The 461,412-nt window shown below is 43.2% G+C and overlaps 2 protein-coding genes and 1 long non-coding RNA gene across 12 annotated transcripts; 1 reads left to right on the top strand and 2 right to left on the bottom strand.

The window, feature by feature from the left end:
• Window positions 1-21,094: 21,094 nt before the first annotated feature.
• On the bottom strand, window positions 21,095-78,362 carry NSMCE4A (NSE4 homolog A, SMC5-SMC6 complex component). 2 transcript variants are annotated; one of them, XR_012235674.1, is made up of 12 exons: window positions 78,120-78,362; window positions 70,417-70,497; window positions 69,598-69,728; window positions 67,869-68,020; window positions 67,673-67,772; window positions 62,687-62,777; window positions 60,849-60,943; window positions 59,450-59,498; window positions 49,142-49,233; window positions 25,070-25,164; window positions 21,509-21,874; window positions 21,095-21,370 (listed from the first exon to the last, which is right to left on the bottom strand). XR_012235674.1 is itself a non-coding variant. In XM_073596222.1 (11 exons), exons 1-10 carry the CDS (start codon window positions 78,253-78,255, stop codon window positions 25,114-25,116), a joined length of 978 nt encoding a protein of 325 aa, XP_073452323.1. In that variant the 5' UTR covers window positions 78,256-78,362; the 3' UTR covers window positions 21,095-21,874; window positions 25,070-25,113. The 2 variants fall into 2 exon arrangements, 1 of the variants encoding a protein (XP_073452323.1); XM_073596222.1 differs by having other exon boundaries at window positions 21,095-21,874.
• Window positions 78,363-113,298: 34,936 nt separating this feature from the next.
• TACC2 (transforming acidic coiled-coil containing protein 2) lies at window positions 113,299-338,426 on the top strand. 9 transcript variants are annotated; one of them, XM_073596214.1, is made up of 25 exons: window positions 113,299-113,388; window positions 115,007-115,077; window positions 121,390-121,452; window positions 166,786-166,928; window positions 173,110-173,244; window positions 181,337-186,982; window positions 187,070-187,108; window positions 268,970-269,136; window positions 280,746-281,925; window positions 290,061-290,096; window positions 295,179-295,239; window positions 297,117-297,324; window positions 298,335-298,396; window positions 300,842-300,951; window positions 301,111-301,261; window positions 305,090-305,230; window positions 307,451-307,531; window positions 318,203-318,232; window positions 318,826-318,972; window positions 322,134-322,210; window positions 325,861-325,904; window positions 335,268-335,428; window positions 336,123-336,229; window positions 336,412-336,532; window positions 337,721-338,426. In XM_073596214.1, exons 2-25 carry the CDS (start codon window positions 115,039-115,041, stop codon window positions 337,784-337,786), a joined length of 9,015 nt encoding a protein of 3,004 aa, XP_073452315.1. In that variant the 5' UTR covers window positions 113,299-113,388; window positions 115,007-115,038; the 3' UTR covers window positions 337,787-338,426. The 9 variants fall into 9 exon arrangements, with proteins under 9 accessions (XP_073452315.1, XP_073452313.1, XP_073452318.1 ...); XM_073596212.1 differs by having other exon boundaries at window positions 181,325-186,982; XM_073596217.1 differs by lacking the exon at window positions 290,061-290,096 and having other exon boundaries at window positions 181,325-186,982; window positions 295,191-295,239.
• On the bottom strand, window positions 173,991-186,498 carry LOC141105958 (uncharacterized). Its single transcript, XR_012235673.1, has 2 exons — window positions 186,112-186,498; window positions 173,991-175,810 (listed from the first exon to the last, which is right to left on the bottom strand). It is a non-coding gene; the product is annotated as an uncharacterized lncRNA (long non-coding RNA).
• Window positions 338,427-461,412: the final 122,986 nt, after the last annotated feature.

Here is a 461,412-nt window from a genome sequence, read left to right as displayed (position 1 = left end):
CGCTGAAAGGACGGTAAAAAAAGTCCTGCTAGCAGCTTCTTTGGAGTGGTGAAGAAGCGGTGTGTATACCGCTCCTTCACCGCTCCTGCCCGTTGAAATGAATGGGGCAGCGCGGCTATACTGCCAGCAAAGAGCTGCTGCAGCAGCGCTTTGCGGTGGTTTTAACCCTTTCTCAGCCACTAGCAGGGGGGGTAAAACCGCCTAGCTAGCTGGCGAATACTGCCGCTAAAGGGGCACTAAAAATAGCGCAGTTTTACAGCTGGCGCCCGCACCGCCCCTGTGTGAAAGGACTCTAACCAATGTCTAAAGCTCCGATGTACATAAACCCGGGTGGCAACGTGGTCCTGTTGGAGATTAACCAGACTTCTGTACAAGCGCTCGATCAGTGCAGCCGGCTATAACCAGCAGTGCTGATGAATGGATTGTGAAAGCGGGGAGATCTCCCTGCTGTCAGAATACAATAGCCCTGCGAGAGGGATTCCCCATCCACCTTGAATGTGCGAGTGGGGCAATTGCTTCATTTTAATTCATTCATCATGCTGGTTCAAAAAAAGAAAATGAATCATGTATGGCCTGCTAAACTGCCTAAACAGATAGCTCATCAACCATACACAGAATTAATTGTTCTCAATGAGTCTGCTAATTCAGACTTGCATACATATAACTAAAAAAGACATTGAATACAGTCCTTTTAAGCAAGGTGGACATAAACCTGCAGATCTCTCATAGCAATAAGGAGTGGAAACTTTTGTGATCATCTGTCAATCTCAGCTAATGAACAGATGCAGTATAAGGCTAGGTTCACACTAGGCCGCATTGTGCGTTCCGATAGCAGGAATCACATCAATTCCCGCATTCTCCCACATCCGAATCGCACTGCTCTTACGAGACACGAAAGGCTGCCATTCATTCTAAATGGCACCCCCACGCATCTCAGCCTGCAGTGTGATTGCGGGTGCAGGAACCACAGGAAACCGCATGGTCAAAAAGACCATGCAGTTTCCCTGCGGCTGCATTTTTAAGAAGGAGCATGCACCTTTTTGCGTGGTTTACGTTGGCACAGCAGCCGTGCCTGAGCAAACGTGGGTCATACGGCCCACACTAGTGTGAACCTAGCATAAAGGTTTGTTCATTTTTTTGTGAAGTGGCTCTAAAACCAAAACCTTTATTTACCATAACTACTTAAAGACCGAACCTCTTTTTCAGACTCGGTGTTTACAAGTTAAAAACAAGTTTTTTTGCTAGATTAAATTACTTAGAACCCCCAAACATTATACTTTTTTTATACTTTTTTTTTTCTAACACCCTAGAGAATAAAATGGCGGTCATTCTAATACTTTTTGTCACACCGTATTTGCGCATCGGTCTTACAAGCGCACTTTTTTTGGAAAAAAAATCACTTTTTTGAATAAAAACAATAAGACAACAGTAAAGTTAACCCAATTTTTTTTTTTATATTGTGAAAGATAATGTTACGCCGAGTAAATTGATACCCATCATGTCACACTTCAAAATTGCGCCTGCTCATGGAATGGCGTCAAACTTTTACCCTTAAAAATCTCCATAGGCGACGTTTAAAAAATTCTACAGGTTGCATGTTTTGAGTTGCAGAGGAGGTCTAGGGCTAGAATTATTGCTCTCTAACAATCGCAGCGATACCTCACGTGTGGTTTGACCACCGTTTTCATATGCGGGCGCTACTCATGTATGCGTTCGCTTCTGTGTGTGAGCTTGTCAGGACGGGGCGTTTTAAGAAAAAACTTTTTTTTTCTTATTTATTTTACTTGATTTTATTTATTTTTTCACTGTTTTTTTTTTTTTTTTTTTTTAAATGGGTCACTTTTATTCCTATTACAAGGAATGTAAACATCCCTTGTAATAGAAAAAAAGCATGACAGGTCCTCTAAAATATGAAATCTGGGGTCAAAAAGACCTCAGATCTCATATTTGGACTTAAATGCAAAAAGAAAAAAAAATGTAATTTGAAAAAATAACGACAGAAAAAATAACGACAGAAAAAATATGCCTTTAAGACATATGGGCAGAAGTGACGTTTTGACGTTGCTTCCGCCCTGCTATAGTATGGAGGTGGGTGGGGGCCCATCTTCCCCTCACTCGTCTCCATACACAGCCACGGACAGGTCCCGATCACCTCCACCGCTGCCGACGGCTCCGGTAAGCGGCGGAGGGCGCGGGAGAGCTGCGGGAGGAGGGGTGGCACCTCTCCCGCCGCCGATAAGGGTAATCTTGTGGCGAATCCGCCGCAGAGACCACCATTATTGTGAACAGAACCACCGGCTCTAAAGAAGGATACCTCGGTTGTGGCAGCAGCTGCTGCCGTTACCGAGATATCCCTCTTCAAACTGCCGACGTATATGTACATGAGCCGGTCGGCAAGTGGTTTGCATTCCCTGCATTAAGGTTAAAAACATTTTATAAGTTTCAGTCCTTCCCCCCTTCCCTGTGTGAAAGGGAAGAGATGGGAAAAGAGATCCAGCGCTGTGCATGGCTGCATCTCTTCTCCCCTCTCTTTTGTCTACATACATGGACTCGGGCAGCAGCAGGAGCAATTGTCTCCTCAATTATGCATGAAAATGTAGGAACTGGAGTGCAGAAAAATGGTGCATTGGATTGTTGAGTCAAAATTTGAAATATTTGGCTGTAGCAGGAGGCAGATTGCTCACAAAGGGTTGTAGAACAGTACAATAATGATTGGCAACAGTGAAGCATGGTGGAGGTTCCGTGCAAGTTTGGACTGCATATCTGCAAATGGAGTTGAAGATTTGGTCAGGATCAAAGTCCTCAACGCTGAGAGATACAGGCAGATACATCTATTATACCATACCATCAGGGAGGCGTGTGATTGGCCCCAACTTTATTCTGCAGCAGGCTCCTTCTACTGACCAGTAGAAGGAACTGAATGCTCCGAGCGCGCAGCCTAGCCTTTCCTCCACTTGTCAGCAATGTCCTATCTCTGCCAGTGATGTCACAACTACAGGACGATCCTCGCATCCAGAGTGCGACTTCCAAACCCCTGGAGGCTCCAGACATCGCCTCCTTGTCTCCCACACCAGTGGTTGGAAAACACACCGATGATATACATCACGGCGGCTGCCTGGATGACAGCCAGAGGATCCATTCACAGATGAGCCCATATTTATCTTTTGTAAGTGTTTTATATCCTGCCTATGCATTAAATCTTTGGGATACTGCACTTAGTTTGGCGCGTCCTTCTCTCTCTCTCTTGCTTTTAGTTATGTAGAATGAGGCTGTATATTCTGCAATATTTATATTGTTGGTAAACTCATTCAATGAATCCAGATAACATGCACTGCATTAATGCATTCACACAATTTCACAGTAACCATGAGATAAAACAAAGTTCGGGAATATTCCTTTATCCCATTGTTTTGCAAATCTTTGTACACTACAAACTGTATGATTGTATCGGTTCTGATATCGCTGTTTTACTAACCTGACAGCTTATTATTCTAAATAGGAAACTTTCATTTTGTTTGTAAATATTAAAGATTCTAACTACCAGCAAGAATGAGTCCTTACATTTAACGAGCACCTGTCATTTCAGATGCATCATGGCAGCGCCTGTTAGCGGGCATCCACTCATCTGCAGCCGCTACACCCCTCACCTTGTTGTGTTACTGCCACATCACCAGCCGTCTCATTAAAGTGAATGGGACTATTGGTGAGTCAACAGAGGGTCAGAAGCAGAGCCGCTGCAGGACAGAGATGGCAGTTGCTCTTTAAAAATTATGATTTTCCCCCGATAGAGGAAATTAGTAAGAGAGGATTCGAGGAAAGGAGTGATGGAAGAGAGCAAAGATCTGGAAAAGATGTATTGGGAAAGACATCTTTGAGCCGAAGGTGAGTACTACAGTAAAAGCAGTTTTCAAAATTTTGTCTTTTACTTGATATAGGGACCCAGTGCAACCTATCACATCAACAAAGGCCTACATGAAGTATTCATTACACAATGCTTCAGAAAAATGTAGAGACTTCTGACATGGTACAAGAAATGGATAGAGACATCGGGCAAGCTACAAGTGATAGGCACAGGGTGCAAGCATGCTACAGGAGAGAGGAAGAGAGCATGGGTACGCTACAAGAGATACAAAGGGCATGCGACAGATGACAGGAAGAGACTGTGGCCATGCTACAGGATAAGGGCAGAAATAGTGGGCACACTACAAAAGGGCAGAGATTGTGTGCACATTACAAGACAGGACATGCCTATGGGCATACTACAGGATATGGGCAAATATTGTTTTGATACTAGAGGAAATGGGAAGAGAGTGTTGGCATACTACAGGAGATTGGCAGAGACTGCTGGAATACTAAAAGAACTGCACAGACACTGCTGGCATATTACAGGAGAAAGGCAGACACAGATGGCATACTACAGGATATGGGGCAGAGACTGTTGGTATACTGCAAGAGCTGGGCACACACTGCTGGCATACCAATAGAGATGGAATGTCCAACAAGCCTAAATAGGTGTGATGGTCCTCAAATTTTTGGCTGTAAAGAGATTGAAAAGGGAGGTGACCATGTCAACCGTGTCACATGATAAAATGACTTTCTACCAGTTTTATTTATTACAGGTACTTATATAGCGCCATTAATTTACACAGCACTTTGCATATCCTATACATTCACATCCACCCCTGCCCTCAAGGAGCTTACAATCTAAGGTCCTTAACTCACATTCATACATATTAGAGCCAATTAACCTACTAGCATGTCTTTGGAGTGTGGGAGGAAACCGGAGTACCCGGAGGAAACACACTGCAGGCACAGGGAGAACATGCGAACTCCAAGCAGGTAGTGCCTTGGTTGGGATTTAAACTGGCAACCCTAGTACTGCTAGGTGGAAGCGCTAACCACTTAGCCACTGTATATAAAAAATGAAAAGGCAGGGACATGGCCACGACTATCTGAAAATGACTAACATAAGAGAGCATACACTGGATAAAGTAGTGTCAATTTATATGCACGTTAGGAGAGAGACAGTATAGGAGAGCAATTACATAGTAACCAATTCGAGAAAACTAACTGCATGTGGGGAGATTCTTTAAAGTGGATCTGAACTCAAAAAGTGAAATACTGCTGTGTTATAGGGAATATCTAGAAATGTTAATTGTGCCTAAGCAGTGCCTTGAAAAATATACCTTTTTTAAAAGTTCCTGCTAAGAAATAGCAGTGTACTTCCAGGTATGCGAGTGTGCCTAGAGTCATAGTTTTATATCTGCAGTGTGAGATCTAAGGCTGCTGCTGCTGCTGCTCTCAAAATATTTTAAGTGATGCCACTAATGTGCTGTTTATTATTTCCCTTGCTTGTTGCTCCAATATAAGGAACCACAACCTTGTCTCTACAAGGATGGCTGCCTTCACACAGATTTTTGGCTGCAGTTCATCCATGAAGATCACTTCGGGACAGTAGATGGGTGTACCTGGGTTCCACTGGTTTCCGACAGTTGTGCTGATTGCACTGCTGGACATCTCCTGATGACGAAGGGTAGTAAGCATGATGTGTCTTTCGCACACTGCATCTACAGTCCTCAATGTTGCCCATTTATTTGGGCTTCTTCAAAAGAGATTGAACAGCACACCCAGTCTGCTTTGAAATCTTGGCCTGGGAGAGACCTTGCTGATGCAGTATCAACTACCTTTTAAAACCTTCAATATACTCTGCACCACAGAAACAAAACTTCCCACTGTGTATATAAACCAGGTTAGCTACTGCCACCCTAATCTGAATATTAGACAATTTGAGGAGGCCCTGTGACCAAACACCCTGAAACAGAGATATAGATAAATATGCATACAATAAAAACAACCCGTGTCAGCACACATGAAATTGTGAAAAAATGTCCAAAAAAAATAAAGTCTTCAATATTCACTTTTGTCCTAATGTATCCACCTAGTGAATCTTAAAAAAAAAAAAACACACACACATACACTCACCAGTGTATATCCTATCAAGCCCAGGGCCTGCCCTCATGATGATCCCCAATACCAAATGAAAAATAAAACTTCCCTCAACTAAACAAGCAGTTAACACTTTCAGTGCAGAGAGAATTTTTAAATTGCCCAGAGTTGGGCTTTCAGTTTTGTGGAAAAGCAGTAGCAAGGACCAGAGCAAGATAGGTGGTATCTGGGTCCCTCAATGGACTCTAAGAAAAAAGGTTTTACAGCAACTACAAAAACCTATTCTTTTCTCATCCATTGAAGGATACAGGAAATCAGATACAGTGATGGGTGGGAAAAAGCCAATGATAGGTCTACAACAAAGGACTGAAACTGTATGGAATTCAGGAATACCTAAAAAAACAAGTCCCAAGCTGAACCAGAGGAGGGAAACCCCCCTGCAATACAGGGGAGCAGCCAATAGGAGGCCACAGGAGGGTCAACCTGATGCTCAAGATGTGGACAGAGCAGATCACAGCCACAGAGGTAGGTTTGGTGTCTGCACTTGAAAGGTTTTTTTTTTTTTTTTACCTTAAGAGCCCTTGCACACTGTGGCGGTTTGCAGGCGCTATTGCGCTAATAATAGCGCCTGCAAACCGCCCCAAAAGTGCCGCTGCTTTCATTCCAGTGTGCAAGCCCCGAGGGCTTGCATACTGGAGCGATGCGCTGACAGGACGGTAAAAAAAAGTCCTGCTAGCAGCATCTTCGGAGCGGTGTGTATACCGCTCCCTTACCGCTCCTGCCCATTGAAATCAATGGGACGGCGCGGCTATACTGCCGGCAAAGCGCCTCTGCAGAGGCGCTTTGCGGTGGTATTTAACCCTTTCTCAGCCGCTAGCGGGGGGTAAAACCGCCCCGCTAGCGGCCGCATACCGACGGTAAAATGCCGCTAATAATAGCGGCGTTTTACCGCCGACGCCGCCCCAGTGTGCAAGGGCTCTAAAGTATAGAATGTACCACTTTAAAGCGGAGTTCCAGCTCCGGGTGCAGGCACTTGATTCTTCACTAAGGGAAACAGGAAGTGAAGCCTTGCGGCTTCACAGCCTGTTTCCTACTGCGCATGCTGAACTTTCTGAATTGTCCTGCTGTCTTCTGTGACCTAGGTGTTTCCCAGAAGGCAGCAGGGGGGAAGAAGGAGGGGCCAGAACTTTTGTAAATCGGCGCAAAGCGACAACGATTTTTACATCTGGTTTTGACAGATATCCGCTCCCCCCGAAAGGTGTCAAATGTGGCAGCGGACCCCTGTTGGGTGGAGTTCTGCTTTAAGTTCAACCTTAGACTTATGTAAGGAATCTATGAGGATAACAAAAAACAAACCTCTAACACCCCAGGGTGTCTCTGGGGCCTGATAGAATGGGGATTCCAGGTAAAACCCCCAGAACCACTAGCAAAATATGGACTGAGGTCACCTGTGGCAGAGGGACTGCCTCTCTGTGTCCTAATGAAGACATGTTTTCGCAGCAGTAATGCAACTAGGCTCAATGTAAGGCAAGGCCTCAGGTACTCACAGACATAAGCAGCTGATGCTGATGAGGGTTAGAGGTGGCCGGAAGTGACCAGGTCACTGTAGGTGGGAAGTGGAAACAGGCCAGAGACCAGAAATCTTTTGATCCAGGATGGTTCTTCTCTAGTCAAAACAATGTCGAAGAGCAAAAAGCAGCAGTGGTGGGAATTTTAAAAGGTGCTCAACAGTGTGAATAAAGATGTAGCATATCAAAAGGACTTATTGATAAAAGAGGGACTATGGCATGGCTCTGGACCTGGAAAGAGTTCCACAGCTAACAGAGAACAATCAGGTCTAGAAAGCATCACAATTCAGAGCCCAGTGCCAAAAATGTCACATTTCATTCTGGACTCCAACATTCGGTCCAGAGGAGCCTGGGTTCGGCCTCTAAAGCTAACGTTGAGGAACGATCTGGATAGCTGCTATATAGATACTGTACCAGCTTGGCACCACATTGCATCCTTATATAGATGTAACATAATCTATAAAAGTGGGGTTAGCCTTTAATAACCTATAACCTCATCATTGGTCTTTTTACATTCCCCTGTGTGCCATCAGTTATACAACCAAAAATCATGTAAAATTAGGATCAACAAGGCAACACATACAAGGTATTTTTTTTGCAGTCACAAACCTTAAAATTGTATTACCAACTTGTCCTTGGGCTGTATGGACCAAAATATAAATAAATGTGCAAATAACCAAAATGGAAACAAATTTCTACCCAGTAATTTTTGCTAGCTGCCCCCTCAATGTGTACCCCAATAGCACTTTATACAAAAATAAGTAAATTAAAATCAAAAGATGGCTCTATGTTAGCATCAAATCCTATACTAAAAAGCACACAATATTAAATCATATAGTTACACTTGATGTATACATGCTGTGCCAAGATCAAGAGTCCAATGGTTTTCTTAAATAATTTTATTATTCAATTCTCCTTCATATCATTCCATCAATGTACCACGTCCAAAAACCAGTCCGTGACACCTCAGGCGACTCAAGTAAAAAGTGCTCACTCATAAGCAGCACATGGAAGGGCGACACAAGTTAAACAAAACCAAAGAAAATTCCCAGCTTAACTCACCAACCAGCCTGCTACCGACTGAATTATCCTAACAGTTTTCGTTAAAAACAGGGATTTAGTTTGTGCTTTCACTGTGGAGGCTCTCAAAAATGTATAGAGTTAAGACTGCAGATAATACTGGGGTGCTGTGTTGTTTGCAGGCTGGTGAGATGAGCTGGAATTTCTTTGGTTTTGTCTGACATACGTCACCCTTCCATGTGCTCCTTGCTGCAAAGGCCGGTTATAGGTGGGGGCAGTTGCCATTTGTTTGTACTGTTGGAATACTGGTGAGGGGATGCACTGTGGACACCTTTGCTGCCATTGTGCTTAATGGTAGGTGTTCAGTGTACCACTGTGTCTTTAAGTAGAGGTGGGCTCCCTCCAGGCTTACGTGCTCTCTATCTTTCCATTATTATGCATGTGCTTCCAATGTGGAGGCTTTAAAAAATATAGAGAGCCAGGACTGCAAATAATACTGGGGTGCCGTGAAGTGGCTCTGCAGCTTATGCATGTATTTGCAAATATGTGCAAACTAAACCTCTTGTTTTAAACGCAAACTGTTGGACAGGATAATTCAGTTGTTTGCAGGCTGGTTTGTGAGTTGATTTATGTTCTTTGGTTTTGTTTGATTTATAGGCATATAACCTCTAAAAATAAGTAACCGATTTAAAGATCATTCCAGACTTCAAAAAATGTGTGCCAAGAACTATTAAAAGTGATGCCAATCCATGATTACAATATCACACATACATCCCCATTGCCCCATTGAGGACGTCTATTACAACAAAACACACTTTAGGCGAGTGTTTTACCAAACTGCCTGTTTTCTCGTGAATCTTGCAAGTAGCGTTTTAAATATTAACTGATTTTACAAAACACTGCGCAATGAAAGCTCCCCTCTTGTCATCTTATTCCATATTATCCGGTCCGAGCATCCAGCTAACACTATAGGAGCCATTACCAGAGGATACTGCCAAACACATCTAGAGTAAGGAGTGAAGCTCACTAAGGCATGGATAGACCCAAATAAGACCTAACGTTCTGGTAAGGAGGCCAATTATACCTATAAGGAAGGGGCGCACTCGAGGGTGAACCCTTTGGAATAAGGAAGTATACAGTTAGGCCCATATATATATATATATATATATATATATATATACACACACACATATATATATATATATATATATATATTTGGACACAGGCACAATTGTCATACTTTTGGCTCTGTATGCCACCAGAATAAAATTAAAACAAAACAGTCCAAATTAATTAATTGCAGACTTTCAGCTTTAATTCAAGTGGTTGAACATAACAATAAAGTACAAATTTTAGGAACTGCAAACATTTTTATACACAAATGAATATAATCATAAATAAAATGTTCATTTTTAATATTTTGTTGAGAATCCTTTAGAGCCCTTGCACACTGGGGCGGGGGGCGGCGTCGGCGGTAAAACGCCGCTATTGTTAGCGGCGTTTTACCGTCGGTATGCGGCCGATAGCGGGGCGGTTTTACCCCCCGCTAGCGGCCGAGAAAGGGTTAAATACCACCGCAAAGCGCCTCTGCAGAGGCGCTTTGCCGGCGGTATAGCCGCGCCGTCCCATTGATTTCAATGGGCAGGAGCGGTAAGGGAGCGGTATACACACCGCTCCTTCACCGCTCTTAGGATGCTGCTGGCAGGACTTTTTTTACCGTCCTGCCAGCGCATCGCTCCAGTGTGCAAGCCCTCGGGGCTTGCACACTGGATACACAGCAGCGGCACTTTCGGGGCGGTTTGCAGGCGCTATTATTAGCGCAATAGCGCCTGCAAACCGCCCCAGTGTGCAAGGGCTCTTACTGGCAATGACTGCCTGAAGTCTAGAACCCATGGACATTACCAAAGACTGGGTTTTCTCCTTGCTGATGCTTTGCCAGGCTCTAACTGCAGGTGTCTTCGGTTGTCTTTGTTTGTGGGTCTTTCTGCCTTTAGTTTTGCCTTCAGCAAGTGAAATGCATGCTCAATTGGGTTGAGATCTAGTAATTTTGGACTCGGCCATTGCAGATTTTCCACTTCTTTTCCTTCAAAAGCTCCTGGGTTGCTTTTGCAGTGTGTTTTGGATCATTGTCCATCTGTATTGTGAAGTGTCGTCCAATCAACTTTGCTGCATTTGGCTGAATCTGGGCTGACAGTATATCTCTAAACACTGCAGAAGTCATCCAGTTGCTTCTGTCTTCGGTCAAATCATCAATAAACACCAATGATCCAGTGTCACTGGAAGTCATGCATGCCCATGTTATCACACCGCTTCCACAATGTTTTACAGATGATGTTGTGTGCTTTAGATCATGAGCTGTTCCAAGCCTTCTCCACACTTTTTTCTTCCTGTCATTCTGGTACAAATGAATCTTAGTTTCATCCGTCCAAAGAATGCTTTTCCAGAACTGGCTTTATTTTAGAGATTTTTTTTGGCAAATTCTAATCTGGCTTTTCTATTCTTCACGCTTATGAATGGTTTGCACCTTGTGGTGAACCCTGTAGTTGCACTTGTGAAGTCTTCTCTTAACCACTTGCCGACCGCCTAACGCACATATACGGCGGCAGAATGGCACGGGCAGGCAGAATCATGTACCCATACGTGATCTGCCTCCCGCGGGCGGGGGGTCCCCCCCCCCCGGTGCCAGCGGCGGTCGGCATTTGACTGGGAGCGTCGGGAGGCGAGGGGGAGACCATCCGATCGTGGCCCCCCCCTCGCGATCGCTCCCAGCCAATCGGAATCCTCCCCTGCCTGTGTGTAGTTTCACACAGGCAGAGGATGTGATGTCATCTCTCCTCGGCTTGGCAGTTTCCGTCCCAGCGCCGAGGAGAGAAGACATGTGAGTGCACAACACACACACACACACACACACACACAGTAGAACATGCCAGGCATACTTTACACCCCCGATCCCCCCCCAATCACCCCCCCCCCCCCCCGTCACAAACTGACAGCAAGCAGTATTTATTTATTTATTTTCTGATTACTGCATGGTGTCAGTTTGTGACAGTTACAGTGTTAGGGCAGTGAGTATTACCCCCCTTTAGGTCTAGGATACCCCCCTAATAAAGTTTTAACCCCTTGATCACCCCCTGTCACCAGTGTCACTAAGCGATCATTTTTCTGATCGCTGTATTAGTGTCGCTGGTGACGCTAGTTAGGGAGGTAAATATTTAGGTTCGCCGTCAGCGTTTTATAGCGACTGGGACCCCCATATACTATCTAATAAATGTTTTAATCCCTTGATTGCCCCCTAGTTAACCCTTTCACCACTGATCACCGTATAACCGTTACGGGTGACGCTGGTTAGTTTGTTTATTTTTTATAGTGTCAGGGCACCCGCCGTTTATTACCGAATAAAGGTTTAGCCCCCTGATCGCCCGGCGGTGATATGCGTCGCCCCAGACAGCGTCAGATTAGCGCCAGTACCGCTAACACCCACGCACGCAGCATACGCCTCCCTTAGTGGTATAGTATCTGTACGGATCAATATCTGATCCGATCAGATCTATACTAGTGTCCCCAGCAGTTTAGGGTTCCCAAAAACGCAGTGTTAGCGGGATCAGCCCAGATACCCGCTAGCACCTGCGTTTTTCCCCTCTGCCCGGCCCAGCCCACCCAAGTGCAGTATCGATCGATCACTGTCACTTACAAAACACTAAACGCATAACTGCAGCGTTCACAGAGTCAGGCCTGATCCCTGCGATCGCTAACAGTTTTCTTGGTAGCGTTTTGGTGAACTGGCAAGCACCAGCCCCAGGCAGCGTCAGGTTAGCGCCAGTACCGCTAACACCCACGCACGCAGCGTACACCTCCCTTAGTGGTATAGTATCTGAACGGATCAATATCTGATCCGATCAGATCTATACTAGCGTCCCCAGCAGTTTAGGGTTCCCACAAACGCAGTGTTAGCGGGATCAGCCCAGATACCTGCTAGCACCTGCGTTTTGCCCCTCCGCCCGGCCCAGCCCACCCAAGTGCAGTATCGATCGATCACTGACACTTACAAAACACCAAACGCATAACTGCAGCGTTCGCAGAGTCAGGCCTGATCCCTGCGATCGCCAACAGTTTTTTTTGTAGCGTTTTGGTGAACTGGCAAGCACCAGCAGCCTAGTACACCCCGGTCGTAGTCAAACCAGCACTGCAGTAACACTTGGTGACGTGGCGAGTCCCATAAATGCAGTTCAAGCTGGTGAGGTGGCAAGCACAAGTAGTGTCCCGCTGCCACCAAAAAGACAAACACAGGCCCGTCGTTCCCATAGTGCCCTTCCTGCTGCATTCGCCAATCCTAATTGGGAACCCACCGCTTCTGCAGCGCCCGTACTTCCCCCATTCACATCCCCAACCAAATGCAGTCGGCTGCATGAGAGGCATTTTCTTTATGTCCTCCCGAGTACCCCTACCCAACGAACCCCCCCAAAAAAGATGTCGTGTCTGCAGCAAGCGCGAATATAGGCGTGACACCCGCTATTATTGTCTCTCCTGTCCTGACAATCCTGGTCTTTGCATTGGTGAATGTTTTGAACGCTACCATTCACTAGTTGAGTATTAGCGTAGGGTACAGCATTGCACAGACTAGGCACACTTTCACAGGGTCTCCCAAGATGCCATCGCATTTTGAGAGACCCGAACCTGGAACCGGTTACAGTTATAAAAGTTAGTTACAAAAAAAAGTGTAAAAAAAAAACACATACAAAAATATAAAATAAAAAAAAATAGTTGTCGTTTTATTGTTCTCTCTCTCTCTATTCTCTCGCTCTATTGTTCTGCTCTTTTTTACTGTATTCTATTCTGCAATGTTTTATTGTTATTATGTTTTATCATGTTTGCTTTTCAGATATGCAATTTTTTATACCTTACCGTTTACTGTGCTTTATTGTTAACCATTTTTTTGTCTTCAGGTACGCCATTCACGACTTTGAGTGGTTATACCAGAATGATGCCTGCAGGTTTAGGTATCATCTTGGTATCATTCTTTTCAGCCAGCGATCGGCTTTCATGTAAAAGCAATCCTAGCAGCTAATTAGCCTCTAGACTGCTTTTACAAGCAGTGGGAGGGAGTGCCCCCCCCCAACGTCTTCCGTGTTTTTCTCTGGCTCTCCTGTCTCAACAGGGAACCTGAGAATGCAGCCGGTGATTCAGCCAGCTGACCATAGACCAGAGTGGCTCCAAACATCTCTATGGCCTAAGAAACCGGAAGCTACGAGCATTTTATGACTTAGATTTCGCCGGATGTAAACAGCGCCATTGGGAAATTGGGAAAGCATTTTATCACACCGATCTTGGTGTGGTCAGATGCTTTGAGGGCAGAGGAGAAATCTTTGCAAAAAAGAGTACCTGTCACTACCTATTGCTATGATAGGGGATATTTACATTCCCTGAGATAACAATAAAAATGATTTAAAAAAAAAAAAAAAATGAAAGGAACAGTTTAAAAATAAGATAAAAAAATAATAATAATAAAGAAAAAAAAAAAAAAAACACCCCTGTCCCCCCTGCTCTCGCGCTAAGGCGAACACAAGCGTCGGTCTGGCGTCAAATGTAAACAGCAATTGCACCATGCATGTGAGGTATCACCGCGAACGTCAGATCGAGGGCAGTAATTTTAGCAGTAGACCTCCTCTGTAAATCTAAAGTGGTAACCTGTAAAGGCTTTTAAAGGCTTTTAAAAATGTATTTAGTTTGTCGCCACTGCACGTTTGTGCGCAATTTTAAAGCATGTCATGTTTGGTATCCATGTACTCGGCCTAAGATCATCTTTTTTATTTCATCAAACATTTGGGCAATATAGTGTGTTTTAGTGCATTAAAATTTAAAAAAGTGTGTTTTTTCCCCAAAAAATGCGTTTGAAAAATCGCTGCGCAAATACTGTGTGAAAAAAAAAATGAAACATCCACCATTTTAATCTGTAGGGCATTTGCTTTAAAAAAATATATAATGTTTGGGGGTTCAAAGTAATTTTCTTGCAAAAAAAAAATATTTTTTTATGTAATCAAAAAGTGTCAGAAAGGGCTTTGTCTTCAAGTGGTTAGAAGAGTGGGTGATGTGTGACATAAGCTTCTAGATGTTGTGCATAAAATGCCAGGACAGTTCAAAACCCCCCCAAATGACCCCATTTTGGAAAGTAGACACCCCAAGCTATTTGCTGAGAGGCATGTCGAGTCCATGGAATATTTTATATTGTGACACAAGTTGCGGGAAAGAGACAATTTTTTATTTTTTTTATTTTTTTTTGCGCAAAGTTGTCACTAAATGATATATTGCTCAAACATGCCATGGGAATATGTGAAATTACACCCCAAAATACATTCTGTTGCTTCTCCTGAGTACGGGGATACCACATGTGTGAGACTTTTTGGGAGCCTAGCCGCGTACGGGACCCCGAAAACCAAGCACCGCCTTCAGGCTTTCTAAGGCCGTAAAAATTTTTGATTTCACTCTTCACTGCCTATCACAGTTTCGGAGGCCATGGAAAACCCAGGTGGCAAAAAACCCCCCCAAATGACCCCATTTTGGAAAATAGACACCCCAAGCTATTTGCTGAGAGGTATAGTGAGTATTTTGCAGACCTCACTTTTTGTCACAAAGTTTTGAAAATTGAAAAAAGAAAAAAAAAATGTTTTTTTCTCGTCTTTCTTTATTTTCAAAAACAAATGAGAGCTGCAAAATACTCACCATGCCTCTCAGCAAATAGCTTGGGGTGTCTACTTTCCAAAATGGGGTCATTTGGGGGGGGGTTTGTGCCACCTGGGCATTCCATGGCCTCCGAAACTGTGATAGGTAGTGAGGAGTAAAATCAAAAATGTACGCCCTTAGAAATCCTGAAGGCAGTGATTGGTTTTCGGGGCCCCGTACGCGGCTAGGCTCCCAAAAAGTCCCACACATGTGGTATCCCCGTACTCAGGAGAAGCAGCTATTTTGGGGTGCAATTCCACATATGCCCATGGCCTGTGTGAGCAATATATCATTTAGTGACAACTTTTTGTAATTTTTTTTTTTTTTTGTCATTATTCAATCACTTGGGACAAAAAAAATGAATATTCAATGGGCTCAACATGCCTCTCAGCAAATTCCTTGGGGTGTCTACTTTCCAAAATGGGGTCATTTGTGGGGGTTTTGTACTGCCCTGCCATTTTAGCACCTCAAGAAACGACATAGGCAGTCATAAATTAAAGGCTGTGTAAATTCCAGAAAATGTACCCTAGTTTGTAGGCGCTATAACTTTTGCGCAAACCAATAAATATACACTTATTGAAATTTTTTCTACCAAAGACATGTGGCCGAATACATTTTGGCCTAAATGTATGACTAAAATTGAGTTTATTGGATTTTTTTTAGAACAAAAAGTAGAAAATATCATTTTTTTTCAAAATTTTCGGTCTTTTTCCGTGTATAGCGCAAAAAATAAAAACGGCAGAGGTGATCAAATACCATCAAAAGAAAGCTCTATTTGTGGGAAGAAAAGGACGCAAATTTCGTTTGGGTACAGCATTGCATGACCGCGCAATTAGCAGTTAAAGCGACGCAGTGCCGAATTGTAAAAAGTGCTCTGGTCAGGAAGGGGGTAAAACCTTCCGGGGCTGAAGTGGTTAATTGTAGACTGACAATGATATGCCCACCTCCTGGAGAGTGTACTTCACTTGTCTGGATGTTGTCCACTGTTGTCTTCCATGGACGTCCAGGCCTTTTTATGTAGCAGAGCTCACCAGTGCGTACTTCTTTCCTCAAAATGTACCAAACTGTTGATTTGGCCACTCCTAATGTTGCTGCTATCTCTCTGATGGATTTGTTTTGTTTGTAAAAACTTACAATAGCCCGTTTCAATTGCATGGACAGCTCCTTTGAACGCATGATGTAGGTTCACAGCAATAGATTCCAAATGCAAATACCACACTTATGCTGGCTATACAAAAAATCGTTTAAACCCATTTTCGAAAAAACGAAAATTCAGCCGTGAGAGCAAACGATAGTGCCATCATGTAATGACCGATAAATTGTTCAATGGACATAAATGAGTCAGTTTTTTGTTTGGACGGGAAACACATAAACCTTTCAATTTATTGTTCGGCAGAAAATTTCCAAACTTGTGCTTCGTTTTTTCAGCTCAAAAACGTCCCAACCGATTACCGATTTGTGCCCATTAACTGGCCGAAAAACGAACTGTCTAAATGACCGAATTTCAAATAGTGTATGGCCAGCATTAGAATCAACGCAAGACCTTTTTCCTGCTTAATTGATGAAGAAATAACAAAAAGGAGTAGCCCACACATGGCCATGAAACGGCTTTGGATTCATTTATCCAATTACTTTTGGTCCCTTGAACAAGGGGGAATGGCTATTCTTAAGAGCTGTAATTCCTAAACCCTTTCTCCAATTTGGCTACATATACCCTCAAATTAAAGCTGAGAGTGTGCACTTTCAGCTTATATCCATTATATAACTATAGCTTAAATATGTTTTGTTAAATACCTGAAAAAATCTAAAATTGTGCCCGTGTCCAAATATATATGGACCTAACTGTATATGCACCTGTGGATAATCACCTTTGGACTTTACTGAATTTTTTTTTTTCTTCATATTATTATGCATGTGTGATATTATTATCATGAATTGGCATCACATTCAATAGTTTTTGGCATGCATTTTTTGAAGTCTGGAATGAGCTTTAAACCGTTTAATCACCTATTTTTATAATTTTGTCATTTTTACACTTGTAGGGATTGAAGACAGCGCAACAATTTTTTCTTTATATTTTCTATGTTGGTGTACAATATTTATGAGTGCAGCTGTCTAACACTTGTGGTGACACTATTGATTATATTTGATTTTTATATGTTAAGAGCACACTAAGCGCAGATCCATCAATTTTTCACATACCCTCTAAAAACCCAATTAGCATGTTTGCACGAACATCTTTCGGTTTCATTCAGTGATTTTTAGCTTCAATACTTTGAGTCGCTAAGACAAATATACTGAATCAAAAAATGTAGAGAAAGCCTTATCTTCCATCCTTGATCTGGGGAGCTGAAGGTATGGAAGCAAAAAGACTAGCATGATAGCATGTTGCCTAGTATTTGTTTATAAAAGAACACATATCATAACTTTTACATTTTTCTTATGAAAGATCTCCATTAACCTCTTGGCATCCGCGCTATGGCCGAATGACGGCCACAGCGCGGACCTGAATTCCCGGGAGGCCGTCATATGACGGCCTCCCCTGTGCATGCGCTCGGCGCACTGTGATCACTGAGTCACTGAGACTCGGGTGATCACCGATCTAAGGAAGGGCAGTCCCGGCCCCTTACCATGTGATCAGCTGTCAGCCAATGACAGCTGATCACATGATGTAAACAAAAGATCGGTAATCGTTTTTTTTTTCTACTCACGCTGACAGCGTGAGTAGAAAAAAAAAAAGCCGATCACCGGCTCAGATGTGAGGGACATTGGTCCCGAAGTGGAAGAGGCACATCTGCCTCATCAGTGCCACCTAATGCCACCTAACAGTGCCCACAAGTGCCAGCTATCAATGCCCACCAGTAGTGCCAATCAGTGCCACCTAGCAGTGCTGCCTACCAGTGTAACTGATCAGTGCCCATCACTGCCGCCTATCAGTGCCCATCACTGCCGCCCCATCAGTGTACATCAATGAAGGAGAAAAATTACCTGTTCTAAATTTTTTATAACAAAATATAAAAAAATAAAAAAAAATAGTTTTTTTAATTCACTTTTTTACATTTTTTTAACAAAAAGTAAAAACTGCAGAGGTGATCAAATACCACCAAAAGAAAGCTCTATTTGTGGTGAAAAAATGATAAAAATTTCATATGGGTACAGTGTTGTATGACCGTGCAATTGTCATTCAAAGTGCGTCAGCGTTGAAAGCTGAAAATTGGTCTGGATAGGAGGGGGGTTTAAGTGCCCAGTAAGCAAGTGGTTAAAGTGGTTGTAAACCCTCACATATACTCAGTGAAGTGACTGACCTCAGATGATACACAGAAATGAAACAAATCCTCCTACATCAATTGTGTCTGTTTATCTGTAGTCCTCTCTACTCTACATCTGTTCAAAATGCTGAATGTATAAGCTTGTCTGAGGGTTCAGAAAAAAAGGTGGTGGAGAGCTAAAGTTACACTTTGCAGAACTCAGGGAGGGGAAGTCTGAGAGTTGATTGGAGGAAAGAGTCACACCCCCCCCCCCCCCCTTCACACAGCACACAGAAACAGCTGGAGCTCTCTCCCGTCACCATTTTTCTCTTGGTGTCAGGAAAACTTGTCAAAAATGACTTATGCTGATAGCAGAGGAACAAAGCAGCAGACAGAAATGACACTTAGTGCTTTTACTTGAGACAAGTACACACTATAGAGGGGTACACCTTGTTCATATTTCATGTCTGAGGTTTACAACCACTTTAAGAACAGAGTAACATGAGAAACCTCATACCCCCAGTTATGTATTGAGTTTCTTGCCTGCAGTGCATCCAGAAAGTATTCACATCGCTTCACTTTTTCCACATTTTGTTATGTTACAGCCTTATTCCAAAATGGAATAAATTCATTATTTTCCTACAAACATTCTACAAACAATACCCCATAATTACAACGTGAACATTTTTTTTTGAGATTTCACATAAGTATTCATCCTGTTTCCACTAATCATCCTTTTTCTACAACGTGGAGTCCATCTGTGGTTCAGTTGATTGGACATGATTTGGAAAGGCACACACCTGTCTATATATAAGGTCCCACAGTTAATAGTGCATGTCAGAGCACAACCCAAGCCATGAAGTCCAAGGAATTGTCTGTAGATCTCTGAGACAGGATTGTATCGAGTCACAGATCTGGGGAAGGGTACCGAAAAAATTCTGCAGCATCGAAGGTCCCAATGAGCACAGTGGCCTCCATCATCTGTAAATGGAAGAAGTTTGGAACCTCCAGGACTCTTCCTAGAGTGGGTCGCCCGGCCAAACTGAGTGATCGGGGGAGAAGGGCCTTAGTCAGGGAGGTGATCAAGAACCCAATGGTCACTCTGACAGAGCCCCAGCGTTTCTTTATGGAGAGAGGAGAACCTTCCAGAAGAACAACCATCTCTGCAGCACTCCACCAATCAGGCCTGTAGGGTAGAGTGGCCAGACGGAAGCCACTCCTCAGTAAAAGGCACATGACAGCCTGCCTGGTGTTTGCCAAAAGGCACCTGAAGGACTCTCAGACCATGAGAAACAAAACTCTCTGGTCTGATTAAACAAAGATTGAACTCTTTGGCCTGAATGGCAAGCCTCATGTCTGGAGGAAACCAGGCACTGCTCTAATCAACTGGTCAATACCATCCCTACAGTGAAGCATGTTGGTGACAGCATCATGCTGTGGGGATGTTTTTCAGTGGCAGTAATTGGGAGGCTAGTCAGGATCGAGGGAAAGATGAATGCAGCAATGTATAGAGAAATCCTTGATAAAAACCTGCTCTAGAGCGCTCTGGACCTCAGACTGGGGTGAAGGTTTATCTTCACACACAGCCAAGATAACAAAGGAGTGGCTATGGGACAACTCTGTGAATGTCCTTGAGTAGCCCAGCCAGAGTCCAGACTTGAACCCAATTGAACATCTCTGGAGAGATCTGAAAATGGCTGTGAACTGACGCTCCTCATCCAACCTGGGGGAGCTTGAGAGGTCCTGCAAAGAAGAAATGGGAGAAACTGCCCAAAAATAGGCGTGTCAAGCTTGTAGCATCATACTCAAAAAGATTTGAGGCTGTAATTGGTGCCAAAGGTGCTTCAACAAAGTATTGAGCAAAGGCTGTGAATACTTATGTACATGTGATTTTTTTGAATGTTTTTTTATTAAATTTACAAAGATTTCAAACAAACTTCTTTTAAGTTGTCATTAACCACTTGCCGACCACCGCATGTACATATATGTCGGCAGAATGGCACGGACAGGCAAATGGGCGTACAGGTACGTCCCTTTAAATTTGCAGCGGTGTGGCCCCTGCCGCGAGCTCCGTGAGTGTGATCGCGGGTCCTGCGGACTCGATGCCCGCAGGGATACCCGCGATCGTCTCACAGAGAGGAAGAATGGGGAAATTCTGATGTAAACAATCATTTCCCCATTCTGCCTAGTGACACTGACACTAATCACAGCTCTCTGTAATCGGGAGCGGTGATCAGTGTTGTGTCACACATAGCCCACCCCCCCCACAGTTAGAATCACTCCCTAGGACACACTTAACCCCTGCAGCGCCCCCTCCTGGTTAACCCCTTCACTGCCAGTCACATTTACACAGTAATCAATGCATTTTTAATCACACTGATCGCTGTATAAATGTGAATGGTCCCAAAATAGCACCAAAAGTGTCCGATCTGTCTGCCATAAAAATCGCTGATCGCCGCCATTACTAGTAAAAAAATATTATTAATAAAAATGAAAAAGGCTGTAACATAACAAAATGTGGAAAAAGTGAAGCGCTGTGAATACTTTCCAGATGCACAGTAGATGCAAGATGAATATGGTCACCCAACAACTCAGTCCTGGAAAAAAGTTGTTTATTTAGACATTAAACAAACTTTAAAACATATTTACAAAAGAAGCACAGAATATACTTGTTAATTTACAGATATAAATCTGGTCGTGGCCGACAATACAATCTTTTTTTTTTTTGTTTTTTTTGTTTTTTTAAATCAGTAACAAAACATTCTTCAATTTTCACTTTTCTATAGTTTTAGAAACATTTAAAAAAATAGCTAAGTTAAATTAAAAATATACAAGTAAAATGAAACATGGCTTACAACATGGGTGCTCAACCTGTGGCCCTCCAGATGTTGCAGAACTACAAGTCCCATCATGCATCTACCTTTGGGAGTCATTCTTGTAACTGTCAGCCTTGCAATGCGTCATGGGACTTGTAGTTCTGCAACAGCTGGAAGGCCACAGGTTGAGAACCCATGGCTTATAATATCAGGAGAGACTGGACTGTGGTCTTTAATCTACTGATCACAGAACAGTTACCGAAAAACATCAAACGCAAGCAGCAAGTACAGCATGCCAGCATAACATATACTTACATGGGAAGAGCAACTTTCATGAATAAAAGTGTAAAGTGCAAACAATAAAAGATTGTAATCTTTATAAAAAAAAAAATCTGTGGTCAGAGTTCTCATTTTTTTTACCAATCATGTTTAGTAACAAAGTGTTAAGGGCTGCAGATCATCGACAATATAATCTTTGAAAAAATTGCATTAAGTCCTTCCATGGTCCAGCTGCATTGGTGTCGCTGACATACATAAGACTCTTCTGACAGCAGCTTTCCTAGCAGAGAACCCAAAACACACACAAATTAATGTTATATACTCTAAAGCCTCGTACACACAATCAGACTTCAAACAAACTTTTCCGTGGTTTTCTGTCCAAAGGGCGTTGGCCGTGAACTTGGTATGCATACACACGGCAGGACTTTTTCAGTCAACTTTCACCAAATCACGTGGTTTTTCAGCTCTTTACCGCCACCCTTTGGTCAACTTCTGTATTGTTGTCTGATCTTTTGCATTGGTTCTGGGTAGGGATGAGCTCCGGCGTGTTCGCATGGCGCACGTGCCGAGCCCGCCAGGAAGTCGGCACGGGGCAGCGCTAATCACAAGCAGTGAGACATTTCCCGATGTGCGGCTGCAGAGATCGGGAAATGTCTCCCTGCCTGTGATTAGCGCTGCGCCGTGCCGACTTCCTGGCGGGCTCGGCACGTGCGCCATGCGAACACGCCGGAGCTCATCCTTAGTTCTGGGCATGCGTGTTTGTACTTTGGACTAAAGTCCGATAGATTTGTGTACACACGATCAGACTAGCCGATGTAGGACTTTTGTTGCAGGAAAGTTTGTCTGTTCGCACAGCCAACATTTGTCTGATGAAAACCGAAAAAGTTTGTCCGATGGCGTGTACACACGGTCGGATGTTGCCTTAAAACAGGTAATTTGCATGTTTGTTGTCAAAAAGTCCGATCGTGTGTATGGGTCTCAACACAGTGGCTGGAGCGACTCGTGCACATCGCTGGATTGGATCTGGCTCAGGTAAGAAAAAAAAGGGGGGAGCTGCAGCACTGTAATATAATACATCTTACCTATGCAGTCACCACATCTAATATATTCTAATATATATATATTTTTTCTTAGATTTAGCTATACTTTAAAGGGGTTCTAAAGGCAGAAGGTTTTTTATCTTAATGCATTAAGATATAAAACCTTCTGTGTGCAGCAGCTCCCCTAACACTTACCTGAGGTCCCTCTCTGTCCAGCGATGTCCACGAGTGTCTCAGCCGTCAGATTCTCCTTCCTGTCAGCTAGCCAATCAGGGAGGAGAGGGGGCAGGGCAGGGTCGGGGCTTTGTGTCTGAATGGAGAAAATCGAGTACTATCTGTGATACTTTTTTTATTTGCACTAATATACAATTTTCCAGGACAAGATTTTGGGGTATGCCCCCTTCTTCAAGGTCCAAGCAGTCTGCTTAGACCTTGAAGAAAGGGACATACCCCAAAAGCTTGTCCTGAAAAATTGTATGTTAGTGCAAATAAAAAAAAAAGTATCATGGACAGTACTCAATTTTCTCTGTCACAATTGCACTAATACGGCTACAATCACATCATGTCTGAATGGACACAGAGAGCTGCAGCTCGGCTCGGGTGCCCCCATAGCAAGCTGGTTGTTGTGGGGGCACTTGACAGGAGGGAGGGGCCAGGATCACAGAAGAAGGACCCGAGAAGAGGATGATCTGGGCTGCTCTGTGCAAATCCACTGCAAAAGAGCAGGTAAGTATAACATGTTTGTTATTTTTATAGGGAAAAAAAACGAGACTTTACAATCACTTTAAACTTGCTATTATCTTTTTGTTCTGTTGTGCTACCTTTGGACGAGCTGGGGTATTTCTTGCAGCAAAAGTGAAGACAGGGGAGGGGAGGAATTAGAGCCCAATTACCATGCAGACATCATTCTACATAATGAGCTAAAATCTCACCAATGGGGACACAGGAAGCAATAAAAACAGGTTCAAAACTGGAACTGTATTCAAAACTGGGAAAAAGTGTTTTCGCTGGAGTCAACTGGTGGATTATAGAGGCCAAAACTAGCAATGCATACAAGCAGACAAATGACAGCCTCCAATAGCATGTCCTGATCAGGGCCACCATCAGGGGGTACAGCCCATACAAGTGTAAGGGGCCCGAGCGTCCTGAGGGGCCCGGTCCTTCAGGATGCCGGGCTCCAAGTTGGCATCTCCCCTTTGCTCTTTTCCTCCCCCTACACTAGTCCCGACTCCTGTTGGTGCCACCCACTGCACTGGCTCCTAACTCCCAGCCAGTAACACTGGGTGGGGGGGTGTCAGCTGGTGCGCTCGAGGGGTGCAGAAATTAGTAATCCCCCCCGGAAAACCTGTGGTTCAATCCACCTGCTCCTCTCCTCCCCCTTCTTTGATGGCTGCTGAGCTGCTCTGTCCTCCTGACGATCCCTGGGCTCAGTGTGCAGTGACAAGCGGCTCAGGAGGTGTGGTTGTCCTGGAAGGAGAGGATCCCCACGCTGCTCTGTCCCCTCCAGCATGCCTGAGCTTCACACACATCCTGTCTCCCCCACCCCTCTCTCCCTGCCTGTGTGCTGCTGCGTCTGTGAAGGGGATGTGGGGGACGGGAAGATTAAGGAGCCGACAGCCACATTGAGAGAAGTCACTAGACTAGGGCCCCCAGGGACCATTCAAGTAAGTGAGCACTGTGATCAGACCCTCCTTCTCTCCCCCCTCCCCCCTGCTCTCTCCCCCCTCGCTCTCTCCATGCCCCTTCTCTCTCCCTGCCCCCTCCATCTCCCCCCTCCTCTCCCCCTCACTCTCCCTGCCCCCTCCCCCTCCTTCACTCTCCCTCGCTCTCCCTGCCCCCTTTATCTCCCTCCTCCTCCCCCCTCCCTCTCTCCCTGCCAGCACTGGAAATAGCTTTACCCCAGTCTATTAAACTCCCATCATCTACCCATAAATGTGATGTATAATAGTATAACAGAATTACTTTATTAACTTAATCCACTTAAAGTGGTATTGAATGCGGTGGCTGCATTCGTTTTCTTTTTTAGGGTTTCTGGTAGGTACCTGGTTTCGACAGGTATCCACTCCCAAGCGGACAAACTAGGTACCCGCTCCCCCCCCCCCCCAGCCTTTTGGGACACATCACAGGTCCCAGAAGACTGTGGGACCATTTACAAAGCGCAGCGGGAAGCCGGCTCTGAAGCCACAAGGCTTCACTGGCGCTTTCCTTTAGTTAAGATGCTGGCGCCTGGACCTGAAGAACATTTTAGGCATTGGATTGGGACAGCACAATGCTGGAACCCTGGACAGGTAAGTGTCCTTTTATTAAATGTCAGCAGCTACAATATTAAAGGCTCTGCACTAAAAATGGAGGACCAAAAAGGCCAAAGTGACAGGTCAGAAAAAACATAACATCTGAAAATAATTCATGATCTCAATACAAAAATTAATACTTACAGAAAGCAGTCTTAGAACACTTATGGTCATTTTATGAGAGGGGATCAGGTATCAGGGATCATAGGTTCTGTAATTTCAAAAGTTTCTATTATTTCCTAAAAAAATAAATAAATAAAAAAATCACGTATTTACTTCGGATTTTTAAAAAGCTAAACTTTATTTAAAACAAAAGCAGCATTACTGACTTAGCTGTAACACAAAACTGCAAGCCATTTTCAATATTAACTAAAAATGAAGTGTAGGTCATTGAAATGGAACCAACACAGCATTGGGAACCGGAGGTTTAAACCCCTTTCCACTCTTCCAAAAACTGGAAAAAGCTTTTAGCTGGAGTTAAAGCTGAAGTTTAATTTTGCCTTCCAGTGCCAGCTGTCAGAATACAATAGGTGCAGCAGGAGTTCGTCCATCTGTATTGAACAGCACCAATGGAGGAAGCTTTTAGATTTATTTCATTCAGTGAAATAAATCTATGGGTGCATGGCCAGCTATAGATGCAATCACAGGCAAGGAGTTAAGAACTCAAACCAATTGAAGATACTGCACACGGTGTCCAAACATCTGATTATTAATTAAGCATGCATTGATTCTAGAAGTTTTTACTTTTTCTCCAAAGTATGTTGGCTTCAGTTTTTAAACTGTACATCAACCCCTGTGGTGTGGGAAGCACAAGCTAACTGTATTCTCTATACAACATGTATATGTACATTGAAATGTCACCTTGGTTCATCCCACCCTTAAACATTGAATGGACTGAAATGAAACTATCAATCTGTGCACAGTACTGAGCATGGCAACAGAAGTCACTGAACGCTTTAGCAAAGGTAATTTCAATATCAAAATAATCAAAGTGTTTTGTATAAAAAAAAAATATAGAATATATATATATATATATATATATATATATATATATATATATATATATATATATATATATATATATATATATATATATATATTTATATTTATATTTATAACAAGTGCTTTTAGAAGTAAATGAGTAAATGTGTAATTATAGATAGATAGGATGGCTGCACACCAAAGGAAAAAGATCCAATGTATTTTATTCCAAAAATGACAGATAACAGCCAACAAGAGTGTCACAGGACCCAGCAGTGACGCCTTTCACACTGACCACAGTGCTCCTTTAAACGTGAGGTTTGAAGAACTACTGTGGTCAGTGTGAAACGTGTCACCTCCTGGGTCCTGTGACACTCTTGTTGGCTGTTATCTGTCATTTTTTGGAATAAAATACCTTAGAACTTTTTTCTTTGGTGTGCAGCCGTCCTTTCTTCTCATTTGATCATCTGTGGGGAGCCGTTGCTTGCACCCAGCATTTCTGGACTGTATTGATTGCTCAACTGGAGCGGCATCCCCTTTTCTTTGAACTGTATGTATGTATCTATAGAATATATATATATATATATATATATATATATATATATATATATATATATATATCAATCACACACACATACATACATATACACACATACATACACACACACATATATATATATCTCTATACACACACACACACACAGTATACACTGGAGATAAAAATTAGAGAACAATTTAAGAACACTTGATTTTTTTTCAGAAATAATGTCATCTGCATTGCAGAACATTTGATGGAATTTTTGTTGAGGCTATACCATGCTAATAGAACAGGGTTTTTCAAAATATCCAAGGCATTTCAGCAGAAAAACCTTTATTTTGTAGAAAACACAATGATCAAAATTAGAGAATAGCAATGACTGTAGCACGGAGAAAGATTACAACTAAAATTTCTGAAGGGTACAACAATGAACAATTAGTAGGAAGTGTACAGGCTCTTGCTTTGAATGACTTCAGCACATCTGCGGCCCCAGGACATCACTCGTCTCTCACACTGCTCTGGTGTGATTTTGTTCCACTCTTCTTCCAGTCTCTTCCACAGTTCAGTGACTGTAGTGGGTTTCTTGGCCATAACTTTGTCGCCAAGGATTTTCCAGAGGTTTTCTATTGGGTTTAGATCAGGACTCTGGGCTGGCTATTTCATTATTTCAATGTTTTCAGCTTCAAGGAACTGCTTTACCCGTTTTGCTGTGCAACAGGGGACATTGTCGTGCATTAAAATTGCTGGCTGATCGGGTGATGAACACAGGGAAGGAACCACATGTTGTCAAAGAAGGTTCTGATAAACATTTGCATTCACCCTGCCATGTTGCCGTATCCGAGGCCCATCTCCTGCTGCAGAAAACATCCTCCAAACCACGACGCTTCCCCCTCCACCTTTCACTCACTTCTTTACACACTTTGGGTTCAGTCTATCCCCAGTTTGAACATAATGTTTCCCATCGGACCCGAATAAATTAAACTTGCTTTCATCACTAAAGTGAACTTTGGTGCAGTTCTCCTCTGTCCACACAACATGCTCCTCAGCAAAGGTTAGTCTAGACTTTTGATTCTTTCTGCTAATGAGAGGTTTGGTCACTACAGAAAGGGCTTTCAGTCCAAATTCTCCTAAATAGCAAGACACTGTATGATGGGACAGATCCTTACTCTGTTCAGCACTGAACTGGTGAGCAATCGCAGCTGCAGTGTTGAACCGATTTCCCATTGAGATTCTCTGCATTATCCTGTCCTCTCTTGCATTTTGCGGACGACCAGCCTTCTTGGGGGACTTGAATGAGTTTGTGACGTTGTAAAGATACAATATTCTAGAAATCACAGATTTGGAACGACAAACTTCACTTGCTATGGCTGAAAGGGTCATCCCTTTGGCCTTCATCTGGACAACCTGCTGCCGGAGGGTTTCAGTCACTTTAGAACGACTCATCTTGCAGAGTCAGTGAAAACTGGAAAGTTAGGCTGTCAGTTAAATAGGGTTTGTCAGACGATTTAAGAAATTAGCACAAAGGTGCCAGATAAACACCAATAACTGGGAGGTATCTGAAAGTGTTCCCTAATTTTGATCAATGTTCTTTTTCAAATCTCATTGAAATTTTTAATTATGTGCTTCAAACTATATGTAACTCATGAAATGTGCTTCACATAACTGCTTTTTTACTCCTGTTTAGATCATTTCAAAGAGGACTATGTAGTGACCTTTAAATTTAGGAATTGTAGATTGTTCTCTAATTTTGATCTCCAGTGCATATATGTGTATATATATACAGTTGTGCTAATAAGTTTACATACCCTGGCAGAATTTATGATTTCTTGGCCATTTTTCAGAGAATATGAATAACAACACAAAAACATTTCTTTCGCTCATGGTTAGTGTTTGGCTGAAGCCATTTATTATCAATCAACTGTGTTTACTCTTTTTAAATCATAATGACAACAGAAACTACCCAAATGACCCTGATCAAAAGTTTACATACCCTGGAATGTTTGGCCTTGGTACAGAGACAGAAGGGGGCACACAGGTTAAAATGTCAATTAAAGGTTACCGTATATACTCGAGTATAAGTCGAATTTTTCAGCACATTTTTTTGTGCTGAAAGTGCCCCCCTCGACTTATACTCGAGTCAAGCACTTTTCTGCAGCAAAAAATTTCATTTTCCGAACCGATTTTGGGGCCCCGTATCTCAGGGCCACTTGGTGCTAGGAACCCCAAATTTGGTATGCCAACCCAGTGGAACTGGTACCACAACATATCCAAAGATGAAGTTCCTAGCACTAAGTGGCCCTGATATACAGGGCCCCAAATTCGGTTCGGAAAATGTCATTCTCTGCTGCAGAAAAGTGCTTGACATTTTCTGAACCGACTTTGGGGCCCCATATCTCAGGGCCACTTGGTGCTAGGAACCCCAAATTTGGTGTACAAACCCAGTGGAGCTGGTACCATAACATATCCAAAGCTGGGGTTCCTAGCACCAGGTGGCCCTGAGATACGGGGCCCCAAATCCGGTTTGGAAAATGTCATTCTCTGCTGCAGAAAAGTGTTTGACATTTTCTGAACTGATTTTTGGGGCCCTGTATCTCGGGGCCACTTGGTGCTAGAAACGCCAGCTTTGTAAATTTTATGGTGCTAGTTCCACTGGGTTTGCACACCAAATTTGGGGTTCTTAGCACTAAGTAGCCCCGAGATATGGGGCCCCAAATTCGGTCAACTGTGTCCATCTGCAGCAATGTCATTTCAGGACCCTTTGGGTTCAGAGACCCCAAATTTTGGCTGCAGCTAGGGGGCATCTAGGAACCCTTAACTACCAAGTTTGAAGTTCAGGGGACCTATGGCTGCAAATGGGCACAGTGAGGCATGCAAATGGGCACAGTGATGCTTCAAATGGGCATTGATGACCCTCTTTTCCACTTACAGTAACTGTGCATTTCTCACCCTCGTCTTATACTCGGGTCAATAGGTTTTTCCCATTTTTTTTGTGGTAAATTAGGGCCTCGACTTATACTCGGAACGACTTATACTCGAGTATATACGGTAATTAACCACATGTGTGACTTTTTAAATCACAATTAGTGTCTGTGTATAAATAGTCAATGAGCTTGTTAGCTCTCACATGGATACACTAAGCAGGCTAGACACTGAGCCATGAGGAGGTAGAAAAGAACAGTCAAAAGACCTAGGTAACAAGGTAATGAAACTTTACAAAGATGGAAAAAGATATAAGAAGATATCCAAAGCCTTAAATATGCCAGTCAGTACTGTTCAATCACTTAAGAAGTGGAAAATTTGGGAATCTCTTGACACCAAGCCAAGTTCAGGTAGATCAAGAAAGATTTCAGCTACAACTGCCACAGGAACTGTTCGAGATACAAGGAAAAACCCACAGGTAACCTCAGGAGAAATACAGGCTGCTCTGGAAAAATATGGTGTGGTTGTTTTTAAGGAGCACAATATGATGATACTTTAACAAAAAAGAGCTGCATGGTCAAGCTGCCAGAAAGAAGCATTTACTGTACAAGTTCCACAAAAAGCCTGGTTACAATATGCTCAACACTAGGGATGAGCTTCGAGTTCGAGTCGAACTCATGTTCGACTCGAACATTGGCTGTTCGCAAGTTCACCGAACAGCGAACAATTTGGGGTGTTCGCGGCAAATTCGAATGCCGCGGAACACCCTTTAAAAGTCTATGGGAGAAATCAAAAGTGCTCATTTTAAAGGCTAATATGCAAGTTATTGTCATAAAAAGTGTTTGGGGACCTGGGTCCTGCCCCAGGGGACATGGATCAATGCAAAAAAAAGTTTTAAAAACGGCCGTTTTTTCAGGAGCAGTGATTTTAATAATGCTTAAAGTCAATCAATAAAAGTGTAATATCCCTTTAAATTTCGTACCTGGGGGGTGTCTATAGTGTGCCTGTAAAGGGGCGCATGTTTCTTGTGTTTAGAACAGTCTGACAGCAAAATGACATTTTGAAGGAAAAAACTCATTTAAAACTACCCGCGGCTATTGCATTGCCGACAATACACATAGAAGTTCATTGATAAAAACGGCATGGGAATTCCCCAAAGGGGAACCCCGAACCAAAATTAAAAAAAAAAAAAAAATGACGTGGGAGTCCCCCTAAATTCCATACCAGGCCCTTCAGGTCTGGTATGGATATTAAGGGGAACCCCGGCCAAAATTAAAAAAAAAAAATGACGTGGGGTTCCCCCTAAATTCCATACCAGACCCTTCAGGTCTGGTATGGATTTTAAGGGGAACCCCGCGCCAAAAAAAAAAAAAAAAAAACGGCGTGGGGTCCCCCCAAAAATCCATACCAGACCCTTATCCGAGCACGCAACCTGGCAGGCCGCAGGAAAAGAGGGGGGGACGAGAGTGCGGCCCCCCCTCCCTCCTGAACCGTACCAGGCCACATGCCCTCAACATTGGGAGGGTGCTTTGGGGTAGCCCCCCAAAACACCTTGTCCCCATGTTGATGAGGACAAGGGCCTCATCCCCACAACCCTGGCCGGTGGTTGTGGGGGTCTGCGGGCGGGGGGCTTATCGGAATCTGGAAGCCCCCTTTAACAAGGTGACCCCCAGATCCCGGCCCCCCCCCTGTGTGAAATGGTAAGGGGGTACATAAGTACCCCTACCATTTCACGAAAAAAGTGTCAAAAATGTTAAAAATGACAAGAGACAGTTTTTGACAATTCCTTTATTTAAATGCTTCTTATTTCTTCTATCTTCCTTCATCTTCTGGTTCTTCTGGTTCTTCTGGCTCTTCTGGTTCTTCCTCCGGCGTTCTCGTCCAGCATCTCCTCCGCGGCGTCTTCTATCTTCTTCTCCTCGGGCCGCTCCGCACCCATGGCATGGGGGGGAGGCTCCCGCTCTTCTCTTCTTCTTTTCTTCTCTTCTTCCCTTCTTCATTTTCTTCTCCGGGCCGCTCCGCAATCCATGCTGGCATGGAGGGAGGCTCCCGCTGTGTGACGGCGCTCCTCGTCTGACAGTTCTTAAATAACGGGGGGGGGCGGGGCCACCCGGTGACCCCGCCCCCCTCTGACGCACGGTGACTTGACGGGACTTCCCTGTGACGTCACGGGGAATGCCACAGGGAAGTCCCGTCAAGTCACCGTGCGTCAGAGGGGGGCGGGGTCACCGGGTGGCCCCGCCCCCCCGTTATTTAAGAACTGTCAGACGAGGAGCGCCGTCACACAGCGGGAGCCTCCCTCCATGCCAGCATGGATTGCGGAGCGGCCCGGAGAAGAAAATGAAGAAGAGAAGAAAATGAAGAAGAGAAGAAAAGAAGAAGAGAAGAAAAGAAGAAGAGAAGAAAAGAAGAAGAGAAGAGCGGGAGCCTCCCCCCCATGCCATGGGTGCGGAGCGGCCCGAGGAGAAGAAGACAGAAGACGCCGCGGAGGAGATGCTGGACGAGAATGCCGGAGGAAGAACCAGAAGAGCCAGAAGAACCAGAAGATGAAGGAAGATAGAAGAAAGAAGAAGCATTTAAATAAAGGAATTGTCAAAAACTGTCTCTTGTCATTTTTAACATTTTTGACACTTTTTTCGTGAAATGGTAGGGGTACTTATGTACCCCCTTACCATTTCACACAGGGGGGGGCCGGGATCTGGGGGTCGCCTTGTTAAAGGGGGCTTCCAGATTCCGATAAGCCCCCCGCCCGCAGACCCCCACAACCACCGGCCAGGGTTGTGGGGATGAGGCCCTTGTCCTCATCAACATGGGGACAAGGTGTTTTGGGGGGCTACCCCAAAGCACCCTCCCAATGTTGAGGGCATGTGGCCTGGTACGGTTCAGGAGGGAGGGGGGGCCGCACTCTCGTCCCCCCCTCTTTTCCTGCGGCCTCCCAGGTTGCGTGCTCGGATAAGGGTCTGGTATGGATTTTTGGGGGGACCCCACGCCGTTTTTTTTTTTTTTTTTTGGTGCGGGGTTCCCCTTAAAATCCATACCAGACCTGAAGGGTCTGGTATGGAATTTAGGGGGAACCCCACGTCATTTTTTTTTTTTAATTTTGGCCGGGGTTCCCCTTAATATCCATACCAGACCTGAAGGGCCTGGTATGGAATTTAGGAGGACTCCCACGTCATTTTTTTTTTTTTAATTTTGGTTCGGGGTTCCCCTTTGGGGAATTCCCATGCCGTTTTTATCAATGAACTTCTATGTGTATTGTCGGCAATGCAATAGCCGCGGGTAGTTTTAAATGAGTTTTTTCCTTCAAAATGTCATTTTGCTGTCAGACTGTTCTAAACACAGGAAACATGCGCCCCTTTACAGGCATACTATAGACACCCCCCAGGTACGAAATTTAAAGGGATATTACACTTTTATTGTTTGACTTTAAGCATTATTAAAATCACTGCTCCTGAAAAAACGGCCGTTTTTAAAACTTTTTTTTGCATTGATCCATGTCCCTGGGGCAGGACCCAGGTCCCCAAACACTTTTTATGACAATAACTTGCATATAAGCCTTTAAAATTAGCACTTTTGATTATTCATGTTCGTGTCCCATAGACTTTAACGGTGTTCGCATGTTCGAACGAACTTTTTTCCTGTTCGCATGTTCTGGTGCGAACCGAACAGGGGGGTGTTCGGCTCATCCCTACTCAACACCACCTTGACATGCCTCATTGGCTTTTTTGTGGCATTGGCGCAGTAAAGGCTTCCTTCTAGCAGCTCAACCATGCAGCTCTTTTTTGTTCAAGTATTGTTGAATTGTGCTCCTTAAAAACAACCACACTGTCTTTTTGGAGAGCAGTCTGTATTTCTCCTGCGGTTACCTGTGAGTTTTTCTTTGTATCCTGAGCAATTCTCCCGCCAGTTGTGGCTGCAATCTTTCATGGTCTACCTGACCTTGGCTTGATATCAAAAGAGCCCCTAATTTTCAACTTCTTAATAAGTGATTAAACAGTACTGACTAGCATATTCAAGGCTTTGGATATCTTTTTATATCCTTTTCCATCTCTGCAAAGTTTCATTACCTTGTTACGCAGGTCTTTTGACTGTTCTTTTCAACCTCCTCATGGCTTAGTGTCTAGCCTGCTTAGTGCATCCATGTGAGAGCTAACAAACTCATTGACTATTTATACACCAACACTAATTGTGATTTAAAAAGCCACAAATGTGGCAAAATAACCTTTAATTGCCATTTTTTTTTCTCGTTAAAGATTTTATTGACGTTTCATGAATATGACAATAAGCTTACAAACTTTCAATGAGATAAGTACAACGTGAGCAGTAATGCTATGAGGATCATGTACAATCGGTTGGATTTGAGTGAAGTAAAACAACATGGTATGACTATATGTGGATTTTAAAAGGGGATATAGGAGAGAAAGGGACTCGAGAAGCTCTGATATGTTGGTCCCTAAGGAATGCCGAATGTACCTTCATTCCACCCGTCCAACCCTAATGGGAACAAACTGTGGACAGATGGGGACAACCGACAAGTCACAGTATAGGACAAGTCCTAGGGTGGAAGTGTGGCACCTGGGGTAGGGATATAATGGGTAAGAAGGAAACCATACTACAGTCTATCGTTACATATCAGTTACGGACTTAAATGTAATGATCAACCATGTAGGGCTAATTGCTATATTTCCAACCTCATCGTGGGTAATAGCTTTGCAATAAAGGGGATATGCCATTGAATTAAACATCAGGTTTGGGAAAGGGGGGTGGAGAGGGTGGGAAGTTCCCCAACACGGTGGTTCAGCCCCTCATCAGGAAGCCCTCGAAGTAGGTAAAGAATAGAAAGAATATAATGGATTGAATTACCAAGGCATTAGTAATGACTCATCAAAGTCTGGGGGAAGGCAATGCTTAACCCAGGGTTGCCATATTTTTTTGAATTTCTTCACTTTATCAGTACCTATGGCAGTCATTTTAGAAAAGATAAGGGCCCTATTCATCCTGTGTTTTGCTTCAGCCACAACCAAGATCTGCGATTTCCATGCTTTGGCTATTGTTTGTTTAGCCACGGTGGTAAGTTGGATTAGTAATCGGAATTGATCATGAGTAAGCTCTGGTGGTTTCAGGTTTAAAAGGGAAGTAGCCGGGTCAGGAGGGATATTAGTCTCTAAGGCTTTGGATGCCATAGGAAGATTATTTTCCAGAAGTCTTGGGCCACCGGACATTGCCACCATATGTGTATGTGGGTGCCTGGGGCCGAGCAGCCTCGGAAACAGTTTCCTGGATATGATGGGACATATTTTGCAATTCTCGCAGGAATGAGGTACCACCGGGCTAGGACTTTAAAGTTCGTTTCAATTGCCGAGCAGGGGGAGCAGGATTTGGTAGCAAGCCATATAGCAGACCAGTCTGCAATCTCGAACGTGCGCTCCATGTCTTGTGCCCATTTAATGGTGTAGAAAGGTGGTGCGTTATCAGGGATATTAGTCAAGTGTTGATATAGGGTCGATATTAGTCCTCTGGTGTGTGGGTCACTTTTGCAGATGCGTTGGAATTGGGTCAGCAGATTCGGTGGAGATCCAGAAATTTTTAATTTGCAGATAACAGAAGAGTTCCGATCTAGGTAGTCCAAAAGTCTCGCATAGGGTAGGAAAAGTCAGAATTGTGTTATGAGAGGTTAGTTGGTGGAGTCTAAATAGATTCGCCGTAGACCATGCCACGAATGCAGTCGGAGACGCACAAGCTGGGTAGAAAGCTGGGTTTCTGAGAAAGGATAGGAGAGGATTATGAGGAGATTGGAGATTTCGAGCATCCCTGAATTTGTCCCAGATGGTCAGGGAATGCTTAGTAACAGGACTGGAGGATGCAAGCTCTATCTTTAGGTTGTAACCAAAGCATGTTCGCTACCGAAATTGGGTCACAGTCAACTGATTCGATAGCAACCCATAGTGGCGTTTCATCTGCTGTGTGATACTTGGGAAGTTGGGCAAGTTGTGCAGCATAGTAGTAAGATGAGAAATTGGGAATGCCTAAGCCCCCACTTAGTTTGTGGAGAAATAGGGTAGATTTCGGGATACGAGGCTTGGTGGCCCCCCCATATGTAGGACATCACTCTTCGTTGCATTAGGCATAAAAAGTAGGAAGGTAATGGGATGGGGAGAACTCTGAACAGATAGAGAAAGTTAGGCAGAATTGTTATTTTCATGGCATTGACCCTACCTAGCCAGGATAATGGAAGGGAGGACCAGGACCATTGTGTCATGAGATTAGTCATCTGTTTCAAAGGCAAGTTGTTCACTGTAAAGATTTCGGATAGTTGTATCCCGAAGTAAGGGAGTTGATGAGTCACCCAATTGAACAGCAGTGTGGACCTGGCCTCTTGGAGCTGATTGTGATAGGAAAATGTTGAGTGCGTTAGATTTCTTGGGGTTGACATGTAGTCCAGAGATCTGGGCAAAGTTATCCAATATAGCTAACAAATATGGGGTGGAGGTGTGGGGATGTGCCATGAAAATAAGAATGTCATCCGCAAAAAGACATTGCTTATTATGATGACCACCCAGTTCTATCCCCTTGACATCAGGGTCTGATCTGATCAGTTGTGCCAAAGGCTCTATAAGCAAATAACAGCGGGGAGAGGGAGCATCCCTGCCTAGTGCGTCTTCTAATATCAATAATCGCTGATTTATAGCCTACATATTTGATGTAGGCCCGTGGGTCGTTATATAGAGAGAAGACCCAGGTTAGGAAGTGGTCCCCAAAACCCCAACGCTGGAGAGTGTATTGTAGATATGGCCAGGTTAATGTATCAAAAGCTTTCCTGATGTCAAGGAATAGAAGGCATGTTGGAATATGTCTAGTTTTAGCTGCATGGGAGAGCAGGATGGCTCGTCTGATATTGTCACCAGCTTGGCGTGTTGGTGTAAAGCCAGTTTGGTCTCAATGTATCAAACGGCCTATAACAGGGTTTAGTCGGGTCACAATAATTTTGGCTAACAACTTAATGTCCAAATTGAGGAGAGAGATGGGCCGGTGGTTGGTCCATGAGGAGAAATCTGATGTAGGTTTGGGTAACATAGAAATTATAGAGGTCGGAGTTTCAGTTCTAAATGAGTGCCCAGCCAACAGAGTTGAAGGCTTTAGTCAGTAAGGGGGTCAAAATGGGTGAAAAATTTCTATAGTAGGCTGTTGTGAACCCATCAGGTACCGGGCCTTTGTTAGGTTTCAACGCTTTAATGGCAGCTATGACCTCAAGGTACTTGATCGGGCTCTCAAGTAGATCTAGTTGTTCCTGTGTGAGGGTTGGAAGGGGGATACGGGATAAGAGAGCTTCGGCTTTAGTAAAGTCGAAGTTTTGCGTAGGGGAGTAAAGTTTCGCAAGGTTGGACCGAAATACATCGAGTATCTTGACAGGGTTGCTAGTGAAAGCATTATTGGTTGTTTTTAACCGTATGGATGACTTGGGGTGGTGGATCGCCCATAACGTGCGAGCCACGGGTGTGTCGGGTTTGTGGCCCCTAAGGTAGGTATTGTGCTGACGTCTGCATATGAGTTTCTCGGCACAGTCAGTGAGAAATAAGTCAAAGTCAAGTCTGGCCCTTTCCAGACGTGCATTGGTGTTAGTGTTGGGGGAGGACTGAAATGCTGCATGGCATGCGTTAAAGTTGGCTTCTAGTGTTGCTGGAATAAGATTTTGCGGTCATGTTTAAGGGCTGCTGCCTGTTGGACTAACCTGCCATGGATGACAGCTTTGTGAGCTTCCCAAAGTGTCAGAGCAGAAAAGCTGAGTTAGACTTACCGGTAACTCCTTTTCTGAGAGTCTTCCAGGACAGCCCATGAGACCTTGGGCTCCTCCTACCAGGACAGGAAACACGTCACCCCCACCAGATAAAAGGGCGGTCCTCCAGGCCCATGTCAGTATTCTCAAGAACCGTAGGACCCTGCAAAACATATGCATAATACACATAACTTCAGACAATACCGGGTGGGAATCCGGCTGTCCTGGAAGACTCTCAGAAAAGGAGTTACCGGTAAGTCTAACTCAGCTTCTCTCCAAGCGTCTTCCAGGACAGCCCATGAGACGATGAGCCAGAACTTACCAGTCTAGGGAGGGACAACTGCCTGAAGGACCTTACAACCAAACGCCTGCTCCTGAGCTGATAGGAGATCCAGGCGATAATGTTTAATGAAGGTCGAGTAACTGGACCAAGTGGCAGCCCTGCAAATTTGTTCCGGTGAGGCACCAGCCCTCTCAGCCCAAGACGTAGACAAGGCTCTAGTTGAGTGCGCAGTAACAAAAGGTGTAGGGACCTCCCTAATTTTGTAAGCTTCCAAGATGGCTTGCTTTATCCATCTAGCCAATGTGGCTTTAGATGCACTATTCCCCTTGTGAACTCCAGAAAAGAGGACAAACAAGGCATCAGTTTTCCTAAAGGTCTTCGTGACCTCAAGATAGACCAAGAGAATCCTTCTTACATCTAGGAAACTACATTTTCTTTCTAAGTCGCCCTGTGGCGAACTACAAAAGGTTGGCAATACAATGTTCTGAGATCGGTGGAATGTACTTGCCACCTTGGGCAAAAAACCTGGATCGGTTCGTAACACAACTCGATCCTCAAAAATCGTGAGGAAGGGCTCCCTAACTGATAGGGCCTGCAACTCACTTACACTACGAGCTGAGGTAACAGCTATAAGGAACACAGTTTTTAATGTAAGTAACTTAACTGACATACTTTCCAGAGGTTCAAACGGAAATTCTACCAGAGTTTGAAGTACTAGGGACAGATCCCACGTTGGACAACTTCTCACCACTACTGGTCTGGCCCTAGAGATAGATTTGAAAAATCTGGCTATAGTGGGATTTTCCAGGAGAGAAAACTGGAGGAACACACTAATAGCTGCCGCCTGTACCTTTAAGGTACTAACAGAAAGACCTTTGTCGACACCCTCTTGGAAAAATTCTAAAATAGACGGAATATCATGAGCTAATCTATCATTTTCAGATAACCATGAGTTAAACCTTTTCCAAACTTTGGAATATATGGCTCTAGTAACTGGCTTCCTGCAATTCACGAGAGTCCTGACTACTTTGTCAGAGAACCCTTGGGCGCTCAGTATCTTTTCTTCAGATACCAGGCCGTTAAGTTTAAGGAAACCACCTGAGGGTGTGATACTGGACCCTGCAATAATAGGTCTTCCCTTTTCGGAAGGCTCCACGGAGGCTCTGAAACCAGAGACTGTAGCAGGGAAAACCATGGCCTCTTGGGCCAAAACGGGGCAATTAGAATCAGATCTGTCTCTTCCAGCCGAAACTTCCGGAGGACTACTGGAATCAGCCTGATTGGCGGAAAGGCATAACATAGGCCTGGAGGCCACGGGTTTGCCAGAGCATCGATCCCCAAGGCTTGGTCTGCCGGGTTCATGGAAAAGAATATCTCCGTCTTGCGGTTGTTTCGGTTTGCGAACAAATCCGCTACCGGATAACCCCATCTCTTGGTGAGGTCTGCAAAGACTTCGGGATGAAGGGACCAGTTGTCTCGGTCTATCCTGTGACGGCTGAGATAATCTGCCAGGCAATTGTTTTTCCCCTTCAGGTGTACAGCAGAAATGGAGGCTAGATTCCCCTCTGCCCATGAAAGGATCTCCTGGGCAATGGACTGAAGCCTCCGGCTTCTCGTGCCTCCCTGCTTGTTGATATACGCGACTGTCGCTATATTGTCTGACAGGATTTGGAGGTTGTGACCCCTGACCTCCATCTGAAAAGACTGGAGGGCTCTCTGGACTGCAAGCAGCTCTCTTTGATTGGATGAGGCCCTTGCCTCCTCTGGGGACCACTCTCCTTGTGCTACTGCATTGCTGAGGTGGGCCCCCCATCCCCAGGAACTCGCATCCGTGGTAATCCTTCGGGATATGGGAAAGGACCATGGGAGACCTCCTGCTAGGTGCTGACCAGCTCTCCACCACCACAGGCTTCTTTTTATCCTGTTGGGAAGCCAGATCCTTGACTCCAGGGACCTTACGTCCCCGTCCCAGTTTCTTAAAAGAAACCTTTGTAACGGACGCTGACGGAGTCTCGCCCATGGTACTGCGGGAAAACATGAGGTCATAAGACCCACTGCCCTCGACACCTGTCTCAGAGAGACCGACTGGTTGGTCTGCAATGTTGACATAGTCTGGAACACTTTGGTAATCTTCTCCTGAGGAAGAAAAACTCTTTGGTTCACGGAGCAAAAATCGTAACCCAGATAAGTTACTTTCTGGACCGGAATCAAGGACGATTTTTCTTTGTTTATTAGCCAGCCTAGGGACTGTAAGAAGTCCTGTACAGCCTGGAGATCTTCCAACAGCCTTTGGTATGATTTTGCCACTATCAGGAGGTCGTCTAAGTAAGGGATAACCGTTATTGCCTTTAATCTTAGAGGAGCCAGCGCTTCCCCCAACACCTTCGTAAAGATGCGTGGGGCTGAGGAAAGACCGAAGAAGAGGGCCTGAAATTGAAAATGTCGGGTCCCCATACCCGTCTTCACTGCCAATCTCAAAAACTTTTGGAAGGCTGGATGGATAGGGATGTGAAGATAAGCATCCCTTAAGTCCAACGTGGCCATAAAGCAGTTTGGGTATAGTAGGTTTTTGATTGTAAAAACCGTCTCCATACGGAAATGCTTGTATCTGATGGACTTGTTTAAGGTCCGGAGATTCAGGATAAGTCGAAACTTTCCTGCCGGCTTTCTGACCACAAATACATGGGAATAGAATCCCTTGCCCCGCTCTGATCGAGGAACAGGAATCAGGACTTTTTGATCTAATAAGTCTCCGATCTGGAGACCCAGAGCCCTCGCTTTCTCCCGATCTTGTGGAGGAAATGTGACCAACAAACGTTCTGGTGGTTGGTGAACAAACTCCAGCCTGTACCCGTTGGTCACTAGGTCCAGGACGAAGGGGCTCAGAGTGACTGCTGCCCACTGTGGGATGAAGGCCCTCAATCTCCCTCCCACCGGGGAACACAAGTCACTGCGGCTTGGCGGGCTGTTGAGGAGGGTTAAATAGCACTCCCCCTTTGCCTCTGCCTTTGTGCCCAGTCCAATGCTTTTTCGGCCTGCTGTCCTTTTCTCTAGGACTCTGTTGCCTGTTTTGGCCACGAAAAAATTTTCTGGCTGTCTGAACTCTCTTTCTCTCTGGAAACGCCTTTTTCTTATCAGCCGTGCGTTCCAGTGCCTCCTGTAGACCTGGGCCAAATAAATGATCGCCAGTTAAAGGAAGGCCACAAAGGCGCAACTTGGAGGCCGAGTCCCCTGACCAGGTCTTAAGCCAAAGGCTTCTCCTGGCCGAGTTCACTAGAGCCGAAGTCCTGGCTGACATTCTTACCGACTCAGCGGAAGAATCTGCCAAAAAACCCACTGCCTGAAATAAGAGAGGAAAAGACTTTAAAATTTGCTCTCTGGAGGTACCTGCTGACAGATGTGACTGAATCTGAGTCAACCAAACCTCCAGATTTCTGGCCACACAAGTGGAAGCCAAAGCTGGTTTCAGGTTTCCAACTGCTGAGTCCCAGGCTCTGTGGAGAAGGATATCCCCCCTCTTGTCCATCGGATCCTTAAGCGTACCCATATCACCAAACGCCAGGTCCGAGTTTTTTGAAACTTTTGAAAGAGGTGCGTCTAGCTTGGGATTCTTATTCCATGGCTGCGCAGTGTCCTCATCAAAAGGAAACCTCCTTTTTAGGTTACTAGAGAAGAATGGTTTTCTCTCAGGATTATCCCATTCCAGTTTAATAGTATCAACCAAAGAACTATGAACTGGAAACACTCTTGATTTTCTCTTATGTAATCCCTTATACATAAGATCATGTTTGGATAACTGAACCTCTTCCTCTTTTAATTCAAGGGTAGTATAGATAGCCTTTAATAAGTCATCTACATCCTCAACAGATAACTTAAATCTTGAGCCTCGAGTGGATTCTCTATCTCTGGGCTCTGTATCTGACCCTGATTCTTCCAGAGAAGAACGGGTAGATCTGACCTCAGCCTCAGAGTCTTCACTCTCTGCCTGCTGCGGAGTGCTTACTGACGCCTTCAGTGAAGACGGACTCTCTGCTGGAGTCTGGAGCTTATCAATAAGCGTTCTAAAGGAACTGAAGGTGGACGCAAGCTCATCCCTAACAGAAGTAAGCATCTTCTGGCACGAGGCAACCGGGTCATCCTTTACTAGGCCTTCTATACAGGTGCGACAAACTGCTTTGCTCCATGAGGAGCTCAATTTGTTTGCGCAAACCGCACATTTCCTTTTAAGTGGCTGCGCTTGGGCCTTGTCCTGAGTCTTGGTCTGCAAGACAAAATAAATGACCCACAATGTAATTAAAGCCACACAATCACTCCGTAACACCACGTGCAGGAGGGAGGAAATGTGTCCCCTTACACCCACTACCACAGAGGGGGGAGGGGAAGGGAACACTCACAGGGATAGTAAGGTGGTGACAGAACACCCCAGGCTTACCTGTGAGGTGCTGGTGTTGGGAACTGCATCCGCTGCCTGTGCAGGTACTGCAGGAGGATCCATTCTGCCCCTCTTGGTCATCCACAGCCTGGCTGCTTAACACCAAGAAACACCAGCAGCCAGCGTTCTCTGTTCGCGCCGTTTATGAAGACTGGAACCTCGTCTCCAGCGCCCGATGATGATGTCATATGCCCCGGAAGTAACCCTCTCCAGGCACTTCCTGTGGGCCAGCTTGGAGCGCAATAGCTCCGCCCCCTCGAACGCTGCGGCTTCCTCCATTCCTTGCTCAGATCAGCCAGGCTGTCGGCAGGGAAGGACAACCGAAGCTCAGCTGAGCTAGAGTTCAATGCACTGCGCTAGGGGCATGACCTCACACCGGTCCTGGCCCTCTCCAGGCACTGAGGACAGAGAACAGCAACACAGCCAACCTCCCCAGCGGTGTGCTGCTTCTGGCAGAGGAAGAGGTAAGTGATATGCCCCAGAAAAAAGCCATACAAAGCCCCTGCTTATAAGGCCTATGGGAGCAGGTTCCATGAACATGTTACCCCCCCGTCCGGAGGAAACACAAATAACTGACATGGGCCTGGAGGACCGCCCTTTTATCTGGTGGGGGTGACGTGTTTCCTGTCCTGGTAGGAGGAGCCCAAGGTCTCATGGGCTGTCCTGGAAGACGCTTGGAGAAATATCGTTCGTCGCGTTAGTAGCAATATAGTCTTTAAGGACTACTTCCATATCTAGACAGTGAGAGAGGTGGGAGAGAATATTATTGTTAATACTCCAGGATGTGTCTTGCATTCTAGGGATTGGGGAGGCTATGGTGGTGCATACTGCACAGTGGTAAGTCCACGAGAAAAATGTGATGACAAAAGAGATGATTTCTGGGATCATGCTATTGGACATGAAGATGTGATCTAGGCACGAGAAAGATTTGTGTGGAGTAGTGCGTATAGCGCTTACTAACTGGGTTAAGTTCGCTCCAGGTGTCGACTAGGTCAGGGTTTAAAATTTCAAGTCCTGAGCTACTAGCCAGGCCTCAAGGGTACTCGCCATCAGTTGCCCCACCCAGCCCGCCCCGCCCCTAATTCCGCCCTCATAAATTATCTCATGAAATGACACTTACCTGTATATGTATTATGCAGAATTAAGTTAAAAAAAGAAATATTAACAACAACGGTATCCGTGCCCACCAATGCAGGCTACATGTGTCCCCTATTCAGCCTTGTGCCCACCAATGCAGCCTTGTGTCCACCATGCAGCCTTGTGCCCCGTGCCCACCAATGCAGCCTTGTGCCTAGTGCCCACCAATGCAGCCTTGTTTCCACCATGCAGCCTTGTGCCCACCAATGCAGCCTTGTGCCTAGTGCCCACCAATACAGCCGTGTGCCCACCAATACAGCCGTGTGCCCACCAATACAGCATGTGTTCACCATGCAGCCTTGTGCCCACCAATGCAGCCGTGTCCACCATTCAGCCTGTATCCACTATGCAGCCTTGTGCCTACCAATACATCCTTTTGCCCACCAATGCAGCCTTGTGCCCACCAACCACCAATGCAGCTCTGTGTCCACCATGCAGCCTACCTGTGCAGGGGAGGAGAGGAACAGGAGAGCCACCCAGGTGATCAGAGCGCAGCGCAGGGAACACAGCGATAACAGCTTTCATTTCAATTGCCGTGTTCCCGCCACGCAACATCATATACAGCCCTGCCCCCTGGCGGGGGGACTTTGACTGACAGATCACCCGCCACTGGGATTGGATGGGTGATCTGTCTATGAAAGTCCCGGGACCAGGAGAAGGGGCTGTATCTGACAGCGAGCAGCGGGGAACACGGCTATTGAAATGAAAGCTGTTATCGCTGTGTTCCCTGCGCTCTGATCACCTGGGCGGCTCGCTCTCTCTTCCCCTCCGTGATCGCTGGGAGAAGGACTCCCATTCCACACAGGCTGCCGGCGGTGCTCGCTCCCAGGCAGCCCTTCCTCACCAGCCCTCAAAATCCACTTGCAAAATGCGAGCAGGCGAGTGGATTTTTTGAGGCTGGGCTAGGTTATGTGTGGATATCAGGTGTTGTAAGGTTGGTTTATTTGGAGTATATGGTAAAGTTGGAGGTGATTTGTCAAGGAACGGGAAAATCGTCAGATTGGAGTCTTCACATAGAACTACTGTACCAAATTTGTGTTTGTCAACCACCTGAAAGAGATGTGAAAGAAAAGCTATCGGCGTTTATTGGAAGCATAGTATGGACACTAACGTGACTGCAGTGTCTGAAATATGGCCAGAAAGAATGCGGTATCTGCCCTCTGGATCTTTGACTTGTGAAGAGAGGGTGAATGGCACAGAACGATGAAAAACAATAAGAGTCCCTCTCTGCTTGGTTGTGGCTGAAGTAGAATAGAATTGGGGGTAAGAGCTACTGAGGAATTTAGAGGAGGATAGGTCATTAAAGTGGGTCTCCTGAAGGCAGATAACATGAGCCTTAGTGGCTGCAAAGGAACGCAGGGCCTTGGTGCACTTATGAGGGACATTGAAGCCTTGAACTTTCAAGGAGAGAATGTTTATGGGGGGCCACAATAACTCCAGGGCTAATCTTAACGTGTAGAGGACATTTCCCAAGGAGAGAGCAGCAACCACCAAGGGGGGGAGGGAGAAGAGGGGAGAAAAGGTTAGAAAGAGAAAGAACAAAACAAAATAGGCACAACACTATTAGGTGCAATGTACATTAGTGTATAACTTGTTAATAACAGTGTATGGGAGCGTCGAGCGGTTCTGTGGAGGCTCTGAGGCTGCCGTTAGATACATACATAATAAGGGCAGGGGTCCAAGGGCAGTTAACGGAGGAGCAAGAAGCTCCGGATGGGGAACAACACTGGAGAGAGCAACTAAAAAAATAATCTTAAGATAACAGCATGGCTAAACAGTAATCTATCATGCATAAGTGAGCAGTAAGGCTGCAATGAAAAGGAAAGATGGCCAGTTCTGATCCTTGGTCGGCATACCTGTAGAAAGAAACCTGGCTATTGGGTTAAACCAATGCTAATACCACCCTATTTCCAAGTTACTAAAGGGGAGAGGGATGTTTGAGGTAGAGTAGGGTGGAGAGCATAGGTGCAGGGCAGATAGGAGCAAAATCTACAAGCTAGGCATAACCTGGGGCCTATGAAGCCGCTGTGATGAGGCTCAAGGGCCTATGAAAATATGGTCTGGGCCTTCAGGTCGAGTAGGGGTGACCCAGCTGTGGAAGTTCAAGTTGGCAGGTGGGTCCTGCCCAGTGGAACTTAAGCTGTGCAGATTCCAGGGGATGTCTCAGGAGTGAAGACATAGTTCACAGGAATGGTTCCGTTGGGCTGTCGCCTGAGAGAGTTCCATCAGTTCACGCGGGTCTCAAAAGGAAATGGTTGACACAAAGCAAATCCACAAAATTAGGTCAGTCCATCGGGTCCTCGTTGGAGGGTCCACGGTTATCGAATCGTCCTAGTTTATAGAGACTCTGGCGTGCGGGATCCAGATGCCCTGAGCCGCCCGCTGTTTGCTTGTAGGGTGAGCGAGTGGCTGATCGCCTGTGAGAGGAATCTCTGTGCAGGGTGTCTTCCAATAGGCCCAGGTCTGTCAGGGTGGACTGCAACTCTTCAGCCGTGCGGCAAACATATTTGGTTTACAGATGTGTGAACCGAACAGAGAATGGAAATCCCCAGTGTTATGCGATTTGGTTGCGTTGAAGCACCTGCAGGTGGGGTTTGAGAGCTCGTTGTTTAGCCACTATGAGCGGGGATATATCTGCAAATAGGCGATAGGTGTGGCCCTGGAATGACAGGGAGTCTTTGACTCTTGCTGCGGGCCAATAGCTGTTCCTTAGTGCGGTAGTAGTGGAACTTAGCTATAAAGGCCCTTGGTGGGCCATTGGTTTTGCGTGAGGACAGGGCCCTGTGCACCATATCCATCTCCAGTCTGTCCACTGGAATGCCAGGTTGCAGCTCCTGGAATAAGGCAAGCATGGTGGCTGGTCTCTGGAATTTCTCTGATCCTTAAATTAGACCTATGGTTCCTGTTCTCCTGGTCCTCAAGCCAAGGCTGCAGAATCATGTTTTCATCCTTGAGGTTTTCGAATTCTGCCGTGTAAATCTGTGTGTGGTTCTCTAATTCATCCACTCTGACCTCTAGCTCTGCTGTTTGCCCCAGTTCCCTGATCTCATGTGTCAGCTTGTCTGTAATGTGTTCTGATGTCAGTTTAAGGGCCTGTGTAGCATCCATTCAAACTGTTTGAACATGCTGGATTGGATGACAGACTGGAACTGTCTGTATCAGAGTCAGACTCACCGGCATTGTCCTGTGGTTTCAGGTTGTGGAGCTGCAGCTGTGCCTTGCGGTGTGCTGAGCTGTGAGGAGGCAGCCGGCGCCATCTTGGCAGAGGGCCGGGACAGAGCGTCCTTGATGTTGCCTGTCTTATATTTGGTTTTGGGGCCCCCCAGGACCATGATTGTGAGAGCAGTGGTCTCTGTGGAGCTAGAGGAGTCCGCGGGAGTCGTTCGAGAAGCCGCTGCTGCGGGTATGGCTCTGGTGTGGTTCTCCATGGAGCAGAGCATGACCGCACGGTCAGGCTCTGTGCATGTGCCTCCCTTTAATTGCCATTTTAACCTGTGTGCCACCTTCTGTGTCTGTATCGAGGCCAAACATTCCAGGGTATGTAAACTTTTTATCAGGGTCATTTGGGTAGTTTCTGTTGTCATTATGATTTGAAGAGAGTAAAACACAGTTGATTGATAATACATGGCTTCAGCCAAACACTAACCATGAGTGAAAAAAATGTTTTTGTGTTATCATTCATATTCTCACCTTTTGATTTAATTACAGCACTCTGCCTTTTTGGGTATGAGTCTATCAGCATGGCACATCTTAACTTGGCACTATTTGCCCACTCTTCTTTGAAAAAACGCTCCAAATCTGTCAGATTGAGAGGGCATCTCCTGTGCACAGCCCTCTTCAGATCACCCCACAGATTTTCAATCGGATATAGGTCTGGGCTCTGGCTGAGCCATTCCAAAACTTCAATCTTCTTCTGGTGAAGTCATTCCTTTGTTGATTTGGATGTATGCTTTGGGTCGTTGTCATGCTGAAAGATGAAATTCCTCTTCATATTCAGCATTCTAGCAGAAGCCTGAAGGTTTTGTGCCAATATTGACTGGTATTTGGAACTGTTGATAATTCCCTCTACCTTGACTAAGGCCCCTGTTCGAGCTATAAAAAAAAAAAAAAAAAAAAAAAAAACAGCCCCAAAGCATGATGCTGCCACCACCATGGTTCACGGTGGGTATGGTTTTCTTTTGGTGATGTGTAGTGTTGTTTTTGCGTCAAACATATCCTTTGGAATTATGGCCAAAAAGTTCAACCTTGGTTTCATCAGACCATAGTACATTTTCCCACATGCTTTTGGAAGACTTTAGATGTGTTTTTGCAAAATTTAGCCAGGCTTGGATATTTTTCTGCATAAGAAAAGGCTTCCGTTTTGCCACTCTACCCCATAGCCCAGACATATGAAGAATACGGGAGATTGTTGTCACATGTACTACATAGCCAGTACTTGCCAGATATTCCTGCAGCTCCTTTCATGTTGCTGTAGGCCTCTTGGCAGCCTCCCTGACCAGTTTTCATCTCGTCTTTTCATCAATTTTAGAGGGACATCCAGTTCTTGATAATGTCACTGTTGTGCCATATTTTCTCCACTTGATGACGACTGTCTTTACTGCGTTACATGGTATATCTGTCCACACGCTATGCAGAGGCGTCACCACTGCAGTTTAGGATGACCCAACGAAGGTCAGCTCCCTCCGCTCATATGCACCCCAACTGACACAGTAGTTATTGCTGCCCCCCCAGCGAACTTCACCGTCAACCCAGGTTATGGTTCAGGATTCAAGTCCACACTGTATAGCATACTATTATCAAGGCGCCATTGACTGAGGTACCCTCCAACTTACAAGAAGCGATTAAGACCACCAAGATAATCACCGGTTGTATGTGGGGTGTGGTATATACACAAAGTATCCCGACACTCACCTAAACCTGCAGTCCTTACGGCCACAGAGAGTGACCGGGACTTTGGCAAGTCTATGATCAGTGATTTGGGGGTTACACCACCTAAGGATAGGGGGATTTAAAAAAAGTACTTGGGGCACCCAAGGATTCTCCCCACGGCCCCTGGTCCCAAAGCCAGTCACTGCGCAGGGGGAGAAATATTTACTTTCTATATTGGTTCTTTCTGTTCCCAGATTTATAGAACAATCAGAGCTAATAAAGCAAACAAAGCAGGACACTGTTATAGATAGTAAACTTATGCACTTTTTCCCCCTTTTTTTTTTCTTTCTCCTCCCCTCCCTTTTAAAAGTGACACATTACCAGGAGTTGTTTCTAGTCCATCGGGCATCTGTGTTTCCTAAGCAGCATTTGGTTTAGCATACCAATGTCCACTTACTGTACCCGCTTATGAAGCTTTCGATTCTCTGGCTGTGTGCATGTAGATGAGAGCCGCTTGCCGAGTACCTCTCAATGGCGTGCAGGGAGTGACGTCACTCCCAGGAGTTTCTTCGGCATTCTCAGCCCAGATAGACTGAAGGAGGTTAGCGGAGGAAGCAGTGAGAGACCAGGTTCCCGGGCCCCCCTCCACGCTCTTCCACCGCGTCCATCCACCACGCGGGTACCGCAACAGAGATCCCACACAGCCGGGTATGTTACCCGTGCATCCAAGGGGGAGAAGGGAGCGGAGGTGGGAAGGAGCACACAGCGTCCTCACTCACACCATGCCGCAGCTCAGCACGCACCCGCCCATCTGGTTATGCCCCGACATTATTCTTTCTAATGGGCTTACATGGTATATCTATTGCCTTGGAAATTCTTTTGTACCCTTCTCCTGAGTGATACCTTTTAAAAATGAGATCCATCCGATGCTTTGGAAGCTCTCTGCGTATCATGGCTTTGCTGTAGGATGCGACTAAGAAAATGTCAGGAAAGACCTACTAGAACAGCTGAACTTTATTTAGGGTTAATCAGAGGCACTTTAAATGATGGCAAGTGTGTGCCGACTCCTATGCCTACTTATGCAACTACATTATTTTCATTTTTTATTTTTATATGAGTGTTTTTTTTTTTTTTTTTGCCAAAAGAACTGGTATCTTTTTTAAGCCCAGTGCACATGGACCCCACATCTTTTTTTTTTTTTTTTTTTTTTTTTTTTTTTTTTTGAGACTGGCGTTCGTCACAACATAATGAAACTGCAAGACAATGAAAAATAAAAAAGTCACCTTCCAATCTTGGTGGCTAAGGGAGATGACTCCTTGGTACCGGCGCAGATTATCTTTGTCTACTTCTGACTCGTCTTCTTGGTCTACAGGTTCTATTAAAGAGAAAAAAAAAAAACATAGGATTAAATGAGTTCACGTCAATAAAGCATCTGAAGTTAAGAAGTGGCTTCAAGTTTGTGCTCTCTTTGCTGGGTTTGTAAGTGATTGTAAATGATCACCTTGTAAAACAACCCATTCAGTTTAAAATAGAAATAAAAAGGCAAAACATTTTTGTATTGACATGGACATTCACTGTATTGTTCATTTAAGCACAAGAGATTCCATTTTGTTCACGCTGTAGAAATGTGTTCTGTAACCTTCACCTAACACAGCCACATCTTCTGCTAAAAGCTCTCTACTCCCCCCTCCCCTCTCAAGGTTTTACTTTTGCAATTGTTCTATTCACTAGCTTTTAATAACATATTTCTATTTGTTAGTTTTTAATAACTCACACCACCCCTTTCTTATCTATGTATAAAATAACAACATGTAATAATACATTCTGACACTGAACGGACATTTTAAACACAGTGATTGTGATTGAGTCCTGTGAATCTGTTCCTGCAGCTGCAGTATTAAGCCCTTATGCACACAGGCTGTTAAAAAAACGTTATGAAAACGCCAGTATCTTTGCAGTGATTTTTTAAACTTTTTTCAGCTTTTTTCAGCGTTTTTGCAATAGCGGTTTTTAGCGTTTTTGAGCGTTTTTCCGCGTTAGCGTTTTTGAGCGTTTTTTTTTTTTTCAAATTTTTTTTTTTTTTTTTCAATGGATCAAAAATGCTAAAAAACGTTGGTGAATGACGTTTTTGAGCGTTAGAGCGTTTTTACAGCTGAAAAACGTCTTTCAGAACCCACTGGTCCTGGATTTTTTTTACAGCTTAAAAACGCCTATGCCACTTGCAGCTCAAAAACGCCTAGGTGGGCATGAAGCCATAGACTAACATAGACAGGCCTTTTTAACCACTTCAGCCCCGGAAGGATTTACCCCCTTCCTGACCAGAGCACTTTTTACAATTTGGCACTGCGTCGCTTTAACTGCTAATTGCGCGGTCATGCAATGCTGTAACCAAACGAAATTTGCGTCCTTTTCTTCCCACAAATAGAGCTTTCTTTTGATGGTATTTGATCACCTCTGCCGTTTTTATTTTTTGCGCTATACACGGAAAAAGACCGAAAATTTTGAAAAAAAATGATATTTTCTACTTTTTGTTCTAAAAAAAATCCAATAAACTCAATTTTAGTCATACATTTAGGCCAAAATGTATTTGGCCACATGTCTTTGGTAAAAAAAATGTCAATAAGTGTATATTTATTGGTTTGCGCAAAAGTTATAGCGCCTACAAACTAGGGTACATTTTCTGGAATTTACACAGTCTTTAATTTATGACTGCCTATGTCATTTCTTGAGGTGCTAAAATGACAGGGCAGTACAAAACCCCCACAAATGACCCCATTTTGGAAAGTAGACACCCCAAGGAAATTGCTGAGAGGCATGTTGAGCCCATTGAATATTCATTTTTTTTGTCCCAAGTGATTGAATAATGAAAAAAAAAAAAAAAAAAAAAACAAAATTACAAAAAGTTGTCACTAAATGATATATTGCTCACACAGGCCATGGGCATATGTGGAATTGCACCCCAAAATACATTTAGCTGCTTCTCCTGAGTATGGGGATACCACATGTGTGGGACTTTTTGGGAGCCTAGCCGCATACGGGGCCCCGAAAACCAATCACTGCCTTCAGGATTTCTAAGGGCGTACATTTTTGATTTTACTCCTCACTACCTATCACAGTTTTGAAGGCCATAAAATGCCCAGATGGCACAAACCCCCCCCAAATGACCCCATTTTGGAAAGTAGACACCCCAAGCTATTTGCTGAGAGGCATGTTGAGTCCATGGAATATTTTATATTTTGACACAAGTTGCGGGAAAGTGACAATTTATTTTTTTTTTTTTTTTTTTTTTGCACAAAGTTGTCACTAAATGATATATTGCTCACACAGGTCATGGGCATATGTGGAATTGCACCCCAAAATACATTTAGCTGCTTCTCCTGAGTATGGGGATACCACATGTGTGGGACTTTTTGGGAGCCTAGCCGCGTACGGGACCCCGAAAACCAATCACCGCCTTCAGGATTTCTAAGGGTGTACATTTTTGATTTCACTCTTCACTGCCTATCACAGTTTCGGAGGCCATGGAATGCCCAGGTGGCACAAAACCCCCCCAAATGACCCCATTTTGGAAAGTAGACACCCCAAGCTATTTGCTGAGAGGCATGGTGAGTATTTTGCAGCTCTCATTTGTTTTTGAAAATGAAGAAAGACAAAAAAAAAAATTTTTTTTTTCTTTTTTTAATTTTCAAAACTTTGTGACAAAAAGTGAGGTCTGCAAAATACTCACTATACCTCTCAGCAAATAGCTTGGGGTGTCTACTTTCCAAAATGGGGTCATTTGGGGGGGGGTTTGTGCCACCTGGGCATTCCATGGCCTCCGAGACTGTGATAGGCAGTGAAGAGTGAAATCAAAAATTTACGCCCTTAGAAAGCCTGAAGGCGGTGCTTGGTTTTCGGGGTCCCATACGTGGCTAGGCTCCCAAAAAGTCTCACACATGTGGTATCCCCGTACTCAGGAGAAGCAACAGAATGTATTTTGGGGTGTAATTTCACATATTCCCATGGCATGTTTGAGCAATATATCATTTAGTGACAACTTTGTGCAAAAAAAAAAAAAAATAATAATAATTTGTCTCTTTCCCGCAACTTGTGTCACAATATAAAATATTCCATGGACTCGACATGCCTCTCAGCAAATAGCTTGGGGTGTCTACTTTCCAAAATGGGGTCATTTGGGGGGGTTTGAACTGTCCTGGCATTTTATGCACAACATTTAGAAGCTTATGTCACACATCACCCACTCTTCTAACCACTTGAAGACAAAGCCCTTTCTGACACTTTTTGATTACATGAAAAAATTATTTTTTTTTGCAAGAAAATTACTTTGAACCCCCACACATTATATATTTTTTTAAAGCAAATGCCCTACAGATTAAAATGGTGGGTGTTTAATTTTTTTTTTTCACACAGTATTTGCGCAGCGATTTTTCAAACGCATTTTTTGGGGAAAAAACACACTTTTTTACATTTTAATGCACTAAAACACACTATATTGCCCAAATGTTTGATGAAATAAAAAAGATGATCTTAGGCCGAGTACATGGATACCAAACATGACATGCTTTACAACTGTGCACAAACGTGCAGTGACAACAAAATAAATACATTTTTAAAAGCCTTTAAAAGCCTTTACAGGTTACCACTTTAGATTTACAGAGGAGGTCTACTGCTAAAATTACTGCCCTCGATCTGACCGTCGCGGTGATACCTCACATGCATGGTGCAATTGCTGTTTACATTTGACGCCAGACCGACGCTTGCGTTCGCCTTAGCGCAAGAGCAGGGGGGACAGGGGTGCTTTTTTTTTTTTTTTTTTTTTTTTCTTTATTATTTTTTTGCTTTTTTATCTTATTTTAAAACTGTTCCTTTCATTTTTTTTTTTTTTTAATCATTTTTATTGTTATCTCAGGGAATGTAAATATCCCCTATGATAGCAATAGGTAGTGACAGGTACTCTTTTTTGAAAAAATTGGGGTCTATTAGACCCTAGATTTCTCCTCTGCCCTCAAAGCATCTGACCACACCAAGATCGGTGTGATAAAATGCTTCCCCAATTTCCCAATGGCGCTATTTACATCCGGCGAAATCTAAGTCATAAAATGCTCGTAGCTTCCGGTTTCTTAGGCCATAGAGATGTTTGGAGCCACTCTGGTCTCTGATCAGGTCTATGGTCAGCTGGCTGAATCACCGGCTGCATTCTCAGGTTCCCTGTTGAGACAGGAGAGCCAGAGAAAAACACGGAAGACGGTGGGGGGGGGGGGGCATTCTCTCCCACTGCTTGTAAAAGCAGTCTAGAGGCTAATTAGCCGCTAGGATTGCTTCTACATGAAAGCCGACCGCTGGCTGAAAAGAATGATACCAAGATGATACCTAAACCTGCAAGCATCATTCTGGTATAACCACTCAAAGTCGTGAATGCTGTACTCAGACAAAAATATGGTTAACAATAAAGCACAGTAAACGGTAAAGTATAAAAAATTGCAGACCTGAAAAGCAAACATGATAAAACATAATAACAATAAAACATTGCAGAATAGAATACAGTAAAAAAGAGCAGAACAATAGAGAGAATAGAGAGAGAGAGAATAGAGAGAGAACAATAAAACGACAACTATTATTTTTTATTTTATATTTTTGTTTGTGTGTTTTTTTTTTTTTTTTTTCACTTTTTTTGTAACTGTAACTTTTATAACTGTAACCGGTTCCAGGTTCGGGTCTCTCAAAATGCGATGGCATCTTGGGAGACCCTGTGAAAGTGTGTCCTAGTCTGTGCAATGCTGTACCCTACGCTAATACTCAGCTAGTGAATGGTAGCGTTCAAAACATTCACCAATGCAAAGACCAGGATTGTCAGGACAGGAGGGACAATAATAGCGGGTGTCACGCCTATATCCGCGCTTGCTGCAGACACAACATCTTTTTTGGGGGGGTTCGCTGGGTAGGGGTACTCGGGAGGACATAAAAATGCCTCTCATGCAGCCGACTGCATTTGGTTGGGGATGTGAATGGGGGAAGTACGGGCGCTGCAGAAGCGGTAGGTTCCCAATTAGGATTGGCGAATGCAGCAGGAAGGGCACTATGGGCACGACGGGCCTGTGTTTGTCTTTTTGGTGGCAGCGGGACACTACTTGTGCTTGCCACCTCACCAGCTTGAACTGCACTTATGGGACTCGCCACGTCACCAAGTGTTACTGCAGTGCTGGTTTGACTACGACCGGGGTGTACTAGGCCGCTGGCGCTTGCCAGTTCACCAAAACGCTACCAAAAAAACTGTTAACGATCGCAGGGATCAGGCCTGACTCTGCGAACGCTGCAGTTATGCATTTAGTGTTTTGTAAGTGACAGTGATCGATCGATACTGCACTTGGGTGGGCTGGGCTGGGCCGGGCGGAGGGGCAAAACGCAGGTGCTAGCAGGTATCTGGGCTGATCCCGCTAACACTGCGTTTTTGGGAACCCTAAACTGCTGGGGACGCCAGTATAGATCTGATCGGATCAGATATTGATCAGTTCAGATACTATACCACTAAGGGAGGTGTACAGTGCGTGCGTGGGTGTTAGCGCTACTGGCACTAACCTGACGCTGCCTGGGGCTGGTGCTTGCCAGTTCACCAAAACGCTACAAAAAAAACTGTTAGCGATCGCAGGGATCAGGCCTGACTCTGCGAACGCTGCAGTTATGCGTTTAGTGTTTTGTAAGTGACAGTGATCGATCGATACTGCACTTGGGTGGGCTGGGCTGGGCCGGGCGGAGGGGTAAAACGCAGTTGCTAGCAGGTATCTGGGCTGATCCCGCTAACACTGCGTTTGTGGGAACCCTAAACTGCTGGGGACGCTAGTATAGATCTGATCGGATCAGATATTGATGCGTTCAGATACTATACCACTAAGGGAGGTGTACGGTGCGTGGGTGTTAGCGGTACTGGCACTAACCTGACGCTGCCTGGGGCTGGTGCTTGCCATTTCACCAAAATGCTACCAAAAAAACTGTTAGCGATCGCAGGGATCAGGCCTGACTCAGCGAACGCTGCAGTTATGCGTTTAGTGTTTTGTAAGCGACAGTGATCGATCGATACTGCACTTGGGTGGGCTGGGCCGAGCTGGGCGGAGGGGCAAAACGCAGGTGCTAGCAGGTATCTGGGCTGATCCCGCTAACACTGTGTTTTTGGGAACCCTAAACTGCTGGGGACGCCAGTATAGATCTGATCGGATCAGATATTGATGCGATCAGATACTATACCACTAAGGGAGGCGTATGCTGCGTGCGTGGGTGTTAGCGGTACTGGCGCTAATCTGACCCTGCCTGGGGCGACGCATATCACCGCCGGGCGATCAGGGGGCTAAATCTTTATTCGGTAATAAACGGCGGGTTCCCTGACACTATAAAAAATAAACAAACTAACCAGCGTCACCCGTAACGGTTATACAGTGATCAGTGGTGAAAGGGTTAACTAGGGGGCAATCAAGGGGTTAAAACATTTATTAGATAGTATATGGGGGTCCCTGTCGCTATAAAACTCTGACGGCGAACCTAAATATTTACGTCCCTAACTAGCATCACCAGCGACACTAATACAGCGATCAGAAAAATGATCGCTTAGCGACACTGGTGACAGGGGGTGATCAAGGGATTAAAACTTTATTAGGGGGGGTTAGGGGGGTACCCTAGACCTACAGGGGGCCTAACACTCACTGCCCTGACACTGTAACTGTCACAAACTGACACCAATACAGTAATCAGAAAAAAAAAAAAAAAAAAAAAAAAACTGCTGGTGTCAGTTTGTGACAGGGGGGGGGGGTGATTGGGGGGGGATCGGGGGGCGATCGGGGGGGGGATCGGGGTGTTTAGTGTGCCTGGCATGTTCTACTGTGTGTGTAGTGTTGGTGCACTTACATTGCAGTCTTCTCTCCTCGGCCCGGAACGGAAAATACCGAGCCGAGGAGAGATGACATCATTTCCTCTGCCTCTGTGTACAATACAGAGGCAGGGAAATGATCCCATTGGCTGAGAGCGATCGCGAGGGGGGGGCCACGAATGGATGGCCTCCCCCTCACCTCCGATCGCCGGGGGAGATTTGCCGACCGCCGCAGGCACCGGGGGGGGGTCCGATCGGACCCCCCACCCGCGGGCAGGCAAGGACGTACATATACGTCCTTTTGCCTGCCCGTGCCGCTCTGTCGACGTATATAGTCGTGCGGCGGTCGGCAAGTGGTTAAGCTGCAAAAAAAGCTCAAAAAAGCAGCTGTAAAAACGTCCGTGTGCATGAGGACTAACTCTGTTTTAGAGTCCCAATCAGAAATTAGTCATAACAGTTTAGATAAAAAATACATTATAAAATACATTTTTTCCCTTTTATATAAATAATCACATTCCCTCTCTTCTCAGCTGCATACAAGTTGGAGGGAGGAGATGCAGAAGCACACTTAGCTTCCCAGTGAATGGCTGTGCAGCAGGAGCCTGTCAGGACAAGTCTGATCATTGGAGGAGAGCATACTGAGTTCCCAGAATAGCGAGAGAACTGACCACAGTGTGGTCAGTTTTTAACCACTTAAGGACCAGCCTCGTTTTGGAATTTAGGTGTTTACATGTTTAAAACAGTTTTTTTTGCTAGAAAATGACTTAGAACCCCTAAACATTATATATTTTTTTTATAACACCCTAGAGAATAAAATGGTGGTCATTGCAATACTTTTTTTCACACCGTATTTGCGTAGCGGTCTTACAAGTGCGCTTTTTTGGAAAAAATTCACTTTTTTGTATAAAAAAATAAGACAACAGTAAAGTTAAAAGTCGCGTCAAACTTTTACCCTCAAAAATCTCCATAGGCGACATTTAAAAAATTCAACAGGTTGCATGTTTTACGTTACAGAGGAGGTCTAGGGCTAGAATGATTGCTCTCGCTCTACCGATCGCAGCGATACTTCACATGTGTGATTTGACCACCGTTTTCATATGCGGGCGCTACTCAGGTATGCGTTCGCTTCTACGCACGAGCTCGTCGGGACAGGGCGTTTAAAATTTTTTTTTTTTTTTTTTTTTTTTATTTTATATGATTTTATTTATTTTATATTATTTTATTTATTTTTACACTGTTTAGAAGAAAAAAAAAATTGTGTCACTTTTATTCCTATTACAAGGAATGTAAACATCCCTTGTAATAGAAAAAAGCATGACAGGTCCTCTTAAATATGAGATCTGGGGACAAAAAGACCTCGGTTCTCATACTTACACTAAAATGCAATAAAAAAAAAAGTTGTTTAAAAAAATGGCATTGAAAAAAATATGCCTTTAAGACGTATGGGCGGAAGTGACGTTTTGACATCTCTTCCGCCCTGCAGTGTCATGGAGACGAGTGGGCGCCATCTTTCCCTCACTCCTCTCTAGGCACAGCTAGAGGACAGACGCGATCGCCTCCGCCACTACCGACGGCTCCGGTAAGCGGCGGAGGGCACCGGATCACAACGGAGGGGCCCTCTCCCGCCACCGATAAAAGTTATCTCGCAGCGAATCCGCCGCAGAGACCACTTTTATCTTGTAGCCGACCACCGCAGGAAAACGGAGATACCGGGGTTATGGCACCTAGCTGCTGCCATAACAACGATAACCGCCGGCAAGGTTAGGACATCGTACATCGCCATGCGGCAGTCGGCAAGTGGTTAAGGAAAGCAGAGAGACTGGCAGGAACACCAGGGATTTCACATAAAGGAAGCAATACAAAGAGAATACTTTCTCATACACGTACATGCAGGCACATGTCAGGAATATGAAGTGTTGGTGTAACAAACTTTAAATTTATATGTCTAAGAATAAATCAATTATATTTAGATTAACAGTACATTTCTCAATGTAGACTGTAATATAAATTCCCAGTATTCTGTTCCCCTTCCACTCCAAACTTTTTACCTGGTAATCTTGTTGGTAAGCTCCGTTCTGCATCACTGCCTTTGCAGGGCTAAAGTGACACTAAACAAGATCCTCTAAACATTCACACACATCCGCTGCTACTAAATGGCCCTGTAATCAATTTTTCATGAAAGTTTCTCACTGTTATTTTCATCCCCCTTGTACATCCTCTGTGAGCGCCCAAACCTCTCCTCTTCCTCACTACCATTTGTGAGATACAGTATATACTTGAATAGAATTTTTTTTTCTTAGTGTCACTTTAAAAACACTGGTGAAGTGCTTCTCAGTTTGCAGCAGCTTTGTCACCCTATCCCCACAGCGCTTCCCCATAGGACAGCAGGATGATGTAGTCATGCATGCATTTCACTGCCGACAATATCTACAATAGTCCTGCAATGCTGGCAGCTATTGATCAAAAAAATAAAAATAAATTCTAGTGTGCGGAGCTCTCAATGCACTTCACTTACATGTGTATTACAGTTATTCCTTGCAGTTTATTATTTTCTTGCAACAATTCAAACCTTTTTGGATCCCAAGTGGATGAGTAGCTGGGTATTAAAAACGTAAGAGTCGTAAATGTAAAGGTCCATAAACTTATATCTAAGGACTGTACTAGAATGCACTTTTTTTTTAGAATCCTGAAATACTGGCAAACGGATACACAGGCTCCAGAATCAAAGTATCTGGCATGCTAACTTTAACATGGTGCCATGGGAAGCTCATCAATGAGCTCACAGGATGAACAAGAGAAATCACTCAATTCCCCAATCTACACTAAAGAGTATGAATGGAGGGATCTATACTGCCAGCTGTTGTATTAAAGAAACCAAAGCACCAGCAGCTGTCTGAATACCTGAAATGTAACCTCTAATAATTAGATGCAGACGTTGTTGGGCTGACAATATTCCACCTGGCTTCTTCGCATTTTTAAAATCAAAGTTTGTTGAGTTGGGTGTTGCTGAAAGGGCCATCCACGACTTGGTTTTCAGCCAATTCAGCAGGAATCAGCCAACATTCAGGTCGTGGATGGCTAGACTAAGTAAGCACTGTGAACAGACACAGGTCCACTAAACAGTGAGAAGACCGCCTTAGAATCTTCAACCAAGGAGAAAGTAAAATGCTGACCTTTTTATTTTTAAAGCAGAGTTTTACTCTTTCAATGAACATTGACTACATTTTAAATCCTTTTGCTGCTAGCATCAATAAAATTGATAGGAAAGTATATCATATTTACATTTCTTTCAGTTTCCAGTCCTAGGCAAATGATATCATACATCCCAGGAGTGTTAAAGAGAAGAGGAGGGGTTTTCTCAGCTAAGCACACCCTCCAGCCTGAGCTAAGGGCAGATGGAGTTCAGGAAGTAAATACTACATGAATCATCTGCCCTAAAACAAAATGGCCACGGTCAGAAATGCTAGAGGGGTGTTTTCCAAAGCGATTCCTCAACAAAATAAAGCATGGAGACATGGATGGATGGGGGAATTTGTTCTTGAATATTAAAAATTTATCAAAATAGTGTTTTTGGTTTGTGGTGCTCATCCCATTCTTTATTTCACTGTTACTACAAACTCCCTCATAGGAGAGGTATTATTCATCAGATACAAACACAACACATGCAATAACTGTATTGTTCTTAAGGGTAAAAAACAAGGCACAATCATTTTAATTCTTTAGGTTTGAAGCTTACCTATCACTGGCAGCTTGTCATTATCAAGTTTTATTCTTGCAAAACCATCCTAAAAAGGAGTTGAAGAAATGACATGAGCAGAGAAGAAAGTCATGCATCAGAATGTGAAAATATGAAGTACACCATGAAAAGAAAAAATAAATAAATAAATATATATGGTATGTTGTATGTATGTATGTTTGTTGTAAACGTCGGATGCTGTAGAAAAAAAAAAAAAACACACCTTCAAGGCAATGGCATAATGTGCTAGTATGCATTGCATACTAGCACATTATGAAATACTCACTTTGGAATGAAGCCCTCCAACGCTGTACTGTCACCGCTGACATGTTCCTGCATTTAGAAGCAGTAAACGCTCTTCTCCTGAACGCAGACGAATCGAATTCAGGAGAGGAGCGTTTTAGCAGAAAATGGAAGTAGCAAAAACACGTGTAAACACGTTTAAATGTGAATTAATGATAGGCATGTTTAGTGTCTTAATTTTAATGGCCAGAATAAATTATCCTAGCTAATGAAAATTAACGGCCAAGCGCTGGATGCTGTTAAATGCGAGTAAAATGTGGCTAAACATGGTACACACGTTTATCCGAGTTTTTCTGCTGCCAGGAGGAAGGCATCTAGGTCCAGTCCAGTGTGCATGAACCCTTAGTACAGGGGTCTTCAAACTGTGGCCCTCCAGTTGTTCAGGAACTTCAATTCCCATCATGCCTAGTCATGTCTGTTAATGTCAGTTTTACAATGCCTCATGGGAAGTGTAGTTCTGCAACCGTAGGAGGACCGTAGTTTGAGGATCCCTGCCTTAGTAGAACTGAGCGATTCTGGATAAAATGAGAATCAAAATTTTTTTGCTGTGAATAAAGATCACGATTCTCGTGGCGTAACATCATCTTTCACATTATGTTTTTTTTTGTTTTGTTTTTTAATTAATTAAAGTGTATTTAAAAAAAAATAAAAATTGCGTTTGAAAAACCATTGCGCAAATACAGTGTGACATAAAATATTGTAACAAACACCATTTTATTCTCTAGGGTCTCTGCTAAACAATGACAGTGGCTGATTCCTGCCGCTGTTTCAGTCACCTGCGAACGGCTAGCTGCAGCCGCTGAGCCTTGTACACTTCCATGATAGGTTTGTGTGCTTCCAGCAGCAATCACCGCAGGTAATCACTGGCTGGGCAGACAGCTACAGATAGCTGCGGTCCCCGCCGACCTCTCATTGAAGTGTAGAGGGCTCAGCAGCCCCAGCCAGCCGCTCACAGGTGACGGAAACAGCTGCAGAAATCAGCAGATTCCCGCTGCTATCACTTGCACCAGTGCTAGTGGCCTGTGCAAATATAGTCTAATACATCAACAGAAAAAAGAACCAACAATTATTATGTACAGCTGTATGGAAGACTTACCCTAATGATAAAAGAAACATGGAAGATGTTCTCAACTGTACGAGCAAAAGAACGTGGATCGATAACAAAATCAAAGAAAGATATGGGAGTATCAGCTATCAAAAGAAAAAGAAAATTGAAATTAAATAAGCGTAATTAGAGAGCATATTTGAATGTTTTTATGCACAGATTAACTTTATAAAGCTACACATCTATTTAATAAATCTCCAACCTCTAATGCATCACTTATAATCAAATGCTAATCTACTGACGAAAAAGTAACATGAAAAAAAAAATTAAATTAAAAAAAAAAAAAAAAAAAGCAGAGAATAATTGCTTTACTATAATTCCATGGCCAACAACGCAGAACATTCATAAAGCATAGTAACAAAAGAAGTCACAGAAATTTTGGAATTCTTGCACAAACTGTATATGTGAACAACACAGGCTTGGTAACACCACTCATATTTGAGAGCTTTGGCTTTTTAGATGGTATGGACTCTGCTTTGTTACTTGGCAATGTTCATATGTGCTTTTTTGTGCCATGGGGGAATGTTAAAAGTGCCACTGGGCAGGGTTTGTGATTGGGCAACGTTCACGTGTGCTTCGTTATATGTTCTGCTACCCAATGTTCTTTGTTATACAGTGGATATAAAAAGTCTACACACCCCTGTTAAAATGTCAGGTTTCTGTGATGTAAAAAAAATAAGTCAAAACTTTGATCCAAATCAACAAAGGAATGGAAGAGGATTAAAGTTTTGGAATGGCCCAGCCAGAGACCAGACCTGAATCCAATTGAAAATCTGTGGGGTGATCTGAAGAGGGCTGTGCACAGGAGGTGCCCTCACAATCTGACAGATTTGGAGTGTTTTTGCAAGGAAGAGTAAAGTCAAGATGTGCCATGCTGACAAACTCATACTCAAAAAGACTGAGTGTTGTAGTAAAATCAAAAGGTGCTTCAACAAAGTATTAATTAAAGGTTGTGCACACTTTTACAACTAATACGGTTTTTGTTTTCTTTACTTCTCTCCACCTCACAGAAACCTGACATTTTAACAGGGATGTTAAATAACCACTATACTTGTACCCAAGAAATGAATCACATCATCCTAAATTAATGGTGACATAATAAATAACAGGATGCCCTGAACTAGGATAACAGCTAGGTAAGCTTTTGACATGCAAAATGTTATAAGATAAATATTTGCTCTGTCATTGCTTCCTTTAGAAGTGGCTACAAGGAATCATGCAAATTTTCTAGCTGCACCTACAGCAAGAATGCCAGTCAGCATATTTCTTGTGGCTGAGTAGTGCATCTGCTATTGCCGACCTCTGCTTCTGAATACGATTGTTACTTGACAGTAAATTGCCCCCTGTAGTCTGAAAACTTACATAGAAAAATTGGAAAACACCATCGAAAAGAGGAGGTCAACAATAGCAGCCTACATATTTCAGGCGCCACAGTTTTGTTTTAGGGCTGGTTCACACCACAAAACGCACCCCAGATCCGTTCCAGATGCGTTTTTGCATGAATGTTTTTAGTAACACGTTTTTGGCGCGTTCCCAGATGCATTCCAGAGGCTTTTTTTTCTCTACTGTAAAGGGGTCCAGTGCGTTTTTCAACGTTCCAGTACAGTCCAATGCAGTAAAAAAATCCAGCACATTCTACTTTTTTTTTCTGGAACTGGAAAGCCCTGGAACTGACTGCACTGGTGTGAACTACGCCATTGAAAACCATATAACCTACTTTCCATGCTTTTTGATGCAGAAAAAAAAATACACTGGACTGCATGTGGTGTGAACGGGCCCTTAATAGAAAAAAGGTAAGCATCAAATTAAAACAAATAGTTGAGACTCACGGTCGTCTCTAAAATAGGTCTGTAGATAGCCTAGAATACGCTCTACTTCTTTTTCGGTTGCTTCCTGGTGAGACTCTTCCATTTTTTTCAGCTAAAAAAAAAAAAGAAGAAGTACAAAATATGCAAATTATATATGCAGCACCTTGTTCTAGTAGAACAAAAAAAAAACCCTGCTTAAACAATTTGTGTAATGCACGCAAATTGCACACAGCATCTTACACAAACCAGGATTTGACCAGGGTCAAGTGTATAGCCAGAGATGCTCAGATAATTGAAGCGCGGGTATATTGTGCAGTGGGCACAAGCACTACCAAGTGTGCCTTCTGAAGGGGGAGTTCTGGTGAGTTCTGGACTGCATTGCATTACTGACAACACCACAAGTACATGTATGTGCATAGGCACACTTAAAAATTGTGTACACCCTGAATGCTTTAGGACCTATGCATGGGTAAAACACGGTTTATAAATTAATACCCCAATACACTCTTCATTAAAGGTCAACTGAATGCAAACTATAAAAGCAGAGCACTCAGTCACAAAGTGAAACCACTGTATGAGAACACACAGCGTACAGCAGGGGTGTCCAACCTCGTGACCTTCCCGGGCCACATTGGAGGAAGATCACAAGTTAGCAATCACTAATATAGATAATGTACCTGCATATTAAAACTTCATTTTACTTTCTAATATTTTTTCTTATACAAGTAAAAGAAAGCAACATAAAACGAGTGTGATATTTGACAATGTTTTTGATAAACCAACGCATCTATATCTGGTGTGAAGGATGTAGTAGCAATTCTCAATAAATCTCAAGGTGCGCATCAGATATTTTGGTTCTAAATTTGCCTTTCGTGTGCTTCATCCTTGAAAATTGTTGCTCACAAATGTAGGTGCTGCTGAAAACTGATGACATGAATAGGGTGTGATTGTGAAGAGTGGGAGATTTTTCTTTGAGAAGATACAAACTTATATATAAAGTCCAGTAAAAAGGACACTGTCAAATGTTTCTTCGACCACGTGTTTGCTAAGTGTAAACACATTTTTACAAAAAATTCCCCAAAAAATAATGAACATTTTTAAGTAAGTTTAGGAATTTATGTTGGGCCGCATTCATAGCTGTCTTGGGCCGCAGGTTAGATACCCCTCTGGTGTACAGTGTTCTGTACCTGAATGTTCAAAGCATTAGTGTACATGGCCAGGAGGAAGGTGGAAATAAGGGAAAAAATAAGAGTGGCACATGTATTTCATATGCTAACATCCATGGTTTATTTTTCGCTTAAAGTGGAGTTCCACCCACTTTTACAACTCTTCAGCATCCCTCACTAAACTGTGCACTGTAAACGAATTGGATATTTAAAAAAAAAAAAATTCTCAGCACCTACTGTATATCTGCTGTATTCATTTTTCACTTCCTCCTCCCTGGCCATGGCCCATCGCATCATTTCCTGTTTGCAATGCCTTCTGGGAAGGGGTGGCAACTTCCTCTGACACTGCGGTTGCTATGGAAACCTGACCTGAAACCTATTACACTGCTTGTGCTGCACTGAGCATGTGCGAGATCTGCAAGGATGAGATCCAGGAAGAAATACAGTCTGGCTTCAGATGCCCACACTTAAGATGGCCACGGCATGCTGTAAGTTTATAAAATAACAAACTACTGCTATAAACTAACAAAACAGACCTTAGTTTACAGACTAACTTTACTAGAATACATTAAGCTTGTGTATTATAGGGGTATTTTTATTTAAAAAAGTATAATTTCGCCCGGAACACCACTTTAATAAAATATGCTTTTATCAAAACTTCCATTTTCCTGGGATAGGTGTTTGGTAATAGCAAGGAAAAAAGCTGGTGGGCAGATGACTGTTTCATACATAGAAGAGTATTTCTATAACCTGTGAGAAATCCTGGGAGTCTATTAAAGCACTATAAGCATTTGAAAACATTCAGCCACTTATTCTTTACAGCAGACAAAGTAACTAAATTACAGTAAAACCTTGATTTCAGAGCGTTTTGCAAGACAAGTTTAAAATTTAAAATAAATTTTGACTTGACATACAAGCGATGTCTTGATATACAAGTAACGTCATTTCACAACTGAGTATAAAACAGAAGAGAGGTGCCTCAAGTGTAGCAATATGGTTACATTTAATGAAGGTACAACATTTAGCAAGTCACATGGTTGATGATTAAAACCGGCACAGGAATCCGGGGTAAAGCTGTCCACATAGACCATCATCTGCACCACCATCTACGTCATCCCTTCCACAAGCGCTTCAAGGCTCGCTTTCAAATCACACTATCGCAGGGTAGTCTTCCTGGTCACGATTATAGACTGACAGCTCTGAGAGCCAGCGGTGCGAAGGATGGTCTATGTGGACAGCTTTACCCCAGATGCCTGCATACTTAGATGTGCCTCTTAATCATCAACCATGTAACTTGCTAAATGTTGTACCTTCATTAAATGTAACCATGTTGCTACACTTAGAGGGACCTCTCTTCTCTTTTATACACTGCACGTAGCTCCTGCTGGATTTTGCTTCTAATCCCCTAGTGGAAGCTGCCATTTGTGGATGGACATTTTATGGTTACACAACCTATCACATAGCTTTAATATTTTTATATGGACTATAAACTGAAGGACATATAAATAAATGGTTGTGGAACAAATCATCTGAGTTTCTATTATTTCTTATGGGGAAATTCCTGTTTGATAAACAAATGGATTACTACAACACTCAGTCTTTGGATTACAAGCATCTTTCCGGAATGAAATTACACTCGCAATACAAGGTTTTTCTGTACACCAGTGAAGCAAAAGCATCCAAGAGGCACTGAGATTTTGATGCAAGTTCATACAAAGAAGTGAGAGGGCCATGTTCATATTTGAACTTGCAAATATTAAAAAGGCAACTAACTCCCAAAAAGAACAGGCTGCACAGCTGGTGAGTCGATTGGAGGCGGAATTTGTTGCCAACCTATCTGACTCCACTAGAGAGGCATGGATTTCCACCCAGGAAGCTATGGTCCGTATTTGCACTTCAGCTGCGGATAGAAAATGGTTCTTTAGTAAACTGGCATTTTATGAGGTGGCAGAGCAGACTGGTCGCCTATTAGTCAAGATTGTTCAATCTCACCAGGCCTCCCTGTCTATAGGTGCCCTACGCACAAGGAATGGGACCGTGGTCAATTCTCCAGATCAAATTATGAATGAACTAGTAGAGTTCTATTCTAATTTATACCACTCTAAACAACAGTACTCTGTAGATCCTTTACACAATTTTTTGCAAAGGGTGGATCTGCCTTGCTTGTCAGACACTCAGACGCTTTTAGGACTCCCCATTGCCATTGAAAGAATTACAGCTGAAGACTGGTTTGTTCCCAAACTCCATGGCACCGGGGGATGACGGCCCTCCCATGGGAGGTATATAAGCGTTATGGGGAAGTTGTCTCCCCTTATTTACTTAAAGTGTTTAATGCTGCTAGACGACAACATTGCCTACCCATGTCCATGACTAAAGCAAATACCATATTATTATTGAAACCCGGTAAAGACCCACTGGACCTAGGTTCCTATAGGCCTATATCCCTGTTGCAAGCAGATACAAAAACATTTGGCAAGGGTATTATCCCTGAGGTTGAATACTGTTATTAGAACTATTATTCACTCGGACTAGTCAGGATTTATACCTCAAAAAACCATGGCAATCAATTAACGCAAAAAAAAAAAAAAAAGGAAGCGAGAAGGCAAAAATATTTGAAGAGCTCACTGGCTCAGGTTAGACTGCCTACAACAGACACGCTATCCTTCAGTGAGTACCCCAAAATGTTACCAGAAAAGAAAGGAACAAATGGAAGGAGGGCCAGACTAAAAGATACTAAAAAATAAACAAAACAAAAAAATACAAACAACCAACGCATTTAGGGGATCAGAAAAAAACTCCCCCTTCATCAGGACCCAAAACACATTGGTTATTTTAGTACAAAGTGGCTATATTAAGCCAAACTACACTCAATGACTCGAATCGAGTTCAGTGGCTTCCAGACCTCACTGCAGTTCTTCACTGGGCAAGTTGATGGACAGCAGAGTATTGCAACTTTCAAGGCAGGTGTAAATGTGATTGGTTACTGTGAGAGAAATTTTTTTTACATCAGGTTTTCTGGCTTAGGCCGGCCATACATGGTTCCTGCTGAGCCGGCCGATATTCAAACCAATAATGGGTAGGTTTCAATGTACCAAGTTGATCAATCGATCAACTTGGGTACAGCCAGCCTGCCGGATTCGCTTGCGATTATCGCAAGCAGCTGCTATAGCCATTAGCAATAATCACTGTCTTCTACCAGCGAGGACAGCTTCCCCCACCCACCCCCCACAGAGAGAAGACAATTGCTCGGCAGGAGGGGTGTGTTGATGGGGGACTCGTGCAAATTTGCATCGTCTATGGCCTGCCTGGACTATTAAAATGTTAATTAAAAGAAAAACACACAATGGATGTACTGAGAATACTATACTCCTCCAAGGTTTAATTTTCAACTCCGACTGTAAGCAGCTATGCATGGCTTCATAGCAGTGCAATCACAAGAACTGCATGTAAGGCCTCTTGTACACTGCAGCTTGAAAAAGCTCAGTACAGCTTTATTTTTTTTTACTGAGCTAAAATAAAGCCTATTAATTGTAATGTGACTATGCACACAGGTGCGTAAACAAGAGCTGTGCTTTCTTCAGTAAAAAAAAAAAAAAAAAAAGCAAAAATAAGCATTTTTGGTCAGTAATTTACACCTCATGCGTGCAAATGTGCGTAACTGTGCACAAATGTGGGCAAATGTCCATTCACATATTGTGCAGAACAAAAACACGAGAACACGTTTTCACGCGCGTGCATAAATACATTTTAAAAAACGGTTTTAAAAACGACTGAAAAAGTAGATGCTTAAAAAAGGAGTATCGTGTGCAAGAGATTTTTTTTTTTGTAAAATGCCTCATACCTGTGCTGGCATCGCTCTCTTCTCTTCAACTCTTTCAGCCCTCCGTTGGCGTTCGATTCTTTGCCGAACTACAGCAGGTTCCGTCTTAAAGGATCCCAGCCTAGAGAAGTAAAAAAGTAGAAATGAGATTTAAGACTGACCAAATTAAGTTTACTCCGCTCTGTTCTGAACTGGAATGGCTCAGTCTGTCACTCACATGAAATGAAAGGTGGGAGTTCTTTTGAAATATTTAGCAGCTCCAGTTCCAAGTTTATACCAAGCATCTGGGGGAAGATATCCTTTGGCAAATGATTCATCTTCACTGTCACTGTCCGGGTTTTCCAACCGATTAATGCCCATGAAGGTAAGCTGCAATAAGGAATAAAAGGATTTTTGTACTAACAGCAAAAGTTCATTGAGAAACACAGCTTGATGATAACTAAAGGAGTTGTAAAGACAGAAGGTTTTTATCTTAATGCATTCTATGCATTAAGATAAAAAGCCTTCTGTGTGTAGCAGCCTCCCCAGCACCCCCTAATTACTTACCTGAACACCATCTCTCTCCAGCGATGTCCATGAGTGTCTAAGCTGTCCGGGACTCTCCTCCTGAGCAGTGCCATTGGCTCCCATGGCTGTCAAAGTCAGTTAGCCAATCAGGGAAGAGAGGGGTTCCCCGAGACGACGTCAGATTGTGACAAAACACGCATAGGGAGGTTTGACGTGCTGACGCCATCGCGCTGTACTCAGTGGACGGGTGTTTGCAAGCCAGCAGGCTGTTTTCTCTTGACCGTTTTAAACATCACTTCTGAAGGTGCAATTTTAAAAAGCTTTAATAAACCTTTTGGTACATTTTACACTATGGAGAGTCATTTAAATTTCTGGGTAACGCCTGATCTATCCCCCTGGTGGTGTGATGTTCGAGTTTCCCTTGTCGTTTGGTGCTTAGCTCAAGTTTCTTCCCAAGCAATACCTGTGGACATTCAACACCCCTCCGGACAGAGGCCCTGGTTTCTTAGCCGCAGGCTCATAAGAGCATGCCCTTTGGTAAGCGCGGCGCGCATTTTATGTGGTGGAGATGCACTGTCTTTGAGACGTGTATATCACAAGAATCTACACTGATGTGCTTTTTATGGACTGTTTACTAATTTTCATTTTTACCACACATGTTGCTGTGTGTTGTAGTTCACACACATTCACTGTTTTGGATCATTCACTATTTTTCCTTGTTTTATTTTATTTTTTATAGCGCTGCTACTTTGAATTCTATAATTGTACATGTATGTATCTCACGGTTTTAGCAGCTGCTTTATTTTATTTATATTCTGTTGTTTTTTCTATTTTTTCCTTTCTTTTCTTTTTAATGCTATCTATAGTGCGTTATTTTCCATTTTTCCAATTCAGGCACTTATGTGTCTAGATATAAAAAATAAATTTATTAAAGCCCAACTCCAAACAGCTAAAAAAAAAATATTTAATAAATCATCCTTTGCAGTGGTGTTGTGCCTGCAAGGGTTAAATTGCTCATTTTAGTCTACTGTAGGGTAACAAAACAAAAAAAAGAAGGATCTACCTCCCTAAATTCACCTCAGCTCCTTCTCCCCCACGCTCCAGAGGTCTAGGATCTTGACATCAAGGCCAAAGCAGGGTCCGTAGCTGTGCACTGGATGTGATGACACCAAGGACAATCCACAGCTGGAGCATTAAGGGGGCAACATCTGCTAGAGGAGTGGAGGATCAGGTAATTAAAACTATTTCTCCTCCCCCCTAGAAAAAATTAACTATTAACCCTTGCAGGGCGAGCACAGCCACACCGCAAGGGATCGTTTTACATTTTCCCAGAGTTGGGCTTTAACCAAAATAATCAGTTGCATTAATTGGTGTTTTATATCTGCCTGGATTTCAGTTTAATACCTGTTCTTGCACACCTTAACCCGAGTACGACTTACCAAATCCTCTGCAAACGAACTTGGGTCAAACACTGTCAGGTCTGTGCGGAGTTGACTGGCTTTCTCTTTCCCCAGGTTTGATGCCAAAACTAATAACTGAGCGTCAAGTGCAGCTTCTCTGGCTTTGGACACTGAAATTGCAAATACAGGAATTGTACAGATGGAACATGTTCATTAAAGCATTAGTAAAGCGTTAGTAAACTCTGCCTACAGTTACAAGGCTTACCTGTAAGTACAGTAAGGATCTCTTAAACATGTACCGTTTAGAAGATATTCACATTTGTAGTGGCCGGAGATGTCACAGATGCGTGCGCACTGCACTCTGAATAGACAGCCCACTGGAGTATGTTGTCCATTGAGAGCACTGTGCCACACCATGGAAGCGTCCAGGTCCTGTGCCAGGTGGCTGCCCTGCTGCTTAGAAAACAGAGCGGGTTGCAGAGAATACTTTGCATTTTCTCTGCAATTTGGCAGGATGAGGTGGAGCTCATGATGTCAACAGCCCGCCTCTCCCCCTCATCAAATCAAAGAATACTTTGCATTCAGTGTTCTCTGAATGGTGCCTGTGCTAAGCGACTTACCTCCTGTGTTCACAATGCAGCAGGACAGCCGCTTGGCACAGGAGAGGAAATTAGTGGAGATCACTGTAACAGCACTGCCTATTACAATGGTTTCCAGCTTCCATAGGGATCCCTCAGGTATTGTACATACAAAATTGTACATTGGTCCACACTGGTTCAATCTAACTAATGTAAAATATGCCATAACTAAGCATCAGCTTTAATATATTAAATAAAAAGTGAAGAACTGGACACTTGCCTCCTTCAAAGAGTTTATTGGCTTGTTCCAGGGTCTCGGTCAGCCTGTTACTACGGGAGCTGAGCATGTCATCCCTGTTCTCTGAAAAAAAAAAAAAAACATTATTATTATTATACAGGATTTATATGGTGCCAACAGTTTACACAGCACTTTACAATATAAAAGGGAGATAATACAGTTACAATACAATAAAATACAAGAGGGCCCTGCTCAGAAGAGCTTACAATCAAAAAGGGTGGGGCAAGTGGTACAAAAGGTTGTAACTGTGGAAAATGAGCTGATGGAAGTGATGGGAGATTACTTGGAGACGTGATAGGCTTCCCTGAAGAGATGAGTTTTCAGGAATCGCCTGAAGGTAGCAAGAGTAGGGGATAGCCGGACAGATTTAGGTAGAGAGTTCCAGAGGATTGAAGAGGCTATGGAGAAATCCTGGAGACGAGCATGGGAGGAGGAGACAAGGGAGCTTGAGAATAGGAGGTCTTGAGTGGACGGGTAGGGTTGGGGCAGAGTTGTGAATGGCTTTGTATGTTGTAATTAGTATTTTGAATTTAATTTGCTGGGTAATCGGATGCCAGTTTAGGGATTGGCGGAGAGGGGTGGCGAACACTGTGCGGTTGGTAACGTGCAGCAGCAGTCATGATAGACTGAAGGGGGGATAGCCTTTGGAGGGGTAGGCCTATGAGGTCCTACCCGTACCGTAGCCTCGCCAAATAGTTGCATGTTTGTCTTCTCCCTGCTGCCGGCTCGCCTGCCTGCCGCTGCTATGTTCACAGCCTGGCAGGCGGGCACGGGTCTGTCCCTTCGATAAGATCTCTGCACTGTCCCCCTCCCCCATACTGCTTGTCTTATTGATACAAGATGTGAAGCTCAGCCCTGGGACTTTTTAAGTTAGGAAGTCTGTGATTGGGGGGGGGGGTCAGTCTGCGACGGGAGGGCTGTGACGGGTCGGTCTGCGACGGGGGGGGGGCTGTGGCGGGTCGGTCTGCGACGGGGGGGCTGTGGCGGGTCGCTCTGCGACGGGAGGGGGCTGTGGCGGGTCGGTCTGCGACGGGAGGGGGCTGTGGCGGGTCGGTCTGCGACGGGAGGGGGCTGTGGCGGGTCGGTCTGCGACGGGAGGGGGCTGTGGCGGGTCGGTCTGCGACGGGAGGGGGCTGTGGCGGGTCGGTCTGCGACGGGAGGGGGCTGTGGCGGGTCGGTCCGCGACGGGGGGGGGGGCTGTGGCGGGTCGGTCCGCGACGGGGGGGGCTGTGACGGGTCGGTCTGCGACTGGGGGGGGGGGGGGGCTGTGACGGGTCGACCGGGGGGCTGTGACGGGTCGACCGGGGGGGGGGTGGGTTGGACTGTGACGGTCGACCGGGGACGGGGGGGGGGGGGGCTGTGACGGGTCGACGGGGGGGGGGCTGGGGGGGGTTTGGGTGTGCTATGACGGGTCGACCGGGAGGGGGCTGTGACCAGTTGACCGGGGGGGGGGGGGGGAGTTGGGGGGGATCGGGGCTGTGACGGGTCGACCGGGGAGGGGGGGGCTGTGACGGGTCGACCGGGGGGGGGGGGCTGTGACGTGTCGACCGGGGGGGGGAGGGGGGGGGTCGGCTGTGACGGGTCGACCGGGGGGGGGGGGGGCTGTGACGGGTCGACCGGGGGGGGGGGGCTGTGACGGGTCGACCGGGGGGGGGGGGCTGTGACGGGTCGACCGGGGTGGGGGGGGGGGCTGTGACGGGTCGACGGGGGGGGGGGGGGCTGTGACGGGTCGACCGGGGGGGGGGCTGTGACGGGTCGACCGGGGGGGGGGGGGGGGCTGTGACGGGTCGACCGGGGGGGGGGCTGTGATGGGTCGACCGGGGGGGGGGGCTGTGACGGGTCGACCGGGGGGGGGGCGCGCTGTGACGGGTCGACCGGGGGGGGGGCGCGCTGTGACAGGTCGACCGGGGGGGGGGGGGCTGTGACGGGTCGACCGGGGGGGGGGGGGGGGGGGCTGTGACGGGTCGACCGGGGGGGGGGGGGTGGTCTGTGACGGGTCGACCGGGGGGGGGGGGGGCTTGGACGGGTCGACGGGGGGGGGGGGGGGGGGTGCTGTGACGGGTCGACCGGGGGGGGGGGCGGCTGTGACGGGTTGGGCTGTGACCGGGAGGAGGCTGTGACGCGGGATGGTCTGCGACCGGGGGGGGTGGGTGGGGTCGGGGCCTGTGAGGGGTCGGTCTGCGACCGGGGGGGGAGGGCGGATTCATTTGGCCTCTCCTATGGATCACAGAAGTGCAATCCGTTTTGCACTCCTGTGACCCGTTTTCAGCAAAGAGCAGACTGAAGTCCGTTCTCTGCTGATGTCACAGGAATCAGTCCAGGCACCGCATCATCACGACAATAAAGTCTGGACCTGCCAGGTGCCTGGACTGATACCTGTCTCAGCCTCTCATTAAGCGAAAGTCTGAGATGGCCGCTCCTCGCCCCTCCACAGCTCAGCGTTCCAGTGAGTGAGGAGGGAGCAGAGCTGCTGACTGACAGTCTGCAGCTCTCTGCTCGGGGACCTGTGAGAACCGAGTCATCGGCGATATTCGACCGCTCGGTTCTCAGTGTAGAGGCGCCAGGGGACCGATAAACACACTTCTCTTTTAAGGAAGGTACATAGTTGGTGAGGTTGAAAAAGACACCAGTCCATCCAGTTCAGCCCGTGGTGTGTGTGGGTTTATGGCTTGTTCCATCAGCTCCATACTGATATGTCAGTTAGTAATGCGAGAGGAGACTGAAGGAGTGAGGGGAGGAGTAGAGAGACAGATTTGGGTGTCATCGGCTTAGAGATGGTATTAGAAGCCGTGGGCAGTTATCAAGTGACCAAGGGAGGAGGTGTAGATAGAGAAGAGAAGGGGTCCAAGAACAGAGCCTTGGGGGACCCCCACAGAAAGAGGAAATGGAGCGGAGGAGACAGAGTTGTAGGTGACACTGAAGGAGCGCTGCAATAGGTAGGAGGAGAACCAGAAAAGAGCAGAATCTTGGAGGCCAAGGGAACGGAGATTTTTTGAGGAGGAGCGGATGGTAAACAGTATCAAAGGCTGCAGAGAAGTCAAGTACTGTAGTAGGGGTATGGAGTAGAGGCCATTGGTTTTAGCAGTTAGTAAATCATTGGTGAGTTTTTGTAAGGCAGTTTCCGTGGAGTGCTGCGAGCAAGAGCCAGATTGTAAGGGGTCAAGTAGGTTATTTTCACGAGATTAGAGATTTCTCTAACCATATATTTGGTTATTTATATTTACCCCTGCATAGAGATATTTAAGAATAAATTGCCTTTTTTTAAAAAACTTTACATATTAACTAAATTATACACCACACTTTTAAGGTTATTAACCGATTAATCTAAACAATAATCTGCCAATGACTCGATTATGAAAATACTCGTTAGTTGCAGCCCTACTCCTATCCTATGCAAGCACATATACAGCCACCCATACGTGTGCGCTCCGGCCTGGGACCACACATACGCTGCGCATGCGCACACAAGGGCAGCCCTGAAGCTAAATGAGTGCCGCCGCCTGCAATGTAGGGCTGCAGCTGGGTCTAGCAGGACGGGCCATACTGATAGGGTTGCTGGGACATGTAGTGCCAGACAAAATTATCATGTGACCTGTTTGGTATGCACTTACCGACAAAAAGTTTGGGGAAGGAATGCTGAGGGGTCTGGAGTTAGCAGTGGGGGAAACATCAGTTTGTAAATACTTTCATCTATGATAAAGGAAAACGCTTTCTGGGAGATATTGATTAGTAATTATTAAAAAAGATTTTGTGTTTAGAATGTAAAATAGTAAATGGGCCCTTAAAATAGTATATTTGTTAAAGCCAAATTGAACTGTCAGTTTAAGCCTAGGATCACACAGTCACATCACGTGATTCGCACGGCAATCGCACCACGTTCCTGTGCAAATCACTTGCAATTCTGTGCAGTGCCATTTTTGCCCGTTTATTCTGAATGGCTCAAATCGCACCGTATCCACATGAAAACGGTGCTGCAGCTTTTTTCCTTCTTTTGTTCGCACTGGAACCGACTCACTTGGGTGTTCATACCCATGCAATTCGGTTCAGGCAAATTAACTGCGTTTTGCTAGCTGATTTTGGGGTGTTGTTAACTTTTAATTGACACCCACAGCAGATCGCATGAACACAGTGCTATTGCTATGTGGGAAACACACAGGAATCGCTGCCTTTACCGCAATCGCATCAGTGTGAACCTGGCCAGATATTTAATGGCTTACAGGTGGTTTTCTTTTAAAAACAGACACAACATAAATTAGAAAAGCCTGTCCACTGCCAGCAGCAACATAGGTGCTCTCTGTGTGGAAACAGTGGTCACAAGGCAGAGGTCTGAAAGGTTTACACACCTTCACGACCAGGCCATTTTTTGCGATACAGCACTGCCTTATTTAACTGACGATTGCGCGGCCGTGTGACGCTGTACCCAAATAAAACGTATGTCATTTTTCCCCACAAATAGAGCTTTCTTTTGGTGGTATTTGATCACCTCTGCGGTTTTTATTTGCTGCGCTATAAACAAACAAAAAGGCCGACAATTTAAAAAAAAAAAAAAACAACAATTTTTTTTACTTTCTGCTATAAAACATCCAATAAAAAATCAATAAAACATCAATTTAGGCCAATACGTATTCTGCTACATATTTTTGGTTAAAAAAATCCCAATAAGTGTATATTGATTGGTTTGCGCAAACTAGAGGTCGACCGATATGGGTTTTTCTCTGGCCGATGCCAATATTTAGAAATCACGGCGGCCGATATATGATGCAGATTTTTTGGGGCTGATATGTTAGGTAGATTTTTTTTTTCCCTTCATTTCATAAAATCTAACAGTTAGATCCTTTTTAACACTGGAGCATTTTTTAGGCGCTTTTGGGCTAAAAATAGCGCCTGTAAAGTGCCTGCAAAACGGCTCCCCTGCAGTCTCAGTGTGATATCCCGAGTGCTTTCACACTTAGCCTCAGTTCACACCAGAGGCGGCACGACTTGCAGGTCGCCTCACCGAGGCGACCTGCACACGACTGCCGGGGCGACTTGCAAGACGACTTCTGTATAGAAGTCTATGCAAGTCGCCCCCAAAGTAGTACAGGAACCTTTCTTCTAAGTCGGAGCGACTTGCGTCGCTCCGATTAGAACGGTTCCATTGTACAGAACGGGAGGCGACTTGTCAGGCGGCTAGGTCGCCTGACAAGTCGCCCCCGTGTGAACCGAGCCTGAGGCGATGCGCTGGCAGGATGTTAAAAAAAAAAAAAAAAAAAAAAAAAGTCCTGCAAGCAGCATCTTTGGAGTGGTGTATACCGCTCCTCCGCCACTCCTGCCCATTGAAATGAATGCGCACCGCTGCCGAAAGTGTATTTCGGCAGCGGCGCTTCACATCGGCAGCTAGCTGGGTTATAAGCGCCGCTAAAACTAGCAGCATTTTACCGTCAACGCCTGCCCGCTACAGTGTGGACGCAGCCTTAATTAATAAGTGATACAGAAAATTTCTTACATTTAAACATTTATTAAACAAAACAAACCTCCAATCAGTTCACTTGTATGTAGAATTTAGATTAAAAAAAAAAATATATATCTTAAATATTAAATACACAAAAACAGGTAATCAAAATTTTTGGCCAAAAAAAAAATGGGCTAACTTTACTGTTTTAGTTTTTTTTTTTAATTCATTAGTGTATTTTTTCCAAAAAAATAGCATTTGACAGACCGCTGCGCAAATACCGTGTGACATAAAATATTGCAACAACCGCTATTTTATTCCCTAGGGTCTCTGCTAAAAAAAAAAATATATGTAATTTTTGGGGGTTCTAAGTGATTTTCTAGTAGAAAAAACAGGATTTTTACTTGTAAGCAACAAGTGTCAGAAAAGATTTAGTCTTTAAATGGTTAAACTGAGAACTTCTCCACACAGTTCAGTCCATTGATAAGTAGAAACATTGTATATCTCTTCTTGGTTCTTTTATCAGATTTGGCAGAATGCTCAGAGAGGACAAACAAGTCACTCCATTGAAGACTTCAGGCAACTTGCATTGACTTCTATTACAGAAGTAATTTGCAAGTCACGCTGAAGTTATAATCGGCCTTATTTATCAGCACAATCGCCGATTAATTAAAAAATTACAAATATTGGCTGATACATCGGTCGACCTCTACTACAAACTATGGGATGTTTTTCTTTATTTTAAATTTTTTTTACTAGTAATAACGGCGATCAGTGACTTATAGCAGGATTGCGATATTGCGGTGGATTAATCAGACACCTGACACTTTTTGGGGGCTAGTAACACTAATACAGTGATCAGTGCTAAAAATATGCACTGTCACTGTACTAATGACACTGGTTGGGAAGGGGTTACAATCAAGGACGATCGAAGGGTTAAACGTGTTCCCTGGGAGTGCTTTCTAACTGTGGGGGAGGCGCTTTGACCAGAGGAAGGTAAAGATCTGTGTTTCTGCTTAGCAGATACACAAGATCTCCATCTTCCCCTCTCACAGAATGGCGATCTGCCGTGTTTACATAGGCAGACCACGGCTCTGCCCGTCTCCCAAACAATCGGCAGGTCCCGGCGCACATCGCATCAGCAGGACCCACCGATTGGCTCCTGCTGTGTCCAATCACAGCAGGAGCGGGTCGCCGGTAGCAAGCGCCCCAGACACGGATGTGTCCACCCTGCCGCAGAAGATGTACAGCAGGCGCTCCACAAGCAGTTAATACAAAAAAAAAAAATATGAGCTGTAAAACTTTGCACATCTTTTGTTTTGCAATGCAACTTTGCAATGCAGCCTGGAGCCATGTTGCAGCACGCTACGATAAAATGCAGCGCAGATCTTTACTTTTTTTTTTTTTATTGCAAAAAGTAAAAAAAAATTTTTTTTTTTTTTCAAAATTGTCAGTCTATTTTTAGCTTATAGGGCAAAAAAATAAAAACCGCAGAGGTGATCAAATATCATCAAAAGAAAGCTCTATTTGTGGGGGAAAAAAGACAAATTTCATTTATGTTCAGCGTTGCATGACCGCGCAATCGTCAGTTAGGGCCCTTTCACACTGGGGCGGGGGTGGCGTCGGCAGTAAAGCGCCGCTATTGTTAGCGGCACTTTACCGTCGGTATGCGGCCTCTAGCGGAGCGGTTTTACCTCCCTGCTAGCGGCCGAGAAAGGGTTAAAACCACCGCAAAGCGCCTCTGCAGAGGCGCTTTGCCGGCGGTATAGCCGCGCCGTCCCATTGATTTCAATGGGCAGGAGCGGTGAAGGAGCGGTATACACTCCACTCCTTCAGCGCTCCGAAGATGCAGCTAGCAGGACTTTTTTCCCCGTCCTGCCAGCACACCGCTCCAGTGTGAAAACCCTCTGGGCTTTCACACTGGAATGAAAGCAGCGGCACTTTCGGGTCGGTTTGCAGGCGCTATTAATATCGCCTGCACACCGCCCCAGTGTGAAAGGACAATTAAAGTAAAATAAAGTAGTGCCATATCACAAAAATGGCCTGGTCATGAAGGAGGGTAAATCTTCCAGCGGTCAAGTGGTTAATGGCACCTGAAAGGTTTGTGGCCCTTTTCCAGGCATTTTCTAAGTCTAGTGTAACTTCCTGGCCCTGGTGGGCACCAACTCCTCCATGCATTGCACTGAGATGGCGATCAGCCCTATACTGGTGTCCGGTCCTCCGATCACACACGGCTCGCCCCCGGGACACTTACGGTGCATGTTCTGCATGAGCTCCCGGTACTTGTGTCGGATCTCCCGTCGGTTCCCATTGTCCCGATCTCCAGCTCCGTCTCCGTCCATGAACGTGTCCCCATGGTCCTCCCCACTGGTGGATCTCCGGCTGGACATAATTGAAGAGCCCGATGACAAGCCGTCCCAACTCCGATCACTCGGCTTTGGCGCCGCTGAACTACGTAAGACACAACACAGACCCTACGGAGGCCGACAGGGACCAGGACATGTGACACCGCGGAGCTCTGCGTACCAAGCCTCGTTCTGATTCCACCACACTCAACTCTATGAAAGTGTTAGTATAAGTTTTTGTGAAATTTATGTTTCACCTACAGGTAAAACTATAATAAGGCTTACCTGTATAGCTCCCAACTGTCCCTGATTTCAAGCAATGTTCCTCATTCCTCCTCATTTGTCCCTCATTTTGGTCTGATCTATACAGTTGTATTTTCATCCAAATTCTAAATGGCTGCATTTGTAAATTTTAAAAGCCAGTATAAAGGAATAGTAGTGGTAAAAAAAGTTCCTTATGGATTTAATTAACCTTTTTTTTTTTTGGTTAATTCTCCTTTAAGGGGGCGTGGCAGGGGGCGTGTCCTATGCCTACATACAATTGTGGGTAGGTGTCCCTCATTCCCATCTCAAAATGTTGGGAGGTATGTACCGTAAATATCTCCTAAATGTGCACGTTAGGAGATATTTCGTTGTGAAGGTGCCAGTGACGTCACCAGCGAATGCCCTCTGAAGGAACACCATACCCATGCCCTTCCTTCAGAACCATGTGCCGTGAACAGTGACTCCCGTGTGCATGCGCGGGAGTGGCATCATCGCAACCCAGACATTTAAAGGACCAGGGACCATGAACCCGGAAGAAAGACCAGGTGAAGATGGAAGCCCTGTCAGCGGTGAAAGCGCACCACTGGAGAGCTCCGTTTTAGCCACTTGACCTCCGGAAGATTTACCCCCTTAATGACCAGGCCTTTTTTTTTTTTGCGATACGGCACTGCGTCGCTTTAACTCACAATAGCACGGTCGTGCGACGTTGTACCCAAACAAAATTAATGTCCTTTTTTCCCACAAATAGAGCTTTCTTTTGGTGGTATTTGATCACCTCTGCGGTTTTTATTTTTTGCGCTATAAACAAAAAAAAGCGACAATTTTGAAAGAAAACCTCAAATTTTTACTTTCTGCTATTATACATACCCCCCAAAAAAATGTAAAAAAACACATTTATTCATCAGTTTAGGCCAATTTGTATTCTGCTACATATTTTTGGTAAAAAAAAATCCCAATAAGTGTATATTGATTGGTCTGTGCAAAAGTTATAGCGTCTACAAAATAGGGGATATATTTAGGGACTTTTAATTTTTTTTAGCAGGACATAGCGGTGGACAAATCTGACCCTAAGTGACATTTTTTGGGGACCAGTGACACAAGTACACTGATCAGTGCTAAAAAAATGAACTGATCAATTTATAAATGACACTGGCGATCAAAGGGTTAACTGTATTCCCTGGGTGTGTTCTAACTGTGTGGGGGATGGGCTCACTATGACAACACAGAGATCACTGTTCCTGATTATTGGAACAGCCGATCTCAGTGTTGCCCCCTGTCAGAACGGGGATCCGCCTTGTTTATTTAGGCAGATCTCCATTCTGCCTCTCTGTGGAGCGATCGCAGGTTGCCGGCGGACATCGAGTCTGTGGGACCCGCACCTGCCCACAGTATCTCATGCATGATGTACATTGTTTCGCCCTGCCGCAGTCTATGTGCTGTGGGCAGTCCGGAAGTGGTTAACTGACAATTGGGCGGCGCTGTACCAAAATAAACTTTATGTCCTTTTTTCTCACAAATAGAGCTGTCTTTTGGTGGTATTTGATCACCACTGTGTTTTTTATTTTTTGCGTTATAAACAAAAAAGACTGACAATTTTGCAAACAAAACATTTTTTACTTTCTGCTATAAAACATATTCAATAAAAAAAATCTAATTTCTTCATAAATTTAGGCCAATAGGGTAGGAACTGATGTGAATGTACAATGTATATGTAAAAGTGCTGCGTAAATTGACAGCGCTATATAAGTAGCTGAAATAAATAAAAAAAATGGATTTTGTTACATATTTTTGGTAAAAAATCCCAATAAGCGTATATATATATATATATATATATATATATATATATATATATATATATATATATATATATATATATATATATGCACTGTCACTGTACTATGACACTGGTTGGTAAGGGGTTAACATTAGGGGGCGATGAAATGGGTTAACTGTGTGCCTAATAATTGTTTTACTATACACTGTGTGAGGTGCTCTTACTAGGGGAAGAGATAGAATTTATTTCCTGCTTTGCAGGAACACAAACTCCATTCCTTTCCCCCCTGTCAGAACAGCGACCTGCCTTGTTTACATAGGCACATCTTAGTTCTGTCTCTCTGCCAGAAGATCGACGGTTGGCGGCGGACATCGTATACTCGGCACCCACTGATCGGCTTCTGCTGTGTGTAATGACAGAAGCGAGCTGCCGGCAGCGCACATGCGCGCCCCCTACCTGGAAGTGTCGGATCACAACCAATTTAAAGAGGATCTTCAGTCTCTAGAAAAAAAAATAAAACTCACCTGTTACAAATACTGTAGTTGTTGACTTTTATTATAAGAACATTTACATAGTTGCCAACATTGTAAAAAAAAATGTAGGGACGCTTTTTTGCATGTAGGCGGAGCCTTGTTATAATTAGGGGGTGGGGCATTTGTTTGTCGGCTTGACATAGCAAAATAGTAAAATGTGGCGCGCTTTGCGAATAATGGGTGTGGTTTACGCAAAATAGTGGGCGTGAGGGATGGAGAAAGAAAGAAAGAAAGGACAGCAGGCCAAGATCCTAGCCCAAATATATAATAATAAAAATAATAAAATAAAAATAATATAAATAATATAATATAAAATCATTCAACTCACCATAATGCAGAATCAGTGGAAGCCCCGAACGTGTCACCTGCCACGTCGCCTGCCATCAGGTAGCCCCAGCAGAGTCTCTCCTTGCATCAGGTGCCTCCCCAGCAGAGTCTGTCCTTGTATCAAGTGCCTCCCCAGCAGAGTCCATCCTTGCATCAAGTGCCTCCCCAGCAGAGTCCATCCCTGCATCAGGTGCCCCCAGCAGAGTCCGTCCTTGCATCAGGGGCCCCCAGCAGAGTCCGTCATTGCATCAGGGGCCCCCAGCAGAGTCCGTCCTTGCATCAGGTGCCCCCAGCAGAGTCAATCCTTGCATCAGGGGCCCCCAGCAGAGTCCATCCTTGCATCAGGTGCCCCCAGCAGAGTCCGTCCTTGCATCAGGTGCCTCCCCAGCAGAGTCTGTCCTTGCATCAGGTGCCCCCCCCAGCAGAGTCCGCCCTTGCATCAAGTGCCCCCCCAGCAGAGTCCGTGCTTGCATCAAGTGCCTCTCCAGCAGAGTCTATCCTTGCATCAGGTGCCCCCAGCAGAGTCCGTCCTTGCATCAGGTGCCCCCAGCAGAGTCCGTCCTTGCATCAGGGGCCCCCAGCAGAGTCCGTCCTTGCATCAGGTGCCCCCAGCAGAGTCCTACCTTGCTTCAGGTGCCCCCAGCAGAGTCCTACCTTGCTTCAGGTGCCCCCAGCAGAGTCCGTCCTTGCATCAGGTGCCCCCAGCAGAGTCTGTCCTTGCTTCAGGTGCCCCCAGCAGAGTCCGTCCTTACATCAGGTGCCCCCAGCAGAGTCCGTACTTGCATCAGGTGCCCCCAGCAGAGTCTGTCCTTGCATCAGGTGCCCCCAACAGAGTCCGTCCTTGCATCAGGTGCCCCCAGCAGCAGTGGCGTAGGTGCAAGGCAAGAAATTTGCGCCCCCTAACCTGTGGACTTTTAGCACTCCCTGAGCCCCTTCCCTTCCTACAATAGTACTTACCAGCCTGATTCCTACAATGACCACTACACTGACCTACCTATCCACTACACTGACCTACATGATTTCTAGACTGACCATTACACTTACCTACCTGTCCACTGCACTGACCTACCTGATTCCTATACTGACCAGTACATTGACCTACCTGTCCACTACACACTGTCCACTACATTGACCACTGCACTACACTGATTACCACTACACTACACTGATTACCACTACACTACACTGATTACTACACTACACTATTCACTACACAGCCCACTACACTACACTACAATACACAGCAGAGCCGTGTCCAGAAGATGGTACCTGCGGTGTGTGAGGATTTGGGGCCGACCTAGGCCAAGCTGGGGGTCCGAGGAGTCTTCCAAACGGAGCCTTGTGAAGGGGGGAGCCAGGACATCAGTGTCCCCAGCCAGCAGAGCCCCGATCCTTCCATCAATGTGGAGGCTGATCACTTCCTTGTGTTCAGTGGAGAGCGGAGAGGGGTCGCCAATCCCTACAGCCAATAGGCTTCAGTGTACAATAGGATTTCCTATTTGTACACTGAAAAGAGAAGCCGTCCCTCTGCACTGAACACAAGGGGAAACAACACTCGTGGCGGTGGCCATTTTTGTGTAGCCGCTGCCGTTTTTAGCCAAAAACATTCCCCATTTTCCTGGGACAAAAGCAAAATCCCGGGAAAATAATCAGGACAAGCTTAAATCGGGACGAGGGTCCCAAAATCGGAATTGTCCCGGGAAAATCGCACTTACCTCTCAAGGAATCCAGCACTGTTTTCACCTCGGCCGGTTCTTCACTGGTCTCCGGGGCCCGGCACCACCATGTTGACTGTGGAAAGTTGGCTGTGACTCCCTGTGGCTTCACAGCCGGCTCCCCACTTCACATGCACAAGTCGCACTGCATTTTGAGGATGGTCCAGCACCCTCTGAGGACTTGTTCCAAGAGGTTGCAGGCAGGGAGGGGAGACAACTTCCAGTGGAAGTGGGAGCAGCACACTAGGTGTCTGCTCCCCCCCCCCCCTAAAAAAAAAAAAAAATTAACCTCCAATATTGTTAGAGGAGGAGGGGATTCTTAAAAGTGGGACTTCCTATTTAGGGTGAAGTTCCACTCTGACAACAGCAGGTTAGAGCTTATGTAGATGGCAGATTTTAAAGGACCCACCCTGGAAACGTAGGTTGTTATGAAGACTGACACATCAGGGTGATGCTCACCATACACGCAGGCTTTATAATTACACCCGATCATAAAACACCTCCCTCTCATCCTTTTTTGGACATGACCTTCTTGATGTGATGCCAGTTCCAACATTAAAGTGTTACTAAACCCAGGACCCTTCATTCACTATATCTGGTCTCCAATAGTACAAAGAACATGGAAATGCAATAGTTTTAGTAAATATGAACTCCTAAATACCTTTTCTCGTCAGCAGTAAAGCAGTCTTGTGACTTCTATCAGTGTCTGGTTAAAGCTAGGAGTTTTCATTCTCCCCTGACTGTCCTGTGAGGCTACAACACCCCTGACCCTCTGTCTGGATAGTGCTGATTGGCCATATGCTGATCACATGCACTATCCCAAGAAAAAAAAAACTCTCTAGCAATACACACCAAACTGAGCTTGTGCAGTTTGCCCCCAAGGCTCTGTTCTACCAGCAGATAGATTGAGGACAGTGGAAGAAGGGGAGGATCAGAGAAGACAGGAAGACAGGATTAAACAGCCTTTTTACACAATGTGCAGGATTAACCCCTTAGGTTCCACAGAGAGTATAACCAGCCTGCTATACTGCATATACAGACTGATTTTACTGTTGTGGGTTTAGTAACCACCATTTAATTTCATCTTCATGAACATACATGCTCTTAATAATAATACCTGATCGCCCCCTTTCTTCTCTGCCCTCTTTTCTGGATGACCCCAGTGCCAGAGGTGCCATGGTCTCTAGAGGTATCTCCTTCCTGGCATCATCCTGTGGCAGCAGCACTAATGACTTTTTATGCTTTTAATCTCTGGCGACCTTATATATGTTTTAGATATATACAGTAAAAAGAGACCTAGAACCTGAAAGTTTACACCCCTGAGAGATATTTGATCTCAAAACGCGTTGGGTACTGCTTAACACTGCTATATTTTGCTATAGGTTCCATTATTCTGTATAGTATTTCCATTTGTCATTCAATATTTGGTTGCTTTTTCACTTATGTACTTCTTCTTCTGTTAATTTTGGATTATTATAAATAAAAATATTTTTTTACTATGTCTTATAAGGTATTTCTGGGACAGATTACTGTAAAAAAAAGTCCCTATACATAGAGGGTTTGTGTTTTTTGTATATGACATATTGGGGCTAAAGCAGTTTTTCAGTCATCTATTGAAAAATCAAAAGTCAGCAGCTACAAAAACTGTAACTGCTACTTTTAATAAACAGAAACTCACCTGTTCCAAGGTCCAGCACTGTCCTCACCCAGCTGGTTTCTTCACCAGGCTTTGGTCTCCTGTGCTGGCATACTAACTGTGGGCAGCTGGCTGTGACTACTTGTGGCTTCACAGTCACATATTCACTTGGCATGCGCTGCGTTATCTGATTGGTCCTGCAGTTTTTGGGACCTGTGACATGTCCCAGAATGCAGCGGGGGAAGGGGGAGGGGCTGAACTTCCGCTCAAAAGCAGGAGCTAGCTTCAAAAGCAGGCGGCTCATGAGTGTTTTTAAAGCTCTAGAGACACCTGTCAAAATTCAATGTGCATTGCAGTGCCCAGTGTTGTTCATATGGTCGCGCTGCGTCGCATCAGAATTTACCTGTCACTGGGCTTTACCACTCCCCAAACACTTCCATTGATATTGATGTAAATCAGGGCTATGCAATTAGCGGACCTCCAGCTGTTGCAAAACTACAAGTCCCATGAGGCATAGCAAGACTCTGACAGCCACAAGTATGGCACCCAGAGGCAGAGGCATGATGGGACTTGTAGTTTTGCAACAGCTGGAGGTCCGCTAACTGCATATCCCTGATGTAAATGTAAAAATAACTTTTTTCTTCCTGGCTCCCCCTCCCTCTGCTACATTTGGAAAATATTTCATTACTTTTTTTTTAAAGGTTTTCAGCCACTTGCGTCCCATGGTAGCCAATCAGCTTCTAACTTCAGCTTGTTCAATTAAGCTTCGACAAAAAAAAACCTAGAAGCCGATTGGTTTCTATGCAGAGCTGATCCAGTTTTAGTAAATCGACCTGCGGCGGCCCCCTAGTCGCTATGCGCCCAGCCTCTAGACTCCATGCAGGGCGGCGGACGCATAGAGTTCTACAGGTTTTTTATTTTTTGTGAAGCACGTGATCAGAGCCGGAAGCTCTAATTGGCTTCAAAAAGGGTGGGCTCGGGGCGCAGAGCTCTGAGCCCACCCACTTGTGACAATAGCGAATCAACATTCCCTATTGTCTTTCTGCTTCTCCTCCCGGCCAATCAGGACGAGAAGTGGTCCTGAGAACATACTGGCCGGGAGGAGGACCGTCCGGAGGAGAAGCGACCGGAGAAGCTGGGGAAGCCGCCAAAGCCACCCTGCACCTAGATGGGGTAAGTTGTGAGGCCGGTGGGCTTGCGGGCAAGTGGGGCTGGGGGGGTGATTGGTGTTTTTTTTTTTTGCCTGCCCCCTCCCTCAAAAAATGGAGCACCAACCGCCACTGAAATCAGCCCTAGTATGTTTCTCCATTATATTTGTTTAGCCTCCACGTTCATGTGTCTTACTTTCCTTGACCTGTCTTTGTCTTTCCTCTGTGGCTGGTTCTGTTCCTGTCTCTATTTTCTCCTCTCAGTTGCACTATGTGAACATTTCCAGGGCTGTTATATAGCTCTGGGATCAGATTCCTCACACTTCACCAGAGTTTCAAATCCCATTTATAGAAGCTGGCTACATGTGACCTGCTCAGGAGAGGGGATCAACATCCTGAGCCAGCAGGCACAGGAGAGTGCTGCCAGCAGGGCTGGACTGACTAGGTAAGAGAGGAACGGAAGCAGAGGGATCAGGAACACTCAGGAACAACTCTGACATTCTGGAGGCACTCTGAGACAAGGACAGGGATTAGTAGGTGACGTTAACTACAGTGGAGGCAAGAAGAAGAGGATTTAACTGTGAACGGAACATCAAAGCTCTGCTCATCTTCCTTATATGTGTTTGAAGGGTAAGAAATCATTTGTGTGTTTTTCTTTTATCATGGAGCTCCTTTGCATCATCATATTATCCTACAATACAGTAAAGTGGAGAAACTGCTGCACAGGGGGTGCTACCAATTGTCAAACTTGGTCACATAAGCCTATTAATAAATCAAAAATGAGGACCTAACAAATTACTAACATATACCAGTTGCATAGCTCCCAACTGTCCCTGATTTTGAGGGACTGTCCCTGATTTGGAGCAATGTCCCTCTGTCCCTCATTCCTCCTCATTTGTCCCTCATTTTGGTCTGATCTATATAGATGTATAAAAAATGTATTTTTTATCTATGAAAAAGTGTTTTACAGTGCTAAACCTTTCATCTGATTTCTAAATGGCTGCATTTGTAAATTCCAAACACCAGTATAAAGGAAGAGTAGTGGTAAAAAGAGCACTTTTGGGTTGAACCAATCTTTTATTTTTTGTACAATTCTCCTTTAAGGGGGTGTGGCAAGGGGTGTGTCCTATGCCTGCATACTTTTGCTGATAGGTGTCCCTCATTCCCATCTCTAAAAGTTGGGAGGTATGCAGTTGTTTTGCAATACAAAAAAAAAAGTCTAAAGATCCCATGTGTTTTTTGGGTCCCCCTCTGTGGTAACATAGATCATGCCATCTTACAGCTCAGTGGTCTTTTTGCTACAGGGATTGGTGGTTACAGATTGTACTTACTGGTGCTAAGGTAGCTTAAAGTGAAACACCAGACACAGTATTGGGGGAGATTTACTAAAGCTAGTGCACACGGAATCTGGTGCAGCTGTGCATGGTAGCCAATCGGCTTCTAACTTCAGCTTGTTTAGTAAAGCTTTGGTGATAAAACCTGGAAGCTGATTGGTTACTGCTGCAGATTTTGCACTCCCCAATTTCAGAAAATCTCCCAAATGTTTCTTTTACGTTTTGGGTGGAATGGAGTAGAGTAAGACCCCTTCAAGAGTTTTTATTGCTGTCTGTGTCCCCATTAGGAAATTCTTACTTCATTTCTTTTTCGGTCATATTGAGTAGAATCTCTCCAACAAGGACCCAAACAGAAATAAAACCCTTTTATTAGAGGGTTACAGCCACTGTTGGATCCTTAGTGTGGTGCCCTGGCTGGGTTGATCCTTCCTTCATGTTGGTGACTGTGCAGAAAGTGAAGGGAAAGTTATTCAACAGGACCATAGACAGTAAAAAGCCTGGTAAGGTTAGGTTTTTAACACTGACCAAATTACCTAAAAAAACAAATTTAACTTTCAGCTTAAATACAATAGTTGATAAGAGAAATTGTGATGTATTGTTGCTCATTTAAAATGGAACGTTACCCATAACAATTGGATAAAATGTAATGTTCTTCAGCAAGGAACATACATTCCACATTAATAATTATGCTTCCAAAATTAGTGCGTGCTGTCAATATTGTTCCTGTTTCTGGAGGATGCCATTTTACTGAAGCCTTGAGCCCCTGAGCAGCAGTAAATATTAAGGCCATCAGCAGATCGGCCTCTAGTGGCTCTGAATGCACAATGGCAAAAAATAGAGCGCAACTGAGCATGTGCAGAGCAGGGTGAAACAGCGTATTACTGGATTTTAAACAGTATAGGCCAGTGATGGAGAACCTTGGCACGCCAGGTGTTTTGGAACTATATTGCCCATGATGCTCATACACTCTGCAGTGTAATTGAGCATCATGGGAAATGTAGTTACAAAACATATGGAGTGCCAAGGTTCGCCATCACTGGTATGGGCACTTATTTTTAAGGTTTTACATAGTTATACCTGCAAAAGGGGTCAGCCTGAAGTGATCTAGCAGGACTTATTTTTCTAAAGTTCCACTCTCAATTAACTCTGCTACACACTCTGAACAACCGCAGGATGAGATTGTTAATTATTGGTGCCAAAGGCCAGGAACTATAGAGGATAGGAGTGGGGAAGTGGACATACAGTGTATAAATATATGTACAGTATTACCAGTTTGAGATTTGCATGATAATCCAAAGATTGTAATTTATTATGTTAAGCCACTGCATTCAATATATTTCAAACATGCTTTAAAAACAGATGTCTAAAAGTGGATTAAGGAAAAATGGGGCCTCAGTTAAGGTTCCTCAGCTAAGCTCAGCTGCTCTTCCAACCCCCAACTCTTCGGTCTACATTAATACATATTGCAAAAGGCATAGAGAAGCCACCTACTTGCATTGTCTGGACCAGTATGACCTACTCCATCAGACACTAACTGCCTGCAAGTGCATTATATCTTGCAAAGTGGCAGACTTGTTTGCAGCTTTGATAAATGTTGCTATCCCCCTGATTATTGCAAGTGTATGAAGGTTGTAGCTGGACCCTCTGGATGTCCCCCAGGCCCTAGGATCCTGCCTAGGTTGCCCTGTGGATGATCCAGCTCTGCCTATGTCAGAGGAAAACCATAAAGGGCTACACCAATGTTCACATATGTGCAGCTGCGGTGTCCAGCCTGGAGTCCGGTGCGTTCCTGTTCACCGGTTCAGGTGCGATTCAGGTCCGAATTTTTTGCCTGAATTCGCACCGGACCCAAAAAGGCACAGGACCCTTTTGGAATTTGCACCGCGGCTGCCCCTCACATGTGTGAACTGGCTCCATTGGATACGGTAAAAACCTGCATCCAATTGGCACCTATGTGAACCCAGCCTAAGACCTAGTTAAAAATGTAGGTCAGTAATAGTCAGCCAATCTGGTACCTAATCAAAACTATAAAGGCATATCTTTTCGAAGCAGAAAGCTTCCCGCCAATTTGCTACTCTGTTCAGCGCCAGCATAGTGTGTGTATATATATATATATATATATATATATATATATATATATATATATATATATATATAGTATATTCTGTAGATCTTTAGGTACTGACATATGTGTGTGATGTGTACTTCAGAGGACGTCAGTTACACATGCTATGCAAGAGGGTACCCTTTAAAGTTGTATTGTCCACGTGGTCATTTTTACCTGCAGGTAAGCCTATAATAAGGCTTACCTATAGGTAAAATTAGATATTCACCTTTCATGCAGCCGCTGACAGTCCGGTGGCTCGTGCTGGACCTTGCCAGAATGAAGTGACGTCATCGCGGCTCCTGCCAGTCACAGCGCCGGAGCCTGCAAACCCAGAAGAAACGCAGAGGGAACATGGCTGACATGTTGACCGGTTGAGCTGCAGGAGCCTTGTTCAAAAGGAAATTACTTCATAATGTGCTAGTATGTGATGCATACTAGCACATTATGCTATTGCCTTGCAGGTTTTTTTTTTCTGGCTGTTTACTACCGCTTTAATGAATTCAAGCTAGAACAATGGTCCTCAAACTACTGACCACTGACACTGGGCATTTTTTACTTTCACCGACCACTGGCCATAGTCTGGCCCACTACAAACTGAAGGATACTGAACTGTCCCTCAATTTAAAAAGGTTTGAGGACCCCAGAGATAGAATGATGCAGAACTTGCTTCTGAAATACACCAACAGCCTTGGCCTGGGCTGTGTATTTTCTTTGTAAGGCCTGTGTAACCAGATATTAAAACGTGATTATTTTTACACATACCTGTCCAGTCAATGAAAAAGCCAATTTTCCTTTTAGTACAGCCATCCATATTGTCTGAGCTCCTCTGTCTTTCTCTTTCTCCCTGCCCCAGGGGCAGAGCCCCCAGCATAGGGGTCACCTCCTGATGGCTGGACCCTGGACTCTGCTCCCAGACTGCCAGGCTTCAGAATATTTATGGGTTGCTTCCCCACTTTCTGGGCTCACCTCCCCATGGTTTGATGGAAGTCCTGTGAATATTCAGGCTGCAGCCTCTTTTCCCCCACCCACTATGTTCTGGAAACCTCCATTGAGTTCCAGAATACAGGGGGAGGTAGCAAAGCCACAACCTGTGATGCACTGCACAGCCTCTAAATACAATTAACTTGATGCCCCTCTGCCTACAGGGGAGCAGACTAAATGTACCTAACAACTAGCAAACTAGGAGGGTGCTACATTATAATAACAGTAAGTTACCTTTTTTCTATTGCCTCTAAAAGAAAAAATGCAAAAAACTTCATGCATGCTATTTAATGTCAACAGGTGATACACCGAAGGGATCTGTCATAAAAGTCAAAAACAAAAGGTTCAATCGATTAGAGAGTACAACAAGGTGCAAGCAAAGGCAAGCTGAATGAAATGAACAACAGCTGCAGCACAGGCCCTTAGGGCAGGGTGCTCCCAGTATGTACACCACACATGCAGAACAAGAAGACTTCTTCATAGAACCATGCCAATATAATTGGTTATTATTGTTCTGCAAACAGTGCACAAGAAAATATCAAATAAAAACTATATATAGATCGCAAAATAGTTAAAGTCAGAAATGGCTATAAACAGAATAAAATAACAGTAAAACTACTGCACAAACATACACTTACATTGAAAAGTAAACCCCAGCTTTAAAAACACTAAACTCTAGTTTAAAAAAGTTGTATTGAATTATTACCTTCTATTTCCTTCAGCCCCCTCCAAAGTTCTTTTTTTGCTGCTGTGATCTGACTTCCTCTGTTAGAGGGTGGCTACATTTGTTCTCCATGTTCCCACTGTATGTAAGAATGTAGCCACCCTCTCTCGCTCGTTGTTAAGATAGACTATTAGATTTGTGGTGTGCAAAAATCAGTGTACATGACCACAACTAACGTGCACTGCTCGTCCCAAACAAAGGAAGTGAGCCGGAAAACGTGAGGTCCAGGAGTTCATGGAGGCTGTTGCAGGGAGGCAAAAAAACAGTAAGAAATGATTTCGGAGCTCTACCCAAAAGGGGAAGTTACGCTTTAAGGACTTGTCCCTCGCTCCTCTTGAAGAATTGTCACTTTTGAGGAGCGGAAGGGCAAGCAGGTACACGATTTTGATTTCCGCCCCCCTCTGCAGTCTTCTTGGACATGTGATAGGTTCCAGAAGACTGCATCCACCATTCACACTGTGCAGCGTGGCTCGCACATGCGCAGTGGGCACCCGGCTGTGAAGCTGCAAGCTGTCACAGATAGGTGCCCATAGTGAAGATGCCGGTGTCGAGGATAGAAGAAAGCTGGTGAAACCAACTGGGGTGAGCACACCGCTGGATCATGGGACAGATGATTGGCTGTTTTTTAGAGTCAGCAGCTACAGTTTTTATAGCTGCTGACTTATATTTTTATCACAGGAGACTGGAACTTCTCGTTAGCGGCGCTTTACCACTAACGTCCCCCACGCCTAACAAAAGATCTTTTTGTATCTAAAATGTAACCTATTAGCAGTTTTATTTCAAATAAATGAATGTCTCTAAGGACCCTTTCACACAGAGCGTGTGTTTTGATCAGCGGGGGATTTCTGAACAGATCCCCTGCTGAATTGGAGCCGAAAAGTATGGATGTCACTTTTGCCCTCCCGCAACTTGATGGACGTAAATAAGACCTGTGCAGGCGGATGTAACCAAATCTGCGTCCTTTTACATCATTTTACCTCTGATCTGTCATGTTTATTTCTGAAAAAACAGAAAAAGTTGCAAACCTTTTTCCTTTACCTTTTCTGACATAGAAGGACTCAGAGGTAACATCAACAGAGGTTATATCTTCCTGCCTATAGACTAACATAAAGCTTTCGTCCAGATCCACCTGAAAACCTGACAGGCAGATCTGATCAAAACGCAATGTGAAAGGGACCTATCGCGATGAACTGACAGTATTTAAACTAGTTATGGCTCTGTATAATTTGTCACATCACGTGCCCTTTGTGCATTAGACCCCTTTCACACTGATATGCCTTTCAGGCGTTTTATCACTAAAAATAGCGCCTTTAAAGCGCCTCTCAAGCCACCCCAGTTTAAAAGCCTGAGTGCTTTCACACTGGGGGCGGTGCGCTTGCGGGACGGGAAAAAAAATCATGCAAACAGCATCTTTGGGGCGGTGTGGAAGCGCTGTATACACCGCTCCCAAACCGCCTCTGCCCATTGAAATGAATGGGCAGCGCTGCCGAAGCACCTGCAAAGCGCTTTCGCAGAGCCGCAACACAGGCACTATTAACCCTTTCTTCGGCCGCTAGCCGGGGTTAAAAGCGCCCCACTAGCGGCCGAAAAGCGCTACTATAACAGCGGTAAAGGCTTACCGCTAACACCGGCACTGCCCCAGTGTGAAAGGGGTCTTAGTTATGTGTTTCAGACTACAGTATATTAGCTATATCAACATATACAAATGTCCTTGTTTAAATCAATTATAATGAATATTTTGTGGGTTGCGATAGACATACATATTAGGCGTGAAAGTGACATTTACATTTATTGCTTAGTATTTATACCAAATCACACAAGCAAAAAAAAAGGAACATATGGGATCAAATCAATTTAATGTCTGTCATAGAAATCCTTGTTTTGTTAAACAATTTTCTTGTTGTCCGCTTGATTGATCACCCTTTTATACACCCACATTAATGGTTTCATGCTCAGTTAAGCAGCAGATTCATTTTTGGCTTTGCTCGCCACAAAAAAAGATTATTTATCTTAGATATAAACACTCATTGATAATATAGAAGAGATGTCCAGCAGACGGACATGGAGAAGTGGGGAGATTGTGCTGCGATAGAGAAAAGCATGACATCACAACTCTGCTAAGGACTCTGTCTGGGCTCTTTTGTACTTTGTTTTTTTGGCTGTTTGCATTTGGCTCAGTATTATTGCAGAGGGGTTAGGATTAGCTGCTGTGATCATGTTTCTGCTCTGCTGTCTGACAGGGCAATGATATATTTAGTTTAGAAGTACTCATATACTTTGAATAACACAGACCAAAGAAAAAAAAAACAATATAAAATACCTCTCTATTAAATGTTAATATGAATATATATGAATTAGGGCTGGGAAAAAAATCGATTTAAATCTTGAATCGAGTTGAGACGTCAAATCGATTCAAAATTTAAGCAAATCGATTTTTTTTTATTTTTTTTTTTTCACCGCGCCGGTCCCGAGGCGCTGTGGGCATGAGTTTTCAGGCGAGGCCGCGGCTTCAGCCTAGTCCGCGGCTACGGCCGGATGCCGCGGACTCGCCTAAAAACTCATGCCCGCAGCGCCTCCGGACCGGCGCGGACACCGCGCCGGGCCTGAAGAGCTGCGGGCAAGGAGTTTTTAGGTGAGGCCGCGGCTTCGGCCTAGTCCGCTAGGCCGGACGCCGCGGACTAGGCCGAAGCCGCGGCCTCGCCTAAAAGCTCATGCCCGCAGCGCCTCGGGACCGGCGCGGTTTCCAAAAAAAAAACTCGATTCGAATCATGAATCGAGTTTTTTTTAAGAGAATCGAAGATTTTTTTTTTTAAGAAAATCTCCCAGCCCTAATATGAATAAGCAACAGGTTCACATTAATGCCCCCTGACCCAGGAGCACAAACTTATCTTCTTTAAAGAGGAACTGCAGTCTGCTTATATAATTTGAAGTAAAACATCTTTGCCATTCTGAAGCTTCCCTCCAACCACTTTGCATATTATTTTTTATATACTATGATTCTGTACTTGCCAAATATGCTGCAGAAGTCTCCCTCCACTAAGCCTGGCTGCATCCATATTAACTGTTGGCAGCTGGAGCTGCTGCCTGTTTACTTCCTGGATTTACACAGAGGCACACCTCCAGCTCTTCAGCTCTGATTGGCCCTCCTATGACTCATCACCCCTCCTTTCCTAGCAAACTCTCATGAGAGTGAGAGAGAGAGAGCTGTGCATGATGTTATTAGCCTAGGCTAGAGGTAGGCAACCTCAGCCTTCCAGCTGGGGTGAAACTACAAATCCCATCATGCCTCTGCCTCTAGGAGTCATGCCTGTGATTGTCAGGGTCTTGCAATGTCTCATGGGACTTGTAGTTTCCAAACAGCTGGAGGGCCGAGGTTGCCTACCCCTGACCTAGGCTAATGACCAGTCAAGAAACAGGAAGTGGGCTGTATAAGGTATTTACTGGCATAAAAAAATGTTTTAGTAGCCAAAGTTAAAATAACAAGGGCAGAAGATTTAATAGATGGAAAGTTGCCCCCCCCCCCCACCAATCTTTATGATTGCCAGAAGCAGGAGAAGCTGCTTAGTGTATCAAATACAGGGCCATTGACTCTGCCCATCTGACAGCTCTGGTGATCAGTGATTGGCCCAGTGCTAATAAAAGGAGTGATTAAATCTAGAATTAAAGTGGTTGGAAACCTCAGACATGAAATATGAACAAAGCATATCCTTCTATAGTGTGTACTTGTCTCAGTTAAGAGCACTACGTGTCATTTCTGTCTGCTGCTTCATTCTTCTGCTATCAGCATGAATCAATTCTGACAAGTTTTCCTGACTTCCTGACACCAAAAGGAAAATGGTGCCAGGGGAGGAACCTCCAGCAGATTGACAGCCTCAGCTCTGTTCCTGTGAGCTGTGTGAAGGGGGGTGTGTCCCTCCCCTCCAATCAGCTCTCAGAACGCTTTTCACTGAGCTCTGCATAGTGTAACTTCAGCTCTTTGCCCCCTTTTTTCTGAACTCTCAGACAAGTTTATAAATTGTGCACTTTGAATGGATGTAGAAAAGGGAAGAGTGCAGATAAACAGGTACAACTTGTGCCGGAGGTTTTTTTTTTCATCTCTGTGTATCACCTGAGGCCACTTCACTAGGTACAGTATATGTAAGGGTTTACAGATATACATTTGTTCCAAAGTGAAATCGGATATAAGATGGTACGCAACTCCAACAAGTTTAAGGACTAGGTCTTGCCCCGTTCATTAGAGCTTGATAGATAGGGAACAGTGTTTACGGACTTTTGTAGCAGGTATTTTTTTTTTGTATAGTCGCTGTTACGTAGATTGGTACAAATTTTGTCAGCAGCTTGTAAGAGGGGCTTTGTGATTGGCTAGAAGTTGGCGCTAAGAGTACAAGTCCCTGCCCTGCTCTTTGTCTTTGCTATAACACTGTCTCTCCTGCTGAGGCCGAACCCTCCAACATATTGTGCCCACTCCATGCTAATGCTTCCACATGTATTTCCAGCCATTGACCTTTGTATTCCCAAGCAAGGGGTATCCACTTAATAATTGGGTTGCTGCACTTTACTGGTGGTGTTCAGGAAATGACATAAACAGTCACATCACATTGACATACATTCTGGATTCATTTGAGAGTACATAGTCAATTACATTCAGTGGATGGCCCACAGCAGTCACATGTGAAGGCATTCTGCAGCACTTTTAAGCAGCCAGCTCCCTCCAACAGTCTCTCCTTCCACCTGGAGTTATTAGTACTCACTGGAATTAGATCTCTGTAGTCTCCTCCTCCACAGGTACACCTCTTACGGGACCCTCCTTGAGAATGACCTCACTTCAAGGAACTCTTGGCCTGGCCTAAAAAGCCTCTTGCAACCTGTCCTAACCTCCATCTCTAAAAGGGTTAGGAAGTCTACAGCCAGCTCTCCTGGGTGCAGGTCTTCTACTCCCCAGCCTCCAGTCCTCTCCAGGGCCTCTATGTGCTGGTTACATTTGTGCCGATGTGAAGTGTTTAGCTCCCATACCCCAACTGCCACTAGGAGTTTTCCCAACCTCCCTTATACCTGGGCATTGATTTACCCATGACCCATTACATCACTACAGGAGGGTTCTAACTAAAAGGGGCCTAGCACCTGATGACACTGCTTTCTGTAACCATACACTATTCTGGAACAGAGCCACCTAGTGGTAGACTAGCTATCTGCACCTGCCCACAAGCTTGTTGTAGCAGCATGGAGCGGGTCACATTCTCTTCTATATCCAGAAGTACTGGGTTTTTAGCTTTACCGTCCACCAGCTTCGGTAATTAGCAGGGGAGCAAAGGAAACATATGTGACTGTGCCAAAAGCACATGCACAGCCTACCATTGTCACTATCAGAAGTGTGACAATACATTCTCTGTTAGAGTGTTCAGTATTTCTTACGTTAAATTGCACCTTGCAGTAAAATGTCATGTCTACTTACATTAGGGTGACCAGACATCCCCGGTTTCCAGGGACAGTCCCCGGATTGAGGACACTGTCCCCGGACCAAGTCTGTCCCCGGTTTTGTCCCCGGATTGGATTTGAACAGAGGCTGGGGCAATTTCAAAGACAGCCCATGCAGAATAAAAAAAAAATCTGAATTGCACCCCCCACCTCTGCCGCTCTTACTAGCTTGTGGTGGTTTATTTTTTTCCATTATCTGTGCCCCTTTCTGATGATCATGTGCTGGTCGGAGCGGAGGGACTATTTCTTCCGTTTTCAGCACATGCCCATTCAGCTCAGCTCGCATGTTCTTCTGCCTTGGCTCAAGTCCCGGCCAGCCACCTGCCTGTTTATCTCCTTGCCTTCCCTGGTGGAGTGATCTTCCTCTGCTCCCCACCCAGTAGAAGCCGGGGCCCGGAGAGTAAGACATGACAGGCTGTGAGGCGGGAGGCGGCAGCCAAGATGGGCAAAGAGTCGCCAATTGCTGCCATTACTAGTAAAAAAAAAATATGTCCCTGGATTTCATTTTAAAAATCTGGTCACCTTAACTTACATTGTCTGGACACCTTGCCCCTGTAAAAATCACCTGCTATTAGTAGGTGCAAAATTCACCTGTAAAGAAAAATATTAGATTTATACTTACCTTACCTACATCTTCTTTATGCAATGCCCAGGCCAGGGTGATGTCACTGTACTTCTACCTGGGAAATATAGAGCATCCCAAATCTCCTGAACTCTCTTGCAATAGATTGTGGTGCCTTCTCATGAGATCTGGCCTGCTCTGCATTCCCTAGGAATCTTTCCAGAAGGATGGTGATGTCATGCCCAGCAAGGCAGACCTTTAGCACCTACTAACAGAAAGTGATTCTTTTTCTTTTACAGGGAGAAAGGTCCCCTTTATACTGGGAACAGTTGAAATTGTCACATTTGCATATGACTTATCCCAGTTTATGCAAAGTGTAGTTCAGGAAGTGTATTGCCTGGCTGGAGAATAAAGCAAGAGACCTGACGTCTATGTTTTGTTACCTGTGGTACGCTAAATAATAATCTGCCTGCAACTGGACCATGGATCAAGGCTCCCTTACCACCCTAGGTTTACAGGAGAATGCTGCAGAAAGGAGTGCCATGTCATAACATGATGCTGTCTGCAGAATTTAGGATCCAGTCACCCCAGGAGAGAAAAGAGGAACTGTGACGTCATCAGACCAGAGACACCCGGACAGAGGTTAAGTATAGAGTTATTGTTTCATCGCTGACAGGGTGCTTCAATGGTAAAAGGCGGCAAATTGTGTCGGGGGAGAATAGCAAAGTCTAGATATTAATTGTAGGTGAAGGAACCACCAGGCCACCCATATCCCTCTCTATCATTGAGTCACCCAGTTTTCATCATATTAGCATACAGTAAATACACACACTGACCCAATACGGTTAGGACCAGTAAAACAAGCATATCTTATTTGTAAAGCACTTATACTGCTGCCAAAGGTTTTGTGCCTATGGGCAGAAAGGTTGGAAATCGAGCCCAGATTGGGACTATATTGAGATTATTGAGATGATTCAGTAAGTTTTTTTTTTTTACTTTTTAATTTATACTTTCAGCATTATCCGCTTGCTTACCAGCCGCCGTCATTATCCCTTTCATGACTAATGCCGCGTACACACGGGCGGACTTTTCGACCGGACTGGTCCGATAGACTTTCCAACGGACTTTTGGCGGACTTCCGTCGGACTTTTGAAGGAACGGACTTGCCTACACACGATCACGCCAAAGTCCGACGGATTCATACGTGATGACGTACACCGGACTAAAATAAGGAAGTTGATAGCCAGTAGCCAATAGCTGCCCTAGCGTGGGTTTTCGTCCGACGGACTAGCATACAGAGGAGTGGATTTTTCGACCGGACTCGAGTCCGTCAGATAGATTTGAAGCATGTTTCAAATCTAAAGTTCGTCAGATTTTCGACTGGAAAAGTCCGCTGAAGGTCCGATGAAGCCCACACATAATCGCATTGTCCGTCGGACCAGTCCGGTCGAAATGTCCGCTCATGTGTACGCCGGCATAAGCCTATTTTTGACATTTGGTGTTTACAAGTTAAAATCCGTATTTTTTGCTAGAAAATTACTTAGAACCCCCAAACATTATATATATATTTTTAGCAGAGAATCTAGAGAATAAATTGGCGATTGTTGCAATATTTTATGCCACACGGTATTTGTGCAGCAGTGTTTTAAACGCAAATTTTTGGGAAAACGGACACTTTCATGAATTTAAAGAAAAACAAACAGTATAGTTAGCCCAATTTTTTTGTATAATGTGAAAGATGAGGTTACACCGAGTAAATAGATACCAAACATGTCACATTTTATAATTGCACGCACTCGTGGAATGGCGACAAACTACGGTACCTAAAAATCTCCATAGGCGGCGCTTTAAATTTTTTTTACGGTTACCAGGTTAGAGTTACAGAGGAGGTCTAGTGCTAGAATTATTGCTCTCGCTCTGGCGATCGCGGGTATACCTCACATGTGTGATTTGAACACCGTTTATATATGCGGGCGCGACTTCCGTATGCGTTTTCTTTGCTGCGCGAGCTCGCGGGGACGGGGGCACTTTAAAAAAAAAATTTCTTATTTATTTTATTTATTTTTATATTAATAAATTGTGTTTAAAAAAAAAAAAGTTTTGATCACTTTTATTGCTGTCACATGGAATGTAAACATCCCTTGTGACAGTAATAGGTGGTGACAGGTACTCTTTATGGTAGCCGAGTAAACAGGAAGTGATGTCATGACGTCACTTCCGTGTTTACAATTAAGCCTGTCACTAGCCGCCGGAGGTGGCGGATTGTTGATCGGAAGAGCGGCGGGAGGCTCCTCCGGTATAACAGCCAAGCGGCTTTTAGCCGCATCAGTTGTTATCGCTGGAAAGCCGATCGCCGGCTCTAAAAAACAGTACCGGGATGATGCCTGCAGCTGCGGGCATCATCCCGGTATAACCCCCGAAAGCCGAGTACGCACATCTGCATACGCTCGGCAGGAAGGGGTTATACTGCGGTAGGTCGGCTCGTTCCCGCAAATCGCCGTAGCTGTTCATCGGCCCCTTTAACAGCTATAGCAGGCGCACACACGCGCCCGCTTCACGGCGGGGAAGCTGATGCACGTGGCCGGCGGCCGTGCTGTCTATCGGCCACCCGCGATAGCTCCACAGTTCTGCCAGGGAAGTACAGAGTGATCCTCTGTTCCTAGTGATTAGGAACAGCGATCTCTCTGTACTGCCAGTCAGTCCATTCCCCCCACAGTTATGCCCCGTACACACGATCGGACTTTCCGACGTAAAATGTGTGATCGGAGCTTGTTGTCGGAAATTCCGACCGTGTGTAGGCTCCATCGGACAGTTTCCATCGGAATTTCCGTCACACAAAATTTGAGATCTGGTTCTTGACAACGGATTTTGTTGTCGGAAATTCCGATCATGTGTACACAATTCCGACACACAAAGTTCCACGCATGCTCGGAATCAAGCAGAAGAGCCGCACTGGCTATTAAACTTCATTTTTCTCGGCTCGTCGTACGTGTTGTACGTCACTACGTTCCTGACGTTCGGAATTTCCGACTACTTTGTGTGACCGTGTGTATGCAAGACAAGTTTGAGCCAACATCCGTCGGAAAAAATCCATAGATTTTGTTGTCGGAATGTCCGATCAATGTCAGATCGTGTGTACGGGGCATAAGAAACACCTCCCAGGGAACACATTTAACCCCTTAAATACCCCCTAGTGTTAACCCCTTCCCTGCCAGTGTAAAAAGTGTCTGCCACAATGTCGCAGTCCCACTAAAAATCGCTGATCACCACCATTACTAGTAAAAAAAAAAAAGAATAATAAAAATGCCATAAATCTATCCCCTATTTTGTAGATGCTATAACTTTTGCGCAAACCAATCAATATACGCCTATTGCGTTTTTTTACCAAAAATATGTAGAAGAATACATATCAGTCTAAACTAAGGACATTTTTTTTTTTTTTTAATGGGGTATTTATTAAAGCAAAAAGTAAAAAATATTGGGGGTTATTTACTAAAAGAAAATCCACTTTGCACTGAAAGTGCACTTGGAAGTGCAGTTGCTGTAGATCCGAGGGGGCATGCAAGGAAAATAAAAAACAGCATTTTAGCTTGCACATGATTGGATGATAAAATCAGCAGAGCTTCCCCTCATTTCAGATCTACCCCTTAGATTTAGAGCGACTGCACTTGCAAGTGCACTTGCAGTGCAAAGTGGATTTGCACTTTTTTTGTTTATAGCGCAAAAAATAAAAAGAGGTGATCAAATACCACCAAAAGAAAGCTCTATTTGTGGGGGGAAAAAATTATCAAAATTTCATATGGGTACAGTGTTGCATGACCGCGCAATTGTCATTCAAAGTGTAACAGCGCTGAAAGCTGAAAATTGGTCTGGGCAGGAAGGGGGTGAAAATGCCCTGTATTGAAGTGGTTAAGGGGGAAAATCTTCCGGGGCTGAAGTGGTTAAACATCCTTTCATGCAGCAGGCATATGTCCATCAACCAGCAGTGTTCATTTTGACGTCAAATTTCGATTTAGTTTTAGTCATAGTCTTTTGACTAAGTTACCATTTTAGTTTTAGTTTAGTCATCCGAATTGTTTTAGTTTTAGTCGTATTTTAGTAGACTAAAATCTCCTACATTTTAGTCAACTAAATATACAAAATATGGACCCTAACAAGGTCGACATGATGGGAACCTCTTTATCTACCTAATATAATACCTTATATATCACTAGGTGTACACTATACAATTTGACTATGGATACCTAGTTCCAATTACACAGGAACTAACGACTATCTTGGAATACGAGGAGGACCGTTCAGTGGCATTATAAAGGGTGACAATGACCATGTGTAGGAGGACCATTCAATGTGTTTCTATTTTGATGTTTTTGACTATTAACCGTGAGTGTTCTTGCTGAAACTTTTCTTCCTGAAGAAGCGGGTTATCTCCTGCGAAACACAAAATGCGTCCAAACTACAGCAACTCACTGTGCTCCACCATAGGGGAGCCACCAAGAACCTGTATTCAAGGAGTACTAGATGGTTTTGGTTATGTTTTATGTGCAGCTTTTGTGTGCTTTGTATGTTTTTTGATATGTATACATGTGCAATTTTTATTATACAATAAATATTTTTTGATACTTTTTACAAGAATTGGGTACCGTTATAGTCCTTATATTTAGTTTGTTAGGGTCCATATTTTGTATATCATTGATTAGGATGAGGTACCAGACCTTTATGGTCTACCAAATGAGGGTCTCTCATTGAGGCCTTCCACCCAATTTCCTATTTTCATATTTAGTCAACTAAAATCTAATGGGTTTAATTTAAATTGTAATGCATAATATAAACATTTCTCTAGAATTTCCAAACTCATATACTTCTGAAGTAAAAATCTAATAACATGTTATTATTTATGGTATTAAGGTTTGAACATGCACTACAGACACAGATTTAGCCATTGTGATATATAAAGTCTTTATAAATAAAACCAAGTTTCATAAACAAACAAAAATATAGCTTTTTGACAAACAAAAATGCAACATTAAAATATGAAAAAGCACAAAATACTGTCAACTCTATTGGCTGTAATGCCATTGCACATATTACCTGAATATATTATCAACATTAAATATTAAGAAAAAAATAAATGCCTTTTTATTATTATTTTTTTTTCAGCAGTTTAGTAGATGCCCCCTACTTATTCTTATGTGGTAGTGCAGTGTTAATTTTGACGTCAAATTTAAATTTGGTTTTAGTCATAGTCTTCTGACTAAAATGTAATTTTAGTTTTATTCATATTTTAGTCTTTTTGACTAAAATGCCACATTTTAGTTGTATTTTAGTCATCTGAGTTGTTTTAGCTTTAGCTGTATTTTAGTAGATTCAAATAGTGTTAATTGAGTCGACAAAAATATTGGCTAGTACGTCAGGTCTGTGGTACCATATCCGCTCTTTGGGATGCCAAGCACCAGTCAGCATCTCTAGTTTGTCTTATTCTTGAACAGGGGTAGTGTGGATAGGCAGCTTCAGATTTTATCAATATTTTTAGTTGAAAGTAGAAGAAAGGAGAAAAAGGGGTCACTGGAGGTGGAAGGAAAGGGCAGGAGAAAAAAATCTCTAGGTGATGAAAGGAGAGTTAAGGGAATCCAAAAAAGTGAATGCTGTGTGTCCATCCCCACTGCCACATTTTATTTTCCTTCTTAGGTGACTTTTAGATAACCTTGTGTGTGTTTAAAATCATTCCAATGGAAGGATGTTTTACAGAATTCATTTTCCATACGTTTTGGGGAGGTAGTCAACTCTTCCATGTGTTAAATTTTATTGACCACCAAAATCCCATGACCAATGGTGGGTGGATCTGTGGTTTTCCATTTCAGTGGTATAAATGTTCTAGCTACATTCAAAGATGAATTCAAGATGAATAAGTAATACGTTTTTGATACATTTTCTTGTAAATGGGCTACAAAAGGAGAAGAAGCGCCACCTGATCATCATCAAGGGTGACACCAGTGAGGTTTGAGGATATCCCTTTTAATTTCTGTCTAGAAGAGCAACGTCATATGGAATAGACAGGGTACTTCTCGCTTGCCACGTCTGCCACCTAGTCATAAGTTTATATCTAGACTTCTGGAACCTGCTAGATATTGATGATTTGTGAGCAAAGAAAAGAATATAGTTATATAATGTTCTTATGTGAACATCTGGCCAAGTTCTTGTTCCCATTTCTGTATAGATGAAGAAACAAAATCATAAGGCGGGAAAGAATCCTATACAGTACATAATTTACACGCATGTTGTAACGGTTCAAGGTCTTTGCAGTGATTTTCAAAGGGCAACCTGGGTTTATTCCCCTGAGGAGAATAGTTGGAGAGTGGAGATAAAGTGTCTAAGTTGCATCGCCTACCACAGCGGCGGGTCAACCATTGTTCTAATATTGGAAATAGATTTCCAACCATTTGATAAGTCAAAGTTTCAAAGTCTAAACTTAATAGATGATAGGAAAAGTCCAATATACCAGGTTGAAAGGCCAGGTTCCCGATGACTGGCTTCATTTTGACTGTCCCTGTTTCAGATACAGTTATACATTGTGTTTTAGGACTAATTTTATTGTTGTACCTATGAGAGAATGGTTCCTGATTGATGTGGAGATGTCCATGGTGAACCAAGGGAAAAGCTGCAGAGGTAAATCAGTCGTATCCTTATCTAGCTCCACTCAACTCTAAAGTGTGGGATGTTTGCACCAATCCACTATTCTTGCAATGTGTACTGCTTGATAATACTTGATATGGTCCGGTGGACCTGTTCCACCCCTAGTTTGAGTCAAAATATTTTTGATGCCTTAAAATATATACTGTATGTAATGTATGATCACTATTCCAGCATATCCTTTGTAAGAGCACAGGGTTAAATATATGCAGGATGTCCTCACTCTTCACATCTTATTACAGTTTGATGTTTGAAGGCCAGGAGACACAGCTTCATGTGACACTTTTCATGTAGAGTCTGACGTATGTATCGCGGCAGCTGGAAAATTACTTAGGGGACTTGGCAGAGTTAGCACATAGATACAGTCTTACTCAAAGACACACGCAATAGTTAACGTCAGTAAGACAAGAAGCACTCATGGTACAGTCAATCACACAAGGCCAAATGGCTAGATTTGTTTTCAGACATGTCTCTAATACAGCTGGTAATGCTTGTCACTGTTCACATTAAAATGTATGTTCTGCTCTGCTTACAATAAACATATGACAATGCTTTAATGTAGGCTGCAGCTTTTTTATGGCCCCTCTGGTTCTAGAGCAGTGACTGCAAGATAGAAATAAACTGTATTGCCCCGTACACACGGTCGGATTCTCCGACGGAAAATGTGTGATAGGACCTTGTTGTCGGAAATTCCAACCGTGTGTAGGCTCCATTACACATTTTCCATCGGATTTTCCGACCCACAAAGTTTGAGAGCAGGATATAAAATTTTTTGACAACAAAATCCGTTGTCGGAAATTCCGATCGCGTGTACACAAATCCGACGGACAAAGTGCCACGCATGCTCAGAATAAATAAAGGGATGAAAGCTATTGGCCACTGCCCCGTTTATAGTCCCGACGTACGTGTTTTACGTCACCGCGTTTAGAATGATCGGATTTTCCGACAACTTTGTGTGACCGTGTGTATGCAAGACAAGTTTGAGCCAACATCCGTCGGAAAAAATCCTAGGATTTTGTTGTCCGAATGTCCGAACAAAGTCCGACCGTGTGTACGGGGCATATGACTTTACTAAATGTGTTTTATCTCAAACTTTCTGAATGCTGCATTTGCTTTAAATTCCTTTTTTTTAGGTGCATTTTTATGTGTGTATGACTATTACATGGGGCATATTGTCTAGACATGCTGTTACATAGGTATTTTGTACTTTCTAAATTAGTGAGCATGTGGCCAGTGAGAAATGCCTCTGAGAAAAGCAGCCAGACCTCCTGTGTTCGTTTGCAACTTTTCTAGTGTTTTTATATGCCTTCAGTTGTCCCCAGCATTTCCCAGTGTCTTCAGTGCTTCCAGTCTCGTGTTCCCAGTGCGTCCCACACTCGTGTTCCCAGTGTGTCTCAGCCTGCTTCCCAGGGGCCCCGCGTGGCTCCGAAACGTTGCACTACTATGTGATGTAATCATGCAAAAAAAATCAGTTTGGACGCTATCTTGTCAATCCATGGTGTGCTGGCAAATATCTGTTTTCAGCTTGCTTCCAGTCTTGTGTTCCCGGTGTTTCCCAACCTGCTTTCAGCCTTGTGTTCCCAGAAAGTCCCAGCCTGCTTCCAGTCTTGTGTTCCTGGTATTTCCCAACTTGCTTTCAGCCTTGTGTTCCCGGCGTGTCCCAGCCTGCTTCCAGCCTTGTGTTCCCAGTGTGTCCCACCATTCTTCCAGTCTTGTATTCCCAGTGTGTCCAAGCCTGCTTTCAGCCTTGTGTTCCTGGTGTGTCCCAACCTGCTTCCAGCTTTGTGTTGCTGGTGTGTCCAAGCCTGCTTTCAGCCTCGTGTTCCCATGTGTCCCAAACTGCTTCCAGCCTCGTGTTCCTGGTGTATCCAAGCCTGCTTTAAGCCTTGTGTTCCCGGTGTGTCCCGGACTACTTCTAGCCTTGTGTTCCTGGTGTGTCCCAACCTGCTTCCAGCCTTGTGTTGCTGGGGTGTCCCAACCTGCTTCCAGCCTTGTGTTCCTAGTGTGTCTCAGTCTACTTCCAGTCTTGTGTCCCCAGTGTTTCCCAGCCTACTTCCAGTCTTATGTTCCCAATGTGTCTCAGCCTGCTTCCAATCTTGTGCTCCCAATGTGTCTCAGCCTGCTTCCAGCCCTCCATCAGCTGATGAAGGAGGTGTGGCCGTGCTTCCAAACATGTTCTGATTGGCCAAACACAGTGGTAGGTGGCTCCCAAGTTCACAGCTTCAGATCACCTTCAAGCTGAGTTACCCAGCCAGTATCTACCCAAGGTCCCTTGAGGCTTTAGCTCCCCGCTAATAAACGGCGCTCCTGGCTTACCATCAAAAGGACATACCGACGGTTTCTGTTTCCATGTTGGACGTTTCCCAACCTGCTTTCAGCCTTGTTTTCCCAGCGTGTCCCAGCCTGCTTCCAGCCTTGTGTTCCCAGTGTGTCCCACCCTGCTTCCAGTCTTGTATTCCCAGTGTGTCCAAGCCTGCTTCCAGCCTTGTGTTCCCAGTGTGTCCCACCCTGCTTCCAGTCTTGTATTCCCAGTGTGTCCAAGCCTGCTTCCAGCCTTGTGTTCCCAGTGTGTCCCACCCTGCTTCCAGTCTTGTATTCCCAGTGTGTCCAAGCCTGCTTTCAGCCTTGTGTTCCTAGTGTGTTACCCACTGAGCACTATGTGAGTGCAATCCATATTGTTAGTAACTGTTTCTTTTAATAAAATAATGCTGCACTAGGAATTGCCTGGTGCTTCTCTTCCCTTTCTTGCCTTTTTCTCACAGTTTCTGGGTCCCCAGCCCGTGCCTGAAGCAGCCTCGCTACCCACTGCAGCATTCACACCAGAGACTAACCCAAGGGAGTTTTACCCCCCAAAACATTATTTTGAGATACTTTCTCTATTTTTTACAACATTTATCTGCATCACTCATTCTTTTGATGTCTCTATTTTACATTGACAATAAGATATATGAGTGCATGTACACCACTGTTGCAACTACCAGGTTTTTTTAGCACTGAATTCCACACAAGTCTTGTGTGTTTTTTATCTTTAAAGTTATTGCATTATTTATTAAAAAGCTGCAAATTTTAAACTATTGAAAATGAATTGTGATGTGACATTTATTACTGTAATGGCTGGGTAGGGGGTACGTTAAGTGTCTTAGAGTTTGCATAACTGTTTCCCCTTGTTCACATTGCATTTTAGCAGTATGTAAGTCAAAGGTTGGGGGCTCTTATATGAGCCGTCATATTTTTACTGTTTTTTTTTAAATTGTGACAAAAATGTAGTAAAAATCAAATGAGAAATTAATGTAGAAATCTTAAGTGAATCTAAGATTTGACTCTTTACATATAGAAGGCTTAGAGATACAAATTATTTACCATAAATCAACATTTTGTTGAAAAAGCAAATTCTGTTTATAGCTGTAAAAAAATGATTTACACACCACACCTTGAAGGATAGTTCCTGTGTTCAGTTTACCAGAAGACAGAACAATCCCCTTTTGTTAGCATTTCTCAGTTGTATGGGTGGGTTCACATTTATTCCTTTCCTGTGGGTTTCTATACATGGGAATATGAAATAAAATGAAAACACCTGACAAGCATGCACACATTGGGACTCTAAGTATACAACAGTGTACGAAAGACTGTTTTTGTGCTGCATGAACATTTAATTAAGAGCATCATAAGAGGACGCTTATCACTGCACCACCCTGACTATGGAACACGACTGGTTGTATTTAACCATTTCCACTGCATAAATGTAAGTCTGAATCTTCTAATCTTATCAGGGATTTTAGAAATAAGGATTTTATTGCTATACGGATATAGGTCTTTTGTTTTATAAAGTTTCAGTGACGCAACATAGGTTGACACCTAATGGCCATGATGGCATTTATCGGCCAGTTGAGCAGCAGAATAACCCATTCCCATATGGTAGAAACAGATACATTTTCTTATTTTCTTGCTCTCTACATTTGGAATATTTGTGGCATATTTAAACAACAGAACAAATAGATGTGGATGCGCCTTTCAGGTAAATGGCACCAACATACTATCATTCATGGTATGGACAGAACATGCCATATACACTATAATTGCATAGTTATATATGCTAAATAGAAGGATTTTAGGTGATGGATTGTAAATGAAGAAATACTTTTTAGGTTGAACAAGATGGCCTGTAAAAATAGCATTAACTGCATTAAATAAAATAATGAATAAAATAACACGCCATCATCATGAATGATGCTTATCATATGCTTCCTTTACTAATCAAGCACAAGGCATTTCCCAGATTTGCGTTCTTCCAGCACTGACATCTATTGCATTCTGAATTCCGTCCCGTAGCATCTCAGAAATGAAAAGTTGATGCTGAAACACTTTCCTCTGCTCGGTGGTGTGATCAAAGGCCTAGAAAAGGGAGCAGGTAGCTATATACCTCACAGCACCTGTCATTGTCTCCTGTTAGGGTCACCAACCCAACATATATTATATGTACTGACCTACAGCCCAGTACTTCCCTGCAACAGGGTGTCATCATTCAGATGTGTATAAGGTGGTATCATATCTTAATACAACTCTGGTTATAAGGTCTTGTGCTATTGAAAAAGGGGACTGAAGGTGCAAATATTGCCATGACCTTGTGGGCTTGCCTTGCATCACCACCCTTCCATAACCCACCACATATTTTATCTCAGATTCAGCTGTGGGAACCCAGTGTATTCCTGTTTCGGCACCAGCCATATGCATGATGTAAAATAATCATGAGCAGTGGTTGCCAGCCTTTCAGATGTGACAGACCAATAAACACAATTGTGAATTACTAACAACCATTTTGACCACTAACATGAGTTTTACATGCCTTATACATACAATCAGGGTGGATAAAAATCGATGATTTAAAAAAAAAAAAAAAAAAATCAGATTTTTTAAATTTAAATCAGATTTTCTTGATTTTTATAATAAAATGCTTTTGGAGTAAAAATCTATCCAAAGTTAGTTTTCTATTTAGGATACATTAAACATTTAGTTTATTCAGCATGAAATGGAGCTTAGTTATGTAGCGTGAGGCTGTATATTCTGCAATATTTACATTTTTTGGTAAACTTATTCAATGAATCCAAGCTCTGTGAGCTGAGATAACATGCACTGCATTGATGCATTCACACAATTTCACAGTTACCATGAGATAAGTTCAGGAATATTTCTTTATCCCATTGTTTTGCAAATCTAAGTACACTATAAACTGTGTTATTGCTTGGAGAGAAATGCATCTGTACCAGGTTGTGATGAGGAAGGGCAAGCTGTAAAAATTAAAGTGAAACTTTCTAAGCAGCTTATAAACCTTGTGATCTTTCTGCACATAGCTTAAAGTGCTTTATTCCTCCCTTGAGGTGCAAAATGGCAGCAGGCCGTAAAAGAGACCCAGTTTGGGAATATTTACTAACCTGACAGCTTATTATTCTAAATAGGAAACCTTCATTTTGTTTGCAAATATTAAAGTTTCTAACTACCAGCAAGAATAAGTCCTTACATTTAAAGAGCACCTGTCATTTCAGATCCATCATGGCAGCGCCAGTTAGTGGGCATCCACTCACCTGCTGCCGCCATGTCCCTCACCTTGTTGTGTGACTGCCGCATCACCAGCTGTCCCATCAAGGTGAATGAGACTGTCGGTGAATCAACAGCGGGTCAGAAGAGGAGCCACTGCCAGACAGAGATGACAGTTGCTCTTTAAAAATTATGATTTCAATCAACTTGATTTAAATCAAATCTACCTTGCATACAATGCTCCTGCTTTCTGCCCCTCACCCCCGCACCCTGTATCACACTGCTGCCTTACACAGACTTATCATTAGATCTAACCTCCTGATTCATCCATGTGCTCGAGCTGCATGCACCCTCCCACAGTCTATGATCAGTGCTGCCATTGGAAGTCCCCTCCTTCTTCACCTTCCACTTTCTGCACTACTCCTGGCACCTCCCTCTGAGTTCACAGGAGCCAGGACTACAGAGGAGGCATCGGGGACAGTATTGACTGTCGGCGCGCATTGGAAACAACACTGGAAACAACATTGAGCGGTATACATCCATCCACCACAATGTTGATTTGCGGCAGAACTCCTGGGGACCAGCCATGGATCCAGCATTTTTAAAGCAGGGGAAGGCTCCATGTTCCTCTTGTGACACTTTTATTTTAAAATATATATAATTCCAAAACAAATTGGACAATGTAATGGTTGAAACTTCAGTCAGTTTTTTTTTTTTTTATTTGCTAATTGACACATTGGCCATTTTCCCTTCACTTCCAGTCTCAGAAACACAACAGTAAATCCGAGGAAATCCCTCCAAAGTGTGGGGAAATCCTTGGAATAGGTGTCCCCTTTGGGAGATAAATACGAAAACATTCAGCACACTCAATACAGCAATAGGACTCAATCATAAAAGGGTGCAGTGGTGAAATGATGGATAGTGCCAACTGGGCTGTAATTCACTTTCTGTCCCACCTCCATATTGTTATTAAGCTGGATTGAGAGGAAGTGGGTTACCATTGTGGCAGCATTCTATTATAAGCCGAATACAGTGCTCTGTGGAGGTCTGGGATGGTAGTTACAGTATGTTCCAGGTACCTTTTGTTTTTGGGTCCTCATTTCAGTTATGTATTAAGTACCGATTGATTGCATTTCATGTACATTAATTGTGATTGTGGATTGTCTGTGGGCCTTTCTATGGGTGGGGATTGTGATTGGGTAATGTTGCTTATTTACATTCTGCGTTTACTATTTTACTCTGTGTTACTGTCACTGCTGTCTGACGAAGAGGTCTGTAGAGACCTTGAAATGTCACTTTTGGTTGACAATAAAAGTGTCCAGTTCTTTGCCTGAACATGACATGCTAGGGGTATCTTGGATAAGGACTAGGGATGAGCTTGGGTTTGCCCGCAGCTCATTAACCCAGCAATGACAACTAACTTCTGGGTTTGAGTGAACTTGGGCCAAACTCAAACCTGAGCCCAAGCTTATTACAAATTGAGACCCATTGGAAGATTTCCCCTTATTCCTTAACCACTTGACATCTGCGCTTTAGCCGAATGATGGCTACAGCGCAGGCCTGAATTCCCGGGAGGCTATCATATGACGGCCTCCCCTGTGCACGCGCCCTGCGCACAGGGCATGCACAGGGCACGCGTGGAGCGCGCTGTGATCACCGAGTCACTGAGACTCGGGTGATCACTGTTTCGAGTAAGGGGCCGGTCCCGGCCCCTTACCATGTGATCAGCTGTCAGCCAATGACAGCTGATCACATGATCAAAACCAAAGCTCTGTGATAGTTTTTTTTTTCTCCTCACGCTGACAGCGCAATGAGAAAAAAAAGCCGATCACTGGCTTATCAGCAAGGGACATTGGTCCCAAAGAGAAAGAGGCAATTCTGCCTCAAATTGTGCCACCAGTACCCCCTACCAGTGCCACCTGCCATTGCCACCTCACAGTGCCCACCAGTGCCACCTATCAATGCCCATGAGTGCCACCTATCAATGCCTACAAGTGCCACCTATCAATGCCCACAGGTGCCACCTATCAATGCCCACCAGTGGTGCCAATCAGTGCCACCTAGCAGTGCTGCCTATCAGTGTAACCGATCAGTGCCCATTATTGCCACCCATCAGTGCCCATCACTGCCACCTAACGGTGCCCATCAGTGCTGCCTCATCAGCGTACATCAATGAAGGAGAAAAAATACCTTTTTTAAAATTCTATAACAAAATATAAAAAGAAATGTAGATTTTTTTTTAAATTCGGTCTTTTACATTTTTTTTAACAAAAAATAAAAACCGCAAAGGTGATCAAATACCACCAAAAGAACGCTCTATTTGTGGGAAAAAAATGATAAAAATTTCATTTGGGTACAGTGTTGTATGACCGCGCAATTGTCATTCAAAGTGCGTCAGCGCTGAAAGCTGAAAATTGGTCTGGATAGGAGGGGGTTTAAGTGCCCAGTAAGCAAGTGGTTAATTCAGGTTAAAATTTTGGACTTCTCATAACTATCTATCCTAGTGATAATAGTTATCAGGAGAACAGAAAGAGTGAATTTGTCCACTTGGAACACAGACGGCAATAAAAAACTGAGAGTTTTTAACCCTTCCCTATTCTTTCCAAAACAAAATGTTTTGGCTTTAGATATACCATACTTTGCCAGCTTCCGTCCACCCATAGTACATTTACATTGCCACCTCACAGGGGCAGGCAGCATGGTCAGGCTGGATGAGATACATGTACGTCTTCCAGTCTATTCCAGGTTAGGGGTGCGAATGCACTGTTACTTGCTACTGCTGGATTTTGTCAACAGATCCCAGCTAATGATTTATGGCTGAGACCTGCTAATTGGCTGTAGCCAATCACAGCAGAGAGTCTAGTGTTTACACACACTTATCTGTACACAGATCAGTGATCTGGCTGTTTCTTCTCCCTGCAAAGCAGGAAGAAAAAACAGCCAGATCTGTTAGTAAAAGCAGCACACATGACACTTGTTAGGCACACAGTTAACGCCTTGGTTGCCCCTTGGTGTTAAGCCTTTCCCTGCCAGTGTCATTAATACAGTGTACAATGTACAGTATTATATCTGATCACTGTATTAGTTTAACTATTGAAGTCAGTGTCAGTTAGTTAGTTAGTGTACCTCCCAGCTAGGGTCTGTTAGTACTAGATTGTCCCGCACACTATCACAGTCCCACTATAAGTCGCTGATCACCGCCATTACCAGTATAGTGTCATAGCTACGTAAATTCCAGTATATATTCTCATCATTTATAGAAGCTTTCACACAAAACAATACATATACACTTCTTGGGATTTTTTTTTTACCAAAATCACGTAGCAGAATAAATTTTGCTCTAGATTTATGTAAACGTTTCTTTTCTTTTTTTTTTTTTTTTTTTTTTTTTTTATTGGATATGTCAGAAAGTAGAAAATAATGGGTGTTTTTTTAAAAATGTTTTGTCGTTTTTTCGTTTATATAATAAAACATTTTTTTTAAAAACGTGGTGATCAAATACCACAAAAAGAAAGCTCTATTTGTGTGCCAAAAATGATATACGTGTTGCATGACCGCTCAATTGCTAGTTGAAGTAGCACAGTGCCGAATAGCAAAAAATGCTCAGGTCATGAAGGGGTGTAAAAACTTCTGGAAATTAAGCAGTTAAAGGATTCGTTCACCTTTAACAACAAACTACCTATTCAGGTAAGGAGCACCTGTAGATGTCAGAGATGGCATCATCCCACCCTGCCTTGTAGCTAGGATGTTGCTAAAATACTGCCAGCCATCACAAGAATGCGCTCCCAAATCGCCACATTTGTGTGATCCACTATCTCCTCCATCGCAGCTTCGCAGAGCTACTGCAACAGGGGAGAGAAAACAATTGCAAGGGGGCTTGAATTAGCTGGGAATCTCTTAGCAATGTTCTAGCAACAAGACAGGACAGGATGATGCCATCTCTGGGAGTTTTTCGGTACATAAATGGCCTACACCTACAGCAAGGGTATTACAGTAATTAACTTTGGTCAACCCTGCACAGTTTGTTCTTCTTTACATGTGCCCCTTACCTACATAGGCGTTTTTTTTTTTTTTGGGTAAAAGTGAACTAACTCTTGCATATTAAAGCCTAAATTAAATTTAAGAGCAAGATTCCCAGGCATTTAAGTGTTTATTAAGTGACTGCATTTAAGCATTTATTAAGTGACAAATTATCCAGAGTCATTTAGGAGTCTGGACTCTTTAGGGCGGGTGCCGGCAATGTGTGTTTAGCAGGTTTGGTGTTATGATGGGCGGGTCTCAGATAATAGATATGTTTTACCTGTCTGTGTGGGAGGAAGAGAAAGCATTACATTTCTACAAGTACAGTCTGGAATCGTATGCAACATATCACTGCTGTAAGTATATGACAGCTACAGGGGCTTCACATAGAATACACGGCAATCCTACATTTCCTGACAGTGAGAAGGGTCTATGCAACAACTTTGGATTACATTTTACTACTAGAGGAGACACACTGGATATTTTGAAGAGATATAAGGAGTTCTTTTATGTACTGTACATAATAAGCCTTCTTGGAATTGTATGGTAGCCTATCAAGAAACATACTTTTTTCCAAGAGCTGTAAGTATGGAATATAATATGGTAAAAGGGAATATTATGCACGGGTCTGTATTTACTTCCATATTACAAAGACTGATCTGGTGGCATTGCCAGCTAAACTTTCACTAACGTAACTGCTTATTGTATGCTGAGCTTCATTTTTTTTTTTTTTTTTATAATTCAATTTTATTAAATGTTTTCATTTACAACAGACCACTATTCTATACAAAAAAATAAAAAAAAAAATAGATAGATGAGAAAGTGAGCCATTATCTATACACTTCCATCCTTACTCCTCTATCTTAGATCACTTTTCCCATTTATATAGGTTATATTCTATACAATATATAAAACCAGCCGCACCCACCTAATCAAAACTGAACCAAAAACAACAGCAAACACCCCCCCCCCCCAAAAAAAAAAGGTGGGGGTAGGGAGAGGACAGGGCAAGAGCAGACAACAATGCAGAAGGTATGTACGGGACCCCAATCAACGAGGCACAGAAATTGGGGGGGGGGGGGGCAAAGGGGAAGTGGGGGAGAAAAAAGGGAAAGAAGAAAAAAAAACAAAGTGAATGTGAACATACGGGAAGGATCCTCTTTTCCCAATACAAGGTCTACATTCCCTTCCTAGCTTACATGCTATCATGTATTTATTATAAGTGCATTTTTTTATGTGTGTTTATCCATGTGTACTTCATATAGGGGATAGTGGGGAAAAAAAAAAAAGGGGGGGGGTGTTCCTCTGCTCAACGCGGGGAACCTGCTGAGCTTTATTTAGATAAGGATCTGTGGCCTATTTAAGCAAATTATATTCTCCCATTGACAGCTGTGATCTGATTGGTTGCAGTGGGCACTGCAGACATGTTTTGTTTTTTCCGAAACTTTGAAATATTACACACATTAAGACCCCTTTCACACTGGGGCGTTTTTCAGGCGCTTTAGCGTTTAAAAAAGCGCCTGTAAAGCACCTGAAAGAAGCCTCATCTGCAATCCCATTGTGAAAGCCCGAGCCCTTTCACACTGCCAGCGCCCAAAAAAAAACGCTGGTAAAGCGCTGCTTAAGATCCCTTTCACGCTGGGGCATTTTTCAGGCGCTGGCCTTGTGAAAGGGCTCAGTCCATCGGCGCCCAGCCCGGTGACAAAAACACGAAAGTGCTGCAAAGAAGCTGCTTGCACGACTTTTTTTGACGCCCTGCCAGTGCAGCGCCCCAGTGTGAAAGCACTCGGGCATTCACATTGGGATTGCAGATGAGGCTTCTTTCAGGCGCTTTACAGGCAATTTTTTTAATGCTAAAGCGCCTGAAAAATGCCTGAAAGTGTTTATGTACTTAGAAGTCTGACTTATAGCTTTGATTGCACATTACATTTGGAATAACCTGTTATTTTACCTAATGTATTTCATTTTTTGCAGGTTTTTGTTACATAATGCCATAGAAGCACAAGATGGGTAATGACAACAGCCATAATAAAGCTCAACCTCAGGTGAGATATTATTTTAGTTTCTTAGCTTAACACATTGAGCACAATAAAATAAACATTTCATATTAAACTACTTGTTGGAATTATTACCCATGCAGTTTACAACTTTTAATGCTGTAGGTTCCTGCACTCTCAGTGCTACTTCCCTGCTCACATAATCTGTAAAAAAAAAAAATCTTTGCAATTCTGAAGCTTCCCTCCAACCATCCTGCATATTATTTTATATATACCGTGATTCTGTACTTGCCCAATTATGCTTCAGAAATCTCCCACCACTAAGTCTGGCTGCAACCATTTTAACTGTGGGCAGCTGAAGCTGCTGCCTGTTGACTTCATGAATTTACACAGAGGCATGCCTCCAGCACTGCAGCTCTTATTGGGCCTCTTATGACTCACCCCCCCCCCTCCCCTCCCTTCCTGGCAAACTCTCATGAGAGTGAGAGAGAGCTGTGTATGATGTCATTAGCCTAGGCTTTTTACGAGACAAGAAACAGGAAGTGGGCTGTATAAGATATGTACTGGCAGAAAAAAATGTTTTACTGGCCAAAGTTAAAACAACAATAGCAGAAGATTTAATAGATGGAAAGTTGAAAAAAATGACTGAAGGTCCGCATTAAAGTTTTCACAGGAATGAGTTAACGGTCTGTTAGCTTAGAGAGGGGGCTGGGAGGGGAGGGCCTTGCCATCCTGGACTATGTGGCTGTGTATTTCTATTGATGTACACAGTGTAGGGAGACGCAACACTAGTCCCTGCATGCAATGGTGGCTCCAAAAAGAGAAAGAAGCCACCTTAAAACAGGAGACTTGTGGCAGTGGTCATGGCACCAGCTTAAAAAGAACATAAGTAAGGATTAAACTATAAAGAAGCTGCATACTCATTAAGTAATTGAATCACTGCTGAAAGTGACTAGGAACTGAACTGCAGGAATTCGGCCACTTTGTATAATGTGCTGACATTAGGGTTGCCACCTCATCCCTTTAAACCCGAACACATATGAATTACACAAGTTCTGAGGCTAATTTAATGCAGATAAGGCACCAAGTGAGTTTAATTACCATCCTAATCAGCCCCAGAACCTGTGTGTTCGGTATGTGTTCGTTTTAAAGGGATGAGGTGGCAACCCTAGCTGGCATGCTATGAGTTAAAGTAGGACTATAGGCAATTTTTTTGTTCATTTTGGATAGAGTAAGGAAGGGTTAAAAACCCTGTTGCTTTATTTTTTGCCATCTGTACCCCATTGGGGAGATTTACCTTCACTTCCCGTCTCAGAGCCAAAACAGTTAGTGAGGAGAAATCCCTGCAAAATAAGGGAACTTATTACTGACATATAATCACACACATAGGTTGGACTTGATGGACTTGTGTCTTTTTTCAACCTCACCTACTATGAAACTATGTAACTATGGAATTCCTTGGGGACCTCCAGGTCACCAGAACTAGTGTCCCCCTTTATAAGATTTCCCCTCCATTACTTTTCTAGGGACAACCCAAAATCTGGGCTTTTCTTTTACTCTCACTTTCAATGATAAATAGGACAAATTGAAAGTATGAATTTCCCTGATGGGGGCACAGACATCAATAAAGTCTTACAAGTGTTCTAATCCCTCTCCACTCTATCCAAAACTAAACAAAAGGTTTTGCCTTTTGTTATACTTTAAGTCTAACGAGGTGCATGCCATCTCATAGACTTATCTCTCTTTTTATCTCTTAAATTTACATCTGACAGTTTTATGGAGCACAGGGAGTACAGCTATCAGCTACAGCTATCATTACACCCCAAGAGCTCTGAGCGGAGAGATACTGCTTCCTTTTTCAGCAGGTGCTGTGCTGTGCCTGACCCTCCCCTTGTTCATTCACAGAAGCCTTTGTATTTTGTAAAATAATTAACATAATTCAAATTGCAAGTGGGCAGGAGGAGGGGAGGGATGGGCACAGGGACTGCAAATGACCCTGCAGCAGCAGTAGCTAAGACCAGAAGGTCCAGCGTAGGAGCACTGTAAGAATAGCGATAGCTATGCTGTTGGAAATCAGTAAAAATAAAGACTGTAAATTAAAGTGATAAGTCTACAAGATGGCATGCAACTCAGCAAACGTAACTTCTAATAATCTCGTACACTGTACAAAGTGGCTGAATTCCTGGTGTTCAGCTTTAATATCACTTTAATTTGCTGATTAAACCAGATGTTTGTGTGCCCCTTGTCCTTTTTATATTATTTGTATGTACATACAGTGGGGACGGAAAGTATTCAGACCCCCTTACATTTTTCACTCTTTGTTATATTGCAGCCATTTGCTAAAATCATTTCAGTTCATTTTTTTCCTCATTAATGTACACACAGCACCCCATATTGACAGAAAAACACAGAATTTTTAGCATTTTTGCAGATTTATTAAAAAAGAAAGACTGAAATATCACATGGTCCTAAGTATTCAGTCCCTTTGCTGTGACACTGATATATTTAACTCAGGTGCTGTCCATTTCTTCTGATCATCCTTGAGATGGTTCTACACCTTCATTTGAGTCCAGCTGTGTTTGATTATACTGATTGGACTTGATTAGGAAAGCCACACACCTGTCTATATAAGACCTTACAGCTCACAGTGCATGTCAGAGCAAATGAGAATCATGAGGTCAAAGGAACTGCCTGAAGAGTTCAGAGACAGAATTGTAGCAAGGCACAGATCTGGCCAAGGTTACAAAAACATTTCTGCTGCACTTAAGGTTCCTAAGAGCACAGTGGCCTCCATAATCCTTAAATGGAAGACGTTTGGGATGACCAGAACCCTTCCTAGAGCTGGCCGTCTGGCCAAACTGAGCTATCGGGGGAGAAGAGCCTTGGTGAGAGAGGTAAAGAAGAACCCAAAGATCACTGTGGCTGAGCTCCAGAGATGCAGTCGGGAGATGGGAGAAAGTTGTAGAAAGTCAACCATCACTGCAGCCCTCCACCAGTGGGGCTTTATGGCAGAGTGGCCCGACGGAAACCTCTTCTCGGTGCAAGACACATGAAAGCCCGCATGGAGTTTGCTAAAAAAACACCTGAAGGACTCCAAGATGGTGAGAAATAAGATTCTCTGGTCTGATTAGAGCATCATGCTGTGATGTGATATTTCAGTTTTTCTTTTTTAATAAATCTGCGAAAATGTCAACAATTCTGTGTTTTTCTGTCAATATGGGGTGCTGTGTGTACATTAATGAGGAAAAAAATGAACTTAAATGATTTTAGCAAATGGCTGCAATATAACAAAGAGTGAAACATTTAAGGAGGTCTGAATACTTTCCGTCCCCACTGTACATTGATATCTATAAGGCCTCATGCACACAGGACATCTGTTTAGCCCCTCTGAATGTCTCTTCCCCTGGCAGAAGAATATTTCCTTAAAGAATGCAGTATAAGTCACATATTGCACATGCATTTAGGCGCGTCAAGTGTTTGAGCATTAATGGATTTCGTTGGCTGAAATATTAATGCCCATACAATAGATGTGCCTAGCGTTTATGTGCATTTAGACGCAACTAGCGGTTTTCTGCTCTTTAGCTCCTCTTCTGAACGTGTCTTTGGTGGGTTTTTTCAGCCTGTAAACACTGTTCTTCTAATATGCCTGTAAACACCTATGTGTGCATGGATGTATAGAGTAATATAGATGTGCTTTTACAGGCTGAAAAAACAAACGCTCAACGCTGTTTAAAGCGCCATTTTTTTTTAAGCCCTGTGTGCATGCGGCTTAAAGGACACCAATCAGTAAACATACTTTAAAACATCAGTTCACCTAGAAGTGATCCTTTAGTTATAGACAGTCTCTAGTGGACTGGTGTCTGGCTTCTTATATATCCTAGATACTCAAGATCTATCTGGTATAATTCCAGTCCACATAAGAGCTTTGGGAGTTCCTTCCCACCTTTGTATAATCCTGTTCTTCCTGTTGCGTTTTTCTTAATATAAAGTGAATGAAGAATCAAACAGGGAGAGTGGAAGGGACTCATAACAGGCACAGCAGGTGTGTAGACCAAGGAATCTACCAACGGAAATTGTCAGGTGGTCTAAGGCCCCATGCACAAAGGGGCCATGTAGAAGCAGTGTGCAGCTCCCCCTTGGCATTTTAGTGTAGGTGTAACATCCACCCTGGCACCAGGCAGCCTGTCAAAGTCTTTGTTAGGCTGCGGCTGGACAGGGCTGGATGCTGTACTGAGTGGTACCCATATTTAGGGCCTTTTGTGTTCAGGGATGAATGCCTGGGATGCAGAAGACTTGTGTTCTGTTCCTTCATTCCTGAAACATGTGGCCCAAACATAAATACCACCCAGTACAACGTTCAGCCCTATCCAGCCGAAGCCTGCCATAGACTTTGACAAGTTGCCTGGAGCAGAACTGTATACTGCACCCACACCAAAACACCAGGAGGGACACTATGCTCCTAGATAGCACCATGTGCCAGGGACCGAGCTCTCCGAGTCTCCTCCATAAACTGAAATTTGGGAGGAAGAATTCTCTAATGCTTCAAAAAATTTTGGAATGCTCCATACTGAGCTGTAATCATCTATTTTTCTATCAAATACAATTTAAGAAGATTACAATACAACTGCAGCCCCATAAACATGGTGGGCAAATGTGTGCAAAGGTCTAAAACATTGTTGATTCAATAGTTTAGCCTAATTCCCCCATCAAGACTTCGTAACATGACTTAGTGAGGTGGCCTTTCTCAAGCGGAGTTCCTCAAGAGTTTCTAGGGGTTCCTTGAGCAATTTTCCTTGTTTTAATTGCTGTATGCGCCGCCATTAGAGAAATTACCCCTTGCTACACCCCAAAAGACAAAGTAAGGGAAAGTAATAGGGAACCTAAGGGCCCTTTCACTCTGATACGGTTTTTCTGCATTTTTACCTTGCAACCAAAATACAAGAAAGATGTTTCCCCTTTAAATCCTATGGGACTCTTCACACCTCTGTGCTATGAATGCTGTGAGTTTTGAAAGGTCCTGCATGCTGCATCTTTGGTGCGTTTTAAAAACTGCACCAAACATGCAGCTCTCCATTGAATTGAATGGAAAACACAGCAAAGACACAACAAAAACACCTCAGAAATGCACCAATAATTTACAGCGTGTTGCGTTTTTGGTGTTTTTTTCACAGGTGCAGCCAACCAAAAAACACACCAGAAAAGCACTGGAAATGCATCTGAAATAAAGCAAAATCATGGCAAAAACACATATGCAATTTTACTACGGATCAGTGTGAAAAGACAATATATACTTGTCCAAAAAAATGTAGCGGACTATAAATACCCAAGAATCACACAACATTTACACATATTTTTTTTCTAATCCATCACTAAGTGAGGTTTAAAGTGTTACTAAACCCAGGACTCTGCATTCACTATATCTGGTCTCCCACAGTACACAGAACATGGAAACGCAATTATTTTAGTACATATAAACTGCTAAATACCTTTTCTCATCAGCAGTTAGAGCAGTCTTGTGACTTCTATCAGTGCCTGACCAAGCACTGCTTAAAGCTTGTAGGAGGAGTTTTCATTCTCCCCTGACTGTCTTATGAGATTGCATGAACCCTGATCCTCAGTCTGGACAGTGCTGATTGGCCCTGTACTGATCACATGTACCCTCCCAAAAAAAACAAGAAACTCTCTAGCAATTGAGCATGTGCAGAGTGTGTACCTGTACTATCAGCAGATGGACTGGGGACACAAAAAAAAGGGGAGGATCAGAGAAGACAGGATAAAACAGCCTTTTTACACAGTGGGGAGGGGGGATTAACCCCTTAGGTTCCACAGTGAGTATAACAAGCATGCTTTACTGCATATACAGACTGATTTTACTGTTGTGGCTTAAACTTGTCCAAAAATAGTTTAAAAATATATAGGAGCCTATATTTTTCACACAAGAGTCACACAACATTTACACATTTTTTCAAAACAATCTATTAACTTGGAAAAATGTGTGAATCATTGGTGAAAGTTGTGTGAATCCCGTTAAAAAAAACAAAAATTAAACCTGTATATATATATATATATATATATATATATATATATATATATACACACACACACATATACGTATATAATATATGTCGTTATTCTATTTGCAGGCTGTTGGTGGCGCTGTATGGTAACAAATCAGCTTTAGTTATAGCGCCACCTAGCGTGAGACAGATGAAATACAGCTGTGTTAAATAAAGGGGAGTAGTAGTAGAATAGAGTGTGGGGGTGGGGTGTGTGTTGTAGAGGACAGAAGCACATGGTGGTGACAGAAGGGGGTTGTCAATACATGGACATACACATAACGTTTACTATATCTACTTCCAGCCTGAACCCCCAACCAGAGACATCCCCAGTGCATCCCAACAGCCTGATGAGGAGGTGCAGGAGGTGAGTAGTTTGTGCTTTCTGTGACATCACAGATTTATTACATCATATACACTTGGAGATGGAGATTTCTGTCCCAAATCAGCAATCCTGACTTCTGTTACCAGCAGATCTGCTGCCAAATAAAACTGATGAGAAAGAATTCTTTGGAACATTTGAGTTTTGTTACTCCAGAAGGATTCATTTTGGTGATCTGGAGTTTTAGATTTCAGTGTCAGTGTTTCCAATCAATGCATCATATTTATGTGTATATATGGACTTATTGTGTAATCGATTGTTTTATTTCAGTCATATTAACCTATTAGATATTGGAAATGATTGTTCAGTACAACACAGTAAATTCACCTGTATCAATGAATAACTGTCAGTGTCAAGCTGGCCATACACTATACAATCTGATCTCCTTTAGATCTTCCATCAACTATGTAGAGAAATGTCCTGCCTGATTTCATACACATTAAGAATGGTTCACCGTAGACCGCGGTCTAACATCTAGCAAACGCAGTACATTTACGGCCACCAAAGCACATGGGACGGCAGGAGCGTGCAGTTTGGTACGGCAGGATTTGCCTACTTTTTGCTTGTTCCTGTGCATTTGGCAGCCAATTGAAATGAATGGGCTGTCAAAACCTGAACATGTGGGAACGTGAATGTTTTATGCCCCGTACACACGATCGGACATTCCGACAACAAAATCCATGGATTTTTTTCCGAAGGATGTTGGCTCAAACTTGTCTTGCATACACACGGTCACACAAATGTTGTCGGAAATTCCAAACGTCAAGAACGCGGTGACATACAACACGTACGACGAGCCGAGAAAAATGAAGTTCAATAGCCAGTGCGGCTCTTCTGCTTGATTCCGAGCATGCGTGGAGCTTTGTGTGTCGGAATTGTGTACACATGATTGGAAATTACGACAACAGATTTTGTTGTTGGAAAATTTGAGATCCGGATCTCAAATTTTGTGTGACGGAAATTCCGATGGAAAATGTCCGATGGAGCCTACACACGGTCGGAATTTCCGACAACAAGCTCCCATCGAACATTTTCAGTCGGAAAATCTGACTGTATGTACGGGGCATTAGTGTAAACTGGTCCTGAATGGATTGTTTAGGTGTCCTCATATTACATAGTTCTGGAGGAGATTGTATGGAGATTGTACGATCACATTGTGTATGGGCAGCTTTATGGTGGTCACACACGCTTTGATTTTTGTATATATTTTTTTTATTGTATCTGCAAGCTGTCAAATAGCCTTGGATTTAGAATCCATTTATATTGGATTCGATCACACTGAGTTAATTGGCCACTTTGTTTATACGATTGTATTTCGATCTTAGATGAGATCAGAATGTACAATTGTAGGTTATGATCAGCTCCTAACTATCAACTGAAATCCACTTCCCCATGTATGGAATAGCAATTGAATTAGTTGGTGACTATATGTGTATATATATATATTATTCCTATCGGAAGAGATCAAATGAAAAAGAGATCGATCATTTATCAAAGCATGTATGGCCACCATTAGTTCTGCCATTATATATGCAGTGGAAAATCCTGCCTGATTTGATACACATTGAATGGATTATTTCGGTGTGTCCTCATATTATATAACTTTGGAGGATATTGTACAATCAGATTGTATAGTGTAGTGTCAGGACAACCCATTCAATTTGTAAAAAATCTGTCAGGCCCATATACTATTTAGCCAACGGCAGACCTAATAGTGGCCATAGACACTTCCTGAGTGGAATAATCGATCTATAGTCATTTGATTGATATCACATACACAGAAAGGTACAGTTTGATTGATAGTTGGAAGATACAATCATATGTTTTCACTCCCATTTCCGTTTTCCCCATGCAGTCTCATAAACTTCTTTTTATTGAATCTGATCTAAATAGAGTCTATCAATTATTTTGTATTGATCAGCAGCACCGAGAAACTTTGTTCATGATCACAATTGTATTTCGATCAATCAGAGAGATTGAGATTGTATGGTGGAAACAGAGATTTCATCAATAAATTACGATTGTAAGGTACAATCATATTTTATTGCTTGAAATTGACTTCCTTGTGTGGCATATTGATATATAATGGATTGAATGGGTTATCGGTTATAGATTGAATATTCCTACCGCAAGAGATTGATCAGAAAAGAAATTGATAATTGATGGAAGCAAGTATGGTCACCGTTAGGCTGGTTTCACACGGAGTGGATCCGTTGGACAGACTCCGATAGCTCAGTGGGAAATCGATCCGTTGATCCCCGCTGAGCCGGCGGATGACAGGTCCTTCTCCGCTCACTGTGCAGAGAGCCCCGTTATCCTCTATGGGGAGATCACCTGGCCGTTTTCACCCGATCCCATCCGATCTGATCCGCTGGACCGATGGCGAATGTATCGCCATCCGTCTGTTTTGAGCGGATCTTGTCGGACCGGATGGTAGGCGGATGTCAGCGGACACATATCCACTAACATCCGCCTGCCCATAATAGGCAATGGGTGAACCCCTCGGATCCGCCTGAAAAACGGACGGGCGGATCTGAGCGGGCCGATTGTGTGAAATGTGCCTTAACCATACCTCATCTGGATGGACAGTCCCTATGTTTGCTGTCCCTCTTTCCTCCTCAGGCCTCATGCACATTGAACATTTGCTCAGCTCCTCTAAACACCTTTTTTTCCTGGCAGAAGAAAAGCTGCATTTTGCGAATGTGTTTATGAAGGTTTGCCATTAATGTATTCTGCCCCTCAGAATATTCATTTATTCTGGCCATTAGAATTCATTAACACGCAAATGTACCTACTCTAACATGAACGCACTCCTGGGGCCTGGCTGCTAGGGTCTGGCTGCTGGAGCTGGGCTGCTGGTCCTGGGGTCTGGCTGCTGGAGCCTGGGGTCTGGCTGCAGGAGCCTGCGGTCTGGCTGCTGGGGCCAAGGGTCTGGCTGCTAGAGCTGGGCTGCTGGTCCTGGGGTCTGGCTGCTGGGGTCTGGCTGCTGGGGTCTGGCTGCTGGAGCCTGGGGTCTGGCTGATGGGGCCAAGGGTCTGGCTGCTAGAGCTGGGCTGCTGGTCCTGGGGTCTGGCTGCTGGGGCCTGGGGTCTGGCTGCTGGGGTCTGGCTGCTGAAGCCTGGGGTCTGGCTGCTGGGGCCAAGGGTCTGGCTGCTAGAGCTGGGCTGCTGGTCCTGGGGTCTGGCTGCTGGGGCCTGGGGTCTGGCTGCTGGGGCCAAGGGTCTGGCTGCTGGTCCTGGAGCCTGGGGTCTGGCTGCAACGGGGCTGGTGAGGCATCCCAGGCAGCGAATTCAGTACAGACCCCTCTCCCACAGTACAGACTCCTCTCCCGCAGTGCAGAACCCCTCTCCCGCAGTGCAGATCCCTCTCCCGCAGTGCAGATCCCTCTCCCGCAGTGCAGACCCCCCTCCCGCAGTGCAGACCCCCCTCCTGCAGTACAGACCCCCTCCCGCAGTTCAGACCCCTCTCCCTCAGTACAGACCCCTCTGCCACAGTACAGGCCCCTCTCCCTCAATACAGACCCCTCTCCCTCAGTACAGACCCCTCTCCCACGGTACAGACCCTTCTCCCACGGTACAGACCCTTCTCCCACAGTACAGACCCCTCTCCCACAGTACAGACCCCTCTTCCTCAATGCAGACCCCTCTCCCACAGTACAGACCCCCTTCCCACAGTACAGACCCCTCTCCCACAGTACAGACCCCTCTTCCTCAATGCAGACCCCTCTCCCACAGTACAAACCCCCTTCCCACAGTACAGACCCCCCTCCTGCAGTACAGACCCCTCTCCCTCAATACAGACCCCTCTCCCTCAGTACAGACCCCTCTCCCTCAGTACAGACCCCTCTCCCTCAGTACAGACCCCTCTCTCACAGTACAGACCCCTCTTCCTCTATGTAGACCCCTCTCCCTCAGTGCAGACCCCTCTCCCTCAGTGCAGACCCCCCTGCCACAGTGTAGACACCTCCCCCTCAGTATAGACACCCCCCTCCATCAGTATAGACCCCCCAGTGCAGACCCCCCTCCATCAGCATAGACCCCCTCAGCATATACACCCTCCTCCATCAGTATAGACCCCCCAGTGCAGATTACCCTCCCTCAGCAGAGACACTGCTGCCTGGGGTCTGGCTGCTGGGGCCAAGGGTCTGGCTGCTAGAGCTGGGCTGCTGGGGCCTGGGGTCTGGCTGCTGGAGCCTGTGGTCCGGCTGCTGGGGCCAAGGGTCTGGCTGCTGAGGCCAAGGGTCTGGCTGCTGGGGCCAAGGGTCTGGCTGCTGGTCTTGGAGCCTGGGGTCTGGCTGCAACGGGGCTGGTGATGCATCCCAGTCAGCAAATTCAGTACAGACCCCTCTCCCACAGTACAGACCCCTCTCCCACAGTACAGACCCCTCTCCCTCAGTACAGACCCCTCTCCCTCAGTACAGACCCTTCTCCCACAGTACAGACCCCTCTCCCACAGTACAGACCCCCCTCCCACAGTACAGACCCCCCTCCCACAGTACAGACCCCCCTCCCACAGTACAGACCCCTCTCCCACAGTACAGACCCCTCTCCCTCAGTACAGACCCCTCTCCCTCAGTACAGACCCCTCTCCCTCAGTACAGACCCTTCTCCCTCAGTACAGACCCTTCTCCCTCAGTACAGACCCCTCTCCCACAGTACAGACCCCTCTCCCACAGTACAGACCCCTCTTCCTCAATGCAGACCCCCCTCCCACAGTTTAGATACCTCCCCCTCAGTATAGACCTCCCCTTCAGCATAGACACCCCCCTCCATCAGTATAGACCCCCCAGTGCAGACCCCCCCTTCCATCAGCATAGACCCCCCTCAGCATATACATCCTCCTCCATCAGTATAGACCCCTCAGAGCAGATCCCCCTCCCTCAGCAGAGACCCCCCTAAGTGCAGACTGTCACGGAACATCCCACACTCCGCTTGAGTGCTTCCGTCAGTATACCACTTCCTTGTAGTCTGGATACAGATATCAGATATTCCAACCGCTCTGAGCACAAAACAAGGCGACACTTGCTTAGATGCTAACATGGACTATTCTTTATTTAGAATCAAAATTACAAGACTTTATATGCCGTTGGAACCTCCTCTAACAGTACAACTGTAACATAATTAACATGAGCTAGTTTACTAAATCATTTACCCAGACTAAGTGACTACGTCTCCTAGCTCATTGACTATTCAACCCACATTACCATAAACATCAACACAGGGTTAATTAGAACAAACAACAATGAGTTGAATACCCTTAGAACCTGTGGTAAGCCAGACTAAACTCATTTACATTAAACACATTATAGCTGACATCAGACAGGTGAGTGGAGTTGATGACATTAGCATCTTCTCACAGTATGAGTCCCAACAGTATGACTCAGTCACTGTTGCTACTATGGCAAATACAGGGTCCCCAGAGTCTGTGTGTCCTGGGGGACAAGGACCCGAAGCCAAAGTAACAACACCTCAAGGGTACCCCAAATGCCAGGGCCCATAATCTGTAGGCAAGAGGCTCACATTCAGTCCCCTCCAAAAGCCTCTATCCCGGGTGAGTCTGTCATATTTCTCCCCCATCAAGTTGACTAACAAGGTCCCAGACCTCCACCTAAGGAATAGTTGACCTCAGTAGGTGTGAGGCAGAGGTCATTGACTCTCTGTCCGTCTGTCAGCGCTTCACCTGGGTGGTGTTTACCATTCCATGGCTTGGCCTGTTGCTGGGCAGAGGGGCCCACTGTCCCAGTTCCCTGAAGCTGAGAAGAAAATGTAGGTGCTAGGCAGAGGCCAGCAGTGCTCTGCCCTGTTGCCAGCGATTCAGCTGGGAGTAGCATCTCCACTACATCAGCTTGTCGCTGGAGAGAGGGGCCGACTGCCCCGGCTCCCTGGGACTCCACAGTTGTTGCCGGTGCTGGGCAGAGGTTGGTAGCACTCTGCCCTGTTGCCAGCACTTCTGCTGGGGACTCCGCATCCTCCGCTCCGGCTAACCGTTGGGGCAGGAGGCTGGCTTCCTCCACTCCCAAACTGTGTAGCTGCCATTGGGGAGGTGAGCCGGTTGCTTCCTTTTCCATTCCTTCATCTGGCTGCTGGGACGACATGTCTATGGTACTGTCTCCCAGGTGCACAGATCTTTGCTGGGGAGAAAAGTCCGCTTCCTCCACCCTGGCCAACTGTTGGGGAGGGACAACACACACCTCCTCTCCCTTCTCTCCCTGTATCTGCTGCTGGGAAGTGATTGCCACCTTCTCACCCTGAGCCTCCGAAACTGCCACAGGTGTGGGGCAGAGGTCTTGGACCCTCTGTCCGGTTGCCAGCACTTCTGCTGGGGAAGTTTGTTGTAACTCCATAGATGCTGCTGGCAGAAAATCACATGTCCCTGTCAGTGTTGTGGGAGAAAGGCCGACTACCTCTTCTCTCAAGAAGGCCGAAGCCACTGTTGGTGCTGAGCAGAGCACAGTGAACTTTGGCCCAGATAGCAGCTCTTCTGCTGGAGGCTCATCAGGTTGTTCTTCCTCAGCAGAAAAGTCTATCAAATCCCATGTGTCTGCAACTGATGTCTGGAGATATAGGTTCACCATCTCCTGGCCATGAAACCCAGAAGATGCTATCATTGCTGGGGAGAAGTTAGCAGAGCTCTGCCCTGTTGTCAGCACTTCAGGTTTGGGGATGGCAATCTCCGGATTTTCCACTGCCAATTCTCTGGCATGCTGCTGAACGTGTTCTAGCAGTTTCCTGTATGCCCTTTCCAGATGCTGTTCCTTCCTTAGCAAATGGTCCAGATCAGGTTTGAGCTCTGAGACCCCTGCAAGACCGAGCATAGCCTCTCTATATTCTCGCAGGTCCTCAAGGTCAGGTTCCCCTTCATCGCCAAACACAAAATGATCTGTAAGGCTCTCCCACAGCAATCCAGGGCCTCCAAAGTCATATCCCTCCAGAGAGCATTCTGTTGTCTCCCCTAAATATCCCTGCTCTACGTGCCATTGCAGAGCCCGATAATGATTGTCCAGCTCTATCTCCTGCTGGACCAGCCTATCCAACTCAGTCACCCATTGCTCCTGGGGCCGCTCTCCCAGGAATGCCATCCGCAATGCCCGTTGGAGGAATACGAATGGGAGGGGCACAGCAGAGAGGCTATACACAGAGTTCTATTTCAGGCTAGAAAATTAATTATGATACACTGGAAGTCTGAGATGCCCCCAACCATAAAGGAATGGATTGATAACATTAGCACAACACTGAGAATGGAAAAGCTGATATACCAGCACAGAGGAAGTGCACAAAAATTTGAGAGACTGTGGGCACCATGGCTGGATGTGCCGGGACTAGCCCCGGTGGAACTGGGGGCTGACAGACTATTAGGAATAAACATAGGGTGAATAACGGGCTGAGGAAAGATATAACTGGGATAAATTGATAATAAAATTACACTCTTGTTGTTGGTTAACAGTTGGATTGTGATGTATGAAGTTGAATTATATTGCAATGAAGATAATGTTTGTAATACACTTCTGCAAGTTTAATAAAATTTTGTTGGATAAAAAAAAAAAAAGAAGTTGTGCGGTAAACAGTGACTCCTGATTTACTACCGCTTTAAAATACCTCACCCACGAGCCCAGCGTTTGGCTTGCGGTTGTGGCACATTGCTATTTACCTCAGTGAGCTTATTTGATAAACCGCCTGTCAAACTCTGCAGGCCAAATTAAAATTTCCATAACCATGATGCAAACCAATGCACCCGTGGCACGTGTACATCCCCGCCTGGCTTCACTAGTAAAATTTAGCTGGGTGGGGTGCTAAAACCATGATTTAATCATCCTTTGTTTACTGCCCTCTGGCTGCCCATGAAGGAGCCCTTAGAAGTTTCAGCTACTATTTCCACACAATAGCGTATGATAAAATTTTTTCCTTAAAGCATCATTCCATTCAATATGATCTAGCATTAATTTTATAAATCTGAGTTCTCTGGTGGAAAGGTACCCACATCTATTTACTAGCTCCACCTGATAGATGTAAAATGTGGTCTCTTTGGGGGTTATTTATGAAAGGCAAATCCACTTTGCACTGCAAGTGCACTTGAAAGTGCAGTCGCTCTAAATCTAAAGGGTGAATCTGAAATGAGTGGAAGCTCTGCTGATTTTATCATCCAATCATGTGCAAGCTAAAATGCTGTTTTTTATTTTCCTTGCATGTCCCCCTCGGATCTACAGCGACTGCACTTCCAAGTGCACTTTTAGTGCACTTTCAAGTGCACTTGCAGTGCAAAGCGGATTTTCCTTTAGTAAATAACCCCCATTGTGTCGTTTGGATCTTTTGTTAGGCTGGGTTCACATATATGCAAATTGGGTGCGTTTTTAACCGCATCTAATTTGCATAACATATGGATGTGACCGGCTCTCAATGGAGGCGGTTCACACATGTCAGGGGCGGTCGCGGTGCAGTTTTCATAAGGGTCCTGTGTGTTTTTGGGTCCTGTTCAGGTGGGAATTCAGGCAAAAATGTGCACCTGAATCGCACCTAAACGGTAAACAGAAACGTACCGGACTCCAGACTGCAAACCACAGCCGGACATGTGTGAACCCAGCCTCAGGCTTATGTGGCAGAGATTGTGGTAGGAGTATTTGAGACTGCTTGCTGCTGCAACAGAAGTGGGATTCCTTGGCTGGGGAGTAAAAGATATTCTGTTGCAGAGAGTTTTTCCCGTTAAAGATTTAGGTATGAGAAACAAGTGGCCTATTCACCCCGCCAAAACCTATCCATGATCAAAATATCACTATTGAGTCATGCAGCCCTTCAATACAAATATTAAGAGTTATGCCCTGTACACAAATGTGTGATAGGACTTTGTTGTCGGAAATTCCGACTGTGTGTAGGCTCCATCACACATTTTCCATCGGAATTTCCGACACACAAAGTTTGAGAGCTTCCTATAAAATTTTCCGACAACAAAATCCTTTGTCGGAAATTCCGATCGTGTGTACACAAATCCAACGCACAAAGTGCCACGCATGCTCAGAATAAATTAGGAGATGAAAGCTATTGGCTACTGCCCCGTTTATAGTCCCGACGTACGTGCTTTACGTCACCGCGTTTAGAACGATCGGATTTTCCGATAACTTTGTGTGACCGTGTGTATGCAAGACAAGTTTGAGCCAACATCCGTCAGAAAAAATCCATGGATTTTGTTGTCGGAATGTCCGATCAATGTCCGACCGTGTGTACAGGGCATTAGAGTTTGGGGAGCAATTGGTAGGAGTTGCAAATTTGCACATCTGCAATTCAAATGACCGATTTTGACAACTGTGTTGGCTATGTCTAAGGTCCCTGAGAGCTACCATATCCCAGGCATGAATGGATTTATTATTTCACAGGTTTACTCTCTAGCTTGATATTCTTGCTTCTAAAGATTTTTTGAGGTTTTTCTCTTGTACTCCCACACTGCTGTAGCTTTATGATGTATGTGAGCTATGTACCATTTGCTGTCTACAGCAGTTGCTACATTCGTGTGACATATGGCCTTGGACAAAGGGGTTGTGGAATTTTTACATCTTAGTAAACCTGTGCACTAGTGTGGCCAACACAAAAGAAAGCCTGCTTAGGTTGTATTTTCTGGAGTAAAAGCTAAATAAAATGTTCAGTTTTTTTATAACAACCCTTGTAACTACATCTGCCATTGTTCTAATTCAAGTAAATTCTTGTAAACACAATCAGATTTTTGGATGACCTTTTGTCTGTTTTTTGTTGCATGCTAGTCTCATGTCAAAAAGTGAAGAGGTTACTCACCATACAAAAATTCCCGTTTGACAGAACACAAATTCAGAAGTGACGTAATGTGTTGAATAGTTTTGTTTGTATTCTTTAGCTTCTGAGCATGCGTAGTCTTGCTCTTACAATTTTTTTCAGACGAAAACCATACTAATTAAGCAAAAGTCGGACGATGCCTTCGCGTACGACAAAAATGTTGTAGTCTGCACATCCAGCTTTTGTCGGACGAAAAATCGGAATCGGCTGTCGAATGCACCTTACTAACTATCCGAAAATCGGCAGATCGTTCGTCAGACGAAATTTTACATCTGATTTTCATATCATGTATATGGGTCTTAAGAGTATAAACTTAAAGCGGAAGTAAACCCATCCATAAAACAGTTTCATTTCCGGCAGGTGCCAGAAATGTAACACTCCCATTGGTTGTGCTCTCAACCAAACTGTCAAACCATCCAATGGCTGGTATCATAAATGATCACATGTGCAGCATCATGGCAGTTGTAGATTAAACAGAGGCAAAGATGGCAGCTTCCTTGGCTGAAAACAATAGGGGGTTTACTTACACTTTAAGTTATTAGTTTACACCCACTTAAAAAAATGTGACTGAAAGGTATAGATGCGTGCTTATCATGTAATCAATTAGATAAAATAAAATTAGTCAAATATAAATATAAGAGCTGTACTTCTTCCAGCTTAATTAAGCCAAAGATATGAAGAAATAGAAAATATAAACCGCGCTCTAAAGCCTGTTCACACTTGACTGAATTTCTAATTCTTAAAAAATGCTCCTATAGCGTTAGTATGGGCGTTAGACACACGTTAATGAGCTTTAGTATGGGCGTTCGACTGGTGTCAGTGAGCTCTAGTATGGGCATTAGACTGGCGTTTTACAAGCGTTAATGACTGATTAAAAATGCTCCCCAAACGCCCTATGCGCAGTTTTGAAGCGTTTGATGAGTGTTACAGCACATTCAGGCTGCCAGAGCTTTTGCAAAGCATTACCATAAACTTGAATGGGGGCGTTAAAAGGCTTCAAACTCCTCCTGACTTGACATGAGGCTTAAATTTTGAAGCAAAGCGACACCACACTCATGCTTCATGCTTTCATAATGTGAACGGCACTATGTGCTGTCCATTGTGTCATTTGCATAGGCATTTGAGGGCTGTTTTTAGTGCACCTCAAAATCCTACTTTTAATGCCAGTGTGAACTTATAAGCAACATACAATTGTGTACAAAATCTCTAATATGCAATCCTAGTTTAAAGTGCTCAGTACAAACATAAATATATATAAATATAATCAAATCAACAATATACAATTGTGCAAAAAGTTCATAGTATACAGTTCCAGTTTGAAGTGCTCAGTGCCAATAAATGCATCCAAATCTGAAGGAAAGTGACACCCAGGAGAATAGTGCTCTTCCTTCTGTTCCCAGTAGAAGCACATTGCACTCACCAGAAATATATGACCTCTTTTCTCAAAGAAGGTCAAAATTTGCTTAGAGTATCCCAAATGGGTGTTCTCATGTACATCTGTGGGGTTCTGGTCATCCGATGGTATCCAGCTATAAGACCAGGAGCTGCGGGCGCAGCTTAAGTGGAAGGCCTTCATGACTGGGTTTGACAGTCTAGGCTCTAGTAACAGAGAGGTTAATTTAAGATTTTTTTTCTTTAAGCGTAAAGCCGCGTACACACGAGCGGAATGTCGGACAGAAAAAGTCAGACGGAAGCTTTTCATCGTCTATTCCGATCGTGTGTAGGCCTCATCGGACTTTTTTTTTTTTGAAAATTCTGACGGACCTAGAAATGGAACATGTTCTAAATATTTCTGACGGAACCAATTCCTATCAGGAAAACCGATTGTCTGTATGCTGTTCCGACAGACCAAAAACGACGCATGCTCTGAAGCAAGTGCGAGACGGAAGCTATTGGCTACTGGCTATTGAACTTCCTTTTTCTAGTCCCATCGTACGTGTTGCACGTCACCGCGTTCTGGATGGTCGGACTTTGGTTTGACCGTGTGTAGGCAAGACCACTTGAATGTCGGAGAAACCTTCGGCGTTTATTCTGACGGCAATACCGGTCGTGTGTACTCGGCATAAGAGGCCTTAAAGTGTTTGTAAACCCCTCTGTGCAACTTATGCACCATTTAGGAGATACTTACCTTGTAGTGCGCCAATGACATCATCAGCGCATTCGCTGTGAAGAAACGTCCCTCCGTTTCTTCACTAGCAAGTGCCGTGACTGCTGGCTCCTGCGCACATGCATGGGAGTGACGTCACGCAACTCCGGACAGTCGCAGAGCCGGAGTCTGCAGCCCTGGAAGGAAGAGGGGTGAATATGGATGTGGCCACAAGCAGGGACGGCGCAGGCTTCATTTGCAAGTAAGTGCCACATAATGGGCTAGTATGCAATGCTTTACTTTGCAGGGGAAAAAAGAGGAAGTAAAACCCATCAGGGTTTACTTCCTCTGTACCTCATTGGTGGAGGGCAGGGTGTGGTCCTAGGGGTCTTGTGGTGGGAAGTGTTGACTCTGGCATCAGTTGGTCAGGGGACAGCATCGGACAAGCTTCTCCCGCCCTCCTGCCCCTTTATTGTTTTATACGGTGGCTCCTTTATTGACAAGTATTTTTGGGTGGGATTGGTGAAGTCGTAGCAGCAGGCAGAGGCCGCAGTGTATTTGAAAGTGGGAATGGTAACGTTCTTTGGAGAACGATGGATTGGGCCCCTCTCCGGTATGGGTGTACCTGTGCGAATAAGTGTCGGAAGTATATGGGATTGGTTAGCTGGCTTTATCGGCTGGAGAATTGATAAACCATTGTCCCCAAGTCGGTTTAGTTGCGGCTGGGGGCTGTGGAGATGCAATTTGGTGCCAGATACAGCTGATTGGTCATTCAAGTGTGCCTTCAGATTTCCTAAGACCTATTAGAAGAACTGGTAATTACATCAGGATGTTATGTTTCTGTTTAATAGAGAATGTAATGTTAAATAATAAAGAGATTCTATTGTTATTTATGGTTGTTTAATAAAAGGGCTGCTATGGCCATTTAAACCCAAAATAAAGATGTTTGGTCTGTGTTATTATAGTTGAGTAAGGTTGATGGAAGTAAAATGAAGGAGAATTGGGGAAGTGGCAAAGCTATACACAGTTTGAATGTTGCAGATTTGAACCATGTATGGGCACGCTGAATGTACCAAGTTGATCGATCGATCAACTTGGGTACAACCAGCATGCTGGGTTTTACCTGTGTTTATCGCTAGCGGCTGCTATAGCAATAATAATATAGCAATAATCACTGTCTTCTCAGGTGCAGACAATGGCTCGGTAGGAGGGATTCCCACATCAGCACTGCCTGTGTTGATAGGGGAATCAAGCTAATTTCTTTCCTACAGCCACAGGATAAAGAATTTCGCTCAGTGTATGGTCGGCCTTACTGTCTGTATCACCAGATGACCATGAGGTGATAATGGAAGGAAGAAAAAAGCATAGGAAAGAAAACAAATGCAACCATCACATCCAAGAATTTGTAAGGTGCAATGTAATAAATCTTTGCTTTTGGTTTTAATACAACTTTAATGCCTTGCAAACATCTGAGGATGAAATAAAGTTAAAGCAGTCAGCTTTCAAGGACAGAGAAGTAAACACAACTTCATGATGATATAAATAAAAATTTGGATAAAATCTTAGGAACAAAGAACACAGAGGAGTCTATTCCTGACACCGGTGGCGATGGACTCCAGATAATTTCACTGAACTCGAAAGGTCTAAATATACCCGAAAAACGGCGTATGCTCCTTAATGACTTACGAAGAGCTAGAGCTGACGTAGCATTCATTCAAGAGACCCACTTTAGAGCAGATAGAATGCCTTGCCTTAAAAATAGATTCTATCCTCTTTCTTATAATGCAACTAATGCTGCGGCTAAATCAAAAGGAGTTTCTATACTCCTTTCTAGTAGATTACCCTGGACTTGTCATGCTACATTGATAGATAGCAATGGCCGGTACGTGTTTCTGAAGGGATCTATCGGTAACTCACGGGTGACGTTGGCCAACGTTTATGCCCCTAATGATCACCAGGATGTTTTTATACATCGGGTACTGGAGTTGCTACTAGAATTCTCTGAAGGCCAGTTGATCTTGAGAGGCGATTTCAACACCCCTCTGCTCCCTCTAACAGATACGTTGTTGGGCCTGTCCTCTGTCTGCACTGGCATTCACAGGCGATTAACAGAATAGTTGCATAGAGCCCAACTAGTGGACGTTTGGAGGCTACAGCACTCCGGGGAAAGAGATTACACCTTCTACTCCTCCCCACACAAGGTGTACTCAAGAATAGATTATTCATTTTAATCATTTTTACATTGGCTTAACTCCAATGTAGAAATGCATATAAAAGCAAAGGAGAAGGCCTTCAAAAAATACAAGGCTGAGGGATCATCATCAGCATTCAGACTTTACAAAGAATGCAACAAGAAATGTAAGGGTGCAGTTAGGGTGGCTGAGATAGAACACATAAGACACATAGCGAACAGCAAAAAAAATCCCAGGAAATTCTTTAAGTATATAAACATTAAAAGAGGGAAGACAGACCATATTGGCCCCATAAAGAATGAGGAAGGAAATCTGGTTACAAAGGATGGGGAGATGGCGAAGGTATTGAATGTATTCTTCTCCTCAGTCTTCACAAGGGAATCAGGGGGCTTTAGTAACCAAAACTGCAGTGTTTATCCTCATGACACGTCACAGGAAGTACCCTCATGGCCAACAGAGGACAGAATGAATTAGAAATAGATAATTAATAATTGAAAGCAGTAATAAATCCAGTAACAAAAATGTAACCGATGACAGTTTAACATTCCTTAAAGTGGTTTTAAAGACTCAAGGTTTTTTTGATCTTCATGGAAGGTAAAAAATCTTCTATGTGCAGCCCCCCCCCAGCTCGCCCTATTTTGAAATCAATGGTGGCATCATTGGATCACAAAATGCACAAAATTTCTGATTTGTTTGACATTCGACCCATGTTTGGCCGGCTTAAGCTTCAAGCACAAGCCTACATTAGCTCTGGCAAATTGTTAGGTGGCTCGGAGCTCATTGGCTTCTTGCAAGGACAAGTAGATATCCACCCCCTCATAATTTTTAAGAAAATGTCAGGTTGTCAATGACATTCCTAAGACTCTCAGGCAAGAAGCTTTGTACATAGCTTCAGCATCAATATACCCCAGGGAACTATTTTAGAATGTTTTGTTTATTTTTTAACGTTCACATCAGTTCTGTCCATTGCTGTTTGTCATCAGTTCAGTCAGACTATTCTGGAACATCCCTGACCATCCTGTATAGCAGACATGCACCCACTGTGGCTGCCCCTGCATGACCTGTAGTGTTTGGACAGGCTAACAGTTGTCATCTCTATTTAATTCCTTGTTCCATGGCGGTGACCTTTCTTACCCAGAATTCACCTTCTCCGTGGGACTGGTCACTTCTTGCCTGAGAGTCTGCTTGGATGGAGGTCATTTGGTGTAAAGTCTGAATTTATCAGTGTATTTTTTCAGGTATGTGTTTTTCTCCATATAGCTCTATAATTCTTGTTACTTTTTATTGTGTAATAGTAATAAAATATTATTTTAGATCCATCATATACTTTGTAATGGTAGGTGTTCACAAGTAATTTGAGACTGGCCAAGTTTTGGCAGTATTTGATCTGAACAGAGCCCAGAATGGATCCATTGGATTCATTAAGTAATCTGTATTCAATAATCATAGGATCTACCTTGACTTTTTCAATGCAAACCATCTGAATAGGACATGTTCATACTGAGATGCTTGAAACTGAACTTGGTGAAACTGTTGAAGGCAAGAGTAAACTATGGGTTCCCTGCTCAGAAGGTTCAGTAAATCATAAAACCATTGATATCTCCTAATTGATAGCACAATGTACATCCAGGTGTATACAGTGTGTAGAGTCCACATGACACAGCATTATATTGGAATATAGAACAGTGATTATGTTTTGACAGGTCTGTTGTTCCCTAAAACCTCACCTTAAGAGCAGGTTCATACTGACAGCGGGAATGAAATTGTGCGAGTTCAGCTGAACTCGTACAAAGATTTCATTTCCGCATGTCAGTCCCGACTTCAGGGGCGATTTCAGAGACATCTGTGCGGTTTTCTGCACAGATGTCTATTGAAATTGCACCTGAAATCACCAAAAGTAGTACAGGAACTACTTTTGGGAATCGGCGCGGCGCCGCAAAGTTGACGTCGCACCGATTTGGACGGTTCCATTGCGGGCAATAGCAACTGATTTGGCATGCAATTTGACAGGTCAAATCGCATCAACGTGAACCAGAGCTAAGTGTATGTGACGCAAAATCTACATTTCAGTATAGTCTGCATCATGCTTCACTGTACACAGTTTTCTTAAGCCCTCTCCAGGGTAATGTTAACCCCCGCTGGCTGAAAAAAAAAAAAAAAAACACCCTTTTTACTTACCAAAAAGCTACAATCACATGACCCCCAGGTCCCAAGTCTTCTCTCTTCCTTTCTGTATTTCTTACTGCCTGCGTGACGTGGACACTTCCTATTGAGTGGCCAGCAGCGGGTTCCTCTCAGGATTCAGAAGGGTGACATAAACAGAGGGGATTGTAGGAGGGCAGTAATCTCAGGAGCATTTGCAGAGTTATATTAGTGGTTCCTGGAAACGAGGGACTCAAGTAAGTATATTTTGCTTCACCAGGAATAAAAAGCAAAACGTCTTTCAGGGTGTGTTACTGGGGTAGGTGGGAGAGAGGGGTGTGAGTTTATTAAAATTTTGCCCAAAGGGAGGCTTTAAGCAAATTATTTAGTGAATCTTTCTTACATGGAGATCCTGCCAGCAACACCACTTCCTGTTGCAGGTTAATAATATTAAGCTATTGCCTCGTAATTAGTAGTAGTGTTGCCAGCCTGCCATGTGTGCTCCTCAGCTGGCTGTGGCATTGTCAGGCTAGTTTATCAGATAGGTAGGCAAATGTCAAACTAAGGGCTCATTCAAACTTGAGGAAGCCTTTTCCACCCCTCTGAAAATATCTGTGGTGAATCGCTTTTCAGAAGACAGTTGAAAAGCACCTGGGAAATGGTCGTTTTAACCCTGAAAAGCATGCACCAGCAAGCCACAATCATGAGCCTGCCAAAACTGACATGGGGTGTCATTTTTGAAGCATTGTGTGTACAACCCTGTCCATCTGTCTTTGCAGCTAAAGAGGGGTGGTTGGGGGGCAGTAAAACAACTGCTCAACCACCTACCATTACTACCCCCTGGCGACCTGTGTGGATGAGCCCTAAAGGAGCGCACACAGCAGGCTAACAATGTTGCTGCTAATTGCAAGGCAATGGCCTAAAGTGGTTGCAAAGGCACAAGGTTTTTTACCTTCATGCATTCTATATATGAAGGTAAAAAAAACCTGTGTGCAGCAGTCCCCCCAGCCCCCGTCATACTTATCTGAGCTCCCTCTCGATCCAGTGATGTCCATAAGAGCCTTGGCTCTCCAGGGACTTACTATCCTGATTGACTTTGGCTCCCGCTGCTGTCAATCACAGCCAGTGAGCCAATCATGAGATGGAGGGGGCGGGGCCGAACTGCAGCTTTGCGTGTGAATGGACACAAAAGCGGCAGTTTGAGAGTGCACCTGCTTAGGTGTCCCCACAGAAAGCTGCTTGCTGTGGGGGCACCCAACAGAAGGGCAGGACCAGGAGCGCTGGCATGGGACCCAAGAAGAGGAGGATCCGGGCTGCTCTGTGCAAAACCACTGCACAGAGCAGGTAAGTATAACATGTTTTAGAAAAAAAAAAAAGCTTTAGTTTTTTTAACTGTCAGCCTGCAACTGGAAAAAGCAGTAAAAGCAAGCAGTTGAGCTAAGTTTTTACCTACCTGGTACGGTGCCAAACGCAACCCTTTTAAGTGAAAAGGGCCATGGCACTATTATATTGAATGCGGTTGCATCATGATGGTTCAGCCTTTTGAGGGTTTAACCACTTGCTTACTGGGCAGTTAAACCCTCCTCCTGTCCAGACCAATTTTCAGCTTTTAGCGCTGTCGCATTTTGAATGACAATTGCGCGGTCATACAACACTGTACACAAATGAAAATTTTATCATTTTTTTCCCACAAATAGAGCTTTCTTTTGGTGGTATTTGATCACCTCTGCGGTTTTTATTTTTTGTTTAAAAAAAATTGAAAAAGACCGAATTAAAAAAAAAAAATTATTTTTTTTTATATTTTGTTATAAAATTTTGCAAACAGATAATTTTTCTTCTTTACTGATGTACGCTGATGAGGCGGCACTGATGGGCACCGATAGGTGGCAGTGATGGGCGCTGATGGGTGGCAGTGATGGGCACTGATGGGTGGCAATAATGGGCACTGATTGCTTACACTGATGGCAGCACTGCTAGGTGGCACTGATTGGCACCACTGGTGGGCATTGATAGTTGGCACTGCTGGGCACTGATAGGTGGCACTTGTGGGCATTGATAGGTGGCACTGCTGGGCACTGATAGGTGGCACTTGTGGGCATTGATAGGTGGCACTGCTGGGCACTGTGGGCACTGGCAGGTGGCAATGGCAGGCACAGATGAGGCAGATGTTCCTCCTTCCTCTTCAGGACCGATGTCCCTTTAACATAATGCCGGTGATCGGCTTTTTTTTTCTCCTCACGCTGTCAGAAAAAAAAAGGATTGCCAAGCTTTTGTTTACATCATGTGATCAGCTGTCATTGGGTGACAGCTGATCACATGGTAAGGGGCCGGGATCGGCCCCTTACTCGGATCTGTGATCACCCGAGTCTCCGTGACTCGATGATCACAGCGCGCGCACCGCGGGGCGCGTGCACAGGGGAGGACGGCCTCCCGGAAATTGAGGTCCGCGCTGTGGCCGTCATTCGGCTATGGCCCGGACCTCAAGTGGTTAAACAAGTGGAGAGGAGCTGACATATTGCCTCCCAGGCAATATGGCAGCACATCTGAAGGAGGCCCTAGAGTTTAAGTACACAATAATGCTGGCCATACACTATACGAAAAATCCATTTTCGAAAAAATGAACATTCGGCCATGAGCGCAAAAAGGTTGAGCCATCATGTGATAACCGATAAATTGTTCAGTGGACATAAATGAATGCATTTTCTGTTTGTTTTTTTACATATACCTAGTGCAGACAGTTTGGACGGGAAACACATTAACACATTCAATTTATCGTTCGTTCGGCAGAAGATTTCCAAACTTGTTCTTCGTTTTTTCGGCTCAAAAACGTCCCAACGATTCTCGGTTTTTAACTGGCTGAAAAACGAACAAACTGTCTAAATGACCGAATTTCGGCTGATTTTTCGTATAGTGTATGGCCAGCATTATAATGCAAGTGACGTTCAACTCGACTGCCTGCAAATATCAGTCCAAGTATGGCCGCACACTCTGGGCATCTCTGGCAACGTTTGCATACCATGGAGATATAGAAACAAGTGATAACAAGCATTCATATGCCACAAAAAAATGCAGTGCTAAATAGGGAACGGTTATACTGTTAGGCCTCCTGTTATCACAGTCTTTCCTCACTCGTTATAATACATCTACAAGTGTTTTGTTAGCATGTGGACTGCTTTGTAAGCTGTGGAAAAAGGGAGCAGTCATTGGGTAGAAGGTGTGCGGTGATGGTGATGCCAGGGTGGAGAGGAGATGTCGCCGTGTACAGGCACAGAGTTGTCTGCAATGGATTATCTTTGGCACATCTACTGGAAAATATTACTGCACAGCAGAAGTTAGACGAATCCTCACAATGACGTTTTCCTCTTGCAGTTAGAGTTACTTGACCAGCTGTGTGATTCCTGGATGTCGGAGTGGATCGGTCTTGAATACCCCGTGTTTACTATAATCTGTCTAGCATTCCCCCTTCATCCTCAGCAGCCAGGAAATGTGAAGCTCAGGATAAATTGGTTTTACACAATGATGATTTTCCCTGGTGGCATTTTTGTGTCCTTTCCATTTATAGGGATGAGCCCTCTCTGTACAGTAAAATCTATTTCTAGATGAAAAATCCAGACGGCGCACAAATATGAACTGTGTAGCTGGGAGCAGATGGGGGAAGGAGGGATTCTTAAATTCCCAATACATATACACTATATTACCAAAAGTAGTGGGACCCCTGCCATGGCAAGGTCCATGAAGACAAGGATGAGCGAGTTTGGGGTGGAGGAACTTTGATTGGCCTGCACAGAGTCCTGACCTCAACCCGATAGAACACCTTTGGAATGAATTAGAGTGGAGATTGTGAGCTTCCTGACCTCACAAATGCTCTTCTGGAAGAATGGTCAAACATTCCCATAGACACACTCCTAAACCTTGTGGACAGCCTTCCCAGAAGAGTTGAAGCTGTTATAGCTGCAAAGGGTGGGCCAACTCAATATTGAACCCTACGGACGGAGACTGGGATGCCATTAAAGAGCATGTGCGTGTAAAGGCAGGAATCCCAATACTTTTGGTAATATAGTGTATATTGTTAATGTCAACCGTTCTGTAGTGGTTACGTTGTAGTCCTCTGATGTCTGTAGTCTGGCTACCTACCCCAGATGAAGTTTGAAATGATTTAGAGAACATGATGGATCATGTGTTAATCTGTCATTTGGAAGTTGCCATTGTGACCCTCAAGTATTTTCAAGTCTATTACTAACCGTGGGGATAGACAACCAACGCGTGTACAACGTAACTTTGAATTAACCTTCAACATATTACAGCAGCTCATAACTGCCTGCTGGTTAAACTGCTGTGGCTTGTTCACACCTCATGCATTAGGTTGGCATTGGGCAGCTTTTCCCAGCACAGCCCAGAACATAGACAATGTAGTCGGGTGCACTGGAAAAAAGACGCAATGCATTGCAATACAGGGAATAGCAATGAATGAAATATCATTTGACATTTCAATAAAATTAAAGAATATGTCAACCCAAAATGTCATATTCCTGATATGTGCTTGCTGTAACATGTACTTGTATGAAAAAAGTATCCCGCTCTCTTTGTATTGCTTCCTTTGTGTGAAATACCTGGTGTTCCGCCAGTCCCCCTGTTTTTCTATTAAAAACTGTCCACACCAGGCATGAGAGCACAGTGTGGTCAGTTTTCTGGCTGTTTGGGAATGCAACCTGTTCTACTCCAATGATCAGACCCCCCTGCACAGCCTTCCACGGGGAAGATCAGTGTGCTGCCGCTTCTCCTCCTCCAGCTCTCTATGATCCTTATACAGCTGAGAATTGATCACTTATAAAAAAGGGGATAAAAAGTATTTATAATTTTTCAAATGTATGTACACAAATGTTTTGCCTTTTAGTTATATTTTAAACTAAAGGAGTTGTTTTACAAGGTGAAGGTTCACATATACTGTACTTTAAGGCAAAAAAAAAAGATGAGCAGTGTGACATGCTGATCATAGCAGATAACACTGTCCTGCACACAGCACACAGTGGCTGGGCAGTGCAATTGTGGTGTGAGCAAGCCCTCAATGGCACGTTGTACATCTGGTGTAAGAAGGTATGAGAAAGAAATGTCTTTGTTGTGTGTATCAACCAATCAGGTTTTTTTTTTTTGCTCCTGATTCCTAATACTGAAAGAGAACAAATAGGGTACAGGTCCTATCATTATTATTTATTACCGCTACTTATATAGCACTATCAATTTACGCATAAATTGTACATTCACATAAGTCCCTACCCTCAAGGAGCTTACAATCTAAGGTTCCTGACTCACATTCATACATACTAGGGCCAATTTAGACAGGAGCCAATTAACTTACCAGCATGTCTTTGGAGTGTGGGAGGAAACCGGAGTACCCGGAGGAAACCCACTGCAGGGACAGGGAGAACATGCAGGTAGTGCCATGGTTGGGATTCGAACCAATGACCCTAGTTCTACTGGATGGTGCTAACCACTTTGCTGCAATTCAGTTTAGGATGAATAATACAACCATGGTGTACTCAGAGGTTGAATGAGGTGGAAACAAGACATGGAGAAGATGTTGGCTAGGATCTTTTCCCTTGTACATTTACATCAGCGGATCTGGGAATATTTAGTAGTAGTTAGAGAAACTTCAGTCTCCTGTGTAAAAATTAAAAGTCAGCAGCTACACAAACTGTAGCTGCTATCTTTTAATAAACAGCCACTCACCTGTCCCACGACCTTGAGGTTTCCGGCGCTGGCATTTTAACTGTGGGCACTCGGCTGTGACAGCTTGCAGCTTCACAGCCAGGTGCCCACTGTGCATGTGTGAGCTACTCTGTGCATTGTGAATGGTGTTGCAGTCTTCTGAGACCTGTGACGTGTCCCAGAAGACTGTGAGAAGGGGGTGGAGAACTTTGGCTCCAATCACTTAGGCGGTTGGAGCGGAAGTGGTAGCAGGTACCTTGTCAAAATCAGGTACCCGCTCCCCCCACCCCCAAAAGTGCCATTCTTGAAAGAGGTGGGGGAGAGGAGGCCTTAAAGCGGAACTTCCCCTTTTGGGTGGAGTTCCACTTTACGTCACATTTAACAGGACTTGTTCTGTAATGTTGAAGATCTTTCCTAGCTTGTGAAAGCCATTTCTAATGAATGTTAGAAAGATAGCCCATCATTTATATCCAAACAAGAACACAGTGGAAGGGCTGCAAATTGCAGAATCACCCTGTTCTCAATACACAATGCAATCCTTGGTGTCAGGAAGATGCTCATAAATATTAATCCTATATACATGACTGAAGATGTGAGTTGTTGTCAAAACACATGGGTAGAGATGTTAAAAGAGTCTGGGACTATGCCTTGTGGACTTGAAAGAGGCGCATGACATATTATTGGTACTGCTGAGGATTGGAATGACAGAGACACTTTAGTGCTCTGTGGTCTCTTTGTAGAGATGTCACCTCCAGTGATCTCTAGCTTGTCTTGATTGGCTTGCCTTGAAGAGCAGAGCACTGGAAATCAAGATCAACACCCATAAATCCAAAGGTCATGTTACTGCTTCAAAAAAGAAGGACTTTATCAAGGAGCACCCTGGATTTTTTGAGTGATGAAAAAGGGTAGCACAAAATTGATAAATAAATTGAGTATGCTGCTGAAGTTTTATAAACACTGATTCAGTTGGTGATGGGAAGCGTGAACTGACTCCTCAGACAAGGCTTGTATTTTTATAATAATCATCTGCGTTTTTACCTATTCTTTAGGTTATTGGTAATAAGTGTAATGCTGCGTACACACGAGCGGAATTTCTGTCGGAATATTCTTGGATGGTTTTTCCGACGGAATTCCATTCAAGCTTGGCTTGCATACACACGGTCACACAAAAGTTCGCTGAACTTTCGACCGTCAAGAAAACTATGACGAGCCGAGAAAATTAAGTTCAGTGCTTCCGAGCATGCGTAGGAATTTTGCTCGTCGGAATTGCTACAGACAATGGGAATTTCAGATCGGAACTTTTTACGACCGAAAAATTGAGAACATGCTCTCAATCTTTTGCTGGCTGAAATTCCGCCAGCAAAAGTCCGATGGAGCATACACACGGATGCATTTTCGGACCAAAAGCTCTCATCGGACTTTTGCTGGCAGAATTTCCGCTCCTGTGTACGGGGCTTAAGAATTCTGTTAAAGTGGAACTTTAGCCAGGAAATTAAAGGAGTTGTAAAGGCAGAAGGCTTTTTTTATCTTAATGCATTCTATGCCCCCCTAATACTTACCTGAGCCCCATCTCTGTCTCGGCCATTCGGGACTCTCCCTCCTGATTGGCTGAGACGCAGCAGTGGCGCCATTGGCTACTGTTGCGGTCAATCAAAGTCAGTTAGCCAATCAGGAGAGGGGGCGGGGCCAAACAGCAGCTCCGTTGTCAGAGAACAGCCCGCAGATTAACTGGCACATCTGCTAATGCCCAGCAGAAGCATAGATTAGCACATAAAAATTCGCCGTTGGCACATAGATATTCGCCAATGCTAATACGCATGTGCACACGGGCGCGAACGGTCACGAAGATTTATGTGCATGTGCGCCAAGGCGCTCGCAATGCGTGACAGATTCTGGCGCCCAGTGGCCTTCTTAAAGCCAGCAGCATCAGCCACTAGTTGCTGGATGATCTTGTGCTCCCCCGTGTGTTCCTGTGTTCCTGTTCTTGAAACTATTGGATTTCCTGTTACCGACCCGGCTTGCCTTTGACCTGTCTTGTCTCCATTCCTGGCTTTTGACCCTCGGCTTGTTCCATTGACTCCGCTCCTGTCTGCTGTACCCATGTATGACCTCTGGCTTGCCCTTCTGGACTCCTCTGCTGCCTGATTACTAGTTTATTACCCTGGCTTACTCCTGACCTTGCTTGTTGCCTTACCCCTGGCTGATGCTCTGTGTATGACTACTGGCTTGGCTCCTGACCCTGCTCTTGGCTCTCCCTTCAGCCAAGTCTCATTTGGTACATCTGATGGACTCCTGCCTAGCAGTGCATCCTGCTCATCTAGCAGACATCTCATCACTCAACCTAATGCAGCTGACAACCCCTGCTTCTTTGGGCATAGCACGCCCTGTCACCACCTTCAGGGGTGCCCTGCACTCAGCCACAAAGGAAGCCCTCTCAGCACCTCAGCCTTCAACCAAGTACATGATATCCGTGTCTGAATGGACACAGGAAGCTGCAGCTCAGCTTGGGTGCCCTCATAGCAAGCTGTTTGCTGTGGTGGCACTCATCAGGAGGGAGGGGCCAGGAGCACAGAAGAGGGACCCAAGAAGAGGAGGATCCAGGCTGCACTGTGCTAATCCACTGCAACAGAGCGGGTAAGTATAACATGTTTGTTATTTTAATGGGAAAAAAATTAGACTTTACAATCACTTTAAGTCGTGCTAGATCACTTCAGGCTGGCCCCTTTTACAGATATAGCTATGTATAACATTAAAAATAAGTGTCTATACTGTTTTGAATCCAGTAATGCACTCTCATCCTGCTCTGCACATGCTCAGTTGCTCTCCATTTTTTAGGCACTGTGCTGAATTTGTAGAGGCCGATCTGCTGACAGCCTTAAAGCGGAATTAAACCCTCCTATTCTTTACAGCCATGGAAGCTGCTTCTGTTTGATCTGCAACTGCCATGGTGCTGCACATGTGATCAGTTATGACACCAGCCATTTGATGGTTTGACAACTTGGTTGAGGACACAAGCAAATGTGACAGTTAGCAATCCCGGCATTCCAGAAATGTAACTTTTTTTTTAAACTGATAAATCGATGGGTTTACTTCCGCTTTATGATTTACTTTTGCTCAGGGCTTTAGCAAGGTGGCAGCCCCGAGCAATGCATTATTTTTTATTAAGTTGTTATGGGTAAAGTTCCGCTTTAGGGATACAAATAATGATTATTTAAAGGATTGCTAGGCTTACTCTACAGGCGAGGACTGAGTCAGTCCCACAACTGATACTTTCTGATAACGTGTTAACAGTTGAAGAGTTTGATCCTGAAGCCCCTTTTGAGAGCTTCTGACTTATGTCTAGCTGACCCCAGGAGACCTAGAACATATTGTCAAGATGATGATCAGAGCAGGTTAGCCGAGAATTACTTTTGTCTGACCAGCTGGGTCAGACAAAAGTAATTCTCGGCTAACCTGCTCTGACCGTTTCATCCATGGCTCCTTCGGAATTAAAGTAAACCTTTTGTTTGCTGTGAGTGTATATACAGCTCACAGGTTCATAGTGAACAAAAATGTTGCTCCTGCCTGTCTTTCTGTCTTCAATTACTCCCTACTGGGTTCAGCCATTTGCCTCTTGCATAGCATAGAAAAGGTGAAGCCAGTTCTTTCCTAAAGGTTATACTTCTGTTTGTATGTATTCAAGTACGCCATTGCCCCCAACATGTGGCTTCTGGTTTAAGTGACATTAAACTGTGGTTTAAAAAAAACTCTTAACTCAGAAAAGTATCTTCTGTTGTTCTCGGCCTCCTCCAAATCTCCAAATTCCTTTTTTATTGCTGTTGGGATCAGACTTCCTTTTAGAGGGTGACTAAAGTTGCTTTCCATGGTCTCACTGCATGTAAGAATGTAGCCATCCTCTTTGGCTTGCTCCCAAGATGCACTAAGGACTGTGGCATTTGTAGTGTGCATAGGGTATGACCACAACCAACAAGCACCGCTTCTCCAAACAAATGGAAGTGAATGGGTACAGAGAGGTTCAGGAACCCATGGAGGACATTACAAGAAGGCTGAAAAACACAGTAAGAAACAATTTAATAAAAACTAGATAACAAAACCATTAAGTAGTGGATGTGTATGGATTATTTTTTAGAATAAGGATATAATTTAATGTCATCGGAGGTGCCATGTAATATGGATTAGCTATGTCTTGTGCATCACACCGGGAAGTGGAGGCTAGCCGTTCCTTTAGTTTACTAAGCTTGTACGATTCCTTGGATTTATTGGTCATCATACCTAGTGGGATCGTTATACCTAGGGGGACTACCTCTACCTGGCCGACTTTCAGCCCATGTGTACAGCTGTCTGTTCTCCAGAAGCAGGTCTTACGACTGGCTTCTGTTGAACAGGAATGCTGGAAGACCAGCATCCAACCCGCATCCAGTCAGTGCTGGCAGCCATTGTTCTGTCGTCAGAACACAAAGGCACAGCGGGGGAGATTGCCACACTAATATTGCTTGGGTGAGTACGCGATCTCTTGCTTTTTGGGGTTTTTTTGGCCCGCTGGGCCAAAAAAGAAAGAAAAAAGGTGAAGCCAGGCTATCAGTCACAGCTTGCATGTAAAAAGTTGGCCGTGCACTGTTCAAATTTTGGCCAGTTCCTGATGAAAATTTTTCCAATTGTTGGTCGAACAGCTGTTGTATTCTGTCAGATGCAACCAGTATTCGGTATTCTGACAGCCGCCACCACGGTACTTTTTTTTTCAGGGCATACTGCCTGCGCACCACCGCAACACAGTGTTGTGAACCAGCCACGCCAGAGACAAGGCATTTTGCCATTGACTTGGGGTGGAGGTATGGTGGGCTGCATTAGAATATCTGCCCAACGCACTCTCACCGCACCTTGTGTAAATGAACCTGAAGAAATCGGATCGATAAAAATGTTTTATAATAATACGTACTGGTCAAATGTCGCATAGCCAGTGGTGAGCAGTAAGAGATATAGATGAGCCCCCGAGAAGGAATTTAAAAGTTTGGGCTATACTTCATATTTTTGAGTCACTGACCTGGAACAAGTATGTAGAGCAGGAGGTCTGGGTTTAATTGCTGAATACATGCTCCTGGTCAGTGACGTGAAAACATTTGATGCAGAGTGTCTACGTAACTACCAGGCAAGTAACTTTTTTAAACAATTTTACCATCAGCAATCTCTTTATTTATTTTAGCACAAAACAGTTGTAAATCCTTTATGAACGACACTGTTCCGTACATGCAGCTACAGCAGGAAACAGTCCAGACACGCAGACACTTGTGTATTTTTGATTAATGTGTCTAATGCTTTATTTTCCATGCCACAAATAGTGCAGTGAGGAGGGGTGAATTGCACAACTGCAATTAGCCTTTTATTAGTTTAGAACTGTCAGAATAATTATAGATAATTGCTTTAGTTTACTGTACTTGGAGAAAACTGAATTTTCAGTGTTGAATGAGTCAGCCACTCTCCCTGTGCTCTATGGGTGCAGGTGGCTAATTTCCCCCTTGATACCTGTAAATGGACCCTCACAATAAGGGTTCTTTGCAGAAATGTGGCATTAATTGACAAGGACGAAGGGCATGCCTTGGCTGTAATAGTCCCAGTGGATATTTAATTGGCATTTAGTGATTCCATCATCATTGGGTAAGTATTGTATTCACCAAATTCAACTAGGAAATATTTGACATTTAGACATCAGGTTCTCAAAGGGAATCTTAACATCAATTTCTAATATTGGATTTCAGATGTCGACATCAAGGAGCAAAATATAAAACTTTTAAGGATCTTTATGCCAAGCTAAAATGGCTGATTAAATTATATCTAAAGCCAAAACAGTTTTTGTTTGTTTTTTTTATATACCGTAAGCAGGGGCGTTGCTAGGGGGTGGCTTTTGGGGCTAAAGCCCCAAATCTGGGGCCCATAGCCCCGTGTCTCTCAGAGACGGCCGTGGTCGTGGCCTCTCTGCAGCCGGGCCGTGAGTGCGGCGGGCAGCACCAGAGAGCGGGCAGGCAGTATGGGAGAGCCGGGAGAGCGAGAGAACAGAGAGAGGTAAGGAAGGGGCTCTCTAGGGACCCTGATGTAAGGGGGAGGCTGTCTGGGGACCCTGATGTAAGGGGGGCTCTCTGGAGTTCCTGATGTAAAGGGGAGGCTCTCTGGGGACCCTGATGTAAGAGGGAGGCTCTCTGGGGACCCTGATGTAAGGGGGAGGCTCTCTGGGGACCCTGATGTAAGGGGAGGCTCTCTGGGGACCCTGATGTAAGAGGGAGGCTCTCTGGGGACCCTGATGTAAGGGGGAGGCTCTCTGGGGACCCTGATGTAAGGGGGAGGCTCTCTGGGGACCCTGATGTAAGGGGGAGGCTCTCTGGGGACCCTGATGTAAGGGGGAGGCTCTCTGGGGACCCTGATGTAAGTGGGGGCTCTCTGGGGACTCTGATGTAAGGAGGGGCTCTCTGGGAACGCTGATGTAAGGAAGGGGCTCTATAGGGACCCTGATGTAAGGGGGAGGCTCTCTGGTGACCCTGATGTAAGGGGGGCTCTCTGGGGACCGTGATGTAAGGGGGGCTCTCTGAGGACACTGATGAAAGGGGGGCTCTCTGGGGTCTCTGAGGTAAGGAGGGGCTCTCTGGGGATCCTGATGTAATGATGATATATGTAATATACAGTATATATTTATATATATATATATATATATATATATATATATATATATATATATATATATATATATATGTATATATACACACACACATATACACACACGTATATTATATACATGTGTATGCCCGCCCAAGCGTATGACTTTCTTCGCTTCACTGTTGTGGGCTCTAGCCCCAGATCTTTTGTAGACCTAGCAACGCCCCTGACCGTAAGTAACAATTTTAACTGCAATTTCAATGCAGCCTAGCTGGACACCTGGGGGTTATTCTTAAGCTGGCCAAACACTAGTAGAATTTTTGTTTGAAATTTTTGTTTTAAGAATGTTCTTTCAATCATTAATGATGTCAAATTGATGTTTGTTTTCCACCACCGTGCAAGAAAATTCAAAGGAACAGGATGGGAAATTTATTTTTGAACAAACAAATTTCTAACAGTGTATTTGATTTTCATTCTAGAAAGTCCATTTATTTCAAAAAGGAATGTTAAAAACAAATGAAATTTCAAGTACTTTTCAAACAGCATTCTTCAAGTCATTGAATGTGCTGAGAATATTCGTGTGAATATTCATATAAACTTTTGTTCAAAACCTACCAGCATATGGGCAGCTTAAAGCTTGCCATACACCTTAGGATTTCTCTTGTCCAGCCCAGGAAAGGAAATCTTTAGATTTCCTATCTACGCTAAATAACATGGATAGAAGAGTCTTCCCTGCCAGCTATTGTATTCTGGTAAGAAAATCCAAACTAATTGGATATAGTCACTGTTCAATAAAAAAAAAATAAAATGGTAGCACACCACAGCAAAGTCAAAATCTTGAAGGTTCTTAATGGTTGCCAAGCCAAGCAGATACACAGGGACGTGGTTGACGCGTTTCACACGAATCACTCGAGCTTATTCATAACAAAGACATATCCCAGACCGGCCCACTGCTTTCAGAAAATGCCCCTGACCTGAGCTCATCATTACGCATCCATTCCAGATGCTTGTATGTGACATCACATACATCACATACATCACATACATCCCAGACATCATATACATCACATATATCACATACAAGCATGTGGGCTGGATGCGAGAGGTGGATCAGCAGGATGAGTGTGCCAGGACAGGTAGATGCGTCTCATCTCTGATTCCTTTCACCACTCTGCATATCATAGATGAGAAGAGGGTACAGCGGTGGGGAAAATGAGCAGGAGGGGTTCAGGGGTGGGACAGATGAGCAGGAGGGTACAGTGTTGGGGCAGATGAGCAGGGGGGGGTTCAGTGTTGGGCCAGATGAGAAGGGGTTCAGTGGTGGGACATAAAAGCATTGGGGCAGATGTGAAAGGACGTGTATTGGGGGAACAGAGGAGCAGGGGGCTACAGTGGAGGGGTAGGAGAGCGGAGAGCAGGGGGGATACAGAGGTGAGACAGATGTGCAGGAGGTACAGTGGTGGGGCAGATGAGAAAGCAGGTTACAGTGGTGGGGCAGATGAGAAAGCGAGTTACAGTGGTGGGGCAGATGAGAATGCGGGTTACAGTGGTGGGGCAGATGAGAATGCGGGTTACAGTGGTGGGGCAGATGAGAATGCGTGTTACAGTGGTGGGGCAGATGAGAATGCGGGTTACAGTGGCGGGCAGATGAGAATGCGGGTTACAGTGGCGGGGCAGATGAAAATGCGGGTTACAGTGGTGGGGCAGATGAGAATGCGGGTTACAGTGGTGGGGCAGATGAGAATGCGGGTTACAGTGGTGGGGCAGATGAGAATGCGTGTTACAGTGGTGGGGCAGATGAGAATGCGGGTTACAGTGGCGGGGCAGATGAGAATGCGGGTTACAGTGGTGGGGCAGATGAAAATGCGGGTTACAGTGGTGGGGCAGATGAGAATGCAGGTTACAGTGGTGGGGCAGATGGGTTCAGTATTAGGACAGATGAGAAGGTGATTCAGTAGTGGGACAGATGAGCAGGGTGGTACAGTGGTGGGGCAAATGTGCAGGGGGTTACAGTGGTGGAGGATGTTAATTTCTCACTACTAAAGTTGTTTACAGCATTTCATTTATAAAAAATCTCTTTTGTGATTGAGAGTGTTAAGTTGAATTTTTTTTGTTATAAAATCGGCACGCTCAATTTCTTTAAAAAACAACTACAGGTAAGCCTTATTATAAGGGGGGGGGTATACAACTGCTTTAATGATTTGAATCACCTGTGTACATTTGTCATGCACTGGCCAGGTAATTGTCCCGGCAGTTGGGTGTGCACTTCCTGTGGGTTGCACACATAAATAGCTGAGGTCTGGGATATATCTTTGTTATGAGTAAGCACGAGTGATTCTTGTGAAACGCGTCAATCATATCCCTGTGTATCTGTTTGGCTTGGCAACAATAAAGAACCTTCAAAATTTTGACTTTACTGCGGTGTGCTACCATTTTTTCTTTTTTTATTGCTTTCGTTTGGTGGCGAGCCAGGGTGAGCACCTGCAGTAGTCAATTACTCACCAAGTCAGCAGAAATCCAGTGAATTTCGAGCAGTGTACCAGACTGATAGGATGAAAAGACATAAGTGTGCAGGCCTTTTTGTTTTAGAAACAATGGTCCTTTACCAAGGCTGACTACTTGTCAGTGCACTCATCCTATATCCTTTATTATGGTAACATTATAATGAAAATAAACATTTAAAGCGAGTGTACATGAATATTTCTTTCTTTAAATCCCTATACTTACCTGCTCTGCGCAATGAAATATGCACAGAGCGGCACGAACCTCCTCTTCTCGGGTCCCCCGCCAGCGCTCCTGGTTCTTCCTTTCTGTTCAGTGCTCGCTCCTGAGCCTTGCTGCTGCATCCATTGACACAAACAGCGGCACAATAAACAAAGAACGACTGACAATTTTGAAAAAAACTAAACAATATTTTTTACATTCTGCTCTAAAACATATCCAATAAAAAATGTAAAAAATCAAATTTCTTCATCAATTTAGGCCAATATTATTATTATTATTATTATTATTATTATACACGATTTATATAGTGCCTAACAGTTTACGCAGTGCTTTACAAAGTATAGGGGGGACAACACAATTACAGTACAGTTCAGTACAAAAGGTACAGGAGGACCCTGCTCGTAGAGCTTACATTCTAAAGGAAGGGGGTGGTGGTACAAAAGGTAATGGCTGCAGAGAATGATTTGATATGGGTGGCTCAGGGACAGTTATGTGGGTGTGGGATAGGCTTCCCTGAATAAGTGAGTTTTCAGGGATCTCCTAAAGGTGGACAGGGTAGGGGCTGATTGGACATACTGGGGCAGGGAGTTCCAGAGGATGGGAGAGGCTCTGGAGAAGTCCTGAAGGCGAGCATGGGAGGAGGTAACAAAGGAGCTAGAGAGCAGGAGGTCCTGGGAGGAGCGGAGAGGACGATTTGGGCGATATCTGCAGATGAGATTGGTGATGTAGATGGGGGCGATGTTGTGAATGGCCTTGTATGTTATGGTTAGCATTTTGAATTTTACACGGTGGGGTAGGGGAAGCCAGTGAAGAGATTGGCAGAGAGGGGTGGATTTTTGGTAAAAATAAAAAAAAAAACCCAATAAGTGAATATTAATTGGTTTGCTCAAAAGTTTTAGCGTCTACAAACCGTGGGATAATTTTTATTCTAATTTAAAAAAATTTTTTTTTACTAGTAATGGCGGCGATCAGAGACTTATAATGGGACTGCAATATTACGGCGGAAAAATCGGACACCTAACTGACACTTTTTTGGACCAGTGACACTAATACAGTGATCAGTACTAAAAACATGCACTGTCACTGTACTAGTGGCACTGGCAGAGAAGGGGTTAACATCAGCGGTGATCAAAGGATTAAATGTGTGCCTAGCTAATGTTTCAGTGGGGAAGTTAGTGGAAGACTGCATTACAGAAACACAGGATCCATGCCCTCTGTACTGACAGAATGGCAGTCTGCCTTGTTTACATAGGCAGATTGCCGTTCTGTCAGTGTACGGAATGATTAGCGTATGCCGGCAGATATTGGGTCCGCTGGACCTGCTGATCAGCTTCCACTGTGTAAGATCACAGCGGGAGCGAGCCGCTGAAGGCGCATACTCACGCCTTATACCCGGAAGTTCAGAATCACTTAAATATACGTAATTCTGCGCAGTGTGGCCACCCTGTAGCAGTAAATCTGCTATGGGGCAGTCAGCAAGTGGTTAAAGTATAACTAAAGGAAAAACTTTTTGTAGTTTTGGATAGAGGGGAGAGGGATTAGACCAGCTGTCAGTTTTTATTGCTGTCTGTGCCCCCGTTAAGGTGATTCACCCTCTCTATTTGTCCTCTTTACTATTATCATTGAAAGTAAAAGAAACCCCACATTTTGGGTTGTTCCCAGAAAAGTAATAGAGGGGAAATCCCCAAGGAATTCCCATAATTTGCAGGGATTTCCTCTCGCTTCCTGTTTGGCTATGGGACAGGAAGTGAAGAAAAATCTCAGCACAGATGACGAAAAAAAATTGACCGGGGTTATAACCCTCCCTTGCTCTATCCAAAATGAAAAAAAAAAGTTTTGCCTATTTTTCCACTTTAAGTTTACCATCAATTGATCTCCAATGGAACCTGTTACCATAAAGCTACAAGAACGATCCTATGTTGTCTCAGATAGGAATGATTTTCATGCATCTCGTGAAACAAATGAATTGAGATGTAAAGATGAACCATGAGCTGAGTACATACTGTAAGTATGGTAAATGATAATCTGGATTAGTGCATAGCAACGTATGGCGCGTAACAAATCCTGGAATAAACATTTTTCTTTTGTGCACAGTTATCATAGGGATCTCTGTCTGTGGGGTTTGCTCATGCAGTTTCTAAAAAATAATCATAATATAACTACAGCCCCAATTCCAAAAATGTTGGAACGCTGTATAAAATCTACTGTACATAAAAATAAAATTCCGTGATTTGCAAATCTCATAAACCCATTATTTCCCTTAAATAGAAAATAGAAAACATAACAAGTGATTAAACTTAGAAATTGAACCATTTTAAGAAAAAAAAGGTCATTTTGAAAATGATGGCAGCAACACATCTTAAAAATGTTGGGACAGGGCAACAAAAAGCTGACAAAGTACAATCCCAACTCCAAAAAAGTTGGGACAGGGCCATGTTTACTACAGTGTAGTATCACCTTTTCTTTTCACAACTCTCTGTAAACATCTGGGAACTCAGGAGACCAGTTGATGGAGGTTTGGGAGAGGAATGTTTTTCCATTTCTGCCTGAGCATATGCTGCTCCTAGATCCTCTTTGCCGTATATTTTTAATTTCAAGAAGTGCCAAATATTTTCAATTTGGTGAAAGGTCTGGACTGCAGGCAGGCTAGTTAAGCACCTCTACTATGAAGCTATGCTGTTGTCATAGTATGTGGTTTAGCATTGTCTTGCTGAAATATCCAAGGGCTTCCCTGAAAAAGATGTCATCTAGATGGAAGCATATGCTGCTCTAAAACCTGGGAATATCCCTCAGCATTGATGGTGCCTTCCCAGATGTGCAAGCTACCCATTCCATTCGCACTAATGCATCCCAATACCATCAGAAATGCTGGCTTTTGAATTGAGCGCAGATAACAAGCTGGAAGGTCCTTCTCTTCAGTACAGAGGATGCAGCGCCCATGGTTGCCAAAAAGAATGTCAACTTTGTTTTGCTTTGGACCCTTAAAGTTCCAGCTGAATTTTTTCTTTTGTAAAAGTTAGCAGCTGCAACCACGTAGCTGCTGACTTTTAATGAGGACACTTACCTGTCCAGGGAGCCCGCGATGTCGGCCCCCCCCAGGCCAATCCGTCCATCAGATCAGGTGCAGGCGCTGCCATTCCAACTAAGGAAAACCTTGCCTTGCGGCTTCACTGCCGGTTTCCGACTGTGCATGTGCGAGTCCCGTGGCGCTTTGTGAATGTCCAGCTTGTCTTCTGGGACACAAGCATGTCCTAGAAGACCACGGGGGGCTCGCTGCAGAAGAGGATGTGACTTCCGCGGCCCGGCTGGATCAGAAGTACTCTTTTATGCCGCATATACACAATCGGAATTTCCGACGGGAAATGTTCGATGTGAGCTTGTTGTCGGAAAGTCCAACCATGTATATGCTCCATCGAACATTTGCTGTCGGAATTTCCGCACACAAATGTTTGAGAGCAGGTTCTCAAATTTTCCGACAACAAAGGAAAGTTCGATCGTGTGTACACAAGTCTGACGCACAAAAGTCCACACATGCTCTGAATCATGCAGATGGCTATTGAACTGGCTATTGAACTTCCTTTTTCTCGGCTCGTCGTACGGGTTGTACGTCACCGTGTTCTTGATGTTTGGAATTTCCAACAACATTTGCGTGACTGTGTGAATGCAAGACAAGTTTGAGCCAACATCCTTAGAAAAAAAATCCACGGTTTCGTTGCCGAAAAATCGTGTGTACAGGGCATTAGTACTTCCAAAAAGGGTAAGTTAGAAAGTAAAAAAAAAATGTAAATATCCAAAAACGAGGGGTGGAGAGGTGGTCTTTCATTTGAGACCACCTCTCAAAATTGGGTGGAACTCCGCTTTAAATTACTGCCACCTAGTCATTCCCACCCTCATACAGCACTTCCTGCGGATGGTAAATAATTACAATGTTTTCCTTGCTCATTCTTGAACAAAGGCAACTCTTCCATACTTAATACATAGGAAATTAAAAACAAGGATGTCTAGAACCCCGGTATCCAGGGACAGCCTGAGGGTCAAATGCAGCCCTTTGGCCTCAGCATCCCATTGTGGTTTCTCTGACTGTCTCCTTGTTGGTTAAGGATCTTGGTATTTAGTGACACAAGGATGGGGTTGTTTTACAGCTTTGAAGTGCATTAACTTCAGCGTGTTCATAATGCACAGAACATGAAAGTGTGTTTCAGTGCTGAAGAAGAGCAATTAAGCAGACAATGTAATAGGCTTTAGTACTGTAGAAAGGAGGATTAGCTCAGTGTGATACATGTTAGGATTGCTGAGCTGAGCCTCACAGCTGCTCCTCTTCTCCGGAGGTGCTAGCACCAGACAGTCAACGGCTTTATTGATGTGGGTCTATGCACATGGCGAACGTTCTCATAGATGTTTAATTATGGCACGCCGTATAATTGTGGCATAGTTATCAAAGGTCCCCACTCACTGAAAGTTTTACGTTTTGGAGATTTGTCACAGAAAATGTCCTGGATGCTGACTAATGATCATCTTCACAATAAAAAATTTGGGGATGTTTTCTTCTACTGTGCATTTTATATTGTTTTTCTGTCTATTTAAACCTGAAATGTAGGCAAAAATATTATTGGAGCATTAGATTGGTACCCATAAAGTACCTCCAATGATGTGTGCCCCACTGCTGTCTGCTGCTTCTTTCTTGTTACTAAAGCTGGCTATACGCTATTGGGTGTTTTTCTTTCAGCTTGCGGGCTGAACAAATTCCTTCATCCAATCCAACAATTTTCCTCTTGTCTCTTTCGATTTTTCCTCAGAAACTGGCTAGGGATGCACCGATACCATTTTTTTACAATGAGAGCCCTTGCACACTGGGGCGGGGGGCGGCGTCGGCGGTAAAACGCCGCTATTATTAGCGGCGTTTTACCGTCGGTATGCGGCCGCTAGCGGGGGGGCGGTTTTACCCCCCGCTAGCGGCCGAGAAAGGGTTAAATACCACCGCAAAGCGCCTCTGCAGAGGCGCATTGCCGGCGGTATAGCCGCACCGTCCCATTGATTTCAATGGGCAGGAGCGGTAAAGGAGCGGTATACACACCGCTCCTTCACCGCTCCGAAGATGCTGCTGGCAGGACTTTTTTTACCGTCCTGCCAGCGCATCGCTCCAGTGTGCAAGCCCTCGGGGCTTTCACACTGGGATGACAGCAGCGGCACTTTCGGGGCGGTTTGCAGGCGCTATTATTAGCGCAATAGCGCCTGCAAACCGCCCCAGTGTGCAAGGGCTCTGAGTACAAGTACCGATACTTTTTTTTTTTTTTTTTTTAGTACGCGCCGATACCAGTTACAGATACCTACTACTACTGTTTTTTTTTAACTTCAGCTGTCAACAATGGTACAAAGCACTGAAACGTTATTTACAAATGAAATAATTAGATTTTTTAAATTTAGCACTTTTTCAATGTGAAATGTGTAAATATATGTTAATATACGTGTAAAAATATTCACAAAAAAAAAGTTTTAATTGTTTATCGTTTATAAAATAGACGAAAAGAAAAAAAGCAGGAAAATAATAATTAAATGGAGGAGAATAGGGATTTAATTAAGGCTGGTTAGAGTAAATTAGGGGTTTTTAAGGGGTTAAACAGAGGAACATTTGTTCATCCCTTTGATCTGCAGATGAAGAAACAGAAATATACAAAAAGAAACAATGTTTCTTTTTATTTTAGTGTTTCAGGGCTGAGCAATGTTGTTAATAAACATTGCCAGGTGCTTTTTTTTTTGACAGCTCCAATTACCGGACTTCTTTAACACTGGGGAGACCCACTGACAGCTCAAAGAACCGAACCTGAAAGTATCAGTTTCAGGTATCGGTGCATTTGCTCGAGTACCGATACTTGTGCAAATACTCGGTATCAGCACCAATACCGATACCAATACTAGTATCGGGGCAACCCTAGAACTGGCCAAGCAGAGTATGACCAGCTTTTTACATGTAAACTGGGGCTGACAGCTCGGCTTCACCTTCTTTTTTTTAAATTCTTTATTCATATCCCAATGCATATACATTTTCAAGTAATAAAGGAGGCAAAATGCCCGAACAGCAGCTGCATCTAAATAGATGCAGTTGCTGTTTAGCAGACAATTTTCCACCCGGTTCCCATAGTTTTTTCAGTAAAAGGATGTTGTGCGGGGGGGGGGGCAATGGGGTCACCCACTAAGGGAATTTTGGACGATTCATCTGGAACCATCCAAAATGTTATTAGTGTATAGCAAGCTTTACATGCAGGCCTCCTTCATAGCAGGTTGATGTTAAAAAGGAGTGCTAACACAAGTAAAAGGATTTTATTATTTGATATAATAGCTATACCATAGGGATGCACCGATACCAGTTTTATTAAGTACGAGTAAGTGCGCATACACACGAGCGTATTTCTGACGGGATTCTGCTCAAGTTTGCCTCGCATACACACGGTCACGCAAAAGTTCTCTGAAATTACGACCATCAAGAACGCGGTGACGTACAACACTACGACGAGCCGAGAAAATGAAGTTCAATGCTTCCGAGCATGCGTCGAATTGTTTCCAAGCATGCCTAGGGATTTTGCGCGTCGGAATTGCCAGAGACGATCGCATTTTCGGATAGGAACTTTTCCCGAACTAAGAATTGAGAGCATGCTCTCAGTCTTTTGCTGGCTGGAATTCCGCCAGCAAAAGACCGATGGAGCATACACACGGTCGCATTTTCCGACGAAAAACTCTCATCGGTCTTTTGCGGGCCGAAATTCCAATCGTGTGTATGCGGCATAACAATACTTTTTATCAAGTACTCTACCAATTACTGATACTTATTTTTTTTTTGTGCGGTGGGGAGCAGAACATACAAAATGATGGGCTCAAATCACATCACAAAGAATTGCATGTAATTTGTACAGGAAGGAGAGATATTAGAGACCAGTGGAGAATTAAATGCATTTAGAAATCCATACCTGAAATACGTGTTATGTATATTCTCTAACGTTACAATATTCATGTTCCCAGCCACAATGAGAGGGTTAACTGAACTGTAAATACAGGCCAACATAGTGTTAAGAACCCCCAGTGTAAAATCTGAAATGGATCCAAGTAAAGGGCAGGATTTCATATTTAGACAAGGGCAGAAGTTAGTGAAGTGTCAGCATCTGGTTACATAGAGTGTTATGTTGAATCATCTTCTAGGATACAAGAGCGTGGGAAGGACAAACAATCCCACAATACGGCCTTTATTACTGGGACTTACTCCACTCATGAAGAGCTGGGACTTGTGGCTGCGTCCAGCACTGCCTTGGAATTCTCAATCTCTTCAGCAGAGTCTGTTCTATCACAATAGCCTGTTATTCATTTAGACAAATCCCTTAAACAGATCCCCATATCACCTACAGTGCATAAGGTATACTCAGTTTCTAAGCCAAATGGCTGCTATATATAACACCACGAAAGCTCTGAATAGGGACGAAATGTAGCTTAATGCCTAGTTACACTTGAATAATTTCCTGTACTCATATGTCATTTGGAGTTGTGGTATTAACCACTTCAGCCCCGGAAGAATTTACCCCCTTCCTGACCAGAGCACTTTTTGCGATTCGGCACTGCGTGGCTTTAACTGACAATTGCGCGGTCGTGCGACGTTGTACCCAAACAAAATTGACAGACTTTTTTTCCCACAAATAGAGCTTTCTTTTGTTGGTAGTTGATCGCCTCTGCGGTTTTTATTTTTTGCGCTATAAACAAAAAAAGAGAAACAATTTTGAAAAAAACAAATTTTTTTGTTCTTTTCGCTATAATAAATATCCCCCAAAAATATATAAAAAAACAAATTTTTTCCTCAGCTTAGGCGTATATTGATTGGTTTGCGCAAAAGTTATAGCGTCTACAAAATAGGGGATAGATTTATAGCATTTTTATTATTATTTTTTTTTTACTAGTAATAGCAATCTGCGATTTTTTTTTATTGTGACTGCAACATTATGGCGGACACATCGGACAATTTTGACACATTTTTGGAACCATTGATATTAATACTGCAATCAGTGAGGTTAAAAATGCATTGATTACTGTAAAAATGTCACTGGCAGTGAAGAGGTTAACACTAGGGGGCGGTGAAGGGGTTAACTGTGTTCCCTGGGAGGTGATTCTAACTGAAGGGGGAGGGGACTAACTACAGGAAGTGACGGATCATGGTTCCTAGCTAATAGGAACACACGATCTGTCACACCTGTCAGAACAGAACATGGATTTGTGTGTTTACACACACTCGTCCCTGTGCTGTGTCTCCAGCTCACGAATGCTCGTGGCCGGCGGTCATCGCGACCGTCGGCCACGAGCATCGGCACCCTTGCGCGCGCGCTCCTGCTATCTGGACCCCGCGAGCCCACGTACAGTTACGTGGTTTCGCGCAAGGGAGCCAACCTGCCGCAGTAAAACTGCGGCGGCTGGTCCGGAAGTGGTTAAACAAAAATGTATTACATTGCAGCTTACTAGAATCTTAGATGTGGTGGCTACACAATTTTCTTTATTAGCATTGTGTTCCTTCATTGTCATCTTGTGCTCCTGCCAGTAAGTCAGTTATTTTTCATCTTCCTTTAACAGACCAAGCTTTCCAACAAAAGTGTCAGTTAGAGTGTTGAGAACTGTTGTTAGATCTGGAGTTCAGTTTTATTTTCTTTGTCAAGTGCATCCAAATCTACTAGTGCTGCTAGCACTATTCTTTCCACAGATATACAGTGCTGCTGTCTAAAGGTGTCTCCATTTCTCCTCCATCCAGAATGGAGACACCCTCAGACTGGAAGTGTATTACTGGCCAGGTCTTCAGGTGAAAATAAAGGAAAAAAGCCTACAAAAACGAATGCGGCCACTATATTTAAAGTGGAATTCTAGCCTAATGTTCCCTTCCCCCTTCTGCTACCTATCATACCTAAACTGTGTAAAAAAGATCTGTATACTTAGCCTTTTTTTTAGTCAGCTCCAGTCCGGTCACAAGATCTCCTCTGTGTCAGTGAGCGATGGCTGCAGGGAAGAGGAGGGTGCGCGCCACAACAACTGGGAACGCGGGGAGCCATGACATCACCCATAGGTTCCCATGTCCCAGCCATTGTTTGTTGGTGCTCCCTCCTCTCCCCTGCAGCAGCCACTGCTCCACGGCACAGGGGAGCCAGAGCTGGGGGATCACGTGACCAGACCTGAGTGACCTTAAAAAAAAAATTGTGCAGATCTTTTTTACACAGGTTAAGCAGGATAGGCAGCAAGAGTGGGGAGGGAAAATGTTTAGGATTAGTTAGTGATAGACTGGAATTGTACTTTAAAGTGACATTAAAGGCTTTTTTTTTTTTTTTTAATAAAATGTCAGCCTCTTTTCGGGTCCCTCACCAGTGCTCCTGGCCCCTCCTCTTCAGCCAGTGCCCCCAATAGCAAGCTGCTTGCTCTGGGGGAACTGGTGTTTTCCTTGCTCCCGAGCCCCACTCTATGCATCCATAAGACACAGAGGGCTCCACCCCTGCTCTCTCCTCATTGGCTCACTGGCTGTGATTGTCAGTAGCTAGAGCCAATGGAATGACAGGCCTGGGAGAAGCTCAGCTCTCATGCACATCGCTGGATCGAGAGGGAGCTCAGGTGAGGTCTAGGCAGAGCTGGAGGGGGGGGGGGGGGGGGCACTGCACAGAGAAGGTTTTTTACCTTCATGGATAGCATGCATGAAGGTAAATAAAAACCTTGAGTCTTTAAAACCACTTTAAGGAATGTTAAACTGTCATCGACTACTTTTTTGTTTCAGGATTTATTACCGCTTTAAATTATTAATACGGGATGTTTAATTGAGACTTCAACGCACTTTAGAGTTTAGTTTGTGCCCAGCATCATGGGCTATATTGCTATGCTAAGAAACTCATTCTTTTTGCCTGAAAGAAGTCAACCCCCTGTTCCCTAGTAAAATGGGCATAAATAACAATTTACCTCTTTACGAGCCAACATATGATCCAAGTGGATGTCCACAACACTTCAATAAGACATGAGGACCTTGGACATCCTACATACTTACCTTCTCTCTCTTGGAACTTGGTGAAGCCTAGCCACTTAAGCCCCAGACCATTTTGATGGCCAAAGACCAGAGCACTTTTTGCGATTCGGCACTGCATCGCTTTAACTGACAATTGCGCGGTCGTGCGACATGGCTCCCAAACAAAATTGACATCCTTTTTTCCCACAAATAGAGCTTTCTTTTGGTGGTATTTGATCACCTCTGCGGTTTTTATTTTTTGCGCTATAAACGAAAAAGTAGCGACAATTTTGAAAAAAACGCATTATTTTTTTACTTTTTGCTATAATAAATATCCCCAAAAAATATATAAAAAAACATTTTTTTTCCTCAGTTTAGGCCGATATGTATTCTACATATTTTTGGTAAAAAAAATCGCAACAAGCGTTTATTGATTGGTTACCCTTCTCTTCCTGTCCATAGCCTTATTAGGAAGTGAGAGGAAGTCCCTCCAAAGTCAGCGAATTCCTAGAGAGAGTGTTTCCATTGGAGGGTTTCCCCTCTATTCCTATTCTGAAGACAACCCAAGGATTTTTCTTTCACTTCCATTCATGGTGATGACAATAAACAGGAAAATAGACCGGGTGAATCTACCCTACAGGTGTTTAAAACCCTCCCCACTTTATCCAAATCTAAAAATAAGTTTTGCCTTTAGTTATACTTTAAACAATCTTATTGGTTGGACTGTGTTATATTTTCTTTCTCTGCAAAATGTAAAAAAACATACCTTTAAGAAACAGTTTAATAAAACTTAGATATGCTCTATTGATGTTACTTCACGCGTATTATATTGAAGTTATCTTTGTCAAAAACAATTGTCATGTCCAGGAAATTCCTTTACAGCAATACTCCCCCTTTAACTCCATATTCCAAATATATATTATTTCCTAGATTACTTTACAGCGTGGGAAGTGAGTGAATGGGGCCACATACAACAAAAACCCTGATGGGGTTCTAACCTTTCCTTCTATTATTAGCATCACTCCGTCCCCTATATTCCACCCATAGTGTCAGGAGTATACAGCTCAGCATTACAGGACAGAGTATACAGCCAAGGAAAGATTACTCCTGCGCTTGTGAGGGTCTGTTTGGGTTTGAGAAGAGTAGTATTGTGAACTGTAGCAAAGCTAAAAGAGATGGTGTTGCATGTCCCGCTGCCCAGAAATTGACCCCGGGGTGGTCAGGTAAGGCTATATGGAGAGTGATGGATGAAGGGCGCGTGATCAATAGCTCACATCAAAACATATAAAATGTATTCAAAGGAAATTAGAAGCAAATATAAGCAATTGAATATACCAATACTACGTATCATGCAAACAGGTAACAAAATATAAAAGGCATGGAAAATTAAAAATTATCATGAGCCCATGTTGAGGCGGATGTTTAGAGTTGGCTGTTGAGCCAACTCTAAACATCCGCCTCAACATGGGCTCATGATATTTTTAACCCATTTTTAATTTTCCATGCCTTTTATATTTTGTTACCTGTTTGCATGATACGTAGTATTGGTATATTCAATTGCTTTTATTTGCTTCTAATTTCCTTTGAATAAATTTTATATGTTTTGATGTGAGCTATTGATCACGCGCCCTTCATCCATCACTCTCCAGAGTATACAGCCCCAGAATCACAGAACAGGGTATACAGCTCAGCATCACAGGACAAAGTGTATAGCTCAACCTCACAGATCAGGGTACATAGCTGACCAGAGTATATAGGGTAGCATTACAGACCAGGGTATATAGGGCAGCATTACAGACCAGGGTATATAGGGCAGCATTACAGACCAGGGTATATAGGGCAGCATTACAGATCAGGGTATATAGGGCAACATTACAGATCAGGGTATATAGGGCAGCATTACTGATCAGGGTATATAGGGCAGCATTACAGACCAGGGTATATAGGGCAGCTTTACAGATCAGGGTATATAGGTGTCAGAAACCATGAATCAGACCTAGACAAAAGTACAGTTAAATCACACTTGCTTAATAATAAAAGTAAATAGAACAAACTTAGTCAAAACTTAGCCAAAGATTGGTAACTGGAATGGATAGTCAGACAAGCCATAAAGTCAAGAAGTCAGAGATCAGCGTAGTGGAACAGCAAGCAGGATCTGGAGCCAGAAGGAATGTCAGCCAAGCAAGTCTTTAACAGGAACGCAGGAGATAGTCTCTGGGAAGTTGACCAAGGCGAAGGCAGAGATCATCTGGATGACTTAAGTAGGCAGGACTGACGAGTAGAATATCATCAACAGGTGAGTCCCTGTGGAGAGATGACAGCTGAGCAGCCAGCTCAGATGAAGGAAGGGCTGAGCCCAACCCTGACAAAAGGACAGCATTACAGACTAGGGTATATAGGGCAGCATTACAGACCAGGCAGCATTAGAGACCAGTGTATATAGGGCAGCATTACAGACCAGTGTATATAGGGCAGAATTACAGACCAGGCAGCATTACAGATCAGGGTATATAGGGCAGCATTACAGATCAGGGTATATAGGGCAGCATTACAGATCAGGGTATATAGGGCAGCATTACAGATCAGTGTATATAGGGCAGCATTACAGACCAGGTAGCATTACATATCAGGGTATATAGGGCAGCATTACAGACCAGGCAGCATTACATATCAGGCTATATAGGGCAGCATCACAGACCAGGGTATATAGGGCTCACAAGACTGGCGGTACATCTGGCTCGCGGCAATAGTGGCACTGGCAGCAACCCCCCCACAGCACTCACGGGCCTCGCAGTACAACTTGCTCCCGGGACTGGCTGCACCCCTCATCCCCCCCTCCCTCCGGGAGGTCCGGCACTTACCAGGCCGTGGAAAGGATCCTGCTGTGCCTCCACTCTCCTCCACAGTGCAGGCAGAAGCCTATTAGAGCCTTTGGCTTCAAAAAGTACACCCCCCGCCCTCCCCATGCCATATGTCTGGCGTCCTGAAAGGGGACATTGAAAAAATAGAATTTCCTCTAGGTGGGATATTTGGAAAGGGATAAATAGCGCAATGAGGTATGAGAGTAGTGTAAAAAGTATATGAATTTTTATTAAGAAACATAGGTTTTAAATAATGAGCACATATATACACTATACATATCACAAAATATCATAAATGAATACTGGACAGGACTAATCATATAATCACATTACAAAAAAGACAGCTAGTAAATCGCAAAGATCTGTTATGTTGGAGATGAGCACAACAGAGAAGACCCAATGCGTTTCGAAAATGCTATTTCTTCATCAGGGGTGTATGCGATTTTATCGCAGAACCTACATCCGTCGTATGCACTGTGTAGTACTAGAGTGGATTTTCTGTCCAGATTTTGACATTTAAAAGCAGTTTATATGTTGCAGCTGTCAGCTTGTGGGGCCCAAAGCCCAACGGGGTGAGTAAATGCACCAACGCAGATGGATGGGTCCAATGGTGGCACGAGGGGAAACATGGGCAGAGTCCCACACAAAGGACAAACCAGGCTGGCCCTCCGAAATGTATCCCTTACTAGGGGCGGTCGGAGTGGAGAGGGAGGAAAGGATACCAGAGCCAAGGCAAACGAGGATCTATGCCTCCACAGATCCCTGAATCAGGAGACCAGAGGTGGCACCCAAGAGGTTGATCTGATAGTTGTACAGGCTCTATGGCGTTGGATCCTCACCAGTATCCAACCTCATAGCGAGCAGATGGAAAGGGGCCGGGTGCATGGATAAGGAGGCGGCGGCAGGGATGGGGGGGCGGCGCCCGTGCACCCTCAATGCATGGGCCGCCACTGATTAGCATCCTACTGATGCTGATAATAGTTACTTGTTAAGTATTAACAGCTACATTACAGCCTTCACAGTCAGCACTGCGGATGTAATTTCTAGTTTTGGCACATTTCATCGGACCTGAACTTTTTATGACATTGCTGTAGTTGGTAATTGATTGTGACTCACTTTACTTTGAAGAGATATGCTGTATTCAACTATTGCACGTTTCTCATTTCAGGAGTTTCATCCGTCATTGGAAACCCTCCCCGTGCTTTATCCTCAATGGGATACTAACGGTCAACAAGCTGCACCACAGCAGAGGGTGGAATCAAATTTTCCATCATTGTTTTCTGACGACCTGACAGAACCTGCACATCCCAGGTAATTATTGCAGGGCAAATTTTACTATGGATATGTCTTTGATGTGTGTTTTCACTTAAAATTAAATTGTTATTTTTTTTTAAAAACTACCCAATTGAGTAGGAAAATACAAATGCTTCATTGCTGTGAGATTCTTGCTAATGCCCATGTAATGATTATGTCAAATGCCATTCTGAACTGCATCCAGACTAGTTCTGAAAGAATACTTTTCTACTTTAAATCTGAACTCCGGTCACTGAAACTTTCATTTAAATATACTCCTGAATAGCCACAAAGGATACAAATCCACTTTGTGTTCACCAAATGCCTTTGCAAATCCAGATATTACATTGTGAAAGTTGCAGTGACATCATCACTGTGCTGTGTATAGCCTGTGCAGGCCCCACCCACAAACAGGCTGCCTGCAGAAAACTACAGGAGAAAGTGAAGACCAAGAAGAGATAGCAGCAGTGACTGGTCTTTATTACAGGAAGCTCCTGCACAGAGGCAAAGTTTCGTACTGGATTACTGCACTTATCTGGAAGAAATACACAAGGAACACTAAGGCCTCATGCACACTGGACGTTTTTGGATGTTTTTACAGCTGCTGTTTTTGGCTTCAGACGTTTTTTCTGCAGTCAATAAACTCTCCAGCATGTTATCCTATTTGTCCATGCACACATAGGCTGTTATCATTTGTTTTTGGCTGTAAAAAACCTAAACCAGTGAGTTCTGAGAGGAGTTTTTCACCTGTAAAAACGCTCTAATGTCAAAAATTGTCAAAACACGCTGATAAACGCTCAAAAACGCATCTCACCAGCGTTTGTAACTTTTTTGGTCCCATTGAAAAAAAAAAAAAAAAAAAGCTTAAATACGCTAAGTTTAAAAAAACACTATTGCAAAAACACTGAAAAACAATGAAAAAACTCACTGCAAAGCTACTGCCATTTTTATAACGTTATTATATGGTCCAGTGTGCATGAGTCAAGTAAGAATACACGTGACTCTTCTATTTAGAATATATTTGCTTATCCCATGGTTCAGCTGTAAAGGACGGATCAGGAATAGTGAACTTTTCTTTTCAATATGTTAATTGATTTTATCATATATAAGAAACTACAAACAGTACTTATAGATAGATGTCCACAAATTAGGAGAATTAACAGGTAATTAGTACAAGACAGTGAGCATAACACTGTCATTTGTATGCTAGTATTAAGTGAAGACACAAGTAGGGAGCCGACGAGGTGGCATCTACACATCTTCTGATTGGTACGTTTTGAAGAAAGAAATAGGAGGAAAGAGAGGAAAGGTAAGAGGGGGGGGGGGGGCATGATGCAGAAAGTAGCCAATCTTCATGCAGATTCCTCACACGATGGCTAGGCTTTGTATGGAGAGTAATGGATGGAGTGTTGGATGGTGATATGCAAGCCATTGGTTCCAGATTTTGAGGAACTTATCATTATTGTTAGTGAAAATGTTGATTAATGTTCATTGACAAAGGAGCTGTCATTGCAAGTTTTAACTTTGGGGAAATTAGTGAATTGCTTAGTCTATGCTTTGGCAATCATTAGTTTAAAGGACAAAGGACCAGTTTGAATTGGTTTTTAGTGATGTCCAGAGGTTTGAAATGTAGAAGGGCCAGCCAGGGGTCCTTTGGAATTTGAACTCTGAGATATGTGCATAAAAGCGTAAAAACCCTGGTCCAAGAGCAGCCAAGTATTGGGCAGGCCCTCCATACATGAAAAACATCACCAGTGGTTTGCTATCCCTAAACAATAGACCAGCGTGTCTGGGGAAAATATGGAGTAGTCTGGAGGGGACTAGGTACCATCTAGTCATAACCTTGTAGGCCGATTCAAGGGTGGTAACGATGGTGCAAGAAGCAGTGTAGTAAAAAACGCAATGGGCGGGGTCCTGATGACCAGTATCGTTGGTCAATTCAGGTAACAGGTTACCGGCTGACCTAATAGGGTGGTGTTCCTTGTCAGAACAGGAGAAGTAGTCAAAATAAAAGGGGAGTGGGAATAGGACCCAAGATGTTCTTACCTTCAGTGAAGGTAAGAACATCTTGGGTCCTATTCCCACTCCCCTTTTATTTTGCAAGAAGCAGTGGCAGTCCAAGTGTCTTGCCAGTCTCTATCAGATTTAAATCCTCTTCCAATTTACATAGGTGTGAGCTGTTGGTGTGGATTGACAGTTGAGATGGAAATATACTATACACATATATAGACATTAGTTTGAAGGCCAGGGGGTTATAGTGTTAGATGTGTTTGCAGGTGGTGGAGAGATTCTTATTTTGTATAAGGGAGGCAATCCAATGTCTGATTTGGGTGTATCAGAAGAGTTTGGCAAGGGGGGCTTAAATCACTCCTTAACAGTCAACCATGGATAAAGCCTTTCTCAAGCAGAGAAAAGGCTGTGTTGAGGCCATGTGTGGTCCACCAATGGAAAGCTGAAGGCGATTCTAGCCTTGGTAGGAAAAGGGTGATACCTGTGAGAGGAAGTAAAGGATGGTGGGCAGAGCGTAAACTACTGGAATATTTTACACTGTCCCAGACTTTCAGAGTGTATTTGATTAAGGGTTTCATTAAGGGGCTCATGGTGGATGGGCATTCGTTGGGGAGCATCCATGGTAGAGATTTACAAGGGCACAGGAAGTTGCTTCTAGTTCTACCTAAAGAAGGGGTTCATTAACTGTATATTGTAATTTGAGTAGCTTGGTAACACTTCATGAAACTTGGGACACCCAGACCCCTTGGTGTACAAGGGGGTACATTGTACACCTAGAGATTTGAGGCCGATGGTTGTGCCAAATAAAATGCATAACATGATTTTGGAAGGATTTAATGGCGAAAGAGGGGACCAGAATGGGAAGGGTGTGGAACAAATATAAGATTTTAGGAAGAATGTTTATTTTATTAAATGGGATGAGTGTTTCAAGAAGAGTTTGGAGGTTGCACATAGTTGGGAGATAGCTGAATATTAGTCGGAGTAGTGAGAAGTTAGTTGAATAGTTAATCCAATTGTTTGGTGACCCAAGTAAATTTGAACAAGGATTTAAGTGTTAAGTGTAGAGTTGGGCAAAGAAATGTTGAGAGTCTCGAATTTTTCTTTTTTATTGCAGACGGAGATTTGAGAGAAGGGATAATAAGTTTGGTAGCGATATAATGGGTAGAGTCAAAGTCAATAAAAGGTCATGCTAGGGGTTCTAGAGCAATTAATACAAAATTAGGAAAAGAGGACATCCCTGGCAGGTTCCCACTTCAATGGAGAATGGGGAGGAATGGTAATTCATGTATTATGACTGAATCTGTAGGGTTAGAATAAAGGGATTTCAGCCAGGATAAAAAAGTACTGGTAATTCCCAAAGCCCCACCTTTGCAGTATGTAATGCAGATAGTCCCATGAGATAGCATGTCAAGAGATGCAATTCATTCTGGTGTAGAAGACATATAAGGTGGATCACCTTAGAGTATTGCCAGGGGCTAAAACCCACTTGATCCTTGTGGATCAAGGCAGTGAGAAAATAATTCAGCCTGGAAGCCAATACTTTAGCCAGTAATTTGATGTCTATACTGAGGAGGGATATAGGACGGAAGTTGTGGGGTGTAGGAGTTCTTTACCTGGGTTTTTGGTAGCATGGCTATATGGGCCTGAAAGGAAGTAGGATGAAGGTCCTGATGAGATTTTAAGTGATTGCAGAGATTGACTGTGTGGGTTGAGAATGTCAGCATAAGTTTTATAGCAAAGAGGGATACTGAACTTTTATCTTCACCAGCAGATGTTGCTGCACATTTATTAAAAAAACTTCAGCACCCAGGTTTTGTTTTTGTCTGACAGGTTTTTGTTCCAATTTTTGACACCATTGGGGATTTTTACCTTGCTTCCTAACGCTGTGACACTAGGGAAGGAAATGAAGGTAGCAAGAACAGGAAAACACAGACAGCAGCTCAAAAAAACATTAGTTGTTAGTTGGGAAATTCCCTTTATGTTGATCAGCTAGTTGGAAGTTAAAAAGTTTGTCACTTGTAGTGGCTACAACAGGCAGGTGCAATATGATGTGCATTAAAGTGATGTTAAAGTGGAAGTAAACACAAATCCTAACTACAGTAACTCTAAACCTATTCCCACCCACATTCCAAGCCTAATCTATCTAACCCTGTAAATAAAAGATCGCTATACATACCTATTTTGAAGCAGCTCCGGTCTCTAACGGTGCCCTCTGTGTGCAGGAGAAAGCCGACAACGACTGTGAAATGCCTGGGAAGTAACGTCAGCCATAGACTTACTATGGGGCTTCCGTTGTCGACTGCCTCTCCTACACACAGAAGCTGCCGTTGACAGTTCAGCCTGGTACTGGACCAGAGAGGTAGCACAATAGGTATGGCTATCTTTTCTTTACAAGGCTAGATAGATTAGACTTAGAATGTGGGTGGAAGTAGGTTTAGAATTAGTTAGGTTTTGCCTTTACTTCCGCTTTAACTGTTCAAGTTTTTACAAATAACAAACATGTTATACTTACCTGCTTTTTGCACAGAGCAGCCCCGATCCTCCTTGGGCGCTGCTGGCTCCCGCCCCTCTTCAAGGACCCCCACTAGCAAGCCGCTCCCTTGTCATAGGATTTCATTGACAGCAGTAGTAGCCAATGACTCATGCTGCTATCAATCTGCCCTGTGAGGAGGGAGAGAGTGGAGAGAGCTTCTGCTCTCAAGCACATCGCTCAATCGAGATCGGGCTCAGGTAAGTATAAGGGGGGACTTGAGTGATTCTAGACACAGAAGGTTTTTTTTTCCTTAATGCAGACCATGCATTAAGGTAAAACATCTTTGAGGCTTTAAAACCTCTTCAAAGCACAATTGTTACTAGGTCTGAACAAATATCAGGACCCATGTAGTTAAAGTATATCTTTTTTTGGGGGGGGCGGCACAGACTGGAGACAGAGGGCGACGATCAACACCCCCCCCCCCCCGCACCTCAAGCCCATCCTTTTTTGAAGCCTATTAGAGCCTCTGGCTCTAATCACGTGCTTAAAAAAAAAACCCAATTGGAATCCAAGCGCCCGGCGCATTTAGATTAGGGGGCCGGGCACATGGATGGGGGTGCGGCGCTCCTGCGTCCTGCATTACGGGCCGTCACTGATCTAACCATTCCCTGCCCCACCTAAAACTAGAAAATATTTTGACTATAGATACACCTTAAAGGTAGGGCTCCTCCCTACAACCCACCCACTGATATCCGTCCTATACTCCTTGCTACTTCATTTGACCATCGGAAATACCCGGTACCTCCAGGAACGGGGCAACATGTGATCTTCTGCGAAGATGCAATGCTTAGGCATAATCATCCTGATCTCCAGGCCCAAAGATTGTTACTTGGGGAAGGGAAGAACGGCATTAACACTGTGCTAGCTCTGACACAGAATAAGGCTAGCAAAAACACAGGGCTAAATGAGAGAAAACACTTGATTTCTCCATCCAGGCTAAAGAGCATGGATGGAGAAATCTCCAGCAACTGGGACTGAGTACCCAAAGAGTGACTACATCTGACTGAATGCAATCACTTTTTTAGGTGACAGTTTTCTAAACAGATCCTTCAATTCTTCAATAATTTTGTTGCCAACAGGGTCTCTAAAAGCTTGGAGGGGGGGGGAGGCAGGTAGGTCAGCCTGATCATGTGACCACTCTAATTGGCTGTCACAATGGTCACATTATTGGGAGCCAGACCTGTCGACATTCAATCATTAGTAGAGACCAGGAGCTGTCACTGGGCTAGGAGCACATAATGAACGCACTGTCAGCACAGGAACCATGGCTGCCTTGTTAAAGCCCACCTTCTATACCATAGTAGATATGCGTTACATGGGCACCAAAAGGTGAAGTAGTCATTTTAATGGCCAGCATACCGTGATTAATCCAGGCGTAAACATACACAATTCTATACTGAGAACTGTCCAGGAAAATATGTAAACATTTCAAAGGGATCTTTGGATTTTTTCCATTGAATTCTGCATGTTCATGGGTCTACAGTTTGTGAGGTCATGACCATCTCTAATCTGACACCTTGTTGAGGACACATCAAGTCTCTAGATGACAGGGCCTTGTAATCCGTTTTACATGGAATATATTAGTAATTATTCCACAATGTTGTTTCAGCCTGAACCCCTATTTCCCTGTGTTCAGTGATGTCTTTTCTTTCCCAGGAGTGGTGACGTCTCGCTGCAGCGTGGAGTTTGGGAGGAAGGACAGCTGCTTCCTGCCCTTCCGCAGACTGAACTTTATATAGAGAGACAAGAATATAAAGAATCTGGGAGCAGCTCACAGCCTGGCACCATCAGGTATCATTATTATATGCTTGGCTTGTAACTCTCGGGTGACTTGGATTTCTCACATTTACCAGCTGTGAGTGTGGAATGAATTGTTCAGAGTGTAAAAGCAGCTTTTATTCTTTATTATTACAGACCTGAGTATTTAGCCTGAGCTTGTCCTCTGGCATAGTGCATGCTGGGCATGCTTGCAGTGAGTGTGCTTCTGGGTGTTAAGTCATGCTAAGCGGTCATGTACAAACGTGTGGAATTCCTTCTCAGCATCATTAATCCAGGATTATTGCTAACACTGGACACAAATACTACAAAACAATGTATATGCAGTATACCATTCTTTTACATAATTAATATTTATTATTATTGTTACATTGGTCATTTTATTGAGTAGGATCATGCAAGGCACAATACATATAGAAACTAATCACCTTCTGATTTGCTGCAGTGCAATCAATGAAATATGGATTTTGTTTGATTGCTGCGTGGTGCCACACTTTGCCCATTATTCTTCTCCTCGTTAACAGGATGAGTTTAACTACTTAGGCAATTTTAGTCGGTCATCATCCATTACCACTACAGGTGCCAAATAGTTCTGCATGCCTCATGCAAGAAATGCATATTCTACATATCCCATGCTTCTGGAATTTTGATACCAGAGGTGGACTTTCCACACATGTGGGCCTATTATTGGGTAAACCTTTGGCCAGGCTATGGATGTTGAATTTTTTATTTAAAGATTCCTTATAAGTAGTAAATGAACATTAAGGTTGAATATATTTTTATTAACAATTTTCAAAGGATTACAAAGACAATTCAGGTTTTTAAAGTAAAAGGTACATGAAAACTAATATCAGAAAAATAAATGCAATGCACTGAAATATTACTCAAAGAGGATCTGTTTCCCTAAAAGGGTAATATGATCAATAGAGGCACTATTATTAGGAATAGAGGAGAACAAAAAGACTGTGAAAGGTAAACACAGCAACAGAATTCCCTACTCCCATAAGAAACAATGTCCCCGGAGGGGTCCTTAATGTATATACAGTAAGTGCACTAGCAAGTGACTCAAGATAAAGGGTGCGTAATAATATTAATAGAAATAAGAGGCATTGGGGTTGATTTACTAAAGGCAAATCCACTCTGCACTACAAGTGCACTTGAAAGTGCAGTCGCTGTAGATCTGAGGGGTAGATCTGAAATGAGGGGAAGCTCTGCTGATTTTATCATCCAATCATGTGCAAGCTAAAATGCTGTTTTTTATTTTCCTTGCATGTCCCCCTCAGATCTACAGCGACTGCACTTCCAAGTGCACTTGCAGTGCAAAGTGACTTTGCCTTAAGTAAATAAACCCCATAGGGTCATTGGACAGAGAAAAACGTGAGAACAGAAGGAAAAGAATGAAAGAAAGAGGAAATGAGGCCTAGCAGCTGAGACGAGTTCCCTCGATAGTAAATGAACATTAAAACAATCCATTTACACTTGTGTTGGGCTGTGAAAAGCGATCCACGATGGATTGCTTTTTACAGAGCGGCAGTGTCTGCCAGACATTGAAGAGGCAATACTGTTGGCTCCTGAATTTAACAGCTGAATGGCCTTGAATAAGAATAATGTTGTAAACATGAGCCTAGTATTTGGTTTGTGGTTGGAGCGCAGCCCCATTAACTTGAATGGGTTGCGTTTGGTGGTGTTATTGCCCACCAAAAACAATGTGTGGGTGGGTAATTTTTGCTGTGCAAAACATCATGTATATCCCCGTCCGGCTGCCTTTGCAGCTTAAGGAGGGAGGGGTTGAGAGTTGGTAAAAAGGCAGCATAGCACTTATATTTACTGCCTCCCAACCACAAGTATAAATTAAGCCTTACTAACCGCTGTAGCTGCAGGCACTGTGAATCAATTCATTGTTAAAGGTCATAGCAGGGACAGTTATGGTCATTCTGTCAGCAGCTGAGCTCATCCTGCTGCCCCCTCCCAGCAGTGACTCTGCAGCCTTCCATTTTTCTAATCTCCAATGTACACAGAGATAGTGCTTTGGAAAGGAGTAGAGAGAGTTGAGCTGCTGCAGAATTATTTCATTAGGTAGTGCAGACAATTCCAATATGCAACTCTGCTAACTCAGAAACAAGTAGTTCTTCATTGTACTCTTCATGTTGCAGTAAACTGAATTCTACATACCTACGTGCTGCGTACACAGTCATACAGAATATCGGATAGGTTCCCTCATTTTCCTATACATTCTGTAGTGCTGCATATAGTAACAGAACTATTAGTGGGAGCTAATCCACCTAGATTTCTATAAAAAAATATGCAGAACTCACACTACTTGTATGATAGTGTGCATGTTAAATTCATTTGAACAGCAATGACTGGAGACTTTACTGAACTGTTTGCAATAGAACTAATTCCTTTTTGCTGCTTGAGGTCCCTTGTGTTGAGGTTGGAGACATGTTTACATTCTTTGCATGCTGAGCTAACAGGGGTGACTTGGAAATTTCCCTTTGGTTGCTGTGCTTGCCTTGACTTTATCTGTTTGGCTGGAGTCCATTGCTGTCATCCTTTCTTTCTGGTTGGCAGTGTCCTCTATCTGCAGGTTATATTTATGTCATGAGTAACTGGATATTATTTCACATATACATATACATGAACTTCCCATTTTATGCATTGATTACTTGTCTGCATACACAATCAAGTATATTTATACACAGGGAATGTAAAGTGTCCGGGAGTAAAAAAAAAAACATTTTTTTTTGTTGCATAAAAATATTTCAGATTTACCCTTTCCAGGCAACTGAAGGTGAATGCAACTCTTGTACCCTAATGCTTTAGATTACTAGTAACAGAGGAAGAGCACACCTATCCTTTAAGGAATGGTTGCCATTTAGATCTTTAGTAGGATATTTGGTAGGTTCTTATTCCATTTGATATTGACACTTTCAGCCTTTGCTTTTAGTTAAAATGGAATTCCAGGATGTACTTTTTTATTTGTAATTGGTCCCAAGAAATGATGTGCATTACTCTGCAAAATACGTCAGGATGGTGGTTGGGAATGATAAAAATGTTCAGATACTAGTGTCAGCTGTGAGCTTCTGCCACACCGAATGACAGCTCTGGCTTGTATACAGTGAAGAAGAGAGCCCCTGGCTCTCTTCCTCCTCCCTCATCTATTCACACTATGCCTATTGTTTTCAGTTAATATTAGGTGTTCTGTGGATGGATGAGAGAAGATCCTCTGGGTTTACTTGCCCCACCTCTTCCCTCATCCAATTACAGAATGCCTTGTATTCAGTGAAAATAATACAAAGCTTTTCTTTGAATGGATGAGGGGAGAAGCAACGGGAGAGGAAGTAACTTTCCTTCTCTCTACACTAGTCAGAACTGTCAGTCTGAGTGGTGGAAGATCACAGCTGATGCTAGTATTGTGCAAAAATAAAACTATCATTTTTAGCATCCCTATCTGCCATCCAGGCATTGTTTTCAAAGTATTACACATCATTTCTCTGGACCAATCACAATTAAAGTACTTTTTCTCAAAGTTCCATTTGAAGGAGTCAGTCCATTCAAAATGTATATATGTTATTGGTAGCTGGTGTTTTTCCTTCTTTCTTTTTTACTCCAGCGATAAAAATCAGACCTTCAAACCCTCTACTGCAGTTGGCTTTTGAATTTTTTTAAATGTATTTTTATTATGGGGAATACAAAAGAAAGGAGAGGACTTCTGGTATCACGTTGTGGCCATTGGGAGTAGAAAATGCCCTGGCATCAGTGGGAGCAAACAATGTCCCACCTTTGGTATTGGGGAATTATTAGTGCCCCAACATTGGTGTCAGTGGGAGAAATAGTGCCCCATCATTGATGTCAGTGGAAGAAATAGTGCCCTATCGGTGTCAGTGGAAAGAATAGTGCCCCATCGGTGTCAGTGGGAAGAATAGTGCCCCATCTGTGTCAGTGGGAAGAATAGTGCCCCATTGTTGGTGTCAGGGGAAGGAATAGTGCCCCATCATTGGTGTCGGTGGAAGCAATAGTGCCCCATTATTGGTATCAGTGGGAAGAATAGCGCCCCAAGGGCCAGACGGGGGGGGGGGCGTTGTGGCCATTGGGGGTAGAAAATGCCCTTGTATCAGTGGGAGTAAACAATGTCCCATCTTTGATATTGGGGGAATTATTAGTGCCCCAACGTTGGTGTCAGTGGGAGAAATAGTGCAATAGTGCCCCATCATTGGTGTCAGTGGAAGGAATAGTGCCCCATTAATGGTATCAGTGGGAAGAATAGCAGTGGTGTATTTAGGTTTTGTGCTGCCCTAGGCCTGACTAAGCTCGCGCACCCCCCTAATTTAACTATGACCCACCCCTTCCTGTCAAGGCCACACCCCTTCCTTTTTAAGATCCGCCCTGTCATCTTCATGGGAGGACAGAGGGACGCCACGGGAAGAGGACAAAGGGACGCCGCGGGAGGAGGACAGTGAGCGATACAGCATCTTTTCATTTGGGGGTAAGGGGATATGTGCTGGGTGCTTTGGGAGGCTCTTGCACTGAAGTCGTGTCCCTCCTCTGTGGCTCCTCCTCCTCCTGGCTGTGTACTGAGTGTGTGTGGCTGACAGTGGGGAGAGAGGTATAGGCTGCTACTGAAAGCCCATCGACGCTTGTGGGACTCCGGGCGGCAGATGTCCTGGGTGCCCACGCTGGCGCATCCCTGTCTGGCCAGTTACCGAAACTCAGTGCCGTAACTTGTTTTGGGCTCTGGGACAGTGGTGTCACTAGGGTTGGCCTAGAGGATATCAGATTAGGTACTTCCTAATGGCTCAGTTCCTGGGAACAGTAATGTATAAAATGGCCAACAAGCTCTCCTACCAGATCCGGTGAAACTGCAACAGTGATTCCTCCGGCTGGACGTTCACTCACTCTGGGTTGCCCAGGCCAACTCTAGTCAGTAGTGTAGCATCTCTACCCTGGCAGTGGCTTCATCTTTCTCCCCCTCTGTTGGTGCGGGTACAGCGTGGCTCTCTGGTGGTGCGGGTACAGCGTGGCTCTCTGGTGGTGCGGGTACAGCGTGGCTCTCTGGTGGTGCGGGTACAGCGTGGCTCTGGGGTTGTGGGAACAACGTCTCTCTGGTGGTGCGGGAACAACGTGGCTCTCTCTCTGGTGGTGCGTGGCTCCCTCTCTGGTGGTGCGGGTACAGCGTGGCTCTCTGGTGGTGCGGGTACAGTGTGGCTCTGGTGGTGCAGGTACAGCGTGGCTCTGGTGGTGCAGGTACAGCGTGGCTTTCTGGTGGTGCAGGTACAGCGTGGCTCTGGTGGTGCAGGTACAGCGTGGCTCTGGTGGTGCAGGTACAGCGTGGCTTTCTGGTGGTGCAGGTACAGCGTGGCTCTGGTGGTGCAGGTACAGCGTGGCTCTGGTGGTGCAGGTACAGCGTGGCTCTGGTGGTGCAGGTACAGCGTGGCTTTCTGGTGGTGCAGGTACAGCGTGGCTCTGGTGGTGCGGGTACAGCGTGGCTCTGGTGGTGCAGGTACAGCGTGGCTTTCTGGTGGTGCAGGTACAGCGTGGCTCTGGTGGTGCGGGTACAGCGTGGCTCTGGTGGTGCGGGTACAGCGTGGCTTTCTGGTGGTGCGGGTACAGCGTGGCTCTGGTGGTGCAGGTACAGCGTGGCTCTGGTGGTGCGGGTACAGCGTGGCTTTCTGGTGGTGCAGGTACAGCGTGGCTCTGGTGGTGCAGGTACAGCGTGGCTCTGGTGGTGCGGGTACAGCGTGGCTCTGGTGGTGCGGGTACAGCGTGGCTTTCTGGTGGTGCAGGTACAGCGTGGCTTTCTGGTGGTGCAGGTACAGCGTGGCTTTCTGGTGGTGCAGGTACAGCGTGGCTTTCTGGTGGTGCGGGTACAGCGTGGCTTTCTGGTGGTGCGGGTACAGCGTGGCTCTGGTGGTGCAGGTACAGCGTGGCTCTGGTGGTGCGGGTACAGCGTGGCTTTCTGGTGGTGCGGGTACAGCGTGGCTTTCTGGTGGTGCGGGTACAGCGTGGCTCTGGTGGTGCGGGTACAGCGTGGCTCTGGTGGTGCGGGTACAGTGTGGCTCTGGTGGTGCGGGTACAGCGTGGCTCTGGTGGTGCGGGTACAGCGTGGCTTTCTGGTGGTGCGGGTACAGCGTGGCTTTCTGGTGGTGCGGGTACAGCGTGGCTCTGGTGGTGCAGGTACAGCGTGGCTCTGGTGGTGCGGGTACAGCGTGGCTTTCTGGTGGTGCAGGTACAGCGTGGCTCTGGTGGTGCAGGTACAGTGTGGCTCTGGTGGTGCGGGTACAGCGTGGCTTTCTGGTGGTGCAGGTACAGCGTGGCTCTGGTGGTGCAGGTACAGCGTGGCTCTAGTGGTGCAGGTACAGTGTGGCTCTCTGGTGGTGCAGGTACAGCGTGGCTCTGGTGGTGCGGGTACAGCGTGGCTCTGGTGGTGCGGGTACAGCGTGGCTCTGGTGGTGCGGGTACAGTGTGGCTCTGGTGGTGCAGGTACAGCGTGGCTTTCTGGTGGTGCGGGTACAGCGTGGCTCTGGTGGTGCGGGTACAGCGTGGCTCCCTATCTGGCTTCCCCCAGCACAGTACTCTCTTTTTCTCCTCCTGTAAACCCCCCCCCAGCAGAGTGCATGCATGCTGGGGGCTGTAGCATGATGTCTGTGGACACACAGGGGCTGCCATTCTTCAGGGATTACTCTTCCCATGATGCCCCCAGAGTCTTCTGATTGGCCCTCTGCTGTGGCCAATTATGGGGTGAGAAACAGCAGTCAGGAAGCTGGGCAGCGGCGCAGGGAAACCAATTAGAGCCGCTCTCTCTCTCTTCTCTCTTCTCTGTTCAGCTGACAGAAAGAGGAGGGGGGGCGAGCGGGGGAGATACACAGACAACCCGCATCTCTCCTCTCCCTGTCACAGCTGCTCCATTTACCAGAGAACTCCCCCGCTCGCCCCCCCTCCCCTTTCTGTCAGCTGAACAGAGAAGAGAGAAGAAAGAGAGAGAACGGCTCTAATTGATTTTGTCATGCCGCCGCCCAGCTTCCTCCCCGCTGTTTCCCTCCCCATGATTGGCCACATCAGAGAGAGAGAATCACAGCTTTACAGGGGAGGCTTGACAGCTCCTGATTTAACTGCTTCCTGGCCCCATCTGCAGCCGCTGCACTCCCAAGCTGTACTCTCTTGATGTGCCCTGCTGTGCGAGAGGAGAGCGGGTGCCGTTTTTGGGGGGGGGGGGGCGGCTTTTTGCCGCCCCCCACAAAGTGCCGCCCTAGGCCTGGGCCTTGTTGGCCTAGGCCAAAACACAGCATTGAAGAATAGTGCCCTAAGGGTCAGACAAAGGCAAGCAAACGGCCACATTCGGCCCCCAGGCCGCAGTTTGGAGACCACTGTCCTATATCATAAATTTCTCATAATAAAGCCATACATTAAAATCATCCTTCTGTTCTTAACCTGGCAGACTCTATGGGGGGAGATTTACTAAAACTGGTGCACGCAGAATCTGGTGCAGCTGTGCATAGTAACCAATCAGTTTCTAGGTTTTATTATCAAAGCTTAATTGAACAAGCTGAAGTTAGGAGCTGATTGGTTACCGTGCACAGCTGCACCAAATTCTGTGCGCACCAGTTTTAGTAAATCTCCCCATATCTGTCATGCTAGTATATTTATTATAGATACAATTATATTAGTAGAAATTTGATAATGATTTCCTAGGTAGGCAGCTGTAAAAAGGATCCCTTCCCTTTTACTGTATAGAAAAGGCTAATATGAATTTCCACACTTTGGTTACACTGGAGAACTCCATCAATAACAAGTAACTGGACAGATAGGTGCTGTGAAATAATATATAAAGTAATTATTTTTGCATAGTTCAGAGACTGCCAAAAGATTTAGTTGGTTGCCACATATTTCAGCACATTTTGCACAGCTACTTTTTTACTTAATGTTCTTACCTGCATTTGCCTCTTCAGCATGTTGTGCACGGCTCTGTGGTTTCTTGATCATTTACTTGGCTGTAACTTTTGCTTGTTACTGCTGATTTTGGCTATCTTTGCTTGCCATCCTGTGTTGCACATCTACAGCTCTTAGTGAATTGTACCAATCTCCTTACTGACTGCAGCATCCTCTCCAGGGAGGAGTCTAGCGAAGAAGACCGATTTGGTGAACCAGAAGACATAGGACTGATTGGAATACTCAGAGAATGGGGGCAGCAAGTGAAGCCAGAAAAAATTGTTAGAGAAAAAGAAGAAGACAGGAAGGATACAGTATGGATGCCATATACTGAGCCATCTCCCGAAGAAACAGTTTCTCTGATTGGTGATTCCCATGGTGTACAAGCACAAGAGAAAAAGGCAGAATGTGCAGATTTACCTGATATTGAACATATAACAGCATCCATTGCAGACACTTTGATTATTCCTTTTAATGCAAATAATACTCTAGATTATGGCAGTTGGAATCTAGGGGAACCCAATATTCAACTTGTAACTGGAACTCCACAGCAGATTCCAGCACCTTCACAGATCTTCTCTGGGAATGAAGAACCAGTGCAGCCAGACATAATACAAAAGAACCTCAATATACTATTTAAACAAGAGAAAGGAGAAGCCAAGGATAATGTTACTGCTCAGACAGAACAGAAACAATTGTGCAGTTTTTATGACGCCAAGGATCTAAATACAGATAGTGCCAATATACAGACAGGTAGTCAGGACAACCTAATTCCGCCTTTAACAACCTTTGGAAATTCAGACAGCAATAAAGAAAAACTTGTCACTACATGTAAACCTGAACCAGATAGCTTGGTCTATAGTGGAGTCATCCCTATAGTTCAGGTGTTTGACCAAAGTCCAATAGTGTTAGAGCAAAGTTCAGCTGACAGTAATCCTGTTACATCATTGCTTAATCAACAGTATCAGACTGCAGGGGCAGAAGGACTGTTGGCACAGATGGGTAAAATAACATCTGATCACAGTTTTCCTGGCATACAATCAGAAGATTTTGATAGTGACACTAAGAAGTGTCCTAATGACCTGTACAATAAGGCTGATCAAACAGAGAAGAATTTAACTGAGAACATTCAATCTGAGATCAAAAATGACCCGGAAGAAATTCCCAGAATAGATAGTGTGGATTTTAGCAGCAAAAATGTAAAAGATGGTGGAGCTAATATTGAATTAAAGGTAGATGAGTTAAAAGTCATTGTTGAAAATACAAATCCTTCTGATTTGTTGAGCCCAACGAGTGGCCAGTTTCCAACAGGGCATGAAGGTTCCAAATCTCTCCATGCAGTTAATGGTAACACAGCTACATTATGTAATACAAACAATGATCCAGGTCTCCAGATTAGTATTGTACTTCCCAATGACTTGGTCAGTGACAAACACAGTATAATCCTAAATGACCACAGTGGCTTTAAGAAAAGTCAGCCTTGTCAGGAAACAGCTGTTGAAATTTTCTCTGCACCTGCCGAGAAGGTAGTCCCCTTAGAAAATGTAGATATTTTGCAGAAACCTCTTACAGATGACCAAGATAAAGTAATGAATCAAGCATATGATACATCACAAATGACAAAGGATAATAAGCCACAGAGCTGTATAAACAACTTACTTTTGGAAGATGTGCCAACTTTTTCTCTCAATACGTTGGAATTACATCTGGCAGAGCCATGCCCTGACTTACAAGATGACATTACAAAAAAATCACAATATGGCCACTACAAAGCGCTCAAAGATCAGTCATCCAGTGAGAACAGAGTAACTCCAATTCAGAATGAGAAGCTAGTTGATCAAAACGAAGTTGAGTTTCAACTTTCGAGCCTCAGTAGCACAGCCAAGGAACACGTTCCAGGGGAGGATGGTTTTATTTGGAATGTTGAGAATTATATGCAGAGTAATGCCAATGAAATGCTTGAAAACGACAGTGTAAGCTCAGCCACCTATCTTAGAAAAGCTGCAGAGACTGATATAGAAACCACTAATCTATCAGTTTCTGTGTGTCCTGATGATATGGGATACTCCCCATCCACCCAGGCTTCACAAGATGTACCAGCACAGCCTTTTAATACACTTGAAATATTTTCTAAAGAAGAGGTCTGCCTTCTTCCTCCGAACCTTTATCCACCATTCTTTAAAACTGGGTCTGCTATGGACTATAAGTATATGGTAAGTCCAGAAGGTGAACAGACAAACTTACTGAATGAAAGCAGCAAGATTCTATCTATTGAAACCATGACAGAGGTTAGCCAAGACCAAAGTGGGCTTGACATGTCTGTAAATCCTGCACATCAAAGACAAAGCTACAATATTGATTGTGAACTACTACAATCCCTTTTCCTGACTGATTTGGACAAACATAGCGTCAAGTCAGATTACACCTTGAGAGAGTCGTCCAAAGTTCAGCTACTAGAGAACGCCTCTGCATTTACAGAGGAAGACATTAAGGGAGTCAGTGACAAGCCAAACCTGGAGAGCGGGTCTACAAAGAGTGAGGACGTTCCCTTGCTTATATTAAGTCAACACCAAGAAGCGTCTTCAAAGGACACACCCTGCCTGATCTCAGACATAGTGCCCTGTCTTGATGTTACTGGATCACTATCAGAGGACAGAGTGCTTACTTCCAGAACATCGGACATTGCTATAACATGTATTTCAGCCTCTCCAGTCATAAATGATGAAATGGACAAGACTCTTTTTACCGCTGGTGATAAAGATGTTGCAGGACTGCAGGGCAGTAAAGCTCTGCTGAAAGAGGAAAATCAGTTACTAGGATCAAAGACTGAAGGTCAGCGAATGGAAAATGTAGAGCTATCTGCAGGTACGAATAAAGCAGATAATGGGATTCCCAAAGCTCATTTCAGAATACCAGCAGATACTGAGATTCCTACAGCCCATTTCAGAATACCAGCAGATGCATTCAACCAGCTTCAAATGCCAGCTGATACAGACATCCCTATGAAAATGTCATCAAGTAACAATAACATCCTTGTGGGTGACGCTAATGTAGAAACAGCAAGTGTTCCTTATCAGGATGTCTGTGAAAAGACAGATGAAGAAACACCTGCTCCTGGTATAGCCATGGAATCTGAAGCCATCAAAATCCTTACACTGGAAGCACAAGGCAAGAGCTTCCAGTCACAACAAGAAATGTCAAGTGTTCCTCTTCCTCCAAGTGATAATAGACAGAATGAACCTACTGACATTTGTCAAGAGGGTTCAACAAAGGTATGTGCTGAAGTTAAAAAAGACTCTCTAAAACCAAGCAATGATTATATCCACATGGACAATTCTACTGAAGAATTACCAAGTCACTTATATCAGGATGGGGTTGACAAGACAGTTACACCTCTTCCTGGTTTAGCCTCAGAATCTAAAGTCATGCTAATTCCAACAGTGGACGAATCAGACAAGAACTTCCAGGCAAAACAGGAAATGTCACCTGTTCCTCTTGCTCCAAGTGATAATGTAGAGAATGCAACTCCAGACATTCATCCAGAGGATCCAACAAAGGTATGTGCTGAAAATAAGATGGAGTCTGTAAAGTCAAAAAATGATGGCATTCATATGGACATCAGTAATGATTTTTTATATCAGGATGGATATGGTAAATCAGGTGAAGAAACACGTATTAGTGGTTTAGCATTAGAATCTGAAGTCACACAGACTACCACATTAATAACACCAGAGAAGAACAACAAGTCACAACAGGTATTGCAACCTGTTCTTCCTCCTATTGACAATGCACAAACTGTAACTCCTATAACATCTATAAGTCCAGAGAGTAAGACAAAGGTATATGCTGAAAATCAGATAGAGTTTATAAAACATGATGCCATAGATTACTCTTCTAGTATAGATGCAGTGGTACAAAATCTCCAAATGGCAAATAATGACCAATTACAGGAATTGTCTATAGGCGGTACTGTCTCCCTTGACATTGAATCCGTAATTGACGATCCACAAATGTCAGCACAAAACAATAATACATTTAAGCTTGCGCCACTTCTTGGTGACATTGAGCAAGGTTCCAGTGAAGAAACAGTGGGAAAGTTTAGCTACATTGATCAGGCCATGGATATTCTGAGCGATAAAAGAAGTTCAGTAGGGGAGAATCAGCAAAACATAGAAGTTCTAAAATCTTTGGTCGGAGAGCAGTCCTCTGTTTTTTTTCCTGTGCTCACAGCCATGTCTGCAGAAGGATTACAGCCTGAAAAGACAGAATTAGATAAACCAATGGAGAGCCAGGTAAATACTACTGAATATCCTCCAGATGAAATGAATATGAACCTGGAAAGTTCCAAAACAGCATATCCATTAGTTTACAATGACCAGAAAACTGGTTCCCAGACTTCTAAGATAGATGGCAGAATTGCAGAAGTGTGTGAAGATAAGTCCCAATATGCAGAGTCTGTTAAGTCAAAGAGTGAATTTTCAGAAAGCTCCCATGCACATAGTGTTAAAGCAGAGGAAGCACTTAATAGTCAGCATCACAATGCTCTAGAGGAAAAACACCCTCAAGAAACACATCCTGAGATGAGATTTGAAGGTGTGCTTCATATCAGGCCTGACGGAGAGGGAGCAATCATCAGCTCAGCAAAGGAGCCTACAAGCATTCATACAGCTGATGTAGGCAGGTTCTCTGCAAACGAAGGTAAAGGTGGAAATGCATTAGAAGATACTTTATCTGTCATGAATGACGTGTCTTCTCAAGTAAACTGTAGATTGGATGTAGAGCCTAACAATCAGTGTCTTAGCATGCAATACTCGGCACCTGTTACTCTACAGCAAACAGTCTACGGTGGAGAGTTGGGATTATCTTTAGGACAACCACGCAAAGTAGACTTAGACGTGGAAAATTCTCATTCTGAACAAGGCAAAACATATGAAAGTACAACAGCATTAACCTTACCTTCTGATGTTCAATGTCAAGAAGACATAACCCCAGAAGCTCCATGTCCTCTTCCCGAGAAGAAAGATGAAACCTTTGTGGATTCAACAGTTAGTCTTCAAATCAGTGATGCCTTTGTTTCTGATGATCAAAAACAAGAACTTCTGGAAAAAGACTTTAAAAACACTGATGCTGTAGCAGAAGGCTCTCACTCAGCTGTCACAGGAGTAGATGATGTTTTTGAGATTAAAGAGACAGCAATAAAGTCTGATGACTTAGACTTGATACAAAAGGAGATGGAAATTTTATCTGACCTGTCATGCTCTGCTGTCAGGGAGACAGAAATCCTATCTGATGAGCCACTTTTAACTGAAAATAAGACAAATAATGCATCTCAGCAGATAAGCCCTCCTTCTGATGACTCAACAACTTCAGCTTTGGCTGTGACTCCCATGGAGGTAATTAGCATGCAAGAAAAACATATTGTACACGAAACGTGTGGCTCCTCAGTTGCAGATACAAAATCCATACAGACTAAACCTGAATCTGAGGAATTGTTAACATATAGCATAGATACATCTATTGAAAACAAGCAGGATTCTTCCATGGTACCTGTTCCACTAGCAGCTCCTGATACAGATATATCAAGAAGTGAACTTTCTTCTACCAGTTCTTCCCAAGAGACACCACCAGCTGAGCCAGCACCTTCCTTGCCAGCAATTAGAAGCCCAACTTTTCCACCTACTGACTCTTTGAGCTTTACTCAGAAGCTACGCAGTGTTCTCCACTCTGAGAGGCCGTTCCCCAAAAAGACGATGACTCCGACATCTTCTGAGCCTCTGGTTCTTCCCTCAAGTCCCAGGTTGCGCAAAGAAGGTGCAGTCAATGAAAGGTACCGTTTTGTTTTTTATATATATATAAATAATAAAATAAAGTGTCTTCACTGGGCTTAGCAACCGGTCACGTAATTTCTTTCTAGTAGCTGCACCAGAAGAATGAACGCTGCATACTTTGTAAGGTAAGAACAGTGATGATGTGCATAGTATCCCATAGCAATGTGCTGTTTAGTTGAAAAAAAGACACGTTTTGATTGGTTGCCATGGGTTTTTGCATTTAGCATTGCTGTTTGCAGGGCTTAACTTAAAGTAGAACTAGACAAAACTTATTTTTTTCATTTTGGATGGAGCAAGGGAGAGTTATAATCTGTCAGAATTTTTTTCGCCATCTGTGTTCCATTTCAGAGATTTCCCTTCACTTCCTGTTCCATAATCAAACAGGAAGTGAGAGGAAATCCCTGCAAATTAAGGGAATTCCTTGGAGACCCCTGGACCACCAGAACTAGTGTCTCCATTAGAAGATTTATTACTTTTCTGGGGATTTTCTTTTACTTTCACTTTCAATGATAACGGTATACAGGACAAATAGAGAGGGCGCATCTCCTTAACGGGGGGGCACAGACAGCAATAAAAACTGACAGGTGTTCTAATCCCTCTCCTATCTAACCAAAACTAAAAAAAGGTTTGCCTTTAGTTATACTTTAATAATCCTGCTAGTGTTGAATTGGTTACTATGAGCAGAAAATACACTCAGATGTAGATGGCAATTGATTGTTGCTTTGTACATTTTTAAGTTTTAAAAGGATTCTAAGTGTTTCCAGACAAGAATATACAGATAGCGAGCGGACTGTTTCATTGGGTATTGCATATTTGATGTTATTAAAGCGGACCTTGACCCATGAATGTGACTTCTTCCCCTCTTCTCCTCTGTTCCTCTCTTTGGGTATATGACATCCACTGGTGCCAATTGTCAGAATACAAATGCCACTGCGGGAGTTTTGTCAATCCCTACTGTATGACCAGCTTTAGAACTTCTGCCATCTGCAACAGCAACACATACAGAGATAAAATGCTTTTTAAATAGAGTAGGGGGGTTTTAGAGTCCCCATCAGAATTTTATTTCTGCCTTTGTCCTTGCTGCAGATTTTCTCTCACTAGCTGTCTGCCTAAACTGTTGTCATCATGATAGAATAAGTGAGTAAAGCAGGCCATACATTATGCTTTTTTCTTTCCTTCCACTGTCCTTCCATCCACATTCAGTGTTGATGGTGGAATCCCTTCCACTATTGAGCACTATTGTGTTCTTCCAGTGGGGAGAACAGGGAGCCTTCCCTGCTGGCAGAATGCAATGATTAGTCTTGCCAGCTTTTAGCCAACATTTTAATACAAAATCCCAGAGATAAAAAAAAAAAAAAAGACATTCAGGAGGCAGCAGAATTGCCTCCTGAATGCCTGGCAACTGCTGCGCTACTGCCCTCTGAAAAGAGATCCACCACAGATCGCTTTTTAGAGGACAGTAGACACAGCCACCCTTTTAAAAGAGCCCTTATAGAGCAATGGATAGAAGTGAAAACCAGACAAGGGCTCTAATCCTTCCCAACTCTATTCAAAACAATGGACTGGACATACACTTTAAAATATGTTTGCTTGAATATTGATTATCTAGCAAACAGGTGGGCACTTTAGTTCCTGTTGCTTTTCAAATTTTCTTTCGGTTTGACATTCTTTTTTAATCAACACAAACATGTCATCACTACTGACAAAAACAGTGTATGAAATTGCCAAACCGCTTATTTCCATCATTAAATTGCTGCTTGCTGGGCTCCTGTATGGATTATGTTTACGTGTTTGTTATGTTGATGGATTTATTGCAGAACTTCCTGTTTCTTCCCATATTTCAAAAACATTCTGCATCTGCCTTTTGCCTTTAATTCAAAAAAGAAAAAAAAAACATAAAGTATTCAGACCCCCTTAAATTTTTCTCTCTTTGTTATATTGCAGCCATTTGCTAAAATCATTTAAGTTCATTTTTTTCCTCATTCATGTATACACAGCACCCCATATTGACAGAAAAACACAGAATTGTTGACATTTTTGCAGATTTATTAAAAAAGAAAAACTGAAATATCACATGGTCCTAAGTATTCAGACCCTTTGCTCAGTATTTAGTAGAAGCACCCTTTTGATCTAATACAGCCATGAGTCTTTTTGGGAAAGATGCAACAAGTTTTTCACACCTGGATTTGGGGATCCTCTGCCATTCCTCCTTGCAGATCCTCTCCAGTTCTGTCAGGTTGGATGGTAAACGTTGGTGGACAGCCATTATTAGGTCTCTCCAGAGATGCTCAATTGGGTTTAAGTCAGGCCTCTGGCTGGAACATTCAAGAACAGTCACGGAGTTGTTGTGAAGCCACTCCTTCGTTATTTTAGCTGTGTGCTTAGGGTCATTGTCTTGTTGGAAGGTAAACCTTCGGCCCAGTCTGAGGTCCTGAGCACTCTGGAGAAGGTTTTCGTACAGGATATCCCTGTACTTGGCCGCATTCATCTTTCTTTCGATTGCAACCATTCGTCCTGTCCCTGCAGCTGAAAAACACCCCCACAGCATGTCCTCAACCCAATACAAGACTTTTGGGATGAATTAGAGTGGAGACTGTCAGCCAGGCCTTCTCATCCAACATCAGTGCCTGACCTCACAAATGCGCTTCTGGAAGAATGGTCAAACATTCCCATAGACACACTCCTAAACCTTGTGGGCGGCCTTCCCAGAAGAGTTGAAGATGTTATATCTGTAAAGGGTGGGCCAACTCAGTATTGAACCCTACGGACTAAGACTGGGATGTCATTAAAGTTAATGTGCGTGGAAAGGCAGGCGTCCCAATACTTTTGGTAATATAGTGTATATATGTGATTTTGCTGAGTAATCTGTACCTTTTGCAATCTGGCTTATGTTCTAAGGCTTTGCAGTCTGATCTGTCACCTCTACATATCATAATCCATGCGTGAAGGCGTGCGAATATTCAGCAGGCTTGTCACAGGCTTAAAAGGTTATTTAAAGCTGGGATACCATTCCACAGTGAGCATCATTATAATGCCATGAATGAATGAGTAGGAAAAAAATATCCTTTTTCTTTGTTTGTCATGCAGAATTGCCCTGCATTTTGCTGAAGAGCACCCACAGGAAAATACATTTAAAATAAACAGACTGCACAAAGTTTAAGCCCTCCCTCCCTGAAGCCCCTACTATACCATGTATAAAAAATCCCATTATACATACATCGATAGTACAATCAAATTGTAAGGTGTATGTTCAGCTCCACTGTAGCCTTCCTCCTTCCTCTGATTGCATTACAGCGTGCCTTGCTGGAAGCAGAATGACTGACAATTATCAAAACTATGTGAGACATAAAGTTCATCCAGCATCTCCTTTATTATATTTATGTAACCTCTTTATGAAGGATCTTTTACAATCATAGAACACACATCAATCGATATCTCTGAGTAATAGATTCTGGTGGAGTGTAAATCATTAACTTATATCAGTAGCCCCAGGTTGTAGATAAATATGTTGTCTGACTAGTTGAGATGTTGAAGGAAGGGTTGTAGTTACAGCTTTGTGTCTCTCTTTGCCCGCAATCAAAGTCGTGCTTTGTGAACCATCCATCTGCTCTCTGTCAGCGGTACACACGATGAGATTATCGGACGAATGATCGTCCGTTTTTTTTGCATGCTAATCTCAGATCGAATCTGATGAGTTTACTAAAATCATGAAAATTCTCGTACGACAGATCAAAAATTCGGAAGTGATGTCATGTGTTGTAATGCATTGGTATTGCATTTTCATTTTCGAATGACAGCTGTACTGATTAAACGAAAATCGTACCATCTGACATCGTATGAAAAGATTTTCAGGTATGTCCGATCAAATAATATCGGATGAACTGTCCTGATCGGCTCTCGAAAGCTTTGTACTAACGATCAGATTATCGCTCCGAAATCTGTATTTTTCGTACAATTTTCTGATCGTGTGTATGGGGTTTAACAACTTCCTGTCCGCGCTATAGCCAAAAGACGACTACAGCGTGGACCTACTTCACCGGGAGGGCTTCCATAGACGTCATCCCATGCTCGAGCGGCCTGCGTGCCCTGCTCTGTGATCAGCGAGTATATGAGACTCTGCCCCAGTAAGGGGTCGATCTCGACCTCTTACTACGTGATCAGCTGTCAGCCAATGGCAGTTGATCATGTTATGTAAACAGAGCCGGTAATCAGCTATTTCCAAAAAAAAGCCGATCACCGGCGGCTGTAAGTCCCGATCATGGGGAGCCTCTGCAGAGGCTTCTGTGCCCACCTGTGCCACCTACCAGTGCCCACCAGCGCCACCTACCAGTGCCCAGAGTACCACCAATAAATGTCACCAATCAGTGCCTCATCACCAGTGCTGCCTATCAATACCACCTACCAGTGCCCATCAGTGACATCTATCAGTGCCCATCAGTACCACCCATCAGGGCCCATCAGTGCCGTCTTATCAGTGCCCATCAGTGACATCTGTCAGTGACCATCAGTACCACCCATCAGGGCCCATCAGTGCCATCTTATCAGTGCCCATCAGTGACCATCAGTACCACCCATCAGGGCCCATCAGTGCCGTCTTATCAGTGCCCATCAGTGACATCTATCAGTGACCATCAGTACCACCCATCAGGGCCCATCAGTGCCATCTTATCAGTGCCCATCAGTGACCATCAGTACCACCCATCAGGGCCCATCAGTGCCGTCTTATCAGTGCCCATCAGTGACATCTATCAGTGCCCATCAGTACCACCCATCAGGGCCCATCAGTGCCGTCTAATCAGTGCCTATCAGTGTTGCCTTATCTGTGCCTATCAGTGCAGCCTCATAAACGAATATCAATGAAGGAGAAAAATTACCCATTTGCAAAAATTTATAACAAACTATGAAACATATATATATATTTTTTTTCAAAAATTTCTGTCTTTTTTTGTTTGTTTAGCAAAAAATAAAAAAGAAAGCTCCATTTGTGTGAAAAAAAATGATAAAATTTCATTTGAGTACAGTGTTGTACGACCGCGCAATTGTCATTCAAATTGTAACAGCGCTGAAAGCTAAAAATTGGTCTGGGCAGGAGGGGGGTTTAAGTGCCCAGTAAGCAAGTGGTTAAGGACACTGATTCTCAAGTGATCAAACACATTGGCAACATAAAGGAGGTTTGTATTGGGTACAAGCTTACCTGAAGTGGATATAAATCCTAACTGAATGATGCTTAGTTTGCTAAAATACTGTGTATCATTACCACCATTTTTTTTAAGTTGAACTTCAAACACACACTTTCCTTTAACCACTTCAGCCCCGGAAGGATTTACCCCCTTCCTGACCAGAGCACTTTTTACAAATTGGCACTGCGTCGCTTTAACTGCTAATTGCGCGGTCATGCAATGCTGTAACCAAACGAAATTTGCGTCCTTTTCTTCCCACAAATAGAGCTTTCTTTTGATGGTATTTGATCACCTCTGCCGTTTTTATTTTTTGCGCTATACACGGAAAAAGACCGAAAATTTTGAAAAAAAATGATATTTTCTACTTTTTGTTCTAAAAAAAATCCAATAAACTCAATTTTAGTCATACATTTAGGCCAAAATGTATTTGGCCACATGTCTTTGGTAAAAAAAATGTCAATAAGTGTATATTTATTGGTTTGCGCAAAAGTTATAGCGCCTACAATCTAGGGTACATTTTCTGGAATTTACACAGCCTTTAATTTATGACTGCCTATGTCGTTTCTTGAGGTGCTAAAATGGCAGGGCAGTACAAAACCCCCACAAATGACCCCATTTTGGAAAGTAGACACCCCAAGGAAATTGCTGATAGGCATGTTGAGCCCATTGAATATTCATTTTTTTTGTCCCAAGTGATTGAATAATGACAAAAAAAAAAAAAAAAAAAAAAAATTACAAAAAGTTGTCACTAAATGATATATTGCTCACACAGGCCATGGGCATATGTGGAATTGCACCCCAAAATACATTTAGCTGCTTCTCCTGAGTATGGGGATACCACATGTGTGGGACTTTTTGGGAGCCTAGCCGCATACGGGGCCCCGAAAACCAATCACCGCCTTCAGGATTTCTAAGGGCGTACATTTTTGATTTTACTCCTCACTACCTATCACAGTTTTGAAGGCCATAAAATGCCCAGATGGCACAAACCCCCCCCAAATGACCCCATTTTGGAAAGTAGACACCCCAAGCTATTTGCTGAGAGGCATGTTGAGTCCATGGAATATTTTATATTTTGACACAAGTTGCGGGAAAGTGACAATTTATTTATTTATTTTTTTTTTTTTGCACAAAGTTGTCACTAAATGATATATTGCTCACACAGGTCATGGGCATATGTGGAATTGCACCCCAAAATACATTCTGCTGCTTCTCCTGAGTATGGGGATACCACATGTGTGGGACTTTTTAGGAGCCTAGCCGCGTACGGGACCCCGAAAACCAATCACCGCCTTCAGGATTTCTAAGGGTGTACATTTTTGATTTCACTCTTCACTGCCTATCACAGTTTCGGAGGTCATGGAATGCCCAGGTGGCACAAACCCCCCCCAAATGACCCCATTTTGGAAAGTAGACACCCCAAGCTATTTGCTGAGAGGCATGGTGAGTATTTTGCAGCTCTCATTTGTTTTTGAAAATGAAGAAAGACAAAAAAAAAAATTTTTTTTTTCTTTTTTTAATTTTCAAAACTTTGTGACAAAAAGTGAGGTCTGCAAAATACTCACTATACCACTCAGCAAATAGCTTTGGGTGTCTACTTTCCAAAATGGGGTCATTTGGGGGGGGTTTGTGCCACCTGGGCATTCCATGGCCTCCGAGACTGTGATAGGCAGTGAAGAGTGAAATCAAAAATTTACGCCCTTAGAAAGCCTGAAGGCGGTGCTTGGTTTTCGGGGTCCCATACGCGGCTAGGCTCCCAAAAAGTCTCACACATGTGGTATCCCCGTACTCAGGAGAAGCAGCAGAATGTATTTTGGGGTGTAATTTCACATATTCCCATGGCATGTTTGAGCAATATATAATTTAGTGACAACTTTGTGCAAAAAAAAAAAAAAAAAAAAAAATTTGTCTCTTTCCCGCAACTTGTGTCACAATATAAAATATTCCATGGACTCGACATGCCTCTCAGCAAATAGCTTGGGGTGTCTACTTTCCAAAATGGGGTCATTTGGGGGGGGTTTGAACTGTCCTGGCATTTTATGCACAACATTTAGAAGCTTATGTCACACATCACCCACTCTTCTAACCACTTGAAGACAATGCCCTTTCTGACACTTTTTGATTACATGAAAAAATTATTTTTTTTTGCAAGAAAATTACTTTGAACCCCCACACATTATATATTTTTTTAAAGCAAATGCCCTACAGATTAAAATGGTGGGTGTTTAATTTTTTTTTTTCACACAGTATTTGCGCAGCGATTTTTCAAACGCATTTTTTGGGGAAAAAACACACTTTTTTACATTTTAATGCACTAAAACACACTATATTGCCCAAATGTTTTATGAAATAAAAAAGATGATCTTAGGCCGAGTACATGGATACCAAACATGACATGCTTTACAATTGCGCACAAACGTGCAGTGGCAACAAAATAAATACATTTTTAAAAGCCTTTAAAAGCCTTTACAGGTTACCACTTTAGATTTACAGAGGAGGTCTACTGCTAAAATTACTGCCCTCGATCTAACCGTCGCGGTGATACCTCACATGCATGGTGCAATTGCTGTTTACATTTGACGCCAGACCGACGCTTGCGTTCGCCTTAGCGCGAGAGCAGGGGGGACAGGGGTGCTTTTTTTTTTTTTTTTTTTTTTTTCTTTATTATTTTTTTGCTTTTTTATCTTATTTTAAAACTGTTCCTTTCATTTTTTTTTTTTTTAATCATTTTTACTGTTATCTCAGGGAATGTAAATATCCCCTATGATAGCAATAGGTAGTGACAGGTACTCTTTTTTGAAAAAATTGGGGTCTATTAGACCCTAGATTTCTCCTCTGCCCTCAAAGCATCTGACCACACCAAGATCGGTGTGATAAAATGCTTCCCCAATTTCCCAATGGCGCTATTTACATCCGGCGAAATCTAAGTCATAAAATGCTCGTAGCTTCCGGTTTCTTAGGCCATAGAGATGTTTGGAGCCACTCTGGTCTCTGATCAGCTCTATGGTCAGCTGGCTGAATCACCGGCTGCATTCTCAGGTTCCCTGTTGAGACAGGAGAGCCAGAGAAAAACACGGAAGACGATGGGGGGGGGGGGGGCATTCTCTCCCACTGCTTGTAAAAGCAGTCTAGAGGCTAATTAGCCGCTAGGATTGCTTTTACATGAAAGCCGACCGCTGGCTGAAAAGAATGATACCAAGATGATACCTAAACCTGCAAGCATCATTTTGGTATAACCACTCAAAGTCGTGAATGCTGTACCTGAAGACAAAAATATGGCTAACAATAAAGCACAGTAAATGGTAAAGTATAAAAAATTGCATACCTGAAAAGCAAACATGATAAAACATAATAACAATAAAACATTGCAGAATAGAATACAGTAAAAAAGAGCAGAACAATAGAGAGAATAGAGAGAGAGAGAATAGAGAGAGAACAATAAAACGACAACTATTACTTTTTATTTTATATTTTTGTTTGTGTTTTTTTTTTTTTTTTTTTTACACTTTTTTTGTAACTGTAACTTTTATAACTGTAACCGGTTCCAGGTTCGGGTCTCTCAAAATGCGATGGCATCTTGGGAGACCCTGTGAAAGTGTGTCCTAGTCTGTGCAATGCTGTACCCTACGCTAATACTCAGCTAGTGAATGGTAGCATTCAAAACATTCACCAATGCAAAGACCAGGATTGTCAGGACAGGAGGGACAATAATAGCGGGTGTCACGCCTATATCCGTGCTTACTGCAGACACGACATCTTTTTTGGGAGGGTTCGTTGGGTAGGGGTACTAGGGGGAGGACATAAAGAAAATGCCTCTCATGCAGCCGACTGCATTTGGTTGGGGATGTGAATGGGGGAAGTACGGGCGCTGCAGAAGTGGTGGGTTCCCAATTAGGATTGGCGAATGCAGCAGGAAGGGCATTATGGGCACGACGGGCCTGTGTTTGTCTTCTTTGTGGCAGCGGGACACTACTTGTGCTTGCCACCTCACCAGCTTGAACTGCACTTATGGGACTCGCCACGTCACCAAGTGTTACTGCAGTGCTGGTTTGACTATGACCGGGGTGTACTAGGCCGCTGGCGCTTGCCAGTTCACCAAAACGCTACCAAAAAAACTGTTAACGATCGCAGGGATCAGGCCTGACTCTGCGAACGCTGCAGTTATGCGTTTAGTGTTTTGTAAGTGACAGTGATCGATCGATACTGCACTTGGGTGGGCTGGGCTGGGCCGGGCGGAGGGGCAAAACGCAGGTGCTAGCAGGTATCTGGGCTGATCCCACTAACACTGCGTTTTTGGGAACCCTAAACTGCTGGGGATGCCAGTATAGATCTGATCGGATCAGATCAGATATTGATCAGTTCAGATACTATACCACTAAGGGAGGTGTACGGTGCGTGCGTGGGTGTTAGCGCTACTGGCACTAACCTGACGCTGCCTGGGGCTGGTGCTTGCCAGTTCACCAAAACGCTACCAAAAAAACTGTTAGCGATCGCAGGGATCAGGCCTGACTCTGCGAACGCTGCAGTTATGCGTTTAGTGTTTTGTAAGTGACAGTGATCGATCGATACTGCACTTGGGTGGGCTGGGCTGGGCCGGGCGGAGGGGCAAAACGCAGGTGCTAGCAGGTATCTGGGCTGATCCCGCTAACACTGCGTTTTTGGGAATCCTAAACTGTTGGGGACGCTAGTATAGATCTGATCGGATCAGATATTGATGCGTTCAGATACTATACCACTAAGGGAGGTGTACGGTGCGTGCGTGGGTGTTAGCGCTACTGGAACTAACCTGACGCTGCCTGGGGCTGGTGCTTGCCATTTCACCAAAACGCTACCAAAAAAACTGTTAGCGATCACAGGGATCAGGCCTGACTCTGCGAACGCTGCAGTTATGCGTTTAGTGTTTTGTAAGTGACCGTGATCGATCGATACTGCACTTGGGTGGGCTGGGCCGAGCCGGGCGGAGGGGCAAAACGCAGGTGCTAGCAGGTATCTGGGCTGATCCCGCTAACACTGTGTTTTTGGGAACCCTAAACTGCTGGGGACGCTAGTATAGATCTGATCAGATCAGATATTGATCCGTACAGATACTATACCACTAAGGGAGGCGTATGCTGCGTGCGTGGGTGTTAGCGTTACTGGCGCTAATCTGACGCTGCCTGGGGCGACGCATATCACCGCCGGGCGATCAGGGGGCTAAATCTTTATTCGGCGGGTGCCCTGACACTATAAAAAATAAACAAACTAACCAGCGTCACCCGTAACAGTTATACAGTGATCAGTGGTGAAAGGGTTAACTAGGGGGCAATCAAGGGGTTAAAACATTTATTAGGTAGTATATGGGGGTCCCTGTCGCTATAAAACGCTGACGGCGAACCTAAATATTTACCTCACTAACTAGCGTCACCAGCGACACTAATACAGCGATCAGAAAAATGATCGCTTAGCGACACTGGTGACGGGGGGTGATCAAGGGGTTAAAACTTTATTAGGGGGGGTTAGGGGGGTACCCTAGACCTACAGGGGGGTAATACTAACTGTCCTAACACTGTAAATGTCACAAACTGACACCAATACAGTAATCAGAAAAAAAAAAAAAAAAAAACCTGCTGGTGTCAGTTTGTGACGGGGGGGGGGGGGTGATTGGGGGGGGATCGGGGGGCGATCGGGGGGGGGATCGGGGTGTTTTGTGTGCCTGGCATGTTCTACTGTGTGTGTGTTGTGCACTCACATTGCAGTCTTCTCTCCTCGGCCCGGAACGGAAAATACCGAGCCGAGGAGAGATGACATCATTTCCTCTGCCTCTGTGTACAATACAGAGGCAGGGAAATGATCCCATTGGCTGAGAGCGATCGCGAGGGGGGGGCCACGAATGGATGGCCTCCCCCTCACCTCCGATCGCCGGGGGAGATTTGCCGACCGCCGCTGGCACCGGGGGGGGGTCCGATCGGACCCCCCACCCGCGGGCAGGCAAGGACGTACATGTAAGTCCTTTTGCCTGCCCGTGCCATTCTGCCGACGTATATAGTCGTGCGGCGGTCGGCAAGTGGTTAAATATATTCATCAGAAGCCACAAAGGTTATAAATCCACTTGTACATCAAATGCTTTTGCAAGCCCAGATATTACCTTGTAAAAGTATCAGTAACATCACCATTGTGCTGTACCTAGCTTGTGCAGAGAGCAGAGCCGAGCTGTGGGAGGGGTCCAGCAGGCTCCACCCACTACAAACTGCCTGCAGAAAACTGTAGGAGGGGGCGGAGACAAGACCAGTCACCCTGCACAAGGAGAGAGAGCAGCAGTGACCGGTCTTTATGACAGGAAGCTTCACACTGGATTACTGCACTGATCTGGAAGAAGTCCACAAGGAGCACCAATACTCCAAAATAAATACGCCTCTTATGTTTAGACAATATTTGCCTTTCTCATAGTTTAGTTTTAAATAAAATACTGTTTTAATCATTTCATTCATCGTTTGTTTCTATCTCAGTGCCTCTGATCTCCTGCAGCCTCTTTGCAGCCACTTGATGTCTTCATGAATGCACTTTAGCAGGCGTTCCATGTCATTTCTCATGGTGGTTTTCCTGATGGTGACAACGGTGGAATGTGTCTGTACAATGTGTCTACGCCATGAAGACATGTGACAGGGGGACAATGTGTGGTGACAAGTGGGAGACAGGGATAGGACATTTGTGCCTTATAACAGGAAGTGCCACAGGATCACCAGATATTATTTTAATGAAAGCTGCAGATGTTTAAAACATTGAAAATTACTTTTGAAATTCTATGAACATGTTAAAGCCTATGTACAATTTATGAGTTTGGTTTTTACAATTACTTTAACTAACCTTCCGAGTTTGCAGAAGATTCACTAAGTCTGTCCATACATTATACAATTTTCTTGTACAATTTTCCTTTAGATTTACCAAAACCATATAATATGAGGTCAAACTTAAACACATTTGAAGTGTACGCAATCCTGCAGGTCCCTGCACTACATAGTTGTTGTAGATCGAAATGAAAATTGAATAAGAAAATTGTATAATGTATGTTTAGCTTAGGCTTCATGTACACGGGACGTTTTAAAACCTCTCCTGAACAATTTAACGTGACAGATTGTAACCGACGTTTAAAAACGTCCGTGGTGCCGCATTTACATGCCGTTTTTTTACATTGAAAATAGTCAAAAATGTTCCTCCGTTAAAAACGCCTGTAAATGAAATGCGGCTAAACGCCAGTTACCGGGTGTACAAGCTTTTACAGGCGTTTGGCGTTTCAAATGCTTCTGAACATCCGTCCTGAAAGCATTTTTTTGCTTTTCAAAAAATGCTTCTAAACTCAACTGTCCAGAAAGGACTATAAAGGACCCTGTGTACATGTACTGATAAGATAACAGAGGAGAGTTCAGGAGCAGCTAAAAAAAAACGCCCAACTTCTCCTAAACGTCTGTTTACCAGCAGCAGTGTACATGAAGCCTTAAAGAGGAACTGCAGTCTGCTCACATAATTTGTAATAAAAACATCTTTGCCATTCTGAAGCTTCCCTCCAACCACTTTGCATATTATTCTATATATACTGTGGATGTATACATGCCAAATATGCTGCAGAAACCTCCCTCCACTGAGTCTGGCTGCAGCCATTTGAACTGTGGGCAGCTGAAGCTGCTGCCTGTTCACTTCCTGGATTTACACAGACACACACACATACAGTATATACAGACACACACACATCACTGCTTGTCTGCACATTTCTCCTCTCTCGATGAATACACATGGATCTCTGCAGTCTCCTGTTATCTCCGCCCTTATCCAGCCCCCTCCAGCCCTGCAGCTCTCCTTGGCTCTCCTATGACTCATTCCTCCTCCAGAGTAAGGGAGCTGTGCATGATGTCATAAGGTATATCATACCTTTGCTGTGATTCTCCCATAATGCAGTCTATCGCTGCAGGATCCTGAAAAATACATTGAAGATACAGACAACCGATTTCCCCGAAGATCCCTTTCACACTGTGAGTGCCGGCCGTTAGCGATGAAGCGCCACTTGTTTTAGTGGCGCATTAGCGCAGTTTAACCAGTGCTTTTGCGCTGCTTTTCCGCCGCTAGCGGGCGCTTTTAACCTCAAAGAGGGGGTTAAAAACGCCCATGTTGCGGCACTTGCTAAGCGCTTTTCAGGCGCTTTGGAAGCTCTGCCCATTCATTTTAATGGTCTGGGCGTTTTGAGAGTGCTGTATACAGGCCCAAAGAATGCTGCTTGCAAGACTTTTCCTAACGTCCGACAAGCGCACCACCCCGGTGTGAAAAGACACACTGAAATAAGTGGGAGGCGGTTTTCAGACGCTATTTAGAGGCTATTTCTAGCGCTTAAACGATTGAAAACCGCATCAGTGTGAAAGGAGTCTAATGCCGCGTACACACAAGCGGACTTTTCGACCGGACTGGTCCAACAGACCGAGTCCGGCGGACAATCCGATCGTGTGTGGGCTTCATCGGACCTGCAGCGGACTTTTTTGGTTGAAAATCTGAAGGACTTTAGATTTGGAACATGTTTCAAATCTTTCCGGCAGACTCGAGTCCGGACGAAAAATCCGCTCGTCTGTATGCTAGTCCGACGGACGAAAACCCACGCTAGGGCAGCTATTGGCTACTGGCTATCAGCTTCCTTATTTTAGTCCGGTCGTACGTCATCATGTACGAATCCGTCGGACTTTGGTGTGATCGTGTGTAGGCAAGTCCGTTTGTTCAGAAAGTCCGTCGGAAGTCCGTCTGACCAGTCCGGTCGAAAAGTCCGCTCATGTGTACGCGGCATAAGGCATATCTGTGAGATATGAGACAAGATTCCGGCATTGTAAAGGAGGCTGGATTTATCCAATTTACCTTTTATATTAATGATTCCATTGCTGAGTGCGAAGAAGTGAAAATCAGCAGTTATGGCACATTGTGTTGTGATGGTTTACCAGCCGCAAGGAAACGACATGAAGTCAGACAGCACAGCTTTGTGCCTGGACCCTGACAGAAGTCTAGAGTAAATTTCACATGATATTGTAACATTGACACCATCAGGCTCAGCAAAAATGTTACTTTGTTCACTCAGTAAATAACTGCCTGCCAGAAATGTCTAGCAGGACTATGCAGTGTAGGTGCACAATGTCTGATTAAAGTGGTTCTTCAGTCTTGAAAGGGTTGTAACGTTTAAAAATAGTTTTTATTTTAATAAAAATAACAAATATGTTATACTTACCTGCTCTGTGTAAGGGTTTTGCACACAGCGGCCCTGATCCTCCTCTTCTGGGGTGCCCCACCGGTGCTCCTGCCTCCTCCCCTTCACCGGGTGCCCCCATGGAGAGCCGCTTTCCATGGGGGCACCCGTGCAGACGCACTCCAGAGACCCGTTGCTGTGTCTATTGACACAGACATCGAGACTCGGCCCCGCCCCTGCCCCCGTGTCTCTAGATTTGATTGACAGCAGCGGGAGCCAAAGCTCCCGCTGCTATCAATCTATCCAATGAGGACAGAGACAGCGGCTGGAGCCACTGGGCTCATGCACATTGCTGGAACGGATGGGCTCAGTTAAGAAAAAGGGGGGGGGGGGGGCTCTGGAGGCAGCTGGATGACATCCGTTAAAGTAAAAAAACATGAGACTTTACAATCCCTTTAAAAAATATATTATAATTCAGCAGCCACAAATATTGGGCGGGTTTCTACTAAAACTAGGTACCCGCTCCCCCCCCCCCCTCAACATAACTTCCAAAAATTGGAGAGGGGCGGGTAAGGAGGTGTTAAAGCAGAATTTCTCTTTTAGGGCAAAGTTCTGCTTTAAAGGACAAGTTCACCTTGAATTGTATGTTAGTGCAAATAAAAAAAGTATCACGGACAGTACTCAATTTTCTCTGTCACAGTTGCACTAATACAGCTACAATCATATCAAGGACAAAAAATAATAAAGGCACTTTTTTTGCAGATAAAAAAATTTGGATTTATTATTTTTGGTTTTGGTAGCCTGTAAAGCATTGCATCAGCGATCAGCAGATAGCTGATGCCATGCAGATCTCCCAGACATCCTGCAAAAACTCATTTCAGGGAGGCGGTAAACTCCCCACCCTGCCGCGGCAACATTTTTTTAAAACATTTTTTCACAGTGCTTCTGGGGAAGGGGTTGGGGGGGTATGTGGCAGTGGACGGTGTCAGTCGTTTTTTGTTTTTACGTATTAATTTTTTTACAATTTAATTTGTTTTTAATTGTTTTCACAATGCTTGTTGGTGGGGCAGAGGGGATTGGTCAGTAGTTATTTATTTATTTATTTACAATTTAATTTTTTTTTTTTTTTAATCAGCCTTTTTTGGCAGGCTTTGGTGAGATATCAGGGGTCTAACCAGACCCTTTACATCTCCCCTTTAAGACAGAGAAAGAGACTGAGGACACAGATTCCCCAGTCCTTTTCTCAGCACTGAAAATGAATGGAGAGTAACACACAGTTTACTCTGCTCAGTTTTCACAGGACACAGGAGCGAGCGCTGCTCACTATGTCCAATTCAGAAAAGGAAGGGGCCGGTAAATGACAGGTTTACCGTTCCCTTCCTCCACTCTCCATCCTGACAGATCCCCGCAGCCTGCTGGAGAGGAGGGGAGGGAATCCGGCTGCGGGGGATGAGGGGAGGAGAACAGGGAGCCGAAAGACACGGAGGGGGGCCAGAGAAGGACAGGGGGCCAGAGGAGCAGCCTGAGGAGGAGGACACAGGGAACAGCCGGGATTTGATCGGTGCGGTGGGAGGGACAGCTGTGAACACCAATCTCCTTGTATAGCTTTTTATCCGACAACCGCGGGAGGGAGAGGAGGAGAAGCGGCTGTCAGCTAAAAAGCTATACAGGGAGATCGGTATTCACAGCTGTCCCTCCCACCGCACCGATCAAACCCTGGCTGTGAACCAGGGAACCATCTAGGATCTCAGCCCTGCAGCCGGAATAACAGGAGGCGCTTGCGGGTGTGAGGGAGCCGCAGCAGAAATGCAGGAGACTCGCAACTCGCAGGAGACTTGGGATGTCTGGTCTCCTGCGGACATGTCAGTGTTTCGGATTCCTCGTACCTTGTGCTCGGAGACTCAATGAACTACTACAGCGCTGTGAGTACAAGGCTGCAGAACCTTGTAGTTTTCCATTCACAGAGGACTGTGAATGAGTGACGTAACAGGGTGGGCGGAGCAAAACAGGGAAAAGATCTGCGGTGCAAATGCATTCATAATATTATAGATGTTACACATGTCATGTTATGAAAAGTGAACTTATCCTTTAAGCTAGCCATATACTATGCAAATTTTGGTTGGTTGTTGACAGTGATGGCCCTGTTGTCACTCTCCAGCTTGACATCCTTTCACTGTGGGTCAAACAGTGGCTGCATCCAATTGGATGCAGCTGCTGTTCAGGTATTCTGACAGCGCCAGGTGGTGGCTATCAGAATAAAATAGACACAGGCCTTCCGTGCTGTAGGAAGATGGAGGAATCTGTTAAGCTGGGTATACACTATAAGATTTTCAAACAAAAATTCTCAGTACATTGAATGGCTAGATGAATAACATTCAAAAGCACTTCCAAATTTCGTTTGCTTTGAACATTCGATCTTGGAGTGAATGAACTTCATGAAAACCACATTCTCTGTTAGAAAACGTGTTTGTTTGTGAAACATTTTTTATCCTGCTCCTTTGAATTTTCGAAGGAAAAACGACCATCAGTTTCACACCAGAAACAATTCGAAAACCAACCTAATGTTCTTAAAATGAAAGAAATTTTCTTTGCAAATCTACTAGTGTATATCCAGATTTAGGCCGGCCATACACGGGTTGCAGGAACGAAATTTGAATAATTCCCCCATCAACACAGACAGTGCTGACAGAGAAATCAGCAATTGTCTTCTCCCGGCGGGGGGAAGCTGACCCACCGGGAGAAGACAATGATTATTGTTAGCAGCTGTAGCAGCTGCTAGCGATAATCGCAAGAGAATCCGGCAGGCTGGTTGTACCCAAGTTAATCGATGGATCAACTTGGTACATTCGGCCTGCCCATTAACAGTGTAAATCTCAGCCGGTTCCCGTTGAGGATTCGAACTGTGAATGGCCAGCCTTAGATTTTTTCAAAGCCTGAAGGCTTTTAACCCCCCTGGCGGTATTCCCGAGTCTGGCTCGGGGTGGAATTTCAGTACCAAGAGCGGTAACCCCGAGCCAGACTCGGGATCACATCGCAGGATCCAGGAAGATCTTACTTACCTTGTCCCCTGGATCCTGCGATGTCTCCCCGCAGTGTGAGCAGCTCGTCCTCCACTCGATCTATCATGGAGCCGGGCTCCGTTCCCTGCGAAAGTTGCGACGCACGGGGACAAAGAATGGCGCCAAATTCAAAAAGTGAAACACACACAATATATACAGTACACTGTAATCTTACAGATTACATTACTGTATGAAATTATTTCACCTCCCTTTTGTCCCTGGTGGTTTCTCCAGTGTCCTGCATGCAGTTTTTTATTATATATACTGTTCTTTCTGCCTGGAAACTGGAGATTGTCCATAGCAACCAAAACCGTCCCTTTACATCAAAAGTGGTTTTAGACCAGCTAGAAAACAGCGATAATAAATTAGAATCACTCGCAGAATTGAGCGATAGTGATTTGTGGGGAGATCCGTCATCAAATGCTGAAAAGTAATGACAGCGACAATTCTGCAACTGAGCAAATTTCAGTGTTTTTGATTTGATTACATTATTGAATATTTTTTTATTATTATTACATTATTATTTGGTATAATTATTTATAGTTATTTATTATATTATAATTTAAAGGCGGAAAGAAAAAAATCAAATCCCTCCCTTCTAGATTGTAAGCTCTAACGAGCAGGGCCCTCTGATTCCTCCTGTATTGAATTGTATTGTAGGTGTACTGTCTGCCCAAATGTTGTAAAGCGCTGCGTAAACTGTTGGCGCTATATAAATCCTGTATAGTAATAATAACAATAATAATAAAGCTGCGTTCACTTGGTCGGCCTGCGGCACATAGTTTGCTGTGTTCATATGGATGCAGCAACACTCTGTGCTATGGCTGCATACACACTGACCGATTAGCTGCAGCCAGTTTGTGTACAGTCAGAGCTCTGAAAAAACGCCAACCGCCAACTCCAGGGGGGGTATACTGTCTGTGTCCAGGGTCGGTGGGTCAGATGAGTAGTTACATGTGAACAGCGTATATCAAAATATATCAAAATTAACGCAGCGCTAAAATAAATAATAAACTGGCAGCTTCTGTGGATTAGCTTAGCAGCTCACAAGGCTTTTACATATACATGTGAACAGCGCCAGCGCCAGCCATTGATTAGTTCGGAAGACAAATCTGACAGCCGCCACTGACAGCTGCTGCTGTGCACACACACTGGGGGAGGGGAGATTTCCTAAAACTGGTGCACACAGAATCTGGTGCAGCTCTGCATGGAAACCAATCAGCTTCCAGGTTTCATTGTCAAAACTTAATTGAACAAGCTGAAGTTAGAAGCTGATTGGCTACTATGCAGAGCCGCACCAGATTTTGTGTACACCAGTTTTAGTAAATCTCCCTCACTGTGTCCAGGACGTGTTTAGAACTGCCAGAAAAAAATCTGCTGATTCTCCCTGGCAACCACCCCAGTGCAGCCGTGTGAATATGCCTCTTAGTGTATGGCCACCTTAAGACGCCTTTCACACTGGGCCGCCCTGGGCGTCAGCGGTAAAGGTGCGGTTCGGCTGCTAGCAGGGCAGTTTTAACCCCCACTAGCGGCCGAAAAGGGGTTACATCCGCCCGCAAAACGTTGCTGCAGTGGAGCTTTGCCGGCAGTATAGCAGCGCTGCCCCATTGTTTTCAATGGGCAGGGGCGCTTTAGGAGCGGTGAGTTCACTGCTCCTAATGTGCTGCAAAGAAGCAGCTGGCAGGACTTTTTCTGACACCCTGCCAGCGCACCGCTCCAGTGTGAAAGTCCTCGGGTTTTCACACTGGAGTGAATGGAGCCGCTGTTTCAGGGCGCTTTGCAGGCGCTATTTTTAACGCTATAACGCCTGCAAAGCACCTCAGTGTGAAAGGGGTCTTACACTCAGGCGTGGAGAAAAAAGAAAAACTGGTCCGCCATACACATTACAATCTAATCATACAATCTCTGTAGAATTTAGATTTACCAAAACTTTATAATAAGAGGACCTCTCTAGACTATCTACTCAATTTATTTAATCAAACAAGCCCTTGTACTACATGCTTGTTGGTAGATCTTAAAATAGATGTACAACCAGCTTGTAATGTGTATGGTGAACCTAAAGCTGGTCATACACTATACAACCAGCTTGTAATCTTCTTTTCTTTTCAGATCACATGCTCATTTCATTTCCGATGATATTTCTCGCACGATTTTCCCATCATTGATTAGACATTTGATTTAGTCATTTTTCTGAAAATTTCCAACATGCCGATTTACTCAAATTCGATGGCTGCATTAAAAATTGGCTGTTGCTGCAGCCCACTAATGGTGCGAAATTCAAACGAAAATTCTTAATTACGACTTTCGAAAGGAAATTTGTTTTGGAATTTGACCCATGTATGGCCGGCATAAAGCCCCATACACACTACCAGATTTTCTGCTGATTTTTGTCTTCAGATTTACCAAAATCATGTAGTGCAAGGGCCTGCCTGATTGCATACAAATTGAAACTCCTAAGGTTTGACCTCATATTATATGGTTTTGGTAAATCTGAAGGAAAAAATCAGCAGAAAATCTGATAGTGTGTATGGGGCTTTAGGCTGGATTCACACTTGGTGTTTTGGGATCGCAGCAGTATTGCTGCAACTCCATCTACGATCTCAAAACGCACTACAATTGTAAAACACAGGTTCAGGTGCCATTGTTTTCAACAGCACCGAAATCACGGTGCAATTGTCGGGAGATTTATCGCATGGCAATAGCAGCAAATTGCATTGTATGAAGTTTGTCGCCCAAAAAGGAGAAGGAGCTTCTTTTGGGCAACAACTTTCGTTCGATGCAGTTTGCCATGGTTGCTGCGCAGTAAATCACGCAACAGTTGGAGTAAAACCCGCACCGTGTTTTAGGTGCTGTTGAAAACAAATGGCCCATGAACCTGTGTTTTGCAATTGTAGTGCGTTTTGAGATCGTTGGCAGGATCGCATCGATTCTGCTGCAATCCCAAAACGCCAAGTGTGTGTGAAGCTCACTGTTTATAAAATTGTTCTGTTCATCTTCACCATAAAGGAGATTGTACAATCAAATTGTATAATGTATGGTCAGCCTTAGGCCCCTTTTCACACGGCAGCAGACTCCGCTAGCTCAGCGGGAGATCGATCCGTTGATCTCCACTGAGCCAGCAGATGACAGGTCCGTCTCTGCTCACTGTGCTGGGACGGATCTGTCAGAGCCCTGCTGATCTCTATGGGAAGATCGGATGAAAACAGACTGCATGCCCGTTTTCATTCGATCCGCTGGGTGGATGGTGAACGTATCGCCATTTGTCTGTTTTCAGATCTTGTCGAATCGGATGGCAGGCGGGTGTCTGGGGACACATCTCGCTGATCTCCGCCTGCCCATACAAGTCAATGGGTGGCTCGCTCAGATCCGCCTGAAAAACGTATGGGTGGATCCGAGTGGGTCTATCTTGTGAAAGGGGCCTATAGTGGTCATACAGGCTTTGATATATGATCGATTTTATTTTCCAATTGATTTCTACCGATAAGTGTAATAGATATGATCGTAACTTATGATTGCAAGTTATTGATTGCATCTCTGCTTTCTCCATGTAATCTTATAATCTGATCAATTCAAATACAATCGTATTCCTGAACAAAGTATCTCAGCGCTGACAACTGATGTAAAACAATCGATACAATTTGATTGTTTGAACCTGATTGAAATTGAGTCTCAGTTGTACAGAAGGGAAGTTATGGCTTTTCAATTGTTTGTGGATATGATCGTTTTGATTGAATCACACATCGGTCAGATAAAAAAAAATGTAAGCACATGTGGCCACTGTAATGCTGGCCATACACTATACAAAAATCGTTTGAATTTGTTTATGGAATAACGAACACTCAGCTATGAAAGCAAATGATAGCGCTATCATGTAATGGCCAAATGTAGATCGATAAATCGCTCAATGGACATAAATGTTTTTTAACAGGCCAGAAACACATTAAAGGGATTGTAAAGGTTCATGTTTTTTCACCTTGATGTATCCTACGCATTAAGGTGAAAAAACACCTGCCAGTGACCGGCCCCCAGCACCCAGTTATACTTACCTGAGCCCTCGAACTTGACCCACCGGGGACGCGCTGTCTCTCTGCACGGGGTTCTCGGCTTTTGATTGGATAGATTGATAGCAAAGCAGCCATTGGCTCCCGCTGCTGTCAATCAAATCCAATGACGCGGGCACCAGGGGGGCGGGGCTGAGTCCTGCATTCGGCCCCTATGGACACCGAATGCTGGACTCGGGAGCGCGCCTGCAAGGTAACTTCTCCAAGGGGGTTATCTGATGTGGGGAGGAGCCGAGAGAGCCGCCGAGGGACCCCAGAAGAGCAGGTTCGGGGCCACTCTGTGCAAAACGAGCTGCACAGTGGAGGTAAGTATGATATGCCGTGTACACACGAGTGGACTTTTCGTCAGCAAAGGTCCGACGGAACGAATCCACAGGACAATTCGATCGTGTGTGGGCTTCATCGGACCTTTGCGGTCGAAAAATCAGACGGACTTTAGACTTAGAACATGTTTCAAATCTTTCTGATGGATTGGAGTCCGGTGGAAAAATCCGTTCGTCTGTATGCTAGTCCGACGGACAAAAAACGACACAAGGGCAGCTATTGGCTACTGGCTATGAACTTCCTTATTCTAGTCCCTTCGTACGCCATCACGTACAAACCAACGGACTTTCCATTTGTGTGTGGGCAGGTCCAGTTGTTTGAAAGTCCGTAGTAACTCCGTTGCAAGTCCGTTGGAAAGACCGTCAGACCTTTGATGCTGAGAAGTCCGCTCGTGTGTACGCGGCATTACAATCACTTTAACCTTTCACTTTATCATTCATTCGTCACAATTTTTCAACCTGTTCCTTCAATTTTTTTGGCTCTGAAAAAGGATTTTCTCTTTGTGCCTGTTAACTGACCGAAAAACAAATATAGGGTCCAAATGACAGATTTTCAAACGATTTGTTGGTTAGTGTATGGCCAGCTTTAAGGAGATTGTAGAGAAACTGTACAATGTGATTGTATTGTGTTTGGGAATGGAGAGTTTTCCTGGCAGGGTGTGCTGTGATCACATAACAATCCCTTCCAGCGCCTGTGACACGCTCCCTGTCTTTTCACATGTTGAGTTAGTTAAAGGGTGAGCCCCCCCCCCCTCCCCCCTATTCCTGATTGGAGGGCCGCCTGTTCCTGCCCTTAGGGGTGTGAATGTTTTAGCGGTGCCTGGGCATGCTGATCCAGTGTGTGTGTGTGTGTGACAGATTCTTCTGACCCTGTGCAGGACCTCATGCCTGTCTGGGAGCTTTCACAGTGCCCTTCCCTAAGGAGGGGAGAGAGAGGCAGAGCCCCTCCCAGGCAGCACTTCATTCCATTCCCTGGCCTTTTGTTGTGTCTCAACTTTCACTAAGGAGAGGCAAAGTTTTCATTCCATTCTGTGCCATTGACAGAAGCCGGCATGGTGTCCTCCGGGCATTTCCTCCGCTGCCCGTTGTTTGGGAAGTAGAACCACAACAACAGGCACGCCTTGGATGGTCTCTGGTGAGTGAGGATCCAACAAGGGGCACAGCAGGCATTGCCAGGAGCTACAGGAACGGTGAGCCTTTTAAATCCTTCATTCTAGATCTGTACGCGGTCTGCCACTTTAACTGTCAGTGTGTGGATAGACTGTATATACACACATTTGTGATGATTGAGAATAGGGTCATCTCAGGAGGCTGAGCGTAAGGAATATTTGAGGATATATAAGGCTGGACGAAGATTTGGCACTGCGAAGGGCGATGAGGATTTTAGGGTTAAATTGTTCTCTATTGGAATATCTCAGCACGATGCACATGGGGGGCTTTCTTCTCCTTCCAACATTTGGGAAGATGTCTGTGTGCAGCGAGCTCCTCCAACGTCCGGAAACACTTGGATCGCTTGATTTAACGCCCGCATGACCTGGTCGATGCAACTGATTGTATTGCATTGCTTCCGTTTCTACATGTGTCATTTCATCGTGATCATTACCGATACAACCTGGGAGAAGTTAGCACTGATCTGAAGTGCGGATCCTTTACACCAGGGGTCTCCAAACTTTTTAAGTAAGGGACCAGTTTATTGTCCTTTAGGCTTCGGGGGGCACACTGTGGTCAGTGGGAATAGAAAATGCCCTGGCATCAGCGCCCCATCATTGTTTTTTTTTTTGCAATCGATTTTTATTCAAGTTGAACAAATTTCTTAGGATACAAATAATATACCGATATAGACTGTGGCCAGTCGGAGTAGAAAATGCTCTGGCATCAGCGCCCCGTCATTGATTTTTTTTTTTTTTGCAATCGATTTTTATTCAAGTTGAACAAATTTCTTAGGATACAAATAATATACTGATATAGAAACATCCATGCACCCACAAGGGTAACCAAGTGTCAGATCATTATGACTATAATACAAAAATCTATTGTAAACGGTACATCCAATTAAATTAGGCTACCCCCTGCCTTGGCGTATACGGAATAGTCATAATTACTCTGTGGTATAGACTATTCAGGAATATTACTCCGAAACTCATCCTTGTAACTTGTGATCAAACTGTAGTGCCTATAGCTTAACCAGAGATAGGCGCACTTATCACCAAGGTTGATCTTGTACTTCAAGTCACTTTACGTAGCTCCCACATTGGCATAGAAAAACGAAAGGCTCCAGGACTCTCCATTTGCATCCATAAGGTAAATATCATTGAACTTAAAAAGGAAGAGAAGAAAACTCTTCATTGGTTTTAATGGGAGGAACAGTGCCCCATTGATGGTGTCAGTAGGGGGAATGGTGCCCTATCATTGGTGTCAGTTGGTGGAATAGTGCCCCATGGGCCAAACAAAGGCAAGCAAAGGGCCATAACCAGCCCCCTGGGCCACAGTTTGGAGACCCATGCTTTACACCAGGGGTCTTCAAACTTTCTAAACAAAGGGCCAGTTTACTGTCCTCCAGACTTTCGGGGGCCGGACTGTGGCCATTGGGAGTAGAAATTGTCCTGGTGTCAGTGAACGTTAACAATGCATCTTTGGTATGGGGGGGGGGGGGATGGTGCCCCATCATTGGTGTCAATAGGAGGAATGGTGCCCCATCGTTGTTGTCAATAGGAGAAATGGTGCCCCATCCTTGGCATCGATGGGAGGAATGGTGCCTCATCGTTGGCGTCAATGGGAGGAATGGTGCCCCATAATTGGCGTCAATGGGAGGAACAGTGCCCCATTGTTGGTGTCAGTAGTAGGAATTATGCCCCATTCTTGGTGTCAGTGGGTGGAAGAGTGTCTTTTATCAGTGGAAGAAAAAGTGCCCCAAGGGCCAGGTGAAAGCAAGCAAAGAGCCGCATCTGGCCCCCGGACCGCAGTTTGGAGACCACTGCTTTACACCATCAGGGAAGTATCAGATGACCACTTACGTAAGTATCCATTACCATAGGGCTCATTCACAGCAGTCTATTGGGCAGCATTGCCCAGCGCATAGACAAGGCAATTTGCCAGTTATGCTCTGTATGATGCGTGCCCACAGCTGTGTGTTGTCTAGGAGCAGTGCAATGCATTGCAGAGTTTACTTCTTTTTTAATTTTTTTTAACACTATTAAAATGTCACAAGCTGACATTTTATTCAATAGTCACAACAGCCTTCCTGGCAAAAAATGCAACCTGTCCTTTTTATCGGCACACCTTGAGTCAAGTTCACATATATGCAGTCTCCACTCGTGCGTTTTTTGTTTTTTTTTTTGGAAAGGTGCAGCGGCTTTTATACACGCAGCATGGTGCGTTTTTGGCTTCATAGACTTCAATGGAATTGCATCAAAGATGCATGAAAAACGCATGAACATGCATTTTTTTGTGGATTTGGCTGCATGACAATACACATCTGCTCCTAGCAACATTGATCCCCCCCAAAAATTCAAAATGCATTAAAAACACATAGAAAAGCGCATTGGAAAATGGGCCTCAAAAACGCATCAACCGCACATGCATAAATGTGAATGTAGCCTTAAAGAATAGGACAGAAGGCAAACTTCCTTGTCTCTGCATTAGGCAATGCTACCCAATGCAATCCAATGGGGCTGATGTGAACGAATACTTACGTCCAAAGGGCTGCATTGATGTGTGCTGAAAAAATAGGACTAGTTGCATTTTTGCGCAGTGTGTGACATCGCACTACACCGCGTCCCTATGCACTGCAACACGTATAGTTGTATGAAATGTCATTTTGCAAAAATTAAATTAAAAAAAGGTAGACTGTCTGATGCATTGAAGCAATGCATTGAACTGCCCCTACATAACGCACAACAAGCGGTTGAGCATTTTATGGACCATATCGTGCACCTGCTGCTGTGAACAGGCTCTAATGTCCCACTGGAGTCGTTCTTATAGATTAGAGTAGGATCACACCTTGAAGAGGCACCTTGACTGTATGTGCCTTCTACGTATATATGCAAAGCTGTGCACCTAAGACCTCTGCATCTGTTTACTATTATAATGACGGTATTTCTTTCTTTTTTTTTTTTTTTTTTAAGGTGCCTTTGTTTTGTTCTGGGCACCTACAGTATATATAATATTGCATACTGGTGAGTTTATTAAATAATAATAAGAAAACAATAATATTTAGCATCCTCTTGCATAGATCTTCCACCATGCTGGACAATTACATGAACCTGTTTTATTGCTGGAAAAAAATGGCACCTATATAAGTAATCTTGCAAATTAGAAGTTATTAGCCAAGCAGTAGTATTCAGCATCTGCCACAAAAATCTTCCAGCATGCTGGGCATTTACATAAGTGTCTTACAAATGAGTACCTCTTGCACTAAAGAAATGGGGACATTCCTGGTACAATTATGGAATTGCCCTTGCAGTAAGTGATTCAGATGTTGTTAGGTCGATGACTAACCCGTTCACGCGAGATCTGCCCATGGATGGCTGGCTAGACGGTTATGGAATAATTGTTAATGTAGTCAGTAAATCTTTCCTTTACACAAGCAGATTCTTTATTGGTAAGGTTCAAACAACCTCCACAATGTTGGCTTTTATTTTTTATTTTACACTTGATCCAAAAAAGATTTGTAGTGCGCTGTCACAGTGGACACAACAGGCTTTTTTTTGGTGTATCCTTGTCATTATTAGGACGACTATATAGTTCTTCTCAACAATGGTATTTGTCATTGTGGGACCTCCACAGTGTCCCTCTGTTACACATCTGACATACAGATGAAGAACACACATGGCGAGGGGGCTGTCCCTGTCCTGCCGTGTAACTGCGAATATTTTCCAACATTTTTAGTGATCACGCCTGACATTTAGAGGGCTTGTTATCCTCGCTGAGTTAACTGTTCACTGCTTGCTTGCAGCTTGTTGTTGCTGAATCAATTACATCATTGGGCAGAATAGGGGCTTAGTGGATAGCAATTCTGACTTGCAGTGTGTTCCTCAGTTTATACCCTCAGTTTATACCCTCAGTTTATAACCGGGTTAGCACACTTTCCGCATGGAGTTTGCATGTGCTCTCCATGCTTGTATGGGTTACCCTGGGAATTCCAAAGACATGCTGGTAGAGTAACTGGCTCCTGTCTAAATTGGTCCTAATATGTTGGATAGGGACCTGAGATTTAAAAAAAAAAGAAGTATGGGGTTTGGGGTTTTTGCCGAACCATACTTACCCAGGTGGATGCAGCATCTGGCTCTAACACTGAGAACTGAGCGACCTAACACCACAGATCGCTCAGTTCTCAAAGCTCCCCGAGCAGAGAGCTGCTGATTGTCAGTCACTGCTCTCAGCTCTGCCCCCCCCCCCCCTTGCGCTCACTGGAGTGCTGGGCTGTGGAGGGGGTGGGAGCAGCCGGCTCATGCTCTCAGTGGTTTGCTAAGCGGCTGAGCCGGGTGCCTGTCCAGGCATGTTTGCGGATCCCTACCCCAGTGTCGCGATCTTGCCCAAGCCTGGACCAGCTCTGTGACTTCAGCAGACAGCGGACTTCAGTCCGCTGTCTGCTGAAAACGGGTCACAGGAGTGCAGAATGAACTGCACTCCTGTGATCCACAGGAGAAGTACAACCAAACAAGTTTTGTCTGTACTTCTCCTTTAAGCTCCTTGAGGGCAGGGACTGATGTGAATGTTCAGTATGTACAGTACTGCTTGAAGCAAAACGTCAACCAAAAGGGGAAGTTCTGCTTTTCTGCCTCCTCCGTCCCTCCTCTTTAAGGCTACTTTCACATTGGGCCCATGGCCATGTTAGCGCTAAAGCGCCGCTTGTTTTGGTGGTGCTTTAGCGCTGTTTAAGTGGAGCTTTTCGGCCAAAGAAGGTGTTCAAAGCGGCAGTGTTGTATCGCTTCTGAAACACTTTACAGGCACTTCGGAAACGCTGCCCATTCATTCAATGGGCAGGGGCGGTGTAGGAGTTCTGTATACAGCGCTCCCACACCGCCCCAAGGATGCTGCTTGCAGGACTTTTTTCCCATCCCGCAAGCACACCTTTCACACTGGGGAGGCTTGAGAGGCAATTTGCAGTTGTAGCACTAAAAGGCCTGAAAACTGCCTCAGTGTGAAAGCAGCCTAACTTGTGGGCACTTTTTTTTTGGGTGGGGAGGGGGTACCTAGTTTTGATAGGTACCCGCTCCCACTTCGGCCCAAGTGTGGGACATAAAGACCGGAGAAGAACCGGCCTGGGTGAGGACAGCACTGGATCCCTGGACAGGTAAGTTTCCTTTTATTAAAAGTCAGCAGCTACAGTATTTGATTTGATTGGGGTTGATTTACTAAAGGCAATTAGACTGTGCACTTTGCAAGGGCATTTGCTCCAGACTTTAGTAAATGAGGGGAAGCTTCATTTTGCAAAAAATACCCAATCACATGCAAGGAAAAAAAAAAAAAATTTTTGCTTGCACATGATTGGATGATGAAAGTCATAAGAGCTTCCCCTCATTTACAACTGCCCTTGCAAATTGCACAGTATATCAGTCTTTAGTAAATCAACCCCAGTGTGAGCCAATTCTTCTCATCCAAGCGCAATGGGACCATTAGCTCACTGCTTCCTGTCTGTGCGCTCCTTACCTCCTTCCCCCTGCTATTTTATGAATAGAATTAATCGCTGCAAATGGTGGCCCCATAGACTTCCATTGCAGCAACTAATTTCATTCATAAAATAGCAGGGACCTGAAGTAGAGAACACAAAAATTGGGAACATTGAGCTATTGGTGGAAATTCCTGATTTGCTGTCCCCAACTTCCCTTGAATTCCTTAAGCTTCAGTACTACTGCATTACTCACCAAAAACAGGTGTGACTTCACTTGCTGCATGATTGTTGATGGTCAGTGACTTAGAAAATGAAGCCACGGGATTAAAATGATTTCCACAGATCAAGATGACTGCCAGGTGACTAGCATTTTCTGAAAGAGGTCAGCAATAACAGCCTATGTATTACTCTTAGCATAGTTTTCCTTAAAATTAAGGGAATCTTTAAAAAAAAAAACGTATGTGCGCAATTAGGGCCCTTTTACACAGGCTGTGTCAGCATTATGATCAGCAGGGGATCCGAGTTCAGAATTGGAGTCAATGGGTACCGTTGTCACTTTTGTGACATCCTTGTCTGTTCATTTATGCCCCCTGCATTTAAGGACAAAGCTCTTTTGGCCCTGCTTCTCCTGTGGGTCACAAGAGTGCACTAAGTTCTGAACTCCTGTCACCCAGATTAAGCTGACAGCGGGCTAAAGTCTGCTGTTGGCTGACTTCACTGAGCTGGTCCAGTCTATGGAGAGATCCCAGCTTTAATGTTGGGATCCACTCAGATGCCTGAGCGGCAACAGGTTCGGCTTTTTCAGCACACGGCAGAGAGCCTGAGCCAGCTGCTCCCACCCCCACCCCCAGAGCTGGGCAGTTCTAGTGAGTATTGGAGACTGACAGTCATTCTCTGCTCACTGGAAAAGGAGAACGGAGCGATCAGTGATGTTTGATCACTCAGTTTTTGGTGTAGACGTGGCGGGAGACACATAGGTGAATAGATATGTTTTTTATTTGGAAATCCCGCATTTCTCTTTGAACTGGCCCATGTTATGTCAATGGGCAGGCAGATGTAAATGGATGTGTGTCCGTTTACATCCGTCTACTTCAGATACATCACAATTATGTCCAAAAAAATAAAAAGGAAAAATACGCCTAGATGGAGTAGATTTACTCAGAGAAATCAGATGTAATTGGATGCACATCCCTTTACATCCACCTGCGCATAGACTAACATGGAGACTCCATTCAGATTTGCCTGGAAAAACTAACAGGTACAGTGCCTTGAAAAAGTATTCATACCCCTTGAAATTTATTGGAATTTTATGTGACCAACACAAAGTGGCACATAATTGTGAAGTGGGAGGAAAATGATAAATGTTTTTTTTTTTTTTTAATTTTTTTACACCCTTTACTCTGTAACCCCTAACTAAAATCTAGTGGAACCAATTGCCTTCAGAAGTCACCTAATTAGTAAATAGAGTTCACCTGCGTGTAATTTAATCTCACTATAAATACGGCTGTACTGTGAAGCCCTCAGAGGTTTGTTGGAGAACCTTAGTGAACAAACAGCATCATGAAGGCCAAGGAACACACCAGACAGGTCAGGGATAAAGTTGTGGAGAAATTTAAAGCTGAGGTCTGCCCACCCCATGAAAAAAAGTCAGCAGCTACAAATACTGCAGCTGCTGACTTTTAATATATGAACACTTACCTGTCCAGGGAGCCCACGATATCGGCACTGCAGCCAATCTTTGGGTCGGATGTTGGGTATAGCCGCCGCCATTGCCAGTGAGGGAACCCCTTTAAGGCTTCACGCCCGGTTCTCTACTGCACAAAGCGCGCTGCACATTCCAGTTGGTCTGGTGGCAGATAAAGGAGGAGGGGGCTGGACTTCAGACGACGTACCTTGCTGGAAGTGGAGACAGGGTACCTGTCAAAAACAGGTCCCCCCCTCTTCCCTGAAAGGTGCCAAATGTGGCACCTGAGGGGGCGAGGAGACGAATAAGCTGAGGTTCGACTTTTCAGTGGAACTCCGCTTTAAAGCAGGGTTAGGTTATGGAAAAAATATCCCAAGCTTTGAACACCTCACAGAGCACTGTTCAATCCATCATCTGAAAATGGAAAGAGTATGGCACAACTGCAAACCTACCAAGACATGGCCGTCCACCTAAACTGACAGGCCGGGCAAAGAGAGCATTCATCAGAGAAGCAGCCAAGAGGCCCATGGAAACTCTGGAGGAGCTGTAGAGATCCACAGTTCAGGTGGGAGAATCTGTCCACAGGACAACTATTAGTTGTGCTCTTCACAAATCCGGCCTTCATGGAAGAGTGGCAAGAAGAAAGCCAATGTTGAAAGAAAGCCAAAGGAAGTCCTGAGAAGCCATGTGGGGACACACAGCACACGTGTGGAAGAAGGTGCTCTGGTCAGATGAGACTAAAATTGAACTTTTTGACCTAAAGGCAAAACGCTATGTGTGGTGGAAAACTAACACTGCACATCACCCTGAACACACCATCCCCACTGTGAAACATGGTGGTGGCAGCATCATGTTGTGGGGATGCTGTTCTTCAGCAGGGACAGGGAAGCTAGTCAGGGTTGATGGGAAGATGGATGGTGCCAAATACAGGGCAATCTTAGAAGAAAACCTGTTAGAGTCTGCAAAAGACTTGAGATTGGGGTGGAGGTTCACCTTCCAGCAGGACAACGACCCTGAACATATAGCCAGAGCTACAATGAAATGGTTTAGATCAAAGCATATTCATGTGTTAAAATGGCCCAGTCAAAGTCCAGACCTAAATCCAATTGAGAATCTGTGGCAAGACTTGAAAATTGCTGTTCACAGACACTCTCCATCCAATCTGACAGAGCTTGAGCTATTTTGCAAAGAAGAATGGGCAAAATGTCACTCTCTAGATGTGCAAAGCTGGTAGAGACATCCCCAAAAAGACTTGCAGTTTTAATTGCAGCGAATGGTGGTTCTTCAAAGTATTGACTCAGGGGGCTGAATACAAATGCACGTCACACTTTTCAGATATTTTATCTGTAAAAAAATTTGAAACCCATTTAAAATTTTCCTTCCACTACACAATTATGTGCCACTTTGTGTTGGTCTATCACATAAAATTCCAATAAAATACATTTATGTTTTTGGTTGTAATATGGCAAAATGTGGAAAATTTCAAGGGGTGTGAATACTTTTTCAAGGCACTGTAGATTTGATTGGACTGCCTATGTGAAAGGGCCCTGAGGGCATACTGATAATAAACATACAAATATTAAGTAGCATTTTGGATAAGGGGACTCGGGTGGATAGGGTGGAGGGAATGCTTGGTAAATACTGGTTTTAAAGCTGAATACACAGTCAGATATTGGTCTGTCACATCAACAAAGTTACTAAAATCTATGTCATGTGAGGGCCAGACTAAATATTCCATATTCTATACAGACAGGTAGACCCTTTATATTACACCGTTGTTTGTAGATATTGTATAGGACAGATCAGAATCTTTGTTACCCACTTTGAAAAAAAAAAACAGTTTAGAGCACTGGAGGAAATGGAAGCATTGTGACACATTATGAGACACAACAATTACATAGTAACAGAAGGGTAACAAATGACAAGTATGATAGTAGTGCAATGTTTGTCTTACACTATCCATATTTTATGAGTCACCTGTCTAAGAGTAGAAAGGTACGGAAAGGCACCGAGTTTAATGTAACCATGAGATCAGAAGTCACTGATCTAAGATCTCTATCCAGGGCATATGCAATTAAGTTGTCATATCAACGTTATATACATACTGTAATTGATTACAGTAAACTTGTGCTTTACCCATGCAGGACTAAACGACCGGTTCACTTTGTTGGGCAACCTTCTTCTACATTTACTTAGGCTAGCCATACATGGATGGAGGAATCTGCACTGGTGCCTTCAGACAGCTGCTGCACCCATAACCGCCTAAACATTGGCTTTATCTGATAAGATGCAGTCACTGTTTTGCCGAAGGTTTTCCACCTGGCTCAGTCATTTTTTAAATCAACTTTTGTCAAGCCAGGTGGTGCAGACAGTGCCTCCCAAGGCTCGGATGCCAGCTGATTCACCAGGGATCCAAAAAAAGTTGAGCTGTATATGGTGGGAATTGCACTCCTGTGCTCCCCTACCGATCTGTTTATCTATTGGGAGTGAGGAGAAATACCCAGTACTTCCAGGCATCAGGATCATGTGACTCAGTTCCTTTCATGTGACCGCATTGATGCTTGGTGATTGGCCCAGCACATGTGGGTGAGGAAGCTCTGTAAGCTCCAACTGGAGCTTAACCATCGCTTCCTGGTGGGGAGCTGAGTGGTGGAAGAACAACCAGAAGGTAAAGTTTAGTCATTGCATGAGCCAGCACTTTCTTGCATTGTCTTGCTAGGGGAAAGCACAGGTTCACTTCAGAGTAAACCCTTCACAAATATGGGCAGAAATGAACATGAAAATCCCAAAACAGAGGTTGCCTTTCATAAAAATCAAAATAATCAGCAGCTCCAGAGATACAGGCTGATAAATGTATATAGAAATCACGACTTCTTTTATTAAGTCAGTCTTGGCCCTACCCTCTTCTTTTTGGAGTTTTCCTATGACGGACGGCTTCATTGGCCAAGAGTGGGCTTGGGAGGCCAAGCTCAACTTTTACAGGGAGGTTCAGCTGTGATAATCTCTGAATCTAATAATTTTTCTGACTTGGTTTTCACTGAAGGTAACCGACTGTGCACTTTCTAGTCAAATGCTCACTTTAAAATCAACACTTGTGACAGGTTTACTTTAAAGTCACTCAGTGCCATACCTAAATTCAAGCCATTTAAAAGGAATAAGTTGACCCTTTTGGTGCCATCATTACCCTTTGTGCTGTGGTTGTAAACCTCTGAAATGAAAAATGAACAGCACATACATGGTGTGTACTAGCCTCAGTCCAAAGCTCCTAGTGTGGTTTCTTTCTCCTATCTCTTCCTACTGCTATTTGCATTAGACACTTCTGACAGGTCATCCTGACATCACAGAATCTGGAGAGATGGCCCAACCTCTCCCTCCCTAAGCACAAAGCCTCAGCTGTGTATGTTTCCCTATGAGATTATGTAGAGGGGGTATATCCTTTCCCTCCACTCTGGTTTCAGATTACACTCAGCTCTCCTCTCTGTGCTCTGCAGATAAACAAGTACAACTTATGTAGGAAGATTTGAATAATCTATGTGTATCATCTGAGGCTAGTGACTTCAGTGGCCTTATGTAAGGGTTTAAAGCCACTTTAATGCAAAATACTTGCCTAATGTAGTGCAGTTTATACACAGCACTGTTGCTTTCTGTTCAATAAGTAGGTGTCTAGAATGGCAATGGAGTGCTCTGATATGCAGATATTTGCTGGGAATTATAGGTTGAGTGCCTGACCTTGTGATCTCCCACATTCTTAGCCTCATTATTGTCCCAGTACTATGATGGGTCAATAGCGAGGCTTAGGGGGTGTAAATAGGCACCTGACCCAGACAATCTGCACATATCACAGTACTAGGACATACCAGGCACTGAGTGCCTAAGGCAGCCATTCTCAGCCATGGGTTCCATGAATACACAGAGGTTGTAAGGGGTTAGTTGAGCAACAAGCAGTCTCTGCCTCTCAGATAGGTAACTACTGATGCCATTGATTCTTATAGCTAAAGGGTTATTCTTCCCAATGGTCACAAATGTAAGGAGCATTATTCCCACTGACCATCACACTAATGTACCATGGGCTGTAGATGTAGTAATTAATTATAAGCAGGGGCTCTCTATGGATAGAAAGTTATTTTGAGGGTTCCTCCAGGTTAAAATACGTTGAGAAAGACTGGCCTAAAGCAATCCTCTGCTTTGCCCTTTCAGCTACCATAGCAAAACAAGAAAGTCCTCTGTAAGCTTGAGTTCTCTAGTTTGAGCTTACACAAGACTGAGAACTCTCTCCTTACCCCCATGTGACAGCAGTCAATCACCAAACACCAGTGCAATCACATAGGAGAAATGGGAAGTGAGTCACATGCTCCCCCATTGCTGGAAGCATTGGGTATTTACATCACTTTTGGCAGCTGAGTGGGGTGCGGGGAGCTAGAAAAGGTGGGCGTGCGCTGCTGGGAGCCTTTAGTCTGTTGGGATATGTCTCTACTAACTTTGCACATCTAGACTTTGCAATATTTTCCCACTCTTCTTTGCAAAACTGCTCAAGTTCAGTTAAGTTTGATGGTGATCGTTTGTGGACTGCACTCCTAAAGTCATTCCACAGATTTTCAATGGGCTTTAGGTATGGGCTCTGACTAGGCCATGCAAGGACATTCATCTTTTTCTCCTTCAACCACTGTGTGGTCATTTTTGCTGTGTGCTTTGGGTCATTGTCATGTTGGAAGGCAAACCTTCTTCCCATTGACAACTTTCTGGAAGAGAGCAGCACATTTTCCTCAAGAATATGACGGTATTTTACCCCATTCATTTTTCCTTCTATACTGACAAGTGCTCCAGTCTCTGCTGAAGAGAAACGCCCCTATAACAGGATATTACCACCCCAATGCTTTACTATAGATATGGTGTTATTTGGATGGTGAGCTGTATTGGTTTTCCGCCAGACATATTGTTTAGTGTTGAGGCCAAATAATAAAATTTTTGTCTCATCTGAAGATAACACCTTTTTCCGTGTCGCCTCAGAATCTTCAAGGTGTGTTTTGGCAAAGCTCAGTCATGACTGCATGTGGGCTTTTTTGAGAAGTGGCTTTTATCTTGCAAAACTCCCATACAATCCACATTTGTGGAGAATTTGTGATATTGTTGTCACATGCACACAATGACCACTCTTTGTCATAAATTTGTGCAACTTCTTCAGAGTTGCTGTAGGCCTCTTGGTAGCTTCTGACCAGTTTTGCTCCAGGTTCCTTCATCCGGTTTGGAGCGACGTCCTGATCTAGAGTGGGTCTGTGTTGTACCAAATACCTTCTACTTCTTAATATTAAACGTCACTGTGCTTCTAGGCATTGATAAAGACTGTGACATTTTTTGTATCCATCTCCTGACTTGTGCCTAGATTAGATAAATATTTTGCACTTGTGGTTTGCTCAAGCATGAGTTAGTAACCATGAATGGTATCCTTTGCAATTATACATTTCGAAGTAGTTCCTTCTGTTGTGCAATTCACAAATATTATTCTAAAGGATCTACATGTGACATAGGACAAGGTAGTCCACGTGTTGTATTGATGATGTATGGATGAACTGAAGACAGCTTCAATCCTGGGGGAACATCAGAGACTCCCAGTCAGGACTTGTTATAAGAAGACAGAAACCTCCGTAAACATTCGATGGTAAATCGTGTGAACAAGGCTTCTTGCTGCCAGATAAACCAACATTTTCAGAGTTGATTTGGAAGTACAGAATGTTCCGGGTTGTCTGAGAACTGAAATTGTTGTGCCATTAGATTAGCCAAAGTTGTTGATGAAAGGAACTAGCCCTGCACTGACAGGATGCTGCTGAATTCACTAGCTGTCCCCCAGCGGGTTGCTGCTCCTTAAATGGGAACCGTTAACTCTTCCCTGGCTCGGCCATTGCCTATTATGGAGATGCTTTGCTTTCGAAGTTGTAAGTGACAATACACAGAAGCACTGCGGCTCGTCTGCAAAGGAGAGTCAAACCACGCTTGCAGGAGTGCAAGAAGTAAGTTGGCGTAAACGTAGAGCTATTTTCTTTTACAATTTAATGAATCTCGTATCAAAATGTATAAACAGTATGGCCTTGTTTGCACGGGTGGCTGGGGTTTGTAGTAAAATTGCTTGCTATGGTGGCACTCATGTGGGCTTGCTCCTGAGCCTTGCTGTCTGTGTCTATTGAAACAGACAGCAGGACTTGGCCCTACCGCTGGGTCCAATCAGGCCCGCTAAAAAAATGTTTGGGAGGGCCGGATTGGAGGCAGCCGGGTGTAAATGGACAGCATAGTCCGTTTACTCCCATCCGGCCATAGAGCAGAGCAGGGTCAGTCCATGTCGGCTCTGCAGAAACTGATTGGACACAAATGTGTTATCTGCCTGCTCTTCTCCGATCAGCAGGGGATCAGTGAGCTGATCCCCTACTGATCAGAACGGAAGGGGTCCGTGTGAAAGAGCCCTCAAAGTAAAAACTTTATTTTTAGTGGATAGAGACTGGAAGTGGTAAACCCCCTGTCAGGTTTAATTGCTGTCTGTGGCCCTGCTGGAAAAGATTCTACCTCTATTGTTTCTGCTTCCTATTATTACTAAAGAAAGAGTCAGAAAGTGATGGAAAATCTTACCACAGCAGGTGCTCCAATTAGGAGTCAGTTATGGGGATTTTCCTCTTACTTTGGGGAGATGTCTTCTTACTTCCTGCTGTGTCACCATGACAGGAAGTGAAGGGAAATCTCCACAAGGGAAGACAGCAATAAAGCTGACAGGGGTTTAAACAATTCCCAAAAAAGTTATGTTTTTCTATGTACTTTAACCTCAGAGAACAGTAAGTAAGGTCCCAAATCCAACCTTGCTATCTAGCAGGGGTGTCAAGTTTACAAGAGTAAAGAGTTAGCAAGTAAAACTTTTTTTTTCTGCCTAGAGGTGATCTCTTTCACATGTAAATCTAAAAACAGTAGAAACACTATAGTTCCTCTTGTAATGTCTTTGTTGTTTTTGGCTTCTATACTGGAGTTTGTGGTCAAGGAAAGGGTTTTTGAAGGACGTTGATGACAGCCTAGATATTGACGAAGATGTGTAAATATCCCCCTACAGTGGCATAGTAGAGTGTTCCCGCACAATTATCTGCTATTCTGGATACAATTATAGGACCCAAGGGTTTGAATTCCCTAATCATGACATCACAGTAGTCCCAATGCACATTTCTCAGTCTGCTCCATGGAGGGAATAGGACTTGAGTGCACAGCCAGAACAGCTGGTACCGCACTGAGCCATGACATCTGCGGCTAAATGTATCTCCGTCTACTGACTCATTGTCATCTACAAGGTACATTAGGCATTATGTCCATTATACTCAGATCACATATCCTTCGCATAAACTCAATGGCACATGCAGCCAGCATGATGGACCATCTCCGAGCACTTGTGCTGATGGACTAATTACTTTACCTTTATAATTTTCAGAATGAAGGTCAAAGAGACATATTAGTTATAATTTACATGTTGAAAGTTAAACATGTTCTGTGTAAATCTAGGATCAAGGAGAAAGCTGCAAAGAGCCATTAACCCTCTCGCTGCTAGAACTGTTTTTGCGTTTTTTGTTTACTTGTTTAAAAAAGCACTTTAGGCCCAAAAATTACATAAAACCCCTAAAACATTATATATTTTCTGAAAGCAGATACCCTAGAGAATAAAATGGTGCTAGATCCAATTTTATATGCCACGTGACATTAGGGCAGTTTAGGAAATGTAAAATTTCAGTAAAGAATTCATTGAAGTTCATCTTAGGGCCCACAGATGCAATAAATGATCAGGTTTGTTGGTAAAATATAAAAGATGAGGCTGCACCAATTTAATAGATACCAAACATGTCAAGCCTAAGGCTGGGTTCACACTAGTGCGAATTGAATGTGGATTTTGTCGCATCCAATTTGCATGTCAGGAGATTGTGACCGGCTCTCTATGGAGCTGGTTCACACATCTCCGGGACGGCTGCGGAGCGGATTGCACATGAGTCCTGTGCATCTTCTGGTCTGTTTCAGGTCTAAATTCAGCCAAAAATTTGGACTGAAATCGGATCTGAAACAGTGAACAGGGACACATCGACCCCTGCTGTGAGCCGCTCCGCACAGCAGTGTGAACCCATCCCTCGTCGTACGTCACCGCGTTCTCGCGTTCAGAATTGTTGGCCAACATTTGTGTGACTGTGTGTATGCAAGACAAGTTTGAGCCAACAACCTTCGAACTAAAATCCACGTTTTTTTTTGGCGGAAAGTCCGATCGTGTGTTCGCGACATAAGAGTGCTTTGTGTATTTCTTCCAGACCTAAGAGGTAATCCAATGTGAAACTTTGCCTCTGTGCAGCAGCTTCCTGTAATAAAGACCGGTCACTGCTGCTCTCGCTCCTTGTGCAGGGTGACTGGTCTTGTCTCCGCCCCCTCCTGTAGTTTTTTGTAGGCAGCCTGTAATGGACAGGTCTGCTGGGTCCCTCTCTGCACAGGCTATGTACAGCACAGTGATGATGTCACTGCTACTCTTAAATAGTAATATCTGGGTTTGCAAAGGAATCTGCTGAGCAAAATAGTGGATTTATATCTTTTGTGACTGTAGAGTAATACGTTTTTTTGTGCCCTGAGTTCAGCTTTAACAAAGACATGCCAGGCAGCTAAATACAAAGCACAAATGCATACATGGAATCTGTTTTACCTGCCAAAGGATTTGGAATTCTGTTGACTGATACAGGCAGCCCAGCCAGGTTTTGCTCTCCCTGAGACCTTTCTGCAGATTAAAATATTGTTGAGCGATGCAGCCTGATCTACGACTTAACCTCCTCCCCCCTCCCCAGCCACATCCAGTTCTGAGATTCAAACAGTTCTGCCACATAGGATTTGTTTGGTCTCTGCTGCTTCTAAGGCTAGCAATGCTTACAGGCCTTCACAGCTTTTGAATGAATAGTGAAAAGAGAAGCGGCAGGCTGATGAGCTTTCTTCTTTGCCACTCTGCTCTCTTCTCCTGTCAGAATGTTCCCTGCAGCACACTTGAATGCTGCTTCTTTCTTTCCCAGTCTGAGCTATGCTGTACAGGGGTTGGACGTTAAATGCAGATGCTTGCATGTAATAAAAATACATTTAACGCTGTTTTATTGATCCTTCCCTTTAGTTTTGCTGTACTAAATTGGGTTATACAGTTTACCTAGGGAAATCTACAAAACTTAGTGTGGTGCATACAAGGACACTGAATTTATCATATTTTTCCAAATTCTGTTAGAGATAACAGGACAGGTCCTCTTTATTATAAGCAGATCCCAGTTAGTCAGTGTGCTGGCCGCTAATACTTCCGAGCTGTTCTGTTTTATTCAGTGGAAGCACGCTGGCCCCAGAAAGTGAGTCCTGGTGCCAGGAACACTCTGACTCCGCCGCGTTCTTTTATTTCTGCACTTTCCACAATCTGTTACTTAGATTTGTAAGCTTGTGTTCTTAGATATTTTAGAGTGTTGTATATTTGGGAAACATTGCTTGTGTAAATAGGGAGGGTTTTTTTATAGCGCAATCCATAAGTATAACCTTTTATATATATATATATATATATATATATATATATATATATATATATATAAAAGTGCGAACGTATTTTATAGCAGTGGTCGCCAACCTTTCAGACTTCATGGACCACTAAACTCACCCCTGCACTCTGCATCACACTGTTGCCTTATACAGACTCATCATTGGATCTTACCTCCCTAACCAGCCATGTGCTCGAGCTCCGTGCTCCCTCCCACAGTCTGTGATCAGCGCTGCCATTGGACGTCCCCTCCTTCACCCCCTGCACTCTGCACTACTCCCAGTGCCTCCCTCTGAGTTCACAGGAGCCAGAACTACACAGGAGGTATCGGTTATCAGTGCACCCTGACAGTATTGACTGCCAGCACACATTGAGAACAACACTGGAAACATTGGGCGGTATACATCCGCCACTATGTAGATTTGCGGCAGAACTCCTGGGGACCACCAACTGCTCGCCCATCCACCATGGACCACTGGTTGGTGACCGCTGCTTTAGAGCCCCCTGCTGAGAGCTGTAAGTGATATGGTGGATGGGCGAGCAGTTTTGAAATTAAACCAAAACCTTAAAGCAGAATTTCAGTTATACTGCCGGGTACATGGTTAAAATACGTATGTGAACTGTTTGATTTAGTAAAATATTTGTATTTCTATTTGTCCAGTTCTCTGATTCACACACTGCTGAAAAAAGGTAGTGACACCACTTATTTCCTCTTGCAGATTCACAGATAGCAAGGATAACTTTCCACAAATTTGTGGCTGAGTTATGAATTGTAAGTTTGTTAACTCGCTGCACGTGTTCATTGGCAAGTTGTACACTTGCAGAGCACTTGAAGCAAAAGTTCTAGTTGACACTTTTCCAATTTGTATCAAATTTGTGTGGCAAGTCTCTAGCAAGAGCAAAGTTGCAGTGGTGAGTCTACAGCAAGAGCTCTGCAAGTCTACAGCATGAATATTTAGCCACAGTGACCCCTGTGGTGGGATTACTATAGCACAACATAACTGAACCAGAACATGCAGCAGACTTGCAGAATGTTTGCAAAGAAAGTTGATCTGGAGTCATGTAATGTGGACTTGCTGCAATTGTGCAACAAACTTGTAAAGCCTGGCAAGTCTAGCAATAGTTTCTTCTCAGTGAACTATAAAAGCATATGAGCCCTCCATCTGCTCTTCTTCTTCTGTGGGCTTGCTCACACAAATGGATGGGGGGGGGGGGGGCAGTAAAGCAGGCAGTTAGGCCCTGATTGTCTACCTAAACAAGGGCATGCAGCCGCTCAAGGTTGCACCCTACATCTGTGTGCAATGCATGGCGGTTGCTGCAGGTCAGATCTTCATTTTGAGTATTAAAGCAGGAGGTGAGGAGGGCATATAACGCCTCCTAACCCCTGTCAAATGCCCTCTGAACAGTGATCCACTGCAGATTGCTTTTCAGAGGGGTGGCAGTATAGCCACAAGTTTGAATGAGCCCATTAAGCAGCCTGAACACATCCTCTCCTGGCGCTGAGAGCCTAAAGTCATGTTAGGATGACCGTGTCCCACAGCATACATAACCTTTAATGCAAACTGGTTTCTGCTGTGCAGAGGATTGTGGAAACATAATAAAAGATTTTCAAGCAATTATACTAGCAGTATTTTAAAATACAATTAACTTTTTTATGAATACTTTATCCGTTATCCAGGAATAATCCAACACCGTGGCCATACATGGATGAAAATAGTTTGGTCCCTGCTGAGCTAGCCATATTTCCATCCATGTATGGCTGCCTCTGAAATTCTATTGAACTAAGCCCAGGTGAAGGGGGTGAAACATGTTGGATGTTTTGTTTTTCTTGCTATCATCAGATGAATGAGTTTGGAATCTCAAGATTTGTTTGTTTGGAGCTCCTATTAACTTGACTACACATGCTGGACAAAGTGACAGTGTCTTTGCAATGCCGCCTTTCTCTGATACCTTGCCAGTGCTACAAACAACAGCAAAAAACAGGGCGCCCAGATGTAGTGCATTACCAAAATAACAATTTATTAGGAATAGAAAATAAAAGTATTCTACTCACAAATGCATGACATTTAAAAGTATGCAGACAAGACCCCCTCCAGAGCGGGTGAGTGGTATAAAGGCCAATGTAAAAATATTTACACTCTCTTTGGCTCTGAAGAAGAGGGCTCGACCATCGAAACGAGTAAGCCATAGGATACAATGAGGGCTTCCCACACCTCTGACTGAGTACTGTGGACCTGGAGGTGGTCTTGTCTGCATCCATTTATATGCCAATGCATATCATGCATTTGTGAGTAGAATACTTTTCTTTTATATTCCTAATAAGTTGTTATTTTGGTAATGCACTAGGTCGGTGCGCCCTCTTTTCGTTGTTGTTTGTAGTACATGCGAGGGCACCCACAGTCCTGTGGAGGCAACAAGACAAGACAAGAAAAGTGTTAAATATCCTCAGTTCCACACCTAACCGCAGAAGGCTATTACTACTAACCTTTTCAGCGCTCGCCATCTCTTCTTCCTCTGTTACAGCCATCAGTAAAATCTGAAGTGTCACCTGATGTCATGTGTTTGGAAAGGGCTGCTTGCTAGAATTAAGCACTGTCACAGTTGAGGAGGTCACATGTTGCACCATACCCGAAAGCACTGGGTAATGTTACTGGCCTTGTCCAAAGCAGAAATGACTAGAAAGAAGAGAAATGACAACCTTATTAGTGCATTGTTCCTCCTTTGTAGTGCAGTTACAGAGGCCGCAGACCTCAATGCTCAACTGCAGAGAAGTCTTAGGAGTGAAGGATCTGGCTGTGTTGCCTGATAGGAGTGCCTGGATCTGTGAACAGCCTTACAGATCCTTTAACAAATAGGGTAGTTCCCATATATGTGTTTCAAATATGTGTAGTTGTTTACCTGGAGTTTAGCTTTAATGATCTACAGAAAAAGCCTTAAATGATTATACTGTATATTTTTAGCCTGTATAGGATCAACCATTTCTTGACCATAAGAACGCAACCATAGATAACATTGCAAAGCTAGGTAACTTTTTAAAATGATGTTTACATATCATACATTTCAGTGAGTCATTGTATGTATTATAAGCGATATAAAGAAAAGCCTACTGTTGCTAATATAAATACTGCTGTGTCTCCGTCCCCAATATAGAACAAAGTGGATGGGGAGTTTCCAGTGCAAGTCATGCATTACACAGTAAAAAGAGACTCCGGAAAATCCAGTAAAGTAGAAGTACTCATTAGATAAAGTAGAAGAAATTATCTTCAGGAAACCTTTGTTAAAGAGATTTCCACTCTCCTCTCTAGAGGAAAGCATACCAGTGTTAAAGAGAAAGTAAACTCTGATGGGTTTTACTTCCTCTTAATTCCCCTGCAAAGTAAAAGCATAATGGGCTAGTATGCAATTGCATACTAGCCCATTATGTGCCACTTACCTGCAAATGAAGCCCGCAATGTCTGTAATGTTCCCCCTGGTGGAAGCATCCATCTTCGTCGCTCTTCCTTCTGGGGCCACGGACCCCGGCTCTGTGACTGGCCAGAGTCGCCTGACATCACTCCTGCGCATGCGCGCGGCGGCCGATGATCACGGCACGGGCTCTAAAGTGCTCATGTGCCGATGACGTTGACGCAAGCGTATATGGTAAATACCTCCTAAATCGTGCAGGTTTAGGAGATATTTCCGGTACCTACAGGTAAGTCTTATTATAGGCTTACCTGTAGGAAAAAGTGGTCTGTAAGGGTTTACAACCACTTTAAAGTGGTTGTAAACCCACTTTGGAAAAAAAAAAAACTAACACCTGCAAGACAAAGGCATAATGGGCTAGTATGCTTAGCATAGTGCTCATTATGTAATACTCACCTGAGATCAAAGGCCTCGCTGCAGTGCCTGTACACCGCTCCGGTGGCCGACATCACTCCCGGGGGTTACTTCTGAGTATCGCAGCTCCGGCACTGTGTTTGGCCGGAGCCGCAATGACGTCACTCCCGCGCATGCGCGCGGTAATGACACACTCACTGAAGCAACGGCACATACATGCCGTTGCTTCAGTTTGTGTCAGTGCGCATGTGCCAATGACGTCGCGATATGCAAATACAGGGGATATCTCCTAAACTGTGTAGGTTTAGGAGATATCCTGGGTAGCACAAAGTGGTCTGTAAGGGTTTACAACCACTTTAGGCTGCCCATAGATGGATTGAAATTCAGCCGGTTCAGCAGGAAGGATCAGGAGCAGGATGGCAGAAGACCTTCTAATGAGCGACTTCTGTTGAACAAGACTGTTGGAAAACTTTTGATGATAAGGCTGGCTGCTAATCAGTGTATTATGACAGCAGAGGAGTCTCCCTGTCAGAATATAGCCGTGGCCAAAAGTTTTGAGAATGAAACAAATATAAATTTTCACAAAGTCTGCTGCTTCAGTGTTTTTAGATCTTTTTGTCAGATGTTACTATGGTATACTGAAGTATAATTGCAAGCATTTCAGAAGTGACAAAGGCTTTTATTGGCAATTACATTAAAGTGGATGTAAACCCAATGTCATCCTTTCTAAACTACTGCCATAGTGGTTATCAATAAGGATATACATGCCTCCTGCATGTATCTTTACCTGTCAAATGTCTCCCCTCTGTCTGTTATGAGACCCAAAAAACTGCATATTCTGTGGGTGGGTCTGTTGTCTGGAGCTCGGTGGGTGGAGTTGTGATGTCAGTAGACTACCTGCCCACCTCTACACTCCCCTTGTCAATATGCATTTTCTCCTGTGTATTTCTTACATTGAACTTCTGTTATGATCAATAACATCCAGTCAAAACCCAGAAAAGCCACCAAATGACTTCATGCCCAATCATTCTGAAGTGTGGAGCAGCCAATCCTGGGAATGCTGGAGAAGAAAGGAGGAGGGGATCTGAAGTACACAGAATGCCTCTCTCACACTTGTGCATGAGATATGTATATCACCTGTCACTCACAGCAAGGGGGGGAAACTGACTCCTATTTCTCTGTGTCAGTTTTTATCTCACTGAAAAAAGATAAGAGGATTGCTCAGAGGTGGATTAACTCTTTGTGTCAAGACCGGGCACAGATGACATGAAATCCTATACTGTACAAGGTGCAAGCCTTAATTTAAAATTTATTTTTCCGGGTTTACATCCACTTTAAGTTTATGCAAAGAGTCAATATTTGCAGTGTTCACCCTACTTTTTCAAGACCTCTGCAATTGGCCCTGGCATGCTGTCAATCTGGACTTTCTTGGGCGCCCTGAAGCCTTCTTCCTAACACTTGAACCTTGAAGTTCTTCATGATCCGATAAATGGTTGATTTAGGTGCAATCTCAGTAGCAGCAATATCCTTGCCTGTGAATCCCTTTTTGTGCAAAGCAATGATGACTGCATGTGTTTGCTTGCAGGTAACCATGCTTAACAGAGGAAGAACAATGATTTCAAGCAAAACCCTCTTTTTAAAGTATCCAGTCTGTAATTCTAACTCAGTCAGCATTACAGAGTGTTTTCCAGCCTTGTCCTTGTCAACACTGACACCTGTGTTAACGAAAGAATTACTGACATGATGTCAGGTGGTCCTTTTGTGGCAGGCCTGAAATGCAGAGGAAATTTTTGGCGGGGATTAAGTTCATTTTCATGGCAAAGAGGGATTTTGCAATTAAATGCAATTCATCTGATCACTCTTCATAACATTCTGGAGTATATGCAAATTGCCATCATAAAAACTGAGGCAGCAGACTTTGTGAAAATTAATTTTTGTGTCATTCCAAAACTTCTGGTTAGGACTGTACTATGACACAGCGGGGAGGATTCTTTCATCCACCTTGGAGTTGGCATCCATGAACAGCTTTAGCAAGCCCAAGTCATTGATAAAGTTAAAGTACATGGCCAAAAACACGTTCAGTACATCTCTCCATTGCGTGCTGAATATTGTACGCATTCCGCACCCGCAGGAATCTCCTGTCTCTCCTAATCAGAAATGATCTTTTTAGCTATCCGTAAGGGGGGATTCTTCACACTGGCCACAAATGAAAGGAGCATTCTTGCTACTGACCATCACGCTAATGTACCATGAGCTGTAGCTATATTAATTATTAGGAGGGGTCCTCTGAGACTGGAAACGGTTCCTCTGCTGTGAAAGCAGAGAGAGAGGTTTGGGGGTAAAGCTGGCTAATGCCTGGACATATACTTTAGTTGGACTTGTAGTGGCTGGATATCATTTGGTATCATGCATGTGATCCACACAGGACATTGCTTGCCTAGAGATTGTAGGAGTTTTTGCGTGTCTCCTTGATTATCTCTCTTTACTGTTAAGATTTCCATAGATTTTTTTTAATTCAGTCTGGAAAAAAATATAACAGATTTGTCCATCCACGCTATATTCGAGTCCCCCTGCTGGGCTATTGTATTCTTTCTGACAGCCACCTTTTGCTGCTGTCAGAATATCTGAACAGTGGCTGCATCTGACTGGATGCAGCCGCTGTTCAGCCAACATTTTTAAAACCTGCTCCTTCGATTTTTAAGTTGAAGAATGTTGAGCAGGATGGGGCCAACATTTGTACCCTCCAAGCAACTAGATACAACTAGTGTAGATTCCATATTTTATACATCACTCCAGGTGGTGCTGCCACAACGCATTCAGCCCCAAAAAATCAGGTGCTGGTCTGGCTTGTACCGTGGAAACATCAAATGTGGAGCTTGGATGACCGCACACCAAAAATACACTATATTGTCAAAAGTATTGGGACACCCGCCTTTACATGAACTTTAATGGTATCCTAGTCTTAGTCCGTAGGGTTCAATAATGAGTTGGCCCAGTTTTGCAGCTGGAACAGTTTCAACTCTCCTGGGAAGGCCGTCCACAAGGTTTAGGAGTGTGTCTATGGGAATGTTTGACCATTCTTCCAAAAGCGCATTTGTGAGGTCAGGCACTGAGGTTAGACGAGAAGGCCTGGCTTGCAGTCTCCGCTCTAAGGACTCATATACATTAGCAGCTTCTAAACTTGCGTTTAGGAGCTTTTGCCGTTTTTTTTTTTGCCAAAGCTCCTAAACTCAACTTTATAAAAGCCTATGTGTCTATGTACACATAGGCTTTTACAATAGTTTAGAAGCTGCTGCGGTTAGGGGAGGTTCAACCTCCCTCTCCTATGCGCAGAAGAATCACCTTCAGGATAGGAACATTTTGACCACCAACTGCAAAGCTTCACATTTTCCTGTGGCCGGCAGTCAACCTAGTCTGTGTGTACATGAAGCCTTATTCATCCCAAAGGTGTTCTATCGGGTTGAGGTCAGGCCAGTCAAGTTCCTCCACCTCAAACTCGCTCATCCATGTCTTTATGGACCTTGCTTTGTGCACTGGTGTGCAGTCATGTTGGAATAGGAATGGGCCATCCCCAAACTGTTCCCACAAAATGTCTTGGTATGCTGATGCCTTAAGAGTTCCCTTCACTGGAACTAAGGCGCCAAGCCCAACCCCTGGAAAACAACCCCACACCATAATCCCCCCTCCACCAAATGATTTGGACCAGTGCACAAAGGTCCACAAATGCATGGATGAGCGGGTTTGGGGTGGAGTAACTTGACTGGCCTGCACAGAATCCTATCCTCAACCCGATAGAACACCTTTGGGATGAATTAGAGTGGAGACTGCGAGCCAGGCCTTCTCATCCAACATCAGTGCCTGACCTCACAAATGCGCTTCTGGAAGAATGGTCAAACATTTCCATAGACACACTCCTAAACCTTGTAGACAGCCTTCCCAGAAGAGTTGAAGTTGTTATAGCTGCAATGGGTGGGCCAACTCAATATTGAACCCCATAGACTAAGACTGGGATGTCATTTGACAGTGTAGTGTATAAGATCCAAAGGTTTGATTGCAACATGTCCAAACAAACAAAACACAGGTTGGAGAGCAAATGTTGACGCGTTTCACTCCAGCTGGTGCTTGATCATAATACTTGGTGTAGATTACATCATTTATTGGGGATGGTGAGAGTTATGCGCACTCCACAACAAATGCAGTATTTGAAAAACATTCACATACACTTGATTTACAACACACTTTTTTTTTGCAGATGTCGAATGCTGGGGCTAGCCAAAACTTTTTCAACAGCTGCAGAATGGAATAGATTACATCACATATATTTCGCTGTCTGTTCTTACTGTTGTTCTATATGTAAAATTATATTTGGCCAAGCTAATCAACATCTTAAGGAGCAGCCCATGGATTTGGGGCCCCATTGTTAGTCATGTTGTTGGCTGTTTGAGAGCCCATTTACCTGTTTGCGATGCGTCTTGCGTTAACATGCGCTGCATTAAGGAAGTCCATTGGAATGAAGTGACTGCCAGAGCACCAAATAATGCTAAAATTGTACTTGACCTTTTTCTTTGCAACATAAGACCCCCCCCCAATGCACTCCCATATGTTGTGGCTCGCTGCAACACGGGCGCATTGCTTTTGTGCAACATGGTGACATTCCAAATAAGTTGCACCACATCGTAGTAATACATGTTATTTGCATTACCCCATGTTGCGGTAACCCAAATACGGAAAGGTTTCTTCACAGTAAGAGCTGTGAAAATGTGGAATAGACTCCCTACAGAGGTGGTTCTGGACAGCTCAGTAGATTGCTTTAAGAAAGGCCTGGATTATTTCCTAAATGTACATAATATAACTGGGTACTAACATTTATAGGTAAAGTTGATCCAGGGAATATCCGATTGCCTCTCGGGGAATCAGGAAGGAATTTTTTCCCCTGCTGTAGCAAATTGGATCATGCTTTGCGGGGGTTTTTCACCTTCCTCTGGATCATCTGTGGGTATAGGATTGGGTATATGGGATTGTTTGATATTATTTTTTTCTTTATTTATTTATTTTTATGGTTGAACTGGATAGACTTGTGTCTTTTTTCAACCTGACTAACTATGTAGCAATAATGTTTATTTACTAAAGGCAAATCCACTTTGCACTGCACTTGTAGGTGCAGTCGCTGTAGATCTGAGAGGGGCATGCAAGGAAAATAGAAAACAGCATTTTTGCTTGTACATGGTTGGATGATACAATCAGCAGAGCTTCCCCTCGTTTCAGATCTTCCCCTCAGATCTTAAGCGACTGCACTTCCATGGGCACTTGCAATGCACATGGAGTACAAAGTGGATTTTCCTTTAGTAAATCAACCCCTATGTCACATGCTTTAGCACACTGCAAAAGTGTAAATGGGCTCTGAGAGTCCAATCACACCAAACTGGTCTGCTGTGGTGTGTCAAATGCATGCACGTTAATGCGTGTTGTGACGCGTATTAACATGTGTTGCATGAACACAACTTATTCATTTGAATGAGATGCCCAGTGCACTTTAAAGGAAAAAAAATAAGGCATGCAAACATCTGGCAGTGCAGCGTAAAACATTGTGTTTTTTGTTTTGGCCGTTTGCATTGGGATGCCAATTAGAATGAATGGTACACTGCACAGCACCAATGAATGTAAAATGCATTGGCTCACGTTCTGGTATTGCACGTGTTACCACAATCTGATTGTGTTAATGGGCCTTCAGAGGGAAGATCTCTCTAATTGAGCCCCAGACGGCATTAATAACCAACAGGTGATTTAAAGCTGGCCATGCACTGTTATGCCCTGTACACACGATTGGATTTTCCGACAACAGAATCCATGGATTTTTTCCGACGGATGTTGGCTCAAACTTGTCTTGCATACACACGGTCACACAAATCTTGTCGGAAATTCCGAACGTCAAGAATGTGGTGACGTACAACACGTATGGCGAGCCGAGAAAAAGGAAGTTCAATAGCCAGTGTGGCTCTTCTGCTTCATTCCGATCATGCGTGGAACTTTGTGCGTCGGAATTGTGTACACACGATCGGAATTTACAACAATGGATTTTGTTGTGGGAAAATTTGATATCCAGATCTCAAATTTTGTGTGACGGAAATTCCGATGGAAAATGTCCGATGGAGCCTACACACGGTCGGAATTTCCGACAATAAGCTCACATCGAACATTTTCTGATGGAAAGTCCTATCGTGTGTACGGGACATTAGAGTTTTGACTGATCCCTGTGAATGGGCTTAAAATCTAACCATGGGTGACCCTGCTGGCAATGCCCGGCTCAACAAACGTAAAAAAATCGATTCAGGAACAAATTGTAAACTGAACATTGACTGCAAACAAATAGATGCAGTCACTGTTTGGGTACCAGGTGTCAGAATACTCCGGCTGCCAGGGGCGTCCATCCAGGCTGTTTAGTGTGGATAGGGGATCTGAGTGATTTCTCTGGTTTCTATTACTCCCCTAAATCCAAATACCATCCACTCTATAGGTTTTCTTGATTATAATTTTCTACAATGCCTGCAGGGTTCATCCACTGTTATTGAAATTCAGTGAATGCAGGAATTCAAACTTATTTAGTATAACACTAGAGAACGCATTGATGAATCACAGAGTACAAAAACCCCGGGTGATGATATCAGCTTAAAGTACAACTCCAGCCAAAATAGTTTTTTTTTTCCCTCTCACTACTTTGTATAAACTCACATCAAAGTCCCAGTGCCTCTTTGATGCATTTTTTTCTTTATTGGAGTTATTGTATTTTGACAGGCAGCACCCACGGCTGTTAGAATACCAGAACCGTGCCTACATCTGGGTGAGAAGCTGTTTGGGTGACAATTTCCCACCTGGCTCCTTAGATAAAAATTGATGGAACAGTTGACTTATGTCTGGGTGGCACTGAATCAGATGAAATGCCAGCTATGTATGGGCAGCAGTGTATGCTCATTGCAACCAGGTAAGAGGCAATGGTTTTCAACAACTCTCTGCTACCACCTAGAGGCCGCTGTCTATGACCAGGCATTCGTCTCCTTGTGGACCCTATACAGTAGATTTGAGTTGCCTATCGATATAATATGTAAACATAAATGACCTTGTCAATACCTTTGCCAATATGTTACTTTAAGGGAAAGTGTCTTTTTTAAATTTTATTATTGAATCTGCTACACCACTTACAAAAATTGGCATTTGTATGGCTACACTGAGTTGTCCCTTTAAATACAGCGTATTGAACTTCTATCTCCTGTTTTTTTAATTAAAAAGAAAAACAGCCAATATGCATTCTCGTACTTGACATACTAAAGCCCAACTCTGGGCACAACAAAAAAATGAAGCTCCCCCCCAACTGTCCAGATTTGGGCATTAAGCCCACCACACGGGTTCCAATCTCAACGTACAATTTCCTTTTTAACCCTACCTAATATGTAGTGCAAGGGCCTACATGATTGGATACAAATTCATTGGGTATATTGGGTAGACATGTGCGATTAGTTTCGATTCGTATGAATTTCCGTAAATTCGTATATTAAGGAGGATCCAAAATACGAATTTCTATGCTTCCGAATTTTGTACGAAATCTGAAATTTCGTTGACAAATTTCGGATTCAAATTCCGTTACAACGGAAACGTGACTGGTGTTTTGTTGACCAATCAGAGGTTTTCTTCTGCTGCCGAGTGAGGGTTGGGAAAATAACCTTTTTTAATATGGGAGTGGGAGACTGGTACTGGTAGTCGATGGGAGATTTAGAACAAAATAAGAATGTTCGTTAATTACAATTGTTCGTTATGATGAAGTTAAAAAACCCAGGAAGTCAGCACAGCACAGGGATGGTGGGAGCCCCTCGTAATGATAAATTCATCATAACAAACATTCGGAAGTGTTACGAAAAGTTAACGAACCTAACGAAAATTCGTATTTCGTACGAATCCAAATTGAATTTTGGACATGAATTACGAAATGCGAATTAACGACCAATCGGAAACGGAAGGAAACGAAACAAATTTATTGATGGCGCACATGTCTAATATTGGGTAGGCTCTCATATTACATAGTTTTGGTCAATCTAAAGTTGAGTATAAAAAAAGATTGTATGGTCACATTGTAATGTGTATGGTGAGCTTTAAATTGAACAATGGAGAAGGGGTACCAGCGATCACCACCTGCATACAGCTTCTCTTTCACATTACGGTGTTCCAGGGAGCCCCAAACAAGGAGTGTCTTGTAATGCTGAGCAGGGATTCAAGTCACTGGTACTGACCTTTTCCTTCCACATAATGTTGAGTTTTCATAACTACAGTGCTTTAATATGGTTGTTGTGGGCTGATCAAAAAAAACAAAAACGGATTCCCCCATCCACACAGTGAAGGTGGATGGAGGAATCCTCCCTACTCTGCCATTGTTTTCTGACAGCAGGGACTCTGTATGCTGTCACAATACACTGATCAGTGCTGCAGATAATTGGCTGTCTTCGCTGATCGAATGAAAAATTTCCAATTGTTTCTTTGTTCGGGGAAAGCCAATCATTAGATCAACCTGACTTAAAGTGGCAAGGGCCATATAGATGGACTGAAATTCCACCAGTTTCTGCAGAACTGGCCAATTTGTGATTTATTTGTGGCCAGCTTAGCCATTCACACTTGTGCGACTTGTCGTACAACTTTAGACACATAAAATAGCACGACAAGTCGCAGCCCATGTATTTCAATAGAAGCCTTCAAATCGATGCGACTTAAAGTTTTAGCCACTTTAAAAACATTCCTGCACTACTTTGATGCAACTTTCATGTGACTTGTAGTGCCATAGAATGCAATGTAATATCTCAAAAGTCGTATTAAAGTTGCATCTTAATGTTATAAATGCGACAGTTGTGTAATAGTCCAAGCCAAAGTCAACAGCCAAAGTTGCATCCAAGTTGCATCAAGATTTCAGTGTAAATTCACAATGGAAATCACACGACTTTTGAGTTGCACGAGTTTGAATGGAGCCTAAAAGTGATTGTAGAGTTACATTTTGTTTTTGCTTTTTTACTAACATACATGTTATACTTACATGCTCTGTGCAATCGTTTTGCATAGAGCAGCCCTAAAGAGGTTGTAAACCTCCATGGGGAAGTTGTACCTATAGGTAAGCCTAGAATAAGGCTTACTTATAAGTACTGTAAATTTCTCCTAAATGTGCGCCGTTCGGGAGATATTTACGGTGTACTTTGCCAATGATGTCATCTGTGCATGCTCTCTGAAGGAACAGCCGCCCATACCGTTTCTTCAGGCGAGTGTGCTATGACCGGCGGCTCCCGCGCACATGCGGGAGTGATGTCACGCGGCTCTGGCCAGTCACTGAGCCGGAGTCCGCGGCCCCGGAAGGAGAACGGGTGAAGATGGATGCGGCCTGCAGCAGGGACGACGTGGGCTTCGTTTGCAGGTAAGTGTCACATAATGTGCTAGGGTGCGATGTATACTAGCACATTATGCCTTTACTTTGCAGGGAAGAAGAAAGGAAGAAAACCTCACCAGGGTTTACTTTCTCTTTAACCTCCTCTTCTGGGGTCCCACTGTCCACTCCTCCTCTTCTGAGTTTGCCCCCCCTAGCAAGTTGTTTGCTAGGGGGGCAGATGTACGGTCGTGGTTCCAAGCTGGGCTGCGTGCGTCTATTGACACACACACAGTGAGGCTTGGCCCTGCCCTGCCCTCTGCTCCCTCCTCACCGGATGGATTTGACAGCAGTAGAAGCCAATGGCTCCCGTTGCTGACTCCTTGTCCAATGAGGAGAGGGAGATGAGCGCTGTTGCTCTCAAGCATATAACTGGATCGAGATCAGGCTCAGGTAAGTATCTAGGTGGGCAGGGGTTGGGGGAGGTAACCTGACCATGGAAGTTTTTTTACCTTAATGCAGAGAATGCATTAGATAAAAAAACCTTAAAGTATAACTAAAGGCAAAGCTTTTTTTTTAGTTTTGGATAGAGTGGAGAAGGATTAGAACACTTGTCAGTTTTTATAACTGTCTGCGCCCCCTATTTAGAAGATTCACCTTCTCTATTTGTCCTGTTTACCATTATCATTGAAAGTGAAAATAAAAGAAAATCCCAAATTTTGGGTTGTCCCCAAAAAAGTAATAGCAGGGAAATCTTCCAAAAGGGACGCTAGTTGTGGTGAACTGGGGGCCCCCAAGGAATTCCCTTAATTTGCAGGGATTTCCTCTCACTTCCTGTTTGGCTATGGGACAGGAAATGAAAGGAAATCTCTGCAATGGGACACCAATAGCGAAAAAAAAAAATTGACAGGGGTTATAACCCTCCCTTGCTCTATTCAAAATGATAGAGTAAAAATTGAGGCATCTTCATTGCTGCTTTTGTAGCATGACTGCACTACAGTAATAAATGAAGAAGGTTCAGTTGGGATTTAAAAACGTAATACTTTGATATGCCATGTACTGTATATGTATACTAATGCACGCTGGTGTGTGCCTTGCCTGTGAAATAGGTGTTCAGTGTAGAAAAGTATGCAGATCCTATATACAGTATGTTCTGATGAATCCATTTGACATGTGAATTGGACTCGGGATGCATTGGAACATAAGAAATCTTTTAGTGTATAATGGACTGCAGAGCTGTGTGTGACATCCATGCTTTGTATGGTGATTGGGCTGCTTCCAGGACGGGATTTGTCATCACACAATAGCAGCTCAGTGTCCACAGACATGAAAGTACAGGAGAAGCCAAGATTATGTCTCCTCTGACACTGCCTCCTCTGTTATAAAGGTCGACGAGGAAGGAGATCTTCAGGGTTTTACCAGCTTAGGAACTGTAGCTCTTGCCAAATAAAGGTACATTAAGGGGACAACTGTAGTCTGTATAAAGCTCATCACACACGTTACAATCTGATTGTACAATCTCGTTTCAGATCTACCCCTAATGCCGCGTACACACGAGCGGATTTTCCATCGGAAAAAACTTGGATGGTTTTCCCGACGGAATTCCGCTCAAGCTTGCCTTGCATACACACGGTCACACAAAAGTTCTCTGACGCGGTGATGTACAACACTACGACGAGCCGAGAAAATGAAGTTCAATGCTTCCGAGCATGCGTGGAATTGTTTCTGAGCATGTGTAGGAATTTTGCACGTCGGAATTTGTACAGACAATCGCATTTTCGGATAGGAACTTTTTCCGACCGAAAAATTGAGAACCTGCTCTCAATCTTTTGCTGGTGGGCATTCCGCCAGCAAAAGTCCGATGGAGCATACACACGGTCGCATCTTCCAACCAGAAGCTCTCATCGGTCATTTGCTGGCCGAATTTCTGATCGTGTGTACGGGGCATTAGATTTAGAGCGACTGCACTTCCAAGTGCACTTGCAGTGCAAAGTGGATTTGCCTTTCGTGAATAACCCCCAACCCCCTCTAAGTAATTTTCTAGCAAAAAAAAATGATTTTAACTTGAAACCAACAAATGTCAGAAAAAAGTTTAGTGTTTAAGTGGTTAAACTTCCCTCATTTACACACCAAAGTGTATTCCTTTGATCTAAAGGACAAATTGTTACAATGTTTATACTTAAGTTCCACTGCTAATGAATGTTGTGATTCTTGGCAGGCTGCCCGTTTTTTTTTTTTCTTTTTCCTTTCTTTTGGTGGCTGTTGGCTTCAGTCGAGCAGAGAGAATTCTCTGCATAGAAAGAATCGGGAAATACTTTGTCAAGATCGCAAGGGGGAAAAAATCGCGGTAACGATTAATCGTGCAGCTCTGCTTCTCGCTATGTGTCACACGTGTGCACCTCAGAGTACATTTATTACACCACTCTGTTTTGAGAAGAAGTGACTCCCATGCGTATGCGGAGATGTGATATTATCATGGCCCAGCCATTCAAGCAGCCGAACAAAGCGAACCCGAAAGGAAGATTGGGTGAAAATTGAAGCACCCGGGACCAGCAGGAGTGCTGACACTGCACAGTTGGACAGGTAAGTCTACCAAAATGTGCTAATATGTGATGCCACATAATGGCATAAACTCCCTGGAGACCCATTAAAAAAAAAAATTGCAGAGTTTAATTCCGCTTTAAAGCGGTAGTAAACTGCTGAAAAAAAAAAGCAAGACAATATCATAATGTGCTAGTTTGCATTGCATACTAGCACATTGTGAAATACTTACCTTAGAATGAAGCTCCCACAGCGTGCCCAGTCACCGCTGAGGGAGCTAACATGTTCCCTCTGCGTTTCTTCCGGGATTGCTGACTCCATCGCTGTGAGTGGCCAGAGCCGCAATGACATCACTCCTGCACATGCACACGGGAGCCCTTCGTTCTGGCAGAATACGCCGGACCTGCAGAGCGCATGAGCCGGTGACGTCAGCGGATGCATGCAGGGTCAATATCTCCTAAACCTTGCAGGTTTAAGAGATATTCTTTTTCTCTACAGGTAAGCCTTATTATAGGCTTACCTGTAGGTAAAAATCACCAAGCGGGCAATACAACCGCTTTAAATAGCAGTGTGACCGCCATGAAGTCAATACTGCTGCTTTATTAATGCACTTCCTAATGTGTCTAATGATCCATTCAGCCCTGCACCTAGTAGTCTATTTATTAAAAAAAAAAAAAAAATGTGTAGCCATTCATCCAGTGAATCTGCATATACATTTGTTCTGTGCCAATTGGGCAAAAATGAATGTTATTATGCTATTTTCTCTTCTGAATGAATGTGCTTTTATTATGGGCAGTAATAAAATACTGCATTATGGCCACTAGATGGAGCTGGGGAGCATGGGAATGGCATTCATCTTTGAAACAAGAAATACTATGTAACAATTATAAAGAAGGCCAGAGAGAATAAACAAATAAACGTAACCATTGGTTACTACTGCCCACAATAAGATTTTCATTCAGTGGAAAAAAATTGTCTAAAGAGCATTCGTTTTCGCTCAGTTCACACAGAACCAATGTCAATGCATATATGAATGAATATGCAATTTTCTAACCACTTGCCGACCGCTCTATAGCCAAATGACGGCTACAGCATGGCTGGCTAGTTCTGGGAAGCCATCATATGAGGACCTTCCGTAATCGCACCCGCCACGCGCCCTCTGCGGGGTGCAGGCGGCGCGTCCTGTGATCGTAGTGCCCTCCAGACACTGCTGATCACAGATTGAGGTAAAGAGCCAATCAGCTCTTTACCTCTTTGGACACAGCTGATCACGGATGTAAACAGAAGCCAGTTATCGGCACTCCTTTCCTCGTGCTGACAGCATGAGGAGAAGAGAAGAGAGCCGATAACTGGCTTGTGTAAAAAGGACATCTACACTGATAATCAGGGCACTGATTATGAGTGTCCTGATTATCAGTGCATTACAAATAATGCCAACCAGTGCTGCCAATCTGTGCCAGTCAGTGCCCATCAGTTTCACTTGTCAGTGCCGCCTCTTAGTGCCCATCAATGTCACCTATTAGTGCTGCCTATCAGGGCCCGTCAGTGTCATCTATCAATGCCCATCAATGCAGCCTCATCAGTGCCGCCTCATCAGTGCCCATCAGTGCAGCCTATCAATGCCCATCAGTGCAGCCTCATCAATGCAGCCTATCAGTGCTGCCTATCAGTGCAGCCTCATCAGTGCCCATCATTGCCGCCTCATCAGTGCAGCCTATCAATGCCCATCATTGCCGCCTCATCATTGCAGCCTATCAGTGCCCATCAGTGCAGCCTCATCAGCGCACATCAGTGAAGGAGAAAAATGACCTGTTTGTAAAATTTATAGCAGACTATGAATTTTTTTTTTCATCCAAATTTTCGGTCTTTATTCATATTTAGCAAAAAAAAAAACCCAGTGGTGATTAAATACCATCAAAAGAAAGCTCTAGTTGCGTGAACAAAATGATAAAGATTATGTTTGGGTACAGGGTTACATGACCGTGCAATTGTCATTCAAAGTGTGACAGCTCTGAAAGCTGAAAATTGGCCTGGGCAGGTGGGCAGGAAGGGGGGAAAGTGCACGGTGGGAAAGTGGTTAATAAATAGACCTCCTTCATGTCTGAGATACTGTAAAACAGGTTGAAGATTCTTCAGCATGACCAACCTTCGATCACTGTCTTCATTGTAGGGAATGATCGTTTTACTATTTGTATACAAAATGTAGAGTGGTCATGCCTAGGGGGCGCCAGTTGCAGCATCTCACAGCCATTACCATTAGGGGCAATTTTGGTATTCTCCAAAAAAGCCAGGCCATCTGTAGCTGTCCTATGAAAATGCATTGTTTAGGACTTAATGATGGTCAGAAGTATGAGCGCAGCCTGTGATAGTGCCATGCTTGTACTTCTCTCTAGACAGATGGCAGTGTAATGTGAGCAGGGTACCATGTCCCCATCTGGTCCATCCCACGCTGATGCCTCTTATCCCCCCGCTGGCGACAGGTCCATGATTCCAGCTCTCACAATCACACACAGGCTCCATAGCTGCAGAGACACTAGCAGTTTAATGACAGGCTGAAATGTGACCAGATAAGATGGACTCTGACACATGGAAAAAATAAAAAACTCTGTGTACAGTCCGCTTCGAAACTGAAGGAAGAAATGTGTAAAGAATAATTGCACTCAAAAACTATTGTGGTGCTCTACAGGTTGATTAAATGTCTAGATCTATAGCCTAGGGTTAGCAAAACTGTAGCAAAGAATTTTGTTTAGCTGTATATATTGTTTACCAAAATCAAATGTATTTGTATCATATTTTGTTATTTCAGGTTGGGATAGATTCGATGAGACAGAACGCTAGTGCAACAACTGACCCTAAGGGGTCTGTTATCAAACATTCACTCTGCCTGCACACGTTTTCCCCGTATTTTCTCTAATACAATTATTTCCTATGCTTTTTTCCCTATGATATTCAGCTCCATCTAGTAAACAAAACATGATATTTTTTTTAAATACCTCAATGAGAAAAAATATAGCATTTTGACCGCTAGGTGGAGCTGACGATCATAGGAAATAATTGTATTGGAGAAAATACTGTGAAAATCTGTGCAGGGTGGGTGAATGTTTGTGACATTTGTCCATTGAATGTTTTATAAATAGAGGAGCATCTTTGTAATGCAGTTCATTTAACAAAAACAAGCATTCACTGCAAGGGAATCTTTCTTGTGCATGTGTTTTTATTAGGAATAGAGGGAGTGTAGTTGTCAATGGAGCACAAGCGTATTCACGTCCTTTCACTTGTAGTCTATTGATACATCCTCCAGCTCCAGCTGGTCTGCAGGAGCCAGAGTATTGCACCCACAATTCATTGATAGCAGTTACAAAAAATCAAAGCCCATGTGCATTGATGTGCAATATGATATGCATTGGCATTCAATACTAAGTACATTGTGAAAGGTGTTGAAAATGTGTTGATATACATTAAAGTTTTTTGCTGCATTTCCAGTGATTTTAATGGAAATATCATCAAGGGGTAAAACACATAGGTATGAATCCATCCTCATAACGTTTCTGAAAATCAAATAAAGAAGAACTGAAGTCCACAAATATTCACCTCCATTTCAGTCATGTGACATCTGCAAACTCCGACGCCAGTGCCAACATCTTCATGTAAATTATTTTGTCAGAATATTCTCTGCAGTTAGAATGTGTGAATGCAGAAAATACCTAATTATGGTCACTAGATGGCACTGAATATCATAGGAAAGGAGTATGGTCCTCAGCACCATCTAGTGGCCATAATGTGGTATTTACTACATACATTCACCCCAGAATAAATGGGCAAACAGCTCTGCAAATACATTTTGCACACTTTCTATAAATACACTACTTAGCTTGTGAAGCAATATTGGTTTAGATGTAAAATATTCTTTATCTGATTTTTCCTGCACCTAGGGAGAAAGAATCCCCTGAGAAAGTACAACATTGGGGGTACAGTGTTAGCCAGCATTACAGAAGAAATAGATTTGGGGGTACTTATTTCAGATGATTGTAAAATGAGCAAACAGTGTGCCCAGGCAGTGGGAAAAGCAAATAGAATTCTAGTATGCATATATAGATCTTTAGTGAGACCCCATTTAGAATATTATATCAAGTTCTGGAGACCTCACTTACATAAAGATATTGATGAGATAGAACGAGTCCAGAGACGGGTAACAAAAATGGTGAAAGGTGTGGGGGACAAAACATATCAAGAGAGTCTTCAGGCAGCAGAGTTCCACCCAAAAATGGAACTTCTGCTTTAAGGGAAGGTGACCCCCTGACATGCCACATTTAACATGTCATTTTTTTGGGGGGGGGGGAGCGGAAACCCTCTTTTTAGAGGGTTACAGCTCCCACTTCCTCCTGGCGTACCCCCGGCGCCGGAAGGAAGATCACCTCTCCCTCCTCCCTCTCGGCAATCATCTGGGACATGTCACAGGTCCCAGATGATTGCCCGGCCAGTCACAGCGTGTCTCGCGCATGCGCAGTGCGTGCATATTTTTCAATATGAAACCAAAATCAAGAACACAGGGACATGACCTCAAACTAAGTGAAGGGAAGTGAAAACTAATCTTAGAAAGTATTATTTTACTGAAAGGGTAGTTGATGCTTGGAATAAACTACCAGCAGAGGTAGTGAGACAGTCAACAGTAATGGCTTCAAACATGCTTAAAGCGGTAGTAAACCCGCTGACTTTTTTTTTTTTCTACACCTGTAAGGGAAAAGGCATAATGAGCTAGTATGCACGGCATACTAGCTCATTATGAAATACTTACCTTAGAACGAGGCGCCGGTATCTCACCCGATCCACGCGGAAGGAGCTGACATTTTTCCTCAGCGTGTCTTCTGGGTATCGCGGCTCCAGCAGCTGTGAGTGGCCGGAGCTGCGATGTCGTCACTCCCGCGCATGCGTGCGGGAGACTTCTTTCCAGCAAGGTCCGGTATCTGCGGGACTTTCAGCCGAGAATCCCCGGAGTGCATGCGCCGCTGAAGTCAGCGGCTCATTGCGAGGGGAATATCTCTTAAACCGTACAGGTTTAGGAGATATTCTTTTTACCTACAGTTAAGCCTAATTATAGGCTTACCTGTAGGTAAAAAAATTGACTATACTACCGCTTTAAGATAAACATAGATCTGTAGTCAGACAATAAAGTTAACGAAAAAACAAACAAACAAACAACAATAGAAAAAAAGCACAAAAAACCCCAAAACAAAACAAACAAAAAAAATGGTCAGACTCAATAGACGGTCTTTTTCTGCCTTCACTTTTCTACGTTTCTATGAGTTGTCTGAGTTCCCAATTAACCTTGTATAAACCTTATTGGGGTCTTAAGCCAGCCTGAAAATGTTGAGATAATTCCCCATTGTTTCCCCATTTTAGAGCAGACGTATGTCCATTGCTGTGGTTTGCAGAACATACTTTGTATATATGTGTATTAATGCTGCAGAGATATTTTAGGATTTGAATTGTCCCCCTTCCATCTTTATCTGATTTCATTTTATACTACTGTGAATAGATTGTCACCAATTCCCTTGGCCAAGATTTGATATTTAATTCTAAGTTTCCACCTTGGATATATTCTGTGAAATTCCACACTCTTGGAGCTTGGCTGGTATCACTCAGCTGCCTTACAATGTATTTTTATGGACAGAGGAGAACACAGAAGTCACAGTGCCTGATGCTGAGAGACATATGGTTGTGTTGGTTGTGCGGTGGGGAATTAGTGTCTCAGTGGGGGGGAGAAAGTGATATTCAGGAAAGGGGAGAAGCCGCTACAATACCTTCTGTTTTGTTTGTGCTTTTTACAGATCTTTTAGAGATCAGTTTTCAATTCTTTGTGTGACTCCCTCTTTTTCCCAAAAGAAAATACGCACTCTGTATTTAATAACCCTGAGATCGTTGATGTACAATGGCAGCCAATCACAAGTTATCTTTCAACAGTCACTAGATCAAGCAGGGATGAGCTGATAACTGGTTGGTCACTTTAGGCTGCAACATAATTCCTTTATTAAAAATAATTGTGTTATTAAGGAGACAATAATTAGAATCAACCTATGTTGAAGGGAAATGTAGGCTACCATGGCTTACCTAGTGTTGAAAATGCTAATTGCCTGGCTGTAACGCTGATTCATCAACATCAGTACTTTCTGGATATGCAGCAGGTGAAGTCTGAGTCCATGATCTGTATGCCTTTTCCAGGTGAACGGCTCGGGAGTAGTCATACATTTAATTAGCACAACGGCCAGACAATCAGCACTTTCAGATGGGGTCAGAAATGTCAGCCTATGTATTTCTCAACCCTTCACATATCACCGCGCATCATTTTGAAGCCATCAAAACTATTAAAAAGAATTGCCGATGCACATCTCTCTTCAATTTTGGGGTTGACCAATAAAAGTAGAATTCTGTGGTCCAAAATGGCCTGTTTCAACAAAGAGTGCTTATTATAAAGTTTGTCAGAATTCACTGCCAAAATCAGACCAGTGCAAGATGTATTCTGATTGGCTACTATTGGTCACTGTGTTCACGAATTAGCACTGAAGAATAAGGGCTATGCTAAAATGGATGGAAAATGCATGTACATTTCCATCCATTTTAGTCACATTTTAACATGCGTTGATGTCCGTTGACCTACATTTTGACGTCTGTTTACTGCAGCGTTATGGCGTGACACATTCAAAGTTTTTGTTTTTCAGATGTCCTTCCATTAATCTGCGTTTTGCAGCTGCATTAAAACGCAGATCAATGCACTGGAGTGAATTGGCCCTTAGGGTGCAAATCTCATCAGGATCTCGCTGGTCGGGCTGAGTGGATTCTCCTAAAACACATGAATCAGAATTTGCATATTTTTATGAATATCAAATAGTTCCAGAGCCAACATTACTTTGCAGAGAAGTTCCAGGGGCCAACACTACTTGCAGAGTAGTTCCAAGGCCAACACTACTTGGTAGAGTAGTTCCAAGGCCAACACTACTTGGTAGAGTAGTTCCAAGGCCAACACTACTTGGTAGAGTAGTTCCGGGGCCAACACTACCTGGCAGAGTAGTTTAGTGGCCAACACTGTTTGGCAGAGTAGCTCCAGGGCCAACACTACCTGGCAGAGTAGTTCCAGAGCCAATACTACTTGGCAGAGTGGTTCTGTGGCCAACACTATTTGGCAGAGTAGTTCCAAGGCCAACACTATTTGGCAGAGTAGTTCCAGGACCAACACTACTTGGCAGAGTAGTTTCAGGGCCAACACTACTTGAGAGAGTAGTTCCAAGGCCAACACTACTTGGTAGAGTAGTTCCGGGGCCAACACTACCTGGCAGAGTAGTTTTGTGGCCAACACTGTTTGGCAGAGTATCTCCAGGGCCAACACTACTTGGCAGAGTAGTTCCAGGGCCAACACTACTTGGCAGAGTAGTTCCAGGGCCAACACTACTTGGCAGAGTCAGCAGCATGACACCAATGATCCGTTATCTTTCTATAACGGGTGCATTTTAGCCACCACTGTAAAGAGGATATGCTTCTCACCGATCACCAATTTAGAGACATAATTCCCACTGAGCCCTGATGAATTGTTTTTGAGATCTGAAAATAATTTTAAGGGTTTCTCGGGTTTTGAAAGATGGAGAAAGTCTGCTGCTTTTACTTTCTGTAGCTCATACGAGCTGATTAACTAAAGCAGAGCACAGGGCAATGACGACCTGCAGTAACCGTTGGGTTCCAATTTATTGTGTCAAAATTTTTTATTGCCTACTGTGCACAATTCTGATAGTCCCCTATGGATTACTGCTCATAGTTTTTTTTTTTTTAAATAGCCTCTATGGTAATCCAGCATCTGGAAGGGTGTGATGATTATTACATATTCAGGGATGCTTGCATCTATGGACATTTTTGGAGAGACTCTAAGCATTATGGGGTTAGGATACCCTGTGTCAGGTGATAGTGGTAGTACGGAGCTTTTATTGTCAAGTATGGAATATTTGAATGCCATTTCTGTGTCTCTTTGTTAGCACGGATCTGTAGGCAGTTTATTATAAGGATCAGACGTAAAGGAGTTAAATCGAAGCCATTGCTTCCCCTCCTCCTCTCTGCTGGAGCCTGCGCTGCTGATGCTGCTCCAGCTCTCTCCATCTCCTTTCTCTTATTTCACCTAGACCGTCCACTCATCATGCTCCCTTCCAAGCCATTCTTCTTCATGAACGAGAGCTCAGGGAGATGAAGATGCCCAATATTTTCCTGTGTTGAGGAACATTACAGCCCTGTCTCCCCTCCCCCTTCTTGCATTTTCATTGTGCTGTCTGAGCAGACAAGCATCATCGCCCGTTGTGTGCTTACAGCCATTTGCATTCAGCCAGTGACTTTGCTGAGAGCTTTCACAGATTGACTGGACTAATCACAGTGACGCCGTGACTTCGCTGAGGTTGCAAGGAGCACGCAAATGGATTCTATTCTGCAATGGAAATGACCATCACCTACTGTAGTGAGCGAGCGGAGGTGATGTTCCTCTGTGTTCCCTGGTGCTGCTCCCTGTGATATAAAGGTGGTGGCAGGAGCCAGGCTGCCTGAGGCTAACCTCTCCGGGCTGGATATTAGGGCTGCCAGCGGGTCGCTGATCTCCGCACTGCAGGCTCCTGTCTTACTTTGGGCCAGGCACTGCTGCTTGGGCAGTGCAGGAGGCTGTGAGCCGACCTGCAGCCTGCTGAGGATGGGAGGGACTGAGTCAGCACTGCAGCAGGGACAGGCCACAAGCCTGGCAAGTGAACCTTCCGAAAATATGTGAGTAATCTCTCATTTGGAATATTCCTTTGTGAATCGCAGTTGGTTTGATGGAGGCTTTCATAAATCTGTTTTCCACGTGATGCGCAAGAGCATCATGCGCTTCCTGAATTTCTCATTACCAGTGAATTGTGACCTTAACCTCTGAACCATAAGTGTATTGTCATTCATTCATAAATCCTCAGTGCTTTGCATCCCTAACAACTGCCATCCACAGTGTTCTATACAGTGCCTATTAATCCTGATTCTCTAGTGGGCTGTGTCAGCTCCATCAGCCTGTAGAGTACATGCTGTGCAACGTACACGGGGATATTTGATTTATTTTTTTTTTTTTATAAAAACACATATGGCTGACACATTATGACAATGAATGGCCAAATATATTCAACCCAGCTAGCTGATTTTAGCTATTTTTTACAATGACAGGTTTATTCAGTAAGAAAGTGCAAAGAGTTGCTGTGATGCACAAAGTGTAGAAACCCATAGCAGCCAATCAGAATTCAGCTTGCTGTGGTTGGTAAGTGAGTGGTAGCTATAGGTTATTTAATTTGCACATCCTGGCTGCACTTTAGTTGAGCTCATTAGATACACATGGTATTTATACAGGGCTTTGACATTGTACCCCAAGATCAAGTCATCTGTCTTTACTTGATACGTGAAAATTTCTGATGTAGAAGCAGCAGATGTACGGGTCAGTTCTCTAATTCTTCCATGCTAAATGTGGCATATCCACCCCTGAGCAAAGTTCCAATGAGTATTGATGTGTTGCTTTGAAAAGAGAGTTTGTAGGGGTCACATTCACAACTTGCACCTAGTAGCACTAATACAAAAAGTGTTCAGTCACTCCTTGCCACTGGCAAGATACAAGATCTATTTGATACCTTCAGTTTTGGCAGGTTTGTATGTCACCTGGATTGTTACAGGTCTAGCCAAATCAATTATAACTACAAAAATATCATTGGCAGTTTTTTTCCTGTTGTTGTTATTGAAAGTATACTGTGTGTTCCTTGGTTCCTAAAAACTAATTGCAAACTCCTAGATTTGATTGGCCTCACATTTATAAGTACATTTATCCATCATAACTATTTGGTTTGAGCATCCAAAAACAAAAGGTAGATGTGAGGAACAGGACTTAAATCTTTTTGTCCATTAATCAAAAGGTATTAGTTGGGCTTGAGACTTAACCTCGGCAGCTCTACAACAAAAGTGGACAACCCGCAAAGAAGCAATGGCCTCTCCAAATGAAAAGTCCAAGTAAACTCAACAAAAGGAAGATCAGATGACCGCATTCAAGGGTTGAGCGCTCCAAAAAGCTTTATTATAAATCCCCCCAAAAAAGTAGGGAGACAGGTAAGCCATTTCCCACTACAATCGCTTACTCATAACTGAGTTGCGTAAAACGCAACTTGTAGCATGTGACGCATTAACTGTCTCCCTACTTGTTGAAACGTGTTATTGTGTGTTTTCATGGATTTATAATAAAGCTTTTTGGAGTGCTTCAACCCTTGAATGCGGTCATCCGATCTTCTTCTTCCCTGTATTTCCCACTAACCAGACCGGCACCTTGGGGTGTGCATTGGAGTTGTCAGCACCTACATTGTACACCACACCACATCTCACCTGGAGTGGTGTTCCTTAGTTGGATTAAACTCAACAAGAACAGCAGCAGATGGTCATCTTAAGAGTTCATAATCATTTACTGTTGGTAAAACCAAGACAACAAGAAGGTAAAATGTAGCCAATGTATTTCAGGGCCAAGAAGAAGAACAAATCAGCAAGAGAAATCAACAAGGTTGGTCGTTGACCCCCGAAACATGTTAGATACCGTTGACATTCCTGTTGTCTCAGTTCTACAAACAATTAATGATTATGTACTCTTGAGAAGACTGTTGGCACTCTTGTTGTTGATTTCACTTTCGTGTGGTTGGAATGGCCATCATAAGTAGCCTTTGGGCAGTACTGTGCATGGCAGGGGGGCTGTGAACCATGATGGGAGTTTTAAGTCTGTTGTTTTGCATTAAAGGGCAAAGAATGCATGGCACCTTCAGTCTATTTTGACACATACAAACATATGAGAATGCAGGTGGATGTGAGGGCTAGACAATATTTCCTGAGACTATCTTGCTGTCTAATATGCAAGCCTAGCCGTTCCAACACATACATTCTATAAATGCTTGAAATCGTTTAATTCACTAATGGTGAGCCTGTTCATAGGTCCTCCGACACTGCTGTACTGACCTATTACAACATTCAGGATGCTCCACATCAAGCAGTAGATGTTTGCTATAGAAAAAAAATCATTAATTGGATTTGTTCGTCCTTGTTGACAATAAGCTCTTTTATGTAATTGTCTAAAATGCACTGCGCTCTCAACTGGAAACTGTCGCTGTCCTTTATATATGGACCGTAATCTTATTTATTATTGTGTGGTCCTAGAGCGGCTTTCACTATTTCTTTTATCTGGAAAAACACCTTTTTTATTGCTGCTCAACATTGCGTAGAAAATGTCTCTAATAAGGGGCCAGCAGCTGTCTTTGGGTGGCTTTGTGCCAGGCAGGCTTTACCGTGTCCTCAGCCTTTTTCCTTGTATTTAATCTGTGCCAGTACATCTTATTGCCGCTCAACAGCACTCCCTGCTATGTTACCCCCAGAATCTTTTCCACCTAAATTATCTCTCGGAGAGACATCACACAGAGGCTGCTGTCATGCTAAGGAATGTGTGTCACTGCTGGCTAATAATGACATCGAACGGCACCATACTGTAAGCACCTGAGCTCTTCTGCCTCATAAGTATTTAAACATGTTCTACCATCTCTGGGGAAAGATGGGAGTGAATACACTTTTTATGACAGCATGTTAAATAGGTTGGCTTAGATAATGTATTTGCTCCAGCTAGACTAGAGAATGTGTAGAACCAAAAGCCTCCATTTTGATGGTGTCGTTGAAGAGGTCCATGCATTTGCTCTGCTTTGATATTAGAAAGTCTTTTACTGGTATACCTTTTTGTAGAAACAGAATCTTATTTTATTCTTTTCATAGAATTCCCTCATTTTAATTTAGCTACCCATTCTGTCTATGTAATTGGGTGAAGGAAGATAGTATATGTAGTGATGATGTTTTGTGCGTGCATGTGGTTACCTGTGCTTTGTTTTGTCTTTAAATAGTGCTGAAATCAGTAATGGAGAGATGGAAGTAAAGAAAAGACTATAGGGATGCAGAGCTGGCAGATAATGTCACTGTTGGGCTTATTTAAAGCTCAGCTACAGGCAAATATAATAAAATGCATTTCCACATTCCTTTCAAAATAATCAGGGGCCTATTCACATTTATTCATTGCAATTATATGTCTTTTGAGGCATGCTACTGAAAGTGATGGTGGTAATACAGTGTGTTGTGTTGTGGTTTAATTTGAATGCCATACCTGGTTCCAATCTTGGCCGGTTCAGCAGGAACTGGTAAAGATTCAAACCGTTCTTGGGCAGGCTTGAATGTACCAAGTTGATTGATCGATCATCTTGAGTACAACCAGCCTGCCTGATTCTCTTGCAATAAGCGCTGGCAGCTTTTTTTTTCTGCTAGCGATAATCACTGTCTTCTCCCGGAAGGGGTGGCTTTCCCCTCCGGGAGATGCTTTAAAATTCAGCACTTCGAATGGACGTAGAGAAGAGAAGACTGCAGATAAACAGGTACAACTTAGGAGTGTCACTTCACAGGGTATATGTAAGGGTTTACAACCATTTTAAATACAGTGGAACCTCGGATTACCAGCATAATCTGTTCCAGGAGAATGCTCGTAATCCAAAGTATTGCATATCAAAGCAAGTTTTCCCATTGAAGTCAATGGAAACGAAAATAATTTGTTCCGCATTGACTTCAATGGGATGCAATACCGCATGCGGCCAGAGGCGGGGGGTGCCGGAGAGCCTCAGAAATGACGAAAAGGCCCGAGCACACTTTGGCTGACCTCGGCAAACCTCGGAAAGACTCCGTTCACAAGCCTTTCCAAGGTTTGCCGAGGTCAGCCGAACTGTCCTCGGGCCTTTCCGTGCATTTCCGAACGCCGACAGGACCACAGGACCGGATCAAAAAGGTGAGATCTGAGGTCTTTTTGACCACAGATCTCACATTAAAGAGGTCCTGTCATGCTTTGTCTTATTTAAAGAGACAGTTTAAAAATAACAAATAAAAAAGTAAAATAAATAAGACTTTTTTTTTTTTTTTAAAGTGCCCCGTCCCTCCGTGCTCGTGCACAGAAGCGAAAGCATACGTAAGTCGCGCCCACATATGTAAAAGGTGTTCAAAGCACACATGTGAGAGCAATACGTCTAGCAAAAGACCTCCTCTGTAACTCAAAACTTGTAACCTGTAGAATTTTTAAACGTCGCCTATGGAGATTTTTAAGTGTCAAAGTTTGTCGCCATTCCACGAGTGGGCGCAATTTTGAAGCATGACCTGTTGAGTATCAATTTACTCGGCATAAAATTATCTTTCACAATATAGAAAAAAATTGGGCTAACTTTATTGTTTTCTTATTTTTTAATTTAAAAAAATATACTTTTTCCCCCCAAAAAAATTGCGTTTGTAAGACCGCTGCGCAAATACAGTGTGACATAAAGTATTGCAACGACCGCCATTTTATTCTTTAGGGTGTTTGAAAAAATATATATAATGTTTGGGGGTTCTAAGTAATTTTCTAGCCAAAAAAATGATTTTAACTCGTAAACAATAAGTGTTAAAAATAGGCTTGGTCCTTAAGTGCTTAAAAGTCCATACTTCTCCTCTAAGCTTGGTCACCGCTCAACCCAGTCTTCTGGTTGGAAAATAAAGAGGCAGCAGGACATTGATGAGATCGCCACTTTGCACACTTAGTTATCTTCTTATGCCATTGGTCAACCATTGTTACATTAACAGCACTGTGAACTGAATTAGAGACTGATATCTACTAGGGCTGGTACAGAGGAACGCCCCCCCCCCCCCCCCCCCCCCACGCAAGATCACTCCGATCAGCGATCTCTGCCATTGGCAGACCGACTTACACACGGACCAAATGTCGGACGATGTTTTTTGTGTCGGCAAATGTCTCCTGATATTCTGCCCATGTGTACGAGGCTTAAAACGGAAGTAAACCCATGCATTTATCAGTTTCAAAAATATTTCAGCACATGCCGGAAATGTAACACTCCCCTTGGTTGTGCTCTCAACCAAACTGTCAAACCATCCAATGGCTGGTATCATAACTGATCACATGTGCAGCATCATGGCAGTTGTAGACTAAACAGAGGCAAAAAAGGCAGCTTCCTTGGCTGAAAATGATAGAGGTGTTTACTTTAAGTCCTAGTTTGTAAGAGATTACAGAAAGCTAATATAAAGACTTGCTGTTTTTAAAATACATACAATGATTTGTAATGAATTCATAGATTAATTAAATGGTGTTTTGATAATTACCTACCTGATGTCCAACTTTTTGAAGGGTAACAGTTACACATGTTTTGTAAGGTCTACTGCCCCCCACCTCTCTTCCAGATCTTATAGTTACCTGTCCCCGATCCACAAATGATCAAAGAGACCCTGTCACCTTGCCCATTCGTAGCAGAGTCACAGGGTCTGTGTAAAACAAAGGGAGACCTCTACCCATGCTGCATCAAAATAGACAATTTATGGAAAAACAGGAGTGTGCTAGGAAATACCCTGCAAGTGTTGGATTTTAATGGCATGACATGAGACCAAGACACATTTGTAAGTAAAAAAATATACAGTTTTATTAGTAATCTATTAAAAGGATCAAGGGCAAATATAAAAAAAATCTCTGTTTTATGAAAGACACATCAGAACAAAGAGCTAAAAATATAATACACAGAACAACTTGCGACACCTTATAGTGTACATATAGACACAAACTTGTACTAAAATAGTTACATCCTCCAAGAGTCAGGGTCAACATGTTTCGCTTGTTAGCGTAGATTCTTTGGGACCCATGGGTTATGTTTCAACTATCGACACATGGCGGAAAGAGCAAAGGTATAAAGATGTCTGATGCTGTGTTGATGCTGTGTGTCCTCTGACCCTGTAAATATTGCTATGATCTTGTTTTCTATGCCTACACGTATTTACATTTTTTACCTATGCCCTTAGTTCTTACAGGGCATCTTATAACACTTGTACCCTCTTTGTTAGGCTGCCCATACAGTAGTGGAATCCCATCTGAATGTTCAAATTCTCCAAAAAAGTTCATCAGACATTCAATCATGCCATCATTGAGTCAACTAATTTCATTATCAAATGAAAATTTCATTTTCAATCCCTGTTGTGTTTTATGAAAGACACATCAGAACAAAGAGCTAAAATTATAATACACAGAACACCTTGTAACACCTTATAGTGTACATATAGACACAAACTTGTATTAAAATAGTTACATCCTCCAAGATGTCAGGGTCAACACGTTTCGCTTGTTAGCGTAGCTTCTTTGGGACCCATGGGTTAGGTTTCAACTATCGACACATGACGGAAAGAACAAAGGTATAAAGATGTCTGTGGGGCAGACACAGGGGCTCTAGCTCCCAAAAGCAGCCTGTAATATATGGATCAATATGGGCCAAAAAGTCCCTATTTATATAGTGGATGATAGTAGCCTCCCTGACGGTATTCCCGAGTGTGGCTCGGGATTAAATTTCAGTCCCATTAGCGGTAACCCCGAGCCACACTCGGGATTACATTGCAGGATCCTGGTGCGGCGTTACTTACCTTGTCCCCAGGATCCTGCGATGTGCCCGCTTTGTCTGCGGGCTCCGTCTCCTCTGAAGCCTCTCCGTGCCAGGCTCCGTTCCCTGCGAGCGTCGCGACGCACAGGGGCGGAGCCTGGCGGCAAATTCAAACAAATGTACAAACCATAACACATACAGTACTGTAATCTTACAGATTACAGTACTGTATGAAATTATTTCACATGCCTTTTGTCCCCAGTGCTTTGGCCCATGCCCTGCATGCAGTTTTATGTTATATATACTGTTCTTTCTGCCTGGAAACTGGAGATTGTCCATAGCAACCAAAAAGTGTCCCTTTATGTCAAAAGTGGCTTTAGATCAGCTAGAAAACAGCGATAGTAAATTAGAACACTTGCAGAATTGAGTGATAGTGAATCGTGGGGAAATGTATTTTATTATTATTATATTATTTTTTTTTTTAATTATTTATATTTATTTATTATATTATAATTTATGTTTTTGTGTTTCAAACTTCATCATACACGGGATATCTACTAGACTCTTGTTTGGACAGATTTAAGTTTGTTATTGTTAAGAATTACAGGCCTACAATATAAAACGCCAAATTTCCATGCAAAATAATTGTACCGCTTTCAGCACCCAAAATCCGAAATAATCATACCGCCAGGGAGGTTAAGTTATGTTGTTTCCACATCAGTTCCTAAAGTGTATATGTAGTTAGGCTATTGTAAGGGAGCAATGCTCCAAATACATATTCCCAGAGTCTCCAAGCATAGTTTAGCAAAGATTCTTAAGTAGTAGCCAGTCACTGGAATAAATGTCAGTGAGAGGCAGTAGATGGTCAATGCAGGTCCCCTCCACACAGGAAGCACAGGAGATGCCGTCAGCCACAGGGTCTGTGTAAAGTCCACTCCCTGACCACCTTATACTCATTGCTCCAACGCTTTCCCCTCCTCCATTGCAACCACCACCAAAATCCTGTTTGCCTTGTGTTCAGCTTTAAACCGATTGCTCTGTACATAATAGGAGAATTAATGGGACTGACAGCAAGTATTGATCTTCAAATGGATTGAAAATATACAGGTCTACTCTGGGAAAGCCTGCAAACGGGAAGGGGCTGCAAAGTCATGGTGAAATCTTGGCAGATTCTGTTTTGGTTGAGCTGATGCTTCCAGGGCCACGCTCATAAACATATACTTTGATATTAATTCATCCTTCCCACACATATGCCCTGAGCTCAATTAGAAAATCATTAGGGCATGGAGAGCACATGGAAGTCAGACAATAGCTCCCTGGGGCTAGAGTTATTTACAGGGCTTGGAGTTCTGGCTGTGTGCATGCAGGCTGCACATATGTAACAAAGTGCTGGCGAAAGAGCTCAAATTTAAAGGAAACAAAAATGTAGTTGATGCTGTGTGTCCTCTGTCCCTGTAAATATTGCTATGATCTTGTTTTTCTATGAAAGAAGCCTACACGTATTTACATTTTTTACCTATGCCCTTAGTTCTTACAGGGCATCTTATAACACTTGTACCCTCTTTGTTAGGCTGGCCATACACTAGTGGAATCCCATCTGAACCTTCAAATTCTCCAAAAAAGTTCATCAGAGCATCCAATTATGCCATCACTGAGTCAACTAATTTCATTATCAAATAAAAATTTAATTTTCAAAGTTTAATTTTCAAATCAAATTTTCATTTTCAAAAAAAATTTCATCAAGCCCTTAATTTCACCCAGACCTGTTATTTGAAAAAAATCCCAGCCATACTAAACAGTTTTCTTTCTGTGCCTTCAATATATTCAATTTTTCTTGAACGAAAACAACATTCACGGTTAAAATTTCATTAAATTGAGAAAGATATTCCATCCTGTTCCCACGAATTTTCTCATCACTATGGTTGAAAATGAACATTGATTTGACTCCACCTCAAAAATTTTGGAAAGAATTCATGCAGCATGTAAAAACTGTAATGTAATTTATCTACTTAATTTTCCTAAATCTGCCATTTTTCAATGTAAAAATCAGGCTATAGTTAAACTGACTCACCATTTATGTCACTGCAGCGATTGTACCTGAGGGCAGCTAAAGCCAGCGCCCTCAGTTTTCTGGGGAATCCATGCCCCTTCTCTACCCTCTGCAATGCGAATCCATGCACACGCAGTACAGCGGTACACATCGCAGTGCACGCTTGCGCACTACACGTTGTCTCAGTCCATCATTTGCCAATCTCTGCCTACCCTCCGCCCTTCTCCAGCTCTTCTCTGCCCTCCTCCAGCTTTCCTCCACCCTACTCCAACTCCCCTCAAAATAAAAACAAAACAGAAAAAAAAGCCTGGAGACTCCTGGGATTTCTAATGAAAATATTCCAGGAGTCAACAGGAGCAGAGTGGACGTTATTCGCCTAAGCAGAGAAATTGGGAAGTAACATGTAAAAAAAAGGTATTTGGCACTCCAAATTTTTAATTTTTTTCATCCATTGATATTTAAAGAGGGGGAGAGAATGCTAATAGAAGCAGCGGACTGAAGATCCGCTTTAAATATGTCAGGAGCAACACCTCCTCTTTTCTTTGGCCCACCCAAAGAATGATTTGTTCTGAATGAAAATCACATTTACAGTTAGACTTTCATTCTTTCGGAAAAAAAAATTGTTCCTTTGCATTTTCTTGTCACCACGGCTGAAAATGAACTTTGATTTGACCCCACTAACCATTAGAAGATTGAAGGAACGTTCTGATTATGGAAAATTTCCAATAGAATTCTACTGGTGTATGGCCAGCTTGAGAAAAACAAAATAGATGTCTTTGTCTGCCCTTCACTCAGTAACCTGCTCTATAAAAATATGTAATGAGCAACACTTGATCTTTTCTGTGGCCTACACTGTTGGCTGTCCCCAAGGACGGTGTTGGGAAACCCAAGCTTGGGCAATTACACTGTACATGGATATGCCAGTCTGACAGGTTTTTTCCTTGCATCCTGTTCACTTCATTCAGCTTGAATTAAAGCCCCGAGGCATAGTTACCAAATGTGTCTCCTTTTCCTGGGTCTTTATCTTCATAATACACATTCTCTATGTGGTGACAATGCTAGCATGTAACGTTATCTCTAGCCTCCGAGAGCCAGTTCTTGTACTGACTGATGTATGTGAACTAATGATCTATTTACAAGGCCATTTTATGTGAAATTTTCAGCAAACAGTATAGCATTCATTTTATACCTCTTATTACTATACCGTACCAGCTACTTCATTGTGTGGAAACCTAATAATGTGTAAAATCTTTTCACATGTGGCATTCTATGTCGTTTTCTTGTTAGCTGTACAAGCTGTTACTGGATAATCTCACTTATGTCCATGCTAGTTCTAATCTATTGGTGGTGAACCTGGGTAGGGTTACCAGTAGGTTGTAGCAGTCTTAGACTTTAGAAATCGTAGAATTGGGTAATGACAAATATATTATTGAGGAACCACAGATCATGGAACACATACATTTTGAACTATAGCTTAAGTTGCCCAGGAGACACTAGAGGGCGATTTGATGCACAGGCCTGACCACCCTCGGACACCCAAGTCTGACAGCTTATCCATACACCAACATTTAGCTTGACAAGTCATTTATGTTTGAGTAGAACTAAACTCTCATAAAAATACTTAGCTTTGTAGAGCTCTGACTGTAGAAAATTATAGCATTTTTTATTCCTTTCCAAGACTGGTCAGCTGATGGTATTTTCACATATTTGATGGTGCCCATTAACGTGTTACTAAACCCAGGACTCTGCACTCACTATATCTGGTCTCCCACAGTACACAGAACATGAAAATGCAATTGGTTTACTAAATATAAACTGCTAAATACATTTTCTCATCAGCAGTATATAGCAGTTTTGTGACTTCTATCAGTGTCCGGCCGAGCGCTAGTTAAAGCTTGTAGGAGGAGTTTTCATTCTCCTCTGACTGTCCTATGAGGCTGCATGACCCCTGACTTTCTGTCTGGACAGTGCTGATTGGCCGTGTGCTGATCACATGCACTCTCCCAAAAAACAAAACAAAAAAACTCTCTGGCAATACACACCAAACTGAGCATGTGCAGATTCCTCTTAAGGCTCTATTCTATCATCAGATGGATTGGGGATAGTAAAAGAAGGGGAGGATCACAGAAGACAGGATAAAACAGCCTTTTTACACAGTGCAGAGGATTAACCCTTAAGGTTCCACAGTGAGTATAACAAGCATGCTTTACTGCATATACGGACTGATTTTACTATTGTGGGTCTAATAACACTTTAATGATAGCTTGAAGTCTGTAGACACCTTTTTGCTACCTGTACATTAATAGAACCTTTGTTGAGGCAATGAGAGATCTACTTGACCTTGTTTAAATTATCTCCTACTACAGTCTGACAGATGAACAAATACAAGGTAGTGAACAAAGGGTACTAAGACTGCACCCTTTTCTACTGAGAACTGGGTGTGATTGGTAAAAAAATGACTTGGGAGATAATCACAGCAAGGCCCAGTTATTCCAAAAAGTATTTCTGCGATCTCATGCTAGTATCGAGCTCTTTAGAACACCATTAAATTGCAAATGATCTAAAACTTGACAGAGTTTGATTCTAAATATTCCCTTTCCTTTGGGTTCAGGCAGGGTGAGCGGTTCTTAACCACTTCAGCCCCGGAAGAATTTACCCCCTTCCTGACCAGAGCACTTTTTGCGATTCGGCACTACGTCGCTTTAACTGACAATTGAGCGGTCGTGTGACGTTGCACCCATACAAAATTGACGTTCTTTTTTTCCCATAGAGCTTTCTTTTGGGGGTATTTGATCGCCTCTGCGGTTTTTATTTTTTGCGCTATAAACAACAAAAGAGCGTCAATTTTGAAAAAAACGCATTATTTTGTACTTTTTGCTATAATAAATATCCCCATTTTTTTTTTAAAAAGAGCAATTTTTTTCTCAGTTTAGGCCGATAGCTATTCTTCAACATATTTTTGGTAAAAAAAATTGCAATGATTGGTTTGCGCAAAAGTTATAGCTTCTACAAAATAGGGGATAGTTTTATGGCATTTTTATTATAATTTTTTTTTTTTATTAGTAATGGCGGTGATCTGCGATTTATTATCGGGACTGCGACATTATGGTGGACACATCAGACATTTTTTACACTATTTTGGGACTATTGTCATTTATACAGTAATCAGAGCTTTAAAAAATGCACGTACTGTATAAATGATACTGGCAGGGAAGGGGTTAACCACTAGGGGGTGATGAAGGGGTTAAGTGTGTCCTAGGGAGTGATTCTAACTGTGGGGGGGAGGGGCTACAACACACATGACAGCGATGACTGCTGTCGATGACAGAGAGCAGTGATCTCTGTCATGACACTAGGCAGAATGGGGAAATGCTTTGTTTACAAAAGCATCCTCCCGTTCTACCTCTCGAGTTCGCGAGACCCACAGTCACGGAAGAATGCGGCGGGCGCGCGCTCCCGCAGTGCCGCTTTTTAAAGGGGACGTACCTTTTGCCCACCAGTGCCATTCTGCCGGCGTATATCGGCGTGCGCTGGTCGGGAATCGGTTAAAGTAATATTAACACACACTGTTTAATTGATATTGTCCCTTCTATTTTTGTATGTGTGTGATGGCACTGCAATTATTTTAATTAAAAAGATAAATATAATTGATATACAGCAGTCACATGACCCAGCTCTCTCCCAGCCTGATGCAGGGAAACATAAGCAGAAGCAGCTTTTAGTCCTCTGCTGCTGGTCATATTTTTTAAAATAAAATAAAATAAAAAAAACGCCTTTGGAATACAGAGTAAAAATAAATAATTTATATCAGCCTTTTTTAACCAGGGTGCCTTGAGGTTTCTTCAAGGGTGCCTTGGCAAAATGCCTAAAAAATGATCTAAAATTGTATACAAGCCAGCAGGGGGATCAGGCCTGCCTTTTAGTTACACAAAGCCACGGGTTTTCATTATGCACCATTACGACTTTCTAGACACTGGCATCCTAACAACCAATGGCGTCATCAGTTGATGAGGAGGATGTCTGTTGCCTCCACAGCATCCTTGTTTGACCCTCCTGTGCCCCTCTCCCTCAGCACTGGGGTCACACCACAGGGGGTCATCTGACTGGTGGAGAGAAATTGAGGGAGAAGAGAAACATTGGAATACTAGTCAGTACCAGTGTGCAAAAGTGTATTTGTTTTGGAAGAATAAATCACCTCTAACGTTGGGTGTCCTACGCGTTGAACATTGCTGCATTGCGTAAAGCTATTAGAATCGTTTTATACATTTTAGAATGGGGTGCCCTGAGACTGTCCATAATTTTAAAGGGTGCCTTGAGATTGTCTGTCTTTTTAAAGGGTGCCCGGACTGTAAAAAGGTTGAGAAAAGCTGATTTATATCAATAAACTGTTCTAAATTGGCATACAAATATATATTTGAAACCAAATCTTTATTATTTTGTGGAAATAACATGGTGTGGGCAGATTTCTGCCAGTCAGAGGCTGTCACACCCCTCTAACCTGTGTCTTAGAATAAGAGGGAGGTGAAGCCTAGATCAATCTAAATGTAGTATCCCACCCCCACTGTGTTTAGCTGGTTAGTGGGCATGGAGGAGGAGGGAGGGAGTGGGCTGTCATTTACCACTGTGTATACACCACTCTATAGTCACATGGGCTGCTCAGATGTGATAGGGAAGAAATGCTCAGCATAGAAACTCACTGAAAATTGAGCATGTGCAGAGTTGCCACAACAGCTGCAAAATCCTTAGCTGAATTGGGGACATGAACATAAGGTGGAATTAGAAAGCATCAGGGTCAACCAGGTTTTTTGCAGAATACAGAAATTAATCCCATAGTGACTGAGTGAACAGCATGTAATACACCATTTATTGATAGTTTTTATAACAAATTTGCAGCACAAATAAAAGACATTAGGTTAAAAATATGTCTAATTTTAAGAGGAGGGAGGAGGTGGCAGGGCAACATTTAGAAGGTCCGCTTTAACGAAAAAAATATATATTTTCAATTTCACTTCCAGCAGGTGGAATCTATCACTGCAGCTTGTCCCTTCATATAATAATGATGCTAGGTGTATTCCTACCATATATATATCTAGGCACATTTACCTAAACTTGCGGCACATTCACCCTGCACATTCATTTATACTATAAACTTTCCCCGCAATTGAGATTTTAGGCCAAAATTCACATTTGCAGGGTGGCGAATGTGTGTAGTCGTGAGCACGCTTGTCAAGTCTACCTTAGGAATCAATGGCAATTGATTTATGAATTGAAAATGGCGAATATTAAAAACTGATATATATACTCCAATATGGAAGAATTATACTGAGCCCTGGATTTATAATAAAACAATAATGGCAAATTTGGATGAATCCAACCAAGTATATGCTTAATAAATATTAGGAGCGATTGAACAGGGTCAATAAACCAATTATTCGCTGCTTTATAAATAATTATTGAGTGTAGTATTAAGTTTCCCTTAATTTTATCATACCATATCTATTGTGGAATAAAGGTATTTTATACTGGTTATTCAAAAAGACCTTGTGAGAAACCAAGTAAATATGCACTAAACAAAAAAAAATAAATAAAAATGAATAAATAAAATAAAATAAAACAAGCTGCTGGTGCTGGTCACATTCCCATATAAATATGCAAAAGTAACTTAAAATTATATAAATGCCGTGCTGGGAATAACCATCCTAGTAAATAGCAATTCAATAAATAATCCATTCCCAATAATAATCATTCAAAAAACACAAGGTACAATGGTATATAATGTGATATAACATGCAATATATAAGTGATGAATATAGTCGTATTAGGTGCAATAACAATATATTCCACTTGTGACTTGATTCTTTAATCAATCAAAATCGCTGATAAACTGTGCAATCCAATTTGATGTGCTTCAGTCACCACCGTGACACATCACACGTGCTCCCCCCCCCCCCCCCCCCCCATGGGGTATAGGCTCACCTCAAAATGTGTGACCCCTTCATCTAAGTTGGGTCAAAAAATGCCCTCACACGTGCTCCCCCCCCCCCCCCCCATGGGGTATAGGCTCACCTCAAAATGTGTGACCCTCTCATCTAAGATGGGTCAAAAAATGCCTGTGGGCCACTCCAGGGATCAATGAGATGGATTTAGGTCAGCTGGTTCCTGCAATCTTCCAGCAATCTCCACATCAGTGGTCAGCATCAAAGTACATGTGGATGTGAAAGGACGCCAATGATGCTTATAATGTTTAAAAGCTTAGGATTTTTATTAAAAGAAAACAGGGTACTTACATGTTGCTGGCGCTTCCAGCGCATCAGACTACAGTGTACACATTGGTATGTAAAAAAAAGTCCTGCAGAGCCACACAACCGCTATATTCCCTCCCGACTGGCCACTTACTCCTTGTAAGGGTCCGGGTGCCTTCACCGCCCTCGCCCCTCCTCTACGCGTGTCGACACAGGATCACGTGTCTTCCTCAGGGAGAAACATACACAGCGCAGCATTTATATAATTTTACTTTAGTTTCATTGTAATTTTGGGTATACAAAGTCCTAAATTGTTCCTTTCAAGTTTCTGTATCTGCAATTACCCATTGGCATTTATCTGAGGATTGAAAATTGTTTTGGAGGGGGAAGTTTAAGGTTGCTATAAGTACAGGTAGATGACTTATGTCCCTTGCTTTACTCAGTTTAAAATTTTGTCTGCAGCCCCACCTGGAGGTGAAACCTGGTACCACTGCCTTGTCATAGAGCTAATTTCTTATGTGGGTGCTTTTATTTTTCAAAGGTGCTATGTCATGCAAAACCGTAGTTTTATTGTAATTCTGGGTATATATAGTCCCAAGGTTTTCCTTTGAAGTGGCTATTGTTGCTTATCTTCAATTATTCAGTTGGTATTTCTGTATCAAAAAATGTTTAAAAGTTGCTAAGTAGATAGTTTAGCTTTCATGCTTTACTCAGATCAGAAACTCTTGTTTAAAATTGTGTCTGCAGCCCCACCTGGAGGTCAAACCTGGTATTACTACCTTGCCATAGGGCAAATATCATCTTCTGTGAGTGCTTTTATATTTCAAAGGCTGTATATAAGCATTTCCACTCTCATTTGCAAAGAGCTCTAAAGGAGGGGGGCTTCTAAGAGTTTAACTGCTAGAGGGGGTCTAATGAACTTAGAGAACGTCAGGTTATACAGTATGTACTTGGTTATTTTTAAAGAGGAATTCCAAGTATGGATATTTTATAGCTGGTCATGTTGGTCCAGCTTGGACCAATGTAACCATGCATATACCATACCTGGCCAAAGCCCCAGAAGCTGTGAATCATTGAAATAGGCAGCATTACTCCAATGGTCTCCACTTGCTTCCAGGTCATTAGTCCAGCCTACAGCCAGCCCCTTTTTGCTATTTATGCAGCTTAGCTCATTTCCTCCTTGCCCTTGTGTGGTCTATGATCTCTAAGACCCTTTCTCACTGAGGCGGTTTTCAGGCGTTTTAGCACTAGAAATAGCACCTGTAATGCCGCGTACACACGAGCAGACTTTTCGACCGGATTGGTCCGACGGACTATCCGAAGGACTTTCCACGGACTTCCAACAGACTTTCCGAATGAACGGACTTGCCTACACACGGTCACACCAAAGTCTGACGGATTCGTACGTGATGACATACGACCGGACTAAAATAAGGAAGTTGATAGCCAGTAGCCAATAGCTGCCCTAGCGTCGGTTTTAGTCTGTCGGACTAGCATACAGACGAACTGATTTTTCGACCGGACTCGAGTCCGTCGGAAAGATTTGAAACATGTTTTGTTTCTAGGTCCGTCGGACTTTTGGGGGAAAAAAGTCCGCTGGAGCCCACACACGATCGAATTGTCCGACAGGGTCCAGTCCGCTGGACCAAGTCTGCCGGAAAATCCGCTCGTGTGTACGTGGCATAAAGCTCCTGAAAACGGCCTCCCATTCATTTCAGTGTGACTTTTCACAAGAGGCGGTGCGTTTGTGGGACATTAGGAAAAGTCCTGAAAACAGCATCTTTGGGGTGGTTTGGGAGTGCAGTATTTAGCGCTCCCAAAATGCCCTGCCCATTGAAATGAATGGGCAGCGTTTGCAAAGCGCCTGAAAAGCAATTCAGAAGAGTGGCAACACAGGTGCTTTTAACCCCTTCCTTGGGGTTAAAAGCGCCCCGCTAGCAGCCAAAAAGCGGTGCTTAAACATCACTAAAGTACCGCTAAAACAGGCGCCGCTTTAGCGCTAACGCGGCCGTGGCCCAGTGTGAAAGAGGTCCTAGTGCGTTCCTTCCTGTGCTCCAGTGTATGACTTGGCCTGACTGACTTGCCTTCCTATTCCTGTTCCTGATTTCTGCTCCTGACTACGCTGACTTCTGGTTTCCTGACCCCGGCTGGTTTATGGTTCCTGACAGTGACTCTAGGCGCGTCAGAATTCGCACTACTGTGAACCAGCCTTTAAGGTGTTGGAAGTGCAATGTAAACTGCATGGAGATAATAAATTGCATAGAATATTGCTGTATCAAAGTACTTAAACAACATCAAGCACAGGCTGTGCAAAATAGGTCAAATGTCATTTCATGCCTACAGAGGTATTGTTCCTCTCCCAAAAGTGCTAGTTGTTGAGGTTTTAAAATCGATATATCTTAGCAGTGAGAGAATACACAGGAGCCATCTTGGGGGACTTCTGCAGTCACTGGTGTACAGCTAACTACATTGCACAATGGTTTACGTATTTTGGCTGTTGACTAAAGTTCTTCTTTAAATGTTAAGTATTAGAGGAACGCCTCTTGTTTCAGACATATATTTTCCCCAAGGTTATAATCATGTCATGTCATGTAGACCTCACCTCACTGCAATACAAAGTTGTGCTTCCCTGTTTTTCTCAGACCGTCTGCTGTAAATGACCTCACCGATGTTAGAACTGCTTAATGCTTATTCATTTTATCCATGCCTGGAGCAGCGTGACGTGCAGACGTGGCTGTTACACCTGAGGGATGACCGTGAAACAAGGCGTTTATAATAATAATTATTCCCTTTCTGTACAGGAGCTCCGACTCTGAAGAAGCCTTTGAAACCCCAGAATCCACAACGCCAGTGAAGTCAGCCCCTCCGATCCCCATTCCGGCCCTTCCAGAGGTTCAAGAACAGCAACCCCAACAACGCCAGGATCTTGAGGAAATTCTTCCCCCTCCGCCCAAGCCTGAAGAGCCAGGTATTTATACCAGACACACAGTGATATGCATTCGTTGCTGCTTAATTTATGAAATGGAGAAAATCAAATACTGACTTTAACTTTCGGCTAGGATAATAGATTGAGCATTCTCCGGAAGCACGTTTTAAAGTGGAACTTCACTCTCTTAGTCCGCATTGATTATTTTTAATTCTTATGCTGCTAGCTTCAGTAAAAAGATAGTAAAGTATATCATATTTACTTGTTTTAAACTTGTTTTTAAAAATCTTCAGTAACTTCTTGGTTTCCAGGCCTGGGCAAATGATGTCATATATCCCAGGAGTCTTCAGGAGGGGAGGAGGGGCTTTGTCAGCTAAGCACATCCTCCTGCCTGCATGCCTGAGCTAAGGGCAGATGGATTCCAGGAAGTAAATGCTATCTGAATCATCTACCCTTACTCAAGATGGCCACAGCCAAAAATGCTGAGTGCTGTTTTTTAGGTGATTTCCCAGCAAAATAAAGCATGGAGACATGGATGGATGGGAGAGTTTGCTTTGAATATTAAAAGTTACCGTATATACTCGAGTGTAAGCCGACCCAAATATAAGCCGGGGGAACCTAATTTTACCACAAAAAATTGGGAAAACTTATTGACTTGAGTATAAGCCTAGGGTGAGAAATGCACAGCTACTGTAAGTGGAAAAGAGGGTCAACAATGCTCATTTGCAGCCTCATTGTGCTTATTTGCAGCCATAGGTCCCCCGAACTTCAAACTCGGTAATTAAGGGTTCCTAGATGCCCCCTACCTGCAGACAAAATTTGGGGTCTCTGGACCCAAAGGGTCCTGAAATGACATTGCTGCAGATGGACACAGTTGACTGAATTTGGGGCCCCGTATCTCAGGGCCACTTGGTGCTAGGAACCCCAAATTTGGTGTGCAAACCCAGTGGAACTACAACATATCCAAAGCTGGGGTACCTAGCACCAAGTGGCCTCCAAGATACGGGGCCCCAAGTTCGGAAAATGTCAAGCACTTTTCTGCAGCAGAGAATGACATTTTCCGAACCACTTTGGATATGTTGTAGTGCTAGTTCCACTAGGTTTACACACCAAATGTGGGGTTCCTAGCACCAAGTGGCCCTGAGATACGGGGCCCCAAAGTCTGTTTGGAAAATGTCATTCTTTGCACCAGAAAAGTGCTTGACTCGAGTGTAAGCCAAGGGGGGCACTTTCAGCACAAGAAAATGTGCTGAAAAACTCGACTTATACTCGAGTATATACGATAAATAGCATTTTTGGTTTGTGGTGCTCGGAAGCAGTTTAGTTTTGCTTTAAGTGGATCTATCATTAAATTTCACATGAATCAGTATTACTTTGAGTTATAGTAAAAAGTAGCTTTTGCTGATCACAACCACCTCTACGGCTGGGTTCACATGTGCTGCGGATGTGGTTGGGAGTAGGGGGTCCAGTGCGTCCCTCTTCACCGATTCAGGTGCGAATCATGTCCAAATTTGTGCCTGAATTCGTACCTGAATCGGAACTAAAGACCCTTTTTAAATGCAGTTCGCGGCCACCCCAGAACTGTGTGAACCAGCTCCATTGAGAGCCGGTTCGCACTCTCCTGTCATGCGAATTGGATGTGGGAATCCACATCCAATTCGCATAAGTGTGAACCCAGCCTACCTCTGATAGATGTCAAACTTCACTTGTAGCTTACAGTGCAGTACTGCTATATAACTTGAGTTTAAGCAAAATAATGATGCTGGTATTCAATGACTAAGCTTGTAATGCTATTATAATAGCATTATAGCTAGTAATCTGCTATGACTTTGTATTTTCTGCATATTAAGTGATGTCATCTGCAAAGCATACTTTGTTTTATTCTTTATTCTAAGGCCTTGTTTACAAGGGCAGCTGAGGCAACGGTAAAACAAGTCGTTCAAGCTACAGTTTTACCGCCACCTGACACCCCCCCAGCCGCAGGTTAAAACAGGAATCCAGGAGGAAAGATATCACCTCCAAGCCACCTGTCAAATGCCTCTAAAAAGCAATCCACCGCAAACAGCTTTTAAGAGGGGTGGCAATGACGGCTTTATAAAAAATTATTGACACAGAAAAATTACCACTTTCACCACTGTCAGCAAACACTCACCCCTATGCCCACTTGCAAAAGTTGATTGATTTTTCAATCAACTTTTGTTGGAGTAGCAGGTCAGCTTAACAACCTTTGCATCGAGTCAACTGCTTCAGCGGCTACTGAATACAGTAGCCGGTAAATTGCATTTCTCTATGTACTCTACTTAGCTTGGAAGGGGGAAATGGTGGCTTTCAAAGCATGAGTGGCCAACTTTAAGCCATGCATACATGGTTAAAAATTCAGCCAGTTCATAAAGGGATCCGGCCAAATTTCGATCCATGTATGGGCATGCTGGTTGTTAGATAGCAGTGCTGATCAGTGTTTTCTCATGGTGGGGAAATCTCCCCACTGTCAGAATACAATAATTCATTCGGAAGGAATCGAGTCATTTTCTTTCTTCCAATCCACTAGTTGAATGAAAAAAAGACTCATCAATGGCTAGCCTTAGTCCAGTGATGGCAAACCTTGGCACCCCAGATGTTTTGGAACTACATTTCCCATGATGCTCATGCACTCTGGAGTGTAGTTGAGCATCATGGGAAATTTAGTTCCAAAACATCTGGGGTGCCAAGGTTCTCCATCACTCCCTTAGTCTATTGTTTTCAAAAAGACAGACTCTAGTAGACTTGCATTGAAATAAGATGATCAGCAAGGGCAAGACCCCGAAACAGAGCCTTTAGGCTGGACATACACTAGTTGATTTTCAAAAGAAAGTTCATACAGACATTTGTACAAAAATTCTCATCAGTACATTTAATGACAAGACGAATGTCAGTCAAAACTGCATAAAAAAACATTAGCTTTTAACATTTGATTTTGGAATAAATGGACTTTCCCAATGAAATCTAATCACATCTAATCTAGTAACATGAAATCTAATCACATTCACTGTTGGAAATTAGTGGGTTTAGGAAAATTTATTACATCCTACTTAATTCATATTTGAAAACAAATGTTGATTTGACCCCACTAACAAGTAGAAAAGTGAACGAACATTCTTAAAAGGAAAAATTTTGCACAAAATTCTACTATTGTATGGCCAGCCTTATATGGCAACCACTTTGAACATACAGGATATAAGGATACAAGAAAAACAAGGTTTTATGCACAGTCAGACACTGATATTATTATTTAAATTAGGATGAGCTTTATGAAATGGGTATCTAAAAATGTTAATATATATTAGGGCTGTAAGATTTTCTTAAAAAAAAAAATCTGTGATTTTCTTAAAAAAAAAACTCGATTCTCGATTCGAATCGAGTTTTTTTTTTTTTTTTTGCACAACGCGCTGGCCGTGAGGAGCTGCGGGCAGGAGTTTTTAGGCAAGGCCACGGCTTCGGCCTAGTCCACGGCGTCCGGCCTCGCGGACTCGGCCAAAGCCGCGGCCTCACCTAAAAAAACTCCTGCCCGAAGCTCCTCAGGACCGGTGCGGTGAAAAAAAAAAAAAATCTAAAAAAATCGATTTGCTTAAATTTTGAATCGATTTGACTTCTCAACTTGATTCAAGATTTAAATCGATTTTTTCCCCAGCCCTAATATATATATATATATATATATATATACACACACACAGTGGATATAAAAAGTCTACACACCCCTGTTAAAATGTCAGGTTTCTGTGATGTGAAAAAATTAGACAAAGATGAATCATTTCAGAACTTTTTCCAAATTTAATGTGACCATAAACTGTACAACTCAATTGAAAAACAAACTGATATCTTTTTTTGGGGAGGGGGGGGGAGTAAACATAAAAAACTAAAATAATGTGGTTGCATAAGTGTGCACACCCTCTTATAACTGGAGATGTAGCTGTGTTCAGAATTAAGAAATCACATTCAAACTCATGTCAAATAGGAGTCATCATTTTAAAGTGCCTCTGATTAACCCCAGATAAAGTTCAGCTGTTCTAGTAGGTCTTTCCTGACATTTTCTTAGTGGCATCCTACAGCAAAAGCTGGTCTGCAGAGAGCTTCCAAAGCATCAGAGGGGTCTCATTGTTAAAAGGTATCAATAAGGAGAAGGGTACAAAAGAATTTCCAAGGCATTGGATATACCATGGAACACAGTGAAGACACTCATCGTCAAGTGGAGAAAATATGGCACAACAGTGACATTATCAAGAACTGGACGTCCCTCCAAAATTGATGAAAAGACGAGAATAAAAAAGGTCAGGGAGGCTGCCAAGCGGCCTACAACATTAAAGGAGCTGCAGGAATATCTGGCAAGTACTGGCTGTGTGGGACATGTGATAAAAATCTCCCGTATTCTTTATATGTCTGGGCTATGGGGTAGAGTAGCAAGACGGAAGCCTTTTCTTACAAAGAAAAACATCCAAGCATGGCTAAATTTTGCAAAAACACATCTGAAGTCTTCCAAAAGCATGTGGGAAAATGTGTTATGGTCTGGGGAAACCAAGGTTGAACTTTTTGGCTATAATTCCAAAAGATATGTTTGGTGCAAAAACAACACTGCACATCACCAAAAGAACACCATACCCACCGTGAAGCATGAAGGTGGCAGCGTCCTGCTTTGGGGCTTTTTTTCTTCAGCTGGGACAGGGGCCTTAGTCAAGGTAAAGGGAATTATGAACAGTTCCAAATACCAGTCAATGGTGGCACAAAACCTTCACGCTTCTGCTAGAAAGCTGAACATGAAGAGGAAATTAATCTTTTAGCATGACAAAGACCCAAAGCATACATCCAAATCAACAAAGGAATGACTTCACCAGAAGAAGACTAAAGTTTTGGAATGGCCCAGCCAGAGCCCAGACCTGAATCTGATTGAAAATCTGTGGGTTGATCTGAAGAGGGCTGTGCACAGGATATGCCCTCACAATCTGACAGATTTGGAATGTTTTTTCAAAAAAGAGTGGGAAAATATTGGCAAGTCAAGATGTGCCATACTAATAGACTCATACCCAAAAAGACTGAGTGCTATAATAAAATCAAAAGGCGCTTCAACAAAGTATTAGTTTAAGGGCGTGCACACTTATGCAACCATATTTTTTAATTTTTTTAAATTTACTTCCGTCCACCTAAAAGATTTCAGTTTGTTGTTCAACTGAGTTGTACAGTTTATAGGTGGAAAAAGTTCTGAAATTATTTATCTTTGTCTCCTTTTTTTCACAGAAACCTTACATTTTAACAGGGGGGTGTAGACTATTTATATCCATGGTGTATATATATTGTATATAATCATCAGTCAAGTTCTCAGAGGATAAAACCACACAACATTAACACATCTAAAACCATATTAAAAACACAAGCCTGTTTTTGATGACCATCCGCACAGCTATTGTTAAAAATAGCATAAAATCCTTGTGCCCTTTTATTCCATTTTATAGCATTAACCACTTGAGCCCCAGAAGATTTTCCCCCTTAATGACCAGGCCATTTTTTGTGAAACGGCACTGCGTCGCTTTAACTGACAAAATTGACATCCTTTTTTCCCCACAAATAGAGCTTTCTTTTGGTGGTATTTGATTACGTCTGCGGTTTTAATTGTTTGCACTAAAAACAAAAAGAGAGCGATACTTTGGAAAAAAAAACAATTTTTTTTCTTTTTGCTATAATAAATAAAAAAAAACTAATTTCTTCATCAGTTTAGGCCAATATGTATTCCTCTACATATTTTTGGTAAAAAAAATCGCAATAAGAGTATATGGATTGGTTTGCATAAAAGTTATCGCATCTACAAAATAGGGGGTAGATTTATGGCAGTTTTATTTTTTTTTTTAGTAATGGTAGCTATCTGCAATTTTTAGTGGAACTGCAACATTGCGACAGACAGATCGGACACTTTTGACACCTTTTTGGGACCATTGACATCTATACAGTGATCAGTGCTATAAAAATGCACTGATTACTGTATAAATGTCACTGGCAGGGAAGGAGTTAACACTAGGGGGCAATCAAGGGGTTAAATGTGTTCCCTCATGTGTGTGGGGGGGGATGTGACTTACTAGGAACAGCAGATCTATCTCTCCTCCCCTGTCAGAACGGGGATTTTGTGTGTTTACACAAATACACATAAGTATACATACATACACACAAATCCCCGCTCTGGCGTGCCCACGATCACGGGTGGCTGACGGACATTGCGGCTGCCGGCCACGCGCATCAGGTCCCCCGTCGTGCAGCAAGTGCACACGTGCCTGCTATGGCTCGTAAAGGAGCCGACATACAGGTACGGCGATTCGCGGGAACGAGCGGGCTGGTCGGCAAGTGGTTAAAGAGGAAATGCAGGTATGGATATTTTGTACATAATCACTAAAGTACACAAGAAGTTTTATCATTGGATGAGATGGAGAGCGAGACATCACTACCCAGCCTCTCCGCCTCGTCCACTTATGCCGCGTACACACGAGCGGACTTTTCGACCGGACTGGTCCGACGGTCTTTCCGACTGACTTTCCGACGGACTTCTGACGGACTTTCGAACGAACGGACTTGCCTACACACGATCAACCAAAGTCTGACTGATTTGTACATGATGACGTACGACCGGACTAAAATAAGGAAGTTGATAGCCAGTAGCCAATAGCTTCCCTAGCGTCGTTTTTTGTCTGTCGGACTAGCATACAGACGAGTGGATTTTTCGACCGGACTCGAGTCCGTCTGAAAGATTTTAAACATGTTTTATTTCTAGGTCTGTCTGACTTTTGGGGGAAAAAAGTCCGCTGTAGCCCACACATGATCGAATTGTCCGCCGGAGCCTGGTCCGCCGGACCAAGTCTGCCGGAAAGTCCGCTCGTGTGTACGCGGCATAAGAGAAACGCTTTGCATTCATTCAGAACATGCAAAGCTTTTCTCTTAATAGTGTCCGTACTGAGCAGCCGACCTCCTGTGTTCAGAATGCAGCAGGCCAGCCGATGAGCTCGGGACCCAGAAGCAAGTGGAGATCATTGGTGTAGCGGAGTGATTTCCAGCTTCCAGGGGCACCAGCCAGGTATGTTATATGCATAGTTGCATTGGTCCAAGGTGGACCAATAGAACATGTATGAAATATCCATACCTGGAATTCCTTTTTAATTCTCAATGTGCATAATAGTCACCTTTTTATGTATACATTGTGTGTGCAGACTGTTTATGCATAAATATTTATATGTGGTTATTATTTTTACACTCAATAGTATAGTTCTGTGTCTGTTTACAGTGCTAAGGAAGAATTCCTTAGCAGCTAGTAGTCACATTAATTGTCATCAAGAGTTAAAGAATGTATACCCAAACATTTCATATTCCTGAAATGTGCCTTTTGTACCATGTACTTATTTTAAAAAGTATCCTGTGGTTCCAAACAGAACTGAACATTTCCCCTTTAAAGTAAAAAGAACATTTCCTGGAATTCATAAAGACTGGCGCAGGCATATTTGACGAAAGTGTCTCTCGTGCATTCTAAAAGTAGTGATGAATGTGCCAAATTCACGTACCTGTCTAGAAGTTGTATTTGAAATTGACTCATGCTGCGCTACTTTAAAAATGCACGTGAGACACAGTTGTAAAATCTGTCTGAGCCAGTTTTTCTCTCTGTACGCCAAAAGAGAGTTGGCTTTAATTAGCTTAACTTTGGTGTATTCAATGCAACACAATGTAAATGTGACGCATTCATTGCAACATACTGTAAAAGTTGTGCATTTTAGACCTACCTTAATTTATTGCAAGAGTGTTGCAAATGCTTCATGAATTTGGCGCAATACATTAACAAGAGGCATTAACGCTAGAAAAGTGGAGCAGCAGCTTTATTGAATTCCCCCCATTGTGTTTACCCCTTGTTGAGCTGCACCAATTCATCAGATATAAATGGGGATTGCCCATCTGGCATAATGTGGTTTTGGGAATGGATGCCCATTTATGTCAGTGTTGGACTGATCCAGCTCAGTAGAGGATATGCTGTAAGTCTTATGCCGCGTACACACGAGCGGACTTTTCAACCGGACTGGTCTGACGGACATTCGGCGGACTTCCAACGGACTTTCCGAATGAACGGACTTGCCTGCACACAATCACACCAAAGTCCGACGGATTTGTACGTAATGACGTACGACCGGACTAAAATAAGGAAGTTGATAGCCAGTAGCCAATAGCTGCCCTAGCGTCGATTTTCGTCCGTTGGACTAGCATACAGACGAGCAGACTTTTCGGTAGGAACTGGGTCCGGCGGAGCTCCGACGTAAAGATTTGAAACATGTTCCAAATCTAATGTCCGTAAGGTTTTCGACCGAAAAAGTCCGCTGCAGGTCCGATGAAGGCCACACACGGTCGAATTGTCCGCCGGACTGGGGCTGTCAGACCAGTCCAGTCGAAAAGTCCGCTCATGTGTATGCGGCATTAAAAGTCACATCATCATATGAGAGCAGCCATGTGTCATTCAACTTAATGACTCTAATTCTTGGTTTGTTCTTTAATTGTTAGCTGAAAGGATACTTCTGTCCATCACTGTTGTAGACTAGAGCATTGTCTTGTGTTTGTTTAGAGTTTTGCAAAACTTAAAGTAATATACCCTTAATAATGACATCATATAGTGTATTTCGTGATTTAACCACTTCCCGACTTTTGGGATTATACTGGGATGATGCCTGCAGCTGCAGTCATCATTCTGGTACAGTTTTCTTGAGCGGCTCTCTCAGCTTCTCCCGTCCCACCGGAAGACCCGAGCAACACGCCAGCTGGCCAGACAGCCAAGCAAAGCCGGGATCAGCTTTGCTCGGCTGTTCATAATAGTAACCTGGAAGCGATGACATGACATCACTTCTGGTTTATACAGAAACCATAGGCGCCATTTTTTTTTTTTTTAATTTAAATCATTCAGAAACATTGATCTTGGTGTTTTTCAGTGCTTTTAAGTGCACAGGAGGGATTTGGGGGATTGGGGGATTTGGGGTCTTATAGACCCCAGGTCTCTCCATAAAGAAAACCTGTCACATGCCTATTGCTGTCACAAGGATGTTTACATTCCTTGTGACAGCAATAAAAGTGATAAAAAAAATGAAAGCAACAGTGAATAAAAAAACAAAAAAAAATTGCCCTTGTCTTCCCGTGATTGCGCTCAAAGGTGAACGTGCGCTTTGGTCACGCAGACAGCGATCATCCCACACATGTGAGGTATCACTGTGAATGTCAGATCATGGGTAGTATTTCTAGCAGCAGACCTCCTCTGTAAACTTAAAGTGGTAACTTGTAAAGGCTTTTAAATTCTCGCCTATGGATAGTAAAATTTACGTTGTTTGTGGCTGTTGCATGGGCGTGCGCCGTTTTAAAGCGTGACATATTTGGTATCAATTTACTCAGCGTAATTTCATCTTTTATATTTTACAAAAAAATGGGTAATGTGTTGTGTTTCTTTGCATTAAAATTCAAAAAAGTGTATTTTTTTTCCCAAAAAATTGCATTTGAAAAACTGCTGTGCAAATACTGTGTGACATAAAAAAATTGCAAAATCCACCAATTTATTCTCTAGGGCCTTTGCTTTCAATATATATATATATAATGTTTGGGGGTTCTAAGTAACCTTCTAGAAAAAAATTCTGATTGTTACATGAACAAAAAGTGCCAGAAGAGTCCTGGATTGGAAGTAGTAGGAGATCCATAAGGAGGACATCTAAAGGCATCTGTTTGCATGTTTTGGATTATTTTCAGAGCTCCCAGTGTTCACCATTATAAGTTATAAGTTATTATAAGTTATTGACCCCAGCTTGTGTAGTGGAGCTCTAGTCTGCTTCCTCTATACTTCTGCAGTTTTCCACTGTATTCCACTTTTGCAGCCAAATTGGGATAACAAGTACTTTATATTTGTTGTTTTCAATGATATAGCAAAATTAAAAAAAAAAGCTATTTACCTTTCTACTTCTCTTTACTGAAAACTCCAAAGCTGAAGTTTTCCACTGCTATGCAGGGGAGGTTGGAGAGTTAATGATTGCCATAATTAACCCTGTCAGTGCTTTGCTGATCAATTGTAAACTAGATTTAAACACTTTGTCCACAATAAGGATCAAAGATCTAGAGGCTGTCATTTTGCGTTGTATGTTAATTAGCTTGTTAATGAGGGAAAGCCTAAAGTGTTACAAAAACCAGGAGCCTGCATTCACTATATCTGATCTCCCACAATACACAGAACATGGAAATGCAATTATTTTAGTAAATGTAAACTGCTAAATACTTTTTCTCATCAGCAGAAGTCTTATTACTTCTATCAGTGCCAAGCACTGGTTAAAGCTTGTGGGAGGAGTTTTCATTCTCCTCTGACTGTCCTATGAGGCTGTATGACCCCTGACCCTCTGTCTAAACAGTGCTGATTGGCCCTGTGCTGATCACATGCACCCTCCCCCCCAAAAAAAACCTCTCTAGCAGTACACACCAAACTGAGCATGTGCAGAGTGCCTCCTTGGGTTCTGTGCTATCAGCAGATAAATTGGGGACTGTGGAAGAAGGGAAGAATCAGAGAAGACAGGATCAAACAACCTTTTTACACGATGCAGAGGATTAACCCCTTAGGTTCCACAGTGAGTATAACAAGCATGCTTTACTGCATATACAGATTGATGTTACTGTTGTGGGTTTAATAACACTTTTTAAGCTGGCCATAGATGGATTGAAATTCTGCCGGATCGATCCATTAGTGGCCTCTGCAGTTGAACAGAAGTTCAACTGCTTTGTCGGATAAAAGGCACTCGATTAATGGTTGCAGCACTGATCTGTGTACTTTGAGCCCCCCCAGTGCAGTGGGGAGGATTCCCCCATCCACTTTGAATGCATGGATGGGGGGGAATTGGTTCAGTTTCTGTTGAGTGTGCTTGCCGAACGAAAAAAACGGAACCATGTATGGCCAGCTCTAATGTGTAATTCAGTGGAGGCAGATTGAGTTTCATCTCAGTTTCAAATTGTTCAGAGTAGCTTGCAGTCTTCCCAAAGCCTGCTCCAAACACCTAGAAAGGTAGCACTTTTAAAAAATACATATTTGTAGGCATGCTGTGTAAATGGGAACACATAACAAACATATGATGGGGTTTTCTCAAATTTGATTGCAGAAGTGGAAATGCACTTTAAAGACTATGGTGGTTATTTACTAAAGGAAAATCCACTTTGCACTGCAAGTGCACATGAAAGTGCACTTGGAAGTAAAGTCGCTGTAGATCCGAGGGGGACATGCAAGGAAAATAAAAAACAGCATTTTAGCTTGCACATGATTGGATGATAAAATCAGCAGAGCTTCCACTCATTTCAGATCTACCCCTTAGATTGAGAGCGACTGCACTTCCAAGAGCACTTTAAGTGCAAAGTGGATTTGTCTTTCGTAAATAACCCCCTATGTCTCTAAATGTACCTACTGTTACAGTTTAAACATAAAGCCAAAAAAAAAAATGAGTGCCTACAGATTTGCGTTTTTTGTTTTCCAGCCTTTCAAGTTATTCAAAAGCCCTTTGACTAACAAACATTTGCTTACCTGGTGACCACAAAAGTGAATAGCCTCAACTAGGGCAGAAATTAATCATTAACGTGTATTGTTTCCCTTTGTTCAGCTCCAGAGCAAAGTTTGGAGAACACACAAGCCCCTGAGCCGAAACCTGCTGAGAATGAGAACATTAACGATTCTCCATTCCGTCAGCCTTCTCGCTCATTTTCTGTAGTGTTTGATGAAGACAAGCCCATAGCAAGCAGTGGTACCTACAACTTAGATTTTGCTGCCGTTAACCCAGTGGATGTCATTTCAGCATCCTCAGAATCCTCTTGCAAAACTCGTCGCAAATCCACAGACTCCGTGCCTACCAACCGAAACTCTTTGTCCCGCTCTCTTAGCTTACAGGCTTCTGATTTCCAGTTTGATGATGTGTTGAGTGGTCAAGGAGGATCTGAGAGTGCCTGTAATAGTCTTCGCAGGACTAAGAAGGTGAGGCCTGCATCGCTAAAGAAAAAGGCAGCAAGTGCTAAAAAACAGACAGAGGCTGTAAGCAACAAGGACACTCAGGCATTGTCAGCAGAGCCACAAGAAGCAGAAGAGTCCAAAGATCTTCAGATTCAATCCGTTCCATCACCTCCCCCAACAGATAAAGATCTACCTTTATTAGGAGATCAGGAAACACAGCCCGTTGCCTCCTTAGAGGTTACCTCTGTGGATCCCCAGCTGAGCAGCATCACAAACACCCCTCTCGTTGACTCTTGCCCTCTGCAGGTAACAGGAAGAGTGTCCCCACCATTGCCTACCCATCAGAAACGTGAGGTGACCACAGGAGACTCTGAAGTCCCAGAATACCCTGCAGTGGTTGGGCAATCAGTGAGGCTGGAGTTCGATTATTCTGAGGAGGCACGGGAGGGTCAGCCTCCTGTAAGAAAAGGCAAAAAACCCTCAGGCAAAATGCCTCTACGAAAAGCTAAGCCTAAAAAGGCAGTTGAAAAGCCTGATGCTCCCCCTGGACCTCCCAGCTCCGTTTCTACAGATCTTGATGACATTCCTATTGCTAAAGGATCATATACATATAACCTGGACCAATGGGATGATCCCAACTTCAATCCCTTCTCTTCCAATATGAAACTACCGGATTTACCACCCACTACTCAAGAATTACCTGAACCATGCAAACCTATTGTGCAGAGATCAGAGTCTCCTGCAAAAGCACCAGCTTCTTTTGAGATTTCAAATGATGCAGATCAGAATGGAGAGAGCAATAAACCAGCCAAGAAGAAGAAGACTCCATTAAAAACGTAAGTCACTTCTGTTCTCTAGGAATGTTATACACATGATATCTATCTACTCTGTCAGCAGTTGCAACTGCCAAACTGTTCCTTTTTTTTAAGGACAGTCTCTGGTTTTACAGATTGTGAAATGTCCTGCTTTTAAACACTGTTGTACATTATCCTAAAATTACAGTTTTTTTTTCCTGGAATGTTTCATTTAAACCATATTGTTCAGTACTATTGATTTGCCTGTTAGATTTAAAGTGGTTCTAAAGCCTAAAGGTTTGTTACCCTTATACTTTCCTGAGCCCATTCCCGATTTAATGATGTGCATGAAAGCCAAGGCTCTCCCGCCTCTGTCCCTCCTCTATAGGCAGATTGATAGGAGCAGGAACCATTGACTCCCACTACTGTCAATCAAATGCTGAGATGAGGGAGCAGGGGGTGAGGCACAGCCGCCCGGTCTGTGTCAATAGACACAGACCGGGTGGCTTGAGAGCGAGTCCAAATGAGTGTCTTCCTATAGGGGCACTTGCCAAAGAGGATGAGCAATGAGCACCTTGGGGGGCCCTAGAAGAAGAGGATCAGGGCTGCTCTGTGCTAAACCATTGCACAGAGCAGGTATGTATAACATGTTTATTATTTTATTTAAAAAAAAGAACATTGAAGATCACTTTAAAGCCTTAATTTAGTCAGAAATAAAGTAAAAAAAACAGCACATGGGACATTACTTACTGTCAGTAGGATATGTCCCTTGTGCTGCTGGCACCTGTATGAGGTGAAATCTTTCTGCTACAATCCCCTCACTACCCAGCCACCATCATTGTCTGATGTGGCAGAGGTTATTAGAGCCAAGGAACCTTTCATATGCATTTGTCAAGAGTGCTGACTATGCATATCTTTTCTGCCACCCTCCTCCATTTTCTGAACTATAAGGAAGATCAGATAGATGAATAAAGCTTGGAGAATGGAGGAGGGGGGCAAAATGGGAGGGCATAGTCGGCACTCGTGATGAGTGCCTGTCACAGGTCCATCAGCTCTAAGCCCACTAGAAGATTATGGAGGTGGGGCTAGGTCGCATTGGCGACTATGACATGTTAATAAGTCATACGTTTGTTAGAAAAGAGATGAACATAAGTGGTGGCAGATTCCTGCCAGACTTTTGAGAGGCATGATTAAACTTCAAAGCCGCTCAAAACAAAGCATATCTGTAGACATAACAATGATATAGTAACATCACGAGGCTCAAATTATTTTTGTACCATATTTTTTGTATACAGTAATTTTTTCCTGTATGTTAGAACAAGCGTGTTGAGAAACATAGAGTATAAAATGAAAATCTGTCTTTAATATGGGGAAAATACAATTTGTTGGGTAGTACACCCTTTGATCCATGATAAAAGTCAGTTCAGTCTTAGCATATGATCAAATAATGTATATACAGGGATTACCTTCCGAGAAAGTCAAAACGATTCATTAATAACGGGAGCTGAAATTAAAGCACATCTCAACTTTTTCTGTAGAGGTTAAGCTTGGCCCCACCTTCAGCGACTCTCTGTAGGTCAGCGAAGCAGCCCATCGCAATATTCCTTGGCTTTCCCCATGCAGAGTTAAACAGGTTCACCTAACTTCCATTCTTTCCAGCTGCGCAAACTCAACTTCCTTTTGCTCCATTCAGCCAACAGGAGAGAAGAGACAATTCCCTGTGTATGGTTGAGGACTCTTCCCCTTACTCCCAAGTGAGTGGCAATTCATCAAGCACCCAATCAGCAATGAATCACATGGGAGGAAGGGGATTGAGTTACATGTTCTTCATACCTGGAAGTACTGGCCTTTTCTCTTAACTTTCATCAGCCCAGTGGAGCTGCAACAAGCGTAGGAAAGAAGGGTATGTATAGGTGGGTAGGTTGGCATTTAACTGAACATGTTGGCTTGCCCTGCACAGGCATGGTGCGGGGCAGAAGTACTTTTACTAAGAAATTTAGACTTGCCTGTACTGTAAATCTAGTTCCTTAAACTTTGCCTCTGGTGATTTTGACATATTTTTTTTTATGAAGGTACCCTCAACTTATTTTTCATGATTTCTTTGAATTCTAAGGCTGAATTGTGCATATTTGAGATGTTGGCCAGAGATGTGTGTTCTATCATTGGTGTTGGCATCGTTGGTGCCAATTTTTACATCACTGACCATATCGGTCAATCTCTAAACTCACATCCTGTGTGTCTTGTACATGGCAATGATACATTGTACCAATCTTGGGAGAAGTGAACATATTGGAGGAGATTTACGAAGGGCCAGTTCACACCATAGAAACGCAGTCCGGATGCATTCCAGATGCAGTCCAGTGCAATTTTTCCCCCTCTTTCTTTATTAACCTTAAATATGTGCGTTTTACAGCACTCCAGTGCAGGAAAAAAAGGAGGATGTTTTACTTTTTTGTGGTGTGAATTGACCCTTAAACTGGAGCACTCAGAATCTGGTGCAGCTGTGCATGGTAGCCAATCAGCTTCTAACTTCATCTTGTTCAATTAAAGCAGTTGTAAACCCTGCTTTGTTATTTTTACCTACAGATAATAAGCCCATAATAAGTCTTACCTGTAGGTGAAATGAATATCTCCTAAACGTGCCCGTTTTAGGATATATTCACCCTGCATGCAGCCGCTGAAGTCAGTGACCCATGCATTCTGAAAGTCCGGATCTTCAGAGCTTTTTGCAGGAACCGAGGGCTCCCGCGCGCATGTGGAGGCGTGACGTAGCCGCGGCTCTGGCCACTCACAGCGCCCATGATCCCAGAAGAAAGGACGGGAGTAGATGTGAGACCTCTCAGAGGACTTTGTTCTAAGGCAGAGGTCTCAAACTGGTGGCCCTCCAGCTGTTGCAAAACTACAAGTCCCATGCATAATTGCAAAGCTGACAGTCACAAGCATGACTCCCACAGGCAGAGGCATGATGGGACTTGTAGTTTCGCAACAGCTGGAGGGCCGCTAGTTTGAGACCCCTGTTCTAAGTATTTTGTAATGTGCTTGTACGCGATACATTATGCCTTTGTCTTGCAGGTTTGTTTTTTTTTCCCGCGGTTTACAACTGCTTTAAGCTTGACAGTAAAACCTGGAAGCCGATTGGTTTCTGTGCAGAGCTGCACCAGATTTTGCATGCTCCAAGTTTAGTGAATCCCCCACATTGTACTCACAGGTGGTTAGCAGTGAAATGGACCAAGATCAGATTCAATGCAGCCTGTTTATTCTATTCCAGCAAAATGCAGCATTATGCTGTATAGAGAAAACACAGTAAAATGTTTTCTTTTTCCGTCTTGTATTCTTTACATTCTAATTCACTCTCAGCAGTACAGGAACTAGGAAAATCTTAACATAAACATTTGAAAATCAAGTTTAGTTAGAGCTAATTGAAATCATATTTTGCCTTGGGAGAAACATTTTATTTTAAGTACACGGATTTCCTATAAGATAGACTATCAAAGGGCACTGCCTCATGTTGTGCCAAAGAGTACTGTAGGTTAATTCCCTGGTCTGCAGAGACAGGATAGTATAAATAATCTGGGCTTTAGACACATAAAACAAAGCTTTGTACTTTTCATTAATAGAGCGCTTGTCGTTTCCACAGGCGATATAATACACAACTATCTAAGTAGCAGGATACAAATAAACCCCATCAAGTTGACTGTATTTTACAGCGTTATAGTTTTTTTCTACAACACATTTTTCACTGTATGTGGCTCCATGAAGTAGCCAATGTTTGATAAGATATAAATATTTGTAAGTAGACTGCGAAGAGCAAAATTAGTGACAGGCATACACAGACATGAGCAGAGGGATGACCTCATCATTGGGCTTCTGCTCCTTTATTGTCCAATAATCAAGCTGGGGAAAGAGAGGAAATTAAAGCAGCAGTCGCTGTCTTCTGTAGTCACCAATCAGGTGAGTTAGACCCAATATCCTGATGTCAGGGGAGGAGGGTGTTCAACTATTTACACAGAGGATGCTTGCAGCTATAGGAGGTACAAATATGTAGTGAATATATTTTAAGGTAAAGTTCAATTTGCTCATATTTTTTAGCCCCTCACCCCCCCCTCCTTATTAATATGCTAATGAGATTTAAATAAAATATGTTTTTATTAAATACCTTATTTTAGACCCAGTCTCTTTGCTTCTCTAAGCAGAGGAGGGGCCAAAAGAATTCTATGTACTAATAACCGCAACTCTACACCCCAAGTTGCAAAACACATACATATATCACGCACATGAAAATACTTTAAAAAAAGTGCATCTGATATATAATCAATTCCAACACAACAATATAAAGTCCACTGTGATAGTAAAGGACCCACATTTTATAATAAAAAGGGCATCTCAAAACACCCAATAAGTAACCAGTTCCAATAATGCAATATAAAGTCCAGTGTGGTGATAATATCCACAACACTTGAAGTTATAGTGCTGCAAAGTAAATACTTCCACCTTTCACAGTGCCCAGAGAAGCTTATTACAGGCTGCTTACCAGAATGTCATGACCCTCTCCATATGAGTGGCCAAGACAAGCGTGTGTATGTCCAGACGGCCCCACTTCTTAGCGGTACTCAAGGTAGCCTTGGAAGTCGGCTCCCAGATAAATATGGCAGATGCATAGTTTTTTTAAAAGAAAAATGCCCGAAATAGTGTAAAATACTTGTACAACACATTTATTGACAAAAAATCGCACTCACATGGTTAATAAGGTCTTCGCAACTTAAGAAAACCCTTCCAGCCATCATCCAGCATAGATGGAGAATGATCGGCATGCGTGATGACGTCATACACATCTGCCATATTTATCTTTACTTTTTTTATTGTACTTCCTTTGTGTGATATATGTATGTATTTATTTTGTTCACACTGATATTGCAATGTGGGGTGTAGCACTGTCTTTATTAGCACATTTTGTTTATGTTTGTGATACCCAAACATTAGGCTAGCTGCTTCACTCCCTCAATTTTTAGAGGTGTTGTGAGCGTTGTCTTTCTGTTTTGTTTTTTGTTTACAAAAGAGTGCTATACATAGCTTCCTGAAAATAATAAATCTAAAACTACACCCTGCCCCGGTATTTCTGTACTCAGCCCTGATGCTAGCAGTATGCTGGCTTCTGGGTGGTGTTATAAAAATATCAAAATGTCTTGATAAGTGAATATCGGTCTGGAGGAGTGAGCATTCCTGAGCAAGGTGCATTGGCCTAGAAATGCCCTAGGTAATGGCCTCATGTGATGCTGATGATTCCTCTGTGATTGGAAGAACTGCAATGCAATGAATGAAAAGGGTGGGCCAAGCCTGGCTTAGGCTGGGGAGTAAAGCAGTTAACATGATCTCTCTGACTTGCTGCTGAGAAGCTCACAATGTGCAGTGAAATCAGGGCAGCTTCACACTGCCCCGCTGTGCTTTGGGGAAAGCGCAGCTAACCGGCGTTTTTTGTGCGGGTTAGCTGCATTTTCCTATAGACTTCCATTATGCCTCACTTTCTGAAAGCGCACCAAAATCGCGGGACATAATCGAAGTCTAGAGGAAAGGGCAGCTAGCCCACACGAGCGCAGCGGGGCAGTGAGAAGACGCCATAAGCTATTTTAGTACAACGGAGGAGTCTGTACAACTGTGCAGGACTAAAGATAAGGCTGGAGTTCAGCTTTAAAATCCTGAGACTGGTGTGCTACTTGAAGAAAATATTACGCATTGTTCTGACATGGTGCTACCATGACTTCCATGTTACAGGACCATCTTACCAACAGCCGGTTTGGGTAATGCAAAAGACATGCTACTCTTTTATTATGAAAGGTAGTAATTATCTTTTATTTTACAGACAAGAAAAAACAACAAAAATTATCCAACCATCCAGTGGCGGTTGGTGTTTTTTTTTTTTGAGGGGGGGGCGCAAACACATACCCCCTGTGGCGCAGCACGGCACAGCACTAACACCCACCCTCCACCACCCGCTGTCTTTACCGTGGATGCGGGCGGTGAGAGCAGTGGTCGGAGCCGCTGTGGCCATCTCCCAGCGTGGCGGGCTCTGGTGTCCTCTACTGGAGTTCTCTCCTCTCTGCTCCTCTCGGCGCTAGGCGTCCAATAGGAACGCCTGATATTTTGGCCAATCGGGAAACCGGTTTCATACCTGCTTCCCGATTGGCCGGGTTCACTATTCACTATTCACTCTTGCAACAGCGAATATTCATTCGCTGTTGCAACACACCTGGGTGGGTTGAAAATTATTGCCAATTTGACCCCACCAACAATTTGAAAATCATATGAACTTTCTCAAAATAGGGTTTTAGAACAAACTTCTACGAGTGTATGGCTAGCTTTAATGTTTATTTCCAGTTTTGTGCCATCTTATGATTCATTATAGTCCTAGCCATAGAATGTAGAGTGTATCCAAGTCAGGCTGACCCACCAGCCGCTCTGGGACTATAGAGATGGGAACCTGGCTTGCACAGCCCTCCTGGCTCATCCAGAGATAAATGAAAACACTTTATTATTTTATCTCTGGTATAATATGTTTGGGATATCTGCTGTACACCAGCTGATTTTACCAGAAGTTCAGTGCTGCTCATTAACTAGATTGCAAAATATTGTAATTGAATTTTAAAAATATCATCCAAAAGGTTTAAGCCGGGTACACACTATTAGTTTTTTCTGTTCAACCCTGCGAGGTGAATGAAAAAAACTGTCAGCTCCAGTCGGAGCCGCTGTACTAATGATCCAACATTAGTACAGCGATCTCCCCAGCTGAGCTGTTGTATTCTGACAGAGGGATTCCCCCCCCACCAGAAAACTCTGATCAGTGCTCTCAGCCATTGGTTGAGAGCGCTGATCAGGAGCCGATTGGCTGCTGGTTTTCCAGCATGAGTGTCCGAGAGAAGCTGCTTCTTTCGGACCGGCTGGCATACACACAGGCTGAATGTCGACCGTTTTTTATTGAACCAGCAGATGTCGGACAGACTTCAGGCCATGTCTACGAGGCTTTAGATGGACAGAAAATTCCTGGGACAAGGTGGAGATCGTGACATCACCGCCCCATCTCTCCAACTCGTCCAATCAGAAATCACTTTGTATTCATTAGGTGAATGCAAAGTGATCTCTGAATGGCTCCTGAAGCTGAACCTCCCAACTTTCTGAAACCGGAATGAGGGACACCTATTAGAAAAAGTATGTAGGCATAGGACACACCCCTTGCCACGCCCCCTTAAAGGAGAATTACTAAAAAAAAATGATTAGTTAATCCCACAAGTGTTTTTTTAACCCTTAATATTCCTTTATACTGGCTTCTGGAATTTATAAATGCAGTAATTTAGAAAATGGATCTAAGGTTTAGCACTTTTTGATAGCTAAGTAGTACATTTTATATACAACTATATAGATCAGAGCAAAATGAGGGGCAAATGAGGAGGGACTTTGTTCCAAATGAGGGACAGTCCCTTGAAATCAGGGATAGTTATGGGAGCTATGCTGAAGCTATCAGTAATCGCTGTAATAGCAGTGACTGCTACATTGAATTCCCGCTTCTACAAGGATCAACCTGATTGGCCGCATGCATACTTACATCGGTCCACGTTGGATGAATGTAACTATGAAAAAAATCTCCATACCTGGAATTCAGCTTTAATGCCTGTCTATAAAATCTACCTGAAGTTTAGCTTTAACGAGTACACTTTGGCCACTGACTCACCTGGAGCCTGCTGACTGGGCAAAGAGGAAGCATCAACATACTGATGAAGTCATCACTCTGCCCGCTCTGATCTCTCCTCCTGTCAGCATGCCGCCTGTGATAGATTGACAGTACAGTGTGTTAGAAATGAACCCTGATTGGTTTACAGTGCTTTCCCAGCTTCTCCCTGCAAGGAATTACAAGGAAACATCTTTAAAGATCAACTGGACTGCTTTAATGCTTTAATCTCTGTGCGCTTACTAAGCATTTATACATTCCCTAGATATATATTATTCATCAAGCCAGTTAAAATTTAAGCAGACAGGTCAGTGTGGGAGGATTTGCTTTAGTTTTTAAGCAGTTCCTTCCTGTTAATATGTATTTGTGTGTACATAACTCCGGTGGGGCCACATGGAATGTTTATTACAGTGCATACACAGCCTTCTGTCTGTCTGTCTCTTTGTCTCTGTGTCTATAGGATGGTTGAAGATGTCGTGTCTGTCTGTTCTCTCTTGTAAGTAACTTCACTTCAGCTACATTCCTTTTCTCTGTGCTTCTCTCCTTCACCGTGCATGTTTGTGGTCTCGGCTCCTTCCCATTATATTCCCATTGTCGTCTCCTGTGCCAGTTGTGGCATGTTATGCTGCTTTACACTTGGCAGTACGTGTCTGTATGTGGTGGAACATTTGGGAATATGTGATTTATATGTGAATTGTTCACGCTTTGTATATTGCTGTGTTCTTATGTGTTGGCTGCTTTATATGTTTTATTGGGAATCCAATATATCAGTACAATGATGCCAGTGGTCACCTATTGAGGCATATAGCAACCTCCTTAGCAGGGTGATTGCTCTGAATGCCCAATACTGACACAAGTAGCAAGGTGAATATTTGATTCTTTTATTCCAGTTGCATACACACTTCTATGTTGAAGAAAACCTTAGTGCCATATTAGGCATTCTCCCATTTATGTGCCTTAAAGTGGATGTAAACTCTCACATATACCCAGTGAAGTGATCAGCCTCAGATGATACACAGGAATGAAACAAATCAAATCCTTCTACATAAGTTTTACATGCATATCTTCTATCTATCTTCATCTTTATATACTCTTTACAAAGTTCAGATCGTGATAGGAGATTTTTTCTTCCTGGTTAGCACTGCAGTGAAGTCTGGGCATACAGCCAAGATGGCTGATTGGAGGAAAGGCACACACCCCCTCTCCTCATAGGTAGAGACTTTCAAAAGTGTCCCTTGAATGGTTCAGGGCTCTGCTAATCTATTTATAGCATCCTCCCCAACACAAAACTCCGCCTGCTTTTACCATATGTGATGGAGAACTTGTCAGGGGTTATCAGGCTGATAATAGAAGAAAGGAGCAGGAGACAGCTACGGGACATAGTGCTTTGAAGAGAGATAAGAAAACACTGCAGATATATATGTGCCCAGCTCAAATTTCATGAATTGGGGTTACATCCACTTTAAAGTGGTTGTAAACTTCAGAGAAGAAATATGAACAAAGTATACCCCTCTATAGTGTGTACTTGTCTCAGTCCAGAGCACTAAGGGGTTGATTTGCAAAAGTCAAATAGACTGTGCACTTTGCAGTTGCACCCTTCAAGGGCAGTTGCTCTACAACTTGGTAAATTAGGTAAAGCTTCAATTTGCAAAGAGTACCGAATCGCATGCAAGGAAAATAAAACTGCATTTTTGCTCGCACGTGATTGGATGATGGAAATCAGCAGGGCTTCTGTTTATTTACTAAGCTCTGGAGCAACTGCTTTTGCAGAGTGCAATTGCACTTTACAAAGTGCACAGTCTATTTACCTTTAGTAAATCAACCCCACAGTGTCATTTTTGTCTGCTACCCTGTTCTTCTGCTATCTGAATGAGTCACTTCTCACAAGTTTTCCTGACACAAAGAGAAAAAAGGTGACAGGGGAGGGACCTCCAGCTGGTTGACAGCCTCAGATCTGTTCCTGTGTGAAGGGGGGGTGTGTCCCTTCCCTCCAATCAACGCTCAGAGCTCTCCTCACTAAGTGTTAAACTTCAGTTCACCATCCAAGTATGCCACCAACACCACCACCCCCGCCCCCCCCCCCCCCCGGTCGGTCACATTGCTTCACGGGCGGCGTCCCCTGCTCGTGTGCGGCCTCCCGTTGCCCTGCTCTCCTTGGGTCATCACGGCGGCGGCGTCTTCCGTTTCCTTTCTTCCTCCTCGGCAACCAATTGGGAGTCTTCTCTTTTCGGCCAATCGGAAAACGGTCTCACACCCGCTTCTGATTGGCCAGATTGAGGATTAATGTTTTAACAGCGAATATTCATTTACTGTTGTATCACCTGGGTGGGCTTGTGGCGCAATGCTCTGCGCCACGAGCCCACCCTATTTTGAAGCCTATTAGAGCCTATGGCTCTAATCAGGTGCTTAAAAAAAAAAAACCCGCTACTGTAATTCAGGCGCCCAGCGTCCTGAAAGGGGCCGAGTGCATGAATAGGGGTGGCCGCGGCGGCCATGGATAGATTCATGCTATGCATGAATCTATCTATTATACATGTAGAGGGTGGCGTGGATAGAGGGGGCGGCGCCCGGGTGCCCCTAATGGATGGGCCGCCACTGCAGCTCAGACAAGCTTTATTAATTCTGCACTTTGAATGGATGTACAAGAGGAGAAGACGGCAGATAAACAGGTACAACTTATGTAGGAGGTTTTGTTTCATCTCTGTGTATCAGTCACTTCACTGGGTATATATAAGTGTTTACAACCACTTTAAAATATATATCTAAATCCAAGAATAACATTTTAAATAATGCAGCTTACTTTATATGTGGTGTCTGCATTCGTTGTTTCAAGATTTTTTTTTCACCTTGTGATCCTTTCAGTGACACACTTCCTGTCCTAGGGTGACAACACTCACCGACTGTCCTATATCTATAGAGATGCAGCAATGTCACCCGCGGACAGGCAGTGTGGTAGGACTAGAGCCTCCCTGCACCTCCTCTCCATAATTATTCCCATGTAGCCAGGTAATGATCTGTTTTAGGGGAGAGCACAATCCCGTCTAATTCCTGCTGTTTCTGAAACCCATAGATCACAACTATTATCGGCCACTGTGATAACTAAAAACGATTTCTCTACACAAGACTCTATGGGGAGATCATCTAACAATATCCAGCAGATGGGTTGTACATGTCGGGTTAAAAATCAATCAACCCCTTTCAAACGCCATCATTTATTGGCTTCAACCAACAGCTAATTATGTAACTGTGTTTTCAGCTGGAGAGACAAAAATGTAATGGGTGTGATATTCATTTACTGGCTAACTGGAAATGAAAACAAACATTCAGTATCTGTGGACTCTGGATCAGTGTTCATTCATTAGTAATTAAATGGAAGATACAGATCTGCATGTAGATGTAAAGCCAAGATCCATTCAAAGATTTTCTTTTTTAATAAAGTGGGGAATGGTTAGAAAACATGTCCGATTTTTATTGCATGTCTGTGTTGTCACTGGGGACATTTTTCCCTAACTTCCTGTCCTGGTGACTTCACAGGAAATAAAAGGAAACTCGTGAATGGGGACACAGGCTGAAAATAGGGACCAGACAGATCTATCCCTTCACTATTCTACAACATATATTGCTGCCTGTGCCCCTTTGGAGAGATTCCTTTTATTTTTGTGTGTCAGGAGCCATACAGGAAGTGAGGGGTTATCACCCCATTGGCGTCATACACCTTGGCTGCCATTATCCAAAATTATCAACAAAACAAAACCAGTGCTCTGCCCATGCTCCTTTTTCTTTAAACGCCCCGGAATGACATGGTGATGCACCCCAAGGGGGTATGTTCACGACAACCTGGGCTCAAAAATTGTATTGAATAGTAATTGAATTGAGCTATGCAGTCTTCATTCATAAAAAGCCTTTTTTTTAAATTAAATTTAAAGATTTGCTTTAGGCTCTGTTCACACCTAGGCATTTTGTTTCCAGGCAGAAAGTCGCGCAATTTTTGCCGCAATTTTGCTGCAATTTTGTACAGGTCAAAAGGTCATCAATGTAAAAAGCAGAAAACGCCTGTAATCTGCCAAAGAAGAAGCTCCTGTACTTTTTCCAGCTTCAGGCATTTTGCTTCAGATGACAAAACGCTCAGATGTGAACAGGGGATATTGAAATGAATGGGATTTGTCTTGTTGGGCGTTTTTAGAGCGGAGGCTTACAGCAGAAAAATGCCCAAAAAAACGCCTAGGTGTGAACAGAGCTTTAAAGTCCAATTGATTTATAACTGTAATGCAGTACTGTAGTAAATGTTAAAATACCCTGAGCTGCAGCATTTAGGAGAGATGGACCACTGTTCTCACATACTCTGCAGTGGAGCAGCATGCCAGCAGTCTGAATATCCCCCCCTGTTGCTGTGTTGATTAGGACCCTGTTCACACCGGTATAACTTGTCATGCGTTTTGACAAGTCCAAATCGCATGACAAATTGCACCCTATTGTTGGCAATGGGACTGTTCAAATCGGTGGAACGCCAACTTTGAAGTTCCTGCACTATTTTGAGGTGCGACCTGCATAGACATCTGTGCATGAATTTGCATAGATGTCAGCCAAGTCACACCTGAAGTCGCACGGATATGCAGCTTTGAGATTTTGCAATTTCAAAAGAAGTTGCACAATTTCAAAGTTGCATTCGGTGTGAAGGGGGGGCTGAAGCTTTGTTCAAGGGGTTGTGTCGGACTGCTGGGGGGCACGGTTGCTGCATTCAAAGCAGCGGTCCAACTCTTATGTCCTGCAGCTCAGGATATTTTATCCTTGCTGTAGCATTAAGCAGCTAAAAATGAAAAGAACAGAATATTTATTACTGAAAAAAAAACGTAAAAGAGCAGCATACTTTTTTGCTGTATTTGCAACCTGACTGCATTATATGAAGAAGGATGAAATGGGCTTTAATAATTTACACAGCAGAGCTGAGGAAAGTAGAACAATGCAATGAATCGGTTGTACCCTGTTTCCCCGAAAATAAGCCCTACCCTGAAAATAAGACCTACAAGGACTTTAACTAGGGCTTATTTGGAAGGTAGGGCTTATATTTCAGCCATCACCGACAATCACGCTTGGTCTTATTTTCGGGGAAACAGGGTAACATCTCACATGCACCAAGAACACAAAAGAGGGGACTGCCTGCTATGGCCAATGTCTTCACTCCCCATTATGTTTTGTTAATCAGACCGGATATATAAGGAATGTTTGAACAGCACAATGTAAAAGATCGTTTCGGAGAAGGCAGTTCTGAATGTAAGCTGGTTTTCATGTTATTTCTTCCTGTAACCAGTTAAATGTAATATCCATGGCATTTTGTCTGAAGGTAAATGTATCTTACCTGTTAGAAGATACTTTTGGCATGTAACCCGGGCTACATGCAGATTACCACCCTGCTTTTCCAGATGTCGTCACATTGTAGCTAAAGGCTATGATGAAACTGCATGGTATTTATGTGACGCCTTTAGAAGTAGATGTGATGGTAAATAACCTGTGTAATCATACATTCCCCATTGTGATTGTCATTTTGCTGTAATGACTTGCTTTCTGTTATTTTTTTCAGTGACACATTTAGGGTAAAGAAGTCACCAAAACGCTCCCCCGTTACTGAAAATGGCTCTGAGGTTTGTATGAATGATATTCTTGAGTAGTTGACACTCTATATTCTGTGTGTTCTCTATATATTTCAGTATATTATTCAGAGGTTAAAGATACCCTGTCACCAGACCATTCATTTCAATAAAAAACTTTCCATAAGATTATATGAACAGTGTATTTTATACACGTTTTTACCTGTAAAAGCCTCTCTGTAGATATCCCAAATTTCTCAGATCGCTGCCGGACACTGTCATCACAGATGTGATATTAAAGCCCCAGCAGACTCAGAGCTGACATTCAAGTTAACCACTTGCTTACTGGGCACCTAAACCCCCCTCCTGCACAGACCAATAGAGCTTTCTTTTGGTGGTATTCGATCACCTCTGGGTTTTTTATTTTTTGTTAAAAAATTTTTAAAAGACCGAAATTTAAAAAAAAAATAATGCAAAACCGTTTTATATTTGTTAATACATTTTGCAAACAGGTAATTTTTCTCTTTCATTGATGTACGCTGATGAGGCTGCACTGATGGGCACGGATAGGCTGCACTGATGGGCACGGATAGGCTGCACTGATAGGCACTGATAGGCTACACTGATGGGCACCGATAGGCTGCATTGATGGGCACTGATGGGCACTAATAGGCGACACTGATGGGCACTAATAGGTGGCACTAATGAGGTGGCACTGGTGGGCACTGATAGGTGGCATTGGTGGGCACTGAGAGGTGGCACTGATGGGCGGCACTGAAGTGCATTGATAGGTGGCACTGAAGGGCACTAATAGGTGGCACTGATAGGTGGCACTGATAGCTGACACTGATGGGCACTGATAGATGGCAGTGATGGGCACTGATGGGTGGCAGTGATGGGCACTGATAGGTGACAATAATAGGCAGCACTGCTAGGTGGCACTGATCAGGCTTTGATTGGCACCACTGGTGGGCATTAATAGGTGGCACTCGTGGGCATTGATAGGTGGCACTGATTGCTGGCCTTTATGCACTGATTCGTGGCACTGTGTGGGCACTGGCAGGTGGCACTGGAAGGCGGTATTGGTGGGCACAGATGAGGCGGCTTCACCTCTCCCTCTTCGGGACCGATGTCCCTTGCACTGAAGCCACTGATCGGCTTTTTTTTCTCCTCTGATCACGTGGTAAGGGGCCGAGATCGACACCTTACCCCGATCTGTGATCACCCGAGTCTCATTGACTCGGTGATCACAGCACGCGCCTTGAGCGCCCTGCAGGGGGCATGTGGGAAGCGTGCAAGGCCACTTCAAAAGTGATTAAATAATCATATATGGCAAAAAACTGCATGAGAATGAGGTGAAGCTCTGCTGACTTCCATCATCCAATCATGTGCGAGCAAAAAACTTTTTTTTTTTTCGTTTTCCATTTCCATGATTGGTTATTTTTTCAAAAGAATTTTTACAGTATTGACTAAGCTGAGGGATAATTTGAGCCTATTTGCCTTTGTGTAGGGAATGAAGATTTATTTGATCACAAAGTGGTTGTAAAGAATGGCTGATATTTACTACTACCCAATTACTGCAGGAAACTTCCACAGTAACCATTACATTTTGAATATTTCTCATAGTATAAAGCCTAATACACATGGGCCGAATGTTGGGTGGCATCAGCTGATTTAATGGAAAAAGGCCGACATTCGGCTCGTGTGTATGGTAGCTGGTCCGGCAGAAGCCTTCTGATGAAGGGCCATGACCGGAAAAGGTCTGCCGGCCGGCTCACAATCAGTGTTCCTCCTGAACTGGCCGAGATTCGAACCATCTATGGCCAGATTAAGTCATCTTTCAGGTTTTATTGTCAAACCTTAATTGGACAGGCTGAAGTTAGAAGCTGATTTACTCTTATTAACTCTTGTTCTAATTTATCTCCCTGCAGGAGCTGACAGTACTCTCCAAGTCAGACACCCCCCCTGTGATAGCCTCTGAAGATCACGCCACTGATGAGGAGAAGCTAGCCTCTTCTGTTGGTAGCCAGAAATGGACCTGCATGGCAGTGGATTTGGAACCAGACAAACAAGACTATCCCCAACCATCTGACCTAACCAGCTTTGTCAATGAGAATCAATTTCACTCTTCCACAGATGGTACTGCTCTGTACACACTACCTTACACATATTGCTACAAGTCACCTTGATTAACTTGAATTGATTAACTTGAAAAACTCTTTTCTGTTACAGCATGGGCACTTAGGCTGGGCATACACATTCAAGGACTGAGTGGATTATTGTTTTTTAGCACAAAAATATTTGGACAAGGCAACGTTGCTTTGAGTTCTTTACTGTCATTCAATGGTCTTTCAGGAAACTAGTGTCTCTCTGTTGCCAGTCTTATAAACCACCAAAGTGCATGTAAAATAGACAATAACTTTTATAGCCAGTCTAAGTTGAATAAAGGGTAACTGTTGTTTTATGTGCTAGACTCCCTGTTACTTGTAAGTAAAGTATGTATTGTCTAATATATAAATACCTAGACAAATGTAGAATACAACCCTTTACCATAGCAACTGTGAACTAAGCCCTGGTTCACACTATGAATTTGAATCGCACAGGAACCACACTGCATTCCTGTGCAATTAATGTGATTCAGTGTTTTGCGATTTAAACCCATTCATTTTGAATGGGCTCAAATCTCACCGCATCGCACCAAAGAAGTGCAGGCACATTTCTTGGAGCTGCATCTCAACGCGTGGTTGTTTTGTACCATGCGATCTGGTGCAGGCAAACCGCACTGCGTTTGTGATCCTTTTGGGGTGTGGTAACATTGTATTGACACCCGCAGCTGATCGCAAACATAGTGCAATTGCAATGCAGTGCAGAAAACGCACAAAGATTGTTGCGTTTCCTGCACCGCATATGTGTGTACCTTGGCTAAATCAGCCAATCATTCATGTGTAAGCCTATATTGTCTGTTTGAAATCAAATAGGCATTCTCATTGGTGTATATACATATGGTCACGTATTCATCAATTTTAACCAAAATGCTTATCCAGAGAAAGGCAATAGAACACCATAAAGCGATTTTTTTATATTTTGTGAGTTACCCATTACATTTTCTACTCCTTAACATGAATATTTTTACTTTATTTACTTCACAGATATAGATTATGGAAGCTCATTCAACATTGAATACATGGAGAAAACCGGCAAGTGCTCTCCGGTAAGCCTTGTTTATTTATTACATAGCACATCATGTGTAGTTTGTGTAATCTCTGTTAGCACTTGCATTTTTTGTTAATACTCTGAGTATTTTCAAGCTTCTGAAACTTATAATGAAAACATGTGTGTTTTAAACACTCCATAATTTAAAGCATTCGTCAAATCTGACCATACTTGGTCAAAATCAGCTAGTTTGCTAGGCTTCTCCTCTTTAGAGTCCAAAAGTTGGGCATATTATAGTAAAAATAGGCATAATTGATAAGTATGATATTGCAGTTTGGGAGTTTCAAATAAAGCCAATTACTGATCTGCTTGTACTGTCGAGGAAACTGCACACACGTGTGAGCTCTGTGCATTTCCTAAGCTGGTATGACCACCAGGGCTTCCATAAGGATTCTGGCAGTATTGCAGGTAGTTACAGTTTATGTCATGAAGCCTCTTGAGATATAGTAGAAGGACTGAGCAGAATACAGTTGGAGTTAAACATAGATGTTGGACAAGGCAGTATAAACTGCCATGTGGATGGCAAAGAGTGGCTGAAAATAGTGTAGAGAGAATTAGAGGAAGGATGGAGAGACTCAAATCGGAGATGATTGTGCTGGAGGATGACATCATTGGTTTAAGGAAATGGCCTCGAAACCCCAGCACAATAAGACAAGCAAAACTGTTCCTTTGAATTTATTAAAGCTGCACTCCGGACACAAAAACTTTCATTTAAATAAATTCCTAAATAAGTACAAAGGATATAAATCCACTTTGTGTGCACAAATACCTTTGCAAACGCAGACGTTGCCTTGTACAAGGAGCAGTGACATCATCACTGTGCCTATGCAAGGAGCACAGCTATGGGAGGGACCCACAGCTCTGGCTGTCTGCAGAAAATTATGGTAGAGGGTAGAGACAAAACGAATCACCCTGCACAAGGAAAGACAGCAGTGTTTATTACAGGAAGCTCCTGCACAAAAGCAAAATTTCACTTTGAATTACTGCATAAACATGATGAAATACACAAAGCACAGCAAGATTCAAGTAAGAGTACATGTACCTCTTGTATTTAGACAATATTAGCTTGTACCGGAGTTCAGCCCTAAAGCGGTAGTAAACCATGGCAGTTTAAAAAAAAAAAAACTCCTGTAAGGCAACTGCATAATGTGCTAGTATGCATAGCATACTAGCACATTCTGTGAAACTTACCTTAGAATGAAGCCCTCCAGTGGCGCGTTGTCAATGCTGAGAGGGCTGACATCTTCCCCTGGTATTTTTTCCGGGTTTGCGGATTCCAGCAGTGTGAGTGACTGGAGCTGCAATGACATTACTCCTGCATATGTGCATGGGAGCCCTCGGTTCCGGACCTTCAGAGTGCATGCGCCGGTGACGTCACCAGCTGCATCCAGGGTGAATATCTCCTAAATGGTGCACGTTTAGGAAATATTCATTTTACCTACAGGTAAGCCTTATTATAGGCCTACCTTTAGGTAAATATCACAAAGCGGGTTTTACTACCGCTTTAAGGCGGAAGTAAAAATCGTTTTCAGCCAAAGAAGCTGCCATCTTTGCCTCTGTTTAATTTTCAACTGCCATGGTGCTGCACATGTGATCCGTTATATCACCAGCCATTGGATGGTTTGACAGTTTGGTTGAGAGCACAGCCAATGTTCAGTTAGCATTCCCGGCACTGTGTTTTGAAACTGTTAAATCAATGGGTTTACTTCCGCTTTAAGGAGTTTAAGGTGTTTCCAGAGAAGGATTGGATTGCCCCAATGCACTATAGCAGCATCAGGGTGAAGTAATATAAACAAGAAGCTCTGTCCCCTTTATGGAGGCCCTGTAAACTTTTTAAAGGAGACCAAAGGTTAAAATTTAATTTACTTCCATCCCTCCATCTTGCGTTTCCCCGAGAAAAAAAAGGTAGAAAGTTTTTGGCTTGACCTATGCTTTAATACTTATTCATTTTTTCATTGGAAAATCAAGAGGGAATGGGACCAATTTTTGACTTCAGATCCACTTTCTTAAGTACATTAGTCACAGTGCATTTATTCAATTACATTTCAAAGAAATCAAAAACACACTTATAAAAAAGATATGCAATTGTCCTGATTCTAATGACATTGAAGTAGGGAAAGTTTTCAATATGGAATCTATCAGTGACATTATTCTCTGAAATGGCAGCATGGAGAATGTAGATTATGCTTATAAAATCTGTCCTTGAACACACGATGTCCATAAAAAATGGGAAGTACAAATCCCTCCATGCTGTAAAACTGCCCGCATACATTATAGACAAGGTATTTATTGCAGAGCTCTGTAACAATGCATCAAAGTGTGTTATTAAAATAAAGCCATACATAAGTAAAGTCATTACTCAGGGTGTGTGTTGTGTATAACAGCAGCCTAAATATTATAGAGTTTGACTCATTCTGACGCTGCCATTGTAATGTTTGCACAGCTCCGGGATGTGCCTCAGCCCCAGTCTCTGTACCTCATGTTTGAAGCATCACAGGACAGCCCAGAAAACTCTCCTGCCAAGTTTTCAGAGTCTTGCACCCCAGGGACAGAGTAAGTAGATCAGCAGCACATTGTGGTGTACAGTTGCCGTCAAATTTGTTTTGCAAATGAGAGGCCAACTGGTCTGTGCGGGATGTGCAAGGCTGCCGAGGTAATATCAGATGTGCTGTGTTTATATCCAAATTATCTGTAATCTTTTCATCCATCCAGCTTTGAGACAATGGAGTCCAATATATGCTCTGGACAGCTTCCTCTCTCCAGATCTCCACCCATAATGCAGGACAGTACACGGCAAGCCCTGGAGAGGTCACGGTCCAGAGACGATGAGCCAGAGGCGATTGGGAGTGGAAAAATGGAGCTGGTGAGGAAGTGTTTATGAAAATATTCTGGTTACAAAATACATATTCAGTACACTACCTAAAGAAAGAAGTTCTGCTTTTTAGACTTATTAACGTCCCAAAATGATAGCACCATAGGTGGATATTTACTAAAGCTGGTGCACACAGAATCTGGTGCAGCTATGCATAGTAACCAATCAACTTCTAGGTTTTATTATCATAGCTTAATTGAACAAGCTGAAGTTGGAAGCTGATTGATTATTATGCACAGCTGCACCAGATTCTGTGTGCACCAGTTTTAGTAAATCTCCCCCATAGTTTGAATCTATAAACCATCTCTCCCCAAAATTGATGACTTTGAGTTGTGTACTGGTTAGTTGTATTATCCGCTGCCTAATATTTTCAAAGATTCCATTAACGAAATTTGGGTCTCAACTGACTTACAGGCTGTAACGAATGTATCTCCCTTGCAGTTTCATTTTCTAATTCGCTTATCCTACAGTATGGAGAATTAAATAGGAAATTGTGACAGCATCATTGGCTTTATAATGAGAATATGACATAGACATGATTGGGCTTTATGATAATGATGTTTCCCAACTAGTGCCCAAAAGATATAAGAAGTGAATACTTTGCATTAGTGATAGCCTTAGTGATAGCCTAACAAAGGGCGGCATAGACTGCATGCTGGTATGTTAGTAAAATTTTTTTTAAAGATGAACTCTGGGAATTATACAAAATCTACCCATGCAGTGCCCAAAATCCCCCCCACTGTAAGAGTTCCATACTCGTTGAGTTTTAGGGGTGAATGGTTAAAAAATGTACCCCTCGGCAGCACTGTGGCAGCCTTCAGTACTGTCCTTAAAGCGGTGTTCCGCCCAAAAAAAAAATTTAATTAAAAGCCAACATGTGAAATAGATAGGAAGCGCTAGGCCAAGGCTACTTCCTGTCTGGTTTTTACATGGAAAGGAATACTCCTAATAGTGACTTTTAAGCCATCTTTAGTCTAAAATAGAAGTCAATACAAAACCTAACATTATTCTGAAAAGAGATGAATACTTAACATTACATATTCAATGCAGATTTGGAAACTGATATATACATATGTGTGAATCTAATTCTAGCTCACCCGTACAAGTATATAATTGGTTTTAGGCTTAGTGGTGCATAACACACTGTCTGAATGACAGAGTTAATCAGAAGCTAGCCCTTCTCAGTTAAACTGTACTAGATTATAGCACGTCATTGCTCTGTCTTTAAGAAAAAAAATAAATAGCTAATATATGTTTACTAGAATGGACAATTACGGCTGCCAATCACACAGGAATTCTGCTAATAAATTCAAGATTATCCAGATAAGATTATTTACTGGTTTAAAGCCAGCTCCAGAGACACATTATATTCTTTCTTGGCCTTTGCTGTGTTTATCCATTAAGGTCATCATTTCATTTTCTTTTTTGGACATCTATCAATTTTTTCTGAGGCTTAAGGAAACCCAGTAATTCCAGTTCCCAGCACATTACACAATTATATGTTGAAGTGTGAGCTGTGCGCTTTTTAATCATTCCCTGTGGTCTGAGCTCACTCACACAACACTGTACCATTAGCATTTTCTTGGGAATCGTTTTTTCTTGTTTTTTTTCGTTTACATAAAGCTGAAATGAAACCACATTTGTTCATGAGAACCTTTGGAATCTAGTGATTTGAAATAGAACTCCAGTGTAAATTATTAATTTTGTTTTTGGCACAGATATTTCTCCCATGACAGGTTGATTTTTACAGGATCACTCAACTTAAAACAAAAAAGTAAAATTACATGAAAGATCTAACAATTATATTTGTGTGTGTGTGTGTGTATATATATATATATATATATATATATATATATATATATATATATATACACACACACACACACTATATATATATATATATAGATATAGATATATGTATATATATATATATATCTATATCTATATATCTATATAGATATATAGATATAGATATATATATATATATATATATATATATATATATATATATATATATATATGTATATATATATATATATAGTGTGTGTGTATATATATATATATTTTTATATATTTGGATGAAGTGTGTGACTGCGCTTAGGACAGATGTAGAGGTATGCAGCCCCCCTAAAGAAACTCCCCAAGGTGTTTCGGATATAAATATATATGTATGAGTAGGGTAATGGCGCTCCCTGATGAGTAGTTGGGCAGGTGCGTAATATAGGGTACCAATAATAATTGGATTTAGTATACAAACTACACGGCGAGTAGCCCCGCCTAGGTGAGTTGCATAAATGGATAAATACCAAACAACCGCGGAGTGGCAACTTTCCCTCCACGTTCGTGAGTGTGCAAATAAAGAATTTGGAAATAAATAAAACTTCCCAATTAATGTAAATTAATATTAATTGTGTTGGTAGGGATAACTACCCTTTTTAAACATAATCCGTGTAGGTGCAACCGTGAATGGTGCTTAATTAGGTGTGTATACTCCAACCATATATAATCATAAACCTGTGCATTAACCAAGTGTTGTTACCTCAAAGAACATAGGTACCAATAAATCATTACTAAACTTAATTAACATACATTTAATTGTAAAGTTTAGTAATGATTTATTGGTACCTATGTTCTTTGAGGTAACAACACTTGGTTTAGGCACAGGTTTATGATTATATATGGTTGAAGTATGCACACCTAATTAAGCACCATTCACGGTTGCACCTACACGGATTATGTTTAAAAAGGGTAGTTATCCCTACCAACACAATTAATATTAATTTACATTAATTGGGAAGTTTTATTTATTTCCAAATCCTTTATTTGCACACTCACGAACGTGGAGGGAAAGTTGCCACTCCGCGGTTGTTTGGTATTTATCCATTTATGCAACTCACCTAGGCGGGGCTACTCGCCGTGTAGTTTGTATACTGATTCCAATTATTATTGGTACCCTATATTACCTGCCCAACTACTCGTCAGGGAGCGCCATTACCCTAGTCATACATATATTTTGATATATATATATATATATATATATATATATATATATATATGTATATATATAAATACACCTGGAGTATGCATGCTTTCCCTGTGACTGCATGGGTTTCCTCTGGGTGCTCCAGTTTCCTCCCACATTCCAAAGACACGCTGGTAGGTTAATTGGCTCCTATCTGAACTAACCCTAGTATACTGTATGTATGTTTGGATGTGAATAAAGCTGGTCATACATTATACAATTTTCCTATTCATTTTTCTTTAGATTGACCTTCAACTATGTAGTGCAAGGTCTTGCCTGATTGCATACAAATTGAAAGTGTTTAGCTATGACATCATATTATAATCATAATACCATATATGGTTTTGGTAAATCTGAAGGAAATTTGTACAAGGAAATTGTGCCAGCCTTAGGGACCTTAGACTGTAAGCTCCTTGATCGCAGGGACTGATGTGAATGTACAATATATATGTGTAAAGTACTGCGTAAATTGATGGCACTATATAAGAACCAACAATATTTATACTGTATGTATACAGTATATACTGTACAACATTGTATATATGTAACGTATCCTCCTTTGAACAGAACTGGAATTATTTGACATGTACAGTATACACAGTAAATGCCATCTCCTTGCTAGTTGTGTTGTCGGATGACCATGGGGGAAAAGGAGAGCGGGCATCCACATAGCTAGCGTTCCACAGCACAGCCTTTCCCCAGGGGAAGGAACACTGTAATGAAAAAATACTTCCTCTTTCTTTTAGCTAATGTTTGTATTGCATTGTACAGTACTGATCACAAGTGTTTCCTCCCAGGGCTCTCCCGATGATGAATATATGCCTTCTGAAGCATTGTTGTCACGGATCGCACATCACAATACTCTTTGTGACCAGCTGAGTTACCTAGAGCCGGATCTTGCAGAGAAGAACCCACAAGCATTTGCACAGAAATTACAGGTTTGTCCTTTCCGTCTTGTCATGCCTAATATGCAGGTAGACAAGTTTCAGCCTTCTGTTTGTGTTTGTACTGTACCTCCCATGATATTAAGCCAGGCAGCTAAAGCTTGATTATTGCACTTTTTTCCTTTACACGCTTTACCTAAAAATCAGTCTCTTTTTCATATCATAGTGTACTCCTCCTTCACTCTATAGAGGGTCTTCTGGCATAAGTTAACTTTCAACTACTACTTGTAACTGTAGGTTTATTAAAACAATCCTCAAGTTCTTCCATATATCGTTTCCCCACCTGCTGGGGAAACCTGGCATTACAGACCAAACCTTTAAAATGAAAAACTGAAAAGAAAATTTTGTTTTTAATACAATTGTTTAAATTATGTTTAATATAAAAAAATATTTTTATTAGGTAAATATGATATTTTGCGTATATGGTAAATATTTACCACTTACAGCCATTGCCATGCCACCCAAGAGGTCACTTGTGTTGGGGGGAACCAATTTAGGCACGGTGGGTGGTGTTATTTAGGCCAGATACTCCATCCTCAGTGTAGTTTAATAAATGCTGAGCGTGACAAAACCACAGGCTCGGTGTTGTAGAGCTCCCTCCCCGACCACTGCACCTGTCACACAGCAAAAATAACTACCTCAGATGGCATCTACCCCCAGCACTGCCCGCTTTGCAGCCTACAGATGAGGCTCACTGTGACATCTATTGAAATCAAGTAATAATAAAAAAAAAGACCATGATATCAAAAGAGGGAATCCCTCTACTTCCCTGCTATAAAAAATGGCAAAATCTTAAAATACATCTAAACCTTATCACAAACATTGCATTAAAGCTTTGAAAGAGAAGTATGTGATTTTTGTTTTCTTAATCATACATACTTATACTGCATCTGTCCCCTACCGGCTCTAACACTGAGAACCGAGTGATCAAACACCGCCAATCGCTTGGCTCCTACAGCTGCGTGAGCAGAGAGCTGGTAAGTCACAGGCTCTCTGCTCTGCCTCCCCCCCCCCCTTCCCGCTGAGAATCTGAGCTGGGGTCTGTCCAGGCACGTGAGTGGACCTTGACCGCATGGTCACAATCTTTCCGGAGCCTGGACCGGCTCTGTGACGTCACCCTACAGAGGGCTTCAGCCTGCTGTCTGCTGAAAACGGGTCACAGGAGTGCAGAACAAACTCCACTCCTGTGATCCGCAGGAGAAGTACAGCCAAATGAGCTTTGGATGTACTTCTCCTTTAAGATGTTACTTCATTCGCAGTTTATATCTGGAGCTATCGTGCCATGAAGAATGTCCAGACATTTCCTGTTATAGGATAAGAATGCTCTATCCCTTTATCCCAATTTCTCTCTTGTGCTGTCACATTGACTTCCAGTAAAGACTACAGGCAGTCTTGCTGATGCTAAGGCTCCATGCACATTGGCTTAAAAAACGTTGCTTTCACAGGAGTTTTGTGTTCTGCCTGTAGAAGCAGCTCAATGTTATCCTATGTGTCCATGCACAATAGGATCTTAAGAGGCATATTTTGAATTTAATGTTTAGAGGCAGACTAAAAAAAAACTTCTGGTTCATGTTTTTGCTTGGAGCTTGGAGGCAGAAAAAACTATCCTAAACTCATCTAAACTTTGTACAAAAAAATGCTCTATATGAGCATTTTCTACTTCTGAGAGAACAGATGTTTTTTTAAGCCCAGTGTGCATGGAGCCTAAAATGTGCAGGCATATTGCATTGTTGTCACCACCAGGAAGGCTGCATTGCGCAATGACATTCAGATGTTGCTGGAGCTCATGTAGAGAGAAAGTTCCAGCAAAGAGACTGTGGGAGGTCAGCAGCGCTCAGTTGCAAAAGAGGTTAAAACAGCATTTCCCAAAAGTAAGTGCATAAACAATGCTTGAGAAAACCGAATGTCATCCACTTAGGGTTTACATCTACTTTTGTTAATGGATAAACAGAAAGCTAGGCTTCCCTTTGACATAAATAAGTAGTAGACTCCCAGGTACTGTAGGTGTATGAAAACTCCTCCATGTTACTACTTAGAGGGGTCAGCAGCATATTTTTATTTATGTCAGAACCTCTTTAATTGCTTATTTAATTAAACCCTGTTTAATATCCCTTTTCTGAAATTCTTGTGTCCCTGTGTCCCTTATTTTCCTTCTTGTGAGATGTTTTCTTTGTGTTTTACTGAATGCTTTTCTCTGGCTTGTTACTGGAGCAGGAGGAGTTAGAGTTTGAAGCCATGCGAATTGAGGCTCTGAAGTTAGCCAGACACGTATCCCAGTCGTCCCAGTATACAGAGGTATCTGGGCTGTGTGTGCAGTGAACTGGTCTCTGCATCCCTCTGACAGTGTGTGTGTTCTTGGATCCCACACCATTTTTTCTCTGCACAATGGCTGCACCTTTTACACACTAGTATTAACTGTAAGAATGTATAGATAATACACATTATGGGGGAATTTACTAAAACTGGAGCAGGCGAAATCTGGAGCAGCTGTTCATAGTAACTAATCTGCTTCTGTCTTTAGCTTGTTCAGTTAAATTGGAACTAAACCTATCGATTTATCTATTTCTAAAAACAGTTACATTCAAGGCATGCCATAAATGATAACTGTCCCAGGTGCTTGTGCTGTCAACTAAACTATCAAGCCAGCAAAAGGTTCATGTCATAACTGATTACATGTGCAGCATCAGGCAGCTGCAGATCAGACAGACTCCTGATGCTGTTTTTGACAGGTGTGAGCGGCTGGCCGTGGCTGCCGGGCCGGTACACTTCAATGACAGATTGTCGGGGGCTTTTCTTTGCTGCTTGCACAGCCAGAGATGATCGCTGCTGAACTGTCAGAAGCCATGAATTCAGACCGAGACAGGAGTACAGTTAAATCACACTTGTTTAATAATAAAAATAAATAGAACAAACATAGTCAAAACATAGCCAGAGTTCAGGAACCAGAACGGATAGCGGGATAAGCCAAACGCCAGGGAGCCGGAGATGAGCATAGTAAAACAGCAAGCAGGATCTGGAGCCAGAAGGGATGTCAGCCAAGCAAGTCTTTTAACAGAAATGAGGAGAGTGTCTCTGTGATGTTGACCAAAGCGAAGGCAGAGATCCTCTGGGCTGGATGGCTTAAGTAGACAGGATTGACGAGCATATCAACAGCTGAGTAACTGTGGAGAGATAGGAGCTGGCAATTAGCCAACAGCTGAGCGGCCAGCTCAGAGAAGGAAGGGCTTAGCCCATCCCTGACATGGACGCACACAAGGAATCAGATGCCTGCAGCTGCCATTTGCACCATGGCAAAGGGTCTGTGCAAATGTTGCTCAACCACTTGATGAAGTCAAGCGATGTACCGATGCATCGCTGGTCAAGTGCTTATAAAGGAATGATGCCTGCAGCTTCAGGCATCATCCTGATACCGTTTTTTTAGAGCTGGCAGTCGGCTCTCTTGTAAAGCAATCCTAGCAGCTAACTAGCCGCTGGATAGCTTTTACAAGCAATGGGAGGTAACACCCCCCCCCTTCCACAGCTTCATCAGGCTATCCCATCCCTCCAGGACACCTCAATCGACCAGCTGGAACTCCTGCCAGCTGATCTTAGAGACAACCAAAGACCGGAACCGCTCTGTACGTCCCTATTATATAGGGAACTGGTAGTGATGACCTTACATCACTTCCGGTTTACCAGGATGTAAACGGCCCCACTTTTAAAAATGAAAAGTATTTGATCACACGGATCTTGGTCTTGATCTTTAAGAGCAGAGGAGGGATCTCTGTCAGACAACAGGCAGTGACAATACCTGTCACAGCCTGTTGCTGTTGCAAGGGATGTTTGCATTCCTTGTGAAAGCAATTAAAGTGATAAAAAAAACTAAATGTGACAATGTAATATTAAATAAATAATTAATTTAATTTTTGTCTGCATTTTTTTTTAAACAAAAAGTGCCAGAAAAGGCCTGGGGGTCAAGGGGTTAAAATGGCAGATTCTTTTGCTGTAAAGAATATGAGGGTTTAGCTTTGAAAATCAAAGCTAGAAATGTAATGGTTTTCTATGCACAGCTACTCCAGATTCTGGTTGCTCCAGTCTTAGTAAATTCACCTCCTTGAATATTGATATCATTTAACATTTAGAAACACTAAAGCTAACCACATACATGGCAGTCTGATTGCCCAATCTCCTTTTATAATCTTAGGAGGGAGAACCTGACTTGATATAAATTGAATGTAGTGTTAAAAGAGGCACTCTCAGTATATAATTATTGGTAAATATAATGGATATTTTATGGAGATTGTACAATCAGATTGAGACATGGGTGGCTGCCTTTAGGGAGTCCAGCATGCTTAGCTAAGAAAGGTTCATTGCACCAAAATGATAGCTGTTTCCTAGTTGGAAGCCATGCCAGGCCTGCACAGTGCATGCTACTTTTCAATTTTGCATCCTACTAAAGAGCTTGGCATGGCTTGAGCCATCTGACTTGAAGTTAACACAAAGTATATATTCCAGCTAGAAACAAAAGAAAATGACTCAAGCTAGTCGCCATGTTCCCTATGTTTAATAGGGAGTTAATTATACAATATACTGCTACATGAAGCATTTCCTTGTAAAACATAGATTTTTTCATTCACACACTAAGACAAATAGGAGGTGTTAGCATTCTTGAAAAATAAGAAAGAAACCTGTTACAAACCTGAGACTGAGCGTATGATGAAAAAATGCATAAGGGGGCCTTACGTTTAGTGAATGCCACGTTATAATTAAAAATCAATGTGATAAAGGCAGCCCAAGTTATAAAAAAATTCAACTTTTTCCATAGCTTTTCAGCACGGTCCTACACCCTCCTGTCTTCTGTACTTGCTATTGGCCCATTATTGAGTAGTCTCATTGATTAATGGAAAGGTTTTAAATATAGGTTTTATTATAGGAAAAGTTGACACTTTTTTTGTGCAACTTACTGCCTTTATTTCTGGATCTATTCATCATCTTGACATGCCATTTTCACAGTAGGCAATCTCAGCTTATGCATGTTTTATTTGTGTTCTCAGTTTGAGTGCACTACAATATAGTATTATAATGATATTATTATAATGTACTAATACTAGGAATGGTGTCAGCACAAGACAACATATGTGGACACCTAAACATATGAAAAGAAGAACTTCCCCACCTAGAGGCTATTCTATGGACTACACCACACAATTTCTATATTACACAACTGTATTATGCCACAGTGGACTAGAGACTGCCCCGAGGTTCCATACTTCTGCTCTAATGTCATTAATCTGGTTTAAATTACATATGGGAAAGTAGGATTAGGTATTAATACCAGTTGTTTATTCTTGATCTGTTTATTGTAAGATTGGAATGCATTGTTAAATAAATCTAGTAGAATTTATAAAGCTACATACCCTAGATCATTTTTACAGATATATTTTATATATATATATATATATATATATATATATATATATATATATATATATATATATATATATATATATATATATATATATATTTATATTTAAGACCAAGTACCAATACTTTTTTTAAATGTCATGTGACAGTTTTCAAAGCACAATACAGACTAATGATATCTTCTGGCACTGATTAAGCAGTACTGATGAGCACTAATAGGATTAGGTGGCACTGATGGGCACTGATAGGATCGGGTGGCACTGATGAGCACTGATAGGTGGCACTGATTATGCAACACTGATAGGATTAGCTGGCACTGATCGGCACTAATATGCAGCATCGATGAGCACTGATAGGTGACACTTTTGGGCAGGCACTGAAATGCAGCACTGCAGCACTGATTGGCAATTGCTGGCCTGGCATAATAAATTACACGAATGATGAGAGGAAAGGAAGGATTTTCCAATGCATTGCAAAAACCTTCCTTTCCTCTCATCATTCATGTCATTTATCATATAGTATATGCTGTGACCCCCATTTTGGTACACCTTGCACTCGGCTGCAGTAGGCAGCAGCGGACATCTTGTTACATGCAGCCGGAACTATATGGGCTGGGTGTAACAAGATGTTCGCTGCTGGCTTACTGCGGCCGAGTGCAGGGTGTACCAAGATGGGCGTCGAGATGTTCAACCTCTGACGGAGACATGGAACGTCACTTCTGTTACCAAATGTGACGGCTCTGGTCACCAATTCTGATGGAACATGCGGCTGCACCCTGCACCCCTGCCCTGGCCAGCTTACCTAGTTCCACTGCTGCCAGCCTGTTGAGGACTCACTCCCCGCTCCGCCCGCTGCCTCATTCCCAGATATCGAATTAGGCATCGGGAGCATGTGTGCGAGTACAAGTACTCGCGTAAATGCTTGGTACTAGTATCAGGACAACCCTAATATATATATATATATATATATATATATATATATATATATATATATATATATATATATATATATATATGTATGTATACACAGTGGGGACGGAAATTAGTCAGACCCCCTTAAATTTTTCACTCTTTGTTATATTGCAGCCATTTGCTAAAATCATTTAAGTTCATTTTTTTTCATTTTTGCAGATTTATTAAAAAAGAAAAACTGTAATATCACATGGTCTTAAGTATTCAGACCCTTTGCTCAGTATTTAGTAGAAACACCCTTTTAATTTTATACAGCCATGAGTCCTTTTGGAAAAAGATGCAACAAGTTTTTCACACCTGGATTTGGGGATCCTCTGCCATTCCTCCTTGCAGATACTCTCCAGTTCTGTCAGGTTGGATGGTAAACGGTGGACAGCCATTTTTAGGTCTCTCCAGAGATGCTCAATTGGGTTTAAGTCAGGGCTCTGGCTGGGCCATTCAAGAACAGTCACGGAGTTGTTGTGAAGCCACTACTTCGTTATTTTAGCTGTGTGCTTAGGGTCATTGTCTTGTTGGAAGGTAAACCTTCGGCCCAGTCTGAGGTCCTGAGCACTCTGGAGAAGGTTTTTGTCCAGGATATCCCTGTACTTGGCCGCATTCATCTTTCCCTCGATTGCAACCAGTTGTCCTGTCCCTGCAGCTGAAAAACACCCCTACAGCATGATGCTGCCACCACCATTCTTCACTGTTGGGACTGTATTGGACAGGTGATGAGCAGTGCCTGGTTTTCTCCACACATACCGCTTAGAATTAAGGCCAAAAAGTTCTATCTTGGTCTCATCAGACCAGAGAATCTTATTTCTCACCATCTTAGAGTCCTTCAGGTGTTTTTTAGCAAACTCCATGCGGGCTTTCATGTGTCTTGCACTGAGGAGAGGCTTCCGTTGGGCCACTCTGCCATAAAGCCCCGACTGGTGGAGGGCTGCAGTGATGGTTGACTTTCTACAACTTTCTCCCATCTCCCGACTGCATCTCTGGAGCTCAGCCACAGTGATCTTTGGGTTCTTCTTTACCTCTCTCACCAAGGCTCTTCTCCCCCGATAGCTCAGTTTGGCGGGACAGCCAGCTCTAGGAAGGGTTCTGGTCATCCCAAACATCTTCCATTGAAGGATTTTGGAGGCCACTGTGCTCTTAGGAACCTTAAGTGCAGCAGAATTTTTTTTGTAATCTTGGCCAGATCTGTGCCTTGCCACAATTCTGTCTCTGAGCTCTTCAGGCAGTTCCTTTGACCTCATGATTCTCATTTGCTCTGACATGCACTGTGAGCTGTAAGGTCTTATATAGACAGGTGTGTGGCTTTCCTAATCAAGTCCAATCAGTATAATCAAACACAGCTGGACTCAGATGAAGGTGTAGAACCATCTCAAGGATGATCAGAAGAAATGGACAGCAAATATATGAGTGTCACAGCAAAGGGTCTGAATACTTAGGACCATGTGATATTTCAGTTTTTCTTTTTTAATAAATCTGCAAAAATGTCAACAATTCTGTATTTTTCTGTCAATATGGGGTGCTGTGTGTACATTAATGAGGAAAAAAATTAACGTAAATGATTTTAGCAAATGGCTGCAATATAACAAAGAGTGACAAATTTAAGGGGGTCTGAATACTTTCCGCCCCCACTGTATGTATATATATTTATATATATATATATATATATATATATATATATATATATATATATATATATATATATATATATATATATACACTGTATATATTGTTTGTGTTGGGCCAATTTAAATGCTTGAATGCAGGAGAATATAAATATTTTATTCTGATACATACTGTATATGGTACAGCAGCTAGTAGTAGGGTCATAGTAATATTACTATTCTTATTAGTTACTGCAAATGCTTGGAGTGCCACTCTAAAACACTGAAATCTCTCCTTCAGTAATCCACACCAGTATGGGTGCTGGCATCTCTAGCACTAATTTGTATTCTTTACTTGCATATGTATAGCTGAACAAAATTAATTACTGCATTAAGACTATTAAACATGTTTTCAAGGTTATATATGGACCAGTGACCTGTACGCAATTTGATTGCTAGATTTCCCATTTGCAAGCTTAACGCATTCTTATATAAACAAACAGGTTTTTCTGCTACCATACATGTACTTGCTCACCAAGCTACATTGTTTTAGACATAAATTGCTGTTACTGTAACCGGCCCATGTTTAGTAGGTAGATAGCAGCTGCTCAGTTAAATAATTATTTGTTCAGATATTGCTAGAACAGGATGGAAAATATTGCACTGATCTTGTGATTTGGGTGATATGGTCATTTCTCTTGGCCTGTGTATTGTGCATGTCTAATGGTGCATGTGTGGGTTAGATGTCCTTATAGAAATGATTGCTAGCAGTATCATGACCTATAGACCTTGGCTTTCCAAACATCCTCAATACTTTGAAATCATTGTTTAATTCTGCACGTAAAACTTCCTCTGTGTACACATTTTCTTTTATTTGTGTTGGAATAGTCCCATCAGTTGTTAGAGCAGCTAAGGCAGCTTCCAGAGGTCATAAGCTGAGAGCGGTGCCCTTGGCAGCCTTTAAGGCAGAGTATCTCAATGCTGCATTAGTAAAGTTTTGTTGCTATCTATAAAGGTGGTTGGAGGACTCCTGTACTTAGAGATAAAGGGAGGTTTCTACTACTGAGCACTCCTTTGGGAAATGTTAGTTTCTAGGTTATCATACTGGTCCGGAAACTGACCTGGGACAACTTTCCAGATGAGGTTTTCTCACTTCATTAGCTGCATCCTTAAGCTGGCCATACGTTGTTTGAATTTCAAACAGTTCCTGATTAGGGATGAGCTCAGAAATGTTTGGATCATGGTCCAAACCCATCTGAGCAATCCTGCCAGGAAGCTGTCACAATCTTAAGTGACTGAGGCATTCTCCATCCCGCAGTCGGATGTATACTCATTCTTTGTATACATGTGCCTGTTGTCCGGGGAATGCCTCAGCTACTTATGATTGGTCCAGTACTGTGATAGCATTCTGGTGGGCTCATTCAGGTGGTTTTGGACTAGGACTGAGTCATGTCTGAAAGCTGCACATTTTTTTCCTGTATAACTATAGTATTACTTTATGAGCTAAAAACATCTCTACAAACTTTTGCTTCCATCATGATAGTCCCTATCCCACCCAAACCAACCCCTCAATGCAGAGTATTTATGTCTGCATTTTTTTTTTTTTAAACCGAGAATACAATTAACAGTGGTGCTGGCCACAACACATTTCTCAAAAAGTAGTACAGTTGTTAGTCACATAACAATTAAATTAGTGAATTGGAGCCCAATATTAAATATTGGGTGGGCGACAGTCGGTCTTATCAGAAAAACTGAAGGAAGAGCCGGCACCGCTGGATGTAACATCTGTGATCTTTATTGTATCATGACAAGTATAAAAAAGACAAGAAGACGTGTTTCGGCACAAGTCTTGTTTGAGCTTTGAACAAGGCTTGTGCCGAAACGCGTCTGCTTGGCCTTTTTATACTTTTCATGATACATTAAAGATCACAGATGTTATATCCAGCGGTGCCGGCTCTTCCTTCAGTTTTATTCAAGTTTGCCTATTTGGATGTAAGAAGGACATCCTGAGCCCTAAAGCACCTGAATTCTGGGTGTGCCGAGGTTACCATTTACCTGTTATCCGGATATCGTAGTTCAGAGCGGTGTTATTTTTGTGTTGTTAAGTCGGTCTTATCATGTCTATGTTTTAAAAGGTTCAAAGTCTCCTAAAATAGATTGGGGTTGATTTACTAATACTGGAGAGTGCAAAATCTGGAGGAGCTGTGCATGGTAATCAGTCCGCTTTTAACTTCAGCTTGTTCAGTTAAAGCGTATCTTTACCCATAAGAACTTGATAAAACATAATGTTCTTTAGCAAGGAACATACATTCCACATTAATAATTATGCTACCAAATTTAGCATGTGCTGAATATTGCCTCCAGCATTGCTTCTGTTTCTTCTTGCTGGAGGCTTCCATTTTGCTGAAGCTCAGAGCCCCTGAGCAGCAGTAAATCATAAAGCGGAACTAAACCCATTGCTTTAACGGTTCCAAAAAACAGATACATTCCTGGAATGCCAGGTTTGCTAACTGTCACATTTGCTTGTGCCCTTAACCAAACTGGCAAACCATCAAATGGCTAGTGTCCTAACTGATCACATGTGCAGCACCATGGCATTTGCAGATCAAACCAAAGCAGCTTCCCTGGCTGTAAAGCATGGGTGCCCAACCTGTGGCCCTCCAGCTGTTGCTGAACTGCAATTCCCATCATGCCTCTACATTTGGGAGTCATGCTTGTAACCATCAGCTATGCAATGCCTCATGAGACTTGTAGTTCCACAACAGCTGGAGGGCCACAGGTTTAGCACCCATGCTGTAAAGGATAGGAGGGTTTAATTCTACTTTAACCCCCCTAGCGGTATTCCCGAGTCTGGCTCGGGTGGATTTTCAATACCAAAAGCGGTAACCCCGAGCCAGACTCGGGATTGCATGGCAGGATCCTTGTAGAGGTTACCTACCTTGCCCCCTGGATCCTGCGATTTTTCCCTGCTGTGATCTGCGAGCCGCCGTGTCTCGCTCGATTCACATTGCCGAGCTCCGTTCCCTGCGAGCGGTGCGCACACAGGGACAGAGTTCGGCGCCAAATTCAAAAAAGTAAAACACACAGTACAGATACAGTATACTGTGATCTTACAGATTACCGTACTGTATCAAATAATTACACATCCCCTTTGTCCCTAGTGGTCTGTCCAGTGTCCTGCATGCAGTTTTATATTGTAAATACTGTTCTTTCTGACTGGAAACTGGAGATTGTCCATAGCAACCAAAACCGTCCCTTTACATCAAAAGTGGTTTTAGACCAGCTAGAAAACAGCGATAATAAATTAGAATCACTTGCAGAATTGAGTGATAGTGATTTGTGGGGAGATCCGTCATCAAACACTGAAAAGTAACGAAAGCGACAATTCTGCAACTGAGCAAATTTCAGTGTTTTTGATTTGATTACATTATTGAATCATTTTATTATTATTATATTATTATTTGTTATAATTATTTATAGTTATTTATTATATTATAATTTTTGATTTTGTTTTTCAAATTTATCATACCTGGGATGTCTACTAGACTCCGATTTGGACAGATTTAAGTGAGTTATTCCTAAGAATTGCAGGCCTATAATATGAAACGCCAAATTTCTGTGCAAAATAATTGTACTGCTTTCAGCATCAAAAATCTGAAATAATCATACCGTCAGGGAGGTTAAGGCTGTCAGCAGATCGGCCTCTACAAATTTGGCAGTACCTAAAAATAGAGAGCAACTGAGCATGTGCAGAGCAGGGTGAGACAGTGCGGTTGATTTACTAATGGCAAATAGACTGTGCACTTTGCTTCAAAGCTTAGTAAATGAGGTAAAGCTTTACTTTGCAAAGAATACCCAATCACATGCAAGGAAAATAAAAAAAATGCATTTTTGCTTGCACATGATTGGATGATGGAAGTCAGCAGAACTTCTGCTCATTTACTAAGCTCTGGAGCAACTGCACTTTGCAAAATGCACAATCTATTTTCCTGTAGCAAATCAACCCCTCAGATTTATGCTTTTCAAAATATGGGACACATTGGTAGGACTGATTCTCTGTAGATGGGACGCTGTACGGCTCTTGCTTTCTGTGCATTTAGTAGTATATAGTTGCTCAGTGACCATTTCAGTTTCCATAGGGAGCATGGAAGGACAGTTAAAGGGGTTGTAAGTGTAAGGTAAGTGTTTTTTCACCTTAATGTATCCTATGCATTAAGGTGAAAAAACACCTGTCCGTGACCACCCCCAGCCCCCCATTTTACTTACCTGAACCCTTGAACTTGTCCCACGGGGACGCGCTCTCTCTCTGCAGGGGGTTCTCGGCTCTTGATTGGATAGATTGATAGCAGTGCAGCCATTGGCTCCCGCTGCTGTCAATCAAATCTAATGACGCGGGCGCCTGGGGGGGTGGGGCCGAGTCCTGCATTCTGCCTCTATGGATGCTGGACTCGGGAGCGCGCCCGCAAGGTAACCCCCCGGGAGAGCGCTTCCCGAGGGGGTTATCAGATGTGGGTAGGAGCCGAGAGAGCCGCCAAGGGACCCCAGAAGACGAGGTTCGGGGCCACTCTGTGCAAAACGAGCTGCACAGTGGAGGTATGTATGACATGTTTGTTATTTAAAAAAAAATGAACCTTTGGTATCACTTGTGGGCTTGAGAGGTTCCAGTGGACAAGGTGATGGAGACAACACCCTAACTGGAAGCTGGCAGTGTTGCAGAGTGGATTTGGGCTCATTTTAAAGTGATTCTGTGCTTTGCCCATGCAGGACACAGCCATATGTTCAATCCCATGCTGGTCTTTGCATCTGCTTTTACTTCCTTTCCTTTGCTCTGTTTACCTGCTTACAAGCAGCGGCCTTTTGTAAGCCTCAAATCTTCCCCACATGACAGCACTGAGTATTTGTACGGCTGCTTGCTAAGCATCATCAGTGTCATATAGGAGGAAGGAAAGGGAGTCCCATACTTGCCTGTATTCAGTATGTCACTTACGTTTTTTTAGGCGGATGGAGCAGCAGCAAGCAAGGAGGGTGTAAGTATAAGCAGCTGTGAGGTTTAACATTAAAGAGAACCTGTTTCATTGTCGTGCATGGGTAGATGTGCCATCCCCTCCACTGCATAGGTGTAATGGCAATGCATGACTTTACAGCTGTATAAAACAACATAACTGTCTTCTGCAATGGTAATCCAGAAAAAAAAATCATATTGCCTTGTGATGAATGCTTTTCTTCTTTCTGCTTCACAAATAAATTGCTGTTTCCTTATTTAAGGTGCTGTGTTTCTGGGGCAGAGGGGAGGTAGTGAGGCCTGTTTGTGCGCTTCACTGACGGCACTGGGTTGATGATTAACCAACCACTAAGGGTCAGTAAGACCTATAGGTAAATCACCTCTTGGAGTGTTTCAGCTGTCATAGAATTGCAGGTTACACACATCCTGCAGTCCTCCAGTAATCGGCTGAAGCCATCAACATTAATATAGAGCTGATCCCTGTGTGCTGTGCCCTGCACTGCTGTCTAACCTGATTGAATTTACCTGCGTCTGCCTTTGTTTTATATTATTGCTCTGTCTATTGGGACTGAAACATTGGAATACAAATTGATACTGACCCTGTGTTATTACCTACAGCCGGAGATATTGGACCCAAATGATGTAGGCCTCTCACACAAGTCACTTTATTCCCGGTCAGTGGCTATGGAGACAGCTGGAGGCGGCCATTTACATAACTATCAACACTCTGACCTTGAAGCAGCTCTTCAGCTTGCCAGAGAAGAGGTACAGTAAACCTTTGCTGACAGTTGCTGTCATAGATTTCTGTAGCAAACCTACATTTGGCTTTATCTGACAGTAAACGGATCTATTACAAGACACTTGATACATTATATACTTATAAATAGGATGCAGTTTTGTAGGGTAATTATCAACAATACATCATGTAACCACTATGTGTCACTGTTGCACCAGTGGATTTTCTTTAAAGCCTATTAAACCCAAAAGCAATTATTTACTACATGGCAGCTTATCAATTCCTACATTATTATTATTATTATTATTATTATTATTATTATTTAAGGTACTTATATAGCGCTGAGAAATAGTAGGTGACCCTGCGCTACGGTATCTATCAAGCGAAAAGAAAGCGGCCCTAGTATTAAGGTCCAGTAAATGGATGCCACAGTTATAAAAAAAAAAAAAGTAGTAGGAGATATATAAAGAAATGTGTATATATATATATATATATATATATATATATATATATATATATATATATATATATATATATATATATATATATATATATATATGTGTGTATATATATATATATATAAAATTATAAGAAAAGTGTGTAGGAAAGAGAAAGGAGAATTGCTGCCTCTACATAATACTGCCACCTAAGTGGAGTATACAAATGAATGATGAAGTGTAGAAATTGCACTATTCTACTCTTAATATTATGATGAAAAAGAAGTGCCTAACAGTTTAACTGTACCTTTGGTTTAACACTAGTCCTGTACAGAAATATAAAAATAAGAATAAAACAGAATTTTTTTAATGAAAAGAAAAAGTGAAACTGTGAAAAGCGGTGTTATACCCTCTGCCTTATTGGGTCAAGCAACTAGGCTAAAAAGATTTATGTAGTCGTGTTACTCTCCCTGGAGAATGTGATGAACTTCGGATTTCAAACCAACTTTGGAATCAGAAAATTTGGTGTAAAATGTGTTACAGCCCCTGCCTGTCACAAAGCAAATGAAATATGCGCAAGTGGTACAATTTAATGTTCCTAGTAATATAAAGTTATGTGATAAACTTATAAAAATTTATGCCAAAAACCACAAAATGGATAGATGTGTTACACCCTCTAAATGGACACCCACATTATCCAGGGAGAGTAACACGACTACATAAATCTTTTTAGCCTAGTTGCCTGACCCAATAAGGCAGAGGGTATAACATCGGTTTTCACAGTTTTACTTTTTCTTTTCATTGAAAAAATTCTGTTTTATTCCTATTTTTATATTTCTGTACAGGACTAGTGTTAAGCCAAAGGTACAGGTAAACTGTTATGCCCTGTACACACGGTCGGACATTGATCGGACATTCCGACAACAAAATCCATGGATTTTTTCCGACGGATGTTGGCTCAAACTTGTTTTGCATACACACGGTCACACAAAGTTGTCGGAAAATCCGATCGTTCTGAACGCGGTGACGTAAAACACGTACGTCGGGACTATAAACGGGGCAGTAGCCAATAGCTTTCGTCTCTTAATTTATTCTGAGCATGCGTGGCACTTTGTCTGTCGGATTTGTGTACACACGATCGGAATTTCTGATAACGGATTTTGTTGTCGGAAAATTTTATATCCTGCTCTCAAACTTTGTGTGTCGGAAATTCCGATGGAAAATGTGTGATGGAGCCCACACACGGTCGGAATTTCCGACAGCAAGGTCCTATCACACATTTTCCGCCGGAAAATCCGACCGTGTGTACAGGGCATTAGGCACTTCTTTTTCATCATACTATTAAGAGTAGAATAGCGCCATTTCTACACTTCATCATTCACTTATATAGCACTGTCAATTTACGCAGCGCTTTACATATACATTGTACATTCACATCAGTCCCTACCCTCAAGGTGCTTACAATCTAAGGTCCCTAACTCACATTCATATACTAGGGCCATTTTAGACAGAAGCCAATTAACCTACCTACATGTGGTGGTTGCATTTTTTTTAGGCTTTCTTTCTTTCCTTTTACCTGGTGATCCATCCAGTAAGTCTGTTGTTTTTCAACAGAACAAGCTGCCCTGTAAATGTAGCAGTTGGTGTTTTGAGACAAAATATTTACCAGAGCACTGCGTTCCAAGCCCACCCAGTTGTGTGACAATGGCAAACAAATATTTGCTATTGTAACACAGATTCTCCTCCCTACCAATTATGAAGTGTTCTCCCAGCAGGGACAGCTTCCCATGCCCCCCACCGGGAGAACACAATAGCTCTGAGGGAGGGATTCCTCCATCAACACAGATTAAGTTGATAGGGGAATTGAGCAATTTTCTTTCCTGCAACCCATGGTTGCAGGAAGGAAAATGGCATCATCTATGGCCTGCCTTAGATAATAGCCTCTTTTGTAAAAGGGAGATCAGGCCTCACACTGCAGAATGACTCACAGACAAGAGACACACTCCCTCCTCCTTTCTCTTAGCTGAGCTAAATCAGCTAGTCGACTGCAGTTAAAGTGATTGTAAATGCTTTTTTAAAAAATAACAAACAGCTTATACTTACCTAACTCCATTGCACAGAGCGGCCCCAAACCTCCTCTTCTTGGGTCCCCCACCAGTATTCCTGGCTCTTCCCCTCTGACAAGTTTCCCCATAGAAAGCCACTCATATAGCCGCGCTTCTGAGCTTCGCTGTCTTAGACACAGACAGCGGGACTCTGCCCCCCCCCCCCGCTTCCTTGTTACTGGTTTTGATTGAATGCCTCAGCAATGCCTGTGAGACCTGGAAGTGAGGGGAGAGAAGAGCTGCTGACGTGCACATCGCTAGATCGAATGAGGGCTGATACGTAAACATTTTTTATCTTATTGCAGGAAAAGCATTAAGGTAAAAAATATTTAGGCTTCAGAACCACTATAAATAATCTATTTACAGGGTGATTCTAGACACGCAAGCAGTGCTTATAAGAAAACCCAGCATTCTTGCAGTCTGAGTGTTATGGAAGCTTATGGCATTACATGATTAAAGTTTTTACATAAATAATTTAAATTATATATAACGTATGTTTATAAACGTGTAACCTTTCAATAAAAGTAGAATAAAATTGTTGACTAGAGGTGTCTGTCTGACATAAGTCGAGTGCTTGGGATTAGCCAATGTTTATAGTCATTATTCATTCACTGCTATATTCTACTAACCTGCCATTTTATTCTTTAGATTACAGCTAAGGAGAGAGAAGTAACAGATTGGAAGAAGAAGTATGAAGACACTCGCTGTGAGGTGGTAGAAATGAGGTGAGCGGAGCTACAATCAGCCATATATTGTGCATTGTTCATCTATCAGCCCAGCTTATGTAGGCTCTAGGTTTTAGCATTACTGGGCATTGGAGTCTGAGCTGACTTGAGCATAACAGGCGATCCTCTTGTAGTACTGTGTAATCTTGCTTTTTATACCTCAGATGGCCTTACAAATCCTAGGCATTAAAGGCTCCTCCATATGGCAGTGAGATAAGCACAAACCTACATCTACTTGCATCACAGGCAACTCTTGAACAGAGAAGGTTCTAGTTCAATCCCTGTAATGTACGAAGAAGGTCCTTAGATCTCAATGTGGGACATTTTCAGATTGTAAAAGTAAAATCTGTGGAAATAAAACAGGGTGTACCCACTAACATCACTTCATTTGGTAACTACCCAAAGGGTGACTAATCATAAGCCAAAGAACTTTCGAAAACTAGTCTTTGTATAAGGTTTTTAATAACACCAGAAAAGCTAGTAGTAGCTACTGACAATTATTTTTATAATGTTGTTGCACTGTGATGAATGAATTTTTTAAATTAGAACACAATGTTTTCTCAAATTTTCACATGTTCCATCATGTTCTCGTACAATCAACATCTCCCATGACACATTGATGTATGAAAAAAGAAAAGAAGCTGCACACCAATGAAGTTACACGGCTTAGTAGGGATTATTCGGTAATTCAAGCATTGCGACTTATTCCTGCCTGGAGAATGTTCCTTGCTGACACGTTTCCCCTTTACAGACTTAATCATAGATACTCTATGATTAAGTCCGTAAGGGTGAAACATGTCAGAGAGGGGCGATCTCCAGGCAGGGACAAGTTGCAGCAACACTTGAACAGCTGAGTAAATCTTACTGAGCTGCATGACATCATGGGTGTGTGGCCCCTTTTCTTTTGTCAGTGTATTTCCACAGAGCATGGCCAGACTACAGCCATAGAAGCTTGGAGTGGTAGCTCCCGTTTGACACACTGATGACCATGTGTCTATAAATTCTGTGATTTGCTCCCAACACTCATGTAAACTGTTGGAGCCACTTGGATGAGTAGTAAAATGTTTTTAGCATCACAGAACAATTCCTGTGGAATATGAGTAACAACTGCTAGCTATATTATGATCTGAATAAATTTAAAACCTTTAAGCATTCCTGTTTCTCTGCTGTACAACATGATTGATCAGAGTGGCCACCACTATTTTACCTAGAGGGAGATGCTAGATGAGACGGGATTGGTCACCCTGAACAATAAAGCTGTACAGTTGTTGAAGTACTGGTGTACATTCTTCATTTTATTGGAAGACATGTAAGACCTCTTTCACATGGGGCACACTTTCGTATGCCTGTGGAGGGCTGTGTTTACCCGCACAAGGATGCACAGATGTTCCCTGCATCCCTTTGCAGGCAGTCCCATTGATGTCATTTGGGATACTGTGGCTGCATGGACACAGACACTGCTCCCAATTTGATATCTGTATGGTTGCAGGTCACCTGTGCATCCCCATGCTGGTAAACCTCACCCTCCGCAGGCATACGCTTTAGTACACCCCTGTGTGTGAACAAGTCCTGATAGTTCCTGAAGGTTATCAGAGCCGATGCTATTAAACTATTAAGATTGCATAGTGGGGAGCAATATTCATCATAATCTTGAACTACTTACCTATTACAATAGTTTTCATCAGTGGAAAAGGTAGACTTTCCCCCTATTTTGTGGAGTTAGGCGTTAAGAGCATCATAAATACACAGAGAAGAGGTATTAAAATCATAGGTGTTAAAATCCTAATTCCAAAGGAATATAAAACTTTTCTGTAGATGTAAAAAACTGAAGATAGTTCCTGGAATTCTGACTGTAGAGTGAGAAAGCAAGAAAGTAGAAAGAGAATGACAGATGGCCATGAAGGAAACGGATTAGGAAAACAGGAGGCGAGGAGGAAAGTAGAAAATAGCACACATTACCCTAGCAGAGAAGGACAAGGCTAGAGGGAGGAAGTAAGAATAGTAAACATAACATAGACAAATCAGGCTAGGTGAGGTGTTATAGGAAGTAGTAGTTCCCCACAAGAGGGGAACAACCCTATACAGGATTGTTTATTTGCTAGTTTTATCCAATGTAACATACAGCATCTTAGGTTTAGTGGTCTTTCAAGGTCACGTTTGCCTGACACTGTAGCTAGCAAGGACTAGCAAGGAGAGGACTGCTTTGCTGGTGGGCCCTTGTCTCCGACTTTCGGCACTTGTCACCATCAATCAGAATGCACAGGGAAGGAGGGCGTTTTGGCTACATCTACCACTGCATTCCCCATTGTGACGCCTGCTGGGGGGCTGGAGACATGCGATTGCTAGCAAAACCGCCACCTCCATGCTCGCTGTGGTGTCGGGTGCTGTGCATCAGGGGGGGGGGGGGGGGGGGGGCCTGTCTGACATTGCAGCTAGTGTTACAGGGCACCTAGGAAGATGGGACAAAGTACTACTGAATGCTGTAAAAAAATTATACTTTTTTAAAGCACAGAAAAAACACCATAAATCAGACGACTCTTTCTACGTAGTTGTGTACACAAGCCATAATTCTGTATAATGCTACAGACTTGTTGTGAGTGCTGACCAAGGTTGCGGCATTTTTTACTGACAAAACATGAACAATTTACTGACGGAGCACGCTTTTTATGGACAACCTGAAAAATTACAGAACTAAGACAATCAATATTTAAACAGTATAAACATGGCATGGAAACACTGACCATATACATAACTAGTAATTTGCCTGGTTTACACTTACAAAAGCCAACACAGCATGACAAATTATCAGCCCCGGATATTATCATTATTATTATACAGGATTTATATAGCGCCAACAGTTTACGCAGCGCTTTACAACTTGAGGGTAGAGTGACAGTACAAATACAATACACTTTAATACAGTAGGAATCAGAAGGCCCTGCTCCTTGGAGCTTACAATCTAAGATGTATGGACATTTGTAAAAGTCACAGACGTTTACAAACTGTCAGTAAATTTACTGACATTTAACAACCCTGGTGCTGATAGGAAGATATGGGTGTTACAGCTAACAGTACAGACAGCCTCCAGACAGAAGAGCACCTTGCTATGTCTAATGAAATATAGGGGGTTATTTATGAAAGGCAAATCCACTTTGCACTACAAGTGCAAACTACAAGTGCAAAGTGCACTTGCAATTGCACTGAAAGTGCACTTGGAAGTGCAGTCGCTGTAGATCTGAGGGGTAGATCTGAAATGAAGGGAAGCTCTGCTGATTTTATTATTCAATCTTGTGCAAGCTAAAATGCTGTCTTTTATTTTCCTTGCATGCTCCCCTCGGATCTACAGCGACTGGCACTTTGCACTTGTAATTTGCATTTGTAGTGCAAAGTGGATTTGCCTTTCGTAAATAACCCCCATAAATTCAGTTATTTAGCAGACATAGCTTTTGGACAGAACTCTGTTTTAATGCTAGTTTACAACAGTTCATCACATCATTATTTGTGATAACACAATCCTCCTCACTGGCAAGGTCACATTCTTAATCAGCATGAAGGATTCATTGTTATCATAATTAAACTGGTATGCCTTTAGGAAGGTTTTAAGCTTTCTATTAAGAAAGAGATTTGAAAGTCTTTTTGTTTTCCTCCAGAAAAATTGTTGCAGAATATGAACAAACAATTGCACAGATGATTGGTAAGTGTTTACATTGTATATCCATATAGCATGCATGCATATCTTTTTGTGTATATGTTAATTTCACTTAATATTCTGGTAAATTTGTGGTGCCTAACACTAATCTTAAAATTATATATATATATATATATATATATACACACACTGTATATCTATACACTGTATAGCTATACAGCTGTGGCCATTTGAGAATGACACAAATATTAGTTTTCACAAAGTCTGCTGCTTCAGTGTTTTTAGATCTTTTTGTCAGATGTTATTATTGTATGCTGAAGTAGAATTACAAGCATTTCATAAGTGTCAAAGGCTTTTATTGACAATGACATGAAGTTTATGTAAAGAGTCAATTTTTGTAGTGTTCACCCTTTACATAGTAGGTAAGGTTGAAAAAAGACACAAGTCCATCAAGTCCAACCTATGTGTGTGATTATATGTCAGTATTACATTGTATATCCCTGAATGTTGTGGTTGTTCAGGTGCTTATCAAATAGTTTCTTGAAACCATTGATGCCCCCACTGAGGCCACCGCCCGTGGAAGAGAATTCCACATCCTTGCCTCTCTTACAGTAAAGAACCCTCTACGTAGTTTAAGGTTAAACCTCTCTTCTTCTAATTTTAATGAGTGGCCACGAGTCTTGTTAAACTCCCTTCTGCGAAAAAGTTTTATCCATATTGTGGGGTCACCAGTATGGTATTTGTACATTGAAATCATATCCCCTCTCAAGCGTCTCTTCTCCAGAGAGAATAAGTTCAGTCCTCACAACCTTTCCTCATAACTTTCCATTCTTTTTTTAAGACCTCTGCAATTCACCCTGGCATGTTGTCAAACAACTTCTGGGCCACATCCTGACAGCCCATTCTTGAATAATCAATGCTTGGAATTTGTCAGAATTTGTGGGGGGGGGGTTTGTTCACCCGCCTCTTGATTGACCACAAGTTCTCAATGGGATTAAGGTATGGGGAGTTTCCTGGCCATGAACCCAAAATTACGATGTTTTGTTTCCCAAGCCACTTAGTTATCACTTTTGCCCTATGGCAAGATGCTCCATCATGCTGGAAAAGGCATTGTTTGTAACCAAACTGTTCTTGGATGGTTGGGAGAAGTTGCTCTCGGAGGGTGTTTTTGTACCATTCTTTATTTATGGCTGTTCCTGATGTTTTTCCTGGAGAGAAGTGGCTTCTTTGCTGCCCTTATTGACACCAGGCCATCCTCCAAAAGTATTCTCTTTACTGTGCGTGCAGATGCACTCACACCTGTCTGCTGCCATTCCTGATCAAGCTCTGCACTGGTGGTGCCCCGAACCCGCAGCTGAATCAACTGTAGGAAATGGTCCTGGCACTTACTGGACTTTCCTGGGCACCCTGAAGCCTTCTTCACAAATGCAGTGGGAATGTGTTTTTTAATGGGATTAAGTTCATTTTCATGGCAAAGAGAGACTTTGCAATTAATTGCAATTCATCTGATCACTCTTCATAACATTCTGGAGTATATGCAAATTGCCATAAAAAAACTGAGGCAGCAGACTTTGTAAAAATGAATATGTGTGTCATTCTCAAAGCTTTGGCCACGGCTGTATAGCAAGCCTGTACTGAGAGAACTCTGAAGACTACAGATGCTGATTAACTTCTAAAAATGCTAGTTGCTTGGCTTTCTCTGGCTATTGTTTCCCTGAGTATGTAAGCAGTGCAGGCAGAAAAGTCAGATCTTTTCATTTGCATACTTGTTACAGATCAGTCATTGAAAGTATTGAAACCAGTAAATTTGCATGACAGCAAGGCAGGTAGCAATTACAGAAGTACAGCTTTTATTTACTACTGATGGCTAGCTCACCTGATGGATTGAGTTCTTGTTCTGTGGTGCCCGTACGACCCCAGAACTTTGCAGATTTCCAAATACTTTGCAGCATATTTTAAGCCCAACTGAACTTTCAATTCAAATCAGCTAAAGACATTACTTGTGCATTAAAACAAAAGATGTGCAAAATCTTAGACAAAGTGGACACATCCTGAGTAGAAAAACTTGTCCCTTGGAAGCATACCATGGAGTAGGGCCCTTGTCCTCTGTAGAAGCAGTAGTCTCTCTGCAGAGTTCACACGCCCCTGCTGAATCTAGAGCTTTCCATTCAGTAGGGAACATAAGCTTTACTGATTGTACAGCTATAGGTTTGCCCTATTGCGGGATTGTCAGATCTTTGCAGAAAGACCACTCCTTCCACACAGAGAGCAAGGGTCCTTCTCTACAGCATGCTGGCAGGGGATAGATGTGACTGCTTTGTAGAGCAAAAAAAAAACTTGGTTTCAAAGGATGGTCATTGAATGCATTGATAGACTACTGAGGGGAGAAACAAAGATCGCTTTCTCTTGTGCTGGGAAGCATATTGGATACACCCCCCCTCAACAGTGTACATCCTGAAGGGTTAGATATTACTCTTCCCTTTGCATGTTTTTGGATGAACACTAGACCTTGAGGATACCGAATGATCAGAACAATGTTGTGTTTTGTTTTTTTACTATTTCTACACCAATTTCTCCTTGAGTCCTTTGTGTTGTCTCTATAACAGTGCCTACTGGTCCCTTCCTATTTGATGTGCGTAATTATGATGCACGTTGTTGCTATAGTACTGATTAACTCATAATGTGAGAGGGCACTTCTGTTTACCTAATTCTAGCGTATTAATCTATACTGTGCCGAGTAAGACATCCTTCCTTTTTCTCCTCTTTTCTTCCTTCACTGCCTTTTTTCCCCCCTTTTCTTTTCCTTTTTTTGGCAGGTTCTCCTGGTTTTTTTCTCTTTCCTGTTGCTTCTTTAGTCATACACAGGACAAGTCTTGGTACATTGCTTAATATTTTTTACACATCTTTTGTTTTGATCCACCTAAAATATATTTAGGGAATTGAAACGAATGGTTTAGTTGAGGCAAAGTGAAAAATACATCAGCCACGTGCAACCAAACAATTCATGTTTTAACTGATCTGATCAAAAAAATAAATCTCACTGATTGGGGTTATGAAGTAATGAACCCTCCTTGCTGCTTGCACTGTCTTTTTCAATAACTTGCAACCATGAGTTAGGCCCCATTCACACACCTGAGCATTTTATAGTTTGAAGCTACAAAACACTTAACACTTTACAAATTCCCATGGTTTTCAGCTGTGCTCATTCATACCTTAATGTATGGCTTGATAAAGAACATGCGTTCTTTTGTCTTACAAATGTCAAGCATTTTTGGCCCCAATAGATGTCAATGGGAACACCAACTGTGTAATAATGCCCATATCATGCATTTTTTTCCCCTAGTGACTAGAGGAGAAGCAAAGCAAAAGCTCGAGCAAAAATGCTAGTAAACACTTGTACAAACACTCAAAAAAAAAGCCTGTAAACATGACCGAAGATGTTCAGCTCACAAGTGATTGCAACCAAAGTGCATTATGGGGGGGTTACTAAAACTGATGCACACAGAATCTGATGTAACCAATCAGCTTATAACTTCAGCTTGTTCAATTAAGCTTTGGCAATAAAATCTAGAAGCTGATTGGTTCTTATACACAGCTGCACCAGATTTAGTAAATCCCCCCTATATGTGCAGTGGACATTTGTGCATTGTTCCATTCTAACAAGCCCTAAGCCTTGTACACACCACTATCTGATTTAGCCCATTGATCTCCCCTGCTGTGCTATTGTGTCCTGACAGGGGGACTGCCCCCCCCCCCGGCAGAACACTCCGGTCAGTACTCTCAGCCATCGGTTGAGAACCCCGGTCGGCAGACCTTTTTCAGTCATGACCCTTTGACAGAAGCTGGCCCTCGGACTGGCTGCCATACACACTGCCCAACATTCGGCCCGTGTGTATTAGGCTTAAATTGGAAGATAGACGTGATATTGAAGCCAAGGGCAGTTTGCACTCCCCTGAAATCTTTTGTTTGTTGTCCTTTCAAAAGCTAGGCAGCATTCCCAGTAGTATGATTTACTTTCTCTTCCTAAAAATCGATCCCTTTCATCCTTTAGCAGTAACACATTCCCAACTAGCTTTGCAGTTCTTCCCATGAACTAACCTGATTTACTTTGCTTGTTTTATTTGTTTTATCCCCTGCTTTCTGCTTGTTTTCTTTGCTTACAAACATAAGGCAGCCCAGGTAAGACTTTAATGTGCCCCGTATGTCTGTAGAAATGTACTGAGACGTCTGGTGAATCCTGTAACCATATTTTCACTGGCTGTCTTGTTGTAAAAGTCTATTTGGCTTATTCAGTATGGCAGTATAAAGAGGATTTGTTCTGCATAAATGTAGTGCCGCATACCCTCCAATCTTATATCATCTCCCAGATATGGGCTTAAGCACGTTACATATCATCATTGCACTACCTTGTTAAGTAAGCTGGTCCTGTTTGTCTTTTCTTTTCATCAGTGCTAATCATATTAGTTCATAATCATAATGAGTACCATTTTGGATCGTTGTTGTGATTAAAATATTTCATGGCCTAATAATCATGTCTTTGTTTTCCATTGATATTGTGTTCCACCCATTACATTTACTGTTTTAGCTTTTTTAATCTTGTACTTTTACAAAGCACAATGCTCACACATGTACCAGTACACCTATAGTGAGAATGGTGTGGGGATATGGAGGAGAATGGCTTTAGATAATGTAAAGCTGGTCATACATTATACAATTTTCTTATTCATTTTCCTTTAGATTTACCTTCAACTATGTAGTGCAAGGGCCTGTCTGATTGCATACAAATTGAAAGTGTTTAGATGTGACCCCATATTATGATTTTTGGTAAATCTAAAAGGAAAATTGTATAATGTATGGCCAGCTTGTTGTAACCCACAGCAGATAATCATATTTTTATTTCTAAGACATGCTCTTTAAAACGACGTTTTAAAGAGTTGTTTTTGGAACACTAAGATCCATTTCACACTCAGGCGCTATAGCGCTAAAAATAGCGCCTGCAAAGCGCTTCTCCTGCCACTCCAATGTGAAAGCCCGAGGGAGTGGAGCGGTGCACTGGCAGGACGTCAAAAAAAGTCCTGCAAGCAGCATCTTTGAGGCACTTTAAGAGCGGTGTATACACCTCTCCTAAAGCTCCCCTGCCTATTGAAATCAGCGGCAGCTCTTTGCGGGCGCTTTTAACCCTTTTTCGGCCGCTAGCGGGGGTTAAAAGCGCCCGCTAGTGGCCGAAAAGCGCCGCTAAAAATAGCGATGCTTTACTGCCGATGCCCCAATGTCCCAGTGTGGAAGGGCTCTTAGATCAAGGTACAGATAACTACAGTTGATTATATACTTAGAGATGAGGTCACCTGGCCCTTCTTAGTCCTGGGTGCTGGTGAATCAATCTGTAATAGAATTGGCTTTGCATGGCAAAGGCTAAATCTGATTAGTATGACATTGGTATAGGCACTGCCTTCAGCACTCTTATCTTCTACACAAGCAGTATTTATTCACCTGAAAAGTTGAAATTGACACATACATGGTTCAGTATAGAACTGGCTTATGTACAAACTCCTTTCAGCTATTCGTTGTGTAGAATAAATGTTGTTTCGTTTGGTAATGAACAGCTTGATAAAATTTACCATCACTTTTGATTTTTAGTCTGCAGTTACCAAACCATTTTTCATGTGCTAGATGCAACAAAACACATCTGGCAGTCTAAGGGATCCCATCACTTTACTCATCAACTGTGAAGTGTTGGAAGTTCTGGGTTTGTGCAGGTGCGAATGTGCGACAATTTCCATAGGTCCCATCACTCAAGAACAGACAGATGTTTCCCACCAGTTGTTCTAAAGCCAGCCAAAGCAGGTTCAGCAGGGACCTGCTGAGATTCAAACTATGTATGGGCAGGTTGTTTGTACCCAAGTCAATTCATCAGTCAACTTGGGTACAACCAGCATGTTGGATTTTGCTGCTGCTAGATAGGAGGAGCGGCAAGGGCGGCTGAGACCGAGCTGTAAATCAGCACTGTGGGGAGCTCATCACACTGTTTACACCTAAGAAAGTGAAATCAGTGTGTGCTGTGCTCTCTACCTCCCCCTACAGTGCAGTACCCGGCAGAAATAGATAAGGTAACGGAGCTCGAGTGTTAGTGACAGCAGTGAGCGGCAAGCACAGGGCGGTGCCAGTGGTGGCGGAACGCCGTTCCGGCAGAAAAAAAGCCCTGTGTGCATGTGTTTATATGTGTGTGCATATGTACATTTATATATGTGTGTTTATATAGTGCATGTGTTTATATGTGTGTGCATATGTGCATTTATATATGTGTGTGTTTATATATGAGTGTGCGTGTATTTATATACCGTATGTGTGTGTGTGTTTATATATGCGTGTGCTTATATATACAGTATATGTGTGTGTATTATGTGTGTGTGTGTTTATATATGTGTATGTATGTGTATGTGTGTGCATACATGTGTGTTTACATGTATGTATGCATATTTTATGTATGCGCTTTTAATTCTGACCTCCCCTATATGTGTACAATCGGAACTGATTTTTTTTTTCCCGCTTGTTCATAATACCAGTAAAAAAATGATGTTCCTCTGAAAAGCGTTCCATGTTCAGATTGCTTTTCAGAGGCATTTGACAGCCAGTAAAGAGGCAATATGTTGACTCCTTACTGTCTGTTTTAACCCACTAAATGTATTACTATGCTGCAACTGCGTGCAATGCACACAGCTGTGGAGTGGTTGCAGTGCAGCCCCATTCACCTGGCGGTATACTTCAGGAATGCCCTGACTGGAAAAAGATTGAGAAACACTGGCATAGAGGAACCGATCTCTCCATTTTCCTCCTGCAGCCATTGAATGCCTATGGGAGGAAGAGGAAGAGAAGTGGGGGGGGGATGGAGAAATGGGTTCCTTTATATGCAGAAAACAAGTAAAAATTTGTGCTGAACTGTAAAAAGCAAGCGGCCAGCAAAGTTCGTAGATACCAAACAAAAAGTCACATGCATAAAAATTATTGCGGCGCTCAAAAGTTCAAAATGAAATTGAAGAGTGGGAGGAATCCAATCACCAAATATATTGTGCAGATGTAGAAAGAGTCACTCGTCACCACGTGGTAATGTAAGTCTGCTTACCAGAAGGTTTTAAGGATTAGGCATAGATGATAAATTCTCAATAGCATCCAGCAAATCCAGCCCACTGGAACCCCTCATCAGACTACAACATCCGTGGGATTTCCTTCACATATAAACATCTCCCAATGGTCACTTCAGAATTAGGCATTCAGGCATGTAGTCATCATATATCCGAGAAAAGAAAATGAAGGACCCATAGTGAAGCCCGTAATGAAAGATAAAAAAACTTTTATTGTAGTAACTTACAGTTGAAGCTTAAAACAGCATGCATCAATGATAGGAACAAACGGCTGCAGCAATCAGCGTACGGATGTCAGCCTGCCTCAGCCGTTTGTTCCTATCATTGATGCATGCTGTTTTAAGCTTCAACTGTAAGTTACTACAATAAAAGTTTTTTTATCTTTCATTACGGGCTTCACTATGGGTCCCTCATTTTCTTTTCTCCGATATATGATGACTACATGCCTGAATGCCTAATTCTGAAGTGACCATTGGGAGATGTTTATATGTGAAGGAAATCCCACGGATGTTGTAGTCTGATGAGGGGTTCCAGTGGGCTGGATTTGCTGGATGCTATTGAGAATTTATCATCTATGCCTAATCCTTAACACCTTCTGGTAAGCAGACTACATTACCACGTGGTGACGAGTGACTCTTTCTCCATCTGCACAATATATTTGGTGATTGGATTCCTCCCACTCTTCAATTTCCTTTATATGCAGCCACCCACTTGCGACCGGGCCCTGGCATTCTGCCACCAGGCTCGGAGGAAAGGTCCCTGTCATGGGGGCCCTTCATGGTTTCTTGCATCGGGTCCCTAAAGGTTCTAGTTACACCACTGTTAAGACTCCATGAAATTAATTTACTAAAGACAAATAGGCTACTCACATTGCAAAGGAATTTTCCCTTAGGTTAATGAATGTAGTAAAAAATCACTTTGCAAAAAATACCCAATCATGTGCAAGGAAAATTAAAAAAAAAAACACTATTTTTGCTTGCACATGATTGGATAATGGAAGTCAGCAGATCCTCAACGCATTCACTAACCTAAGGGAAAATTCTCTTGTAATGTCAACAGTCTGTTTGCCTTTAGTAAATCATCCTCGATAGGTTCTGCTAAATTGCTGCTTCTAGAATTGATATTCTATTTTTAACCTCCCTCACGGTAATCCCGAGTGTGGCTCGGGGTTAAATTTCAGTCCCATTAGCGGTAACCCGGAGCCACACTCGGGATTACATTGCAGGATCCTGGTGCGGCGTTACTTACCCTGTCCCCAGGATCCTGTGATGTCCCCGATGTCCTGTGTCTGCGGGCTCTGTCTCCTCCGAAGCCTCTCCATGCCAGGCTCCGTTCCCTGCGAGCGTCGCAACGCACGGGGGCGGAGCCTGGCGGCAAATTAAAAAAAATTTACAAACCATAACACATACAGTACTGTAATCTTACAGATTACAGTACTATATGAAATTATTTCACATCCCTTTTGTCCCCAGTGCTTTGGCCCATGCCCTGCATGCAGTTTTATGTTATATATACTGTTCTTTCTGCCTGGAAACTGGAGATTGTCCATAGCAACCAAAAAGTGTCCCTTTATGTCAAAAGTGGCTTTAGACCAGCTAGTGAACAGAGATAGTAAATTAGAACACTTGCAGAATTGAGCGATAGTGAATCGTGGGGAAATGTATTTTATTATTATTATTTTTTTAAATTATTTATATTTATTTATTATATTATAATTTATGTTTTTGTGTTTCAAACTTCATCATACCGGGGATATCTACTAGACTCTTGTTTGGACAGATTTAAATGTGTTATTGTTAAGAATTACAGGCCTACAATATAAAACGCCAAATTTCCATGCAAAATAATTGTACCACTTTCAGCACCTAAAATCCGAAATAATCATACCGCCAGGGAGGTTAACAGTAATCTAGTAGAGGAAGGATAAGGAGAATACATCTGTACCTAATTTCTTTATCCTTCCAGCTACACTGATTACAGGAAGGAGTAGTTAATGGATGTCACACTGAGCTTCTAGCAGAAACTGAAGGAAGGATATGACAAGTGACAGGAACGCTGCCACACACAATGACCAGTTAGGTAAAATTCTTTGATAAATTAGAGACTAGGATGTAAAAAGCACCAGCATTTTAAACGCACTGCTCCATAATGTGTTCAAGCCTAAACCTAAGATGACATGAAGGTCTTACCTTGGATACTGCCCTTAGTACATAGAAAACAAAACTTGTTCATTGAAGACTAACTTTGTTTTTCGTTTTCCTGTGAACAGAGGATGAGCAGAGAGAGAAGTCCATGTCACATCATACAGTACAGCAGCTTATTATAGAAAAAGAACAAGCGCTCTCTGACTTGAATTCAGTGGAAAAGTCATTGGCAGATCTCTTTCGAAGATACGAGAAGATGAAAGATGTGCTGGAAGGCTTCCGGAAGGCAAGTGGCTTGAAACAAAACACTGCACTCTAGTTTCTTCATTTTTGAAGATCTAAGGATCTCATGATTTAAAGTGTCTGTAATTCCCCGTACACACGATCAGACTTTCTGACAACAAAACCGTGGATTTTTGTCCGGAGGATGTTGGCTCCAACTTGTCTTGCATACACACGGTCACACAAATGTTGGCCAACAATTACGAATGTAGTGACGTACAAGACGTACGTGATATCTCTATTACGAACGCTAGTTTTACAAGACCGAGCACTTCGAGCTCCTACTTGATTCTGAGCATGTGTGAACTTTTGTGCGACTGACTTGTGTACACACAATCGGAAAGTCCGACAACAAAGTTTTTTTGGCGGAAAATTTGAGAACCTGCTAGCCAACATTTGTTGGCGGAAAGTCTGACAAAAATGTTCAATGGAGCATACACACGGTCGGACTTTCAGCCAACGAGCTCACATCCAACATTTCCCGTCAGAAAATCTGACCGTATGTACCTGGCATAAGAAGGACTTCTCATAGCAATATGATGTTTCATGTTGTGATATTGGGGAGAAAATAAGAATCTGGTAGTTATGAGTAGCAGTTCTTCATTTGGATACTTTTTGTCAAACTTCTTGCTCTTTTTGTGAAGCTGTTTGAATGACTAGATAATCCCCCCCCCCTCATCTTTGCAATCTATCTACAGAATGAGGAGGTGCTGAAGAAGTGCGCTCAGGAATATCTGGCACGAGTGAAGAAAGAAGAACAGCGGTACCATGCTCTGAAAATCCATGCTGAGGAAAAACTGGATAGGTAGGATAATATGATACAGCAACATTAAATGTAACATTGGTTACAGGTTGGGAGCAGCCAAAAATGTATTGATTGCAAAAGGAAATGGATTGGCAGCTGTTGGATTTGGCAGCAGTTTCTGTGATCTGCGTTTCATAAATGTGTCTGCATTGTATTTGACAGTGTGTGATCTTTTCTTATAGGGCTAATTCAGATATTGCCCAGGTGCGTACCAAGTCTCTGCAGGAACAGGCAGCATACCAAGCCAGTCTAAGGAAGGAACAGCTCAGAGTGGATGCTTTGGAGAGGACCCTGGAACAAAAGGTTAGACATTGTTTCTGAATGCTTGTAGTAAAAAGCAGTGTTGTTCAGTACTATTTGTTCATATACCTTCACATGTGTTCTATTTCTCAACTTTGGACCTTTATTGCTTTATGGATTCAGTCATCTATCTCTTTTTCTGAGACCTTATGCCTCAGTGTTCCAAATTGTTCCTTTCCCTCAACCCCTCTTAAATTTTAATCATAAAGTAGTGTTAGGAACAGCACATCTGAATAATGTGCCTCTTCCTGCAAGTTCCATCCCTTTTAGCATCAGCCATATTGCACAAGTATACAAAATGTTCAGTTTAAAACATAATGGATTATATGCAGAACTGCCATAGCTTACCATTCTACAGCCAACAGAGGAAAGGGCACTTGCATATTTTCTGTTCTACTGATGTAGAGTATCCATCCCAACCTGAATCTGTATATTAATTTTTTCCAGCATGATGTGCCTTGCAAAACATGTTATTAATTGTTTCCCCTTTGAGAGCCACCAGCTGAAACTTTGCTTGGCTGGTGGCTTTTAATCTCAGGTGCCACTGACAGCTCTAGCCCCCACTGGTAATCAGGATGCTCATTATTAAAATAGTGTTTAGAATAAAAGTCTTATACAACGGTATGTCCTTAAAAAATTTAAAAAATATATTTAGGGTATGCATATGAGTTTTTGTCTAGGTAATTGATGCTGCTATATTTTTGCCTATGCATCTAAGCTTTTTAATGACCTCTGATCATGAGGGTTCTTGAGGAATGCAGTAATTTCTTCACTATGCATTTTTTTAAATCAGAAATTGGATTTTCAATTTCCTTATGGCATTAGTGCACAATCCAGTTGAAATTACTAAATTGTATTATCCATATCCTAAGTTTTTGTGCATCAGCTTAACTGTCCAAAACCTTTTCTCCATTCAGACAGTCTCCAGTTGTTTCTAGATCAAAAGGATTTTGTATGGTCAGCTTGTAACATGTGTGATGAACCAAGGAGATTTCCAGGCATTTATTTTTGCATCTCTATGGTAGAAAGTTAAGAGAAATTTTTGTCCAAGGGAGCACAAAAAAACCCCAATCTGACTGGTTTAATCAGTTTCCACTCTATCCAAATAATTTTGACTACACTTTAGGATCAGCATTGACCTGTTTTGTCAGTCATATTTGAGTCTCATGCACTTTTCTTTTGTGGTTTCAGAATAAAGAGATTGAAGAGCTCACCAAGATTTGTGATGAACTTATTTCTAAGATGGGAAAGAGTTAACCTGGTGCTTCATCTTTTGGGGTGCTTGGTTTTCAAGCGGAGTGCAATCTGGATGATGTAGGGAAGGACTGATCCATTTTTATTTGTACCTTGGATATGGAAATGTGGCACCCACGGCTAAGGGTGGCACAAGAAGCATATGATGACAGCTTCCTTTCTGCATGGCCTTCCTGTATCAGGAAGGTAGAAAAAACTGGCTTTGCATTTCCATGCATTTTTATCTTATTTTATATGGGAGTTCTGCATTGTGTCAAAGAGCTGTAAGCTCATTCTACGTCCTGCTGGGCAAGACTACATCATGTTTTAAACACTTTATAAGGAATGGCTGAGGGATTGCTTTTGTCACTGGATTGCTATTTAAGTAGATTTCAAGATGAAATGATGTTCAGCTCATACTCGCATGATTGGAGTGCTGTAAATAAATCTGTATTATGCAAACACTGGAGAACCCATTTTTCCCCTTTAAGAAATGTTTTGCTGGAATTGCTACCATCTTGTTGTTCTTCTTATTTCTCATAAAATCTAATTGTTTGTTTGAGAGCTGCACTATCCTGAGATACACAAGAACAGCTTCCAAAATTGCCAAATATCTGTACATTGCTGGCAATTAAATGATTTAACCCTGCTGCTGATTGGCACATATCTTGTCTGAGTCATTTTGTATTACCACCTTGGGCACAGCCACAATACCTTCAGAGCAATGCCATCCAAACGTTTAATACCTTTTGAAAACCATATGATGGAGATCTGTAACCCTTCAAAGGTTTTGTAAACCACACACCCTACAGTGCTTTTCAGCTGTATAGCTTAAGAAGGGTGACAGCCCGATCCTGACCATGACGTTCTACCATTGGCTCACCTCCTGCCTGCTCTTTGTCCCTGCCTCCTGCCTGCTCTTTAGCCACGCTTCCTGCCTGATCTATGGCCCTTCCTCCTGCCTGCTCTTTGATGGCGCTTCCTGCCTGCTTTTTGTCCCTGCCTCCTGCCTGCTCTTTAGCCACGCTTCCTGCCGGCTCTATGGACCTTCATCCTGCCTGCTTTTTGACCACACTTCCTGCCTGCTCTTTGATAACATGCTTAGAAGATTTTTGGTTGTTTAAACTTTATCTCTGCACCCAGTGCATCATTAGCCCTATTAAAGCATAATGGGTTTGACATGCATCCCGTTATGCATGTCCACATCTTTCAGAGTGTATATATGTTTCACTTTATTACAGAAAGTAAGCGTGTATGTACAGTACATATGTTTTGTACTTATAGATATTCACCTTGCCACCCCCCCCCATGCACCTTAACCTTCACAAAAAAAATGTATATAGTATGCTGAACACAGATGTCACTAAGGTCTATTAAACTGTATATCTACCAAATAATAGACAAGCTCCTCACAAAGTGCTGGAAGAGATCAGTGCCCCCATTTATTGAAGGAAAACCTCACTTAGTATAACCAGGGGTTGGGAGGACCACCATCCCTGTTTTCCTGAGGTTTCCCCCAAACAAACAAACCAGTGGGTGTCCAAATGGCCCAGTTTATCTATAGGCTCAGCAGCCCTCCAGATTAGAAGTCTGAGTAGCCCCCCCCTTAAAACATTAACTGGTTCTATCTTCTCTAATCTAGCACCTCTAAAGCCCTGTCAATTTGTCACAAGGTCAAGGTAGCTCTCCAATAATAAAAATTCATAACAAAAAGTGCACAACCTAATAAGTGCATAAATCAGAAAACATCAATGAAAAAAACAGCTTCCAGGTTTTATTGCCAAAGTTTAATTGAACAAGCTGAAGTTAGAAGCTGATTGGCTACCATGCACAACTGCACCAGATTCTGAGTACTCCAGTAAATCTCCCGCAGTGCATGTGTGCATGTGATCCATTGAAACGAAAATCAAAATGGCCAACTATTTTGATTTTCTTTTCATTAGAGAAGGACCAGGAAAAACAAGCATTCAAAACAGCATGCACACTACAGAATCTAAATATATACTGTAAAAAATATATATTCCAAAAATATATATATTTATATACTATAGTACCAAAGGTATTGGGACGCCTGCCTTTCCATGCACATGAACTTTAATGGGATCCCAGTCTTAGTCCGTAGGGTTCAATATTGCATTGGCCCACCCTTTGCAGCTATAAGGGCTTCAACTCTTCTGGGAAAGCTGTCCACAAGGTTTAGGAATGTGACTATGGGAATGTTTGTGCATTTCTGAGGTCAGGCACTGATATGGACGAGAAGGCCTGGCTCGCAGTCTTTGCTCTAATTCATCCCAAAGGTGTTCTATCAGATTGAGGTCGGGACTCTGTGCAGGCCAGTCAAGTTCCTCCACCCCAAACTCGCTCATCCATATCTTTATGGACCTTGCTTTGTGCACTGGTCCAAATCATTTGATGGAGGGGGGATTATGGTGTGGGGTTGTTTGATCAGGGGTTGGGCTTGGCCACATAGGTCCAGTGAAGGGAACTCTCAAGGTGTCACCGTACCAAGCCATTTTGGACAATTTCATGCTCCCAACTTTGTGGGAACAGTTTGGAGATGGCCCTTTCCTGTTCCAACATGACTGCGCACCAGTGCACAAAGCAAGGTCCATAAAGACATGGATGAGGATACAGCTCCACAATTACTGCATAACGACAATACCTCCTGTAAATTCTTGCAGAAATCCTCATTATTCCGTATTTGTTAAAATTGTGAGTGACACATTTTTAAACAAACTACTAAATACTGTACATAGTTAAAGTAAATTTATAAAAACTAAATATAATTCTGAACAGTCAGTTTTGTGATCCAGCATCCCCTACAGAGCCTCTACCTTTCTCTCTATTCAAAGGTAAAAAAGATGATCTGGCTGGAGTTGGGTTTTAAAGCGGGGGTTCACCCACACCGCCAAAAAAAAAAAAAATATTAAAAGCCAGCAGCTACAAATACTGCAGCTGCTGACTTTTAATACATGGCCACTTACCTGTTCCAGGGTCCAGCGATGTCGGCAGGCGACGCCGAGAACCCGCTCGGTTCTCGGCAGCTGCCGCCTCCATCCTAGGTGAGGGAATCAGGAAGTGAAGCGTTGTGGCTTCACTTCCCGGTTCCCTACTGCGCATGCGCGAGTTGCGATGCGCGTCCCAAGTAGTCCCCGCTCTCTCCTGGGAGCTGTGTGTTTCCCAGGAGACAGCGCGGTGGGGACGGGAAGAGGCGTAGACTCCCATGGGAGTCTATGCCGGAAGTGGGTGCAAATACCTGTCTTAGACAGGTATCTGCACCCCCCTCCCCCCTGAAAGGTGCCAAATGTGACACCGGAGGGGGGGAGGGTTCCGAAAAGCGGAAGTTCCATTTTTGTGTGGAACTCCGCTTTAAGGTTTCGATAGAGAGACCACCAGAAAGGAACAGTTTTTTCCTCTGGATTATGCTGACAGATTTCTGTAGGTATAGAAAAGCAGCAATAGAAGCAATTTGACAAAACAAATGACATAAACCTACTTTTGAACATTGTTCCCTTGGACTTAAATGTGACTCAAATGTATTTCTCTACCTGATGCTTCAAGGCACAAGGGATCACTCCATTTTGGTAGATGCTGTAGAGACCATTTTTATGTTTTTATGGGTGTTTGGAGAGAAACATCTCTTATTGGGCATATTGGGGGATTGATGTGTTTTCCAGAAAGTGGGATTTAAGGGAGAAGAAACCGTCCACTTTATTAGTGAGCGATAATGAATAAGGTGAACTTGTGTTCACTCAAATTAGCACATGCCTCTTCGGCAGACATCTCTTTAAGTTACAAATGTTTTATAGATAAGATAACATTACCAAAACACAAAGATTTTGTGCGAATTACCAAAATATATATATGTGGCTAAATGGTTAGCACTTTTGCCTAGCAGCACTAGGGTTGTCGGTTTGAATCCCAACCACAACACTACCTGCCTGGAGTTTGCATGTTCTCCCTGTGCCTGCGTGGGTTTCCTCCGGGTACTCCGGTTTCCTCCCACACTCCAAAGACATGCTGGTAGGTTAATTGGCTCCTGTCTATATTGGCCTTAGTATGTGTATGAATGTAAGTTAGGGTCCTTAGATTGTAAGCTCCTTGAGGGCAGGGACTGATGTGAATGTACAATATATATATGTGCAGCACTGCATAAATTGACAGCGCTATATAAGTACCTGTAATAAATAAATTTAACTAGCTTTGAGACATATTCCTTCAGTCTTTTTTAAATTTTTAGTTATCCATTCCTATTCATAATTATGTTATAATTCAGCATTGTACACAGTTTTAGGTTTCAAACAGGATTTATTGTGTTAGTGCTGAATTTCTACACCACCGCTTTCTCATATGCAATGAGAAAATTGACTGAAGTAGAAATACAATACATCAGGTACGGATGTTTTAGGCTCCGTTCACACCTAGGTGTTTTTGGGCATTTTTCTGCTGTAAGCCTCAGCTCTAAAAACGCCCAACAAGACAAATCCCATTCATTTCATTGACCCCTGTTCACATCTGAGCGTTCTGGCGCCTGAAGCAAAACGCGTGTCGCTCAAAAAAGTACAGGAACTTCTTTTTTGGCAGATTACAGGCGTTTTACTGCTTTTACATTGGTGACCTTTTAACCTTGAAATCGCCTGTACAAAAACTCTGCCCAAAAAACGCCTGTAAAATAGCAACGCCTAGATGTGAACAGAGCCTTATAGTAGAGTATAGTACAGTAGAGTAAAGAATAACAGAGCAATGATGAGTCACGGTAGTAAGACAATTTTGGTTTCTAATGGCTGACAGATGTTCGTGTTGTTCATTCTCTTCATGGGAAGGGAGGTTGCACATCATTGTAAAGAACTATTAGGCTTAATGTACACGGGACATTTTAAAACCACCCCTGAACGATTTAACTTGACAGATAGTATACAACGTTTACATGCTACGTTTAGCCGCGTTCGCATTTTAGGAGCGTTTGAAAAAATGTAAAAATTTTTTTTTAAATAGTCAAAAATGTATCTCCATTAAAATGCCTGTAAAAGAAATGTGGCTAAACGCGTTACCACGTTTACACACGCTTACAAGCTGTTACAGGCATTTAGCGTTTCAAATGCCTCTGCACATCCATCCTGAACGCATTTTTTTGCTTTCCAAAAAAAAGCTTCTAAACTCAACTGCCTAGAAATGACTATAAATGACCCTGTGTACATGTACTGATAAGATAACACAGAGGAGGGTTCAGGGGCAGCTGAAAAAAAACGCCCAACTTCTCCTAAACATCTGTTTACCAGCAGCAGTGTACATAAGGCCTTAGACCTGCAAGTAAACAGATAACTGTTGGTGCCAACTCAGGGTTTGGGCACTAGTGCATATATATTTAGCTTTGTGTGCAATGCCAGATTTAGACCTTGGGGCACCCAGGGCACTTTAAGTTTGGGGGCCCCTCCACATAGAAATTTAATTATATAACAAATAAAAAACTAGAAAAGCTACAATTTCTGGGGAAATTGTGAAAAGTGTTCTTGCCTCTACAATTGGAGTGGGCGGAGTAACTGGATGGAGTGGCTTGAGTAACTGTGAAAAGTGTTAAAAAGCTTAATATTTTAAAAAGTATAAATAGTAGTAAAAAAGTTGAAGTCCCATCATTAGCTGAAAGAGCTGAACATTTTTTTCAAAAGTTTTTTTTTTTCAAAAATGATTTTTTTTTTTTTTTCAAAAATGATTTTTTTTTTTTTTTTCAAAAATAATTTTTTTTTTCATGGGGCGGTCATAATGTTTTGGCTGATCATGGGGTTGTCAGTTTTTGTCACCGCCCACTCTAGTTTTGAACATTTCGCCATTCATTCCTGTGGTACCAATTTCGTCGCAAAAACGACGATATTTTGTGAACCATTCAGCGAAAAGTTCCACAAAGTAATAGCACACCAATTAACCACTTGACGACCGCCTTACGCCGATTTACGTCGGCAAGGTGGCACGGACAGGCAAAATCACGTACATATACGTGATTTGCCTTCCGCGGGTGGGGGGTCCGATCGGACCCCCCCCCCGGTGCCCGAGGCGGGCGTCTTTTGTCCCCCAGCGATCGGAGGTGAGGGGGAGGCCATCCGTTTGTGGCCCCCCCCTCGCGATCGCCGCCGGCCAATGAGAACATTCCTTTGCTGCTGTATGCTAAACAGCAGCAAAGGAAATGATGTCATCTCTCCTCGGCTCGGTAATTTCCGTTCCGGCCCGAGGAGAGAAGACAGGTATGTGAGTGCACAAACACTACACACACAGTAGAACATGCCAGGCACACTAAACACCCCGATCCCCCCCCCCGATCGCCCCCCGATCCCCCCCCCCCTGTCACAAACTGACACCAGCAGTTTTTTTTTTTTTTTTCTGATTACTGCATTGGTGTCAGTTTGTGACAGTTACTGTGGTGGGACAGTTAGTATTACCCCCCTTTAGGTCTAGGATACCCCCTAACCCCCCCTAATAAAGTTTTAACCCCTTGATCACCCCCTGTCACCAGTGTCGCTAAGCGATCATTTTTCTGATCGCTGTATTAGTGTCGCTGGTGACGCTAGTTAGTGAGGTAAATATTTAGGTTCGCCGTCAGCGTTTTATAGCGTCAGGGACCCCCATATACTATCTAATAAATGTTTTAACCCCTTGATTGCCCCCTAGTTAACCCTTTCACCACTGATCACCGTATAACTGTTACGGGTGACGCTGGTTAGTTGGTTTATTTTTTATAGTGTCAGGGCACCCGCCGTTTATTACCGAATAAAGGTTTAGCCCCCTGATCGCCCGGCGGTGATATGCGTCGCCCCAGGCAGCGTCAGATTAGCGCCAGTACCGCTAACACCCACGCACGCAGCATACGCCTCCCTTAGTGGTATAGTATCTGATCGGATCAATATCTGATCCGATCAGATCTATACTAGCGTCCCCAGCAGTTTAGGGTTCCCAAAAACACAGTGTTAGCGGGATCAGCCCAGATACCTGCTAGCACCTGCGTTTTGCCCCTCCGCCCGGCCCAGCCCAGCCCACCCAAGTGCAGTATCAATCGATCACTGTCACTTACAAAACACTAAACGCATAACTGCAGCTTTCGCAGAGTCAGGCCTGATCCCTGCGATCGCTAACAGTTTTTTTGGTAGTATTTTGGTGAACTGGCAAGCACCAGCCCCAAGCAGCGTCAGATTAGCGCCAGTACCGCTAACACCCACGCACGCACCGTACACCTCCCTTAGTGGTATAGTATCTGATCGGATCAATATCTGATCCGATCAGATCTATACTGGCGTCCCCAGCAGTTTAGGGTTCCCAAAAACGCAGTGTTAGCGGGATCAGCCCAGATACCTGCTAGCACCTGCATTTTGCCCCTCCGCCCGGCCCAGCCCACCCAAGTGCAGTATCGATCGATCACTGTCACTTACAAAACACTTAACGCATAACTGCAGCGTTCGCAGAGTCAGGCCTGATCCCTGCGATCGCTAACAGTTTTTTTGGTAGCTTTTTATTGAACTGTCAAGCACCAGCAGCCTAGTACACCCCGGTCGTAGTCAAACCAACACTGCAGTAACACTTGGTGACGTGGCAAGTCCCATAAGTGCAGTTCAAGCTGGTGAGGTGGCAAGCACAAGTAGTGTCCCACTGCCACCAAGAAGACAAACACAGGCCCGTCGTGCCCATAATGCCCTTCCTGCTGCATTCGCCAATCCTAATTGGGAACCCACCACTTCTGCCCGTACTTCCCCCATTCACATCCCCAACCAAATGCAGTCGGCTGCATGAGAGGCATTTTCTTTATGTCCTCCCGAGTACCCCTACCCAACGAACCCCCCAAAAAAGATGTCGTGTCTACAGCAAGCGCGGATATAGGCGTGACACCCGCTATTATTGTCCCTCCTGTCCTGACAATCCTGGTCTTTGCATTGGCGAATGTTTTGAACGCTACCACTCATTAGTTGAGTATTAGCGTAGGGTACAGCATTGCACAGACTAGGCACACTTTCACAGGGTCTCCCAAGATGCCATCGCATTTTGAGAGACCCGAACCTGGAACCGGTTACCGTTATAAAAGTTAGTTACCAAAAAAGTGTAAAAAAAAAAATATATAAAATAAAAAAAAATAGTTGTCGTTTTATTGTTCTCTCTCTCTCTATTCTCTCTCTATTGTTCTGCTCTTTTTTACTGTATTCTATTCTGCAATGTTTTATTGTTATTATGTTTTATCATGTTTGCTTTTCAGGTATGCAATTTTTTATACTTTACCGTTTACTGTGCTTTATTGTTAACCATTTTTTTGTCTTCAGGTACGCCATTCACGACTTTGAATGGTTATACCAGAATGATGCCTGCAGGTTTAGGTATCATCTTGGTATCATTCTTTTCAGCCAGCGGTCGGCTTTCATGTAAAAGCAATCCTAGTGGCTAATTAGCCTCTAGACTGCTTTTACAAGCCGTGGGAGGGAATGCCCCCCCCCACCGTCTTCCATGTTTTTCTCTGGCTCTCCTGTCTCAACAGGGAACCTGAGAATGCAGCCGGTGATTCAGCCAGCTGACCATAGAGCTGATCAGAGACCAGAGTGGCTCCAAACATCTCTATGGCCTAAGAAACCGGAAGCTACGAGCATTTTATGACTTAGATTTCGCCGGATGTAAATAGCGCCATTGGGAAATTGGGGAAGCATTTTATCACACCGATCTTGGTGTCATCAGATGCTTTGAGGGCAGAGGAGAGATCTAGGGTCTAATAGACCCCAATTTTTTCAAAAAAGAGTACCTGTCACTACCTATTGCTATCATAGGGGATATTTACATTCCCCGAGATAACAATAAAAATGATTAAAAAAAAAAAAAAAAATGAAAGGAACAGTTTAAAAATAAGATAAAAAAGCAAAAAAATAATAAAGAAAAAAAAAAAAAGCACCCCTGTCGCCCCCTGCTCTCGCGCTAAGGCGAACGCAAACGGCGGTCTGTCGTCAAACGTAAACAGCAATTGCACCATGCATGTGAGGTATCGCCGCGAAGGTCAGATCGAGGGCAGTAATTTTTGCAGTAGACCTCCTCTGTAAATCTAAAGTGGTAACCTGTAAAGGCTTTTAAAGGCTTTTAAAAATGCATTTATTTTGTTGCCACTGCACGTTTGTGCGCAATTTTAAAGCATGTCATGTTTGGTATCCATGTACTCGGCCTAAGATCATCTTTTTTATTTCATCAAACATTTGGGCAATATAGTGTGTTTTAGTGCATTAAAATTTAAAAAAGTGTGTTTTTTCCCCAAAAAATGCGTTTGAAAAATCGCTGCGCAAATACTGTGTGAAAAAAAAAAATGAAACACCCACCATTTTAATCTGTAGGGCATTTGCTTTAAAAAATATATAATGTTTGGGGGTTCAAAGTAATTTTTTTGCAAAAAAAAAATAACTTTTTCATGTAAACAATGAGTGTCAGAAAGGGCTTTGTCTTCAAGTGGTTAGAAGAGTTGGTGATGTGTGACATAAGCTTCTAAATGTTGTGCATAAAATGCCAGGACAGTTCAAAACCCCCCCAAATGACCCCATTTTGGAAAGTAGACACCCCAAGCTATTTGCTGAGAGGCATGTCGAGTCCATGGAATATTTTATATTGCGACACAAGTTGCGGGAAAGAGACAAATTTTTTTTTTTTTTTTTTGCACAAAGTTGTCACTAAATGATATATTGCTCAAACATGCCATGGGAATATGTGAAATTACACCCCAAAATAAATTCTGCTGCTTCTCCTGAGTACGGGGATACCACATGTGTGAGACTTTTTGGGAGCCTAGCCGCGTACGGGACCCCGAAAACCAAGCACCGCCTTCAGGCTTTCTAAGGGCGTGAATTTTTGATTTCACTCTTCACTGCCTATCACAGTTTCGGAGGCCATGGAAAGCCCAGGTGGCACAAAACCCCCCCCAAATGACCCCATTTTGGAAAGTAGACACCCAAAGCTATTTGCTGAGAGGTATAGTGAGTATTTTGCAGACCTCACTTTTTGTCACAAAGTTTTGAAAATTGAAAAAAGAAAAAAAAAAAAGTTTTTTTCTTGTCTTTCTTCATTTTCAAAAACAAATGAGAGCTGCAAAATACTCACCATGCCTCTCAGCAAATAGCTTGGGGTGTCTACTTTCCAAAATGGGGTCATTTGGGGGGGTTTTATGCCACCTGGGCATTCCATGGCCTCCGAAACTGTGATAGGCAGTGAAGAGTGAAATCAAAAATTTTCACCCTTAGAAATCCTGAAGGCGGTGCTTGGTTTTCGAGGCCCCGTACGCGGCTAGGCTCCCAAAAAGTCCCACACATGTGGTATCCCCATACTCAGGAGAAGCAGCTAAATGTATTTTGGGGTGCAATTCCACATAGGCCCATGGCCTGTGTGAGCAATATATCATTTAGTGACAACTTTGTGCAAAAAAAAAAAAAAAAGTGTCACTTTCCCGCAACTTGTGTCAAAATATAAAATATTCCATGGACTCAATATGCCTCTCAGCAAATAGCTTGGGGTGTCTACTTTCCAAAATGGGGTCATTTGGGGGGGTTTTGTGCCACCTGGGCATTCCATGGCCTCCGAAACAGTGATAGGCAGTGAAGAGTGAATAAAAAAATTTACACCCTTAGAAATTCTGAAGGCGGTGCTTGGTTTTCGGGGCCCCGTACGCGGCTAAGCTCCCAAAAAGTCCCACACATGTGGTATCCCCATACTCAGGAGAAGCAGCTGAATGTATTTTGGGGTGCAATTCCACATAGGCCCATGGCCTGTGTGAGCAATATATCATTTAGTGACAACTTTTTGTAAATATTTTTTTTTTTTTTTGTCATTCAATCACTTGGGACAAAAAAAATAAATATTCAATGGGTTCAACATGCCTCTCAGCAATTTCCTTGGGGTGTCTACTTTCCAAAATGGGGTCATTTGTGGGGGTTTTGTACTGCCCTGCCATTTTAGCACCTCAAGAAATGACATAGGCAGTCATAAACTAAAAGCTGTGTAAATTACAGAAAATGTACCCTAGTTTGTAGATGCTATAACTTTTGCACAAACCAATAAATATATGCTTATTGACATTTTTTTTACCAAAGACATGTGGCCGAATACATTTTGGCCTAAATGTATGACTAAAATTTAGTTTATTGGATTTTTTTTATAACAAAAAGTAGAAAATATCATTTTTTTTCAAAATTTTCGGTCTTTTTCCGTTTATAGCGCAAAAAATAAAAACTGCAGAGGTGATCAAATACCATCAAAAGAAAGCTCTATTTGTGGGAAGAAAAGGACGCAAATTTCGTTTGGGTACAGCATTGCATGACCGCGCAATTAGCAGTTAAAGCGACGCAGTGCCAAATTGGAAAAAGACCTCTGGTCCTTAGGCAGCATAATGGTCCGGGGCTCAAGTGGTTAAATGACTTTGAGGCCGGATTCACACTGGTATTTTTCAGCTTTTCACAAAGTTCCACAAGGTAATAGCACACCAATTAAATGACATTGAACATTTCGCCATTCATTCCTATGGGACCAATTTCGCCGCAAAAACGACGATATTTCGTGGACCATTCGGCGAAACGTTCCACAAAGTAATAGCACACCAATCAGGAACAATCCGCACGTTTCGGTATATTACTTGTCTCTGTAGTGTAAAAACTGTGGGAGGAGTCTACAAGCATTATCAAGTCTAGCAGATGAAGGTATGACCACATGCATTTGGGGGGTCTCAGCATCTTGTGTTTACAACCACTGTTTCCTAGCAACGCTCATGTCCTGTTTATGCTTCACAAATACTGCTCAATACACAATACACAGGACCATGATAGCTGTAGTAACTGTGCAGTAATTCAAATGGCCGCATTTTAAAAACTATAAATCCTACAGCGAAGATCTTTATATTGTGAGAATCACAAGACACGGACCTAGATTTTGATACATAGTATGTCTCTGAAATATTAAAATTGAAGGCACGGTCGCAGTTTAGAAATTGCCCTTCAAATTTGAAGGGGCTAGAGTGTAGTTTCAATGAATGTCAATGGACGGTGTGAGTTGCAAACAAATGGTCATATTGTGAAAACTATCAGGACTATGGCTTAGCCGTGGACATGTTTAGTGGCAGCAGGGATAGCTGAACGTTTTGATATAAGATTTGTGTAGGTGGGCTTGAAAATGAGGGAGTGGCGGCAGTTTAGAAATCATGTTCTGATTTTTCAGCTTTTGTCACCTGCCACTCTAGTTTCCCCATTCATTCCTATGGGACCAATTTTGCCGCAAAAACGACAATATTTCGTGAACCATTCGGCGAAACATTCCACAAAGTAATAGCACACCATTCGGGAACAATCCGCACGTTTCGGTATATTACTTGTCTATGTAGTGTAAAAATTGTGGGAGGAGTTAGGGTGGTAAATTTGGCTATAATAATAATAATATATATGTGAGATAACAGTAAGTGGTCTTGCTATGCAAGAAAACTTAATGAACTGAAATTAATGATAAACCACGTTTGTTCTAAAAAATATATATAATTTGGCTTCCGAAGAAGACACTTTTTCAGATTTTTTTTTCTCAATTTTATTGACTGTAAGAATACACATTACACAGGTAATTGGAACTTGCAAGTCATAGATCACAGTTATGCATCACACTACAATATTTACAAAAAGTCTTTCTTCCTGCACTTAGCGTCTGCAAAATCTTTAACTAAATGTAGCATCTTGAGGAGAGGAGAGAGTATTGGACGAATGATCGTCTGTTTTTTTTTTTTTTTCGCATGCTAGTCTCCTATTGAAAATGAAGAGTTTACTAAAGTTATGAAAATTCTCGTATGAAAGAAAAAACATTTGGAAGTGATGTTATGTGTTGTAGTGTGTTTGTATTGTATTTTTGAATGACAACTGTACTGATAAAACAAAAATCGTATGATCTAGTATCGTACAAGAAATTTTTTCGTGCTTGTCCGATAGGATAATATTGTATGAACTGTCATGATCGGCTCTCGAAAGCTGTGTACTAACGATCAGACTATCATACAGTCGCTTCGAAAGTGGTATTTATTGTACAATTTTTTGATTGTGTGTATGGGCCATTAGTCTTTCATGGGTCATTGTGGTTCTCAGATAATTCTTTATCAGTGACAGTTTGCTAAATGACCTTTCTCCCGAACAACTAGTGACCATTATGCGCAAACATTTTCTAAGAGTTCCATTAACACCCGGAAAGGTATCAGCAAGCCCTTCACCATGTAATAAAACTGCCTGTTCAAATGGAGTAAGACATGACTGGAGCTTGGCAAAGGCTGAAAACTGGACAATTCCATCAACAAACACACTACTGAAGTCTTGAGTGAAAATACATTTTGTTTTTGGGGGGCCCAGAGCAAATTCCCCTTTTACCCCCTTATAAATCCGACACTGTCTGTGTGTGAAGTTTTTCAGATCTGGCATCAACGTACAACAATCTAAAGCAAGCCGGGGAAGGTAAATCAATATCCTGGTAAAAATTTAAATCATGATTTTTCTTTGTAAGTCCTGCCATTCTGGCACTTTACTATTACGTTAAAAAAAGAACAGATTGCTTTCGCAAAGGACTACACTAGTATTTATGATACAGTACAATATATTGGCTGTCAAGCAGTGCTGTGTTTTGGCCTAGGCCGACAAGGCCTAGGCCTAGGGCGGCATTTTGCGGGGGGCGGCAAAAAAAACACGTCCACACGAGAAAAAGCTCCCCCAACCCATCTTCCCGAGTCCCGCGGCCGCCTCCCGCTGGAGGCCGTAGCTGTAGCGACGCTGGCGCTTGCAATTATCATGGGTAATAGTATGGTGTGTGTGGGCATGCTTGGCTGAGGGGGGAGCGTCTCACTCCCTTTATAGGCGGCCGGTGACTGGCTGCATCTAAGGTGACTGGCGGAGGTGGAGCCTAATGCTTCGCCTACCCTCCTCCATGCAGCTTTCCTTCACTGCATCTTCTCCCCGGCCCGGGGTGGGGTCTGACGTGAGGAGGGGGAGAGAGGAGCACGAAGGGAACCAACCCCCAGGCCAGGACAGAAGGTACAATTGATTAAATTATATCACTATTACTTTTGTAATGTGAGTGTGCCAAGCAGCATATTTACTTTACATTTATTACATATAAAGTGCTCATAATGGAAGTTAATAAAGCGATCATGATATTGCAATAAAGTGATCCATGCTACAAATTCATTAAACAGTCCACATTTAGTGATAGTTCATGTACTGCAAACTTTGCAGTGCATGAACTTTCACTGAATGTGGACTGTTATTAGGTTGCATTGATTTCAGCATGAATGGAGGCGAGCACTTCATTGCAATATTATGATCTGCATATTAATTAACTTTCACTGAATGTGGACATTTTATGTTTGTATAAATAGTTCAGCACAGCATGAATCAAAATGGCTTGCATGGGAAATTGAACTTTCTGCCCTGGTTTACAATGAGCTGCGGGAATGAAGCCGTGTGAGTTCAGCTGAACTCGCATGATTTCACACCCACATGTCAGTCCCGATTTCAGCGGCAATTTCAGAGACATCTGTGCAGGTTTCTGCACAGATGTCAATGGAAATCGCAACCTGAAATCGCAAAATGTAGTACAGAAACTACTTTTTGAAATCGGTGCGGCCCTACAAATGCGGCGTCACACTGAATAGGACAGTGCCATTGCCAGCAATTGCCCCCGATTTGATATGCAATTTGACATGTCAAATCGCATGTCAAATCGCACCAGTGTGAACCAGGGCTAAAGGTCTGAGTTTTCCGCCCGGGCACCCCATCTGTATCTTCCATCAAGAGCCTGGGGGCCCCATCCGCATTGCTTCCTGTTCACATCCGACTACATAGCTGCACTTGTCGTATGCATGAAGCTGAACAGAATTTTATTGCTTCAGTAAAAACCACCCGCCTTTCGATACTACAATTGATTGTGCAACAATACACAGGCATGGTCCCCTGTTGTCATTGGATCAGGAAGCTGGGCTGGAACAGTGATGTACAGCGGACTTGAGCTTATGTAGACAGGAAGTGTCTGAAAGCATGGTAAAAAAAATGTAAGATACACAGTGCTTTAGCATTCTAAATGTCCTCCACTTGGGGCTTAGATCTACTTTAACCAGTTGTGGACTTTATGTGTACTACACATGGATCAAAGAGTCACAAATGGACCAGGACGACCCTAATGACAATACACACAAACAGCAGTAAAATCAGGTGCTTTAATCCCTCTCCATGTCGGTTTCATGATGGATTGATTGATGTTAGTATGGAGTGAATGGTGTGTGCTAAGGCGTAAGTACTACAAAAAGACAGGATGTGTTGCTATGTACAGTGGCACTGTCTTGTATGAATGGTGCAAATGGTGTATGAATGTCCAGTAACAGCGGCTCAAGCCTTGGTGTGGTGTTACTTCTCAGGTGGACTGACCACATGCTAATTCAACCAATTACAGCAGCTTTGATCCATATAGTATACTTGACATGGATGACTGATCTTTGCAAAAATTGTTGAATTTACACTTTTCATTATTTTATTTCATGATTATTATCTCTTAAAATAATAGATACAACATTTGAAATGGTATACAAAACAACAAAATATACAAGTAGGCACTTGGTACATACTTTTAATGTACAGAGAGGATGAGGCGGAGCTCTAAGAGGCAAGGGTGGAGCCTAAAGAGGAAGGGGTGTGGTTTACAGATGATAGGGTGGGTCTTAAACAGGAAGGGGTGTGGCCTTGACAGGAAGTGGTGGGACATATTTAAATTGGGGGGTGCATGAGTTTAGTCAGGCCTAGGGCACCACCAAACCTAAATACACCACTGCTGTCAAGCCATAAATATCCATACACAAAAAAATAACAGACATCTGTGTACCCACTTGCTAGAATAGCAGCAAAAGATATATTCAGAAGGAGATCTGGAGACACAGAGGCATCATAATCAATGGGGGAAAAAAATGTAATTTTTAATTTAATTATTTAAAAAATGTAATTATACAAAGAGCCTAAACTATGTATATACTGAGGCCTCAGCAACGCAGCTAATAGTAAATAAGAATCCAGACACAAATGTGATTTAAATTGCGGTATAACTAATAGTTATTGTTGCTTCTGCCCTTTGCCGGAGAATTTCATGTGACATTCTTCCCCTTCCGCCCTTTATGTACTACTGCGTAAATTCCACAAGCTGTCCCTCTTCTTATAATGTTCTGTCTTTTCTATCAGACAAAATTCCTCTATATGTGTTAAGAGACTCTCCACATATGGCTTCACATTTCTCTTATTATTTTACTCCTGTATTTTTCAACAAAAAAATATTTGCATAAATAAATAATAATGATTTAGAAACAATTCAAATCAAATGTGTGGCTATATTCTTATTTACCATTAGCTGCTTAGCTCAAGCCTTAGTGTTAGTATTAGTGTTTTAGGCTCTTTGTACCATTAAAATTGTTTTTAATTACTTTATTAAAGATAACATTTTTGTTTGATTGATAGTGATGCTTCCATGTCCACAGACCTCCTTGTGATTATGCCTTTTTCTACATTTTTATTTAACGTGTAAAAAAAAAAGATGTACATTTCATATACCAAAATATTTAATCCGTTAAAAAAAATCAAACCCACGCAGCAGTTCAGAGGCATCCACCCTGCAGCCCAAGGGGTTCATGCACCCCAAGACTGCTATGAATGCGGCCCAGCACAAAATCGTAAACTTACCTTTAAAATGTTGATTTTTTTTTTTTAATTCTTTGTAAAAATGCATTTACACTTAGTGAACACATGCCACTGATGAAAAATATGACAGTGTCTCTTTACTGCACTTTTATAAGTTTTATCTTCCCAAAGAAAAATCTCCCACTCTTCACAATCAAGCCTTATTCATGTCATCAGTTATCAGCAGCACCTACATTTGTGAGCAACTATTTTCAAGGATGAAGCACATCAAGGGCAAAATTAGAACCAAATATCTGATGAGCACCTTGAGAATTCATTGACAATTGCTACTACATCCATCGAACCAGATGTGTTCAGTGGTCTCCAAATTGCGGCATGCAGGCCAGATGTGGCCCTTTGCTTGCCTTTATTCAGCCTATGGGGCACAATTCCTCCCACTGATACTATGCACTATTTCTCCTACTTACACCGATGATGGGACACTATTTCTTCCACTGACACCAACAATGAGGCATAGTGTCTTCCATTGACAACAACGATAAAGTGCTATTCCTTAAACTAATATCAGTAATGGGGCACTATTCCTCCTTCTACTGACCACAGGTGGTATGTAATTTTCCCAAGGTTGAGGCATTGTTGCTCCCACTGTTCCTGGGGCATGTACTACTACCACTGGTCACAGTCTGGCCTCCCCAAAGACTGCAGGACAATAAACTGGCCCTTTGTTTAGAAAGTTTGGAGAACCCTGTGTTAGTTTATCAAAAAAATGTTTTATATTGCCCTCTTTTTCTTTTTTAATAAAATATATTAGAAAAATGTTTTTTTTACTCAGGTACATTATCTATATCAGTAATCGTTAACGTGTGATCTGCCTGACTTTTCTGCTCATCCGCTGTCCTTATTGTTAGTGTATTTTATGTGTGGCCCAAGACCATTCTACTTTCTTCAATGTGACCCAGGAAGATCAAAAGGTTGGACACGCCTGCAGTAGTCAGTCATATTAGCAGGGCGCCTGACTAGATGTTTTTAATATTCTTATATTACTACAGAAGGGTGTGCTAAATTTATTGATAGCTCAAAAGTTTTTACAAAAAGTTTAGACTGGAATTCTAAGGTACCACACATAACACCATAAATAAAAAAAAGTGCCTTGAAAAAATATCCATACCCCTTGGAATTTTACACATTTTGTCATGTTATAATCACACTGTTCAATCCATCATCCGAAAATGGAAAGAGTATGGCACAACTGCAAACCTACCAAAACATGGCGGTCCAAGGAGAGCATTAATCAGAGAAGCTCAGGTGGGAGATTAGTCATGCCCTCCACAAATTTGGCCTTAATGGAAGAGTGACAAGAAGAAAGCCATTGTTGAAAGGAAGTTCTGTTTGTAGTTTGTGAGAAGCCATGTGGGGGACACAGCAAAGTGGAAGAAGGTACTCTGGTCAGATGAGACCAAAATTTAACTTTTTGGCCGAAAAGCAAAACGCTGTGTGTGGCGGAAAACTAACACTACACATCACCCTGAACACACCATCCCCACCGTGAAACATGGTGGTGGCAGCATCATGTTGTGGGGATGCTTTTCTTCAGCAGGGATAGGGAAGCTGGTCAGAGTTGATGGGAAGATAGATGGAGCCAAATACAGGGCAATCTTAGAAGAAAACCTGAGACTGGGGCATAGGTTCACCCTCCAGCAGGACCACGACCCTAAACATACAGCCAGAGCTTCAATGGAATGGTTTAGATCAAAGCATATTAATGTGTTAGAATGGCCCAGTCAAGGTCCAGACCTAAATCCAATTGAGAATCTGTGGCAAGACTTGAAAATTGCTGTTCAAAGGTGCACTCCATCCAATCTGACAGAGCTTGAGCTATTTTGCAAAGAAGAATGAACAAAAATTTCACTCTATAGATGTGCAAAGCTGGTAGAGACATACCCAAAAAGACTTGCAGCTGTAATTGCAGCAAAAGGTATTTTTACAAAGTATTGACTCACGGGAGCTGAATACAAATGCACGCCACACTTTTCAGATATTTATTTGTAAAAAATTAAATTTTGAAAACCATTTATCATTTTCTTTCACTTCACAATTATGTGCCACTTTGTGTTGGTCTATCACACAAAATCCTAATAAAATACATTTATGTTTTTGGTTGTAACATGACAATCGTTAAAAAAATTCCAAGGGGTATACTTTTTCAAGGCACTGTAGTTAAAATCATATAAAAACAGTTTGCATTGTCTTGTGAAAGGATAAACAGACCCTGACCTCCATACTGTACATTATTATCTTAGATGCCACTGCCCCATCACTCTTATAAATTAAATTATTGATAGTTCAGAGTTTCTGTGGTGCCATAGGGTTAACAGTGTGCAGAACTCAGGAGATCAGGATGAGGTTGGAATTGGAGATTTAAGCTGGGAGTCTTTTTCTCAAGGGATAATGTCGATGACATGAGCTTCTAATTGGAAAGATTTCTCTTTAGCAGTGTGCGTTGCCCCCCTCAGCACCAGATTAAGAAAAGAGGTTAATCCTTGAGTTAGCTCAGACCCATCTTTACTAGTCTGTGGGGAGCTACAAAGACGTGTTACCATGCGGCTGGTGCACACCCTTCTGCTTCTCTTTGCATTCAGTATACAAGAAGGTAAGTGTTTTTTTTTAAATGTTGCTATAATTGTCTAATGTGGGATATGAAGTTTGAAATCTGCAAGAAAATAATTACTTTGCTTTACACTTGCTCTCATCATTATGTATAAAGTCAGCACTTTCAACTAAGTTGCCCCTTCTTCAATGAAATTGTCAGCTTTTGTTAAAGACTTGAAGTAGGTTATTACAGCTTGTGAAAAACTGTTTTTAACTGATGACAGCAGCCAATAGTATTCCAGCTATTGTGTTTCTAGTGCACATCACAGGTAAGCAAGCACCTTACTGTTAACTAGGATAAACTAGCTTTTTCTTTCTCTTTGATTTATTATACCATGCCAAGCCTGAATCAAATTCCATGTAAATGTTCAGTAGGGTGAGGGCATCTATGTTCTCTAGATGAACAACCACAGCTAGTGATATAAAAGGCCTTTTCAAAGGCAGAGTCTCGATGTATGATTGTTAAAGGATCAGTTCACAAAATGATATTCAGATGTAGGTGGAACTTGGGGTGCCGAGTCAGATCTTGGCTTGGATGCTCCTTGTCAAAATTCTTGACTTGCCGTCCATCTGGGAGATTTGGGTGCTTCCACCCATATGTGTATGTTCCAGCAAATCTTTCTGCCTTAACCATGATAATAAATAAAAGAACCATTCATAGTGGCCACCTGGCCATAATGGGAGCTTACCAACAGAGTCCCCTAGTAATAACAGAAATTAATAAGAAATGTAATATTCCGCACCTCTCAAAAATGTAAATAACATAGTTGGACTGAGGGAAGAAAAAAGTCCGGACAGCCACACACCAGGAGAATATAATCCAAAGAAATTTCTTTATTGTAAAATCAGGAACAAATCATGTACAAAGCACCATGGATAGAATGTACAGATAATCAGCTAACGCGTTTCACGCTCTGCGGAGCGCTTACTCATAGCTCATAGACTGATCCTTCTAGAATAGATGTGTGGGGTTGCTTTACTAAAACTGTAGAGTGAGAAATCTGGTGCAGCTGTGCATGGTAGCCAATCAGTTTCTAACTTCAGCTTGTTCAATTAAGCTTTGACAATAAAACCTGAAACCTGATTGGCTACCATGCACAGCTGCACCAGATTTTGCACTCTCCATTTTTATTAAATCAACCCCTGTGTTTCCTTACAGCTACTTATCACAATCAAACCTGTAATGTGACATTCATAGAATCACTGTTTGAATTTGTTGGCAATAGGGCAACATTGACAAGGAAACAGATATTATAGCCTCAGCATACAAGACTAGCCAGCAATAGCTTGTATGAGAACTGGAACAGGTTTATTGAAACTCAGACACATACTTTATACTTTAGTCCCCTCCTGATCATATTACCTGAACAATACAAACTGTAACCGGAAACTTAATAAACATGAGCTAATTAACTAGTCTCTTTAACCAGCCTAGGTGACTCAATGCCCACCCAGACATTGTTGTGATTAATAAGACAATAGGTGACCCATCTAACAACTAACCACGGGACAGACATGCTTAGCAGAAAACACATAACACCTTAATAAACAGACAATAGCCGGAGACCACCAGCACCAGATGGCTTGCTGATCATATTAACATCTGCCATGAGTCTCTCAGGCTGAAAAGATGGAATCAACTTCTCTTTATATATTTCTTGAGGGATATTGTTGACAAATATTACTGTCCCATTTGAAGTAATCCAAACCACATTCCCAGCGTCCATTAGGCAGCTGTCCATCATTTTCTCGGTCACCCTGTGCCCCTAATAGACACAGGATGAAATACACATAAGAGGGGCTTGGGGAGCTGAAGAAGGAGTTTCCTGACCTCTCTAAAGTAAGCCCCCTGCCCAAAGTGACTCCCATCACACTTGCTTCACCACTAAGTGGAAAATATGCATAAATGAGTTGTTTTGACACATAATACTTGTTCCAGGTCAGTAAATAGTGAATAAAAGATTAATACGATAGGCCCAGGACTTCAAACTGCAAGTCAGCAATGGGAGCTCCTATACTTCTTACCTAACAAGATTGCCTTGAAATAGGTTTTTCTGCCCTCTTTTTCATAGATATTTTTTTAGGTACCTTCCCTGAAACTTATCTCCATATGAACCTCTACAGTGTAGCGTAAGAAAACATTACCTCCTTACAGTATACCATGCTATATTTTGCTAATCATGTTTGTGCCACTATGCGAGTATAGTATAGAACAGAACATATTAGCATTCATAGACTAGACCTATTTTGCCTTTAATAATTACTCTATTGGCATCAATTTGGTGTAAATGACTTATTATACTCCAGAGTATCTTCATTAAATATTTATTTTTAAAATGCTGAGTAATAAATGTATATTATTCCAGTTTTAGTTCTACTATAAATAGTTCTGTTCTGATTGAATCAGTTTTAAATCTTCAGGACTTTCTAGAACTACATAATGTGAACTATTTTGTGCTCATTAGGGTATTTTACAGAATTTGCATCTTTCTTTCAAAATCCATTATTGCTGCATAGTTGCAGATTCGTTAGTGTGGGCTCCTATCCAAAGACAATAGTTCTCAGGATAATAAATATACTGATCTTTGACTATTTTAGTTACCTTGTAGGAGCAGTAATGCTTGGCTCACTTTAAAGGTGAAGCATTAAACCAGCATTATTCCAACTTTCTGGAATAACAAAATAAGCAATATTTGTGAAGTGCATCCAAATGTTAGATGGTAAAAAAAAAGACATTCATTTAAATTTAAAGGCTAAATGTTAAAAAAACAGCAAAAATTATAATCAATAAATGCAATATAGCAGAAATCCGCCTTCTGTGCATATTGCTCGTGTTGCACAGCAGAGTTCATATAACAGATAATCGGCTTCAGCTTAGACAGTGGGGGAGGGTTACATCTTTTCTTCTGGCCACTCCCCCTTTTAAATTCATCATTCTACCTATACAGTAGCTTGCTTGTCCTGGTGACTATTGTTACCAGAAAGAAAGTGATAAAAAAAAAGAAAAACATTTTTGAGTTGTCACCAGAATATTAGATGAGAGTAAATCTTCCAGTGATGAAGTGGGGAACTCCCCCTCACTTAATAGATATTTCTGCTCACTTCTTTTTCCGTCTCAAGGACAAGAAGTGAAGGTAAAGCTACCCAATGGAACAAAGGCAGCAAAAATAAACTGACAGGGGGTTTTACCCTTCCCTACTGCATCCAAATTTCAAAGAATAGATTTTTGTAATTGCAGTAAACTTCGTTACTTTAAGCCCCTTCCTGCCCAGGCCAATTTTCAGCTTTCAGTGCTTTCACACTTTGAATGACAATTACTCAGTAATGCAACACTGTACCCAAATGAAATGTTTATCATTTTTTGAGACAGAGCTTTTTTTTAGGTGGTATTTAACCACTAGCCGACCTGCTCACACAGATATACTGCGGCAGGTCAGTTCTCCTGCACAAATCGCCCGCGCAGGCGAATTTGCGAGCGGGCGTGCGCTCTCGCTCCTGCTGCATGCTGCGGGAGCGTGCCCGCGTGTCGGACCCACGATCGCCTATTACAGAGGCAGAACGGGGAACTGCCTTTGTTAACTAGGCACATCTCCATTCTGACAGGAGACATGACAGAGATCTACTGTTCCCAGTGATTGGGAACAGTGATCTTTGTTATGTCCCTGGTAGCCCATCCCCCCTACAGTTAGAACACGCTGAGGGAACACAATTGAACCCTTGATCGCCCCCTAGTGTTAGCTCCTTCCCTGCCAGTGTCATTTTTACATTGATCAGTTCATTTTGATAGCACTGATCAATGTAATAATGTCACTGGTCCCCAAAATGTGTCATTTGGGGTCCAATTTGTCCGCCGCAATGTGGCAGTCCTGCTAAAAATTGCAGATCGCCACCATTACTAGTAAAAACAATAAAAGTCCCTAAATTTATCCCATCGTTTGTAGACGCGATAACTTTTGCGCAAACCAATTGATATAAGCCTATTGCGATTTTTTTTTTTTACCAAAAATATGTAGAAGACTATATATCAGCCTAAACTGATGAATAAATTAGTTTTTTTATATTTTTTTTTTGGATATTTATTATAGCAAAAAGTTAAAAAAAAAATTTTGTTTTTTTTTCAAATTTGTCGCTCTTTGTTTATTTATAGCGCAAAAAATAAAAACCGCAGAGGTGATCAAATACCACCAAAAGAAAGCTCTGTTTGTGGGAAAAAAAGGACTTCAATTTTGTTTGGGTACAGCGTGGCACAACCGCAATTGTCAGTTAAAGCGACGCAGTGCCGTATTGCAAAAAATGGCCTGGTCATTAAGGGGGCAAATCCTGATTAATCACTGATGAATTTTTTTTTCTGCTATATAAACAAAAAATACCAGACATTTTGAAAAAAAACTCACATTTTTATTGATTCTGTTATAAAATTTGCAAATAAATCATCTTTTTTCATAATTTTAGGCCAAAATGTATTCTGACACATTTATTTGGTAAAAACAACTCAAATCAGTGTATTATTTAGATTGTGTGAAAGATATAGAGTCTACAAGCCATGGGATATATATTTGAAAATTGATCAGTCCTGATGTACTGACTGCCTTTTTTAAATTCTTGAGGCCCTAAAATGCCAGGACAGTACAAATACCCTCCCAAATGACCCTTTTTGGAAAGTAGACAGTTCAAGGTATTTTGTAAGAGGTATGGTGAGTTTTTGAAGTTATAATTTGTTGTCACAATTTTATGGAAAATAAAAAAATAAATATAATTTGTTTTTTCAAAAAAATTTACATACTGTCACCAGAACAGTAAAGTGTCATCATGTGACTGGTGTCGCAGTGATCAAGGACACTGACTGATGACAGTATATGAAAAAATATACATATAATTTTTTAAAATTTTTTTTTCTTTTTTAACAATTTTTCTTTATTTTTACATACTGCGATGAGTACAGTGGACATAGTGACACTGTGCTGCTCTGGGAAGGTGATCAGGCTTTTTTTCTACACTATAATTGCTTTTAGATTGTAAGCTCTAATGAGCAGGGCCCTCTGATTCCTCCTTTATTTAATTGTATTGTAACTGTACTGTTTGCCCTAATGTTGTAAAGCACTGCATAAACTATTGGTGCTATATAAATCCTGTATAATAATAATAAATAATAATTACAGTGGTGATCACTCTTATAAGCAATAATTTTTAAGAATGACATCCATTCATGTGTCATTGTGTACATTTCTGATAGCTGTGATTGACACAGCTATCACATAGTACAGGAGGCACTGTGATTGGTCATGTCTGTACCATGTGATCACTGTGACCAATCACAAGTGCACAATGAATGATTATAAATGAAACCCATTGTGTTCTTTTGACATGTGATCGCTGTGATTGGTCACAGTGATCACATGGTACCAGGGCCTGCCCTATAGAACTATTTGTCCACTGGACACAGCAGGTTACTGGACCAGAATAACAGTCCTCCCGCTCTGCCGTCATTTTACAATAGGCCGGGTGGGAAGTGGCTAAGGGACACAGAATTCAACTGGGTTATAGTGTCACTACGGGAGGATTTGGACACCGGCAACAAAAAACAGTGACCAGTCTAGTATAACCCCTCTCACTTCCAGCATGCCTCAGTTTGTAGAAAAGCAGTACTAGGAGTAAGATCACAAAAGGGAGGCAGGTATCCCTTAATACAATTAAAAGGAAAGAGATCAGCAGTATTGGGACTTTAAATGAGGATAGTGGGGCCGTTCATACCCCTCCTCCATCCCGGTTCAGTAATAAAAACTAAAAAAAGAGCAGATGTGGGACTTTGAGTGAGGCACACGGGAGCAGAAATCAAACTAGAATAAAGTTTAAATTTTTTTTAATATAAAGTAATACATAAATTCATAAGTTTACATTTATAGGCACATAGCTCAATAAATATAATTTGTATTCAATCATAAAATACATTCCAACAAGGACTTTTATATAAACATATGAGATTATAAATAAAAAATGCATAACAATAAATATGTGGCACGCAGTGTCACTAGAAAAAAGTGGCAAAGACAAAATGCAATAACATTGGAACGTCCATACATAGCTAATAATGGTGTATAAATAACGGTAGTTGTAAGCTCTACGCCGTTTCGGGACCTTATAGCCACTCATCAGGAGCATAACCGTATTAATCACCTATAAATAGGGGAAATTAGCAATATTTAGAGTAGTTTAAAGGACGAGTGGGCAAATGTAAAACATAAAATTCCACATTCTTCCACAAAGACCATGAACTTACAATTGCGTCTGTGCAAAGGCGGCGCAGCCCTGAATGCAGAGCCCACCCACAATGCCAGGGTCCGAAGCTGAGGGAGCGTGTCCAGGCAGCAGACCCGGCAACGAGAAACCCCCAGATTGGGTCAGAATGTGACTGGGTGAACTCAGTGGAAGGAGGAAAAGAAAGACCTGAAAAGCAAAAACACGAAGTGAATAGGTAAGAATAGTGTGAAAAAATGAAAGGAGAATATGAAGCAGTGAAAATGGGTTGGAATAAAAACGAGTGAAAAAAAGAGAAGGAGAAAAATGAAAAAAATAGGAGAAAAAAAGTTTCAAGAAAGAGAGAATAGAATATGAGAGAACTGACCAAGATAGTACAGAAAAAGACCAGGGAAGGGGGATGGTAGAACAAAAGAGGAAAACTGAGTGAAAGAAAAGGGGGTGAAGAAAGACCATAGCTGTGAGGAAAAAGACCTGAAAAACAAAACCACGAAGTGAATAGGTGAGAATAGTGTGAAAAAAATGGGAAAAAGAGTATAAAGCAGTGAGAATGGGTTGGAGTGAAAAGAGTGAAAGAAAGAGAAAGAGAAAAATGAAAAAGTAAAAAGAAGTTTTGAAAAGGAAAGAATAGAATATGAGAGAAACGACCAAGATAGTCCAGAAAGAGACCAGGGAAGGGGGATGGTAGAACAAAAGAAGGAAAGTGAGTGAAAGAAAAGGGGGTGAAAAAAGACCATACCTGTGAAGGAGAAAGTAGGGGCATGGTTGCCAAAAGTGTGTGGCTGCTTGATGGTGTACGGATAAAGCCTGAATTGGGAGACACCTCACTGGGAGAAGCCAAAGCGGGGAGTGCTGCCGCAGAGCACACCCCCAACGTCATGCAACCAGCAAACCAAAGGGGACCGGGAGGCGCCACAGACCCGCCAGCCAGGCAACCGAGCTGGCCGACCGCGAGCGCCAAACCGACCCCACCAAGCGCTGGAGATGGAAAGCACGCTGCCGCTATGGGGCGTCATAAAGACGCTGAACAGCCGGCGCGGAAGGCATGACGTCGACGCGCAGTGGAGGAGGCCCCGCCCACCCCACGTCACAACGAGGCAGAGGGGGGATCCCCAGTGCGCGTGGCAGCTCCGGAGTGTGGCAGAAAGGGCAGGCCAAGACAGACAGCAGCCAAAACCAACAGTGCACGGACACAACTGCAAACATTGAATTTATCAAGGGGCAAAACACCTGAGATGACTTCCTAGTGATTGACTTCATATAGGGACAATCAAGGTGTGAAATAGGGAAATTCTGGATAGACATCAAAATTAAATTAAATTAAATTAAAAATCTGAAAATTAAATGATACAATGCTTGAAAGTGCGACCGTGTGCCTCCATCCCTAATTATTTAATTAAAAGGAAAGAGATCAGCAGTATTGGGACTTTAAATGAGGATAGTGGGGCCGTTCATACCCCTCCTCTATCCCGGTTCAGTAATAAAAACTAAAAAAAGAGCAGATGTGGGACTATGAGTGAGGCACACGGGAGCAGAAATCAAACTAGAATAAAGTTTCAATTTTTTTTAATATAAAGTAATACATAAATTCATAAGTTTACATTTATAGGCACATAGCTCAATAAATATAATTTGTATTCAATCATAAAATACATTCCAACAAGGACTTTTATGTAAACATATGAGGATATAAATAAAAAATGCATAACAATAAATATGTGGCACGCAGTGTCACTAGAAAAAAGTGGCAAAGACAAAATGCAACAACATTGGAACGTCCATAGATAGCTAATAATGGTGTATAAATAACGGTAGTTGTAAGCTCTACGCCGTTTCGGGACCTTATAGCCACTCATCAGGAGCATAACCGTATTAATCACCTATAAATAGGGGAAATTAGCAATATTTAGAGTAGTTTAAAGGACGAGTGGGCAAATGTAAAACATAAAATTCCACATTCTTCCACAAAGACCATGAACTTACAATTGCGTCCGTGCAAAGGCGGCGCAGCCCTGAATGCAGAGCCCACCCACAATGCCAGGGTCCGAAGCTGAGGGAGCGTGTCCAAGCAGCAGACCCGGCAACGAGAAACCCCCAGATTGGGTCAGAATGTGACTGGGTGACCTCAGTGGAAAGAGGAAAAGCAAGACCTGAAAAGCAAATTATATTTATTGAGCTATGTGCCTATAAATGTAAACTTATGAATTTATGTATTACTTTATATTAAAAAAAATTAAAACTTTATTCTAGTTTGATTTCTGCTCCTGTGTGCCTCACTCAAAGTCCCACATCTGCTCTTTTTTTAGTTTTTATCCCTTAATACACTCAAGAAAACAGATTTTATGGTAAGCAAGTTTTGTTTCTCATTTATTTAGGCAGGCCATTCATGGTTCGAATCTTGGCCGGTTCAGCAGGAACTGGCAGAGACTCAAACCGTGTATGGGCAGGCTGAATGTACCAAGTTGATCGATCGATCAACTTGGGTTCAACCAGCATTCCGGGTTTTACCTGCAATTATAGCTAGCGGCTGCTATAGCCACTAGCAATAACCCCTATCTTCTCCCGGTGACCCCCCCCCCACCGGGAGAAGACAATGGCCCGGCAAGAGGGATTCCCGCACCAACACTGTGTGTTGGTGGGGGAATCAAGCAAATTTCTTTCCTGCAACCTGTGGTTGCAGAAAAGACATTTGCTCCTTGTATGGCCTGCCTAAGAGACAAGTGGGACTTCCAAAAGCAGTCCAACTGAGGGGTGGGTAATGATAACAAAACATTAACAAGCCCACATAACAACAAAACTGGGACCTGCCTGCAGATCAAAGAGCTGCCTGAAGGACCTACACCCAAATCTGCCATCAGATGAAGCCTGACCATCCACCTGGTAAAACTTATAAAAAATAGAAACAGAAGTCTAGGTAGCAGCCTTACAAAATCTGGTGAACCGTTGTCTCATGCCAACAAGCCCAATAAGCCCTCACAGATCTGTTAGAGTAAGCTTTAACAGGAAAGGGTAGAACCCGATCCCTAAGACCGTAAGCTTGAACAATAATCTGTCTGAGCCACTAAGAAATAGTGAAATGAGAAGCTGGTTTACCTTTACAGGAACAATCAAATCAGAACAATCAGGGTCCAAACAAACCTTTTAAATGTCTGGGCTGTCTTCATTACATTGCCGGCAAGCATCTGTGTCGGCTTCCCTTAATAATAGGAGGTTTTCAAAATATCCTCATGGGAGTGCTCTGGGAGCATAGCAAGGCTAGTGTTGTTTCAAATGCCGCTTTATGCATTGACATACTTCCTTAGACCTAGTCTGTCTAGAAAGTATGGTCTCCTGCTAACTTGGGACCATCCACAGGCAGCTTAACTCTTCAAAAAGACATAAACGTAAAATCCAATGCAGTTTTACTTCAGCTAGACGTTTTTCCAGTCTTTCGAAGTGTAAGGAGATAAAGACTTTTCTAAGCCCTGTCTCTGTGAATATGGCAAGTCATACATGAATTGATTTCCATGGTTGGAGGAAATAAAATCGCTCAATGCCCCATCGACAAAGCCACTGTTGATGGGAGAATGCCTCCCACAACACTATTGTGTTCTGCTGGCAGGGGGCTGGGGAGTGCCTTCCCTGCCAGCTATAGCCTCTGACAGTAATCACATGGCAAAAATCTGACAGGCTGGTTGTACTGAAGTCGACTGATGGATCAACTTCAGTACAACCAGCCTGCCCATACATGGGACATGCAAGAAGGCAACCTTGATGCCCACAAAGGCTAAAAAAGTCTCCCTGATGGAGGGTGGCCATAGCAGACCTGGTGGATTCTATTCACAAAGCAAAACAAAAGAAATATGCATAGGTCGCTATAGGCATCTTCTATTTCTTTAAATAGATGGCAATATGGAGATAGGGGACAAACATAGGGACAATTTTTTTTTTTTGTAAGCACATTACCATACAATATACATCTAGTTTACAAGTGACAATAAACAATACCAGAAAGGATAATCTATGGCCAACACAACTCTTCAGCCACCTCCAAAACATTTAATAGAAAGGTAGAACTCAGTAGGATTTTTTCAGCCCTGGCCATTTGGAGTGCCATTTTCTGTTATATATGATTGTGGAGTTATTTTTTACAAATATATTTCTTCTGCCAGGCAAAGGCTTACAGTGTTTCTCCTGTGTGGGTTCTAATGATGAAGAATGTAATCGGCAAGGTTCACAGGAATGTCCCAGAGACTCAGATGCATGTGCCATAATACGTGGCCAGTCCAGTAAGTAATTACATATATATTACATATCAGGTGAGGTCGAAAAAAGACACAAGTCCATCAAGTCCAACCTATGTGTGTTATTATATGTCAGTATTACATTGTATATCCCTGTATGTTGTAGTCGTTCAGGTGCTTATCTAATAGTTTCTTGAAACTATCGATGCTCCCCGCTGAGACCACCGCCTGTGGAAGGGAATTCCACATCCTTGCCACTCTTACAGTAAAAAACCCTCTACGTAGTTTAAGGTTAAACCTCTTTTCTTTTAAATTTAATGAGTGGCCACGAGTCTTGTTAAACTCCCTTCCGCGAAAAAGTTTTATCCCTATTGTGGGGTCACCAGTATAGTATTTGTATATTGAAACCATATCCCCTCTCGTGTGTCTCTTCTCCAGAGAGAGACGCTTGACAAAAATTGTCATCTCTGTCACCTTTCTGTGATGCTTTGGCCATTCTCTTATCATTGTGGGTTGATTTTGGTTCTCTTAGGTTTTGGTTGATACTGGAGAGCTCAATGAGTTTTTTTTTTTTATGTCTCAGACAGTCCAAGGGGGAGAAATCTGGTAGTGCGCCTATTGAGAATGGGGCTCACTTCCCTTGCTGGATTTCTACTTTATAAAGAATGCAGCAGGAGGAATGAGACTATCTTTGCTGCAGCAGAAGTCAGACTTTAAAGCAGTATAACCATTGTTTGGAATTCCAGCAAGCAGATGCACACTGTATTCCATGAGTGATAAAGGAGTACACAGATGACTGAAGTGTGCCAGGATCAGCCAAAAAAATAAGTGGTTTCAGGCCCCTTTGAGCTGTTTCATGTTTATTAAGAAAATCTGATTTACTATAAATATATAACTAAAATAGCTGACCTCTTTATTTTTTAATGTTTGAAATATGGAAGTGATTACAATAATTCCGACAACAGGAACTGTGAGACCCATGACAGCAGGAAGAAACAATTGCCATAGCATGTGCACTCAGCTCATTAGACTGGCCTGTGCTAGATAACCAAGGACTATCAAGCCATCAGGATGAGAGCTGATATTTTAAAAACATGTGTGCTACTTTGCAAACAGATCTTTTAGGTGTTCTATTTTTAAACTACATTCACACCTCAACGTTTTGAATCACGGGCAGATTTGCCGCGATTCTGTCCGCGATTTCAAAGCGCCGAGATGTGAATGAAAAATTGCAAAACGCATGTTTGAGATGCCATTTATTTGAATGGCATCTAAAATGCGGTGTGGTTCTGCCATGATTGTCGCATGATAAATCATGCAGCAATCGTGGCAACTCGCATTACGTGAAACATGTTGCCCAAAAGTAATTCCTGAACTTTTTTGGGGCGACAAGCTTCACTCGATTTTAGGTGCCATTCAAATGAATAGCATCTCAAATGTGTGCATTCTGAAATTTGTCATTCACACCTCAGCGCTTTGAAATCGCAGGCAGAATTGTGGCAAATCTGCCCGCGATTTAAAACGCTGAGGTGTGAATGCAGCCTTAAAGAAACGTCACTTCCATTTTTATGAATGTGTTCTGTTCCCCAGGACACAAAGTGCATGTAGTACTTTGCCCCATCTTCCTATGTGCTGTCTAAGGCTAGCTGTAAGGTTGGACAGGGCACCCTGTCTCCCTCTATGGCCCCATGCCGCTAGCAAGAAGACACCTGCTTTGACTGATGGCACTTTTCTTCATCTCCAAGCATGTGCCTGCTTGCCTGGAACATTTTAACTGACATGCCTCCTCCACCTGAATTCCTCGGGAGGCATTCATCTCAGGCAAGTTCCTATAGATAGAGAAAAGTGGCATCTACCAAAGCAACCTTCTCTTTGCTAGCTGTGTTGTCGAGCGCCCATGGAGGGAGAAAGGATGCCCTGTTTGACCTCAAAGTTAGCGGTAAGCTGGTCATACATTGCTAGCCATACATACCTTAAAGTGATTGTAAAGGTTCCTTTTTTTTTAAATAACAAACACGGTATACTTACTTGCTCTGTGCAAGAGTTTTGCACAGAGTGGCCCCAATCCTCCTCTTCTGGGGTGCCCCGGCAGCGCTCCTGGCTCCTCCTATTCATCAGGTGCGCCCACAGAGAGCCGCTTTTCATGGGGGCACCCGTGCAGGCGCGCTCACGAGTCCCACTGCTGTGTCCATTGAGACAGACAGCAGGACTCGGCCCTGCCCCCACTCTCATGTCACTGGATTTGAGTGACAACAGTGGGAGCCAATGGCTCCTGCTGCTATCAATCTATCCAGTAAGAACCCAAGACAGCGGCTGAAGCCACTGGGCTCGTGTTCGTCTCTGGAACGGACGGGTTCAGGTAAGAAAAAAAGGGGAGGGGGTCTCTGGGGGGCAGCTGCAGCACAGAAAGTTTTTCACCTTAGTGCATATGCATTAAGGTGAAAAACCTTGAGACTTTACAACCCCTTTAAGCTCAGCCTGCAGGCTGAACAAAACAACTCAAACAAAACAAAACGGAATTCCTTCATTCATGCTAAACAGCGCAGATGGATGAATCTGCAGTTCCAACTATTGTATTCTGACAGAGGGCCTGGGGATGTCAGAATACCTGAACAGTGACTGTATCTTAGTAGTTACAGTAGCTGTAGGATGACACATTTCCACCAGGCCCTTTTGATTTTCCAGTTGAAGGATGTCACGGGGGAGAACGACCACCCACAAAGTGAATAATGGCCACGTCATCAGGAACCAAACAAAATTTTCTCAGTGTGTGGCCAGCTTTAGACAGCACAAAGGAAGATGAGACAAAATGCTACGTGTACTTTGTCCCTTGGGTAACATAACGCATTAATGAAAATTGAAGTGAGACTTCCTTAAATTAGTGCTCTATACATAACTAATAATACTATACAGGAAGAAATTGAGTCATCCACTAACATAATAAAGTTGAACTCCAGAAAAACAGATATTTGAGATGCATATATGGGAGCTGTTTTATTTCCCAAAGGATTTGTATTTCTTTTGAGCCAGTGTTAAAAATGTATACAATCCTGCCAGGCAGGAGAGGCAGCTTGGTGACCTGACTTTTGTAGCCATGCCCCCATAGAGGTTGCTGAAGTAGTGGTTCACCGTTCACCTGTCGCCCTGCCCATCGAGACATCCATCTCACAATCATTCAGAGACATAGAACAGTCCATAAGCTTTGTTTTTTGTTTTTTTATTGAGGAGGTTCAACTTGGATGGGAAATAGGGAATTATGGGATGCCCAGGAATATTCAGTGCAAACTTGCTGAGGACTTCTATATACACTCCAGTCTTCTCTCAAGCACAAACTCTTGCTTAAGGCCTCTTATCCTTCTCTCCTTCAGCACTTCCCTTGCTGCAGACTGTAATGCCCTGTACACACGGTCGGATTTTCCGACCGAAAATGTGTGATAGGACCTTGTTGTCGGAAATTCCGACCGTGTGTAGGCTCCATCACACATTTTCCATCGGATTTTCCGACCCACAAAGTTTGAGAGCAGGATATAAACTTTTCCGACAACAAAATCCATTGTCGAAAATTCCGATCGTGTGTACACAAATCCGACGGACAAAGTGCTACACATGCTCAGAATAAATAAAGAGATGAAAGCTATTGGCCACTGCCCCGTTTATAGTCCCGGCGTACGTGTTTTACGTCACCGCGTTTAGAATGATTGGATTTTCCGACAACTTTGTGTGACCGTGTGTATGCAAGACCAGTTTGAGCCAACATCCGTCGGAAAAAATCCTGGATTTTGTTGTCGGAATGTCCGAACAAAGTCCGACCGTGTGTACGGGGCATTACTCCTCCAGACTAGCTAGCACTGCATGGTTAGGCCTGACACTACTTCAGTCAGGCCTCAGTGAAGTGTTTTTTTGCAGGCAGGGACCTTGGGCCCCTGTGGTATAGAATAGTTCAGGTGCTAGCTATCCTCTATTAAGCTACCACTCCCAGATATCTCTCTTCAGGCCCTGCCAGCCAGCCTGGCTGCAAAGACCTCTTTCCACTGCCTTTTCTACAGTCCTGTCCTCTGGTTCTACACCCAATCTCCCTGTTCTCTCTGGCATGCTTCCCCAGTCCTCCCGACTGTGCTCACTCACCAGCCCTCCTGGCTGCGACCAGTTGTCCTCCCTTAGAGACTTAGGCAGGCCATACACAGACAGTGTTGATAGGGGAATCAGCAATTGTCTTCTCCCACCGGAGAAGACAGTGATTATTGCAAGTGGCTATAGCAGCCACTTGTGATAATTGCAAGAGAATCTCTGAGGCTGGTTGTACCCAAGTTGATCAATCAGCTTGGTCTACCCATTAGCGGTTAGATTCAAACCGCGTATGGCCGGCCTAAGTCAAATTCATGTAATACTTTTAATGCACACGTAGTAGTATTTATTTCTTAAATATCTGTGTGAAGCTAAGCCTTAATCCTGTATTACAATGTATATCACTGTACTGCCTTGTGTTTTGCGCAGGTGGAGTGATGAAGTCCTGCTCCTTCAAGTCATTCTGTGACCGGGCACTGCAAGGTGGCTCCAAAGCTGCTGGTGTCAACATCCAATGCTGCTTCTCCAACAACTGCAATAGTGGAAGCCAGGGATCTAGTAACCAGATCAGTGGCAGCTATGTACGTCTTTTAGTGGCTCTTATGTTAGGTTTCTGCCTCTTGGTCATCAGCTGATAGATTGATGTTCCTCAACTCCAGTCCTCGCCTACCAACTACGAACACACCTGAAAATGTCTATCTGTAGATACAGATGGAGCGAACTTGTTTACGCTCAAGAAGTGCCGCTATGGAAAGCAGGTGTTGGTTTCTGTGCTTTAAATTAGTCGCACTAAACGACACCAAAGAACCCTTACTGGTGTTTAGCTAACATCTGGACTGCATGATGCTTAACCAACTTCAACTAGATGTCTCTACAATTGGTTAAAGGAATCAGCCCCATTTGAAAATTGTTCTTCAGTTGGTGTCCACTCAAGTCAAGATTGATGGGTGTCTCCATAGTAACCAGAGCTATGTTTATCATTAGGAAGACTGAAGATGTGCAAAGATCTGTTAACAGTAACAGCCAATCAGAATTTAGTATATTTATATCAGGTCAGAGAAATGTAATTCTGAAGGCTGCTATGGCTATAGTTGTAAAAGAGCAGTGTGTACAACATGCTATTACGAACCATTTGTGAAGTTTTTGGCAAGCTTCGAGCAATGTTGTTGAAGCCTTTACAGAACTCTTCAGTTCCAGTTTGGGAATGTTAAACAAAGTTCTTAACAGGAGTGCTGATACACAAGCAATTAGCAGGTTTCAGTAGGCTTTCAGCGATAGTAACCGTATTTATTTCTATTTTTCATTTATTGTTTAAAACCTCTTAAAGCAGAGGGTCTCAAACTGATGGCCCTCCAGCTGTTGCAAAACTACATGTCCCATGAGGCACTGCAAGGCTGACAGTTACAAACATGACTCCCACAGGCAGAGGCATGATGGGACTTGTAGTTTCTCAACAGCTGGAGGGCCACCAGTTTTAGACCCCTGTCTTAAAGACTGCCGAATGTAGATATACATTATCACTTTCAAGTGTATACTGGGATGCTGCATGCTTCTACAGGCAGCATCCCGGTATTGTTTTTTTTTAGGAGACTATCAGCTTCTTTGTATCAGCCATCCAAGTGGCTAATTTGTATGCGTCAGTCTCGCATGCATACGTAAACAGCGGTTGCATAGCAACCCCATTAACTTGAATCAGTCCCTGTCAGTGGTGGTATTGCCTTTAATGTTTTCTATGGCTGTGAAGCAAAGCAGTGCAATCTCAGCATGTGTACAGTCCTGAGTGGCTGCATGTCAGATGGGTGGTTGAAGGGTGGTAAAACCACTGCTCAAGTGTTTGCTTTTACTGCCCCTGGTCATACGTTTAAACAAGCCCTAATGCCCAAACTGGATATAAAGGCTTAAACAAGTGTACATATTCACCAGCACACCATGGATCAACAATTCCGTCCAAAAGTTTCCTTTCTTTGAGAAATCACATCACAGAAATAAGTGCAACGTTTCAGAGCCGCGCAGGGCCCCTTCGTCAGGCATATCATCACATGCCTGACGAAGGGGCCCTGCGAGGCTCCGAAACATTGCACTTATTTCTGTGATGTGATCTCTCAATAAAAGAAACCTTTTGGATGGAATTGTTGATCCATGGTGTGCTGGTGAATATGTACACTTGCTTGATGTTTCCAGGACCCAACTGGTAATTGCTGCAGCACCCACCCATTTTAAGAGCTATACTTTCCAGGAACATGTGCGATAGGAATATTTAAAAGGCTTAAACAAAACTTGCTGCAAGCTCTGCAAATACTTTGTGAAAGCTTTCTATACACATTGCTCTGATACAAGCTGAAGCCCATGTGAACAAGGTAACATGTCCATCCATGCTACAGGTGCAGCAATACAGTAGTATGTAGAAAAATAAATTTGGCCTCCTATGAAAGTGTCTGAATTGAAAGTACTTGCATTCCCTATGACAACCAACCAGATTCCTGTTGCTATTTAGTAGATTAAATTAAAATTGTGACTAATAGGAACAAAGTAGTTTGCTTTTTATATACATTCATAAATGAGGCTCAGACCAGTACTGTTGTATGGAATGCGTAGTCTGATCTTTGTTCAACCTGAAGGATGAAATGTTGTTATGTGCATGTGATATGAGAAATATGGATTTCTGCAACATTAAAATTTGAATTGAAATTACTTGATCATGTAATCCATGTACAGGTTTGTACTGCTGCACTGAGCCATTACTGTATACACTGAATCCGGCAACATACTGTACTGATGGCCATAGACTGCATGGAATAATCATTGTCTTGAAGGAATAACAGTCAATCCTGATGACCATCAGAAAAGATTAGCCTTGCATCAACAGGCTAAATATATTTTATTGATTGGTTTGGTCCATCGCTTGCTGCTAAACATTGCCCCCATTTGGATTTTTGGGTTTTCTATAGACAGGCCTGACATTAGCATGCAGTCCACATAGAGACACACTCCAGGTAAACATAAAAAAGCATTTAAAGCTGAACTCCAACCATACCTTTTTACACTGTTATACATGCTTCTCTCCTTTACTGAAATTGCTAATGCTGGCCATACACTATACGAAAAATCGGCCGAAAAATCATTCATATAGACACTCCGTTCGTTTTTCGGCAAGTTAATGGGCACAAATCGATAATCATGATGATAAATTGCAAGGTTAATGTGTTTCCTGTCCGAACTGTCTGCACTAGGTATATGTAAAAAAACTAACAAAAAAATTATTTATTTATGTCCACAGAACGATTTATCGGTCATTACATGATGGCACGATCGTTTGCTGTCACGGTCGAACGTTCGTTTTTTCGAAAATGTGTTCGGCCGATTTTTCGTATAGTGTATGGCCAGCATTACTCTGATTTCATTGCACACTATAAGCTTGTCACAGTGTGCATTAGAAGTCAGAAAGAGACTGTCACACTTCCTGGCTGGAGGACATCGACCATCATCTAGCTTTTTCCTCCTTAGCCTTACAAAGCCTGGCCCGTTTCATTAATTGGAAGCATAGCGTGTCTCACATAGCATGCAATAAAGAGTCTGCTTGCTTGCAATTTTTTTTTTTTTTCAATTTAGTTCCACTTTAACACTAACAGGGATGCTTACATTGGTCAGCTTTTATTTATATAGTTTAACCCTTTCATGACTAAGCCTATTTTTGAAATTTGGTGTTTACAAGTTATAATCCGTATTTTTTGCTAGAAAATTACTTAGAACCCCCAAACATTATATATATATTTTTTAGCAGAGAATCTAGAGAATAAAATGGAGATTGTTGCAGTATTTTATATCACACGGTATTTGTGCAGCGGTGTTTTAAACGCAAATTTTTGGAAAAGGGACACTTCCATGAATTTTAAAAAATCCAAACAGTAAAGTTACCCCAATTTTTTTGTATAATGTGAAAGATGATGTTACGCCGAGTAAATAGATACCAAACATGTCAGGCTTTATAATTGCACGCACTCGTGGAATGGCGACAAACTATGGTAGCTATGAATTTCCATAGGCGATGCTTTAAATTTTTTTTTTACGGTTACCAGGTTAGAGTTACAGAGTAGGTCTAGGGCTAGAATTATTACTCTCGCTCTGACTATCGCGGCGATACCTCACATGTGTGATTTGAACACCGTTTACATATGCGGGCGTGACTTCTGTATGCGTTTTCTTCGCTGCGCGAGCTCGCGGGGACGGGGGCGCTTAAAAAATTATTTATTTATTTATTTATTTATTTAATTTATTTTTAGACTTATAAATTGTGTTTTTAAAAAAAATGGTTTTTTTTTTTTACTTTTATTGCTGTCACAAGGAATGTAAACATCCCTTGTGACAGTAATAGGTGGTGACAGGTACTCTTTATGGAGGCACCCCCGATCCCTCCTCTGCACTTCAAAGTATTCAGATCGCCGAAAACGGCGATTCTGAATATTGTATATTTTTTTTAATTCGGCGCCATTGGCAGCCGAGTAAACGGGAAGTGACGTCATGACGTCGCTTCCGCGTTTACATTGAGAAGGTTGGAACGAAGCCGCCCACAGCTTCGTTCCAGCCTGCCCACAGCCGCCGGAGGCAGCCGATTGGACACCGGGCCTCCCGATCGCACGGGAGGCCCGGTAAGAGCGGCGGGAGGTGGCGGAAGGGGGGGGATGTCCCCTCCCACTCCTCCGGTATAACAGCCGAGCGGCTTTTAGCCGCATCGGTTGTTATATACGGGTAGCCGATCGCCCGCTCAAAACAACGGTACCGGGATGATGCCTGCAGCTGCGGACATCATCCCGTTATAAACCCGGAAGGCCGAGTACGCACATATGCGTACGGTTGGCGGGAAGGGGTTATACCTTGATCCCAAAATTGTTTCTGTAACTGTTTAAAAAGTGTTAACTGGAGTTGGGCTTTAACTTGGAAGTCACTTATGTAAAGTCCATCTAAATCTACTAGTCCATGTACCACTACCCTCTCCCTAGGTTGACAATACTGCTGTCCCAGATCACCAGGTCAATATAAAGAGAAAAAAGAAACATAAAAAAGAGAATTAATGCGCATCTAAGGATTGGTAAGCTGCAATGTAATATATATTTATTTTTGGGATTAGATATACTTTAACCACTTCATACCCTGCCCATAGTCAAATGACGTCAGCAGGAGGGATCTCCCATCCTGGGCGGGCGTCATATGACATCCTGGGCTTCCCGCCGCGTCACTCAGGAGCCGATGCGAGTGCCCGGCTGCCGCGATATCCGTCGGGCACTTGCGTTTGCCGGTAACAGAGTCGAGACGTGGATCTGTGCGTGTAAACACACAGATTCAGTCCTGTCAGGGGAGAAGAGACCGATCGCTTGTTCCCAGTACAGAGGAACACTGATGGGTCTCCTTCCCTTGTGAGTCCCCTCCCCCTACAGTTAGAATCTCTCCCTAGGTAACACATTTAACCCCTTAATCGCCCCCTAGAGTTAACCCCTTCCCACATTTATACAGTAATCAGTGCATTTTTATAACATTGATTGCTGTATAAATGTGAATGGTTCCAAAATAGTGTCAAAAGTATTCGATGTGTCAATGTCACAGTCACAATAAAAATCACAGATTGCAGCCATTACTAGTAAAAAATATATATTTTTTTAAAAATGCCATAAATTTATCCCCTATTTTGTAGACGCTATAACTTTTGCGTAAACCAATCAATATATAATTATTGCGATTTTTTTTTTACCAAAAATTTGTAGAAAAATACATATCGGCATAAACTGAGGAAAAAAAATGTTTTTTAAAAATTGGGATATCTATTATAGCAAAAAGTAAAAAATATTGTGTTTTTTTCAAACTTGTCACTATTCTTTTGTTCTTAGTGCAAAAAATAAAAACCGCAGAGCTGATCAAATATCACCAAAAGAAAGCTCTATTTGTGGGGGAAAAATGAAATAAATTTCATTTGGGTACAGTGTTGCATGACCGCGCAATTGTCATTCAAAATGCGACAGCGCTGAAAACTGAAAATTGGCCTGGGCAGGAAGGGGGTGAAAATGCCGGTATTGAAGTGGTTAATTGGCTGCTCAGGGCAATGTCTCCACTTTTGGTTCAGGCTTTATAAGTCAGCCCCATAGAGTCATTGTTGTACCTATTTTTGTTTATATAGGAAACCCTTCTGGGTAAGAAGTGTGGCTCACCTCCTATTCCCACTCTATATTTAGTGATTCCTTCATGTATCTGCTCCGTTTCTGTAGGCTGGGTCCACAGTATGATCTACCCAAGCTTCTGAATTTAGAATTCATCAGATGTTTCTCCAAGTTTATAGCGGCTGAGACATTTAAGACAAGCAACTTCCTCCTCCTGGTTCTTCAGCTTCCATGGAGTCAATGAGTCACATCTGTAGTTGTACCGTGAGAAGGTTGTGAGTCATTCCAGATGAAGGATAAGTGTAACCACATGTGTATGCTTCTTCCAAAGCCACCCCACCAGATACTGGACTAAGAACAGCTTGAAAACAACCCAGGGCAGTCACAGCCGGGAACTGTGTTATGAAATGATGGGGATGATTGTCTGCTTATATTAAACACAGCCATTGTCATGTTGCCTTCTGTAGCAGGGAGTGTGAAGAAATCCCCTCCAATATTCTGAGCATGTACTACAGGAAACCTGTACTGTAGGGAAATATGGGAGACACCACTGCCAACCTCCTTCTGAAAATGCCAAATGTTTCCTGACTGTATCAAGCCTTAGCCCTGGTTCACATTGCAGCGATTTGGCATGCGATTTGACATGGAGGAGGTGTCCTCCTCCTTCTCTCTCCTCTCTCCTCCTCCTCTCTGCCAGCAATCTGCCCTCCACTGTCCCCGCAGCACCGCCCCCCCCCCCCGCGCGCGCCCACTTGCTATCTCCGTGCAGAGCGGGGATTATTATTAGAAATCAGTTGTATGACACAGCAGGGATGTCCCGCTGTGTCAGGTATAGTATTTCAGAACTCTGATAGCTGATGTCCCGCCTCCTGCCGTTCAGAACACCGAGCGCTGATCTCTGCCTCCCTCCATTATTGGCACTGTCAATCATAATAACGGGGGGGGGGGGGGGGGGGGCACGACATCAGTGTTCTTGTATATACTTTACCTGACACAGCAGGACATCCCCGCTGTGTCATACAAGTGATTTCTAATAATAATCCCCACTCTGCACTGGTGGTCCCTGGCATTCAGGCACTGGTGGTCCTTGGCATTCAGGCACGGCATTCAGGCACTGGTGGTCCCTGGCATTTGGCACTGGTGGTCCCTGACATGCTGCACTGGTGGTCCCTGATATTTGGTCTGGTGGTCCCTGACATTTGGCTGTGGTGGTGGTCTCTGACATTTGGCTGTGGTGGTGGTGGTCCCTGACATTTGGCTCTGGTGGTGGTCCCTGACATTTGGCTCTGGTGGTGGTCCCTGACATGGTGGTCCTTGACATTCGGCTCTGGTGGTCCCTGACACATTGCACTGGTTTGTATTTATAAGGCTGTAACCTATCATACCATGTGTTATGTATGGCTTGCTGGCTGCAGAATGAGGGGTGTGATTTATGTTGAAGTGGGCGAGTTCACATTTACATGTACAAGCCTCGTGTACCTCCCACATTCACTCCAATCCCAAGGATTCATGGGAAATGTAGTCTAATTACAGTTAGAGAGAGAGAAGAGGATATGATGTGATCACTGTTCTAACACCTCCTACTTGGGCAGAATACAGGCTGCATTTTTTAAATCAGAAAACTGACTTCCTGAAAATTAAATCAGACATTACTCTTAAACGGTAAGAAATTTCACAAATGTAATAACTGTTTAGTGTTTTGAGTGGGGGGTGTACCAATGAGCATAGGTGTGCACAGCCTATTGCATTAGGGTGTGCACCCCAAGGCTCAAACACGGGAAGGGGTCAGTAAATTACATATTTACCGCCCCCTTCCTCCATTCACCCTAAAACATCCCCGCAGCAACAGCCGCCAGGAGAGGAGGGAAGCCAGCAGCGGTGCGGGAGGAAGTGGGGGGGGGGCTAGGGCAGTAGGGGAATCTATGCTGCCCAGAGTGATTAGGGTGTGCCTGGGCACACCTGGCACACCCTGTGCACACGCCTATGCCAATGAGGAACTTTTTTCAAATTCCCGGAGTTCTGCTTTAAAACTAATCTTTGCTTTATTAACACCCAACACCAGCCTTGTTGTAGTTTTGGATACACATGAAAAGTGTAAATACTTCTGCTATGTTTTTATTGCTTTATTTATTAGAAACAAAGGAAATGTAATGCATTCCGAGTTGAAACACAAAGCTAGGTCCAAGCAAAACGTTCCCTCTGAGAATTTTTCAAGAAGGATCTTTGACAGGATACTCGCTTTCCACAAGTGTCTGGGGACATCTCTGTACAAGTGACATGGGAGACAATTTTTGATGGTCTATCCTTTTTATTCAGAGTGTGGCTCTTTTCAATATTATTTGAATTTTTTTCCAGCTACTATGTTTGCAGTGTTGAAATCTGTGATCAGGCTTAACTGTTAATTGGCTGCTCAGGTACAGACCTCCAATTAGTGGCTCTGATGGCAAACATATATTTCTCCGTTCTGCACATTTCCCCAACACCTCTACCTGAAAAAAAAAAGGTAAGCTGCTCTGTTTTAAATGCTGTTTAAGCATTGACTCCTTAGCCCTCGTTCACACTTAAGGTGGGTTTGAAATCGTGCAAGTTCAGCTGAACTTGCACGATTTCAAACACGCATTTCAGTGCGAGTTCGGGGGCGATCTGAAAGACATCTGTGCGGGTTCATGCACAAATGTCTATTGAAATTTCCCACAAAGTCGCCAAAAGTAGTGTAGGAACTACTTTTTGGAAATCGATGCGGACCACAAAGTCGGCGCCGAACCGATTAGGACAGTCCCGGTGGGGGCAATAGGCTGCGATTTGGCTTGCGATTTGACATGTCAAATCGCGCCGGTGTGAACAGGGGCTTAGACAAAGTCTGTTCAGACTGGCAGGGTTGCCAACCGCCAGTAAATTTACTGACAGTTTGTAAAAATCAGCGATTTTTTTTTACAACTGCCAGTAAATATCAGAGGCTGATAATTTCATGCTGTGTTGACTTTTTATGTGTAAATCAAGCAAATGACTTTGTTATAGATATTGTCATTGTTTCCACATAATGTTTATACTGTTCAAATATTCACTGTGTTAGTTTTAAATAGAAGTTCTGTAATTTCTCAGGTTGCCAGTAAAAAAATGTACTCCGCCAGTAAATTTCCCAGGTTTTGTCAGTAAAAATGCTGCGGGGGTTGGCAACCCTGCAGTATGGTCACCTGCTTCAGCTTTACAGGCAGCAAAACTACCGCTAGATGTCAGCATACTACAGAAACAATGTTAACCTGATGCAGTTCAATACAAGACATTATAAATACATGAAAGTGGGGCAGAACGTCATTATTACAAGTATTTCAAAATGTAAGGATTGTTATTAGTTTGAAGTAGCAGGGGAAGTGGGATTTTAAAGCTAGCCAAGATCTAGATAAGAATTTACATAATCAATATAAGAATTTAAGTTTGGATAACCTGGCAAGCCAGAAACATACATGTGTAAATATTCACCATATCTTTATTATAATGATTAGCTTTATTATAATGATTAGCAACCATTAACTTATTCCAGTCTTCCAGAAGTGTTCACACCTGCTGTGATATTTTGCTCATCCCTGCCATCTGGTGGACAATATTCAGCACTGCGGCATAGTCATACTTCAGGTTCACACCTGACCTCAGTAGTAGCACTTATATTAGGATCTGAGTACTCTGTCAGTGCCTGATAATAGGTTTCTGTATTCTACCTTTTCAGGTTGCATTTATTAACTTATCACCTGTTTACAGTTTGAATTGTACTTGAAATATTTCTCTTAGTTAATCTTTGGAATCTGCTGCCTATGGTTGCTTCTGGTTAGAACCTGAACAGTTTCTGGTTTATGCTTTCCGCTTGCAGCCTGCCCTAGCTATCTGCTTGTTATTCAATGATGCTTGTCTGCTTTCAGCCACAATATATATATACAGTAGCTCTTAATTACTTTATCTCTGCTTGACAATTTTGTACCTTGTTTTGGTCTTGCCTAAACTGTTAGCTGTCACCCTAGGGCTAGGCAATACTAAGGGCTGCACTCTAGTATATGTCTGCATTCCAAAAGTGACTCTGGGGAAGACCAGCTAATACAGGTTTTTCTGGGGGGAAAAATGCGCTTAAAATATTTATCTGATAAAAAAAAGTAAAAAATAACACAAGCTGCAAATTTACTGTGTGATATGGGCACAGTGAATGTAAACATATATAGGAACAGAGTCGTGCTAACACTTATTATTATAATAAACATAATAAAGTAATTCACAGCATATATGAAAAAGTTCCAAGAGTAAAGTCCAAAGAAAAGTTAGAAAGGTGAGAGTTCTCAATAAATGAGTCAGGGTATAAAGTCAAAGGTGGTTGTTATGATAACATCTTCTCCATATGTGATTCCCAATTCAAAAATCATGCAGACAGCATCCATCCCCTTCTGCAACAGACCACAAGAGACACCGCCACCTTAAAAAAATGACTGCTTACCAGCAGTACTGGACCTTAAAAAAGGCCAGTAGTGCTTTTGGCTGAATACCTTGCCAGGGTCTTAAGAAGATGTTTCCACAAAATTAATTTGGGCCACAGTGAAGTTCATCCGACTATAACTCCCATGTTGTCAGGCTCGAAAACAAAAAGTGCTCCACATAGTGTAAAATCGAATGACACTTTTTTAAAAAGAGCAGAATTGCACTTACAATTTATGCAGACAAAACACGCAAAAAAGATCTCACCGGCCAGCATAAAATCAGACACCCACACTTCCGGGTCTCGTGGTATGCAATGAGGTCAGCACGCCATTCACACTATGCGTTTTGTCACGGAATGACGTCATCCTGGGACACCAGTGCAATTGTAAGTGGGGCACCAATGCGATTGTAAGTGCGATTCTGCTCTTTTTAATCAAGTGTCATTAGATTTTACAATCCGTGGAGCACTTTTTGTTTTCAAGCCTGGCAACATGGGAGTTATAGTCAGATGACCTTCACTGTGGCCCAAAAGGAATTTTGTGGAAACATCTTCTAAAGGCCCTGGCAGGGTATTCAGCCAAAAGCCCTACTGGCCTTTTTTAAAGTAAACAGAATTTTTTTCCATCTAAGGTGGCGGTGTCTGTTGTGGTCTGTTGCACATGGGGATGGATGCTGTCCGCACAACAACCTCCTTTGACTTTATACCCTGAATCATTTATTGAGAAGTCTCACCTTTCTAACATTTCTTTGGACTTTAGACTTGCAGCTTTTTCATATATGCTGTGAATTACTTTATTGCGTTTATTAGAATACTAAATGCACTGTAAAAAAATATTGTGCTGGGTCTACTCTAAAAAATTGAGGCAACTATTTGCATAAGCTTTTTAAGTTCTGTCAACTAAACTTATTTTTGTCTGACGCATTCAACTTTTTATGTTTTCAACTTCCCATCCAGCACATTATAATATGACGGCCGCAAGGTGGCTCTGCCATCCTGGGCGGGCGTCATATGACGTCCTCGGCTTTCCGGCGGTCTGGGGGGGGTGCGCCTGCTGCATCACTTGGGGGCATCACTTGGGGGCTGGTGTGTGTGCCTGGCGGCTGCAATGTCTGCCAGGCACCCACGATTGCTGGTTACAGAGCAGAAACATGGATCTGTCAGGTGAGAGGAGACAAATTGAGATTGTGTGTTCCTAGTATATAGAAACACCGACCAGTCACCTCCCCCAGTCAGTCCCCTCCCTCCACAGTTAGAATTACTTCATAGGTAACATATTTAACCCCTTGATCACCCCCTAGTGTTAACTCCTTCCCTGCCAGTGACATTTATACAGTAATCAGTGCATATTTATAGCACTGATCGCTGTATAATTGTCAATGGTCCCAAAATAGTGTCAAAAGTGTCTGATCTGTCCACCGCAATGTCACAGTCCTGACAAAATCTCAGAGAGGCTTCATCAACTATAATGCGCAATATCTCTGAAACCAAACCAGCAAATACGTTCGTTTTTGGAGCACAAATCGGCACAGATGCAGTGCAAATGAATGCTATCTTTGTTTTTTTTAATTTTAGTAACATTGGGTTACTCAAAAACAACCCATTGTGTGATTAAAGTGTTAGAAATGACAGTGTTGTCATAACCAAAATGCTAACCACCCCAGCATGGATCAGGTTACCTAGACATCAAAAGAGGCAAGTTACAACTGGCATTACTTGTATAGGGTATATATGAGTACACAGCTACAAGGTGAGTTGTGTAATATAGAAGGGTTTAAGCTTTCTTAATACTAAAACAAAAAAATATTCTGGTGAGAGTTTTGCTGTAGGTCTAGTAGGTCTTTCCTATCTTCAATAATTTGGCAGGTTTCTAGGCATTCATTTTTCACTTTGATTTCATAGCATGTCCTCTTATGAAAACTATGTAAGAAGAGGGACCCCTTTTCTTTAAAAAGAATGGAGAGGACATAACAAATAATTACCAACTATTCCTGATTTTAAGGCATAGATTCATTTTTCAATGTGCAGAGTGAGTGTGAATGGGAGTGATTTTATGATAATCAGTCAGCTGTTGAACGATGGGGTGGCAGGGTCTGCATCCTTTCAGATGTGATTTCTCTTTGCGAGTATCTCACCAAAAAGGACATTTTTGTTGCAGGGAATGCCCAAAATCTGACTTGTATCTTAGTGCAGATCTCAGGGAAAATTAGTAAGCCAATACCACAAGCAGAAAATTACATTTCTGAGGGACGTTCTGTAGACCATCTGTGTACAGAATGCCTCCAGGTTAGCATATTGTATTGTATTTTATAGAAAATTACAGAGCTGCAGATTGAAAAGGAAAGTTCATTTTTAATAACATTAAATTACAAAATGACTTCTGTCACAATTGTATACGCTATATTATTTTTATTTGTTATTTTTTTCCCCATGAAAAGTGGAGTTATCCTTTAGGCTTCCTGTAGCATAATGCTGTGCCCCAGCCTTGCAAGTGCACCCCAAGTTTTCATAACTACCATTGCTGAGGTCATGCCATGTCTGCAGCATGGGATTGCCAAGTCAAAGTGCTGGGCTCATGCAATATCTACCTATCACAGTCACACCTCGCCACACCATAAGGCTGCATTCACACCTGGGCGCTTTGAACTGCGGGCAGATTTGCCACGTCCAGGTGTGAATGACAAATCATACAACGCACATTTTCAGATGCCATTCATTTAATAAAATCACTTTGCACTCGCGGCAAACCACATCGCGTGAAGCATGTCACCCAAAAGAAGCTCTTGAACAAACGAATGCCATCTGAAATGTGCGTTGTGTGATTTGTCACTCACACAAGTGACAAATCAAATCACGGGCAGAATCATGGCAAATCTGCCCACGATTCAAAAAGCCCAGGTGTGAATGCCGCCTAAGAGGGTACCATAACCACACATCTGCAATACCAGCTCTCATTCAACCAAGAAACCAACACCTCAGTCCCAGTTACAGTCAGCTTCATTGCAGTCCATATACAAATTACTGTTTAGAGTTCTTTTAAAAAAAAAAAACAATTCCCTGTTTATAAAGAGAACAGTTTATACCAGACCTCAATGAGTAACATCTATATTTTTATGTTGATTTCTGATAGACGAAGTCTAAAGAATAATATTGCGTAGATGAACTCATAAGGTCGTAGCTGTGTTTTTATTCTTTTCTGTGTTTTTGCAGCTTGAGGCAGTTCTTGCCAGATTCCTCACCAGAAGTTGTGTTTTCCTATCCAGAGCATAACTGGCAGTTAGGAACCTTGAAGGTGCAAGAGATAACCTGGAACAGCTGCTTCCCAAACTAAAAACACATGAAAGCACAAAGGCTCTACAGTCTGCTTCACAGCTACATACCCCAGGGCACAGTTAAGTAACCTGTAGCTCTGCAGCTGTTGTAGAACTATCCCGATAGCAAGTGCTCTGTATATTATAGAACCATAACCTTTGTTAGATACGAAGCCTCTCTACCAGTGAGAACATTAGCAGCTGTATATTGTAGAGCATGGGTGCTCAACCTGTGGCCCTCCAGCTGTTGTGGGACTACAAGTCACATCATGCCTCTGCCTTTAGAAGTCATGCTTGTACCTGTCAGTGGCTTGCAATGCCTCATGGGACTTGTAGTTCCGCAATAGCTGGAAGGCCACGGATTGAGCACCCATGGTCTAGCTCAGGGGTGCTCAACCTGTGGCCCTCCAGCTTTTTCAGGACTACAGGTCCCATGAGGCATTGCAGGGCTGACAGTTACAAGCATGACACCAAAAGGCAGAGGCATGATGTGATTTGTAGTCCTGCAACAGCTGGGGGGCCACAGGTTTGGCACCCTTGGTGTAGAGAGTTTGGTGAAGGACAAACTCAGTATTAAAAGAAAAACATAGTTTTAATCTCTCATCTCCTTTCTAATGAAATCTAATTGGTTTCTATGCTTTATTTCTATTGGTCAATTTCCTTATTAAACAAATTAAGAATTAAAACGTACACTGCTCAAAAATGTAAGGAACACTTTGAAAACACATCAGATCTCAATGGGGAAAAATATCATGCTGAATATCTATACTGATATGGACTTGGTAATGTGTTTGGAATGAAAAGATGCCACATCGTTTGATGGAAATGAAAACTATCCCCCTACAGAGGGCTGAATTCAAAGACACCCTGAAAATCAAAGTGAAAAAATGATGCAGCAGGCTAGTCCATTTTGCTGAAATTGCAGCGACTCAAAATGGTACTGGGTAGTTTGAATGACCCCCATGTGCTTGTATGCATGCCTGACAATGTCGGGGCATGCTCCTAATGAAATGACGGATGGTGTCCTGGGGTATTTCCTCCCAGTCCTGGAACAGGGGATCACTGAGCTCCTAGACAGACTGAGGTGCAACCTAGTGGCGTCGGATGGACCAAAACATAATGTCCCAGAAGTGTTCTATTGGATTTAGGTCAGGCGAGTGTGGGGGCCATTCAATGGTTTCAATTCCTTCATCCTCCAGGAATTGGCTGAATACTCTCACCACATGTGGCCGGGCATTGTCGTACACTGGGAGGAACTCAGGACCCACTGCACCAGCATAGGGTCTGACAATGGGTCCAAGGATTTCATCCCGATACCTAATGGCAGTCAGGGTACGATTGTCTAGCCTGTAGAGGTCTGTGCGTCCCTCCATGGATATGTCTCCCCAGACCATCACTGAACCACCACCTAACCGGTGATGCTGAATGATGTTACAGGCAGCATAACATTCTCTGCGGCTTCTTCAGACCCTTTCACGTCTGTCACATGTGCTCAGGGTGAACCTGCTTTCATCTGTGAAAAGCACTGGGCGCCAGTGGCGGACTTGCCAATTCTGGTGTTCAATGGCAAATGCCAATCAAGCTCCACGGTGCCGGGCCGTGAGCAAAGGGCCAACTAGAGGATGTTGGGCCTTCAGGCCAGCTTCATGAAATTTGTTTCTGATTGTTTGGTCAGAGACATTTACACCAGTGGCCTGCTGGAGGTCGTTTTGTAGGGCTCTGGCAGTGCTCATCCTGTTCCTCCTTGCACAAAGGAGCAGATACCAGTCCTGCTGATGGGTTAAGGACCTTCTATGGCCCTGTCCAGCTTTCCTAGAGTAACTGTCTGTCTCCTGGAATCTCCTCCATGCTCTTGAGACTGTGCTAGGAGACACAGCAAACTTCTGGCAATGGCACGTATTGATGTACCCTCCTGGATGAGTTGGACTGCCGGTGCAACCTCTATAGGGTCCAGGTATTGCCTTATGCTACCAGTAGTGACAATGACCCTAGCCAAATGCAAAACTAGTGAAAAATAGTCAGAAAAGATAAGTAGGAAAATAATGTCAGTGGCCTCCACCTGTATAACCATTCCTGTTTTGGAAGTCGTCTCATTGTTGCCCATCTAGTGCACCTGTTGTTAATTTCATTAAGACCAAAGCAGCTGACACTGATTAACAGCCCCCTCTGCTACTTAACTGACCAGATCAATACCCAGGAGTTTAATTGACTTGATGCTATACTCTGATTAAAAAGTGTTCCTTTCATTTTTTTGAGCAGTGTATATAATCTCAGGCAATATAGTGCCACAAAACACCAAAAAAGCTGAAGATAGACATCTGCACTCAAATATAGAAAACAAAATCTTTGTTTATACAAATTCCCAATAAAGCTGTGTTACACATCCTACTCAGTAATTGAAATGGACAATTGTCTTGATTTACTAATAGGTAAATTCTGTATTCTACTGAACGAAAATGTAATACTCTAAACTCACATGTCCTTGTCTAAAAATGTAGTTTGGAGATAGTATCAGGTATCATTGAAACAATTTTCGTTTACAAACTTTTTATTGAAAAAAGCTAAAATAACAATATAAAGCATTAAACATTTGATGATAAAATTACAGAGTTACAGTGAAATGTTAATGAAGAAATGAAAAAGATAATATACTATTATTTATACAAATCTCAAAGAAGAATAATACTATAACATTGTAAATAAGAAATGTTCATATCAAATCATACTGCAAGATATGGAGGATCAATCTGTTATCATCAAATAAAAATAAAATATAAACACAAGACAATAAAATAATGTATGTACCAGTGAAAGGAAAACAAATATATAAAACTGGATATCCTTTTTATTTATTTTTTGTTTATAGTATAAAGTCTGGTTTCTAGGATGTAAACGTTAGATAAGAACAGAAAAACAGTGAGTAGGAATGGATACCTTAATGTCTATTGCAGAGGTCATATCAATTTGGATGTCGATAAATTTTATTTGTATTCAATTTTAATGGCATACAATGAAAAAATGTAAACACAGAAACAATCTTAAACAACATAGATATTGAAAGACACCACCCGGATTTTTCATACACTGTATTATTTGATTGATGTTGCTTTTAAAGCTGTTTAAATAGGAACAAAATAGGTACAAGTACAGGATCGCTTTAAAAATCCAGCAAAATGTTGGATTGTCTCTTAGCCATGACCATGTACCCAGGATGGCACTCATTTGCCAAAATATACATTGGATGTTCAGTGTGTGTTACATAACAGCAGATTGCTTTGTTCAGCACTTATTGAACAGTCCTTGTGATCTGACACATACAGTCAGGTCCATAAATATTGGGACATCGACACAATTCTAATCTTTTTGGCTCTATACACCACCACAATGGATTTGAAATGAAATGAACAAGATGTGCTTTAACTGCAGACTTTCACTTTCACTTTTTAATACTTGGTTGCAAATCCTTTGCAGTCAATTACAGCCTGAAGTCTGGAACACATAGACATCACCAGACGCTGGGTTTCATCCCTGGTGATGCTCTGCCAGGCCTCTACTGCAACTGTCTTCAGTTTCTGCTTGGGGCATTTTTTTTCCTTCAGTTTTGTCTTCAGCAAGTGAAATGCATGCTCAATCGGATTCAGGTCAGGTGATTGACTTGGCCATTGCATAACATTCCACTTCTTTCCCTTAAAAAACTCTTTGGTTGCTTTTGCAGTATGCTTAGGGTAGAGCTGAGCGATTTTAGGCGAGGCCGCGGCTTCGGCCTAGTCACCTAAAAACTCCTGCCCGCAGCTCCTCAGGACCGGCGCGGTGTCCTAGTGAAAAAAAAAAATCTAAAAAATCGATTTGCTGAAAATTTGAATCGATTTGACCTCTCAACTTGATTCAAGATTCAAATCGATTTTTTCCCCAGCCCTAGCTTAGGGTCATTGTCCATCTGCACTGTGAAGCGCCGTCCAGTGAGTTCTGAAGCATTTTGCTGAATATGAGCAGATAATATTGCCCGAAACACTTCAGAATTCATCCTGCTGCTTTTGTCAGCAGTCACATAATCAATAAATACAAGAAAGCCAGTGCCATTGGCAGTCATACATGCCCACGCCATGACACTACCACCACTATGCTTCACTGATGAGGTGGTATGCTTTGGATCATGAGCAGTTCCTTTCCTTCTCTATACTTTTCTCTTCCCATCACTCTGGTACAAGTTGATCTTGGTCTCATCTGTCCATAGGATGTTGTTCCAGAACTGTGAAGGCTTTTTTAGATGTTGTTTGGCAAACTCTAATCTAGCCTTCCTATTTTGAGGCTCACCAATGGTTTACATCTTGTAGTGAACCCTCTGTATTCACTCTGGTGAAGTCTTCTCTTGATTGTTGACTTTGACACACATACACCTACCTCCTGGAGAGTGTTCTTGATCTGGCCAACTGTTGTGAAGGGTGTTTTCTTCACCAGGGAAAGAATTCTTCGGTCATCCACCACAGTTGTTTTCCGTGGTCTTCCTTTTGGCGTTGCTGAGCTCACTGGTGCATTCTTTCTTTTTAAGGATGTTCCAAACACTTGATTTGCCACACCTAATGTTTTTGCTATCTCTTTGATGGGTTTGGTTTTTTTTTCAGCCTAATAATGGCTTGCTTCACTGATAGTGACAGTTCTTTGGATTTCATATTGAGAGTGGACAGCAGCAGATTCCAAATACAAATAGCACACTTGAAATGAACTCTGGACCTTTTATCTGCTCTTTGTAAATGGGTTAATTAGGGAATAACACACACCTGGCCATGGAATAGCTGAGCAGCCAATTGTCCCATTACTTTTGGTCCCTTAAAAAGTGGGAGGAACATATACAAACTGTTGTAATTCCTACCCCGTTCACCTGATTTGCATGTAAATACCCTCAAATTAAAGCTGAAAGTCTGCAGTTAAAGCACATCTTGTTCGTTTCATTTAGAATCCATTGTGGTGGTGTATAGAGCCAAAAAGATTAGAATTGTGTCGATGTCCCAATATTTATGGACCTGACTGTAAATCCAGCATGGGCTGTATAGCTACTGTGACTTGATCTAGCACTTACTCCACTATCTATTGTGACTTGACTGCCCTCTTATATAAAAGCTAATACAGAACCTAGCATTAGTAGAGGGACACGCAGTAGAGCTGATGAGACTGGGGAACAGGTCTGGTCAGCTGAAATGCAGATGCTGCCTGTGGCACAACGGACCCTCAACAAGGGACCATGGTGAATCTTCGTCCATACTCCAGTCTCACAATGGAATCACATACTTCAGAATAAAACGTAAAGGTGTAGCGCTCTCTCCCGGAGGGGCCTCTGGAAATTTGCCCAGGTCTCCCTTACTAGTACCGAAGCTGCCTGCCACAGACACAGTTCCAAGCACACAGCAACACAGGCTCAGTCTAAGGTTTGTCTTTTTGTGTATTTTATTACAGAAACTTGAACAGGAGGGGATTTGGGGGGAAGCACACTCCAAAGCAATATCAGAAATCAACAGGAGGACAAACTTCTTAGCACAAATCTTGTAGCAGTAGCCTTGACTGGAGGTAATAAGAAATGGCCAGTTACTCTAGGTCTCTATAAGAGTAGACCCAGTCCATACAGTAACCCCTGGCAATCACTTCCCTCTAGCACATTCACACCTGAGAGTCAAAAGCCAGGGCTTACACACCATGTTGTCATGATTTAGCCTGCAATTTTCCTGCCTGTGTAATTCTTACCTCCTTGCTGCAGTGCATCTTCTCTGATTCCTTTCACATGTGTTTTTTGGCTTCTGTGCTCACCTATATGCGTCACCTGCTATTCTGTGGGTTTATATTTCCTTTCCCTCCCATCACTTCCTGGCCTGTCTCCCAGTTTGCTTCCCTATATAACACATGCTTAGTGCAGCCCACGTTGCCTGAGCAACTTCCCAGTGCTCTGAGCTTCTGTTTATTTACTATTATGTGTATTCTGTGTCTGATTTTCCGTGTACTAACCCCGGCTTGATCTACAGTATGTGCTTTCCTGCCACCCGCCCTGACCTCGGTTTGTTTCCTGGATTTCCTTCTGTCTCCTGCCATTGTACCCTGCACACATGGGTGGTCTTTGCATCCTCAGCTGGATGTACCTGGGGAACACAACCTGGTTCCAGCTTTCTGAAAGTTCATCCCCACCATCAGGCGCCCTGGTGGAGCTTAGACTCTGTGTCCTGTGAAATCCCAAGCTGGCAATCTACAAGGGCTCACTATCACAGACACCTGACACATATTCTAGGACAGCTGCTGACACCCAGCTTCCACAAGACACTCTCTCAGTGAGGGAGAGAAAGATCCTTCTCCAGACCAGACTCCAAGACACTTCTCCAGGTCCTTAGCCCAGTACCTGCTGAGGCTCAGACTACAACTCCTATCTCACACTAATTATCTCTCAGGGGCAGCAGCCCCAGGAGAAGAGGAATCCCCCTAGCAGAGGAAGAACACTTTGCCCAGGCCTCCCAAATATTTATCGCCTCTCCAGCCACCTTCTGGGCACCCCCTTCCCAGGGATTGGCCAAGATCAGATAAATACTCATAAATCAGTGGCTGACTGTCCTATTCTATTTTCTGGAAACCTCTTCCAGAAGCGGCCAGGAACAATCAACCACTGACCTTAGGGAAACTTGACCAGACCAGAAAAACAGACCACTGATCCACTGAGTACAGTGGAGCCAAAAATTAAATATAGCCTAACTTTTGACAGGGAGCTAGTTATTGTGATTGTAAAGTCTTGTTTTTATATTATATTATATTATATTATATTATATTATATTATATTATATTATATTTAGATTATCTTATTTTTATTTTTAAAAATATCGAACATGTCATACTTACCTGCTCTGTGGAGTGGATTTGCACAGGGCAGCCTGAATTATTCTCTTCTCAGGTCCCTCTTCGCTGCTCCTGGTCCCTCCCTCCTGTCGAGTGTCCCCACAGCTTGCTATAGGGCCACCCAAGCGGAGTTGCAGCTCAGTGTGTCCATTCAGACACGGAGCTGTGATTTGACCCCACCCCCTCTCTCTCTCCTGATTGGCTAACTGACTTTGATTGACAGCAACGGGAGCCAATGGCGCCGCTGCTGTGTCTCAGCCAATCAGGAGGGATTGGCCGAGGGACACGTGCACATCGCTGGATAGAGAGGGTGCTCAGGTAAGTATTAGGAGGGTCTGAGGGCGGCTGCTGCACACATAGGCTTTTTATGTTAATTTATGGAATGCATTAAGATAAAAAACCTTGTGCCTTTACAATCCCTTTAAGTGCAGTGAACTCAAGTCTGATTCCTAGTGACTAGATGAATGAGAGCTATAAAGAAAAGTAAATTTTGTGCTAGTCTGGTAAGATTTTCCAGTCTCATTCTCACAGCTGTAGTCAATGTGATCCAACCATCCAGTAGACAGTCTCCCTCTTCACCTGGTTCCCGTTGATCTTCACAAAGATTATTTTCTATTCTAGTTCTCTCTCTGACAGTGTAACCAACATGGTTGTAACTTCATCATTTGGGCTTCTATTGCCGGTTTGATCAATTCCAAAATCAATCTGTTCCAGTTCCAGTGGCGAAGCTAGACATTCTTTTACCCGGGGGAAAACATCAGTTAGGCAGCGCCCCCCTCCCTGCCATAGCGGGCCAAGATTGGGCAGGAAAGTGAGAAACTCCCAGGCCATAGCTGTTGAGTCAGCTGTCTGTCCCCTCCCCCTGTGCTCTTCTGGTCCCCCCTGTACTCCTCTGGTCCCCCCTGCTCCTCTGTTCCCCCCTGCTCCTCTGGTACCCCACTGCTCCTCTGGTCCCACACATGTTCTGCTGGTGCCCCATACTTCTCTGGTCCCCCCGTGCTCCTCTGGTCCCCCCCATGCTCCTCTATTCCCCATGCTCTTCTAGTCCCCCACATGCCCCTCTGATCCCCCACATGCTCCTCTGGCCTCCCACATGCTCCTCTGGCCCCCCACATACTCCTCTGCCCCCACATACTCCTCTGGTTCTCCACATACTCCTGTGGTCCCCACTGTGCTCATCTCATCCCACCTGCTCCTATATTCCCCTCCATGTGCCTCTGGTCTCCCACATGCTCCTCTGATCCCCTGTGCTCCTCTATCCCCCACATGCTCCTGTGGTTCCCCACATACTCCTCTGGTCCCCACTGTGCTCATCTGGTCCTCCACATATTCCTCTGGTCCCCCGTGCTCCTCTATTCCCCCACATGCTCTTCTGGTCCCCCACATGCTCCTCTGGTCTTCCACATGCTCCTCTGGTCACCCCCATGCGCCTCTGATCCCCAAATGCTCCTCTGGTCCCCCACATGCTCCTCTAGTCCCCTGTGCTCCACTATTCCCCCCCCATGCTTCTCTATCTCCCCATGCTCCTCTATTCCCCCCTGTGCTCTTCTATTCCCCCCATGCTCCTCTGGTCCCCCACATGCTCCTCTGGTCCCCCAAGCTCCTCTATTCCCCCCCATGCTCCTCTGGTCCCCCCCCATGCTCCTCTGGTCCCCCACAAGCTCCTCTGGTCCCCCATATACTAGGCGATAGGGGGGAGGGTCCAGAGGCAGAGATAGCCAGTGCGGAAGATATTCCAGAGGGTAGTATTGGGGGCATTAGTGGTAGGTTAACCAAAGCACAAGAACACAAGGTGAGTATAGTAGCAAGTCCTAGTTGCAATCTCGAAACACCCAATATGAGGACAATATGCGACCGGTCTAAACTATGTGGCATGTTCACCAATGCCAGGAGCATGGCGGACAAGATGGGTGAACTAGAGATACTGTTGTATGAGGAGGATTTGGATTTTGTGGGAATTTCAGAGACCTGGTTCAACAGCTCTCATGATTGGCTGGCAAACATTCAAGTGTATACCCTATACCGCAAGGATAGAGAGGGTAAAAAAGGGGGAGGGGTATGCCTATATATCAAGAATAATGTACAAGTGAATGTGAGAGATGACATCACTGAGGGAGCTAGAGGGGAGGTGGAATCCTTATGGGTAGAGCTCCAATGGGATGAAGCTAAGGGGAAAATAATACTGGGAGTCCTATCACAAATTGGATTAGCAGCAAGGATGGGAAGTGTTATCATAATGGGGGATTTTATTTATCCAGACATAGACTGGGCGGAGGGAACCGTGCATTCATTTAAGGCTCGCCAATTCCTTAATGTCTTGCAGGACAATTTTATGGGTCAGATGGTAGACGCACCAACTAGAAATAAAACATTACTGGATCTACTGATTACCAACAATACAGACCTGATCACGGATGTGGAAATACGGGGCAATTTAGGTAACAGCGATCACAGGTCAATTAGTTTCAGTATAAATCACACAAATAGGAAACATAAAGGGAATACAAAGACACTGAATTTTAAAAGAACCAACTTCCCTAAACTACAAACCTTGCTAAAAGGCATAAATTGGGATAAAATATTAGGAACAAAGAATACGGAGGAGAGATGGGTTTGCTTTAAGAACATATTAAATAAGGGCATTAGCCAATGTATCCCATTGGGTAATAAATTTAAAAGAGCGAACAAAAGTCCTGGATGGCTTAACTCAAATGTAAAAATGCATATAAAAGCAAAGGAGAAGGCCTTCAAAAAATACAAGGTTGAGGGATCATCCTCAGCATTCAGACTTTATAAAGAATGCAACAAGAAATGTAAGGGTGCAATTAGGACAGCTAAGATAGAACATGAAAGACACATAGCGGAGGAGAGCAAAAAAAATCCCAAGAAATTCTTTAACCACCTGGCATCCGCGCTATAGCCGAATGACGGCTACAGCGCGGACCTACATTCCCGGGAGGACGTCATATGACGTCCTCCCCTGTGCACGCTCCCTGCGCGCGCCCTGCAGGGCGCGCGCCGGGCGCGTTGTGATCACCGAGTCACTGAGACTCGGCTGATCACCGATCTGTGTAAGGGGCCGGTCCCGGCCCCTTACCATGTGATCAGCTGTCAGCCAATGACAGCTGATCACATGATGTAAACAAAAGATCGGTAATCGTTTTTTTTTTTTTACTCACGCTGACAGCGCGAGTAGAAAAAAAAGCCGATCACCGGATCGGATGTGAGGGACATCGGTCCCCAAGTGGAAGAGGCACATCTGCCTCATCAGTACCCAATAAAAGTGCCACCTAATAGTGCCCACAGTGCCACCTAATAGTGCCCACAGTGCCCACAGTGCCACCTAACAGTGCCCACAAGTGCCACCTATCAGTGCCCACAAGTGCCACCTATCAATGCCCACCTGTAGTGCCAATCAGTGCCACCTGCCAGTGCTGCCCATCACTGCCACCCATCAGTGCCCATCACTGCCACCCATCAGTGCCCATCACTGCCGCCTATCAGTGCCCATCACTGCCGCCTCATCAGCGTACATCAATGAAGGAGAAAAATTACCCGTTTAAAATTTTTTAAAACAAAATATAAAAAAATAAACTTTTTTTTTAAAAAAAAATCAGTTTTTAAAATTTTTTTAATAAAAAGTAAAAACCGCAGAGGTGATCAAATACCACCAAAAGAAAGCTCTATTTGTGGTGAAAAAATGATAAAAATTTCATTTGGGTACAGTGTTGTATGACCGCGCAATTGTCATTCAAAGTGCGTCAGCGCCGAAAGCTGAAAATTGGTCTGGATAGGAGGGGGGTTTAAGTGCCCGGTAAGCAAGTGGTTAAGTATGTAAACAGTAAAAAAGGGAGGACAGACCATATTGGCCCCATAAAGAATGAGGAAGGACATCTGGTTACAAAGGATGGGGAGATGGCGAAGGTATTGAATTTATTCTTCTCCTCAGTCTTCACGAGTGAATCGGGGGGCTTCAGTAACCAAAACTGCAGTGTTTATCCTCATGACACAACACAGGAAGCACCTCCATGGTTAACAGAGGACAGAATTAAAATTAGACTTGAGAAACTTAACTTTAATAAATCACCGGGACCAGATGGCTTGCATCCGAGGGTACTTAGGGAACTCAGTCAAGTGATTGCCAGACCGTTGTTCCTAATTTGTACAGATAGTCTATTGACTGGAATGGTACCAGCTGATTGGAGAAAAGCCAATGTAGCACCAATATTTAAAAAGGGCCCAAAATACATCCCTGGGAATTACAGACCAGTTAGCCTAACATCAATAGTATGTAAACTCTTGGAGGGGATGATAAGGGACTATATACAAGAGTTTAGTAATAAAAACGGTATCATTAGCAGTAATCAGCATGGATTCATGAAGAATTGTTCTTGCCAAACCAATCTATTAACCTTCTATGAGGAGGTGAGTTGCCATCTAGATAAAGGAAGGCCCGTAGACGTGGTGTATCTGGATTTTGCAAAAGCATTTGACACAGTTCTCCATAAACTTTTACTGTACAAAATAGGGTCCGTTGGCATGGACCATAGGGTGAGTACATGGATTGAAAACTGGCTACAAGGGCGAGTTCAGAGGGTGGTGATAAATGGGGAGTACTCAGAATGGTCAGGGGTGGGTAGTGGGGTTCCCCAAGGTTCTGTGCTGGGACCAATCCTATTTAATTTGTTCATAAACGATCTGGAGGATGGGATAAACAGTTCAATCTCTGTATTTGCAGACGATACTAAGCTAAGCAGGGCAATAACTTCTCCGCAGGATGTGGAAACCTTGCAAAAAGACCTGAACAAATTAATGGGGTGGGCGACTACATGGCAAATGAGGTCAATGTAGAAAAATGTTAAATAATGCATTTGGGTGGCAAAAATATGAATGCAATCTATACACTGGGGGGAGAACCTCTGGGGGAATCTAGGATGGAAAAGGACCTGGGGGTCCTAGTAGATGATAGGCTCAGCAATGGCATGCAATGCCAAGCTGCTGCTAACAAAGCAAACAGAATATTGGCATGCATTAAAAAGGGGATCAACTCCAGAGATAAAATGATAATTCTCCCACTCTACAAGGCTCTGGTCCAGCCGCACCTAGAGTATGCTGTCCAGTTCTGGGCACCAGTCCTCAGGAAGAATGTACTGGAAATGGAGCGAGTACAAAGAAGGGCAACAAAGCTAATAAAGGGTCTGGAGGATCTTAGTTATGAGGAAAGGTTGCGAGCACTGAACTTATTCTCTCTGGAGAAGAGACACTTGAGAGGGGATATGATTTCAATTTACAAATACCGTACTGGTGACCCCACAATAGGGATAGAACTTTTTCGCAGAAGAGAGTTTAATAAGACTTGTGGCCACTCATTAAAATTAGAAGAAAAGAGGTTTAACCTTAAAATACGTAGAGGGTTCTTTACTGTAAGAGAGGCAAGGATGTGGAATTCCCTTCCACAGGCGGTGGTCTCAGCGGGGAGCATTGATAGCTTCAAGAAACTATTAGATAAGCACCTGAATGACCGCAACATACAGGGATATATAATGTAATACTGACACATAATCACACACATAGGTTGGACTTGATGGACTTGTGTCTTTTTTCAACCTCATCTACTATGTAACTATGTAACTATATGTAACTATGTAACTATATATCCTCCTCTGGTCCCCCACATGCTCTTCTGATCCCCTACATGCTCCTCTGGTCCTCCACATGCTGCTCTGGTCCTCCACATGCTCCTCTGTTCGCCCTCATACTCCTCTGATCCCCCACATGCTCCTCTGATCCCCCCATGCTCCTCTGGTCGCACACATGCTCCTCTGGTCGCCCCATGCTTCTCTGGTCCCCCACATGCTCCTCTGGTCCCAAACATGCTCCTCTGGTCCCCCACATGCTTCGCTGGTCACCCTCATGCTCCTCTGATCCCCCACATGCTCCTCTGGTCCCCTGTGCTCCATTATTCCCCCCCCATGCTTCTCTATCTTCCCATGCTCCTCTATTCCCCCCTGTGCTCTTCTATTCCCCCCCATGCTCCTCTGGTCCCCCACATGCTCCTCTGGTTGCCCCATGTTTCTCTGATCCTTACATGCTCCTCTGGTCCTGCACATGCTCCTCTGGTCCCCCACATGCTCCTCTGTTCCTCCAAGCTCCTCTATTCCCCCCCATGCTCCTCTGGTCCCCCATATGCTCCTCTGGTCCTCCACATCCTCCTCTGGTCCCCCACATGCTCTTCTGATCCCCTACATGCTCCTCTGGTCCTCCACATGCTGCTCTGGTCCTCCACATGCTCCTCTGTTTGCCCTCATGCTCCTCTGGTCCCCCACATACTCCTCTGATCCCTCCTTGCTCCTCTGGACCCCCCATGCTCCTCTGGTCGCACACACGCTCCTCTGGTCTCCCCATGCTTCCCTGGTCCCCCACATGTTCCTCTGGTCCCAAACATGCTCCTCTGGTCCCCCACATGCTCCTCTGGTCCCCCACATGCTCCTCTGGTCACCCTCATGCTCCACTGGTCACCCTCATGCTCCTCTGGTCCCCCACATGCTCCTCTGGTCCCCCCCCATGCTCCTCTGATCCCCCAGTGTGTAGTGTGTATTGTAGTGGGCAGTTTAGTGTGTAGTGTAGTGGGCAGTTGAGTGTGTAGTGGGCAGTTTAGTGTGTAGTGTAGTGGGCAGTTTAGTGTGTAGTATAGGTGGCAGTTTAGTGTGTAGTGTAGTGGGCAGTTTAGTGTGTAGTGTAGTGGGCAGTTTAGTGTATAGTGGACAGTGTAGTGTAGTGTAGTGGACAGTGTAGAGTGTAATATAGTGGTTAGTGTAGGAATCAGGTAGGTCAGAACTATTATAGGAAAGGAAGGGACTCAGGGAGTGCTAAAAGTCCGCAAGTTAGGGGACGCAAATTACTTGCCTTGCCCCAGCCGCTCACAACCCACGCTACACCACTGGCTGGGAGGCCCCATAATCTCTTATTGCCCGGGGGGCCCCATGAGTTGTCAGTCCGCCCTGACGTGGCCTAATTTAGGGGTTTCTTTTAACCTTTAAATTCAGGTTTCTTAAGAGCCTGTTTATGGGCAGCTAAAGGTGTGATGAATATTTTGTTTTTTCAGTATGTGCCTGTGTGTCTACATAATTGATGTTCTGCGCCTCTGACAGTGCAGCTGTTTGTTTTACAGGTAAGCAAACAGAGATGACAAAGATAAATGCCTTCCCACATAAGTCTCCAGTCACTACCAAGTCATAAGCTGTTTTGCTAGACGTGAGAGGCAGTGAGAATAACTTGTTTTCAGTAGTAAGGTCTAATAGCTTAACAAAACCTGGAAATACATTTTTTTTTATCATAAATTATAACCAGAAGGAACTAAACTGACTCCACGCAGTTTAAAAGAGAAGTATGGCTTTTTTTAGAATCACACTTACCTAGGTGGATGCTGAATCTGTCCCCGTCGGCTTTAACACTGAGAACCGAATGATTAACCACTTCAATACCAGGCACTTATGCACCTTCCCGCCCAGACCAATTTTCAGCTTTCAGTGCTCTCACACTTTGAATGACAATTACTCAGTCATGCTACACTGTATCCAAACAAAATGTTTATCATTTTCTTCTCACAAATAGAGCTTTCTTTTGGTGGTATTTAATCACCACTGGGTTTTTCATTTTTTGCGATATAAGCAAAAAAACAGCGAAAATTTTGAAAAAAACGTACTTTTTTTTTAGTTTCTATTGTAAAATTTTGCAAACAAGTCATTTTTCTTCATAAATTTGTGCCAAAATTTATACTGCTACATATCTTTGGTAAAAATAACCCAAATGAATGTATATTATTTGGTCTTTGTGAAAGTTATAGAGTCTACAAACTATGGTGCCAATCACTGAAAATTGATCACACCTGATGTACTATCTCACCTGAAGGCCTATCTCATTTCTTGAGACACTAACAAGCCAGGAAAGTACAAATACCCCCCAAATGACCCCTTTTTGGAAAGTAGACAGTCCAATGTATTTACTAAGAGGCATGGTGAGTTTTTTGATGCTGTAATTTTTTCCCACAATTCTTGGGAAAATTAAGATTTTTTTTTTTTTTATTTACACAAACTGGTCATATTAACAGGTTATTTCTCTCACACAGCATATGCATAATTGCAACTACACCCCAAAATACATTCTGCTACTCCTCCTGAGTATAGCGATACCACATGTGTGAGACTTTTACACAGCCTGGCCACATACAAAGGCCCAACATTGAAGTAGCACTTTCATGCGTTCTACAAGCATAAATTGCACATATCCTTTCTCAACCACCTATTACACTTTTGAAGGCACTGGAGCACCAGGACAATTGAATTGTCCACAAAATGACCCCATTTTGGAAAGCACACACCCCAACGTATAATCTATGAGGCATAATGAGTCTTTTGAACGGTTCATTTTTTTCCAGAAGTTTTTGGAAAATGTGGAAAAAAAATTAAAATGCATTTTTTTACACAAAGTTGTCCATTTATAAGATATTTCTAACACATAGCATGTACATAGCAAAAATGACACCCCAAAATGCATTCCTCTACTCCTCCTGAGTATGGTGATACCACATGTGTGAGACTTTTACACTGCCTGGCCACATACAAAGGCCCAACATTGAAGTAGCACTTTCATGCGTTTTACAAGCATAAATTGCACATATCCTTTCTCAACCACCTATTACAGTTTTGAAGGCCCTGGAGCACCAGGACAATGGAATTTCCACAAAATGACCCCATTTTGGAAAGAAAACAATCCCAACATATAATCTATGAGGCATAATGAGTCTTGTGAATGGTTCATTTTTTTCCAAAAGTTTTTGGAAAATGTGGAAAAAAAATTAAAATGCATTTTTTTTTACACAAAGTTGTCCCTTTATAAGATATTTATAAAGCATAGCATGTACATAGCAAAAATGACACCCCAAAATACATTCTGCTACTCCTCCTGAGTATGGTGATACCACATGTTTGAGACTTTTACACAGCCTGGCCACATACAGAGGCCCAAAATCCAAGTAGCACCTCCAGGCATTCTAGCAGCATTAATTACACATATCATTTTCTGACTACCGATCACATTTTTGAAGGCCCTTCATATTTCTAACACATAGCAGGTACATACCAAATAACAAAAGACTACCTGTGGTTTTATAAGTGCAGTGGTCCACAGAGTAGAGCATCGGTCCAGGCAGCAGGCAGGAATGAGGTCAGCGACAGCAAAAGCAATCATCCAGGCAGCAGGCAGGAATACTGTCCATAGTTCATACAGGCAGAGGTACTGTCAGCACAGCCAAAGCACAGCCAAAGCACAGCCAAAGCACAGGTCCAGGTAGCAGGCAGAGGTGTCCCGGCAGAAATACTGTCCAAAGCCAGTAGAGGCAGCAGGCAGATATATGGTCAACACAGCCAAAGTATTGGTCCAAACAGCAGGAAGAAACATGGTCCATAATGTCATGGGTCTTTACAGGCAGCAATATGGTCAGCACAGCCAAAGTATTGGTCCAGGCAGCAGGAAGGACCATCAAGCTTAGGGCCAGGGGGACAGGGGTAGAGGCTTCTCCCACCCAAATCGCTTTGAAGCCTCCGGGCAACCAGACCCTGTTCTGGGAGCACAGAAAACGAAAAACTGTTTTTCTCTACTCAGAACGCTATTCTGAAGCCCCTCACATATGTGAGACCCCTGTGTACTAAAGTAGATGGCCAAAAGATCAATCCAAATGGCAGGCAAAAACATGGTCGATTAACAGGCCAAGGTCGGTGCACGTGGAAGTCAGAAACGTTGTTTAAATCGGCAGGCAGAGGCATCGTCGGTAAACAGGCTGAGGTTGGTGCACGTGGAAGTCAGAAACGTGGTTTAAATCGGCAAGCAAAGACATCGTCGGTAAACAGGCTAGGGTCAGTTAATTAACATGGTAGCAGGCAAATGGGGAAATGGCAGTCTGGTAATAATACAGGGAACTAATATTGGATGGATGGATGATAATTTTTGAAGCAATCTCCGATGCACAGGCCAGGTTGGGAGGGACATTGAGGACAATAATAGCTGGAATCTCTTCTTACTCCTCCTCTGCTGCATACACGGCATTTCAATTGGCGTCTTCTTCCAAATTCTGTGGGGGGAATGCTATAGGGAAAGTGTTGCTCGTGAAGTCGACTCACGCTATCAGAACGAAATGCTTACTGGGGCGGGACCTTGTTGGTAAATGAGGGCAGTGACGATATCTTCAATATACTTGAGGTAGGTGACTTGTTGGTTTTGAGTTGCTTTTTGGTAGCAGACAAACGAATTAAAAAGGGCCATGTGAAACAGGTGAAAGGCAACTTTCTTGTACCAGTAACGGGACTTTCTGTTTGATAAATAGGGCTGTAGCATCTGATCGTTTAAATCCACCCCCCCCCATATACATATTGTAGTCGTGGACACATTCGGGCTTTACAATGGGGCCGCGTCTTCTTTGGATCTCCACCACGGTGTCATTGTGGATGGTAGAGAGGATGTTGACATCTTTCTTGTCCCTAAACTTTATGGCCAACACCTCCTCGTTCCTCATGAATGCCGATTCTCCATTTTGTAATTTTTTTGTCAACAGATTTTGTGGGAATCCCTTACGTTTTTTTTTAAGGTACCACAGGCCGGGGTTTTTTTACTGTAAAGATGACGAAAAAGGGGCAGGCTGGTATAATAGTTGTCGACATATAAATGGTATCCTTTGTCGAACAGGGGGTATGCCAGTTCCCCCACTGGTTCCAATATATGTGGGGCAGTCACGGGGCTGGAGCTGGGAGTCTTTTCCTTCGTAGATCCGGAATGTGAAGACATATCCAGTGGCTTGATTGCATAATTTATTTAACTTCAGCCCATACCTGGCTCTCTTGCTTGGTTTATACTGCTTGAAGTGCAGTCGGCCAGTGAAAGGTATGAGGGACTCGTCCACACAAATTTTTGGTCTGGGAAGAAAACTTCTCTAAATCGCTGGGAAAAGGAGTTGATTAGGGGGCGTAACTTGTACAATTTGTCATGGTTGGGATGATCTCGGGAAGGGCACTGTGAATTTTCATTGAAGTGGAGAAAACGCATAATCATGTCGTATCTTGTCCTGGACATGACAGCGGAACATATGGGCATGTGTTGGATGGGGTTGGTGGACCAATATGCATGGACTTCGTTCTTTTTTGTAAGCCCCATATTGAAAGTTAGGCCCAAAAACTATTTAAATTCATCCAGTGTGACACATCGCCACTGGAACATGCGGGCGTAGGAAGAATTGGGGTTGGCAGCAATAAATTGGGATGCATACAAATTAGTTTGATCCACCATATTCTGCAGAAAATCTTGTGGGAAAAATAAAGAAAAATAATCGAATTGAGAAAAATTTGTAGTGTCGGGCTGCACACCTGGCTGTGCGGTGAAAGGGGGGATGATAGCGGATCCTGAGTTGGCAGGCAACCATAAGGGGTTTGCCAGGGCATCAGGAAGGTAGGACTGGGGCTGGGTTCTTCGGGTTGGGCAGGTAATTCCAGTACTTGTACTGGGCTCCTCTTCCTGGGGTCTGGCGCTGCTGGTGGTGGGCAGATCTCCTGATCTTGGTCCTGATCTCATTCTTTTGGGAGGGATGGTTTTCTCCGCGGACTCGGACTCTGATCCACTATCCTCCACTGGCTCGTATTCCGAACCAGATGGTGTGAGCTTCCCGCTGCTCTCATCATCCGACATGGCAAGAATCTCATATGCCTCCTTAGGTGTGTAAACCCTTTGGGACATTATGGCAATGCTTATTGGCAGGTCTGTGTAATGGTACTGCTGGTGGTAGTGGTACCGATTGAGGTATTAGTGGCAGGCCTGTGTGGTGGTACAGATGGCGGTATGGGTGGTACCAATGGTGGTACGGGTGGTGGTGGTGGTGGTACCGATGGTGGTATGGGTGGTGGTGGAGGTAGCGGTGGCGGTATGGGTGGTGGTGGTACCGATGGCGGTACAGGTGGTGATTGCGGTACCGGTGGCGGTACAGGTAGTGGTGGTACCGATGGCAGTACCAGTGGCGGTACGGGTGGTGGTGGTACCGATGGCGGTACAGGTGGTGGTGGTGGTACAGGTGGTGATTGCGGTACCGGTAGCGGTACAGGTGGTGGTGGTACCGATGGTGGTACAGGTGGTGATTGCGGTACCGGTGGCGGTACAGGTGGTGGTGGTACCGATGGTGGTGGCGGTACAGGTGGTGATTGCGGTACCAGTGGCAGTACAGGTGGTGGTGGTACCGATGGCGGTATAGGTGGTGGCGGTACAGGTGGTGATTGCGGTACCGGTACGGGTGGTGGTGGTACCGATGGCGGTACAGGTGGCAGTACCGATGACGGTGGGCCTGTGACAGATGGGCTGATTGACAGATGGGCTGGTTGACAGATGGGCTGATTGACAGATGGGCTGATTGACAGATGGGCTGTGTGACAGGTCCTCTTTATTGGGGGGGGCCGTGTTGTGCACAGTACAATACAATAAGTCAGACAGACACTGATTTCACTCACTGATCCCTGCTCTCTCCTCTCACAAACGGTGTGTGAGGAGAGAGCAGGGATCAGATGGTAACCGCTACTCAGTGTTTACATTTGTGACTGGACACAGCCGGTCACATGATAAACAGCCAATTTCATTGGCTGTTTACCCTGATCGGGGAAGCGCTGTATCCAAGGGACACTCGCCTTCCTCGATCCCTGCTCTGCATGCCGAGGGACTCACGCCACCCCCGATTGCCGCACTGCGCGCCCCCGCGGGCGCGCACCGGCATGTTATCCTGCTGGACATCATATGACGCCCAGTCAGGATAACGCAACCACTTCCCGGACGTCAATATGCTATTGACCGGGCGGGAAGTGGTTAAACACCACCGATCGCTCAATTCTCAGGGCTCCCTGAGCAGACAGCTGGTGACTATCAGTCACTGGAGTGCTGGGCTGTGGAGGGGGCGGGAGGGGCTGGCTCTGGCTCTCAGCGGCTCTCTGAGAGGTTGGGTCGGGTGCCGGTCCAGGCATATGGGCAGATCCCAACTTTATTGTCGTGATCTTGCCCAAGCCTGCACCAGCTCTGTGATGTCAGCAGACAGAGCTAAATAGGAACAATTAAAGACAAAGTTTACTCTGCCTATATGTTGCTTTCCCTGGTCCTCCCCTCACCTAATCAAGAATATGCTAGTGAAGTTTTTAAATAAAACTGGTTTTCATTATATACTTTATTTTAGACCAAATGATGTCATTACTTTGTCTATGTGCTTCATTATGCAATGCAGGTAGACCATGGCTAGTGGGAATGGCTGTCAAGGTGCTGTACATAGCTTTTTGATCTTTTTGGATCTGAGTTATGCAAATAATAAAATGGCTTTATTGGTGAGTATCAGTCTGGAGAAGTGGGCATTCCTAGGCAGACTATATTTGGATGCAGACTGCCCCAGATACTTCTCATTTGTGATTCTGAGCCTCCATGATTGAAAGAACTGAAATCCAATGAATGAAAGAGGGCAGGCTAAGGATCATCGGGCTGGGGAGAGAAGCACTAGATGCCGTTAAACCTTCTCCAGCCAGGGAGCTGCAACTTCTAATGAACACTGTGAAAAGCTCTCAGTGTTCAGTGAAATCAAAGTAAACAATTTCAGTATGGGAGAGGAGTCTGTACAATTGTGGCAGACTTAAAGCGGGGTTCCACCCAAATTTTGAACAATATCTGTATGTATTCTCTTCCTTGCCTAGATGCTGACATGCCGTTTAAAAAAATTTAAATCGCCATAATTACCTTTTATTTTTCTATTCTTCTTTGCACTTCCTGGTTCTCCTCCCATGGGAGTAGGCGTGTTTCTAGCCTCTCCCAGACTCCTGGGAGCTAGTCTCGGGCTTCCCAGGATGCCACTGAGCATGTGCGGGTACGAGCAGTGAATGCTGGGAGCACAGCATTCACCACATCCAGGAAATAAATGCTTGTGGGCTTCAAATGCCCACAATGAAGATGGAAACCGCCTGCAGTGAATAATATAAGTTATTCTTTCCGACGAAATCTGACACAGGCGGACATATTACACACAATATGTGAGTATGTAATGCTGAGAAGAAAAGTTTGTGAATGAACTAAAAAAAAAAAAAAAAAACGATAGATGGGTGGACCCCCGCTTTAAGGTTTAGCTTTAAGAATACTAAACATCTTCCAATGTGTCTCTGATTCTAATTTCTTACCTCTTCCGTTTTCTTTCTTATTTCTCCAAGCCATATCACTTACTTTTCCACCCCAGTCTTTTCTTTATACCTACTATTTTTCTTCATATGTATAATAAAAATGTGTTTTCATGAGTTTTGGCTAGAGTAGGGTACAGCTACAACCCTTCATCCGGGTTTTATATATTTAAATGTCAATTATAGATTATAGCAACAATACAGAGTAAAAAAAATTAACGAATGACTTATGCCTCGTACACACGTTCAGACTTTCCGATGGAATATGTGTGATCGGAGCTTGTTGTCGGAAATTCCGACCGTGTGTGTGGGCTACACTGGACTTTTTCCATCGGAATTTCCGACACACAAAGTTTGAGAGCAGGCTATAAAATTTTCCGACAACAAAATCCGTTCGCGTAAATTCCGACCGTGTGTGGACAATTCTGACACACAAAGTGCCACGCATGCTCAGAATAAACTAAGAGATGAAAGTTATTGGCTACTGCCCCGTTTATAGTCCCGACGTACGTGTTTTATGTCACCACGTTCAGAACGATCGGATTTTCTGACAACTTTGTGTGACCGTGTGTATGCAAGACAAGTTTGAGCCAACATCCGTCTGAAAAAATCCATGGAATGTCCGATCAATGTCCGATCGTGTGTACAGGGCATTATTGTCTTTCCTAATTGTGCTAGTACATCTTTTTTTAACACTAGAGGTCAGCAGTTCTTTATATTGTTAGGTGAATCATACGCTTTGGTTTTCCATCTAATTAATGTTCAATAATAAATGAAGTTAAACAAATATAAAGAGATTTCCAAGCTCAAACCTACCAACCAGCCAGTGACAACCAAATTGACCTGTCTAACAGTATGCGTTAAGAACAGGGGTTTGCAAATACATGGGTAAGCTGCAGGCTCCGCCAAGGCACCCTGTTTCCTGCAGTCCCTAACTACTGAAAGTCTCCATCTTGAAAGCACATGCGTGTAGCAATAACTCTCGGTGGAGCTGCTGATTTAGATCGGGCCTGTCCTCTGATCTCTTCACCCCTCTTAATTTGTTCAATCCCCTTGACACAACTGTAGTGCAGTGTTGTAGTGACACTAATACCAACCAATATACATACACACATATATATATATATATATATATATATATATATATATATATATATATATATATATATATATATATATGGGTGCTTGTAACTCCACCTGCAGGAGAAAAACAACACTGCACGCAAACTTCTTTAATAATCAAAATAACTTCTTTTTACTTAAAGGATATAAAAAAATTATTACAGTGGCTACACTATCACACCAACGTAGTGCGACAGTATAGTAAATAGTTATGACAGTCTTTGTACACATACACAAATATACCTAAATATATATACCCCGAACCTTCCAAAAAAAGTCGCCTTATTGATGTGTCTCCAGGTGGGACTAGTGTTCAAAGTGAGATCGTCTTAGCTTTGGACACCTTCCCACCTCCAGCACACTGTAGCAAGCGCAAAGACACAAAAATGTAAATATCCCACAACATATATATATATATATATATATATATATATATATATATATATATATATATACCATAGACAGACATCTAGTATCAGTTCCTGGATATTGAAGTCTGTGTAAATGTAATGCTTCCCAACTAAATTGTTCCGTGGGACTATCAGTCTCAGCAACACTCTGTAACAGCTGTAAACGTGTGTAATGTTAAACAAACTTCTGGGCCTTAGCCCTCTCACCACACGGGACCTGAACAGATGGATGTCTCCGTTTCAGCAGTTCTCAGTCCATATGGAGCCACAACCACGCTGTCACGCCCAGGAGTCCTCAGTTATCTCCTACACGGGTCTCTGGAGCAATCACTTCTGCTGCTCCAGCACACTGTGATCAATAGCAGGATTCTTGCTGCTGCTCCACTCCTTCACAAATTAGGCCGCAACCCTGTGGGACACACACACCCACAGAGTTCTGCTGGCAGGCCCCGCGTCCCAGGAACAAGGGACCTAAGATGGCCGCTCCCAGCCCTTTTATATCCTCCCACTATGCAGTTCAGTTCTCCTCTGGTCCATGAGCATTGTGGGTAGGTCATAGTTAATGTCCAGAGGTAAACAATCAATCACTTCCATGTCACTTCTCAAAATGATGAAAATAAAACATTGTATTTCTATAGTTGGCCACTAGATGGTGCTATATCAACTTTTTACCTTTACAACACACATATGACTAGAAACAAAAGTTGTCAGCGCTACATGCATTTAAAATGAATAGGTAGGGGACAAGTGAGCCTGGAAGGAGCCACCCCTCCTTAACCACTTGCCGCACGCCGCATGCCGATGTACGTCCTAACTTTGCCAGCCAGCTAGCTGCCATAACCCCGGTATCCCCATTTTCGTGCGGCGGTCGGCTACAAAATAAAAGTGGTCTCTGCGGCGGATTCGCGTGAGATCACTTTTATCGGTGGTGGGAGAGGGGCCCCCCCTCCCACCGCGATCCGGTGCCCTCCGCCGCTTACCAGAGCCGTTGGTAGCGGTGGAGGCGATCGTGCCTGACCCCTTGCTGTGTCTGGAGACGAGTGAGGGGAAGATGGCGCCCACTCGTCTCCATGACACTGCAGGGCGGAAGCGACGTCAAAACGTCACTTCCACCCATACGTCTTAAAGGCATATTTTTTTAAATGTCATTTTTTTAAATGACTTTTTTTTTTTATTATTGCATTTTAGTGTAAATATGAGATCTGAGGTCTTTTTGACCCCAGATCTCATATTTAAGAGGACCTGTCATGCTTTTTTCTATTACAAGGGATGTTTACATTCCTTGCAATAGGAATAAAAGTGACACATTTTTTTTTTAAACAGTGTAAAAATAAATAAAATCATATAAAATAAATAAGAAAAATATATATATTTTTTTTTAAACGCCCCGTCCCGACGAGCTCGCGTAGAAGCGAACGTATACGTGAGGAGCGCCCGCATATGAAAACGGTGGTCAAACCACACATGTGAGGCATCGCCACGATCGGTAGAGCAATAATTCTAGCCCTAGACCTCCTCTGCAACAAAACATGCAACCTGTAGAATTTTTTGAACGTCGCCTATGGAGATTTTTGAGGGTAAAAGTTTTACGTCATTCCACGAGCGGGCGCAATTTTGAAGTGTGACATGTTGGGTATCAATTTACTCGGCGTAACATTATCTTTCACAATATAAAAAAAAATTGGGCTAACTTTACTGTTGTCTTATTTTTTTATTCAAAAAATTTAATTTTTTCTAGAAAAAGCACGCTTGTAAGACCACTGCGCAAATATGGTGTAAAAAAAAGTATTGCAATGACCACCATTTTATTCTTTAGGGTGTTAGAAAAAAAACAATATATACTGTTTGGGGGTTCTAAGTAATTTTCTAGCAAAAAAAACTCTTTTAAACATGTAAACACCTAAATTTCAAAACGAGGCTGGTCCTTAAGTGGTTAAAGATACAGGGTCACACTGAACACCCAGCACATAGCACTATGGCAGCAAGGGCATCAGTGCGTTGCCTGACCGATATATTCAAGGTACAAACAAGTGGCCGCTGCCCCCACCTATAACTGGTCTTTGTAGCAAGGAGCACTAGAATGGCAACGTATGTCAAACAAATATAAAGAGATTTCCAAGCTCAAACCTACCAACCAGCCAGCGACCAACCACATTGACCTGTCTAACAATATGCATGTAGGGCATGTGGCCACTTTTTTGTACCTTGAATATATTGGTCAGGCAATGCACTGACGCCCTTGCTGCCATAGTGCCATGTGCTGGGTGTTCTGTGTGACCCTGTACCCTTAAGGAGGGGTGGGCTCCTTCCAGTAGGAAGTATGATTTGAATTTAGAGTAATCCCTCATACATTTACATTTTCCTGCTCACGGATCAGCTTAAAGAGGACTCCCTAACTAAACTTTGAGGACTCAGCACTAACCAAGACATTTCAGCTTCACTTTTTGCTTTTTTGCTTTTTTACCGTCCCAATTACCGCCCCCCGCTCCCATGACTAAATCCTGGCCATTTTAGCGAACATAAAATATAGTATATCCCCGGGGATTCACTTCTACTCGGCACTCCCGTAACTGTTTATACATTTGGATTTGATCCATTAATAATTTATTTAAAATAAACAATATAGAGGCAATTTGCCTACTGGGATCGCTGAACAGGAGTGAACTACTTCAGGCGCCTGCAATATATGTTTTTTGTTGATTGTTATATGTGAGTATTGTTTGTCTAAATGTCAGTCACCTGTAACATAGTTAATGTGTCAGTGTGGTTTTATTCAAGGTATCATTTCCTTAGAATAACATATTGTTAGAGGATATGAACATATCAACTTTAATGAAAAGTAACATAATTGTTTTTTAAATCAATGATTTAGGTGAATATCACCATAATAAAATTTGATACAAAACTTTTTATACAACTGTGTAGAGTGACCTTTCTGACCAGAAGTAGCTGTCTATTCTGTCCCTGGGGGTGCCTATTTTATAGACCACCCCAGGGATAAAAACCCTTTTTATACATGTATATGCAATTGGCTACGGCCAGAACCTCTTACTTGGAGGAGAGGCAGTGAACACTTTGTATTATGACTAACAGAGAGTGAATGACTTTATGGTCACTTTAGCAGCTTTGCAGTTTCTAGCTAATCCTTCCAGTATCACCTGTCCCTTACCTATCCATTATAAATGCATGTGCTTCCAAGATGGAGACTTTCAGTAGTTAGGGACTGCAGGAAACAGGGTGCCTTGGCAGGACCTGCAGCTTATGCATGTATTTGCAAATGTGTGCAATGAATGGGTTAATGGGTTAACCAACATTTTTCACTGGACTCCAATTCTAACTATATATAGATATCTGTATAGTCACGGAAGCAATAAGTCTAATTTAAACTCAAGATTTGTTAACACATTATGTATTGTAAATGTAGCTGCTGAAACCATTTTGTATGTTAATTAATGTTTTAAAAATATACTTATTTTCTATTTTGTACTTCAGCCAGCTATGATTTGCAATAACTATAAGCAACGAACATTTGGCACTGAGAGTTATCATTGTGTGTGGAGTACATTTCTCACAAGGGGTCACTCACTCGGCACCTCTTCGATTCAAAAAAACATCTTAAGTTCTTTATAAAGAAAACAGGGCATTCTGTGATTGGAGGTGTGAATGAGTGTCATGATCGCTTCCTCCAATCACAGAATACCTTGTATTATGTGAAAACAATATGTTTTCTGAATGGAAGATGTTTTTGTGAGTGACTTCTGTGAGATCTGTACTCTAGCTGGAGCTGTAACTCTTAGAACCAGATGTTTAGTACTTATAGCAGTGTGTGGGTGGAATAAAAGTGAGCATTTTATTAAACTCAGCAGCATCCACACATGGCACAAACTTTATTGGTGGTAATTTATTTTTATAGTACAAATGTCCAAAAATTGTTTTGCTACAAGTTTAGGTTTAGGCTACTGGAATGACACACCTCAATACCCAGGGAGCAAAAGCAAGTAGGAATCACTTCAGCCAGGTGTTTGAAATTTAAAAATCAACATTCACAAATGCCATAGCATAGAAACAGGTACTTATAAGACCATGGAGTCCAGTGTTATCTTCCCCACAACCAATTTTTCTCAGGGAGGCAGAACTTTGGTGCCGCCATCTTGAATTTGGGAGCCGACTGTCAGTTCATGATAATTCACAGCCAGCTACCCACTGACCATGTGCAAAATCGAGCAGCAGCGGGACACAGGTCCCGCAGCCTCCTGAGATTTATGATCTTATCCCAAAAGGCTGCAGGTAGGAAAAGGGAAGGGGGAAGTAGGGCAATACCATCATTGCCTAGGTAGCAATTAAAGAAGTGGGAGCGAGTATCTCCTAAAAAAAAAAAAGGGCTCAAAATTTCAAGTCCTGAGCTACTAGCCAGGCCTTAAAGTGTTACTAAACCCACAACAGTAAAATCAGTCTGTATATGCAGTAAAGCATGCTTGTTATACTCACTGTGGAACCTAAGGGGTTACTCCTCCGCATTGTGTAAAAAAGCTGGTTGATCCTGTATGCACAGATCCTCCCCTTCCTGCACTGTACCCCTGGACAAGTTCGGATAAGACAGTGATTGGAGTCAGGCTGCACATGCTCAGTTTGGTCTCTATTGCTGGAGAGAACATTTTCTGTTTGATGGGAGCCTAGTCAGGTCACATGGTAATGACAACACACATTTGGGTGTGTATACAGATCCTAAATGACAGCCCAGCCCCTCCTTCCTCCTCCATGCCCAGTAACTAAAAAAGAACACAGTGGGTGGGATGTCACATCTTGATTGATGGATGCTCCGCCACCCATAAAAGCATGAGGACACAGGCTGTAGTGGATTTCAAGAACCAGTGCTTTTCATAAATGAGATAACAGTCCTGTACATGCTATTGCACTGTTCTATATTACACATGGAGTAATCATCTACTGTATGATGTCCATCACACCTGGCACCCCACTGCCACCTTCCTAACGCCTTACCAACTGTCATCCTCATTACACCTGGCACCCCACTGCACCTTGGGTGTGGGAGGTGTAGCGCTAATATACCATCAAACAAATTTAATTAACAAAAAATTTATAAAAAATACCCTCCTATATAAGGAGGGGGGTACATATAAAGTGTGTAGAGGAATACCTTAGTGAAAAAAGTGACTTACACCAAAATAAACCATGCTACATTAACAACAAGATATGTTCAAAAAAGTTGATTAGATCAGTGAATATTAGCCAAGTGCATGAATATAATCATATCACGGCAAATATTGCCTATGAAAACTAAAGTTGGCACATATAGTGAAAATAAGTGCATAAATATATAAGTCCAAAAATACTAAGTAGATGTTCACACGGCGTAGTTATTCCAAAGGACTGTAATCTCAAATGAACCACCACCAGTAAACAAGAGGAGGCTTACCAGATGTTGATGACCTGGAGAGGCTTACGCCCCCCAAGTCATATAGGCTTGTAAGTCAGATGACTTGATGGATACACCGGACTGGGCTGGCACAACAGATCTTGAGTCAAAGCGCCGACTTAACACAGACGTTAGAGGTCATCAAATTTGAAGATAATATTCAGATAGGTAAAGGCTCAGTGTTCAAAGGCCATGCAGAGATAAATGAAAAAATCCCATAGCGTGATACCGTTTGGATAAATTTTATTTGAAAGAAAAGTAGTAAACTCACGTTAGAGGATCATCAATTAGGTTCAATAAATACAGGAACAAAGAGCGGTATGTGTGTGTGGGTCCACCCGATGCACGTTTCAACTAAAAAGCCGTCTTTTGGGATGCAGATCCCACAGACACCACCGCTTATAAATCTTTAATGACCCCACAAAAAAGATGCATAATACCGGAAGTGAACTTATTTGCATCACTTCCGGATGTGGACCGGAAGTGTAGAGTGTAAATAAATGTCTAAATCTAATAAAAGATGAAATATATATATGCTTGAAAAACTGATAAATGTACCACACAAAAATCTCCTATGTATGAGCAAAAAATATAAGGCAGGTACTGCAATCAAAATTAAAATTTAATTTTTAATTTTAATTTTCATTTTGATTGTAGCACCTGCCTTATATTTTCTGCTCATACATAGAAGATTTTTCTGTGGAACATTTATCAGTTTTTCAAGCATATATATATATTTCATCTTTTATTAGATTTAGACATTTATTTACACTCTGCGGTCACTTCCGGTATTATGCATCTTTTTTGTAGGGTCATTAAAGATTTATAAGCGTTGGTGTCTGTGGGGTCCGCACCCCAGAAGACGGCTTTTTAGTTAAAACGCGCGTCGGGTGGACCCACACACATACCGCTCTTTGTTCCTGTATTTATTGAACCTAATTGATGATCCTCTAACACGTAAGTTTACTCAATGCTGATTTGGGGCATGGCCAAGATGGCGGACTGAGCAGACGTGTATTCTGAGCTCTCCTGGAGTGTGATCCGCTAAACATATCCGAACTGCTCTATTGCACTGACTAGAGGGTCCCTGGGCTATCTGGATGCCTTCCAGGACTCAGGGCTACCAAAAGAGGGGTAAGAAAGTGAAGTTCCCCCCGAATATTCCAGAGGAGGAAGGCCCGTTACCTCGCTCCACGGATTCCCCTGCGCGCCATAGCAACATGGCGTCGCAGACGGACCATGAGGCAGACCCTGCTTTGGCTCCGCCGGGACTACCGGACCTCATTGCGGCTATTAACTCCTGCCAGTCAGCTGTTACCTCCTGCCAGACCACCTTAGCTTCCAAGATAGAGGAGGTACAGTTGAATGTGGGCATAATCCGGCAAGACCTGGACAAGATCCGATCGCGGGTCTCGGAGACTGAGCAAAGGATAGGGGAGGCGGAGGACACGATTACTGATCACGATGCCTCCATCCGCACTCTCCAGACAAAGGTGAGAGCCCTAGAGTACTGTACGGAGGACGCTGAAAACCGGAGCAGGAGGAACAATCTCAGGATTGTGGGTCTCCCAGAGGGGGTAGAGGGACACTCCCCGGCCCTATTCGCAGAGGAATTATTGCGATCCATGCTCCCAGCGGCTCAGCTCTCCCCATACTTCATGGTGGAGAGGGCCCATCGTGTGCCGCCCCGGCCGGGGCCTGAGGGGTCCCCCCCTCACACCTTCATCCTCCGTTTACTTAATTTTCGGGACAGAGATGAGCTACTCAGGGCCTCATGTGCGGCTGGCGAGCTGCCCTACAAAAATGTCAAACTCCTTCTGTTCCCGGACTACACCATAGAGACACAGCGACAGCGCTATGAAGGAAAGGGATGAAATACAGTATTTTGTTTCCTGCTAAGCTACGGGTGGTTGACGGGGATATGATCCGTTTTTTCACCTCTCCTAAAGATGCATCCATATGGCTGGAGACCCTTCCCCTGTAAGACTGCCTTTCATATCTTACTTTCCTTGCTGGGATTACTTACCATGGATGTCTGAACAGAGCTGTTTATCCCCTTTTGACCACTGTGCCTTGGGTCCTAACCCCTCTCCTATTTTCATCCCTGGATTATATGCTCGGCTGTTCTACGCAGGGATTCTGCTAGAGGGATGGGCTGCCTGACAGAACTTCATGCTTACCTTTCAGTCCCTGTTGTAACTGCCTCTGCCTTATCACTGATGTTGAAAGATGCCTGTCCCTTGCCGCAGCCTTTCTTTTGTGATCATTCCAGGTTGCTCAATGTTTTTTATTTTATTTTTATTTTCCTTTTCTATATTTTTACATATATCCCCTCTTTTGTAACAGACAATGAAGAAGGTGCCCCTGCTTGGTCAGGTGATGAACAGAACGTTTTTTGTCCTCCTTTACCTATCACTCCACTGGCTCTGGGACAAGAACTCACACTCACACACCTAGATCCCTTATTCCCAGATGGTGGTGTAAAGTTCTGCTCTGGCTGCACAACCTCAACCTAAGTTATCAGTTATTTGTTCATGGGGTTCATGGGACTCATGTGCTCCTCAATGTTCCAGGGGGCACGGGGTGGGGGGTGGGGGGGATGGGTTGTTTTTTGGGGTTAAGGGTTGGTTGGTTATGTTCACTCTTTTTTACTTTCAGGTCTTGGTTGGTCTATTATGGCATGTATTTTTTCAAGCACACATACGTATCATATGCAAGGGTACGCTACAGGTTGTTGGGTTGCGTGTCTCCGGTGCAACCGGGTGTGGGCCCTTCTCCCCCCCGAGGTACTGGAGACGGGCTTCCTTATTAGGGGAGGTCCTTCCTTGTATCATTCCTATATTACTGATATCCTGAAATCCCTACAATTCCAATTGCTAAATGTTCGTCTGGACCCAGGGGGTAGGTATGTTATCCTACACTCTCTGATTGAGGAGATCCCTGTTGTTATTGTAGGAATCTACATACCTCCTCCGGCAGACATAGGTATACTTCATACTTTGATGCAACAAGTTACGTTGTACAGTGTTGAGAATGTCTTATTTATAGGTGACTTTAATATGACCCCAAATAGGGAATTAGACAGGATGCAGACTACTGGCCCCCAACAACAAGACCTTGCCCGTTGGGCATCTACTTTCCATATGACAGATCTCTGGCGACATTTCCATCCCAACGATAGGGAGTTTACCTGCCTCTCCACCACGCACCGAACCATGTCTCGCATTGACCTGGCTTTTGCCTCCCCCGACCTTTTGCGGAGGGTGGTTTCTGCAGAGATCCTCTCACGAGGTATCTCGGATCATGCCCCTGTGTCCATAACCATCCGTCTTGCTCCAGTGGTGGGCGAGCGGATATGGAGATTATCTAAGTTCTGGATTGCGGAACCGGAGATCCAAGAGGAGCTACCGGAGGCATTGTGTGGATTTTGGATAAATAACGCTGAATCTGCTGGACCTTTAGTGCAATGGGACGCTTTTAAGGCCTGGCTGAGGGGTGAATACATGGCTCGCATATCTGCAAAAAAGAGGCGTTCTGCGAAGTCTCTGAGGCTATTGGAAGAACAGGCTAGGTTGAAGGAGGCGGAATATGTGCAATCTCCTGATCAGAATCATTATGTGCCCTGGCAGGACGTCCTAAGGGAACTATCTCTCTGTAGGGTTGAGCTTACCAAGAAATCTATGTTAGACAGCGCCCAACGGGTATTCGAATATGGAGATAAGAATGGCAGATTGTTGGCCTGGCTTGCCAGGGGACAACATACTGTAACTCGCATTGGTAGGCTGAAAGACCTGGACGGCAGTTTGTTGACGGCTCCAGCGGCTATTAATGTGAGATTTCTTGAATTTTACAAGACTCTATATTCCTATGGAGCTGATTTCGATCAATCACAGTTGATTCAATATCTGGACTGAGTAGCCCTCCCCTCTCTAGCGCCAGAAAGAAGCGCTGAACTGGAGCAGGATATTTCCTTGGTAGAGGTCCAAGAGGCCCTGGGATCCATGCAGCAGGGGAAGGCCCCGGGACCAGATGGAATTCCCATTGAATTTTACTCTGTATACCAAGAACTCTTAGCGCCCAGATTTACTTCATTGATACAACAATCTCTTACTTTAGACGCTCTGCCAGACTCATTCTCTGAAACGATTGTGGTATTGGTGCCCAAAACCGGCAAGGACCCTGAAGAATGTGCCTCGTACCGGCCTATTTCTCTCATTAACGCGGATGCCAAACTACTGGCAAAAATTTTGGCTAGGAGGCTTGGGAAGGTGATAGAGGACCTTGTTCATGTAGATCAGACTGGGTTTATGCCGGGGAAGGGTACCGATATCAACATACGCCGTCTATTTCTAAATCTAGCTGCCACCCATGATAATGAAGGCACAAGAGTCATAGCCTCTCTCGATGCGGAGAAGGCTTTTGACTCCGTTGAGTGGGAGTATTTATGGGAGGTACTGAAGAAATTTGGGATAGGACCCAAGTTCATTCACTGGCTGGGCTTGTTATACAGGGCTCCCAGGGCTAAGATCAGGGTAAATGATTCCCTTTCGGATGCCTTTCTCCTCTGGAGGGGGACCAGGCAGGGTTGCCCATTGTCCCCCAGTTTGTTTGCCCTGGCTTTAGAACCCCTGGCAACACTGGTTCGTGAATCTAACCATATTGTGGGACTGCGGGTTGGCCCTCTGGAGGAGAAGATATCCCTTTACGCCGATTACACCCTGCTATATTTACACAATGCGGATTCGTCGCTGCAGGCGTCCCTGGAAATTTTTGATGAGTTTGGGCGTTTTTCAGGGATTCGTATCAATTGGTCGAAGTCTGTACTTTTCTCCTTAGACGCGAAGGCCAGGGACCTAGCGACCCAGCCTGTATTGAAGTGGGTAGAGGAATTCACATATCTAGGAATCAGAATATCGCGCGACCAATCTTCCCCTTAACTTACTAGGACGCATAAATGTATTGAAAATGATTTACCTGCCTAAGCCTAATTATTTCCTTCGGAACTGTCCTATATGGATATCACAGACATTTTTTAAAGAAATAGACGGCTGCATTGGATCCTTTCTGTGGAGAGGGTCCTCCCCTCGGATAGCTAGATCGACTCTTCAGCTCCCTGTCAGTTGTGGAGGCTTGGCCTTACCTAATTTGCTAGTGTACTATTGGGCGGCCATGTTAGTCACGTTAGGTGGTGGTTTGAGCAATCTAGGGCCAATGCTGCGGTCTGTTTGGAAGCAGCTGTGGTGGGCTCGCTCAAGGAGCTCGGCAATCTGGTGTATCGTGGAGCCTCCTCTAGTCCTGCCCTCTTGGGACCCACTAAGACTACTTTACGCATATGGGGGGTAGCTAGGAGACGTTTTTATCTCCCACTAGGTGGTCCCCCTACTGTCCACTATGGGGTAATCCAAGCCTCCCACATTTCAGGACAATTCCTGACCCACGACTATGGGTCCGCTATGGTATTAAATTACTGAAGGATATTGTCTTCTCCGGAGCCTAACTTTCTTTTCAGGACCTAATGGGGAAGCATGGCGGTCCTATGGGGATGATGTTTGGCTACTATCAATTGAGGCATGCGTTCCGTGCTCAGTTCCCGACACCGCCTGTCCTCCAGACGGATGTGGTTGAGGAGTTATTGGCACAGGAAACCCTGAATAAGCCCCTTTCAGCATTATACTTGACGTAACTTCGAACAGACTCTAAAAAACTGGATGTATTGTGGGATAAATGGAGGGATGACCTGGGAGGAATGCTTTGAGAATAGTTCCCAACTGGTGATATTGTCCAGGGACAAATTGATTCAAACCAAATTCCTGCATAGGATTTATTTTACGCCTCAGAGACTGCACAGAATTTACCCACAGAGGTCCCTGAATTGCCCGAGTTGCCAATCTCTGGATAGCACCTATATACATATGTTCTGGCTATGTCCTAGACTCTCCCGCTATTGGTCTGATATCTTTGAATTTCTTGATGTGCGTCTCCCGCTGGAGCTGCCCAGGACGGCAGAGTTGGCCCTACTGGGCTTACAAGACGATGACCAAAGACCTAGGTATACTAAGCTTTTGCTTTCATTACTGCTCTTTTATGCCAAAAAAGAGATCCTGCTTAAATGGACTTCTTCCCTACCACCTACGGTGGGGTCGTGGATAAACTCAGTTAATGCTATTCTACCAATGTATAAACTAACTTATATGAATAGAGGATGTCCCCAGAAATTTGAGAAGGTCTGGCAGCCATGGGCTGATCCTTTGTAAATTGTAATGGTCTATTTAGTACCCTTGGCCTATCTGTTTAATATGCACTAAGGATGACTGGGCTCTGTGCTTCTGTGCCCCCCCCCCTTTCTGATACTAGATGACGGATAAATTTATCTGTTTATGTCCTGTGGTAGATATAACTACGGCGGCCTATTGTTTACGCTGCATAATGTGCAATGCTTATATACTGTTCTTCCACTGATGTATCCACTGTAATAATTACATGTCTTCTAATGTATTGTGCTCCATTTTTTCAATAAAGACCAACCTTGTTGTTAAAAAAAAAAACATGTGAGTTTACTACTTTTCTTTTAAATAAAATTTATCCAAACAGTATCACGCAATGGGATTTTTTCATTTATCTCTGCATGGCCTTTGAACACTGAGTCTTTACCTATCTGTATATTATCTTCAAATTTGATGACCTCTAACGCCTGTGTTAAGTCGGCGCTTTACAAGTGATAGCTTATCTCCCAGTAGCTCCCACAGGTCAGATCTCCTGCGCAGATCCCACTGAATGCCAGACAGGGACAAGGGAGATACAGAACAGGTGCCCAGGGTTCAGTGCAGTCATGGGCAGGAGACGGTGTGTGGTAGGCTGCACCCTCTGTGGTCTCCATTTTTTCCCTGGTGACCAGTTGTTGATGCTCCTACTGCATGATCTCCCTTGCAAGTGACTGTAGTATAGTATAGTATGCTGGGAGGTACTACAGCTGGTTAGGTGCTTCAGCTTAATATTGCAACAAAGCTAAGACATATGACAGATGGTGGAGCTTTTAAGGAGGGGGAAGAAGATGAGGGCAGTGGAGGGAGGAGTTGTATGCAGAGGGAAGAGCTACTATTTGATGCCATTTGGCAGGTGTGTGTGTGTGGCAGGCATGGTTGAGTTCCTGCACCTTTTCTCTGAGAAAAAAAGCCCTGCTTACAAGCCTATATGACTTGGGGGGCGTAAGCCTCTCCAGGTCAACAACATCTGGTAAGCCTCCTCTTGTTTACTGGTGGTGGTTCATTTGAGTCCTTTGGAATACCTACGCCGTGTGAACATCTACTTAGTATTTTTGGACTTATATATTTATGCCAAAGCTTTACCCAGAACCTATTTTCTTCTAACTTTTCACAGCCCTCCCTCAGACCTACCACACTCTCATTGTTTTCCTACCACAAGCCCCATTTCCCTGTCTCAGCACTTTTTGCATGATGTACCAGTGACTCACTCAGTTGGTTATGAGAATTTAAACCTCTTTTTCTATCAGAAATACTAAAAGCTGACCTCACACCATTTTAATAGATCTGTTGTTCCATAATCAATGTTCTGCACTGTAGCAAGGCCATGTAAGGGAGGGGACACAGCTCAATTAGGTCATTGTTAAATGAAGAAGTGAAAGATTAACATGACCCCCCATGACATTGACTGCTCAAACAGCATAATGCACACAACCCACTGCTGGTTTATTCTTTGCTGTCTGTGACATTCTGCGACATTGTACAGGGACAGACATACTGTAATGGATTCCCTGACTAGAACATGAATATTCAGTAACCAGAAAAACTATGCCCTTTGTCTTTAGACCAGCTGAACTCCGGGAATTAGGTAAAATGTACCCTTGCAATGGCCAAATCCTCTCCCTCTCCTGACACTTCAAGGATTAACTGCTCCTTAAGTCTAGGGGTGTTAGAAAAAAGAGTAATGATTGCTTTATCCCCCGATCCAACAGGTTGTCTCAATCTCTGAAACAGGTCTTGCACTGCTATCTCTAAGGTGCCTAGTCCTGCACTGTATGTGGTGATGGTAATGGACCACCCACAGCCTGGAGGGCCGGAAGTAGAGGATGTCATTGCCAAAGCCATCTGGAAAGTGGGTAAGGCAGGGGTTGACAAACGGCAGGTGCCAGGTCGCCATGGGGACTAGAAATTGCGTCCTCGCACTTGGGCTTTTGTCAGCACATTCACTGTTAGCACCAGGTGCAGGGATGCACAATTCCTATTGCCCGATGCCTGGGACATGTAGTTCTGGGCAACGGCCATTTTTTAACATTTAGCCCTGCTGCGGGCAAGCAGCAGAGATTATTTGCCAGATGGAGGCATTCGGGGCGGCGGCCGCCCAAAATGTTTCCACACACCCCGCGCGTGCTCCCCTCAGCTATGTATCCCGGGCTCCACTTGCCTATCTGCAGCCCCTGGGATCGGCATAGCATTTGACACCGGGTAGTGGGGAGAAAGGAGAGTGGACACAAGTTCGTTCTCTTCCCCTTCTTGTTGCTGACTCGGAAGTGACGTGTATGATGTCACTTCCGGGTCCCCATTGACAGTTTCTCTGGCCATCACGGGAAAGAATGTAATGCAGTGCAATGTGCATTTGATTACATTCAGTGGAGCACAAGGGGAGACATCCAGGGTCTTTTAGGCATGGTTCACACCATTGCGAATTGGATGCGGGGTCCCCGCATCCAATTTGCAATAGCCGGAGATTTTGACCGGCTCTCACATATCTCCGCAGCAGGTCCGGTGCGTTTTGCAGAAAAATGCTGTGCGTCTTTTGGTCCGTTTCAGGTTCGAATTCAGCCCAAAATTCGGGCTGAAATTGGACCTGAAATGGTGAACCAGGACGCACCAGACCCCTGCTGTAAGATGTGAGACAAATGCAGGGATGGTGCAAACCCAGCCTTAGACTTTTTGTCCCCTATGTGATGAAAAAAAAAAGTTGAGGTAATTAAAAAAAAATTATTGTAAAAAATGAAAATTGGATGAAACATGTCAGTATAAGCTCACTTACCTTATTCTGCAACCCCAGTGTCATATGCGAGGATATGAATAAGGCCAGATAGTTTCACTGTAGTGTAGTGAGACCGTGTCAGTAATCTTTACATTAGTGTATAGCTAGAGTAGGGACAGTTTAGATAGCGTCAGTGTAGTGACGGTTGAACACCATCTATTTGACTGCGTTACTGCCAGTTTAACGCCATATAGTTTTGTGTGCGTTACTGCCAGTTTAACACCATATAGTTTTGTTTGCATTACTGTCAGTTTAACGCCGTATAGTTTTGTGCGTTACTGACAGATTAACGCCATTTACTTCTGTGTGCGTTACTGCCAGTTTAACGCCATGTAGTTCTGTATGCGTTACTGCCACTTTAACGCCATATAGTTCTATGCGTCACTGTACGTTTGGCGCATTATATTGCAGTATATTATAGTGTATCCATGGAGTGTGTCTGTGTAGTGTGAGTACTCAAATTAGAGTGCACCAAACACCTCTTTACATTGATTAATGCGCATCCACGTACAGATTTCAACTTCTTCTTTACATTTGCTTATAAGCACCGCCCCCTCCTTCCCAATAATGTCTGGGAGGACAACAAGGAGAGGCAGATGTTCCCATGGTACTGTAAGGGGGCCCAGCAACAAATGTGTCCACAGCCAAAGGTGGACGTGGTGGTCAGTCCTCAGACAGGGCATCATTTCCTCTGTTTAGTGAGTTTGCCCATGCTATCCAGCCACAGCATACAGAGGAGGTGGTGGACTGGCTTACTAAACCTTCCTCATCCTCCTCATCCTCTGTCACGCAAGCAGAGACAAGTGTGCAGTCCCTTGCGGTTGCCAGAGTGGATAAACCTGCCTCTTTGTCTACATCTATTCTTGCCATAGCCCCAACATCAGCCATGGAGGAGTCAACTGAGTTATTTGATCACAGTGTCAGCCACTTGCCCAACCATTACTGGATTGGTTCTGAGGTTGAGGATGAAAAAAAGTGAGAGAGGGAGGAATGATGGTAGACAAATTGGCATTCGTGTTCCCCAAGTTGCAGCATATTGCCAAGTTGTCTCCAGTGGTAATGATGAAGATGGAGGAGATGGAGATGATGATAATGATGATGAGGTCACTAATGCGACTTGGGTGCCAGATAGAGCAGAGGAGGGAACTGAAGCTGAGGCGGCACAACCCCAAGGAGGCCGACATCAAGAAAGGGTAGAGAGCAGCCACCCTATTCCATCAAATTTTGCAGCTGATATCTCCCAGCTCACTCCCCAAAGCTCAGCTGTCTGGGCCTTTTTCAGCACATTTGCAGGGGATAGCACTGTTGCTATCTGCAAACTGTCTCAGGCACATCAAACGTGGCATAAACACCAACCATATGCATATCATTGCAATTTTTTTGCCTTCATCAAGAGCTCCTCTATAGGGTTATGGTGGAAAGGCACCCCCGACACCCAAAGAGTAATTTTTCTGCACCTGTTTGACAGGTGAATATCATTGCAATTTTTTACAGCAAGGCCAATTCTTGCTTTCATCAAGAGTACCTCTATAGGGTTACGGTGGGAAGGCGCCACCGACACCCAAAGACCAATTTTTACATACAGTTACTTCTATACAAAGTCAAAGTGACACCATATTGTATCCAAAAAAATCTCTAATCTTGTTCCCAGTGCACTACATTGTGGCCTCATCATGCACACTGGCTCCCCAGCTGTTGCTGAGCAAAATAAAGGCAGCTTACAGGGAAAATGTAATTTTTTTTGGCTTTATAAATGCAATTATTGCTGCAGCAGATTCTAGACATGGTACAGATCTGCCACTTTACGGGTAGACTAAGGGGACCCCCCAGGCACTATATTGGAAGGAATTTTTCATTTTTAGGCTTTCACTTTAAAAAATCAAAAAATCACTGCTCATTTAAAAATGACATTTTCACAAACTTTTTCTTTATTGATACATGTCCCACAGGGCAGTACCCAGACCCCTATAACCATTGTATGCCCAATTACTTGCATGTAAGCCTTAAAAATGGGCACTTTTGATTTTTGATGTCCGGGGGGTCCGAACTTTTGCGGTATTCGGAAGTTCTGGTGCGAACCAAACAGGGGTCTGTTTGGCCCATCCCTAATCACAACTGCACTCAGACACCAGGCCAGCCAGGGCAGGAAGGATGTGATGCGCAGCTGGACATCAGGGGACCTTTTTTGGGGATTTTTTGTTTTCTTCCAAGTGCCTGGAAGTCATGTGTATATAGCTGTATACACTACACAATATACACAGATTGTGGGTACAACTGTCCTGGGTACTGTATACAGCTATATACACCCACACCTTCTTCCTTCCTGTATATAGAGACCTTGCTTCATCATCATTGACTGCAGATATACATCATTTGTCCTGTTACTGTATATATAGCTGTATACAGGACAAATGATGTATATCTGCAGTCAGTGATGATGGAGGAAGGTCTCTATATACAAGAAGGAAGGTGGAGTATATATTTCTATATATGAGATGGCACTGGTGGGCACAGATGAGATGGCACTGCTAGGCACAGATGAGATGGCACTGATGGGCACAGATGAGATGGCGCTAGTGGGCACAGATGAGACAGCACTAGTGGGCACAGATGAGATAGCACTGGTGGGCACAGATGAGATGGCACTGGTTGGCACATATGGGACTGCACTGATGAGCACAGATGAGATGACACTGGTGGGCACAGATGAGACGGCACCAGTGGGCACAGATGAGATGGCACTGGTGGGCACAGTTGAGATGGCACTGGTGGACACAGATGAGATGACACTGGTGGGCACAGATGAGACGGCACTGGTGGGCACAGATGAGATGGCACTGGTGAGCACAGATGAGATGTCACGGGTGGGCAAAAATGAGATGGCACTGGAAGCCACAGATGAGACCACACTGGTGGGCACAGATGAGATGGCACTGGTGGGCACAGATGAGACCGCACTAGTAGGCACAGATGAGACGGCACTGGTGGGCACAGATGAGAACGCACTAGTAGGCACAGATGAGACAGCACTGGTGGGCACAGGTAGGCTGCTCTGGCGGGCACAGATGAGACTGCAGTGATGGGGTATATACAGGAAGGAAGAAGGTGGGTGTATATAGCTGTATACACTATACGGGACAGATGTACTCACAATTTGTGTATATTATCTGTGTAGCAGTGTATACAGCTATATACCCACACCTTCTTCCTTCCTGTATATAGAGACCTTCCTCTACCATCATTGACTGCAGATATACATCATTTGTCCTGTTACTGTATATATAGTTGTATACAGGACAGATGATGTATATCTGCAGTCAGTGATGGTGGAGGAAGGTCTCTATATACAGGAAGGAAAGTAGGATATATATAGCTGTATATGAGATGGCACTAGCGGGCATAGATGAGACAGCACCAGTAGGCACAGATCAGACGGTACTTGTGGGCACAGATGAGACCGCACTAGTGGGTACAGATGAGACCGCACTGGTGGGCACAGATAGGCTGCACTGACGGGCACAGATGAGACTGCAGTGATGGGCACAGGTAGGCGGCACTTATGGGTACAGATGAGAGTGCACTGATATGCTGCACTGCTGAACTTATGGGCACTGATAAGTTGCACTGATAAGCAATGGACACCATCCACTGCCCTACTGACACTGTCCACTGCTTTACTGACACAGTCCACAGCCAAATATCTGTAGGAGGGGTTTCCACCATCCCTGCTAAGTTAGCAGTAATTTTTTTGTCTTATTTTCAGTGTGATGTGTATTATATGTGATGTTACATATCAGAGACCGGTACTGTGGTAATATTGAAGTTTATTAAGATTTCCATACATTAGAGCAGGAGTCGGCAACCCCTGGCACATGTGCCAGACATTGCATGTGGACACCCTTTGGGTGACACTCGACAGCGATCCTGAGAGACCCACCTCGCACACGTGAAAGCTGGTCTAGTTGAGCAGCTGTATAGAGAAGCAGTGCGCACGTGGACAACTGTCAGGGGGGCATGTGAGAATGATCCTGGGAGACCCACCTTCCACAAGTGAAAACTGGTCCAGTTCAGCCAGTCAGCGGCAGTATAGAGGAGATTCAGCAGGGGGCTGGTCCCCGACCATCTCTCTTCCTGCCGGCATCAGTGAGCACTTTCCATTGATTCCAACTGTGCAGTGAGGGAATCAAGTGCCCTGGGGCCAGTAGCGCTGCTCATGGTGGTAATTATGCACTTTTTTTTCCTCCGTGGCAGTCTCCTAATCAGCAGGCTTATGGCTGGGCTTTTCCATGTGTGCACCTGCTGTCTCTGAACCCTCCTCTGCTTAAAGCGGAGTTCCACCCTAAAGTGGAACTTCCGCTCATCAGATTCCTCCCCCCCTCCGGTGTCACAATTGGCACCTTTCAGGGGGGAGGGGGGTGCAGATACCTGTATAATACAGGTATCTGCACCCACTTCCGGGTATAGCTAGCCGCAGACTCCCTGCCCACCCCCGTTGTGTTGTGGGAAATACCCAGTTCCCACAACACAACGGGGACCAGTGTAGACGTGCAGCGCGACTCGCGCATGCGCAGTAGGGAACCGGGCAGTGAAGCCGCAACGCTTCACTTCCTGATTCCCTCAGTGAGAATGGCGGCGGCAGCACCTGAGGATCGAGGGACGGTTCAGTCTCGGGCGCCGACATCGCTGGACCCCGGGACAGGTAAGTGTCCTTATTTTAAAAGTCAGCAGCTGCAGTATTTGCAGCTGCTGACATCTAAAACTCCGCTTTAAGTAGCCATGCGATAGACTCAAGCAGAAGGGGAGACCAATAAGAAATGCTACATACCAGGATTGTGAGAAATTCTATATACCAGGATTGTGAAAAATGCTATATACCAGGAATGTGAGAACTGCTATATACCAGGATTTGAGAGAAATGCTATATCCCAGGATTGTGAGAAATGCTATATCCCAGGATTGTGAGAATTGCTATATACCAAGATTTGTGAGAAATTCTATATTCCAGGATTGTGAGAAATGCTATATCCCAGGATTGTGAGAAATGCTATATACCAGGATTGTGAGAAATGCTATATACCAAGATTTGTGAGAAATGCTATATACCAGGATTTTGAGAAATGCTATAAATCAGGATTTGTGAGAAATGCTATATACCAGGATTGTGAGCAGGGCTTTTTTTCTTAGAGAATAGGTGCAGGAACTCCCCCTTTCTAAGTCAGCTCTTTTCTCTGCCCCTACCCACCTACGAGCACCATTCCTTGGTTTCACCCCCTACCCATCTCCCAGTACTGCCTTTTTAGGGAATACAGAACCAAGTATCATTTTGTAATTTGTATGGAATTTTTATGGAATTCGGTAATGATAACAAGAAAAGCACTAAAATAGATCCCCTGCAGCCAATAACAATAGAGCCCCCCCCCCCCCAGCAACAATAGATTCCCCCATCAACAATGGACCACCCGCACCAAAATTCCCCCCAAGCAACAATAGACTTGTGTCATCAACAACAGATCTCTCACAGCCAGCATCAATAGACTTTACGGCAGCCAGCAAACAACAATAGACCCCTCCCTCAACAGTAGATCTCTCCCAGCAACAACTGACCCCCAGCAATATAAGACCCACCCCAAGCAACAATAGATCCCCCACTAGAAACAGTAGACCTCCTTGGCAACAATAGACCCCTAGTGCTGGAGGTGCCGGAACTGCGTTCCCCCACGTTCCCACTGAAAAAAAGCCCTGATTGTGAGAAATGCTATATACCAAGATTGTGAGAAATGCTATATACCAAGATTTGTGAGAAATGCGATATACCAGGATTGTGAGAAATGCTATATACCAGTATTGTGAGAAATGCTATATCCTAGGATTTGTGAGAAAAGCTATATGCCAGGTTTTGTGGGAAATGCTATATACCAGGATTGTGAGAAATGCTATATACCAGGCCTTGAGGTGTGATGGGGCAGGAATTGGGACTGGCATATACATTTCAACTTTACCTCGCAGTATATATTACTTTTATTTAAGTTGTTTTCAGAAATTACGTTATAAAATTTCCTTTTCGTGATTGTGTGAAGTTGGCATTTTGTTTTATGTAGCCGACACTCTCAGTTTCTTCGAAAAATATTTTTGGCACACTCTGCTCAAAAGGTTGCCTACCCCTGCATTAGAGGGTTCTGCCATTATTGTGTTATTGATTAGTAAGTTACAAGCAGTTTAAATAAGGGGTATAAAGCAGCACTCACAAATTGTGAGTACATCTGTCCTGTGTAGTGTATACAGCTATATACACCCACCTTCTTCCTTCCTGTATATAGAGACCTTTCTCCATGCAGATATACATCATCTGCCCTGTTACTGTTCATATAGCTGTATACAGGACAGGTTATGGATATCTGCAGTAAGTGATGATGGAGGAAGGTCTCTATATACAGGAAGGAAGGTGGGTGTCACGTACCTGGTAAGTAGAGCCCGGAAGCAGGGAACGGCCTCTCGTATACCTCCGACTCGGGAACACCTGGTATTGATGACAGGGGTTCGAGAGTGCGAAGGGGCACAAGTGCCTGACTGAAAGGCTGGAGCAGGGAGCTGAATCGGGTAGTCAGCTGGAAGGTGTCCTATAGTCCGGCAGCAGGATGTAGGCAGCAGGGAGGTGACCTGTAGTCCAGCAGAGGGATGTAGACAACAGGGAGGTGTCTTGTAGTACAGCAGCAGGATGAAGACAGCAGGGAGGTGTCTTGTAGTCCAGCAGCAGGATGTAGACAGCAGGGAGGTGTCTTGTAGTCCAGCAGCAGGATGAAGACAGCAGGGAGGTGTCTTGTAGTCCAGCAGCAGGATGAAGACAGCAGGGAGGTGTCTTGTAGTCCAGCAGCAGGATGTAGACAGCAGGGTACAGGCAAGCCGGGTCAGACACTGGCGGGCAGAGCAGGTACAGAAGGTAAATCCAGGAGAGTAGTCAAGTCCAAAAGCTGAGATCAGGGCGGGCAGAAAACAGAGTAGTCAAAGTCCAAAGCCGGGATCAGGGCAGGCAGCAAACGGAGTAGTCAGGAACAGTCCAACAGGTATCAGGTAGCAAATACAAAGTAACAGGGCAGTAGGGGTCTTCAGGAACGCTGTAGAGCGGACAGCAAGGCAGCAGTGGAACAGTCCCCTTTAAATAGCCTCCTTTGGCGCCAAGTGCTGTTACAGGGGGCGCGTGCGCGCACCCGCGTGCGCCCGTGCGCCGCTATTGGCGCTATTGCGCATGCGCGTACGCCTATTAGCACCATTGGCGCTATTGCACATGCGCCTATTAGCACTATTGGCGCTATTGCACGCGCGCGAGCGCCGAATGGCGCTTTTATGCACAGGCATTCCTTTAAACTTTAGTTTGCCGGGGTATTTACAAGAGGGCTTTCCCTGACATTGCCCCCCTCCACTGGGCAGCCTCCGGATGCCCAACTGGGCCATTTTACTAGTATGAGCTCTCTTAAAGGCTAGAATTAATCTTTTGGCGTGGATGTTAGCCTCTGGTTCCCAGGAGTTATCCTCAGGACCGTACCCTTTCCATTTGACCAGATATTGAATCTGGTTGCGTCTTCTCCGGCAATTTATGATTGATTCCACTTCAAATTCCTCCTCACCGTCAATGAGTACAGGTTCAGGAGGATCAGTGTTTCGGTGAAGGAAAGGATCTGGAACTGAAGGTTTAAGAAGGGCCACATGAAAGACTGGATGAATATGAAACGACTCCGGTAATTTTAATTCGTAAGCCACATCGTTGATCTTCCTTATCACTGGGAAGGGACCCACAAACTTAGGGCCCAATTTCTTGGAAGGGCATGCCAACTTCAGATTCAGGGTAGACAGCCAGACAAGATCCCCTATCTTCAGATTAAGTTCCCCTCTCCTCTTCTTATCAAAAGTCGTCTTGTTCCGTTACTGAGTCTTCGACATGGTCTCTTGAAGTAGCCTGTTGTTAGTACTGAAAAAACTCAAAGTTTCCTGGACAGCTGGCACCGAACACTCCGGGATATTGTTGGACAAAAACAAAGGATGGAAACCATAGTTTGCAAAAAATGGAGACTGATTATATGCAGAGTGAACAGAGTTATTGTAGGCGAATTCAGCCAGAGGTAATAGAGGAACCCAGTCATCTTGGGAAAAACAGGAATAGCACCGTAAGTATTGCTCCAGGGTCTGGTTAGTTCGTTCAGTCTGACCATTAGTCTGAGGATGGTAAGCAGAAGAGAAGGAGAGGTCAATTTCCAGGGATCGACATAGAGCTCTCCAGAACTTGGAAGTAAATTGTAACCCTCAATCGGACACAATGTTTGCTGGTATGCCATGGAGCCTTACAATTTCTTTCTTAAAGATCCTCGCAGCCTCTGAAGCAGAGGGGGTACGGGTAAGAAGTGGCTCATTTTGGGAAGTCTGTCAACCACTACGAAAATAGTGGTGTAGCCCTCAGACAGTGGTAATTCAACAATAAAATCCATGGAGATCATCCTCCATGGTCTGTCTGGAACAGGAAGAGGTCTTAGCAACCCCCACGTCCCGGTCTGCTGCCCTTATTTTGGATGCAGGTAGTGCAGGATTCCACGTAGAGTTTACAATCCTCCCCTAGCTGAGGCCACCAAAATGTGCGTTGGAGCAGTTCGGAGGTCTTGCGTTTCCCGAAGTGGCCAGCTAATTCGTGATCGTGGCAAGATTTGAGAACAGCAACCCGTGTTTGTTGGGGTACAAAGATTTATCCTTGTACCATAGTAGTTCATCTCTGGACTGTAGAGTGACATCTGCTGGAAGGGGAGTTGCTGAAGATGCCTGTCTAATTTGGGACAGCAAATCTTCTTGAAGCATAAGAAAGTTCCCAGGAGCAAGGATGGTATCTGGGGGAGACGGAGCTTCAGGTTCACTGAACATTCTGGACAGAGCATCAGGTTTGGTATTCTTTGATCCTGGTCTGTAAGTGATGTGGAAAGTGAACCTGGAGAAGAAAAGTGCCCATCTGGCCTGGCGTGATTTCAACCTTTTGGCGACCTTTAGGTACTCCAGGTTCTTGTGGTCAGTGTACACCAGAATAGGATGAGCCGCCCCCTCCAGGAGGTAGCGCCATTCCTCAAGTGCGGCTTTGATTGCTAGTAGCTCCCTGTCCCCAACATCGTAATTTCTTTCGGGTTCAGTTAACTTGCGGGAGAAGAATGCCACTGAGTGCAATAAGGCCTTGGGGCCCTGTCTCTGCGAGAGAACTGCTCCCACCACTATCTCAGAGGCATCTACTTCCAATATGTAGGGTAAGGCCGGATCGGGGTGCTTCAGGAAAGAGGCCGACACGAATTGGTCTTTCAGGGAAGTAAAAGCAGCTTGAGCCTCAGGAGACCATTGGAACCGGGTGCCTTGACGAGTCAGTCTTGTGATGGGAGCGATGATGGAAGAGAATCCCTTGATGAATCTACAGTAAAAATTTGCAAATCCCACAAAGCGCTGTACTCCCTTTTTGTCTGTCGGAGCTGGCCATTCCAAGATGGCAGAGACCTTCTGCGAATCCATCTTGATACCATCTATGGAAATAATCAGACCCAGAAACTGAATGCTTTGGCGTTCAAATTCACACTTTTTGGGTTTGGCGTACAGGCCATGTTGGCGGAGCCGAGCTAGAACTTTCTTGACATGCTCTTGGTGAATAGACAGGGAAGAGGAAAAGATCAGGATATCGTCCAGATATACTATGAAGAACAGATCAAGATAGTCTCTGAAAATGTTATTCACTAAGTGCTGGAACGTGGCGGGAGCATTGCATAACCCAAAAGGCATTACCAGGTATTCAAAGTGTCCGAAGCAGGTGCGGAAAGCAGTCTTCCATTCGTCCCCGCTTCGGATCCGGACTAAGTTGTATGTTCCCCGAAGGTCAAGTTTGGTGAATATGGCTGCACTTCCCAGCCTCTGGAATAGTTCGGGTACCAAGGGTAAGGGGTACCGATTTTTAATTGTAATCTTATTAAGGTCCCGGTAGTCTACGCAAGGGCGTAGGGAATGGTCTTTTTTCTCCACAAAGAAGATTCCTGCTCCAGCTGGTGAAGTGGAAGGCCGTATAAACCCATTCTCCAGATTCTCATCGATGTATTTTTTAAGCGTACCAAGCTCCAGCTCGGTTAAGGGAAAGATTCGCCCAAAGGGGACCCCTGCCCCGGGAAGAAGTTCGATTGGGCAGTCATAGGGTCTGTGGGGGGGAAGTGTTTCTGCCCCTTTCCGACTGAACACATCCAGGAAGTCATCGTACGCTTCTGGAACATTTTGGCAGTTTTCAACATCGGTTTCAAGACAGAGCAGGGGAGATGGTACAGTAGTAAAACCTTGTAGGCAATGTTGACGGCAGTAGGGAGAGAGAAAGCTGATGTTTCCAGTAGACCAGTCAATCTGTGGGTTGTGAGCTTTGAGCCAGGGCATGCCCAGTATGATGGGAAACAGGGGTGATTCAATGATGTCAAGGCGGAGTACTTCTCGGTGGTTGTCAGAAATTATGGTGTCTAGAGGAACTGTCTCTTGTGTTACGGGCCCAGATTTAATAGCCGATCCGTCGGCCAGATGTACAGACAGTCCCTGTGCTCTGGGTTGTAGAGGAATCTGGAACTTGTGAGCAAAGGATAAGTCCATAAATCCGCTGCAGGCACCGGAATCAATTATAGCGGTTGCCCGGATGTTCCCTCCTGGAAGCTGCAGAGAGATGGGGACAGCCAGGTGAGTGGTACTGTTAAACATAGCAGATAAGGAAGTTGAAGAGAGAGTAGAATGCTTACAGGTCTTTCCCGGACAAGTCCTCACGTAATGTCCAGATTCCCAGCAATACAGGCAGAGGTTGTTGGCCCGCCGGCGCTGTCTTTCTTCAGGGGTAAGAGAAGGACGGATCAGGCCGAGTTGCATCGGTTCAGAGGTGTCAGTAGAGGAGTGTGCAGGAGGATTAGGTACACGTGGTAGCATCCACACTGGGCGAGAGGGACCAGTTGCGCGTTCATCCCTGCGTTCTCTTAAACGTCTGTCAAATTGAATTGACAGGTTGATAAGGTCTTCAAGTGTGGCAGGAACGCCAACCCGGGCTAATTCATCTTTTAATGGTTCAGAAAGTCCCATGCGAAACTGGTAGCGTAGGGCGTCGTCGTTCCAGTTTGTGTCGGAACTCCAATGTCTGAATTCAGATGCATAGTCCTCCGCCGCCCTACGGCCCTGCTAAAGCGAGAACAGTGCTGCTTCGGCGGTGGCTGCCTGTTGTGGATCTTCATATAGAAGTGCCATGGCTTGGAAGAAGGTTCCCAAGTGATCGAGGCAATTTCTCTTCTGCTCCAGAAGACGATGGGCCCATGCCTGGGGTTCGCCTAGTAGGAGGGAGATGACAAACCCTACTTTAGTGGTTTCTAAAGAAAAAGTCCTGGGTTGTAATGCAAAAAAGAGTTCGCAGGCATTACGGAATGCTCTAAATTTACTGCGGTCCCCAGTAAACCTTTCTGGTGTAGGTACTTTGGGTTCAGGCGGCAGCATGACCACAGAGGAAGCAGCAGATGGACCCGGAGCTGGATTAGAGAGAGCTTGGACACGCTCCTCTAGTTGCTTATAACCGCTTTGTAAGTCTTTGACAGCTTGTGTAAGTCCAGCCAGATGATGGCATAGGTCCTCCATGGGCGACGTCCCCTGCGCGGGCTCGGACATGGCTGTCCGGTACTGTCACGTACCTGGTAAGTAGAGCTCGGAATGCAGGGAACGGCCGCTCGTATACCTCCGACTCGGGAACCCCTGGTAGTGATGACAGGGGCTCGAGAGTGCGAAGGGGCACAAGTGCCTGACTGGAAGGCTGGAGCAGGGAGCTGAATCAGGTAGTCAGCTGGAAGGTGTCCTATAGTCCGGCAGCAGGATGTAGGCAGCAGGGAGGTGACCTGTAGTCCAGCAGCGGGATGTAGACAACAGGGAGGTGTCTTGTAGTACAGCAGCAGGATGAAGACAGCAGGGAGGTGTCTTGTAGTCCAGCAGCAGGATGTAAACAGCAGGGAGGTGTCTTGTAGTCCAGCAGCAGGATGAAGACAGCAGGGAGGTGTCTTGTAGTCCAGCAGCAGGATGAAGACAGCAGGGAGGTGTCTTGTAGTCCAGCAGCAGGATGTAGACAGCAGGGTACAGGCAAGCCGGGTCAGACACTGGTGGGCAGAGCAGGTACAGAAGGTAAATCCAGGAGAGTAGTCAAGTCCAAAAGCTGAGATCAGGGCGGGCAGAAAACAGAGTAGTCAAAGTCCAAAGCCGGGATCAGGGCAGGCAGCAAACGCAGTAGTCAGGAACAGTCCAACAGGTATCAGGTAGCAAATACAAAGTAACAGGGCAGTAGGGGTCTTCAGGAACGCTGTAGAGCGGACAGCAAGGCAGCAGTGGAACAGTCCCCTTTAAATAGCCTCCTTTGGCGCCAAGTGCTGTTACAGGGGGCGCGTGCGCGCACCCGCGCGCCCACCCGCGCGCGCCCGTGCGCCGCTATTGGCGATATTGCACATGCGCGTACGCCTATTAGCGCCATTGCCGCTATTGCGTGCGCGCGCGAGCGCCGGATGGCGCTTTTTTGCACAGGCATTCCTTTAAACTTTAGTTTGCTGGGGTATTTGCAAGAGGGCCCTGACCCTGACAGTGGGTGTATATAGCTAGCTGTATACAAGACAGATGATGTGATGTATACCTGCATACCCTGATCTGTGAGGCTGAGCTATATACCCTGATCTGTAATGCTGAGCTGTATATCCTGATCTGTGAGGCTGAGCTATATACCCTGATCTGTAATGCTGAGCTGTATATCCTGATCTGTGAGGCTGAGCTGTATACTCTGTCTTGTGATTCTGGGTCTGTATACTCTGTCCTGTGATGCTGAGCTGTATACTTCTGACACTATGGGTGGAAGCAAGTGCAATACAGGTGACAGAGTGGGTGGATTATTTAAGGGGTGGGGCTTATAAGAAGTGTGAGGTGTCAAAGAGGAAGGGCGCCACTGTTGCAAAGTCTTTTTCTTATAGAATACCTCAAACTTTTACATAAAATAGAGTTGCACTGAGCCTCTGATTGAAGTATGGTGTTTCAAGTGAATGACTGTTATCTGTGAAAATGTGAGTTGGGCTAGTACACAGGTCACCATGCTGACTAGATGCATCTCATGTAGGAGACACGCAGTGAGACACAGGATCCTGAGGATAATTATAGCAGTGCAAACCTGGTTGGATTGGGGCTGGTGGAGGACAGAGGACACCCTCTTGTTGGTGAGGAGCAGACTCCCTCCATGTAGAACACGACAAGTGAATTGTAGATTCTAATGCTATGTACTACTTTCTACTACTTTCTAACAAACTGAGTACCTGTCTAAGTTAACCAGTTCACACAAGTTATGCAGTAAAATATGTTAATATAAGTTAACTCTTGCGGTTATGCAGTGGGAAGTGTCACGAAGAAGGTGCAGCCTGTTTGGGTGTGGATCAGTGGTGGCCAGTGACAGAGGTTTTGTAAGTAGGAGGGGGGCTGGCACTGGGCACTCTACTGGGTGGCAGGGTGCTTGATTCAGGGCCCATTGCAGAACAGAATTCTCTCAGGGACTAGGCCTGGAACCACGTGTATATGGGACCTCGAGAGTTATGTGTGGTGGCTCCCCTTTTTACTTTTAAGGCCGGACATACAGTAAGTATAAGTAAAGTGGGTTTCATGAAGAACTGGTGGAGGATGATCAGTTTTCAGTGTTATCACCCTGAAAATGTCTCTGTAGTTGGTGCCAGGACAGGAGTCACTGGCATGGCATAGGAAATATTCCTTCTATGTTTGGGGACTGGTGAAATAGTATGGCCTCCAGCTCCAAGATGGTTCTAACCCACCCAAGTGTTAATACAGAACACTGTAATATTGGCTTCTTGAAGTTCCCTATGTGATTACATGCTAACAACTTGTCAGTAAATATGATGCTGGACTCTGCTAGTGTGCAGAGAATCCACAGCTGGTGACACACAGAGAGGCCGCATAGCTGCTAAGTGTTGCAGGGGATGGCTTTGTATCGCAAGAAATGACACTAAGATCTGAGCATCATCTGTTGGCTGTGCGAACATGCAGTGGTCAGTAGAATATTTTGATCTACTCATTACTGCAGCACTCTGCCATAGTATTTGGCCAGTGTGTGTGAAAGCAGCATTTATTGTACAGAAAATACATTTTATCTGCCAGTGACCATCAATGTGGGGGAGGTTAATCAGTACTGACAGCAATGTTGGGGGTTATTATTGCAGCCACTGACACTAAAGCTGGGGGTTATTATTGTGTCCACTGACAACAATATTGGGGGCTAATACTGCATACACTGACACCAATGACATGGTATAATATTACCTCCACTGACACCAATGTCAGGGGTTATTATTGCTTCCACTGACACCCATGTCAAGGGCTTTTATAGCATACACTGACACCAGTGTTGGGAGTTTATTATTGCGTCCACTGACACCAATGCTGAGGGTTATTATTGTGGTCACTGACAACATTGCTGGGGGTTATAATTGCGGACACTGACACCAATATTGGGGATTATTATTACTGACACCAATGCTGGGGGTTATTATTGCAGCCACTGACACAAATGCCAGAGGTTAATAATGGCCACTAACACCAATGTTAGGGGCTGGTATTGCATCCACTGACACAGATGTCAAGGGAAATTATAGCGTCTACTGACATCAATGTTGGGGGTTGTTGTTGCGTACACCAACACTAATATCAAGGGTAATTATAGCATCTACTGACATCAATATTGGGGGTTGTTATTGCATCCACTGGCACCATTGTCAAGGGCTATTTTTGCATCCACCAACACCAATGTAGAGAGCTATTGTTGCGTCCACTGACACTAATGTTGGGATTTACAGTACTACTGCATCCACTGACACCAGTGGTATCGATAGCAAGCATCGGGAACGCTGACCCATGTGAGATGTATTAGATGTATTAGACGGCCTCAGCCATCGCTACTCCACTGACCATAAATATAATTTTTTTTGTGTATTTTTTATCTTTTTTCACCAGAGGAACTCATGTCCACACCTAGGTCTTATTCTCTCTATTTCTTCTTTTCTCCTTCTTTTGTTCTCTTGTTTTTCTCTCTCTCAGAACTTTCTGTCTCTTCTATCCATGAATATTGTTGTACACCCTCTAATTTTTTCTGGGTTATTTACTATTGCACTGACTACGTATGCGTTACAGACTTCCCTAAGGACATTGTTTCTAGGGGGTCCTCTTTATAAGAAATGTCTCAGTGCACTGCATTTTCTTGAACTGTATGTTACTGGTTTCATGGATATATATATATATATATATATATATATATATATATATATATATATATTTTTTTTTTTTTTTTTGCATCCACTTGGATGGATTATTTTAGTATTCTTCTGAAGCATGTTAATAAAAACATATTCAACCATAAAAAAGGGATTTACAATATTTTTTTTATATCTGTACACAAATTTTTTGCATTTTCGTTTCTGTTTTAAACTGAATGTGTTGTTTTACAAGGTGAGGGTTTACATTACATACTTTAATCTTCGTGAATTTACTTTTACATTAAAAAAACACTACAACAACCAAGAACAAAACAAGCACACCAAAATTGAAAGTGTATCGTAAGCCAAACACTTTTTGGCTTTGGGTAGAGTAGGGAAGGGTTACCAACCCTATCAGGGTTCTATTGCTAAAGGGGCTGGATCTTTTGTTAATAATGTCTCATGCTCAAGAACAGTTTACTGTTAAGATCTCAATACTTCTGTGGAGTGGATTTCTTAAAATAGGGTGTCCTAGCTGGGGGAGTAAGAGTAGCAGTCTAGAGATAAAGAGATACAATAAAAGCAACAAACCAAGTCATATAGTCCCAAAAAGTTTATTTCCTCATATTGGGGTGAAAGGTTTTTTTGGCTGTACAGTATGTGCCCCCCTGTGTATATCTAAGGCTAAAACCTTAATTAAGGATAGAGTATGGGAGGGCCAAAATCATTGTCAGTTTTCTTTTTTCTTTTTGTCATATGTATTTCACTTCCTGTCCTGTAGACTCAACAGGAAGTGAGGGAATATATTTTTAATATGAGGGACATCCTCTCTTAGACAGTTGTTATGAGAATAAGTGTCTCCGTTGGAAATGTTCCTCTCCATTCTTGTTTTGGTGGCAATTTAAATTGTAATTACTCTAATTGGTGCGCAAAACCAATATCTTTGTAGTGATTAATACAAAATATATGCGTGTGAAAAAATAAGGTTAACTCATATTAAACCATAATAAACAATGTGCATCAAATAAATGGTATAATAACAGTCCCATAACATACAGTATAATTCAGTTATGCATAACAAAGAAGTAAATTTCACAGAGAAATATATAAAAGTCCAAATATGAAATTTTAAAAATGATGAAAGTCCACAGGTAAAATGTATCCCATTAGTCATCAGATCACCAGTCATTACGGAGGCAGCTCTGACACAAGGAAGCAGAGTACTACATCTACCAAGGCAGCTTCCACACATAAACACAGTGCAAAACAAAGCATGGTAAGTCACCCAAAAGGGGAAGTTCTGCTTGTTTGCATCATCCACCCTTCCTCTTCAACAATGGGCAATTTCTTTTGGAGGAGGGGTCTTGACAGGTACCCGCTCCAACTTCTGATCAGATCGCTGCGGCAATCCGAGTGGAACTTTGCCTTCCCCTCCTTCCCATGCAGCTTTCTGGGACATATCACAGCTCCCAGAAGACTGTGGGACCATTCACAAAGCGTAGCATGGCTCGTGCATGTGCAATGGAAAAATGGCTGTGAAGCTGCAAGGCTTCACTACCAGTTTCCCTTAGTTAAGAGGCCAGCACCTGGACCCTCGCCGATTGAAAAATCGGCTCATGTGTGGACAGCACTGGATTCCTGGACAGGTAAGTGTCCTTATATTAAAAGTGAGCAGCTACAGTATTTGTAAATGCCGACTTTTAAAGTAGAACTATAGGTTAATACTTTTTTATTTTTATTTTGGATAGAGCAAGAGAGACTTATACTGCTTGTCAGATTTTTTTTCTGTTAAGGTGTCACATTGTCCCTTCACTTCCTGTTCAATAGTCAAACAGGAATTGAAAGGAAATATCTGTAAATTATGGGAATTTCTTTGGGGACCCCCAGGTCACCAGAACTAGTGTCCCCATTGGAAGATTACTCCTCTATTACTTTTCTGGGGACAACCCAAAATTTGGGATTTTCTTTTACGTTCTCTTTCAATGATAGGCGGCACAGTGGTGTAGTTGTTAGCACTCTTGCCTAGCAGTAAAAAGGGTTGCTGGTTCGAATCCCAGCCACGACACTACCTGCCTGGAGTTTGCATGTTCTGCCTGTGCCTGTGTGGCTTTCCTCCGTGTACTCCGGTTTCTTCCCACACTCCAAAGACATGCTGGTAGGTTAATTGGCTTCTGTCCAAAATTGGCCCTAGTATATGAATGTGAGTTGGGGACCTTGGATTGTGGGCTCCTTGAGGGTAGGTACCTTAAATAAATAGAGATAATTGTAGACACACACCCAAACTTACTCAAGTTGGACTGGTGTCTTTATTCAACCTTACTGACTGACTGTAACTATATCAGTAAACAGGGCAAATAGAGAAGGTGAACTTCCTAAAAGGGGACAGCAATAAAAACAGACCAGTGTGTTTGAATCCCTCTGCATTCTATCCAAGGCCCCAAAAAAGGTTTTGCTCTTAGTTATACTTTATTTTTTGGGGGGAAACTGGAGCTTCTCTTTAAATTAAAATATTAATTCAGAGGGGATGTCCTCTTTAAAAAATAAACCGTCACATACATCTGTTCCTTTTTTCAGTGCATAAATTGGCAAAAGGGATGGGAAATTCAGATTATATACATTTACACTGAGTATTTCCCTTTTATCCTTTTATAACACTTCTTAGTCATAAACCCCCTGCTGTGAACTTTAAAAAAATAACAGATGTCAGAACATGATTTGTTTGCCATGCGTTTCCAGAAGCTTTTTATTATATAAAACCATTGGCCCATGCATTATATTTTTAGAAAATATTTTGCATAATATGGACTCTGTGTAGAACAAGTAAATACAGTGCCTTGCAAAAGTATTCAACCCCTTGGCATTTTCTTGTTTTGTTGCCTCACAACCTGGAATTAATTAACATGGATTGATTGAGGATTTGCATCATCATTCAATTTACAGAACATGCCCACAACTTTGAAGATGTTTTTTTTATTTTTATTGTGAAGCAAACAACAAATACAACAAAATAACAGAAAAAGTCAATGTGCATAATTATTCACCTCCTAAAGTCAATACTTTGTAGAGCCACATTTTGCGGATATCACAGCTCCAAGTCACTTTGGATAAGTCTCTATGCGCTTGCCACATCTTACCACTGGGATTTTTGTCCATTCCTCCTTGCAAAACTTCTCCAGCTCCTTCAAGTTAGATGGTTGGCGCTTGTGAACAGCAACCTTTAGTCTGACCACAGATTTTCTATTGGATTGAGGTCTGGGCTTTGACTAGGCCATTCCAACACATTTACATGTTTTCCCTTAAACCACTCAAGTGTTGCTTTAGCAGTGTGTTTGGGGTCATTGTTCTGCTGGAAGGTGAACCTACGTCCTAGCCTCAAATCACACATAGAGTGGTACAGGTTTTGCTCAAGAATATCCCTGTATTTAGCACCATCCATCTTTCCCTTAACTCTGACCAGTTTCCCAGTCCCGACTGCTGAAAAACATCCTATCACATGCTAAAGAAGCTGAGTGTAAAGGTGATGGACTGGTGATGGACTGGCCAAGCATGTCTCCAACAGCTCCGTGATGTCGTCATGGAGAAGTGGAAGAGAACTCCAGTGGCAACCTGGGAAGCTCTGGTGAACTCCATGCCCAAGAGGATTAAAGCAGTGCTCAAAAATAGTAGTGGCCACACAAAATATTGACACTTTGGGCCCAATTTGGACATTTTCATTTGGGGTGTACTCACTCTTGTTGCCAGCGGTTTAGACATTAATAGCTGTGTGTTGAGTTATTTTGAGGGGACAGCAAATTTACACTGTTAAACAAGCTGTACACTCACTACTTTCCATTGTAGCAAAGTGTAATTTCTTTGGTGTTGTCACATGAAAAGATAGAATAAAATATTTACAAAAATGTGAGGGGTGTACTCATTTTTGTGAGATACTGTATGTATCATAAAGGGACAGTTCGTGTTTAAAGCTGAATCTCCTGATGGCAAAGGTTGGGGCCCTTTAATAGTTGAAGTATATGGGACAATGATGAAAATAAATATGAGCTGAGTTAAATCAGCTAACAGTGAATGGGGGGGGTAAAAGGATCTCATTAGCTGAAGTGAGAGTGAAGGTGCCTGCTGTCAGTGTACACGTGGGAGGAATAGAACAGGAGTGAGGAAGGGTAAAGATGTCTGCTAGCTGAGTCCATGAGTAAGGAACAGAGTAAAGGCTGGGCAACTGCCCTCTCACCAATCTCAGCTGAGGATAAAGCTCCAATGTAGAAGGAAGGAATAAGCAGGTTCAGGAGTGGCAATAGGATGACATGAAGAATGCAGTGCACAACAGCTGCAGTGTAGATGACAATCGGTATGGATGTCTCTGGATCTCAGAACGCTGAAGATGACTGTGGTTCTGGATATTTGGCATAAATGTGTGGTGTCGCTGAACCTCTAGCTGCCTAAGCAGGACCGTTACTGAGGTGCTGGATACGCATATACTGTGTTGCTATATCTTCCCACATTGGCTGGCAGAGGGGCAGCACCCAACTAAACTCTCTGGCATCACCAAGGCAAGAACCCTGAGTCTGCCAATTACAGTCAAATTTATAGACTCTCACAGAATTCTCTGTTACTTTGACTCCCATGGAAGTTGCAGCCTCTGGGCGGCTTCACTCTTCAATAAGTGTAATGCCGCGTACACACGGTCGGACTTTTCGTCTACAAAAGTAGGACAGCCCATCCGACAGACTTTCGACAAACTTTTGGTGGACTTGCGGCAGAGTTTCTAACGAACAGACTTGCCTACACACGATCACACAAAAGTTCGACAGCCTAGTACGCGGTGACGTACATCAAGTCCGACGAGACTATAAAACGGAAGTTCAATAGCCCGTACGACACCCTTTGGGCTCCTTCTGCTAATCTCGTGTTTACTCGTGTTAGTAGAATTTTGGTGAGAGACGATTCGCGCTTGTGAGACTTGTATTTTTCAGTTCGTTTTAACTGTTGTTCAGTCTGTGCTTGTGAGGTTTGTATCTGCTTTTCAGTGCGTTTGGTTAGTTGGCATTGAGAAATCTTTGTTTTATTGTCCGCTCGTTGCTGATTTTCAGATCGCTCTTCACAGGCCTTGCTGTTCTTCAGTGCGTTCTGTTAAGTACGTTCTGACCAGCCGACCATTTTGAAGCCATGTTACCTGTACGTACTCGTTGTAGAGCTCGTGCATTGTATGTGCTTGGTGCTGTAGTTCATTCTTCAGCCCAAGACCAGTCCATGAACAGGGCGAGGAGGAGTTCATGGACCAAGAATTGGTTGCTCCAGCGTGACCAGTTCTGTCACATGCCATTGCTCCGTGAGATCCGTGAGAATAATCCTGAGGATTTCAGAAACTTTCTCCAGATGACGGATCCCGTTTTTGACCGTTTGTTGGCTTTGCTTACCCCTTATATCAGCAGGCAGGATACCTACATGAGGCAAGCCATCACTCCGGAGCAGAGGCTAGTTGCCACATTGCGGTACTTGGCGACAGGGTGAAGCCTGCAGGACTTGAGGTTCTCGACAGGCATCTCCCCCCAGGCTCTGGGGATCATTATCCCAGAGACCTGTTCTGCCATCATTCAGGTCATGCAGAAGGACTATATTGAGGTAAGAATTTTTTCTTTTATTAGCATCACATGTTATTTTATTTAATCTTTGATAATGTAATGTATTTCTTAACTCAAACACTACTTACCATCATTGCAATATAGTGTGAATGTCCCCTTTTTCTCCTCATGCATGCTGTATTTTTTCCTGTTCTTTTTTGTCATGCATGTATATTTGCCTTCACTAACCTCCCCAGCATACAATGCTGGGCACATATCCACCTAGTCTACTCAGTTTGAATGTATTTAGTCCCCCCCCCCTAAACTCCATCCAAATAGTGTGTGTGTCATTAACTAGATTTCAAAACCCCTCCCCCCCTACACTACATCCAAATAATGTGTGTATCATTGACTAGATTTCCAAACCCCCCCCCCCCTAAACTCCATCCAAATAGTGTGTGTGTCATTAACTAGATTTCCAAACCCCTCCCCCCTACACTACATCCAAATGATGTGTGTATCATTAACTAGATTTCCAAACCCCTCCCCCCCTACACTACATCCAAATAATGTGTGTATCATTAACTAGATTTCCAAACCCCTCCCCCCCTAAACTCCATCCAAATAGTGTGTGTGTCGTTAACTTGATTTCCAAACCCCCCCTAAACTCCATCCAAATAGTGTGTGTGTCATTAACTTGATTTCCACCCCCCAAACTCCATCCAAATAGTGTGTGTGTCATTAAATAGATTTCCAACCCCCCCCCCCCCCCCCCCTAATAATTTGCTATAATGTTCTGTGGTGTTGATTTTTACAAAGCAAATATATGTTGCACTTTGCAAAATGCATTTGCACTTTGCAAGTGCATTTGCTCCAGGGCTTTAGTAAATGAGCAGAAGCTCTGCTGATTTCCATCATCCAATCGTGTGCAAGCCACAAAGTGTTTGGATTAATTGCCCTTGCATGTGATTGGGTACTCCTTGCAACATGAAGCCTTTTACCTTACCTCATTTACTAAGCCGTGGAGCAACTGCACTTGCAGAGTGCGACAACTGCACTTTTCAAACTGCACAGTCTTGTAGCCTTTAGTCAATAAAACCCTGCGTGTCCTTAAACTTTTAATTTCTAATTTCACCACCCCCAAAAATGTAACAATGTGCCATTAGAGGGGGTGAGCAATCTGATAAGTGTGCCTTTCCATATTATTTATTCAAGAAGATTTCAATTATTTAATGTTATACTGATGCTGGGAAATAATGCTTTAAGTGTATAATGTTCTTGGAATGTTCTTTTCTAAATTACTGAGTTTTGTTTTCTGGTTTGATTCCCCAGTTTCCTTCAACGCCACAGGAATGGCAGACTGTGGCATCCCATTTTGCCACCCGTTGGGACTTTCCCAATTGTGGAGGGGCTATAGATGGGAAACATGTCCACATCGTGCCACCACCCCATTCGGGGTCATACTATTTTAATTATAAGGGGTTCCATAGTATTGTCTTAATGGCGGTGGTGTCGGCACAATATGAATTTCTTTATGTGGACATGGGGAAGAATGGCCGGATGTTGGATGGAGGAGTATTTGCTCAGACGGAGTTCTGCCAGCGTCTCCAGAGTGGTGGCCTGGGATTGCCACCTGATGCGGATAACGTGGAAGGACTCCCCTTTGTCTTCATAGCAGATGAAGCCTTCGCTCTGAGCAAGCACCTCATGAGGCCATTCCCCCAAAGAACCCTCACCCCGGAGAGGAGGGTTTTTAATTTCCAGCTGGCCAGAGCGAGAAGAGTTGTTGAGAATGCTTTTGGGATTCTGGCCAGCTGGTTCCGCCTGTTTCAGACATCCATAAACCTGGCGGAATACAAACTTAATTTCATCATTTTAGCGTGCTGCATCCTGCACAACTTTTTTAACAAACATTCTACAAATTATATTGTGCCAGTTGGGCCTGAGGCCAGACTTATTAGTGACAATCTGACGGGCCTGGATACTGTCCGTACTGGCTTGGCCCCCCAAAGTGCCCGTCAAGTTCGAGATCAATATGTCAATTATTTTATGGGTAGGGGGGCCATTGCAATGCCCCAGGATATTTAATTTCTCAAAATAAAAAATCTTGATGAAATATTGAATTATATTTATTGCTTGCCTTTCTTTTTGGCTTTCTCCTAGGTTATGGTAGAGCACTTGTAGTGCCAAGTGTATTTTCCTTGACTAAATAAGCACCATTGTCACTGTAAACAACTATTTTAAATTTAAACAAACTGATACTGAGCACTGAAATAACAAACCACACATTTAGTTAATTACTAAACAGATGTTTTAATATTCTGTATACATTCACTTATGCATTTGTAAAAAATGTTGATAGTCAAAAAAATATCTATATATTTACAAATTTGGAACAATATAATTAGGTCATTTTTTTTTTTTTTTTTAAACAGTCCTCTATTTTATTTTATTTTTTGTTTTTTTAAAAACAGGCCTCTATTTTTTTTGTTTGTTTTTTTAAAAACAGGCCTCTATTTTTAAAATTTTTTTTTTTTTTTTGGAAAACAGGCCTCTATTTTTAAAAAAATTTTTTTTTTTTTTTTTGGAAAACAGGCCTCTATTTTTAAAATTTTTTTTTTTTTGGAAAATAGGCCTCTATTTTTATTTATTTTTTTTGGTTTTTTAAAAACAGGCCTCTAGAGATGAACACATGGAGACAGTATCATGCTATGTGGAAACCTTTTGTTTTTTAACACCTAAGTGGATATCCAGTGGGGACCTTTATCACATCAAGGGACAGGAAGTCCCCACCTCCTTGTATGCAAGCAGCTGCGTTCAGGATTGGGACGTGTGGAAGGATACTGGCACCCATACAACCGGGGAGACAGGATCAACATCACACGCTTGTACCCCTGCAGGGGTGGGGTGTTCCGGTGAGTGCAACCATATTGGGGGGTGACTGCCAGAAAGTACAGCACGGCCTTTTATCACTAAAGAAGAACTCTTTGCACGATTTCTATGGGGTTTTGGTGTACGTCACATTATATTATTGATATGAACATTTTTTACAACAAATAGTACATGGGTATCTTTCTTTGATACAGAGTTACGGTTTTGACACATTATTAATGATTTATTATTATGGTTCTTGCACATTAATGCACTATGGTTTGATAACCACATATTTGGGCACTTGTCACTTTATAATTATTAATTAGAAGATTTACATATGTTATATAATGGTGATGATTTAAAATTTGTGTTATTGTTTGGATTTAAGGTAGCAAATTCTTTTTATCACCAAATAAGGATTTCACTAAATTAGGGATACATTGCGTTTTCTTGGGAGTTTTGTACTATAACAAATTTTCACTTTTAAAAAGTCATTATACATTTGAGCACTTGTTTAATTTACAAGCCACACCCTGAGTTTTAACACAGCGCCACTCCCTATTTTTTGATTTTTAGTTTTCTGGGGGATTACTTAGGTGTCCCCTTCCTATATAGGGGGGCTGCAGGTGTAAATCAGTCTATAAGCGCGGATCTGTCGATATATTTATAATTTAAAATTTAAACAAACTGATACTGAGCATTGAAATAACAAACCACACATTTAGTTAATTACTAAACAGATGTTTTAATATTCTGTATACATTCACTTATGCATTTGTAAAAAATGTTGATAGTCAAAAAAATATCTATATATTTACAAATTTGGAACAATATAATTAGGTCATTTTTTTTTTTTTTTTAAACAGTCCTGTATTTTATTTTATTTTTTGTTTTTTTAAAAACAGGCCTCTATTTTTTTTTGTTTGTTTTTTTAAAAACAAACCTCTATTTTTAAAATTTTTTTTTTTTTTTGGAAAACAGGCCTCTATTTTTAAAAATTTTTTTTTTTTGGAAAACAGGCCTCTATTTTTTTAATTTTTTTTTTTTTTTTTTGGAAAACAGGCCTCTATTTTTATTTATTTATTTTTTTTGTTTTTTTAAAAACAGGCCTCTATTTTTTTAAGATTTTTTTATTTTTTATTTAAACAGGCATATAATATATACCAAAGAAAAAAGAGAAAGCCCAGAATGGGGTCAGCAAACAAGGAAATGAAGAACATGATCGATGTTTTTTGGGTTGAAAAAGGGCATTTAGATTCGACCCAAAACATCGATCATGTGCTTCATTTCCTGCTGCATACGATCCAGCCGATTCCGCATTTAATCAATCTCCCCATTCCAGGCCATTATTTGACCAATTAGTCATTGGGCACTGTCTGTGGTAAAATTTTCACTCGGACCTAAAATTGAATGAAAAAAAGATGTGTTTAGAAATATACAGACATACATAAATTACCTTACCATAAGCTGGTGTCTCAGACACTGACCTGGTGGGGTGCCCATGTCGCATACTTCATCAACATCCTCGGGGGTGTCGCTGTTGCTTGAGTCAAGCACAACCAGATCACCTAAAATAGAGTTTTAAAATTTTCATCAAAAAATATGCAGCCATACATAGATTACCATAAGCTGGTGTGTCAAACACTCACCTGGTGGGGTGCCCATGTCGCCCACCTCTCCTTCCTCCACATCCTCAGTGGGGCTTGGGCTGATTTCCCAATTATGTTGTTTCGGTTGGGGGTGGACTGGGTTCATCTTGGCTGAGTCTTTTTTCCCCTATGTGAACCAAAAAATTAATATACATAGCACACAGATATTTTAGTACATAGTAATCTTCAAACATTGTAGTGAAGTGGTGAACAAATTGTCTGTAGAGTTCCTAGTTTAATACATTTTTAATTTTATAAAGACATATCTAGATAGATAGATAGATCGCTATCTATATATATATCTATCTCTAAATATCAATAGATATATAAATATATATATATTTAAATATATATAGATGTGTGTGTATATATATCTAGATATCTCTCTCTCTCTCTCTCTCTCTCTCTCCCTCTATATATAGATATAGATATATATATCTAGATATATTTTTATACTAGAGATAGATAGATAGATAGATAGATAGATAGATAGATAGATAGATAGATAGATAGATAGATAGATAGATAGATAGATAGATAGATAGATAGATAGATAGATAAATAGATAGATAGATACATTAATAAAAGATCTAGGTCTGTATATATGTAACGAGGTTTATTAAAAGATCGTTTCAAACGATAAAAAAACTCGTACAGTAAAGAAAAGCACATGGAACAGTATACAAGGTAATAAACAGAAGATGAACACACGACAAGTACTTTACTTTTTTTCAGCACTTTATGGATCCGTCTGTACTGATCCGGCTCCCGGAGTTTGAGGTCGGACCATTTTTTCCGAATCTGATCTTTCGAGCGCCGTACCCCAAAAGAAAGATGTAATGTCTTCACCACCTTCGCCATTATTTTGGCTTTTCTAAAATTAGGCCGGGCGTACGGTCCATACTTCCCATTATAGTCATTATTTTTCAGAATTGCCACCATTTCCACCATCTCTTTAAAGGACATATTGGAGGCCTTAAATCTCGGCTTCCCAGATCGTGACGTTCCGGCCTCCGGGCTTTCGTCGCTACCTGAGGTAGTACACACCTGATGTGTCTCCGCCATTATTCATCCCACTACGCACTGTAGAAAGAATGGGCGGAGAATATTCGTTAAAGTAGAACGTCAGGAGCGGGCGACGCAGGCAGAGTTTCACACATGCGCAGTGTATAAAGAGAGGTATTACGCATGTGTCGTACGTACGTTCTGTGCGTAGAGTCAAGGGGCGGAGAATATAAGTTAAAATCGAACGTCAGGGGTGGGCGACGCAGGCGGAGTTTCACACATGCGTAGTGTATAAAGAGAGGTATTACGCATGTGTCGTACGTACGTTCTGTGCGTAAAGTCAAGGGCGGGGTATATGCGTAAAGAAAAAGAACGTCAGGGGCGGGCCAAGCAGGCGGAGTATTACGCATATGCAGTGTATAAAACGTTATTACGTATTGTGTCGTACGTACGTTCTGTGTGTAGATGATAGTGGAACGGGACGCTACAAAACGAAGGTAATTTAAAATTTTGAAATTTGGTCAAAACTTTGTAGCAAGCAGCCTATATGGCTTGACAGATTGATGAGGCCTATGTAGGGATAAGATGATGAGGGTTTAGCAGAAACATAAGTGTTTTTTGTCTTGTGTCTTTATCTTTTACAGACATTATGAATGCCAAATTTAAAGAGCCTGAATTTTTGTCGGCTTTCATTGACAAATACAGAGAGATGAGGAATCTGTGGGAGGTCAAACACCCTCAATATTATTTGAAACATGTAAGGAAGTCAATGCTGGAGAGACTTCTGACATTTGTCCAGACGACCATCCCGGAAGCAACGATGGAGATGTTGTTAAAGAAAATTGGGATCTTGAGGAACATGTATAAGAGGGAGCATAACAAGATCCAGGATTCCATGAGATCAGGAGCATCAGCAGATGATGTATATGTACCCAGGCTGTGGTACTACAATAAACTACGGTTTCTTGATGACCAGACTGAAGCCAGGGCATCACTTTCAACCCTTCCCTCCACCCTTCCCTCCACCCTTCCATGCACTCTTCCATGCACCCTTCCCTCCACCCCAGCAGAGGCTGATGAGGACCAAGCTGGGTCTTCCATCCTGGAAGAACCAGATGTGACCACCTGGAGTCAGGTAAATTAATTTCAAAAATATTTACTGTCCTAATATTAATGATGTTAACTGGATGTTATAATTGATTAAAATAATTTTCTCCTAAAAATTATGTATACATATCAATTGACAGTAGTGGCCAAATATGTTTCTCACCTGCTTTAAAAAATTATGGTGTCTGATTTCTAGACTCTTTTATTAAGAGATGTATTCACATTGAATTTGCAAGTCATGAGAAGCAAATTGTGTGTCATTGATGAACCCCAAAAAAAAAACAAAAAAAAACTATGTCCCTTTTTTCATCCTGGAGGAGGCCGGACCCAGTGTCATCCTGGAGGAGGCCGGACCCAGTGTCATCCTGGAGGTGGCTGGGCCCAGTAGGAGCCTGACACAATCTCAAGTGCCTCCCCTCCGCCTTCATACAAAAAGGGCCAGGAAGGGGACGGTGACACAGGAGGCATCCCTGCGCCTCATGCGAGAGGCCACCAGTTTTTTGAGGAGCCCCCCCAAAGCTGAAGAGGCCTATGGGTGCTACTTGGCCAGCAGGCTGCTTCAAATGCAGTGGGGCCAACTCCTCATTTGCCAAAAACTTTTGGCGGAAATGATCCACAAGGGGCTGAACGGCGAGCTAACTGCCAATACACAATTACATGAGGCAGCCCCCCCCCTCCTCCTCCTCCTCCTCCTTCTCCTCCTGCCACAACTCAAACACCAGAGCCACAGCCTCCAAAGAAGGCTACAGGGAAGGGTGCAGGGCAGCGTGGAGGAAAGGCTGCAGGGAAGAGAAGAAAGTGATGACCTGGGTTCAGTCTGGTCTGACAGAAGACGCAGGCTGTTGTAGTACCACAGTCTGGGGACATCTATATCATCTGCTGTTGATCTCTGGGATTCCTGGACCAGATTGTGCTCCCTCTTATATGGACTCCTCAAGATCCCAATTTTCTTGTCCACAGACTTTTTCCAGCGTTGACTTCCACTTTATTTTCTTTTGACCATAAATAAATGGATATTTGAGTTTATGAAAAGACTTTATGTGTTTTAATTAACATCATTGATTTAGACACAATGTCAAATTAACAAGGGACAACAATCTCCTTGAGGTTGCAAAAACACACACACAAAAAAAAATGTTCTAGTGGTAACTTAAAAAAAAAATATATATATACATAACCAAAAAAGGTTCTTCGTGTTAACTTTATATACAGAAGAAAAAAATCACAATAAACAAAAAAATGTTTCTTTGTGGTAACTTAAAACAAACAAAATTAAAAACAAACAAAAATGAAAGAAAAATGTATTTGTGTTCAATTTAAGAACTACAAAACTAAAACAAACAAACAAAAAAAAATATATATATAAAAATGGTTCTTTGTGGTAACTTTACAAACCCCCCCCCCCCCCCAAAAAAAAAAAGGTAGATAAAGATAAAATAAGTTCGACAACAATCATAAAATAAAAATCTGGATAAAATCTAAAATAAAAGATGACTCCCCCCAAAAAAACAAGTGTAAAAATTATTATTAGTATGGAGACATTGTTTTTAAAAATAATACTATATCATTCATGAGATCAAAGAGAAAAATAATCCAGAAATCAGTTTGGGAGAACTCTGTGTGAATAGGAACAGCAAAACATCTTCGTTCTTATAGCATTATTAAAGAAGACATTAATGCGCTGCATTCGACGATCACAGAATTTGCAGCGTGAGGAATGTGCTACCTACAATACGAACACTAGTTTTACTAGACCGAGTGCTTCCGATTAGTTTTTGCTTATGAGCATGCGTCGTTTTTTTGTCCGTCGGACTAACATACAGACAAGCGCATTTCTGGGTCCGGCGTAGTTACGACGTAAAGATTTGAAGCATGTTTCAAATCTAAAGTCCATCAGATTTGTGGCTGGAAAAGTCCGCTGAAAGTCCGGGGAAGCCCACACACGATCAGATTGTCAGCCGTACTTTGTCCGTCGGCGTCCGTCGGACTTTTGTAAAAAGTCCGACCGTGTGTACGCGGCATTAGATGCGAACTACATGTCCCAAGGTCCTCTGCTTTCAGGGTCAAAAAGAGTGGCCTCCCTCTAAAGGCAGGAAGGTGTGCACTGATCTATTCATAAGCATTGAGCGGGAAACAAACGACCTGTTGTGTACTCAGTAATGTCTCCTCTAGGCCAACACTTAGTAGCACCATAGGCCCTTTTCACACTGCTCCACTGCAGTTTTCCCGCAGTGTGGATGCAGTGCAGTGTACCCTCGGTTTTTGTGCAGTTTAACCACATTTTTCTGAAGATTTCTATAAGATGGGGTGATCTAGCTGCATTTTTTTGACTGTGCACCAAAAGTCATGCATGCATGCTTTCAGAAAACACACCAAAATTGCCCAATCTAATGCAAATCTATAGCAAAGCATTAGTAACCCGCACTAAAACCGTGGATACGCTGCGTTGTGGGGAAAATGCAGCTGATCAGTGTGAAAGAGGTCATATGCCATATGCTCCTAGGAGATATAAAATAGATAATTAGTATCCTTATCTGCCATTTAACTTATAATTAACAATGACAGGCTTTTACATACCAGGGCAGTGCAAGAGCTTCATGGTATGAATTAACCCCTTTCATTAGTTTACAGTGGTCAGAACAATGAACAATGATTGTTGACTGGATGCTATGGGTTACCCTGTGCTGCCTTAGTTACATCATATACAGCCTCTCTAAATTTTCTATAAGAATACTTCTGCATTAACAATATCTTTAATACAAGTACAGATTGTACAACAAATAAAAAAGTAATGAAGAGCAGTTGAATTCTGAATGCACAGTACTGTAAGAGCAATTTTGCCCCAGCCAAAAAAAAAGAAAAAAGAAAAAGATGATTGGTAGGCAATTTAAGAAAAAAAAAGTAAAGAAAAAAAAATTTTGAGTGTAATGGATGAAACATCTCAATTGTATTGGGGAAGAAAACGCATGGTTTTATTTGTGATGTGAAAAGAAGGGTGCAACAAAAAATTCTAACTTTACATTTTTCAAATACAAAATCTCCTTACCCACACTGGAATAAATTTCTTATAATTGGTGCCTCATGCATTAACAACACAGAAGCATATCTACAGTCTCTGTACAGTGCCTTAAAAAAATATTTCATACCCCTTGAAATTTTCCACATTTTGTCATGTTACAAAAAAATACGTAAATGTATTTTATTGGGATTTTATGTGATAGACCAACATAAAATGGCACATAATTGTGAAGTGAAAGAAAAATGATAAATGGTTTTTAAAAAAATTTACAAATAAATATCTGAAAAGTGTGGCGTGCATTTGTATTCAGCCCCCTTTACTCTGATACCCTAGCTAAAATTTGGTGGAACCCATTGCTTTCAGAAGTCACCTAATTAGTAAAAAGAGTGCACCTGTGCATAATTTAATCTCAGTATAAATACAGCTGTTCTGTGAAGCCCTCAGAGGTTTGTTAGAGAACCTTAGTGAACAAACAGCATCATAAACGCCAAGGAACACACCAGACAGGTCAGGGATAGAACTGTGGAGAAGTTTAAAGCAGGGTTGGGTTATAAAAAAAAATATCCCAAGCTTTGAACATCTCACGGAGCACTGTTCAATCCATCATCCGAAAATGGAAAGAGTATGGCACAACTGCAAACCTACCAAGACATGGCCGTCCACCTAAACTGACAGGCCGGGCAAGGATTAATCAGAGAAGCAGCCAAAATGCCCCAACCTCGGGGGGAGTTACAGAGATCCACAGCTCAGGTGGGAGAATCTGTCTACAGTAAATCTATTAGTTGTGCACTCCGCAAACCTGGCCTTTATGGAAGAGTGGCAAGAAAGAAATTGTAGAAAGAAAGCCATAAGAAGTCCTGTTTGCAGTTTGCGAGAAGCAATGTGGGGGACACAGCAAACATGTGGAAGAAGGTGCTCTGGTCAGATGAGACCAAAATTTTACCTTTTGGCCTAAAAACAACCGCTATGTGTGGCGGAAAACTAACTCTGCACATGACCCTGAACACACCATTCCCACCGTGAAAAATGGTGCTGGCAGCATTGTGTTGTGGGGGTGCTTTTCTTCAGCAGGGACAGGGAAGTTGGTCAGAGTTGATGGAAAGATGGATGGAGCCAAATACAGGGCAATCTTAGAAGAAAACCTCTGCAAAAAACTTGGGACTGGGGCGGAGGTTCCCCTTCCAGCAGGACAACGACCCTAAACATATAGCCAGTGCTACAATGGAATGGTTTAAATCGAAGCATATTCATGTGTTAGAATGGCTCAATCAAAGTCCAGACCTAAATCCAATTGAGAATCTGTGGCAAGACTTGCTGTTCACAGACGCTTTCCATCCAATCTGACAGAGCTTGAGCTATTTTGCAAAGAAGAATGGGCAAAAATGTCACTCTGGAAGAGACATACCAAAAAGACTTGCAGCTAAAATTGAAGTGAAAGGTGGTTCTACAAAGTATTGACTCAGGGGGGCTGAATACAAATGCACGCAACACTTTTCAGATATTTATTTGTAAAAAAGTTTGAAAACCATTTATCATTTTCCTTCCACTTCCAAATTATGTGCCACTTTGTGTTGGTCTATCACAGTGATGGCGAAGCTTGGCACCCCAGATGTTTTGAAACTACATTTCCCATGATGCTCAACTAAACTGCAGAGTGCATGAGCATCATGGGAAATGTAGTTTCAAAACATCTGGGGTGCCAAGGTTCGCCATCACTGTCTATCACATAAAATCTCAATAAAACACATTTATGTTTTTGGTTGTAACATGACAAAATGTGGAAAATTTCAAGGGGTATAAAAACTTTTGCAAGGCACTGTATTTGTTTTCTTCAGAGAACATTCAGGACAGTTCAAACGTATGCAATAGAAGCAATTGGAAGTTAACAGTTTTTTCTTATTTACTTTCAATCTATTGCCCCTGCATAAGGTCCTGGACTTATATTTTAAATGGATAGTATTTTTGGATAGGCTTCTGGACTTTAGCCTTTTTACGACTTTGACGTTCTCCTCACCTGTGAATGGGGCCTATGGCTCGTGTCAATGGACTTCTGTTCATTGCAGAACTTCTTTCTTCCCCATACAAGCCAGTGGCTATGCAGAAGCAGCTTGGAGCACATTGATGCCAGTTCAGAGGTCAAATACAAGCAGTAGGTCAACAGCAGGTCAACTACACTAATTAATGAAGTCAAAAGCATCTCAAACTGCCCAAAGCTGGTCAACACAGGCCTTCATATTGGGCTTCATCAGAAATCCTTCTGTGTGTTCTATGATCTGCCGAACTCATCATATCAGGCTTTCTCCTCCCTCTTGCGGGTGAACAGAGTGTTGGGGAGAGTGAAGGGAACTATGAGTTGTGGATGGCAAAAAAAGTAAACCTTTTTGTTTTCTTTTGCATGTACAAGATACAGAAGAAAACAACATAACATAACTAAACCCAAGAACAAGAATGTGATATATTGTAGCTTACCAGTCTTTTGATGCCGTGGCTCCATAAATTTTATTTTTACAGTCTTAAACCATTTACAGCATGTGAAGAAAATACCTGTTAGGCCAACCATCAGGGCCACTGATGTAGTACAGCCAGCCCACCTGTACGGGGTCCAGGCCCCATCATTTCAAATGGAGGAGCCTGGGCACCTGACAAGCAGGAATGCCAGCTGTACTGCCTTATCACTGAAACCGATCCCCCTGTGGCTCCCCTGCAACACAACCCATTTCTCCTCCTCTCCCTCCTTCCAGCTGCTGCAGGGGGAGCCAAAGAGGGATCGGTTTCAGTATCTGCGCCCCTTCCCCCTCCGTCTCCTGTGTTCATTTATAACGGAAGCATAGTACACTGCGTTTACTATGCTTCAGCTTGTGAATGAACAGGAAGCCTCTGCACACAGTGCTTCCTGCTTATCTGCAGTGCAGCTGAGGCTGCAGAGAAAGGGGTTGAGGAATTTATGACTTCAGTCTCTTTCTCTGTCTCAAAGGAAGACATCAGGGGTCTGTTTGGGCCTCTGATAGTTCCCCTAAGCCCCAGATAGGGGCTCTGGAAGGCTGTAGTGGATCCCATGATTTGTTACAGCAGCCCTGCTGGCCATACACAGTTCAAGTCTTGGCTCATTCAACAGGAACAGGCTGAAATTTGAACTTGGGTACAACCAGCCTGCCAAATTCACTTTCGACTATCGCAAGCGGCTGCTATAGCCTCTAGCAATAATCACTGTCTTTTCCTGGTGGGGACAGATTCCCCTGTCAGGGCTGTCTGTGCTGATGGGGGAATCATGCACATTTTTTTTTCCTGCAACCTGTGGCTGCAGGAAAGGAATTTGCACCGTGTATGGCCTGCCTTAATTTTGCCAGACGTGCAGTGTCCTTGTCATTTTCTGTGAGATGAACTGAAGACAAAAAGGTTATCTTTTTATTTAAACTACTAGTCTTATCAGACCTTATGCAATGGAGAGTAACAAAAGGCAGACATATTGGTAGTCCAGCCTAGTTGGCAACCATGGCTCCATCCATGGATACAGTGGAGCCATAACTGTAGCCTCCCAGGGACAGGAAATGTGCTCTTCGTGGGTTTACTAGGTTAAAAAATAAGGCTGAAAAAAAGAAAACAAATGCAGGCTCATTTAAAGCAGTATTTAACCTCAAAACAAAATGTATTAAATTGGAGCTAACCAATTCTAAAATGTGGTGACTGCATTTGTTTCCCTTTTTTTAGGCTTTTTGCATTTATTTTAACCTGGTAAGCCAGTAAGTCTGTTATTTTTGTTTTTTTTATTATTTCAGTTTCCTATAACAGATTTAAGTATAACTAAATGCAAAACTTTTTTTTAGTTTTGGATAGAGTGGAGAGGGATTAGAGCATATTTCAGTCTTTATTGCTGTCCGTACCCCCATTAAGAAGCTACACCTTCTTTATTTGTCCTGTTTACAATTATCATTGAAAGTGAAAGTGAAAGTGAAAGTAACTCCCAAATTTTAGGTCGTCCCCGGAGTCCCCAAGGAGTCCCCAAGGAATTAATTTGCAGGGATTTTCTCTCACTTCCTGTTTGGCAATGGGACAGGAAGTGAAGGGAAATCTCCATAATGGGACACAGATGGCAAAAAAAAAATCTGACAAGGGTTATAACTCATGCTTTATCTAAAATGAATTTTTTTTGTGCCTATAGTTCTACTTTAAGCTGTCCAGACAAAGTAGCAGTTAGACGGTTAAGACAAACCATTTACTACTGACAGGGGTGCTTACAATGATCAACTTTTATTCATTTATGTAAAACCTTTATCCTAAAAGACAATAAACATTGTTGTAACTGTCTATAAACTGTTAGCTGGAGTTTATCTAACATTTAAAGTGATTGTAATTATTTTTTTTTTTTTTTTGTGTTTTTTTTTTAAATAACAAACATGTCATACCTCCATTGTGCAGTTAGTTTTGCACAGAGTGGCCCCTATCCTCGACTTCTGGGGTCCCCCAGTGGCACTGGTAGCTCCTCCCTGCATCGTATAACCCCCTAGGAGAAGGTTATACGAGGGGGTTACCTTGCGGGCGCGCTCCCCAGTCCAGCATTTGGCGTCCATAGACGCAGAACGCCGAACTTGGCCCCACCCCCCGGCTCCCGCGTCATTGGATTTGATTGACAGCAGCGGGAGCCAATGGTTGCGCTGCTATCAATCTATACAATCAAGAGTCAAGACATCAGGCAGAGGGGAAGAGCGCATCTCCGGCGTGGGAATTACGGGGCTCAGGTGAGTAAAACGGGGGGGCTGGGGGGCCGGTCACTGACAGAAGTTTTTTCACCTTAATGCATAGGATGCATTAAGGTGAACAAACACAAGATTTTACAAGCCCTTTAAGTCTGATGAACGATCAGTTCATTAGTACGGTGCTTTCGACAGCCGATTCCGATTTTTCGTACAAACAAAAGCTGGATGTGCAGACTATGTGGATGTGCTACTGGCTGGATCACCAGGTGAAAATAAAGGGAAAAAGCCCCTAAAAAAATAAAACAAATACAGCCACCACATGCAGTGCTGATCCTAGGGTCACAGACGCCTGGGTGCAGAAATATTTATGGCGCCCCCACGTGGGAGTGGTCATCTTACCAACCCGTCCCCTTTACAAATTTTTCTATGGCAACGACTCAAACACAGAGATGTTCCCCTAAGAAGTCTTTGTTACCCTGGGATCCTCCCATGATCTTTTAACAATAAAGAAAATACAGGAAGAGCGTACACTAATGAGACCTGGAGGGGAGTCTCGCTGATGCACACAGAGAGGGCTTCTGTTAGAGAGTCTGTTAGAAAGAGCCCCCAGACATAGTACAGGAGATGGTCAGAGACTGCAGACATGTTACAAGAGATGGTCAGAGACTGTAGACATGGTACAGGAGATGGTCAGAGACTGCAGACATACTACAGGAGATGGTCAGAGACTGCAGACATGGTACAGGAGATGGTCAGAGACTGCAGACATACTACAGGAGATGGTCAGAGACTGCAGACATAATACAGGAGATGGTCAGAGACTGCAGACATGATACTAGAGATGATCAGAGACTGCAGACATGTTACATGAGATGGTCAGAGACTGCAGACATACTACAGGAGATGGTCAGAGACTGGAGATATAATACAAGAGATGGTCAGAGACTGCAGACATAATACAAGAGATGGTCAGAGACTGCAGACATGGTACAGGAGATGATCAGAGACTGCAGACATAATACAAGAGATGGTCAGAGACTGCAGACATGATACAAGAGATGATCAGAGACTGCAGACATGTTACATGAGATGGTCAGAGACTGCAGACATACTAGAGGAGATGGTCAGAGACTGGAGATATAATACAGGAGATGGTCAGAGACTGCAGACATAATACAAGAGATGGTCAGAGACTGCAGACATGATACAAGAGATGATCAGAGACTGCAGAGATGTTACATGAGATGGTCAGAGACTGCAGACATAATACAGGAGATGGTCAGAGACTGGAGATATAATACAGGAGATGGTCAGAGACTGCAGACATAGTACAGGAGATGGTCAGAGACTGGAGATATAATACAGGAGATGGTCAGAGACTGCAGATATGTTACATGAGATGGTCGGAGACTGCAGACATAATACAGGAGATGGTCAGAGACTGGAGATATAATACAGGAGATGGTCAGAGACTGCAGACATAGTACAGGAGATGGTCAGAGACTGGAGATATAATACAGGAGATGGTCAGAGACTGCAGACATACTACAGGAGATGGTCAGAGACTGCAGACATAATACAAGAGATGGTCAGAGATTGTAGACATGATACAAGAGATAGTCAGAGACTGCAGACATTATACAAGAGATGGTCGGAGACTGCAGACATACTACAGGAGATGGTCAGAGACTGCAGACATGTTACAAGAGATGGTCAGAGACTGCAGACATGTTACAAGAGATGGTCAGAGACTGCAGACATGTTACAAGAGATGGTCAGAGAATGCGGACATATTACAGGAGATGGTCATAGAATGCGGACATATTACAGGAGATGGTCAGAGACTGGAAATATAATACAGGAGATGGTCAGAGACTGCAGACATAGTACAGGAGATGGTCAGAGACTGGAGATATAATACAGGAGATGGTCAGAGACTGCAGACATAGTACAGGAGATGATCAGAGACTGGAGATATAATACAGGAGATGGTCAGAGACTGCAGATATACTACAGGAGATGGTCAGAGACTGCAGACATGTTACAAGAGATGGTCAGAGAACGCGGACATATTACAGGAGATGGTCACAGAATGCGGACATATTACAGGAGATGGTCAGAGACTGGAGATATAATAGAGGAGATGGTCAGAGACTGCAGACATAGTACAGGAGATGGTCAGAGACTGGAGATATAATACAGGAGATGGTCAGAGACTGCAGATATAGTACAGGAGATGGTCAGAGACTGCAGACATACTACAGGAGATGGTCAGAGACTGCAGACATACTACAGGAGATGGTCAGAGACTGAAGACATAATACAAAAGATGGTCAGAGACTGCAGACATGTTACAAGAGATGGTCAGAGAATGCGGAAATATTACAGGAGATGGTCACAGAATGTGGACATATTACAGGAGATGGTCAGAGACTGCAGACATAGTACAGGAGATGGTCAGAGACTGGAGATATAATACAGGAGATGGTCAGAGACTGCAGACATAGTACAGGAGATGATCAGAGACTGGAGATATAATACAGGAGATGGTCAGAGACTGCAGACATACTACAGGAGATGGTCAGAGACTGCAGACATGTTACAAGAGATGGTCAGAGAACGCGGACATATTACAGGAGATGGTCAGAGACTGGAGATATAATAGAGGAGATGGTCAGAGACTGCAGACATAGTACAGGAGAAGGTCAGAGACTGGAGATATAATACAGGAGATGGTCAGAGACTGCAGATATAGTACAGGAGATGGTCAGAGACTGCAGACATACTACAGGAGATGGTCAGAGACTGCAGACATACTACAGGAGATGGTCAGAGACTGCAGACATACTACAGGAGATGGTCAGAGACTGAAGACATAATGCAAAAGATGGTCAGAGACTGCAGACATGTTACAAGAGATGGTCAGAGAATGCGGAAATATTACAGGAGATGGTCACAGAATGTGGACATATTACAGGAGATGGTCAGAGACTGCAGATATAGTACAGGAGATGGTCAGAGACTGGAGATATAATATAGGAGACAGTCAGAGACTGCAGACATACTACAGGAGACGGTCAGAGACTGCAGACATACTACAGGAGACGGTCAGAGACTGCAGACATACTACAGGAGGCAGTCAGAGACTGCAGACATACTACAGGAGACGGTCAGAGACTGCCGATGTGGTACAGAAGATAACACGTTCCGCAACATGTCTGGTTGACGAACGGCCATTCAAAAACTAACTGAAATGAAAAGCGCAAATCAACACTCACCAAACTTCTACTAACACGAAATTAGCACAAGGAGCCCAAAGGGTGGCGCTAAAGAGCTGGAAAAACGAAGTAGTACGTCACTACGTTCCTATTTGTTGGCCAACAATTGTGTGCCGTGTGTATGCAAGACAAGTTTGGGCCAACACCCTTCGGACAAAAGTCCACGGTTTTGTTGGCAGAAAATCCGATCGTGTGTACGAGGCTTCACAGACCAGGTTTGCAGGATAACTGAAATACATCACAGGTGATATAATTTGCTGCTCAGTGATTGCAGTATTCTAGTCTGCATCTCCCC

The sequence above is a fragment of the Aquarana catesbeiana genome, linkage group LG08 (genome assembly GCF_042186555.1).
Source record: "Aquarana catesbeiana isolate 2022-GZ linkage group LG08, ASM4218655v1, whole genome shotgun sequence".
Taxonomy (NCBI): domain Eukaryota; kingdom Metazoa; phylum Chordata; class Amphibia; order Anura; family Ranidae; genus Aquarana; species Aquarana catesbeiana.
Note: the sequence above shows the minus strand (reverse complement) of the source record. Positions and strands in the feature narration are given on the sequence as shown.

Coding starts and splice junctions, on each gene's coding strand:
- NSMCE4A (XM_073596222.1), bottom strand. CDS start 78,255: ATGTCCAGCCGGAGATCCACCAGTGGGGAGGACCATGGGGACACGTTC. Junction 59,499..60,848: donor ATGTTTCTTTTATCATTAGG/GTAAGTCTTCCA, acceptor ACTCCTTTTTAG/GATGGTTTTGCAAGAATAAA. Junction 49,234..59,449: donor TGACAAGCTGCCAGTGATAG/GTAAGCTTCAAA, acceptor TCTCTTTAATAG/AACCTGTAGACCAAGAAGAC.
- TACC2 (XM_073596212.1), top strand. CDS start 115,039: ATGGGTAATGACAACAGCCATAATAAAGCTCAACCTCAG. Junction 115,078..121,389: donor ATAATAAAGCTCAACCTCAG/GTGAGATATTAT, acceptor ATCTACTTCCAG/CCTGAACCCCCAACCAGAGA. Junction 187,109..268,969: donor AACGCTGCATACTTTGTAAG/GTAAGAACAGTG, acceptor CTTTCTGTACAG/GAGCTCCGACTCTGAAGAAG.